Source organism: Podarcis liolepis, assembly GCF_965112155.1.
Source record: "Podarcis liolepis genome assembly, chromosome: 7".
Taxonomy (NCBI): domain Eukaryota; kingdom Metazoa; phylum Chordata; class Lepidosauria; order Squamata; family Lacertidae; genus Podarcis; species Podarcis liolepis.
Window position 1 is genome coordinate 24852600 of NC_139561.1, and position 485384 is coordinate 25337983.

The following is a 485384-nucleotide window of genomic DNA, read 5'->3' on the forward strand; positions in this document are numbered from 1 at the left end:
TCCCATTGAGTCCAATGAGATTTAATCTTGAGAAACTATACATAGGATGGCAGGAAGAAAGCCTGGCTCAGTTGCATGTTTGAGAGCAGGTTCCACTGAATTCAATAGGTCATATTCCCAAGAAAATATATGTAAGATTTCAATGACTTCTGTCCAGGTATAACACAGTAGATATGCATGTCTTGATTTAAAAACAAATTTTATTCAACATTGAACTTTGGTGTATACAAAGGCAAACATGATATTTGTGGGCTTTGCATTATTTAATGAACTGTAATCAAAATGAGCATGGCTGTTAACTGTCTGGATCATGTGTCAAGCTTAGCGCATGGGATTTACTGTGTGTTACCATTTTTAATTTGAAAATAGTGAAAGAAAATGATGGGGTGGAGAGCGAAAATAAGTGACGATAGTTCAGCTGAAATAAACTGGATCATTTTTTAAGGGGGGTGGGATTTCATAAAGACGTCTTATGCTTAAAAGATCAACTTCTTTGTCAAACTGAGCCAATAGAAGACTGTAGAGTGGGTTAAACAGGAATACAAGAAACTGCCTTATCTGACCACATGGGCATAGCCAAGATCCACAAAAATTGTCAAAAAGCATTGAAAGTACAGTATTGTCTACTTTGACTGCCAGTGGCTCTCCAGGCTTTCAAACCCGAGTTTCTCCTAGCTTGACCTGGAGGTTTAGGATGAGGTTGTGGGGAGACTGGACCCGGGACCTTTTGCATTCAAAGCAGATGCTTTGGGGAATGGAAGTTTCTGTCCATTTCCATGCTCTCTATTTGAACTTCTTCCAATCTTAAATCCAGTTCTTCACATCTCCACAGTAGATTTTTCTTAAAAAGAAAAATCCTCTTGAAAACTCATCCACAATTTAAGTGCGAAGCTCTTTTTAAAAATTAATTTTTGCTTGGAGTTTTTACCAGTCTACACATTTGGGCAAGCTGTCTTTTTTTAACAGAATGCGTTTTTGTATTTTCACAAATCAATGCTTCTACATGCACCCTTTACCCTGGCATGTGGATTTCTGTGGACATAGTTGGAAAACTGCATCACGAAATTCGGATCAGGGTGAGTTTCAAAGGATGGTTGTGTTTTGGTTCTCACCTTGTTTCAGAAAGTGCCAGTGTGACGGACTCAAATTTAGATGTGGACTGAATCAAACTCCTCCCCACATCGGATTCTTCCTCTGGAGCTAAGGAAAGTTTTCCAAAACCGGCCCTTTCCATTTTAGACAATCCAACCCTTTAACCTCTCCATCCTTAGCTATTTTCTCTCTCTGATATTTTCACATTATAAGTGAAACAGTACTACTGATATTCACAATATCCATGGGGGAAGATGATCTTTTTTCAAAATATTTCCCATCCAAGGAGGTTTTCCCCCTCTCTCATTTTCTGAGAAATCTCAAAAGTACTTCTCCATTCGCATGTTTCTAGTCTTCCCTCCCCCCCAACACCCGCCCTGTCTACAGCACTCTCCTCCAGTGAATCAGAGCTTACTGCAAAATCACCTCACACCCCATAAGTTCTTCCTCCACCTCTCTTGAATTATGCCTCTAACCAGCTTGCGTTTGAGAGTTTCATTGTGTCTTAAATGAATAAAATATGTTGCCAGCCCATCAGAGACTTGTGCTCCGCTCACCTTGGAACCAAGGGGAGTTAATCAGAAGCTGCACCCCCCCCCTTCCCTCACCCCCAATTCCACACTTCTGTTTTTCAGAAAGAAAGGGAAAGTGGGGGGGGGAGGGAGGAACTTTCGTGCTTATCATTCATTTTGGATCATCCCTATTTTTTAGATGTGCAAAACAGAATATCCTTTGCATGCACTTACGGTGCAAAAGGGATGTCTTTTTTAAAAAAAGGTAGAAACACATTGGAAAGCCACAGTCCTAACTATTAGGGGTGTTGAAAGCTAAAAACATTTGGGTCTTTGTCTCTTTAGGGGAAAGATACAATCCTATAGATGCCCGTTTGATTTCAATGGGGTGAGCTCCTTTTTCAGCCTAAGGGCCACATCGCCTTCCAGAAAACCTTTTGGGAGCCAAATGCCCAAAGTAGGCAGAGAAAGGAATGTCAGTTTCACCATCATCATCCAGTCTTTATTCGGTTTCATAAAACCCACATACCACTTGAGAGTAAGAAAAAAAGACCTCGGCGTGATTTACAAAAATAAGAAAACAGTAAGCAATTAAAAACAGCTAATTAAAACGTTAAGAAATAATTAAATTCAAAAGAGCCTAGGACTTGCCAATCAGAAGGTCGGCGGTTTGAATCCCCGCAATGAGGTGAGCTCCCGTTGCTCGGTCCCTGTTGCTGCCAACCTAGCAGTTCAAAACCACGTCAAAGTGCAAGTAGATAAATAGGTACCACTCCAGCAGGAAGGTAAACAGAGTTTCTGTGCCCTGCTCTGGTTCGCCAGAAGTGGCTTAGTCATGCTGGCCACATGACCTGGAAGCTGTACGCCGGCTCCCTTGGCCAATAAAGCAAGATGAGCACCGCAACCCAAAAGTCAGTCACGACTGGACCTAATGGTCAGGGGTCCCTTTACCTTTAAGCTAGAAACAGATTTAAACAGGGGTCTCTCCCAGCCTTACCCAGAGATGCTTGCTGGGATTGAACCTGCAACCATCTGCATGCAAAGCAGATGCTTTGCCACTGAGCCGCGCTGCACCCTTTGCCCTTCAGCCTGTTGCCCTCCGTGTAATGCCACTGCTGTTCAGACAGTGGGCCAAGTCGAGCCCTGCTCCCTCCCTCTTTGTTTGAGTGGTATTTAACATTCTTGTATTTGGTTTTCAGCTGCTGCTAAGAACTGTTCCATTTGCTGCTTCTCATTTGTGGGCTTTACTGCGCTTTTCATTTGAAGTTTGTGATGTTTAATTTGGATAGGGTACTTTTATTGTTTTGGTGATGGTTTGTAAGTTGCCTTGAGGGCATTTACAATGAAAGGTGGGATAAATAAAACATGGGGTGTGTGTGTGTGTGTGTGTTTGAAGCAAGTAAACCGAGGTACAAATTCATTTCAGAACAGGGGGGAAATCCATTTGTTCCCAAACAAAAAAAGGAACCACAACGATTCTGAGCCCCACTGAGGATTCATATCTGCCAGAAGTGGGATGTTGCACCAGTGGAGGCTGGTCCATTAGGGAAACTGAGGCAGTGGCGTAGTGTGGGTTGTCAGCACCCGGGGCAAGGCAAGTAATTTGTGCCCCCTAACCCGTGGATTTGCACCCCCTAACCCATGGATTTGCGCCCCCTAACCCCCAGATGTTGCACCCAGTGCGGCCTGCACCCCCTGCACCCCCCACGCTACGCCACTGAACTGAGGCACTGCCCCACCCACTTCAGTCTGCCCTCAGCCAGCTCCTACCTGCCTGCCTTCCTATTTGCAACCTGTCCAGGGGGTGGCACTGTGCATCAGCTTCCCACTCCTTAGTCTTGGTGTTGCCCTTGCAGAACTCAACAGTGAGGAGGAAGAGGATGGGAACAAAGCCAGAAGTTATCTTTGCCTCTCGTTGGCAAGTCATAATGGGTACCACCAGCCTCCACCAATAGCAGCTAGGACTGTGTGGATTTTGACAGTCACCTTCACCCTAAGGCCCAGGACATTATGTTGTTCTGGGGGTCTTCTGGAGCCCCAAGACCTTCTGCTATCTGCAGGTGAAATGGTGGCCTCAACAGATGGGTGACCTTTGTGTGGGGGTGTGGCATCTACCATGTGCTTTCCTCCAAATTTCATGGAGCAGTGAAATGCCCAGGGCATCTGAGATGGAGAAACTTGACTGCTCAGCTCAGCACTTTTTCATGCAGCACGTCGTTGAACTACAGAACTTGCTCCCACAGGAGGCTGTGATGCTGGACACCAACTTAGATGACTTTAAAAGAGGGCCAGACGTATCCAGAGAGGAGAGGGCTGTCAATGACATGCTTCTGAATACCAGTTTTTGGAAGCCACAGCAGGGGAGAGGACTGGAATCCTGCTTGCGGGTTTCCCACAGGCTTCTGGTTGGCCACTGCATAGGAACAGGTTACTGGACTAGATGGGCCATTGGCTTGATCCTGCAAGCTCTCATTATGTTCTTATGGGTCAGTGTTGCTGCCAGCATATCAAGTAATAGGTTGGGTTGGGTTGGGTTGGGTTGGTTTTAAAGTGGGAAACTAAAATGAACACAAGTAGCACAACAAATGTAATTTTACCTACTGAATGAAAATAATAATAAAATAAAATAAAATTTTATTTATATCCCACCCTCCCCAGCCAAATCCGGGCTCAGAGCGGCTAAATTGTTGCTGTTGTTATATATTTATTTATTTACACTTCACCTTTTTCTCTGATAGAGATTCAAGGTGATTTACAGCTGAAATAAGAGCAGCTAAAATTAAGTGATCAAGAACACAAATGAATGGAGTAACCAAGCAAATAAGCACAGTCACTGACAGCACAATGTCTCCTCTGAAGTAAGACTTGTTGAGTTCAATTGAACAGTGTTTGCTGACTTCACCATACACTTAGAATCGTAGAGTTGCTGAGTCAGAAGGGGTCCCGAGGGCCATCTAATCCAAGCCACTGCAATGTGGGCAACACAACTCATGGTTTCCCATCGAATTTGAAACCGTACCGGATCCTGCTTAGCTTTGCAAATGTGCTAGCAGTTTTATTTCATACATACCTCCTCTTCCCATTGACTTCAGTGGAGCTTGCTCTCAGTTAAAGGGGTATAGGACCCCTTAGGCGCAGAGAACTCATATCACATAAATAGGATAAAGATAAAGGTAAAGGGACCCCTGACCATTAGGTCCAGTGGTGGCCAACTCTGGGGTTGTGGCGCTCATCTTGCTTTATTGGCTGAAGGAAGCAGGTGTACAGCTTCCAGGTCATGTGGCAGGAGCAGGGACCGAGCAACGGGAGCTCACCCCGTCGCGGGGATTCGAACCGCTGACCTTCTGATCGGCAAGTCCTAGGCTTTGTGGTTTAACCCACAGCACCACCTGCGTCCCTATAAATAGGATAGGTGTGTGTAAAATAAAGGGGTACTAATATAGACAAACTTGCAGAGTTGTTGTTGTGTAAGAATATAAATGCATGATGCTCTTTGTAGAACACACAATAGCATTACAGGGATGCTTGTTGTGGGTTCCAAGTGTGGCTCTAAGTGTGTTTGGGGGAGGGTCTTGTAGAGAAGAAAATAATAGTAATAATAATAATAATAACAATAATAATAATATAGCACCTGTTTTGCATGTAGAAGGTCCCAGGTTCAATCCCTGGCACCTCCAGGTGGAGACTCCCTGCCTGAACCCCTGGAGAGCTGCTGCCAGCCAGTGTAGACTCTACTGAGTTAGATGGCCCAGTGGTCTGACTTAGGCCAAAGCAGCTGCCTATGTTCCTATCTTCTGCAGTGCGCGCACACACCCTCCTGGCAAAGCGGCAGAGCAGCCTAGCGAAACTTTTTCTCTCCACACGCCCTTTTTTTGATTGTATAGTTCATGTCCCTTCCTCCTCCCCCTTCGGCCAGGCTGTTCCAGTAAGCTCCTGGCACGGAACAACCTGAATTGAAAATAAAAGGAAGCGGAGGGGGAGACCCAAAGCACTCTTTTTCCTTGGCCAGGAGCGGTGCCTTAATTTAAATTATTATTTTTTTGGTCCCTTGTTGCAGCTAAAGAAGTTTTCCACTCACCCCTTTGGGCATTGCCCTCAAAGGAATCGCTGGATCCTGCCTTCGCTTCTTCCCCCTCCCTCCTCCACGTCTCTTCTGGGGAGTTCTTGGGTCACCATCCTCCCCACCCCACCCCGCCGCCGGTGAACGAGGTCCTGAACCCAATTAATGGCTAATAATTATACAGGCGCAAAGGCGGCAGGGGCGAGCGAGAACAGGCAGCAGGAGAAAAGGAGGGAGGTGGGGATGGTGGGAGCAAGTTGGGGAGAAAGGGCCCCGATTCCGCGCCAGGTTGGCTGGTTGGTCGACGGCTCACCAAACTGCCTCGGGGAGGAGAGAGGCGCGGGATCTTTGGAAAGGAGTCAAGCGCGAATTCCGTCGCTGCTCGTTGGCGGGAGGTGTTAATCCGAATTAAAAAGAGGGCCGTCGCCTCCTTGTTTTAAAAACTTGCCTCTCTGGGAGTAATTGCTCCCTTGGGACTCCTTGAACATATATATTTTTTCTGTGCGTTTGGTTTCTCGTTTCCCTTTAAAGCTGCAACCCCATTTTAAAGAAAAGAAAAATACCTAGGCGAGCATTGAAGGCAATTCAGATTTACTTATGAGTAAGCCCCAGAGTCGTCCGCGACTGGACCTAATGGTCAGGGGTCCCTTTACCCTTACCTTTACGCCCTCTAAGATCAGAGCTCTAAAGCTGCCATCTAGATCCTGTACCCGCTTTCCGGGTCGTAAACCCCAACATACAGTACCTTAGTTCACTGCTGAGTAAAGGCAGACTGGGAAGATTTCTGTGTAAGGTTGGAGTAAAGTGGAACTTTCTGCTGGATCACCAACCCAAAAGTTTACCGCCCCCCGCCTTTTAAGAATGTCTTCATCTCTTCTTATTTTATTTTAAACCATTCTCTGCAGCCGTTTGCTGGAAATAACTGAGCGTCGTTACAGGTTTTCGGCTGCTGGCCGCCAGCAGGTCTACTCGGAGGCAAGCCTCACTGCTGCGGCATTTATTTTTCAAATCCGGCTAGGCAGCCGGGGGCTCTTTTAGAGAGGCAAAACGCGCTTTGGCTTAAACGCTCTGTATTCTTCTAATAGATATTATTGTTTGCTGCAATAAATGCCGGTTTTAAACCAGCTGGGGGAAGCAGCGACTCTCCGATAGAGCCCATCTTTCCATTGCTCCTTTCTGGTCCCTTAAAACTTTAATTAAAAATAAAATTAAAATGCTGGTGGATTTTCCAAATCCCATAAGAAATTATTGTTTCTCCCCGCACCCCATAAAACCCCTCTTTTTTCGGGTGATGCATTTGGCTAATTACGTTTCTATCAACAGCAGGAAAAAGGAGGCGGTCGTGTTGGGCTCGTTTGAAGCTCGTTATAATATTTGCGCTCTCGTGACTGTTAATTACCATAAATTAGGCGATTGTCTGCATAATTGTCATTATTGGGAACCTAATCATGGGTCTGTAGCCGACCTCAGTCCTACTCAGAAGTAGGAGCTATGAAATGAATAGACACGGCTGGTCAGTGATGTCAATGGGTCTACTCTGAGTAGGGCATCATGGCTGCATCCTAATAACTTGTGAACTAGTACCTGTGAACAAAATTCTCCTTAAAAAAAAAATCAACCCTTTGTCACGACGACGTATCTATGGCTTTAAAAATGCAGCAAAAGAAAAGAAAAGAAAAAACCGATTTAGGTTAATTTTTGTTCGCTTGTGGGTGGGAGAGACTTACCCGGAGGCTTTAATATTTCGGAGGGCAGGGTGGGAGGGGGCAAAACAAGCAGATCGGGTTTGCAGTCTTGGGTTGGGGAGGGGTCTCTCTAGCCGAACCTTTACAATGTTACTTAAAAAAAAATCAGCTGCCAGAAAGCTGGTGGAAAAAAGGAACAGTAGCTACCTTTGAACAAACCCGGACCAACCTTTTTGTGTGTGTGTGCGTGTGTGCATTTATGTCCTTGGGGTGCGAGGAGGAGGGGAGGAGGGCGGTGAGTCTTCAGATCTGGCATGGAAAAACTTAAAATAGTCCTATAAACGGGTTTTCTTCTGTTGCAAAACGCCCGGGCAAGAAACGTTTAGCAATCAACCGCGATCCCGCAGCCTCTTCAGGCTGCCTGCTCCTGCTTTTGAAAAAGGGGGAAGAATACAACGAATCTGGAGGCGTTTCCAGGCTTTTCGAAGCCGTAATTAACACCGGATGGACCCTTTTAGAAGGTCCCCCCGCCGCCGCCCCCGTTTATTCTAAAGCCGATTAAAGAACAGTTTTGAACAGAGGCATCCCTGCGTTAAAAAAAGGGATGGATTCCGAGACTAAATTTCTGCCTGCCCCTTCCCTTTAAGCAAAACAAAAAAGAGTGTAATCGATTTCCAAACGTCCTTCTTTTCTCCCTCTTGCTTTTCTGTGCGTTTGTTCAACGCATCCACAGTATTTCGTTGGAGGATTTTTATTTATATTATTAAAAGAAACGGCTACAAGGGAATGCCCCGCTTTCGTGCAAACCTGCACATCAAGGCATACTAAATCAAAACTTTAAAAAATGGGTTAATGCATGTTAGCCCTTCTCGAGTCTTCCAAACTCTCCCAACGCGTAATATAGCTTATTATCCGAAAGTGGAAATCGTTTTAAAAGAAGGAAACCAGCTTCTGAACAGTCTCTTGCCGGAGACTGTCGCTATCCAGCCGTCGGTAGGTGATTCCTCGCCTCCATCCTCTCAGTTAAGACTCCTCTGAAAAGGGGCACGATCCCGCACTTTGAAGCGTCCTGGCAATCGCTTCGATTTGAAATGGGAGAGAGTTAAAGCGCGGGAAATCAGTGGCATTTTCAAACTCTGTAAACCGAGCCTGTTGCATGTTTACTCGGAAGTAAAACGTCCGGAGACTTCCAGCCCCGTCGGAAGCGAGTTATACGCCAAAGTCTCACGTTGGCTTCAGTTGGGCTTACTCCCAATTAAGTGTGCCTGGGATTGGAGTACTCCCAAAAGTGCAAGTTTACTCCGAAGTAAAATTAACTGAATTCAGTGAGACTTACTTCCAAGTAAATGTGCAGACAGGCAGCCTTGGTCTCTTTGCTTGGTCCTTCTCGCTATTATAAGTAGCTGTAGGAACAGAAAGTTGGTGAGAAACATGGAAGGAAGCAAGAGTTGATATTTCAGCCGGTTGGGAAGGCAAACATTTTACCCTGTGTATATATTTAATATATAATATTGATTGTCAACTAGTATTCTTTACGCGCAACAAGAATGTGGATGGTCAGAATCGGGAGAACGAAATTTACGATATCAATTGTTGCTGCTCCAAAGCTTTATTGTTATCAGATGTAGTGCTGTTGATTTGCATCAGCCTGAGTCCTGCTCAGAGTAGACCCACTAAAATGAACGGGCACGACTAACTTAGACTCGTTTATGTCTATGGGCCTGTGCTGAGTAAAGTTAATAGGATAATTGTTCTAGCCCGAGTTAGACCCCTTGAAGTTAATAGACCTGATCGACTTGGGTCCAACAATATCCACGGGTCTACACTGAGTAAAACTAAGTTGGATACACAAGTCTGCTATTTATACACTAATAACACGCTTGAGATTCATGGCGTTGCACAGAGTACCATATACCTTTATTTACAATAGTTATGTTTGCGATTTGTCTTTACAATGGGGAGTGGGGTGGGGGAATAGGTGTCTGAGTCGGGAAGCCCAAATACACCCCTCCATTAGGACCAGGCGGTAAAAAGAGCTAGCTGCCTGCGCGATTTTTTTCGGGAGAGAGATGGAGGATCCAGCTTGCCATTTTCTCCTTCAGCCGGTGGCTGTGGGTGGTTCTGCGATTTCCCACACTCCTGTCTCCAGCTGCCCCCTTGCGATTGCAAGATGAGCTTCGGGGAAACGAAGTGTGTGTGCGTGTGGACAAGCGTGCCTCCTATCTACACACACCATTGAAATCCTTCGGCGAGGAAGCGTTCCCGCTTATAAAAAGAAGATAACTTACGTTTCCTCCTTGGTCGATGATAATAATAATAATAATAATAATAATAATAATAATAAATAATAACGACCAGTTCTCACAGTGCCCCCCCAGGCGCCCATGTCGGGCAGCGCGCAAGCAAGGAAGACCTGAGTGCAAGAGCGTTTTTCCCCCCAGCCAGGAGTGGCACGTGGTGGGGGCAACCTGAATGGACACCCCCCCCCCCTAAAAACGTAATTAAGCCCTTGCCTAATGCCCTCTCCCTGCAGAACTGAGTATGGTAAGAATCAAGCGCTTATGCCATCAAATCCTCCGGGGGAGGAGGGGGGGAGATTTATTTATTTTTTAATCATGAACTCAAGGCCTCCTGATCTGTCCATAAAACCCCAAGTATTTTAAGCTGTGCTAATTCTACGGAACTCTGAGGCCAGAGGCAGCCGGAGACACACAGCGCCCCCGCCCGCTCCCCCCGCAATTATTTATTTTTATATAACTTCTTAACGTATACAGTAAGCGTTTCATTCCTTTGGTCCACGCAACACATATATTTCTCTCTCCTCGGGTAAATCCCCATTTCCTAGGCACCCCCGTCCCCCCTACCCCGAAAGCAGTCAGTAGCACCGATGGCATTTAATAGGCTTTACTTCCGAGTAAGTGCAAGCAAAGGAATTGTAGCTGGTATAGATTTGGAGTCCGGTTTTTGGAGGACCCTGGAACAACCCGCTCTGAAACCCTGACTCGCGAGGAAGAGGGGGGGGTCAAGAGTTTACTTCCTTGAAATGGGTCCCGCGCAAGACATTTGACACTGCTCAGGTGTATGTTGTTTTTAAGGCGGGGACACCTCCATCCAAATAAAAAATCCATCCCGATCCTGTGTTTGTGTCCTGGGAAGTGATATCCACATGATTCACTGGAGAAAGGCTACGTAGCCACCATGCCTTTAAGGCGTACATCGAAGCCTGGAAACCGTAGTTTACCCATAAATCCTAGCACATACGAGCTACAGTTCCCATCGTTCTTTTTTTTTGGGGGGGAGGTGCTCCAAATGTAGGCGCAGACCCTATGCAGGTGTACATCCAGCCCCCTTGATCTCGTTGGGAGAGCTTTTCGCCCATTCACACCCAAGACAAGTGCTTAAGAATTAAGATGCGTATGGATGGAGCCACACGTGCATTCTTGTGGAGAGACGTGGAGTCCGAACCGACGCGCTGTCAAAGGTGAAACTCGACGCCCTCCACGGTGAGAGGCGATATTACGAGGCATCGCCTCGCTGCGAATTGTTATGAATTGCCCCTTTTTTGGGTAGTGGGAAGAATATCGATCGGGAAAAGCAGGCAGAGAGGGAGGTCGTCTGGGCAGCGATAGCGCAGAAGAATCATTCTAGGGCTGGTAGACTTGTCTCCCTCCATGGAAAACCTCTTCATCCACGTTGTGATCTCCACCCCCCCCAGCCCTGACTTTATTTTTATTTATTTACAAGAGTGGGGCTGAGTAAATAACCCCCAAGGGGAGTGAGGCTAACCCCTTTCCCTTACCTTCCATAAGAATCCAAGCTTACCTAAAGAAAACGGGAGGGTGGTAACATTCTCGTCTTCAAGACTAAATCGATAAAGGTTTCTAGTCCTCAATATATATGTGCGTGCGTGCGTGTGTTGAGGGCTAGATATTTATATACGGAGGGATTCTTAAGGAGAAGCAGATGCATGCACAGCGAAATCTAGTTAATAATTCGATGGCATTCTCGACCTGAAAGGACAGAGGAGAACAAAACGGGTTGAAAGGGACACTCTAACCAAAGGTGTCCATCCAAGTGCAGTGTCTTTAAAACCTCCCTTTAGGTCACCCACATTCTGCCTCGTCTTGTGGTCAAAGGAGTAAAAAATATATATTCTACCAAGCGCAAAAGTAGGCGGAAATGGATACAAATCATTTGGGGGAGAAGGAAAGGACACCGTTACCTGGGAACAGGCCTTATTGAACATGGGGGGGTGAGGGTATTATTTTGGAGTAACCAAGCACAGACTCGAGTTATGCAGACACCTTGGAAATAGAGAGCAGCGACCATGTACAAGGAATCCCTTTGCTCCTCCAGGTTGATCTAAACTCCCTCTTAAGTTTCTGAAACAAGGAAGACCGAAAGGTGGTGGGGAGGGGTCGTTGTATGTGTTTCCCCCCTAGTTTTACCTGGACTGGTCTATCTGGTTTTCCATATTAAAAGGCAGCTAGGAACACCCCAGTGATAAATGTGTTTGTGTGCATTTTACATTTAAACAGGGCGGTGGCGAGGGGGGGGGGCGCGAATTAAGAAGCGGCGCAGTTCCTCCCCAATCCGGTGATAGCTCTGATCCTGCTCCTAATTCGGTTCGCAATTCGTAATCCGAGCCAGGCGCGCGGAATTAATTGCTTTCGCTTTGCTTTTTAGTGTGCGCGTTTCAAAGAACAAAAACCTAAAGTTTAAATTGACAACTTCTGAGGAGCGCGGTTGTGTGCAAGAAACAAAAGCTTGCGGGCAAGCATCGCTCCTGTATGTGTGTGGCTTGGCCTTCAGCTGTGATCCGCAACGGAATTAAGTTTAGACCGAAACAATTCAAAGATGGAACGTCATGGCAATGCGCCGAGATGGGGTGACTGATGCTTCTGGCACCGAATTGACTTCGGTTTAAGAATCCGGTTGTGCAGCCTAAGGTACCTCGCAGGTTTGTTGTGGAGATTAAATGGGGAGGCGGAGAACTATGCAGCTATCTTGCAGGAAAGTTGAATAATAATAACAACAGTAGTAGTAGTTAATTATATGAAAAACTGCGATTGTGTTTATTGGCATCATCGAGGTGACTACAGAGCTGCTTTGAGAATAAATTCCATTGGACTCATTAAAATCTTACTCCTGAGTAAACATGCCGGCCTGTGTATCCACGTGGGGGTACATTCGTCCGAACCTGGTTGGGACTGCGAGTTTATTATAATCTGATTAATGACCACAGGTGCTGTTTTTCAAAACGCTGCGTTTCATCCAATGCCCTGCCAGTCACCAACTTTTCATCTGTTCTGGAGAAAACCTATTCCTGTAAAATCCCTTCTAGTAACGCCCCCCATCCCTTCCCCTTAAATAAGTACCCCCCCTTTGAACTGACAAAAAAGCCAACCCAAAATTCCGTGCCCTATTCTAAAGTTGATTTCTAGGTTATCGGGAAAGGACGTGACTGGACTTTGAGGGAGAGAAATTAATTCATCATGCAGATGAGGGCTTTTCTAATTCCTCTACCATCTCCTGCCCGTTTCTTGACTGCTAATAAAGTAGATCATTGATTGTATAAAAATAATGTATGGGGGGGGGCAATCTGCAGGAAATATGGAGTTGAGATGATAAGCAGAGGGAGGGGGATATATACAGTATACAGAGAGAGAGAGAGAGAGAGAGAGAGAGAGAGAGAGAGAATTTAACTCACACACAACCGAAGAAATACTTCGATTAATCGCAATCTGCCATGTAGACACAAACACCTGTCTTTAAATTTGCTGTGTGACCTCTTTTAAATGGATTCTCAGCAAATATTTCAAAGCACCTCATTTCAGTGACGGGCACCTATTCTTCGAAGGCTCCCCCCTCTTCTCCACTGAATCCCCAATTAATCCTAATTATTTGGTGTCTCTTCGGGTTTGGTTTGGTTTTGTTTTTTTAAAAAAAACAACAACACCAAACCAGCCCTTGGAGGGTGGTCATCCAACACCCTCCTCGCTTCCCGTTTCTCCCTGAAATTTTTAAAACCTGTTTCTTTTTAACAAGCGCGATCCTCTGCCTCTGTATCGGAACGGGCCGCTTGAGGCTGCCAACCTTATCCGCACGCTGGCGGTAGTCAAAACTCGTTGAAGTTCACTCAAAGGGATTTACTTCTGACTTGGCGCGCGTAAGCACCGCGCTTACGACACTTCCGGGACCACCATTCTGAACCTTTTCAAAAAGGTGGAGGGAGGGAGGGCACCAATCAAAGGGGGAACCGAGCAGAAGAAATTCGGTTTATGTTTACCCCGAAGGAAACCTCCTGAATTTATTAAGTTCTATGCGATGGTGCTAATTATTATCAATAAATGATAGTACATAATAAGAGTCATCCGTGTTCAAAAGAACTAGACTTCCCATTATCCTGTTGCTATTCTTGCCACAGCCCTCTAAGAAAAAGCAGTAGGAATACTCCCAACTTGGTTTATTCGGAAGCAAGTCCCACTAGAGACCTGCCACGCAAGTGCATCCTCGCAAGCTAGTCACCGCCGGATTGTCTCCCTAGTGAGTTTAGATGGCCAAGGCGGATCCGAGCCGCAGGCCCTTTGATTCAGGACCCACCTTAGCCACTGCTCTCTGGGCTAGAAATGTCGCTTTCTGAGCGAACTCCGGGAAAGGTGAAACTTAAGGCGGCAGGGTGGTTTGCTTTGCGCGCTGCGCAATTGACTTCACTTCTGATGCTCTTTCGAAAGGAATTAAAAGGGAGGATTTTTTGAGATGGCCCCAAAGAGCCAAATCGCTCCATTTCTGCCCTGGTCATCCCTTGGAAGCTGCCAGAGACGTCGCTGACTTCTCCTCCCCCCTCCCCCAACCCTCACCGGGGCAATGCTCTTTCGCTTTGCCAGACCCACACACCTGAGATGAACCTGCCCTATAAATATTAAGGGCGGGTGGAAAGAGAGATATTTGCAAATTGGAAACAAGCGGAGGTCAGGGAGACACAAGGAGCGTGATGTGGTTATTCTGCAAATAGTCACTTGACCTTTAAAGGGGTCAATAAGGCCTAGTGGCCAGAGCGCTGCAGCTTTGACACCCAAGTTCAGTTCCGCTTCCCCACCCGCTTAGGCAGCTCCTTGGGGGGGGGGGTCACTCCAGGCCAATCCCCAGCAGCCCGCAACCCAAACTCGCCACAAGGGTAAAACTCTCACATCATTCCTCACACTTTTTAGCCCTGAAAAGTTCGGTTCGTAAACCATAGGGTGCAATCCAGAAAAAACAACAACAACGGGGGTGTTGTTGCTTTTAAATCTTACTGGTGGGGGTGGGGGGAATCTCCTTCAGAGTGCAGCAACATCTACAGGACCAGGTTCCAACATTGAAGGGACACCAACTGCGATCCTAAACAGTAGGACGTCATACTTGATCCAGCCGGACGCACTCTCCCTGGCAAATGGGGGGGGGGGGCTTAGAGAGTAACTGTCTACATGGATCGCGCCCCAGCCTCTCCTCCTGTTCACTAGACTTTTTGGATCTACTGGTGTTCAATGGAAAAAAATCGTTTAGGGCCTGCTTTAAGAGACACACTTGGCACAGCCTATAGTTGTTGTTTACGCGGAAGTAAGTCCCACTTAGCGTTTCAGCCTTGCTGTCAACCCCCACGAGCAACGCCCCCCGCCTTGAAATATTTAATTCCAGTTGGGTTGGATACAACTGAATATTTCTAAAATCATCTTGGGGACTTTCCTAAAGCATTTTCTCCCTTGTTAAAAAAAAAAAGACCACCTAGCTGGATTTTTCACCCCTCGAGTTCCGCACCCGGTATTGATCTTGGAGTGGATTGCGAATTCCGCGGGGCAGAGAACCTGTCTGCTGTTCTATGTTATGTTGTGGAGCAACAACCGCCTCAAAAAAAACCAAAAAAAAAAAAAACCGAGAAGGAAGTTATTCTCATTCAGGGGCTCGATGTATATCCATGCTTGCTTTTACACGGAAGTAAATCCAATTGGCTATGGCGAGACTGACTCTTGAGTTAACCTGCTTGGGGTTAGGGGGCCCTCAAATCAATGTAGGGCAGCAATTAACTGAAGAAACAGCGTAGACTGCATTTAGTAGGTTTACTCAGGAGTAAGCACACTCATGCAGAATATATATATATATATATATATGCGCAAAAAACACGCGGAAAAAGAGTGAGAATTAAGAACACGTGTTCGTTTACACGCACAGGTGCAACGCAAGGATGTTTTCTCATTTGGAGAAAAAAAAAGTCAATCTGCTTTTAGCTGGGAAGGGGCAGCTATTGGTTTCCCCACTTTGAAAACATTGACTCGGAAGTTCCCTTTCAATCCTATTATTTTAGAAAAAAATCCCAACGTACTCTTACAATCCTTATCATCAGAATTCAGATTCAAACGCATTTATAAATAATTCTGGACAAATAGCTCTCTCCCCCACCCCCACCCCACCCCGCGCTTTGAGAGCCTACATTTAAAACCAATTCCATTTTATGAATTACTTGATAAATAATCAACGCTTTTTAAAAAAAATAATTCGGCAGGCTTTGTTTTATTATTTGAATGGCTTTTAAAATTACCAGCTTTATTTCAAGTTTGTGGAAACAGAACGCGGTGGGCGGACGGGCGGCGGAATCCCAGAACCTGATTGAGTTAAATGGCGAGGCGTTGGAGTAACTGAACCTCAAGCACAAAACGAAGAAAAGGAGAAAGGAACTTGGTTTGTTACCTCTCTCTTCCGTCCCGTCCCCCACTTGAAAATATAACAAATGTTTTCAGACCTCCTTTGCCCTGACCACAACAGGATTAATATAAATCTAGATACAAAAAAAGAGAAAATCTTCTATAATCTTAATAATAATAATAATAATTTATTTCATTGTACTTCATTATAGTAATAAAGTATGCAGTTTTCAACCTCAAACTTTATTCTCTCCTCATATCTCCCACCTGCCGGTCGGCTGCTAAGCTGCTTTTTTATTTTGCTGGGGTGTGGGGTGTGAACGCCCCTTGTCCTGTTTCTTCTCTCGCCCCCCACCCGCACTAAAAAAAATCTGGTTTATTTTCTTGAAGGCTTCTTGACATTCCCTTTCCCTTTATATTAAACACCCCCCCACACACACACACCACGCAATGTATCCTTTCCAGTCACCATCTCTCCTGGGCCCTTGAATTCCCAAAGGGAGTAATTAATTAATACTGATCCAGCCAGGCTATTTACTCCGGGGAGGGGGGCTAGTGTCCTCCACCCACTTTCCCATTTCCGGGGATTCCTGAAAAATTCAGGAATCCAAAGATCCAGCTTCCTCCATTTCCATCCATTGCCCAGGAGAATAGGGTCGTTTCTATAAAGGACAACCAAGGATTTGAAATAGATAATGGTGATAATATAAATATATTAATTAAAGGACCTGAAAATGATACTTACCACCTTGATCCCTTCTAAAGCAACACCCCCGGACCTGTAAAAAGCAGAGTCCAACATTCAAGTGGAAAGGCTGTTATAATAAAAATTAGCTGGAAGAAAGGAGGAGTAAGAATAGAGAATAGCGTGTAAATACATATACATATATATATATATATGAACAGGTAGCGCCGTCGAGCAGGTGAACCTGCTTAGATCAGAACCCCATGTTTTTTGCTTTTGAGCAGGACACATTCATCGCTGTGGCAAAATAGGTAAGTCAGAGATCAGAGAGAGAAGGAACCGGTGCCCAGGCTGTCTGAGTGGCTGAGCTCTTCCATTCTGCGCATACTTACTTGTGAATTTGCAGCTTGCCACATTTGAGTTCATTGAGCCTTACTCCCAAGTAAGCTTGCATAGGAATGCGGCCCATTGCGTAAAAAACAAACAAATATGAATTGTCTTCCGAGTCAAGCTGCCCGGGGGATCGGCCAGCCTAACTCCATTTAACTAGGCGTTAAAGGAACCCTTTACTCCTTACTTCCGAGTAAAGCCACAGCGATTCATTGGGAACGTTTCCTGGGGGCTGGCAAGGTTCCTGAGCTCGTGGGAAGTCGTATTGCGAAGTTCTGGTCTGAAGTGCTTCGACCCTGAAGGCTGCTTTGCAGTGCTAGCCCGCTGGGGAGCCAAGACCCATTCAGCTTGGCGGAAGCTTACTTCAGAGTAAGCCCATGCTTCAGGAGCGGGTCGCAGCCCAAATGCCTCCCTACACACACCTCAAGGACCCACGGTCAGGTTTTAGCGTGTTTTAAACAAGCACCGCGATGGAGACAGAATCGTTTAAACCGGCTGGTGGAGAGGGGGGGGGGCTGGGAGTAGAGAGAACCGAAAGCCCCCAACCCACCCAATTTTTATTGTAAATGGATTGGGGACAGGGTGGGAAAGAATGCGCCGATCGTTAGGAAAACGAAAGTCGTTTGGGTGTGCAGGGGGAGTTTTCATTTTGCCCGCCAGATTGGCTTAAATGCACTGGAGTGGACGGGGATGCACGTTTTTCGGTAACGGCGCCGAACTGGGAGAAAGACATGGTAAAAGGTAGAAGAAGTCTGTGCACCTAAACATCGTCTGTGCACCCTGGTAATTCTATAAGCCCCCGCCGAGTAGGGAAAGGGCCACAGCTTCTGCAGTCAACCTCAGCCGCGACTGCGATCTTCCTCAACCTGCCTACCTGGAGGCAAATCCCACTGTAATCAATAAAAGAAACTTCCGAGTAAACCTGGCCTTAGGGAAGGGTGGGGGAGATCAGACATCCAGATATTCACAATTGCCCAGAATGGGTGGCTTGGGGGGGGGAGAAGAGTAAGCCCCTGTGGAAGAAGGTGGGGCGTTTACTCGCGAGTAAGCATGCTGCGGATCATGCGAGAAGAAAGCGCGCGCTTGTGTGTATAATCATAATATATCATGATATATCATATATATAATATATCAGGCGTGGGGGGGAAAGAGCCCATCGCGACTGTCCCATTGATGAGAATAGCTCCTAATAGCCAAATAATAGCAAAATCATTAGATCTGTAAAGTGCAGCGTGCAGTTGGCTGGTTGAAAGAGACGGCTAACTAGTGACCAGAAAATAATATCAGATCTGCAAAAGGGCAGCGTGCAATTGACCAGCTGCAACGGACCGGTTGCTAGGAAAAGAATAATTAGACTTGTAAAGTACAGCATGCAATGGACCAGTTACGCCCCCCCCAAAAAAACCCCAGCCACATACACCCCCCAACCCTCCCCGTCCCACCCCAGCATAGCATAGAAACCATCGTCCGAATAAAAAAAAAGGGCAAAGTCACCTCTTTCTGGATGTTACCTTCCATCTTTAAATATTGTCCACTGGGGAAGGGCAGCATGTAAAGGGTTAGGGAGAGAGAGAAAGGTCGCTTTTTCTTAAAGGGGCAGATCAGGGGAAGTGGCGGGGGGGGGGAGGAGGAAAGGCTGGGATGGTGCTGCGCTCCGAGGAGGTGGGGGCAGAGATAAGTGATCTGAAGAAGAGGATAGGACCACGGAAGAGAAGGGGGGAGGTTAAAAAAAAAAAGCCACACACACATACACACACCAACCCCAACCCTGATGGTGATGAATACATTGGAAAGTTTTTTTGGCCCCGGAGAGGGTGTCAGATTGAATGCTCTGTGCGCATGTGCGAAGGTGTCCAAACTGACAATGCTTGGGAGATGAAGATAGCGCGGCAGAGCTGTTGCGGGTTCAAGGAGGGATCCGCTCCGCCGTCAAGATGAGATCCAAGGCGCGAGCGAGGAAACTGCCCAAAAGTAGGTCCCCTTTCTCCCGCGAGGGGGAGATCCCCGGCGAGATCTGGCGAGGGGGGTGAGAGAGAGAGGGGGGGCGCGCGCTGAGCAGAGGTGGGGGGGGGGAGCCATGGGTGTCTGGCTGGTCGGCCCTGGGGTGGGGGGACGACAACGACGAAGACGAGCCGATCGCCTACTCCTCGGCCGCCCTGGCCTCGCCGCGGCCGGATGAGCGCAGCTGGGCGAGCCGGGAGCGAGCTCCGCGCCGCCACAGCCGCCGTCGCCGGTCTCTGCGCGACGATCGGGGCAGCCTGGCCAAGGCTCCCCCCGCCTCTCCTTGCGCTCCGAGAGTTGTGCTCCGCACCCCGCGATTGGTGGGGTTCACCCGCCTGAGGATCTCGAGGCGACCAAGGATGGCAAGGAGGAGGGGATCGGTTTTTTTAAAAAAATGAAAAGTAGGGGGGACACAGGGAGAGCTAACGAGAGCGAAGCGAAAGTTAGCTACAAAGTTGAAGCCTGCAACTTTTTTTCTCTCCCTTTCCCTCCTCCTCTCTCCTCTTCGCCGAGTCGTTTCCAAGTTCTTGTGAAATCTTTTTTTTTTTTTTAGTTCCCAGCTTTTGAAATATAGTGGGCGCTAGAGATTCGCGGCTGGGAAGGCAAAGCGAGGTTTCCCGAGTAGATGGGGAGCTAGAGAGAGAGAGAGAGAAGACCGTGAAACAGAGAGAAGGGGAGGGAGAAAAAAAGAAGGCAAGGGGGGAAGAGAGAGAGAAATATATATATAAAACCAACCAGGCGAAGAGAGAGAGAGAGATTTGGATGGAAAGAGGCAGAGAAACTGGAACCCCAAATGCAGCTTGGCATTATAGATATGTGTGTGTGTGTGTGCATCTATCTAGATATACGCAGTGAAACTGACACGAGGCGAAATGGACAAGTTTCTGGAGATCTGGCGGTTGTCGTGTTTTGAAAGTGAGCGATGGTGGGGTTCCTGCATGCGCCCTGTTGCAGGAGCAGTTTCTGTCCTCGATTCTCGCGCGCACGCTTGGAAAAGGGGAGGGGGATGTGGAAAGTTTGCAAATATATTCGTGTCTCCTTCCTCTCCCCCCCCCCAATTTCTCGATCCCTCGTTGCCGGGGGCGGGGAGGGGGGGAGTGGAGGAGGAGAGAGAACCCTCATCCTTCTCCAACGCTTGTCATCGGTTACCAATGAAATATTAAAAGATGGCAATGAGAAAAGAGGGTGGGCGGATGAGAACGAGGGGGGGGGCAGGTTGTTTGCTGCGCGATCTAAGATACTTTAGCTGTCAAATGACGATAGCTCTTCCCCCCGCCCCATCTCCCACTTTCAGGATTTTTGTAGCAAAAATAATATAAGTTGTTTCTGCGTTGTTGCTTCTCTTTTAAACTCCGAAGTTGACACCGCATGCATTTCATTCTGGCAGATATTTTTTCATTGTTTTGTCTGGAAAAGCGGGAGGGTCTATTTTGTGTTTTCACAATCGCTGTTGTCTGTCTTGATTTTTTTGTTTTAATCTTAATTATCATTTGGAAACGGTCTGTTTTGTTTTGTTCCCCCGCCCATCGTTGAGTTCCATGCTGAAACCGGACGCGAGATTGTGGCTGGTTGAGGTGGAGGCGCGCGCGCGGGTGGCTGGCGGGGGGGGGGGGGAGGAATGCCGTAAAGCTGTAAAAATAAAATACCTGTAAATATATTTGCAAATATAAGGTGACGGAAAGCTATCCAGGGGAAGTTGGGAGCTGGCGCTTTAATCCTGAATACGTTTAAATACTTTTAAAAAAGGGGAAGGGCGTCTGTCTCTCTACTCCGAAATACGTTTACTCGGTAGTGAAAGTTCTAATGGATTTTCAACCTTGAACAGTTTGCGCCAGGAGATTTCGAAAGCTCACCTAAGTTTTGATTCTCTCGAGAGAGCGAGGATCTGAAACTCCTGCCTTTAAGTCTTTGTGTGTGCGTGTTAGTTGTGTTGTCGATCGTTACAAAACTCAAGCGGATTTCCACTGCCGTCCCCGAGACAAGTTAAGAACGCCCGACTCTCTCCTGCCTTTACGATTCAAGTCCCCGATTCCGGACACCCCCTCCAGACTCAGTTCAAGGTCAAGGCGCCCCCCGTTCTGAATCCTTCCTCCTTCCAGTCCCCTGCATGCTCGTCTCCAGATCACCCCGAAGGAAACAAGTGGAGATAGAGATTTGCAACGCCGAATGTCTCACACTTAATGAAACTCCAATAAGTGAGATCGCAGCCCTAATGGACAGAAGCACGTTTCCTGTGGTTTTAATGGAGCGGTCCCCTCCGCTCCAGGCAGGATCTGTCCAACACCAACTTTCAAACTCCCTTGATTTAGTCTCTACTTTTTCGGAAGGGCGAGAGTTCAGAGAGAGAGAGAGAGAGAGAGAGAGAGAGAGAGAAGAAAAGAAAAGGCAGCGGTCTTCCTCCTGCTGCTTTAACGTAATCAATAGTTGGATAATTTTTCAAGGCGCAAAAGGAACAAGCGCGCAGGGCGCGCAGGCAGCCGCTTGTCCTCCTTGACAGGCCCCGCAATTTTAACAGGAACAAATTCCTGTTTTCACAGCTCTCTCTCCCCGGAACGCCCCCCCCCAAGCCCGCTTTTCCACTACTGGGTAGAATCGAGGAAGGGAAGAAAAATTGATCTCCAAGCAGGACCTCGTTCCGCCTCGTGTCTTTTTACCGCTGTATCAAACTTGGGGAACGGCTGGACTTTGGTACAGCAACTTCTTTGTAATTAATACTATAATTTTTCAATAAACAGAAATATCGGCTCCCTTCCATATATGTCTGCTTCTGCTGCATTAAAAACAATCACATCCAGAATGCCTCAGGTGATATATGTAAATTATCTCTCTCTCTGTGTGTGTGTGTCTTTTAAAAGCGTAAATTAAAATTTGTCCATTTCATCAGGTCGGAGTGGAAACGTCGCTGTCATTTTCCCCTTATGAGTTGAAATGGACGAGACCCCAGGTGCGGTTGAATGCTTCCTTTGGATAATTTCAGTCTTAAAGGCTGCAGTTCTGTGCCCACTTACTCGGGAATAAGCCTCACGGAAATTAAAAGCGACTTGCTTCTGAGTAGACTTGCCCAACCTTGCGTTGCAAATGTGTGCTGGAGAGTTTAGTTCATCCCCCCCACCCCCAGGAGGGCAGTTCCACTCTCTGTGTTTTGGGGTTCTGGGTGTACATGGGGAGGGGGAGAGGAATTTTTAAAAAATGTAAATGGTTTTCAAAAACTTTTTTTTTTTTGAGCCGCGCAAGGAGAATTTCTTTCTGCCCCCGCCGTTTACCACTTGATCCAACCTGGAAGTGTCTGTTATGAAAGTCCTGATTAAATTCAGCTGTTTTGATACCAACCCCAGACTCAACAGTTTACAGCGCGTGGAAGGAAGAGGGGGGGCAAGCCCTTTGAAGCTGAGGATACTTTTAAGGTTCTCCCCCCCTTCTAAATACAGTAGTCCGGGTTTCCAGATCCCTGGGGCTTTCTGCACGGAAAACGTTCGGTCCTGATTTGCAAGCGATCGTTGCTTTCGCATTTATCTCCGGATCAAACGCCCTCAAATAACCATTCCTCTCCAACACGGGCCTAATGCGTTCGCTTTCCTCCTCCCCGCCCTGAAATGCCTGTCAAGTTTTGTTTGTGTTTTGAAATGCTGATCGGGTATCTTAGACAAAATAAAAATTGAAAATCACCCTCGCTTCCTTGTGACTGATGCAGCCGAGGAGGTAAAGGCGAATCAACGTCTGGCTGAAGGCGCTGTAGCAGGATTTGGTTTTCGGTGGGCAATATTTTCAGCAGATGGAAAGGGGCCTCTCCGGAGACTCCCGGTTCCACGACATGTTTTCGCTACGAGGAATGTGATGTGTGAATGCGTGTGGGTTTCGTTTCTTGAATGGAGCCCTTCACCGCGGCACCTATGTGAAGATGAAATTTTAATTTCTCCAGACAGCAGTCCCTTGGCATGAACTGGGATGCCGTGTGTGTGTGTGTGTGTGTGTGTGTGTGTGTGTGTAAGTTAAATGACACCCCCCCCCCACACACAGCTGAATAAATTCACCCTGGGCCCTGCAATCCTATTCTCGTGAACTCAGAACCCAGTCGACACGTACAGAACTGCCGTCCTACACGCGCGCTGAGCTGAGAAAGCAACATGTGGCTTCTTCCTCCCGAGTAGGGCTGCATCTCTGGATTAAAGAACTCCAGAACAAATGCAATTATAAAGTGTTGCGTTTTTTTATTATTAAAAAAATATTATTTAAAGGCAGGCTCGATGAGCACCAAGATGGAGCAGAGGCTGAGGAGGGGAGGTGATACCTGATTTTTGTACTACGATCACTTCCCTGGATTCTGTCCCGCTTAAATAAATAAATAAATAAATAAATAAATAAATAAATACACAAATAAATAAATACACAAATAACAAAAACCGCTCCTGCAGTTGAGTCCCATTTACAGCAAAGGGTTTGGGCTGCGTGCGTTGCAGGAGAAAACGTGGTGATGTTTGGGAGATGCCTTTACACTGGAAGAGACAGGGAAACAAATAAGAAAATTAAATAAAGTCTTAGATAGCGGTGCTAGGCTCTGCGTGTCTACTTGCAAGTAAAGCCCATAGAGCCCGGCTGCACTCATAAACCCACTTTACCCAGGAGCAAGTCCCATCGGATTAAATAGGGCTTGATTCTGAGGAAGCACGGCCAGGCCGGCAGCCATGATCCTGGCTTTAACTCTTAGCCAAAAAGAAAGAAAGAAAGTGTGTGTATATATACATACGCGTATATATATATATATATATATGCAGGTTTTGGTGTCTTCGGGTGTCTTCCCGTGTAAGAGTTGGGGTGTCTAGGCGACGTTTCGACGAATATATATATATATATATATATATATATATATATATATATATATATATATATATATATAGGATTGCAGCCCGGGTGACTTCCTTAACCGTCGAGAGCCAGATTATGGAGTAAAACCTTGAGGCAAGCCGTTTGAGGCTGTGCGTGAAAAAGAAAGTAAGAGGAGAAGAAAGGGAGAAGTGAAGGAGCGAGGAAGGGAACGATTGCGACCGGCTTCCCCAGGAACCGAACCTGGAGCGGCTGGGCCGAGGCTGCGCCGTTTCAGATTCTCCAGTCCCGGGAAGGAAAGGCTGGGGAGGTTATCCTCAGAGTGGCCCGCCTGATGGACGCGAAAAGCTCTCCGATCTTGCTCTTCCCCCTCTCGCCCTTTCTCAGCACCAGGTCCTTTGCAGCGCAGTCTGAACCGCGTCTGCTCGGAAGCAAGTCCAATTGGATTCATCGGGGCTTGCTCCCGGGCAGGCGAGATTAGGGTCGCAGCCTTAAACCGTCTTTGAAACGCAAAGGCGGGGAGGGGGGGGAAAACCTTTTTTGTGTTAGTTTTTTGAGGCTATGCCCTCTTTCGCTGGCTTGGCCTGGTGCTTCGGGGGGGGGGTGCGGGAGACTAAAGGGGGTGCAATCTCCCACCTGGATCGGGGAGCTACGTCATTTTCTTGCAATAAATAAATAAATTAAAATTAAATTAAAATGCAGAGGAAACGCTCTGCCCTCATCAAATGGCTGATTTCAACAGGTTTGGAGAACTTTTAAAACGCGAGCTTGCTTTTTAAAGGAGACATTAAAGGCGCCCCCCTACCCCAAATTTGGAATTCCGCTTTCACAGATGCAGTTCAAGCAGAAACACTTTGCTTCTATTCCCCCTTTGGGAGGGGAAAAAAAAAGCATTCATATATATAGTTCAGATGTGTCCAAAATATATAAACAATTTTCTCTTTCTGCAGGGGGGCGCACTGGATCGAGGCCTCTACAAGGCTGCGAATACATACACCCCCCTTCCTAGTTATTCCCTTTAAACTGAGAACAGTATAGTATATACTCTCTCAACATCAACTCGGTTCCTTCCTTCAAACAGCCAGCTAGAGTTCTGTCTAGCAAGCTGAAGAAAAGAGACGGTCCACGGGCTACTCATCTCTCTTCTCGGGTACCCACCCCCTCAAAAAAACACCTCCACCCTTCCTGCTTCTGGCTAGGATCGCGAGATTCTGAAGAGCTAGGGAGACTAAGTTGAGATGCTGTATGCGTGTCTAATAAAGCAGTTGTGGGATGGTGTCTACGCTGGGTAGGAGGAGCGATAGCTCTGAGAATTGTTCAGCCTCTGACCTGGGACTCCCCATAAGTCAGGATCGCCTGCCTGCATAAAACGGAAGCCCATTTAGTGAGTCCTTCATTCTTCTCTCAGCAAATTCCTTCTCTCCACTCCCCCATCCTGAAGGACCGCCACTAGAGCTCAAAAACGACACATGGCCTTGCATACTGTCTCTGACTGTGGAAGGCAGCTAAGAAGTTCCCTCACTGCCAATAGCCCTGCCTTTCTGCACTAAAATGCTCCTGATTCCTCCCTCTCACGCCATCTAAGGTTGCATGCAGTCCTAGGTTTCTGGACCCCAATGCCATACTTTCTCACCATGTGCTTCTCCCAACATCCTTTTTGTTGCACGTTCATGACAATTTGCGCTCAGGATGCTATCAGGGCAGTTGCATGTGATTTCAGCACTGTTAGTGCTGGCAAAAGTTTTGGAGTGGACACATGGGCGTAGCCGGGGGGGGGGGCAGGGAGGGACAGCTGCCCCACAATCAATAAAATTCTATAAAAATACATTGCAAACTGAGGTTTTGCCCACCCTAACAAATGGCCTGCCCCCCCAAAAAAATCCTGGCTAAGCCCTGATTCGTTTCCAATCAGTGTCTATCCTGTCACTTTCTGCTGAAATTCTCAAAACAAAAAAATTCCTTCTAGTAGCACCTTAAAGACCAACTAAGTTAGTTCTTGGTATGAGCTTTCGTGTGCAAGCACACTTCTTCAGATACCAGATGCAGTATCTGTATCTGTGCTGAAATTCTGTCACTTTCCATACCCCCAGTGTTCAGGAATGTGTATGGGGTTTTTTGTTTTCGCTTTTGCTGCTGCTCCATTTTTGTTGTGCTGCAGCTCTTCTGGACAGCTATTATATGACAGCATTGGGGAAGTATCAAACAATAAACCAAAGAGGAATAAATCACTTTACTGTGAACATGTTTCAGAATAAATCCCAATAAAACATCAGTCTGGAGAGAAGCTGTGTGGAGAGAGAGAGAGAGAGAGAGAGAGAGAGAGAGGAAGTTTGTCTTCCATAGCAATGACTTTACAGTCACGATGTTTCATTTCCATACTCATAGTCATCTTTTTTTACTAAACCAAACAGCAGCACCACCACCCCCCCAGTATTCCAGCTGTTTGATCATTTTGGCTGCTGATTTCTTCCCCCTTTTTGGAAAAATAATAGAATTGTTGAGTTGGGACCCAAGTTTAAAATGCAATTGCTACTTAAGATTTGTTCACATGTCACCACTGAGCACATGTCACTCTGCTCGTGTGCAGGAGAAAACAAGCTTGCTCCATCTTCCATGTGACAGCCCTTCAGGTATTTGAAGATGACTCTCATATAACCTCTCAGTCTTCTCTTCTCCAGGCTAAACATACCCAGCTCCCTCAACCATTCTTCATAAGGCTTGGTTTCCAGACCTTTTATCCTCTTGGCTGCCCTCCTCTGCACACATTCCAGCTTGTCAATATCCTTCTTCCTTCAACGTTCTTAGACCCTCCAGTTCTAGAGTAGGCTTTTCCAGATGGGGTGTCTAGAACTACACGCAGTCTTCCAAATGGAACCGTGCCTCAATTTCCCTTTTTCTTTGTTCCCCAGGCTTAGAACTCTACATTTAAAAAAATCATGTGCCAAAGGTTAATATATCACTCACCAGCTGCATGTATTTTTCACACACCTAAAAAGTTCTTTCTTTTGCATTAGTAACATGCAAGAACATTATCTGTGCTGGGAATCACAATCTTTCCCCTGTCATCTTTATAAGTTTGTTTTTCACACACACTGCTTGTTTGCATCACGATACTGATGCAGGGCAAAATGCAAATGAAAAAGTGTTCTGAGTTTTACACAGCTCAATACAGACCTGAGGACCACCTTTCTGTATATACAAGAGCTGCTAGAAGGTGGCGACTTGAAGGTACTTTGGGCAACAAGTGTGTTTGTTCCCCTCTTAAATTCTTGGTTTGGGTGTGTGTCTATTTATGTTTGCGGTGATGATGGTGAATGCAGACGATAACGTGGAAAGGGGATTTGTAGTGCAAATCAGCTTTCTGACCTTTTAAGAGTTTGTCTTGCTTTTTTTTTTTTTGCAAACTCTAATAAAAACAGGGATGCGGGTGGCACTGTGGGTTAAACCACAGAGCCTAGGATTTGCTGATCAGAAGGTCGGCGGTTCGAATCCCCATGATGGGGTGAGCTCCTGTTGCTCGGTCCCTGCTCCTGCCAACCTAGCAGTTCGAAAGCATGTCAAAGTGCAAGTAGATAAATAGGTACCGCTCCGGCGGGAAGGTAAATAGTGTTTCCGTGCGCTGCTCTGGTTCGCCAGAAGCGGCTTAGTCATGTTGGCCACATGAGCTGGAAGCTGTACGCTGGCTCGGTCAATAAAGCGAGATGAGCATGCAACCCCAGAGTCGGCCACGACTGGACCTAATGGTCAGGGGTCCCTTTACCTTAATAATCTAAAAGATTATATATACATTTATAATGGAGGGGTGGGAGCTCAGGCTCTGCAGGCCAAATCTCTCTCTCTCTCTCGGCCTCTCTTTTATGGCCCTCAAAACTCTCTGCAGCCAAATCCTGCACTGCACCTCCACCTCCCCAGTTTTTGCCTGGTTGGAATATGTGCTCAAGCTCTAGTATAAGCTCTTGTTAGAGGAAGGAGAGGTGTATCTCTGTGTGTCGAGAAGCTTGGCTGCTGGGGAAAGGCAAAATTTACATTCATTGCCCCATTCACTTTTGCTTTTGGAAAAGATTGCTTCGAGGGCACGAACTGCATTGGGGGGTGTATCAGGTTAAAATCTCACCCAGGTTAATAATGCAGTCGGTGTACTTAGGCAAAACACTAATTTCTTCATTCTCGTGTACAGCACAGGGTGATGATATGGACCCACTTTGCAAGGCAAAACTCTCCCCCCCCCCCGCCCCCGAGTTACTGAGAGAAGGTATGATGACATACTGTGAATGCTTTCTAGCCACCCATCTCTTTCTAGGCATCACCTGAGCAGGTAGAGGGTGCCCCATTGCCATTGATGTTCTCATAAGCAACCAGTGCCAATTCAGGGAGCAACTGAGCTTACAAAAGCCTAGAGAGAAAAGGTTATTTGACTTGCCACTCCTAAATATATATTTTCCCCTCCTCCTGTTCTTGATAAGATGTATACATCAAAGTTCCATAAGTTAAATGTACAGGCTGCGATTCACCAGCCCTTCTAGGGCTAGACACAGTGGATATGTTCCACCACTGTTGGAGACAGCATGCCTCTGAATACCAGTGGCCTGTTCTCATAGTGGCGAACCATGTACCTATTGGGGAATCTGGTTGGCTGCTAGGAGAACAGGATACTGGACTAGATGGGCATCTGGCTTGATCTAGCAGAGCTCTTATATCTGAGTAGAATTGATCTTGAGATTGTGAGGTTATTCCATTGCACCTGCTACCCATCAGTCATTTTGGTCAAGGAATATGTTGTTGTTGTTTTTAAGCACAAAAAAATAGGCAGAGTTTCCCCAGCAGGTGTGAGCATCATGTCTAACTCAGATAGTGGAAGAGCTCCTGATATAAGCAAACTCCCATCTTCTCCCAGTCGTAAGGACTGGATAGCAAAAAGGGGGAGGAAATGACTTGTCATAGGAAGAACACAGAAACGTAGGAAGTTGCCTTTATACTGAGTCAGACCACTGGTCCATCTAGCTCAGTATTGTCTTCTCTGATTGGCAGCTGATCTCCAGGGTTTCAGACCAGGACATTTTTAGCCTTACCTGGAGATGCCGGGAATCGAACCTTGGGATCTTGTGCATGCAAGGCTGATGTTCTGCCACTGAGCTATAGTCCTTCATAAGCATATGTGTCTGGCTTGGGAGGCCAGGACTCTGAAGAGTCAACAGTCTTTTCACGATGCCCAGTTCTCCCCCAAAGAAACAGAAAACACACTGAGATGCACAGGTATTTGTGAGCCAAGTTTAAGAAGGTGGTCAGCTGCCATCTTGTTCTAACTTCAAAGCAGAAGAGAGGAGGAAGGTTGCATCCTTTGGCAGCCTCATGTCCCTGCAGTTGCTGAGGATGGTGTATGTGCTAAGGCTTCCCAGTCTGACTTCCTGCCCTGCCAGAGGTGTCACTTCTAAGACCCCCTAAGGATCCTATAGGGCTGGTGGAGACAATTGCTGGCATGACCACCTTCTTCATATCATTCATGGTCCCATCAGACTGGATCCTGATGAACTTGGAAAGCTACAAGAGCTAAGAAGAAGGAGGAAGGAGTGGAACAAACCACAGCAGCCCTGAATTGCAGACACTACTTCCTCTGCAGATGCATGGTTTCCACCATTCTAGGGAAGGGTTCTCTTCCATGCCCACCCTCCATGGGGACCAGTGTCCTGAAATAGATTCTCTGCTGCTTCCCAGCCACCACAGAGGATGTAGTTCAATGTGGCAGCACTCTGGAGACTTAAAATCTTATCATCAAGAGAAATTAAACCATTGGTGGGTGGAATCTTTGGCCCTCCAGATGTTGTCGAACTACAATTCCCATCATCTGTGGTCATGCTTGATGAGGCTGATAGGAATCATATTTCAGCAACTTTTGGAGTACCACAGGTCCCGTCCCCCCACTTGTTTTAGGATGTATCTTTCTGATTGGAGAAGCTTCTCCCATGCCATCAATGATTGTTTTCTCAAACTTACATTACATGCCAATAAACTTTTTTTTTTAACCGAACATTTTTATACCCCAAGTCTGGGTTAGAGAACCTGTCTCTCTCCAGATATTTGCAGGTCTACAATTCCCATCATCCCTGGTCATTGATCATGCTGGCTGGGGCTGATGGGAGTTGGAGTCCTGCAAATATCTGGAGGGTCGCAAGCCCTGCCATAGGTTTTACACCTGAGTTGCTTGTGATTTGAAATGTATATTTAATGAAACTGAATAAATAGAATAGGAACTAAGTCCTTCTCAAAGCAGACCCCCTGGAATTAATGGAGTTAACTTAGCCATGCCCATTAACTTCAATGGGTCTCCTCTGTGTATGACTAGCATTGTTTACAACCCAATGGTTCTTTTAAAAAAGGGAGTGGGGAATGATGTCTGAACTTGCCTTGCAAATGGGAGGACTGGCTTATTTAGAAATGTGAAAAGAACGATAGCATTGATTTCGTACTTTGCACTGTTCAAAGTGCATCACATGTGTGATCTTGGTGATCCTTACAAGAATCCCATAAGGTAGGCATGTATGGCTAGCCTCCATTGTGCACACAAAAGACCTGAAGCTTGAGAGATAGTGAGTTTAAGGCTGAAATCACCTGTTTGCACCATGGTCTTCCTGGTTCAAAGTTCAGTCCTTTAACCGCTACGTGATATTAGCTCTGCTGGTGAGGAAATGGAACAGTGTTACATTTATCAAGAAAATAGTAATAACAATCAGAAGTAATATCAACCTGCGCCAAATGATTTCATTCTGACTCTGGAAAAAATACCAGTGCTAGGGTTAGGGCTGTCTACACATATACATGTAGGGCACATTTAAAGTCAGTCTGGTGCAGAGGTTAGAGTGCTGGACTAGGACATAGGACACCTGGATTCAGTGCTCCACTCAGTCATGAAGCTCACTGGGTGGACTTGGGCCAGTCGCTGTCTCTCAGTCTAGCCCTACCTCACAGGGTTGTTGTGAGGGTAAAATGGGGGAGAGGCACACCATATACAATGCCTTGAGCCTCTTGGAGGAAAGGTAGGCTGCTACTACTACTACTACTACTACTACTACTACTACTACTAGTGCAGATTTAAGGCACATCCTCCCACCAAATAGGATGTTAAGGGTTTTGGTAAGTGGGCTGAAAATTTTATTTTTGTTCTTGGGATTCTTTGATGGAAGGTGAAATGGGCTTCAGATGTATGGTATATTTGCAGAAGTTGAGTTAAGCAGAATGCAAGTGATCAAAGCTGCAGTTGGCTTAAGGAGCAGTGAGAAGCAGCCCCCCTCCACTAGAGATGGTTTCTTCAAACCAGAGTGCTTTTGTGGGAAGGGAGGCAAAGAGGGAAGTTGTGGTGGCTGAAAAACAATTCTGGGATTTGACACAGGGATGGTCCTATATACATTATGCTACATTTGCAGTGACCTGGGTGGGTCTGCAGCAGAAGTGCAAGTTGTAAGTGGCAACTTGGTGGCCTAAAGCCCTGTTCATGTGACCATTTCCATGAATAGCAACCTGCAAAGGCAGGGACATGACTCACCAGCCACATCTCTAGACCTCCCTACATTGATGCTCATGAGAAGGTTGGGACAGAGCCTGCTCAGGCTGCAAGAAGAGCTTTTGGATGAACAAATCACATTTTCCTCCTGCTCAGATCAGTCTGCTTTATTTCAGCAGTTGTTTGATTGTCTTCAAAAGCCTGTATGATTCCATGGACTTTCTTCCAAAATGCACATTTTGTTTTGCATAATATATGCATTTTTTTGCCATCCAGCTCCCCCGGCATGTATTTGCATATTAGTGAAAATACACATTTCCATGTGAACTTTCCTCTAATACATGTGCATACATAGGAAAATGCCTTTTGCTGAGTCCATCCAACTCAGCATTGCCTACACTGACTGGCAGTGGCTCTCCATGATTTCAGGCAGGGTTTTCCAGCCCTACCTGGAAATGCAAAGGACTGATTTTGAGACCTTTTGCAGCCCTTCCTCCTGCTTTTCCTCTGGTTGGAGAACTGCATCACGAAATTCGGAAAAGTGCAAATTTTTAATAAACAGCTGTGTTATGCATTGCTGTTTTAGGGTACTTTGGAAATATGTGTGTATTGGGCACAAATGTGGCCCCTGGGAAGAGGGACTGATTGTTGCCCCACTCTGGGCATCTGTGAGGTCTCCTAAAAACTCTCAGCATCCTTAAGAAAAGCTAGCTACCAGAATTTTCCCAGGGAAATCAATGACTGTCAAATGGTATGATACGGCTTTAAATGTATATTGTAGATGTAACCTAAGATAGGCATTTGATTGGAGTGTATGTAGTCCCCCCCCCCCCCCCGTTACGATATATTGGGAAGTATCAGTGCTCTGAAGAAGAAAGCAAAGATCAGCCAGGATCAGGATCATTCCCCAGGTTGTAAACTCTTCTGGGCATTCATTTGTAATGTTCCCCCTTCTTTTTCTTTTCTGCAAATGCCATTGAGGTCACCTTACTTCTGGCATAAAGAGCTCTTTGTCCCCTGGGCTTTCAGAGCGCTCTCTCTCTCTCCCTTCCAAGATGTACAGGGAGGCCTAGGAAATAGAGAAGGATGAAGGAAAACTCTTATTCTCTGTGGGTGGCTCCCCACCCAGAAAATAATCTCTCACCTCTTCTGCTAATCCACCCTAAAGTTCTTGGCAGCTTCAGAACAACCTTGACATAGCCAGCTAGCAGATGAACCTCTCCGGGGCACTTAACGTACCACTAGGGGCCTGTTCTCCCCACTCAGTGCCATGGATTGGCAATGGCATATAGGCCATAGCAAGCAAATAGTGCCTTATGGCATGCACAGAAAACCTCCCCCGTAAAGGTAAAGGGACCCCTGACCGTTAGGTCCAATCGCGGATGACTCTGAGGTTGCGGCGCTCATCTCGCTTTATTGGCCGAGGGAGCTGGTGTACAGCTTCCGGGTCATGTGGCCAGCTTGACTAAGCCGCTTCTGGCAAACCAGAGCAGCGCACGGAAACACCGTTTACCTTCCCGCCGGAGCGGTACAGATTTATCTACTTGCACTTTGACGTGCTTTCGAACTGCTAGGTTGGCAGGAGCAAGGACCGAGCAACAGGAGCTCACCCCGTCATGGGGATTTGAACCGCCAACCTTCTGATCGGCAAGCCCTAGGCTCTGTAGTTTAGACCCATCTCATCCAGCCCTGCATGCATCTCATGCAGCACTGTTTCTGTTTTGCTGCAGTTTGTTCTCTATAACTGTGTCATTGGCCTCGCTGTCTGCTGTGGTGAAATTATATAATTTATGTTGTCGTTGTGTTATTGCGTCCCATTCATTTCCATGCAAAGGAAACACAATGTGAATGGAGAGAGCAGGAAACATAACTAATTACGTGTCGTTTGCAGACCGAAATCAACAACAACATATTTCCCTTTTTTTTGGACACAGGAGGAATATGAAAATGTGGGTTCCCATTTTGGTTTTTTCTCCCATTTCTGTTTGCACAAGAATTATCCAGCAAGTTACCCCTTACTGCTCACAAGCATACCTAGAAGCAGAGCAGACCCTATTATATTTGGTGACCTTTAGCCGAAAGATTTAGGGCATCCTGACTTCTGAAGGTTCCTGGGCCCATGTGTTGCCACTAAGGAGTGCCTGAGAACTCCGGAATCCCATTGCTTGAATTTCAGGGAATTTAAGTGGGCGATGCACTGGCTCAGAGCCACACATCTGGGTGACGTGAAACTGCTTCCCAGAGGGTGCCCTTTGCCTTCTCCAGCACAGACCACTAGGAGAGCCAGCAGAATTGAATGGGAGAGGCTGAAGGGTTCTGCAAAATGCTGACAAGATGAATCCTGGCTGAAGACCATTGAGTGAAGGAGTCACTATAAGAGACTGTGCACCAGTTCCTAGGAGTAATCTCTTCATGTGAGAAATGCACTACAGAGGCTGGGAAGTCACAGTGCAACCCTAAGCAGGCTTGCTCAGCAGTAAGTTGGAGGCAGCAATGCACAATTTGTGCTTAGGTCCCACTTGTGGGTTTCCTGCAGGCGCCTGCTTGGCCACTGTGAGAACAGTATGCTGGATTAGATGGGCTACTGGCTCTTCTCGTGTCCCTATTTAATTCAGTGGCGTTTACTGCCAGGAAAGTGGAGTTAAGATTGTAGCCTTACTTGTGAGAGTTCCACGATCTCCAGAGTGCCCAAGTAAATGGTTGTGGGTTGTTCTGTCCTCTTACTTCTGGGGTGGGTGGGAAACCTGTATTTCTCCAGATGTTGCTGGACTACAATGCCCATTTTCCTGACCATTAGCCATGCTGACTGGGGGTTGATGAGAGCTGGAGTCCCAACAACATCTGGAGGCCCACAGATCCTGTAGTCCTTCTCTGAGTGATAAGAGAAAACAAGCAAATGGCCGTTCCCAAGGATGTAGAATCTGAGTTGAGCCACCTGCCCAGGCCTGAACATCAGCTTGACAAGGGATGAAGTCAACTATATGTGTTGAGTAGGGACCTGGAAAACTATAGCTTTGCATTGAGCTGGGAAGATGCTGGACTGATTGACAAGGCAAATCTGTGTGCTTGCTTCTGAATCCCTCTTACCACCTGATCAAGCGGTACACATACAAATTGACAAGTTTTTGGAAGTCTTTAGGGATCTCTTCTCTGAGGGGAACCCACGCCGGAAAAAGTCCCTGACATCTCCCATTATTTGGAGTCCTTTTTTTCCAGCAGGACTCTTGGGGATGTTAACATCACCTTGGACAAGGCTTAAAATCAAATTTCTCCCCAGGTCAGGTGTGGGGGGCCTTTTGTAGCCTAAGGGCCACAATTCTCTCCTGGAAAGCCTTCCAGGGACCCCATGCCAGTGGGCGGAGCAACAAACGTAGGTGTGTGTTTACTTCTGCACAGCAGGCTACACACTTCCTATGCTTGCAACGTTCCTTCCAGACAAGCAAGAGATATCAACAGAACCAGGCAAAAGCACCCAAGGATGGAGTGATGCAGTGCTGGTGAGGGGTGTGGCTCAGGAGGGGTTGTGGCCTGGGGAGGAAAGTACCAACAGAGGTGGAATTAGGGCAGCACGACTGGTTCTGCTGCACTGAGCACTGAGTCTAGAGGGCGCTGCAGGGCATGGCAGCTATGACATAGTAAATTGAGCAGAATGGAAGGCGAGAGATTGGGTGTGGGTGTGTGCTGAATTTTGGCCTCGCACAGGGTGCTGCTGAAATTTGAAAGACCAAAGTCTGCCCCCGGTCCCAAGAGCTAGATAGGGAGTCCTGGAGGGCCATACTTGCCTCCTGAGACTCCCTATTCCTGGACTTATTAGATGCTCATATATGAATGCCCTTATTTTGTAGTCTGATTGCAGATTAGGCAGGTCTCTCTACAGGATTCGTTCCCTGCAGGGCTTGCTCCCCGTGTAACTTACTTTAGTGCCACAGGAGATAACAAAAAATCAGGAGCTGACCATTCTCATTCCAGCCCTCCTGCCTGCCTACTTTCCTTCATGAAACACCCACCCACATCCAACTCCTATTCCCCCACATCACAATCAACTTCTTTGAAGGAAAGTTTGCTACTAGCTGTTCTCTCCCCCCCCCCACCAAAAAAAACCACAATTTATTTCAATTAGGCAATTAGAAATACTTAGGGGGTTCTGATCTGGTAATTGGAGTGATGTATAATTACAGTCTGAATCCAAATTATCCAGGATTAAAAAATCTTTATTTTTAAATGAAGTGCTCCCCCCTTCCCCAATTTCCCCTCGCACCCTGATGCTGAAATAGTCTTTGATGTGATTCATCAGGTGTCTCCAGGGGAGGAAATGGGGGGTGGGGGAGAGGAGAGAGTGGGGAGGTGAAGGCATTGGCAAACAAAGAATTAGCTTTCCTGAGAAACAAACACTTTGAAGGGGACTTTGGTTTGAACCCTGATAAGGTGGTTGGCGTTAGATCAGGCTTGACCTAGGGGTGGGGGTAGCCTTTTGTTCAGCTCGGGGGCCACATTCCATTCGAATAGCCGTCATGGGGCCAAAGGGAAAACTAGACAGAGCAAGTAACGTAGGGTCTCTCTCTCTCTCTCTCTCTCTCTCTCTCTCTCTCTCTCTCTGTGTGTGTGTATGTTTTGTACATTACACTCCTTTCTGCATACCCTCCTTTCTGCCCTCCATCCCTCCAAGCGAGAGTTCAAGGACACATTCCAGCCGGGCTAAAAACATTCAAGGAGAGTGCTTAACACAGCCAGCAAGTGGTGTGTCACTGGGGAGAGGGGCCTGTCCGGAGGAGAGAGGGTGTTGCTTGGGGAGAGTCCCAAGGGAGGGTGAGAGAGGGCAGGAGAACCATTTAAATATAATTGGAAGCGAGGTAGGAGAAAATCTGTCTGCCAGCTCCCCGAGTGGAGTGTCCAGTTCTTTTTTGAAGTCAAAAGGCCGGATAAAAACAGACCTGTGAGTTTCTTTCCTCCCTATTTTGACAGACACACACACATTCTTGTCAACTGTTTCACACAGACACTATGCCCTGGTAACGAGGATTAGAGACAATTTAGCCACCATTATTAGATAATGCATGGAAGGCTGGAGCAGGAGAATATTTGTCTAATAGTTAACTGTCTGCTATTTTTTCTTTTAAAAAAGTGTTGGGTGGGGGAGAGAAATGCCAGGATTGGTGCGGTTTTGGTGGGGGAGAGAGGTGTGCATGTCAGTCTCTGTTGAATGCTCTGCTTATTCTATCTCAATGCTAACTCTTTCTGTCCACGAAAATTGGCTTAATTATATCAATGGAATGTTTCTTTTTCAATTCTGCATGCAATTAGTCCATCTTTCTGGCTGCAATTTATTTTAATAAAAAAGTAAACCAGTGGCGTGTACGACTCTTCGTCCCCCGGGGACAAATGCGATTGGTGTGTTTAATTTCATTAACGACAATGCAGCCTACTGGAAAAAAAAATGGATAAAAATCAGCTTTCTATGGCTTAAACACCAGCGTTTGAAACAAATCATTACTGCATTAGCTGTCACACCAGTAATTCTAGAATCCGAGACAAAAATATTATCGCTGTTTTTATAAGGCGGTTGCAAATGTACTGTTAAGATAATTTGTAATAATTTATTATTACTATTATTTTACTTTTTTATAAAAAAAATTATGCCTGGCTTGTTGCTTTTCAGTTAAATACATTTTTATCACCCCCCAAAGAAAGCTATTCATTTTCAGAATCCTGTTTTGTGGACTGATTCATAGTGGATTTCCTTTAGAGGTTTGAGTTTATCCTTCAGCCTCCAGAGGAGAATATCAATTATTATTACCAGCCAAACAAATGTAATGCTTACAACTCCACCCTCTGGCTCACATGCTGTTGCCTCCTAATCCAAGACGTGTGGTGAAGAAAATGCACTCGGCACATGCTCAAAAGCCAATCTTATGCTGCCTTTTCTGGGGCTGAGTCCTGTAATTCCAGGATGGAGCCCAACAATTCTGGGGGTAAATCTACAAATTCATATAGGGCAAGTATGTTGGTGCCACGGATCCCAGGTAGTTGTGGCAGCTATGGCAGGTATCACACACATTGCCTTCCTCTACCACAAATCAGAGAACATACACATTTCCTATGGTTAAGGATGAATGTAACGCTGAGGTCTACTCCAGTCTTAGGACAGATTGTGGAATGAACCAATTGGAGATTTCTTTGTCTAGTATGACCTCTGCAAAAGAGCCCAGAATGCAGTGCTGGATTAAATCCTGTGGCGGCCCCCTAGGCAATCCAAATTTCGGGGGGGGGGGTGCCTTGCAAATAATCTCCTATTGCAATTTCCTTTCATGATCAAACCAATATTAATTTGATATTTTGCCTTGGGGTCTCTAAAAGGCATGGGGCCCGTAGTCTGGTGCCTACACTGTCTATTTGGTAATCTGGCACTGCCGGAATAGCTTCTGCACATGCGCCATGAGGTCTACCATGAGGTCTCTTAAACTTTGCCACTGAAATCCCAAACGCTTGTTTGGTCGGTGAGTTCCACCAATCCAAATTTCCGGATGGACTAAAACTTGTTGCAATGGCCAACAGCTAGAGAACCAAAGGCTCCCAGGCTTTCCCATCCTTCTTGGATGTTCCTGCTGGGCTGGAATGTGTCCTTGAACTCTGATAATGCTCCTCACTTATCTGGATGGAGGACAGAGAGCGGTGGGTGAGCATGTGTAGAAACCAGCCTACTGTACAAAGTTAAAGTTTACATTGGTTGCCCTGCCCAGTTTTCTTTTGGCTCCACATGTGGCCCCTGGAGGTTTGCACAGAAGGAATGTGGCCCCCAGGCTGTGACAGGCTTCTCACTCCTGCTCTAAAGCACACAGGTACCCTCCTTTGTTGTCTTCTGCCTTCCTTCCATGTTATCATCACAACAATCATGTTAGGTAGGTTAGGTGAGTTGCAGTGATAGTGGCTGGGAATTGTGGCTGTGCAGGGACTTGAATTTAGATGTGATTCCTGCATTGTAGCCGGTTGGAATAGATGACCCTAGAGATTCCTTCCAACTCTACAGTTCTGTGATTCTATGAAACTGATGGAATCTGGAACGTGTAACTAGATTGTCCATAGTCCAGGAATGATCAGCTGATGAAAGGAGGCCCAATCAGTCAGCTGCTAGCATTGCCAATCTAGAAATGTTGTTTGCTTCTGGGTCATTTTGCCTTTACACTTCCTCCTCTGCCCCAACCATTTTAATACCTTTGTGTATAATCTGAACTCTTGTTTATACGACCTGAGGAGGAAACCATCAGGTCTCAGTAAAGTGTGTTCCACCCCAAGATGATACCTTCAGAATTGCTGTGTTGTAGCTGTTATGCCCATAAAGCATGAGCTGATCTCTCTCTCTCTCTCTCTCTCTCTCTCTCTCTCTCTCTCTCTCTCACACACACACACACACACACACACACACACACACCAAAGGTGGATCTAGGGGTGTGCAACCAATTCAGTCGCACCAGAGGTTGAACTTCTAAAGTGCTGCAACTATGATGTCCAATGGAAGGCGGAAGGCGGGTGGGAACTGGATTTTGGTGTTGCACAAGGCACCGCTGAAATTTGAGATGCCCACATCCATCACTGCACTCACTCACTCACTTCCTGTTTAGAGGTAAACACTATGTCCATGTTATGCTCCATAGCAGCATCCTGCACTAAGGAAACACACACATTACGCAAATGATCAGAGCTCCCTGTGTTTGATCAAGTAGAAATAAAATGGACCTTTAAAGCAGAGCATGGCAGAACTATCTTTTAAAATAGCTGGCTTTTTAAATAACTATCTTTTTATAGCATAGATGATGAGTTGTGGAGAACTTTGCTAAGTCTGCTATGCAAAAAGTTTTGCCAAGGGAACGATAACCCTTTTCTGTGCGTTGGAGATGCATTCTTCCGCCTCTCTAGAGAGCAACCACTGGGTCGCATCCAACGCGAGTTCCACTTGGAGCAGACTCACTGATGAGAATGGACATGCCAAACTTGGGTTCGTTAATTTTAATGGGCCTACTCTAAGTAGGACTGAGACTTTATGAGGTGCAGTTGAAGGAGTGGGTATGTTCAGCCTGGAAAAGAGAAGACTGAGAGCCATCTTCAAATATCCGTAGGGCTGTCAGATGGAAGATGGGGCAGGCTTTTCCCCCCTTCTGCTCCGGAGGGTACAAACCAAACCAATGGATTCAAATTAAAAGGAAGGAAATTCTGACTAAACATTAGGAAGACCTTTCTGACAGGAAGAGCTTGTTGACAGTGGAACAGGCTTTTTCAGAAGGTGGTGGACCTTCACTGGAGGTTTTCAGACAAAGGTTGTATGGCCACCTGTCAGAGATGCTTCAGCTTAGTTGCATTGCAGGGAGCTGGACTACATGACCTTTGGGATTCCTTCCAACTCTACAATTCCACGGCTCTATTAATATAACCCACTGCCAGCTGAGGGCAAAAGTGGGGTGAGCAGGGACAACCCTCCAGTTTTGCAATTTGAAGGACTGCCTGGTCCAAATCCAATTTACAGATCACCCTGAGAAGGAGGATACTGGGGCAGGGTTTAAACTTCCCATCAAGAGTAAGAACCTGGACAGCAGCAGACTGAGCAGCTAGCCAAAAAAAGTCACCTAGATATAGTCTTTCCTACTAGAGCAGCGGTTCTCAGCCTGTGGGTCTCCAGATGTTGTTGGACTACAACTTCCATCATCCCTGAGCTCTGGCCTTGCTAGCTAGGGGTGATGGGAGTTGTAGTTCAATAACATCTGGGGACCCACAGGTTGAGAAAGGCTGTACTAGAGTGAGATGGGCTGCATTTTTATTTGAATGAGTGTAATTATTTCCAGATCTGTATTTATGCATATAAATTACCCCATACATTTTTCTTCCCACCTGTGGTCATCTCTTGACTTCTCTTTACAGTGATGCATCAGTGGTCAGTTTAGATAGGGGTCTTACAAGAATATAGGTAGCAACCTTATAATAAATCAGTTCATAGGTCCTGGGTTGCCATATTCTGAAGAGCAAAAAAAGACACATTTGCCAACTTCTGCATTTAACCATGGATCGCTGTTATGACACTCTCCATGAAAAAGAGGACACGTCCTGGAAAAAGAGGACACATGGCTATTAGCCATCATAGTCTACACCTAATTATGGGTTGTATGCAATGCTTGCCTACTCTGAGCAGGACAGAGCTGGTCCATAATCAACCCACAATCTCTAGATTTTTATCACTGCCTTTTCTCCTGTCTCACTTCAAAATAGCGTCACGTAAAATTCTAAAACAATTCCCCTCCCCCAAATACTTCCATTAAATGAAATAATCAATTCATCCCTCTCCTCTAATCTGATTTCATGGAAAGGAAAAGAACCACCATCTTCATTGCTCTTTAGGGGAATGTGCTGTAGCCTTCAGAACGCTCATAAATAAACATGGGCTTTGCTATAATGTTTTCTTTTTTCCTTAAGTGCTATTAACACATCTAAAACCTATCAAAACAAACGTGGCAAGGGAATGAGTTTGCGTCCAATGGCAGGGCTTTGGCATCGGCAAAGTTAACGAAACCTGCTCGTTTTGACTTGAAAGGCGTAATTAATGGCAAGTGGTAAACAGCACTTAGGAGTGGAGGGCGACACTCCTCAGCCTTAACATTTGCCTGTCTTTTTGGAAACCTTGGACCACGGCAATGTCAAATATGAGGCTTACGCCACAAACTCATTCCCAGATTTCCTTTCCTCACCTGCCCACCCTAATTCACTGAGGTCAGAATTCACTTCTGTCCCCATCCAACACAAATTTCTTTGCCCTTGACTTAAATCAAGGGTGGGGATTTTTTATCAATCAGAGGGCCGCATTCCCTTCCGGGAATCATCTTGGGGCCACATGGCATTGGTGGGTGGGGCCAGAGAAAATATGGGCAGAGCAATGAATGCAACTGTTACCTTTGTGCAGGATAAATCAGAGGTTTATACCAGGGCTTCCCAAACTTGGGTCTCCAGCTGTTGTTGGACTACAACTCCCATCATCCTTAGCTTGCAGGAGCAGTGCTCAGGGATCATGGGAACTGTAGTCCAAAATCAACGGGAGACCCAAGTTTGGAAAATTCTGCTTTACACAAAGGTTGTGCATGGACTGACCCAATAGGGCTCTCATTGGATTCTAATATGGATTCTAAAATGAAAAAGCTACTATGTAAGGATTCCTATTATTTAAATAAAAAGTTTGCAAAAAACCGAAAGGCTGCTGGACTTCTCTCCAATAAAAGGGCAAAGGAAAAGGAAGTCTGTTTTGCTCACGCCTGTGTCTTGAAGCTCGCATTAGGGTGGGTAGGGAATAGATGTTCTAGGGGGGAAATTACAAAATAATCCTTGCAGTGTCAGGTTCCAAGATAATGATGTGTCTCTGTGTGAAAATATTAAATTGCAATAATGTGTAGTGGGAGGATGTTTCTGAACGGGAGAGTCAGTTAACAGCTTGGACATCACATCCATCTAGTGAGTGACAGAGTACGAATGGTGCCTTGGAATATCGGGGGAAGAATTTTGGATCTCTAGAGTTTTTGCTCTGTGCGATACCTCTCCACTCTCCTTCTCTCTTTCCCATCCATCTTCTTTTAATGAAACAGTTATACAAGTTTAATGATGGTGTATTAATTTCAGAGATCCGAAAGCAGCATAGAGACAACTGCTTTGTCTGCTACTTCAGCACTTGCAACTTAGGATGCGAGGATATGTCCATTTCAGTTTCTTTCAATTTTCAAAAATTGATTTCTTCATATTTCTGCATTAGTTTGTGTGTTTTAAGGTGCTCGTGAAAACTCACCCACATTTTAGTATGATTTTCTCTTAATGTAAACATTTTTGCCTTCAGTATAATGCATTTTTTTGTATTTCTTTTCACTAATGTATGCATATAAATGCACACTTTGCTCTAGTATAGGTATTGCAAAATTCGGGAACCGCATTGCAAAATTCAGTGTGAATTTCAAAGGTTGACCGCATTTCAGTTTGCATATTGTTTCAGAAACGGTGAATTAGGTAAGTCCTGACTTTTCAACGTGAGCTGAATCAATTTCTCCCTCACCTTTATTTGCAAGTACGGACTAGCCCAACTAGATGGGAGAGAAATTAGGTTTGGTTTGCATTTCAATGCAAACTCGCCAAATTCAATAGTTCTAGGAACCAAAATGTGCTTGTCCTTCAAAATCTGCCCTTCTCTGAATTTCGCAACGCCATTCTCCAGCCAAATAATATATCCAAAAGTCCTTATCAAGAATCTATACACAGGCACTGCAATAAAAGTGATGGCAAAGATGGACAACTGTCAGCTGAAATGCAGTCAACAGATGGTGTAAAACAAGGCTCTTTTCTGTTTAATATTTATGCTAAGGATATTATTGCACAATTGTCTGATGAATCTATTTTTTCCAGTATACAAAAATGTGGATATTAGGGGAAAGTGTACATTAAAATGCATTCTGTTTTTGTTTTTTGGGGGGTGGGGGGTGGAGTTGCTTGCAAAAATGTGCATATTAGTGTAATTAAACTGGCAACTTTTATTTTGAACAGCAACCACCACCACAACAACAACAGCAACCAGCACCACCACAACAACAGTCTTTTAGCTTGTGTGGTGTAGTGGTTAGAGTATCAGACTAGGACCTGGGAGACCAGAGTTAAAATCCCCACTTCGGCTATGAAACCCACTGGGGGACCTTGGACCAGTCACTGCCTCTCAGCCAAACCAACCTCATGGGGTTGTGGTGAGGATTAATTGAGGAGGGTGAGAACCACAGACGCTAGTTTCATTGCCTTCCTGCTGCTAATTCCCCTGCAAAGGTGCTGTTTATAGGGAAGAGCACTTTCTGAGGGTGAATATGAGTGGATGGGGGTAATTTTAGCAGGAAACTGGAACAAGGGCCCAGATCTGTGTCTAATTTGGGAATAAAAGCAGCCAGTTGTTAAGTAGACATTTTTTAAAAAATAAATAAATTGAGTGAATGAATGTTATTCTGGAGTTTTGCCCTAAATCTGGGGTGGAGGCATGTCAGCAGCTGTGTGTATAAATGCATTTGGATGAGCACTTAAGGCCACATTGTAGCTTGTTGTTCCTCACACAAAGAACTGCAATATTTTATTTTTATTTTATTTATTGTCAAACAATTTGTATATATAAAGCTGAAGTGGCAAATTTCAGGCCCGGGCATCCAATGTGACCCTCCAGGCCTCACGATCTGGCTGTGGGGACTCTCTCCAAAGCCCCAGCTCCTTCTCTGACAATATCCTCTCTCTCCCGGCCACACCTCTCCCTGGCCTCCAAGTGTAAACTTCGATTTTGTATATAGGATCAGAGGGGTAACATCTTCACAACTGTTAGCTTCACCTCCTTAAGCTTCCAGAAATGCCAAGCGAAAAGATAGGGGTTGATTTAGGCCGGCAGCTCCCAAAGTGGGCTGTACTGCCCGGGGGGGGGGGAATCTGCGGATGGGAAATCAAGGGGCGGCTGAGGGCACTGGGGTTCGAAAAGCTGGCATCGCTGAACCAAGTCCATCAATTTTGTTGAATTAATTAAACGAAATAGTTTGGGTAGGGCGTTGAATAATTGTGTGATTAATTGCTACTGTTTTGAACGCCATTGTGTTATTATCTTCCGCAGTGGGTCATGCAAGCCGTTATTCTGAATAATGCTTTTTGTAGGGTAAGGGCCACACGGGATGTGTTCATTGAACCAAGGGGGGGGGGCAGTGCCTTGAAAAAGCTTGGGAACTAATGATTTAGATGAACATAGACCAAGCTGTGACCATGAGGCAATGGGAAGCTCAGACCCTACAAGTGTCCCAGTTTTCAAGGGAGGTCCCCTGATTTAGAGAATTTCTGATTTGATCCCATAATGTCCTGCTTTTCCTTAGGATGGCTCTATTTTTAATGAAGAAATGTTGGAGGGTATGGAGTTATCTGAACCCCGAGCCATCTGAAGGCAGACCTGTATACATTTTTTTTAATGTTTAATGTTTTATTATGTTTTTATATATGTTGGGAGCTGCCCAGAGTGCTAGTGCAACCCAATAAGATGTGTGGGGTATAAATAATAAACTTATCTTTATGGAATGGGACAACCCTATTTTCGTCTGAGAAATGTTGGAGGGTCTGGAATCTTTAGGGAATGTTAGCCGTGGTAACTGCTGCTCAGGGCAGACTGAGGTTGGTGGGGCCAGGGCCGGCTTTAGGTTTGATGAGGCCCTAAGCTACTGAAGGTAATGGGGCTCTTTATATGTCCAGCTGTCCTTTGTCAACAACAAATTGTTGCTGTTTTTTGTGTTGAATATATGCTATATGGTAATTTATGGACCTAATATTTTGGAAATGTACAGTTCCCCCCCCTTTAATTTTTTTGGAGGGCCCCCAAGAGAGTGGGGCCCTAAACTATAGCTTGTTTAGCTTATATGTAAATCCAGCACTGGGTGGGGCAGTGCTCCATTTGCCCTCCTGGGCCAGCCTCTGCTGCTTTTTAGGAGCCACCCCATAGCCTATATGGCAGGCTGTGTTCCTTTCACTTCTTAAAGAGCACTGAGACGCAAGATCTTCCTCCTCCAGCGACTTGGTCCAGTCAACTGAAGCTGAGAACTCTCGTGTTTCATCCCAAGGAATTCCAGGGTAGACGAGCCAAATGGAGTTCCCTTTCTCCCCTCCCTCCTAGGTGTTAATCTTCCCCCTTAAAAAAAAAAAAGGGTCAGACTGATACTTTTTTTTTTAAAGGCCTTTGTTGGTTATAGAATATCATCTTCTAATAATGGGGTAAGTTAGGCATTGAAGGGCATCCTGACCGCACCAGTGGGGTCATCTCCATTGGCAGCCTTGATAAGGGATCATTCTTCCCTCTTTACCTCACGGTCTCCCTTTACCAGGGGTTTTAAATTGCCTTTTCCCGACAGACTACCCTCGTTCAAAGGGAAACGGGAAAGAGGTTGACAGGAGCGTTGGGTATTAGGAATCCATTACCAAAGGCCTGGATTCTGCCGGGGTCTCGGGGGATGTGCCCCTCACCGGCCCACCAAACAGTGTATTACATTGTGAAGGGAAAGTGTGTGGTGGTGGTGGTAGAAGACACGAGGATAAAGGAATTTGACTTTGCTTTCCCTCTCCCCTCTGTCAAAGAATCCTCACTGTGTTTATTCGGCCAAAAACAGAATTGCTTTGAGATGCTTTAGCTAGTTCTCTGTCTTTTGGCTCGTTTTGCTTTTGCCTTAAGAAGCCCCCGCCCCTCCCACTTAAACGGCTCTTAAGCTAATGAGCCGAGATGTAAATAAAAGTTGGCATACTTTGCTATTTGGGTGAGGTGCCCACAGAGATGAGGAGCCTCATAAGGTTACAAGCTGCATGGTGACAGAAAAATACTTGCCATCCACCGAACACTGGATTATTTCCCATTCGGGGGTGATCTGGTAGCAATGGACAACTGTTTCATTTCAGAAACTGGGTTGGGGGTCCTCAGGCCTGTGGTCTGAATGAGGGCCTTGGGTCTCTCTTACCTGGCCCTCGGAACTCTCACCAGGCCAAACCCCTCACTGGTTCTGTTTTGCAATCCAATGGAACATGTCCTTAACCCTGACCACGCCTCTTGCTTGTTGGGGACAGAAAGGGGCGTGTTTAGAAACTTGCTGAACAAAAAGAGAAGTTGCTTTCATTGCTCGGCCCACTTTTGACCCCACCCCCTGCTGGAATGTGGGAGGATAGGTGTACACGACAGAATGTGCCTCTTGGGCTGAGATTGAGAAGTGTTTTTCCTTTCCGCTGTAAAGTCGAAATTTGCCAGGCGCCAGGCACGTTTTGCACCTGGCTATGAGCCACTTAAGGGATGCGAGTGGCGCTGTGGGTTAAACCACAGAGCCTAGGATTTGCCGATCAGAAGGTCGGTGGTTCAAATCCCCGTGGCGGGGTGAGCTCCCGTTGCTCAGTCCCTGCTCCTGCCAACTTAGCAGTTCGAAAGCACGTCAAGTGCAAGTAGATAAATAGGTACCACTCCGGCGGGAAGGTAAACGGCATTTCCGTGTGCTGCTCTGGTTCGCCAGAAGCGGCTTAGTCATGCTGGCCACATGACCCAGAAGCTGTACGCCGGCTCCCTTGGCCAATAAAGCAAGATGAGTGCCACAACCCCAGAGTCGGTCATGACTGGACCTAATGGTCAGGGGTCCCTTTACCTTTACCTTTATTGAGCCACTTGCGACCAGTCTCCACCATCAGGAGGTACATGCCTGGAGATCATTGGAGCTAGACTATTTTCACATACTAACAACACATCCTGTAGAATTCTATCCATTATATCTTGTCTGCATGAGAATGAATTTCAGGAACCCAAAAGTCATATTGAAAAATATGACTTTTGAACCGCCTGGCTCCCAAATGGCAGCTAGGCATTTCATTTTGGTGATGGTAACCCTGGTTTAGGAAGCCCTTTGGTGCCTAACTTATATATCTGAGTTTCAGACACTGGTCAGAAGGACACCCTCCTCTTTATCAGACCCCCACCAAATCAAAATTTGCCCATACTTCAAGGGGCAGGTGGGTGGGCATTGCAAGAAAAAGAGGGAGGAGTGTGGGGTGGAGCTGGATTAAATCAGTGCTATTTTCTGGGGGGACACAGGGGGACGCATACCCCTAAACATTTTGTGAATCTTTGTACTTTTGTCCATTTACTGTATTTATTTTCCCCAATTTGAACTATAAAATGGTGATTTTCTTGAGTCAAAATGAGAGTACTTCTAAACATTTTTTTTAAAGAAAAAAGCAATGGATTAAATAGCCTGGACTTCGCCTCTTCCTTATTGAGGTGGGGGAAACCCATGTGGTAAGCCATGCCCCCCCAAACTAACTCTTCTTTCCTTTTCAAGGGAGGATAGCATTACCATATTCCAAAAAGTTGCGTGTTGGGCTTTTTTTCTTGCCAAAGTTGTTGAGGTCTTTATTTTGCAAAATCTCAAAAAAGAACAACGACCTGAGTTTTTGAGCTATTTTTCTTTTTAATGAAATTTGCCAAAAATTCACTTCTGACATGGGCTGCCATATGTCTGGATTATCCTGGATATTTAAGCAATTTCCGCCCGGGCACTTCTTTTTGACGACCAAGTCCCAGCTATGTCCGGGAAATTCCGGACATATGGGAACCCTAGGGGAGGAGGTTGTGGCAAACTCCCCCCAGCATTGTAATAGGGACAAACAGCATTATGGAGGAATTTAAAGTTGGGCAGGATGAGCCCCAGCAATGGGTCCCATGGTCTTAAGCTGTGGTTCACCTAGGGCTGGTACCAGAACTCTCCCAAGTAAATAAACCTGTTGCAGTGTCTGCTTTTACAGCCGGCATGTGGAAGTGTGTGGATTTTGTCGTTGTCATTTCTGTAGGCCATTTTTCTTTCTCTTTTTTAATGATCCCAGAGTCATGGGTAGCCCCTTACCTGAAGCACATATCTTCTGAGGTTTACCCACTTTCATGCTGGGTGAGTTTCCAGTTTGATTAAACAACTGCTCTTCTGCTTAATTTGTCTACGCCAGCCGTTCGTATGAAATATGCAGTTAATTAGGGCAGCGGAGTACAGAAACTTGTTTATCCCTGCGACTTAGGCGAAAGAGAGAGAGAGAGAGAGAGAGAGAACACCCCCCCCCGAAATTTCCAGTAGTGAAGCAATTAAGTAATGGAATTCGGCAGTATAAACATAGTATAATTCAGCTATAAAAAATGATGCCTAAGTAATGTTAATGGGTTGACTGCAAGCCACGGCTGCAAGGAGAATCCAGTTCAGGCAGAGTCATGCTGAGGAGAAAGGAGAGGGGAGAACTTACCCCTGATCTCCTATCCCTGATCAGTTGCATGAAAAACTGCCCAAATTTCACTTGGGACTTTCCCCCAAAAAACTGGCCACCTTGGCTTTTGTGCTGGAATCCAGAACTTCTCCCAGATTGGATACATAATGCACAATTGGGAACTACAAGCACGTAAGAAGAGTAGTAGAATCATAGAATCGTAGAGGTGGATGAGACCTCAAGGACAATCTAGTCCAACCCTCTGCAATCTAGTCCTGCTGGATCAGGCCAAAGGCCCGTCTGGTCCAGCATCTTGTTCTCAAAGAGCCAACCAGATGTCTCTGGGAAGCTGGCAAGGAAGATCTGAGAACAATAGTGGCTCTTCCCACTACTGTTCCCAGGAACTGATACCAAGCTAGGAAATGAGAGAATTGATAAGGCTTTTTTGTTTTCTTAGGGGGGAAAAGTTTATCTGTCCTAGTGGGCATGCTGCTAACAACTTATTATTTTATTTTAAATGCTTATTAAAGTATAATTTAAGTGTTGCTTCTATATAGACATGCACATTCCATATGTTTTCAGTGCTTGGTTATCCCATAATTTCCCAGGGCTTGATTCCACCAAGGATGGTCTTTTTCTCACTTTAGGTAGAAAGACCCAATGGTTTGACTCAGTATAAGGTAGCTTCCCATATTAACTGGCAACAACAGCCATAGTTCTGGGGCAGAATATATGCTTTGGATGCAGAAGGTTCCAGGTTCAGTCTGTGGCATCTCCAGCTAGGGTTGGGAAGGGTCTGAAAGCCTGGAGAGCTGGTGGCAGTATAGACAAGCTAGATGGACAAATACTGGTCATTTTCTTCTGCAACTTGTTTGGCGCAAAGACTTCCCCCTTGTTCGCTATCATCTCTCCTGAGACTTCCCCCTTATCCTCTATCATCTCTCCTGAGGCTTCCATGATGCCCAGTCTAGATGCCTAGTCTAGATCTTCTCCTCTGATGAACACAGAAGAATGGTCTGAATCAGAGCGAGCATCAACTGGGGAAGATTCATAGCTCAGTGGTAGAGCATCAGCTTTGTATGCAGGAGGTCCCAGGTTTGACCCCCAGGATCTCCAAGTAAGGCTGGGAGTGACCCTGCTTGGAAACACCGGAGAGCTGCTGTCAGTCAGTGTAGACAATATTAGGCTAGATGAATGTAAGAGTTGGAATAAGGAAGGTCCCTATGTTCCAGTACTATGTGACAATATGCGCTCAGCACAGGGGTACTGCATGTTCATCCTCGGTGCATTCAATCTTCTGAACCTTATCCCACTTCTGCCATACCTGGGGGCAAGGCTAGCTGTCCAGCTGTTGGATCCACCAGTCCATCCTTGGAAGAAGCCTTGTTTTATATGCCCCCCTGTAATCTCTGCAGCAATCTAGTGATGTGTTCTTAGCTTATTTTAGTCTCTAGCTCAGGGGTCGGCAAGGCTTACCGGGCATGGGCCACATCACTCCTGCAGACATCCCCCGTGGGCCGGGCTGGAGCAGTGAGACACCAGAAATTGCGTCTGCGCATGTCCGCGGTGCCGGAAATCACTTCTGCGCATGCCTAGAGGCCAAAAATTGTGCCTGTGCAGAAGCAATTTTGGGCTTCTGGGTATGCACAGAAATGATTTCCAGTGCTTGCCGCAGACATATGCAGATGTGATTTTTCAGTGTCTGGGCATGTGCAGAAGTGATTTTTTGAGCCGTGGAAGAGAGTCCCCATGCCATGCCGCGCCGGTGTAGCGCAGCGCGTGGGGACTCGCCAAGTGGGTGGCTCGGTTTGGGGGCAGCTTATGGGCCGGTTAAATGGCCTCCATGGGCTGCTTCCGGCCCATGGGCCTTAGGTTGCCGACCCCTACTCTAGCTTAATGGTCTTATGAATGCGCGCACGCACACACTTTCTAGATGACCATGTGTATTTACTTTGGAAGGTGGTAAGGTGACCCTGCTCTGTTTGGGGGTTGCAGAAAGAATATCCTTGCTTTAGGCTAAGCTATCAATTAGGTACCTGTGGGAACACATGGACCCATAGACACCTCCCTGGCACTCATAGATTCCCCTCCCACCACTGAAATTAGCCCTGAAATGAGCATTCTGCTGTAGCCAATGGAACAGGTTGTGGCACACACTTATGGTGTGTGTGTGTGTGTGTGTGTGTGTGTGTGTGTGTGTGTGTACGTGTTTGACTATGAATAGGCTGCAAGGGTTTAAAAGAGAGCAAGATGTGGCCTTCTCCCTTATATACCCAGTAGGTCACTGAGATCTTTCGAGGAGCTTCTCCATCTGCCTGGATAGCTCAGTTGGTTAGAGTGTGGTGTTGATAATGCCAAGGTTGCAGGATCAATCCCCGCATGGGATAGCTGCATATGGCAGGAAGTTGGACTAGATGTTCCTCAGGGTGCCTTCCAAATCTATGATTCTTTGACCTTCTACTGCCTGAGCACCACATATACAGTGGTACCTTGGGTTACATACGCTTCAGGTTACATACTCTGCTAACCCAGAAATAGTACCTCGGGTTAAGAACTTTGCTTCAGGATGAGAACAGAAATTGTGCTCCGGCAGCAGCGGGAGGCCCCATTAGCTAAAGTGGTGCTTCAGGTTAAGAACAGTTTAAGGTTAAGAACGGACCTCCAGAATTAATTAAGTACTTAACCTGAGGTACTACTGTACAAGTGTGATGTTTGCAAAGATCTCAGAGGCCCACTCCTTAAGTTTCTTAGTGTGGCTTCCCCTGTTCTGTGGAACAGCATCCTGTCCCTGCATTTTCTGGAAACAACAGAAGACAGTTTTGCTCAGACTGGCTTTCCAAGCTGGGTAAATGGGTATTTGCTATGAATGTCTATTTAGTGGCCCATATTTTCTGTGTTGTTTTAAACCTTTAAAAGCCGTTTCTATTGAATTTTGTGCATTGCCTTGAGATGTTGGCGAAAGGCAATGAAACAGCAGCAGCAACATTATTATTATTATTATTATTATTATTATTATTATTATTATTATTAATTTATTTGGCTATTAAACCAGCTGGCTTTAGGCCTGACCCACAGAGGAGAAAGCACGACTGAAATGAATGGAAGTCATTGAGAATGTCTGTATCAGGGAGAGCCTCTCAGACTTTCAATAGAGTATGTGCCACTTAACGGTCTCTCGTGGCAGAGCATCTACAAAGCATTTCAGGGTTTAAAACCTTGGATGTCAACTTTGTACCAATGCCTCAGGGTGAAGTTTCTAGCAGGATTTATTTTAAACAAGCCTCCCCTTTGCCTACCTGGTGCTTCTAATGGAAATGTTTTATAGACCCTTAACGAGAACTGAGAGCACCAGGCTTCCATCATAAAAGAACAGGTTTATAATATCCAGAATGTTAACTTTTTCTTTTTTGTTTTTAATTGACCCCTGCCACTACCCCTTGGCTGTCACTGCTAATTCGGACTTTCAGTGTGTGTGTGTGTGTGTGTGTGTGTGTGTGTGTGTGTGTGTGTGAAAGCTTTGGAATGCTTCTCTCCAACATATTTTAAAACAGTATTGATTAAGCAATTTGCAAGTAAGGGGCAGGGCTGCCGACGAACATCAAAACAAATAATTCTGTGAGTGGCAGCCAGGAAGAGAGTAATATGACTTTTACAAGTTACATTTCATTCAAGCCAGATCCTCTGGGATCTTTCTGCTTTCTGCCATTTTTGGTGTGCGCAAGGCATTTATTTTTACATCTCCCCCTTCCCACTTCACAATGTTGTCCCTGTCACTTAAGCCTCAAGCAGCATGATCCTCTAGGACAGCAGATTCCAATGTGGACATTTCTTTCCCCCTTGTTCCCCACATAGATCTTCCCTCACCTCTTCTTCCCTGGTGGGGGGGAGGGCATCATTTTGAGGTCCGCCTCAGGTGCTCAAATGTCTTGGGCCAGTCCTGCACTGGAGATTTTAAAGGTTGGGGTGTGTTTATCTCATTGTGAGAAGTGAGGTTACAGGGAACCAGGAGGAGGGCCTTCTTGGTAGTGGCACCCTCCTTGTTGAACACCCTCCCATCAGATGTCAAGGAAATAAACAACTACAGTGGCACCTCAGGTTAAGTACTTAATTCGTTCCGGAGGTCCGTTCTTAACCTGAAACTGTTCTTAACCTGAAGCACCACTTTAGCTAATGGGGTCTCCTGCTGTAGCTGCGCCGCTGGCGCACGATTTCTGTTCTCACCCTGAAGCAAAGTTCTTAACCCGAGGTACTATTTCTGGGTTAGCGGAGTCTGTAACCTGAATCGTATGTAACTTGAAGTGTATGTAACCCGAGGTACCACTGTATCTGACTTTTAGAAGACATCTGAAGGCAGACCTGTTTAGGGAAGTTTTTAGTGTCTGATGTTTTATCGTGTTTTAATATTCTGTTGGGAGCTGCCCAGAGTAGCTGGGGAGACCCAATCAGATGCGCAAAGTATAAAATTGTTGTTGTTGTTGTTGTTGTTGTTGTTGTTGTTGTTGTTGTTGTTGTTGTTGTTGTTGTTGTTGTTGTTATTTATTAAATCTCTGCACACCAGAGATTGATGCTGCCGCGCCGCAGCTGCACGATTTCTGTTCTCATCCTGAAGCAAAGTTCTTAACCTGAGGTACTATTTCTGGGTTAGCGGAGTCTGTAACCTGAAGCGTCTGTAACCCAAGGTACCACTGTAGATGTTTTGAAATGCCCCCCCCATAACACTATTATTCTATTCTTTTAAAAAACTGCTTTGTTTGTTTTACAATCAAGCCATGTATAGTTTTTTATGTACAGTGGTGCCTCGCAAGACAAAATTAATTCGTTCCGCGAGTTTTTTGGTCTAGCGAATTTTTCGTCTTGCGAAGCACGGTGTCGGAAAAGTTTTGGAAAAGCTTCAAAAATCACCAAAAACCTAAAAAAAGGCTACCACACCGCGTTCTATGAGTTGCTCCTCGAAGTCAAGTTGCAACTGTATTAACGGTGTTAAGAATAAGGAAACAAACTTGCAAAAAACACAAGACGTTTTCATCTTGCGAAGCAAGCCCATAGGGAAATTCGTCTTGCGAAGCAGCTCAAAAACCGCAAAACCCTTTCGTCTAGCGAGTTTTTCATCTTGTGAGGCATTCGTCTTGCGGGGCACCACTGTAATGACTAAATAAACAAATATAGCATTTCTCAAACTGATGTGGGAAAAATGTGGAGCACATTCCCAGCCCCTTTAAGACACTACAGTTCCCAGGATTATTTGGGGGTCTGTGTGTGTGTGTGTGTGTGTGTGTGTGTGCTTTAGATGTATATATTGTGTACACTGCCTCAATTCTGCCTCAATAAATGTTCATTCAGCAGAATTGTTTGAGACAGTTGCAACGGGCTGCTGGAGGGAGCAGATCTTGCAAAGAACAGCGTGTCTGTTTCTCTGCTTTTTATTTTGTTTTTTTAAAAGGTATCCACACGGCCCTGCACCCCCATAATTGCACACTAATTAAAAATCTAATAAAAGGAAACTTGAAATATGTCCGTTACTCCCCCCCCCCACTATGCTGCTAAGGTAAATAAAAAAAGGGGGAAAGAAAAAAAAACGGCTCATACGTTTTGGGGTCGTTAGAAGCGCATTGTTAAATTGGAGCACGCTGCAGAATTTCCAAATTAAAAAACTGCAGAGAGCCACATCTGGAACGGGACATGAGACCTGATCGCTGTTAACTTCATCCGGGAGTCAGTCTATAGTTCATTTGTTGCTTCTGGTAAGTACTATGGCTGAGAAGCCCCAGCAATCCACAGCTCCTGGAACCATACCTTGCAAAATTTCCTTTTTACAACATCTCCCGTGGTCAACCATAACCCCTCACAGCTTTACCCTCAGGCTTTGGAGCTCTGAACTCCATATGCTGTCTGGTGCTTGAGCTATAATATGCCTTTTAATATGTCGAAAACAGAAACAGCTTGGAATATTAACTTAGCTCGACTTTTCCCGCTGCCATGGGTATAATGATGAAAAGTAGACAAGCTGTCAGGGTTGGCAATTAAGCAAACTAACCCTTTTCTGCATGTGTGTGCGCGCGTGTTTTTAAATGCCAAGTACAGTAGTGATTTCCTAACTGTTCAGACCTCTCAGGTCAAGATACCTCAAGGACAAACCCTGGTTGGGTTGGTTATTTTGGTGGACCATCTCAGTTATTTATTTTTTTTAAATGAACAACCACCTTTGATTTGAGTTGCACCATAATGGTTTCCAAGATAAATGACTTTGCTTCCTGAATTGTCAATATATCTACAGAGGGGGTCACTAGAGAGTAGAGTTATCAGGTGTTTGCCCACTAGGACCAACACGATGTTTTGAAACATTTTGGCATGTCCATTTTGACCTTCTGTGGTGGTTTTCTTCTTCTCTTCTCCCCTCTCTTCCCCTTCCTCTCCTCTCTCTCTCTCTTCCATCTCATCTCCAGTTATGTGCCTGTGCTCCAGAACAAGGAAATATTGGCCTTGATCTCTCTTCAATCACAATGTCAGGTAGTCTTGGGCTTTCTATCTGTAAAATGGGGCCAAGAATAACATACTTCCCAAACTTCCCAAGGATAAAATACTTCCCAAACATACCTGAAGGAGCATCTCCACCCCCATCGTTCTGCCCAGACACTGAGGTCTAGCACCGAGGGCCTTCTGGCGGTTCCCTCACTGTGAGAAGCCAAGTTACAGGGAACCAGGCAGGGGGCCTTCTCGGTAGTGGCACCCGCCCTGTGGAACCCCCTCCCACCAGATGCCAAAGAGAAGAACAATTACCAGACTTTTAGAAAATATCTGAAGGCAGCCCTCTTTAGGGAAGCTTTTAATGTTTAACAGACTACTGTATTTTAATACTTTGTTGGAAGCCGCCCAGAGTGGCTGGGGAAACCCAGCCAGATGGGCGGGGTATAAATAATAATAATAATAATAATTATTATTATTATTATTAGACAATGGCTAGTAGATGATCATCATCATGGTCGTATCCAAGCCAAACCCTACTCAGAGTACACCATTTGAAATCAAAGAACATAAGTTGGTAATGTCCATTGATTCCAAGGGGTCGACTCTGAGTAGGACTTTGCCAGCCATCTTCTCCCCCCCCCTTTTCCCTTTAATCTGAACTCCTTCACACTGGATAAAGCTGCTGTTGATAAACTGGGGACAGGAGGAGGCCTCCCTCTTGTACCACTTTCCCCTTTCTGAGATATATATATAACATCTGATTTAGGTTTACTGAAATAACAACAGATGTTTATCTTGTATTGTGTGGCACATGGTACTGGAGCCCATAAACCCCTCCTGGAGATTGAACCGCTCGCCTTAGACACTTAGGGGCTTTGTTCCCTTTTTCTGATTCCTTCTCCCCCTCTCCCCTCCCAGCTTTCTCTTGGTGTTTTTATTTCTTAGCCATTTAATCTGCTACCAAAGAATGTATAAGCATCACATTATAGAGCGTGAAACAAGGGGATAGTGAGGGGATTTTCAATACTTCCTTCCACTGAGCTGGAGACTCTCGATGCGGTAACCTTACCTGCCGTTTTGGATCAGGAAATAATGACAGGGGCATTCCATAACTTCCTGAAAAGCTTTAGGCTGTGGTCCAATAAGAGTCCAATAGGAATGACCCACATGGAGATGAATAGAAGTTACTGTGGTACAGCTTCTGTTTGCTTTAGGCCAGCATGGAGGGTCTTAATGGATCGCGACCATGGTGATGGCTGGGAAGGGCTGTGGCTCAGGGCAAGAGCTTCTGTCTGGCACGCAGAACGTCCCAGGTTCAATCCCCAGCACCTCCAGGTACAACTGGGAGGGATTCCCATCCTGGAGAGACACTGCCAGTCAGTGTAGGCCACAGTGAGATGGGGTCAGGGGTCTGACTCTGTTTAAGGCTGCACTGGTCTTTTAAACAATGTAGTCTGTGTTATGTACTGAGTTGACTAGGATCCAAAATGCAGCAATGTGATTGGTCCGCAGGAGCCACCCAATCCAACTCTAGGTGGAAGTGAATCCGCAAACTGATTGGCCTACAGGAGAATCCCAGAATTAGCCAGAATTATTGGCCTACAGGAGAATCCCAGAATTAGCCAGTCACGTGGGGCCCATTGTGTAAATAATGTATATAAAGCAGACATTTTGGCGGAACGTCCATTCCTCACTACTATGAGCTGAATAAAGAGCATGAAATCCACACTTGACACCGAGTATATTTCTGTCTGTGATGCATTGGGAAAAGGAGTGTAAGCAGGCCAGGAACTAGGAAACTTAACTGCTGCTGCTTGAGGGTCTGGATCTAAAAGATGGTATCAATGGGGTCAGGTGGCGGAGCTCTGGAAAAATGACAGAGAGGATGGCTGCAGCCACTCCCATCGGGCAGTGCTTGAGACAGCTGCCTCTCTTTAGGATGAGCCCTGTCTGCCAATCCTATTTACAGAACACGGAATCAGTTTCAGAAAACCTTATTCCTGACCCATTATATTTATTAAAAGCTGCTTTAAAATCTCACTTGAGTTGGGATGGAATGGCCAGTCCGTTTTTGTTTTATCCCCACCCCTACATCTTTATTTCTGCACCACTTTGTCCAGGGGTCAGCAACCTTTTTCAGCCGTGGGCTGGTCCACCCAGAGATGCATTTTAAATAAAAGGACACATTCTACTCATGTAAAAACATGCTGATTCCCGGACCGTCTGCGGGCTGGATAAAGAAGGCGATTGGGCCACATCCGGCCCATGAGCCTTGGGTTGCTTACCCCAGACTTTGTCATTTATGTATTTATTTTAATGCCCTGATGAAAGCTCATCAGGGCATTTTAAGTGCACATTTCATATTTTAAATATATGTATTTTGAATATACCGTATTTTTCGCTCTATAAGACACACCAGACCACAAGACGCACCTAGTTTTTGGAGGAGGAAAACAAGAAAAAAAATATTCTGAATCTCAGAAGCCAGAACAACAAGAGGGATCGCTGCGCAGTGAAAGCAGCAATCCCTCTTGCTGTTCTGGCTTCTGGGATAGTTGCACAGCCTGCATTCACTCCATAAGATGCACACAAATTTCCCCTTACTTTTTAGGAGGGAAAAAGTGAGTCTTATAGAGCAAAAAATACGGTATATATTTCGTATATTTTGTATTTTAAACACACACACACACTTTTGTATATCATTTTGACTAATGGATGCATATCTGTAAGCAATTTATCCTAATAATAAGCATTTCCGTATGCCATTTTCAGTCATATAGGCATTTTGATGGAGATCTTTGTATGCCTTCTTTAGTTGGAAATGGCATTTCAAAATTCAGAGAATGGTGAATTTCAAAAGGTAGTGGTCTTCCGGTTCATGTATTGCATCAGGAGGTGTAGATTAGGAAATTTCACAGCAAACAATGAACCAAACCAAATTTATCCCTCATCTCTATTGGAGCTTCCAGCACTATCCCCTCTGAGGGCTCTCCTTCCACCTCGGGTATTTTGGTGGGGGCAGTGTTTGCAATAAATTAAATAAAACATACACTGCCAGTGTCTTATTGCACTTAGAATAATTTAGTAAGATGACCAGGAATGTTCCAGTCCACTGGGAAAAAGGATTGAACAGTACACTTTAGAATCTAAAACAAAATAATCTTAATATCCTGCTTAAATTTCAGTAGGGTGTTGAGTTAAGTGGGATTTGCTTTTTTGGATAAACATGTCTGGTGTGTTTTGGGTTGTTTTATTCCTGTTTTTGTGCTTCTGTTTTAATGTTTTTTGGAAGCACTTTGAGTATTTTTTCTGGAAAAATGTTGTTGTTGTTTGTTGTAATGCTGGAGGAGAATGCTCAGGTTGAAAGAGGACAGCCAAAAGTTGGTTGATAGTTCCCAAAATGGGATGGATGGTTCCTCATTGTTCCTTTCAATGGCTCTGTATGAAATTGGTGGCTTGACCAGATCTTTCGTACAATAATAAAAACCCATTGGATTGTATCCAGCAATATTCCTATTCAGAAAAAACCCATTGAAATGAGCAGACTTGAATACCTCAAGTTCATGAATTTAAATAGGACTTCATTAGCTACAACGCTACATTAGCAGACACCTCTTCATTTTATGTTACTCTTCCTTGTGTTGTGTATTGTGTCGAACTTCACAATAGCCCTTCAGGGTAAGCGCCCCTTCCCATTTTACACGTAAAGACCCAATGTGGACAGTGAATTGCTTTTGCTAAAAATCCAAACAAGGAACCCAATCTGCAGTTGTTGTTGTTTTTTAATTACTCCCATTAATTTAATCCACAAAAATGTAACTTATTGATCTACTTAAGGCTAGCCAAGTGGCCAAATAGCCTTATATTCATTTTATATAATTCATCACTTTCTGTGTGAGATAAATGCAGCAGTAGCTGGTGCTCTTTGGGGCTGGTAGAGTTAGGAACCTCAACTCCTCCCTGTTGAATTCTCCAAAAAGAAGAAGCTAACAGCAGGTGACACCTATTGGACTAGTTGTAAGTTAACAGGCAGGCCGAGATCAGGCTGAGGCTGATGGGGCAGTGCCCCCTTTGCCTCGATGAACCAGCCAGGGCCAGATTACGATCTTTAGAGGTCCTAAGCATTTAAAGGTTTTGGTGTCTCCATACATATCTAATTCAAAATATAAACCATATTATATAAACAGCCATAGGAGCCAACTCCTAGGGGCCAAGGGGTCTTCAGTTCCCCCAATAAAATATTTGAAGGGGTTGCCCCCCAAATTTCATGGGCATTCCCATTCAAATGGTGTATGTACACCACATCATGGGATCAATTGTGTGGGGTGGGGCTTACCTGGCCCCCCAATATTTTATTCAAGTTGACTCCCCTGATGATAGCATTACATTTTTATGTATATAGGAAGATAGAGAGATATTGCGTCCTTACAGAACATTACAAAGGTTGATTATTTTCCCTTGAATTAGGTTTTGTTTAGTTTTCGTGTGTTCTTATATAATATGTGATCTTGCCATTCATAGCTGAATCTCATATCCTGAATAAAATACAATCAGATGGAGCAAGGTGGGGGACGGGATTTTTTATTTTCCCACATGGAGCTACTGAGATAATTGTAGCTGTGAATTCATTGATAACCACCTCACCACCAATTCTTTCTACACACCCCTTCAACTAATTCCAAAGGAGCTTTCAAAGCATCCTCTGGAATCTTATATCCTGTGATTTGCTAGGGTGTAAAATAAAATAGAGAGAGGTGCCCCACATTGGTGCTGTTGAGTTTGTGGCTTTCCACCTGTTCAGCATTGACTGTGGCATTATGATAGAAAGAGGAAAATGATATCGCTTAGAGTTCAGGATAATCCATGAATCTAGTTTCAGGAATTAAGGGAAAGATACCCCTGGAAGGAGAAAAGAAACACAAATAATCTCATCCAGCCTTTTGTCAATTGCTGACAAGTTCCCCTCTTCTCTTCAGAATAACAACACAGAAGTGGGTGTGGTTTGGGCAGTTGGGGGCGGGGTAACCTCAAATCCTTTAAGCTGTGTTTGGCATTTTGCAAAGCTGAGGTTGATTTGGATTGTGCTTGACAGGTAGTTCCCCTCCCTTCTTCTCCCTCGACTGTGAAAATTTAGCAGGGTTTCTCTGTTAAGGAAGTTTGTGTCACTGTGGACCAGGTTCCACACATCATACAGACAAAGGCAAACCCTTGTTTGGCGCTGGACAAATATTGAACAGGAAGTTCAGCAGTGTATCAAGGTGAGAGAGATCTGCCTCCAGATGTTGCTAGACTACAGCCCCCATCATCCTTGATATTGGCCATGCTAGCTGAGACTAATAGGAGGTGAAGTCTAGCAACACACAGAGGGACCCAGGTTCCTCATACCTGTTCTACATAGTATCTCTCCTTCCTAGTTCTGCTTCCTTCATGGTGATAGGAGTCAGTTGCTCTACAGGGTTTCCATGTGACTTTCAGATATAATATAGTAGAGCTGATAGGTTTTAGAATAGAGTTGTAGCCCACTGATATGTATGCACATTTCTAATGTAGGTCCATCAGTTTCAATAGGTCTACTATGGGTTGGATTTAGTTGGGTGAAACCCATAATCTGATGGTATGGTTGCTCAGGGGCTTTGCAAGATCAGCAGGCAAGATACCATTGCAGACACTTCGAACTGGCCCATGCCTGCAGCCTAACACAGCACAGCACATTCAACTGGTAATGGAACAGAAAACTGGAGTGTTGTCATGTGACACTAGGTGATAGCAACTAGCAGATTCCGCCCCCCTTCTTTTTTGGCATAATGCTACTTGAGCAACCCTGGGAACTCTAAATTTCAGTGTGGTCCAACAGCTGTTCATTAAACACGGAGATGTCAGAAGGGATGAATGATGAACTAACTGGGTGCCTTCGATAAGTGTAATATGGATTAGCTATGGCTGTGGCATCTGCCCATCAGTACAGCCCAGGATTCAATGCACCACATATCAAGAGTAGGGAATCTCAGGTCTGGGGATCAAATACAGCCCTCCAGACCCCCACACCTCACCCTTGAAAAGGCCACACCCTTCACCAGCCTCATTTGAACTTTAAGCATGTTTTGTTGGGTTTGATTGCATTCTTGAACTTTGGTCATATCACTTGCTTGCCTGGTTGGAAGACAGAGGTGTGTGTGTGTGTGTGTGTGTGTGTGTGTGTGTGTGTGTGTGTGTGTGTGTAGATACATTGTATAGCACTGTGCAGGTTAAAATTTGCTCCACCCACTTTTGCCACCCCAGTAGATAGCTCTTGGAACATTGTCCAGAAGGGAGTAGGAATATAGGAATCTGTCTTATGCTGAGTCAGACCATTGTTCCATGTCGCTTTGTTTTGTCTACACTCAGTGGTGGCTGGTGGGATGGAAGGTGGGGAGCCCAACAGTAGGTGGCGCCAGAGCCAATGATAGGAAGAGCTGTAGCCAATGATAGGCAGAGCTAGCTAATTCTAGTTTTGTCCCATCCCTTTCCCTGTTGAGTTATGCAATGGCAACACTGATACTAAGGCGGAGGAAGCTTGACAGGTGGGGACACCCCCTGGATATGTTTTAAGTAAGTAAGTAAGTAAGTAGGCAGGGGACTGACTGAGGGCAGACTGAAGTTGGTGGGGCAGTGCCCCACTTGCTCTAATGAACCAGCCCCCTCTGTCTACACTGACCGGGAGCAGCAGTCCATGGGGTTCAGGTAGAGGTATCTCTTAGCCATACCTGGAGATGCTGGGGATTGAACCTTGAACCTTCTGCATGCAAAGCAGATGCTCTGCCACTGAGCTATGACTCTTTCTGTAAGACATGGGAATGTTCAGCCTTATGCAGGCTGAAAAGGGTCCTCCACTTCTGCCGTAGATAGAAAGCATATAACGTCCTCAGTATGACCCACCTTCTACAGGTCAAGACCAAGTTGGGTTCTTGGAAGTCTCTCTTAGATGGGTCTGAATCTCCCCCTCCTCTTCCCTCTTTCTTCTCCTCTTCCTCCCACCTCCTGCCCTCCCTCCGTAGGCCTTGACAGAGCCGCAAACACTCTTAAATGAGAGATAGTGGCTTCCATCCAATGAAGTAGCCGCTTAATCACCGACCATCGTGGGAAAAGCACAAGATGAGGCCCGAGAAACAGCCCATTGTCTGGGCAAGATTAAAGCTGCAAAGGCCGTATTGTCTAGCCAGCGGATAAATCTTCCTACTGTCACTCAAACACTGAATTAAATTCCCCTTCATTTCTAAAGGGGCTTATCTGTCTTGAATGGGCTGTTACGCCACAAGCGTAAGGGAACATTTTTTTAAGTGAGCTCCTGTCTTGGGCACCTTCACAAATAAGAATGTCGGGGTGGGGGAGAGGAAGCGATGAGGAGTCCTTCTAGATGCCAGCGTGGTAGTCTCTGCATGCGCCCTTGGCGCGGCTCGGAAGGAGGACAGAAAAGGGCCGGTGTGTGTCTGTGTGTATGGTGGATGCAGCATCCACTGCGTAAGAAGCTATCTTATACTGAATCCGGCTATTGGTCCACCTGGTTCAGCATTGTCTACAGTGACTGCCAGCAGTTCTCCTGTGTTTCAGGCAGGAGGCAATTCCCAGCGCTACATGGAAACGCCAACGATTGAACCTTGGACCGCCTGCAAAACAAGAGCGCTGCTGCTGAGCTGTGGCTATTCGCCAATGATGCCAGCTCTGCTTCAGGCACCTATCGCCATTCATCTGCCTTCAACAGAGGAGCATGACTGGGGTTCTAGATTGCACATGTAGGAAGCTGGGAATTGCAGCTGTGTGAGGAATAAACCACAATTCCCAGGATTCTTTAGGGGAAGCAATGAACTTTAAATGGACGGGTATGGAGGTGACCTGTGCCTTCATTTTATTTTTTACTAGATATTTCTGTTGTGACTCATTTAGGCCAGCCTTTAACCCAGGAGTCAATGGGTCCTGATCAGGTGTGTGTGTGTGTGTGTGTGTGTGTGTGTGTGTGTGTATGCCCATGGGCCCTTGACCTCATTTTTGGCAGTCCTCAAATCCTCTTTAGCTCCCCATTCTTCTATCCCATCAGAATTCCTGTTCATTTCCTACTTATTTTCCCCGGCTTTCTAAAGTGCTTCCTTTTTCCTTCTATGTAGTTTCAGAACAATTGGAAGGGGTGGTGGTGGTATTCTCTTTGATCTTTAAAAATAGCAAAAAAAAATGCCTGTTTTAGGGTCACTGCTCTGCTCTGTAGAGTGTGGAGCCCCAAGTAAAATAAAAATACCCCAAATGAGTTAAGTGATCTTACAGGTCTCCGCAGGTCAATTCAGGTAACTGAAGGCATCAATAAAATGGGATATCAATGCAGTCACTAAATTAAGGAAAGCCTGTTGGGTTAGACCAAATATCTACTCAGTCCAGCATCTTGTTCTCAGCGTGGCCAACCGGATGCCAAGGGGAAGTGCACAAGCAGGACTAGAGTGCAACAGGAACTCTCATAAGAACATCAGAACAACTTCATGGATCAGGCCAGTTGCCCATCTAGTCCAGCATCCCGTGCTCTCAGTGGCCAACCAGATGCCTGTCGGAAACCAGCAAGCATGATTTAAGCACAAGAGCCCTCTCGTTTCCTGTGATTTCCAGCAACTGTTGTTGTTTTTTGAAGCATCGTTGCCTCCCAACTGTGGAGGCACAGTACAGCCATCATGGCTAGAAGCCATTAATAGCCTTGTCCTATATGACTGTGCCTAGTCCTCTCACCCATCCAAGCTGGTGGCCACCACTGCCTCCCCACTTGCAACTCCCAGCAAATGATATTCAGAAGGATAAAGGTAAATGGATCCCTGACCGTTCGGTCATTACAGACGACTCTGGGGTTGCGGTGCTCATCTTGCTTTACTGGCCGAGGGAGCCAGCATACAGCTTCCAGGTCATGTGGCCAGCATGACTAAGCTGCTTCTGGTGCACCAGAGCAGCACACAGAAACACTGTTTACCTTTCCGCTGGAGTGGTACCTATTTATCTACTTGCACTTTGACATGCTTTCGAACTGCTAGGTTGGCAGGAGCAGGGACCGAGCAACGGGAGCTCACCCCGTTGCAGGGTTTCAAACCGCCGACCTTCTGATCGGCAAGTCCTAGGCTCTGTGGCTTAACCCACAGTGCCACCCGCGTCCCTATTCAGAAGGATTGCCTTTTAAAGTGGAGGGAGAAGATAGCCATTGTGGCCAGTAGGCACTGAAAGTCTTCTCTTCCATTAATTTCACCAATTGTTTCCCCTTCAAAGTATGGAGGGTGGTGGGGCCAGGTGACAACATTGTGGCAGAGGGTACAGGAAAATAACATCTGCAGAGGGGCTGAGTCTTAACCCAAAGTAATATCTACACTACAAGTCTCTTGCATGTGTCTGTTGGGATGAGGAAGCAAATACTGCTACCATGCTAGCTAGTCACAAAATGGCCATCAGTGGAGATCTTCTGCTTGGAAAACCTTGAGAGTTATTGGCCTTCTTAAAACAATTAATTCCATTACCACACTAGTGGAGAACCTCAGGCCTGGGGGCCAAATCCAGCCCTTTGGGCATCTCTGCCTGGCCCATGGGTCAACTTCAAGTACAACTTGGCTGGTTGCAACCCTATGTCTCCCTGTCTGTTTATTCTGAACTGAGAATTATACAAAGGCAATATTCCTCACCAAATTCTACTTTACAGATATCCACACAAACTGAAGGCCACTGTGCCCCACTGGTCAGCAAGGGGTTCACATCACTCTTTATTTAAGACCATTTCTATACGACTTAATACATGAAATATATCTGAGTGATGTCCAGCAATTAAAAAACCCCCAACACAAATGAAAATCGGTGCAATACTAATAAATGAATACTGATATCTGCACTGTGCTGGAGTACTGTTGGTAACCCCTTCATCTCACAGGGCTCAATACCTCTCAACCTCCTGGTCGTCACCCCCAGGACCTAAACCAGCTCCCATGTCACCCCAAAATTTCTCACAGCAAAGAGCACCCCCTCAACTTGCCGATCTCATCTGGGTCCCTTATTCTGCAGTTTGCTGGTAGGGACCTAGGTCTAATGAAGCTTCCTTAAGATGCCCACTTAAGATGTCCCATTCCACAATCAATCCACTGCACTCAGGGCCAGTCCTCCAATGAGGAAGGGTGAATCAGCCACCTTGGGTGGCAGAAACCCCCATGGGTGGTGCCTCCATGGGCTCCCAACTCCCCCCACTGCCTCTGGCAACAGCAGAGAAGTGGCACCAGCCTTGCCACTAATTTCCAGAGAGATCTCTTGGGTACCTGCCACTGTGTCACCTAGGTAAGGGATGCTTCAGTGGAGGAGATGTGGGGGCAGTGAAATGCGACATGCCACCCCAGGCTACAGTCCACACTCGTGGGTTTTGTAGGAGCAATTGAAGTGCATCCTGGACATTTTGGGTTTGAGGCTATTAACGTGCATTAAAGTGCTCTGTCCACTTAAAAAAAAGAAAAAGACTGTCTTTTTGAAGTTAGGAAAGTAACAGGGAAATGCATTGAGACGTGCAGGATGATCAGATGATTAATGGGAAAACAAACAAACGTCTTGCAAGAAAATGAGGATGTTTATTGTTGTCTAAGAACCCACCACAGCTAACAAACAGCTCAGAATAAATGCTCAATATTGACTGGACATAGTCCATCCTATTTGCAAAGAAGTAAGGAGAAATACTCACTAAATAGGTCACTGGGAGTCATTGTTATTTTATATTTAAAGGTCTAATCCTTGCAAGATTTTGCTAATTGACGTTCAGGTTGGTGTTCGATATAACTTTCTCCACGGCACTGGATGTGGGCTTTTTGTGGGGAAATCCCCAATGAACAGGCTGAGTTTTTCAAAGATTTTTTGAACAGCACCAAATGTCAATGGTGGTGCACCTGCAAATTCTGTTTAATGCTCAGAGAGCTTTCTATGCAGCCTTTGCTAAACACCATGCAGAAAATGGTACAGAAGGGATTGTTTAGGCAAGGACACACCTTGGGGTGTTAGCATTAGGAAACCTAGGAAACTAGGGCTCGAGTGTATTGGATTAAGAGGACTCTGTTTTTTAGGACTTGGTAGATTCTCCGAAGGGTGAAATAGGATTCTTTACATCCTGTAGGAGGGACCCCTTTGTTGTTGGGGTTTAAGGATCTCTCCCCCCCCCCCCAAGATCAGCATTTGTAAAGGTTTCTCCTTTCGAGCAACCAAAACCATTGTTTTTAACAAGTGTGCTTACACCTGTTTAGCAGCTTGGTTTAATTATCTGGAAATAGACTGAAAAGAGCTGGCAGGAAAACAATAGCCAATCAAAGAATACATGGGTTCTCCCCACCCAATTTCATTTCCCCTCTGCAAGGATTGCCCATGTGAAGCCCTAGAGACGATGCTGGACCACAAGTCCCATCTTCCCTGCCCCCCAGCTTGACGACACTGCTGGGATATGTAGTTCAGCAATATCTGGAGGTCACCAATTTGATGTTTCAGTGGAAACTGTCTAGAAAGAGGTTTATCTGTCATTGCCATTCCCTAATTTAAGGCTGGGTTTTCATGCATCTGCCCATGGGTGGATGAATCTATCCATTTCAGATTTTCTCATTTTTCCACTCTTAAGTCCATTTCTCCAAATTTCTGCACCAGTTTGTGATTATTATTATTTTTTTTTTAAAAAAAGGTCTCATGAGAATTTGCCATCATTTTGCAATTTTGCCTGATGCACACATATGTTCCAGCAATTTCTCCTAATATATTGCATTTTACTACGTTATTTTCACTATTACGTACATTTTATGCTCACTGTCTCCCAATAAAGACATTTTTTTTGTATGTATTATTTTGTCGGTGAACGGCATCACTAAATCCTTGAAAGTGTGGAATTTGAAGGACAGCTGGCTTTCAGGCTGAATATCGTTTTGGGAAATGAATTGGGAAGATTTGCATTAAAGCCACCAGTGCCTTATCTTTAGGATGGAAGTCAAGAGAAGAACATGCATTAAATCAACACCAAACTTAGCCATAGCAGGTTGTGGGCTCACACAGAACTGACTAAAAGGCAAGTAAGAGGTGACATGATTTAAGTTTGTAAAATGATACATTGCATGGATGGAGAGTGTGGATAGAGGAAAATTTTTTATCTGCCTCTCATAACACTAGAATGCGCCTGTCAGGGAACTGACATCAGAGGCACGGGAGAAGGAGAGGGTCTCTGATTCTGCAGGAGAAGGTCCCAGCGCTAGGGGAAGACTCAGATGGGAAGAAGGGGAAGAGAATGAGTGTAACACCAGGGACCCAGGAGAGCAACGGGACAGGGAGGTGCAGGGGCTCCAGGACTCTTCGTTGGAAGTTAGTGAGGAGAGCCCAAGCACCCTGCTGCCCACGCCCACCCTGCGCAGGAGACTCCCGCGCAGTGAGAGGCGGAGACGATTGGGTGTCAAACAACTCTTATGTTGGCAACGCTTTAAGAAACGCCCACAGACAGATTCTATGAGTGACTAAGGGCAGCCACGCTGAGATGGGCTGTGCAGTCCGGAGGGTTTAACCAGGCAATCTAATGCTCAAACGGAGCAGGATTACGTACGAGTAACTCCCAACCACTACAGCGCCCAAGGAAACTGAATGTTTGAAGACTGAAGGCAGATGGAAAAAGTCTTCGTAATGCAGCACATAGCTGAAGTGTGGAACTCACTTGTACAAGAGACAGTGATGGCCACCAACTTGGATGGTTTTAAAGGAGGACTGGGCAAATTTTCAGAGGCAGCCATGCCTCTGAATACCAATTTGCTGGTATACCAGTTGCCCTTGTGCTCGGATCCTGCTTACAGATTTCCCACAGGGATCTGTTTGGCCAGTGTGACTAGCATCAGCCTTTGGCCTGATCCGGAAGGCTTTTCTTAAATTCTTAGGACTCACCCCCCGGTACAAAAATATAAGCAGTATTCATGGCTGCAGTTGTTCACTTAAAATGAACTCAGCCAGGCTTGATTTTCTTTTTTCTTATCTCTTTTTATTGATTTTTCATTTCACACAAACAAACAAAATACAGTAATATTCAACAGTCGTCTACCCACATTCTTCCCCAACACTCTGCCGAGCATTGACTTCCCTCCCTCCCTTCAACAGGTTTTCTTACTTCAGTCTCCTTCCCACAGTTTCTTATTATATTCAGTCCATGTCGTAAGATTTATTTCAGTCCTGCTAGAGTCTTCAAATTTCTACAGTTATTATTTATATAATCCATAATTTTACTCCAATCTCTTTGGAATTTTGTTTCCTCCTGGTTTAGGATCCTGCAGTTCAGTTTTGCTAATTCTGCATAATCCACCATCTTTGTCTGCCACTCCTCCACTCTTGGTAAATCTGGTACTTTCCATTTTTGGGCTAACAAAGTTCTAGCAGCAGTCATAGCATACATAAATAACCTTTGATCTGCTTTTCCTATTTCCTCTCCCATGAACCAGGCTTGATTTTCATTGGGAATGTATAGGATTGTGCTGGAAATGTGTTATTAACTCCTCTGAGAACACACATGTTGGCTTTCAAATAAACCGCTATATATTGTGAACGGTAGTTTATCCCTCACAGAGTCACAATTCCAAGCACCCTTCACAAACTACAGCTCCCAGGATTCTTTTTTTATATGAGGGGTGTGCACTTTTAATGTATTGGGTGTGCACACATGAGGTGCAGATGGCGTTGGATCATTTTTAATCTAGAAAAAGTACCCTTAAATCATCCTATGTTTCAGACTGACTGGGAAACTTTCTTCCCTCAACTTGCAATAATAAGGTAGTTCCTTTCTATTCTTTTCCCATTCCAAGTAGCTGGGCGAGGCTTGCTTCTGGGTTAAAAATTTGAAATATCTTGGAAGAGGAACAGGAAAACACTTTGAAAAATAAAAAGAAAAAAATCATGCCACGCTACTTTTAAAGTCAATTTTATTTAAAAATCAAATAAGAAGCAAACAACCTGGCAAGCCCACGGGACGTTTATGTCCTGCGGCTTAATGGCAAGAGTCTTTATACATCAAAATGCAGAAGCTTTCAATAACAAAGGATGAAATTCACCAAACAAATTGCCTCTCTCCCCTCATAAGTCGTGCACTCCTATGCCAGAAGGAAAGATGTGTTGATAACATTAAAATCATTTGGTCCTCAATGAACTGTTAATTCCCACCGAGTCTCTGACCTGCTGCGTCTGTAGTGAACAGCATGGTGCGGGCCGCAAAATGCTTTGTGATTGGTGTATTTTATTGCACTCCTTCTCTCCCTCTCTTTCCCTCCCTCTCTCTTTTTAAAAAAGAGGGTAACAAGCAAATGCCACTGTCAAATTTTTTGGTAGGCAGCTCCAAGAGCTGCGAGGAAATTATTCAGGGTGATTTAATGAACATCTTTTAAGAGCAGTAGCATCCCTTGGTGATGTCGGACAAGGCGGCGACATGATGTTGATGTTTAAATGGCTTGTGGGGAGGGGAAAGGTGGCTGAAGTTGCTGCAGTTCAAAACAGGGACAAGAGTTGTGCCTCAGTCGGTGCTGTGGAAACACCTTCGTCAAGAAGGCAAACACAGGTCTGGTGTAAAGTGCTTTCTGGGGCGTGATGCCTGTGACTGGTGGGTTAGTGGAAGCTTATCGATCAGGGAAGACTGGTGGTACCTGGATCTGGTGGGGAACCTGGGCGGAGCTAAGGAAGTCATGTGGGCAGAGCCCAGGAGGTGGCTGCTTGTGAGGTCTCCAACCTCTTCCATTGCAAATAGAGAGTGGACACTTCAGCAATGCCTTGGCATCTAAAAACATCTAATTTGGTTCAGAAGGGCATATCCTCCAACATTTCTCTGATGAAAATAGGGGCGCCCTATTCCTTATGTGTTTGTTTGTTTGTTTGTTTGTTTGTTTGTTTGATTATATACCACCCATCTGACTGGGTTGCCCTAGCCACTCTTGGCGGCTTCCAACGTATATGAAAACATAATAAAACATTAAACATTTTCAAACTTCCCTATACAGGGCTGCCCTCCGATGTCTTCTAAAGGTTGTTTAGTTACTTTATCTCCTTGGCTCGGGGGGGGGGCACATAACTCCATACCCTCCAACATTTCCCCAATGAAAATAGGGATGTCCTAAGGAAAAGTGGGACAGTCTGGGATCAAATGAGCTGGATGGAAGCAGCTTCCGGTGATTCTTAACAATAGGGTTGTCAACAAGCTAGAACGGAGGCCCAGAACAGACTGATCTCCTGCCCTTTTAACTGAGATTTGGCATGCAGACATCAGCAGGTGCAACTTTTCATGGTATGAAGCTAAATTGTTATCACCTGCTAATAGCTGCCGGATCAAAGTGCTCCTTTAAAGGTTGGCAAACTCTGCTTATCAGGGAGATGTACTGTAGCACAGATAGTTGCTGGAAAAAGGGCAAAGAGGAACACCACTTATAGCCAGGCCTTGGAAAGGTAAGTTTCTGCCCTACAGAATATTCTGTTCCTCGTTTCCCCGAAGAATTAATTGTAGAACAAACACACAGGTGCCAGTCTATTGCTGTTTGCTTTATGACCAGGTCTGGGAGGTTTAAATTCACATTTGCAATGGTAGAAATGGTGCCATGCTAAAATCATTCTAGATTAATTAACCTGGATTCTGTGGCTGCATATCTGAGTTCTTTCCCCCTGCCTAGTCAAAGAGCAAGGCTCCCGTTTATCAGGGAGAACTCCCCATTCCTTGATACTTATCTCTGGAGAGGGAGGAACTGCACTTTTTTGGTGACATAGTAGCAAATTTAAGGATTAGTTGCTGACCACTCTTCTGCTCCTTCGGAGGTTCTTGGTGCATGGGTGGAGCCAGAAAGGGGAATGGGGCTAGTCTGCCCAACTTTGTTGTTCTTTCATGCATTCTGAGAAGCACTTCGGTAATGACCAAAGGAGAGAGAAAATTCTGGTGAAATCCTTGTGTGTGAGTGTGAAATTCATGCTCCTGCTCCCAGTGCTATCTGATGCCATCCAACTATTCCTGCTTTTCTAACATCATGGAGTTTATCTAGTATAGCAGAGGGTAGGGACTCTCTTTTCCTCTTGGGCCATATCCTTAGATCCTCCAGGAGCATCAACTCCAATATCTGCTGATGCCACAATAGTGCCAGGTGATTGGCAGGCAGGTTGTCCCACCCACCTGTCAGCGTTGGCCTGTGTGGAAAGGAGACAGCTGGACCAAGCAAAGCTTCAGTACTCCACCCCATCAGCTGATGGGTGGAGGGTTCAATCCTGCTTTGTGTAGGCACAGGGAACTCGTATGGCTGAGCCGAGCAGGACTGAACTCTTCCATCAGCTGACATCACCTGATAGACAGGTGGGTGTGGTTTTGGAAAAATAGTCTCCCAGGCCAAATTGGAACCTCTGGTGGGTCAGTGTTTTGGCCCGTGGGGTGATGGGGGCATTGTGGTTCCCCATCCTTGTAACATTGCATCCTATTTCCAAAGGAAAGACAGGTAGGTACCTTTTGGAAACCTTCAACACAGTATATGTGGTGTGGTGGTTAGGGTGTTGGAACAAGACCTGGGAAACCAGGCTTCAAACCCCCACTAACTTGGTGACCTTGAGCCAGTCACTGTCTCTTAGCCTAGCCTACCTCACAGGGTTGTTGTGTGGATAAAACAGGGAAGGGAGATACCATGTAGGCCACCTTGAGCTCCTTGGAAGAAAGGTGGGATAGAGCCCAGGTAGATAAACAAGGTAGATCAACTGTCCCATCGGTTTGTCCCCTCGGCAACTTCTTTCCAGGGTTATGCTACTTTCCAACATGGAGGCACCTTTTAACTTTTTTTTATTGCGGCTGCTAATTGTTCTCTCTTCCATGGGTGTGTCTTAACAGAGCAACCCTGTGTGTGTCTGCTTGGAAGTAAGTTTGGTGACACTTAGTGCTGGGGACGTGGGTAGACGATCACTGCTGAATCCACACTTGTGACTGTCACCTCAAACTTCCCTTTCAACTTCAAACTAGGAGGAGGAGGAGGAAAACCCCATCATCAAATCTAGATCCAAAGCTCTTTACTCAAGTTAGAGAATTTGAGTTGGACCCCCAAAGGATTAACAAACAAACTGCTTTTGAGCTGCTTTGTTCCCCGGTGATCTAATCAGATGTTAACCTGAAGTTTATATCCAAGCAATCCTTGCCTTATGATAGTGATTAGACTAACCCTCCGAATGAATAGACCACAAAAAGATCCCTATGGTAACCCTTCACATTGCATTCCTCAGGCGGGCTCTGCCTACTCTCTCTAATGACATTCTTAACTCGTCTAACAAACGGCATGCTAATTAGCTGCTTAACCAGCCACGGCTCCTTATTAGCAGGGTGGGGGAGCCTTGAATGGGGTGACCTGGGGAGAGGGGGAATATGCACATCGCTTTTTTTTTTTGAGTGGGGTGGGGAGCCCTGAAATAATATTCATAACAATAAAAAGGTTGATTTGCCCAAGATGGATGGTGTTTCGTAATTACACTTGACATTTCCTTCCACTTCTTCGTTTTTGCATCCTGGTAGGATGCAAAACTGTCAAGGTTTTTGGAGGGGGAAGGCAAGAAAACTTGGCTCGACAGAAGTCAAGTCTGTTTCAGAGTGATGGGTTGTGCCCAATGATAGTTATACTAGGAGTAGACCCATCCACATGAATGGCCAGGAGTTTGACTTGCTCAAGGCTGCCATTAAACCCAGGTATGTCATCTAAAAGCAAAGAAAGCATGTTGTCTTGCTTTGGTGCCATTGTTTTTTCTACCCCGTGCAACTGTGTGCTTGTTTAACATACCAATTAATCAACTAAAATCCACACACTTAATCAACTGAGATTTCTTTAATCAGGTGACTGGCCTGAGCCAAAATGACCATTAATTTTAAGGTAAAGGTAAAGAGACCCCTTACCATTGGGTTCAGTTGTGGCCGACTCTGGGGTTGTGGCACTCATCTCGCTTTATTGGCTGAGGAAGCTGGCATACAGCTTCCAGGTCATGTGGCCAGCATGACTAAGCCGCTTCTGGCTAACCAGAGCAGCACATGGAAACACCGTTTACCTTCCCGCCAGAGCGGTACCTATTTATCTACTTGCACTTTGATGTGCTTTCAAACTGCTAGGTTGGCAGGAGCAGGGACCGAGTAACAGGAGCTCACCCAGTCACAGGGATTCGAACTGCCGACCTGCTGATCGGCAAGCCCTAGGCTCTGTGGTTTAACCCACAGTGCCACCCACGTACCTGACCATTAACTTAGTTGACTTCTTAAAAGGTTAAGAAGGTTGCACAGTCACAGGGAGATTTTCGGCCCTCTAGATGTTGCAAAAAGAACCCAAAGCCAATGGACAGCAATGTTGGAATTCAACAACAGCTGGAGGGCCAAAGGTTTCCTGCATCTGCTGTGGTAGTTAGTATACTTGACTTGGACCTGGGAGGCTAGGTTTCAAATCCCCACTCATCCACAAAGCTCACTGGGTGACCTTTGAGCCAGTTTTCTAGCCTAGCCCACCTCACAGGGTTGTGAGGGGAGAGAAGCATGTAAACCACCTTAAGCTCCTTGGAGATATAAACATAACTAATAAACAAAATTCACGGCACTATTACAATAGCAAAAGGGAACCAGCATGTACGAAAAAGTAGGAATCTTTTCGTTGCTTGAGGGAAGCATGTTGGCTTTGGATAGAGACAAAACTAGTGGGGAGCAGGGGGAAGACGGCTTTTCTCCCCCCTTTCATTCTTCCCATCCAGTTGATATGTCAGCAGAGGGCAGGTCACTTGTGCCAGACGTCTGAACTGAATGATAGCAGGTAGGGATTGCAAAGTTTGCCAATTTCAATTTCTCCTTGTGCCTCATTTTTCCAACTTTAACTCCAGTTCTCCATGTTTCTGCATGAGTTTGCATTAAAAAGGCCCCATGAAATTTGCCAGCAATCGGATGAAGATTTATCCGAATATGCCTGTTTTCAGGTATGCAATTTTGCCTACTCCTACCCACCTTTGCACACAATTTTGCTTTGTAGGACATGCCTTTTTGGATTGTTGTTTTCACCAATGAATGCATTTTAAATGTGTACTTATCTTGTATGCAAGCATTCTTTGGCTGGAGAACCACACCGCAAAATTCAGAGGACAGCTGCATGTTGATTTACTTCTTGTATTGGAAACTGCAGGTTAGGAAGGTTGGCATTAAGAACCAGTGGAAACTTCTCATGTCTCTCTACAGGCAGAGGACTTTTGCAATTTGCCTACCTGTGGTGTAGAGGCAGTTAACCTCTGAATATTTGGACAATCAAGGGATGTAGCTCGTTGTTAGAAACTTGCATGCTGAAGGTCTCAGGTTCAATCCCCAGTATCTCCAGGTAGGGTTGGGAGACATTCCCTGCCTGAAAACCCAGAAAGCCTAGGCAATACTGACCTAGATGGACCAGTGAGTCTGATTCAGTATAAGGCAGCTTTCTATATACCAAATCCTTTGTGCAGGTGAATTTTCCGGCAGCATTTGATCGGCTGCTTTGGAAACCAAATGCTGAGCTAGATAGACCTTTCTCTAATTTAGGAAAGTGATACATATATATATATATATATATGTGTGTGTGTGTGTGTGTGTGTGTGTGTGTTAGGAAGACTCTGAAGATGCTGAAACTCTCTTATGCATTTGATAATACTACCTGAATTGTAGCTGAGGCAGCCCCAATTTATCTAACCAATTTGCCAACATCTGTAAACTCAACTGGTGCAGCATTTCATAGGAGAAGGGGCTGAGGTATAGAGATGGAAGAAGAATTCAACTTGCTTGCATTTTAATGAGAAGCTACTGAATTCATACTTTTTGAACCGATATGGGAAGCAAAGCACAACCATTGTTTGAAATCCACACTTCTCCAAATGTTGTGAGGTTGCTCTCCGATCAAACGGCACGTTCAAGAATACATATATGGGGGGGGGATGGCCATAAGAATAGCATACACTAGTGAAAGTAGCGTGCTAAAAGACATTACATCAGGAGAAATTCCCAGCAAAAAAAGAACTGCATATTAATCAAAACTGCTTGCAAACGTGTTGTCCTTGGGAAAAATTCACACAAAAATGCCGGCAAGTTTTCATAAGACTATTTTAAAATGGCAAATTGCTGCAAAACTGTGGAGAACAGAATTTAAGATCGGGAAAATGGGGTGGGGTGGGGAAACCCTGGAGAAACTGACAGATTCGCCCATCACTAGTTGAGCCTTTCATGCAGCAGGTCTCAGGTTCAATTCCAGACATCTCCAGACAGGCACTTGAAGCTGTTCTCTGCCTTAAACCCTGGAGAACTGCTGCCAGTCAGTGTGGACATTACTGAGCCTAGAAAGACCAGCAGTATCTTCCAACATAGTTACTGCCAGTCAGAAGATACTGCACTAGATGAGATGGACCACTGTCTGACCCAGCGCAGGGGGAAAGAAAGCTTTATATGAATGGCGTGGTGTCTCTGGGAAGGTTATGCCAACCACTGGGTTGTAGTGAAAAAGAGCATCCAGCTTGAACTAGGAGACCATGTTGGTGGGGGCATGAGGCTCTTCAAGGGCTTCCCCTCAAGGAGAAGCCTTGCCCACCCCTCTTGGAGTGGGGAGGATGAAGATTCAGCAAAGCCTTTGCCCAATCTCTGCCTTCCCACCCTTGGAAAGCCTCACCTGGGGGCAGCCCCAAAGAGGAAGTGCTGCTGTGCTCTGCCACTCTGCTCACCCATGGCACCTCCCTCCTCTGATGTTAGGCTGCTGCTGTAGTGCCAATTTTGGGTGAGATCAAATCGGACTGAAATCTTGGGAGGTCTTGGTGGGAGTTGGTGTCAATTCCAGCACCGGTTCTCAGGTGCTGGTGGTGGTAGAGGTTGGGGGGCAGGTGGGGCACCCAAAGGAGTGCCACCTTCAGGGGCTTCCACCACACAAGGAGCAGCTACCTCTGCATCACTGCGCCTGCCCTGCCTTGGAGGAAGGATAGGATAGGCATGTCAGAAATACAGTGGTACCTCACGCTTCAGGTTACAGACTCCGCTAACTCAGAAATAGTACCTCGGGTTAAGAACTTTGCTTCAGGATGAAAACAGAAATCGTGCTCCGGTGGCACAGTGGCAGCGGGAGGCCCCATTAGCTAAAGTGATGCTTCAGGTTAAGAACAGTTTCAGGTTAAGAACAGACCTCCAGAACGAATTAAGTTCTTAACCCGAGGTACCACTGTATTACCTGGTGGTGGTTCCCCTCCAAAAAAACGCCAGTCTTTGGAAGAAGGAACACCACTCTTACTCACACAATGAAGGGTCTCTGCAGAAGGTCCAAGAGTCAGTCCCAGGCATCTCCGCGTAGGGCTGGGAGTGTGCAAAACCCAGCAGAGCTGCTACCACCCAGTTTAAGTCAGATGGACCAATGTGTAAGACAGCTTCCTGTGTTCCTTTGATTCCACTTGGACATTTTGATCATCTGGTTGCTCATCACAACCAAGGCCCTGCACAAGGACCTCCACAAGGATGTAACAGTTCTATCTGCGATGCTGCTGCTGACCTCCTGATTTGCTTATTGCTTGAATCAATAGAGAATGCTTTTGATTCATTCAGGTGCTAGGATGCTTTGGATTTAACTTCCTCCCACTTTCAGTCCAGAACAGGTCCCACAAGAGCCTTGTAGATAGGATTTTCAAAGGGTGGGGGGAGTAGTTGTTGGGGTGGAGCCATCTAGGTCAGGGGGAGGAGCCAGGAGCCAGGTCAGAGTTCAGCAATTGTCAGGCTTTGCAGCTGTTCATGGTTGCTCTATAAGTATTCTGTTTTATGTGGACTCTCCTTCATTGGAGGTTTTAAAACAGAGCTTGGATAGCCATCTCTCTGGGATTCTTTAGCTGGTGATTCCTGCATTTCAGGGGATTGGGCTAGATGACCCTTTAGGTCCCTTCCAACTCTGCATTTCTATGGTTCTGTGTTGTACAGCAACAAAGGAAGAGTGCATAACCATTATTACCTCTTGCTCTTTTGAGCCCTGGCCCAAAAAGCAAATGAAATTTAAATTTCCAGACCTTTTATTCCCCCCTGGTGGTTTACAATACAGTAGAACCTCAGTTTATGAACTTAATCTGTTCCAGAAGTCCATTCTTAAACCAAAACCGTTCTTAAACCAAGGCATGCTTTCCCTAATGAGGCCTCCCGCCGCCGGTGCCCTTCCACCGTTCAGATTCCGTTCTTAGACTGAGGTAAAGTTCTCAAACCGAGACACTACTTCCGGTTTTGCAGAGTTTGTAAACTGAATCGTTCTTTGTAAACTGTACTCTGCAGGGCAGGGTTACCCACTAACCCAAGGAAAACCAGCCCATTCTGCTCTTCTGCATTTAACAACAGCTTAGAGGGCTATCACAGCAGCATGTAGATAAGCATTATTACTTTGCTAATGCCTGCACCTCGCAGCTGAACTCATCAGTTAAGAAGGATGGCTACAGTATAAATGTTTTTGGTTTGTTTTTTTAATGACAACAGAATATTGGCTCATCTCCATTTTGCAGATGAAGTTTTTCCCATGAGGGCAGATGTGTGTGTGAGCTGCACAGGTTGTTGTTAAAGGCAGGGTAGCCAGACTCAAAGGAAGAAGGGACTCCTATATTTTAAACACTTCCATAGGAATCAAAATTTCAGCTTCTAGCTTTAAATCAGTTAACGTTTTACCTTTTTAAAAAGTGATTGGTCCTTTCACTTCCTTTACTACACTGGTTGCCTCTAAGAAAAGAAAAGAAAAGAAAAGAAAAGAAAAGAAAAGAAAAGAAAAGAAAAGAAAAGAAAAGAAAAGAAAAGAAGAATTGTTCATCGCAGAATTTCAGCAAGTGAAGCTACTCACTTTAAAACAGTTATTTTGCTTTTATAAAAAATGGATTGGTGCTTTCACCTTCTTCCTAAGTTAGTTTCATTCTCTCTTTTTAAAAAAACACAAGCTAAGATAATAAGAGCGGATGTGTATGATATATTTCTCAGTCAGAGGGTTTTTTTTTTGGGGGGGGGAGTGCTCATCCCTAGTGAAACCGAATCTTCAGGACGCATGCCAAGCAACAGATATATTTAGCATGACATAAATCGGGGGGGGGGGGGGGGAGAAAGAGAAAAATAATACACTCTGTTCACTACCCAAATATGTATTCCTCATTTAATCACTCCTTGGCTAATTGTCTGGCAGGGACCCTGTACTAATAGTCTGTGGTTCACGAAGAGTTTTACCCCCAGGGAACAAAGAACACTGGCCACTTACAAGGTTATTAAAAGATGTTTGACTTCTTGAAACTTTGCAAAAGCAAAGCGTTTTAACATCTGTCAAGAGAGCTGTTGCGAGCGCAGCTTTGCCCCTCATGAAGGAGGGAATGAATATGCAATTGAAGAAAATGGTTTTTTAAAAAACAAAAAAAATTAATTAAAACATTGTTGTTGGTTCTACAAATGGGGGCAGGGGGGGGCATAAGAACAGCTTGCAGGATCAGGCCTAAGGTCCATCTAGTGGAATAAAGGTAAAAGTAAAGGGACCCCTGACCATTAGGTCCAGTCGTGACCGACTCTGGGGTTGCGTCGCTCATCTCGCTTTATTGGCCGAGGGAGCTGGCATACAGCTTCCGGGTCATGTGGCCAGCATGGCTAAGCCACTTCTGGCAAACCAGAGCAGCGCACGGAAATGCCGTTTACCTTCCCGCCAGAGCGGTACCTATTTATCTACTTGCACTTGACATGCTTTCGAACTGCTAGGTTGGCAGGAGCACGGACTGAACAACGGGAGCTCACCCCATTGCGGGGATTCGAACCGCCGACCTTCTGATTGGCAAGTCCTAGACTCTGTGGTTTAACCCACAGGGCCACCTGCGTCCCTTTTCTAGTGGAATACTCTCTTCTAATTGCATTTGCAGTCTTGCTACCTCTGATTCCCCCCTTTCTAGCAACCCCACATGGGGAGAGCACTGCAGCGTCTGGGTCTTGCTTGTGGCAGAGACATCTGGCTGCCCATGGTGAGGACTGCATGCTGGACCTATATGGCTCTTTGGCCAGATCCAAAAAGGCAATTCTCACGTTAATATAAGATGCCTTGGAGGCAGCGCCAGATTAAATTCCTGCATTGCAGGGGGTTGGACTAGATGACCCTCGGGTCCCTTACAGCTCTACAATTCTATGATTCTAAACCCTGTGGAGGCCCCATGGCTGCCGCCCTCGCAAATAATCTCCGAATATGCTCTTGATTTTGCCGACCAACAATTTTAATAAACCAATTTTATTTCAAGATGAAATCAATATATATTTTTTGATCCATTGTCGTGGGGCCCATAGGCCATCTGGCACTGCTTGGAGGTGACCGCCACACGCTGTCTAACCCACTAGGCATTGGCCTCTGCGAAATAAGTGAGATGATTTCCTGTTCAATTTCATTGGAGGATCCTATTCGATCAGTCCCTGTTCCTAATAAAATGATGAAGGTGACGAAATGATGAAAGTTCCTAATTTACTGGACTAGGAACTTAAGAGAGGCTTGTTAGAGAGTCATGCAGTCTGAGCTTAGAGCAACCTGCTTAGACCTCACACATTGAGCTTCTCAGGTAGACTGGAGAACAAAGGCTTGATGGCCTAGTTCCTCCCAAGGTGAGCTAAGCCTGGCAGGACAGCTTACTCTATGGTATTAACCCCTTCATGTATGAATTAGACCAGGCATAGGCAAACATGGCCCTCCAGATGTTTTGGAACTACAACTCCCATGATCCGTAGCTAACAGGACCAGTGGTCAGGGATGATGGGAATTGTAGTCCCAAAACATCTGGAGGGCCGTGTTTGCCTATGCCTGAATTAGACTTAACCATGTTGGTTATCTGAGGCTGGTTATCCCACATAGACCTCTCTTTCTGGCCCACCAGACTCTTCCTCCCTAGCCCCGATTCACAATCTCCTTGAGTGTTTCTTGCCCAGTCGGAATGTGTCCTTGAACTCTTGTAATGTGTTTTGCTCTCCTGAATACAGAAGGGGTGGGTGGGGGGTGGGTGTATGTGTGCAAAAGCTAACCTACTGGGAAAAAGGTAAACCTGCTAACTTTTAGCTCTGGCCTTGTTCACCACTGGCATATGGTCATTGAGCTGCCAAAGTCTTCCCACCCCTGATCGAGGTCCAGAGGAAGGGGTTAATTGCTGGTCAACTGGAACTTCTAGTTAGGGGGCGTATATTGAGAGCACATCCTCCCTGGTGAATCACTTCCTGGCTTGTGTTTCTCAAAGCCCAGCGTTCCTAAAACTTTGTCTTGTTGAAGCATCTTCCTGGCTTTCTCTGTTGTGTGAACCAGGTTGGTGGGGGGAGAGAGAAGGCAGGGAGAATGTGGAAAACGCAACTTGGGAGGCCCTCTGTGAAGGCATCTTATTATCCTACCCCAGATGGCACCAGCTGGATTCTTGGGCTAACACTCAGTGACTGGAGCTTGCGCCAAATATGTGTTGGAGTGGGTCGTGCCTGCAAGGCTCCTTAAATCTATATATTTAACAATTAAAGCTTGAGCATGAAACGATATGGAATGAACCTCATGGCAAAGCTAAACAGGAGCCTACATGGGTGCAGACAGGACAGAGACGGATATTAATATATACACACACACACATATTTTTGGGGCCCACACTTTGCGTGCAAACGGATTTCTGGCCTTTTTAATGTTTTGCCCGTTGCTAATTCTCAGTTATGCTAATGGGAAGGCGATGCAGACAGGCCGGATTCTGAGGAGGCTAAAGGCTGCCCTACTGATATCATGTAAATGCGAGGGAAGGGGGTGGAGGTTAGGGTCAGTGGCTAGCCTTGTAAACACCACCTGATCTGGAAGGACATGGAGCTCGGCTCTATTCAGGTATTCGGGCCTTTGTCTGCTGATATAACACTTGCCTGTCAGCCCCGCGGTCAGAGGTTTAATCTTTTCTTCTTCGCGGGCTGAAAAGGTCCCAGCGCCACATCGGGACGACACACTGGCTTCTCATTCTCCTTCCCTCTGGAACGCAATCACTGGACAACTCTGCTATAATTCACTCCCTGGCCAGCCCTTTGAAAAGGTGGGCTGCCTCAGCACTGTTAGCCCAGCAAGATAAATCGTGTAGTCGAAATTAACTTCCATTGAAAGGAAGGGGTGGATAAAATGCCGGCTGGTCAGGCGGAGCTTGCTAAAGAAAAGATGACTAGAGTTGATAAATGTCACGGTGGATAATTTGGGGGCTGCGATTAAGATCTTATCTAGGTAGGAAGTAAATAGAAAAGACGTAATAATTATATATATATATATATATATATATATATATATATATATATATATATATATCCTGCCCAGGGAATCTGGGCTTTATGAACTTGTGATTTTTTTCTCTTCCCCTCCTTCCAAAAAAATAAATTAAAAAAATTGCCCCAAATATTTATTATTATTGTTATTATTGTTGATGGCTAATTTTTTTTTAATGCCCCAAAGGTGTGTGTGAGAGAGGTGTGTGTGTGTGTGTGTGTGTATGTATATATTATGTATTCTGAATTTGACCTTGAGAAAAATAGCACACACACCCTCACATTGTGAGTAGGAAAGAGAGTATTTTTTAAGAGAAAAAAGGAAAAGGAAAAAAATACTCTCTTTCCTACTCACAAAGGGATTATAGGTTGTATCCAATGCTGGACCAGCTGAAATTAATGAAGACGGCTCACTTAGGTCCATTCACTTCAATGGATGTACTCTGAGTCAAAGTTAGTTAGACACGGCCCTTACTATCTGGCCCCAAAAATGGAATTCCATACCGATGTGGCAAATTGATTGATGAGAATTCCTGAGTTGCAGTCGTGTGTGTGTGTGTGTGTGTGTGTTTTAAAGAATTGGCTTTGCTGCCGCAAAGTTTTCTGCAAATAAAACGTAACCTTATCCCTTCTACATAAAGGAAAGAACATGGTGTCCTGTATGTCCATACTCATGGAAAAGGGATGCATTCATTCCTCTCTCTCTCTCTCTCTCTCTCTCTCTCTCTCTCTCTCTCTCTCTCTCTCTCTTTATTGTTGCAAGCAAACTGCTTTTACTGTTGTTTGGGGTTAAGGAGATATTGCAAACCATTCCATCTTGCGAGAAACCCACAGAGCAGGCCAACTCGCAAACTTGGTGAACATCTGTATGGTTGAAATGACCAAGATCTGGAGTCCGGTGTGAATTTTCCATTGCGAGTAACTCCAACCCACCCCCTTTTGTCCTCCCCCTCTCCCCACTCACTCCTGGTTTGCTGACGGAGCCCTGCATACGACACAAAATGAGGGCAGACAATCCTTAACAGCTGTACAGCTGTTTTCTGTGTATAGACTTCTGTTAGTTAATGAGAGTGTTTAAAATTTTATTGGGGAGTGTATCCTGTGATGTATTACCTCCCTAATCCAAACCTCTCTGTGATATTGAACAGCAAGAGGTCTTCGGCACCCCATCACGTTTGCCCTGAAAGATCCGATTTCTTGGGTTTTCCTGCAACCACTTCTCACAGTAAACAGCAGGCCCTGCTGCGGCATCTCATAAGTGCATTTCTGTGACCCACAGGACCAGATAGTCCGTTCTAGGGAGGATGCTTGCTGTTAGGATGGGGGAAATTAAGCTTAACTGATTGATAATATTATTTGGACTTTGTATTCTGGTCCTCAAAATTGCCGGCCTTTCTGGGCCTCTGGGCACATTTGCAAACCAGAGAATCATAGAATTGTACCGTTGGAAGGGAATTGTTCTCAATTCTGCAATTCCTTTTACACACACACACACACACACACACACACACACACTTTTCTTGATTTTTTTAACATATCAGTTCCAACAGTCATACAACATAACTTCTCATCTTATACAATATTTTAGACTTCCGTTAACACCTCTGATGATTTCCCGTTCTTTATCACTTATTCTGCATTTCTCAATTTCTGTATTACATTTAATTATCCTTAACTAATAATTCTCTTCATAGTCTTTCTTGCAAGATTTCAAATAATCCACCTTACAAAACTTCTTGCAGTCCTACTAGCGTAATCTGTTCATCACAATTACTTTTCAGATAGTTCATATATTTACTCCAATCTTCTAAGAATCTCTGATCCCGCAGGTTTCGAATCCTTCCTATTAATTTATCTAATTCTGCATAGTCCATCAACTTCATCCTCTGTTCTTCTTTCGCTGGTAGTTCTTCCTCAATTCTGCAATTCCACCCATTTATTGAGAGGGGGAATTTGCTACACCCCCCTCCCCTCCCCTCTCCCTGTAGAAGAACGTTATGGCACGAGGGTGATATCGCCTAATGGGGACAGGCTACTTAAGTATGCTCTTCCCTGCACTCTCCCTGAGTAGCACTTTTTTTTTGGGGGGGGGAGGAGACTCTAATTTGCTGTGGGTCTTTTCTATCTCACCTATTCAACATTGTTGGGTGATGTTTGTCTGTTGAAGTGGCATTCCTTCAACACCGTTAATTGGCGGGCAGTCTGGGCAGGTGAGATTTCAGAAATAGTGGCACACTTACCTGAGGCAGTGTTGGGCTGTGGACATCCCTTAGTCACTGTTTTCAGGTATGGCCTGTGCCTGCTGGGTGGGGAGGCGGTGCTCTTTGGTTTGACGGACACATCAGGGTGAATGTTGGCCAATGGGGAGAGAGGAATCTCATGAAACTTTGCTGCATACACAACAGTGTGCAGCTGCATTACGGACCTGTTGAAGTTTCTGAATTATCATGGAGGGCAGCCCCATTTTGGGGGGAGGGTGGCGCTACAATGTCCATTCCCATAGTATATGAAATTATCTTCAGTTTTCATAGCAAATTCTCATTTTATTTAACATAATGTTTTGAGTCTTAACGGTCTTCTTGCTTTTTGATGTGACCTTGGATGACGTGAGCAAACCACCAGCCCCAGTGGCTTTGGGTTGTATCCAGCGCAAAGCCAACTGAAATGAATGAACCTAAGTTACATCATGTCATTTTCAGTGGGTCTACTCTGAGTAGCACTAGCCCTTGGCTGCAAACAGGGCCATCTTTCTCTCCAGTTTCCAGTTTCCCATTGTCATGAGAGAATTTTGCCCCCGCTGCAGCTGAGCAGATAGCCACATCTAAAAATATCCAGATTCCTCTGGAATCCTATTGGCATATCATAATCTCTTTTTATTAATGACTTGGGCGAGGGGGGGACCTTGGCTCCAATAAACTCTGTATCGGGAGGGGAAGGAAAAAAAAAAAGATACAGCGAGAACTGGAAAGTGACAGATAAAGCGAATGTCTTGCTCCTAAACAAACACAGCAGGACAGGCCTGGGTGACAAATGATGAGATTGTGTCAGCTTGAAAACAGATTGGACTAATGGAACGCTGGACTTTGCTCGCCGGGAGATCAATACTCTTTCAGGCCAGAGAGCTGGAGACCTTGTGAATAGCGTTCGGTGAGACAAAAGGGAGATTTCTGCTGATAGGCCTGAGTGCAGCTTGCAAGAGTGTCATCTCCCCCACCACAATAAAACGGCGCCTTAATAAAGGCAGGCTGGGTGCGGGAAGAACTTTCGATTCCAGGCAATGCTCTCTGTTGCTGGTGTGTTTTCCTCTCTCTCTTTCAAACTTTCCTAACATCGGGAAACCCTTTCCAAGTTGCCAAGGTTAAAACGGGTCTGCTAAAGAAGTTCTGCACATCACAGGGAGGTTTCTCAGGTGCAGGGCGGGTGCCGGGGGGTGGCAGAGATGGGTGAGTGTCCAGACCTGCAGGGGCCGCACTTAAGAGAAATTTTGGAGAGGCCATTTTGCACATTCTTATGTGTCACGCAGTGGTAGGGGTCCCAGGTTCAGTCTTGGCCACTAGATAGGGCTGGGAGAGGCCCCTACATGGGATTCCTGGGAAACTCAGTATACACAATACTGAACTAGATCATAAATGGACCAATAGCCATACTTGATATAGGGGAAGCTTCCCATGTCCCTATTTTATAGAGGGAGAAATTGTGTGGTGGATGGAGAGGGATTTGCCAAATGTTCCCTGAGCAGGGAAGGTCAATTCTTCAACCATTTTGGGCTGACCAGAAAATTAAAATCTAATTACAGTGGTACCTTGGGTTACAGATGCTTCAGGTTACAGACGCTTCAGGTTACAGACTCCACTAACCCCGAAATAGTACCTCGGGTTAAGAACTTTGCTTCAGGATGAGAACAGAAATCGCGCGGTGATAGCAGGAGGCCCCATTAGCTAAAGTGGTACCTCAGGTTAAGAACAGTTTCAGGTTAAGAATGGACCTCCAGAATGAATTAAGTTCTTAACCCGAGGTACCACTGTATATTCCCTTCTTTTAATACTGAATGAAACACAATTGTGTCCCAGGTATTGTAGTTTAGTAAGTATGCTGTACATGTTAGCTCTGTGAGGGGGGGGGGGACTACAGTTCCCAGGATTTTTTTGGGGGGGGGAGCCATGTGCTTTAAGTGTGTGTTGAATAGGTTTTAAATGTATAGCATGCCTTTATTGTTTCCCTCGCATTCTGTATACTAATATAATCTGAATATGGATTCATATGTAGTCAAAACAGTGGCTTCCATGCATAAGAGGAAAGTTTCAACAGCCTTTAGAAAAAATATGGCAACTTGAACAGAATATTGTTCCATATTCAGCTCTTCAGAGTGCACCTTCCTCTGCCACAGACAACTGGGTGCAGCCCAGCCCTTCTCCAATGCCCTCTAGACTCTCCTCCACTGTCTGCAAAAGTTTCTGCCTGCTCTAACAAAGGGATGGAGAGAGGCACCAACTTGCAGAAAATATTGTGAGGGGCCTAAATATTTTATTGGGGGATGAAGGGACTCAGGCCTCGTAGAGTTGGCTCCTGTGGGAGAAAGCCAGGTCTTGCAAAAGTTGAGAAACTTAGGCTAATGGCAAGAACCCCCAAATAGAGATCAGGAGAAATTCAGATCAGTTTGCACTAGTGATGACACCCTCTCATTTGAGCTTCCTGAATCATTCCGTGAATTCTGCTATCTTTCAGTTTCTGCGCTTCTCCGAATATTGAAGGGCAGTTCTCCAACCAAGTCATGGTTACAACAGTGTGAATATTCGGGAAAGTGTCTGTAACAATGCATACGTTGTGGAACTTACAGACATTGTGTTCGGGGAAACTGACTGCAAGAATGTGTGTGTAGGGTGATTGCTGCTGAATTTTCACAAGGAGCTGAAAAAGAAAAGAGGGGGAATTTTATTATTATTATTATTATTATTATTATTATTATTATTATTATTTTGCAAGTTGATGAGGCAAAGTAGAGATTAAGATTCGGAAAACGGGACACTGGCATGGACAGATTTGCCCAACCCAAACAGTCCTGTGTGAACTAAATATGCTCCATAGGCACAGAATGTTGATTATCTCTTTGGCTGGCAGTGGGCTAGCGATGGGCTGGAATGGAGTGTCCTGGGAAAAAACCCCATGACTGGCTGGCTGAAACCCTGAAGAAGAGTACTCCGCCACACAATCATTTGTTGCAGGAACCACTTCCCGCCAATATTTCCTTGTGATCATTCTCATTTAACCCTATATGTTATTAACCATTTTTAACAAGGAATGATTACAAACCAATTTAAAGTAATCATATCAACAAATCAATTTCCAAGTGCACAGTTCACATCCATTGACTAGGAACACAGTAAAGGATTTGTCAAGCTGCATACTTTGACAATGATTTTTTTTTCTTTAATGGAATCAAATTCCAAGAAATGAAATATTGCTACACGATGCAATTCAGCTGAGGCTGATTGCTTTTACCAGGCAGTATCTTATAGGCATGTGTGTAAATTAACTAACTAACTAACTAACTAACCAACCAACCAACCAACCAACCAACCAACCAACCATAGGTTAGATAGAATTCTGCCTTGTTCTACTATTTTAACCACTCCTTATTTACAGTAAAGAATGTGATGTGTGCACCAGCAGTGGTTAAAGGAAAGGGTTCGAAAAGCCGTGCATGTTTTAAGCAAAGGTAGTTGGCACAGTAGCCTCTAGATATTTTGGACTACAGTTCCCATCAGCCCTACTGAACATTGCCAGTGGTCAGGGATGATAGGAGCTGTAGTCCAGCAACAACCATAGGGTCTTAGGTGTCCTATCCTAGGAAGAGGGAGAGGTGAGCAGATGTCTGGTCGCCAGAGCTCCCCCCCTGGAGGAATTCACTGGAACTCAGTTCCAGCAGCTCTCAAGTGGGCGCCGTTGTCATTCTAAGAGAATGAGGGAGGTGTTCATGGCAAGTTCTGGCACCTCTTTTTCTAGAAAAATAGCACTGCCGGTCACTCTCAACGAGAGGAAGTAGCAGGGCCAAGAGATGTCTGGGGCAGGCTTATCAGTGGACCCGCTGATGTGATGTGGGCCTCGGCAAGTGCCTGGCAAGGCCAGCTGCTGGTGCTTTGCATGCTTCTAGCATGGAAGGCTGCAGCAACTGGTTCCCTTAGCAGTTGGTTGCTCATGCAGAAAGCTTGCATGGGTTCTGTCTGACAAGAAAAAATGCATTGAGTCTGCAACAGTCATTTGTCTTTATTGGTGGCCTAATTGGAACGAAAGCAGCTGCTAATAGAGGTGTAAGGTGGCGGGTGACTGTGTGTGTGTGTGTGTGTGTGTGTGTGTGTGAGAGAGAGAGAGAGAGAGAGAGAGAGAGAGAGAGATTTTCCTGCGACTTACTGATGTGCAATAATAATAATAAAGTTTATGTACTTCCACAAGACACAGAAAACTGAAACTTGGTACTTAAAACCCATTTTCTAGGAAAACATTACCTTACTATATTATAACAATAATAATACAGTTTTAAAATGTTATTTTAAATAATATTAAATACAGCTATTCTTTGAATAATTATTGTTTGTACACCGCTCGGAGAGCTTTTCAAGCAGTTGATACATCTAATTGAACAATATATAATTTCATATCGTAGCATCAGTGTGCAGTAGGACTTTGCAAAGTGTAGGAGGCCGGGATGGAGAAGAAATTGGATTAGGCAAACCCACTTAATTTGTATTTTCCAAACCAAGTACGTGAACCGAAACACAGTCACCCTTTGACATTTGCAAATGTCTGGATCTTGCAATGCAGTTCTCCAGCCAAGTAGTGTGTTTAAAAAAGTGCATATGCTGGGGAAAATCTTCATTTAAAAATGCACATAATGGAAACACGATACAAAAAAAATGCTTTATATTGGAGGAATTGCTTTGCCAAATCATGTATATTAGGCAAAATTGCATAGATAAATGCATATGTTAAAGAAAAGTTCCTAGTAAAATGCTGGCGAATTATCAGGAGGACTTGAAGAAACAAGGCCAAACTGATATGGAAATGTGGAGAGCTGAATTTAAGGCTGGAAAAATGAGTGAAGGTGAAATTACTTGCCCCCCTCCCCAATCTCTAATAAGAGTACAGGTAGCTATCCTGAGGGGATTTTAATCTAAAATTTGACACAGAAGAAGAAGTGGAGGCAGAGATAGACAAGAGAAGATCTAGTTTCTGTTAGTCACTATGAGTTCACTTTTCTGGAGAAAAGGAAATCAATAAATATATTTAATAAATATATTCAATGAAAAGAAAAATTTATTTTTTTCCAGTTGCTTTTGGGCTTCTTAGAGGCACTGTTGTCAAGAGGTGAACCCACAGCAGGATCTGTGAGGGGCATTTTCTGGAAGGATGTCCGAAACACAAGATTTGGTCCTTTTCACATGATTTTTAACAATGCTTAAATTGGGAAAGGGATGAAATCTCCTCACTTCTCTCACTCACTTGTTCACTCTCACACACAAACACACAAACACACACCGTCAGTAGGGTGGCAGGGTATCCAGAGATCTAACTCTCACTTCACAAACCAATACTCAGACTGTCCTTCAAAGCTCCCACTTCCCCCAAACTTTGCAATTGTCTTCAATTCATTACCCGCCTCGCACCAGCAGGTTCCAGGGCAGGTTAGAACAATTTAATTTTACAAACAGTTAAGACAGATTACCATCACAGGAATAGGTTAGGCCCTGGCAATGCACACCTCAGGTGTCAAAGACCAGGGCAAAGAAGTGTGTCATCAGCATTCTCCGGAAGAAGAAGAGGAGGAGGAGGAGGAAGAGGAGGAGGAGGAGGAGGAGGAGGAGGAATTTATACCCCGCCCATCTGGCTGTGTTTCCCCAGCCACTCTGGGCAGCTCCCAACAGAATATTAAAAACACATTAAAACATCAAACATTAAAAACTTCCCTAAACAGGGCTGCCTTCAGATGCCTTCTACAAGTCAGGTAGTTGTTTATCTCCCTAACATCCAATGGGAGGGCGTTCCACAGGGCGCCACCACCAAGAAGGTCCTCTGCCTGGTTCCCTGTAACCTCACTTCTCACAGTGAGGGAACCACCAGAAGGCTCTCGGAGCTGGACCTCAGCATCCCGGCTGAATGATGGGGGCAGAGACACAAGAATCGGTGGGGAGGGAACACAGTCAGTTTCAGGGAGGTACGGCCAGTATGGTCGCACAGGGAGCCACGCTGCAGGGGGTGCCCAAACAATGCTGTAGAACAGAGCGTGAGAGGCAGAGGGCACCGGACTTTAGAGTCACAAGGGGCGCCACTGAAATTTGAGAGCCCAGAGCCCGCCACATATTGGGGGCTTCCACAGAAAATGCCCTCTCCTGGGCCACGCTGCCCACAACCTTGAACTTCTGAGGGAGGTGGAACTACCAAGAGGCGCCCCTCTGATTATCTTAACCCCTAGGAGAGTTTGTTGGAAACGCAGCTCTCCAAGCAAAGTGCTTTCAGACATCTGTGCATGAGGCAAAATGGTGCGCAAAAAAGGAAAAGATTCGGAGTCATTTGCATGAAGACGCGTGCCCGCTTTTGTGAGGACTTTAAAATCACAAGCTGATGCAGAAGTGGGGGCAAGCTGGGCTGGAGGTTGAGAAAATGCAAAAATGGTGGGAAGCTAAAATGGATAGAAATGCCATATATTTTGTTTTTAATCACTACCCTCAGATTGGGGTGGGGTGGGGGGACTGAATTTTAAGTGGCAACCTGAACAGGTTTATGGCTGCACACTGCAAGGTATATTTATGTGTGCGTCTGTCTGCTTATATCTATTCTCTGAAATTTACTCTATGAAATGGACTTGCAGATGTTTCCCTAAATATCCATGGAATTTAACAGCCTCTTTTAGCATCTCTACATTCTTGCCAGAGGAGGTTGTGCTCCTTCTTCTCTCATCTCTCTGCAGTTCCTCTTTTGTGCGTGTGTGTGTGTGTGTGTGTGTGTGTGAGTGTGTGCGCGCTGCTGTTCTTCCTCTCCTGCCCTCCCAAGCAAAAGTTCCTCCACGAATTCATCTAGAAATATATTGATTCCATGCTGCGCTGCAGTTGGACAGTGTGAAGGAGTTCTTGCTGTTTCCCTTTTCATGGAGCAGTCCCAGGCTGCGTCTGTCAGAGCTCCTCCGTGCCATAATAGGTCTTCTTTGCGATTTCGCAATATGAGCTGTACATCAAGGCAAGATAGACATTTTAAATAAAGTGCCATCAAGCCTTCTGGCCCTCACAGTGGTGGGCTATTGTGTTTGCCATACGGGAGAGCCAGTGATGGTCTGGTCCCCTCGGAATCCTTCTTAATTACCTTTAACATTCTCCCGACTTGATGTTTCAATTGCAAAAGAGAGAGAGCGAGAGAGAGAAAGAGAAAAGGAAAAGGCATCCATGTACTTGTTTTTGGGAAACGTGTGTGTCTTTGTGTTATTGTGTGCAGCAAATCTAAAATTGCCTGTTTGATCAGGGCAAGGAGGTTAAAATATACTGTCAGCTGGCCTCTGGGAAGCATTAATGATAAGGGTAACCATGAACAGGCGAAGGACCATAGTTTGGTGATGGAGAATCTGCTTTGCATGCCGAATTTTCCAGTTCAATCCATGGCATCTCCAGGTAGGGCTGGGAGAAAACCTTTCTGAAAATCCAAAGGCTGCTGCCGTTCAGTGCAGGTGATCCTGATCTTGATAAGCCAATGGTCTTGATAAGCCAGTGTGAGGCAGCTTCTTCTCTTATGCCCCAGAGGATATCTAGCCACTTTCCCCAGAAGCTGATATCATCATGAGACTCTCCCCACTCCAAATACCACGTCTCTAGTCCTTGGTAAGAAAACAATTATGCTGAACTCCCCCCCCTTAGGAATATCTAGTCCTCAGTGAGGTAGGTGTGTGTGGGAGAACCCAACTATTATACCTGTTACCTGTCTGGCAAGAAGCCTTACTCCACCAGCACTTGAACAGGAAGAAGAAGAAGAAGAGTTTGGATTTGATATCCCGCCTTTCACTCCCCTTCAGGAGTCTCAAAGCGGCTAACATTCTCCTTTCCCTTCCTCCCCCACAACAAACACTCTGTGAGGTGAGTGGGGCTGAGAGACTTCACAGAAGTGTGACTGGCCCAAGGTCACCCAGCAGCTGCATGTGGAGGAGCGGAGACACGAACCCGGTTTCCCAGATGCTGACTTTCTGAAACCAGATATTTGAGCTCAGGTAGCATCATGCAGGGTGAGCCAAGAGAGGAATTGAAGATGACTTCTCCGTCTCTGAAACCGAGATTAACTGGGATGGGTCATGTGACCATCTTCCACCCCAAAAGAGTGGTTTGGGTTTCCCTTGGCTTTTTGGTCCAAGCTAGCAAAGATTCTCTCTACTACCCACCCCTGTCACTGCAAGTGCCATTGCCCTGCCCCAGCAGCCTATGTCCAGATATTTTGGAAGGCGGTCTTGTTTTTGGCCCATACAACACTGTTTCCATTCTGCTGCAGTTCACCTTCCACCCAAAACTGTGCTGTCCTCCCCCCCCCCCCCCGCTGTCTGCTGTGGTGAGTTTACACAATTTACGCAGTTAACTACGCAAATTACATTGTCATTATTCCACCCCGTTCATTTCCTTGCAAAGGAAACACAATGCAAATGGAGTGGGAAGGGGAGATGCAATAGATTAGGTATCATTAGCAGACTAAAAGCAACAACTAGAATGAATACTGATTGTATTCGCTGAATTGATTTCCAATCTGTACATGGGACGAATAAGCGATCATTGGCAGTTCCCACTCCTGTTTCTCTTTTTTCTCAGAACACTCTGACATCCCTTCTTCCAGATGGCCTATTTATTGGACATTCATAGAACCATAGAATTGTAAAGTTGGAAGGGACACCCTGAGCATCATCTAGTCTAACCCTCTGTAATGCAGGAATCTCAACTAAAGGTTAGACTAATTCTGGGCTTCATTGAGCATTCATTCTGATTTACTTGCAGGGAGTTTTTATGACAATGAACTTGCAGATATAAAATTTGCTATTTAGAATTCTAGTTTAGAATTTGCTTGTGATGGTATTCACACATCTTCCCATTCTTCCTTACATTTTGCAATGCATTTCTCTCTCGTTTTTTTCCCCAAACAGCAAAAATTACCTTTTTTGAAGCAAGTGGGTTTGTTATCCCAGGATACCGGAGCTCTGTACTCCTCTTTCGTTGCGCAAACATAAATTTCCAATATGTGCTTGAATGCGTCTTCCATACAAAATGGCAGTCTAGAGGCACATGAGACTCCTGTGTGGCACCTTCCAGTCTTAATAATAATTAATAATAATTTATTATTTATACCCCACCCATCTGGCTGGGTTTCCCCAGCCACTCTGGGCGGCTTCCAACAGAACACTAAAATACAATAACCTATTAAACATTAAAAGCTTCCCTAAACAATATATTGGTTATATATATATCATATATATATCATCACATAGGGTCCCCTTCATCACACATATCCAATGAAACGGACTCTCGTCCACAAAAGCTTCCACTGTCATGAATGTATTGGCCTTTGAAGATGTCATGAGATTTGTTGCTATAATTGCTGTGGCAGACTTGGCACTGCTATCCCTCTAGAAGGCCATGCTTGTGAAGGACTTGAGCCACCCATTAAAAAAAAGCCCTGCTGGATGCAGACTTAAGGACCAATCTAGTTTAGCATTCTTTTCCCTCCTTGAGTTGCCAACCAGATGCCTTTGGGAAGTCCACAAACAGGACTAGAGGGCAGTAGCCTTCTCCTATTGTTATTCCCCAGGATCTTGCAATTCAGAGGCAGGCTCTTTCTGGAGGATCAGAGAATGCTGTATAAATGTTAAGTATCGTAACCTGCACCCCCTCTGCCTGCAAAATACTTAATGTTCAAATTGCTATGAGCCTGTAAGAACAGAGCAGAAGCAGAGTGTGCCAAATAATTTAGGTGATGGCTTCAGTCTGCCAGAGACGAGCGTGTCTTAGCCAATATTGTTCCATTTCATAGGGATCAAGTTCCCCTCCCTTCTTAGCATCCTCAGTTCCCTCTCCCTCCACCCCACCCCGAGAAGCAAGCCTGCCACTGGGTGATGTATATTACCGAAACCTCATTAATGTCACTGGTTGCTCACTTATGGGGCCTTAATTGCCAGAAAACGAGCCCAAAGTAAACAAATTCAAGCAGGTCTTTAAAATTCTGTAGCGTTGAAAACAGAGGTGGGGGACCAGCCTTACAGCCAACAAACTGTTTGGGGTAGATGGGAGGCTGCACACACATGGTTTGGATGTGTTAAAAAATTTGATGGGGAAGAGATAGCTCTCTGGTTTAAGACACAGAGGGCGTGCTGCCAAGTCAAAACTGAGTACCTCTTTCCTGCCCTCTGGTATGCTGGCAACGCCAAAATAGAACAATATTTTGAGAATATAATATTACAATAACGTACAAAAAAGTTGTGGGATGCTGGTGGTGGCTGAATAATATGTGCATTTCCATTGACAGTTGACGGGAGGGCTGGCTTGGATGATGCTCTTACTTAGGGAAGTGGGGAAATGCTGATGGAAATGGGAATGAAAATTACTCTAGTGCAGGCTTCCTCAACCTCGGCCCTCCAGACGTTTTTGGCTTACAACTCCCATGATCCCTAGCTAGCAGGACTAGTGGTCAGGGATGATGGGAATTGCAGTCTCAAAACATCTGGAGGGCTGAGGTTGAGGAAGCCTGCTCTAGTGGATAGGCTTAGTATTCACTGCTGTGAATTCACTATGTACCGTATTTTTTGCTCTATAAGACTCACTTTTTCCCTCCTAAAAAAGTAAGGGGAAATGTGTGTGCATCTTATGGAGGGAATGCAGGCTGCGCAGCTATCCCAGAAGCCAGAACAGCAAGAGGGATTGCTGCTTTCACTGTGCAGCGATCCCTCTTGCTGTTCTGGCTTCTGAGATTCAGAATATTTTTTTTCTTGTTTTCCTCCTCCAAAAACTAGGTGCGTCTTATAGAGCGAAAAATACGGTAATTGATTAGGCTCTTCCACAGTTGAATTATATAAAAAGACAATTAATTATGTAAGTTACATAATTTTACCACAGTGGACAATGAACATGAGTAATATAGTTTTTGACAAAGGATGAACTGCAGTGGAAGGGAAACAGTGCTGTGCGCGTTGGATGGAGGGCAGGATGTGAAGTGAGGCTGCCTTGCACCCCTGTTCCTGCTTCCCTGCTGACAGTGTGAGTGCACACAGATTCTCCTTTTCCAGAATGCTGGACTCTGCCACTCCTTCCCGCACATATGGGGACCACGCAGTTGCAATCTATTGAGTAAAATAACAGAACAACCGTGTGATGTCTACACATGTAGGCTTGAATTGGATGGCCTATCCCTGTGTATAAAGATGAGGGAAGGAAGGTAGAGGCTGGGACAGCATGGTGAGGTGGAGCAGAGCTGTGATGATAGAAGTGTATAATATTATGCATAGCATGGAGAAATAAGACCGTGGGACCATTGGATGAAGCTGGAGGTTGGAAGACTGTACTCCTTCGCACACCACTATGAAATTTACTCCGCTAAGATGCCGTGTTGGTCACAACTTGGATGGCTTTAAAAGAGGATGAGAAAGATTCATGGAGGATAAAGGCTATGTTCTACCTCCACCAGGGGCACCGACTTGCCCCCCACATTGAGGGGGTGTGATCATGTGATGTGTCACATGATGTGTCACATGATGCCACCTGGAGGTCCAGAGGGTGATCTCCATACTTGATTGTCCCAGCCACAGCCTGGTTCCTGGGCAGAGGCTGGGACGAGCAACCACAGTCATCTAAACCAGCTCTCCAAAAGATGGTCATCCAGCCTCCAATGAAAGAGAACCTACCACCTTCCAAGGTAGACTATTCCACTGTTGAACAGCTCTTACTGTCAGAAAGTTCTTCCTAATGTTCAGTCAGAATCTCCTTTCTTGTCATTTTAATCCATCAGTTTGCATCCTGCCCTCTGGAGGAGCAGATAACAAGCTTGCTCCATCTTCCATCTGACAGCCCTTCAGATATTTGAAGATGGCTCTCATAGCATCTCTCAGTCTTCTCTTCCCCAGGCTAAACATACCCAACTCCCTCAACTGTTCCTCATAAGACCTTTTATCATCTCGATCACATTCCTCTGCACACGTTCCAGCTTTTTAATATCCCCCATAAAATGTGGTGCCCATAACTTTTCAGTAGACTTTCTGTAAGACAGTAGGGCTGCAGCAATGTTTGCACTTATTTGGGTAAGTCCCACTAGCACTGAAAGGAGAACTAAAATAAAATGAAATTTACAAAAACTTGTCTGTCTCTTGATTTATTTATTTTTAAGTTCCAGATGAAAGGCAGGAATGTGAAAAAGCATTTTAGAAATAGAAGACCAGAAATCTTGAGTGCTTTAAGTCTATGAAAAGCCTGCTAAGACCCACTGGTTTGGACAGAATTTACTTTGAAATAAGTGTGTTTGGTACTGAAGATGGTGCATCCAATCCTTTATATTCTTACTGAATTCAATGGGAAGGGTTCAAATGACTGCAGTCCGGTTTAACAGTATGGAGATGGAGAATAATGTGGAAGCAATTTTTTTTATTGTGTCTATAATTGTTGCAAACGGATTTGATGGGTTGTTTTTTAAATATATATATATATATGAAATTGCAGTATACAAATATATTCTATACATAAAAACAGGGCGGCTTGCTTCTGAGTAAATTCAGCTTTAGCCTAATTTAGTGGTTTCTGCCATTAGTCCATTGCAAAGCAAAGTTTCACAGCATAAAAGTAACATGAAACAGAAGTTATACAAACCTGACTGAATAAGGGTTTGTAAAAACCAGCGGCCGCTGAAACAGTGTCGTTCTATAGGAAGGCATGCATAGGATTGCCGTGTTGTTTCTGTTTTAGTTTGCGGATTGCCGTAGGGGAGTCTTTGATCCACATATAGAGAAGGATTATGGTTGCGCTTATTGGTCCGGGGCAAGTAAATGCACATAAAACTGATTGCTTCGCCGACGCTATTCTGTGTGAAGAATTTTGTCCCGTGTGCAATAGGCAGCGAGATCTCTGACTTGCTCCCTGCCGAAACGATCTTGGCTGAGGAGCAACGCAAAGCAGGGGTGATTCAGAAACCAGTAAGCTCATAAGAATGAGCCTGTCGTCCGCCGAGTTCTTTTTAGATATAGCGGTTATAAAAGTACATGTTTTGTTGACTTTTATGTTCTTAGCCCTTTAAAATTAAGGTTGTAAAACAGAACAGAAATCCTGATGAAACACATGCAAGGAGGCCAGGCCTGCTCCAGACACTCGGAGATGATGAACATCAACTGTGGACACTTTTAAGTGCATTTTGAAGGACTGTAGCAAGGGGGGCCGGATGGTGGTGGAGGGAGAAATGAGTTGCAAATAAGGAACAGCAACAAGCGGCGAAGGGGGGGGGGGGAGAGAGAGAGAGAGAGAGACAAAACAATCTCCCAGCATAAACTTCCCCCAAACCTCTTAACTTTACATTATTTATGATGCTGGAACCGTATCAGGATGTCTGCCAACAAAATCGAATAAAATCACCCAGACTTTTTTTGACTCAGTGCGCAGCCAAACATAATGAACATGGCCGTGAGTTTATTTCTCTTTCTGAAGTTTTTAAGTCGTAGCAATCACTTTTAGGAGTTTTATTCCACTTTTCCGAAAGAGAGCCCGTCCTTTTAAAAGGGGTTTTTGTTTTTTAAGTCAGGAGCGGGATATAATAAAGTTGTCGACATGTCAAAACCTTGCCTCGGGAAAATGCGCGAGGGGCTGTTGTTCTTTGCATCGGTCATTACTGTCGTGCTATTAAAGACACACACACACACAACACCACAGGGCAAAACCCTGCAATTAGCATATTGGGTATAATAGCAGAAATGTGTGGACACAGAGAGAGACCTCTGAGGTCCACGAAGGAACGTTGGAACAAGTGCAGCTTGCAAATTTGCAGGACGAAAGGCCAGCAAGGAAGTTGCCTTCCTTGGCTGTTCCTCTGCTCATGATAAGTCATGACAAGACCTCCTTCTTTCTTTGTCCACCCACCATACCAATCCTGATTCATCCACAGATGAATGTAACACTCATGTAGGTCAATGGGGAACCTTGGGTCCAAAATGGGTCCCTCCAGACCCCTTGAATTTCCCTCCAGCCACAGGCTCTCACAGAGGGTTTCCAGCTGCTATGATCTAAAACACAGCTGGGGAACCTCAGGAGCCACGCGTGGCCCTCCGGGACTCTCTGTTTGGCCCCCAGGGCTCTTTCCCTATGCCACACCACCTCCCAGAAGCCACGCCCTTTTTGAATGCTTTTGCCTGGTTGGACGGCATCCCTGGAACTCTGCAATGCCTCTCACTTGCCTGTATAGTGTGTGTGTGTGTGTGTGTGTGTGTGTGTGTGTGTGTGTGTGTGAGAGAGAGAGAGAGAGAGAGAGAGAGAGAGAGAGAGAGAGAGAGAGAGAGAGAGGGAATGCATGGAGACGGATTTCACCTACTGTACTGCAGAGCAAGAAATGTGAGTTTTACCTTTCGTATGGTAGGTAGGCTAGTTTCTTCACCCTCGTGCATCCATCTGGGGGATGAGAAGCATCATCAGAGTTCAAGGCCAGAAGGAAAATGCTGGAGGAAAGAGTGCCAAGCAGTGTTGGGGGTGGGTCTTGGGAGGGAGTGTGTTAAGAGGCAGGAGTTACTTTTTCATTGTTATTATTTAAATTGCTGAATTCTGGACTTTGTGGCACAGAATTCCAGATACAGTACTTTGAGTGTGCCCAGTTTCACGAGGTCTTCTTTTGCATGCCTATACAGTGCTACCTCGAGTTACAAACGCTGCAGGTTACAAAACCCGCTAACCTGGAAGAGTTACCTCAAATTGAGAACTTTGCCCCAGGATGAGAACAGAAATTGTGTGCTGGCAGCGCAACAGCAACAAGAGGCCCCATTAGTGAAAGCATGCCTCTAGTTAAGAACAGTTTCAGATTAAGAATGGACCTCCGGAACGAATTAAGTTTGTAACTAGAGGTACCACTGTATAACCATGAAGTCGGTAGTTGAGAACAATATTAACTTTTTTTTAGAAAACCCCAAACCGATGGCTATGTTATTGCATACGTTCTAATATTGGACTCTTGTGAAGAAGTTTTATTGCTTGCTTTTACTGACTGTTGACAAGCCAGAAGATGACATAAGAGGGAAATTTCCAAACTGGGCTGTTTCTTCGTTTTCATCTTTAAAAATATGGTCTAAAAATTCTGTACTGGGAAGATATGGGGTTCAAGCCTACAAAAGGCTTCTTGAGCCAGATCCATAATGACAGAAAAGTTTCCTTGAAAAATAGTTTGCTTAACTATTCATGTATATGCGGCATAAGTTGTGCTCTGTGGAAGTTGGTTCTGCTCAGGGGTAGACCCATTAAAAATGATGGCTATGGCTAATGCTGACTGCTAATTTGCATGGGTTGTATCTGATGCTAGTACTACTCAAAGTAAACCCACTGAAGTGGATGAACAACTTCAGTGTGGTGTAGTGGTTAGGGTGCTTGGCAAAGCTGTCTGGGTGACCTTGGGGACCAATCACACTGTCTTCCTCAGCCTAACGTACCTCACAGGATTGGTCTGAGGATGTCAGGGACTGGACTGAGGAGGAATGGTGGAGACCACCTCCCCCTCCTCCTCCTGAACCTTCCAGAGAAGAGGAAGACATTATAGATTTACAACAGTGGTTTGCAGAAGGTCACAACTCAGAGACAGAAGAGGGGCAAAGCTGGAATAATGGGAGGAGAGAAGGGGGAAGAAGCAGAGCCGGAGCAGCTGGCTGACACGTTATCACTAGAAAGCATTCCAGATCCCCTTCTCCCAGAACCTGGCGAGCAGTGAAAACAGGAGAGTAAAGAGCTAAGAGGCAATTGGCCTTCAGCAGCCACCGTAAGGGGGGTGGTGCTGTTGATGACTGACAAGGGAAGGCAGGTGGAGCTTACTCGGAGCAACACCATTACTCCTAGAGGCAGCATATCTAAGCCTTTCTCTGCGAATATTGAATAAACGACTTGGTAAGAGCTTCTTGTCTATAGTACTGGCAGCCTGTCATGTGTGTGTAGGGGGGGAGGATCAGGATAACACAGGGAGGCAGAGAACTATGTATATCACCTTGAGCTCTTTGGAGAAAAGGTGGGGTATAAATGTAAAAATAAACATTAAAAAACACACACCTTAGGTCCGTTAATTTTGGTGGGTCTGTTCAGAGGACTTAGTTGGATTCTGTCCAATGTGTTTGATTGCTACTGCTAACCAGGCTGACAGCTCCTCAACTGGTACTGCAGCAGCTGCCAAGTCGGTGCCCCTCAGATGCAACAATGTAGGTCTCCTGTGAGTCTAGCTTTTTGGATATTGCATAACTGCTGGCTTTTGTTTCTCCTGGTGGAACTCCAGCATCAGAAGCAAAGTTGACCTGGTGGTTAAAACAACAGCAACAGGTGAAAATAGTGGTTTCAGGTCGAAAAACATGGCTGGGCAAAAGGTTCACTCCATCTGCAACTACCCCTTTTTATCTAGATTTGGTATGTCCCAATTTAGGTCTCTCACCGTCCCGCCTCATTGTCTCCATAGCTATTCAATTTCCCCACGAGTCCAGTAATCCAGCCTTCTAACTCAGATCATGCAATCCAGGGTTCCGCCACATGCATGTTTAATATAAAACTGACGTTTTGATATATGCACCTTTCACAATTTTCTGCTTTTTTAAAATAAAAAACCCCCGAAAGTCTTTTGTTCTGTAGAGATTACGCTAGGATTTGGCTTTTCATTCTCCATAATATTTCACTCTATACATCACAACGGTCCGTGGAGCCTTAATGAGGGTCCACCTTTTGCTCCACACCAGCTCTTGGAACTTGAAAGTGTACTCAAGCCCTCCCTCCCCTCCCCTCCCCTGCCCAGTGCAATCTTCCACGAACAAAGTTTGAAAAGTGCTGTTAATATTACAGATATTAGATGCATATAAATATCCCCCAACCCCTTCCACTTTGGGGCATGCAACTTTAAAATGAAGCCAGCAAAGCAACCTGTGGCTTAAATCCACACGTTGAGATGGGCTCTCTCCCTTCCTCTTCTGAGGACTCACATCTGTTTTTCTGCATTTTGAAACGGCGTTCATTTTTCACCGCTGCCCGTTTGTCCCGCACATTCAAGCTCTCGGCAAGGGCTTTGTCTCACTTATTCAATAAGCAAGAAGCACAGCAGAGAGATTTCGGACAAAGCTCGGAACTTCCAGATGAACTGAAAACTTTTGTTTCTGCCTGCTTTATATGCTTGCTTCCTGCCAAGGGCCTTGTGCCAGCGTATCCAGAAAATGGCATAAATATTTTATTTCCTTGATAATTGATCAATATATGTAGGTACAGTGCAATTCTACATATGTTTAAGGCCCACAGTGTCCACCTGGGATTTCAGAGAAGTCTGCATTGAGTCAGTCTTTGGCCACTGCCTTTGAAGGTGTCTCTTTTCATATTGAAACAGTGTGGCATAGCAGTTATTGTGTTTGATTAGGACCTGGAATGTGAGAGCTCAAATCCCCATTCAGCCATGAAGCTCACTTGGGTGTCTTTGCCTAACCTACCTCACAGGGTTGTTGTGGGAGTATGATGTGAATGAGGGAGCAATACATGCCACCTTGAGCTCATTGGAGGACAAATGGGCTACAATTGCAAATATTATGATTCTTACCTAGGACCCTCGTACCTACAGGACCACCTCTCCTGGTATGTCCCACGGAGGACCTTGCGGTCTTCAAACAAAAACATCTTGGAGGTCCCGGGCCACAGATTGGTTAGGCTGGCCTCAACCAGAGCCAGGGCTTTTTCGGTTGTGGCTCCGATCTGGTGGAACACTCTGTCACAAGAGACTAGGGCCCTGCGGGACTTGACATCTTTCTGCAGGACCTGCAAGACAGAGCTGTTCCACCAGGCCTTTGGTCAAGGCACAGCCTGACCCCCTTTGGTAATTCTTCATAGAACTCTAGCCCAATGGCTGCCATCAATTTGATTTGAAATGGTTTTAGAATGAATTGATCTTAGAATGCTGTATTATTTTACTATTGTTAGCCGCTCTGAGCCCGGCTTTGGCTGGGGAGGGCGGGATATAAATAAATTATTATTATTATTATTATTATTATTATTAATTACCATTATTATTATTACTGCTGTTGTTAACTAGTCTGCTATGAATCCCCTTCTACATTGCAGAGATTTCTGGGACATATTTAATGGCAGGCAGTATATTTAAGGGCAGACTTGGTGGGAGCAGGCTAAGCCTAAGGTCTAATTGACACCTTATTTAAATACTAGGCTGGGGAGCCTGTAGACAGAGATATGTGAATTTGTTTATTTCAGTGTCTCTGTTTCCCCCCCAAGTTTAAGTTCATTTTTCCACATTTTCAAATTACTTTACAATATTTTTTTAAAAGTCCTCATGAGAATTCATTATCATTTTAAAGTTATTCTTCTGCTCATATATAAATATCTGCATGCAATTTCCCACAACATACAATAACTGCAAAACGTTTTTTTCTGCAACGTAATGCATCTTCACTAAGATGTGCGTTTAACCCCAGTATGTGCATTTTTGGGAACGTAATGTGGCTGGCAAATTGCATTGCACAGTTCAGAGAAGTGCAAATTAAGAAGAATGGTTCTCCTATTGTGCAAATTAGGTAGATGCACCCATCTACATGAAGCCGCTGGGAGAGATCATCAGGAGGGTAGGGCTGGGTGTTCATCAGTATGCAGATGATACCCAGCTCTACCTCTCCTTCAAATCAGAACCAGTGAGGACAGTGAAGGTCCTAAGTGAGTGTCTGGAGGTGGTTGGCGGATGGATGGTGGCTAACAGATTGAGGTTGAATCCTGACAAGACAGATGTACTGTTCTAGGGGGACAGGGGGCTGCCTGGTGTGGAGGACTCCCTGATCCTGAATGGGGTAACTGTGCCCCTGAAGGAGCAGGTGCGCAGTCTGGGAGTCATTTTGGACTCACAGCTGTCCATGGAGGCGCAGGTTAATTCTGTGTTCAGGGCAGCTGTCTACCAGCTCCATCTGGTATGCAGGATGAGACCCTACCTGCCTGCAGACTGTCTTGCCAGAGTGGTGCATGCGTTGGTTATCTTCTGCTTGGACTACTGCAATGTGCTCTACGTGGGGCTACCTTTGAAGGTGACCGGAAACTACAACTAATCCAGAATGCGGCAGTTAGACTGGTGACTGGGAGCGGCTGCTGCGACCAAATAACACCAGTCCTAGAGGATCTTCACCGACTCCCAATACGTTTCCGAGCACAATTCAAAGTGTTGGTTCTGACCTTTAAAGCCCTAAACGGCCTTGGCCCAGTATACCTGAAGGAGCGTCTCCACCCCCATTGACTGAGGTCTTTCTCTGAGGGCCTTCTGGTGGTTCCCTCACTGCGAGAAGCAAAGTTACAGGGAACAAGGCAGAGGGCCTTCTCGGTAGTGGCACCCTCCCTGTGGAATGCCCTCACCTCAGATACCAAGGGGATAAAGAATTATACAACTTTTAGAAGACATATGAAGACAGCCCTGTATTGGGAGGTTTTTAACGACTGATGTTATATATATATAATTTCTCTCCCCCCCCCCGTACCTGTAACCCTGTTTAACCCAGGGATGGAGAATCTGTGACCCTCCAGATGTTGCTGGATTACAACTCCCATCATCCCTGACCTTTGGCCAATACTGGCTGGGGCTGATGGGAGTTGGAGTCGAACAACATCTGGAGGACCACTGGCTCCCCCCCATGGTGTAAAACATGGTTGGGGATGGGGGGGAGTGCAGCTCCCCTCTTCCCTCCTGCCTGAATGGGTTATGTTTTCGGTGCCTGTTAGCCCACTTCATCGCTTCAATAGCAGGGTTGGGGTGTGGCTCAGAGGGATGAAATACCGCCTTGCATTAGTTTTCAGATCTGTCTCATGGTCGAGAAAGCCAGCCTTCCTTGAGAGAGAAGCCCCACATCCCATGCTTACCAGAATGATCACTGGCCGAGGCCACTGCAGTCAAAATGTTGTGCGAAGAGAACAAATATGGTTTCCAGTCTTTGCCGATGGTGATGCATCTTAGGTCCCTTCTGATCTGTCACTACCTCCCCGAGCAACCTTTCTCTTGAGCTTGTCGCGCCACATTTGCCTTCCAAGGAAGATGGACTGGGTGAAAAGCCAAGATGATTAGGACTGGCAGCCTCTGAAATTTCACCTCAGCTGAAATTTAAAACACATTTGGACATCCCTTCTCAGGAAACGGCTCAAGAGGGAAGCCAGGAGAATATATACACATATACAGCAAGGGAGATTTCTCAGGAAGGGCATAGCTTGGTGGTTAAGCATCTGTTTTGCATGCAGAAGGTCCCAGGTTCTATCCCCAGCATCTCCAGATAGGACTGGGCGAGGGCAGTGGCGTAGCGTGGGGGGTGCAGGGGGGGTGGCCGCACCGGGCGCAACATCAGGGGGTTAGGGTTAGGGGGCGCAAATCCACGGGTTAGGGGGCGCAAATCCACGGGTTAAGGGGCGCAATTCTACGGGTTAGGGGGTGCAAATTACTTGCCTTGCCCCGGGTGCTGACAACCCACACTACGCCACTGGGCGAGGGTTCTTTCCTGAACTGATGGAGAGCAGCTGCTTGTCAAGAGTGGATAATACTGACCTAAATGGACCAGTGCTCTGATTCAGGTTGCTCCCTATGCTTTATTGGGAGGTTCTGCAGTTCAGCAGTAGATCATCTACTTTGCATCTCCAAGTAGGGCTGGGAAAGACTCCTGCCTGGAACCTTGGAGAGTCACTTCCAGGCCAGGGCAAGATGGGCCAATGGTCTGACTTAGTATAAAGCAGCTTAAGGTTTTGCCTATCACTCAGTGGAATTCCAATCTCTCCATGTAATGCCCTTTGGAATTCCTTAGTGGGTCCATGCTGTCATTTTAGACTTTGGGGATCTCATCCAAAGTATGATAAGATCTCCCACCATCCCTGATTGGGCATGCACCATTGGAGTTGATGGGAGCTGTAGGGTGCCATGTTGGGCAAAAGTCATTCTCAACATTCTGGGTCCAGGATACCCTAAAGATTGCCTTCCCCCATACATGTTCACTTAGGTCAACAGGACTTTCTCAGTGATAGTGCCTGAACTGGGGAACATCCTTCCAAGTGAGACTTGTCTCACTCATTCTACAATACATTTTAGATGGAAGTCCATTTGAAGCTACATATATTCTATAGGGAATTTGAGGTTATATATACACACTACACAAATGGAAATCATCATCACCATCCTGTTGAAGTATGAATTGCTCTTGATTAGGGTTCGAGTCAGCCAGCTGATGCCCTCTTACATAATACTCCATTATGCCCCCTGTTTTCTCTCTCCCCTCCCCTTCCAATGCTTAGTCCCTACCGGACTGTTGGCTGATTTTTTAAGAGGGTTGCCCACAGTGCTTTTCTTTCTGGGCGGACTTAGGGGTACGCATACCCCTAAACATTTTGTGAATCTAAGTTTGGCCTCATTGAGGGGCAGTACTTCAATATGAGTAGAAATATGAGAGTACCCCTAAACAATTTTTTTTTGAAGAAAAAAAACACTGGTTGCCCAACTCACTGGGGGTGAGGAATGTGTGATCCAAAGATTGTCTTTTTTGTTGTTGTTGGTACTTTTGCAAACTTTGGGATTCCCTTGATCCTGCTACTACCTCGCTGTTGTGTGTGGGTAATGTCATTTGGGTTATATTAGTGGCAATACTCAGCCCCAAACCTTGAGAATTGAGGGAAGGATGTCTTATCTGGTTCTCATTGTGCTATATACTGTGCTGTATGGTTTTTGAAGCATTGCTTTTCTTTTCTATTTAACTGTATTGTTTCTACATGGTCATTAAACTGTGGATACCAAGGAATCTACAGGTTGCAGGAGACATAAATAAACAATGCCCGTATTTTGTTTTGGTTCTTGTGCCATCGTCAGTCGCCTCTAGAAAATAACATCCCTTTTTAGGGTTGCTTGTTTGACCAATTTGACAAGCTGAGTTGGCAGTTGAAATGGTTAGAATACGCAGAATTAGCAAGGATGACAGAAAAATTAAGGGACCACCCAGAACAAACATTTATGAGAGAATGGGACATGTGCAGAAAATATCTCAGGGAGCATTGTAAAAACCTGAACTCATCGGCAGGTCTGGAGTGACTTCTGTAGGAAAGTAGAAAATTTTGGGAATTGAAGAGAATTGAGATTTGTTTTGACTGATAAAGATAAGTGTGATATGCTAAAACTACTTAGGACCCACGATGGGGTGATTGGAAGTTGCTATAGAAGCTATGTACAATGAAAATATTTTATCTCTTGGTAATGTGTATTATTCTTTTGTTGACTGTTTTCTTTTTGCATTCAATAAAGCATTATTATTATTTTTTAAGGACAAGCTGAATATCAGTAGCTGAAAACTGTAGGAAGTGGGAGTTGCTCTTGTGCTTGGGGCCTGCTTGTGAAATTTTCACAGGCATGTGGTTGACCTCTGTGAGATCAGGACGCTGGACTGAATGGATCACTGGCCCTTCTTAAGTTCTTAAATGTATATCCCACCTTTCATTTGAGTTCAGGAAGCTAGCAGTTCTAAGATACAAGAGCACAGCCGTAAGAGCAATATTTTATTTTTATTTTTTTAAAAAACAACCACACAAATATGACAGCCATATTTTTTTTAAAAAACCCTCCATAAATTGTAGTAGAAATGTTAAAAACCACCATCAGGAGATTTAAAACTAAAAAAAAATTAAAAATTAAATGAGCAAATAAACCCCAAACAAACCATCACATGGATTAAATTTAACTTGCTCCCATGTGAACCCATGTAGGAAGACAAGGGATAGACAAAACTGTCAGTTTCCCAGTTTTCCCACTCCTAAATTCAGTTCTTTTTGCTTCCACATAAATGTTCAATTTTTAAAAGGTCCTCATACAAATCCGTTAGTATTTTTGTTCAAACTTCTCCCAGTCTACACATTTTGGTATGTCGTTTTGACCAATATAAGAACCCCCCCCCCCATTTCTCCCGATATTTGTTTATGTTACTTTCACTAATGTATGCATTTTTAAAATGCAGTCTCTCTACTAATATCAGCACATTTTTGTATAGATTGCTTTGGTGGAGAACTGCATTGTGAAATTCCGAGAAGTGCAAATTTCAGAGGTTAAATGTGCTTCACTTCACGATTTGGTTCAAATTAGGTAGTTTCCCATTAAAATGCAAACCAAAATCAAATTTCTTCCCCTTTGCTGCCCCTCTTGCATTTTCGCCACTGAGATAGGCTCAATTAGCAGACCTTTTATTATTGTTATTATTATTATGGCACACAGATTATGGAATTTCTTTCCCTACTCGGGCTTGTCGTTTTCCACGGTTAAGCAAGTGATTAAGACTGTATTGTTTCAGTGGACTTTTAAAAAAAGTTACATACTTTTAGAATTTGTTGTCTTCTGTCTACTCTTCATTGTTCTAAGAATAACAGTTTATTATATTGTTTTACTTAGCTGTAAAGCACCTTGTATCTACTCCGTAGAGAAAGGCAGGCTATATAAAATTAAACTGTGAAAAATGTCTCTGGCTGACAAAAGAGGCCTCTTGTAAGAATCATACTGGGGACAGGTTTGAAGGCTGGGGTAGAAATCTCTCAAGTAAATAATAAGCAAATAATAAAAAATATGAGACCAGTAATCTCCACACAACAGGTCAGTTTGTTCTTTTCGTTTTAAAAAGTAAAATTAAATCAGGCATTCATGAAAAGCAGAAACGTTTAGGGCTCATCCGGTCTGGGTCTGAGATCCACCTCTTGGCAAGCCAGTGATTTCTGCCATTACTTCAGGGCTAAAACAGCATAAACAAAACTTGAGTGTCTGAAAGGAGAAGCAGATCATTATAGAAAGAGGGGAGCGGTGAAGGGAGAGATATTTTTTCCCCTTTTAAAAAAATCCCATCCCGCAAATGGCACAATCCTATCTTTTACCAGATGCTGTGTGCCTGGTGAGGAAAAGAAATCAGATTTAAGGGAAAGTGGGTGGCAGGGGGTAGGGGAGAGAGAGAGACGATTTTTCAGCTTCGTTTTGTAAAAATAATTTAATAAAGAACGTCTTCCCCACCTCCACCCCTTTCGGAGTTCCCCTGCTTTGATTTGTGCCTGAATCCTTCCTGTAAGTCGGTAGGAACACGGTTTTCCTCCTTTCAGTGCCGAAAGGCCAAATTCAAACCAGGGGCTTACACAAGTTAGACTGTGAAGAATTAGAGGCTGGCTTCCTTCAGTCCCCCCCCTTCCTCCTTAAGAGCCGACAAAGAGCTAGCATCCCGACGCAGGGAGCTGATGTCGATTTGGACAGGAAGGAGTTTTCTATCAATCTTGCTAGCCATGCCGGTTCTTGTAAATCAACATATCTTAATTAATTACATTCTTTTCATACCGAGACTATTTAAATTGATGCGGGTGTGCTGTGGTGTATTTATTGCTCGTTAGCTCCTTGGACGGTGCTAAGGCCCTATAACACTTGTCCCAGACAACTGAATACACCTCGGCCCATTGTGGGTATCCAGTTATACATTTGCCGCTGAAAGTTCTGGTTTGAAGCTGCTCGCTCAAGTTGCCGTCTGGGAAAGGGCTTACTGTCTCTTTTACAGTTGCTGTTACTTACGATGGACCGAAGCTGTTTCTTAACGTAAGGCATCAATCCAGGTGACTCTAGCATGGGGTGGTTAGGATCTGTAAGTTTTAGTTTATTCTTTTTCCACATTTCTGAAACACTGCATTTTTTAAAAAATGAAAAGGAAAATTCACCAGCATTTCAGTGCACATTTTTTATTAATTTATACATTTACGGGCAATCGCTTTCCCACAATTGAATGCATTTTTGCATGTTATTTTCACGTGGCTTTCCCCATATGCATTATTGTTTTGTGTGCACATGACTTAGTTGTCTATTTGCATTGCGAAGTTCGGAGAAGTGCAAATTTTGAAAGATAGCTGTATTTCTGTTCCTGTGCTGTTTCAGATGATGTGCGAATTAGTTGGTTTTGCTTTCAAAAAGCAAACCAAACTGAATTTTCCCTCATCCCTGTCCCAGCAAAGGGTGTCCACATTGCTTGTGATGCAGAGCTGACAGCTCCAAAACATTCTCTCGAATATTTGTGATGTACCGAAACAAATGTTTCAGGCAAAAGGTCACAGCAGAAAACAGAAAGTACATAATGTATAATAATTAAAACATAACAGGATGAAAACCAAATATAATAGGAAACAATTGCCATGGTCAAAGGACAGAAATTAAAGCTTTCAATCATGTCGCAGCAGTTTAGTTATTTTTTTGTTTGTGACAACTGATCTGCTCAGCTTATCCTCTATAAATTATGAGCGTGAATATTCTGTTTCCCAAATGCTCAGCTATTTGATGAATATTTTCCTGCTATTTGGTATCTGTATTGAACATCCACTGACATTTGATTTTCATATTTCACAGCGAACCAATGCCCTTCAGATGTTTTGGTCTCCAAAGTCCCATCACACCCAGCCAATGGGCAGGACTGATGGGAGTCATGGCCTACAACATATGGAGGGCACCACATTGGCCACCTCTGCAATATTTGATCTGCGACACTGCTGAATACATTATGCAATTTCATGCCAGCATATGACAGTTGGCATGCAATAATAGTTTTACAAACACAAAAGCCTGCTCACTATTTTGTACCACTTTTAGCTGGTCCTGATCAAACAGTGAAGCTTGCAAGTTCCTTTTCACAATGAACCAACACAGTTGCATACAATGTTTGACTGCATTTGACTCTTGGCATGCATGCGGTGATATCTGGTATTTCGGCAAGTAACACAAGGTTTTGTATTGGCACTAACCAAAACTGAAATAGTGATAAGCGTTTCCTTATTAAATGTTTACCCCGTCTTTTATGCAGCCAGCCAAGCCAAGCCAGCTAACAACACTAAAGATATCATCAGTACAATGTAAATATAATGCAATTGTATTGAGGTCCTGTTTGGAGGACTGGATTGACCAGAGTTCAAATTGACTGGGAGACCAGGGTTCAAATCTCCACTCTCCCATTAAGGTTGCTGAGCCACAGGGAAGTTGTGATGATAATATGAAGGGGCGGGGGAACATGTATGCTACCTTGAGCTCCTTGAAGGAAAAAGAGGGATATAAAAGAACGATAAATAAATAAGTGGGGTGGGGACTACCACAATTAAATCAACAGTTACTTTTTTTAAAAAAATGAGAGATTTGATTTTTTATGAAAAAATACAACAGAGCAAGTAAAAAGCTTCACCACAAAAATAGCCGCAGCAGTTGAAAGTTACCTGAGCAGGTCAAAGGCCTGTCAAAAGAGGAAGGACTTCAACCCAGCAATGGAAGGACAGCAGAAAAAGGGGTAGCTAAGCTGGCCTGGTAGGCAAACTGCAGCATTTGGGCACTGCCCGCTTGCACGTCGCCAAGATTTTCATTTGCATGAAATTTGCAGATCCTAATTTATACGAATAGATGCAGATTTAGAAAGAGATGCTATAACAGAATTTCCTGCAGATTTAGAAAGAGATGCTATAACAGAATTTCCTGCAGATTTAGAAAGAGATGCTATAACAGAATTTCCAGCACGTCTCAGCATCATGGGGGAGAAGAGAATGACCAGTTTACCTGTTTGCCTGCTCAATCTGCTGTCCGGGTGCTGGTTGTTGATGGGTGATGTCAAGGCACCTATGGCTCTTCCTGTGGCTTTCAACTATAGGATTGGCACTTGGCCATCCTACCCAGCCCTGTAACATAGCACAGGAACATAAGAAGGTGACTTATTCCAAGCCAACCCACAGAGTCCATCTAGTCCAGTACTGTCTACAAGGAAGGGCAACAGCTCTCCAGGTGTTTCAGACAAGGAGATTCTCCCAGCCCTGCCTGGAGAAGCTGGGAACTGAACCTGGGACCTTAGGGGTGCAAAGGATGTGCTGAGCTATAGTCCTTCCCCAGAGCAGGGGTTTGACCCAGTGCTAGTTCTAGTCACGGTAGGTTATTGCAATTAATGCCCACAAGTAACTTGGGTCAATGAATTCCAGTGGATCTACTCTTCGTTCGATGCAACCCCACAACTTGCTGTGCCCATTAGTTAAATTTAGTGCTACAAATGAGGCTTAAGGCAGAACAAACTTGTGACATTGATTTTAATAGAACCTAAGTTCTAACCTAAGTTCTAAGGGATGCGGGTGGCGCTGTGGGTTAAACCACAGAGCCTAGGACTTGCCAATCAGAAGGTCAGTGGTTCGAATCCCCACAACGGGGCAGGCTCCCATTGCTCGGTCCCTGCTCCTGCCAACCTAGCAGTTCGAAAGCACATCAAAGTGCAAGTAGATAAATAGGTACCGCTCTGGCAGGAAGGTAAACGGCGTTTCCATGTGCTGCTCTGGTTTGCCAGAAGCTGCTTAGTCATGCTGGCCACATGACCCGGAAGCTGTACCCCGGCTCCCTCGGCCAATAAAGCAAGATGAGTGCCGCAACCCCAGAGTCAGCCACGACTGGACCTAATGGTCAGGGGTCCCTTTACGTTTTTAAGTTCTAACAAAGCTCTCTGGATCCAACTTCTTTATACCCTCTGCACTGAATCAAGTGGAAGGAACGGCACAGGCTGAACACGGAAGCTTCTGGGGTAGCTCAGTCAGTAGAGCATGAGACTCTTGATCTCAGGGTCATGGGTTCAAGCCCCACCTTGGGCAAAAAATTCCTGCATTGCAGGGGTTGGACTAGATGACCCGCATGGTCCCTTCCAACTCTACAATTATGTGATTCTGTGTGTGCCTGTTTAGCTGTTCCTAGATGAAGAAAAATAACATTGCATCGATTAATGCAATGAGACCTGTGGATATAGGGCCGTATACAAATTTAATTCATCATCATCATCATCATCATCATCATCATAGGAGCCAACTAGGGGCCATGGGGGATTTAGCCCCCACAATAAAATATTTGAGGGGGCTGGGCCCCCACAAAGTTGATGGGCATTCCCATTCAAATGGTGTGTGTGCACTGCTTCATGGGATTGGTTTACCTGGGTCCCCACAATATTTTATTCAAGTTGGTACCCCCCCCCCCGATAATGATAATAATTAATGGTCAGTCCCTTAACATGCTGCCCCCCAAATGTGGAGGGGAGTAGATGAGATAACATTAAGTAAATCCTATTAACCCCCCCCCAGTGTTTTACTGCAGTAAAAGCTTTACTGCTTTATTCTTCTGTACTGGGTATTTTTGTAGGAGTTGTGGTCTAATGTGTGGCTGTGCATGCTCACATGCGCCACTTGGTCCTCCCCCCAAATGTGCCATGTCTCTGACACCACCTTCTTTCCCCCTTTCCTCTCTGAGACTAATCTATGACAGGCAGACAAGACTTCTCACTCATCAGTTTTGCCAGTGGGAATTTATTTTGGACTAATGGAGAGAGGAAGCTGGAGTGGTTCAATTTGAGCCACATGTTTTCTTACCGTCCTGCATCAGTGGAGGAGAGGTGAAAGGGGGGGGGGCGACACGCAAAAGGGGTGCAAAAAACCTTTTGTTTACTCTCCGCTTAGCACAGACTGCACACATGGATTTTCCAATGTGTGTGATTTACCCTCAGACCTTGTGGAATATAGCTGCCGATCCTCAGAGTGATAATATTCAGGAGTGATATCTCCAGGAAACTACAATCTAGAAAACAAAAAAAAATATTCCAAGAAGACTCAGGCCACATGCCCCCCTATACAGCAGCATGATGTCACTTTAATTGCTTTCCCCAAAGAATCCTGGGAATTGTAGTTTGTTAATGGTGCTGAGAGCAACTAGGAGGAACCCCCCATCATTCCCATCACAGAGTTACAATTTCCAGAGTTCCCTAGAAAGAAGGATTGATTGTTAAACCACTCTAGAAGTTTTTTTTTAGCTCTATGAAGGAAATAGAAGGTGCACACCTTATTTCTATGATTGTAGATTGTTTTAAACTGTTCTTAGTGTTGTGTTTTATTTGTGGTAGCTCACCCTGAGACCTTATGGTGAAGGGCAGATTAAAAACAACAACAACCAGTCAACCAGTGTACAGTTTGAGTGTCCAACGTTTTATTCTGCTTGAGTAGACCTGCCAAAATTTATGCACAAGATTTCAGTAGGCTCACTCTGAGTAAAACTTAGTTTGTGATGACCCTGCGCTTACAAATACTTGACATTTATTCACGGGTAGTGTTCAACAGTTATACAACCTGTGTCCCAGTGTGTGCAATTGTTCAGCTGTACAAATCAACAAGTTTCACAAGCACACACACAAGTATTTGGACACGTGCAGAGACACCTTGTGCTCAGTGGTGACATGCGAACAAGTCTTAGGTAACTTTTGTATATCAAGTTTGTTTTCTGCTGTTCCAGAGGGTAGGACCTGAATCGATGGATTCAAATTACAGTGGTACCTCGGTTTACGAACTTAATCCGTTCCGGAAGTCCGTTCTTAAACCGAAACTGTTCTTAAACCGAGGCGTGCTTTCCCTAAAGAGGCCTCCCACCACTGGTGCCCTTCCACTGTTTGGCTTCTGTTCTTAGACTGAGGTAAAGTTTGCAAACCGGGGACACTACTTCTGGTTTTGCGGAGTTCGTAAACCAAATAGTTTGTAAACAGGGCTGTTCTTAATCCGAGGTACCACTGTACAAGAAAGGAGATTCCAACTAAACATTAGGAAGACCGGTTCAACAGTGGAATGGATTATTTCGGAAGGTGGTGGACTCTCCCGAATTAGAGATTTTTAAAGAAAGGTTGTATGGCCGTCTGTCAGGGATTTTATTTTTAGCTGTGATTCCTTCATTGCAGGTGGCTGGACTGAATGACCTCTGGAGTTCCTTCCAACTCTCCAGTTCTATGGTTCTGAGTTAGCCCATTTCAAAGCCAGAGCAAACAGAGCTCCCTAACTTTATTCCGTATTACAAATGAAGATTTTATCGCCTGATCTGGCAGGTGCTTTTGCCTTGATAAACTGTTTCTTCTCTCCACCCTGTTACATCATCATCATCATCATCATCATCATCATTATTATTATTATATTATTTATTTATTTTGCTGGAAAAGGTGAGGAAATTCCGCTACCCCCCCCCAAAAAAAAAGAGGAAAAGGAAGGGGGGGCAGATCTGTGCGTAAGGCAAGATGCCAGTGGCCAGTTAAAAGCACCAGCATTAACCTAATTTATTAAGTGTCAGATGCCCTCTTTGTTTGCATGTGCTTGAAACCCTATTGATGTCAAGCAGGCGGTTAAAAAGCATAATGACATGGCATTAGAGACCCTGAGAGCAATTAACAGGCTGCTTAATTAGCAAAAGGAATTAGAATTTGAGTGGCTGATCTTTGCTTAAAGACGTGTCTTGTGCGTGTGTGTGTGTGTGTGTGTAAGACGGAGCAGTTATCTGATTATGCATTGATCAAACAGGCTAACCCAGTCTGTAGGTAATTCTTTCCCCACTTCCATCATTGTAATCTTTGAATATACAACTGTTTAAATATTCCAAACTGTCTCAATAAACAAGAAAAGAGAACGCTTTGTATTGTGAGGTGGGATGTGGGGGGAGGGGGATAGGAGAAGCCTCCCCCTCCAGAAAAAGCTTTCTTTTCCTGTTTGTTGCAGGGGGTGGGGGTGGTATTTGGTGCAGGGTTTGATAGAACGAGTACCAAAGATTCATTTGTTTTTGGGTAGCCTTCCTATTTAGAGGGGGAGGATGAAGGATTGGTTAGTGCAGGCATAGGCAAACTCCGGCCCTCCAGATGTTTGGGACTACAATTCCCATCATTCCTAGCTCACAGGACCAGTGGCCAGGGATGATGGGAACTGTAGTCCTAAACATCTGGAGGGCCAGAGTTTGTCTATGCCTGGGCTAGTTGATCCGGTGAGGGCATCCCCCCGCCTAGCTTTTTTCAGACGTTACGCAACTTTGCTTACATATAATCCTTCCTGCAATACTTTTTTTAAAAAAATGCGGATAGTTAAGGATGGTGGAGAATTTTTTTTCAGTTTGTATTTAAAGACGAACTGGCCAAATTTGCACTTCCTGAAATGATACGAGAGCCAAAAATGTGTATGCGAAATTAAGGAGTTGCTGGATGGTGGAACAGGCTACCTTGGAAAGTTGGCAGATTCTTCATCATTGGAGAGGTCAGGTGGCCACCTGTTAGGAACTGTGTAGCCATTTGCATGGGGTTGGACTAAATGACCCTTCGGATCCCTTCCAACTTTGTGATTCTGTGGAACGCACCCGTCCTTTGAAACCGATACTTCTCTGAATTTTACAGTGAAGTTCCTCAGCCAGGTAATGTGTACAAAAAAATTAATATACCTGGGCAAAGTGTGTTTAGAAAAATGTATATGGTATTTATTTGTTTGTTTAATAAAATGTAAACACTGTTTGACTATATCTATCTATCTATCTATCTATCTATCTATCTATCTATCTATCTATCTATATAGCTATAGTCCCTCAAAGAGGTTTATAAAGAGGAAATAACATAACATGCAAAAAAGGCATCACACATTGAAAAGATGCAGGCAAATGTACTATCCACAAGTGACACGATAGCGGATGGTACTTGGTTTTGACTGATAAACTTACACAACACTATAGAGCAATACATAGAAAAACAAAACAAAACATATATACTTTTGATTCCGAATGGTTCACGTTTATTTCTTTTATTAAGTTTCACCCAGGACAACCTAGCCACCCCTGTAATTCCTTAATCTTCTTGGCTTGGTTATTTAACTGAACATGCCGCTCTTGTTTTCTCCCTTATACACATCATGGCTGTATTTTACTTTGTACCTGGTGAGCAATACCCAGTATTCGTTCTTTGCATTGTTTCATGTTTTTCTTAATAAAAATTATATATTTTTATATTCTTAATAAAAATTAAATGCATCATGAGGGACTGAGCAACGGGAGCTCACCCCATCATGGGGATTCGAACCGCCGACCTTCTGATCAGCAAGTCCTAGGCTCTGTGGTTTAACCCACAGCGCCACCCGCGTCCCACTTCCTCATGTAGTGCAGAGTTAAACTGTAGAACTCCCTCCCACAGGAGGTCACTGACTTAGCCTGTAAAAGAGGACTGGACACATTCACAGAGGAGAGGTCAGAGGCAGTCATGCTTCTGAATACCTGAAAACACAGGAGAGTTTCTCTGGCGCTTGGGTCCTGCTCGCAGATTCCCCACAGGCATTGTTTTGGCTACTGCGAGAACAGGATGCTGGGCTAGATGGATCTTTGGCCTGATCCAGCAGCGCTCTTGTGCTCTTGCGGATGAGAGAGGGAGGCTCTTTCGTTCATGCTTCCCATGTGGGCTTCTTGGAAGAATCTGTTTGGCCCATATGAGAATAGGATGTTGGAGTAGATGGGTCATTGCTCTGATCCTGCAGGCTATTTTTACATTCTTTAGTTCTTACATTTATTGCTACACACATTTTTGCCTCTGGCTGTGCCTACCACTGGCATGTGGCCATCTGAAGGTTGCCCAGAAGTGACTATGGTTCTCAGTCTGAAAGTTCACCATCCTGGGCTTCTGCAGTTATCTTCACTTACCTTTCCTTCAAACGCAAATTCAATAGCTACCCCACTGCAATATCAGTGTTGGTATGGAGAGGTGGAGATGCCCAATTTAGTAAATTTCCACCACTGGTTTGTTTGTTTAGTGGGGGACATACTGCATACCCTACAACTTTTCTCTAATGAAAACAGGTGTACCCTATTTCATCATCTTCTTCTTCTTCTTCTTCTTCTTCTTCTTCTTCTTCTTCTTCTTCTTCCTCCTCCTCCTCCTCCTCCTCCTCCCCTTCTTTTTCCTCCCTGCCCATCTGATTGGGTTGCCCCAGCCACACTGGGCAGCTTTCAACATATATAGGTAAAGGTAAAGGGACTCCTGACCATTAGGTCCAGTCATGGCCGACTCTGGGGTTGCAGTGCTCATCTCGCTTTATTAGCCAAGGGAGCCGGCGTACAGCTTCCGGGTCATGTGGCCAGCATGACTAAGCTGCTTCTGGCGAACAAGAGCAGCGCATGGAAACGCCGTTTAACTTCCTGCCGGAGCGGTACCTATTTATCTATTTGCGCTTTGATGTGCTTTCGAACTGCTAGGTTGGCAGGAGCAGAGACCGAGCAACAGGAGCTCACCCTGTCCCGGGGATTCGAACCGCCAACCTTCTGACTGGCAAGTCCTAGGCTCTGTGGTTTAACCCACAGCGCCACCCGCATCCCATTTCAACATATATAAAAATAAAAAAAATAATAAAAAAAGAAGTGTGCATGCACACGAAAGAAGAAGTGTGCATGCACACGAAAGCTCATACCAAGAACTAACTTAGTTGGTCTTTAAGGTGCTACTGGAAGGAATTTTTTTATTTTGACTATGGCAGACCAACACGGCTACCTATCTACTACTGCAACATATATAAAAACATAATAAAACATTTAAAAAACCTTCCCTGTACAGGTCTACCTTCGGATGTCTTCTAGAGGTTGTGTAGTTACTTATCTTCTTGGCACAGGGGTCGCTTAACTCCAAGCTCAACATTTCTCCAATGAAAATAGGGACGTCCTAAGGAAAAGTGGGACATTTTGGGATCAAATCAGAAACTGGTACAGCTTTTGTAAATCTGGGACTGTCCCTGGAGAATAGGGATGCTTGGAGGGTCTTATACCAGTGTAAGCTTATTATCCCGGAGGGCAATGCAAGCCTGCCATCTGACATAAGGAAGTCGACTAGGGAAAACGAGGATGTGGCATTGCTAGTTAGCCAAGGGAACAAGTGCTGACAGACCTCTGCCTGTCAACACTGCCTTTGATTAGTCAGCCAACCTTGAATGATTGGTTCACCCTTGGCCCCAATCCTTTTCTTGGGAGGGTTTTCCACCTCTGTTTGCGAAGCAATGAAGTTCTGTTGGAAGGAGACCCGTTTGCAAGGAGTCAGTGCTGACCCTGGAAAGCAAGAGGGTGGTGGTGGGGGGAAATGATGAAGGTGATTCAGATTTAGATATTTTCACTGGGCCAACTTGAGCTTTGCTGCTGCCCAGCTTCTCACCCTACCGGCTTCCTCCCGGTGATTTAGTTTAATTTAAAGGCAGCCGTGTTTACAGAGCTGCCGAGTAAACACTTTCATAACCTCAACCTCTAATCAACACAATGCTTCCACTCTGGAGATTCAGGAAATACAGCCTCCTTTACATATTGGCAAACTCTCTCCACCCCCAGTGCACTTAACTGTTTAAGGAGACTTGGAACCAACTCACCGAGAGTGAGATAATTCTGAAGGGGCATGAAGGCAGCACGGTATTCAGATGTTCTGTCTCCACTGCAAAGCTCTAAGGCAATATTAACCTTGAAGGTAACAGGACAGGCCTAGCCCCAGAGTTAAGATTAGCATTACTCATACCCTCCAACATTTCTCTGATGACAGTAGGGACACCCTATTCAATAATAATAATAATAATAATAATAATAATAATAATAATAATAATTTTATTCATACCCTGCCCATCTGATTGGTTTGTCCTAGCCACTCTGGGCAGATTCAAACATATATAAAAACACAATAAAACATTTTTTAAAAACTTCCCTATATAGGGCTGCCTTCAGACGTCTTCTAAGGTTGCATAGTTGACTATCTCCTTGACTCATGGGTCGCATAGCTCCATACCCTTCAACATTTCTCCAATGAAAATTTGTTGTTGTTGTTGTTTAGTCATTTAGTCGTGTCCGACTCTTCATGACCCCATGGATCAGAGCACGCCAGGCACTCCTGTCTTCCACTTCCTCCCGCAGTTTGGTCAAACTCATGCTGGTAGCTTCGAGAACACTGTCCAACCATCTCGTCCTCTGTCGTCCCCTTCTCCTTGTCCCCTTCTCCAACATCAGGGTCTTTTCCAGGGAGTCTTCTCTTCTCATGAGGTGGCCAAAGTACTGGAGCCTCAGCTTTACGATCTGTCCTTCCGGTGAACACTCAGGGCTGATTTCCTTAAGAATGGATAGGTTTGAGCTTCTTGCAGTCCATGCTACTCTCAAGAGTCTCCTTCAGCACCATAATTCAAAAGTATCAATTCTTCGGTGATCAGCCTTCTTTATGGTCCAGCTCTCACTTCTATATATCACTACTGGGAAAACCATAGCATTAACTATATGGACCGTTGTTGGCAAGGGATGTCTCTGCTTTTTAAGATGCTGAATGAATGAAATGCTGAATGAATGAATGCCCCAATGAAAACAAGGACATCCTAAGGAAAAGCGAGACGTTCTGGGATCAAATCAGAACTAGGAGGGTTTCTGTAAATGTGGGTCAGTGGAAAATAGGGGCACTTGGAGAGTCTACATTACTAAGAACTGTTGAGATCTCTCTTGATTTGCTTGTCAGCAATATTTCCCCACCCATCTCTGATCCTCTGGCTCTGTCCTTCCACCTTAAGGTTGCCATATTCCCAAAAGCGAAATTCTGGATAAAGTAGTTGAGAGCTCCCCACCCCAAAGTTGTTGAGCTTTATTTAGGAACATCTTCCTCCCAAAATTAAGTTTTGGGGCTTTTTTGGATTTTTTTGTGTATTTGTTCTTTTTTAAATAATATTACCCCTCCTTGCCATATGCTTGCGAAAATCCGAAAAATGCGAAAATTTAGCGAAAATCCACCTGGATATCATTCTACTGCCCAATTCCTGAACATGTCCAGGAAAATCCAGACGTATGTCAGGCTTGTTCCACCTACTGTTAACCAACCAAGCTATTCAAAGAAGGTTTTCACCAAAGTGTGAGTGCCTAGCAGTTTTCCAGAGGGCACAATGATTTGAGTGAAATCAGTGGATTGAGGAGTGAGGAAGAACTGGTGTCAGGATTTGCTGCTCATAATGGATGTAGCAAAGGGCTTAGGAGCCATGAAACAAATCAGGATATCAGAGCAGACTCTCCTGGGTTCTTTCCATTCCTGTGCTGGAGAGAAGGAAGGAACCTATAGAAAATCAGAGGGTGGGGAAGATCAGTTCCTATCAAAGAAGGGATCGAACATCACTCATGTTGCTATACTGGTTGTTGTTGTGGTGGTTAAATTGAGATACTGCCCTTCATCAAAAGATTTCAGGTCAGTTCACAGAATAAAATACAAGGTTAAACACAAGTAAATAATTCAACCAAAACAACAAAACAATAACCTCTCTTGTTTCCTCCTTTGTTGTGCTGGTCACCCCATTCCATCCCCGTTCCACCCTTTTTGTGACATTTCAGTAACATCTTTATGACATTTCCAGGTCACTTCTGGGTTTAGCATGATGCATGGTTGTGCACATAAATGGGGCTCTGTCTGTAATTGTGCATCCCTTTCGAGAGTTTAGTCTTACCGGCATACCCCTTCTTGGGTGATGATAGTTTGCAGTTCATCTCAATACAGTGGTACCTCGGTTCTCAAACTTAATCCATTCCGGAAGTCTGTTCCAAAACCAAAGCATTCCAAAACCAAGGCGCGCTTTTCCATAGATAGTAATTGCAAAACGGATTAATCCATTCCAGACCTTTAAAAACAACCCTAAACCAGCAATTTAACATGAATTTTACTATCTAACAAGACCACTGATCCATAAAATGAAAGCAATAAAGAATGTACTGCAGTCACACAATCAATCAATCAGTAGCTGAACTGGGTTCCACACAGTCACAAAAACAAACAAACAAAAAAAAGCCACAAAAACAAAAATGCTAAATAAATAACAAAAACAGACAGACCTCAGCGTAACACTCAAAACGGAGGACGTTCGTCTTCCGAAAATAGTTCGCAAACTGGAACACTTACTTCCGGGTTTGCAGTGTTTGGGTTCCAAGTTGTTTGAGTACCAAGGCATTTGAAAATCAAGGTACCAGTGTAAATAATACTTTATACTGGAGCAAATGCAATATATGACATTAATTTGATACATAATGAAAATTGTACTGTAATCTGTGTAGCCTGATAATTTATGGACTTCGGCTATTGTGGGTAGGTGGGGAATGCATATAAACTGTATTTTTCCAGGGGGGGTAGAGGATCCAAAATACTTCTTTGTCATCTGGTGGGAATTTATTTCCCATGCTTCATACTTAGATGTTTGAACATTCACCATCCATGCCAGGTCAGGAAATACAGAAGTATTGATTTATATTGGTGTGCCACGATATCTTTTTCCTGGCTCTATTGTTCGTTTGCTTTGTATATGGTAGGATGCAATATCCTGCTACTGCACTTTGGGGTTGTTAATAAAGGTTATTATTTTGTGTGTGTGTGTATAAATATATACTGTGATAACATAAAATTAATAATTCTGCTCTGAAACCTTTGAAACGCTTCTGTGTGCCCCACTTATGGAAGCACTGGTCTATGTGGAGCAAAAGAATATTGACATGAGGCTCAGCAGCGATGGAGAAAAATATTAAAAACGAAAGAGAAATCTGGGGCTTGCTTGAAAACTTTGAGGAAATCTTAACCTAATTCGTTTCATTAGTGAAACATGGACCCGTCCGGGGCATCTGTACCCAACATTTTAATTTGTGTGTGTGTGTGTATGTGTGTTGAAGGAAAGATTAAGTTTAAAGAGATTAGACAATCCCAGCCACCCCTGTTCCTGCAAGACATTAGCTGTTCAAAAATGACAAAAATGTCCTTAAGCCTCTCCAGAGGAAGGGCGACCAAATAGGCAGGCTTTTGTTTCACCCTAATTCTTGCCCGCAAAGACACTGAGAGGTGGTGTCCGGTCACCATGTGAGGGATGCTGGAACATGACTTATCTGTCGCCAAGAAAGCAAATCAGGCAGCAGCGTTAGCGGGAGGATTAGAAGTCAGGTTCCCTAGCAGAGAGGAAAATTGTCCGGCCACCCACAAGGTGCAGCAGAGCTCCTAGTCAGCAGAAGGTTCTTGCAACTGGAGGCAGAAATGATGCAGCTTTTATTTCTCCAGAAAAACAACCTTTCCCCCTGGCGGGACTCAGGACAGCATGCAGATGAAGACAAGAAGCATTGAAAAAACTGATGGTTCAAAATGCAGTTGAACAACAACAATAATAGTAATAGTAATGATAATAATATTATTATGCCACCCATCTGACTGGGTTGTCCTAGCCACTCTTGGCAGCTTCTAACAGATTAAGACATCAAATTAATAGAATTAAACTATATACATAGAATAACCTGTGAAATTTGTTTAAGAAATAAAATCTGTTTATTATTAATAATAATACAGTGGTACCTCAGGTTACAGACGCTTCAGGTTACAGTCTCCACTAACCCAGAAATAGCACCTCAGGTTAAGAACTTTGCTTCAGGATGAGAACAGAAATCATGTGGCAGCGGTGCAGTGGCAGTGGGAGGCCCCATTAGCTAAAGTGGCACCTCAGGTTAAGAACAGTTCCAGGTTAAGAATGGACCTCCAGAACGAATGAAGTTCTTAACCCGAGGTACCACTGTAATAATAATAATATTTACAATCGAGCTTAATGGTTTCCACCATATTTGAATGAGTTGTTTGTGGAATATGGTGCCGTAAGTTGTGGTAATGGTAACTGTGTTAGGCACATCCTAAGACCGTTTTATTTCATTGCATTTATTTATCCAACCTTCTCTTATAAGGAGCTCAAGGTGGCATACATGGTTCTCCCCCTCCTCATTTAATCCGCACAACTACCCTGTGAGGTAGGCTAGGCCAAGAGGCAGTGGCAGACCCAAGGTCACCCAGTGAGCTTCATCGCCAAGCAGGGATTCAAACCCTGGTCTCCCAGGTCTTAGTCCAACACTCTAACCACTACACTGTGCTGGCTCTCATGGTGATAGCACTTTAAACAATGGGTAGGCAAACTAAGGCCCGGGGGCCGGATCCGGACGAAACGCTTTCTAAATCCAGCCCACAGATGGTTCAGGAATCAGCGTGTTTTTACATGAGTAGAATGTGCCCTTTTATTTAAAATGCATCTCTGGGTTATTTGTGGGGCTTAGGAATTCATTCATATATTTTCCCCCAAAATATAGTCCAGCCCCCCACAAGGTCTGAGGGACAGTGGACTGGCCCACTGCTGAAGAAGTTTGCTGACCCCTGCTTTAAACAGTCATGACTTCCCCACAAAGAATTCAGGGAACTGTAGCTTGTTAAGAGTGCTGAGAGTTGTTCAGAGACCTCCATTCTCCTTCCACAGTCGTCTGTTTGGCCACTGTCAGAACAAGATGCTGGACTAGATGGTTTGACCCAGTAGGCTGGTCTGTTGCACTTATGTCTAATGCAATGAAGGGAATGCTTATTGACCGGTTGAAAAATAACGCCTCACCTAACTGGCCAGCTGAATGCTTTTTTTAAATACCATGACTGAGGGCTGAGCTGATGAATTCGTTCTTTATGTATGCTTTAAGAAATGAATCGGAGTTGGCCCGGCCAACCCTCCAAGAGGTCTGGTGGTTTGAAGAGGTGGTAACAGAACACTTCCATGTTCCCGTGGATGAAGTTCAAAATGCAAGCGTGTTGGCTGCAAAGGTTTGCTCAAGTGGTGGATTAGTGGCTTGTGGTTTGGGGCGTGCTAATTCCCATCTAGGGGGTTCCCCTCGGATGCTGGCAGAGCAGTGGGATGGTGCAGCAGGGGAGGGACATTTCCAAATTTTATTTTTGAAAGAATGAGGAGGTTAGTAGGGAGAAAAAGATGGCATAATAACAAATTGAACATAACTCCCCACTCACATTCCTTCCATCATCCCTATAGGTGTTTTCCCCAAATGTGCTCATCATCAAGCATGCAAAAACCTAGAAATCTTGATGCCTTGTCCAAATATTTTCCTTCACTGTAGAGATGGATGGATGGATGGATGGATGGATGGATCAATCAATCAATCAATCAATCAATCAATCAATCAGTGGCTGGTTCATGCCACTTATACCCTGATTTATTCCTCAGTCTATTCCATTCTTCTTCTTTTTTTGCCAGATTTTGCAACTTTTTTTTTAGACTGTACAAAATTTAAATTAAAAACAAACAAACAGTACCAGTAATGTTTTTCCTCCCCAAGTCCATTTACTATTTCCCATTGCAAGATCCGTTCCCATTTTATTTGGTATCGATCTATTAATGGTTCCAAATTAGTTAAGAGTTTCATACATAAAAGTTAAAAGTTCCCTTTGATTGTGGAAGATGAGTATTCCATACTTTGCAGAGCCCCTCAATGGACCAGACATTGTGATCAGCAGAGTAATTTGGTTGAATCCAATCAGTGCTCCCCCCAAAAAAATAATAATTTAGGGGTACTCTCATTTTGACTCCAGAAAACCACCATTTTATAGTTCAGATCAGGAAAGATAAATACAGTAAATGGACAGAAGTACAAAGATTCACAAAATGCTTAGGGGTATGCATATCCCTATGTCCCCCCAGAAAAAAAGCACTGAATCCAACTAAATTTAACTCAGAGTAGACTCACTGGATTGTATTCAATGCTAGAGAACTGCTGCCAGTCAGGGTAGGCAATACTAAACTTAATGGGCCAATGATCTGAACTGGTATAAGGCATACATACATCCCCCTCTTCTTGTATGTTCTTGTTTTCCTTCATCCTGAACTTCCAGTATATAACAGCTCCTTTATTTTCACAGCACACAGGGGGTAAAAAACAGAAAAGCAAAGCAAAGCAAGAAAATATATGGACCTGTCTGTTTGTTTGTCAGGTAGGCCTGTCTGTCACACCCTCTGGGCAAATATAACTCTTATGATCATTTTCTGACAGGCGCAGCTCGGGAGGTCCTGACCTATGTCGCTTGCCTGCCTATTCTTCCAGCAGGCCTTTTCACACCGGCCTGTTTTAATGCCACTCTCGGCTGACCTGCAACTTCTGTTTCTAATACCTGGGAAACCCAGACTAGTCAGCTGTGGGCTCCTCCCCACCCCCCTCAGACTCCGCTGTTGGGGCTCGTGGTCTGAACAGTGATTGTTACATTTCCACACACCCCGACCTTTTGAAATAAGATTGCATTGAAGAATGCCGAGTCTTCCAGGTATGCTGAAACAGAAGGTGCTGTGCGGACGATAGAGGAGTGGTATTACAGCAGCCCTGCACATTAAGACTGCAGTTGTTATCCCCGAGCTCAGTGGCAGAGCATCATCTCTGGGGCTCCCCTTGAGGAAGCCGTGTCTACTGTGCCCTTGCTGCAATGGTCGAGTCCCGAAATGTTCAAACTGACTGTGATGCGGGGTTGAGGGACATCAAGCCCTGGGGCCGGCTGTGCCCCTCCTGCAATCTTTACATGGCTGCCAGAACTCTTCGCAGGCCACACCCTCTCCTCAGCCACATCCCTCTCTTCGTTTTCCATGCCCTCCTCAAACGTTTTCTTGCCTGGCTCAGATATGGCCTTGAACTCTAATATCACCTCTTTGTTCCCTGGATGGAGACTATAGACTTTCAGGGCTCCCCCCCCCCCCAGCAAGAACTCACCAGAACTCAGTTCCGGCACCTCTCAGGTGGGCACCATTGCCATTCTAAGAGAACAAGGGGGTCGTTCATGGTGAGTTCTGGCACCTCTTTTTTTAAACAACAACAACAACAACAACAGCACTCGAAATGTGTGTGTGTGAAGGTGTAGAAACCAGCCTACTGTACAAAGGTAACATTCACATCTTTTGTATCCTCCATTTTAGCCTCTGGTTCACTTCACCGCTGCCATGTGGGCCCCCAGGTGGTGGCTCAGATAGGAGTGCGGCCCTCAGTCAGAAAAGCTTCCTTACTTTCCCCACATCAATTCAGATTACAGAGATGATATGTAGGGCTGGGATCACATTTGATGGATTTCTGTGCAAAGTCCCTACTGATGGCTTTCCCCACACTTTCCTGCTGGGCCCCCAAAGGTTATCAGGGGCTGGATGGAGACAGGCAGCAGAAGTCAGCAGCAGGGACCAGTGGCAATGCTGATAGCAGTGTGGTTCCAAGTGTCCAACACTGTGGAAAAATGCTCAGTATGGCAGCTATATCACTGTCCCCTCCTTCTTTTCTTTCAGTGCCTCTGGGCCCATTGGGGCAGGACCCAGGGGCACTGGAGATAAGGAAGACCACACCTGGAATACTGTGTCCAATTCTGGGACACCACGATTTAAGAAGGGTGGCGACAAGCTGGTACGTGTACAGAGGAGGGCAACCAAGATGATCAAGGGTCTGGAACCCAAGCCTTATGAGGAACAGTTGAGGGAGTTGGGTACGTTTAGCCTGGAAAAGAGCAGAATGAGATGAGACGTGATAGCCACCTTTGAATAGCCCAAGGGCTGTCACATGAAAGATGGAGCAAGCTTGTTTTCCCCTCCTCTGGAGGGTAGGACTTGAACCAGTGCCTTCAAGTTACAAGAAAGGAGATTCTGACTAAACATCGGGAAGAACTTTCTGACAGGAAGAGCTGTTTGACAGTGGAACGATCTCCCTCAGGAGCTTGTGGACCCTCCTTCCCTGGAGGTTCTTAAGCAGAGGTTGGGTGGCCATCTGTCAAACATGTTTTAGCTGAGATTCCTACATTGCAGGGGGTTGGAGTAGATGACCCTTGAGGTTCCTTCCAACTCTACGATTCTATTGGCAACAGCTGTAACTGCCTTGAGCCCAGAAGGCCTCTTTAAAAGCGATGGGTCTGCGGCAGATACAGCCACTGTCATCCTCTTCTCCAAAGCCTCTGAATTTAGAGAGCAGTTTGACACCCTCTAATTGCTTCTCTGTCTAAAGCTTGAGAGAGCTGAGTTGGGAAAGGCGAGCAGACAAGTGTAAGCAGCCAAAACCTCCCACCCAAGCTCAAGTGATGCTTGTGGTCCTCTGACATCTCTGGGCACAGAGCAGGCAGGTTCTGCCCCCCCCCCCCCCCCCCGTGCAAAGCATCTCTCTCCCCATTGGCGCTGACAGCTTCAACCTCCCGTGACCTCTGTGAGTGCATCAAGCAGACACCGGCCATGTGAGGTGGGTCATAAGAAACAGATTTAGATACAAACCCGTATCATCCTACTGGAGGAATGCAAAGTCGCTCCCGATCCCCTTCCACAAAGCCGCATCATGTGTGTGAGATAAATCCCAGGGACACAGAGAGGTTTGCCAGCGAATTTGTAAAGGACAATAGCTTTTGCGATTGTGGCGCAGACAGACAAAGGCTGCCCAGCGGCACTGGACATTTTGATCTTAAAGAGCCAGAGGCCTCTGCCCACAACCCCAGAGACAAAGCAAGAGAACCACAAGGGCATTACTCTCAGGCACAGTGACAGAGGCCTTTACCAGAGGTCCTTGCATTGTGCTGACTTGAGCTCATGATGCTATCTGGGCAGTTACATGCAATGTTTTCTCCCTGACTTCCAGTGTGTTAAGTCTCATGGCGATCCCAACTTATCAGGGACCAAAACAGCATTGCACAGCTGAACCGACTTAGCAGGAGGCAATTAAGGGTAAGAGCAAGTGAGGGCCATAGCAAGTGAGGGCAAATACATTAGTAAGTGCTCAAGGAGTGCAAAAGAAAGAAATCATGGGGTTCCCCAAAGAGTTTTGATAAACCTGTAATTTTAAGCCATTAAACAATAGGATCAGTGTTTAATCCACTAAAAAAAGTGCCCCCTTTCTCCCTCTAAAAATATAAGCTTCTGAATTATGTCACATTTGTGCATTAAATGATATGAGAGCTTTCAACCAGTCTGACTTGCGCTGTATTTGAACATAGTGCCACAGGAATAGCCAATGTATTGTCCTCCGGATATTTTTGGATTGCAGCTCCCATCATCCTGAACCCCTGGCCATGCTAGCTAGGCCTGATGGGAATTGTTGTCCAACAACATCTAGAGGGCACCATGTTGGCTAACCTGCCAGTACCAGTTGAGGAGGTGTGAGCCCTGTCAGTCGTAGCAGTCAGACAAACAGGAACCAAAAACTCACCCATCTTACAGTAGAGATACTATAGGTTGTACCCAAAGCTAGTCCTCCTTAGAGTAGACCCATTAAGGTTAACGAACATAATTTAGGTTTGTTAATTCAAGTCGGTCTACTCTGAGTAGAATAGGACACAATATGCAAGGAGTGGAGAGGACAGGGAAGTCCCATTGCATGAGCAGAATACTACTTACACAGGGTTGAATACAACCCTGTTTATTTATCCATGTGCCACTGTTGCAAACTCGAACTACTTTGGGGTTGCATCCAGCGCTGGTGTGACTCAAAGTAGACCCACTGAAGTTAAGGACCATGACTAACTTTGCTCCATTAATTTCAGAGGGTCTCCTCCGAGTAGGGTTTAGTTGGCGACAACCAAATGTTTTTGGAGGGTGTCTCCGAAGCTTTGGTAACATGCTACTGTTCCAGAGTCACAGAAGCAAAGGGGAAGAGGAGATGAACTGTATTTTTTCCGCCTTGCACAATTGAAACCTGATTAAATTGATGTGTTAAATAAAAGAAGGGTGTTTCCCTCTCTCTCACACACTCCTGGTTTCATTTCACTTTCTAATTGTCAGCTCTTTCTCGAGCGATCTTCCAACAGCTGGTTCCTGGTTCCTTAATATTTAGACTTATGGCCCAATTTCAGAAATATTTTCTTTCTTTGCTTTTGATTAATGCTCCCAAGAAACAATGTCATCGCAAGCCATCTACCTACCTTGTCAGCCGGGCATCCATCTGGCTGTGCAGTGCTGGTAATTTATGACCCTTTCTGACAATTTGCAAACCTAATGCAAGAATTCGAGGGAGGAAAGCGGAGGATGGAGGTGGGAGGGGGGGTTGCAGGGTGTGTGTGTGTGTGTGTGTGTGGAATGCCAGGAGGGTGGGAGATCTTAACTGCCTCTCACCGACTCGGTACGTCTCGCCCCCATTAGTAAAACAAATGGCACGAGAGGTGGGGGGATTGGACATCATCTCCGAGCCTCGATAAATATTTTATCAGCCATAATGGAAATTGTCAAATTGATCTAATTGTACAATACGTTATCAACAAAGATATCAAAGTAGGATGTGGCCTTTGGCCTCGTTGTCTCATTTCAAGGCCTCCCCCTCCTCCCCCCTCCCTGCCTTCGATTGCTACTCCCTAGGAGGAAAGCAGAAAAGAGTGAGGTTCATTATCAAGTTGTGTAAATAATATGACAAGAGGGGGGGGGTATCCCTCCAGAAGATGAATTCCAGAGGAGTAATTAAGTCAGTCATCATAGCTTTGCTCTGGGGGTAAAGGAGGGCTCAAGGAAGGTCTAGCTACAAAACGCTGTACGTGTTGTTTAAGCCGAACCGGTGAAATTGCTAGCAGAAACTCATTTGTGAGTGGACAAATTCATGCAGCTGGAGTCAAGTTCATCCAAAGTTTTGATTTTGTTTAAGTGCATTTTAATTCTGCATTATTTGCTATATTCCTTTGGTACTTTTCCCACGAAAGTATCTCAAAGCGATGTGCAGTGGGACCTTGGTTTACGAACTTAATCCGTTCTGGAAGTCTGTTTTTAAACCAAAGCATTCTTAAATCAAGGCGTGCTTTCCCATAGCAGTGGGGGACTCAATTTACAAATGGAACACACAGAACAGGAAGCTTCCAGGGCAAAGTTCACAAACCAAAATACCTACTTCCAGGTTTGCAGTGTTCTTAATCCAAGTTGTTCATAAACTAAGCTGTTCTTAAACCAAGTTACCATTGTACAATGCGCAAAACAAATTGAAATGAAACATCTTTGCATCATATGGGACGGGCAACAGACTTCCACTTGTGGGATGGTAAATTCCCTTCCCTTCCTCGCCACTTCTCTATAGCCCCTCCCTGGACACCCTCAAAATCTGCTCCACGAGGATCTTTCTGAACACTTTTGGAGGGTACACAGTGAAAGGAAAGGGAAGTCCCATTTCATGAGCAGAACTCCATGTGCACAGAGCTGGCTATAATCCATTAGAACCACTTTTAAGAGCAAGATTACTAGAAGCACCAAATATGTCAATCTATAAATATGTATATTAGGTTGGGCAGTTCCAACCCAACTTTTCTCACTGTAACAAAGTGCACTAAAAGAGACCACAGCCATGCCTTAAATACCCTACAAATCAGGGTCAAAAACATGGGCAACAGGGCAGTTCATAAAATAGCTGTTTACTTGGCCATTTTCCTATGTCGTAAAGGCTGAAATTTCAATTCGGTGGAGCAGGGTCAAGATATTAACTGATATGCATGAAATTTCAGATATAGCTATATAATCCCCAGTGTAGTATGATAAGACCTTTGGAGCAGGCATTTTTTAAAAAAAGTTTTTTATGAACCGTCCTAGTGGGCAAGTGAAAATGTGAAATGGGGAGCCACCACTGAGGAGGCCAGTTTCTTCTGTGGCCAACCTCTGCACCTTCTTTGGAGGAGGGGACATGTGGGAAAGGGCTTCAGATGAGCTGAGGGATTGCATTGGTTCACATGGAGAGAGGTGGTCCTTGAGGTACTGGGTCTTCAGCTGCATGAGGTTGCTATCAAAATTTTCCCCTCATACTGAAATTCAAAGCAAAGGTTCTATCTTGGTCAAAACATCTGAATGGAATGGAAAGAGTTTCCATAAGATTAATGAGTTCCACCCACAAGTCTCTGTCACCCCAGCTTCCTTATTTTAATTAGTGATGGGTGAAACTGACCCCATCATGATTCTTAACTTGCTTATGAACTGAGCCATATAAAATGTAATTACATAATTTTGAAGCATCTTCACATTTATTATTTTTTAGCATGGCTGTCACCCAAGCAGGAATGTGCTATGCTTATAGATTCCTCAAATGTGAGGGAACCAGAGGGGTGTGATGTAATGTAATGTTCTCTGTAGTACTTTAATCTAAGGGATGGGAAAGAAATTAATTTTGGTTCTCATTTTAATGCAAACCTACCTAATTCACACTTTATGAAACGATCTGCAAATTAAAACGCAGCTCTTCTTCAAAATTTGCGCTTCTGGAAATGTAGTTCTCCATTCAAACCATGTGTACAAAAATGCATGTATTAGGAGAAAGTGTGTCTGGAAATGCAGGCATCAGTGTTAATAACTATAATAATGCGTTGCGTTAGGGAAAACTACTTGTGTATATTAGGCAAAGTTGCACACATAGGAGGAATGCACACTATAAATTACAGATGAATTTACGCAGAACTTTTGTTTTTGGAATGCAATGCAAGAAACTGAACGTACTCTTGGAAAACTGAGGAACTAAGGGAAACCAAAACTGATAGATCCATCTGTTCCTACTTTGACATAGAAGCAATTGCATGGGGCGGACATATATCAAGCTATTTGTCATGCCAGTAACATCATAGCTCATGCCTGCTTTGTCCCTGGTAAGTAGCTTGAGAATACCAGTAGCGCTTTTCCAGTCAGAGAATCTTAAAACATTGTTTTGGACAGAGCCCTCAAGCAATGGTTTTCATTAGATCTTGCGGAGGTTTCGAACGAGAAGTCTGCATTCGGTGTTTTTGGTTTCCTGTCATTTCAAATCAAAATAAGAATAAGGGAATGTGGTATCTTAATAAGAACCTTGAGCTGAAGCGGCTTTAGGTAGTAGCATCGTTTCTAGAGGAAATAAAAGTGAACACGCTGCAAACTTCCTGCAAATGATGCTTTGTCGTCCACTTGTCATCCCCAGTGGTGGATTTACGTATAAGCTAAACAAGCTATGCCTTAGGGCCCCACTCTTTTGGGGGCCCAAAAGAAATTTAAAGGAAGAAAAAAAAACTGGATGTACATTTCCAAAATATAAGATAAAAAACACATAAAATAAAACCTACATACAGCAAGTGTGTTTTGTGTTGTGTAGGCTCCTATGATGTAAGTAATGGGCCCCACCTGCTAGCCTGCTCCCTAAAATATCACTGGTTTGCTCATTTCTATATATAGGGTACCTACATTCTGCATGGACTGGTTGCATGGCAACATGTCCAAATGGCGTTAGATACCTAGTAGGTCCATAAATTACCATATAGCATATATTCAACACAAAACAGCGACAATTTGTTGTTGACAAAGGACAGTTGGACATAGAAAGGGCCCCATTACCTTCAGTAGCTTAGGGTCTCATCAAACCTAATTCCAGCCCTGGTCATTCCCCTCCCCCCCCCATTAAAACGTTTGCCAGTTTGTCCCATGCTGCAAATGAGAAAGGAAAAGAAAAGTGCATGGCTTGTAACCAATTTACAGAAATTAACTTGTGACTTCCAATCAGATCATAATAGCCTTTAATTTAACTGGAGGTGAACTGGTTCAATCCCCCACTTCTTTAAACCGGGTAGGTGAAATGAAGGAAAACCAGAGGCCGAAGTTAAAGGTCCATGCAGTTTACAGCCTCAGGGCTTGTGATTTGGGAAAGGCTTTCAGACATAAGCAATATGCTGAAGTCCTCCTTAAAATGTTTGATCTTTCTTTCTTTCTTGCTTACTTGCTTCCTCCTTCCCCCATCCTTCTAATGTACACATACTCACTTTGGTGCATCAGACTAAACTATACAAATTAACCGATCATGTTTTTCAACACACACACAAACACACACAAATTCTGGCACTGTCCATGAGGACATCAGAAGAACCTGGCCGCTGGATCAGATCAAAGGTCCATCAAAGCCCAACACCCTATTCTTACAGTGGCCAAAGAGAAGCCCCTTGGAAGTATTCTTGCCACTTGTGCTTTCCAACAACTTGCATTCACAAAGTGAAGGTTGAAGATAGCCATCATGGCTAGAAGCCATGACTTCACAACCCTCAATTTAATTTAATAATTTATACCCATCTGACTGGGTTGCCCGAGCCACTCTGGGCTGCTTCCAACACATATAAAAACAAAATAAAACATCAAACATTAAAAACCTCCTGCTACAAAGCTGTCTTCAGGTGTCTTCTAAAAGCTGTATCTCCTTGACATCTGATGGAAGAGCATGCCACTGGGGTGGTGCCATTGCTGAGAAGGTCCTCTTCCTGGTTCCCTGTAACTTCTCTTCTTGCAGTGAGGGAACCACCAGAAGGCCCTCAGAACTGGACCTCAGGAGTGGAGACACTCCTTCGTTTTTTTATTTCCTAAAAATAAATATTTTAAAACTTAGAGTCTAGGAAGGCTTGGGCAAACATCTACATTTTAAAGAGAAATCCATGGGTCATTACTGTCTTCCTCCTTCCCCCTCCTGAATTACCTGAAGGAGATCATTCCAGAGGGTGGGTGATATCACCAAGAAGTCCCTTTTTCACATCGTCACCAAGTGGCAACTCTCTGACTATGGCATGACCAGCAGGGTCTCGTTGAAATGTCTTTTTTTTTTAAAAAAAAAAAAAAAAGCTTCTGTTGTACCAGGAGAGGCAGTCAGTCTGCTAGGTATCCTGACTTGAATTGGTAAAGTCTTTAAATGTGAAGACCAGAAGGTCATACTTGGCTCTGTAACTAATAGAAAACCAGTGCAGAGCACTGGTGTTATATCTGTGAAGCTGGGTGTCCTAGTAAGCTAGGAGTAGGAAACACCTGGTCCTCCAGATGTTGCAGAACTACAACCTCTCCAGCAATTGGCCATGCATGGTGGGGCTGATGGGGGTTGGAGTTCAGCAATGGTGGCATAACAAAAAGCTCCCATCCATTCACCCAGTAAGCACACGAGCAGTTGCATTTTGCACTAGCTGCAGCTTCTGAACTGCGCCTAAAGGTAGCCCCACATACAGAGCATTGCAGTAGTCTAATTGTGAGGTTAAGAACGCATTGATCAGTGTCCAGGAACGAAATAATCCCAACCTATACGCATTACATGAATTCCATGAATAGGCACTCCCATTTACTTTTAATTGAAAAGCAGCCTCAGGGGAATAATTCGTACTTAGTCAAAATAAGGAGCAGAGAACAGTCGGGGCAGAACTTAGTTGCTTGCAGTGATTCTGTGAGTGGGGCTTAGCAGTTGAGGACAGGCCTGAGGAAGAGCTCTTTCCCAAACCGGCCTGTTCACCTAAAAAGGACAACTTGGGAGGAGAGTGACCCAGAATTTTGTTTTCTGGCAAGTGACCCAAAAGCAGACAAACAGTATTTCATGTTCTATCCCAGAGTGCCTAACAGCAACAACTCCATTAATACCAAATATCAAAATAATATAACAATACAGGAGGCTGGTTTCAAACACTTGTGCCATTAGTGGAAACCAGAACAAACCAGAGCAACTGGGCTTTCCCTGCTCTCTCCCCACTATGCACCCTGTCCCTTCCCAAAATCTGTTCTGGAGGGTTGGGAATACCCCCAGAACAACATGCATGGGAAGGAAAGGGGAGAGTGTTTCATTGGGCAAGGAGAAATGTTTGCATTGACCTAATGATCCCCTGAGCGCTACCCTGAATTCCATCCAGAGCATATATCAAAATAGAAAATAAATCTAAGATGCGTTTGTGGAAAAAACCATTGTGCAATAAATGTGTTAAATCTGTAGGAATCCTCCTCCCAGCCCACTCTTATCTCCTCATACAGTAGTTCCCTTCATTGGCATGAAGATGGGAGCTGCCTCTCCATGAGATGATTTCGTGAAGATCTCAATATTCATTCAACCACGCACTGAACTTCTGCACCTTCATACGCATGTTAGCTGACACAGATGAAAGCTGGCTGAGTTTGCTCACTGGGACACTCTAGAACAGGCCTGAGGAACTTGGGGCCCTCCAGATGTTGGAGTCCAACTCCCATCAGACCCAGCCAGCACAGCCAATGGTCAAATATGGTGGCAGCTGGAGGTCCCCAACAACATTTAGCAGGCCGCAGCCCCTGCCCTATACCTGTTGTACATTTGTACACAGGAGGCATTGAATAGCAAGGATGACCTGTCAATGAACCTTATGTTCAAACTGGGCTCCCATTGATTTCCAACAATGGTGGTAGCCTGTGGTTCTCCAGATGTTGCTGGACTACAACTCCCACCAGCCCCTACCTGCTTGGCTAACAGTCAGGGATGGTGGGACATGGAGTCCTTCAATGTTTATTTTTTATTTCCTAATCCTAGTTGGGTCGCAAAAAATCTCTATGTAAGATGCCTGTCCTACTGAATGTGCTTCCCTCACCCCTGCAGATTTCATGGCTTTTGCCCCCTCTGCTCTCCCCCACCCCAATGATTTCAAACCTGATTCTCATCAGCAGATGCTTTTAGTAGCCCGGAGAAGGCCCTGGTGGTGATGATGGGGTGGGGTGGGGGAAGCCAGGGGAATGCAGCATCTCCCCCCACCCCGAAAAGCTTCGTTTTTGAGGCCAAGAATAACCCTGGCCGAGACGAGCGACTCCTTTCTAGTTTCCTCGGGAGACCGTAGCGTCTCGGGCTACACAGACAGTGAGGTCATTCCGAGCGCTATTGTTTCCTGATAACCCAATTAGGAAAGTGCAATTTATCTAGCCTGTTTCCATTTAATTATCTAATTTGTCTGACTGAGCCGGACTAGCTATCTCTATCCCTGGCACTTCAGGAACCGCTATCACACTGACGGCTTGTTCCTGCTTCAGGGGTCCCCAGGTGCTTTTCATTCATTTGACCCTTTAGTCATAAACACTTATAAATCAGGAAGGTGGGAGAAGGGAACGATTACACTGCATTCCCGTATTTTATCATCATCGGGGAAAATAGATCTAAGCTGGGCACTGAAGTACTATTCTCCTTTAGCTTGCCAGAAAATGGGGGGGGGGGGAGAGAGAGAGTCTATATTCTTTCTTTTAAAAGAAAGGAAAAAGAGGTTTTTATTTTTATTTTTTTGTTAAAACCAGCCCCTGCCCTATTATCTTTCAATCCTCCCTTTGAAATGTGCTGTGAAATATTACCATTGTGTTGTTGCTCTCCAGCTAGCTGACCTGTGTTTTGTGTGTGTGTGTGTGTGTGTGTGTGTGTGTGTGGTCTTGTAAGTCTCAGGAGAGTCTATTCGGTGTGTGTTTGCATGTGTGATCTTTTCTGACTCAGGAGAGAGGTCTTGGAGCTAGGGGTGGAGCCTAATACCATCTCTGTAAGTTGCTTTGAAACACTTCAAATTTAAATGAATTTATTCATCAAATAAATGCCCATGCTGCTGTGATGTTTGCAGTGGCCTGGCTTCGCCTGGGCTTGAGTCTGGACAAGGATCCAGAGCCCTCCAATTTTGATTCCATTCATGATATCCAATCACATAGCATCGTCAGGGTTTGGGTTACTGGCATAGGCTCTGGGTTACGATTCGCAGCTTGGGGGGTTCTGACTGCCAGTCACGTTGAGAGTGGGAGTGGCCCAGGCCTTCAGAAATACATATAAACAGTTGCTTTGCCCCTGTTTGACTGTTCTGTTTTGTTAGCCACCGGCTCAATAAAGTCTCTTGCTGTTATCGCTGCATCTTGCCTCGTAGAAAACCCACATACAACTTCAACTGCTGCCTGCTGACCATTATAATTATTAGCAATAATAATGTGACACAGACTGTCCTCCTCTGGTGGCTTCCAAGCCTGAGATTCTCCACTTTTGCCCCACAGTCTGTCAGTCCACCTACGCCAGTGTTCCTTGCTCTGACTGGCAACTCTCCAAGATTTCCAGCAGAGACCTTCCCAGCCCCACTTCCTGAGGTCCTCCTCTCTCCCCTCATCCCCAGAGTTGTCAGGACTGAACGCAAGAACTTCCTGCATGCAAGAAGCAAGTGAGCCCTGGACCCTCCCTCTTTTGAAGCTCTGGGGTTTTTTTTTTAAAAAAGGGGGGGCAAAGCGTAGGACACACCCACCCCTTTGAATAGCCCCTACAGAAGTACCTGTTTACCTTTGTTCAGGTGGCTTGCAGCCACAGAAATGTACGTGACACAGCTTCAGAACTTCCCTGGCACGACGTGTCAAGTTTTCACCTCTTCTCCGTCAACGTGTGTGTTGACTTTTTGAGCTGTGCATCCATTTATCTTGCTGACATTGTTTTCCTGGCAACTCTGGATACTTTCGTGTGCGTCCTGCCTTGCCTAAGGTGTCCTTTAGTAAACGTTTGCTTTTGATCTGTCAGGTCCCATTTCTGAAGAGTCTGCATTCATCCTCGGCGCACACAAACAGTGCTACCTGAAATTAACCGTGACTTTAGCTATCTGCTGATGTCTGTACTATTTTATTTGCTCGGCTGCAGCCCTGGATGATGTGAGCAGGTGGACAAATATCACTGAATGGGTGAATGGGTGGGGCTTGTTATCATCTCCTGTCTCGCATTGTCCCTCTCGCCCCGGTATTGCAGACAAATCTCTGTACTAGGACTTGTCATGCCAGATCATGTTTGTGTTTATTTGGGGGGAGCAGTTTCTCTAAAATCCCAGCAGCAAAAACAAATTTGAAGAAGAGGAAGAAAACACTGAATGCTTTAGAAGAACAATAATTCTTTATCTAAGCAAACTAACTCAGACCCTCCAAGTGTCCCTATTTTCCAGGGACAGTTCCGGATTTACAGAAGGTGTCCCGGTTTCTGATTTGACCCCAGAATGCCCCATTTTCCCTTAGGGCATCCCTATTTTCATCAGAGAAATGTTGGAGGGTGTGGAGTTATGCCACCCCCAAGCCAAGGAGATAAGTAGCTACGCAATCTTTAGAAGACATTTGAAGGCAGCCCTGTATAGGGAAGTTTTTTTAAAAATATAATGTTTATTGTTTTGTTATGTTTTTATATATGTTGGAAGCTGTCCAGAGTGGCTGGGGCAACCCAGTCAGATAGGTGGGATACAAATAATAAAATTATATTAGGATTATTATGGAATAGGATGTTCCTGTATTCATTGGAGAAATGTTGGAGGGCATGCCAACTTGTAATCTTTTGCGAGACGTGAGATTCCAGTTCATCCATTTTTGCATTGCTGCTGCTGTTACCCTTCTTAAGAACTTCATTTCCTCTAATTCCAAAGTTCAGTTGTTACTAGCAGTGTTGGACATGCTCCCCCTTCCAACATCCAAGGCACTGTCCCTGAATACCAGCTTTTGAGATTCCCAATTTGGGAAAGCATGATTGCACTCTGGGTCTTCCTTTTGGGTTTCCCAGAGGCATCTGGTTGGCCACAGTGAGAACAGGGACTCTGCACTAGATGAGCCACTGGCCTGAACTAGCAGGCAGGCTCTTTCTATGTTCTTCTTTATCATAATCTCTTTTGATGACTTTAGAAGGGGAGTAGAGAAGTTCAACACTATTAATGGTCACAAGCCCTGATGGCTATATTCCTCCTCCACTGTTGGAGGCAGTCCCTCTCTGATCACAGGAAGTCACAAGGGGGGAGAGAGTTGCTGTTGTACTCAGGTCCTGTTTGCAGGCTTCTGTGAAAACAGGATGCTGGATTAGATGGGCTTTTGACCTAATCCAATATCTTCTTATGTTCAGGGTTGAGTGTGGATCCTTATGTAGCCAAAAGAGCAACATCTGTGCAGAAGAGGAAGGGGTGAATCTGCAAAGATTTATAGAAGTACAAATATTTAAAATCCATCATTGCATATGTGAAAATTGTCTTTGGTGGGAGCCAGGTAAGCACTGGCTGAAGTTTTAGCATCTGGCAAACCTGTAAGCAGAGGATGGTTGTGGTTGTATCCAACTAAGTTATCCTTTATTATTACAGTCCAAAGACCTACAAAAAACTGTTTCAAAAGCAAAATACAGCAGAAATACAGGGGAAAGTTATCCTCCAGGTAAACTGCACTGGAATGAATGAAGCTAAGTTGATTGTGCTCATTAGATTCCGTAACTCTACTTTCAGTAAGGCTGGCATTAAATACAACAGTTATCTTTGAAAATCCCCAGTGGAACAGGCCTAACCACAGTTCCTGGACTAACATGCAGTTCTGAGTTTATTTCACACTGTCTGTCACAGTTCTTATTAAAACAACAACACCTTATTTCAGAATTGTGCTTATGGTTTATTGCTAGTTATCCTGCACAAAGTCACAGGGCAAATTGGGGATTTTGAGAGAAAATACGTATATAAATGCACATTTTTGAGCACTTCAGAAAATGATAATAATGGAAAATTCTGATGTAGTGGACTTATGGTTAAACACTTGCAAAAGTGATACAGGTCACAACTAGCCCAATACATCTGCCCTTACCTTGCTTCCCATTGTGGCATCTCATTGACTCCTGTGAGAACAGGATGTTGGACCTGATGGGTCTTGGCCTGATCCTGCTGGGCTCTTCCAGTATCCTTATGTTCTACCTGTAAATGGCCCTTTCTCCCCCACAAAGCAAAACTGACATGTGACCTATGTACCTTACCAATATAGGAATGTAGGAAGCCACCTCATACCAAATCAGACCATTGGTCCATCTATCTCAGCCATGTCCATGGCAGCATCTCTCTGAGGTTCTGGACAGATGCATCTACCTGGAGATGCTGAGGATGGAACCTGGGACCTTATGCACGCAAAGCAATGCTATAGACTGCCCACACCATGACCCCATGGATGAAAAAAACATGGGCCACTTTATAGTTGTGAGTTACCAAAAGAAAAACCCTGCCAAGTATGTAGCGTGGACTCTGTGAGCCAAGTCTTACCTCTCTCCCACGCTTTTGGATGAGCGCCTGAAGCACTGGAAAAGCAGGAGAGAAATCTGACTGTCACCTTGCCAGTGCTAATAGAAGCAACGTTCTTCATTTGCTTGTTCAGGATAATTTTTGACTCGTCAGGGAAAATGAAGCGATTCTGCTTTGCTCCTCAGGGGCAGAGGTAGCCTGTGGTCGAGGAACCCGGTACAACTGGTGGGACACGGTCTGTGATCTCTCGGTTGCAGGAGAACCACAGTTGCGTTCCATCAAATGGGGCAAAGCCCCAGAGGGAAACAAGGTTGGGCATTTGCCAGGGGCTCACAGAAGGACCATCACCCTAACAGCGCTAACGATACCAACATCCTGCAGAGTATCCCAAGACTGAAAGAAATCTTGACTTGTATCTCCTGCCTCTTCCAGGTTTGGGGGAGCCAATGAGGATGCTATGCTCAAGCTCATCTACAACCCCCCCTCCCGCAAAAAAAATTCTAATACCAGCATTGCAGCTGATGCCAGCAGAAAGCCCTAGATGACCCACCTTGGGTATTCAATTTATACACAAAGTGAGACATATTTCTGATCCTCACTATCACAAAGCACGAGTGCTCCGCAGGGCAGTAGAATTTGTTTTTTCTGGGAAAACCACACGATGCAAGCCAAGAAGGCAGTTGCTTAATTTGTGCAGATCCGCTGTTACACTCCACATGCCGGTGGTGACTTTATTTTCTTTCTCTTCTTCTTCTTGCATAAACGCTGAGCAGTGTTTATTTTTTAAAGCCCCCGTTTTTCTTTCATATATATATATATATATATATATATATGTATGTTAAAATGGTCTCTCTTTCCATCTGAGTAACATTTCTATTTTTAAAGGCTATCTAAATCTATTTTTTTTAAAAAAAAATATCTGTGATTTATTATTATCGTTTTTTTGTTGTATTGCAATAAGCAACCCTGGGAATACTTAGAAGTGTGGAATAGAAATCTTTAAAATAAATTAGTGAACCGAAGGCATATTTCATCTTCAGAACACATATCTAGAAAAGCAGACATGCAAGCTTTCTGAGGTCAGGAGTTTCAATAACTGCATGTTGGTTGAGATCTCTTGTTCCTCATTCAGGGGCATAGAGACTGGTTAACTATTGTGCATCTCTTCCAGTCCAGCCAATCAATGCCCATCAAAGTTTCCCATTTGATTGCTCTCCAAGCTTGCTGTTTCACATTCTTTTGCCATCCTGTTCAATAGGTTTTATTGTGCAGTGGGTTTTTCTTTTGTCTCTCTGATTCTGCTCTGGAGCCGCAAGAAACCTTTGAAAACCTGCATTTGGGATACTTTTCTTTTTGCAGCATTGATGGTACACAGTTTTCATAACTAGAAATTAAAACGATTAATACGAGCGGGATCTGCAACAAAATGTTTCTGTCTGGTATGTTCCAGGCAGTCATCCTTGCCCTTCTCCAATGTGCTTCACATCTCCATTTTCGCCAACGCTCAATCCACATTCCGTGCCAACTGAGCATGCTTAGTTCTCACCTGTTCCTACAGGAAGCTTCACACATAGGAAGTTTATGATACGGGTGAGCATCCAGTGATGCATTTCCCACCCAGGAAGGATGATCCAGTCTATGCTATTATTGTATGATGACAGGGGTGGCCAAACCTGGCCCACCAGCTGTTTTGGGACTACAGTTCCCATCATCCCTGACCACTGGTCCTCTTAGCTAGGGATGATGGGAGTTGTAGTCCAAAAACAGCTGGAGGGCCAAGTTTGGCCACCACTGTACTATGAGCTACTTTGCATGGAGAAAGTCCCAGGTTTGGTCCCCGGCATCTCCAGGGAAGGCAAGGAGAAAACCTTGTCTCAAATGTTGGAGCATCACTGCCAGTCAAGGTAGACAATACTGAGCTAGATGGATCAAGGATCTGACTCTATAAGGCAGCTTTCCTGTTTGCCATCCTTGTCCTGTCAGTTTCATGTATGTTCATTCAAGTTCGCTTGGTCCTTTATGGCATGAATTTTGCGATTTATTTTTTATTTAAAGAAAGCAAGCCCACATAGAAAATTGCATTCAAATAGTATTGAAGTAATTTGCCCAGCTTGTAATTAATTCGTGGAGTTTGCTGTCACCAGACTGGATAATGCCCACTGGTTGTGATGTCCTTGCCATGAATTTATTGATCTTTCCCGCTCCTCGAATTTATTGGCAGCTGTTGAGGGACATGGGTAGCCAGATGGAGTCTTCAGATTCAGAGGCAGTCTATGTGTGTGCATGAGTGCTGTGGCGTTTATGCTTTCCTTGTGGCTTTCCCAACACTATCTGATTGGACACTGCCGGAAATAGGATGTCAGACGTGATGAGCCTTTGGTGTGATCTGTGCAGTTGTGATGTTCTTAGAGGGCAACTCTATACCAAGCTTAAGAGCTTGTTGAACCATTGCCTGATCTGGCCTCCAAAAGCCTTTCTGGTAAATCAGACCCCTTTGCCCACACCCACCCCATTTTAGGATGCAATTCGTAGAAACATACCACTGGTGAGCCTGCAAAAAGAAAAAGCCAAGGGCTGCATCCAAATAAGTTCTATTTAGAGTAGATGCATTCAGATGAATGAACCTACGCTCATCACTTCCATTCATTTTCATGGGTCTGCTCAGAGTGGGACAAGCATTAGGCACAACCCAAAGTGAGTGGCGAGATTATGTGTGTTCTGGTGGGCCGTGTTATCTTGAGGCTGAACCTAACAAAATTTGCTAGACGAGTGTTTAGTTGTCCTCTCTAACACCCAAGCATTTGTTCTTTGACCTTTTCAGAGGGCATTTATGGTGATATGTATATATACGCAAACTTTAATATAACACACAAAGCCCTGATAAGGATCCTGAATCCATTTCTGCCACGATAAAAGAAAGACAAAACAGCCAAATTAAATTGGAGGCAATCTCCTCTCTACACAAGGCCGCACACTCTGAGATTCTCAAAACAAGAGGAGAGGACAGAAGCCAATCGCTGCGATGGGAAGGAGCAGTTACTCTCCCTTAACTCAGAGGTGAAATATTTTAACTCTTCCGGTGCTGGCGAGATCTCCTGCTTGTATAGGTTGTGAACCTGGATGATTGGGAGAAACGGCCGGTGTTTTAGAAGGAAATGTATCTGGAAATCCTGCCCTCCTTAGGATGGCTGGGGAGGCTTTTCAGCCAAAGAATGAGGAATGGGAAGGGGGGGAGATGGGGATAATGAGTTTGCAACTTGGCAGGGTGGGAAAAGCAGAGGAAATCCAAAGCCTCTTCTAGCACTCAAGTTTTTAAACATCTTTGAAAGGCTAAGTTCGTATTTGTTATGGTTAAGTTGGCCATTGACCCGCTGGCATCAAGCACCGTCTCGCGCTCAGACTTGTTGTTCGATTTTTATTTTATTTTTATTGTGTGGAGGGGAGGGGGAGAGAGAGAATGGAGGAGCTGAAAAGCTAAACTGATCAGGTATCTTGCCTCATCCAATTTAATTATTTCAAGGGGTAGCTGGAGTTTTTTTTTTTGCAGGGGGAGGCGGAAAATGAAGGGGGGGAGAGAGAAATGAGAATTCCTTGGATCCTGAGTCACAACATCATTGAGGCCAGTTCAAATTCTCTTGACCATTGGAATAATGCCAATGCATCTGGGTAGAATCTGGTCTTCTGAAGCAGACATTCTACCTGATTCGGGGCCTGAGTCAGATTTTGGGTTGCTATTAGCTGCATGGGGGAGGAGAAGGAGGGACAAATTTCTGATACATCGCATAAAGAAATAGCTTTGCTCTTATTTAGAGAAGAAAAGGGAGATTCTTTTGTAAGGCTCTGCCACAGAGGCATAGGAAGTTGCCTTATACCAAGCCCATCTAGCTCAATATTGTCTGGCAACAACCGTCCAGCATTTTAGATGGTGGACATGCCAGGGACTGAAGCTAAGACCTTCTGCATGCAAGGTAGATGGTGTACCACAGAGCTACAGCCCTTTACATAAGCTGTTCAGGCCTTGTCAGAGTCAGCCAAATAGATTTTCCTGGCTGTGGTGAAGTGCAAGAAGGGGCCCTCCACTCCAAGTACAGAGGCTGACCCACTGGCGAAGCGTCAAGATTGAGCAGTGACTCTTAACTGCTCAGACTGGAATGGGGGATACAATTTAGAAGCTGTTATACGGTGTCATTGCTCTAGCCCATTGGGATAAGGAAGCTTACTTGGTTGGTCTAGCAGTTGGAACCCAGGCTTGAGTTGTCTCTCCAGTTACAAATTTGAGCTCCACCCTGGGCACGAGTCCAGACTAGGGATGGGGGAGACGTTTGGTTATATTTGCATTTCATGGCAAACCTCCTTAAGTTGCACCTTCCAAAGCAACGCGTAAACTGAAATACCGCCGTCCATCAAAATTCGCACTTCTGCGAATTTTGCAATGAAGTTTTACAGCGAAGAAATGTGCGCAGAAATGCATATACAGTGGTACCTCGGGTTACATACGCTTCAGGTTACATACACTTCAGGTTACAGACTCTGCTAACACAGAAATAGTACCTCAGGTTAAGAACTTTGCTTCAGGATGAGAACAGAAATTGTTCTCCGACGGCGCGGCAGCCACAGGAGGCAATATTAGCTAAAGTAGTGCTTCAGGTTAAGAACAGTTTCAGGTTAAGAACAGACCTCCGGAATGAATTAAGTTCTTAACCCGAGGTACCACTGTACTGGTGTCAAGTGTCTGTAAAAATGCATATGTAAGTGAAGATAACATAAAAATAGGAAGATGCTTTGCAAAAAAGGAAAAGGAAAGAGTGTGCAAAAAATGAAAAGGAAAGAGTGTGCATAAGGAGAATGCTGAGTATTTTCATTAGGATTTTTTTTAAAAAAAAGTGATTTGGGAGTGAGGGGAAAAACAACTACCAAGAGCCAGTGGGGTCCAGTTAAATTTACGCAGAGTTCCCCTTCTTTCAAGCAAATGACCCTTTACTTGCACAATGTAATCACATCCATCAAACACAGCATTTGGCTGCATGTGAAGACTGATTGGAGGTCCCAATTTTTTGAAAGATCATTTCTGCAGGATTCAGACTGAAAGCACAGCAGTTGTGTGTAGGGATGGAGCAATGGATTCCATCTTCCTCCACCCACGTTCATCAGGTTATGTGTAAAAAAGAGGGGGAAACCTAAAGTTTCCTGGGGTACCTTGTTACAAGATGGACAAGGGGAACACTTAAAAATGCCAACAGGGTTTGTTGGGTTCCTCTTCTTTTTATAATAGGCTCGTAATCCTTTTTTGTTTTTGATCGTGCTCTCCTCCTGACTGATAAATTACACCTTTACTTAAATGTCAATGTACAAATGGGGAGATAATAGAGACAAAGGAGAGGGAGCTTCTTGTGTTACATAAGTGGCTTCCCTCAGGTAAAGCGATTCAGTTGTTCATAAATTGACCTCTTGACCTTTCTTAATTGCCAGCAAATTATCCAGGCCTTTCATCTGCAATCTTCATTATGCACTGTTATGAAACAGACTAATTACCCTTTTTATTGGGGACAGCACTGCTGAAATCTTGCTGAGAACCCAGGGGGAAGGGAGGGAGGGAGAGAGAAGCTTTTACCTTGCATTCAGCTATTCACCTGTGTGCTATTCACCTGGCTATGAGGACCTGGATTACTCACATCCTGTGTCATTGTTTCCTTTTCTTGCAGCATTTGGCAATTCCCTGTCTCTCAGCCTTTGTTCCCATCTGTAAAATGGGAACAGTAGTGACCTACCACAAAGTTCTGACATGCGAGAAAACTCATTGGACACAATCTAGCCTAGGTTGAGCACTTTTAAAAGTACCATTAATTTCCAACTAGAGGCTGCAGTGTTTAACACTGCGATCTCATATTCAGACATAGCATTTTTTATCTAGTCCTTCCTCCAATTAGCTCAAGGCAGCGTACATGGCCCTTGCCCCTTTTATCTCCACAATAACCCTGAGAGGTAAGCTAGGCTGGTAGCAATGGCCACAAGATATAGCTCTGTGGCTGAGTTGGGACCCAGACCAGGTATTGCACAGTCTACATGATGTGCTATTGACTAAACCATAAACTGCACGCTCCTCTGCCTTGCAGGATGTCTTTGGCAGAAGCAAAGAAATTGCGAGAAAGGGGTATTGTTCAATAGGCTTGTGAAATCTGTGAAGCATCATTGCTATCTAATTGGCACAGTAATCTTTCCAACCTGTAAGGTAAAGGTAAAGGGACCCCTGACTATTAGGTCCAGTCGTGGCCGACTCCAGGGTTGCGGCGCTCATCTCGCTTTATTGGCCGAGGGAGCCAGCGTACAACTTCCGGGTCATGTGGCCAGCATGACTAAGCCGCTTCTGACGAACCAGAGCAGCGTATGGAAACGCTGTTTACCTTCCCGCCGGAGCGGTACCTATTTATCTACTTGCACTTTGACGTGCTTTCGAACTGCTAGGTTGGCAGGAGCTGGGACCGAGCAACGAGAGCTCACCCCGTCGTGGGGATTCGAACCGCCGACCTTCTGATTGGCAAGTCCCGCATCCCTTTCCAACCTGTAAGGTAGTATTAAACGTAAACTTGGAAAATTAGATCAGTTTGGAGCTGGAGCTGGAGCTGGAGCTGGAGCTGGAGCTGGAGCTGGAGCTGGAGCTGGAGCTGGAGCTGGAGCTGGAGCTAGGGGGGACCAGCTAAAGGTCACCTAGCAAGATGAGACTTGAACCGGCGTCTTTTTACAGCTCACAATCCAACTCCAAAGTGAAGCCCGCCAAAGCTCATTGATTTCAGACATCAGTGGAGGTGGTCCTCCATGTTTGGGTCACACCATGACTAAATCTTTGTGACAGACAAGGCAGGGAAAAGTGCTCCCCCCACTCCCATGACTTCCTGGCCTACAAAGAACACAAGTGCTGTAGATTCAGTTTTAAGTCACTCAGAAGACGAGGGGGCAGGAAAAACTCTATGCCTAAAACAACACTGATAAAGTCGTTGTGTCTTCCCTTTAGCAGCCCTTTATGAGAAACGCGGCCAGCTCTGCTAACGGAATTGGCTGACTTGTTGTCAAAGCAATTGGGGAGGGGGGCAGGATTTTGAGGTTTGTGTTGGCAAATTCTGAGGGCACTTCCCCCCATCTATTCTCTGACACTGTTCAGATCCCTTCTCAGGAAAAGCTTACTCCTTTTACAGATCTATTGGAGGTATGCAAACCAGGGTTGGTTTAGTTGATTGATTGGTTATAGTAATTGGTTCAAAACCTGTTTGGTTGGTGAATAAGGCAGCAGTGGTAGTTTGTGGGTTGCTTTTAAAAAAACACTACTTATCTATAATATAAGAATTTGTAAACATCATAGCTGGCAGCTGCTGTCTTGGAAGATATAGAACAGCTACTCTAAGATGGTACAAAACAAATGCTCCTCTCCCCCACAACACTCTTGTTTTATTCAAATGGAAATTCATGTAGATTTAACTGATGGATTGATCAAAACAGATGCAATTGATTTCTTTGCTCTGCAAACAAGCCTTCATGGGAATTTATGTTTGTCTGACATCTTTTGACTTTGCTTTGATTCCTCAGAGGTTCTGTCTGCAGAGAATCTTCTGACTCTGTGTTTGCTTGTTGCTTTATGCGAGATCCAGCAACAATGTTGGGACATGTGCACGTGCATACACACAACACAACACAACACAACACAACACAGTGTTGCCAGTCATCCTACAGTTCCACAAAAATTTTCCAAATATTGCAACACATTTTTCCAACCCAAAAATGCATTTTTTTAGGAGAATGTGTTTTTTTAAACTGTATGTTACTCAATCTAGCATGCAAAAATGCATTATATTGCAGGAAATTGCTTTCAAAAACTGCTTATTTAGCACACAAAAGTATGTATTTTGGGAGATATATGCATTAAAATGCTGTGCATTTTCACAAAGACTTTTTTTAAAAAAAATATGTAAAGTGATGTAGAAATGTAGCAAGCTGGACATTAGATTAGAGAAACTGAGAAAAAAGTTAAATTTATAGATATAGCTTTCAGTAAATCAGACATGTCCAAAATGTCCAAAGTCTGTTTTGGCGGTCTAATCCAGCCCCTCAGCCGGTTTTATCTGGCCTTTGTGGCCCTTCATTTATCATATCTCTAGTCCAGGCTGATCACGAGCAAGACAGCTCATGACAGCCCCATGGAAAAAATAATATTCAAACTATGCTGACTTCCAGCCATGTTAGTTCATTATGAATCAATTATGCGTAAGTTGTGAGTCCAGATGCCTCAAGTTAATGGTTAGTTGTGATGTATGCATGTCAAGCATACTGGTGATTTGGGGAGGGGCTTACTAGTGATGGTGGCAGAAGCAACTCTTATTGCTGACCACCAAGTGACATTCACTATTGTCCCTCTCCTCAACTTCCATAGGCTGCAGCCAGAATGGCTGCTAGTCAGGAATTATGGGAGTTGTATTCCTGACCACATCTGAACTGCACCATGTTATATCATGAAGCATTGTTGATGTCTCTTTTTCCATCGCTGAGCCTATTTGCTCTGTAATGATCTGCCCTCCAGAGATCAAAAAAAGCAAAGAGGGCAGTTTTACTTTGGGAGGGAAAACATTAATTGTCCTTATTAAATTGAAATCCCACCCTTCTTCTCAAACTCTTATGTCTGTTCAATTTCTGCATTGCTCTGCATATGCATGAAAAATTCACAGCATGTAAATAGGTATCTTTGACCGTAATTTTTCACAAAGTACACATTTCTAAACCCATCTTTTCTCTCACATTTTAAATCTGTTTTGACTTTTTTTTCTTTTTTTAGCTGAGAACTATTGATATCTGGCAGCTTTAATCTCTTTGGCAGGGGGTTGGACTCGATGACCCTTGTGGTCTATTCCAACTCTATGATTCTATGATTCTTTAACTGTTTATTTTGATTATTTTTAAATCCTTTTAATTGTTTTATTTATAACTTTAATATTTCTTGTAAACAGCTTAGAGGTTTTACGGAAATCAAGTTAATAATAATAATAATAATAATAATAATAACAACAACTGTGCTAAAATTTCAAGGAGCTGCAATATTTGATGAATAGTTACCTTCCTGATCTGCACATTTATTCTAGCCAATGTTAAAGTGTTTAGCTAAAAAAAGTCCCGTGTGACATTTTTCATACTCAAACAGATCAAGGAAAGCAGATGGATGCCCATTTTCTGACATAATGCTCATGGTTTCATTCTTACGGAATTTTTTACTATCCCAAAATGCCCCCCCCCAATTACTTCCCCCAAATTTCCAATGAATTGGTTTGGAGTACTAAAATTAACCTCACTACCCACCCAAAGGTGTTATGCTGTTTCTCCTCCAGACAAACTGTTTATTGACATTTCTGATTTGCTTACACAAAGCTTACACAGTGGTTAGACTATGTCCGCCTTTACTATTCTGATTCATTTGTGCAGAGGTTATAAGACAGTGAACACTGATTCTGGATTGATTGTTTGTGTGGTGTTTATACATCTTCACCTTATCCATTTGCTCACCCCACACTTTTCAGTGAATTTCCCCATTGCTTTCCTAACTTCAAAAGGACATTTTCCATTTATTAAAAGTGGATTTGTTGCCCCAGGGTGACAGAGGGCCTTATCCCACTTTATTTGTGCAAACTTAAATTTCCAATATTCTTTTGAATTGGGCGAAAATGTCTTTGCTTGGCCACCATTTGATGCTAAATGCAACATACACAAACACAAGATAGAATAGCAAAGGTAGAATAGCTTACACACACACACACACACACACACACACACACACACACACACCCTCATCTAGTGTTTTAGGCAGATCGAATGTGAATAGTTGCCAGCAAATTAAATTAATCATATCGAACTGGCACATTGGACAGAGTACCTGCTGGCACTGGGCATTTTCAGCTCTGGCTGAGCTCTTTCCCCTTCTTCTCCTGGTAGTGGATTTATAACAATAATTTTCAAAGGGGGACCAAGAGAGAGAGAGAGAGTTAAAAAACCCCCAGCACACACCAACCCTTAGAGTCTTGGCTTTGCATCATGCGATCAATAGAAAGCACGACTGCCGATTACCATCTCTCCTTACAGAAAGTGGCTGTGCTCTAGGTTCACAGAATTATTTTGCTTTTCAGCTTTGTTGTCTGGGCTCGCATTGTGTACAGATTTTCGCAGGCGCTTTCTGTTGTTCCGAAGCCAAAGGAACCTGTTTTATTGTTGGCCAATGCACTTGTTCCAATTCTGTGCCCTTCCCATCTGTTTTCCTTTTTCCTTCCTCTCTCGATACAAGCCGCGTTTCCTCTCGGGGAGCGAGGTGCAGCACAAGCCCCGAGAAACAGCTCATTACGCTGGAGATCAGAGCGCAAGATTTCTGAAAAAAGAAAGGGGGGGAATCCAGTCTCTTCAAACCTTGGGGGAAAACAAACAGGACTGGAGCATTAAAAGGGGGCAAGCATGGGAGAGAGGAAGATGCAGTTTAGGAACATGAGAAGCAGGCTTACAGCAGGTCATCAGGCTACTTGTTCATCTAGTACTTGATAATGTCCTCTCCTCTGCCTGGCAGCAAGTCTTCTTGATCTCAAGCAGAGAGAGGCCTTTCATGTTACTTGCTCCCTTGGATCGAACCGGGAACTCTCTGCATTTGGAAAACGTAGCTGTACCACTTAGTTGGGATGTGGGTAGCACTGTGGTCTAAACCACTGAGCCTAGAGCTTCCCAATCGGAAGGTCGCCGGTTCCAATCCCTGCGACAGGGTGAGCTCCTGTTGCTCTGTCCCAGCTCCTGCCCACCTAGCAGTTTGAAAGCACACCAGTGCAAGTAGATAAATAGGTACTGCTGTGGTGGGAAGGTAAACGGCATTTCCATGCACTGCTCTGGTTTCGCCAGAAGCGGCTAAGTCAGGCTGGCCACATGATCCGGAAAAACTGTCTGCGGACAAACGCTGGCTACCTCGGCCAGTAAAGCAAGATGAGTGCCGCAACCCCAGAGTCGTTCGCGACTGGACTTAACTGTCAGGGGTCCCTTTACCTTTACCCCTTAGCTATGCTTTCTTCCAAGATTTTAGCCTATTGTGGAACTTTGAGGGAGAGGGAATGAATAAGGAAGTTCATGCATTCCTGCACCTGCATCAGATCTTGCAGTCCCTGGGTCTCTCTGCTTTCAAATCCTTATCTGCACCCTGAATATCAACCTGGAATTGTGACTTAGATGAGATGCGGCTGGCTAGATCGGTTGGGCCTGCACTGGAGGCAAAGCTTCTGCAAAGCAATCTGGCGTCATGATGAGGTTTTGAGCCAGAAACCTCTGAATCAAGACCTCTAGACACCTTTGTACCCACTGAGGAGTCGACTCCCCACCCTCCATGCCAGGCCTCTGCATCCAAAATGTTGACCTAACTGGCAGGGAGAGTGCTGGGTTCCCATCAAGAGACTAGCCCCTTTCAGGACTTCCATTCTTCCATTCTTCAAGAAAGGAGTGGATCTGGCATGAAAAACTGCATGCCAATCTTAAACTTCATGGGAGCAGGCCATCTAAGGCTATGCTGTTTGCATCCAGAGGCATTCTGCCTCTAAGTCTGCAAGTATCTTTGGGGGAACAGAGTAATAGGGCATCTGCTTTGCATTCAGAAGGTCCCAGGTTCAATCCCTGGCATCTCCAGCTAGAGCTGGGAGAGGCTCGGGTTTGAATTACTGGAGAGCTGCTGCTGCCTGTGTAGACAATATGGAGCTAGATGCATTGATGATCTAACTTTGTATAAGACTGCATCCTATGCTCCTAAGTAACATATAGACATAATGACAGGTAGTCACTGGTAACATTATCCTCCATGATTCTTTTCTTCTAATTGGCTTTTAAAACTAACCAAGCTGGTACAACAACAACAACAACAACAACAACAATAATTCAGTATTTATACCCCGCCCGTCTGGCTGGGCTTCCCCAGCCGCTCTGGGTGGCTTCCAACAAAATATTAAAATACAGTAATGCACCAAACATTAAAAGCTTCCCTAAACGGGGCTGCCTTCAGATGTCTTCTTAAAGTTTGGTAGTTGGTCTTCTCTTTGACATCTGGTGGGAGGGCATTCCACAGGGCAGGTGCCTCTACTGAGAAGGCCCTCTGCCTGGTTCCCTGTAACTTGGCTTCTCGCAGTGAGGGAACTGCCAGAAGGCCCTCGGCGCTAGACCTCAGTGTCTGGGTAGAACGATGGGGGGTGGAGACGCTCCTTCAGATATACTGGACCGAGGCCATTGCTACACCTTGTCCCCCCCCACCCCATTTATATTTCATTAAATTTCAAAAAAAATCACATGCACACAGCAAAATATCACCACCACCATTCTTTTATTCAACTTATACACCACCCTATACCCCGAGGTCTCAGGGCAGTTCACAACAAGACCACAACATATAAAATCAAACGTTAAGCAATTATCCCCCCCCCCTCCAAAAAAAGCCCTATTCTAAAAGGGTGTTGGATGTCAGTAAGATCAACCAAAGGCCTGGTTAAAAAGGTATGTTTTTTTCCTTGCTCCTAAAGGTGTAGAATGAAGGCACCAGGCCAACTTCCCTGGGGAGAGCAGTCCACAGACAGGGAGCCAGTGCAGAAAAGGCCCATTCTCATGTTGCCACCCTCCGGACCTCTTTCATTTTATCGACTTCTCCTCCTGTTTTCCATAGTGTTTGTTACTTCTCCCGCTTGCTGCACCCTGGCACCTCTCTCTTAAATCTTACCCACCATACAATGATCTCTAATTCCTTCTGCTGCTCATAGTTCAAATCCTGCTTGCAAATTCATCATACGATAATATTTCTTTAAATATTCCATTGCTACAGCTTGCAATGGTGTATCCCGTAGTTTAGCCACACACTCTGTGAAGAGTGCATGCTTCATGTTCTCTGTTTTGAATTCCCCACCCTTTACATTCATTCGATGCCTCTTAAGTTTGTGTATTGTGAAAGAGGGAGAAGTCCCTGTCCACTTTTTCAAAGCCATGTGTAATTCTATATGCCTCTGTCATGTCCTCCCCTTATTCACTCCCCACCCCATAACAAACTTATAAAGCTCCAAACATTGTACCCCTTTCTTCATTGGAGACGGGGGAAAATTCAGTTCACTTCTCAATTAAAGATGAATCTACCAAACTTGCACCTCCTGAAACAATACACAAAGCTAAACACAAGCAGCTTTCAAAATCCGCAGTTCTCCGAATTTTGCAATGCAGGTCTTCAACCAAATAATGTGTAGGGAAGAGGGGAATTCATATACTAGGGAATGTGGGAAGGAAAGCACATATATTAATACATCTATATTAGGGGAAATTTCCTGCAAAAGTGTCACTGTTAGGAGCTATTTGCACTACAATGCTACTGACAACGTTTCACGAGGATTTAAAAAGAAGAAGAATTTGCAACCTGAGATGGAAATGTGGAGAACTAAAGGGAAGATTGGAAAAATGAGAAGCTGACAGTAACCCATCCATATTCCTCGTTAAGGAGCTGCTCCATCCCCTTGATCATTTTGGTTTCCCTTTTCTGGGCTGGAGCTAAAAGCGAATTAAATTGGTTCGGCTTCTTTTCTGTTCCATTGCTATTTCGAGTTTGGCAAAAACAAACAAGCAAGAGAAAACCATGTTTTAAGTTACTTTGCAGGGAAATGGCTGGGCAAAGACCTCCCTTCCCTCTTGGCATTTGCAGCAATTAAATTATCAGCAAAAGCAAATGGAACCACAACCGAGCACCCCTTGCTTACAGTGTGTATGTGTGTGTGTGTGTGTGTGTGTGTGTGTGTGTGTTTAGCTTCGCCCCTTTGCCAGAAGTCTGCCGAGATCCTGATGGAAGCTGTTCCAGCCTTGTCTTTTAAAAGCAATGGCTATTTCGAGGATCCACATTCTATCATAGCTCAAAGTGGGCTCTCAAAATAAATGGGAAAGGGAAAATCAATGAGATATATTAGCTGCGCGGCATATTTTTCACCTCCTTCTTTCCTACCTTCCCAAAGAATATTGGTGATGAATTTGCAAATGCCTCTGGATTATGACAGACTCCCCACTCCAGCCTCTTCATTATTTATCCCCAGGCTGAACACCTCTATTAGAGACTACAGTGACAAATGCATGAATAAAAGGCAAAAAAACCCAATATTTTAGCACGGCAGCGTAAATCTCCTTTTACGCATTATTAATTTAAAGAAATCCATTACGCCGGGCGGCATTGGGGAGGGAGACAAGGTTACATGAAGATGGTTATAGGCGCTTGAGGGTCACAGGAAGATGGAAAATCCAGGCCCATCACTTTCAGGTGCCTTAGTTTTGGTAATACTTCTTTAATTCTATTGCTCACGTGCAGAATACTAGTTCATACCAGTGTGTGTGTGTGTGTGTGTGTGTGTGTGTGTGTGTGTGTGTGTAGATACATAAATATGTGCATTGTTTGTCTGTAGGCTATGCATCTGAACCACCTAAGACATCATAACCAAATTTTACACGGTGGTTCCTGAGATTGAGGAGCAGGTTTTTGTCTTTTTGAATACAAATGGGTGCCATTTTCAATCAAGATGGCGGGTGGGACTTTTAAAAACTGCACCCATTTTAAGCACTCATTTCAAAATTGTGCTGATTTTTTTTTGGGGGGGAGAGGGTGTTCCCAAGAAGTGCTGCTTTTGTGTGTGTGTGTGTGTTTCTGTGTTTGTACACAACCCTTTCAGTAACCGTGAAGTGAGAAACTCAAGGAACACACTGTGGAAGCTGTAAGGGGGGCCCACAGACTCCAGACTCCACATGGAGCCTCTCCAGGCATGGACCACCTGATTTCTACACTATGGGAAAAGAATGTTGCTCAGTGCTAGAACACATGGCTTGTATGCAGCAGGTCCCACATACTGTCTGCAGAACCAGGGGCACAGTGGGGGGGGTACAGTTTTTGAGGGGGCACAAACAAGGCAACCCTACATAGGTGACCCCGGAGTGGCCCAGCCCGATGCTGCTCTCCTCTCCACTTGCCAAGGGCTGCATTGGCCAGCCGGGCAACCCTGTGTGTGTTGGTGCTGACATTATGCTGCTGTGCAGAACCTCCAATCAGGAAACGATTAGGTAGCCCAGATGTGGGGAACCTTTTGGCCCTCCAGATATAGTTAGACTCCAACACCCATTGGTCCCAGCAAGCATAGTCAGCTGTCAGAGGCGATGGGGGTTGCAGTCCAGCAGCATATGGAGGGCACCAGGTTGGGAACCAGTATATGGGGAGGCTGCATAACATCTGCCAAACAATTCAACAATTCCTTTACTCGTGGCATTTGCTGCAATTTATTTCCTGTTGGTTTTGATTGATGAATGCATGCCCCCAATGAGAACAGGAAACTGGTTTGTACAGAATCAAGACTGTTGGTCCTTCTAACCCATTGATAAGGCTAGCAGCCATCATGACCGTGTTCTACTTTCGCTGTTGGAGGTGGTATGCTTCTCAACACCAGTTGCTGGCAATTACAAGCGGGGAGAGCTTTTGCACTCGTGTCCTGCTTGCAGGCATCCCACAGGCATCTGGTTGGCCACTGTGGGAACCAGATGCTGGACCAGATAGGCCTAATCAAGCAAGCAAGTTTTTCTTACGTTTGGTCTCTGTTGATTCACAGCAGAGGTGCCAACTTGAATAAAATACTGTGGGAGGGGGAGAGCTAAGCCCCACCCCACATAATCGATCACATGATGTGGCACATGCACACCAATTGAATGGCAATGTCCATCAATCTCAGAGGGGGCTCTCAGAGCCCTCTCAAATATTTAATTGCCCACCCCCCAAAGAGCCCTTGGCCCCTAGGATTTGGCTCCTATGATTTACAGTGGCTGTCTGTGATCTTGGGCAGAAGAGTCCTGCAAACTTGAGGTTCCATAACTGGAAGGAATAAACCCACATCCATCAGGGATGTGGTCTACCAGTGAGCTACACAGCCTTGGGATCCTGGATATTTTTGTTTGGTTTGTTTTTTTCCAGTGAGCCAACCTAACACAGCCACCTCATCTTCCTGATTTTGCGTTCTTCAATATTCCTCAGTGCACTTAAAAATGTGTACAACTGAAATGCAATTTTTCATGCACTATGTGTGTGTGTGAGAGAGAGAGAGAGAGAGAGAGAGAGAGAGAGAGAGAGAGAGATCAGAGTATAGGGATAAAACATATTAAACTTTCATAGACTGGAAGTAGGCTTCTCTGATCATTCTTACTACAATCTCTGTGTTTTGTTGCAAACAGGGGGTTCTGCCAGGGGTGGGGGAGAAATGAAATCCAGTTTGCATTTAGAGAAAAACTTACCTAGTTTGCACTTTCCAAATCATTGCACAAACTGAAACGTACTCTTACGTAGAAAATTACAATTCTCTGAATTTTGCAATGCAGTTCTCTGACTGGATAACGTGTGCCAGAGTATACTGTGCAAGGTGATGCCTGTGTCTTTGAAAATAACATACAAAAGAACATTTTTATTTGGGGAAAATTGCTTGCAAAAAAAATGTGTATATTAGGATGAATTTGCTCTTAAATGCTGTTGAATTTTCGCAAGGGTTTTGTTTTTTAAATGCAAACTATGTGGAAACGTGGAGAACTGGACTTCAGATGGGAAAAATAAGAAACCGGAACTGACCAATTTCCCCATCCCTTCAGTGCTTGGGGTTGGACAGGACATCTCCTTGGTCACGTACGGCTCTGCAATGGCTTTTGTCCAGTAATATAGAAGATGGAAGTGTGGGCATGCTGTTTGGCACCCCATAATTTTGGCAGGGCCTGCACAGTCTCCCAGGGGTATGGATTCCATTGTCCTGTTCTATATCACTTCTGTGGCTGAGCTGGAGTAATATTGGAACCAGTAACTAGAGCAAAACCCCCAGAAAGAATGTAGTAGCACTCAGAGGAAAGGGCAGCAGGGAGGGAAGGGATGAAATATATCATAAGATAATAAGAAAATAAACCATTAAATGGCTCTGCTTTCTATTATCATGTGGTTTTATGTTAATGAAGTTGTTCCAGACCCGCTTAAGTTTAACTCAGGCAGGGGAATATCTGGTAATGTGAAAAATGTGTGGGGGACGGAGACCCTAAGTTGAAAAGTCTGTGTAACATTTTCATGTTTTCGTTTTACATGCACTGCTGGGCAAAAATACAAAGGGAGCCAGTAAGTGGTAAGCGTAAGGGGGAGGGGGGGGGAAGAATGATTGAAGGAAGTGGGGTGGAAGAAAAACATGTAGGACCCGATTTTCAGTGGCTCACAAATCAGTTTAAGTGGTAATCCTGTATCTCTGGGTGTGCAAACACACACCGGCAGATATGGGGGGAAGGAAAACAGGTTACTTGGCCAGCAGTTTTAGACTCCTGCAAAGCTATATGCACAGGTGTCTCCCAGCCCCCAGAAAGACATGTGGAACCCCAGTCTTATGGAAGCTATGCAGGAACCTGCACCCCTCAAAAGGCAACTGAGGAGCCCCATCTCAGATACGCTTTGTCCCCCACCTACCCACCACTACTTCTGAGTTGCACCCTAATCTCTATATTCCTCCCTCCATCATTCTCCAGGTCTCAGGAGCAAAGGTGGCAGGTAATCAGAAAGGAAGCCCTTGTTTGGCTTCCAAACAGCACTATCAGCCCAGAAAGGGTATACAGTGGTACCTCGGGTAAAGAACTTAATTCATTCTGGAGGTCCGTTCTTAACCTGAAACTGTTCTTAACCTGAGGTACCACTTTAGCTAACGGGGCCTCCCACTGCCGCAGCACGATTTCTGTTCTCATCCTGAAGCAAAGTTCTTAACCTGAGGTACTATTTCTGGGTTAGCGGAGTCTGTCACCTGAAGCGTCTGTAACCCAAGGTACCACTGCATCCATTATGTAGTCTTTTGTAAGGAACGCTCATGTTCAGAAATGTCCCCCACAACTGTCCCTAATCACCAGGGACTTGTTAGTGGCACAACACTGCCCTGATTCTGCCCAAGCTTGTGTGGGTGCTTTGGGGTGGGGTGTGGGAGACGTGGAGGAAGGGAAGAGTGCATTCAAAAAAACAGTATGTGTATATGTCTGCTCTTATTTCCTTGGGTTTCCCCCTCCTCTCTTGATTCCTTCATATTAAATCTCTGGGTTGTATCCAGTGTCAGTCCTGCTTAGAAGAGACCCGTTGAAATGAACGGACATGGCAAACTCAGGCCCTGTGATTTCAGTGGGTCTACTCTGAGCTAGTTTAAATTGGCTACAACCTTCTGAAAGGGGCTGGCTGTATCTTGAGTGCATTGCACACGGAGGCAATGTTTACTATACTTTATATGTGCTGTAAGCCACCCAGAGTGGCTGGGGAAACCCAGCCAGGTGGACGATAAAATTATTAAATTATTATGATTTTACATGCCCACTCCTTTGTCCTTTCCTTTCCCTTGCCTATCTAGATAAGAGAACTCCAGACACAGCAGACATAGCAGAATGTTTTTCTCCTGGCTCCCACCGTGGCTGTTTTGAATGCTATTGCACTTGGGGAACAGGCATGGGCTCAACCAGCCCCATCTTGCAAGAGTACCCAGGTTGCACACAATATTTTGTGAACTTCCCATACACAAACTGGGCTACTTCAAGTAGAGAAGTGCCCTGCCACTCACTGATGGCCCTGGAGGACCATGGGATTCCTTAAAGGGGCCACTTGTGTTTGTGTCTCCCCCCCCCCCCAGTGCCACCATGGCAATATTCCTTCTCTCACACCTGAGACAGTGAGGATGTGCAATGGGGGGGGGGAGGATGCTGTTGAGCTGTGGTCAACTTGCTTCCATTTCCCATCATGCCTCTGCACAGGAAGTCCATGTTCAGGGTGCTGGCAGTGTGCCTGCAGGCCATGTCCCCAACCTTCCTCCCCTTCCTATTCAGTCCCATACTCCTCCCAAGCTGATAAGGGAATGTCTGAAGGAGGGTTCTGCATGGGTACAAGCAAGCATGGGTGCAAGCTTCATTCAGGCCCCGCTCAGTGCAGGAAGGGATGGAACAGGGAGTGTGGGGTGAGGAGGGGTGGAGCTGACATACATGACCCTGTGCCTCTGTATGGTGTCACACATGGAACATGGAGCAATCTTGTTTTCTGGTCCTCCAGACAGCAGAATTTGAACCAGTTGTGAGAACGGGAATTCTGACTCAACATTAGGAGGGACTTTCTGATGGTAAGAGCAGCTTGGCAGTGGAATGGAGTACCTTGGGTGGTAGTGGACTCTCCTAAATTTTTTAAAGCAGTGGTAGGATAGCCATCTATCAAGGATTCTCCGGCTGTGATTCCTGCATCGCAGGGGGCTGGATTAGACGTACCTTGGGGTCTCTTCCAACTCTACAATTCTGTGATTCTAAGATTTCCCATGTGGACCCATAAGAGTGGAACATGAGGTTGTGCACCCATTAACAGGCTTCAGTTCATCACCTTCTAACTTCAAGGGGTCTACCTTGAGTAATGTTGGATACAACCCAGAGCCTCTAAGACAGCCTTTCTCAACCTGTGGGTCCCCAGATGTTGTTGAACTACAACTCCCACCACCCCTAGCTAGCAAGGCCAGTGCTCAGGGATGATGGAAGTTGTAGTCCAATAACACCTGGGGACCCACAGGTTGAGAACCGCTGCTCTAAGAAGTACTATTCTGAAGTGAAACATTCTATTAAACGTCCTTTGTTTACTTCTTCCTTTTTTAGAGCAAGCTGCTATGGTCAGTTTAACGTACAGTGGGTAGAGAGCAGTACAGTGGTACCTCGGAAGTTGAACAGAATCCATTCCAGAAGTCCATTTGACTTCCAAAATGTTTGGAAACCAAGGCGCAGTTTCTGATTGGTGGCAGGAAGCTCCTGCAGCCAATTGGAAGCCCCGGAAGCCCCGTTGGATGTTTGGGTTCCAAAGAACGTTCACAAACTGGACACTCACTTCTGGGTTTGCGGTGTCTGGGAGCCAAAACGTCCGAGTACCAAGGCGTTCGTCAACCAAGGTACGACACTAATGTTCAACTGTGAGAAGGGACAATCCTGCTGCAGGGAGGGAGAGAGTCGTAGCTTAGTGGTACAGCACCAGGTTTGCCTGTAGAAAGTCTCAGGTTCAGTCCCTGGCAAACAGAGCTGAGAATGTTCCCTGTCTGGAATCCTGGAGAGCTACTGCCAGTCAGTGCAGACAGTACTGAGTTAGATGGACCAATGATCTGACTCTGCAGCTTCCTAAGTCCCAATGCATCCTTGAGTTTAGGAGTCTACGAATCCTTGTGTGTTCTCTAAACACACAAGACGTGTCCCTATTGAAATCTCTGAACAGTGGAAGGTATCAAGTATTGCTGAGAATGCAAGCCCGGGGCAGACATTTCAAGGTGGGCACATGCAGTGAACAGTCCCCCCCCCCCACTCTGCTAATTCATTTCAACAGGGTTTGCACAGCAATAGGTTCCCCAGTGGGGCTGTGTCCAAAACCTGCTTTAAACCCCTGCTTATTGCTATATATTAAGTAACAGCATTAAAGGAGAATATCACTTTGTCTCCTGTTTGGCTGATTCAAGTTAGCTGACAGGAAATCATGGATTTCCGAACCTAACTTCCCTTGCAGCGCCGGCTCCCCCCCCCCCACTCCCTTTTCTTTCTTTCTTTCTTTCTTTCTTTTTTAAAAAGGAGAATTAAACCGATAAAAGCAAGTAACTAGAAACAGATCAGAAAATTATTCCGTAGAGCAAAAGAAAATATGCTTGACCTGTAAAGGAGCTGATCAAATCCTGTGGTGGAGTGCAAGAGGGTTGAAGAACTGCTGCTTTCCCTCCTAACAAAGTCTCCTTTAGCTGCATGGAAGGCAGAAGTTCAACAGGTGATGCCCTCCCTCAACATTGCACCTTCACCGAAAATGAAGCTGTGGGTTTTTGGCTGCCATGCAGGTCTTAAAAATCAAGGGTGGTGCCCTCCTGATGACACGAAGGATATGTGAGCACATGGACGCATGAATTTGTCAATTTCAGCTTCTCATCTTTATGTGATTTTAATTCACTTCCCCATGTTTGGGCAACAATTTGTGAACTTATGAGAACCAGCCAGCATTTTGGCGCAAATATCCTCTTAATACACACCCTTCTGTATGCAGTTTTGACTAATAGGCACTTCTTTTTTGTAACAAGGTTTTCCCCAAATATAAAGTGTTGTGGTGTGCATGTCTTGTTCGCTACTGCATGCATTTTTAAATGCACACTTTCCCTTAGGATGATGTGATTTGTACATGTTGGTTGGTTGGTTGCAGAACTGCTGCATAAAATTCCGAGAAAGGCAGATTTCAAGGGCAATTGTGTTTCCATTCATGTATTCGCTCGGGAATTAAGTGCATTTTCTCCTTAAGAATGCAAGCAAAATTGAATTCCTCCTCCCGCCCCCTGGCCTGGCCTTTGTGTGCATAAAGTTATAGGTTCAGAATGCTTGGCAGATAAAAAGCTGCCTTATTTACTTGAGGTATTTTTGCTCCTATATCCCTATCTTTCCTCTCCAGGTTATCCTCACAATGTCCCTGCAAGGTTGGTTAGGCAGAGAGATGGTGACTGGCTTGAGGTCACCCAATGAGCACAATTCAAAACATACCTTTGAAGTTCCACATGGCTTCGGGCATGGCGGCCACAATCAACACCCTTTCCCGCCTCTATTTGCCTATGTTCTGCATTTGGGGGACAATTCCCCTCCTAGCCCCCCGCTTCTGGGACTGCCTACGCCATCCGCCATCTGAGGCAAGGTGGTTGGCAGCCAAGGTGTGCGGGCGGCGCATCATACAAGGACCCGCCTGTCACCCAGTTTTGTTTTGTTTTTGTTTTGCTTTTTAACACCAGTTTTGCTTTTTAACACCAGTGGCTGTTTGATTTGATCTTCCACACAAACAATTTTATCGCTGCCTGCGTTTTGCCAAGAACCGTTTGGCTGCAAACGTGTGAAATAAGCTGGGAACAGACAGACAAGAGGGCAAGCAAGCAAGCAAACAAACAAACAAAATCTTTGCTAGGCCGTTAGAACGGGGAGCCGGGTTCCAGTCTCCGCTCCTCCACGTGCAGCTGCTGGGTGACCTTGGGCTAGTCACACTTCTCTGAAGTCTCTCAGCCCCACTCACCTCACAGAATGTTTGTTGTGGGGGAGGAAGGGAAAGGAGATTGTTAGCCGCTTTGAGACTCGTTCGGGTAGTGATAAAGCGAGAAATCAGATCCAAACTCCTCCTCCTCCTCCTCCTCCTCCTCCTCCTCCTCCTCTTCTTCTTCTTCTTCTTCTTCTTCTTCTTCTTCTTCTTCTATTTATTTTTATTGAAAACTGTGATTCTTAGGAAGCCAAATCTTGCACCATGTGCTGCTTCCTGTAGTCCCTTGGAAGTGAAGCAGGGACACAACCCTGTCTTGTGAGAGAGCAGCGTTCGCCAAGGTTGCAGAGGTTCTGCATTGCAAAGGGACAAAGCCATAGGAATCCGCCCAACTCACTTTCCGTTATCACCTTTGTAGCAATCACACAGCAGGTGCATCACTTCCGTTTGCTGCTTTCTTGCCGATTTTACTTTTTTATAAAAAAAGCAAAACCAAATAAACGAACGAAATAAATTCCTTTGCCTCCATAATTGGGGGGGGGGGGGGAGAGAGAGAGAGAGGCAGGGAAAATCCCTTTCTTTCCTAGGCTTCTGCACACTCTCCCCTCTTACGGCTTGCGTCCCAGAGCTGCGCTCGGGTCAGCAGCCAGCTAACGCTTTTGTCAGCGTGATTAATAGTGCTGTGGATTGTCGTTAATTCACTAGCTAATGACTGCAACTCCGTCTGCTCTCGGAGTAATCGGGTGATGTATGGACGGAGCGCGCACCTCATGGCAGAGGTGAAAAATCATTTCGACAAGTCAAATATTGTCACAGGGAACAAATGGCTCTCCCTGTTAATAAAAATTAATGAATTTTTTTCCCTCCCCCCCCCCCACTTTAAACGCCGGCCTGCTAAATGAAGCCGTCGAACGGCCTGAGCGGATGGGGGGGGGGACAAGCTCTATGGAATTAAGCACTTTATTTGATGGTTAAAACTATAAACATCTTTATTACTGTTGCAATAGAACGTGGCATGTGCAAGGGAATTTGGTTTGAGCTATTTTCTCAAATGTGCCGGTGTTCTTTAAATGGGGGAAAGGGAAGCAGGGGGGAATCTAGAAAGCTGAAAAGGTTTGAAATATGAGAGAGGGAGAGGTGTGGGTTTGGGGGAGGGGGAAAGGGGAGGGAGAGAGCAATATCAGGCTGTTGCTTTCAAATGCCTCACATCTCGCAGGTGCCATCGCACCCAACTTTGATGCAGTCCCTGCCCCAACTCTGTAAATAACCAGAGAGCAGTTCATCAGCTGGCTGAACTCATCCCGTTCAAAGAAGATCTTGAAGATTTGGATCATGCAAATTGACTCGATAATATGCGGTTTAAGGGAATGGCAACGGTGCAGATTTAAAGCCAGGAACTGTTGTGGCTTCACTGAAATAGTCCTGGGAATTATAGTTTTAATTCAGGCACAGGCGTCTTGCTGCAGACCACTGTCCCTGTGGTAGAGCAGCCATTTTAAAACTTCCACAATTTGAGGCCTGGCTATTAAATCAACCTGAAACATGTTTAGATTTGTAGCGCAGACATATCCCAGGTTGCTTTCCCCACCACAAACAGCTTCTCTGTGTGTTGTACGCGTAGAGGTGTGGATAGTTATTGAGGTGGCAAGAGTTACGGAAGTGAGAAATACAAACATTGTAAAATGATATATTTTTAAGTAGTTTTCTTTGGGGAGGAGTGTGGGAGTTTTGAGCGCCGTCGACCCCCTTATCTGGTTCTCTTGTGCCACCAGAAGTTAATCCAGGGTTGGCCACTATACAATGATCCGCAGGTCTTCAACAAAAGTTAGAAACTAGAAATACCTGTAGTCTGGTCTAAGGATGAGTGACAGAGGCATGGAAACACACTTTCCAGCCAATATAATAACAGAAACACAACTATCCTACAACCTCACACTCCTTTGTGATGCTTCTTTCTTTCCAAAATTGTGTACAAAAGGGGAAAGTTCAGACAGCAATGTGTGTGTGTGTGCATGTGTGCGATTGTAAATCACTCCAAGGCACTATTGTGTGTAAAGCTACCAACCAAACAAAAAAATAATGCAAAATGCATCATTTTAGGCAAAATCGCTTGCACAGCTGTACATTTTAAGTGGAATTATCTTCCAAAATGTGTATGCTAGGAGAAATGTGCATATGAATATTTAAGTCAAATTTATTTATTTTTAAAAAATGCAAATTGATGCAAGAAAGTGGGTGAAGTGAGCTGGAGATTGTAAATGTGAGTGAGGAACTGATCTAGGCATATCTGTCTAGCCCTAGTCTGGCCTTTTGCCTGATCCAGCAGGATTCGTCTTATTTTCTCATGTATGGTTTGTATGAAATCTCCCGCTTTGTTTTTGTAAATATTGTCACCTCTCCAAACACTTGTGAGCATTTGAAACACTTGTTGTGCCTCATTGTGGTGAATCGCACGGAACCAGATTAATTGTAAATCGTTCCCCGATCAGAACCATGGTACCCGCTCCCCTGAACAACCTTCCGCCGGCATCCTATTCATGGGTAAAATTCCACAAGATCTGCTTGGGAACATCACTGCTTTCTCTCACTTTGACAGGATTAAACAAAGGGGTGGGTCCTGTCTAAATAAGCCCCTCCCCTCAACCTCACAAGAAGCTTATTCACACCCGGGAGGCAGGAAAGGAATAGACTTGCACCAGATCATAGCAATGGGACACATCTAAATAAGTAACTGCTCTGTTACTTCCTACGCCCAAGCAAAAAATCCTTCTTTTTCAAAGATTACTTATATATTTTCCCCATTTTATTAGGAGGCATCTTCTTAACACAGCTAACTAAAGTAGCCCTTGCTACTTTGTGGCCCCATCCCCTTCTTGAAGCATATCTGCTGCTGCTGCTGCTGCTGCTGCTGCTTCTTCTTCTTCTTCTTCTTCTTCTTCTTCTTCTTCTTCTTCTTCTTCTTCTTCTTCTTCTTCTTCATATCCTCTTCCATTCATGGAGCTCTGCAGTTCATTTCCAAGTCCTGGTTCTGCTTCTAAATATTAGGTTGTATCCAATGCTATGGGTGACTTAGGGCCATGAATTTAAACGGTCTACTCTGAATAAAACTGAATTGGAGACGACCGGCTGAAATATACTAGGCGCTCCTTGTTGGGTATGTGTCACATGAGGTGTACCACCAGACTTGACAAGGAGCTTGGACAAGTGACCCCACTCAGAGCTGATACTTGCTTTCTCAGTGGATTCACTTACCTCTTGCGTTCCTGCCTTTTCTTCAACATTTCATATTCCACTTCCTCTTTCCATCTCAGCATTTTTTACAATTGATTATTTTAGAGGGGTGGGGGGAAACAGACTTTAGTATCCATCAGACATGCCTTCCTGGGCAGCTTTGAAAAGAAAACTCTATAGATTGTGTCCAGTTCTAGGGTACTCAGTGGAGAACCATTGGAATGAATGAAGCTGGCTAACTTAAGTCCATTAATTTCAGTAGGTCTGTTCTGAATATGGTCTAGTTGGATGCAACTCTACACACCCTTTCCGTGATAGGATCAACAAGGCAGACATTGCAGCCAGTCTGCTGTTCTTTAGTCCAGGGTGCAGTGGGTGTCTACCAATTGCAGGGTCCCATAAAGATATCTATTTCCCCCACCTATTCCAGTTCTTCACATCCTGCATACAAAACTAGAGATCTGCAGCGACTTTGCCAGATTATATTTGCAGTGGTTTGTGCTGGCTCCTTGGAGTGGCCCTCCTTTGAATGTTTGTCAGTTTCACAGCCAGACCTTCACTTTTTAGTTTTCACGGGGTTCGTTGCCTTCATCCCATCTTTACCAAGGAACTTGTCCAATTTGTTTTACTATTTATTAATTAAGGCAGTTATAACCTGCACTTCCATTTAAAGAAGAAGTATGACATGGTGGCATGCAATGTGCAGAGTTATAATGAAACATCGGCAAATACTGGTTGGTTCAAAAGAGAAAATTCATATTACGAAGGCCTGTCTCAATTAAGTTTCTCAAAGACATCTGAAAGAAGGGGCAGATGGTGTCTGCCAAACCTCTACTGTGATTTCTGCAGGCAGAGTCTGCTCAGTCACTACTGAAGGCAAAATGGACCTTCAAGGGCATGAGGAACTACCAGAAGTACTGAGGGTCTTGGCAATCAAGGTGGATGTTCCTTGCAGTACATTGAGCTCAAGTTGCTTAGGTAGGGCTTTGTGAATTAACACAAGTACCTTGAAAATGGCCCAGTGGCATAATCAGCAAGAGGCACAGCAATCTCAGACCCTCCAAGTGTCCATATTTTCCAGGGACAGTCTCGGATTTACAGAAGCCATCCCATTTTCTGATTTGATCCCAGAATGTCCCACTTTCCCTTAGGACGTCCCTATTTTCATCGGAGAAATGTTGAAGGGTATGGAGTTATGCGACCCCCAAGCCAAGGAGATAATTAACTATACAACCTTTGGAAGACATCTGAAGGCAGCCTTATATAGGGAAGTTCTTTTAAAAAATGTTTAATGTTTTATTGTTTTTATATATGTTGAATGCCGCCTAGAGTGGTTGGGGCAACCCAGTCAGATGGGTGGGGTATAAATAATAAAAGTGTTATTGTTGTTGTTGTTGTTGTTGTTGTTGTTGTTGTTGTTGTCAGTATTAGTATTAGTATTATATTTTCATCAGATAAATGTTGGAGGGTACACCCAGGTATTAGCCAGTTTCCTTTGAGTTGTGTCCAGCTATGTCCTACTCATAAGAGACTCACTGAAATGAATGATCCTAAGTTAGTCGTGCCCATTAATTTCAATGGGTCTACTCTGAGTGGGACTAGCATGGTTTTCTATCTTTGTGTGTTCACTTATTCCGTTTGGGGTGGGGGGAAAGGATAGTCCGTTGTTGAACAGTTAAAGGTGAAATCAAATCTCAAGTTCCTACGGTCAGCATAGGTGATGCTTAGCCATGAGTTGAGGAAAGAAGTTGGTTAAGATTTAGGGTGTGTGTGTGTGTGTGTGTGTGTGTGTGTCAGGAAGGGTATGGGGGTGGAGCACAGAGATTTCAGCCATTCCATGGAATACCTTTCCTAGCCCCAGGGCGACTGGAAGTAGTATATTAACCAAGCAACAGAGGGAAAGAGGGAAAAGGCCAAATCACATTTCTTTGAAACAAAGAGCCTCTTTTCTCCCCCCCCCACCCTCCCCCCACCCCAAGGAACATGCTCTGATCAAAATTACGGCGTCTTTGCTAGCCATTTCATCCCACCCAGCCCGAGGCAGTATTAAAGCAATGAGGAAATAGGGGGATGCAGTAGGCCCTGAAGAGTCCCTGGAGCCTTTTGCATATAAATAATCCCTTTTAGAATAATGCACTAGTTTTAAACAGAGCCAGGTTCTCCGGGTACCTCCTAACAGTGGATGGCGATGGTATCGTTACTGCTATTATTATTGCTAGCGTTAGGCATGTTATTTATCATTTTTATTTATTTGAATATTTATGATCCACACTTTTGTAAAATGCACCAAGGTGGCTTACAAGACAACTTACAATTAAATAAATCAATTAATATATTTAAAACTTTTTTCTTTTACAAAATCAACAAAACAGCAAGGGGGAAATGAGCAATTTACAAGCAAGAACAAAAAAGGTATTGTTTCTAAAAAGTAGATTTTACGAGACATCTAAAAGAAGGCAGGGGTGGTTCCTGCCTAACTTCTACAGGCAGGGAGTTCCACAGATCAGGGCCCATCACACTAAAGGTTTGCTGCCTAGGGAAGGTCAGCCAAACATTGGGTGAATGTCCTAACCTGGGTCGCATACACCAGATGTGTCCCATCAGAAGATGTAGGTCATGGACTTAAAACTACTCTGCATTCCAGTTATGATTGGGTGAAACCCAGCTGAGAACCTTTGCTAGACTTGTCAAATTTTGTGGTGGTGGGAGAGCTTAGATTTTCTCAAAAGTCATTCACACATGCGTTCTAGGAAAGGACCTCCAAACTTAGCTCAGGCCTCATTTTCAGTGCAGAATTTAAAATCCTGCCATGGCTTCCCTCCCCATGAGCTTCAAATTGATCTTGAATTTTGCATACTCAACTCCCAAGTTCAATGCCTGGCTTCTCCTCCAGCGCTACTGCCAACCAGTGTCAGCTATACTGAACTAGATGGAGCACTGGTCTGACAGCATCAGGCAGCTTCCAATGTCTCTATGTCTGCTTTAGGGAGACTTGGTGGCAAAAGCCAATCTTTGGTCCTAAAGGCAAGAGCATAGGGAGCCCTCTTCCGAAGACAACATCCATAGAGAAAATGTTTGGTGGCATTATCACTGAAATATACTTGGAGTCAAGAGTGGATTTCATGCTCTTTATTCAGCTCATAGTAGTGAGGAGGAGGAATGGAAGCTCCCCCAAAATGTCTGCTTTATATACATTATTTACACAATGGGCCCATGTGATTGGCTAATTCCGGGATTCTCCTGTAGGCCAATCAGGTTGCGGATTCACTTTTACCTGGAGCTGGATTGGGTGGCTCCTGTGGACCAATTGGACTTTTGCATTCTGGATCCTATTGTTCTAGGACCAAGCAGACTGCTGCATTCTGAATCCTATTGTTCTAGGACCAGACTGCTGCTTTTTGGATCCTATTTAACTCAGTACATAACAATCACATTTTCACTGTCCTCTCTGCCAGCCTTCCCCAACTTGGTCCTTTCTAAATGTTGCCGGACTCCAATTCCTACCACCCCACACTGCTGTTGGCTATCCTAGCTAGTCCAATGACATCGTGGGGTGGGCAGCAGGTTGGAAAAGGCTGAACTAAAGAACTAAACTTGGTGGGGGTGTTTCTAGGGTTTTCTGCACACAAAATATTGATGAGGAGCTGGAAAAGAACTCTTAGAAACAGGTGGGTGCTTTGTTTTTCTTGCCCGCCACACTCCTTCCCACCACCCAGGAAAGCTAATAAAAACTGAATTGATTCGAAATAGGAGGGAAGAGAATGTGCCCATGTCAGTTTACCCGGTGTACCCACTGGTCACCTTGCAATCCCAGTTTCACGTGGCCCTGAGCCTGGTTTTTAGGCACAGCCGTCTCTGTTCAGAATAGGCCCCCAACCCTCAGTGGAGCATTTTGGGGGGAGTTGAGGGAGGCTGCTGTAGGGACTGGGAAGTCAGTTTCCTGGAGCTCTCTATGGCCTCATCTGCCCCCGACATTGAAAGTGGTGTCATACCACTTTAAACAGATGTGGCTTCTCCCAAAAGATTCTGGGAATAGCAGTTTGTTAGGGAACCCCTATCCACAGAGCTACCATTCTGAGTGGTGTAACAGGCAACTTTCCAGGGAATTATAGCTGGAAAGGGGCCTCCTAACAACTTTCAGCACCCTTAAAGGGACTACAGTTCCCAAGGTTCTCAGTTCTTTGGGGGAAACCATGTCTGCTTAAAGTGGTATGATACTGGTTTAAATGCACAATACAGATGGGGCCTTAGGTGTGCTTATCTCTGGATGCAGTCTACTGAATCAGGACAGAATGGGAGCCCATTGACTTGCCAGGGTATGACAAGAGGTCAGCTCATGCAGAGAGCCAGAAGGATGGATGGGGGAGATGGGCTGGTCCTTCATCTAAAGCTCTGTCCAGACTCCATCTGTGTATATGGAGCTCCTGCTAAGCAGAACAGTCTTCTTAATTGATCCACTTCACTGGAAGGGGAATTTCCAACATTTTGTTGTTGTTGTTTAGTCGTTTAGTCGTGTCCGACTCTTTGTGACCCCATGGACCAGAGCATGCCAGGCACTCCTGTCTTCCACTGCCTCCCGCAGTTTGGTCAAACTCATGTTCATAGCTTTGAGAACACTGTCCAACCATCTCGTCCTCTGTCGTCCCCTTCGCCTTGTGCCCTCCATCTTTCCCAACATCAGGGTCTTTTCCAGGGAGTCTTCTCTTCTCATGAGGTGGCCAAAGTATTGGAGCCTCAGCTTCACGATCTGTCCTTCCAGTGAGCACTCAGGGCTGATTTCCTTCAGAATGGAGAGGTTTGATCTTCTTGCAGTCCATGGGACTCCCAAGAGTCTCCTCCAGCACCATAATTCAAAAGCATCAATTCTTCGGCGATCAGCCTTCTTGATGGTCCAGCTCTCACTTCCATACATCACTACTGGGAAAACCATAGCTTTAACTATACGGACCTTTGTTGGCAAGGTGATATCTCTGCTTTTTAAGATGCTTCTTAAGATTTCCAGCATACCTCCCCCCATTTGCAAGTTCCCAGCTGCCCCTTGTATTGATACAGATAAGTCAAGCCTTGTGCATGGAAAAGGGGGTTTAGCATGAGCCCTTGAGTCTCTTCACCCATGAGAAATCAGCAGCAGCAGCAGTATTTACTGTACAGTGGTGCCTCGCAAGACAAAATTAATTCATTCCGCAAGTTTTGTCGTCTTACAATTTTTTCGTCTTGCGAAGCATGGTTTCGGAAAAGTTTTGGAAAAGCTTCAAAAATCACCAAAGTCTTCAAAAACCTCAAAAAAGGCTACCACACCGCGTGCTATGAGTTGCTCCTTGAAGTCAAGTCGCAACTGTATTAATGGTGTTAAGAAAAAGGAAACAAACTTGCAAGACATTTCCGTCTTGCGAAACAAGCCCATAGGGAAAATCGTCTTGCGAAGCAACTCAAAAAACCAAAAACCCTTTCGTCTTGCGAGTTTTCCGTCTTGCGAGGCATTCGTCTTGCGAGGTACCACTGTATTAGTCATTCAACTATGGAAAAAAAATAGTTTCAATGCAACTTAGCAATAAAACCATTTTAAAAGTTTAAAAAGACATGCATAGCTCAGTTGGTTTCAGTGTGATGCTGACAGTGCCAAGGTTGCAGGTTCAATCCCTGTAAGGGACAGCTGCATATTCCTGCATTACAGAGGGTTGGACTAGATGATCCCCAGGGTCCCTTCCAACTCTATGAGATAAAATGCCAAAAATGCTGATTCAGCAATACAGTGAGAAGGAGAAGCCCTGCCCCTCCCCATTAAAAGACGAGCGCCACAGCCTATGTTGACTAAACCACCAGAGTAATATAAAGTCTCCGCCTGGCACCTAAACACAGTGATGGCACCAGGCATGTTTCCCCTGGGAAGAGCAGATCATGCACATGGGGGCACCACTGGCAAAGCCCGCTCTCGTCCAGCTACCCTGCGCACTTTAATTTCGGCCAAATTAAGACTGAATTAAGGGTCTGATCTCATTCCCAATGCATCCAGGACTAAGCGTTATTATACGCATACCGGCTTCCTTCTGAGTCGACACCTGTAGCATTGTGTCAACTGATAAGGCTGCAATCCTGAGTCCGCTTACTTAAGCCCCATTGGATGGAGCGGAGCTTACTTCCGAGTAGACATGGATAGGCTTGTTCTGTAAGATAACAGAGCTAGGAAATTCACCCGGATAGTTCCAGGCATAATTTGGTTTTGGTTTTTTTGTTAAGTCATGATCTGATCCTGACATTTGGGTTTCCCCTGTTTTTCTCAGTGGTGAACATCTGAAGGGCAGACATGGAACATAGAAGCCTGCTTTACACCAGGTCAGACTTTTTGTCCAACTAGCCTGCCATTCTCTATTCTGACTTGGGGTGGCTGCTCGGCATCTTGAGGCAGAGAGAATTCCTTTCCCATGCCCTGCCACCTGCCACCGGTGGAGCTTGGTTTATTAGGGCAAATTTGGTCCTGCCCTGCCAATCTCAGCCTGTCCTAACCTGTGTTGCCTTCTTCCTTACAACCAGTCAAGGAATGGCACTGCCTGCCATCTTCCTCCCGCTTAGCCCCAGTCTTGCCTCTTGTAGAACTCCACAGGGAATCAGTTGGCTCTGCCTGCCATTTGCTCTGGCGCCACCTACTGCTGACCTCCCTGCTTTCCATCCTACCAGTCCTAATGGACAAGGCAAGCAAAGATCAAAGTGGGTGTCTCTCCCACTGAGCTCTGATTCCTCCCCACGTGGCACACGTTGCACAGTTAGAAATATCGCACAAGTGAGAAATTCAGTGGCTTTGCTGAATTTTTGGATGTCCCCCTCCCAAAAAAAATATCTTCGTTTGGGGATTAGGTCACAAAGATCTTTTAAAAGAAAACCACCACTGCAACTCGGCTCTTGGCGATTCATTTTAGAGCAATCAACTTGCTACAGTCAATAAATGTCTTGCTTTTCTTCGTTTTCTTCTAAAACTCCCAAATCCAGCAGTATCCCTAATTGAAAATGCTTTGTGGTAAGAGGTTTTATTTTGGGGTGGGGAGCAATGGCAGAGTAGGTAGGAGATGAATTAGAAGAATATAAATGAGAATTTTTTGCAAATAACTGTGTGCTTCGAGAAATAACTCTCTTGCAAACGTATTTTGGCGTCGAAGCGCTGCGATAATTTGGGCCCAGAAACTCCCGCTGAACCTGATGTCAGGGACGAAGCGAGTTAGCCGTGAGTGAAAGTATCAAACACTGTGTGTGTGTGTGTGTGTGTGTGTGTGTGTGAGTGAGAGAGAGAGAGAGAGAGAGAGAGAGGGAGAAGAAATGGCCTCAAATTTCTTTTACACAGCCTTCTAAGACATGGTGTGTGTGTGTGTGTGTGTGTGTGTGTGTGTGTGTGTGTGTGTAATTGTAAGGTTGGAATGAGCAGGGGTGGGTGGTTGATCTGGGAAGGGAAAAAAAAATCTGTCCCACATTGTTAGGTTAAAATGCATCCCTTCCCTCTTGTAAAAGAGTTCTGCTTTTGACATCCACCTCACGGCTCAGCCCTCTGTCCAGCATTTATCCTCCCAGCTCCCCTTTTATTCTGCGCTGCCTCTGGCTGCTGGGGTCCGTTTTGATATCTCCGCTAACTCCCCTTCTCTCACCTAGTGCCAGGGGGTATGTTTGTGCAGGGCCCTCTAGGAGATATAAGTTGCTATCGATTATTTTTAATATTTAGCATGTTTGTGAACATGCCTTAGCCCCCTCTCCAGCCCACCCTATTAATCTACTATGTTAATAGCGCCAAGACTCCTGCTCTGGACCCCGGGGAACCGCAAGTGAGGAGAATGACAATGAGGCAATGACAACAGAGGCGATGCTTGCGCTTGGCAGGGATGCGAATTCCCAATGCAGGCTCTCTTTGGGGAGAGTTTCAAATTCTTTATTCTTCTTTCTTTTTTCCTGGAGTTTTGAGGGCCAGGATTCAAAGGCATACTTTACACTATCTGCCATTTTCCTTTCTTTCTTCTTCCTTTCTTTGGAAGGCCAAAGGGGAGACAAATCTAATTTGCTCAGCATCTTTCATCTAATATTTCGAAAGCCTTCACATTCCATCCCTTTGGGAATATTTTCCAAATTTTAGCTAGGTTGCATCTTTTCTCTGCCCCCCCTTTCCCGGCTCCATCCTCCCCGCCTGCCCTGTTTCTTTCTCTTTTCTTTCCCCTTTCTATTATTTTCGTACATTTCCACCTGAAAGAACTTCTCGCTGAACTGGAAACTTTGTCCATGCTTTTATCAAAGCTGACATGGCAGCGTTTCCAAAGAAAATAGCACGATTTCTCTGTGTCCTTTCTCCCTCTTCTTCTTCATATGTGTATGTTCCCCCCACCCACCAACCCCCAGTGCGGTTTCTGAAACTTTTTTGTGTTTCCTCCAAATTGCTAATGAACGTTTCTATGAGAAAGCTCCAGAATTTATTACGTAGCATCCATTTTCATCATGGTGTAAGGGTTGAATGAGGGTGAGTTCCCACTTCAGACATCTCTCTCTGCTTATCTGTCTTCAGCCCCTGTTCAGAAGTCAGTCTTTTTGACAGTCCACTAGTGGCCCTTTGCTAGCAAGGCTATGTGTATTGTATGTTTGTGTATTGTTTGTGGGATGGTGAAATCGGACAGTTTTTTTGGTGTCTCATATCTCTAATCTTAAATTCTCTACAATTCCACATCAGTTTGTTGTTGTTGTTGTTGTTTTTATTATGAAAATTCACCAGCATTTTCGTGTGAATCCCTCCTGATAGCTACATTTTCGCAAAGCAATCTCCCCTAACATAATGTATTTTTAGCATGTTACTTTCAAGAATACATGTCTTCTTATGCAAGCTATACCCTGATATATGCATTTTTTTGGCACACATCATTTGGTTGGACAAATGCATAGCAGAATTCAGAAAAGTGCAAATTTTGAAGGATTATTGTGTTTTCGTTCAAGTATTGTGTTGGAAAGCATGAATTAGGTAGGTTCATCTTTAAACGACAAACGAATCAACTTTCTTCCCCATTGTGGGCATCTATATCTGCCAATATATGTGCCTGTGTCCCTGTAGCAATTTTAACAAATACAGGAACATAGTTTTATGTTTTCCTTCCTCAAAAAGAAGCAGGAGAAGCCATTCAGTCTTTAAGAGAAGGTGATATTCCGGGGGGGGGGGGGGAGATTTCCACTACATTTATTTCAGACCTGCAATCTAGACCTGAGCTGCAATTTCTTAGGAAAGGAATTTTCTGGGGAACATCTTTAGACTTTTTCTGAACTAGCAACATTTTTTTTCTTTCCATATGATCTGAGCTGAAATTTCTCAGAAGGGAGTTTTCTGACAGTTTTGTTTTGACACATATAATCCACGACGCTGCTTGAATTTATATCGGTATTATAATTCCATTTTCATTTTTGAAAAATCTGGTGAGGAGAAATTATAATATGCACTGTATCCGACTGTTCAACCACCTTGCATGCAGTATTTGAACAGAAGAAGAGCCATGGGGCTGGATCAGGCCAAATGCACATCAAGTTCAGCATTCTCACAGTAGCCACCCAGATGCCTCTGTTGAGAACAGGGATGGATTAATCTGCCAATTTTGGTTTCTCTCCGTTTCTCGTTTTCCCAATCATTTATTTTTTATTTCAGGCATTTATATACTGCTTAACACCCAAATTTTCTAAGCAGTGTTATATTAAGATCAAATCTATACGTTTCTACATTAAATTGCAATATTTTTTTAAAAATCCTCCTGAAAATTCACCAGCATTTTAGTACACAATATACAAATATGCTTTTGCAAAGCAATTTTCTCTAATGCAGTGCATTTTTTCGACATGTCGTTTACATTAATATATGCATTTACATGCACACTAGGATATTCATCACACACACCCCTTGAAGTCCAGTTTTCGATGGATAGCTGTGTTTTTGGTTTACACCGTTTTTTCAGGAAGAACGAATTAAGTAGGTTTGCCTTTAAATGTGATAGGAAATGAAGTTCTCCCCCATCCTTGGTTAGGAAGCCCATGAACAGGACTTGAGTACAACAGCAGCTGATCTTCAGAGGCATCTTGAGCGTTACGGGGTATAGGCGAGAAACTGGACAGGGCTCCTGTGCCTGTAATAATTGTGCTGAACAGAAACTTTATAGCACGATGACAGGACATCCTACCTACAGCAGCCATTTAGGCTGCCATTCTTGCCCTCATAAAGCAATTAGGGAAGGGGGGCTGAAGTGGAAAGACGATGGATTACCCACTGCTTAGGACACTTCTCGTGTAACTCCATGCACGTGGTGATCTAGAAGAAAGTTCTCCTGAGTCTGAATGCATTTACTCCCATGTAAACCTGCAGAGAACTGCGGCCTTGCAGTGCAGTCCTCTGCATGTCTGCTTGGAAGTCAGTCCCATTGAACACAGGGAGGTTTACTTCCAGGAAAGTAATAATAATAATAATAATAATAATAATAATAATAATAATAATTTATTATTTGTACCCTGCCCATCTGGCTGGGCCTCCATAGCCACTCTGGGCGGCTTCCAACAAAGATTAAAAATACATTAAAATGTCACACCTTTAAAAACTTCCCTGAGGTCCAAGAATAAAAATGGAAATTGATCTTTTAATAATCTCAGAGCCCACAATTTTTTTTGTCTGTACTCAAAGCATCCAAATTGGCTATATTTTAAAAAGCAACCTATCCATCTATTAAACAGAAGTCATGCATCCTAATTTATGTTGTTGTTGCTGCTGCTGTTGTTTACTAATCAACTTGCAGTGCTCCTTAATTTCCCGCAGTAATAGTCACACACACACTTTCCCTTCTTCTTGAGTTGTAAAGCAAATAGCTTGTAATTCCCTTCAGCTGAAATCCCAGTGGATTTCACCTGGAGGACTCCACCTGTCCATGTTTACTCAGAATCAAAGCAATATATATATATATAACAGAATGCTGTGTTGTGCCAATTTTAACCAGGCTTCCACCTAACTAAATTCCACTGCATTCATTGGGATTCATATGCATGCCTGTGTGCGTACAGTTGCAGCATATTTGTCCTGGTAATACTTTTGCCAAAATGCATTCAGATCCAAGGTTTTATCGGAGCCTGTTATCATGATTAAATGATCTAAATTAAGGGCACTTCTAGACAACCTATTTATTGAGCATTCATCCTGATCTGTTTGCAGGGCGATTAGACGACATTGGCTCTTTGATTAGCATTAATTCTGTTTGTTTTCCACACTCTCCCACCACTTTTCTTATTACAAAAAAAAAAGCCTCATCTCTTGGGGGAGTGGGTTTGCTGCACGGCACTATAATTGCACAAACTGAATTTGGCGGTAAGAGATTGAATCCTATCTGAAAATAGCAACAGTCTGGAGTATCCTAAATGTCCTCTGTGTTATTTTCCAGAATCAGGTGGGTGGGGAGAAAGAGAGTTAAGCTGAATTTCCAATCCTATCGGGTTTTGACACATCTTGCATGTCTACGACCTGAATATCGAGAGAAGGTTAAGCAAGTGAAAAGGTAATGCTTAGCTCTGGACAGCAGCCTCTGGTTAATGATTCTAATAAGACTTCTGTGCGGAAATATATTTTATGCCTGGCTGAACTCAACTTTCACAAGAAATATAATACTGGCATTTAGAAGAGAAGTATTTGGACACTTTCCCTGCTGCTTTTACTAGGGGAAAATGTGCATTTAAAAACACTTTGAAATATTGTTACAGGCTTTAGTCTCCATTCCACCAGCAGAAATCCTTTTAATAAAAGAAAATACCTTAATTTAATCTTTAGAAAGTGAAGGCACGTGGAGCCTCCCCTCCCCTTGCTTCTCTCATTTAAATCCATACGACCCACTTTTACGTAACATTGTGGAGAGATTTTATACTGTAAATGGATTTCAGAGTAAAAAAAACTTTTCTTCTGCAGATTTTATTTTCCTAGTGGTCTTGTGTGTTCAAAACCCTTTCTTGAGATAATTTTATTCTAAGCCAGGGGATGGTGGAATCTGAACAAAGTTTAGGAGTTTGTATTCTATTTTTATTTTATTTTTAAAATAATGTTTTTCAATTAAGTTTCTGATGCCGTTCTGGTCCGAATTCACTTTCATTTCACTTGCCTTCCTTTGGATTTTATCTTCCTTCCACTATGGATTCCAATGGAGACCCTTCCTGCTTACTTCGGCCTGTATCTCTGGCTGTTTCTGTCCAATTGACATGAAATTGGTAGGCATTCTGTTACTTCAACAGTGCATCAGACCAGCCAAATTCCCACATGCACTCCAGCTCTCACCATTGACCAACTCTCCACCACTGCTTTTGTTTAGCTGTTACACTCAGGTGCCTCTTGAGAACAGTGGAAGTGAGACTGTTCAGTCAAATGGGGCACTTGCGCCACCAACCTTAGTCTGCCCTGAGCCAGACCCCACCAACCTGCCTTCCTGTTTATCATTAGTCCTAGGGCTGGCCTGGGCTGGCAGCTTTCTCCCCCTTAGCCTCAGTGCTGCCCTTGTGGATCACAACATGGAGGAGAATGGGGACAAAACTACAAGGAGTGGGCTCTGTCTGTCCCACCTACTGTTGGCCTCCCTGCCTTCCTATCAGTCCCAATGAGCACCACCCACAATTCCACATTGGTTTCTAATAGTCATCTGGTTGGTCAATGTAAAAACAGGATGTTGGTCTAGGTGGCAATTGATCTCATCCAGCAGGGTTCTTCTTCATCATACAGAGCAGGACTGGGGAACCTGCAACCCCCTGGGTGGTTTTGGATTCCCATTTCCCATAACCACCACTGCCAGCATGGCCAATGGTCAGAGACTATGTGAGTTGCTATGGAGCAACATCTGGAGGACCACAGGTCCTCCACCCCTTGTAGAGGGGATGAAACTAACAATGGCTATAAGCCAGGCTTCCTCAACCTTCGGCCCTCCAAATGTTTTAAGACTACTACTCCCATCATCCCTGACCACTGGTCCTGCTAGCTAGGGATCATGGGAGTTGTAGGCCAAAAACATTTGGAGGGCCAAGGTTGAGGAAGCCCGGCTATAAGCTATGATGTCTATGTTCTCCCTCCACTGATTAGGCAACATGCCTCTGAATACTTGTTCCTGGGAGGATACTAGTGCACTCGGGTCCTGCTTCTGGGCTTACCAATGGTGTCTGGTTCACCATTGTGAAAACAGGATGCTGGACTAGCTGGACCTTTGACCTGATCCAAATCTCCCCAGATTTGTCATTGGATTGGTCCTTTGTTTCTCTTTTCTTTTCTTTTCTTTTCTTTTCTTTTCTTTTCTTTTCTTTTCTACTAATGAATGCTGCTAGCATTTTTGTTCTTCTCCAGGGTCCCAGTCCCTTTTCTCAGGATATTTGAAGTTAAGTCTCCAAGGGTGCAAATGGGTACACGCCACCCCTAGCAGACATCCATGTAAATGCAGACACATTAATGCTAAGTGATCACACAGTGCACACGGGAGAAGGTCTGTGGCTCAGTGGTCAAGTGTGTGTGTGTGTCACATTTTCACAATAACCTTCAAATCAAATACATTGTTTCATAACTTGACTTCCCACCCACACCTCCACAGTGTTCTTATTCCAACATTTTCTACTGTGTTGTATCTTTACCTACTGCAAAAAAATAAGTGCAATAATTTTATCCTTTTTCTTCCACTGCTTTTATCTCAAATCCTGCCCGCAATTTCATTTGGCTGTAATTTAAAATAATAATAATAACAACAATAACAATAATATAGTTCACGAAAAGCCTCCATTCTTCCATAAAATACATCCGTCCTTCTGATCTCATAACTTTGCTGTCAGTTTTGCCATTTCTGCATAGTCCATTGCTTTCAGAAGCCACTCTTTTTTCGTCGGCACCTTCTCTTCTTTCCATGTCTGTGCATTTAATGTTCTACTTGCTGTTGTCACATACAACCAAGCACCCTCACTTAACCCCCAAAACAACCCTGCGAAGTAGGTGAGACTCAGTGGCTGTGACTGGCCCAAGGTCACCCCATGGCATTCAAAAGCAAGATACCCAAAGCTGTAAAAAAATATATCGGATAAATGATTCAGAGTCTGTGGAATCACACAGTTGTGTTTAATTCTGGCATAATGAGCATTGATTGCAGAATAAAGAATTTCTCATTGCAGAATTTTAGATTCCTTTGTTCTGATTTTCTTAGTTAAGCAACATGCTCACAGCACTGCCTACAGCTGCATGTAGTTTCTTCTAGAGAGAAGGGCAAAGCTGGCTCAGTTTGGATGTTAATGCGATGCGACCTAATTTTCACTTTCCAAAGCTGTTCTTGAACTGAAACACAGCTATCCCTGGAAAGTCACGTATCTCTGGGCTTTGCAGCGCAGTTTTCTGATCAAGCGATGTGTTCTAGAAGAAAATGCATGTGCATTAGTGGAAAGGGTGTGCAAACGTGCCAATGTGCATTCATGAAAATGCATACAAAAATGAATTATAGTAAGGAGAATTGCTTGTGAGGGGGGGAGTGTGCGTATTATGGAAAATACGAGCTAAAATGCTGGCAAATTTTCACAAGGACTTTGAACAACAATTAGATGCAGGAATGTGGAGAACTGAACTTAATATTGGAAAAACGAGAAAGTGAAAAATAAGCCACGCTGAAATTGACAGATTTGAGCAAGTCTCTGCTCTTCCCTGAAGCCTATTCCCGAAATATGTTCTCTTTATGGTTCTGTGCGGCACTGAACCAGGTTTCCCTCCCCGCCTGGAAGCACTTTGGAGTGATTGCTTAGACAGAAGCAGCGGCCTGCTGCAACCCTCTGCCCCACTTGGAAACCAAGAACAGGACACAATTCACTATTTCCCCCACTGTTTTGCAAAAGGTGTGAAATGTTCCATGCTTTTTTCATTTTTTTTCCTGGTGTGCTCAGCCCTCATCCAAAATGATTTGTGTCCAAGCGAGGGAGAAGTCTATGACCCCTGACTTTGGGTTTGTTCCATTAAGTTACAAAGGAAAAAATTTACATCCCTGAAAGCCATAAAAAATATCCAGTGCTTCTCCTAGATCAGCGGTCCACCTGAATATTGCTAAGGGTCTTGCTGGACCACTTACTGACTTTTGTAACAATTGTAATTTGCTTTGCTAAACACTGTCGTTTTTCTTTCTGCTGTGGTTTTCCTTTCTCTGCACTGACCTCTTTTACAGGATAAATGCCACGTCCAAAATTGTAAGGGTTAGACATAAAAGAAGAAGAAGCTTTTTGAGATTTCTCAGTCATTTGCAACTTCTCAGCTGCCTTCAGAAGCAGCATTATTATTAATACTTGCCTAGATAGATAGATAGATTAGATAGATGATAGATAGATGATAGATATAGATAGATAGATAGATAGATAGATAGATAGATAGATAGATAGATAGATAGATGAAGAAGAAGAGTTTGTATTTGATATCCCGCTTTATCACTACCCTAAGGAGTCTCAAAGTGGCTAACAATCTCCTTTCCCTTCCTCCCCCACAACAAACACTCTGTGAGGTGAGTGGGGCTGAGAGACTTCAGAGAAGTGTGACTAGCCCAAGGTCACCCAGCAGCTGCATGTGGAGGAGTGGAGACACAAACCCGGTTCCCCAGATTACGAGTCTACCACTCTTAACCACTACACCACACTGGCTCTCTGGATAGGTGATAGATGATAGATAGATAGATAGATATCAGTGTCATAGCTGTCAACTTTTCCCTTTTCTTGCGAGGAATCCTATTTGGAATAAGGGAATTTCCCTTAAAAAAGGGGAAACGTTGACAGCTATGATCAGTGTTGATGTTGATGTCGTTATCATAAATGTTGCTAGCAGCTGTCCATTTGGGCTGTAAACTTTCAGTTCAAATATATGGAGTGGGGAGCATGATGGGTAAAAGATGGTAACCCCACCTCCCTCCGTACGATTCCTAAGCCAACAACCTCCCCCACCCCCGGGGAATCCTCTTCCTGCCTGTCAGGGTTGTACAGCCCAGAGAGTCGGTTGCTACTTTATGCCCAAGTAAAAATGACCCGTTTTCCTTTTCCTTTTTTTCCCCTGCCTCCCTTTCTTTTCCACTTTTTCTTTCTTTCTTGTGAACATCCAGTTCTCCAGCTGTCTGCCAAATCTGAGCCTTGGAGGGCTGCCATGTGTCAGGCAAAACGCATAATGTGACGGAATTTCACAAAACTGCTACAGGCCAGATCCTAAGCCGTCGGTGGCATGACCCCAAAATGCAATCATCCACCGTCATCATACTTAGCCTTTAGTGCAAAGCATAATCATTATTTAATTTATATGCCACTTAACATGCCGAAAACAGCTTCTTGGTCTTTTATGAGTATAAAAATGAATGATTAAATATCCACATGTAATTAAAATACATTGTGCCAAAGCATGGCATCAGGATCCTACGGACTGATTCTGCTGCATTCTGCAACATGTCACTGTTGCAAGCAATAGGGCATTTGTGGTGGATTTATATTGGACCATCCACATATCAGTCCACTCTACGTGTTGTTCTGTGATGCTTCTCCCGTGTCCCTACATTGTTGCCATCTGGAGCAGCACACTTGCACCTTAAGTGGGATAAAAAGCAAACAAACATCAGAACGTTTGCAGGATGAAAAGTTGCAGAATTTCAACAGGAATTTATAGGAAATGCACTGATAGGAAACGAAGAGGTATGTCCGCCGCAAGACTTTTCTTGACACCATCAGTGTTCAAAGTGGAACTGCATATAACTGTCCCCAAACCATCGTGAGCAAAAAGGGGACCTTCCTGAGAATAAGAACATAATAAGAGTCTGCCGAATCAGGTCGATGACCCATCTGGTCCTGCATCCTCTACTCAAAGTGGCCAATGACTATCACTCACTTCTCATTGTTACTGATACTGACTCTCTCTCTCGGCTGAATTTGCAATGCTACCCAGAGGTTGAGAGCAAAGGAAAGATGGAGGGCAGGCCTTCCATTAAGCAGAGTGAAATGATGGATGCTGGTATGAAGTAAGGGCAATGGTTCCCCTCTGCTGGAGGACAGATCTGTGAGTGCCAAGCAGCCCTCTATTTGCACCTCTCAGATGCCTTGCTAGTTTAAGAGCATCTGAAAATCCCTGTTGGATCAGGCCAGTGGCCCATCTAGTCCAGCATCCTATCCTCACAGTGACCAACTATATGCCTTTGGGAAGCCCATGAGCAGGACCTGAGTGGAACAGCAACGCTCCCTACCTGCAGTTCCAAGCAACTGGGATACTGCCTCCAACAGCAGAGGTAGACCGTAGGCATCATTATAACCATTGATAGCCTTATTTTCAGTGACTTTGTCCAATCTTCTTTTGAAACCATCCAAGCTGGTGACCATCGCTACATTCGGTTGGAGGGAAATCCATATGTGAGGAAGTGCTTCCTTTTGTCTGCTCTTTGTCTCTTGCTATTCAGGTTCACTGTATAGCCCCATTGGGTCCTAGTATTCTCCCTATCCAATCTCTTTCCACCATGCATCGTTTTACACACCTCAACAAGAAGAGGCTTCAGGTGTGATGGAGGATGCCATCCTGTCACCAGCGTTTGTACCAGACTAGTCCTGCACATGCTATAGGGGTAGTGGTGCCCTCTCCTCAGGCCACAAAGTGCCTTGGGCTCACCTTGGAGCAACAGAGAGGAGAAGGAAGAGCAGGACCAAGAGGCTTTGGAAGCTGGCAGTGGGGAAAGCCCATAGCTCAGTGGTAGAGAACCTGATTTGCATGCAGAAGGTCCCAAATTCAAGGTAGGGCTGGGACTATTCATGGCCTAAAACCCAGGAGCATCTAGGCAGTAGTGAGCTAGATAGACCAATGGTCTGACTTGGTAGAAGGTAAAAGGTAAAGGGACCCCTGACCATTAGGTCCAGTTGTGGCCGACTCGGGGGTTGCGGCACTCATCTCGCTTTATTGGCCGAGGGAGCTGGTGTACAGCTTCCAGGTCATGTGGCCAGCATGACTAAGCCACTTCTGGCGAACCAGAGCAGCGCACGGAAATGCCGTTTACCTCCCCCCCCCCCCCGGAGCGGAACCTATTTATCTGCTTGCACTTCGACGTGCTTTCAAACTGCTAGGTTGGCAGGAGCAGGGACCGAGCAACGGGAGCTCACCCCGTCGTGGGGATTTGAACCGCCAACCTTCTGATCGGCAAGTCCTAGGCTCTGTGGTTTAACCCACAGCGCCACCCTCATCCCTTGGTATAAGGTAGATACCTCTGTTTCCCTGACAGGGTGTGGACGTCAGCAGACAGTCAATGATGCCAACCCCTGATTCCAACTCTGAAAGCAGACAGGAGTTGACACCACATGAAATGTTAAGGTCAGAGAAGCAGGTGGAGCTGTTGGTTTTTGTCATCGCTGCAGAGGTTTGGTTTTGAGAAGTGATATTTCTCAGGCAGGTTGCCGCACAACCCTCTAGGCACCCTTAAGTACAGAGGGAACAGCGACGAAAAGAACCCTCAATACTGCTCAGGAGCTGGGCAGCTTGTCATGTCAAGTTCCCCTTCGATGGTCTCACTCTGCTCTTAAACCCAGCCTTCCCTCCTCAGCCTGGTTGGAATCCCTGTTTCATAAGTGCAAAGGGGGCTAATCATAGAGTGGAAAATAATTTGACTTGCTAATACCCAGAGGAGAAACATTTACTGCAACCACAAGTATTTTCGGGATTATGGTGTATAATGCTTCTGAAAGGCTTGTTTCTGGGGGCATGTTTGCGTAAGCAAGATTGCCCTCTCTCTCCCCCTCCCTCTCGCTCTCTTTCTCTTTTTCTCTCTCGCTGAAGGAAACGTACATAAGCGATAGATGCATTCGCCCCGGAATGCACGCAACAAAAAAATCCTCCTTCCTATCCCTTTAGTGATCCAAAGCAATGATTTTCAGAATAAGCGTTTATGAGGCCTCAAAAGAAAAGGAGGGGAATATTTCTCAGAGGCCAGAGGCCCCGTTTTGAGAATATAAAAGGGATGAAAGATTCATTCCTTAAAAGTCGAGCCCTGCTGTTATAACTGCTCTGCTCCTATTCGGCAGCACAAAAAATGCCTTTCCACGCTGAAGTGAAAACTGCAATTTCGGTCGGGTGCTATTTCCCTCCCTCCCCTTCCCCGATTACATCAGAGGTCAGCCATTAATATTCTCGCTAGGAGTCCCGCACATTGCTCCAGAGTCCACAATGAGGCAGTTGTTGGATTGTTATTCTGGGGAGGGGGGTGTGGGGAGCGAGGAGGGAAATATGGCAAAAGAAAGCAGGGAGCCTGCAGCTGATGGCTGGGCTGGGGAAAGGTAAATTTGTTCTCCCCACCCCACCCTCCCCACCCCCCAAAAAAAAGTGAGAAGGGGGGGGGGACACAGCCCAGCCGATTGCCACATATGAAAGGGTTTTATTTATTTATTTAAAAGCTTAACATATACTGTTGGTCCGGGTCTCGTAGCCCTACCTGTACCTTTCTACATTGCCAGGCTCATAGAGCAACATGCTATCTCAGAGCCATAGCTCAGTGATGGAGCATCCACTTTTTGCATACCAGGTTCAATCCCTGGTAACATCTCCGCCTAGGACAGCTCTCAGAATGGTTTGAAAGCCAATCCGTCTTTCCTAGGGAATTCTAGGAGTTGTAGTTCTGTAAAGGAGAACAGGAGTCTCCTGATGTCTCTCAGCACCCTTAACAAGCTACAGTTCCCAGGGTTCTTCTACCACTGTTCAAAGTGGCACCAGAGTGCTTTAAATGTATTGTGCGGTTTGGAGCCACTGCCTTGAGTAGCAGAAATGGCCTGTCCGTGTCAACAGGGGTAGAGGTAGGCAATGGAGTTCTGGCGGTTTGTATCCAACGTTAGTCCTATAACAGACACAGGTCCATTAATTTCAGTGGGTTTGCTCTGTGTAAAACTTAGTTGCAGACAACCCAGCATCTTCGAGAATCCGGCAGAACGCAGAAATCTAGCTAGAGACATTTAGCGGTTTCCATTGAATTGTTATTTTTAACTTTTCTTCAGAAGCTCATCGAACAGGTTGCTCTCCCCCCTCCCTTTCTGTGCATTTTAGCAAAAACAAACAAACAAGCAAGCGAAAGAGCAGAAAGGGGATGTAACGGGTGACTGCGGAATTACAGCCTTCCTTTGCAACCCAGTTTTAAGTGTCGCAATTTGCAGCCTGCTAAAATAATCACACTAATTTCCTAATTGCTCTTGGGGTTGGGCGGAGGGAGAACGACTTTGCTAGATTAAGGGTATTTAGCCTGTGTGTGTGTGTGTGTGTGTGTGTGTGTGTGTGTGTGTGTGTGTTTAAAAGTAACAACAGAGGACAAAGTGCATGGTTCATTCCTGTATGGTGCTGAGCGTCTTCCATCTGTGCTACAGTTCCCTTGCAACTGAGGGTGCCGTGCTCCCTCCTGACCAGACACATTGTTGGTTCCTTGATGTGGTCACTTATTCTGACTAATTCAGCTAATTGCTCTCCCTTGCAATTTTACGTTTGTTCTGCATATGTCCTATTTGAATGTTTTCTGGGGGTGTTTTCTCTCTCCCTCTGCTCCCAAACAACATAGAACTTTAGTGCATGAGGGAAACAGCTGCGGCTCTTTGCTGCTTTTGTGAGCGGAAGGCACAAATCAGTGGAAGAAGAAATAAAAGACACCCCTACCCACTTGTAGGCTCATAATTACTCTTCTGAATGCTCCTAAATTAAATAAGTGTTTTAGCCACATGACTTTTAAAGGTTTGGGTCTTTTTGTTTTCTCTGCAGAGAATAGATCTGAAATAGTTCCTGAAGGGCTCTGTTTGTAAGCGGATTATGAATCTATTTTTCTGCAGCCATTAAACCGAGAAGCACATTTCCACCACCCTGCCGTAACCCAGGATTCAATCACAGGCAAACCTTCTTCCTGATGTGAAGGGTTTTGTTTTTTTTAATCGAGTAATATGTACACTGCAGTGGAGAGACGAGTTTAACTTCAGTCATATATCTAGCTAGCTAGCTCCCGGTTTCTTTTTGACAAATTCCTATCCATCAGCTTATTAACCCAACCTGCTGTATTGAATGAAATTAGATTCATGGTCAAAAACCCAATTTTCATTGAACTCAGTACTTTTCAATGACTGTTCTGCAGCCCAGGTCCTTTACCAAACCTTTGACTTACCTACTCAGTTTATACGTTAGCAGTCGAGCCACCACATTCAGGACTAGTTGCAACTTCTGGGTTAGCTTCAAGGGCAGTCCCACATGCTTGCAAAAATGCATATACCAGGGTAAAGCGTGCACATAAATATGTATGTTGGTGAAGATAACATACCAGAATGCATTATATTAGTGCAAATTGCTTTGTGAAACTGTGTATGTTTGGCAAAATTGCTACCTACCTACCTACCTATCTGTGTTTTCACACTAAAATTCTGATGAATTTTCACAAAAACACACACACACACTGATGTGGAGATGTGGAGAAATGAGCTTATTATTAGAACGATAAGTAACTGAGATAAACTAAAACAGAAACATTCACCTATCCCTACATCTGAGTACAGTTGTGCATATGCTGGCGATGCTGTTGTGTTCAAGGAGAAACTGTTCTCTATGGCTTGCCGAGCAGGGCATAAAAGCGAGAGGCATGGCTTCAAGGGCAGGTTGGCTGCTCACCTCCTTTCGAGTAACTCACTGAACCAGATCCAGACATGGATTTTGAATGGCGTCTGTGGCCAAGCCTGAACTGCGGGTGGCATGGTTATACTACAGGAACATGGTAGGACTATAACATTGTTGGGGGAGGTGGAGAGAGAGAGAGAGGGAGGCATATTTTTTTGAACAATAAAGGAATATGTACTTTCCCAGTAAGTTTGCAAAGATGAGCTGCTTGTGACTCAGGAATTGCCCTTGCTTGCAAAAAATAAACATGGCCTTACATAGTTCATTCAGATGCACACATCTTGGCCTGCGAAGCTGATATATGCATGGCTTTTGCTTTGCTAAAATGCATAGAAGTGTAAGAGGGAAATAGTAAATGTAGCACTCTGTCCCCATGTGTTCCTTGCTCAAATTCATCCCTAGCCTTACCCTTATTCTCAGACCCTTGGTCTACACTGACTGGCAGAGGCTCTCCAGGGTTCCATCCCTACTTGGAGATGCTGGGACCTTCCACATGCAAAGCTTGGTCCTTTCTATCTCTTTCAACAATGTCAGTGGTTGATGGAGTCAACAGAATCTTCAACTAGCATTTTTAAAATCATTATTTAGTGAATTTATATACCGCCCTATACCCACAGGTTTCAGGGCAGTTCACAGGATAAAATATAAAAGTACAAAAAACACAGAGTTGCCATTTTTCAAAAAGGAAAAAAAAACCAGGACACCCCAATTTGTTGAGCTTTTTTTTTTTTTTTAGGAAGATCCCCAAGTTGTTGAACTTTTCTTTTTCTTTTTTCTTTATAACAAAACTTTTCTTTTTAACAAAAATGCCAAAAATACACAATTTTTCCATTGACTTGCCATTGACACCAAGGGCAAAGCGCCACCTTTTAGAAATCCCCCCCCCCCATGTCAATTCCACCTTTGAAATCTTGGCAACACATTTTAAAAGGGCATAAGAAGCAGCATTCTCTGCTGGGCAGCAGCAGTCCTTGTGAAGCCTGTCAGGTCCTCCCCTGGTTCCACAGAGGCCCATTTCTGAGGCTAATCTCGCTGCCTTGGTACCCAGGGAGTGCTTGACTATTCCCTTTGCCCAAGATAAGAGGATCTCACCACTTATCCCTTTCTGTTTGTGTGTGTGTTTTCAAGGTGACAACGAGATTGTGAACAACATGTATGAAACCGAGGCAGACCTCCTAGCAGGCGAGAGCGGGGAGGAGGAGACTGAGGACAGCATCATGTCCCCCATCCCCGTGGGGCCGCCATCCCCTTTCCCTGCCGGAGAGGACTTCAACCCCAAGGAAGGCTCTCCGTACGAAGCTCCCGTCTACATCCCCGATGACATTCCAATCCCGCCCGACTTTGAGCTGAGGGAGTCTTCCATTCCAGGGGCAGGGCTGGGCATCTGGACCAAAAAGAAGATTGAAATTGGGGAAAGATTCGGGCCTTACATGACCTTTCCAAGGACGACGTTGAAAGAAGCAAACTTTGGATGGGAGGTAAGAAGGCTTTTGACTAATACGATAGTGATTGGTTTGGCTTTGGAGGAAGGTGCAGTCTTTGATGTTGGATGACCTCCAGGACCGGGAAGAAGAGTGGCTTTGTTGATTTCATGTCTTCGTGGATATTCTGTTTTTTTTTTGTGCAATGATTATTGATTGTTATGAATGATTCGGTTTCAGTCTCACAAACACACTTTTTGGACGTTCCACAGCCATTCTTTATAGGGTCCACAGCCTCATAAGATTGAATTCTGGAGAAATGGCTTTTTTAAGGGCTTTGTGGGAAATTCAAAGTTCAGCACTGATGGGAATGCTGGTTTAAAAGGAGGGTAGTTGTCAGGGGTTGGGCTTGCTGGCATTCGGGGGTGGGGAAGCAAATGTCCACCTGCTATCATCAGACCCTTGAGAACCTCCCCCCTTTATTTTTTTTGAGAGCCAGTGTGGTGTAGTGGTTAAGAGCGGTAGACTCGTAATCTGGTGAACCGAGTTCGATTCCCTGCTCCTCCACATACAGCTGCTGTGTGACCTTGGGCTAGTCACACTCTTCTTCTTCTTTATTGTTTTCCATCTCTATCCCACCATTTCTCTCAGGTGGCTACATGGTTCTGCCCCTCCCCATCACAACAACCCTGTGAGGTAGGTTAAGCAGAGGGACTGTGGCTGGCCCATGGTCACCCCAGTGAGCTTCATGGCTGAGCAGGGATTTGAACCCTAGTCCCCCAGGTCCTATGCTGACATTCTGACTACTCTGTACCATGCTAGCAGGAGGGCTGAGAAACTCTTGCAAAGGAAGACAGGTTTTCTCTGTTTTCCAGATGCATAGAATCTGAATATACTTGGAACAGAATGTGTAGGTGTTTTAAGAACAACAACACTGCATAGAATGCTGTGCACACAGACCTAGTTATATGTTCAGTTTCTGACAGCAAAGCTTTTAAAACCTGCTTTTGTAAACAGTTATTGAACTCACTGCTGAATATCTCTAGCCGGTATGAGAAGTCCTGCTCCCCCCCCCCCCCAATATAAACATGATGGACAATTTTCTTTTAACTTCGACAGGAAAACTGGAAGTAGAAAAGCAGCTCACTTTCTAGGAACATTTTTGAGAGCTCCTTTTTTTTTGTGTGTCAGGCAATAAATGGAACTGCTGGTGTTTTTGCTTCCTGTCCTGGGTGAGAGTCAAGGCAAACACGTGATGTAGCTGCTTGACAGGTTGCATTTGCTTCCCACTAAACCTGTCGGAAAGGCGCTGCTGGTTTTAGGAACTTCTTCTCTCAACAGGCAGGGAAGCCGTCCAAAAGCAAAACTGACTGGGACCTGTGTTAACCTCAAAAACACACACAAAAAACCAAAACTCACACAGCAAGGCTTTCTTAAGCAGGGGACTCTTGTCACCAAACTGAGACCTCTGTATCCTGGCCATTCTGTGTGGATAAGTACATTCTTAGCTAGGTATGGGAATCTATGGGAAGCTACCACTTTCTCACACCCCCCCAAAAAAAACCCTCTGTGGGGCTGCTTCATAGAAAACACTTTTTAAAGCAAAGGTAGGAAACCTGCAGCCAACTAGATGTTACTGGACTCTAACCCCCATCAGCCCTGGCCAGCATGACTGATGACCAGGGATGATGGGGATTGTAGTCCAGCAACATCTGTAGGGCCACAGCTTCACCACCACCCCATTTTAAAGCATCGGCTGAAGCACTCTTGCAGCCCAGTTCCTCGAGAGCCAGTGTAGTGTAGTGGTTAAGAACGGTAGTCTCGTAATCTGGTGAACCAGGTTCGCGTCTCCACTCCTCCACATGCAGCTGCTAGATGATCTTGGGCTAGTCACATTTCTTTGAAGTCTCTCAGCCCCACTCTCCTCACAGAGTGTTTGTTGTGGGGGAGGAAGGGAAAGGAGAATGTTAGCCGCTTTGAGACTCTTTCCGGTAGTGGTAAAGCTGGATATCAAATCCAAACTCCTCCTCCTCCTCTTCTTCTTCTTTTTCTTCTTCTTCTTCTTGCAGCCCAGTTCCTCCTGACCCCCTTTCTTCCCCAAGAGGGGGAATGTACTTCAGAGAGGGAGAGAAGGAAGAGGGAACAGAGCAGGCAGCACCATTCAGCTCCTGCATTTCCTGGGCTGCATGGAGCTGTCTTTTATAGGTGGGAGTTGTGAGTCTGGTAGATCCCTGGATAGGAGTGCAAGCTGTGGTTCGAGTCTCTGCAAGCTCAACAGGTGGTCTGTGCCTACCTTGGATGAGGCCACCTCTGCATTGAGCATGGATGCTCACATTTTTGAGCACCTCTGTTTTGAATAGTGATTCCATATATCCACAGGAGGCTGGTCCATTAGAGCACAGTGGCAACTGCCCTAGCAATGCCAGCCTGCTCTCATCTCAGCCAGGTCCTCTCATCTCATGCAAAAGGTTAGAATCCACATGATCTGCCATGGAGGGCTTGCAAACTCGCGTGGGCTGGTAGGAAGCAATGGTTCTGTCCATCATTGGCTCTGGCTCCCCCTACTGTTGAGCTCCCTGCCTTCCACCCTATCAGTCCCAGTGAGCACCAGCCACCATTGCATGTATCCACCGCTGACTGTCATTGGTGGTGTCTTTTGTATATAATACTTGATCTACAAGGATAGACATTTTTCCGGTTGGCAGTTGTGGTGGTCCCATTCACCTGTGAGGATAAATAATGCTCCTGGCAATCACCGGATGTTGCTCTTCTCCTAATCTGAGCATTGCTAAAAGAATCTGGCTAGGAACCAGATCATCCTCACCCAACCTTCCTTCCTCTTACATGTGTGACTTTCCGAGTTCTTACGCCGGCATTCCTGCTGCCATTGTACATCTCCACTCCCTCCTCCCTTGTACCCCAAAGGTGTTGGGAGGGTGGAGGATTTCCTCTTCACAAGGCAAAAGTGTGATGCTTTCCATGGGGACAGATTCCAGAAGAGCGGCCTTGTTAGCGAGGTGCCGGTGGAAAAGGCATTGAGAGCTGTGGCATGTAAAAGATCTGGCTGATTTATTGTAGAGCCAAGTGTCAGATGCATGAAGTGGCAAGGGTTTTTCACATCCTGAATGCGATGCATAAACAGTTTACTTTGGACACTTTCAGAGGCATCTGGCTGTGGCATGGCCCCAGTCTCATGCCTGGAAAAAGGACGGGGCAGCCAAGTCTTAAGGCTCCTGTGCCACTAGCTGAGGAATTCATGGAGGGGGGAAAGAAGGCAGAGAAAAGCATTTCTCCCTGTTTGATTAGACTATAACTCATGGGCATCCAGTGAAGCTGGGCACTGGAAGGTTCAGGACAGGCACAAAGCTACAGAATTTTGCATGGTTAAGCTGCTGTCACAAAAGGGAGTGACAGACACCAGCTTGGGTGGGCCTGAAAGCGTATTAGGCAAATTCCCAGAGGATAAAGCTATCAGTGGCTACTTTCCACATCAGGTGTGTTAAACCACCACTATCAGAGGCAGCAGTCCTCTGAAGGCCAGTTGCTGGAATCACAGGCGAGGAGAGAGCATTTCATTTATTTCCTATTTATTTCATAAAATTAATATACCACGAATGCAAAGCGACAACCGCAAAGTGGTTTGTGAAAAGGGTAAAACCACATATCGGTGAAAAGGAGTTTGGAACAGCCATTTGAAACATGTAAAACTGCTGCGCTCAAGTCCTCCTGTCAGGCTTTCCCATAATGGGCATCTGGTTGGCCACTGTGAGAAAAGGCTGCTGGACCAGTTGGGCTTTTGACCTGATGCAGCTGCAGGGCTCTCCTTACACTCTTATCTACTTGTGAATTGGAGTGGGCTTGTGATAATCAACCTGTGAGCAGGGGCTTTGGAATGCGAGACAGGACCCCAACAGGTGAGTTCCCCTAAGGCCAAGTCACCCGAAGGTTTAAGTACCTCCTGCTCTACTTTGCTTGCTCAGCGTCAAAGGGAGAGGTTAGGAGAAGAAGTGCTTGCGTTCAAGCTGGGGTTGTGGAGCAGCCTTTAAGGCAGTGGTTCTCAACCTGTGGGTCCCCAGAAGTTGATGGACTACAACCCCCATCATTCCTAGTGGTCAGGGATGATGGGAGTTGTAGTCCAAAAACATCTGGGGACCCACAGGTTGAGAACCACTGCTTTAAGGGCTCACACTCTTCAGGTGGGTGGGTGGGCATGAGAAAGCCTTTGTTGGAGCAAGTTGCTCACCTGGACCTTTCCACAGTCCTGTAGCCCCTCACCCACCGCATCACTTGGCCGTTTGAGTGCCTGTTGTGGATGGATCAGAACATGGGATGCTGAACTGGGTGAATGTTTGTTCAAGCAAAGCAAATGTCCCATCATTTCATGCTGAAGCCTGCCCACCCCAATAGACAAAACCATGCAGGTTTAATTCAACAACAAATCAGCTCCTTGCCCATTCTCCACTGCTGCCACTTATTACTTAATCGAATACTCAACTCAAATGGAAATCCATTCAGTGGTTGTTGGGCCTTCAGTTCCCACCATTTATGAGTATGGGCCATGCTGGCTGGGGCTGATGGGAGCTGAAGTCTGAGAGGGCTGCAGGCTTCCCATCAGTCATTTAATCAGATGACAGGTTTAACTAGCCAAATCTGGGTTCGTATCCAACATAATCCTACTCAGAGTGAGCCTGTTGAAATTAATAGGCGTGGTTAACTTAGGTCCATTCATTCCAGCCGGTTTCCTCTAAGTAGAACTTAGATGGCTGCAATCTCTGGAATTTTACACACCATCCCTAACCTTCCCACCATCTGTCAATGAATCAGGACTTCTGCTCAGGTTGGCCAAGAAGAACCAATCACACGCAGCGCAACACATGTGAATGGATTATTGAATGGAGGAATAAATATGATTAACCTATCAAAACTACCTCCTCCCACTCCCCCCAAAAATGGTTGGGGGGAAAAAGGATCCTTTGCCAAATCTCTCAACAGCTTTCCACTGCGTTAAACAAAGGTGCCTCAGAAGATCTTCCTGCCCTGGGATGCTTCAACCGTGAATCTCATAACTTTCGGAATGTTTGATTAGCACCACCTTACGGAGTTGCTTGCAGAAACATCCTCCTTCCCACCTCCTCTCTTTTTTTTTCAGCCTTGGAAATATCAGGCCATTCCAAGCAGGGTGTGGACACGAAGGCAGGCCTGGATTTGCACACATTAAAATATACATTTTATGAGCTAAACGGAAACACCTTGTGGAATGAAGGAAAACATTCCTTAAGGAGCGCAGCACGTCAGTTGTATGTGTGTGTGTGGGGGAGTGTTGGTTGGCCGCTAAACAGAGGCAACTTCTGAAGGCCGCATATACAACCCCTTTAGAGACTTACTGTAGCTTTAGTCCAGCTTTCCCCTTCGGTAGACTAAATCACCCACCATCCCCAGCCAGCATTGGCAGTGGTCAAGGACCATAGGAGTCATAGTCCAACAACATCTGGGGATTCAAGGCTGGGAAAAGATGCTCTAGGCTGCTCATTTGTTCAGAGGGTTTCATGTGGAGTCAGATACCTGGTGCACTTTTTTAAAAAAAATCTTCTCCCTAAAACTCCTGGCTGTCACTCAGTTTGGGATGGAGACTTTCTCTTTTATATATATGTATAATTTTTACATATTAGTTATCATTCATACAACAGAACTTCATATCTTATACAATCTTTTTGGACTTCCATCAGCCCCTCTGATGGTCTTCCGTTCTTACCACTTATTCTGCATTTCTTAAATTCCTATTGCCTTTAATTATCTTAACTAACAGTCCCCCTCATTACCTTTTTTTGCAATATTTCAAATAGTCCACCTTACAAACCTTCTCGCAAACCTACAAACGTAATGTGATCATCACAATTACTCTCCAAATAGTCCATAAATTTATGCCAGTCTTCTGTGAATCTCTGGTCCGGCAGATTTCGAATTCTTTCTGTTAATTTATGTAATTCTGCATAGTAATTCTGCATAGTTTCATCCTCCATTCTTCTTTTGTCGGTAATTCTTCTTGTTTCCAGAAACTTAAAACAGGATGGAAAATTTCTCAACCTCATGGTTCTAAAGCAGAGGTGGGTAGCCTGCCCGCCCCCAGCCCTGGGGTAGAGGCTGATCTATCTCCCCAAGCAATTTTTCTGCCCCCATCTTCATAAAACCCCATTTTTTCTGCCCCCATCTTCATAAGACCCCACTGATTTTGGTGGTAGTAGAAAGAAAACGAAATAAATAAGTGTTGGTGTTGCCCTTCTAGAGTTGACCAGAGAGGAGGTTGGGGACAAAATTAGAATGTGATAACCCCTCCCTCAACTGATCTGCATGGCTCAGATGAGGAGACAGGCACTGCTCACCTGTGCATACCTGTGTATGTATGTGTGTACTGCGTTTCTGGCCTACTGTTCGATCTGGCCTCTTTTGCTCGTTCTCTGGTCCTGCCCAATTGCTCTCTAGTCCTGAATCCTAGTTCCCAGCCTTCTGACTTCGGCTCCAGACTGCTTCCCACGGCCCAGCCCTGGCAGATACTTCTAAAAATGTAAATCATTAAATTGTCCCTGATGGATGTTGAGGCAATAAATAGTATCCATTGTGTACATGCATTTCTGACATCCCTGGGTTGCATCCAGGCTAGGTTAGCCTGGTCTTCAAAACAAATGGAACTTCAGTCATGACTAATTTGTCCTCCTGGTTTCAGCGGGACCTAAATTAGTCCTTACTCAGCCCTCTTAATCCACCAGTAAACATTAAATTGTATATACACATAAACCTTTAAAAAAAATGCTTTTCAATGGAACATTCCAAAGTTCCAAGAAAATAACAACAGCAACGTGGTGTTGTAGCCCACACTACTCCTACTCAGAGTAGACACATTAAAATTAATGGACATGTCTATTTAGGTCCATTTGTTTTAATGGGTCTAGGCTGAGTAGGACTAACTTTGGATACAACATTTGAGGGTTGTTGTTTTTTAATGGAAAGAGACCATAATTTATTAGGGTAACACATATTTCGCATGTAGAAGGTCCCATGTTTGGGGCTTGGTACCTCTGGTTAAAAGGACAAGAGAGCAGGTGGTGTACAAGTCTCTTCTCCATCTGATACCCTGGAAAGCTGCTGCCAGTTAGAGCAGAGCAGGAGTAGTTAATGTGGTGTCCTCCAGATGTTGCTGGACTCCAACTCCCATTGCTCCAAGCCTCCATCATCTGAAGGAAGCTATGTTGCCTATCCCTGAAACAGACAGCACTGGGCACTGTCTGACTGTTGTGCCTTCATTGCCAAGCTGGTGGGCTTCTGAAAGCATATGGCGGCCACTGTGAAAACAAGTGGTTGGACTAGGTCAGGAGTGGGGAACTGCAAGCTCAGGACCAAATGCATCCCACCAGGTCTATCTATTATCAAGCATGGCCAAACTTGGTCCTCCAGCTGTTTTGGGACTACAATTCCCATCATCCCTAGCTGTGGATGATGGACCAGTGGACCAGTGGATGATGGGAATCGTAGTCCCAAAACAGCTGGAGGGCCAAGTTTGGCCAGGCCTGATCTATATGGTCCTCAGGATTGTCGCCAGGTCACACTCCTCACTGGTCCTCCTTTGCAGCCTGAGTGTTTTTCCTGAGTGGTGTGCGTCCCTGGACTCGACTCCCTTGCTTGCCTGGCTAGAAGATATAGAGAGGCGTGATTGTTGAAACTAGCCTACTATATAAAGGTCACATTTCTCTCTTCACGTTTGCCTCTGGCCACACCCACCATTAGCATGTGACCTTCCCCACTGCCTGCCACAAGGTAGACCAGAAAGGAATGTGCACTTTGGGTTGAAAAAGGATCCCTTGCAACTGGACAAGGCTGAGCTTTGGTCATAATTCAGCTGAGCTCTTTCTGGGCTCTTGGGCTGACTTAGCAGGTTGTCCGGAATAAGCATATATGGACAGGATCCAAGGAAGCACAGCTATGTCCCATTGATTTCAATGGAAAAAGTTAGTTACAATTATGTTTGCAAATGGGTAAGGTCATATTGTATAAGGTTCTCAACCCATTCCCTCTTTGGGACATCTGCCATAGCAAATATATGTGGTTTTGTGTCACGGTTGCAAAATCCTGGATGTTTGAGATTCCCTAAATTGCTCTTAATTCTTGGAAGTTCCATGCAAGCTAACAAGAGCCTATATTACTTCTCCATAACCTTGCAGCAAACTTTTGTCCTTTTCTTCTTCTGATAAAAGTCTTTGTTTATTTTCACATACTCGGTAATGCTTCATATCTCCTTTCTTTCCTGAACGTGAGACTCGGTACAGGCCCTTTCTATTATCTATCATAAATGTTGTTGACTTTCCAATGCTATTAATTTTTATTTTTCGCAGTGCACGTGAGAGAACACACACTTTCCTGGGAGCACCTCACATTTCTTCAAAGCTCCTTTGTTTTTTCAGCTACTACAGAAAGCAACAAATCTTTGTCTCCTAATGCAAATAATTCTTAGCTACCCCCAAAAAACCATTGGACTTCAGATAGCTATCAGCTTCTTTATTTGTTCCATCTTCCGTTCTCCTCATTAGCAGCGATCATTACTGGGGCTCCACCAAACGTTCACCAGATTTTATTCACTGTTTTAACAATATGTGGTGTTTGTTCGCTAATGCTGTTGCTTGAATTACGAATCACTTAGAACAGCACAACCTATCAGGGACCACATACTGATGTCACGACGCTATACCTGGCATGACAACAGTAAATATAACCAAATGGGTTGACATAACCAAATCATAATTTGGCTACATGATGCTATCACTGAGGGCAGGTGAGGTCAGTGTTTTGAACAAATGTGCACATGTTCTTTGCACAGTCTTGCACATGTTCATCCAGACATTAATTCCATCCATTTCTGAGAATCTGTGATTTATTTATTTTTTAATCTGAACAAATTCCACTTTCATATTTAAATATAATGAGATTAATGGCCATGGCTAAATTAGCACTGTTGATTTCAAGCGGACCTACTCAGAACAAGACATACAGTGGTACCTCGGGTTACAGACACTTCAGGTTACAGATGCTTCAGGTTACAGACCCTGCTAACCCAGAAATAGTACCTCAGGTTAAGAACTTTACCTAAGGATGAGAACAGAAATCATGTGGTAGTGGCGCAGCGGCAGCAGGAGGCCCCATTAGCTAAAGTGGTACCTCAGGTTAAGAACAATTTCAGGTTAAGAATGGACCTCCAGAACGAATTAAGTTCTTAACCCAAGGTACCACTGTAGTTGGTTACAACCCAGATTTTATATGGCATTTTTATGTTAAAATACACCTTTTAAAACATATTTTAATTTTTATTTTATTTTGTCGTCACTGAGGAATGTGTTGGGAAAAGTGTGAAAGCTGATAAATAACTCCACTTCCAATCTGCATACTAGGAAGACTTGTGGAATTTGATTTTTGCAAATTCCATTAAACAAGCATGATCTGCGACTCCTGGACTGGGGTAGACAATGCAGTGTCCTTCCGATGATATTGAACTTCAGCCCCAGATGATGTGATCTGTGGTCCAACAGCACCATGTTACCTACCCTTGTTCCTGAAGCAGCATGGTTTACACAGGTCTTTATTAAACTGTTCCTACTTGTGAGTAATGCCTGATTTGGCTCTAAAAGCAGCATGCATTAATGTGAGCCGATTTGGATCCCTACACCGGCCTATCTTTTTCCTTGCGAAGAAAACTCAGTCCAAAATGTAGAATGCGCTCGGTTATGCTGCACAATGGGATTGCATTTTACACCCTCCTCCCTCAAGCTTATTATTCCCTTGCTTGCTGACACAGAACGTCCAAGTCACGGCACCCTGAAATAAATCACACTGTGTTTTCCCTTTATTACCCCTGGGTCCTTTGAAAACAAAACCTGGAGCAGAGGTGGGGGGGGGGGCGACACATGCATGCACAATGATCTAGATCATTTATTGAGTAAATAATGACATTAATCACAGCATTGTTTATTTTGCTAATGAAGAGCAGGCTGAGAAGTGACATCCTGGAGAGTAATATTGGCCACAAAATCATGGAAGGCTTTGCATCACTGAAAGCCTGAAGGAAGCTAAGCATGTGATCCTCTTTGCAGTGAACATGGCTTTTGGCATCATAGAGATCAGTGGGGATTCACGTACTTTTAATGTGTGTGCAGGATTACATCACCAGAATGTAACTGTCTTAGTAGTCTTGCCTCCTTGGAGACATTATTTTTAAAAAATACAATAGTTGGATCTTTTATGGGGGGGGGGGTTTTCCAAGTAACTTGATTTTCTTTTTTTCTTTTTTCTTTTTGCAAATCCATACATTTTAAAAATTGGGATGCGGGTGGCACTGTGGTCTAAACCACAGAGCCTAGGACTTGCCGATTGGAAGGTTGACGGTTCGAATCCCCGTGACGGGGTGAGCTCCCATTGTTCGGTCCCTGCTCCTGCCAACCTAGCAATTCAAAAGCACGTCAAACTGCAAGTAGATAAATAGGTACTGCTCTGGCAGGAAGGTAAACAGAGTTTTCGTGCGCTGCTCTGGTTTCACCAGAAGCAGCTTAGTCATGCTGGCCACATGACCCAGAAAAACTGTCTGTGGACAAACACCGGCTCCCTCAGCCAGTAAAGTGAGATGAGTGCCGCAACCCCAGAGTCATTCGCAACTGGACTTAACTGACAGGGTTCCTTTACCTTTACCTTTTTACATTTTTAAAATGCAGGTGTTGTATAATGGAAAGTGCTGTTTATTATCTATGCAGCCTTAAATGGCACTGTCCACAGATACCCTTTGTTATCTCATTGCATGATCTGAGATCCACATATGGGTGATGTTTAGTGAGTCAAGACTCAAAGAGAAGCACCACCTTCGACCTTTCAAAAGCGACATTGGTAGAGATCTTTAGCCAAGCGACATTGTCTAGGGTTTATTTTAAGGGACCGGTCCTGCTTGCATCAACTCCTGATGTAATCTGTGGTTTGTCTCCCATTGCTCAAAGGAACGCTGGAAGCTGCCTTACACAGTCAGCATAGTATTGTCTGTTTTGCTTGGGACTGAATCCAGAGCAGATGCCCTACTGCACAGGAATGCAGGGCATTGCCTATTCCAGGTCGGATCATTTGTCCATCCATTTCACTATTGTCTCTAGTGGATGGCAGTGTTTCAGACTTAGAGATGCTGAGGCCTTCTGCATGCAAGGCAGATGGTGTACCACTAAGTTATGGCCCTTCCTGACTCATTTCAAGAGAACTAGGTCTTCGTCCTAGAAATGGCTATGAAATATCCAAACTGCTGAAAGCAAATGCCTTTCCAGCTGCCTGCCTCTCTCTCTCTCTCTCTCTCTCTCTCTCTCTCTCTCTCTCTCTCTCTCTCTCTCTGATGCTCAACCCGTGGATGACATCAGAATCAGGCTAAGAGGTCACTTTCAGTTCACATGTGCCAAGAAATCCGGGACTGTGCTTGGAATGAGTTGGAAACATGGGTATATAAGGAATAAGAGGGGAAGCAAGAGACAGACAGACAGGGAGGGGGGGGAGGATGTGTGCACACCCAATGAAAGAATGACTAAGAATACCTCTGTGATATTTCTCCATTTATTTCCATAAGGGGTAATAACTCATCGGTAATCCGACAGAGGGCATTTTCCTTAAAATAGAACACTCTGATTCACAAGCAGAAATAGGAAATAAATGTTTTCTTTTCATCTTTGAGAGACATCTATGAATACCAGCCTCTGAACCTGGTATTTTATCATCTCTATTAAAAACAAAATTGAGAACGAGTGAGAGAACCAAGAATAGCCCATTTGTGACCATGGGGCTTGAAAAATAGCCTTTCCCCCTTGTCAGGGAAAGCTTGCAAGAATACAGGGCCCTGTTTTCTTTTCACTGGAATGTTATCCTTTCTACAAATGCAGTCTTCTGCACAATCTGGATTTCTTCCCCTTGGAAAGTCCGGTCAGGAAAGAACGTTGAAGTACAGAAGGGTATTTTGCCATCACGCCCTTAAAGAAGACTCAGGGCACAAACCTATGGAAGAAAGGTTCTATTTATTGAAATTGAGCGTCTCAGAGGCTCTGCAAAATAAGTAATCCATTTTAACCAAGTTAAAATATAGTCTGGGCAGAGAAGCTGCCTAATGCAAGAGGGATAGAATCATAGAATTGTAGAGCTGGAAGGGACATTGGGGATCATCTAGTCCAACCCCCTGCAATGCAGGGATATGCAGCTGTCCCACACGGGGATCAAACCAGTGACCTTGGTGTTATCAGCACCACTATTTATCATTTCTCAGTTCTCCTCATTTCCATATCACTTTGTGATTCTTCTTATTATTATTAATCAGCATTTTAATGTGGATTTCTCACAATGTACACATTTCTGTATGCACGTTTGTTTCATATGCTCATTTTGGTAATAGAATGCATTTTTGTTTCCCTTGCCTAATTTACACCTTCTGAAACAACACATGAACACAGCCATCTTTTGAAATTAGCACTTGTCTGGATTTTGAAGCGCAGCATTCCAGCCAAGAAATGTATGCAAAAATGCATGCGACAGGATGGTGTGTGCGTAAAATGCTCATGTGAATGAAAATGACCTGAAAATGCATTTTATTGGAGAAAATCTTTTGGCAAATTTGTGTGTAAATTTGGCAAAATTGCAATCAAAAATCCGTATATTAGGATAAATTTGCATTAACGTGCCGATCAATTTACATGGCTTTTTTTTTAAAGGAAAAGGAAGGTTGCACATAGATGTGTCAATGTCAGGAAATGAATTTAAGATTGGAAAAAATGAGAAACTGAAAGAAACTGATATGAAGACATAGTGGTATTTGCTCCATTTTGATGAGCTGAAGAAGTTGGCTCTCCCATTTACCAAAACATGGCAAATTTTTCCATCCTTGACAGGTTTTCCCCTCACCCCACCTCCACAGCCTCCATATCTAGTCTTTCCTGTAAGCTAAAAGCTTCCATACTGTCCTCATTTTGGGGTGGGATTCAGTCACATTCACGTCATGCAACTTAATTTGATGGGGTGCTCTTGCAGAACGAAATCTGTTGTGGGTTTCTTTGTGATAAGGAAAGTGAGGGGGTCAGTGCACTGAGAAGTGTGGACTAAATGCTTTCTTCGTGCAATATCATGTAATTTAATCTGCCCACAAAATCAGAATGAGCCCCGAATAAATAGCCAGATTCATCTCACTCCTTTCCTCCAAAGAAATCAGGATGAATGCTGAAAAGGCAGGTCGTCTGGAAGCAACCTGTGTCAATGTTGCAGGTGTTCATTCATTCTATGCCATTTCCTCATCAACCAGTTTATCTTAAACAAAAACAGCAACTCCTGTAGCTAAATTTTTATTTTATCATTCAGTGCGCATGTATTTTTGATGTATGCATGTATAAATTAATTTCATCATAAAATGTGTATTTTAATGCATTTGGTATATGCTTTGAGCAGAGAACTGTTACCACTGTGCAAAATTCAATGCATGATTACATCCCGATTTGTCTATTAGTTCAGGGGGTGTGAATTAGGTTCTGCTGGTTTGAAAATCCGGGCAAAACAAAATTCTTCTTCATCCCAACTAAAAAAACCCACAGATTCATTCGCGCAGCTCTTCGTTCTTTTTCTTCCCTTAAACCCTCTACAAAGCAAACAGATAAGAGGTTCCTGTTCAGACCATGAGGTTAGAAGTGGATGCTGGTTAGACTTAATTAAGATCCAGACTGATAACCATTAAATTGGTTCACAATGAGTGAGGAAATGCAGGTTCAAGTGGAAAGGGTAAAAGGGGGGGGGGAAGCAGGGGCACCTCTCTGAAGAGCCCATTCCTTCACAACTCATTTCCCCCCTCCCCAATCTGTCTGGACTATGTTACTTGCCCCAATGTTCTTGAAATTCAAAGTGACTTTGGAGAAAGGAGAACATCTCTCTTCAAAAACGTCCTCTCATTCTCCTCCAGAGCTGGAATTTGCTTGGCCCTGTGCCCATGAGTTATTTCTAATTTGAAATTTGGGATGGCAGGATTCGTCTGTGAAATATTGCTAGGTTTATTGAAACAGAGTTGTTGTTTTTTTGGGGGGGGGGACTTACCACAATATTTATCTGGCATTTTACTTGAGCAGAAACCTCCAGATTCGCTTCAAAATTTCACTCCAGCAGAATTGACGGGCAACTGATTTTGAAAATTCATCTGTGGCCCCTCCTGCTTTGTGAAAGAGCACAGATTTATGATGAATGACAACGGTGTTTGTAAGTACTTGAGAGAAGGCCTTTGTGCTGCCTGCGGTTCTTATGTCCTGCCTCGCAATAAGCTTATACGGAGGGCAGCTCATTCTGTGAAGAGAGGGAGGTTGGATTTCTTCCTACCTTTCTTTATCTGATTAGCCAGCGGTATATTTCTTCCCTTTGAGATAATGCCCAGGAAAAAAGAAATCTTTGGTTTAATTGCACATCTTATTGTGTCATCCCTGTTCAATCATGTTAGAAAAATACCGGCCTTTCCCCCCCAAACTCACACCCACCTCCCCTTTTTCCCATTTAGATCTTACTAAAGTCCATTCTACCTTATCAGCACAGTAATTTCGCGAGCAGAGCTTAAGTTTTCTGCCATTTAGGTCTTGCCCATTGTCTGTCGCAGCTGCAGTCAAGATAAACCCTCACCCAGAACAAAGTTGGAATGACCTTTTACAAGCTGAATCTGCCTTGTTTCCCTCTAGACTAATTTATCAGCCTTCATTTCAAGCCTAGATTCTCAGCAGAGGCCTGAAAGAACATTACGGAGAGCATGAATGAACAGGGGGATTAAGATGCTTGGCGTCTCCCCCCCTCTCTTTTCTTTTTCTTCTTCTCCTTCTTGCCCCTTTCCATCAGACACCTTCTGGATTTACTGAGATGGATGCAAGCTGTAAACGACCATAAGTTGTGAACTGCCTTAAACTTGGGATAACAGACACTGATGACATAAGAAACGCTAGACACATGTTTCGGGACAAATGTGTAAAGGAGAAGCTAACCCTCTTCTCCCCACAGCTTGGTCACCTATGCACCAAGGCATATGAAAGAGCCAAGTTTCTCCTTATCTCATAGCAGCTCCTGACTGTTTGGCCCCAGGCAGGCTTGCACATCGTAACAAACTGCAGTGGCGGGTGCATCTCTTGCAAGAGGCATAGCACATTTTTACAGCATGGAAACCCTGAAACAGATACCTGCTTGCCATTTCCCCCACAGACACATGCAATACCTCCCCATACTAAAGCCAGCTCACTCTTGCATCGTTCACACAATTGGCTATCTACCATGGCTACTCTTTTACAGATTGCCATGCTTCCCTGGTTTGGGTGGTGTTACGGCTGAATGTTGTGTGCAGTCTGTCGAGCCTGGAAGATGATGTACATTCTGAACTCTGATCTCCCAGGTGAAGGTCCAGCATGCTATCAATTCAGCCTAGGGACTACAGGGCAAAGCACAGAGTGTGGGACTGAGCAGGGCTGCAAATTGTACAAAAAAATGAGGGCCTAGGTAAGCCCCACCTAATTGATCGCATGATGTGGTACATGCACACCTTGTTGTTGTTGTTATTTAGTCGTGTCCGACTCTTCGTGACCCCATGGACCAGAGCACACCAGGCACTTCTGTCTTCCACTGCCTCCCGCAGTTTGGTCAAACTCATGCTGGTAGCTTCGAGAACACTGTCCAACCATCTCGTCCTCTGTCATCCCCTTCTCCTTGTGCCCTCAATCTTTCCCAACATCAGGGTCTTTTCCAGGGAGTCTTCTCTTCTCATAACGTGGCCAAAGTATTGGAGCCTCAGCTTCACAATCTGTCCTTCCAGTGAGCACTCAGGGCTGATTTCCTTAAGAATGGATAGGTTTGTTCTTCTTGCAGTCCATGGGACTCTCAAGAGTCTCCTCCAGCACCATAATTCAAAAGCATCAATTCTTCGGCAATCAACCTTCTTTATGGTCCAGCTCTCACTTCCATACATCACTACTGGGAAAACTATAGCATTTACTATACGGACCTTTGTTGGCAAGGTGATGTCTTTACTTTTTAAGATGCTGTCTAGGTTTGTCATTGCTTTTCTCCCAAGAAGCAGGCGTCTTTTAATTTTGTGGCTGCTGTCACCATCTGCAGTGATCATGGAGCCCAAGAAAGTAAAATCTCTCACTGCCTCCATTTCTTCCCCTTCTATTTGCCAGGAGGTGATGGGACCAGTGGCCATGATCTTTGATCTTCATTTTTTGACGCATGCACACCTATTGAATGGCAATGCCCATCAACTTGGGGGGCTGGCCCTCTCAAATATTTTATTGGGGGAGGGAAGACCCCTAATCCCCTAAGAGTTGGCTCCTATGGTACCGAGTTGTATAAATTTTAGGTTCTCAAGAATCTCAGCTTGCATATATATATATATATATATATATATATATATATATATATATATATATTTATATATGCAGTTTCTAGGACTTAAGATGAAAAAGTTAGGGTTCAAAGTGTGTAGGCAATGCTAGCTGAACTCTCAGAAGCCAATGAGGTGGTTGACTAAGATCTCCATTGGCTGGAGGGAGAGCTTCAGTCCGCAAGCAGATGTGGATAAAAGAAAGATAAATGAGGGAGATTTGCTGCACTTGCATAATGCCTTACAAAGCTCAGAGTTCAGCTGCTCACCATGGTTTGTCAGAATCGAAACAAGCAATGAGTTTAAGCATTTTTTCTTCCCTACTCCCCTTCTCATTTGCCCAGCTTCAGAAGAGTCATTGCAGTTTGTTTGAACTGCAGTTACCTCTGATGTCCCAACTGGGAAACTGTGGCTTAAGCACTCCCAATAAACCTGGCTGGCAAATGGTGATCCCGGAACTTATCATCACTCACTCCTGCAAACCATGGTTGTTGAGCAGGGAGTGTTACAGCTGAGCCAAGCCAATACCTCCAAAGACCATTGCAATTGAAAAGCTGGTAGGGTTGGCATCTTACACTCAAGCAGAAAAAGTTTGTAATAGATGCATCAGTGGGATAAATCCGAGTGTGATAACTGTGTGGAAGGGAAATGTTAAAGGGAAGGCCATTCCTTTGGTAGGCTTCTTTTTCCAAGCTTTCTGACGCTAGCTTTTCCCTCCTTTTGTAAAACAACTCACAGAACCAAAATGTTCTGCCCCAATGAGCTTGCAGAGTATTTAGAATCTCTGGAACCCTCGATGCTTTTTTTGTTAAAATCCTGTGTGCTCATTAAAATCTATGCACAGCTGCAGTGCCCTCGAAAGCTAAGCTCCTCTCTGCTTGTTTCCCAGGAAACTGGACCCCAGCCAAAGATAACCTGTCCTATTTAGTGTATCTGCCTTTTGCCCAAAATCTTTTCTGTGACAGCCCTCTCTTTCCCCTCCTCCCCTCTGGATTTGGATTCAGCTTTGGGTGGGGAGACCTGTCAGGAGCTGAAATTCTTGCATGGCGTAGAAATAGTGTTTCCTCTTTTCTTTTTAATGGATTATGGCCTTGCCTTCTCTATAATACTCTGGACAAATGGGGCACTGCCCCACCAACCTCAGTCTGCTCTCAGCCAGACCTCATCTGCCTATCTTCTTACTCACAACCAGTTCAGGGGGTAGAGCTATCTGTCAGTTTTCTCTTCTTCAGTATGGAGGACAATGGGGAAAACATTAGATTGAGTTGACTGTCTTTCTTTGGCTTTGGTTCCAATGGGCGCCAGCCACCACTTCCATAATATTCCCAGTACTGTGGAAATCCCTCCCTGTAGGTGGTCTTTGAAGATGCACCTCTTTTTCTTGGCCTCTGAAAGGTGTACTGTCAGGGGTTTAGGAGCAGAGGCACGGGCAAGGGAGGAAACAGAGAGCGAAGGGGAGGAGGCAGAAGAAAAGATGAGTGATGACGACGACCCGAGATCTCCTAGTCTTTCCAGTGAATCAGAGGATTCACAGAAAGGAGCACCAGTGGCCAGGGCAAGGGGGGAGTCTAGGGGGGCACCCCAGGAAGATAGAGCCAGAGGGGACTCAGGGGGGAGCAGCTGGAAATCGGGACCAGCGTCACCGCCAGGAAGCAGGGAAGAGGAAAGGAGCCAGGGGGGAAGCGCTGGCAGCTCACCACAGGAGGGAGGGCATGAGTCAGGAGTGGCCACACCTCCATCGGGGAGCGAAGAAACGGTTAAGAGGAAAGTGGAAGGTTGGGCGCGCGCGCCAAGTTCAAATGCAGAGGAAGGCGGCGCAGTAAGCAGCCCCGAAAGGGAACCAGGTCCTAAAGCCCGGCGCAAGGAGGCAGGAGGGTCCGGGTCAGCGTCAGAAGAATCCCGGAAGGAAGAAGCCCCGGGGGGTAGAGGGACCCAGAGGAGGACAGTCAGGCGGAAAAGGTGGAGCAAGGCTAGGATATTAAGTTGGTGCACACGGGGCGGAGACTCAGACGGAGCTTCGCCGATCTAGCTACTAGACGTAGAGTTGCGCGCAGCAGCGTGAGAATGGAAACTGTAATTCAATAAAGACTTTTACTTAATGATCGCTGGCTAGCGTGATCCTCTGTGAGCTAGGATCTTCAAGCAGCTCTGACATGTACTATGTACTCTTCCCCTACATACCATTTGTTTGTTGATGTGTAAATTTTGTATAGTATTTTGGACTGGGGTTGGAGGTCTGGGTGCAATTATGCAGAACAGGGGTTTGCATGGGTTTAAGACGGAGTGAGAAGCAACCATATTCTCAGACTATCCCTGTACCTTTAAGCTGTCAGCTTACTTCTCTACCTCCTTCTTGTTTTGACCAATGCATCTTAGCTTGCATCCTGTTTGCAACCTACTCCTCCTCTTCCTCTTCCTGCCATTTCTCCCTTGGACCTCAAGATGAGAGGCCATCTTTAACTATTCCTTGGAGGCCAGATTTGCTGCCCTTGTGGATTCTGCCTCCTGAAGCAATTACCTCACCTTACCTCACGGGTGGGCCAGCCCTGTGTCCGGGTTCTGCATTTCCTACAGTAACCGACTGTATTATTTTCTTACCTAAAAGCATTTCTCTGATGTGTGTGATTGGATAGATCTCTGCATTTCCAGCCCCTGTATCTTATGGTATATGGTAACTCATAGTAAGTCCATCACATTCCATTTCTGGATTAACTTGTGGCTGTTTTAAAAAGTTGCGTGGAACTTTGCATTCCAACACACGTTTTGTTTGTTTGCTTGGTTGAAAGAGTGTTCAAACTGCTTAATAAATAATCTCTAAGCAGTATACAAAAGTAACACAAAGACTAGAAATAAGGGCACTTGCAGAAATGCATTTTTGGGTCATTGCCTTGTGATTTTTTTAGGGTAAGTGTGTCACAGGTAAAAAAATAATAATCCTGAAATGATCTAAGTGATCTTACAGGTCTTCACAGGGGCAGGTGGTTCTTCAGGCAACCTCGCCACAAGTTGTTTGTAGTTTTATACATTATTAAGAAGACCTTAAGCATAGCCTGGTGAATTATGTGTTTTTATGTTTGCTTCGTCTTAAAATACATTTCCAAATGCATTTTCTCTCCAAATAGGCATTTTGAAATATATTTTGATTTTTTCCTCAATGAGCTGAGAACTGCATCAGAACACTTGAGAAGTACAAACTTTGGTTAAGAACAAGGTTATGACCCACAGATTAGATGTGGAGGTGTTGATCAAGTCAATTTGTCTTGGGATCACAAACACTTTCCAATATGCCTTCTAATGATAGCTCTGGCCTTTGACTCTGGGGCTACCAGGTCCCACCAACTTTTCCCTGACACACATTTATAAGCATGCATATATATGTGTGTGTGTGTGTGTGTGTGCGTGCGCGCGCGCGCGCGCAAGCTTTTATTCTTTTCATTTTTAATGATCACATTTTGAAACTGCATGTGAATTTTCGCTCCAAGGACGCAACATCTGAAAAGGTAACTTGTCAATTCAAGAATATTCACCTCTCCTTCTCCTTTAGATCCATTGGTCTGAGCAGATGAATTTAAGCCAATGCAGAGCCCTGCAGATTTTCATTTTATATTGGTTCATTTCATTTTGGTCTTGTTTATAACAATGGATATGCTCTTAATTTATAATCAGTAAAACTGCAGATGGAGTTCAGGGGATAATGTGCCTTTTAGTTTATTACCTGTATTATCACTGTTACATTTTCCACCCTGTTCCTTTATCCTTCATGATTTGTGTTTTCTCTAGACCGACATTTTCCTCCTCTGATGAATTAACTGTCAATTGAAGTTAGCGAGATAAATCAAAACAAATGGATACTATGCACCATATTGACTTTCTTACTGACTGATTTTGAAAAACCACTTTCGGAAAACTACACCAATATTATGTTCACTTGGTCCTGAGCCAATTTGCACATGAGGGCTGGGGGTTGGGGTTTTGAGGGGCGGGCGGGCTGTCCTTTATATAGTTCTGCCATCCTGTTCGACTTTTGTTCTTATTATGTCTGGGGAGAGATTTGGCTTGAATGTAGGGATTTCAAGACAATAAAATGCATGCTTAATGTTGGTTACAAGAAGTTAATTTAACGGTGTGCTGCTGTACTGGCTTATTTTTCCCCTTTTTTATTTAAACAATTTATATTCCACTTAACTACAATTATCTCTAAGCAGTGCATGAGAAATACAATACAGAAAAGGTAAAAAAATGGATTAAAATTATAAAACCAGCGTTCAATTAAAATTCTGCTATGGGTGGGCGGGGAGCACACTTCAATAGGTGCCCAGTGGTTCAACAGGGAGGGGGCTCATCAAATCTGAACTGGAAGGGAGTTTCACAAAATTGGGCCCACGGTACTGATCATATGAGGATATAGCCAATACAGGCTGTGCATTGAAGCCATGGGGACCACTAACAGTGACTCCCTGCCCTTCAGACCTCAGGGATCAAGGAGGGATGTAAGGAATTAGGCAGTCCTTGGAGTATCCTGGACCCAATTTTTTTAGAGCCCTGTAAATTAATACAAAAAACGTTGAGTCTGGCCCAGCAGCGTATGGGCACCCAATACAAACTGCTGAGCACAGGAGTTGTGTAGGCTACTTAGGATGTGGATGCGACTCAAAGCACACCCTGGTTCTAATTTTGTATGGGGATTTTTAAAAACAGCAACAGCAAAGATTTGGGTTTCTGCATGCCGTCATTGCACATTGTCATGGACTAGCTGGATGCATAGGAGTGGCAGAAGGTACCAGCTGGGCAACCCCCAAGGGGAGAAGGCTAGAGCAAGGTTATTTGTGGTAGGATGATGATGAGTGGTCAGAGGGAGAAGAGGGGGGAAACTGGAAGAAGGAGGTGTCGGAAGCTGGAGAGGTAATAGGGTTTGGCAAGCAGGAAAAGTCTGTGGCAGAGAGCAGTCCAGAAGCAGAGGGAATAGCAGAGGCTGGAGAGGAGGAGGCCAAGAGGCAGAGATCAGGCAGGCTGCTGAAGAATCCAGGGGAGCCTCTCCATTCTGCTGTAACCAGCTTCTCCTCCCCCCTTGGTCTCCCAGATCCAGAAGAGGTATGGAAAGGGTGGAGCAAAGATAGGCATGATGCAGAAGTCTCAGATTGCTTGAGAAGGTCCCAGGAGAGGAGGAGACTTAAGCAACAGTGGGAAGACGGGGACCTTCAGTCCCCACAGCTGCCTCATGCAGGCAAGATCTACCAGGATGAGTGGCTGTGCTCACTAGACCTGGCCTCCTGGGTTGACTTTGTTTCCTCGATTAAAGAGTTAAATTCACTGAGGCCATGCGATTTATTTCTGACCTGCTCCTGACTCCCACTCTTGACACAGATTGATGGCTTGTGCATCTTCTGTTTTGGCCAAGCTGGACCCCCACAAAGGCTCCAAGCCTGGAAGGTACTTGGGGCTCAACAGAAATTGGCCAGTGCTAGATGCAGGAAGCCAGTTTCAGGTAGACTGTAAAACAGGGCCGGCTAACTTGTAGGCTTGAAGATGTTGTTGGACTACAGCACCCACTATCCCTGACCATGGATCATTATGACTGGGGTTGGAGGGAGTTGGAGTGCCAGCAACATCAGGTTAGCTACCCCGGCTGTAGAAGGAGGAGGAGGACCAGGCTTTTCAGAACCTGGGAGAGCTCCCATACAGGACTGATATTGATGTGATGGAGTCGGAAGCACAGGTGTGCCTTTCTGTCTCTGGGCAGAGCCTGTTAACCATGGAGTGAGCCCCAGCTCCACCCCTGGAGCAATAGGTTTTCCTGGCAACTGTAGAGGCAAGTAGCACAGCAAGTTGGCTAGGTAGACTCAGGCCCTGTCTCCAAGGATGTACTGTTGGGTATGCCAGTGCAAGCAGACCCAACCGACTTCTGGGAGTGCCTGCTTGCTTGCCCAGTCCCATCACATGGGATGAGAACCACCCAAATATCTGTGCCCACCTTGCTCTTCAAAAAGGGAGGCCAGGGAGTAAATCTGGTATAATGTTCCATAGTGTCCTGCTTCTGAATTTCTGAGCCATGCAACCTGTAACCTAATCTATGTTTAAACCATGCAGCAACTTCTGGAATAAAGCCTGGGGGGAATAGTTGAGTTGAGAGTCTGAGTACTGTGTCTGAGAGTGGGAGCCAGGACGCAAGGAGGCAGAGTTCAGCTAAAGATTAGGAGAAATGTCTTAATGGCATGGATGGTTTGATGGTGGAATGGGCTGCCTTGGGTGATGGCTGGACTGCCATCTGTCAAGGATGCTATGGTTGCAGTGGCGGGGTTGACTAGATGCCCTCCCAACTCTGTGATTCTGTGAATTGCCTGAACTGAATAAACTTTGTACTGGAAGTGATGTGGAGTAACGAGAACATTATCTGTGTTATGTGAGCGGTGTCTTATTCATGCATGTAAGCCCTCGCCTGAGTGTGACACAGAGAGACCCACATACAAGCTGTCCCAAGCATCTCGAAGCAAGAACTAGGCAAAAGTTGAATAAACAAACTGAAACGCACAGTTCCACGCCATTAGGAGTGATGTTAGGAATCCTTTAACCAAGCCGCTGGCTGATGGGCACTCCCATTATTTGGGGAGGTTGAGACTACAGAGCAAAATGTGTCTAAAAATAGTTCAGCACTCGTCTCTGTCTTGCTCTGTTCTTTCAAAGATACTTTGCTTTCCTGACTTGATTTTACATAAGACAGTGGTGGTTTTCAGAGCATTGCTTGTTTTGGAAACTATGGAACATTTTGTGATCATGACTCCAACAACTGTTTTATGCTGAGGTTTCCACTAGGGACTGGGAGTTCAGCTGGCACCATAAATTGACAGAACAAGCTCCCCATGAGAAAGAGAAATTTCCATTATTCCTCAAAGAAGAGTTTTTAGACCTTTGTGCCATGATTTATTTTCTGGCATTGTTTCAGAATTGGTTTCTTCAGAATTATTCTGAAAACATCTTTTTAGCGGTGCGTTGTTAATAATTTTGGGAGTGGGCATGTTTATTTCAGAAAAAAAGAGAATTTTGTAGCCTCTTTTTTTGTAATAAAATAAAATGAGGTTTTGGTACCTATGCTTTGATAAATTATAAAATGCCTCTCCCACCCCACTCCTATACTGAATTTTGGCTTACAATTTGGTTTGAAAAAATCCAAGCTGGCTGCAACTTTCCATAAGGAAGCTTCTCCTCCCCAGGTCTTGAAATATCCTCTCGTCCTGCCCCCTAGACCTTTAGAGTGGCTGTAATGGGTTGGCCTAACTGTTCCAAGCAATACGGGGGAGGGTGATTTTTTAAAAAGAAGGATGCTGTCATAGTTTGGGCAAGAGGACTATGCTGGCAAGCAAAACATTGTTGTTAAGAGTTAAAAGCTGGTGAGGACCCTCCCAATGCCCCTGGGGTGAAAGAAGTCTAAAGCAGGACTTCCTCACCGCAGGCTTGCCAAGTTGTGATGCTCTCTCTGTGTGTCTTTGTGTATAAAAAGAGATGTTGATGCTCTGTGCCAGCACATATAATCAGATGGAAAGCAGAGCTTGTAGCAACCCAAAGACTAAGAAATGTATTGGCATAACTTTTTGTGGGCATTTCTCAGATGTGTGAAGTGGCATCCTAGGTGGTTAGGGAAGAGGCCGGGGGGGGTGTGTGTGGAGAGAGTCTCCTCCTTTAAATTCCTGGGAGTTTACGTTAGTGAAGACCTCACTTGGAAAAACAATATAACTCAGGTGCTTAGGAAGGCCCAACAGAGACTCCATTTCCTCAGGGTCTTGCGAAAGAACAATGTTAAACAACAATTGATGACCTTCTTCTACAGGTCCACAATAGACAGCATCCTCTCATAGTGTGGTACATTGGCTTGACAGCCATGGACAGAAAGTTTTTACAGAGGGTGGTGAACATAGCACATGATATCATGGGCTGTCCCCTGAGCCCGCTAGATGACATCATGAGGGATCGATGCCTTAGGAGAGCGAGAAAAATTGTTAGGGGTGATTCACACCCCGGCCAGCACCTCTTTAGTCTTCTACCCTCGGGCAGGAGATATAGAAGTATAATCAGTAGTACCAACAGGCTAAAAAACAGTTTCTATCTGTGGGCTGTTAGGCTGCTGAATGGAAAATAATATAGTGCAACTTACTTTTGGGGATGGTGTGTTGTGCGACAAGCACACAGAGTGCAATGAGATTGAGTGTTTGGGGGGGGGGGGAAAGGCTCAGTTAATTTCATTGTACACAGGTTGTACATTGACAATAAATGTACAGGGTATTATTATTAAAGGGGAGTAGATAGTGTGATGGAATGTTTGTTGTTTTTTTAAGCCAAGCAATCAAGCAATACAAGAGATAGATGTCCCACACTCCTAGGCAGAACTCAAATAGCTAACAGAATCAATCAAAATAGATGAATCCAGGGTTGCCAACATAGGGTTGTATCCAATGGTGCCCCACTCAGAGTAGACCTGTTGAAATTAATGGACCAAAGTTAGTGATACTCATTAATTACTCTGAGTAGGACTAGCATTGCATACATCCATAGGATTTATTTATCATCCCGCTCTTCCTCCCAAAGGAGCCCAGGGCAATCTGTATCAACCAATCTATATGTTCTAGCTCAAGTAGTAAGCAGTTGGACAAAATGCATAAAGGCTTAGGACCTGAGTGTATGTTAAGCACAGGTTAATTCTTCCGAGATTAAGCATGCCGGACAGTCCTCTTTATAGCATTCGGGCCTTTGTGGCCAACAGGTAGTCAAGGACCTGCGGAAGAGGATGCATGCACTAGATCTCAGAGGAAATGGAAATTTGACAATGCCTCACACCTATGACTGCATGCAATGCTAGCCCTACTCAGAGCAGCCCCAAAGAAATTAATTGGCATGGCTATCATAGACCAAATAATTCCAGCAGGGATCCTCTGAGTTGGCTGCAACCCCATTCTCTCACCTGGAAAGATGTGCAAAACGCTTAATCAAAGCGATCTCTAATTATTGTACAACTAAAATGGTAAACAGAACACAGCTAAAATCCATACTTTTTTTTTAGGAAAAGAAACTAATATAGTTGAAATAATAATTATTAAAGCAGGAAAGAACAAATCAGTAAAACTTTGCAAATGACTATAGGTAACTGAGTAGGCTTGTTGAAATAAATATATTAAGGTTTCAGCAGGTGTTTAAAAGAACATAGTGTTGGCATCAGTAGCATCAGTATGGGAGCCAATGTGGTGTAGTGGTTAAGAGCGGTGGACTCGTAATCTGGAGAACCGGGTTCGCTTCCCCACTCCTCCCCATGCAGCTGCTGGGTGACCTTGGGCTAGTCACACTTCTCTGAAGTCTCTCAGCCCCACTCACCTCACAGAGTGTTTGTTGTGGGGGAGGAAGGGAATGGAGTATGTTAGCCGCTTTGAGACTCCTTCAGGTAATGATAAAGCGGGATATCAAATCCAAACTCTTCTTCTTCATTGTTGGGCAGCACCAGTCACTCGACCTCCTTTTGGCTGAGTTGCAGCTGTGTGCCAGGATGCGGTGGAGGGGGAGGCAGTGGCAAATGCAAACGTGCTGTCAGAAGCGCCAGATCGGCTTTGCCAGTGCATTTGCAGTATGCCCACCATGCCAGTCACCTCACCTCTCCATTCTAGCATGCACCGGTGACTCAGATGGAGGGAGTACAGTTGAGCGGCTCACTACTGGAGGGTTCCTGCCTGGTATGGGTAGGCAGGGAGCAGAAAAGCACAGGTGCTGGCACACTAAAAAAAACCCCAAAACCCAACTCCTTGCTAATGCAGTGCAAACATCACATGGCACTTGTAAACGCGTATGTTCCACAGATCCAAGTAGCCAAACAGTATTGTATTCATGGAGAAGAGGGTTATCAGCCATGATGGCGCACCTTTTCATCCACAGTCGGAGGCAGTGACGCTTCTGAATACCAGTTGCTGGAAACCACAGGAGGAGAGAACACTCTGGTGCTCGAATCCTGCTTGCTGGTCTCTGGTTGGCCCCTGGAGAGAACAGGGTTGCTGGGCTAGGTGGGCCTTTGGCCTGATCCAGCAGGCTCTCCTGCTGTTCTTATGGGACAAGACTATCCCTCAAGTCCCAGTTCACACTCAGTGCATTGCAATATCTGTTGCATTGCTGTATATTTGTGCAGGACTGTGGGAACTGTCTTGGCATGCGATTTAGCCGTTGCTCATCTTCATATATGTGCCCGTGTCAGGGGGTCGTGCCAGGGGTGAAGGGAATGGGAAGGGATCTTGTAGAGTTGAAAAGGTTTTCTTAAAAAGAGGAAGGGGGTGGGGAGAAGAGTGCGCTGGAATGGGCGAAGGCGAGAGAGGTAAAGCCGTCTCAGCAGTAGGTTAATTGGAGAGCGGAATAGGAGCACAGATAGGAGCATGCAGCTCCCACGGACAATGCGCTAAAGAAGCTGGAGCTGAGAAGAACCAGCCGGGATTGTTAGTGAATTAACTGAAGTCAGAAACCTCTGAATGGAGCAGAGACGTAAAGGGGAAATGAAGGTTAGGGTATAATTCAGTCTAAATTAGGTGGGCCATTCACAATGCATAAAGGGGACGCTGAGCTTCCTTTCTTGGGGGAAAATGGGCAGGAAAGCTTACTTTGTTTGAATTTGGAGCTAGTGGCTGATTTAAAGGATGTACTTACCTACAGCCAGGAGCGCTGAAAGCGCATTATCCCAGATGGATTTCGAAGAAGCATTGACAGCAATCTCCCTCCGTGTCATGAACTTGCACAGCAGACTTTAGAAGGCAGAAATTAATTCTGTGGTGCAATGAAAGTCTGTAATTCCCTCCCCTTTGCAACCCAGTATAAAATTATTTGGCAACAAGCCTCTTCCTCTGCATTTAGAACTACTCAGATGCATGTCAGGGGCTCTGGAGTTTGAAAGGGGAAATTTTGTGCTCTCAGGCTGCGTTCCTGCACTGCAATTTACTTGGGACTAAGGGATGTTCGAGGAATTCATTCTGTGTGCATTTTAATGGGGGAGAGATTTGATTCAGTTCACACTTGAAGGCGAACCTGCATAGTTCGTCCTTTCAGTAACAAAAATGCAAACCAAAATGTAGCTGTCCTTCAAAATTAGCATTTCTTGGAATTTTGCAGGGCAGTTCTCCAGCAAACTAATACGTACAAAAATGCACATATTTGTGAAAATTACATACAAAATGCATTGCATTAAAGGAAATTGCTTTGCAAAAATGTGGACATTAGGCAAAATTGCATGCAAGTATGTGTATATTAGAACTTGGCATGCATGTTTGTGAGGAGTTTTTCTTTTTCTTTAAAGGGGTTTGCAAAGCCATGTTGAAAAGTGAAGAACTAAACTTAATATTGGGGGGGGGGATGAGAAATAAAGAGAAACCAAAATTGACAGATTCCCCCATTCCTAATTCATGTATGGCTTAAATTATTGGATTCTAAGGGATGAAAGCAGGGATTGTTATCAAAAAATGCAACAAGGTGTTTGTTGCAGCTAGGGTCTCTATTTCAGGCAACAAAATGCCTCATTGGCCTCCACTGTGGAGTGTTTTTCAGATTTTGGGGTGGAATTCTGTGCTGCAGAAATGCTGATACTTATAAGCAGTGCAAACTTTTGTTGTTGTTGTTCAGTCAGTTGACAAAACTGGCTCTAGGAAATTATTCCTGTTGCCACTATCAATATTTGCTTAGAACTGGCATGGGGAGCCTCTGGCTCACAGGCCCAGTTAGCTTTGCTAGGCTTCCCGTGAGACCATCTTGGCCAAACCATGCTCATCTAACCTACACCTGATGTCAGGTGGAGGGCAGGCGAAGGCATGGCTGGGCCAAAAGGTGTTATTCAAGACACTGTCAATCAGTAGGTTGGTAGGTTGCCAGCAAAGCCCTGTGTTAAGACCCTGCAAAGTGCTTTGTAAGACCCAATGATCAGCTGGTGGTTGGAGCTCACAAAGCAGAAGGCTGTGTTTATGCTGGCATGGTTTGGTTTCAAGCCATATGGGTAAAAAACGAGTCCTCTGACATCATTGTAATGATGGGTTTTGACAAGTGTCTTGCCCACCTCTCCAATATTGCCCATGGGTGTGGGAGGAATGGGATACATAGGAAACATAGAATCTGATTCATGAGTTTCACTGTCATTGTTTTTGGTATCTGCTACCGTATTAACTGACAATATTCACATGGGCCTCTTCCCACGGGACTTGCTTGAGGGTTTCGTTCAACTCATAAATGCAGACTGCACATGATGCATTCACACACACACATACACACACACACACTCTCACACACAACTCAAATCTTTATCCATTTCAACGGGTTGCGTTAGAGCTGTTCATTTGCAACAAGGCTCAGAAAAGCAAGGAGTCGCTCGGTGACATTGTTTGAGAAATCGCTCAGAGCAGCCTTGCAGGTTGCAAAGTCTGTAAATGTAAGTTCTGCTTTCATTTCAAGCTAGCAAATGTGACAGGAGTGAGAGACGGGGAAAGTCAAAACAGCAGGAAGGGGAGGAGGAAGGAGGCAGATCCTTTGATGAGATTAAAATGCCAGCAGTTTGAAGTGGTGAGCAGGTAGAAGCTTCTGGATGCCTCCCAGTACTCAGAGAGTACTTGAAAGTTTACAAAAGCAAATATACAGAGCAGCTTGATCATAGCATTCTTTTTTCTTCAAAAAAAAAAGTTGCTGCATGCAGGATCTTTGCAGGGTCTAAATTGGAATCACATAAGAACAGCTCCTTCTGTGTCTGATGACATTGGAAACAACAGTAAAAAAATATATGATGCACTCTCCCTCATTCATTAGCAGGAAAGATTGGGAAGACTTAGCACAGGGAGGCGGAACTTCAGATTCAGGGACCAAATGCAGCACTCCGGGTCTCTCCGTGTGACCCACATCCCTCACCAGCCCTGTGAAGGCTGCACGCTCCTGAAGTGGTTTTGCCTGGCTGGAATGGGTCCTTGAACTCTGATCATGCCTTTTGCTTTTCTGGTTAGAACAGAGGGAGAAATGTGTCTCAGCCTGGATAGAAACTAGCCTAGCACCCAAGTTTTCCTCTGGCCTTGCCCATCACAGGCATGTGGCCCTAAGAAGGTTGCACAGCAGGGACTTGGGCTACTCCTGTGCTAAGGGAAATAGACTTAGAGGGAGATGGGGAGTTATTTTCTAACATCCCATGCCAACCCACCAGGGGGAAAGGGTCGGCCTGGAGATGGGATGGCTGGTTCTTGGAACCTCCTGCAAGCAATGGATGTGCCGTGCCACTGAGACACAGATGCTCTCCAAATGCTGAGACAGAGTAATGAATGCAAATGCAGCCTGGAATGAAAAATCACTACCCTTTTGTTGTTCTGAGGGGGGGGGGAGCTGTATTAATATTAAATTAGCAAAAATTGTTTATTTAATATATATTAGCATATGATCTATTCCCACTCTTTCAGTCCCAAGTTCTCTTTTAATATATAGCAATCCCAGATTCCAGCTTTTCAATCTTTCTTTATAATGTCCACATTTTAAAACGTTATTGTCAGTAGAAAAATTGCCATCTGTTATCGTAAGTTTCTAACTACATCTATGGTTTCCAGCTACTTTTCCAGGTTTTGGAGCACATGATTGTCGTGAAGGTTAGGATAGGCAGCACTTGAAAATGATAGCTTATTTGGAAACTTAGATCATTCGCATTGCTCAGTATGCACAACAATCAGTCTGAGAGCAGATATTTTATGTATGATTTATGTTACCATATTCCACAAGTTTCTGGCCTCCCAACATTTCCACCACACATGTATACAGCCCCCTTCCTTTCTTCACAAAACCAACATTTGCCATTGTCTTTTCTTCTTACCAGTTCAGAAAAGGGCAACAAAAAAGATCAGTAGGATGGAGCAACTCTTCTATAAGGAAATGTTGCAGAGTTTGGGACTGCTTAGTTTAGAGGAATGGGGGAGTAATAGGTGACATGATTGGCACATATAAAATGATGCATGGCATGGAGAGAGAAGTAATATCTCTCTCTCTCTCTCTCCCTCCCTCTCTCTCTCTCTCTCTCTCGAACTTAGGGTCCTCTAATGCAAAGTATTTCTTCACACTGTGCATAGTTAAAACTGTGGAATTCACTCTCCCAAGAGGCAGTGAAGACCAGCAACTTGGATACTTTGAATGGGAATTAGACAGGTTCATGGAAGAGAAGTCTACCAGGGTCTGCTAACCTACAGGTGAAACTCGGGAAATTAGAATATTGTGGAAAAGTCAGCATCCCCATAAAGCTTGTCTGCAGAAGGAAGCATGAAGTGCTCCAAAATCTCCTGGTAGACAGCTGTGTTGACCCTGGACTTAATGAAGCACAGTGGACCAACACCAGCTGATGACATGGCTCCCCAAATCTCTTTTCTGATGAGAGCAGCTTTTGCATCTCATTTGGAAACCAAGGACCCAGAGTCTGGAGGAAGAATGGGGAGGCACACAATGCCAGATGCTTGAAGTCCAGTGTGAAGTTTCCACAGTCTGTGTTGATTTGGGGATTTCATTTAAAATCTTGACATATCTCGCTTTGCATGTCATGAGTCTATCTCATATATTAGTTTCACCTTTTAAGTTGAATTACTGAAATAAATGAACTTTTCCACGATATTCTAATTTTCTGAGTTTCACCTGTAGATGGCTACATTCTGCCTCCACTGTCAGAGGCAGGGTTCTGAATTCCAGTTGCTTGAGAATGCAAGTTAAAAAAGCACATTTGCACTCAGGTCCCGCTTGCAGGCTTCTCCACAAACATCTGGTTGACCTCTGTGAGAAAAGGATGCTGGACTAAATTGGCCTTTAGCTGACCCAGAAGGCACTTTTTATGCTCTTATTATGACCTCTGTCAATGGATGCAGCCATTTTCACATCCCTTCTCCTTTGTATAATCCTCACTCAGGATTAGTGGTCATACCTTGTTGCTGGTAAATAAGAACACTACCACAACCAGTTAATACCAGAACCTCTGCTGTGGTGTTTGTCACAATGGCAAGCAGCTGGACCCTGGACTTTCCAAAGCATGCACTCTCCCAGTGGGCTATGGCCCTCTCACAAGCAACAACGTTTTCTTTGTCTACGAAAGAAGGGAAAACTCAGGTCCCTTCACATTACCATCTTGCCTAACTCTGAACGTTGGCATTCCTCAATCAGATAGAATAGCAGTAGGCTTTGGACAGTCAAAAAAGACAGTCACTAAATATGTAGAATGTCTTCAACTTATGGAATGCAGTGGGGTAGGATGTGGCAATGGGTCTTAAATGGGGCCAAGACAAAGCAAAGGGCTTTTCCGGAGAATAATTTGTACCCTGCATGAGAGAATGAGGCACTTGCAAAACAAAACAGGAACTTTATTTGTTTACACTCAAAGAAGTTGTAGCTTAGTGGCTATTTTTGCGAGGCACAATACAAAGGGTGCCAACTTGAATAAAATATGGGGGGGCAGGTAAGCCATGCCTCGCATAAATGAGCAAATGATGTGGTGCATGCACACCATTTGAATGGCAATGTCCATCAACTTTGGGGGTGGGGAGTGGCCAAAAGATTGGGGGGGCCTCCTATGCCTTAGACAATTTTAACAGTGTTGTTTGATAACTGTCTTAACCAGGGCTTTTTTTTTCCAAACCGGAACTTGCTAGAACTCAGTTCCGACACCTCTCAAGTGGGCACCATTGCCATTACAAGAGATCAAGGGAGGTGTTCTTTTTATAGAAAAATAGCACTGTTCTTAACTCACTACTTTCAAGCTGTCCCTGTTCCAGGGTGGCTATTGTTTAACTAACCCTATCTGTAAAACACTTCCAGCTGCTCTCCTAGCCTTTCCCTCAGGTAGATGGTACCTTACCTGGCTCTGAACAATTCCCAGTACTGATGGAGAGCCACTTCACAATCTATGTTCCCTAACAGATTAATACCTAAGTCTGCTAAGATAAACAGAGACTCCTTCTGCCCACCCAGAGAGCAAGTCCTTAAATCTAAAACCCAAGTCCCTGTCCAACACACAGGCAATTATTGCCTGCTCTGTCAGACAGTCCCAGTCCCTGTCTCACTGTTAACTGTCAGGTTCCAACTCTCCCTCTCTCCTGATTGGTTGTTCTACATGCCAGTCCCCGCTGTTTGTTGGTCACAAAGTGGCAGACACCAAGGCCTGTTGGGAAATACTGCTGCCAGAAACCTTGGAGGGTCACCACCTCTTAGTATATACCAGAGATGGAGGACCTATGCTTCTTCAATGGTGGAGAGACTATAGGTCCCATAACTCCCAGCTGGCTGGGACTAATGAGAGCCAGAGTCCACCAGTATCTGGATGGCCTCAGGTTCTCCATCCCTGGAGTAGGAAGACAAGCAAATGCTCCTTCCTGCCTTTGTTGTGCTTGCCATTAGACAGGTATGAAATGATACACCCTGGGTGGGGTAATTTCCTGAGGGAAATTGAATTATATAGCACAGACAATAATTATGCAGATGAGGATCCCTTCCATCCGTGGTTGGAGTCTTGTAGGCACGGGTAGCTAAGGGGGTACTTGTGTGGCGCATGTAAGCTCCTCATCCACTGATCCATTCTTCACTAAAAGCTTCCCTGCAGTGGGCAAAATGCATGGAATATTGTAGGAAAGGGAGAAGAGAAGGGGGGTGGAGGGAAAGGCATACAATGGTGTGGCTTTTTTAAAAAAAGGGGGGGGAAAGGGAAAAAAGAAAGAAACCTTTGCTCAGCTAAAGGAAAGAGGAAAGTCCGTTAGGTTTTTTTATTAATCCTTATTTCCCTTTTTGGACTGTCAGGTCTGGAGTGACAGTGAAAAAGCTCGTCACGACGTTGGCTAATTTGCGCTCCATTCAGTTTCTCCTCAAAACCCATCAGGAGGACTGAAGGGTTGCTCGGCAGTTGACCTTATTGAATGGCAGAGTGATATACTGGGAAACAAGCCAGTTTCCACAATGCCCAAAAGAGCAAATTGGACGGAATCTTTGTTCTAATCTTACACACACACACACACACACACACACGTCCCTTCCCTTCTTTCTATGCCAGGCCGTGCTGTAGTTAAGCTCCAGCGTTTGTTCCCTCAATCGCGTTGGGGCTCAGATCCTCCCTGGGGTGCCATTGCAAGAGGATAGCTGGAGGCCTGGCATTGGAAGCAGAAGGTGGCTGCCTGCCTCAGAAGGACCCGATTGGGGAGAGAATGGGACTTAAGGGGGTTTGAAGACTTTGTCACGACGAGAAAGGACTGCCATCAAGCCATCACAGAGGTTCCAAACAACCAATGGGGAAGAGACTTCGGGGACAAAAGATTTACAGAAGTAGTAGGGGGAGAAAAGCCTTGCTCCGATAGTCCTGACGAGGCAAGGCCATAATTGCAAGCCGCAGCACCCGCATCCAGACCTGGCGTCTTTGCTCTCCTCCGCAGTCCTTAAGTTTCTTTGGGTGAAGCTTGCTTTATGGGGATGAGGGAAAGCTTTCAGCACTGGGGCTACATTCCTTTCTGGGCAACTTTCCAAGGGCCACAAGCCTGGGTTGGGGGGGAGAGGGGAAACGGAACCAAAACAAAATCAGCAAAACAATGAATGAAATTGTTACCTTTACACACACACACTCCAACATTCCTCTGATAAAATAGGGACATTATTATTATTATTATTATTATTATTATTATTATTATTATATCCTACCCATCTGACCTGATTGCCCCAGCCACTCTGATTGACTTCCAACATATACAAAAACATAATACAGCATTAAACAAGGCAGCCTTCATATGTCTTCTAAAGGTTGTATAGTTATTTACGTCCTAGGCTCGGGGGTCACATAACTCCCTACCCTCCAGCATTTCTCCGGTGAAAATAGGGACGTCTTAAGGAAAAGCAGGACATTCTGGGATCAAATCAGAAACCGGGACACATACCCACACACCCCTCTCTATTTTCCACTCAGGCAAATGAAAAGCCTTATCAGAATTCAAGGACAAATCCTAGCCAGGCAAAAACTTGTCGTAGGATGGGGGAAATGGGTCAGTGAGGGGTGTGGCCTGCGAAGAGGAGGCGTGGCCTCAGGAGAGTTCCAAGTCTCAGGGGATCTCTAGCAAGAGAACACAATGCACGTGCCTAAGAGCTTGGAGGACACAACTACACCCTAATTGCTCTTCTCCCCCTGCCCAAGTTAAAACATGATGTTGCAAGTGGCCACAGACCCCCACATGCCACACAAAGATGCTCTTGGTGCACAGTGAGTACTGGGGAAGTTAAAACGGTGATTTTGGGGGAGGGGAAAGTGTTACCTCATCCACACCCTCGTCTCCACTGGGATATCTCTCTTTTTTTTTTTTTTTTTTTCAAATTCTTTTTATTTTTATTCCACAAAGACAACATGCACACAAATAATCAACAAAACACAAACATACAAAGAAAAATACAGAAATTCTCAATCACAACAAACAAAAAGAGCACACAAAATTCTTGTTTGCGTAGTTTTTTCATAACATATTTCTTTGTTTTGGGACTTCCTTCAGCCTGACCGCGAATCATACGAAGTCAATAAATACGGTCGCACGTTTCATCCTTTATATTGTCATTATATCCATTGTTGATCTCTGTTTTCCTTATACAATAACCTTAGTCTATCACAATACTTCTCTAAACCCCCTTAGCGTTATTTGCCCATCACTGATGTTTTCCAGATAGTTTGCATATTTTCCCCAGTCCCTGATAAACACTTGATCTTTTATATATCTGATCTTTCCCGTTAATTTATCTAGCTCTGCATATTCTGTTAATTTGCATCTCCACTCCTCTACTGTTGGGGTTTCTTCCTGTTTCCATCTTTGAGCTATTAAGATTCTAGCTGCCGTAGTCGCGTAGTATGTCATTTTGCAATCCTCCTTCCTTATTTCTCGTTGTAGTATTCCTAGTAGGAAAGTTTCTGGTTTTTTCTTAAACGTGTACTTTAATATTTTTTTCAGTTCTGTATATATCTTTTCCCAGAACTGTTTTATCTTCCCGCACTCCCACCACATGTGGTAGAACGTGCCCTCTGCGTCTTTACATCTCCAACACTTTTTGCTAACCTTATACATTTTTGAGAGTTTTACAGGTGTCAAATGCCACCTATAAAACATTTTCATAACGTTTTCTTTTATCGCCGTACACGCTGTGAAATTCAATCCATCTTTCCATAGTCTTTCCCAGTCCTCGTATTGTATACTGTGGCCTACGTCTTTTGCCCAACAAATCATCACTGATTTCACCTCCTCGTTTCCCAAATTCCAGTCTAACAGCATCCTATATGCTTTAGATATATTTTTCACCTTACTGTTTATTATTTCCGTCTGGAATTTTGAGTCATTGTCTACATACCCTCTTTCTTTGATGTCTCTGCTGAACATCTGGTTAATCTGTTGGTGACTAAACCAATCGTATACGTATTCTCTAATCGTCTCGTAGGGTTTAATTCTCCATTTCCCATCCACTTTAGTTACTAGTTGGTTGTATGTTACCCGGTTACCTCCCATATTGATGGTTTTCCTATTTATTATTTCGAGTGGTGCTAACCAATGGGGTGTTTTCGGTTCTAGTATGTTTTTATATCTCTCCCACACTTCTATTATCGGTCCTCTAAAGATATGATTTCTGAATCCCCTGTGTTTTCTCGTTTCACTTTTCCACATGTAGGCATGCCAGCCAAGGTGGTTATCGAAACCCTCCAGATCAAGTAATTCCGTATTCTCTAAATTGACCCAGTCTTTTAGCCAACTTAGACATGTCGCCTCATAGTATAGCATAAGATCTGGCAGCGCGAACCCCCCCCCTTTCTTTTACATCTGTAAGCAATTTGAATTGGATTCTGGGCTTTTTGCCCTGCCATATGAACCTCGAAACTACTCTCTGCCATTCTTTTATAGTCTTACTTCCTTTTATTATAGGTATGGACTGAAACAGAAACATCAGTCTTGGTAAAACATTCATCTTTATCATGTTTATTCTTCCCCATAAAGATAGTTTTAGACGTCCCCATTTCTCTAAGTCTTTCCTTATTTCCCTCCATACCGGCTCGTAGTTATTTTTATAAAGATCCATATTTTTAGATGTTATCCAGATGCCAAGATATTTGACTTTCTTTACCTTCCCTATCTGCCATTGCTGTTGGATTAATTCTGTTGTCTTTGGGTCCACATTTTTATATATCATCTTTGTTTTCGTCTTATTTAATTTAAATCCAGCCACCTTTCCGAATGCTTCTATCTCTCTCATTATCTCTCCTATTGATGTTAATGGCTCTTCCGTCATCACTACTAAGTCATCCGCGAAGGCCTTGGTTTTATAAACGTTCTGACCTAGAGTCACCCCTTTTATATTACCATTCTTCCTTATAGAATTTAGGAGGGTTTCTAACACTGTTATAAATAGTAACGGAGAGAGAGGGCATCCTTGCCTTGTTCCCTTCCTTATCTCAATCTCTTCCGTTATTATTCCATTTACAATCAACTTGGCCTTCTGTTCCGTGTATATTGCTTTCACCCCATTGTAAAAGTCACTACCTACACCCATGTACTCCAGGTTTCTCAACATAAAGTTCCATACCACATTGTCAAACGCCTTTTCGGCGTCAATGAACATCATTGTAACTTGTTTGTTAAACCTAATAGACAGAAATTCCAACATGTCCACAATGTGTCTTATGTTGTCTCTCATCTGCCGACCTGGCAGAAATCCCGCCTGATCCTTATGAATAACATCTGCCAGTACATCTTTTAATCTTCTGGCCAGGATTCCTGCGTATATCTTATAGTCTACATTCAACAATGAGATTGGTCTAAAATTTCTGACTTGGGTTAGGTCCGAATCTTGTTTGGGTAGGAATGTGATAAACGCCTCTTTCCAGGTTTCCGTCTCCACTGGGATATCTCTCAGACAACTGAAGGAAGCAAGGACACTTTTAAAAAGAGAGATTTCTACCCCTGCTCTTAGAAACAAGATACCCCCCCCCCAAAAAAATACAAAACAATACAAAAATGCTATTTAAACTTTTCAAAATACTCCCTTTAAACAGGGTAGCACAGAAACCACAGTCATCACAGCATGGTCAGAAAATGTTACATAAACAAATTTTAGAAGACCAGTTAAAAGCTGTCCATAATCATGATCCTGAGATTAAGAGTCTCATCCTCTACCAACTGAGCTATCCAGCGTTAGTTATGGAAATGTGTGGGGATACAAGCAAATGAATTTAGCATACAGAAGCATTAATCTCTTATTCAGTTCAATTCAAGGTCTGCTAGAGCAGTGTGGATTGGTCAAAGTATGCAGGAGGGAGATAAGAGCAATTAGGGTGCATTTGTGTGGCGTTAAAACTTGCAAATGAAATGAAGGAACCTTTTGCCTTAGCTGGAATTTAGAAGGCCTCATCCTTCAGAAATGTTGTGCCTCTTGGATGGCAAACACAGAAGGTAGTAGCAGTTGTAGAGCAGCTATGCCTCTCTTTGAAATCTAAGGGGATGTGTGCAGAATTGCCTATAAAATGGGGGCCTTTTCGACAACCTGTTGGCAATCTGACAGGTACGATACCTTGATTGGGCATGTAATCATCTGAAAATCACATGCCACTTGGTCATAGATTAGAGAAGTTACAGGCAACAGAATTCTGCTTCAGTTTCCCATCGAAAGCAGAGGGAAGCAAAACAGTGTGGGAATAATGAAAACAAATGAACTGGATTTGAATCAGTTATGAAAGCAAATGAAAAATAAGTGAATGAGCCATGAAACAACTGACACTTTCAATAATGAAAACAAATGAAGTCACTAAATTGCTATTGTTACTATTATTCTGGCACATGTCTATTGCACATCCCTGAGCTTGAATAAAGCACCAAAGTGTGCACGCAGGCAACCCCTGTTAGCTTACCAAACAAAGTCCTAGCCTCGGCCTGTGCAGGTCCCAATTCAGTCTTTACTGGGCTGTAATGCATATACCCTGAGCTCCACACAAACAGGGGCTCTAACTTCAGTTTCAGTACGAAGCTTCATCTGCATCTCAACTGTAAGCAAGAAGCTTCCCTTTTGAATGAATGAATGAAGTCCCCAGTACGATAGAGCTCTATGTGTGCATTGGAGCTGATGGATGGAGTCATTGCTATGTCTGATTTATCTTCTAAAGAAGCAGGGGAGCTGGCAGGCTATGAGCTTGATTTGGCCGTAGAGCAATTTTTCTTACTGGAAATTGAGGCTGCAGGATAAATTTTGAAGGCGAATTTGCCTAATTTGCACCGACTAGAACAACCGATAAAGTCAAACACAGCTGTCCTTCAAAATTCGCAGTTCTCTGAATTTTGCGGTGTCATTCTCCACCCTCAAAACGTGCACCCATAAATGCATTTATTATGGGTAAATGTGCAACGCAATCTACATATATTTCTGAAAAAGTGCATTCTATTAGGCAGAATTGCAAGCAAACATGCACATATTAGGGAAGATGCACATTAAGTGCATTTCTGCGAGTTCTTTCTTGTGTAGTAGTAGTGCTCACAATTAATAATAACAAGTAACTAATGGAGAAATGTGGAGAAGTGAACTTGAATGGGAAAATGAGAAACTTGAGATGAAACAAAGTGAAGAGATTGTCCATCGCTGCCTACAATTGTTTTGTCAAGCTTTGATCAAGGTGTGGTGTGGAAGTCCGTTTCCAAAGGGTGTTTGTGTATAACAGAGAGATCCCTCACCTTGATGTTCTGGGCTTCTCCTAGTTCTGCCTATTGTGTCCCTGTGACATCAAAGCACAGGTGCTCCAGAAGTAAACAGGTAATGCCCCCCCCCAAAAAAACCCCGAAGGGAACAACAACAACACAACAGCTTCTCCTCAAACAAAAAAGTCCAAAGGATTTTGGAGAACCAAAGACTTGTGCCATTAGCTAAGCTTTCTCTCACATTTACTAAGCTGGCCACCAATTTTCACATAAAAGTGAAATCCTAGATTTTGAACCTGCCTGACAGAATTATCAAGATTTTGGGTCGGTGGGGCATAGATTATTGCATTTTGTGAGGGGAAATTTATATAGTCACATTTCTATAGTTCTTGCTGCTATGATTCCCCAGGTGTATTGCAGCTGTTTCCATGGGCGGGTGAATATCTCTATTTTGTCTGCTTTCGCATTTCAAAGAATCATAGGGTCTTATGTTCACCAGTAAGTCTATTCCATTTCTGCATTAATTGATGGTTTGCATGTTTGTTTGTTTAAAAAAAAACTTCACAAACATTTACAGTAGTACCTCAGGCTAAGAACTTAATTCGTTCCGGAGGGAGGTCTGTTCTTAACCTTGAAACTGTTTTTAACCTGAAGCACCTCTTTAGCTAATGCGGCCTCCCACTGCTGCCGCGCCACCAGAGCACGATTTCTGTTCTCATCCTGAAGCAAAGTTCTTAACCCGAGGTACTATTTCTGGGTTAGCGGAGTCTGTAACCTGAAGCGTATGTAACCTGAAGCATATGTAACCCGAGGTACCACTGTATAGGCAGTCCTTTCAATGACATGTTCTTGGCTTCATTTTTTTGCAATTGCTATTGTGCCTCATGATGCACATCAGAGGCACATTTGGCTCAATCACCCATGATCCCCCACCTTCAGAAATGTGGACCTGGCTTTATTTTGTTGTGTTCCTCATTCAAAAGCTCAGATGAATGCCAACCTAAATGGTGGCTGCACAACTGCCTGAATTGTGCATTATCTAATGCAGGCACATCTAACAGGTAGATCGTGATCTACCGGTAGATCACTGGGTGTCTGTGGTAGATCACTGGTAGATCACTGGCTCCCCCTGAAGAGGCTCAGCGACATTGGCTCCCCTAAAAAAAGCTCAAGAACTTTGACCTGAACCCCTAAAAAGGTGGTGGATCACTGTCAGTTTTTAACTCTGTGAGTAGATTGCAGTCTCTTGAGAGTTGGCCGCCCTTGATTACAATGGTACCTCAGGAGGTCCGTTCTTAACCTGAAACTGTTCTTAACCTGAAGCACCAGTTTAGCTAATGGAGCCTGCTGCTGCTGCTGTGCCACCGGAGCATGATTTCTGTTCTCATCCTGAAGCAAAGTTCTTAACCTGAGGTACTATTTCTGGGTTAGTGGAGTCTGTAACCTGAAGCGTATGTAACCCAAGGTACCACTGTATCCAGATTTTCTTAGAACTGGCATGGGAAGCCCCTGGCTCACAGGCCCAGTTAGCTTTGCTAGGCTTCCCCATTTGGCCCGTGAGACCATCTTGGCCAAACCATGCTCACCTGCCCTACCCCTGATGTCATATAGGATATCAGGTGGAGAGCAGGCAAAGGCATGGCTGGGCCAAAAGGGGTTATTCAGACACTGGCAATCAGTAGGTTGGTAGGTTGCCAGCAAAGCCCTGTGTTAAGGACCTGCAAAGTACTATTTCTGGGTTGGCGGAGTCTGTAACCTGAAGCGTCTGTAACCTGAAGCGTCTGTAACTCGAGCTACCACTGTATTCTAATGCATGGAATCACTGCTTCCTCTCTGCCCAAGATCTCAGCAGGGATGGACACACACACACACACACACACACACACACACACACACACACACACACACCCCAAACCCTTGCTAGCTTGCAGTGTGGTTCGGAGGCTTACCTATAAAATCAAGTACAGTGGTACCTCAGGTTACAGACACTTCAGGTTACAGACTCCACTAACCCATAAATAGTACCTTGGGTTAAGAACTTTGCTTCAGGATGAGAACAGAAATCACACACTGGCAGCGCAGCGGCAGCGGGAGGCCCCATTAGCTAAAGTGGTACCTCAGGTTAAGAACAGTTTCAGGTTAAGAACGGACCTCCAGAACAAATTAAGTTCTTAACCCGATTTTCATTTCGGGAGCAGATATTTACAACATCTCTCTTCTGAACCCTGGAATGCTAACTGGCGAGCGCAGTGACCTCTTGGGTATAAATGCCACTCCTGCTGTGAAGGAACATCTTCAGGGCTGTGGCAACCTTGTAGGGTGGAAGACAGAGCTGGGTGACCCTCACTTCCCCCCCTTTTTGCTGTGCCTTTGCAATGAAGCTGGCACAGTTCTGGCACCCCGCTGTCACCTCCTTGTCTTCCTCCTTCTGGTGCCCCCAGGTCCTCTTAATTTCCCCCTTCCCTCTCTCACATTCTGCCCATGTCCGCACCCTCATTAATCAACGTCAACTAGCAGAGAGGACAACAAGGGCGGTATTCTTCAGCTGCCCCCTCAGTCTTCATACATCCCATTGTTCCGGAGGGCGGAGAAGAAGAGGAAAAAAACCTGATTCAAATGCCCCAAAACAGCCAATGCAGCACTTAAAAGGGATGAGACAAAAATGGAAAGAATTGAAAGTGTGTGTGTGTGCGCGCGCGCGGGGAGAATTATAAAATAAATAACTAAAATTAAAGAGAGAGCAGGCATTTCCCCACCCCGATCTCTCGAATAAATAACTCTGGCAATGATAATTTAAATTATTCATACATTTCTGAAAACATCCATTGAAATGGGAAGTCTATGATGCTCTTTGTCTTTTCCCCCTCTTGTCTCTTGTTTGCGATTAACCTTTACTGTAACTTGGGCAGGCTGTGGCGTTTTCACAAAGGCCGGCCTTTTCCTTCCATGGGAAAATATGTTTTGTCGGATCGAAATGAAAGAAGGGAGGGGAGCAACCGTTTTGAGTGGAGGTATTTTGTGCTGATGCGGCTGATTCTTAGAGATGAGCCTTTGATTGGTCCATCGCCAAAGGCCAAGATCTGCCTGTACGAGGCCGGCCAGAGGCGTACAAAGCACGCTTGCAAGCTCTTCACGTTGTCCATGCTTGGCACAAGGAATGACTCAGGCGCCAAGAGCCTTGACAGCACTTGCTAGCCAGCTGGGATTTGCTCTGCTTAAGTGGGAATAGATGCATATGCTTAGTGAAGAGCCCATGTGGGCTCACATGGAGGAGAGGGAGTTAAACGCAGCATCTTTTAAATCAGGGCCTCCCAAACATGAGCCTCCAGCTCAGTGGTTCTCAACCTGTGGGTCCCCAGATGTTGTTGGACTACAACTCCCATCATCCCTAGGCCAGAGCTCAGGGATGATGGGAGTTGTAGCCCAACAACACCTGGGGATCCACAGGTTGAGAACCGCTGCTCCAGCTGGTGTTTTGGGACTACAATTCCCATCACCACTGGTCCTGCTAGCGAGGAATGATGGGAGTTGTAGTCCAAAACCGATCCAAATTTGGGAAACCCTGTTTTAAACTCAGCATCTTCTACCTTTTGGACTGCTTTTCTCTATAGTCTTTGTGTTCTTCCGTCCGCCTTGCATTTTTTCCCAAAGGAGGTCTAAGGCCAGACAGTGAGGGTCACAGTTCAGCCACAAAAACATCTGCTTTGCCTAGGTTCAGTCATAGAAAACCTAAGAAGAGCCTGCTGGCCAATGGTCCATCTAGCCCCACATCCTGTTCTCACAGTGGCCAACCAGATGCCTGTGGGAAATCCACAAGTAGGATTCAAGCATCATCATCATCATCATCATTTCATTTGTATGCCACACATCTGAATGGGTTGCCCCAGCCACTCTTCTCTCCTGTGGCCTCAGCAACTGGTATTCAGAAGCATTGCTACCTCCTACTGCAGAGGCAAAAAAGCAGAGACATCACCTTGCCAACAAAGGCCCGTATAGTTAAAGCTATGGTTTTCCCAGTAGTGATGAATGGAAGTGAGAGCTGAACCATAAAGAAGGCTGATCGCCGAAGAATTGACGCTTTTGAATTATGGTGCTGGAGGAGACTCTTGAGACATGGACTGCAAGAAGATCAAACCTATCCATTCTGAAGGAAATCAGCCCCGAGTGGTCACTGGAAGGACAGATCCTGAAGCTGAGGCTCCAATACTTTGGCCACCTCATGAGAAGAGAAGACTCTCTAGAAAAGACCCTGATGTTGGGAAAGATTGAGGGCACAAGGAGAAGGGGACGACAGAGGACGAGATGGCTGGACAGTGTTCTCGAAGCTACCAGCATGAGTTTGACCAAACTGTGGGAGGCAGAGGAAGACAGGAGTGCCTGGTGTGCTCTGGTCCATGGGGTCACGAAGAGTCAGACACTACTAAACAACTAAACAACAACAACAGCAAAGATATGAAGAACCGAGGTGCCCTAGAGAACTTTATTTCTGAATAGTTTTGGTGCCCTCAAAGAATGCAGCAGCAAAACTCTTGCTTTCTTTTTTTTCTTTTTACAAAGAAAGGGAAGGCGGGCCAATTTCAGGCAGACCCCAAATTTTAGATAGGCTTGGGTTCAGCTTGAAATGAGCACAGTAGTTGCAAACAGAAAAAGTACATACTCCAATTTCTCACTTCAGCTGCTTCGCTCTGTGAAACAGATTGGCATCAGGCACCCACCCACCCAAACACACACTGTGGTGTTCTGCCACCTTGCGAATCTGAACTCAAGTTTTGTTATCATGGAGCTGTTTGTTCATAATTCGGCTTTTTTCAGTTGAACCTACATTGTTTATTTAACCAAATGTGTTTCAGGCAAGCTGGAAGAGCATATGTTGAAAAATGGAAAGGGCAGTAAATATCCCTAAATCATATTCCTGGCAATATGATATTTGGCTGCATGTTACTACTATATTTTTTTATTTAAAAATTGGCTGTGAACACAAACTCTCTCTCTCTCTCTCTCTCTCTCTCTCTCTCACACACACACACACACACACACACGGAAGTTTTCTGGATCTTCCCTTGGCTCACGGTTTCGGATTAGTGGTAATCCAGGCTAATTTTATGTATAGTTTATATGAAGTAATGGGCAGACTTCAGAAGGCTTGGGGGATTAATTTGAGTGCATATTAATATCCTGGTTTTCTGAGGTTGTTTGCGTAAGATGCTCGCCAGGCTACCGCTTTCTGTGCTTCCAATTGCTTGGCACAGAGAGGTTTCGTGCATGTTTACCATACTATGCTGGGAATGTTTACCCATAAGTAACTTTAAGTAAGTCTCACTCCATACTATTATTCTCACCGGGGAAGTTTGAAGCATTTGATCTTTTCCTTCATTGCAATCTTTTCATTGCATCTTTTCCTGCAGTGCAAATCCACACCTCCTGAAGTAAGGTGGATCTGAACTGCAGTTTGTTTGTTTTTAAAAAAAACTCAGTGGGGCTTACATCTGAGTAGATATGGATAAAATTATAGAATTGTATTGTTGGAAGGGACCCAAAGGGTCCTCTACTCCACCCCTTGCAATTGCACAGTTAATTACTCCGCATCTTTCACACTTCCCAAATCTTACAGTACAGTAAAGGTAAAGGACACCTGACAGTTAAGTCCAGTCGCAAACGACTCTGGGGTTGCGGCGCTCATCTCGCTTTACTGGCCGAGGGAGCTAATGTTTGTCCGCAGACAGTTTTTCCAGGTCATGTGGCCAGCATGACTCAGCCGCTTCTGGTGAAACCAGAGCAGCGCACGAAAACTCCGTTTACCTTCCTTACCTTACCTACCTATTTATCTACTTGCACTTTGATGTGCTTTCGAACTGCTAGGTTGGCAGGAGCAGGGACCGAGCAACGGGAGCTCACCCCGTCACGGGGATTCGAACCGCCAACCTTCCGATTGGCAAGCCCTAGGCTCAGTGTTTTAGACCACAGCGCCACCATACATTATTTGGAAAGGAAACACTTTTAGAAACTTTCAAGAGAAATTTCGAGAGAAGAATAGCCTTAGAAAAATGTGTTCAAGTATGATTTCCTTTCTTGTTGTTGCTGCTTTGATGCAGGATAAAACAGACTTGAGAATAGGGATATCAGAGAATTCAGACAAAAGTGGTAATAATAGCAGAAATCACTGCTGTTCACTTATTTGTCCATTTCTGGAAAGGAAATCAAGCTCTTTTCCTTGTTTTTCAACCAGCAAACAATCTACCATTTATGATTCCTTCCCCATTTAAATTGTGTTTCCTTTGCGTTGAAATAATTTTGTCATCAATTACATTTAATTAATCAATTCTGCAATTGATTAAATAAATTATGTTAAATAGTGGACAGTGAGACAAATAATATTTGTGTTTGGTGGAAACTGAACTGCAGCAGAACAGAAACAGTGCTCATTGTGAAGAAGGCAGGGCAGAGCAGGCCAATGGCCCATCTAGTCCAACCTGCTGTTCTCACAGAAGCCAACCAGATGGTGAGCCAGTGTAGTGTAGTGGTTAAGAGCGGTAGTCTCGTAATCTGGAGAACTGGGTTCCCGTCTCCGCTCCTCCACCTGCAGCTGCTGGGTGACCTTGGGCCAGTCACACTTCTTCGAAGTCTCTCAGCCCCACTCACCTCACAGAGTGATTGTTGTAGGGGAGGAAGGGAAAGGAGAACGTTAGCCGCTTTGAGACTCCTTAAAAGGGAGTGAAAGGCGGGATATCAAATCCAAACAACAATTCTTCTTCTTCTTCTTCTTCTTCTTCTTCTATGAAAAACCAGGAAGTGGGACCTGATACCACTCTCCCCACTTGTGATTCCCAGCAACTGGGTATGGCCATTGATTTCTGAGTAAATTTTTCCAGTTTTGCCAGTCTTCAGTTCAGCTATCTATCCACATGTCTGTATCAGTTTGCTTTTAAAAAACAACCCTCATGAAAATTTACCAGCATTTTAGTGCAAGTTTATTCTAAAGTGCACATTTCCCCCCATATATAATAAACTTTTGCATGTTATTTTAACCAATAGATGCATTTGAATGCACACTTTATGCTAATGCATACATGTTTGTGCATGTTATAGAACAGCACTGCAAAATTCAGAAAATTGCAGAAGAATTGCAGGAGATGACACGGATTTCATTTGCGTGCTTCAGAAAATTCAGATTAGGTTGGTTTGCCATTCGGTGCAAACTAGGGGATCATAAGGAGCAACAGCTGGAACAGGGTGGAACCGAAAAATGTTTGCAAACCGGAACACTTACTTCCAGGTTTGCAGTATTTGGGTTCCAAGTTGTTTGAGTACCAAGGCATTTGAGAACCAAGGTACCACTGTACTTTAACCAAGCGCTGCATTGGTGATGAACTCAAGCATGTCCCAACATGGCCGGAACGTCCAGGCACTTCTCCGAACGTAACACCAAGATGGCAACAAACATGCGAAGGAAACATATTGTGCCATCTGCTGGTCGGAGGTGCTCTGTAGAGACCCAAACATCCTGTTTGAAGACTCCAGATAAAATCAGAACGGTAGCTGTTACTTTTTAGGCACTTAGTTTTTGTTGTTGTTCATGATGCCATCTGGGCCGATCTGAGTGTCCTTCCGGCATCTCTGAGATGTCTCTGAGTCACCAGAGCAGTGCTGCTGCTGCTTTTTTACTCCGCTGCCCTTTCTTCTCCCCCTTCTCCCCATCCACCATCCCTTCACTTTGCCCATACAAGGTAAATATCAAGATTGCTTCAGTTATGGAGTCGCCTCTGCCTACTGCTCTCCCTCCCACCCAGAGCCACCAAAGCGAAGGTCTGGGATGGCAGCCAAATGCCACAGAGGACACTGGACTCATAAATCATCCCTTTTCCAACATCTGCAGGCCCCCAAAGGCCTACCCTGATCTTCCCCTCCTCTCTCTCTCTCGCACACAACCCATTGCCCACTTTCTGGCTTTTTTTTATCCTATCCCTCTCAGACAAAACACCTATTGTCACAAGTCTCAGTGAAGAAGACTCCCTTTCCTCCCCACCCCCCTCACAAAGCGACCTTCTGAAGCCGCCATCAAAGATGCCTGCATCACAGCAGGGAGCCTGTATCTCACTCTTTTTTCTTCCTCCCTCTCATACGTAGTTTTTAAATTTTTTCTTTCCTTTCCCCCTCGCTCGTGGGGGTCAGGCCAGCGCTTTTCATTCCAGCTTCATATTCGCATAAAGACATCAACTTTTAAAAAGGGGAGGGGGAGAGAAGGGGAACTCACCAGAAAGAATTATTAGGCATGGCTGTCAAACGCTTTTATCAGAGGGTGGGGGTGGGTGGGTGGGTTGTGGGGGATTCAGTTCACTCCATGTCCTTGCATTGTTTCCAGAGCCAGTGTACTCCTGCCTCGGCCCAGTGTGCCAGCTCTCCTTAACGAATTCCGGAAGGAGGGAAACTAAATAAAATAATAATAAAAAATCCCTTCATGTTGATTGTCCGAAATGGCTTGTCCGGTTTGCAAGTATGTTATTGTATGGAATGTTTACTGAAGAAGGGGACTTTATTTAAAGGAAAAAATGGCGTGTCAGTTCTCAATGGTGTTGAGCAATTTATAGAGCAGCTTAGTCGGTAGTGCATGAGGATCTTAATCTCAGAATTATGGGTTCGAGCCTCGCATTAGGGAAAAGATTCCTGCCCAGTATACCAGTGGGCAGGTCCAGTTCCAAGGGCCTTCTGGCAGTTCCCTCACTGCAAGAAGAAAAGTTACAGGGAACCAGGCAGAGGGCCTTCTTGGTAGTGGCGCCTGCCCATCAGATGTCAAAGAGATATACAACTACCTGACATTTAGAAAACATCTGAAGGCAGCCCTGTTCAGGGAAGTTTTTAAATGTGTGACATTTTGATGTATTTTTAATCTTTGTTGGAAGCCGCCCAACCCCAGAGTGGCTGGGGAGGCCCAGCCAGATGGGTGGGGTACAAATAAATTATTATTATTATTATTATTATTATTATTATTATTATTATTATACTAGATGGCCCTTGCGGTGCATTCCTAGCCTAGTCTAGTCAAGTCTGGTCTATGAAGCAAAAATATTCCCAGCTAACTATTGTTTTGCCCCCTCCTCTGTGGGGAGAACAGTACATGAATTGCCACTGAAACAACATCAAATATTATATTTAAAGCAAATGTGAGGCTATCTCACTCCACAGCTGAAACATCTGACATATTTTGAGGGGGGGCTGCATTTCTTCAACTCCCACTGCTCAAATAACGCCCAGCTCAGCAGCAAATCCAGGTTGGCATCCAGTGTTTGTATAGCAACTATGGTAGCTCAGTAGTAGAGCATCTGCTTTGCATGCAAAAGGTTCCGGCTTTATTGTTGTTGTTTAGTCGTGTCTGACTCTTCGTGACCCCATGGACCAGAGCACGCCAGGCACTCCTGTCTTCCACTGCCTCCCGCAGTTTGGTCAAACTCATGCTGGTCGCTTCGAGAATACTATCCAACCATCTTGTCCTCTGTGGTCCCCTTCTCCTTGTGCCCTCCAGCTTTCCCAACATCAGGGTCTTTTCCAGGGAGTCTGCTCTTCTCATGAGGTGGCCAAAGTATTGGAGCCTCAGCTTCAGGATCTGTCCTTCCAGTGAGCACTCAGGGCTGATTTCCTTAAGAATTGATATGTTTGATCTTCTTGCAGTCCATGGCACTCTCAAGAGTCTCCTCCAGCACCATAATTCAAAAGCATCAATTCTTCGGCGATCAGCCTTCTTTATGGTCCAGCTCTCACTTCCATACATCACTACTGGGAAAACTATAGCTTTTACTATACGGACCTTTGTTGGCAAGATGATGTCTCTACTTTTTAAGATGCTTTCTAGATTTGTCATTGCTTTTCTCCCAAGAAGCAGGCGTCTTTTAATTTCGTGGCTGCTGTAACCATCTGCAGTGATCATGGAGCCCAAGAAAGTAAAATCTCTCACTGCCTCCATTTCTTCCCCTTCTATTTGCCAGCTTTAACCACCAGCATCTCTGGGTAGGGTTGGCAGCACAGCTGTCAACTTTTCCCTTTTCTTGCGAGGAATCCTATTCGGAATAAGGGAATTTCCCTTTAAAAAATGGGAAATGTTGACAGCTATGTTTGGCAGCGTCCCCTGCCTGAAATCTTGGACAGCTGCCACCGGTCTGTGTGGACAATATTGAGCTAGATGGAGCAATGGCCTGCCTCAGTATAAGGCAGTTTCCTAGGATGCCACCATTGTCTTATCAGACGGGCACCTTCTCTGTTGGTGAAGGGCCATAGCTTTGTGGTAGAGGATCTGCTTTGCATGCAGAAAGTTCCAGGTTCAATCCCCAGCATCTCCAGGTAGGCCGGGGAGAGAACTCTGCCTGAAACTCTCAAGAGCCTCTGCCAGTCAGTGCAGACAACAGGGAGCTAGATGGGCCAATTATCTAACTTAAAATAATATTTTGCAATTGGCCTGAAAATCTAAATCAGGATCTATGTTTGTTTGTTTGTTTGTTTGTTTGTTTGTTTGTTTGTAAGCTTTAGTAGGCCTCACAGATATGGCTTGGAATGACAGCTGAACTAAGATCCAGAGTTTTACCTTTTGCTCAGATGTTTTTCCCCCCTCCCCTGAGGAAAAAGAAACCTATTGGAGAATTTCACCTCCCTCCCCCAAGGAAATTTGACAAAAATGCCTCCTCCCCCAATTTCCCACCAATAATAATAGCAATAATAATTGAGTTTATCAATCACTTTCCACGCACATTCGTCAGGGTGATGTATAAAATGCAATACGGCACCTGAAACAGTGAAAAACAGCAAGAAAATAACAACAGATTTAGATATACAAAAATAAATAAATAAGCGCACCGATGGCAGAGACCCATTTCCCTGAAAAGGGCTGTCAAAACAAAAAGGGCTGTCTCCAATTGGTTTTTGGAAAGTGTAGATAAGTGGTGCCCATCGTACCTTGACCAGTGTGCTATTCCACAGTACCGGGGCAGCCACCACAAAGGTCCTGTCCCCAGCCACTCTGGACGGCTTCCAACACAATATTAAAATACAGTAATACATCAAACATTAAAAGCTTCCCTGAACAGGTCTGCCTTCAGATGTCTTATAAAAGTCTGGTAGTTATTGTTCTCTTTGACATCTGGTGGGAGGGTGTTCCACAGAGTGGGCACCACCACTGAGAAGGCCCTCTGCCTGGTTCTCTGTAACTTGGCTTCTCGCAGTGAGGGAACCACCAGAAGACCCTCAGCGCTGGACCTCAGTAGAACAATGGAGGTGGAGACGCTCCCCCTAAAGCTAAAGATAAAGGACCCCTGGATGGTTAAATACAGTCAAAGGCGACTATAGAGGCTGCAACACTCATCTCGCTTTCAGGCCAAGGGAGTTGGCATTTGTCCACAGACAGCTTTCCAGGTCATGTGGCCAGCATGACTAAGCCACTTCTAGTGCACCGTGACAGAAGCCACAGTGCACGGAAACTCTGTTTACCTTCCCGCCTCATCAGTACCTATTTATCTACTTGCACTGGCATGCTTTCAAACTGCTAGGTTGGCAGGAGCTGGGACAGAGCAACGGGAGCTCACCCCATCACAGGGATTTGAACCACCGACCTTCTGATCAGCAAACCCAAGAGGCTCAGTGATTTAGACCACAGCGCCACCCGTGTCCTACTCTGGAGACCTGCTGCCAGTCAGCACAGATAATGCTAGGCTGGACGGCCCCACAGCAAAAGTAGCTTTCCATGTTCCCAACTGAAAGGGAAACAGTGATGCTAGGTGAGATTTTCAAAGTGGGATTTCCCCGCAATCTATCCACTTGGGGAAGGTGGAACTTTGATCATGCTGTAAGTGCCAGTTTCTATCCAAAAACCAAAGCATAAGAATGTTCAGCGCCATAGCAAGCTTTCCCCTTGGAGAATCTGGTTGTGTTTTTTAAAAATAATATTTATTAAGTTTCCATTTTATATTATTAAGATATAACCACATTTTCCCACAATATTTGTTCAAATAAAATATCGACCTCCTTCCCTCCCATCTCACGGTTACCTTAGTTCTTTTTTATATCATAGCATTTGTACATCTTCCTCCTTACATTATATCCCATCATATGTCAAAGTTATAACCAATATGCAAAAAGGTATATATCTATACATTACAAGTCTTCTTAATTGAGTCCTGCCAGTGTTGTCAGTTGCTTGCAATTGTCCTTCAAATATTGTATAAATTTACTCCAGTCTTTCTGGAACGTTTGATCACGCTGATTTTGGAGTTTCCCTGTCAGCTTTGCCAGTTCAGCGTATTCTATCATCTTCATCTGCCATTCTTGTATCATTGCTATCTCCTGATGCTTCCATTTTTGAGCTAGTAAAATCCTTGCTGCAGTTGTTGCATACCTAAACAGCTTTTGGTCTTTTGGGGGAGGGATTTCTTTGCCCATTACTCCTACTTAAAATGCTTCTGTTTTTTTAACAAACACACTTTTGTACATTTTGTTTAACTCATTATATATCATATCCCAGTAAGCCCCATGGAGAATCTTGTGATCTTGTTAGTTTTTGCCAATATCATATGTGCAGATCCACAACAGTCCTCCCTAAAGTGATCAGCACTCTTCCATTCCTGCTTCTGCAGACTATTCACAGCAAATTGTGTGTGTATGTGAGGTGGGGGGGGGGGAGAGAGAAATCAATAGAAATTTTAAGAAGCCCCCAGTGGCTTTTGGGAGCTGGAGATAAATGAAGAACTATAGCTAATAGGAACTGGAGATAAATGAAGAACTATAGCTAATCTTTTGGGAGGCTGATGCCATGAACGTTTTAACAGTACCCTGTTAAAATGTGTATCTCAGGGAATAAACACATGAATCTGAAAAACAATAGCATATTAAAAAAAATTAATATAATATAATATAATCCCAAACCAAAGTGCAAAGCCATTGACCTCCTCCTGCATTTCCCCCCGCCTTTTCCAAATTCTCCCCTTTGCAAAACATTTTTATTTCCAATTAGGAAAAGAAAAATTGCTAATTTGCTGCAGTTGGACAGGGCTGATGTCTCAATCTGCAAAGTGTCAGCGCTGTGAAAGGAAATGTTTCACACTGTGCCGGAGAGACAGAGCAGTTCTAAAGAGGGTCAGGGCACCGGGCCCAGAAACCACATTGACTGGCCACAGCGCTAAATTACTCACACAAGACAGACATTGTCTGCGGTGCCAGCGATGATGGTGGACTCACTTTCACATTCTCCCTCTGTGCTTCCTCGGTGTGTATCGGCGAGGGGGGAGACGAGGAGGAGGAGGAGGAAGGGACAGTCCGAGTGAAAGGGTGAGCAGGGGACAAAAAAAGCGCTCCAGAACCCCTTTCATGCAATTCTTACTGTAGTTTGATTTTTAGAAAACAAAACAAAACAGCAAAACCTAAGCTGCCTGGTTAAAGGTTATCAGAGATAAGGTGTGAAATGACCAGACGAGAAGCACATCTTAAAAGAACAAAGCACCCCACCCAATTTGTGCAGTAGTCTTTGGGCTCGAAAAGTGTGTGTGTGTGTGTCCGTGTGTGTGTGTTTTAATTTGGCTCTGAGTTTTTGAATCTTAGCATTCTGGTCACATTTCGAACTCTTCACTGACAAGTCCATGGATTTTATTTTTATCTTTTTTAAAAAAAGAAGCTATCCCCCGCCCTTCCTGAAATCATGGGCATCATTTTAGAGTTGGCCACATGGAGAAGCACGTTAAGATTCCTTGCTCTTGGACATAACCATAGGAAAAATGCATTAAAAAAACTCCAGCTCCCCCCCCCCCATTTTGTTTGCATAACAGCGTCTTCAGCTGGTGAGTGTTAACAGGGTTGTTGTCAACATGGGACCAGTGAGGAACAAGAGAGAAGCATAAGTGGGGTTGGGGGAGATCCAAGATTTTCAGAAGGTGAAGAAAATCTTTATTTTGAGCAGGGGGACGAAATCTAAAAGGGCAGAAAAAGCATCCCAATGAGAACTATGCATGCCTAGTGGGCACAGAATGCCGAGTGTCTATTGGCTGGGAACATGGGAAGCTAACTTTTATTGAGCCAGACCATTGGTCTATCTTGCTTAGCATTGTCTACACTGACTGGCAGCAGCCCTCCCAGGTTGCAGACAGGAGCTTGCTCCCTGCCCTGCCTGGAGATGTGGGAATTGAACCTGAAACAGTCTACCTGCAGAGCAAATGCTCTGGCACTGAGCTATGGGCCTTCCATGCATGGGGAGGATAATTTTGAGTCTCAAGCAGAGAAAGGTCTTTCCCATCTCTTGGGACACCAACACGGTGCCCATGGGCACCGATGTGTCCTCAGAGGTTCTCCTTGGCAGCCCCAGGGTCTCATCAGTCACCCTTCCCTCCCTGCACTTTGGGAAGTGAGTCTTGCTTCCCCAACTGATGGAAGACCAGACTCCCAATAAGCTTGAGAAAAGTGGTGATGCTTTTTCAGGACTAAGTGTGCATGGATGTGTGTGGTCAGGGGGCATGAATGTGCAGTTGAAGCATCGGTTTATCCAGTTTGCCCAACAACTCAGTAATCCAGGTGCTACCTAATCGTTTTAACTGGATATGACATTACAGTAGCGATAGACAAATCCGCCGTTTTTTAAAATTTCTACCAGTTTCTCATTTTTCCGTTCTTAAATTCTGTTCTCCACACTTCCACATCATCTGGGTCCCCCTCCAAGTCCTCATTAAAATTCATTATTTGCATTTATGTGCAATTTTCTCCTAACGTGCACATTTTGTATGCAGTTTCACCCTAATGCGCACTTTCCCTTAATATTTGTAGGTGTTATTCTTCGCAAATAATGTACATTCTTTTTGTGCATGCTTTACTCCAGTTTGTGCATTTTTGTACGCAAAACTTGGCCGAAGAGCTGCATTGCAAAATTCAGATAAGTGGCGTGTTGCAAAGGATGGCTGCGCTTTAGTGTGCATATTGCTTCGGAAAGTGAGAATTACGTAAACGAGCCTTTAAATGTGAACTGAATTGGATTTCTACCCCATCCCTAGCCTAGGAATTGAAACTCTGATCTTCCACATGCAAGGCTTTACCGCTGAACTATATAGTCTCTCCATAAGGGCCGGATTTCGGGGGGGGGGGCTTTCGGAGAAATTTATTGTACTTAATGCCAACTGCTGCCTATATCTCTCTTTAAAGAGAGATGGATTGCAAATGTTCAGCTATCTTTTTCTTTTCTTTTTCTTTCTTTTTTTCTTTTAAGCTGTGTCTAGATAGCAGTCCTGCCATATGAGAGGGTTGAAGTGTTCCATTCCATTGGAGAGAGAACAAGGATAGGTATCTGTTCTGTTTAATGCACAGGAAGCTATGAGCCATCTGAAAAGAACTCAGCTGAGGGCTGAGGGTGTAAGGGAGACCTTAATGTGTTTGGATTGTGCAGAAGGAATTCAAGATTATCAGGAAAACAAGAGGTCCTGAGGGGACTATCAGTGGAAAGTAACCCAGAACTCTGCCATGCAAGAAGGTGGGGGGTGGGGTGGAGGGAGAGGTTTCTCAATAGATGTACAAAATTATTCCATATCCTGGTGGCAATCTCAAGTAATTTCTGTAGACAGCGAAATAGCTTTGCTTTTTTCCCCCTTATAAAAACACAATATAGTTTCCGTGTCGCCATAGCTGTTTTACCAACAAGGTTATTCGTTAGTTAGTTACTACATTGTTACACCCATCTCATCGCTGTCGTCCAGTGAGCAATGGATAGATAAAATACAATTTTAAAGTACAGTGGTACCTCAGGTTACAGAAGCTTCAGGTTACAGACTCTTCAAGTTACAGACTCCACTAACCCATAAATAGTACCTTGGGTTAAGAACTTTGCTTCAGGATGAAAACAGAAATTGTGCAGCAGCGGTGCAGTGGCAGTGGGAAGCCCCATTAGCTAAAGTGGTACCTCAGGTTAAGAACAGTTTCAGGTTAAGAACGGACCTCCAGAACAAATTAAGTTCTTAACTGGAGGTACCACTGTATGTTGAATTATTTTAATCAACGTATGCCTGCCGCACCTTCACAAAACAGTGCATCAAGTGAAGATAAGCATTGTGGTACTAATGAAATAAAAAAAAAATCAAAACATCCAATACATAATATGCTTTTAAAAAAGTAATTAAATGAATAGGCAAGCAGGCAAGTTCCTGTTCATCCTGTCTCCATTTGGGCATATGCACAACTTCCAATGTTTTTCTATTTGTGCCTTTTAAAAAACAAAGCATCATCCAATTAATGGAAATGCAAGGTTGGAACAAATTATGCCATCTAAATTTGCAGCTATTCACACAAAAAAACACAAAGATGGTTTCTGAGCATAAATAAAAAGAAGAAAACATGCAGAAAAGCCAGCACAAAAAACAACAACCCAGCATTAATGAAAAACCTGAAGTGGAAATAGACATGGAGTCATCAGAGGATGAACCAAACACCCCAGAAGGTTGAGGACCTTGAGGAACTGGCAGGGTCCAACCTAGAACCAGCCTGGAGGAGACTTGCTGAAGAACCCATGGAGATGTCAGAAGAGGTGGTGGAGCCACTACCCTATCTCCAAGAAGGCCAGAAAGAAAAGGGCCCTAGGGTGACATGGCATGCCTCTACTGAGCCACAGTCATCACGTGGCTTGGGAAAAAGCAATCCCTGAAATTCGTTCCCTATCAGTCGGGGTGGTCTAGGAGGCCAGAGTAGATTCCTCTTAAGCTGTGCTGTTGCTGGAAGTGAAATAGGTCTCTGGCTCCTTGTTCTGGTTTCTCCTCCCTGCAATGCTGCACATTGCCTGAACATCCTGTGATATTGAACTCTGAGCTGCTTCCTGACCTTGCCTTTGAATCACGTTTTGGACAGAAGTAGTTCCCTGTGGCTGACCTTGCTGCACCTGCAGTGTTGCCCTCATTGGCAAGTGTTTTGCTAAGAGGCTTACACCTCCTGAGACTGGGCCTTTGAGGGCACCCAGTCAGGAGTGCGGTGAGTAGAACAGGTCGGTGTAAGGAGGAACTTCACCTCCTCACATCCTGCGGCATCGAGTGGCTTCCATGTCGCTGCCACAGTTCTTTAGCTTTGATTTCTGTTGCGTCATGTTCAGCAGATTCATGATCAGCTGAATCGTTTTCACCGTTGTGTGGCTCACGGTTGCATTGTGTTACTGACAAAGAGGCTGTTGGCTTTGTCCCTTTTGCAGTCAATTGTTCTGCAGTCCATAAACTCCTTTGTCTGAAATTAAGAAAACGACAGTGCAGTGTTGAGTCAGAGCTCACTGCAGCTCAATATTTATGTTACGGTGAACTTGTCAGGGGCAGCCTGGGATGTTCTGCTGCCTGAGGCCAAGGGCAAGATGGTGTTCCCATCTTCAAAAATCAGAAGGGCTATCATATGGAAGCAAGCTTGCTTTCCACTGCTCCAGGGTGGAGGCCTGATCAAATGGATTCAAATTACAAGAAATGAGCTTTTGACTAAACGTTAGGAAGAACTTTCTGCAGGTACAAGCTGTTCAACAGTGGAAAGAACTAGCTTAGAAGGTGGTAGACTCTCCTTCATTGGAGGTTTTCGAACAGAGCTTGGATGGCCACCTATCAGGCATTCTTTAGCCTGCATTGAAGGCAATGGACTAGGTGGCCCTTGTGGTCCTTTCCATCTCTACAATGGTATGATTTTATGATTCAATCTTAGCAGGTGCAGAAAGCTCTTTTCAGGTGGTACACACTACCCCTGGCCCCCACCCAACCCACATTAACCACTACCAGAGGTGACTGTTTTGCTTTGCCTAATGGTAGGGCCGGCCCTGTGCTTAATCCTCACTGAGGCAGACAAACTATGCTTGGGCTGCACTATCACAGGCTTACAGATTGGGAAACGTGAGGCTGAATGCTCCTTGATCCAGACAAAACAATCCCTTGACCATAGAAAAATCATCCACGAGAGGGATCCTAACCCACCCTGCTCTGTGATCTGATGGCTTGCACCAATGAATGATAATCTTTCTTCCTCCCTGCGCAAAGGAGCCAACTCCTAAGGGCTGAGGTTCCTTCAGCTCCCCCTCTAAAATATTTGAGGGGGCTGGGCCCCCCAAAGTCAATGGGCATTGCCATTCAAATGGTGTGGGTGTGCCAGGTCTTGTGAGGGATTATGCGGGGTGGGGCTTATCTGCCTCCCCCATATTTTATTCAAGTTGCCCCCTCCCCGTCCTTGCTCCAGAAGGTACAAAGTCACAATATGCTTTGCATACCTTTCCCTGCTGTAGCTTTCTATGTTCTGCACCCAACCACCGAGACTTGCCGGTCACCCTATGAAATTGACAAACGCCAACACAAACTCTGAGAGGATTCTGTTTGGATCTTTTTTAACAAGCTCACAAAACTGCATACATTAAGGAGAAAAAGATGCCTTAGCCATTAAGACCTCTAAAAGCATTGTAGGCTGGGTGGTTACATTGTCAAATAGCAGCACACCTCTTTACGCTTAACAATATGCATGCACACAACACCAGAAACAGAGACAATTTTATTATTTCCTAAGATATGGGTCATACGAGGCTGGAATCCCTTTTGTAAAATAACATAATAAAAAAGACCCTGAATTAATAGAAAAATCTAATCAAAGCCTCTTTATCTTTCCAAGGAGCTGGTGTGAATTCAGAGGGGCAGCTGTATATCACTGGCCTGTGTCTCTCAAATAGATAATCAATTTCCATGAAGGCATCAATAATCATAGCCTGACGTTTATGACCCTCTGGATGGTTTATCTTTGGGGCTAAGAGGGACAGCAGGGGCAATGACAAATGCCAAGGCTGTCACGGAAGACAATTAAATGGCACAGGGGTAAAGGATTTAATATTATAGAAATATATATGAAGCAATCCAGTCCATTCATAATTGAACAAGATAGTATAAAGTATATAGGGATATAAATATGACATTTGCCTGCTTGAATAAACGCTGGCGGTTTAGCCAGGGGGGTAGGCGGAGGGGAGGCGGGCCTGGAAATCTGCTCTGCGCTTGCCTTTCAGACTTGGAGTGAACTTCAGCTATCATGGTTATGGAGAAATGCTTGAACACGCATGAGTAGCGTCTGCCAGAGATTCAGGACTCGGCACACTCGAGCCGGCGCACAAGTGGAAATGGATTTAGGGCTGTGGAATTGAAAGCATATGCAGGCTGGAGCTGAAAGAAAAATGAGAGTGGGGGATTTTCATGCTCTTGGCCAGAATGAGCTTGTTTTAAAGTTTGATTTTATCAGTCGTATCTAATGCATAGTTTGTCTAGTTTTATGTACACGCTTGGAGGTTTTTGCTAGTTAAGTAGTAATCCGGACAGGTAGGATTGTATCCAACTGAGTTAATACTCTGAGCCGGATCCATTGACGTGATCGAAGCCGAGTTAGCCATGCCCATTCATCTCAATGGGTCTACGCCGAGTAGGACTATCATACAACCAGTGGAATTGAGGGAGCCAAGTTGGCCATGCCTGTCATTTTCAATGAGTCTTTTCTGAGGAGCACTAACGCCATAAGCTTTGCTTTTTAAAAAAATAAATAAATAATAACATTCCAGAGCATTTTTCTTTCCTTTCAACATTCCCAATTAATTGGCAAGTTTATAGTTAAGGATTTGGCAACAGAGCACAGGAAGTGGAGAATCACTGTACATAGCTAGTTACTACTTCACATCATTGACTCTCGTTCATCCTTAAGAATTTTTTTAGTATCCCCTGGACTCTAGTTACAAAAATGTCCTTTAAAAATTGTGATTCCAAAGGTTTTTGTGTGTGTTCATGAATTCTGGAATTTTTCTCTGCTGTGCACAAGGTAGCAGCATTTCATCCCAGCTCCGAAGCAAGTTACGTAGAGATAGAAGAGAGAAGGCAGTGGCGGTTCTGGTAGAAGGTGACTTGGTCTGCATCTCCTGGACTATGTGCGGGAGACTTAGTTATCCGCAGCCTTTCCCATTCCCCCAATGATCCAATGCAGTTTTCAGCTCAAGCAGCATATCATATTATCTGTGCTGTTGTTGGGTGGACGAGTTCTGGATGAGCAGAAAGGTCACAGGCAGGGGGAATTTGTCAGAAAATGAGCAGAGAGAGACCTAAAAAGAAACAAGGTCATGGGAAGCTTTTGAAGGTGAGGGCAAGAAGCTAAGGCAGGTGCAGAGGACAGAACTGGCAGCTTCTGGGAACTACAGGCAAGGAGAGTTGCTATTGCATTGACCTATGTGAAAGCATCACAGGTTGGCACAGACTTGGTTGCTCTCTGTAGCTGCCTTGGGGGTATATATACATATCATTATAATAAACAAGTGGAACCCAAATTTATACATAGTGTCATTTTTGAAGGTCCCCTGGGCTTAAATTTGGAATGGTGGTCTTGGGGAGTCTAAGCATGCTCACCTTGTAGTTGTTGTATTTCTAAAACAACGGGTGAAACCAGTAGCAGGGCTTTGGATAAGTCCAGCAGCCTTATTACAAGGGGGAGACTATGCTGCTATGCCTCCAAAATTCAAAGGCTTGGCTCACATGCATAGCTCAGTTGGTTAGAGCTTTCTGCTAATAACACCAAGGTTGCAGGTTCGATCCCCGTAAGGGATAGCTGCATATTCCTGCACCGCAGAGGGTTGGACTAGGTGATTCTCAGGATCCCTTCCAACTTGAAAAAGATTATATGATTCTATTACAAGCACTTTGTTCTGCCCTTTGCTTCCAGCTCTGTGTCCAAATTGCCATTACATTTTTTTACTTTGGATGAGCTGGAAACTGGTTTCTTTATTATTTAAATCTGTGAGCTTAAAAAAAGAAATGCAGAGAAAATTTGGATGCAGCTACAGGGCTCGCCCTGCTGAAGGCTGAATTCCCTTGGGAGAATACAGTGGGCATATCTGAAGCCAACCGTCAGCAGGGCCAGAGTAAAAAATGTTAAGGCATCCTCTTCTCATTCTCTCCTTCTCTTTTTGACACCCCCTTTCTCTCTTTCAATCCCTTCTCCCCTTTTCTCTCATTATGTCACCCCTGCTTGCTCTCTCTCTCTCTTTGACACCCCTTTTCTTTCTGACACCTCCTTCTCTCTCCCAAATGGCTCACTCGCAGAGAGCTCTTGATATTAGGCTGAAGGTCACACGCAGATCTCTGGCAACAGGTTGCCCATCTCTGCATTAGGATGTCAAACACAGAGATCGAATATTCAGGAGACATGCAGCAAATGTAATATTGGACCCCAAGCTGTCCATGTGCTCTTGGGAAAGTTTTCCAACTTAGAGGGAAAGCTTTGTGGGATAAAGGCAAGGGCCGTAGCTCATTGGTAGGGCACATGACATTGTATGTTCTTGGGCTTCCAAAGGCATCTTAGTTGGTGCCAGTTGGAAACAAAAGTTCTGGATTATGAGGATGTTGGTCTCTTCTAGCAAGACACACATTAAATCCTTATTACTTTATGTTCATTGTGGAACATCTTCTACTTGGACACCTGCCAGTGTTTAGATCCAACCAAACTATTGTTGTTTTCCTGTTGAATGCAACTCTTTCCAGATGAAAATTAGCCTCCAGTACAATGGCTGAAAATCTTGGTCAAGGGCTACAAGGTCTTCCCAGTTTGTTTGCACATTCATTCAGAGGTGCCCATCTTTCAGCGCCTTGATTAAGGCTATTCACAATCCTGGAAAAGTAGCTGAATGTCTGTGGTTCTGCTATGTTCCTTGAATGCATCTTTGCAGAAAATTCAACGCTGAGTATTTATTTCAGTGCCTTTCTGACTTTGCTTCCTTCTATTATGCCAAAAGGAACATTGATGGTAAGAGATGCATCTCTCTTTCTGTCTGCGCAGCGTTGCCAAAAGGCACTTCTGTTTATGTCTTAAAACTATGACCAATATTTCATGGACACCACAAATGTTCATAATGCAGCCAGACGCTAGAGAGGAAATTTCTTTACGCTGTTGAAGAGGGTTTATTAAAGTACATTTTTTGGATTGAGGCATCCAAAATAAATAATCATTTATCTGAAGGCAGCCAAATTCTATGAATGGCCAAAAACTTTGGACGCACCACCAAGGAAACTCTTGCTAATATAGAGCTCAAAGCATAATAAAGTACTTGTGAATTTGGCAGTCTCCCAGCCCCACAGCCGAAATCTTTGCCGGCGGCAACAGCGGAAAGCAAATCCATATAAAGGAAAACCTTCTCCAAGTCTTTTCAGTAGTGCTGAACCTAAAATGGGGGGGGGGGAGTTTATGGAAATATGTGCCAAAATCTAACCATCTTCTTTTTGAGCTTCACATACACTCCAGTTTAATCTAGAAGCAATGGAGGCTAAGTATTTGTTTTTTTCTACCTTAGTTATACAGTGGTGCCCCGCAAGACAAATGCCTCGCAAGACGAAAAACTCGCTAGACAAAAGGGTTTTGCGGTTTTTGAGCTGCTTCGCAAGATGAATTTCTCTATGGGCTTGCTTTGCAAGACGAAAACGTCTTGCAAGTTTGTTTCCTTTTTCTTAACACCGTTAATACAGTTGGACTTGACTTCGAGGAGCAACTCATAGAACGCGGTGTGGTAGCCTTTTTTGAGGTTTTTGGCGATTTTTGAAGCTTTTCCAAAACTTTCCCGACACCGTGCTTCGCAAGACGAAAAATTCGCTAGATGAAAAAACTCGCAGAACGAATTAATTTTGTCTTGCGAGGCACCACTGTACCATAGTTATTACTTTTTTTGCTCTGAAAATGCTTCCTAGAATTAGAGAAAATTGTAGAGCTTGAAGGAACCCCAAGGGCCATCTGGTCCCACCTCCTGCAATGCCGGCATCACAGCTCTTGAGAAATTGGTTTCGTTGCAAAAATAAAAGCACACTGTAGATGAATTCTGCGTCACCCGTCAGCGGGTCCCTTTGAAAACAGATGTAAGCAGTTCCAGCAATGGGGGCTGTATCTACACCTGCCCATTGACATATCCCTTGTGGTTAGCAAGATCTACAATGAATCTAGCTTGAAAGCAATATGTTGAGGACAAGTACTAGGAATTCTGGAATGGGGCAGGGGTGCCATTGAATTTTGCACTACAAACAGGCTGGTGTGCACGCAGCCTTTTCAGGTCACTTTTCAGAGATAATTGCAAAATAACTTTAAAAACAGGGTGCTAGAGTAATCCCTGGCTGACTAGGATCACTCATCTAGTGAGCTTCATTCACCACCTGGTGCCTTTATGCAGTCTTGCAGATTCCTAGGTGGTATTAATCACACCAACATGATCACAGTTTCTGCACTGTATCTTGAAGCTGCATCCAGGGCTGCCCCACAAAATGAGCCCTAGCTGTTGGGCACACCAAGATTAGGGAAGGCAAACCCACCAATGTGTAAAACTGACCTATGGCTGATTAAAGTAACCACCACAAGGACATCAAACCTCAGGAACCTGCATCTCATAAGCAGAGATGCAGACTGATGGTGAAATTGGCACAATGCATATTAGTAAATGTTCAGAATCTTCTATGCGGTTTCTAGCATAGGGCAAACAGCGTCTTGTTTTTATTTTGTGACTTTGGCTCGGTCTGGGTCAGTGGATCTTCATTATGCCTCACTTAGCTCAGCAGGGAAAGCAGGTTAAAAGAATGTGGCATCATGTGCTGAAGCTCACTCTCTGAACAGAGACATTCTTCGAGGGAAAGTGAAGGGGGGAAAGGGAGATTGAAACATGGGCATGCTGGTTACTACATTAACCGGTCTTCCCTTCCGGTCCTATGATCTTTCACCATCTTTGGGCTGTTGCATCAACACCCGGCCAGGAACACCTTGACCACAGTAGTCCGTAACTGACGATCTCAAGGCTGGATCACTGCCATGTGCTCTATGTGCGGACTTGAGCCTGGTTAGCACGCTTCAGCGAGTATAGTGGGCCCTCTGGAAATGAATTTAGTTCATTCTGGGGGTCTGTGCACACCCCAAATAATTCGTACCCAGGGGCGCCCTTCTATGCATGTGCGCAGCACGATTGAGTGCTTTTGCGCATGCACGCACGGCGAAACCCAGAAGTATGCACTTCCGGGTTTGCCATGTTTGCAACTTGAGGGTTACGTTACTCGAAGGTAATGAGGGTCTACTGTACAGAATACCGTGGCTAGGTTGGTGGTGTGGGCAGAGTACCATCAACATGTGACACCAGAGAGAGAAGGCCTAGACTGCCTTTCCATCTGGTACTGGGCTAGATGAAAGATTTTTGCACCAGTGTGCAGAGCCCTGAATGACTTGGGCTTACCTTACCCAGGTATGGACGACCTTACTCAGTATGTCCCAACCCAATATCTGAGGAAGCACTACTGGTGGTCCCCCATAGTCTCGGGTTAACAAGGACCATGCCTTCAGTGTATTGGGCCCAACTCAATGCAGTTCCCTTCTACTGGGAATCAGGCAGGCACAGCCCCTACTAAGTTTCAGAGACTGTGGTGGGTGGGAGGTGCCTAGACATTGCATTGTGGTGACTGTAACCTGGTCTTAAAGCTCCATGTGGCACCTAGTTTATATATCTGAGTTCCTCACACTGGATGTATCCAGGATTACCTTATTTTCCCGTGTATAAGACACCCCATGTATAAGACGGCCCCTATTTTTTTTAACCCAACATTAATAGTTAGCTTTTTTGGGCGGTGGGGGAGGTCACTTCCGCCAATCGCTCACCCACCTGCCCGCCACTGCCGATCGCTTGCCACAGCCACTGCCAATCACACACCTTGCCGCAGCCGCCAATTGTCTGCCCACTTGCCACAGCTACCAATCACCCGCCCAATCGTCATTGCCCATCTCCTGCTAGCTGCTGTCATTAATCGCACCCCCCTGCATTCACTATCCATGTATAAGACAACCCCCAATTTTTGCCTATTTTTTAATAGCAAAAAGCACCATCTTATACACGGGAAAATACGGTAGTCCTCCTCAGATTACATCCACTGAAATTCATGAATCTAAAGTAGCTATGTCCATTAATTCCAATCTTACTCTGAGTAAGATAGCATTGGATACAACCCATGTCCCAGAGTCTCTTAGTGGTTAGTCACACTTACCTTTCCGCTGCAGTTTCAAGACATGGCCCATGCTTAAAGCTCTGTATCTAAACGTTTGTGGGGGGTTTTGCCCTGGAACTTTCCCTGCAAAAATGTACTCCTTACCGCTCAATTAAGAGCAAATGGCAAATGCACAGAAAATGCAAATTGTCATTTGTTGTGCTTCAGCCTTAAACAGTGGGTTTTCATGGGGAAAGTTCTGGGACAAAAAGGAGAGAGCTCAGATGCAGAGCTTTAAGGCATTCATCTGTGCATAGAATGTGTGGGGCAAAAGGTAGGGGTGGATAAGCTCTTATTTTGAACTGCAAAGCCTTAACAAAACAGAGTTCTGGAGACGGGTATTCCATAATGAGCACAGATTGTATGTAACATTTTAATGGCTCCAGAACACATTAATTCCCACCCATGGAAGGCATTGTCATCCCTTACAGAACTGGTCTCCCGGAATTCCTGTCTCAAGAAAAAGCGACGAAATTACCACCCACTCTCCGTCGTCTGGCGGATGAAATAAAATATTGGGTCTTTCCAAACATAATATTATCATTCCAAGCATAATATTATCAAATTGTGCCCAAGATTGTTTCAACAGCTCTTAAAAGTGAACTCACCTGGTACCCCCATCTGTTCAGATAAAACAACATTGTGCACTTTCTTAAAAATAGGAAAGCGATTATATGCTTATGACGAAAGTTAATCCACGGAATTGCTGTGTTAACCTTTCTCTGGAGTGAATATCAATGGCCCACTATTAGTTCAGAAGAAAGGAAGAAATGGGGCTCTGTTTAATTCCCTCTATTGTTTCTTTCCCCTGTTCAAAACGATTACTGCCAGCAGTCATTCTCTCCCAAGTTAACATGTGTTTATATATATATCCTGTTTTTGAGCAGCAGAAGTCTTTACGATGTTGTGGCAAAACAATACCACAATTTGCCTCTACAAAAAAAAATGGCACTGAACATTAGCTTATGCAAGAATGCTGCATATATTTTCACGTACCTCTTAATAATTTGAGTTTTCCATGGGATTAGGGCTGCAACCCTAAGCATACAGCAGCCTAGTTCTCTGCAAATTCATCCAGAAAAGAAGTATTCTCTCCTCCTCTCATAATACTAAAACCTGAAAGTCGTCCAGTGAAGCTGAATGTGGGAAGATTAAAAACAGATACCATGATGCACCTAGTTAAACCATAGGCCAAACTGCACTACATATTTAAAACAGTATCATGACACTATAAACAGTCATGATTTCCCCCTAAAAAGTCCTGGGTATCACAGAATCACAGAGTTGGAAGGTACCATTAGGGTCATCTAGTGCAGCCCCCTGGACAGGCACCCCCAACCTTTGCTCCTTCAGATGTTTTGGCCTACAATTCCCATGATCCCTAGCTAACAGGACCAGTGGTCAGGGATGATGGGAATTGTAGTCCAAAACATATGGAGGGCCAAAGGTTGGAGATGCCTGCCACTGGTGTTTGAAACCCACAACTCTGAGAGTAAAAGTCTCATGGTTTCCCAACTGAGTTTGTTAAGGGTTCTGGGACTTGTTAGGAGACCCTTATTCCCACCATGGAACTATGATTCAATGGAGTTTTCAATGGAAGTCTACAAATCATAGCTCTCTAAGACAAAGATTTTTAAGTCTTAGCTTTTTAAACAAGCTACAGTTCCCAGAATTCTTTGGGGGAAGCAATGACTTCTTAGAGTAGTATAATACTGTGTGAAATGTACATTGCAAAATATGCTCCCTCAAGATAGAGTGATGTTTTATAGATGGTACTTAACACCTGCCAAAATAGCTAAAATGTATAAAACAAAAGCCAACCTGTGTTGGAGGTATGGTAAAGCACAAGGGACACTTGTACATATCAGATGGACCTGTGAAAAAAATCAAAAGCTTCTGGGATATAGTATATGATGAACTTTAAAAAATGTTTAAATATAACTTTGTGAAAAATACAGAAGCTTTCCTATTAGGAATAACAGACACAGCTATAACAAAAGAAGATTGGAAAATATTCCTTTATGTCACAGGCGCGGCGAGGACCTTAATTGCCAGAAATTGGAAAAAAGGATTTGCGCCAACAAAAAAGGAATGGCAGGATAAATTATTAGATTATACTGAACTGGCCAGATTAACAGAGACAATTAGGGAAGAAGCCAGACAAGAATTTCAAAAAGAATGGGGAAAATGCAGAGAATACTTTACCAAACAGTGCCCCAAAATATATATCTGGACTTGTGTCAATTAATTTCTGTAGGAGACTTCGTGGTCTTTTAAGTCATAACTAGGAATAATTGTAATAATCACATATAAAAGAAACAGTATACAAGAAGGCCATTTACAGGATAATGGAAGTCTTTTATTTTTATATTTGTTTTCTTTATGTAAGAGGATAGTTTAATTTCAATAATTAAATTGTCAATGGTGGTGGGTTTGTTTGTATGTATGAGTTGTTGTGGACTATGTTGTAAATAAATTATTAATTTAAAAAAAGGCAGAGTGATGGTCACCACATTGGACAGGTTTAGGATGGGTTTAGACAAATTCATGAATGATGAGGTAATCACTGGTTACTCCTGTATCAGAGGCAATATGTCTCTGAATTCTATTTGCCGGAAAACACGAATAGGTCTGTGCTACTGCATTCATATCATGCTTGTGGGTTTCCCATACACATCTAGTTGGCCCCTGTGAGGCAAAAATTCAAGTCTACATACAGTGGTACCTCAGGTTAAGTACTTAATTTGTTCCGGAGGTCCGTACTTAACCTGAAATGGTTCTTAACCTGAAGCACCACTTTAGCTAATGGGGCCTCCAGCTGCTGCCCCGCCGCTGGAGCCTGATTTCTGTTCTCATCCTGAAGCAAAGTTCTTAACCTGAAGCACTATTTCTGGGTTAGCGGAGTTTGTAACCTGAAGCGTATGTTACCTGAAGCGTATGTAACCTGAGGTCCCACTGTAGACCTTTGGTTCAATCCACCAGGACTTTTAAGTTCTTAAGGAAGTTCTGCTTTATTGAAAACCCTCCCCACCCCTTGCATGGGATTTTAGCCTTAGTCAGAAGCAAACCCCATTCCACTCAATGGGGTTTCCTTCTGTTTGGCCATTTCCCCCCCACCACTGTGTTTGAAACTGTAAGAGACACTCTCCGTTAATATACCAGGTACAGATCTTCATTTTCACCTTGCTGGGATGTCTCAACATGACAGATGCTGAGTACCTGTCACCCTGTTCCAATTCAGCGTGGGGTTTGTGGGTGTGCTTTTCTTTTTTCTACTTCACCTTTCAGGATGCAACTTTATTTTCTTCCACGGCACTAATGGGGGTCATTTTTCTCCGTCTAACAGGCAGACTGACTAAGACCCTGTCATGTTAAAGTGACATTTGGCTCGGTGGCTGGTGGGTCTCAAACTGACATATCCCATCCTTTCTGTCAGGGTACCAGGAAGGGTTATGTTCCCAGACAGTGTAGGAAAAATAACCAGCTTTCCCCCTGGACTCTAGCAGTGTTTAAAAAGGCGGATGTTTCATGTGTCTTTTCACCACATAGGTGGCTGACTTAAGTGGCGAAAATGGGGGGGGGGGGGCGTGGAATACCTTTCCCATAGCATTAGCGCAAAGTAGCATAGCAATCCTGCGCACATTTTACTTATGAGTTACTCAACGCAGCAGGGCTAATGTCTCACTAAAATGGCATCGGATTTGGCTGTAAAGTGCTAGCATTACTACACTCCTAAGAAGAGAGAAGGTTTAGCTACCGAAGAAACCTAGAAAATGGCCTTTGGCTAGGGAGGCTTCTCCTGTAAATTTGTTACTAGCTTCATCAAAAACCGGCTTTATGGGTCGCTGGGTCCCCCACCCTTCACTTTGAGTTGAATTAAAGGCAAGACCCAGTATCAAAGCATCCTCCCCTTTCAGAAATTTCGCTAGCCATCCCAGTTCCTCACAAAATTCTGACATCTTATGGAGAGCCTTTCAGGGCTACCAGTGTCCTAAAGCAATAAACAAGCTAAGTGGGTCAGTTGAATTGCTATTGCAGCCACACAATACAAATTGGGCCCACACTGCCAGGGGAGCATTTTCAATGTCCCTTTGGAAACCCCCAGTTTTGAGAGTAAACTGTACATATCTCATTTGAAGAAATAACTGCCAAACCCAGTCAGATGGGCGGGGTATAAATAAATTATTGTTGTTATTGTTATTATTATTATAATTTCATTAACTTCAGGGCAGTGAAGCCCCTCTTCCCCATTCAACACTCCTTGTGAGTGAAGAATGAAAGCTGAATGCTACCTTTTAGCAAGATATATTTAACCTGGATCCGCCAACTATCGCTGTCTCCCTCGCTCCCAGTGCATTACCATTACAGAAGATATATGGGCAGCCCTTATTTACTTATGATTATTACAGATCATCTTAACAAACAGCTTATCAATAACCAAAGCACCGGACAAATTCATTCCCTTTTATCACTTTGTCAATAACGAGGTCAGTTCTATAACGAAAAAGGATTGCATGAAATGAAGAGATGGATCATATGCGTACAGACAAAACCTACCCATGATTTATTGTGCCTACTTTGTTTTATTGAAGTGAGGCTTTGACACCCCTCCCCATATTAAAGAGGGACCCCCTCCAAAGAACAAAAAATAATGCCTGTGGAATTTTTAAGGGAGCAGCTTATATTCGGGTATTGTCTTTTCCCCCCTTGAATTTTAAAGGTGTGGTTTATTTGTGGGTGTGGCTTATATTTGGGCCAGTACAGTATTATTATTATTATTATTATTACAGTTGTACCTTGGTTTTTGAACAGCTTAGTTCTCGAACATTCTGGCTCCCAAAGGCCGCAAACCCAGAAGTGAGTGTTCCGGTTTAGAAACTATTTTTGGAAGCCGAACGTCTGACGAGGCCTCCGCGGCTTCCAATTGGCTGCAGGAGCTTCCTGCAGCCAATTAGAAGCCTTGCTTTGGTTTTCAAACGTTTTGGAAGTCGAACGGACTTCTGGAGCAGATTCTGTTTGACTTCCAAGGTATGACTGTATTATTATACTATTTATGCCACATGCATTTGACTGGGTTGCCTCAGCCACTTTAGCATATATAAAAACAGAATAAAACATCAAACATTTAAAAACTTCCCTATAGAGGACTGCTTTCAGATGGCTCGGGGGTCACATAATCCATACCCTCCAACAGAATATCTGATGGAAATAGGGACGTCCTAAGGAAAAGCGGGATATTCATGGATCAAAACAGAAACCGAGGCAGCTTCTGTAAATCCGGGACTGTCCCTGGAAAATAGGGACACTTGGAGGGTCTGACATAATAAATAAATGAAATGTCCCAGAAGTGGGAGATTGCTACATGAAAGGAAAAGAATACACCTCATAATTAGATTTCTATTTCTTCTATACACAGAAACACATGTAATGAGCTTACAGTATTTATTTCCCCCCTTTTCTCCTTGAGGGGGGAAAGCCTTGCCAAAGCTTGAAGTACATTTCATCAGCTCACAAACACTGGACTTTTAAAGCCTGATAAGGACGCCATATAAAAACCAAATAGGCCCTGAAGACTGTGGGATTGTACTTAACATCCTCCTATCACCATCCTCCAATTACTTGGCAAAGGGAAAGGTGCCATTCTGCAATCTCTACCTTGTCTTCTGTTTGTCTTGGCCAAAAGTCTTAAGTCCTCTGCATACTGAACTTCTTACAAATGATCCCCATTAGACGGCGTGTTTAACTTCCTGATATTTATCGTGGGATATGATCACACCAAAGCTGGCGGGGGGAGGTTATTACTTCTTGCTGTGTGTGTGTGTGTTTAAGCCAGGAGTTTTGATATATTTTTCAGTTTCATCTTGGTTTCATCTCTCAACAAAGTTGATGATCACTTTTAATATGTGCCGTTCATAGAGAAAGAACAAATCTAAAGCTTCAATAGTAAAGGTGAACCTGGTTGTGAAGCTGCACAAAACTTTCGAACTTTCAACTTTTTCCCTTTCAGTTGCATTTCGCTGGTGCTGCCCATTCCTTATGGAACAACCTTGCAAATACAGTTGTCTAATGGGCTATGCATGTTATTTGCATGTCTTTGACCCTCTCCCCATTAAATACTGTCTGTGTTTAAGAGAACATCTTACCTAATTGCCCCATGCTGCTCTGAAACGTAGATTTTTATTTTTTGTATTTTACTTTCATTTGTGATATTGTTAGAATATCAGAGGTTTCTTTAAAGTATGAAATTGTATATAAATGACCAAAATGATTATCTATCTATCTATCTACCTATCTATCTATCCATCTACAGTGGTACCTCGGGTTACATATGCTTCAGGCTACATACGCTTCATGTTACAGACTCCCCTAACCCAGAAATAATACCTCGGGTTAAGAACTTTGCTTCAGGATGAGAACAGAAATCGTGCAGTGGCGGCGTAGTGGCAGCAGGAGGCCCCATTAGCTAAAGTGGTGCTTCAGGTTAAGAACAGTTTCAGGTTAAGAACGGACCTCCAGAACGAATTAAGTACTTCCCTATCATCTATCTATCTATCTATCTATCTATCTATCTATCTATCTACTCATCCTATGCTCTTGATTGTAATTGTTTTAACTGATTTTAATTTTTTTTTATAAGTTGTTATAACCTGCCCTGGAATCTCATGTTGAAGGTTGGGTAGGAAATCTAATAAACAGATAAAGGATGATAATTATTGATCAAACATTGGTCATTGATCAAGGCTGGTTCTGTGGAGTCAGGTGCTATGGAGTCAGGTGTCTCTACTCGCCCTGCCATTAGTTCATTTTAACCATGTTATCATCATTATATATGAACTTTCCCACACCTGGGAGTTATCACAGCTGGGCTCTTGGGTGTGGCCTCTCTCCACAGTATCTGCCTGGTGCCATAGCCCAGAGTGACAAAACGATTAATCATGGCTGTGTTTGAGGACCGTCTGGAGGGATTAGGGTGAAGAGTGCAACTCTGCATACTGGGGAGACGACAGACACTCAGCTTGGAGGTGAATGCTAGTACGGAAAAGCATCTGATCTGAGGTTAAATATTAAGCCAGCTCCCCACCACCACCCTCTCTGTTTCATATTCAAATAACATCAAACACATCCTGATCAAACGCCTCATCTTCAGCCCATCAAAGGCCCTCGCTGGGTCTTTGAGAGCTGGCATAGTGCAAAGTACTGAGACCATGCACACATGCCATGAAGCTTCCTGAGTGATCTTGCGGCAGCTGCCTGATAGCTGTCTATCGGGGGTGTTGTGGGGATATACAATCTGTGGTGGTTTTCTTTTGTGGGGGATTTATATCACCCTTGGCTCCTTGGAGTACAAAACTGTTTAACCATTCCAGGACAACTTGAGCAGATTTGGCAAGCTCTTATGGTCACTCCAAGACCATCAGCCTAGAACAGGCATAGGCAAACTCGGCCCTCCAGATGTTTTTGAAACTACAATTCCCATCATCCCTGACCACTGGTCCTATTAGCTAGGGATGATGGGAGTTGTAGTCCCAAAACATCTGGAGGGCCGAGTTTGCCTATGCCTGGCCTAGAAGGATAAACACCTGCTGTCCATTGTGCAGTGGTCTGAGGACCTAATCGTCCTTGCGGCAATTGAACGTGCTTCTTATGCATGGCAATTTCACATTGGATTCATGTGCTTAAATTAAAAATGGGTGCATGGGTGGTCATTGCATCTTAATGTGAGCTTATGGTTGGGTTCTACCCCTTCCTTCCTTCCTTCCTTCCTTCCTTCCTTCCTTCCTTCCTTCCTTTCCCTCCTTTCTTAAATAGTGTATGGGGGGATATGTATCTATCTATGCATTCCAATAACCAATACAGGATTTTTAATTTTGAGAGGAATAAGTCCCTTGACTTATTGACTCATCCTTTGCCAACCTGGTGCCATACAGATGTATTGGACTACAACTCTCATCAACCCCAGCCAACACAGAGAGATCACCCATATATTTCTGGACTAGTGGGGACCAAGACCCCATTGGCCATTGTCAGGGACACACCCAGCAGAGAGGAATCTCCAGAGGAAGAGGAATTGGCTGCACCTTAGTCACCAAGAAGTAGGAGGCGGAGCAAGAGATTAGAGCAGCAGCGGGCCAGCATGAAGCGGGGGAAGACGTGGCTTATATCTGGCCTTGGGAGAGGTCAGAAGCCAGTCGAGTCAACTGACTCCGACGGGGAAGGATGAGTTGTGAAAGCTTGGCCTGCTGTAAGCCTGTTATTGAAAAATAAACCTCAGCTACTTACCGTATTTTTCTCTCTATAGGACACACTTTTCCCCCTCCAAAAATTAAGGGGAAATGTTTGTGTGTCCTATGGAGCGAATGCAGGCTCCTTGGCTTCAGCGATAGCAACGCGAAGCCTCCGAAGCGCAGAGGGAGCACTCCCTCCGTGCTCCAGAGGCTTCGCGTTGCTTTCGCTGAAGCCTGGAGAGTGAGAGGGGTTGGTGCGCACCGACCCCTCTCGCTCTCCAGGCTTCAGGGATAGCCGCCTGAAGCAAGATTCTCCTGGCTTCAGCAAAAGGAACCTGAAGCCTACGGAGCACAGTGGGAACTTGCGCTGCGTTCTGAAGGCTTCAGGGATAACTGCCTGAAGCCTCCGGAACACAACGGGAGGTCCCGCTGCGCTCCGGAGGCTTCGGGTTCCTTTTGCTGAAGCCGGGAGAGCAAGTCTCTCCCGGCTTCAGCAGAGAGGGAGAGCTGCGCAGTGCCCCTTCAGCCAAGCGGGAGGAGAAATGGAAGGGGCTCCATTTCTCCTGCCGCTTCAGGGGAGCTGAGCAGAGAGGGGGAGATTTTTTTTTTTCTTGTTCTCCCCCTCTAAAACAAGGTGCTTCCTATGGTCGGGTGCGTCCTATAGAGCGAAAAATACGGTAAACTGCCAGCGTTCTATGTCTTGTGTGGGAGTAGCACTAAACCTGACAGCCATGATGGCTGGGGTCTTGGCATCTGAGGCAGAAAATTGCAGAAGTGCCTCGCCTTGGGAGTAATATACAACAATAATAAATCAACCTCTCTTTTTGCTACCCATTCATGAAATCCAAAATCACTTGCTTGAGGGGACCACTGCCTCATTATGACTACTGGTAGGGCTCCATTTAACATCAGCCCCAGCCACCATGGCCAAGGATGATGGGTGTTCTGGTCCAACAATATATGGAGTGGGGGCACAGCTTCCCCGTTTTTGATCTCTCTGTGCTGGCTGGGGTTGGTGAGAGTTATAGTTCAATACATCTGTGCAGCATGAGACAACAGTATGCAGAGCAAAGGACTGGTGGCCCATGACAACTCCTGACAGCCATGAATTGAGCTTTGTGCCAAGTTATCTATCTCTGAGATGTTGTTGGACTCCGTCTCCCATCAACCCCAAGTCCATTAATTTCAATGGATTTACTCTGAGTAAAAGTTAGTTGACTACAACCCACAGCTACCCCATCCTTGACTTCTCTGTGGTTGTTTCAATGTATCTCCTAGCTGTGTGTGTGGGGGGGGAGTTATGGGTGAATTTGTCGATTTATGTCCAGTTTCTATCCACATGGCCTTTTCCCAAGTGTTATCTTCAGTTCACTACATTTCCACATCAGTATGTAATTATTATTTTTAAACTCTTTGTGAAAATGTGTCAGCATTTCAGTGCATGTTTTCCTATTCCATTTTGCCTAATATACACATTTTTGCAATGTGCTTTTCCCTAAAACAATGCATGTTTGTGTGTTATTTTCATAAATATATGCATTTTTAGGAACACTTTACCCAAGCATTGCTTGGCTTCAGAAATGCATTGCAAAATTCAAAGATGCGTGAATTTCAAAGGAAGGTTATGCATTATTTATGGTATTTTTTCCCCAGAAAATGCAAATAAGATAGGTTTGCCCTTGGGTGTGAACGGAATCAATTTTCTCCTACTCCTAATATGCTTCAACGTGACCTGGTGGCTCACCCCACAGGGCAATTGCACACAGAACCAAAGATTCCTGGTTCTAGCCCTAGTAACTCTCAACAGTTCCAGGCATGCACAGAGGGTTGTGACTCTTCAGTATAGGCACTCAGCACATCTCTAGAGACAGCAAAATTATACTCAGAATATGCCCACTGAAATCAACAGACCTGGGTTTGTCATGTTTGTTGACTTCAGTAGGTCTAGTCTGAGTAGGTCTAGCACTTGGTGCAACCCATTATCTGTCTTCAGGCTTAAATCTATTGATTCTAGCCTCAACCTAAGATATTGGAAAAGGAAATAAAAACTCTGGATGCCATATGCAATCTTGAGCACAGCAAAACAGCCGTTTGGCCAAATAGATTCAATAACTTTACATCCAATATATCCATCCATTTTGCATGCCTGTGTGCTTTAATTTCTCTCTCTCTCTCTCTCTCTCTCTCACACACACACACATGCACACACACATACACGAAATAACCATTTATCCAAGCACATGGGGTGAATGGATAATATTACTATTTACATAAGCTCATTGTGATCCGTCCGGGGAATGTAATCAAATTAGGGCTAAGCGCAGATGGCGCATGCCAACTTGTAAACTGTTTTTGAAAAAGATTCACATGGCGTCTCCTGACATGTTTGGTTGTAGAAAGTGGGGAGGAGTTGCACAAACCCCAATGCGCCAGCAACAAAACCTCTCCCATCTCCTAACTCCAGGAAGGAAAATCTAGGGACAGGATTCCTTCCCCACCGCTGCCAGCCCTAGAGCAACTGCTAATGCAAAGCTGTCCTTCAGCAGTGGCTGCTGAAATGTTGTTATGTTTGTATGATAGAGCGCATGTGTGTGTGTGTGTGTGTGTGTTCAAACTCCTTTGGAAATTTTTATTTCTCTCTCTATTCATCCAGGAACAAGGAGTGGATTTTTGCTGGAATTGTCAATGCTGGGATAAAGGGTAGCATTCTGCTCAGTCCTGCTCAGAGGAAACACACTTAAATTAATGAACCTAAGTTAGCCACGTCCACTAATGCCAATGGGTGCATTCTATGTAGGACTGTGCTGAATACCACTCAGAATTTTTCAAATTTGATATTTCACATCTTGGAGACTTTCTCTTCAGTTCTTCCTTGGCAGTTCCATTGTGGTCTTGGTCTCTCTATAAGGAAATGTTGCAGAGTTTGGAGCTTCAAAGTTTAGAGAAAAGGGGAGTAATAGGTGATATGATTGGTACATATAAAATGACACATGGCATGGAGACAGAAATAATCTCTCTCTCTCTCTGAAATTCAGCCCGGTGGTTCACATTTTAATGCAAAACTACCTAATTAGTACTACCTGAAATGATTTGCAAGCTGAAACACAGCCATCCTTCAAAATGTAATGGGGCATTTATCTAACCAAGTAACTGGATGTATCAGGGTGGAAGTGTGTATGAAAATGCATTTGATTGCAAACATAACACACCAAAAATGCATTGCATTGGGGAAATTTGCTTGCAAACTTGTGCATTACAGTACCTTGGGTTACAGACGCTTCAGGTTACAGACTCCGCTAACCCAGAAATAGTACCTCGAGTTAAGAACTTTGCTTCAGGATGAGAACAGAAATCGTGCGGCGGCGGCGTGGAGGCAGCAGTGGGAGGCCCCATTAGCTAAAGTGGTGCTTCAGGTTAAGAACAGTTTCAGGTTAAGAATGGACCTCCAGAACGAATTAAGTACTTAACCTGAGGTACCACTGTATTAGGAAGTAGAATGCTAATGAATTTCCAGCAGGAGTTTTTCTGCAATGCAAATGTATACAGAAAAGTGGAGAACTGAATTAAGATTGGGGGAGTGGGTGAGAAACTGATATTGACAGTTTTGTACATTCCTGGTTCTCAGACAATATGGTTGCTTGCCCTTTCAGCCTGGTGGGAACTCCAAAGAGAGACTCAATGAGGATCAAAATTGGCTTTGTTATCTTAGTGTATATTGCGCTAGGTAGCTAAATCCTCCTTTAGACTGTAATGAAGAAATTGCACACCCTCCCTAAATTTCCGTATATCCTGATTGGGCTGACAAGCTGAGTGTGGGCTGCTGGCCTGGCCCAGAAGGACTGTCCTTTCCCTTTAAAACCCCAGCTCGGTTCTGCTCCATCGAACCAGCCCCATCTGCTCGCATTGGGGCATGCAAAACTATTTAGCATGCAGCATTGAGTGCTGAATTTCCCCTGACAAACTTTGCTTTGTTCCTCCGGTGCTCACCTTTCGCTCCTGTTTGCTTTTCGCAGCTTTCCAAAACCACAATTTTTGGTGTCTATTAAAAGAAACGTAAAACATCGGAGGGGTTAGAAAACCCTTCATATTTAAAATCTGACACTTTGTTGTCACAGCTGAGCTCAGGGAAAAGCCCTGCCAACATATTTGAACTTAGGAAATTGGGAGGCCTTACCCAGGCCGGGTCATGCAAACACACAGATGGAGCCAGACCCACTCAGCTGGCACATTTATTGGGCAGAACGTGTAGGACTTCTGTAGCTCAGAGTTCCACCCTGGAAAACGGGGGTGGGAGAGAGAGAGAGAGAGAGAGAAGAAATAGCTGGAGTAGTCTGTGAGTTCCAAATTAGCTACTACGACTCCAGAAAGACATCTTGGAACCATTGCAGGAGCTTCCCAGAAAACAGCTGTGCAAATGTGTCCAAAAGGAAAGAGAATATTGAGGGTTATTAGGGAAGGAACAGAAAGAAAGAAAAATACAGCAAATATATTTAGGTCTGAAATCCTGACGATGATAATGAGTGATTACTGTTAATATTAAGAAACCAGGGGAATGTCTACACGTGGGCCCTGTGTATGGCAATGATCTATAGGATGGGAGGGGCAAAGGGATCCATGTTGGTGGAGGCTGGACCACCCATGATTAGGTGTAGGGAGTAGATTTGCTCCACCACAACTTTTCCGTTGATTGAAGACCTTTATCTGCCCCATGGAAATAAATGGCAGACATTTATGTGCAAGAGAGTAAGTAAATAGATGTCTGAAGGGCCCTGTGAAAGCATAAAAGGGTTGTAACCATTGCTTGTCCAATTCAGAGTAGACCCTTTCGAGTTAATAGACATGGCTAACTTAGGTTCATTAATTTACATAGGTTTGTTCTGAGGAGAACTTAGTTGGATGCAACCTGAGTTCTGCTGGATCAGGCCAGTGGGCCATCTAAACTAACACACTTTTTGGGTTTCCCACATACATCTGCTTGGCCACTGTGAGAACAGGATACTCAACTAATTGTGCCTGATCCAGAAGGGCTCTTACGTTCTTCTCGGGTTCTCACATTGCCCAGTCAGAGGCTGATGGGAAGTTCTGTAAGTAGGGTGTGAGGACAGCAGCACTCTCCCTACCCGTGATTCCCTGAAACTGGTATTCAGAGGCATGATTCCTCCAACAGTGGAGGTAGAACACAGCCATGATAGTTGGCAGCCATTGATAGCCTCAACAAATTTGTCTAATTCTCCTTCAAAACCAGGCATGTTGGCAACCACCACTACTTCTCTTAGCTATGTGCTGCTGTGGGAAGAAGTATTTTCTTTTGTCGGCCATAAATCTTTAGGCATTCAGGTTCACAGAATGTCCTGAGTTCTAGTATAGGGAGAAGGAGAGGTAAACTTTCTCCACAATCACAGCACCATGTATAATTTTGCCCACCTCCATCAGGCCTTCTCTTACTCACCTTTCCCTACACTAAAAACCAACCAACCAACCAACCAACCAGCAAACCCCCAATGTTGTGACCTTCCTTCATAAGGGAGTTGCTCAAGCCTCTTGATCATTTTGGCTATCCCTTTCTGAACCTTTTCCCAGCTCTTCAATATCCCTTTTAGAGGCAAAGCAACTAGAATGGACACATTATTCCAAGTGCGCCCTCCCCAGTGAAGGGAGTCTAAATGGCACCACAGTTAGTTGGCAAAGAACAGGTTTTGCCTCAAATGGCTGTTGCCCGTTTCTTTTCTCCAGTTTTGACAATCAAACCTGCTCCTAACTGCAGTATGTGGCAGTGAGGGTGTGTGTGGAACTGTCGGCTCTGTACAGATTCCCCCATGTCACCAAACTGTAGGTGGCTGCTTTTCAATGAAGAACCATTGGAATCTGGACCGACTTCACCCATCCATATTCACCATTGGATCCACCTGGACCAATGAAGTACAGTGGTAGCTCGGGTTAAGAACTTAATTCGTTCTGGAGGTCCGTTTCCGTTCTTAACCCAAAACTGTTCTTAACCTGAGGTACCACTTTAGCTAATGGGGCCTCCTGCTGCCGCCGTGTGATTTCTGTTCTCATCCTGAAGCAAAGTTCTTAACCTGAGGTACTATTCCTCAGTTAGTGGAGTCTGTAACCTGAAGCATCTGTAACCTGAGGAACCACTGTAGTATAAAGGGCTCCCTGTTCTTTCCTGGAGCAACACGGGTTTGTCTCTGACAAAATACTCCTGAGAGTGGACCTGTTGAAAGCAGTGAATCTAAGTTAGTCATGTCCATTAACTTCAGTGGGTCTCCTCTGAGTAGGAATAGCATTGGATACGATCCATAGTCATACAGAGCTCTGCCATGATTCTGCATGCTTGCAGCACATCTCTGGTGCCCTGACCCTTTTTGCAAGCAATCAACTGGGATAATTCATGTTTGCCCATCACCTGTTTAGTTTATCACAACATCCCTGCCGTGCTTAGAAACAAATAATTCTTCCTGCAATCCCGCAAGTTCCAAGCATATTCTCATTCCTGCGTTGATAGGAAAGAGGATGAGAATGAGGGGCTTTCTGAAGACCACTTGGTAGGTCATAGCAGAGGTGAAAATCAAGCTTGGGACAGGAGTCTTTAAGCAACAAAACACATGCATGTATATACCATGAGAGAGATAACATGCTAGCTGACATGTTCATATTGTCCTGCTTATCCCCTTAATGAGGGTGCTTTTGAATGGAGTCAGCTTACATATCCAACAGCTCATTGTATGGTAATTAATGGAAATGTGAACCAGGCCTGAGTGTGAGCTAGTGATGCTTGGAGAATTTGATAATTGCAAATTCCAGTATAAAACTCACCTGATCGCAGGCTATAATGTAAACGAGACCTTAGGAGCCAAACCCAAGATCTGCTGGGACGAGAGGAGCTTAGAACAGGCAGGTTTCTGATTGAATTCACTGTGTCAGGCCTCAGTTAGGATACGCTGACTGAAGGTCCTCATCCTGGCTCAGCTGGAGACACACCAGCATAAGTACGCCATCATGGTTCAGTTGGGGCTCAGCTAGCCCAGATAAAGAAAGGTCAACAGGGGTTGGGGGAAGTCCCCCGAAAGGGGAGTTCCAGGGAATGATGGGGCATGGCAGGATGGGGTAGAACAGGCTTCCTCAAACTTGGCCCTCCAGATGTTTTGGCCTACAACTCCCATGATCCCTAGCTAGCAGGACCAGTGGTCAGGGATGGTGGAAATTGTAGTCTCAAAACATCTGGAGGGCCAAGTTTGATGAAGCCTGGGGTAGAAGAATACTTGCCCCTGCTTCAATTTCCATTCAGCTCAGTCATGTGACCTGGCAACCCAGGAAAAGTTACATGGCAAACAGCATGGTGTAAGTCAAACTCTACCTCCAAGACTTGTTACTTCTCTGCCTCCTCACTCCTAAACAGAGTTTGGAAAAGGGGTAAATTACATCACCATAATTTATCCTGCCATAAATTGCACTTGGCTTCCTATAGTTTGAATTGCACTGTTAGCTAGCCATCAGTTTTTTTGGTGTGTGTTTTTTTGCAGTTCCTGGATACCACGGGCTGGATTTAACTACCTGGTTCCATTAGCAAAAGCCAGTGGAAGGACTTCCACTAGCACAAAGAGTCTTTTCTCCTCCTCCCCCCCCCACACCCTGTATGCTCCCATGCCTCTCCTAAATCTGCGCTGGAGGGTTGGGATAACCCCTAGATCAGGCATAGGCAACCTTGGCCCGCCAGATGTTTTGGGACTACAATTCCCATCATCCCTGACCACTGGTCCTGTTAGCTGTGGATCATGCGAGTCGTAGTCCCAAAACATCTGGCGGGCCGAGGTTGCCTATGCCTGCCCTAGATCGAGGCAGGTGCCGGAGGAGGAAAGGGGAGATGGTTCAGTCAGGCAAGCAGGAATACTTGCTCTAACAGAGCAATTCACTGCATTGAGTTCTAACCTATGACTCTGTTCTCAGCTCAAAAACAAAGAAAAGTAACATACTTTTTAAAATGTACATTTTGAGAGGCAATATGTCTAGAAATGCATGTTTTAGCAAAAGCAAATACACTTAGAAATGTGTGCTTTGAGAGGGAAATAATATTTTAAATGTGTATTCAATGTTTTAGTGTGTGTGGTTTTTTTTTTTTTTTTAGTGTGAATTGCAGATTGATGTAGAAATTGAATGGAATGGACTGCAGTGGGAGGGGAACATATGTCAAATGAGAATTAGATTGATTCCCACATCCCTGGAATTCTCTATTCGGTTTGAAGGCCTGGTTTTACCCTCCTTGCGTTCATTCTAGAGACTGGGGAGGAATCCAATTCAGTTTGCATTTAAAAGTGAATCAACCTAATTCAGTTTCTGAAGTGCTATGCGAACTGAAACACAGCCATCCTTTGAACTTGGCCCTTCTCGGAATTTTGTAATGTGGTTCTCCAAACAACGTCTGCAGAAACATGTGTGTGTGTGTGTGTGTGTGTGTGTGTTATGGTAAAGTGTGCAAATGAATGCCTATATTAATGAAGATAATATACAAAACATTGTTGCATGTTAGGAGAAATGGTTTTGCCAAAAAAACATTTACACCAGGCAAAATTTCACACAAAGAAAATGCGTATATTAAGGGAAATTCACTGGTGAATTTTCATGAGGGCTTTCCGCAAAATGAAATTGCAAACACATTGATGTGGAAGTGTGGAGAACAGAACTTAAGTTAGGAAAAATGAGATACCCAAACTGACAGATTCACCCATTCCTAGTGCTATCGCTGTATGCAAATCACTGTATGCTTGTTTCCCAGTCTAAAAATCATACTTTTACCCATATTATTTCAATATGATTTGCATTGTCTCACTGCTCCCCAGATCTGCCAAGTGACCTTTGTTTTTGTTTTACTTTCAGCAAATGCTTACGGATCCTGAGACAGCGTTGCAAGCTGGCTGCATTAAAAAGGTAGGAGAGAAAAAAATGCCTTTTGTCCAAGTTGTGCAGCTTCTGTATTTGGTTATGACAGGACCTAGACTGCTTCCTTGTTCCAGGGGCGAGGAAGTGGGTGTGATATATGTCTCCTGAATATCCACTTAAATTTTTTGAGCGTGTCGTTTGCATATTGGAACAGGAATGCCCTATTTATTGTGCGGGGGGTTCCGCTTGTGTGTTGTCTGTGGGCTCAGCATGCAGACAGAAAGACAGATTTGCAGGTAGGATGTAGGCCTCAGTTCTGGGTCAAGCTGGACAAAAGTTCAGAAATCTTCTGTGGCACTGAAAATAAAATTGTTTTTTATAAATAGGTTTCGAGTCCACTCTGTGGAGGCGAATGCGTTGCCTAAAATTTTCATCTCTCGGAACTCTTCGAAACCATGTGGTCAGCTATACATGCTGGAAGGGGACTGTTGTGACGTTAACATATGAGAGTGCTGGAGGTGAAATAGTTAAACAGGTTACCCAATCAGAACCCAGGGGGGTGGAGTCAGAAGGACTATAAAACCAGCTCTGGGAGGGGCGAAGGGAGAAGTTCATTGGGAGTTGGGTGGTTGATTGGAGTGGGAGTGAATGGGGATAGAGTCTGTGGGTAGGTTGAGTTAGTGTAGTGAAATAAGCTGAGTCAGGAACAGTTAGGAGCTAGGAAGACAAGTAAATATCTGAGAGGTGGTTTAGTGAGTGAGAGCAGGTAGCGGAAGTTATAGGTCTGGATAGGTACCCCATGATTGTAATTGACTGATACCGTTTATGAAACCACATGCTTGTTAAACTGCGATAAATAAAGTTTATGTTCCAATTTAACCCTGACTGGACTCAGAATTTTACCAGGTAGGGCCTGGGTGGTGGCAGCGAGAAATAAAGTGGTGGCACAGGGATCAATAGACGGTGAAACGTCCGGGGACCCTGTGTGAGCGCCACAACTGGTATCAGTGAAAACCTTCTCCACCCAAGGCCCAAACAACTGAAAATCAGCTGCAAAGCCCCTTCCAAAGGCTGGTGACACGGTCACTGCAGTAATCCAGGAAGATGGAAATCTGGATGCAGAGCTCCAGCCCAGAACACCCTTCTTGACAAATGTCCCAGTAGCAGTGAGTCTGCATTTTCAGTGTGGTAGCTTTTTGAATTGAGGGAGTTGGGGCCAGGGCACTTCCTTGTAGGCTAGATTGTCAAGCCTGGCCGATGCTGCTGTATCATGTGTGGAGCTTTGCAGATGTTGCGGATTCATGGGCAGAACGTGGAATATGCTACTGAACCAGTGGTGGGGTTATTGTGGCTTTGGGTGATCTGAGGACAGGGACTGGCAGATTCCGATGAGTCAGGCATCACGCCTGGCAGATTTTGGTGACAGAGAATCCTGATTCTTGCTGTCTTTCTAGCCTTTAGTACTGGTTTGCTTTGTTTTCTAATTGGACATGAGTTTTAGAGGTCACACCACAGCCACATTCACACCATACATCTACAGCACTACAATACTTGTTGTTGTTGTTGTTGTTGCTTAGTCGTTTAGTCGTGTCTGACTCTTCGTGACCCCATGGACCAGAGCACACCAGGCACTCCGCACTCCTGTCTTCCACTGCCTCCCGCAGTTTGGTCAAACTCATGCTGGTAGCTTTGAGAACACTGTCCAACCATCTTGTCCTCTGTCGTCCCCTTTTCCTTGTACCCTCCATCTTTCCCAACATCAGGGTCTTTTCCAGGGAGTCTGCTCTTCTCATGAGGTGGCCAAAGTATTGGAGCCTCAGCTTCAGAATCTGCCCTTCTAGTGAGCACTCAGGGCTGATTTCCTTAAGAATCCCCTTCATGGATCACTGCCTGAATGGAGAGGTTTGATCTTCTTGCAGTCCATGGGCCTCTCAAGAGTCTCCTCCAGCACCATAATTCAAAAACATCAATTCTTCGGTGATCAGTCTTCTTTATGGTCCAGCTCCCACTTCCATACATCACTACTGGGAAAACCATAGCTTTAACTATACGGACATTTGTTGGCAAGGTGATGTCTCTGGTCTTTTCCAGGGAGTCTGCTCTTCTCATGAGGGGGCCAAAGTATTGGAGCCTCAGCTTCAGGATCTGTCCTTCCGGTGAGCACTCAGGGCTGATTTCCTTAAGAATAGATAGGTTTGATCTTCTTGCAGACCATGGGACTCTCAAGAGTCTCCTCCAGCACCATAATTCAAAAGCATCAATTCCATACTTAGCAAACCACAACTCCCGGACTCTTTTGGGGGAAACCATGACTTTTTAAAGCAGTATGAATGTGCCCAAAATATATTCTAATCTGACAATGCTAGCAGGTTTATTTGGGATCTCACAGCAGCCCTGCTTACCATTGCCTATTTATTGAATTAGGCCAAATTGTTACATTTATCCCAGCCAAAGTCTATCCAGTTTGCAGTTTTAGTGGAACAACTAACTGAGTTGGAGGGCATGCTTCATTGCATCACCTATCTAGGCAATGGCAACATGTGTTTGCCTAAAGGTGTTCTTTCTAAGCGTCACTTTGGCTTATTTTCTTTTTTATGAAATCCCATATTTTCGGTAGCATACCTCCAGAGACTTCATTTTAAGAAACCATTGCTGTTTCAGATTGAAAACTAGAGCAACTCTCTCCCTGCCCCCTTTGTATGGCTGTCTTGTTAATGACACTTTCTGAGCTCTGAAAGTTAAAACGAAACACCCGGGCAGCTTCTGCCAAACATTGTGAAACTCTAGATCTGGCTGGCTCCAGAGGCAGTTTGAAAAGAGATACATAGACATATCTATACGCAACACAGTCTATTCCAATTCTCTCCAGGATGAGATGAGGCAAATAATCTTTTCCTTTAGAAGCTAAACTTGAGGGCTGGGGGGGGGGGGTTGGGATGTCCCACATGAAATGCCCTCTGTTGACCACCCTGTGACCTTGCAGTAGTGCTGAACTTTTTACCTTGTTCATCTCATAACTCATCGGCCATTTGTCTGGACCTTGGAGGGCTCTTATTATCCCAAGCCATGTGGGGACAGTCCTTATTATCATAACCTCATTTATCACCCCCCAAAATGGAATCCCATCCTCCTTGTTTTAGAAGCCACTTTGCAGTTTTCCTGGACTTTCTCATGATGTGTTAGCAATAAGTCCCATTCCATTTGTACCCAGTCAATGTGAGCTTGTCTCTAAATGCTTGTTATTGCAATGAGGCACACATACAATTTTTTCTTTTGATTTTTTTAAAAAAAACATCCTCCTTAAATGTCTCACAATTTTTAAAATGTGAACCTACCTAATTTGCATTTCTCAAAGCGATGGTTCATTTGACATGAAACTGAGCTGCTGCTGCTGTTAAATTTATGACCTACCCTTGATCAGCAGGTCTGAGGGCAGGTTATAACAATTAAAAATTAAAAATGATTGATTGGTTTGATTTACTCCATTTCTATGCTGCTTTTCATTCAAATGAAACCCAAAGCAGCTTACAAACAATAAATAAGAATAGCATGATAGAACATAATAGAACATTACGAATACAGCACAAATCATATAGAATAATCAACAAATCATCATATTGAATTAACAAATCACCAGATGGCATTTGTAGGAATAGGGTGGGGCTGTCAAAGCACACATCTTAGGTGTCAAAGGTCATGGTAAATATGCATTTCTTCACCATTCAGCAAAAGTTATATGGTGAAGTTTCCAGATGTACCTCTGTGGGGGAGGGGATTCCATGACCACAGAGAAGGCCCTCCTCCAGGAAGCCTCTAGAAACTTCTGAGGGAGGTGGAACTATCAAGAAGGCCACCTTTCCTGTCACTGGTCCAGGCATCTTCCAGTAAAGATTCAACAGGTGTCTTCTACTTTGGCCTTTAAACATTTGCTGAAAACTTTTTTTTCTTTGCCATTGGGATTATGGAGGCAGTTAAGATAAACTAGTCAGTGATCTATAACCATGTGGCTTTTATTGTGTGTACAATTGTTGTAAACCGCTTTGATTTTTTAAAAAAATGTAATTGCCACATACAAGTTATTTATTTATTTATTTTGCTATAAATAAATATACAGAGCTATCCAACAAGATTTGCAGTATTCCCGATGTTGCAGTGCTCTTCTCCAACAACAGCAGCAAAAATGCATACTATAACGCGGGATTTTTTAAAGGAGAAATTTGCACAGAAATGCATGCAAATATTCATGTAGACTTTGCCATGACGCCCATAAAAAAGACATGAATCTGGTGAAACAGGTTATGTCTGTTAAAATATAACAGCTTAGAGGATCTGCAAAAACCAATTAAACCAATTAGTGAAATAAAAGTGCAGGAGTTATGGGTACAGCAAATTCACATTGGATGCTCATGAGTTCTAGTGTTCTGAAAGAGGGAGGAAAATGTTTCCCTACCTACTTCATGCATGACATCCATAATATTGTACACTTCTATCATGTCATCACTTGCACACCTTTTCTCTCAACTCAGAAGTCCCAAACGCTCCAACCTTTCTTCGTTTAGGGATGTTGTTTCATGGCCTTGATAAGTTTGGTTGCCTTTTTCTGGGCAGGTGTGCAGAAGGATGCAGAACTGAACTGAACAGTGAGGTGGCAGGGAGGAGAGAAGGCCAACTGGACATTCACTATCCACAGTTGGGTTGGTTCCTCATTTTCCTGCCTTAATTCACACACACACCCCACCAACTGCAAACATAAACCATGACAATTATAATATTTGACATAGGCTCTAGCCTAAACACATTGTAAAGAAGCACTACCGGCGGTTTATGAGGTGATAAATTTGCTGAAGGCCAGTCGGATTTTGAAGCCAGGCCAACAGAGGTCAAAGCAGTAGGGTAAAGAGTTCAAGTCTAAGCTTAATGGCTTGTGAAGGAACTTGGTGCTAAACAGAAGGAACTACCGCAAGACAGTGGAGAGGAGTAAAGAATGAAAAATTGCCCTGTACCAGTGCCTTTCTCTGCCCTAAAGGTGTGAGCAGAATCTGTCATGTTTGATTTCTGCAAGGGATGCCACAAAGCGGTGCTTAGGTTATAGAGATGAAGACTTAATGAAATGTCTACAAGCCATGATGGCTATGTTTACTACCTCCACTGTTGGACACAGTTTGCCTCTGAATACCAGCCTCTGGAAACTGGAGGTGGGGAGAGGTGGTATTGCGCTCAGGTCTTGCATATGGACTTCCCATAGGTTGACCACTGCGATAACAGGATGCCTGATCCAGCACAGCTCTTCTTACATCCTTAAATCCTCTTCACTGGCTTCAGTGGGCCTGTTCTGAGTAAGGTTACTGTTGTATTTCACCCATTTTGTATGGATTTGTTTATCAAGGTGTGCTCCTTGCAAAGCAATGCTGGGAAGAGCAGAGGATCCAGGTAGTAATGTCCTTCCAGTGAATGACATAAATCAGGGTTTCCCAAACATGGGTCTCTGGGTGTGTGTTTTTTTAGACTACAATTCCCATCATCCCTGACCTCTGGTCCTGCTAGCTAGGGATGATGGGAGTTGTAGTCCAACAATGGCTGGAGACCTAAGTTTGGGAAACCCTGGGGTAAATCAAAATGGGAAGGGAGGAAATAAACCTAAAAGGCAGCTCTGTATCCTCTTTGTTTCTAATGTCAGAAAGGGTACCACACTCCCTACTTTTCTAGTGCATGATAAGCCATTTCCAAAGCAAGACCTCTTTCCCCTGGAGGGGGGGGGAAATGCTTGAAAAATGCAGAGAAGATGGAAGAAAGAAGCATCCATACAGGCCAGTCTAGTGTGGGCTGTTTAATTTTATTTTTCTCAAGCATGATGACTAAAGAACCTTGGAAGGCATCTTTCTCCAGTATGCTCCCCCCCCCCCTTTAGCCTCTGTTTACTTAGAGGGAATCGCCTAAGGGGGCTACTGGAGGGAAAACAGCTGTGGGAGATAATCTATAGAGTTATCTATCTATCACTCTTTGTCAACCCCGTCTCCCCAGAGACCATGCGGAGAGACTTGTAATAAAAAGGCATTGCTTGAAGAGGCTTTAGGGACAAATAAAGAGACATGTTAAGGGCCAGCTGAAATGGATAGGCAACATTATTAAAGCTCAATAGCCGTCTTATCAAAATCAAATAGGATAGACATTTGCCCAAGAAGGTTGTGGGGGTGGGGGGAGGCTCTGAATTTATTCTGTGACTTTCTGGCGAGTCTAGATTTATCCATTAACAAGGAGGAACTCTGTGGGGAGACCGAGAGATAATATTGTCTTTAAAAAATAATAATACAGAGAGATTCAATCTTTAAGACGAAAGACCTTTCCTTTCTGCTCGAGTTTGCATTATGAATACTTTTTTAAAGTAATAAATGTGATTAAGGCTTGTGCAAAATGCAATGAACACGTTGGCGGGGAAAGCCCCTTTTGATATATGCTGACCTTGTTTTCCTGAAGAGCACTAGAGACTGTTGAAGACTGTATTGCAAATAAATAGAAGGGAGAATATCTTTATAGAAATTTGGAGAAATTTTGTTGTTGTTGTTACTTTTATTCTTTTGATGAGCCGAATCCTTTAGCTCTGAGAAACTGCATCCCATATCTAAGCCTGGCAGTTATCGGGGCAGATTTATTCCCAAATTCACTAAATGTCATTGCAGAGAAGCATTAGCAGCCATGGAGCCAATAAATCTCTCTCTGTTTATGTTGCGCAACCACACACACACACACACTCTACAGGTCACCCAAGCCATCTGATACTTGCAGAAGGCATTGTTCAAAAGAAGATGATTGATTGATAATTATGATAATTTGTGAAATCATTATTTGGATATTATAAACATAGCTCACCCCACTGGGAGAGAGTAGAGACATTTTATAGAGGACAGGGCCATCAAAAAAAAGAGAAAGGCCTCCGGTTATAAGGGAGAGAGAAAAGGTCTGCTGGGCCTTCCCCAGTGGGATCTGAGGGGCTGATGACTGATGACCTCAAGGAGTGGGAAATTAGGCTTCAATGGGAAGTCAGGAAGGTAGTTAGAGAAGAGCAGGGGAACTGTTAACTGTCTTTTGTGGAGCAATTATGACTTGGGCCAATTTGCCGAAGGCCTTTGCCACGTTTATAATAACAGTACTAAACACACACACACACACACGTTTGGTCTGGAGATTTTAACTTTGAGTTGCTCAAAGTTCAGATTCCCTGCAGTTCCAGTGCAGTGCAAAGCAAACCATGATGTTTATTTTGTATCCTCTGAAAAACTCCTTGCACTTATTGGCATCAAATGTTCTCAGTTCTTCTCCTGTTTTTTGGGGTTTTTTTAAGTATGCATTCAAAACTATGGTGCTTGTGAACATATTCATTTGGGGAAGGGTGTGTTATTAAAAATATCAGTCGGGCAGATTTTATGTGTTTGCAGCCAATGGCTATTGCCATATAAATCACACACAAAACAAGGCAGTCAAAGGGTGAGTTTAAGCATATCCGTTTTCAGAAGCTGTCAAAACCTGAAATGTTCCTCAAATGAATTAGCGTGGTTTTTGTTTTTGTTTAAAGTGCCTTGATTTTTTCACTGCTGGGGCTCCTATAAGTAGAGATGTTGGAGAAATCTGAATGAACAAGAGCGGAAATTGCACATGTCTACACAGACAATACATAGTTACATTGCATTTCCTTTGCTTTGAACTGAATAGGGTGCAATAATGTAACGGCAATGCAATTTGAGTAATTACATAAATTACACAAATTGTGCGATTTCATCACAGCAGACAGTGAGACAAGCAATGTAGATTTTGGTGGGAGATGAACTGCAGTGGAACTGAAACAGTGCTGCGGACGATGAAAGCGGCAAAACAGAAACCGTCGCCTTCTTCCATCCTTACCTATAGGTAACAAACCTTTCTGCATTGGCCAGCAAACCCTCTGACTTAGAAATCACTTAACTGGCATGCTAAAAAATTCTTGAATAAATAGCAGAATCTGTCCCTGGGGACTATTAAAATAACGTTATGAGTTTGTGGGGTGCAAGACTCCTCTAAACTCCTGGATCCAGTAAGTGTTATAATTTAATCTAGGTATAGGGTGTTAAACTGGGTGCCAGACACTTAACCCCTGGAGCCAGCAAGTGTTCAAAGAGAACAAAGGGAAAGGTGACAGGCTCTTTTAAGAAAGCAAAAGGGGGGGCTTTGGGCCAGACGACAAATGAGTGGGGCACTTCCTCCAGCTATGAGATAGTTAGAAGGACAAAGCCTGAGTTTTGAGGGTAGGGTTTGCTGTGATGTGTGACCTAGAGGTAAAGATGCGTACTGGAAAAGCAGAGAGAGAGAAAGAGAGAGAGAAAGAGAGAGAGAGAGAGAGAGAGAGAGAGAGAGAGAGAGAGAGAGAGAGAGCTGATTTCTGCTTGAATACAAGGCTGCAGCTATGGGGTAAACCAGACCTTTTTGGGTCTCCCCTCAGTCCTAAGTGGAGATGTTGGGCATTGAACTCCTGCATTCAAAGCAGCTGCTCTGACAACGAACCCTGGTCGTTCCCCAAAAGCATAACTGTGAAATATTGAAGAGCTATGTGTTGTGCAGGCCTGACCATGCACTAATTCACATGCACTGCTCCATCACAGTTTTGGATTTTTAAAATAAAAAATGCTCTGAAATGCATTTATTTTTCATGCCTTTCCCTTCTATTAAGCATTTTGTAAATAATCTATCTATCATCTATCAATTTATCTGTCTATCATCTATCTATCTATCTATCTCTATCTATCTATCTATCTATCTATCTATATCTATCTATCTATCTATCTATCAATCATCTATCTATCTATCTTCTATCTATCTATCTATCTATCTATCTATCTATCTATCTATCTATCTATCATCTATCTATTTATCCATCTATCTATCTATCATCTATCTATCTATCATCTATCTATCTATCTATCTATCTATCTATCTATCTATCTATCATCTATCTATCATCTATCTATCTATCTATCTATCTATCTATCTATCTATCTATCATCATCATCATCATCTATATCTATCTATCTATCTATCTATCTATCTATCTATCTATCTATCTATCTATCTATCATCTATCTATCTATCTATTTTACATCCCCCCCCCCGCCCAAAAGATGCATTGTGATACATTTTCCCCATAGCATACACATTGCCTTTTGTATCACAACTGCAGAGAAGTACACATTCCACCTGCATTCTAGTCCGGGAACTAAAAATCAGGTGGTTTCACTTTAAAATGTGAGCAGTACTGGGTTTTCCTCTTCCCTAATGGTGACCCACAGTTATGTTATCTCACTCCCAAGTCTATTTACATTTCTTACGTCCGTCTTGTTTTCAAAAATAAAAACTAAAAAATGGAGGAATGAGTGAGGGTCCAGTTGTGGTTTGAGAAACAAACTGAACAATAGTGGCTAAGAATCACAGCCTTCTGTATAACAATATCTATCGGTTATATCTCAAATCCACTTTCAACACACTCTGCTGTGGTATTGCAGGTTCGTTCAGCACTTCAATTTGCTTGTTTTATAGTTTCTGACTCTATGAAATAAAAGTGTGTTTAGCTGCCACAACAGAGGCAGCTTTGAGTTGATTTTTATAATCTCTCTCTCCCCCCCCTTTAAATAGACTCACTTCATTGCAATAAGCCCTTCAACAAAAGACTGGACAGTTGTCTGAGGGAGAGAGAGAGTGTGTGTCTTTATTTTTTTTTAAAAAAAACAAACCCAGCATTTCTCTCTCCCTCTCTTTTTTTCATTGTTAGGCCACCGTTAGTAAAAGAACGAGGAGTCCATTAATTCAGTGAATGAACATATAGTAAAGTCAGTTCCCCTCTTGAGAACAATAATGTTGAGGTCAGCTTAGGTTACCATGGAAACTAAGTACCTCTAAGAAGTTTGCATCCTTGATTTTCCTGAAATGAAGCATGGAACGCAGAGGCAGGAGCAAAACAGCCGCTGGACGCCTTGCAGAACAAAGTTTAACGGACAAACGACAATTGCCATCTTGATCTTTGCATGTCTGGCAATTCCCAAGCAAATGTCCTACACTGGGGCTGAAGGTGGGATTGAACCAAAATCTCTCTCCACCCCCCTCCCAAAAAAAAAAAAAAAAAACCACCACAGTTTTTGTAACCCTATTTCCAAAAAGGGAAATAAAGAGTCCATTTTGATAATTCTGGTGGGGGATATGGGAGGGGAGGTAAAGGGCAACCCCTCCAATACATTTGGGGTTTTTGTTTTAAACTCTCCTCCTTAACATGCCCCATATTTGGGGAATTCAGAAAAAGAGTGGCATGGTAGCCACTAGGGATGTTAGAGTCTTTTGACAAAAACAGAAACATAAATTGTTGATGTTTGCTTATTCATCCCTTGTCCGGAATGGAAATCATAGAGTTGGAAGGGACCCCCATGGTCATCTAGTCCAACCCCCTGCAATGCAGGAATCACAACAAAATCATCCCTAATTGATGGCCACCCAACCTCTATTAAAAAATTTCCAGAGGAGGAGAGTCCACCACCTTCCGATTGGTACATGGTGTTGTTGCTTTCAGTCAACAAAGGATACACAATTGACCAAGGTTTCCCCCATTTGCAGTGCCCCCCCATGTCATTACATTATTCTACTCTATGCTTCCTCCACCTCGGCCCCCCAGATGTTTTGAGACTACAATTCCCAGCATCCCTGACCACTGGTCCTGATAGCTAGGGATCATGTGACTTATAGGCCAAAAACATCTGGAGAGCCGAGGTTGAGGAAGCCTGTTCTACTCCATTCATTTCAATGTAATCTTCATAATTTGTCACGTATATTACATAAGTTGCATAGTTTCACCACAACAAGCTGCAAGACGAATAATGTAGTTTTTGGTGGAAGCCGAACTGCAGCAAAAAAGAAACAGTGCTGCGTGCAGTGAAACAGAAAACTGTGTCTTCCTACATGATTAGCAACCACTCCATGTGGGTACTAGCATTTCCAAACACACACTGAACATCCCAGAATGACGCCTGTTGTGGGTGGGATATGGCAGCCAGAAGGTGGCCACCAAGAATACCCAACCCTGCTGACATCTGTACTTTTTTTACTCAGTCATGGCAGCTGATGCTGTTTGGAGGCAAAAAAAAAAATAGTCTGTAATTTTACCACTGCTTGAAAGCTACCTGACAGAAAACAAACTTGACTACATTGGCCAGGAACCATCTAATTTCCATCTAATCTGATTGACCTTTTAGAAGATTCTGAAACGAATAGAGGATTCCATCCCTAGAGGAGTTATATCACGGGCAAAACATAATATAATGTCCCAAGACCCTCTGGTCTTATCCACAGACACCAAGATGGCTAGTTGATGGCCTGTTAAAAGAAATTACTGGTCAAATAGTCTGTGAGCATAGTTTGAAAGCTGCTTGGAGCAGTGCATGTCTTAACAGGAAGGGGGGTAACTCCTGCCCCCCAGAAGAAAATGTAGGTTGAGCAGTTCATGCCAGTATGATATCTTTTGTACAGTTCCAGTTCTCTTGTTTCCATTAAGAATATGACTTCTGGTACAGCTATGACACCCACACCTCCAGCAGCGAGTGTTGCTATAAAGGAATACCGGTATCTGGGTGATTTGCAGTAGATCTGCAAGGCTTTCTGACTCTTAGCAAGAGTCTATTCTCCCTCCCCCCCCCTCTCATATTGCTAGACATTAGACAGGGGAACATAGGGTTCATTTTCGTGTGAATAGATTGCCAAATCAGATCTATTATTGAAAGCAGTGCTAGAATCCCTGGTTCCTAAGAACACATTGGTAAATGCTTGCTTGTATACAGAGGCTATCCCTGTATGACTCATGGAGCACAGTAGGTCAACTGGCTCCACCTCCAAGTCACCATTTTGAATCTGGTTCGGTCACCATAAATGCCTCATGCACCAGTTGGTTCTAGCAACAAAATGCGACACGTTAGATACCGCAAGCTTGAGGTCTGCTCACCCCTCTGGTATGCCACAAAAAAGTAATGTTGTATTTGTGTTCCTTTAGCTTGTTCATTTCGGTTATCTCACTCGCATGGTGTTGACACCCATCCTTCATTCCCTTGGCATCACAAGGCTTACATAAATCTGCAGATATAAACTGGGTTCTAAGCTAATGAAGAATTGATTTAGCTTCACATCTCTCTGCCAGCCCAGGCAATTTAAAGGGGGGGGGTCAACAAGAGTGTCTGAGGGCTTTGGGAAAGAGGTAGCAGGCAAGATCAACTTGATTTTACAAAAAGGTTGCCATGCTAATGATATAAGGGGTGCTCTGCCCTCATCCATTTATTTACATTAACCGAGAGGGGAAAGGGCTTTGCCAATGGATGGTTAATCACCTACATCGTTATGGTATTGACAATATTGAAAACCCAAGCTGTTACCAAGGACTCAAGCCACCAACTGCTTCTGCTCGATTCAGTGGAGTTTCTTGGAGATAAAGATGGGAGAAAACTCTTGTGGAGAAGTGTTAATCTCCTTACCACGGCCTGATTAATTGGCACGTGCACTAAGAAGCTATTGATTCTTAATTACTGGATATTGGGCCTTGTCATTCCAAATGGGAGCACGGAAGCTGGTCAAGGAAAGTTCATGGACCTGGACTGCCCAGGTTGACCGAAATTGAACCTTCCACCCTTGTTCCTGAACACACCGATGCATTTTGTGTTGTTCCCTGGTGCTCAGTGTTATATGTTGCCTTTTGAGGGTGCCCCGAGGACTCAAAGGAAAACAAATATGAGCACAAATAGCTAGAGAAGGGAAAGAAATTCAGACCTGTTTGCATTTCAGTACAGCCTTCCCTAATCTGCACTTCTAGAAACAATATGCAAATCTAAACAGTGCTCTCTTTTGAAATGCACACTTCTCTGAATTTTGTGGTGCACTTCTCTGACCACAACAAATGTGTGTGAGAAATGCATTTTAGGGGAAAGTGTGCTTTAGGCTTGCAAAAAATATGTATGCTAGGAAAAATTGCATGCATACATATTTATAGTGGCATTGAAAAGGAGTCCGTGATGGCACTAGGTGGACCTCACTGGGGAGAGCATTCCATAAATAGGGAGCCACAACTGAAAAGGCCCTCTGGCTTGTCATCACTCTCTTGAGTCCCCTTCAGAGGGGGAGGGCAGAAGAATCCCACAATATTGGGGACTATGTACTAGGATTTAAAAAGAAATATTTGTATGCTACTGGCTTGCCTTTTTTCATTCATGTTGGGCAAGGCCCACTTGGTGTTTGCTCCTTCTGCCACAAGGAACTCAAGCACTCTATTTCTATATAATTTTTTTCTCTCTCCTTTGATGCACACATGTGCCTAGATTGTCTGGCTCACTTTACTGAAAGAAAACGATGACTCAAAAATAGTGTTTTTCAGAATGGTGGTTGAACTGAGCATTTGCCTGCTGAAATGCAAATGAATGCTCACAAAGCTGGAATGGCTCATACAAAAATTCATTCATAAATGTGTTTTAATGCACATTTCTCCTAACATGCATGCATTTGTATACAGTTTTGCCTAGCAAATCCATCTGTCCAAGCAAATTTCCCCAAATAGAATGCATTTTTGGTAAAAGTGGGGAAAAAACTAAAAGAAGTATTTTTAATTTTTTTGCCTAGTTTGAGAAATGCATTGCAAAATTTGTAAAAGGTGTGAGTTGCAAAAGAGAGCTGTGTTTCAGTTTGCATATTAGTTTGGGACATGCAGATTCACTAAAAAGCAAACTAAACAAATTCCTTCCCCCACGCCAGTCACAAAACGAAATGAACAGCAAAATGGTTGGCATTAACATGGACGCATCTCTCTCTTATCCCACTTACCCAGATGATTGCTTGTGAAATAATAATCTGGATGCCTAAGAGGCACACAGCCCCCACCCCCACCCCTCTTCATTTAAGAATGCTAGAAAGCCCCCAGAGAGCTTTCAGGAGTCTGTTGCCAGCCGGCCCCTGTCAAAGCTGAAGGCCGCGCTGTCTGGGGCCCGAAATCAACTTCAGGAAGGTCATGTGAAAGAAAATCCTCCATCATCAGGAAGCCCTCGGCCTCCTGGCCTTTCTGACATTCTCTGACAAACCTTAAATCACCAGCCCCAGCGGCAGACAAAACACCACAAATTTTGGACCGCTGGCTCTCCTGGGATTCCAAAACCGCATTTCTAACTTAGGCAGCAGGGCAAAGACTGGCGGGTGACGTAACGGTCTCTATATTGGCATGGCAGTGAAAGGGTTGGGGGGTGAACTCTGAGAGTTTCTGCCAAAGTTGATCAGGCCCTGGCCCCTTGGGCTGAATGAAAAGAAGCTTGGATCACTGTCTTGCAAAAATGAGAGCCAATGTGTTTTTGAGAGGGACATAATGTTTTCTAACAGAGTTTTAGCCAATATTAGTCCTACTCAGAGTAGACCCATTGGATTCAGTGCCCATGGGTAAGCTGGGTTGGTGAATTTCAATGGTAGAGACCTCTGGGTATAGGGTGGTATATAAACTCATTATATAATAATAATAATAATAATAATAATAATAATAATAATAATAATAATACTGGGGCATTTTAACAAAACATGGTGTTTCATAATATGTTCCGGCAATGTTTTCTATGGGGGAACGCACACAGGACACATTTCATTGGAGATAACATGCAGACTTATCCATGGGCTTGACCCAAAGCAGTGCTTGAGAAGGTTGATCTTTGAGAACTCTGACACAAGTTCTGGCCCTATTGGCACCCCCGATGAATGCAAAAAATAATAATAATCAAAACTTGCAGTGTAATCCTACCTGTGTCTACTCAGAAGTAAATCACATTGGATTCAATGGGGCTTACCTCTTCGTAAGTGGGGTTAGAATTGCAGCTTTATAGCTATGCATCTGTTCTCCCCCCCCCTTTCCAAATGTTCTAAGGCAGTTCTCAGATAAAAAATAAAATCAAAACACATTTTAAAACACCTTTAGAAATATGTACCTTGAGAGGAAAAGAAATACAGATTTAAATGTGAAACGTTCAGTTGTTGTCATTATTTAATAGGGGGAGTATTGGGTTGTTGCTTTTATTTTGATTATGTATTTTGTGGTTTTATATTTTGATTTTGTTCTGTGAACTGCCCTAAGACCTCTGGGTATAGGACAGTACAGTGGTACCTTGGGTTAAGGACTTAATTCGTTCCGGAGGTCGGTTCTTAACCTGAAACTGTTCTTAACCTGATGTACCACCTTAGCTAATGTAGCCTCCTGCTGCCGCCACCGCACCGCCACACAATTTCTGTTCTCATCCTGAAGCAAAGTTCTTAACCGAGGTACTATTTCTGGGTTAGCGGAGTCTGTAACCTGAAGCGTCTGTAACCTGAAGCTTCTATAACCCGAGGTACCACTGTATATAAATTCCAGAAGTAATAATAATAAATGCAGATCATTGTGGAAGCAGGATAAAACTGACATGGGTGAACACCTACCAAAATAGCACACATCATATTCTTATTGATTCATCCATCCCCAGCAGGTCTAGCTGAGCCAGGTGGCGCTAACATCCCCCCACTGCTTGACACCTCTGAACAACTCTGGGATGAGCATCATGACTAGTTATGGTGAGGAAATCCAGTTTGCATCTAAAGGTGGCTGTAATCACAATTTCCGAAACAATACATGAACCCAAACCCAGCCATCCTTTGATATTGGCACTCGTCTGAATTTTGCAATGCAGTTCTCGAGCCAAGTGATGTGTACCAAAAAGTATATACTAGAATGATGCACGTATTAATGAAAAATAGAAGGAAGCAATGCATTTATATTAGGGGGAACCGTTTTGCAGAAATGTGTACGTTAGGCAAATATGCAAAGAAGAATGGGTTTCGGAGCAGAAATCAAAACAAAAGCACCAACGAATTTTCATGAGAGCTTTTTTGAAAAAATAATAATTGCAAAATGGAAATGTGGGCAACTGATTTTAAGTCTTGGAGATACAGTGGTACCTCGGGTCACATACGCTTCAGGTTACATACATATCAGGTCACAGACTCCGCTAACCCAGAAATATTACCTCGGGTTAAGAACTTTGCTTCAGGATGAGAACAGAAATTGTGCAGCGGCAGCAGGAGGTCCCATTAGCTAAAGTGGTGCTTCAGGTTAAGAACAGTTTCAGGTTAAGAACGGACCTCCAGAACGAATTAAGTACTTAACCTGAGGTACCACTGTATAGGAAACTCAAGGGAAACAACAACAAAAATTGGACAGATTCAGCCATCCATAATGGCCTAGCAAAAGGTTTTCCCATTCTCTGAGGCTCCTGGAATGGTGCATTATCAGTAACAAAAGAGAATCTGTAAATATACTGGAAATAGATGAAGACACCTAAAATTAATAACTGAGCACATGCCTAGTCTAAACCTTTAGAGTCTAAGTGGGCAATGCGTTCTTAATCTTGGGGGGGAATGTAATATTATAGCATGGTCCCGTCGCCCCGCGCCAGTGATTGGGACAGTGTTCGCAAATGCCTTCAGGCTTTCAAGAGGGTGGGTGGAGGAAGGTCACCCTCTGGTGACCTGCCCAACTTCTGTGAAGACTGGATAATTAGAAAGGCTTGCCCATACTGAAAGTTTACCATGTTTGTGCTCTATCAAATAGAGCCATAGCTCCCCCCCCTCCCGCCTCCCCATAGCCAGCTCCTGGTCTTCCTTCCATGGGGTGCTTTTGAGTAGAGACATAAGTTGAATATGCCTAATGAGCAGACTTTTCTAGAAAGCAGCATGGGAACGACTGTCTCTTGCATAATGCGAAACCTATTTAGATGCTCTGAGATTAGGCTACGGAGCAGAGCAACATTTATTTGTTTTTTCCTGGCCAGTATAGCATTTGGAAGAAGGGTTGTTTTAGTGTACATATTTTATACATGCATTATCCAAGCCAGATGGTGACATCAATAATGTCACTTATCATCAGGCGTGCCTGATATTGAGTTAATTGAATTGTGCTGCACCATTTGGAGGGAAATATATATCATCAGAAAGGCCTATTAAGATCTCTTAAACCAGAGTTTTGCAGCAGGAGAAAGGGGTGTGGGGAGACGTTGAGACTTTTTTCCCCCTCCTGCAGGAAAATGAGTGCTAAAAACTGAGCCAATTAGATTCTTCTAGTAATATTCCTGCCACTGCTTTTCAGAGTAAGAAGGGAGAATTTCTTTTGGCCCTCGTTTTTAAGTGATCCCAACCTAAGTTGCACCACCCAAATAAAAAGATGTAGAATTTGCACTTTTCTGAATTTTCTGATAAAGTTCATGGCTCAAAAATAAGCAAACAGGTACATTAAAATAATATTTTAGAGATGTGCATACCTTGAGATAATCACATATTTAAATGCTGCTTTGCAGTATTTAAATAGAAATGTTTGTATGCAGTCTTTCCTTTAATTCCTAGATTCATGCAGCAATGCGATGGAATGGCCTTAAATGTCTGAAATTGACACAGTGCAGAAATACACTGATGTGCCTATCCTTTTTTAGACCTAACGAAATGTCTTTGTATTGAGATGAAATGAACTGTCAATGGTGATCAAAAAGTATGTTTCTAGAATGCTGGGATAGAGGAGCCAGTCTTTGGAAAGCTCTGAGGTGGGCTGAGCTTGGTGTTGATCTGGTTAGAATGGGTTAAAAGTCTTGCTTCAAATCAATAGAGCAAGTTAGCTGTAAGTAAAGTTCTATTGATTTCAGTGGAAAGTAAATTTGTCCAACATATTCTGGATCCAGTCCAATGTGTATCCAAGGACATAGTGGTCTGTTGGTCAAATTTGATCCACTGATCCAATGGGATCCATTGGCCAACTGTTAACCACAGTAAGTCATGGCAGCATCATGTACACGTTCACACTGAACACAGAGAATTCCAGAAACTGGGAGCAGCCACAGAAAAGGCACTTTCATGTCACCATCAATCCTGCCTCTGATGTTGATGGGATTGAGAAAAGGTGCTCACCCAAGGATCCTGACACCAGGGAAGGTTCATAAAGGAAGAAAAAATCAGTGGTGGAGACAAATCAGCTACAAATCCACTATTAAAGATTTTGGATCAGGCGGCCGCTCTACCACTATAGAAAAGTAAGTGGAAAAGGGCGCACAATGTGTGAACACACCTATAAATATTGTGTAGAAAAGGGCAAGGACAGAGGGGGAAGTGAGTGAGAGAGAGGAGCAGACAAATAACTGGTCCACATTCATCAACTGGATGAGGTGTTAGACCAATATAAGCAGGATGTGGAGTCAGAGTGTGGATTTGTCTGGTGGGAAAGTTCTAAGTACTGACAAGAAGGACAATAGAGGAAAAGAGCCTTGTGAAAGCAAGAAATTACTAAGAACATAAAGTGTTGCTTTCTACTAAGCCAAACCATTGGTTCATCTAGCTCCCATTTATCCACACTCTCTCCAGGGTTTCTGGCAGGGGCCTATCTGGGTGTTGAAATTGTGACCTTCTCCATGCACAGCAGATGCTTTGGAACTGTTAGCACCCTTCCCGTTGCCTTCTCAAACTCATTAGTTTTTTCCTCAAAAATTATCCAATGTTTCAAGCAAGCAAGGACCCTTAACTGGCACTTACATGCCTAACTTCAGCTATAGCATTTAATGAAGGCAAAGAAAGGGGTTGCCAGAAGCCTGCTTGCTTAGCCAAGAGCTTGATAGTGACCCAGAAGGCTTTGGAGGTGATGCCAGGGCAAATGAGACAGTTGAGGGATGGTGCCACATCAAAGCCATTTATTTTATATCGTCTATTGCCCACCTTTCCTCCAAGGAGATCACACTCCAACTACCCATTTTATCCTCACAACAACACTGTGAGGTAGGTAAGGCTGAGACACAGTGATTGGCCCAAGGTCATCCAATGAGAGCTTCAAGACCAAGTCGGGATTCAAACCCTGCTCTCCCAGGCTCTATCTAGTCCAACACTCTAACCACTACACCACAGCGGCTCCTACATTTCTGTAACTTGTCATTGGAAGGGATATTGGGCAACCAAGGAGCCAGGCTATGTCCATGCCATGCAGCCCTTATCAGTGGCTCTCAAAAAGTCAGAGGTTTGCAGAAAATAGAAAGCTAAGTCTTTATTTAGTCTTTCCCCCTCCCTCAATATATAGCTCTTTTCCGGTTAACAAGATATTCTTTTCCCCACCCAGAACACAGTGTTGATGAATTAAGTCATAAGAGCAAGACGTATTATTCAGTGCTGGAATTGTGCCTGGGCTGTTCCTGAGTTACAGCCAAGTCTGCAAGCATCTGTTTCGCGAATGTTTGTGTTCCTCTGAATGCTAAAATTATGCCATCAAAAAAGAAACAATAGCTTGCATGGGTGCAGAAGCAGGATATTTGGTCGAGGGGTGGTGGTGGTATAAACCTGCCCTTCTCTTTGTACCACCTCCCTGCGCAACGAATCAATCCGTGAACTCAAAAGTATTCATATAGCATCTTTCTGCAATAAGTTTGATGCTTGAGACAAACAGTAAACTAAATATCGGTAGACATTTAGCTTTTCTAGTAAGAGATTGAAAAATGAAAAGCAACGCAACACAACACTTTGAGCTTCCAAAGCAAGGGGCAGGGAAACCTATTTAGTTCAAGGCTCACATTTTCTTCTGTAAATCTTCCAGGGACCAAATAATAATAATAATAATAATAATAATAATAATAATAATAATAATAATAATTTATTATTTATACCCCACCCATCTGGCTGGGTTTCCCCAGTCACTCTGGGCAGCTTCCAACAAAACACTAAAATACAATAACCTATTAAACATTAAAAGTTTCCCTAAACAGGGCTGCCTTTAGATGTCTTCTAAAAGTTTGATAGTTATTTTTCTCTTTGATATGTGGTGGGAGGGCATTCCACAGGGCGGGTGCCACTACCGAGAAGGCCCTATGCCTGGTTCCCTGTAACTTGGCTTCTCGCAGTAAGGGAACCGCCAGAAGGCCCTCGGCGCTGGACCTCAGTGTCCAGGGAGAACGATAGAGGTGGAGATGTTCCTTCAGGTATACTGCTCCGAGGTCATTTAGGGCTTTATGCCAGCCAAATGCCAGTGGTAGGAAGAGTCGTGGGCAAAATGGGATGGAGCAACGAATGCACAGTAGGCTATTTTCTACACACAACCCGCAAGGGCATCCTTCTCTATTCTCCACTCAGGCAAGGAAGAAGCATCAGAGTCCAAGGACACATTTCAGCTGGGCAAAAGCATTCAAGGAGGGTGCATAGCAGGGCCATTGAGAGATGTGGCCTGGGGAGAGGGCATTGGCATGAGAGGAGTTCCAAAGGCCAGATATAGAGGCCAAACTTGTATTGCTTACTTGCTTAAGTTGCTTACATATTCCAGCAATACTTAAGTTCTGAAAATGAGAGAAAGGTCATCCTCTGAAAAAAACAAACCCATGTATATAAAAGTGCGGAGACCTGAGTTGGCAATCATTAATAAAGAACAAATTGGGTTCAGACATAGAGTGGACCCATTGAAATAAATGAGCCTTTCGTTCCAACTAACATAAATCTCGTTTAATGGGTCTGTTGTAAGGATGACTAAGTTTGTGTCCAGACTCTGGTGGCCACCAATAATGGGGAACTTTCTATCGGACACTTGTGAAACCCAACTCATGTATGCACCTTCCAAAGTTGGTTCAAGACCTTTCAATTGACCTAGCTTTCAATAGACTTTTCTTTAACTTTTCATTTAGAACAGGCACTTTTTAGATAAACCATTGTGATATAGCCAGATAGAAAAATGGAAACAAGTAAAAGATGGGAAGTATGACTTTTAAAATAAAAAAGCCACTAATCAAATAATATCGGGGGGTGGAAATCTTTATCCATCCAAAGCTCTGAAGCTATTTGTCCTTGCAACTGACATTACTCAGTTTCTATGCAGTGACGCGATGGGTGGAAACATCCTTTAACTGCCAGACAGCACTTTACCGATAAGCTGGCCAATTAATAATACTGATTTGAAAAGCCCAAGAGTAGGTGAGAAAGCAAAGTCCTCTGGCAAGTCATATTTGCACAGCATTTAAGAGTCCCTTTTTTTACCTGGCCTGGTAAACAGAGTATTTGTGGAACTCTGCGGCTATTGAGAAAGTTCGAGGGACTACAGCGATACGTCGGCCTGATAATTGGCCACTCCCAGCCATTCGGCTCCACTTATCATGCCTTTTGTACATACATACCTTTTGAAAGAGACATCTCGCCGCTCATGTTTGCCACCTCCTCTTAAATGCTGGCAGGCTGGCCTCCATCATTCCTGCTTTATCAAGGCAGGGGGGGGCAGGGGGAAGCATGAAGAGAGAAGTAGGATTGGTGTTTCCACTTCTGAGACAGTTGCATGCTTTCTAGTGACAGGCTGAGACTTAGTTTTGCTCTATAGCAGGGATAGGTAAAGGAAGAGCAGGTAAAGGAACCCCTGACCATTAGGTCCAGTCATGGCCAACTCTGGGGTTGTGGCGCTCATCTCGCTTTATTGGCCGAGGGAGCCGGGGTACAGCTTCCAGGTCATGTGGCCAGCATGACTAAGCCGCTTCTGGTGAACCAGACTAGTGCACAGAAATGGCGTTTACCTTCCCGCCGGAGCGGTACCTATTTAGCTACTTGCACTTTGACGTGCTTTCAAACTGCTAGGTGGGCAGGAGCAGGGACTGAACAATGGGAGCTCACCCCGTTGTGGGGATTCGAACCACCGACCTTCTGATTGGCAAGTTCTAGGCTCTGTGGTGCAGGGATGGGGAACCCCTTTTTTCAACCTGCATTTCCATCTGTGCAACCTTGTGGGGGCCGAGTGCCAGAGGTTGGCAAGCTCAGAGGCAAAAGTGGGCGCAACAAGAAATGTGAATTTTCCCTTTGTCCTGTAGGATTGTTTCCACACATGTCCTCCATCCAGACAAGCAAGAACCGTCATTGGAGTCCAAGGGCACTTTCCATCCAGGCAGAAACATACTGAGGAGGGTGCAAAGCAGGGCTGGTGATGAGTATGGTCTTGGGGACATGGGGGTGTCCTATAGAAAGTCACAAGGGCCAGTTAGAAAGGCATGGAGGGCCACATAGGGTTCCTGGGCCTGGGGCTCTCCATCCCTTCTTTATAGAGAACCCCAATCCTAAAGGAAAGCCCAAGATTAGCAGCTAGCTGTGCGGAAGGATTCAAGTTTCTTCAGCACCCCCGAATTGATGGAAAGCATCAGAAAGGGTCAGCTATTGGCTTCCTGCCCTGCTTGTGGGCTACCTGAAAGCATCTGATTGGCTACTGTGGGAGAGTGCTCTTGCTTAGCTGTAGGTGGAGCATTGGTCTGATCCAGCAGGTGCTTCTTACGCTCTTAACATTTGCTTGCTGAGAAATCCCCTTCCAGCTTCCATTCTGCAAACAGGTTTGGGTGTGCCAGTTGTCTGGTCCTGCAGGAAAGTAGAAAGAAGGAAATAATGTGGCCTAGTGAGTGAAAATCCAGAACACAGGTGTTTTTTTTCTGATAGCAGCAAGTTACTAGTCCCTATGCCTTAGACAAGCGGCGGGGACCCTTTTTTCAATTTGAGGGCCACATTCTTTCTTGGCAACCTTCTGGGGGCCACATGTCCCCATAGATGGTTGGATTGAGCCAAATGTGGGTGGAGCAAAGGAAGTGATTTGTACATTTCCTACAGTTGGCTACATCTTAAAACAATAGAGTTTCACATGTACACACTTATCTCTCCGTTTGCAACTCTGTTTGCAATGTTACAGTTCAAGGGCACCTTCAAGACAAGCAACAGCAGTCAAGGAAGGTGTTGGGCCAGTGAGGAGCGTATCCTGTGAAGAATGGGTGTGGCTAAGGAGTGGGTGTGGCTTAGAACAGGTTTGGAATGCCAGATAGAGAGGCCTGGAGGGCTACATTTGGCCCATGCTGCAATAGACTTCCCATGCTTACCTTAGCCTGCCAGGCAGGTATATGGGGAAAGGCCCTTTCCATGCAGGTATATGGGAAAGGCCCTTTCCATGCACCTTCATCTCCCATTGCAGTCATGCTCCTCTGAGCCCTCGAGCAGCAAAATTCAGAGGTGGCAGTGGCAGCAGCAGCAGCAGTGACTTCAGTGCAAAGGTACAGCTTTGCACATCCATGGTGCTTTCCTGGGAAGGCCTGTGGAGGCTGCATGTGAGCCACGAATCACCCAAATGTTCCCTTATAGTTGTGGGAAACATGTTGAGAAAGTGTGTAGACAGGCTTGATAAAAGCCCATGACACTGGAAAGGCACTGATGAAAGATCTCCAATAGCCTGTGAACTATTAGAGTCTTCAGTGCCCTTATCCAAAACAGTACAAAGCAGGGGTAGGGGGAAGCTATGGGCCCTCCAGCTGTTGGTGGACTTAGACTCCGATCAGCCCCTACAATCATGTTCAGCAGTGAGGAATTATGGGAGTAGTAGTTTAGGAACCTCTGGAGGGCCACTGGTTCCCCATCCCTGGTACAAAGCTCCAGGATATGTAATTACAGCAATTCTGCAAATATGATTAACAGAATTCAGATTTCTTGGCACACGTCTTTGTTTCTTATGGTGCCGAAAGCAGCCACGGAGTTGGAAAAGTTGTCCCCAAATGTGTAATCTTGTGAAGGCAGCCCCACTGAAGCCAACAGGGGAAACGTCGGCGTCAACGGCTAGCTGTTTTGTCTCCTCCAAAACACACATTACCTAGTCATTCTCCCACTGCAAGGGGATATTTTAGCACTAGCAAGGATGGTGGCAAGAAGGGGGCGGGCAGAAAATGCCCTTCATATTTCAAGCTGATAATGAGAAGTTAATAAACTTGGGATTTTGTTCAGTGCAGGGCCCTTTGACATCTTAATCTTTATTAAAGAGTCTTTAACTACCAAGGAGCCACTGGTGCGGACTGGCACCGCCACAATCGACAAAACACGTGGACAGGCTGGTCAAACGAACTCTTAAACACTCATCCGTAATCCGTCAGAGAAACAAAAAAATGTGGGGGGGACGGGACGGGACACACATCTATTTTTCCATGCATCAATCATGCTCCCCCTAAGTGGCTTCTAATTAATTTATATTACTTTTAGATTAGACAGCTCCCCAAGATAGCTAATCTGAACGAAGCCTTTGCTTTATTAAAATTGGGGGGGGGGGGAGCCACCCAAGGAATCGCCTTTTGTTTGCATGTCAAATATTGTCCTATATGATGCTGGGGGGCAGGAATTCTTTCTCTGCACGCAGTTCCTCCCTCCCACTTAACAATTAAATTTCTACTTGGTGCCCCACACCTTCCCTTCAATTTCAGAAAACCCTTTTATGAATCCTTCAAATAAGCTTGGAAATTTTGTTTGGCTCCTTTTTGCAAAGGTAGTGAGAAGCTATTAAACCCGACTGGTGGTTCTGAACGGAAGACTGCACTGTATCATCAGAATCGAATACGGAAAATAATGCATCCAAATACAATTTCCCCCCCAACACATTTATTTTTGTTTCCTGTCCCCCTCTGCAAAAGGACAGTATAAATGACATCCTTAATTATCTACTGATAAAGCATGAGACAAACCTCTTGAAGTTTTCTGGGTTTCCCTATCCCACACCCAGAAAAAAAGCCCTTTTATATTGATTCTTGAGCCATAAGACATGGCAAGGGTAGACGTCCCTATACATTTAACAAACCCATTCTTGTAAGCCCCCCCCCCTCCCCAAATGCTGTTTGCTAATCCAATGAAGGAGAAAGGGAGGAGGGGAGGACAGAGTCTTTGTCATTATCCAAGCAATTAAGATAATTAAGAAAGAAAGCTTATTGGGTAAACATGCTCTTAAATTGTGACCTCTTAATTAATGGACTACAGGGAGAAATTACAGCAGTGGCAAGATAATTAACACATGCATTTAAAAGGAACTGTAAAACAAGGGCATTCCGGGATAGTAAAGAGAGACTGAATCACTGGAAGGCCAAGGGGGTGAACCAACAGAGTCAAACAGGAGGAGGATGAGATTTGTCTTCGCATGTCTCTGCACACCCAAGGAATCCAAATCTGATTTCAGGGAACTTTGTCAGCGTGGGAAGGGAATCCTCTCCCCCTTCTTCCTGCATAATTCATTTCAAAAGTTGGTCTGTGGAGAGAAGTAGAGACGGGCAAAATCTGCCAGTTTTGGCTTCTTTCGGTTTTCTGGTTGCAAGTTCACCTCTTGAAAATCTGTCAGCATTTCCGTGCATATTGTACATTTTTTTGTGTGTATGCAGTTTTCCCTAACATAATGCATTTCTATATGATATCCTTGCTCAGATAGATAGATAGATAGATAGATAGATAGATAGATAGATAGACAGACAGATGATAGATAGATAGATGCACACTTTACACAGTGAGCACATTATTTTTTTAGAGAACTGCATTGCAAAATTTTAAGGAGTGTGAATTCCAAAGGGCAATTGTGCTTCAGTTCACATATTGTTTGGGAAAGTGCGAATCAGCTCAAATTGCTTTAAAGTGTGAACCAAATCATATCTGTTCTCTATTCCCGGGAGGGAGAAAGTAGTTTGTGTCAATGTCATTTGACGCTTTGTTTCTCAGCAGCATCGTATTTTCCTAGCCAACCTCTGTTAAAGACTCATGTGGAATCTTGATTATTATGGCTTAAATCAGTGTTTCTCAACCTTTTTCTGACCATGGCCCCCTTCCGACTTTGTTTCCTTCCTGTGGCCCCCCTGCCCTACCGGTAGAAATGTAGGTATTTAAATGTTTTGCTTGCAAATAGGACAAGTTTTATTTATAATTTTTTTATTTATAATTTTTATAAATCCACTTGGAGGCACGGTCACTTCTCTGTTCACTCTACTCTGTTTTCTATTTTCTTCACTGTTTTCTTTCTTCTTTTCTGTTTTTTTTTTCCTCGGTCACTTCTCTGTTTTCATCATTTCTCACTTCCCTCTGTGGCCCCCAAATTTTGTGTCATGGCCCCTCATTTATATGATTTTCACCTGTGGCCCCCTTAGAATATCCTGGGGCCAAAAGACCCCCAGTTGAAAAACATTGGCTTAAATGGCTTGGCTTTCATTTTGTGCTTTCCTACTATGTTTTTTGTAAATCACTCTGGATTTTATTTTATTTTATCTGCTAGTAAGTAGTCTAAAACAGAAATAATAAATTAAATGTCGAAGAAGAAAACAGATCTGAAGTTAAACTTCATGTTGTGAATTCACTTGCAGGTATATAGGATTTCGATGTTTGTTTGTTTTCCACTTCCAGTTATAGTGCTGTTAAATTCAGGTACTTTAGAAAGAAGGGAAAATAAAGTGAAAAGTGCTGAATGAGCCAAGTTAATAAGTTCTATACCAGCAGAAATGTTTAGTTTTAAGAGCATCCCTTGAAATTGGAATGCAGGCATTTGAAAAAAATAAAATGATACACATTCTGCTTTGGGGTTCTTTTGCTGCAAAACCTTGATGCAACTTGGGTTATGTGTCTTAAGGCTGATGTTTCTAGCTAAAGTAAATGTTTAAGTTTCCTAACTTTTTGTCGGTGTGTTTTGGTTTTGGCTTTATGATCTATTAGCTGCTTTGAGAGCCTACACTAAAGAGCAGCATGCAAATTCAATATTGCTATTATTGGTCAGGTGCATCCATAGCTCAGTGGCAGAACACGTTTGCATGCAGGTTCAATCCCCAGGGTGTTTTGAGAACAAAATGTGGGGAAGAAGAACCATGTGTATTATCTTGAGCTTCATGGTGAAAAGTGTACAATAAATGTAGTTAATAAAAATGAATAAATATGCTCCGTGAGTTAATCAGGCTCTACCGGGAGGCAAATGGTACACTTGAGCTCTTACCCAACTGCCAATTGCCATCTTACCCTTACCAGTAGGCACTGATTTCTGCTCTTGCTTGTGTTTGCTGTAAGCAGCACTGTTTCTGAACTGCTGCAGTTCGGCCTCCCACAAAAACGATATTATTTGTGCAATTGTGGTGGAATTTTACACAATTAATTACATTATGCCACACCATTTATTTCAATGCAAAGGATACACAATGCAAACAAAGTGGGGTGGGAAGCCTGTCATCAATTACATTTTGTTTGCAGACTAAAAACTACAGCAAAGACTTGTTTATTTTCATTATGGACAAGGGACACATGAAACACGCTGGCAATTTCCACTACCATTTCCTGATCTGCCAAAACTTTGGTTCTTTAGCTCCACTCCCTGGATCTCAAGATTTCAGCATCAGGACTCCTAGGTGGGCTTTGAATAAAGACTGCTGGGTGAACTTTCAGATGGCCAGCTAGCCATGAATTAGATTGGGGTAACTTGTTAAAAAAGAAAGAAAGAAAGAAAGAAAGAAAGAAAGAAAGAAAGAAAGAAAGAAAGAAAGAAAGAAAGACCTGTGTGGGATTGGGAAATCAGACCATGTGCCTGTGTCACTTTTGCATTAGTTCACCATAAATCTCTTCAATCCTGTTTCTGTATGAACATGCAAGTAAAATGAATAAAATTTGCAAACACAAACGGTGCACTTCTAGACACATACTTCAAAGCATTCTTTTCTCTGAGAATGTGTATTTCTATGTGCATTTTCTCTCAAATATATGCCCTTTTAAAATTGCCGTTTAATGCCTTTTGAGCAAAGAGCTACTTTGGAGCATTTGGAAAGTGCAGAAGCCCATGGATAACTTAAGTTCTGATCCACACATCCATTCAAGAGGCGCAGATAAGGTTAGTTCATCTCATAATTTGCAAAGATCAGCTCTCTGATTCTGTTAGGTAACTATTACTGGGCTCCAGAGAACCAATGAGTTTCAGATTCTGTCTGCATTACGCCAGTTCTGCACTGCCACCAGCCCTTAGCCCACTATATTTATGTCAAAAATTCACACCCCTAGCCATATGCTACTGTCTCCAATACCTTATGGGGAAAGTAGGATCCATTTCCCCCAAGTATTGGACCATGTTTCTCAAAACAGACTCCTTGCTTAGAGTAGACCAGGGATGCTCAAGGTTCTTCCAGATGTTGGATCGCCCTGTGTTCTGCATCAGGGACAAGCAGCCTGTCCTTCCAGGTGTTGCTGGACTACAACTCCCATCAACCCTTGAGACCATGGGGCATGCTGGCTGATGCTGATGATGATCTGGTGTCCAACAACACTTGGAGGGACACAGTTTTCCCCCTCTTTGTTGTCCATGCTTATGCTGGAGCGGGTGGATGGAAATGCACTCAATGGCTTTGTGCATTGTTCATCAGTGACCCAAATATCCCTCTCTTTCTCGTTTTATTTTTTTTAACTAATTGAGTACATTAAATAATACATCCCCGAGAAGACTGCCTAATTCAAGACACTTTTCAAAGCTTCTTTAATAATAATAAAAAAAATCTATTTGGGATTTCAACCATAATGGCTATCCTTACTTGCCAAAACATGACTTCCTAGCAGGTGACTTTCATCAAGTACATCTGAAATAGTACCTAAATGAATTAGCAATAAAATGGACTTAGGCCCACCAGTGGGAGCCTCCATTAATCTTGGTTTAATCACTAAAGAGATGCCATTCACTTTTCTTAAGAAGTCACATTTTTCTCCCCTTGCTGGCGAACAGATTTCATAAAGTAACATATTTCTAATGAAATGACTCTGCTTGAATTAAAAAACCCCGAAGGTTTATGCAGATTTCAGTTTTGATTACTGCTGGCATGGGCTCTTAGCTGACTCCGGAAGGTAGGTCCGTACTGAAAGGGTCCCAGCATGGAGTTTATAATATTCTTTGAAATAAAATACTGCGCTTGTACTTAGTGGCTTTAATCAGCTCTGACTTTTGATAACCCAACAATAGCTAATTAGAATAACACCTGCCTTCTGAGTCATGTCATGTAGGTTACTGCCAACAAGGAACCTTGTATCTTAGCTGCATGATTATTATAGAGTTGAAAATCTATCTGTAGAAAACACTAGAACTGACACTCTGCAAGTCTGGTAGCCATTAGGCAGAGCTTTTTTCCTCCTCCTTCCCCTGATACATTTTGCGTGCGTCGTTCCCCCCCGCCCACCCGCCACACACACGCGCCAGTGCACAGCTCCTCACTGGCATATGCAAAGGGGGAAATGTTTGCCGCTGAAGCAAGGATGCAACACCCCATGGCAAACCTACCTTTTATTTTGTCATGCCATCCATTGCATATTGACATTGGAGATATTGCAGTGATTGGGGGGGGGTGTTGGTGGATGTACAATGGGATGAGTGATTTTGGATGTTTAGTGGAGGCTACTTAATTTGGGTTTCTGGAGCAGGGAGATTCTGAGCAGGTGTAAAATATGTCCTTTGGGGGTATGTTATTGCTTTATTTGGCATTTTAGGTTTCATTGTTCATTGTGAGATATAGCTATAGCTATATAGATAAATACAGATACAGATATAGATACCGTTTAGACTGCCCTGGTATAAATATATGAAACAATATTGTATCTATCTGTTTCTCTGAATGGCATGCACGATCCTAAGCCAAGTTGAGATACACAAACAATTAGCAAATTATTTTGGCTATCCTGTTGTCCATTTCTGGGGTGCCATGTAACTGCAGAATTGAATTTTGCATGTTTTTAAATTTATAATGATGGTGGTGGTGGTGATGATGATGATGATGATAATAATAATAATAATAATAATAATAATAATAATAATGCAATTTTAATGTAAACCTTTGAGGGGTTTTCAGGCTTTATTTAAAATAAGACTTGGTGCCCAAGTGTCATGTTCTGAATGTTAAGTAAACCAACCCACAATGTTTTCAGTCTTTCTAGAATAAGAACCCTTCTTCGCTCGTCCTTTTTTCTCAATTGAAATATATTATCCAATGAGTTCCACTGTCAAAACCTGCCAATTCCAGAAGTAATAAATTATTGTCTCATTGAGGACCTTCTTTTGCTCGTTAATTTTGCTCACAAACAAGCTCGCCCTCCCTCTTCTCTCCCCCCCCCCAACGAAGCCACTCAACCAAAAGAGAAAAGAGAAAAGCATCAGTTCTTAGCTACAGGCACAAAAAAGACTCCTCTAACAAGTGTCGGAGAGTTAACAACCGAGATACATCCAATGATAAAGTGATGAATGTGTCCTCCTCCAGGCGTAAAGAAGATAACGGACATCACTCCCCCCTACTCCTCCGCTGTTGTTAAACAGGAGATTACACTCCCAATGAAGTCCAAACAGGGAACTCTCTCGGCAAATTGACTCTGCTTCCCTTCTCAGCCCTGTGATTTTACAATTCCGTGAAATGGATCCTGCCATTTAAAAGCACCAGAAAAAAACCAACAATGCAGGTCGACAGAGCTTGTCTGGCGTTGTTGCACTGCGGTGTCCGCACTTTCCACGCCCTTGAGAGTTGGAATTTGGGCCCATTATACCTGCTCACCTGCAGCTTGACGATTTAGATCTCTTAACTTTGAATGCATACACACACAAGCGTGCGCACACACGTACATGTGTATTTAGATGTACTTAGTAAATACATTGAGTGAAGTGCATCTCAGCAGAGCTCCTCTTAAATACCTTGACATTTCATAACAAGCAATGCCGCTGCTTATTAATCACAAGGAAATCGAGATTCTAGCAGGGCCCATACCACAATTGCCCAAATATTTAGGAAGCCACATAGAGATCCAGTGTAGATGGACTGTTGGGTTTGCATCTTGAAGACCTAGGTCACCCAAGAGCCCCTCCTCTTCCAAAGTCTACAGTCAGAAGTGTGGTGTATGAATGAGTCAAATCTGGGTTTGGGATGTCAGTGCGTTAAGGAGTGCTTGCTCCCACACAAGCTTGATATCATTTTGAAAGGTCCAGAATGTTTGGAGAATGTGGCGTCTGTGGAGGCGTTCCAGTCTGGAATGGCCTCCACAGGGGTGTTCACCCAGCACTTGCCTTTATGAGTTTCAGGCACCAGGTGATGACATTGTATTTTAGACTACGCTGTTTGACACCTGCAGATGGCTTCGCTCTTATGACTGCTCTCTGCTGTTCTATTGTTTTGCTTTTTGTACTGGATTGTTTGGTTTTATTTTTCTTTTATCAATCTCACATGTCACCTTGGAAATGCATAATGGGATGGCAGGATGGGAAATGTGTCGGAATGAATACATCTAAATATAGGAGAGAGCTGGGTTTGGCTCAGCTCCCTGTCAAGTGTAAATTTGGTGGCAAACCCATATTTGCTATCGTTGGCATAGATGATCAGTGTGGCACTTGTAGGGTGCACTTGAGGTCTTCCCCTAGTGCCCACAAGCTTCTGAGCCCTCCCACCCATGTACTTACTGCCTCCTTATTCATGAAGTGATGATAAGTAGTTACCTTCTTCTCCCTTGAAGGAAACATAGGGTTGAAGGAGAAAGTTGGGAAAGTGACACTCTTGCCCACTTCCTCTTTCAGCTCTATGTACTTTTCAAGGCTCAGGTTAATTTTATTAGATATGACTTGTGTGTGCATATGTATATCCTGTCTTTCTGTTTCTTGGGTGTAGACTGATCCATTGGGGGTACGGGATGGGAGGGAGGGAGGGAGAGAGAGAGAGGGAGAGAGAGAGAGAGAAGTGCCGGATGGGGCAGCACCGATGGCACTCACTCAAAAATCCAAATCTACTCAGGGGTCTATAAAGACTGGCAACCTCTCAATTTTGTAATATGTGAAATGGCTGATAAACCAAGCTTTGGACTTCATTTTTACAACGTAAGAACTTCAGTGAGAGAATTTGCTTGGTTTGTTTGGTGTACAAGGAATATTCGGATTGCAGAGCGGAGGGACACTGGCTCGGTAACAGACGGCTGCTATGCCTGTCAAATGCCCTGGGTTCAACTCTTTGCATCTCCATCTCAAAGGACCAGGAAGCGGGTGTCATGAGCCCCATAGAGACTTCTTGGCAGGGCTGGTCAGAGTGGGAGGAGGAATGGGATGAGAGACTGGAGACCAATCCAGAGGTGGGGCCCAATGCTTTGGGAGGGGCCAGGAAGTTTGTGAAGAGAAAGTTCCACCTCAACGACATGTTAGAGTTAGGATTTTGCTTTGTTTTGGGTTTTATAAGTGGTGTTAATGTTTCGATTATTTGGGACACTTTTGTGACAAATGGAACAAACGAAGAGGAGGAGTCTGAGGTCTGCAGGCATAGAGCAGTATACTAATATAATGGCTTAAAAATATGAGCCAGATGAAATTGCCCTAGTCAAAGCAAGGCTACGTGCAAATCTCTCCACTCCACCACACTGCAACCACTGCTCAGTCTATATTCTGGCCAGGTCCAGACCTGCTTAGTTTCAATGCTCTGCTTAAGCAATCCTGTCCTGCCACTGGGAAGGTTTTTTGGTGTGTTTTTCTTGCTATTCTGCACCCTCTACTGCAACTGCCAGGCAATGTAAATAGCACCGAGCAAAATGGCCTAACTTGGTCTAAGGTAGCTAATAATAATAATAATAGTAATAATAATAATAATTTATTATTTCTACCGTGCCCATCTGTCTGGGTTTACGCAACCACTCTGGGCGGCTTCCAACAAAAGATTAAAAATATATTAAAACATCAGTCATTAAAAACTTCCCTAAGCAGGACTGCCTTCAGGTGTTCTGATGTTGTGGAACGACCTCGGTGAGTCCTAAAACAACTGTTCCCTGCCTTGCAGGCCTTCTCCCACCTGGCCTGACTGACTCCAGCTACAAAAGCTGAGGATTCTGAACAAACTTTTGGATTTGGACATTTGGGGTTTTATTGCATTTTTATTTTAGATCTTGTGATCTATGTGGAAATGATTCGGTTTGGTTGTGTATTTTTAATGTTTTATTTATTTTTTGTGACTACTTTTGTTATGTTGTAGTTATGTATTTTTATTTTATTTTGTAAGCCACCTGGAGCATGGTTTGAACTGTGGAAATGTGGCCTACAAAGAAAATCAAGTGTGTATGTCTATAGTAAGGCTTGCAGCACAGACGTCCTTTGAAATTCACACTTCCCTGAATTTCGCAGTGCCTTTCTCCAGCCCAAATACTGTGTACAGCAATGCAAAATGAGGGGGGAAATTTGCATGAAAATGCATATGTTAGTGGAAACAAGAAACAAAATGTGTTATTGTGAGGGGGGAAATTGTTTAAAAAAGCATATTAGGCAAAATCGAATGTGAAATTGTCTATATTAGGAGAAATTTGCACTGAAAGGCTGGTGAGTTTTCCATGCAGACTTAAAAAGAGCAGCAACCTGATGTGGAGAACTGAATTTAGGGTTGGGAAAATGAGAAGCTGAGGGAAACAAAAAATGACAGATTAATCAATCCCTTTCCTCATCTCTGGTTTTGGCCCCACCTTTGTTAAAACTCTCTGGAGATTCCTTAAATGTTTTCCAGAAGAAAGAGCGTGCAAATTCACTCAGCTCACTTGGATTAGATGGAGTTGTTGGTCAGCAATGGTGGTTGGCCTGGGTGGTGGGGAGGTTATCAAATTCAGCAATGAAACTATGTCATCTCCAAAATGCACATATGAAGCCAAGGTCCAAGGGCTACTCACAGTTTTTGTTTTGTTGTGGTGGGTATTTTTTATACAAAGAAAACCCCTGCACTCCTCCTGAATTGTTCATAGTGAATACTTTGTAGGTTGTTTTGATAGAAGCAAAGCAAGAAATATTTGTGCATGGGGGCTGGGGGCTGAGGCGTTGCTGTTAACTCGTGGTGTCGCTGCTCCACAATGGTTTGCCAGTGAGCACGCTCTTGGGCTCCACTCCAGCCTGACCTCCCTCCAGCCCCCCTCCCAAATGCACACACTTTAGTTATTCTTGCTCCCCGCTATCATTTGTCATGTTAACCTCAAGCCAAAGCAGCCGGGCATCTTCTTTGTATCAGTTGCTATGTTTGCCATATCTGATCAGCGTGATTGATCATTGCCTTGGCCACAGGTTGGTAATAAGCTGTTTTGAGAGACTCCCGCATTTCCCAGAGGGCAAAAGTGGCATGACAGCCTTATAAACCGGCCATTCATCAATGTGTTCCCTGGTGGTGGCCTGTCTGAAGGCTGCGAGGCAGGCCGGCCGGCCTGTCCGTTCTGCCTGAGCCAAGAGCCTTGCTCGTGGGAACAGTTTCAAGGCTCCGCAAGGCGCTTAGGCAAGAAGCACAGTAATTAACTGACTCCTTGGCTGAATCAAAACTCCCAAGCACAAATGCTGTATTTTAAATTCTGATAAAATGGCTTTAAGATGTGACCCAGCTCAAGGGATGCCTGACTTGACTACGTTGTGGAAGTCTGCTAGCCTTGATGAAATTCTTTGGGCTTCATGTGACATTCCTCAAATATTTTGACTGAGGAGGAACTTCGCTTTAGGTGGCTCCAAAATCCGTCGTAGGACAATGCTTTCATTGGGACTGACTCAAAATGAGCGTGCATCTGAATTCCACAGAATCCTCCATCATGCTAGATCAGGGTTTCCCAAACATGTGTCTACAGCTGGTTCTGCTACCCAGAGATGAGGGAGTTGTAGTCCAACAGCAGCTAGAGACCTAAGTTTGGAAAACCCTGTACAGTCATACATCACATTAAATATGCTTCATATTGAGCACATTCGAGTTGTGCTCCGTGACAACCCGGAAGTAACAGAGTGCGTTACTTCCGGGTTTCACTGCTCGCGCATGCGCAGACGCTCAAAATGACGTCACATACGCATGTGCAGAAGCAGTGAAAAGCGACACATGTGTGCACAGACGTGCACTCGCTAGTTACGTTTGCTTCTGGATGCGAATGGGGCTCCGGAACGGATCCCATTTGCATCCCGAGGTACTACTGTATGTAGCAAATGTGAGGGGACAGGAATATTAAATGTTAGCTGGTGTTGAAGCCACAGAGTCTGCAGTTAGTAGGAGGAATTGGCAGACACTGGATTAGGTTCTGCTGCAGGAGTAGGGAACCTGTGGACTCCTAGATGCTGTTAGATGTCAATTACTACCAACCTCAGGCAGGCTGGCCAGTGGTCAAGGATGATAGGAGTTGTAGCTCAGAAACATCTGAAGGGCCAAAGGTTTCATAGTCCTGTTTTACTAGTTCTATTCTGGTTTCAGCCTACATCTAGGAGGTGTTTCAGTGCCAACAATGACAACCTTCTGGAAGGACATTATTGTGATGGTCACTTCAACACAGCCCCATTAGCATCATCAGATGTCAGGTGACGTTTATATAGGAATGAGCCTCCTGATCTTCTTGAGAAAGCACCACTGTTGCCAGTATTGGTATTGTTGGTGACTGTTGTCCATTGGGACTGGTGGGCCAGAAAACAGTGAGCCCAACAGTAGGTGGAGTCAGAGCCATTGACAAGCAGAGCCAAATAATCCTGGCCTTGCACTCCTGCCTGCTGAGTTCTGCAAGGGCAAGATCCAGACTTAAGATGGAGGCTGATGGAGGGCCACACCCTGGACTGGATATGAGTAAAGAAGCAAAGTCTTTTTCCATGTTTTGGCATGATTTGCTTCTCCTTTTGTGGATAACTGAGACTGAGATTTTGAGGTGGACCATGACTTTACTATATTATACAAACTCCAACTTTTGGGTGCGGGTGGCTGTTGATATTTTGGTTCTGTAATACATAACAATAATAACTGAGGTTGGTGGGGCAGTGCCCCACTTGCCCTAATAGCCCAGCCGCCACTGGTAAATAGCTCAGTCGGTAGAGCATGAGACTCTCCATCTCAGGTTTGTGAGTTTGAGCTCCACATTGGGCAAAAGATTCCTGCATTGCAGGGGGCTGGACCAGATAACCCTCATGGTCCTTTCAAACCCCACCATTCTAAGACGCTGTGGTTCTATTCTTGAAATCTTTTAGGTGGTAATGTTGGGAACGGAACCTGCAAATGCTTAAATACAAAACATAGGCTATAGAGGATCGCAGGACACTTGCTTACACCAGGTCAGGTCATTTGTCCATCTAGACCAGCACTGTCTGCTCTGACTGGCAGCAGCTCTCCAGAATCTCAAGCTGACCTGCTACCAGGTCCTCTTTAACTGGAGTTGCCAGTGTGGTGTAGTGGTTAAGAGCGGTAGACTCGTAATCTGGTGAACTGGGTTCGCATCCCTGTTCCTCCACATGCAGCTGCTGGGTGACCTTGGGTTAGTCACACTTCTCTGAAGTCTCTCAGCCCCACTCACCTCACAGAGTGTTTGTTGTGGGGGAGGAAGGGAAATGAGAATGTTAGCCACTTTGAGACTCCTTCAGGTAGTGATAAAGCGGGATATCAAATCCAAACTCTTCTTGCCAATGATGTGATGTGAGTTTATTCCAGGCTAGAGATTAGGGATGACAGACACAATCTAATAACCATTGACAAAAGTTCTTGAATAACATAATTGAAAATCACTGTCTCAGTTTCCTTCTTCTTTTTTTGTCCTGAGTTTTTTCTCCCCTTTCCATTGGATCTTGGGTGAAACAACTTTCCCTTCCAATAACTGCAAAGTGATTTCTTTCTTGTAGGAAGTACAGTTTTAATCTTAACGAAAGATTTAATGCCCACTGAAGTGTAAAATAAACCACTGTGTTGCACACACGGCCTAATCAATCAAATCTACATAGTTCACAGGGAAAGTACCTGTATGAGGTTTTTATATCAAAATGCCTGTAATAATAGGAGACATTTATTAGCACCCATAAAGCTGTTTGAATTTAATCCCTCTCTAAATAACACCAACAGCATTAAAACAAATCTCTAAAGCAAGCGCAAGTGTGTCATAAACAGCCCGCAACACAAGGCTTAAAAGCCATTATGGAAAACTCATAGATTGTAGTAGTGGTTCAAGACTCCATAGAATGAGTAAGGGAAATCCCACAATTACGATGGATCAGCTGTGTATTTTCATTGCACAAGCCATTAGAGGCCTGACTGTGTCCATTCAGCAGATGGAAAATGATTCTAAGAACTTTGAATTCTCTGCCCACATGTTTCCCAGTTGCTTTGCTGGAGCAGACCACTGGATCCAGCTCAGGGCTTTCAACATCAGGTAGCTTCTGGGAAGTCAGAAGAACATAAGCAGAGACCTGCAGCTGGATCAGGCCATTGGCTCATCTAGTCCAGCATCCTGTTCACACAGGGGCCAAGTTGATGGCCATGGGAAGCCAACAAGCAGGACTTGGAAGTAGTCTCTCCACTGTTGCTCCCTAGCAAGTAGTATATAGCCATCATGACTAGTAGCCATTGATATTCTGTTTTTCCAGTCTCTTCTGAAAGCCATCCAGATTGGCAGCCGTCACTTTATATTGTGGTCACAAATTCCATACGCTAACTACACGATGTGTGAGGAAGTACTTCCCTTCGTCTGTCCAAAAATGTTCTCTTTGTTTGTTTGTTTAAAATACTACTACTACTACTACTACTACTAATAATAATAATAATAATAATATTTATACCTCGCCCTCCCCAGCCAGACCCGGGCTCATGGTGGCAAACACCAATAAATATATACCACCTTCATCAAAAGATCTTAGGGTGGTTCCCAGAATAAAATACAAGATAAAACACAAGTAAATAATTAAACCCGAACCACAAAACAATACACACACACACACACTCTTTCCAGAGATACATTTTAAAAGCTGTAGGATATTAATCAGCCAAAGGCCTGATTGAAGAAGAACATTTTTGCCTGGTTCCTAAAAATATATAATGAAGGCGCCAGGTGAGCCTCCCTGGGGAGAGCATTCCACAAATGGGGGGCCACTACAGAAAAGGCCCGTTCTCGTGTTGCCACCCTCCAGACCTCTTCTCTCCCGTCTCCTCATCCCTCACCTAACTTAAGGACATAATACTGATTCGCCTTGCCCAGATGTAGTAAGAACCACCGAGATTCTGTATGTGAAACCCCCTGAGTACTTGGAATCACTGTGCAAAAGTGATTGTCCCCGGAGATACTGACATATCCCTGAGTTTGGGCTCCCTTGAGGAGCATGGAGCAGGGTTTGTTTGAGCAGGGTGGTTGTGTGGATTGGGGTGTGTTGGCAGATGTGGCTGGATCAAAGCTCTGAGTGAACAGGATGTTCAGAGGACAGGAGGCCACGGGATGCGTGGCAGAATAAAGGCTGGCAGTGTTTTAGGCCTGCAGCTGTGGTTAAGGGATGGGAGTCTGCAAGGTAGTTTTCTCACTGGAGGTTAGCAGACCCTGCTTCAGAGAGAGAGAATAAGTGGGGCAGCCCTTTTGCGGGAGAAGACAACATTGGGTGGCTCTGTGCTTTCAACCCTGTCCACCCAAAGTGAGCATGAATGCCCAGATTCACGGCTGAGTTTCTTTCTCCCACTTCAGAGGGCAGCCTGCCCTCTCTGTATCACTGTCTGTGCTGAACGACTCAGGAGGAGGGAATCCCTTACTTTGGGGTGGGGGTGGGGAGGGTGTTTCTGCTTAAAACAGAGCGAGCTTTTAAAAATAAGAGCAAGCTTTCATTCAGAGCCAAGGTTATCCAAAGAACCTCACAGCCAAGCTTTCAAGTTCTTGATGCTGGAAAAATAAAATAAAGCCATACGTTTTCTTTCCTCTCCAGAAGAGTTCAAATACTCCTTTAAAAGGTGTCTGTCTTATCCATGTGCTTAAATGGAACAGATCTCCAACAACAAAAACATTTAGAGCACTAATATCCAATAAACTGCATCTCCTCTTTTTGTATATCCTTTTTGCATCTCCTTTTGACAGAGACTCCCTGAGATAAATTAGCCCTGGGTTGTGTGGCAAGCTCAGAAAATGCTTTAGCAAGGGTGACTTAGGTGTCCTCTATTTGAAGGAGGTCTCTATTTGGTTTAAAGTTAAAGAACTTTAAGAAGGGGGAGCAGGCATTAGACACACAGATATAGTCTGAAAATAACATACAGAAATTGCTTGCAAACGTGTGGTTATAGAATGTAATGTGTATCAAAATGGAATTTTTAATATATAAATTTGATGCAGAAATTGGCTGAAATAGACTGAGGACCTGTTGCAAGTGTTTGTAGATTTTTTTTAGCAAATAAAGATTAGGTATCTGTGCACCGACACCCCCCGTGACAATTTTTTCATTTAAAACTGGGCACATTGTGTGTTCATTTTGTACAGATTCCTCCTAAAACATGCATCTTTGTCTCTTTCTCAAGTGCATTTTACCCTAAAATGTGCATTTTTGGTACATTAAAAAGAAAAGTACCAAACTGCACATTTTAATGCACATTTTTGAGGGGGACTGAAACTTCACTGTAAAATCTGGAGTTGTGCATAATCTGATTGACAGTTCCATTCAAAACCAGCAGGTTAAGCCCAGGATGGATTATTCAGATCGTTCTGCTATAAAAAGTGGACCGGATGAATCTATCCTCCAACCCTAGCCATGCCTGACGAGGAGGAGACCTGGGGAGGATATGAGTGTACTCATCAAATTCCTGAAGAACTGCCAGATAGAAGAGGGCAGAGCTGATGGAAAATGCAAGACTGTATTTTATGGGCTTGAGGAGGACAGGTTTTCACTGAACATTCAGGAAAAACGTCTTGATGCCAAGGGCAGTTTGACAACAGTTTATGCATCCCCTAGAGGGGTGGTGGGCTGTCTCTTGCTTGAGGTCTTCAAACAGAGGCTGGACATCCATTCCCCATGAACTTAAACTAGGCTTCGAGAGCCTGGTACTCCCCCTTCCACAATGTTGTTGAACTCCCATCAGGCCCAGCCAGGGTGCCCAGTGTTCAGGGAGAACAGGAGTTGGAATCCAAGAATATCTGGTGGTTCATAGGGTTGCAGACAAGACTGAGCTAGACGGAGCAATGGTCTGACTCACTGTTGGGCAGTTTCCTATGTTCTGAGTATTGGGAGATGTGAGAGGAATAGATTAGGTGAAGGGGAAATAGCATCTGGCTCCCAGGCAAGCAAGCAAGAAGAAAGAGGTGTGTGTGTGTGTGTGTGTGTGTGTGTGTCCCCAAAAATCACTAGGCAAACAAGGGAACCAGCTGAAATCTCCTGCCTTCATTTGAGGATAATAATAGCAAGGAACTGGCTTGGGCAAAGAAACAATTCCAGGAGACAGCTAATGAGCTGCCTGCATGTGATACCAAGCCATGATCTCACCTCGGGAACCAGAAGAATAGTAATGCACTTGGTGGTCTCTGGAGTTTCCTTTTCCCTTTGAGGGGAAAAACAAAACAAAACCAGGCAGAAACACAAATGCACCAAAGAGGAAGACTTCAGGAACTGGTTCCTGGATGTCTTCAGAGAGGTGGAGTTGCCAGGTCCTAAGCTTGAAGTGCTCTGGTCCATGGGGTCACGAAGAGTCGGACACAACTAAACGACTAAACAACAACAACAAAGCTTGAAGTGGGCCTTTTTGTAGTACAGTGGTAGCTTGGGTTAAGAACTTAATTTGTTCTGGAGGTCCGTTCTTAACCTGAAACTGTTCTTAACCTGAGGTACCACTTTAGCTAATGGGGCCTCCCACTGCCGCCGCGCGATTTCTGTTCTCATCCTGAAGCAAAGTTCTTAACCCAAGGTACTACTTCCGGGTTAGCGGAGTCTGTAACCTGAAGCGTCTGTAACCCGAGGTACCACTGTACCTACTTAGTAATAGATGTTTCTCCCACGACTGGAGGAGCTTGGCAGCAAAAGCTGTCCATTTGGGGAGGAAAGCCTTTTGTAGCCTGAGGGCCACATTCCCTCACGGGCAACTTTCCGGAGGCCACGTACCAGTGGTGGGTGGGGCCAGAAGCCAAAGGTTTACAGATCCGTAATTCATTGCATATCCTCCAACGTTTCTGTGATGGAAACAGAGACGTCCCATTCCATAATGATAATTTTGCTACTCATACGCTACACATCTTATTGGGTTTCCCCAGTCACTCTGGGCAGCTTTCAACATATATAAAAACATAATAAAACTTTATAATTTTTTTTAAAAAAAACTTCCCGATAGAGGATTGCCTTCAGATGGCTCGGGGGTTGGATAACTTAATAATAATAATAATAATAATAATAATAATAATAATAATAATAATAATAATTTGTTTGTTTGTTTACTTATTTATACCCTGCCCATCTGGCTGGGCTTCCCCAGCCACTCTGGGAGGCTTCCAACAAACTATTAAAATACAGTAATGCATCAAACATTAAAAGCTTCCCTAAACAGGGCTGCCTTCAGATGTCTTCTAAAAGTCTGGTAGTTGTTCTCTTTGACATCTCCATACCCTCTAACATTTCCCCAGTAAAAATGGGAACATCCTATGGAAAAGCGGGACCTTCAAATAGTTTCTCTAAATCAGGAATGCCCCTGGAAAATAGGGTCTGTCATTGCTCTCACCAAGTGTTATTGCACCAAGTGTCATGCTCCTGGCAATGGCTTATTGTTTATTTGTTACTTAAGCTTTTTTTAAAAAAACAACAACTTTATTTTAAGATAAAAAGCCAATCTCAGGCACTGGTTAAACCAGACTCCCTGACTTCCCATTCCTAAGTTAAAAAACAGGGAAAGGCATAATATTATTTATATATTTAGATCATTTCTATGCTGCTTTATATATATAAACCACTGCCACCACAAATATTACAAATCAACACAATAATACCCGGAAAGCAAATGACTAAGAAATAAATACTGACATATATTCCTTCTTCCACTTGACATCTCTCAGCCTCCTGACTCCTCCAAAGACCCAAACAAACTCACATACCATCCCTGAAACCTTACATCAAAGAGATTATGAGGTTCCTAGAACCTGCAGATTGAACCTTAGTTTCCCTTTCTAGGCTTGCTTTCCTAGGCAGACACCAAGGTTGATGGGGCATCCTCTGGCCGCCCACTATTGCAATCCCACTTTGCCCCATGTCAGCTGTACTGCACATGCTCAGCTCCAGGCTACGGCAGGGTTAGTTTGGTGAGGCAGCTTCTGCGGTCAGCCCTTTTCAGATTGGGAAGTGTAGGGAGGATGCAGGGTGCTGGGAAAAAAATGTTTAGTGGCATGTCACCCTCAGCCAGCTCACAGCAAGTAGGAAGGCTCAATCACACACCCACTAAAACCATCAAGATATTTTAAATTTGTATTGTGAATTAGACAGAAGAGGAGAAGCCTCTTTTGCATGGGAAGAGAACTTTCTATAATTTGGAGGAGCACTGAGCTGAACAGGGCAATCTTATATTTGTCTACTCAGAAGTATGTCCATTGAGTTACTTCCATGAAACCAGCTATAGGACTGTCTACAGGCCTGCTTTTCATTTACGTATTAAATGGAACAGCATTTCAAAGTGAGTTTAGATATGATCCATGGGGTTTATTTTCCATTTTTTTCAGCAATTATTAGTTCCCTATCGCCCTGAAATCACACAAGAACTACAGTGGTACCTCAGGTTACAGACGCTTCAGGTTACAGACTCCGCTAACCCAGAAATAGTACCTTGGGTTAAGAACTTTGCTTCAGGATAAGAACAGAAATTGTGTGGCGGCAGCAGGAGGCCCCATTAGCTAAAGTGGTACCTCAGGTTAAGAACAGTTTCAGGTTAAGAACAGACCTCCAGAATGAATTAAGCTTTTAACCCGAGGTACCACTGTATAGTTTAGTATTAGGAATCCCACCCACCCCTCATTTTTCTCTTTCAAATGGTTTCTGTGTTCAAGCTGACAAGGAAAGGGGGAAAGTCTCCGCTCTTCTCAAATAGAACTTGTCCGGGCATTTGATGTGATGGAATGACTGTCATTTTCACACCTGTACAAACTCCTCATGAATGAAGGTTATTCTGAACGCTTCTCTTTAGAAAAGCCCTCCGTGTGTGTACATTGTCCCATCCAATCCAATGCAAACAGTCATGGGGGCTGAAGGTTTTGTAGAGTAGCATACCGGAAGACCACCATTGGTTCATTCTGGGCTTTCAGGAAACCCATTCTTCAGAATAAACCATGTTGGTAGTCCACATACAAATGCTACAGAAAGAATGATACAGGACATGATTCAGTGAGGCAGTTGGGCTTAGCTGGAGGGTGAGAAGGGCTAACATGCATGTAGTATGAGGGATGGAGGAGTTGTGTGTTGGTGTGTGAGCACACACACACGTGTATGCACACACATCTTAATTAGGGATGGGGAGAGAATTGATTCACATTATATTTTAGGGCAAATCTTCCAAATCTGTGTGATGCGAAACATTACGTAAACTGAAACACAGCAGCTCTTTGAAAATTGCAATCTTCCGAATTCTGCGATGCAATTCTCCAGCCAAGGAAAGTGAATGCAGGAGCTGAAAAGGAAATTAGATTTGCTTGAAATGCATAGTCACGGCACATGAGGCGTTGCATTCAAATGCCCTCTGTTTAAAAAATAATGATGATAATGATTTTCCATATCATCATAATTTTGAGGTAGCAAGGGAAAAGGCCGAGAAAACAGTGAACGAACTTTCAGTGAGAATGGTATCCATCAAATCCTGACTTGGGGAGTCCTGAACAGCCAGATGTGGCAGTATTGGAAAGTCACATTAGTTGTTGCTTTAGAATCGCAAGTGCAGACACAGATTTGTTCCAGGGAGGTGTACCAATTAGGGATGGTATTTGGGTAGGATATTTTATGCCCTTTATTCTGCATGTTTGATTTAAAGATGGTGTTTTCTATGTAAGATCAAGGAAACGGAAAGTAAGTTATCCAGAACTGAATCTGCATGTAAATATATTTCGCCTGCCCTTAAAATCAGTGTTTAATTCTTCACAGACAGGTTTTTATTTTAAGCCAATTTTTCTTTAAAAAATCAACTCTAAAAAATCTTCCTAACAGTAGAACATATAGCATACTCATATTATAATCAGAGAGCGAGTTTTAAAAACAGGATTTTTTAAAAGGGCTTCGTTGATGGTCCAGAACATGTTTTGATTATCATGTATCTTTTAAGTATAGTCATTTGAAATGCAACATAACTACTGTATAAAGGTGCCCTCTGTTGTTAAAAGTTGGTTCTGCAGCCTCTAATAGAGATGGCCTTCTGGATTAAATCTGTGTGGTTGAGATGATGGTTCTGCCTCCCCCATGCTCCTCTGTTGAAAAACGATACTTGAAAGATGCCAAATATTTGCTGAATCTCAAAAAAGAAAAGAAAAGAAAGTCAAACACTTGTGATTTCTGGCTGGCTAGTCAGCATTAAGCAGCAGAAATATATAAGGGGAAAGTTAATAAAGATGGTTAAGAAGAACCAGAAAATGTACCCATAAAGAAAATACAGGGGAAACTAGATAAAAGAACATAGCATTTAAAAAATAATAATAATAAGCTGTAAAATATGCATTCCAGTCATTCTGATATTCAACGCTGCTGACATAGTGTTGTGCAATTTGGACAAAAGGCTGTACAGTAGCTAAAGGAATATGCATATTGATGATTTCTCATTTTCAGTGTCTTCCCTTCCACACCCTAGCTATTTCTGTTCTGTTCTTTGAAAAATGTAAAAGGAAATGAAAGCTTTAAATAACCCCATGCAGTTCTGCTATCCCTGTTCAGCCAAGTCCCTGGATTGTATCAAACTAAGTTCTGCTTAAAGCAGACCCATTTAAATTAATGGACCTCAATCACGTCCATTAATTTCAGCGTCGGACTAATGTTGGATGCAACCCTTCATTTATTTAAATCATTGTTGGATGCGTGAGGGATAGCGTCTTCGATCCTTGGGATAAGATAAGGAAGCCAATGAAAGTTTCACATCCTCTGGGACCATCTGTAACCCCCACCCCACCCCAAAAGCCTCTTAGAACAATTGAAGGTCTCTCCTGAACAATGGGGGGCTGGTTCAGAGTGGAGGGGGACAGGAAGCTTTCCTTCCATGAACTTCCCTTCCATATGAACTGACCTGGCCCTTCTCTGTGTGCCCCCCCCTCTATTGGAGGCCTAGAGGGTGGTAACATGGGAACAGGCCTTTTCGGTGGTGGCTCCCAGCTTGTGCAATGCTCGGCCCCAGGGAGGTTTGCCTGGCACCATCTTTGTCTTGTTTGGGGCACCAGGAATAAAGTTTTGTTTTCTCACAGGTTTGGGGCCCTTAGTTCAAAGGGTTTTACATATTTGTGGCCTCTTTTGATGGAACAGTAGACTTGCCTTTTGTTTGTACGCATTTGTGCTTGTTAGGGTTTTACTGATTACATTTACTGAAATTGATTTTGACATTTCTGTTGTATTTGTAAATTGCTTTCACTTATTCTTGTGAGTAAAATGACAAATTATTATTATTATTATTATTATTATTATTATTATTATTATTTCCTTAACTTATATGAGGATCTAAGACTATCTGCCTGTCTGCCTGTCTGCCTGCCTGTCTGTCTATCTATCTATCTATCTATCTATCTATCTATCTATCTATCTATCTTCTCCAAAAGGAAAAAAAAATGAAACATGATCTTGTGCAACATTGCAGCCTGGCATCAAGTTTTTAGCTGTCCCTGTACATTTCCAGAATACTCCATTCCATTTCCCCTCCCCAGTGTTTCATTGCCCGCTCCCTGCAACAATCATTCAGCATTCTGACTTCACCGAACATGCTCAGCAATAATTGAGCTGTTTCGTCCTCCCCTCCCTTTAGGATTCCCCCCTCCCAAAGAAATTCCATACTTCTGAAAACTTATTGTGTGTCCCACAAGTGTGCCAGTATCTTCCCACTCGTGTGCGGATGATGCTGTTTTAACTATGCACAGATCGGAATCCAGAGAATGTGTTCCCTACTAGTACATAGGCCTGAGGACTGGCTGTTGCAGAATAACTGGCTGTTGCAGAATAAATAAAATCCTAGGACAGGCTGAGCGTGGGCAGTGATCCTTGGTGTGAGAATATAAGGGCGTTATGCGCATGTCCCTTTTCCCAGCTGCGAACTTTTTCAAGGGCATCCAATTCGCAAGGGTGTGTGAGTGCGTGCACACTATATTTTGGCTACATTTTGCTCAGATGACCAAGTTTATTAAGTGCTACTGAGTGCTCCTCTTGCGGGCGTGTCTCCCCCTTTCTGGGGAAATGCCGAGAAAAGCCTTCACAAAATCTGCCGGCTTGGATCGTTGACATAGCTTTATATGATAGCAAGTCCCTTGTATAGTGTAATTGGCCGCTAATGAACCTTCCTTGAACAGAGGGGAGGATACACTTTGAGTTAATTTTTGGCACGGTCCCTGGGCCTCTGCTAACATGAGCCGAAGCTGGAAAGATTTCCTGGCAGAGGAGGCTGCAGTAAAGACGAGAAAACATCAGGCTCATAAAAAATTGCTGGCACTTCTGGTAGCGACAAATGTTTCAGAAGTTTGAGATGGATTCCTTGCGATATTAAGAGCTTCTCCAATTCAGGAAACAGTCCAGAGGTTGTTGTTGCTTTATTATTATTATTTTTTAGGAAAGTTGAGATGGGTTCTAATTTTGTGATTAAGGCAGAACATCGTTTGCCTTGTTTACAGGCTGTGTGAATCTCTCTCCCAAGTGACAAAAGATGAATGCTCCAAACCAGTTTAGGAGTGGCTTTAAAAACAAAACAAAAGACTTAGACATTTGGGGTGTGACATATTGTTGGGACTTTTCTCCAAACGGAATTGGCCCCACATTTGAAAGCCGGGCAGGAATGTAGTGGGCAAAGCACAGTTTCATCCAGCGATTTATGAGACATAAGCCTTTTAAAATTTTAAACTCCAAAGGAAACTTTACCTTGGTAGAAACCTAGCCATGTCTACCCAGAAGTAAGTCCTATTGAATTCAGTGAGGCTTGCTGCCAGGTAAGCATTTAGAGGATTGCAAACTAAATGCGTAATTCTGGATTATCCAGTCGAGAAACACCATTTCTGGTTTGCTTTGCAAGATGAGGCACTTCATGATTGTTGGGAATAAATATTTTAATATGTGCCTTGTCTTGCTTTCCCTTAAAATTATGCTTCTTTTTTTAAAATCATTTTTTTAAAAAAGTGACCTAAATTGTATTTCAAACTAAGCATTTATTTTTTTTAAGCATTTGAATGCATGTGCGACATTCTGGAATAAGGAGTGTGCCTCCTGTTTCGTTTGCTTTAATGCAATTCTAGCCTTACCAAATAAAGAAATTCATACCTTTGCAAATTTATCACCACACAAACATACACAATGTACCTATTTAATTTTGCTTTTCCATTGGGCCACACTTGCTTTTTTTTTAAAAAAAAATCTCCCTTTTCAGAAAAATTGTGCATAGAACCATAACTCTGGTGATTATTGATCTAGTATGCAATTCCCAGGACTGTGCAGAGCAACCCTAACCACTGTTCCACACTGCTGGAAGGGGTGAGGATGAGCTGGAAGCGTCCCTCCACGCATGAGCCAGGCTCCATTATGCAGGGCTCCTGTTGCCATATGTCCTCTTTCGGGGGCCAAAATGCCAATCCAGGGGGTTTCTACATTTTTAAGAAAATGTCTGGGGTTTGAGGGGGGTGAGGGGCACGGGCTGCTCTCCACACCACAACTGCTGCCAGTCCAAGCTGGTGGCCCCGCATGCCTGTGCCCCTCTTTCCTGGGCTCGGGCTGGCAGTGGCTCAGGTTGTCCTCTCTTTTTTTGCTCTTCAAAATATGGCAACCCCACAATCACTGAAAGTACAGGGGAGTGTGTGCTATCTCCATTGGCAGCTCTCAGAGGAGCCCTGGGGAGGGAGAGCAGGTCCAGCACGAATCTGCTGGATCCCAAGCTAGGCTTGCCATACGTCAGGAAAATTCCTGACATGTCCTGGTTTTCTGGTGCAAAAATGGCACGGGGGTGGAGTTTGTCATAAGAAAGCTGCAGAGATAGCGCAGGATAGTGCGCACCCCGGAAATGATCTCTTTCAGCTTCTGCCTTCTGGAAGAAGGTACAGGGTTATAAAGACTAGGACTATCCGCCTGAGAAACAGTTTCTATCCAAATGCGATTTTGGTTTTAAACGCAGTGTAAGGTAGTCTCTATGGGAGTATATTGTATTTAATTATGGGGTATCAGAGTTTTTAGGGGGTTGGGATAGCTGGGATAGCAGGCTTGTTGGTTTTTGAATGTCTGATGTAGATTTCGTTGTTCTGTATGGGACAATGACAATAAAGATTATCATATTGTTTTAAAAAAAAATGTCAGGGAAAACCCAAATGTATGGCAACGTGATGGAAGAAAACAGCGGAAACAGCTCTAAAAGCTTAAAATCACTATTTTGTCAATAATTTGGGTGGTTTCCTTAAAAAAAAAATGCTCAACAACAACTTTGCAGGTGTCAGGAATTTTACTTCTTGAAATATGGCAACCCTATGCAAAGCTGGATCATGTCCAGTGGAGAGCCAGGATCCTATCCCCTGTTCTGCACCAGCCTGGAGATGGTCCCATGCAAAAATGTTGGACATAACCACCAGTTTTAAGCCTTCCATTGCAGGAGGCACAAGGGATGGGGTTTTAGTTCTGCTGCTTAATTCCAATCCACCATTCCTGGCTGGAGCTTTTGCTTTTGGTCAGTGAGATGATTTTGTTTTATGGAAAGGGTTGATTCTTGCCCATTTCTCTGAGGGGGAAAAATAGATACATATTGAGGCATTCTTTGTTCAGTGAGCTTCACGGGGCTTTGAACTCAAGTCTCCCCAGCCTTAGTCCACACTCCAACCACTGCACCACGCTTCTTCTCATATGATGCTATCCATAAAGCCAGAAAGGTTGTTGAGATTGGTCCAGCTGGTCAAGACCGTGAATTGTGGAAAACTCAGGTCCTCGTCTCCTGTTATAATTGCTGATTACTTTTGATGGGATTGCTTTTTTCCCCTTTTCTTGCATATCCTAATAATGCATGTTTATATGTTAATGTTCTCGGGCAATTGCTTTATTGTGCATTTTTATCATGGGTCTTTATATTTGGATGTTTATGCCATTGGTTTTTATACTTGTACATGGCTCAGAAGCCAATTTGACATCATTTAAGCAGGACATAAAATATAATAATAAGCAATGCAACTGCATTCTCGTGTCAAATATTTCCAATGCTCGGTTGAAAAAAACACAATTGCATACTAGTAAGTGTATACGAATATGCTTGTATAATTGCATACTAATAATTCTCATGGCAGTGGATCAATGGGGGATAAACCTCCCCACATTTTTGCAAATAGATCAGCTCCAGGTTTTTTTTTATAATCACGGGACTAGCTTTGAAGGAAATGAAGCTTTGGAAGGAGGGTGAGAAATTGAAGGGTAAAATTCTTACTTGTCTCCACCTAGCAGCTGCCGACTCAAGAGTGCTACTTGATGCTATAGACTTTTTTCCTGACATAACACCAAATAAAATCCCAGCAGCGTGAAAAGCTGTCTCGGTGTGCGTATCGCAGGCACGCACACACACTCAAAGGGAACATTTGCAAATTTCAATAAATTGATCATATTCTGCTGAACCTTCACCTTTATAATGCTGTTACCATTTAAATGCTAATGCCATTTTAAAAAAACAAAGACAAAAAACCCCAACAAAGTCAATTACTGGAGTTTTAAAATAACTGAGTCAGCAGTCTTGGATGTAGATCTGGCATATTAATCTGCTTCCTATACTATTTCCATGTGTGCTGATGCTTTGATTCACCACTTGCGAGTAAGAAGAGCCCTCCTGGATCAGGACCTAGTCCAGTATCCTGTTTCATACACTCCAACATTTCTCTGATGAAAATAGCAATGGCCTATTCAATAATAATAATAATAATAATAATTCAGTATGCTATTCACCAGGGATGGGAAACCTTTGGCCTTCCAGGTGCTGTCGGACTCCGACTCCCATCAGCCCCTGCCAGAATGGCCTATGGCCAAGGATGATGGGAGTTGTAGTTCAGCAACACCTGAAGGGCTATGAGTTCCTCAGTCCTTCTACACAGATTCCTTTAAACAAAACCCCTGCTGGCCTTGTTATCTTTTTTTTTTTTACTTAATTGATTGCTTCTGGGGGCAATTATGTTTTAATTGTTGCTTTCATTATGCACCTGCTTTACAATTTTGCCCGCCGCCCCAGGGAGCCTTTGGCAAGTTACAAATATTCTAATGTACCAACGACATAAATTGGTTTGTTTATTATTTATGGTGTTATCATATAGTAATTCATCACAGTTAAGCGTCATTAAGGTTTCTAGTTCAGGTGCTCCAGCACAAACCTGGCTGAATATTGAGATTGTGTGAAGCAGATTTCTCTAAGCGGTCCTGTTTTCGGAGGCGACAGTGGCTGGCTGGCTGGCCTGAAATTTCTCAAAAGGGATGTTCAGATTGATTTCCTGAGAATTTTATTTCTAAAGAGTTGGAGAATTCTACACACACACCACAGAGAGAATTGAGCAAAATGTCACAACCGTAGGAGCCAACACCTAAGGCTGAGGTCCCTTCACCCCTCCCCAATAAAGTATTTGAGGGGACCAGGCCCCCTCAATGGCATTGCCATTCAAAAGGTGTATGTGTGTTGTGTCACAACTCCAATGTTGTCACCCTTGGTCACAACTCCAATGTTGTCGCTTATAAATGGAGAGAGAGAGAGAGAGAGAGAGAGAGACCACCCTTACCAAAAATTCACTGTCCCTGTTTTTACCCCTTCCCCACAATCCTTCTAAAAATGCAAAAATCCATATATAATGGGAAGATGTACATTTTTAAAAAATGTGTATATTAGGTGAAATTGCTTGCAGAAATATTCATTGTATCCAACTAACTTCAACTCAAATTAGACCCACTGAAATTAGGGGACCTTTGTTAGCCACCCCCATTAACTTCAATGGATCTATTCTGAGTAGGGCTAGCACTGGCTGCCACTCTCTAAATCAAGCATCGCACAAAGCTGGCTTCTATCAAAGCATCAAGACGAGAGGTTCTAAGTTTGAGGTGGTTCATACTGCAATTGAGGGCGAATTGTCTCCAATGAGGAACCCAAACTGAAATGTTCATGGTCATTAAGGGACTTAAAGGTTTGTCGTGCATGTCCTACCCTCTCTCCCCATGGTAATGACCCAGCTCAGTCCTTCTGCCAGATCTCTCCCTCTCTCTTGCTCTCTGACCTCCGCTGCTTCAGGATGCTGTTGAACTTGCTCTAATTACATTCCCGTCTGACAGGGGTTTGAACACTGTTTGAAGTTCCAGGTGTCCTTTGCTTCCAGACGGATCTCTCTCAAGGCTACGCAAGCGGTGTGTGTCTTCGGAATGAAGCCAACCAAGTCCTACTCAGAGTAGCAGGTCATAACTGTAGTGACCACTTAGAGTCAGTGGTCATAAGTTGCCCACACTCAGAGTAGTGGTCATAAGTTGCCCACATCTATTGATTTCAGAGGGTCTACTCTGAGTAAGCTAATGGTTTGTTAGGAGTGGGTGAACCTGCCAGTGTAGGTTTCTCTCATTTTTTCCTTCTTCCAGTCTTCAGGTCCGTTCTCCACATTTCCACATCGGTTTCCCTCCCCCCCCCCCAAAGAATGAAAATTCACCAGCATTTTAGTGTTAAGTTTCTCCTAATATACACTACTTCTTCTTGCAGAGCAATTTCCCTTTGGTGTGTTATTTTTTACCAAGCTGGGTGGCCATCTGTCAAGGATCTCTGCCTTGCAGAGAATTGGACTAGCTGACCCTTGGGATCAGGGGTGCCATCTTGAATAAAATATTTTGGGGGTCAGGTAAACCCCACCCCACATAATGGATCACATGGCATGGCACACACCCACACCCCATTTGAATGGCACTTCCCATCAGCTTTGCAGCCCCCTGGCCCCTTCAGATATTTTATTGGGGGGAAGACTCCCTTGGCCCCTGGGTGTAGGCTGCTATGCTTGGGATCCCTTCCAATCTACAGTTCTATGAGTCTTTGTATTTTGAACACAATGCTTGATTGCAGAACTGCATTGCAAGATTGAGAAATGTGAATTTTCAAGGATGGGTGTGAGGTCCAGCGCCGAGGGCCTTCTGGTGGTTCCCTCATTGCGAGAAGTGAAGTTACAGTGAAACAGGCAGAGGGTCTTCTCAGTAGTGGCGCCCACCCTGTGGAACGCCTTCCCATCAAATGTCAAAGAAATAAACAACTATCTGACGCTTAGAAGGCATCTGAAGGCAGCCCTGTTTAGGGAAGCTTTTAATATTTGATTAATTATTGTATTTTAATATTTTGCTGGAAGCTGCCCAGAGTAGCTGGGGAAACCCAGCCAGATGGGCAGGGTATAAATAATAAATTATTATTATTATTATTATTATTATTATTATTATTATTATTATTACTATTACTATTACTATTTCAGTTTACATGTTTCAGGTACTGTGAATCTGGTAGATTCGTCTTTAACATGGCAACTCTGGAGGTTCTGCAGATCCCCGGACCTCTGGTTGGCCAGTGTGAGAGCAGAATGTTGGACTTCTGCTCTTAATCACTGGGATCTCATTCAATGGCTTTAAAAGGGGACTCAAGATGTTAATGGAAGAGGAGGTTTTCAGTGGCCAGTAACCACAATGGCTGCGTTCTCCGTCCACTTTCAGAGGCATCATTATTCTGACGACAAGTCACTGAGAATCACAAGGAGGGAGAGATGCTGTTGCCCAGGGGTGTCTGGCTGGCTAATGTAAGAGCAAAATGCTGGACTACAATGGGCCTATGGACTATCAGCTCAGTTGGTTAGAGTCTGGTGCTGATAATGCCAAGGTTGCAAGTTTGATCCCTGTTTGGGATAGCTGTGTATTTCTGCATTGCAGGGGGTTGAACTAGATGATCCTCAGAGTCCCTTCCAACTCTACAGTTCTATGATTTCTATGATCCAGCCGGGCTCTTCTTATGTCCAGAGTGAGGCATCACATCAGGTGCCTCGTTCAGTTGGGAAGCAGAGTCCCCAAGGGCCTGTCACGAAGCGGGAGGCATCAGCGAGGCAGTTGCACATTTCAAAATATTGTATCATTTTAAAATGCAGCCCACATTAGGCCACTGAAACCGGACACGCCGATTTGAGCTCTGTCAAATAATGCAGCCCTCTGTTTTCAGGGACAAGAGGCAAACCCCGCACCCGAAAATCCCTTGAGCTGTCTTTCAGAGAGTGATAGTTACGGAAATTAGCAGTGCAGAAATTCATACTAATCATTCATCGGGAGCCTTATTAGCTGTCTTAGCGATGTTATGAGGAGTGGGCCCAGCCTAGTGACATGGGCAGCTGCAAAAGGGCTTCTTCAGACCCACAGATGTAGAAAAAGTGATGCTTCGGGGATCTTCGGCATGGCTGTTAAGGTGGAACTTCGTTCTAGTGGCTGAAGTTTCATACATTGATTATTGGGACGTAGCTCGTGTTTTGAGCACCAGTCCTGGGAAGATCACGTATTTTCAATATACATACTCCAAGGACATATTGCTAAGAGCTCTCCAGCAACATTACCAAATCAGTCCAAACAGGAACTGAGCTAGGAAGGGCAAAGAGTCCATCATGCATCATGGATTTTTGAAGGGAGATTTATGGCCCCAGGAGTGCCAACTTGAATTAAATATTGGAGAGGGGAGCAGGTATGCCCTGCCCCACATAATCACATGACGCGGTGCATGCACACCATTTGAATGGCAATGCCAATCAACTTGGGGGGCGGACTCGGCCCCCTGAAATATTTTATGGGGGGGTGAAGACCCCTCACCCCCTAGGAGTTGGCTCCTATGTTGTGCCCTGTCAGAGGTTCTGGGGGGCAGACTGCTGCCCATGCAGACCCTCCAAGTGTCCCTATTTTCAAGGGACAGTCCTGGATTTCTAGAAGCCATCCTGCTTTTTTATTTGATCTTGGAACGTCCCATTTTTCCTTAGGACGTCCCTATTTTGAGTGGAGAAATTTTGGAAGGTATCGAGTTATGCAACACCTCTGCCCCGTCAAGGAGATAAATAACTACACAACCTTAAGAAGACACCTGAAGGCAGTTTTTTATGTTTAATATTTTTTATGTTTTTATATGAGTTGTAAGCTGCCCAGAGTGGGAAGAAGAAGAAGAAGAAGAAGAAGAAGAAGAAGAAGAAGAAGAAGAAGACGACGACATTCCTATTTTCATTAGAGAAATGTTGGAGGATATGTCCATGTGTTGGCAACCTCTGGGGTAAGGGCTGCAGTAACCTTACCTGGTACTGTAGCCCTCAATATACCACACGGTGTTGCAACTGCCTGCCTCCATGTGTGTTTTGTGGAAGTCCTGTGGAGCCTTGCAGTGTAATCTGCCCCCAGTGATCCAGAAAATGACAAACTGGGGGGTGGGATGGGGGACAGATAGGTTTTTGTTGTTATTGTTTATAAAAAATACTGCTGCATTTGAGATTTCCATCTTCTTACAAGGCTGGTGTCTTCAATCTGACCTTGAAAATGCATTTTTAAAAAATTATTATTTCCCATTCTGGAACAGCCACTTTTATTTCTGTGAATCACCATCAGAATAAAAGCCATCTGATTCTGAGCACAACCATTTCCACTAGCTTTCAAAGCTAGCTAGCTTTGCCTGGCCTCTCCACCTTAAGAGGGAGTGAAGAGATAATTCGTGGAAAAAGAAAAGGGACATTTCTGGCTGTTTCCTTATCTCTCCAGTTGAACTGTGTTCCTCGTGTGTTGAAAGGGGGTACTTCTTTAACAAGCATGACATAAATAACCTTCACTCTTGACTGCACTGTCTGTAGATAGTTTAATGCCTAGATGAAAATAGGAGACCTTTTTGTATTAGATTATCTTATAATGACACAGAGAAAGGCAAGGAATGTTCCTTGTTGCGCTGGCCTTGAAGGAGTTGAAGAATGCAACTTGAGACCTGGTGGAGAGCATGGAAGAGCTTCGTTTCCAAGAGTGGCTGCCTCAAGCGCTCAGCTCTCAATGAGATAGTGAAGCTGTGTCTGGCCTGTAGGAATGACAGAAAATGTCCCTGCCTACAGAAGGCTACTATGTCAGGGAGAAGGGTTTTTACCCTAGCTTTCTAGGTGCTGGGATTTGTTTATTTTACGGAGGACCGTTGAATCACATGAGCTCCAGCCTGAGTCCAGAAATTAGCACAACCAGGTCGCATAGTAACCATCTCAGTAAGAACTAGGTTATGGTCTATACTGGGTATTGCTTGCCTTCTTGTTTTCTAAATGCATCTTGTGGCAAAGGAGCTATAAACATGGCTTAGGCCTGTGAAGTTGAGGGTGGTGGCAGTCTTCAGCAGATCTCCTTGCTCATACCTCCCAACATTTCTCCCATGAAAATAGGGACGTCCTATTCCATAATAATCATCATCATACTCTGGGTTGGCTTCCAACACATATAAAAACGTAATAAAACTATATAGTTTTATTAATCTGATTTGAATTGATTTTGTAATGAAATGATTTTAGAATGTTGTATCATTTTAATGTTGTTAGCCGCTCTGAGCCCGGCTTTGGCTGGGGAGGGCGGGATATAAATAAAATTTTATTATTTATTATTATTATAGGGCTGCCTTCAGGTGTCTTCTAAAGGTTGTATAGTTACTTATCTCCTTGGCTCTGGGGGTCACATAACTCCATACCCTCCAACATTTCTCCAATGAAAATAGGGACATCCTAAGGAAAAGCAGTTCAAAAGCACGTCAAAGTGCAAGTAGATAAATAGGTACCGTTCCAGCGGGAAGGTAAACGGCGTTTCCGTGCGCTGCTCTGGTCCGCCAGAAACAGCTTAGTCATGCTGGCCACATCACCTTTACCTTTAAGGAAAAGCGGGACCTTCTAGGATCAAATCAAAAACTGGGACGGCTTCTGTAAATGTGGGGTGTCCCTGGAAAATAGGGACACTTGGAGGGTCTGCTTGTTCAGCCTTCCCAAACTGGTGCCCTCCTGATGTTGTTGGACTGCAACTCCCATGAGCCATGGCCAATGGTCATGAATGATGGGAGTTGTACATCAGGCCCATCTGGCAGGCATCAGGTTCTCCATCCCAGGTGGGGATGGATGGACCTGTCCGTTTCCCATCTGGATAACTTTGGGACAAACAAGGAGGCTGCACTGCTGCCTTCATGCTGGGCTTCCCAGATGCCTCAAGCTGAAGATTGTGGCTACCTTCACACCACACATTTAAGGCACTATGATATCCCTTTGAGTAGCCATGGCTTCCCCCAAAGAATTATGGGAGTTGCGGTTTGTTAATAGTGTTGAGAGTTATTAGGAGACCCCTAGTTTCCTCACAGGGCTGCAGTTCCCAGTGTGGTTTAACAACCAATCCTTTTTCATGGGGAACCCTGAGAACTGTAGCTCTGCAAATAGAGGATCTCTTAACAACTCTCAGCACCCTTAACAAACTACAGGCCCCAGATTTTTTTTTGGAGGGGGGACCGAATTATGACTTAAAGTGGCATCATATTGTTTTAAAACAGTGTTTCCCAAACACAAGTCTCTAACTGTTTTTGGACTACATCCCTGACCACTGGTCCTGCTAGCTAAGGACGATGGGGTTTGTAGTCCAAAACCAGCTGGAGACCCAAGTTTGGGAAACAGTGCTTTAAAGTCAAAGTGTGAATATGGTTTAGAATATGGCTTAGGAAATGGAATAGATGGACCTTTGGTCAAGTCTAGCTGGGTTCCTCTGATGTCCTTAGAGAACCTAAGTGGACATGGGAACAGACAAGATATAATAATAATAATAATAATAATAATAATAATAATAATAATAATAATAATTTATTATTTATACCCCGCCCATCTGGCTGAGTTTCCCCAGCCACTCTGGGCGGCTCCCAATCAGTGTTAAAAACAGTACAGCGTTACATATTAAAAACTTCCCTGAACAGGGCTGCCTTAAGATGTCTTCTGAATGTCACTTAATTATTTATCTCTTTGACATCTGATGGGAGGGTGTTCCACAGGGCGGGCGCCACTACCGAGAAGGCCCTCTGTCTGGTTCCCTGTAGCCTCACTTCTCGCAATGAGGGAACCGCCAGAAGGCCCTCGGCGCTGGATCTCAGTGTCCGGGCTGAACAATGGGGGTGGAGACGCTCCTTCAGGTATACAGGACCGAGGCCGTTTAGGGCTTTAAAGGTCAGCACAAACACTTTGAATCGTGCTCGGAAACGTACTGGGAGCCAATGCAGATCTCTCAGAACTGGTGTTATGTGGTCCTGGCGGCCACTCCCAGTCACCATTGGAATATGTGGTGTGTGCCTGCCTGCCTGCGTTAAGGATGGACAAATCTGTCACTTTTTGTTTCTCCTCTTCACGTGTTTGCCCCATTTCTGCATCAGTTTGCTATTCTTTTTTAAAAAGACCTCGTGAAAACTTGCCAGCATTTTCACGCACATTTCTCATTGCATGCACAGTTTTGTATACAGATTTGTCATATACGCCAAGGGTGTATATGCTAATCCTACTCACTGAAGTCAGTGACATTTGGTCTATTAATTTAAATGAGCCTTATTGAAAATAATAGATCCCCCCCCCTAAATTGTGATAGTAAATGTGGATATTTTCCAACAAAGTTTCTGTCCTCCATGTTAGGGTGGCAGTTAAAATAAAATATAATAAATTGGGACTGTGGTATTCTGGGCTCTCGGCTACAAAATTATTGTAATCAGTGCCTGAAAGATTTGCATCTCTGCAGTGTGCTTGCCCACGGAGGTGTAATGAAACCTTCTAAAATCGCCATGGATGCTGATTTTGATAATAGTCTGTGGCTAAAGGTTGTATTGATATCCATGTAGTGATTCATCCATCTATGAACCAGGACAAAGTATTAATAAAAGGGATTGCATTGCCCTGGGGCGAAGCTGGAGTGGAAACTTATCGGAAGCACTGAACTTTGATGTGAGGCGGTTAAAATATAATTTCATTATTCTTCCATAAATAAAAGGTTTCGGGTTGCCAAGCCACAAAGTGCTGATCGCAGGGTAATAAGTGTGCACTAAATCTTACGGGTTCTATTGGCTGTGGGACAATGGGAGGGTCTCAGCTGATAAGATGCCTCCGAACTTTTGTGTTTGCCTTTGCGGAATTTAATTGAGGAGCTCTGCCCATCTTGCCTTATTTTTAAATGTCTGCTTTAACCACCATTCTTTGATCCACCCACTCACAGAATCGGCCAGGGGCACTTTTGTGGGTAAAGGCAGCCAGTAATATATTAAGCGAAATGGCAGTCCAGCCGTGGAGCAGGCTGACATTGCTCTGATGTGTTAAGATCTGGTGGACTCAGTCTCCAGTTTGGCTTGCGGATGAAGTGGCTGATGAAGCTAAGAAACTGAGGTCTAAGACAGGGAAAGATGTTCATGGGAACATGGGATGTTTCAATTGGCCCATCTAGCTCATTATTGCCTACACTGACTGGCAGTAGCTCCATCTGGTCTTGGGCCAGAATCTTACCCAGGCCTACTTGGAGACATCAGGGATGGAACCTGGGGGCTTCTGAGTGTAAGGAACTGAACTGTGACCCTTTCCTTGAAGGATGAGGAGGAAATGGCAGAAGACCAAAGGGAAAGCACCAATATATTTATATTATGGCTCAGGAACTCTCACCTTCCAACATTTCTCCAATGAAAATAGGGGTGTCCTATTCCATTATTGACTGAGTTGCCCCAGCCACTCTGGGCGGCTTCCAACATACATAAAAACATAATGAAACATTAAACATTTTTAAAACCATCCCTATATAGGGCTGACTTCAGATGTCTTCTAAAGATTATATAGTTACTTATCTCCTTGGCTTGACGGGGTCACATAACTCCCTACCCTCCAACATTTCTCTGATGAAAATAGGGACATCCTACCACACCCTCCAATATTTCTCTGATGAAAATATGGATGCCCTAAGGAAAAGTGGGACATTTCAGGATCGAATTAGAAACCAGAGTGCCTGTCTGCTTGTCTGTGTAAATGGCTGAGTTTATGGGGGATGTTCACCTTCGAAAGAAAAAAAGAAAGAAAGAAAGAAAGAAAGAAAGAAAGAAAGAAAGAAAGAAAGAAAGAAATTTCAAATAATCTTTGGGAGATTGTGCATCCAGCTGTGTTTAACGCGATCATCAGATCATCAACATGCCTCTTCTGTTGCTAATGCACATGTCATAAAGGAGGGTGTCTGTTTTTTTTGGGGGGGGTGCCTTCAAACATTGGTTCTTATGAAAGGATATCAGATCTTTGCTTTTGAGCATCCTCAGTCAATTTCAGTGGGATATGCGAAGGATACATAGGAACCAACTCCTTGGGGCTGAGGTCCTTTTGCCCCTCCCCCAATAAAATATTTGAGGTAGCCAAGTCCCCCGAAATTTGGTGGGCATTGCCATTCAAACAGTGCGCCTGCACCACAACTTGTGATCAATTATGTAGGATGGGACTTACCTGCCCCCAATATTTCATTCAAGTTGGCACCCCCAGATATGTTTGATGATTCTGTGGGAGGCAGCCTGGGTTGTATCCAGCAGAGTAGACCCATTAGAAGTAATGAACATGGATCTACTCAGCGTAAATCCATTAGAAATAATGAACATGACAAACTTGGATCCAGTCATCTCAGGTCAGTCTACTCTAAGTAGAACTCAGTTGGATGCAACCTACTGTTTCACATCAGAGGAGTGTGCTGTGTATGTATTTTGTTTCAATGAGTGTGTGTGTGTGAGAGAGAGAGTGGGAATGTATGTCAGTCGAAAAATGTTTGAACTCACAAATTCTCAACACAGTCATACTGTGTAGGAACAGGCTAAATTCTTTCCAGGACATACTGTACACAATAGATGGTACATTAGCACATTTGGAATTCATCAGACTTGACTCACAAAACCATTTACTGTGTTTTCAGTAGCCAAATTCTATGCATTATGGAAATGAGCCTCTATTATAGGTAGCAAAGCACAGTTTGGGGAGAGATAATGTGGCTCACATTAGTGCTTCCTAGCACAGGATTCTGGGTAACATCTAAAGTTCCAGTTTCAGGGATAACATAGTAGAAACGTCTGTGCTAAAGGATGTTGGATTCGTCTAGTCTTCTCCAACTCGATGCCTTCCAGATTTGTTGGACTCCAGTTCCCAACAGCCTCAGAAAACGATGAGAAATGTAGTCCAGTAACATCCAGAGGGAAGGAGATTGGAGAAGAATGCTCTGGGATTTCTTCAAATTGAAAACTTGAAGCTCACATTTCAGTCTTTCACCGATTCCGGACAGACAAAACTGTTGCAACGTCTCAAGTTACAATCGACAGAAAATAGGTTCCGGATATTGAAATGCTTTTTCAAATGCGCAAAAAAACGCAGAGGGATGTAGAAACTGGGCAGGATGGGATTGGTGGTAGAACATCTGCTTTGCATGCAGAAGGTCCCAGGTTCAATTCCTACCAGCATTTCCAGGTAGGACTGGGAAAGATTCCTCTCTGAGAGTTGCTGCCAGTCAGTGTAGTCGGCAATATGGAGTTAAATGGATTAAAGTCCTTCCTAACAGACTTCATTGAACCATAGAATTGTAGACCCTAAGGAAGGGACCCTAAGGGTCGCCTAGTGAAGCCCCCTACAATACAGGAATCTCAACACATGGTCTCCCATCCAGTTTGAAACCATACTGGACTCTGCTTAGCTTCGCAAATGTGCCGGCAGTTTTATTGCTGAATAGACTCATTTATCTATGCCTGGAGTCATCTCATTGTCTGCTGACAGAGCAGGAACCTGGGCTAGATGGACACTTGGTCTGTCTCAGGAGGGCTCTTCTAACTTTGTTCCACTACCTAAACCACAACAGCATCAACACAGGTTGCGTTACAGCTCTGTTGTTGCTAGGCAGAAGAGTCAAGGAAGTGAAGAACCTGAATCTGAACCTGGGTTGGTGCTTCCACAAGACCTGTTCCCACCTTTCCAAATGCTGACCATCACCGCTGGTTGCAATAAGCATTCATTTGGCAGGAATTCCAAATAATTAGCGCTTGTGACGGTGAGTCCTGTTTGCTCTGAAAGGGTTATGCCAAGCGTTTTTAAACCAGCAGAGGAAAAAGTATTTAACAGATGCCCACTGCCATTTGTTTAGAGAATGTGGAATTAGGAGTGCTGCAGTCTGCTGCCATGACCCCACCCCCCTCCTCACCTTCCACTCCATCACCAGAATGTAAAACAGGGTTTCAAAACCCTTCTAAGCTGGGCACATGGGGTACATGCACATTTTCATGAGTACACAGGCAACCGTGTGCCTGTTAGCCCAGGAAGAGTGTCTCATAACAGTGGGACGATTGTTGAACAGCAATCTGGCTTTCATTAGAGACCAGCAATGGGCCGAATTTCAGCACTGGACTGTATGCTCACATCTCCCTCTCCCTCTCCCTCTCCCTCTCCCTCTCCCTCTCCCTCTCCCTCTCCCTCTCCCTCTCCCTCTCCCTCTCCCTCTCTCTCTCTCTCTCTCTCTCTCTCTCTCTGTGTGTGTGTGTGTTTGTTGCTCATTAACCCCTTAACTGCTGGACACAGTGGACCATCCACATCCCTCCCACCTGTCAGGGTTTTGAGTATCTCCTAAGCTGCATGTGATCTTGTCTGTGGGGAAAGAGAGAGAGAGAGAGAGAGAGAGAGAGAGAGAGAGAGAGAGAGAGAGAGAGAACCACATCTCAAAGCACCCATCAAATCTCCTCCTATTTATCTGTCATGCTTAGTTGATGGGAAAGCTCCCTTATCCCAGTTTAAACATTTGCCTATGCCCTGGGAACCTCCTTTCTGCACAATGGTCATGTCCAGTGTAGCCTACTTGCTCAAGAGACTTGTGGCCCTTGGGTGGTAGTATAGAAGGAAATGCAGGCCTTGGGATGAAAAGGGTTCCCTACCTCTAAGACCAAGACACAAGGAGAGTTAGGAGGTTATTTCAGGATAGAGCCTGTGCAAGGAAACCCTTAGACATGAACACCAGTGCATGTTCCTTGCAAATCCCCGAAACTCAACTTTTTCTCTTTCTTTTTCGCTTTGGCTGTGCCTGAAATTTCTGGTCTGCTTTTGTTTTCATGGCAAATATTTTTGAGATGCGTTACAAGCAGGGCTTGATGGCTCATGTTTAATGTATGGGTGTTCAGTGAGGTTTTCATTAAATTGGATCAAGCAACTGTAAAGAATTTATCTGGAGCGCGATTACAATCACACAGCCTCCCTAAGGAAGGCGAGTCCATTCCCAGCATTTCCCGAGAGAGCTTCTTATATAAAGCTTCTCCTCTCTTGCAACATTACACCGAGCCATCAACACGTCGTCGGCATACGGTGCCAAATGTGCAACAACAAACAATTTGAAATCACACTAGCCTTGCATGCACAACGCAAACATTTGACACACTAACACCGCCTTCAGAATTGTTAGCAAATATTTTTGGCTGCGTGCCTCAGTCCTAGACGTAAGTGCAGCTAAGTCATTGGGAGTTTTGATGCACTCCCAGTCTCGCCATAATAGTTTCCTAGGTAAGACATGCCACCTGTCAAATTAGTTATTTCTATCCCACCGTCTTTCCAAGGAGCTCAAGGTGGTATACACGGTTCTACCCCCAGCTCCATTTAACTTCACAACAACCCTGCGAGGTTGGTTAGGCTGAAAAAACGTGTGCCACACCTGGTTACGACTGATGCTTCTGACACAGAGTGTGTCAATAGAGGGGTTCAGAAAAGGGCAACCACAATTATCAAGGGAGTGAAGAGAAGTTGCAGGACTTGGGACGTTTTGGTTTGAGAAGAGGCAAGTGAGAGACTACATGGTGCAAGTACCGTATTTTTCACTCTATAAGACACACTTTTCCCCTCCTAAGAAGTAAGGGGAAATGTTTGTGCATCTTATGGAGTGTCTTATGGCTATGTGGCTATCCCTGAAGCCAGGAGAGCAAGAGGGACTGCTGCTTTCATGGTGTAGCGATCCCTCTTGATGTTCAGTGCTGAAGAGGCACTGCGCAGAGAGTGAGAGCTGTGCAGCGCCCCTTCAGCAAAGCGGCAGGAGAAACGGAGCCCCTTCCATTTCTCCTGTTTCGCTGAAGGGGCACTGCACAGAGAGGGAGAAAATATATTTTTTCTTGTTCTCCTCCTCTAAAACTAGGCGTGTCTTATGGTCGGGTGCGTCTTATAGAGTGAAAAATACGGTATATTAAACTGAGCACAGCACAGAGAAAGTGGATAAAGAAAATGTACTCATAGCACGCACCCAATGAGGCTGAATGTTGAGAGATCCAGGACAGGTAAAAGATGCTCACACAGAGCATCACTTGCTCCCATAAGAGGCAGCGATGGCCACCAACGTGGATGGCTTTAAAAGAGGATTGAGCAGAATCATGGAGAGCAAGGCTGTCAATAGCTACTAGCCAAATGGCTATGCTCTGCCTCCACTGTCAGATGCTTCTGAATCCCAACTGCTGGAAACAGCAAGAAGGGAGAGCACTGTTGCACCCATGCCCTGCTTGCAGGCTTCCTACTGCCATCTTCTTGGTCACTCTCAGAACCTGATGTTGGACTAGGTGGACCATTGGCCTGATCCTGCAAGATCATCTTATGTTTGTGTGTGTGTGTGTGTGTGTGTGTGTGTGTGTGTGGTAGAGATCGAAACTTCTTTCACATATCTGATCCTTGTAGTTCAGACATGCAGGTATTACACACAGTTGTTGTCCAACAAAATGTATAGCTGCTTTATACTAGGTTAGACCATTGGTTCATCTAACTCATATTAGTAGGGCTCTCCAGGGTTTTCCACATCACCTGCTTCTAGGGATGGAGGATTCTTTCAGTTTTAGTTCTCTCAGCTCCTCAATCTTAAATTCAGTTCTCCACATGCCCACATAAGTTTGCAAATTTTCAAAAGTATGTATGGAAATTCATCAGCCTTTTAGGGCACATTTCTCCTAATACACAAATTTCTGTAGGCATTTTTCTTTTTTGCTCAGTATAGTACGATTGTGTATTACATGGAGGTTATGTTCATGTATATGCAAACATGGCTATACTGAACCACTCCTGACCTTTTTGGAGCAGGCGCCTCAAGCAGCCCTGGCAACCTCGCCCAAAGCAAGGCAGAAAACTTTAAGTTCTCTGCCTTACTTACTGGACTCTGGGATGCCCTTCAAGATCTTGCAGGGCTGTCCAAGTTTCTACAAGATCTTTCAAGGATATCCCAGAGTCTTGTGTGGGAGTGTCCCAGAGTCTGGTAAGCAAGACGGAGAGCTTAAAACCTCTTTACATGCTGGGAAACCCCTGTGCAAAAAGACCTTTTAAGCTCTCTGCCTTAAATTGTGTAGTTTCAACTGGTCAGCCTTTGGCCGCGTTAAGTTGAAATTGTGCATGTTAAACGTGTGCAAATTGCAACTGTACTGTATTGTTATGAGTTTGTGGGTGCCAGGCACCTAATCCCTGGACCCAGCCAGCTAATCAAGCCTTCAAATTTTGGGAAATAGCCAGACTAGCCTCCTGGTGATGTGTAAGGAGAGCAAAGGAAGGGGCTCTGTGGGAAACGGCAAATGGATGGGGCCCCTCTCTCGATTCACAGATATAGTGAAGAGGAATAAAGCCAAAGTTGAGAGTTAGATGTTATGTGAGTGAGAAGCTGGAGGCGAAAAAGACAGAGAGGCAGAGCACAAGGTTTGATTTCTTGCTTGAATCCAAGGCTGCGGCTATGGGAGAAATGACCGTTTTAGACTGTTAATGCTGTGCACCCCTCCACCACAGGCTCGGGTTGTATGTATGTGCAAATAAATCATACATCCTAAAGACAATGTGCCTCATTCCCGAAAGGAAACACAAACCCTGGGTAAGCGTTTGCAACTCCGGGAATCTTGCACGGCTCGGAGATTAGAGTGGCATGCAACAGTTGGCATATTTTTTGCAAGCAGATCCCCTTAATAAAATGCATTTTTTAATGTTATTTTTTTAAAAAAAAAATTGTGCATTTATGCACACTTTCCTCTAGTATATGCATCTTTGTTCACATCAAAGGACTTGACTGCAAAAGTTTGTAGAAGTGTGCATTCTGAAGTGGGGTGTGTGTTGTGTTTCAGTTTACGTACTGTTTCGGGAAATGCAGATTAGGTAAACGTGAACTGAATCCAATTTCTCCCACATCCTTAGCTCTGAATTTTTAGAGCTCTGAAATGTCTGCATATCTTTAGGGGACGCACACATGCCATCAGTGCCTTGGGCGTTTATGAGAAATTAATACAGGCAAAGAATACCGTGAGGCTTGACCGAAGCCTCTTATTCATCTCCCTTCCTCGCTATCGTATGGTGAATCCTTTACTCATCTGACAATGAAACTGGCAAGTGTGTCCTTTTTCTGCTGTGAAATGTTGGAGGGAAGGAGGGAGCCACCAGCTGGCAGATGAGCAAGATCGGTGGCATCCGTTACCAGTCCACTGCTGGTGAGCCCATGTCTGTGGGTTAAGTGAGTCAAGTTTCAAAGAGGCAGTTCAGGAGTAGGGCAAGAAGCAACAGAGAACAGAAGCCGGAACTAAGGGAAATGGATAGGAAGAGTCACACAATGCAGGCTATGATTGTCAGATAAGTATGCAGATTTAAATACCAGCCAAGCAGAAGCCTTGGCTACAGATAATCAGGGCTTGGGACACCCAAAGGGGAAAAAGTGGTAAGACCAAAAGGGGAAGGGTCACGACCTGCCTTGCATTCCCAGGTTCAAACCCAGGCATCTCCAGCCAAGGCTAAGAATTGTGCCCCACCTGAAACCCTGGAGAGCTACTGTCAGTTAGTACAGACAATACTGAACTCGATGGACCAATTTGGACTTGGCCTAAGATAGCTTCCTGTGTCCATCTACAGTGCAGTCCTAAACCCACAACAAGTGGTTAGCCTTTGGTAATATTAGGAAAGGGCACAGTCTAGAGCTGTAGCTTGTACAGGAAGGTTGTTGTGTAATGGTTGGGGAATCAGATGGCATGTGGCACTCTCTTTGCTGCATAAGAGACCGGAGTGTCTCCCAGTCAGGTGGGAAGTTATTGCTGAAAGCAGCCCAGAGAGGGAAAAAAAACTCCAAATAAGCTTTTTCAGAAAAAAATAAAATAAAAATTCATTGGATCCAAAGCTCTGTGGTTCCCCAAGGGCCCCAGTCACTGGGCAACTCAGCCACAGAGCTCCGGAGTCATGATTCAGGAGTTCAGAAAGAAGTTCAGAACCAAAAGGAAGTGGCAAAGATGCCCCAACAAGTTTCCATGCCCCCACTGCCAAGCTTTTAGAGACAAGGTGTGGTAAGCTCACCTGCAGCACTCTCTCACCTTGTGGGAACATCAGGATTGCAGAAACACACTCCCTCGGGCTGGGTGGGTCTGCTCCCATTCATGAAGGCAACACGGATGGAGAGTCCTGTGGGTACATTTGTTTTTCTGGGAGCTGTGTGGCTGCTAGCTAGGGAACAACCAGGCCTGGGCAACGCATCTGCACCAGCAAATAACTTTAGCTGAATTCATTCATTCATTCATTTTTTATTATTCAGGCTGAGTTAGATTTCATGTCCCAAAAAGTCAAAAGCTGAGCATTTCAAAGTTCAAAACTGTAAATTTAATTTATTCTCTCCCCCTGCAAAAAGAGAAGCATCTTAGTGTGTCACGATGTGTGCTGCATACAAGACTAATAAGCCCTGCAGTGCAAGAATACGGCACTTAATTTAAAAAAAGAAAATCAGAAAAGCAAAGGGTGAGGGGAGAGTAGTGAATAGAGAGGATCTTATAGTGAATGAAGGAGGTGGGGGCAGGCGGGGAGGGAGAGAGAGAGATGAGCCAAGGGACTGACGCGTCCTCTGCTTGTCGGACGTATCTGTGGACTTAAATGACATCTCAGGGGACGGGATCAAACTTCCAGATTCAATTCATCCATCAGATGGGAGAACAAGACCTGGCTTTCAGTCAGAGAGGAGCTGAAGGTTCCTATTGGAGTAAATGAGCTCAGACCACACAGATAAACAGCGTTTTCTGTTCCATTTGAAAACATTTTCAGGGGAGAATCATCTGTCACTCGGCTCCAGGCCGGAGGCCTTTCAGCTCTGATTAAAGTAGAGAGTTCAACACAACACTGGCGCTTTTGAAAGCCTCTCTCCAATCCTTCTCTTCATCTCAACTTCACAGCTTCCCAGAATTTGAAGCAAACCGCCTGGCATTCATATATTACTGATAGCATTCTCATTCCCAAGAAAGGATGAACCGTGCTTCGCAAGCATTAGTTGTGCTCTAGCCCTTTCTTTACTGACTCATTGTCTAGTGCCTGTGTTTTCTGGCTTTTAATGTTGGGGATCGGATGCTTGGACAGAAGAACCAAAATGTATTTAAGCATCTTTTAAAAATATATATATAGAGAGAGTTGGGAGCGGGGGGAAATCAGAAGTCTTGATTATAATGTGCTTGCAGGAAAAAATGGATTTCTCTTCTCTTTATTCTATATTACCAAGGAAGGTATGTGCTGTACCCTCTGCCCCACCCCACTCAATTAAAAACACCCCTCTTTCTCATTAGACAGAATAGCTCAGTGGTTAGCACATTCCTTTTCTGCAAAAAAATAAAAAAATCCAAGCTCAGACTCCGACATCTACAGTGGGGGCGAGGAAGGATTCCTGTCTGAAATTCTGACCAGACCATTGGCCTCATACTGAGTCAAGCCATTGGCCCATTTAGCTCGGCATTGTCCACACTGACTGGCAGCAGCTGGCCAGGGTTCAAAGGCAGGGAACATTCCCAGTCCTACCCGGAGAAGCCAGGGATCAAACTTGGGATCTTCTGCATGCAAAGTGGATGCTCTCCCCCCTGTGCTACAGCCCCTTCCCTAATTCTGGAGAGCCACCATTCAGTTGGTATGGACAGGACTGAACAAGATGGACCTGTTGCCTGGCTCGGTGAAAGGCAGCTTCCTAGGTTCCTAAGTCTTAAAATAAGAACTGTATCTCAGTGGTAGAGCCATGTGGCATGTAGGCAAAAGGTCTCCAGTTCAATTCCCAGCATCTCTAAGTAGGGCTAGGAAAATTTCTGGTCTGAAACCCAGGAAAGCTTCTACCAGCAATACTGCGCTGGATAGACTAATGGGCTGACTCTGTGAAAGGCAGCCTTCTCTTTTTCTGTGACCTTGCTGTCCTCCTTTGCTAAAGCACCAAAAATCCTACATTTCTCCTCTTCCTGCTGCATCACAACCTGTTACCCAAACCCAAGTCTCGTTGCAAATGGTCAGCCTCCTGATTCCTACTCATCTCACATCTTATCTGGGGTTGGCACAGCACCGCACTGACAAAATTCATGCAGGATTGCCAATGACTTGAAAGTATTCAGCGTATTCCATCAAGGGTTATTCCCACGCAACTTTCCATTGAAATAAAGAGAAGCTGTACTTGATAGATTGCATCCATTGTTGCATTACAACTGGCCGTTGTGGGCATTTTTTTAAAAAAACAACAACCCCAAATCACTCATATGCACAGGGGGAGGGAAATGGGAAATTTTCTCCACCACACACACACAAGTTCAATGTCAAAAAGATAGGCATATGCATTTGGTGTGCATTTTCAAGCAAACCAACCTAATTTGCAGTTCCTGGACTAATCCGTGGATCAGCACACAGTCATCATTTGCACGGTGCATTTCTCTAAACTTTACAATGCAGTTTTGCATCCAAAAAGTAGTACATTTAGGGGGGAAATTCATGCAAAAATGCCAACTTTAGGGTAAAATGCAAACACATTCAGCAATGTGCAATTTGGGAGTTGAATGTGTACTGAGATGTGTTTGAAGGGAAATTGCATACCAACTCCCCCCCCCCCCAATTTAGGAGGAAATGCATATCAGTATATGTTATTTTTTTCTGTATTAAAAAAGAAAGAAAGAAAGAAGACTGGATAGGTTGTACTGATGATTTGGCACATGAGAAGTTGACATGGAACAGAAATAGACTCTCCATCCCTAAAAACAAAAACAAGCACGGTGAGTGGGGGTGGGGTAGGGTGGCAATGCTACTATTCTACTTAGTGTATGTGTTTTGTGTCAGCTGTAGAAAGTGTAACTTGGGGGGAAAAGAGACATTGCACATACGTTTGTAAACCAATAAATCTTTAATAAAAATATGTTTTAAAAAACAAAAAAATAAAAAAATAAAACAAGCACACAAATATACTGTAGTACCTTGGTTCTCAAACTTAATCCGTTCTGGAAATCGAGTCCAAAACCCAAGCGTTCCAAAACCAAGGCGCACTTTCCCACCGAAAGTTATGCAAAATGGATTAATCCGTGTCAGACTTTAAAAAGCAACCCCTAAAACAGCAATTTAACATGAACTTTACTATCTGAAGAAATCACTGATCCATAAAATGAAAGCAATAAACAATGTACTGCAGTCACACAGTCAATCAATCAGTAGCCAAACTGGGTTCCACACAGTCACAAAAACAAAAAAAAAGAGGCACCAAAACAAAAACGCAAAATAAATAGCAAAAATAGACAGACCTCAGCGTAACACTCAAAACAGACGTGTGGCACTCAAATCGGAAGTGTAACACTCAAAGCGGAGCACGTTCGGCTTCCGAAAAGCATTCGTAAACCGGAACACTTACTTCCGGGTTTGCAGTGTTTGGGTTCCAAGTTGTTTGAGTACCAAGGCGTTTGAGAACCAAGGTACCACTGCAATAAGAAATAAGGACTAACAAACCTTGTCCCGGGGCAACCATATAGTGTAGGCAGAAATGCCTCCTTTAATTGCTGAGCAGTCTGTGAATCATATAGGTCCTAGCTGGCCTGGATGAATCCAACTAGTTTTACACTGAAGGTAAACCAAAGAGGACTGACCAAGGAGTTATGTGTGCTTATACAGCCCCTGGCACCAGGCACCATGCCTCTGTCAGTGCCACATGCAGATAAATTCTCCATGCAGCCTGCAGAGCATTCACCGAGGCCAGTTCTGCTCAATGGCTACGTTCACACTGTGAATTTCATCCTGGGAACTGTGGCTTACCTCTCGCAGGGCTATAGTTCCCAGTATCCTTAATTGACTGTATTGCTGAAGAGTCTTTGGGTGCAAGCAGGTGCTTTCAATGTGTTGTTTCTATCCAGACAATAAGTGTGGCAAATGGAGGAGTGTGGTTATTATTTTATTACTACAATTTATTGCCAAGGTCCCAGAGTGGGTTGCAACATTAAAACGTGACATTAAAAGCAGTAATCAAACAACCGCCAATCATCAAAAATAAGGTGGGTTCTAAAAATAGATACCTCAGGTGTCAAATGCAGGGTAAAGAGATGTGTATTTAGCTGTCCTCCAGGCATAATGAAGATGCCAGGCACATTTCTGTGGGGAGGGAGTTCCACAGCTTATGGGCAGCCACAGAGAATGCCCTCTCCTGGCCTGCCCCCCACACCTGAGCCTTTGAGGAGCCAGTGTGGTGTAGTGGTTAAGAGCGGTGGACTCGTAATCTGGTGAACCAGGTTCGCGTCTCCGCTCCTCCACATGCAGCTGCTGGGTGACCTTGGGCTAGTCACACTTCTCTGAAGTCTCTCAGCCCCACTCACCTCACAGAGTGTTTGTTGTGGGGGAGGAAGGGAAAGGAGATTGTTAGCTGCTTTGAGATTCCTTTGGGTAGTGATAAAGCGGGATATCAAATCCAAACTCTTCTTCTTCTTCTCTGCCGATCATAGCAGCTGAGAGGGTCAGCACAGAAGGAGGTGGTCTCTCAGATATTTGGGACCTGAGTTGTTTAGGGCTTTCAGCACTTAACACGAGCACCTTCAATTAGGCCTGGAAACAAACTGGCAACTGGGCCAGACCCTCCAAGTGTCCCTATTTTCCAGGACCAGTTGCCAGTCCCAGATTTACAAAACTATCCCAGTTTCTGATTTGATCCCAGAATATCCCACTTTTCCTTTGTTGTTGTTGTTTAGTCAATTAGTCGTGTCCAACTCTTCGTGACACCATGGACCAGAGCCAGGCACTCCTGTCTTCCACTGCCTCCCGCAGTTTGGTCAAACTCATGTTCATAGCTTTGACAACACTGTCCAACCATCTCGTCTTCTTTCATCCCCTTCTCCTTGTGCCCTCAATCTTACCCAATATCAGAGGTTTTTTCCAGGGAGTCTTCTCTTCTCATGAGGTGGCCAAAGTATTGGAGCCTCAGCTTCAGAATCTGTCCCTATTTTCATTGGAGAAATGTTGGAGGGTATGGAGTTACTGCAACCCCTGAGCCAAAGAGATAAGTAATTATGCAACTTTTAGAAGGCATGTGAAGGCAGCCATGTACAGTGGTACCTCAGGGTTAAGTACTTAATTCATTCTGGAGGTCCGTTCTTAACCTGAAACTGTTCTTAACCTGAGGTACCACTTTAGCTAATGGGGCCTCCCACTGCTGCTGGGTCGCCTCCGCATGATTTCTGTTCTCATCCTTAAGCAAAGTTCTTAACCCGAGGTACTATTTCTGGGTTAGCGGAGTCTGTAACCTGAAGCATCTGTAACCCGAGGTACAGGGAAGATTTGTTTTACTATGTTTTTATATATATTGGAAGCTGCCCAGTCAGATGGGCAGGGAATAATAATAATAATATTATTAATAATAATAATAATAAGAAGAAGAAGAAGAAGAAGAAGAAGAAGAAGAAGAAGTCCCTATTTTCATTGGAGAAATGTTGGAGGGCATGCCAGCCTGTTTTATGTGAGATCAGAAAGGAAACCCAGCCCAGTAATCAGACCATTGCATTTTTGACCAATCGAAGTTTCCTAGTTGTCTTCAAGGGCAGCCCCACATGGAGCGCATGGCAATAATCCAATCTGGAAATTACCAGAGCATGGAGTACAGTGGCCAAGTCATGTTAGGAAGGAGACGTAAATGACTTAAATGCTGCACATTTTCTGCAGAAAATGGGATGGAAAGCTATTCATGGCTGAACATGTGACCAGAAAAGGGACTAGGCTCATCTGTCCTTTCTTAACAACACACACGCACACATGCGAACGCCTATGCAGAGTCCTGAAAGGACAGGTTGGTTAACTTTTGTCTCCCTAACTATGGTAAAGATGCGTTTTTCATCCTGCAAGGCAAGGCCCCTAGTTAGTGGTTCCTGGCCCGTTACATTAACTAATTTGAGATTGAATTATCAAATTTGCTCATTGCTGCTAGCACTAATTTGAAACCATACAATAAAGAACAGTTTGAGAAGCCAGATGAAAGGGAGCCACCCACTGAGGCTCCAAGACCTGTCCCTCGCATATCACAGCAAGGTTCGGAAAGATTTTGGATAATTGCAGTCATGAGCTGCAGTTGATTGAAGAAAATTATACCCTTGGCTTTTTCTTTCCTTTTTTTTTCAACTGCAAGGGTTGAATTTTGGGTTGTTGCTTTTTTTTGCATGGGGGTTGGTTTAGTATTGGTGGTGATGGTGGTGATTCCAGCCACACTGCGCACTGGGAGAAAAAAAATCAATGGCTAGGAAGAATAAGTCATTTTATCAGAATCATTTAAAAAAAAAATGGGTCGGGGGGGGAGAGAAACCTTTCACTGGCAGTCCAAGTGGCAGATGGAGAAATGGGTAGGACACCGTCAATAATACAGAGATTGATTCATTTGCACTTTGAACATTTGATCCACCAGTTCTGGGTAGAGTATCAGAGACCAAAAGTATAAACAGCAATAGAGGTATATGCAGCAACAGAGGTGTACACAGCAATCCTTAAATTACTCTCTTCAGCTTTCGTTCAAGAAAGCCCTACTCAGAGTAGACCAGTTGAAATTAATGGACCTATGTTCACCATGTCCATTCATTTCAAGGGGTCTTCTTCAAATAGGGCTAACATTGGCTACAACTCTCAGAGAGTTGGTTGTTAAACCACTTGGGGAATTGTAGCTCTGTGAGGAGAATAGAGGTTTCATTACAACACTCAAAGCTTTGACAAACTGTAGTTTCCGTAATTCTTGGGGGAGGAGTCATGCCTGTTTAAAGTGGTATGATCCTGCTTTAAATGGATAGTGCAGATGGGGCTTTTGTCCTCATTCCCTGCCCCTCCTCTTCTAATCTTGCCTTCCCTCAGGGAAGAGATAGGTGGATTTCAGACTTGCGGGATCTACAGTGGTACCTCGGGTTAAGTAGTTAATTTGTTCTGGAGGTCCGTTCTTAACCTGAAACTGTTCTTAACCTGAAGCACCACTTTAGCTAATGGGGCCTCCTGCTGCCGCCGTGCCGCTGGAGCACGATTTCTGTTCTCATCCTAAAGCAAAGTTCTTAACCTGAAGCACTATTTCTGGGTTAGCGGAGTCTGTAACCTGAAGCGTATGTAACCTGAAGCGTATGTAACCTGAGGTAAAACTGTATTGGGGTTTTTACCTGGGACTGGCTAACCAGATTCAAACACATTAATGCAAAACTCAAAGCCATTTTTTGGGGGGGGGGTCAGATGTGTCACCTTCAGGGAGTGATTGGGTACAGGCCTGCCCCCTCATGTATTCAAAGTGTGTGCATAGGCAGGGAAAGGGAAAATCTTCACCCCCATTGCCTAAGGCTACTCTCCCATGCACGCTGACCTGGAAGTAAACACTACTAAACTCAGTGGAATTTGCTTCCTAGTAAACATGCAGAGAATTACAAATTGCAAATGCCTTAAAGCCTGATCGCTGGTGCATTTTCTTGGAGCAAGTCCTACTGATTTGAACAGATCTTTTACTTCTACAAAGCAGCTGTAGCATTGCAGATTTAACTTCTCATTTTAGAATCGCTACCAGTCTGGGTTTGGTTGGGTTTTGTTTTTTTAAAAAATTGTCTGAGGTTATTGTTTTAACTTTTGAATGCCTTCCAACTGCAAAAAAAAAAGATGTTAATGTGCTACTGTACTCAAAAGAAATTATGTAAGACCGTTAACATTCTAAGTTGAGGGGGAAGCTTCACTGTTCCGTCTGAGATTTTTAAGTTGTGCAAGGTTTCTACACACAGACCCCTTTGATTTTGGCAAAAGAGGAAGGTTTGCATTTTAATAGCTATTCTCTCTCTCTCTCTCTCTCTCTCTCTCTCTCTGTGTGTGTGTGTGTGTGTGTTGTAGAAATATATCCCTCTGTCATATCCTCACTAAATTTGGCTGGCAATTGCAGACATGGAAACCCTGAAATGAACGAAACCACCATTGAATTAAGATAAATGTCAAGCTAAAGGATTTCCCCACCAGCCCTGACCTTCCTGGGCATAAACAGTAATGGCAGAATCTTTATATCAATATCGAAAGGTGAGAGGTCAATGCTTCTCACTCCCCGAAATCTTCAAAAATGCCTCATTTCCTGCATTGGTTTTCTTTTAACTCAATGGCTGCAAGATGTCAGCACAATTGCTGTTATACCTTCTGCATTTGAATTCTTGCGGGGGGGGGGGGTATGAAGAACGGACTCTGCTTGGAGCGCATTTCAATCCAAATTATGTTTGTAAAAATCTCTCTCCTCCGAACAGAGATTTTAGGGCCAGGTTCAATGCCGACAACAAGTCCTGCGGTTTAGTTAGGGCAAAGGTTAAAACGCTCTCCTAATTTGCAGCCCCTTTTGGCACTCCCTCTCTTTGAAAGTTGGCTTTTTGTTTTGTTTTTCCTTAAAAAAATAATCTGGGGGAAGAGGCAGAGATACATCAGAGCCGGCTGAGCTTGGAGAGGATAGCAAGAGAATAGCAAGTGTTTTGAACTTCTTTTTTGCGGAAGAGAATGCAAAAAAAATTGATGCCCCAACAGAGTGGTACCTCGCATACAGATTTAGGCTTCCACAATGCAGGCAACATGGTATCTATCAGCTGCAGCTAAGAACCAGTGAGAGCTAGCTGTGCTCCCTTTTGAAAAAAGTCCCTGGGTCCAGGAGTTGCTGTTTTAATTCCCTGCAACGCTTTGGAACATGGGTCATCGACGTGACACCCGTTGGTAGCGCTGTGGCCAACAGAATCTCACTGGACACAAAAGACCTCAGTAAATATTCCATCATAAGTCCACTGTGCTCCCTGCTCATTCCCTGTTTATGCTGGCTCTGCCTCTCCTACATTGGCCATGCCTCCTTAAATGTGTCCCTACGTCCAGTTTTGCATCCATTCGGAGCAGAGGAGAGGTGCAAAGAGTGTCCCTCTGATTGTGCTGATGGGTGGTGTACATGTTTCACCCCACCTCAGATGGGGGATGGAGGGGACATGCAAACACCATTTTGTGGCCCTGATGCCACACACTGAAACATCCACAGCACCCATTATGCCACTGGTTCCTATGGCAGAGAGACTGGGTCTGCATAGTCATATTCAAATCAGAATTTGGCCCATTTAGACGTCATTTCTGTTGCTGAACTGTTGGTTCTGGCAAAGGCCCATGCGACTTGCAGGGCTTCATCTTGGTCCCTGCTTTGTGGGGGGTGGGCATGGCGGGGGGCAGTAGGAAGAGAAGCCATACCTTCAAGTATCTCTGCAAGATGTCTGCGAGTTTGTGTGTGTGTGTTTTAAAAGACAGAGTACTGGGGGCTAATTCGAGAACTTTAGTGACAGAGAGGAAACAGGGCCAGGAATAAATGGCCTGTTGATTTACTCAGGTTACATCATTTTCTTCCCCTCAAGAGCCTATAAATCTCCCTCTCCTTGTAAAAACAGAATTTAAAAACAATTGAGAGCTTCTGAGGGGGACCCCTCGGCTTCCAGGCCCAGCAGACTCCCAGCACAGAGTCTCCTTTCACGACGACGGACGGGCTCGGTTCGCCTCAGATAGTCGGGGAGCCCCCCGCCCTCCAGCCAAGCGGCCAAAAACTGTTAAGATATTTTATAGTCATCCTAGCGGTTGAGATAACACTCCCCGCGTACATATCGCAGGGCTTTAGCTTAAATAGCTGGCTTCCTGGCTTGGCTGTCAACTTGTAGAGCCATTTATTCACACATTCACAGCCATTCTCCTTCCCAGTCAACCCCCCACCCAGCACCGTCACCTCCTCCCCTTCAGTAATATTTCTGATCAAAGACACGCAGGCCGAGGCTATTATTTATTTTATTTTATTTAAAATGAAGCCCAAGGAAAGGGCAGCTTCTCTGGGCTTATTGTAAAATTTATAGCCTCTCTTGACTCCAAGGGTTTAATTTTTTTTTTTTAAGGGGAGGGGGTGAGGATAAAAGAAAACAGCTTGATTGTTCAGCAGCTTGAGGCAGTGCTCATTAATTTCATTTTAAAGTCTCCCATCTGAGGGGAATGGGGAATTAAATTTGATTTCTTTCCTCGGCCGTATTTGAATAGCAGGATAATACAATGCGTGTCAGCAATCCCAGAGGTGGACCGGCCTATTAGGGGCTCCTTAAATCTGCAAGGGGGGGGCAGGAGAGACACACCCCCCCTGCCCAATGGTCATGGTGGACATAGGACATGATAACAGCAGGGCTTTTTCCCCCTGCCGGAACTCAATTCTGGCACCTCTCAGGTGGGCACCATTGTCATTATAAGAGAACAAGGGAGGAGTTCATGCTAAGTTCCAGCACCTCTTTTTCTAGAAAAATGGCACTGAGTAACAGGTCTATACTCTTCCGCCTTTCCTCAGATGTGTGTGGGGTCAGCCACAACACCAGCGAGATATAGGAGGACTGGAACCAATTCAAGATGACCACATTAGTGTATCAAGCCCTAAACATGGTAGCCCCCCAAAATCTGAAAGCTCCTCCTCTTCCTTCGGTACAGACCCTCTTGGGTGTTAAAATCAATAGAGGGGGAGGCTCTTGGGAGTCCCACCACCTTAGAAGTTTGGTGGGGTCTTCTCTGTGGCAACCCCCTAAACTGTGGAATTCCCTCTTCACAGTGGTGGGTTGGCCGTCTTCATTTTGTACATCTCTTACATAGCCTGGTCACGAACCTCTTGACCCTGGCCTTTGACAGCTGATCTATAGATAGAGATATTGACGACCCACCCTATCCTTCTGCTTGTATAGTGGTTTAACTGATTGCTATATTGTTGCAAACTGCCCTGGGACCTTATAATGAATGGCGGGTCAGAAATCCTATAAATGAATATTCGGAGCAGGAAGGCAGCGAAGTTTTATCAGTCCAGATTCTGGACTGGAAAATGAATTAAGCAAACCTCTAACATCTGGGACAGGGTTGAGCTTGGGGAAACATGGTTTTGTGTGTGTGTGTGTTTGTCACCAGATCCCCAGGGCAGGTTGTCAAAGTCAGAATGGTGGTGAAATTCCAGAATGAGTGGCCCAAGATCATCCAATGAGCTTCATGGTTGAATAGAGATTGGTTTCCCTGGGTACCAACCCTTTTCCTGCATGGGGGCTACACCCCCTTCTGGTCAGCCTTCCAAGGGCCACATGCCAGGAAGTGGGAGAGGCCAGAGGCAAAGATGGGTGGAGCAACAAGTATACATTTTATCCTGCTACAGAAGGAGAGTTTCCACATATACACAAACACCCATCTTGTGTCTGCCTTCCATACAAGCAAGAGACATTATTAGCTTTCTAGGACACATGCCAGGGACGCAGGTGGCGCTGTGGGTTAAACCATAGAGCCTAGGACTTGCTGATCAGAAGGTCAGTGGTTCGAATCCCCATGACAGGGTGAACTCCTGTTGCTCGGTCCCTGCTCCTGCCAACCTAGCAGTTCGAAAGCACGTCAAAGTGCAAGTAGATAAATAGGTACCGCTCCGGCGGGAAGGTAAACGGTGTTTCCGTGCGCTGCTCTGGTTTGCCAGAAGTGGCTTAGTCATGCTGGCCACATGACCCAGAAGCTGTACGCCAGCTGCCTCGGCCAATAAAGTGAGATGAGCGTCGCAACCCCAGAGTTGGCCACAACTGGACCTAATGGTCAGGGGTCCCTTTACCTTTAGGACACATGCCACCCAGGCAAAAAAAGAAGAAGGTTGGATTGTGAAACAGGGCCAGTGAGGGGGGTTGTCTGGAGAGAGTTCAGAGGGGCAGAAAGAGAGGTCTGGAGAGCCACATTTGGCCCCTGGGCATGAGGTTCACCACCCCTGTCCTAGTCCACCATTCCAGCTGCTACACTTCACTGACACTCTTCAAATTTCCTGCCCCCGGTGCTTAGAGAGCACTTTGCATCATAGCAAAGCAGAGCTTTGATCTACAATGTAGCATTGATGGTTGGTCGCATGAAGGCTGCTTCCAGCGACTGCCACTCCTGGACAATCTGTCCCAGGTCCTTGTTAGCATCCTGCAGGCTCTCAGGGACTTCCTTCTGCTCAGAGGTTGTTCTTGGATCAGGGCCGCTATCTGTTGAATTGCTTTCAAATTGCACTCGCTGAGTCCTTGGAAAGGGGCATAGGAGGAAGAGGGCCCATGCAGGCACGAGGCATATAAATTATCTAGATTTATGGCCTATTCCCATAAATGACTTCAGTGAAGCAGAAAGATGTAGAAGGGGAAGGGGAAAGCTCCAGGAAAGTCTTCAGATGTGGAAATGTAGGGAAAGCCTTTTCTTGGGGAAACTCCAGGGGTTTGCATCCAATGCTAGTCCTACACAGAGTAGACCCATTGAAGTTAATAGACATGTCTGACTTGGGCACATTAAGTGGGTCTACTCTAAATAGGACTTCCACTGGAGACAACACCAAGACTCTAAAACCAAGGTGAGAGATTTATCTTCATTTTTATTTGTCACTGTTGGGGTTGGAAAGATGAGTTTTAGGACTTTACAGCTCTATGGTGCCATTCCCTCAATAGAGCTCTCTGTAGATGGGACAAAATGAAACATAGGAATTTTATGCTAAGTCAGACCACTGGTTCATCTGGCTCTGTATTTTCTCTACAGTGACTGGTACTTTCAGATGTTGGAGTTGGTGGGTTTTTGATCTGATCCAACAGCAGTTACCGTTGTGGTTTCTTTTACAGTAGGGTCCTTCCGTGCGGCAGTGACACAGCCATCTCAGGTGGTGGATTTGGGGTCTGTTGAGGCTGCACCTAACCTATGGATTTCGATCCAATGGGCATTTAGGAACACAGGATTATGCCAAGTCAGACCATTGGAGCTATCTAGCTCTGTACTGTTTTCAGGCAAGGGTCATTTACAAGTATGCGTAATAGTTTCCTGTTGTCTACCTAGTTGCAGGAGTTGGGGAACTTCAGGCCGAGGGACAAATGTGCCTTTCAAAGGCAGGTCCATCCTCTGGCCTGACTGGCTGGTGACTGAGGAATTGGGCACAAATCCATTGTGCGTTGACACTCTAGTAGGGATGTCAGAAGGCATCTTTTTTTTTGTTCTGCTCTCTGTTTATCACATGCAGCACTGCTTCCATTCCACTGCAGTTCACCTTCTGCTAAAAAAGACCCCTTTCATCTCACTATCTGTTATGGTGAAATTACGTAATGTACATTATGGGCTTTGCATAGCTAGTTACGTGAATCACATTGTTGTCATGCTATTTCACCGCATTCATTTCGTTGCAAATGAAACAGTACAAATGTGGGGGCATGGATGTAATAAGTACATACCATTTGCAGACTGAAAGTAACAACAGTGGATATCAACCATATTTGCTAACATTGGCAATTTCTCCTCCCGTTTCTGTTTTCAACAAAAGCCTCCAGCACTCCCTACATGGCATGTTTCTGAGTTTCCCTCCTTTTGCTTCTTCTCTGTCTTGCTTTAAAGATAAATATTAAACACAAACACACACAAAACAGGTTTAGTTCATGTATTCTCCCTGCTCCAAAAATAAAAAACCAAGACACACTTCCCTGGCCCTCAAATGAGTCAGCCGGCCTCCTCTCTCTCACATGGCTTGGAAACACATGAGTTCCATTGATACCGCCCGCCATTTTCTTTTCTAGCGGTACTAAGGAATTGACTTTAAAAGAAATTTAAAATTAAAATAAAAGCAGGACCTCACAGATGCCGAGGAGTGTTTGGCCTCACGCTACAATTTTGCTGGTGCCCCAGTTCCTCTTGCTGAGAAGATAGGCATGGCTTTTCATGCCGTTTGACAGTTATCTCCTCAGCTGCGCTACTGGGTTTATACACCTCCTTTCAACAGCTCTCGATAGGACTGACAGCCGGGGTGGGTGTGGGTTTGGGGGGGGGGTTGTTTCTGTTTTGTCTCAGGGAAGGAAGGGGGAGGAAAGGTGGTCTTTTGGCAGTAGCCAAGGCCACACTCGAGCACCGAGGGGGTTACAATGTCTCCTCTGTCTCCCAGAGAAAATAGCTCTTGACAGGAATCGGGTTTCAGTCAAGCCACCAGGGCTTCTCCCATTCTGGGAGGCCTGGTCTGCAGGCTGTTCTGCAGATAACCTACCTGTTATCATTGAGGAGATGGGAAAATTGGGCAGTGGTGGTGGTGGTGGTGATGGTGGTGGCTGTTGCCCTCTCCATGTGGAAACCATCAAATAAATTAGCCCCTTCCATGTGGCATTACAAGATCTCTAAAGGGAGTGAGGATGGGTGAATCTGTTAGTTTCTGCTTCTCTCAATTTCTCTGTTTTATTGTTTCAGCCTTATGTTTAGTCTGCAGCCCCTATTTTCATAGCCATTTGCATTTCTTTCTTTGTTTTTTAAAAAATAAATAGCGTTTTTTTGTGTTTCCCATATAATATAGGTTCGAGACCAATGAAATTTTGCTCAGAATAGACCAAAATGGGTGCAAATGTATTAGTTCAGTTAGTACAGGGGTCAGCAAACTTTTTTTGGGATGGGGGACGGTCCACTGTCCCTCAGACCTTGTGGGGGGCTGGACTATATTTTTTGGGAGGGAATGAACAAATTCCTGTGCCCCACAAATAACTCAGAGATGCATTTTAAATAAAAGGACACATTCTACTCATATTAAAACACCAGGCAGCCCCCACAAATAACCCAGAGGTGCATTTTAAATAAAAGGAGACATTCTACTCGTGTAAAAACATGCTGATTTCTGGACCATCTATGAACTGGATTTAGAAGGTGATTGCACTGCATCTGGCCCCCGGGCCTTAGTTTGCCTACCCAAGAGTTAGTAGAACACGGATTTCAATACTGTTATAATTATTATTAGTTGCTCAACATATAACGAATCTCCGGGTGACTTACGAAATTTTAAAAAAGCATAAAGTATGGCATTAGATCAGTTAGAAAAAATAAAATGTATTAAAGGTATCTGGTTGGCCACTGTGAAAACACGACATTGGAGTAGGCAGGCCATTGGCCTGATCCAGCTGGCTCCTCTTACATGGATTGCATCCAATGTTACTACTACGCAGCGTAGACCCATTGGAATTAATGACCATAACTAACTTATTTTTAATGAGTCTGCCCTGAGTGAAACTTAGTTCAATGTGACAGCAGCAAAAACAGTAATAGCCACCAAAAGTCTGGGAGAAGATGTAAGTTCTGTACATGGTTTTTGTGTGTACTTTCCGCAGTCCACACATTTTGGGGCTGGAGATCTATCACAAGACTGGATCTATCACAGTACAGGCAGCTTTGCATTAAAATGTGAATTGGGCAAATTTCTGCCCCCACCACCCCTGCAATCCCTGAACTGGGTGGTATGTACAAATGTGTCTTGCATGGATGGGCCAATCTTTCTGTTTCCTTTCTAATGAGCTATGTTTCAAGCCAAGCATGAAATTCAGTTCAGGCTATTGATTAACTGGACAGAGCTGTAGGCCGGTGCATGTGCTGAGATGTAGGAATTGCCTTACGTTGAGTCAAACCCTTGGTATGTCTCGCTCAGTATTGTCTCCACTGGCTGGCAGTCATTCTCCAAGGTTTCAGATGGCAACCTCTCCCAGCCCCACCCTGGAGAAACCAGAGATTGAATATGGGACCTTCTGCATGCAAAACAGAGGCTCTGCCACTAAGCCATGATCCTTCCCGATAGTGGTACCTCAGGTTAAGTACTTAATTGGTTCCGGAGGTCCGTTCTTAACCTGAAACTGTTCTTAACCTGAAGCACCACTTTAGCTAATGGGGCCTCCTGCTGCCACCGCGCCGCCGGAGCACGATTTCTGTTTTCATCCTGAAGCAAAGTTCTTAACCTGAAGCACTATTTCTGGGTTAGCAGTCTGTAACCTGAAGCGTATGCAACCCGAGGTACCACTGTACAGAGCATGGAGGAGAGCAGAGTGTGGTCTTCTGTGTGGAATTCAACTGCTCAAGAGCTTTATGTTTGATTTTTTAAAAAAAGAACACAGGTGGACATCAGTAACAGGAGAAATGCAGGAGCCCAGGATGATGAGGGGGCTATTATTATTATTATCTTTTTAAAAAATCTAAGGCTATAAGGAGATCCTGGCTGCAGGGTCAGGCCAGAGGTCCATCTAGTCCAGCATTCTCTTCTCCTGCTGGCCAACTGGATGCCTCTGAGAAGCCCACAAGCAGGATCTGAGTACAACAGCAACTCTCCACTGGCAATCCCCAGGAAGGGACACTGTGTCTCAGCTGTCTTAACCAGCGAGACAAACCATCAAAGTGTTTGAGAGACATAATGGGAAATCCTGAATGATAATGCAGTTAGCAGTCTCCTTGATGGGAGAGTTCCATCCCCAGGGCCCCACAAATGCGAAAGCCCTCTCTGCCTGAGCTAAAGTGGCCTTAATATTGCATTGAACACGTTTCATCAGGGCTTTTTTCAGCCCAAACTCTCCAGAACTCAGTTCCGGCACCTCTCAGGTGGGCGCCATTGCCATTGTAAGAGAACAAGGGAGATGTTTATGGTGAGTTCCGGCTCCTCTTTTGCTAGAAAAATAGCACTGTGTATCATCAGCTAACTTTCTTTACCTGCCCATTTCCTACTTATGGAGAATTAGCTTCCCATCTACCTCTCTGCCTTTGCTCCTGTCGTACAAATAATGATGCTTAGACTTTTCCATTGAGGCTCTGCGCAGATAGGGATAGGCAGTGTACTTAGAGATAGGCCTATTATAGTAATAGTCTGTTTAGCCTGACTTTAAGTTATTTGACCTCCAAGCTGATCATGTTACTGATAGCTGGCATATCAGATCTCTGAAATCCTGGCTTATAACCTGAGCACTGATGCTGTCAGGTGGGGAAGAAGCCAGGAAGGATGGGTTCTTGGTAGAGCAAGAGGGGATGGAAAGTAAGGCATAAAGTTACAGAGAAGAGCCTTATCCAAAGCAAATCCACGGGGTTAAGCCCACCCTGGGGGAAACAGAAATGTGCATACACACATCCGTATCATGAAAAATGGCCTCTCAATGTCCACAGGTTGCTTAGAACTGCCTTATCATTCAAATGGAAATGGACCTCACCAGTGTGGAGGAGAAGGTGCTGAGATGACCTTTGTGCCACTGATGCTAAATGGACACCCTCAAGGCCTCTGCAAGTCCGGCCACCAGCTCAGATGGATTTAAAGAATCATGGAACTGTAGAGTTGGAAAGAAGACCAAGGTTCATGTAGTCCAACCCCCTGCCATGCAGGAATCTCAACAAAAGCATCCATGACAGATGGCCATCAAAAGCGGATTAGATAAATTCATGGAGGACAAAGGTGTTCTGCCTCCCCCATCAAAGGCGTTACACCTCTGACCAGCAGTTTCTGGGTATTACATGTGGGCAGAGTGCTGTTGCACTCATGTCAAGCGTTCAGGGTTCCCACGTACACCCGGTCAACCACTGGGTGAACAGTGTGCTGAACGAGATGGGTCTGCGGCCTGATACAGCAGCTGTGCTTTCCTTGCGTTCAACATGAAGATCTTCTCTGCTGGTTTCCTTCAAAGGTGAAGCAAAGGGCGGAAGCCAGAGTTAGCTGGTAGAACCTGAGACTCTTAATCAAGCCCCATGTTGGGCAAAAGATTCCTGCATTGCAGGGGATAGGACTAGATGATGCTTGTGGTCCCTTCCAGATCTACAATTCTATGATTCTATGACTCCAAATGCTTACCTTTCCCTCTCACCCACTTCTTGCCTGCTGTGAGCCTTTACGCACACACATACACACACAGCCTTCCCCTGGTAGTCAGATCAGTGGTGAAAACAAAGACGGGAACATGCATGCGAAGCTGCCTCGAAAGTTCAAAGGCCCACCAAATGCGAAATGCGTGCCCGCCGTGCCTCTGTTGCAAATGAGGTACCTCCCAGAACAATCCAGTGATGACTGTGCCCTGTCAGCTCTTTGCTTCCTGCCCTCCAGCCCACCCGCTCAATTCAGAAGGCAGAAGGAAGGAGAAAAGCTTTCATGTCATGCAGCAAAGCTGGAGCGAGACGCCTAATCGTTCCAAAGAGGTCAAGAAGCAATCGGCAAGCCCACACAGTTGCCGTTGCGACTCATCTTGGAGCCACCTTTACAGTCTGTCTGCGGCCCGGACTCTCCAGTGTTGAACGGGATGGATAGGATTTATGTAGGCACTTCATAGTCTTAATTACTGTTAGTTGTTGCTGGGGTTGCATTATTGTGATTTGCAGCCCACACTGGCAGTAGGGAACACAGTGCAGACATTTTTAAATGTGACACAGTGGTGCTTTAGAGTGGACACAGTTAACGATGGGTGAATCTTTGAATCTTCCAAATTGAATCCACCTCGTTTTTCCTATCTTAAGTTTGGTTCTCTGCATTTCCACATCAGTCTGCAAATATCTTCACACACACACACACACACACTAAAGTTCACATGAAAATTGATCAGCATTTTAGTGTGGATCTAATAATATACACAAGTTCACATGCAATTTTGTCCAACACATACTTTTTTTGCAAAACAATTTTGCTTTATATAGTGCATTTTTACATATTAATTTTATGAATGTGTCCATGTTTATGCACACTTTACCCCAGTATATGCATCTTCGTAGACATTACTTGGCTGCAGAACTTCACTGCAAAATTCAGAGAAGTGCAACTTTCTAAAGATTGGTGTTTTTCAGTTCTTGTGTTGTTTTGGACTGTGTGAATCACATAGGTATGCCCTTGAATGCAAACTGAATGGGATTTCTCTCCCCGCCCCCTGCACATCCCTAGCCACAGATCAGTGGTAGAGCATATGCTTAGCATGCAAACAATCTCAAGTTCAATCCATAGTATCTCAAACTAAAAGGATCAGGTAAAACTTGCTGGGGAGAGGACTTGCTCCACTTGAGATTCCTAGAAGAACCTTTGGACAAAGTAGTCATAGAGTCTGTCTTGTTTAAGGCAACTTCCTGTGTTACTGTAGCTTGGCAAACTTTACAACCTTGTAAGGTAGGGCAGAATCACTATCCCCATATTGCAGACGTTGAAGCTGAAAGGGTAGCACTTTGCAGAAGGCCTTTGAGTAAGTTTATGGAACATGTGAGTGGTCAACCAAAAAGACACCAGTTCAAATCTTGCTTCAACCAATGTTAATTTGTTAATGTCCTTCCGCCTCCCCCTTTACAAAAAAAAAAAAGAAAAGTTTTGGAATTGAAGTATGAACATTATTGGCGATTAACTCAAGCAAATCCCTGCACAGGATTTTGTGTTCGCCTGGCACCTTCATTATAAATTTTTAGGCACCAGGCAAAAACATTCCTCTTCAGCCAGGCCTTCAGCTAATTAATTTACTACCGCCTTTTAAATGTGTCTGTGGGAAGGGGGCGCTTATTGTTTTGCTGTGTTGTTTTAATTATTTACTTGTGTTTTTGTCTTGTATTTTATTCTGTGAACGGCCCTTATGATGAAGGGCAATATATAAATTTTAATAATAATGTGTGCATGTGCAACATCAGCCCTTAAATTGAGACTTAAAAGAAGATATTAAGAACACTCAGTTTTTCAGGAATTAGGAAAGCACTGTAGGTTATTGACAGAGCATCTGCTTTGCAAGAAAAATGTTCCAAATTCAACCGCAAATGCATTGATTGTACACTTATGTCTTTTAACCAGTGAACACCCTGGTACAGTGCGCCTTCCTGTATTGCCAGACCACTGGTCCACTTTCTTCAGTATTATCCACACTGGCTGCAGAGGATCTCAAGGGTTTTTGGGAGGCAGCATCTCCCGGCTTACCTAGAGATGCTGGAGTTTGGACCCTGGGACTTTTGGCATGCAAACCTCTGAGCCGCAGCCCTCACTCCTGGGCCTTTATCAGAAGCCTGGTGCTATACTGGGGAATCTTTCCAGTTTCAGGGGAAGGGGAATGCGGGGCAGAAGAATATGGAAGCACTGTTTTCTTCCTTCCTTTCTCTCTCTCTCTCCTTGGATGAAAGAATCTGCCTGAAGCGGCTGTCTCTTTAAGAAGGAAAGCTTTGGCCGGCTCCAGCCGCCTCATTCTGATTCCTATCACCAAGTGATGATGTGCGGGTTCAGCAGAAAGAACAAGAGCCTGGATTCTCAGCCAAGAGGGGTTAAGGGTGCCTTTCAGACTTCGCTGACCACCCACTTCACCTTGTACTTGTCAAGCGCGGCAGGGTTTCTTAACCCTCGCCTTGGCGGAGCAGACTAGCTAGTTAGGAGTGCTTTGTTTAAGTCAAACTACTTCTTCTTAAAATAAAGAATCACACACACAAACAGCCCGTGTACACCCAGATAATGTGTAAGCAAATGATCGTCACTCTAGCAAGTGCTTTGCTTGAAAGGTTGCAATTTGTTGCACCAAAAGCCCCAGAAGAATGTGTGGATATTGATATTAAAGAGGTTGCGTTCCCCCCTCCCCTTCCCCCCTCCTTTTCTCTTCCTTTAAATGAATGCTGGCACTCCTCACGTGGCCGTTGCTTAAAGTATGTGTCAGAATCTCAACCCACCAGACATTTCTTCACTCAAGTGGCCTGGCTGTGAAACCTGATAAAAAAAGAGAGAGAGTTCTTGCAAAGTTTCAGCCAAGTTCTTTTAGAAATAATAATACGAAAAATAAAACAAAGCGCTGGTGCAGTGTATACTGAACTTAACACCCTGAGCTGCCACAAGACAGCTCTTTGTCATTTGCACACTTTTGCATTTGTGAAATTGTTTGCACTATTGTTATTATTATTATTTTTACTGCAAACAACGATTTTTACCCAAACAACAATCTTTTTTACCCAAGCAACAATCTTTCAGATCCCTCCTCTATTTTTTACCCAATGTTTACCCAAACAACAATCTTTCAGATCCCTCCTCTAAACTCGCAATTCTAACAATGTCTGTTTCTCCGTCCTTTACAGGCCATGCAATTTGAGTGTCTTCCCCTGAACCCCTGAGCCATTGGCTCGACACTCACACCCCAAAACATCACTTGTCTGTCAAGGTGACCTTGGTATCTCCCAGCATAACCTGCTATGCAGAGTTCCTAGAATTTCAGAATTGAAGAGTTGGTAGGGACCTCAAAGGCCCTCTAGCCACATCCCCTATGACCCAGGAGCCGATATCTTAAAAACAAACAACATATATGCATTATCGCTGCAGATTCCCCCCCCCCCTTCTGAGTTCAGTAAGGCTGTCTTAAGTTTGCTTAGGATTGTGGACTACGAATTAAACTGTCACCAGTCATGGGGTAGTGGTTAGAGTGATGGACCAGGACCTGAGGGGACCAGGGTTCAAATCTCCACTCAGCCACGAAGCTCACTGAGTGGTCTTGGGCCAGTCACCACTCCTCAGCCTAACCTACCTTGCAGGATTGTTGTGGGGGTTACTGTATTGGCCCGAATATAAGCTGCACCAGAATATAAGCCTTTCCCCTTCCTTCCTCGCTCTCTCCCTTCCCGGCCTTGGCAGAGAGGACGGGAGACTACGCGAGGGGCGGGCACTGCTGTTTGCCCCACGTTCCTGGCTGCATACCGTAAGGTTGCGAATATAAGCCGCACTTTAACTTTTCATGATTGGAATGGGGGGGGGGGGTTTGCAGGTTATATTTGGGCCAATACGGTAAACGAGGAGGGGGAGAACATTGTATGCGGCTTTGAGCAGCTTGGGGGGAAGGGTGGGATATAAATGCAACAAATGAATGAAATGAAATGAAATGAAATGAAATGAAATGAAAGATGGGGTGGTGGTGTGTGGGTTTAAACATTCCCTAGCCCTCCTGGAGGCTACTCACACCTCTCAAAGAAAATAGGAGTGGCTGCTTCATCTGGATATGAATGTTAGGTTTCCCTCCCTCCTCTCTCTCTCTCTCTTTCTTTCTTTCTTTCTTTCTTTCTTTCTTTCTTTCTTTCTTCAGCATTCAAAGATGCTGCAGGGGCCTTCTAGCCTCATCGCCGTCCTCTACCCCAGGGGAAAAAAGACATTTCTTCCTCCTTTCACGGCACTGCAACCAAGGACTTTGTCACCTGTTAGGTCCCTGGCAAGAAATTAAACTCTCTCCCCCCCCCCCCCCCGCTTGCAGCCATGATTCAGGGTCAAGAGGTAAGGAGATAAGGCCCCCCTGGCTCTTTGTGAATGGGAGCTTGACTTTCAGCGAACAGGAAGTAGGAATGAATGAGAGGAGAATGGCAGGAATCAGAACAGTGAAACTCCAACCTGCTTTGATCTGATAAGGGATAGACATTAAACTTAACACTGACAGGGAGACTCCATTCAGCAGCCAAGCAGAAAAGGAAGCTCTGAGCCCACATAGTTTTGAGCAGAGGGAGCCTGTGGTGTGCATTTTATTACTCTTGTCTATAAAATAAAACCCCAAAACCTTGCTGTTCTCCCATTAATATCCGGGGCAGATCATCCATTCCTTAGGTTCCCAGGGCTGCAAAGTAAACCCCATTGAACTCAATGGAACTTACTTCTGAGTAGATGTGGGTTGTGCAGCAAGTAGGGATGAATACATTTGTCAGTTTCAGTTATGCACTTTTCTAATCTTAAGGTCAGCTCTCCACATTTCTGCACCAGGAAGGAATTCTTCCTTTTTTTAAGTCCTCAGCAAAATTTGTCAGCGTTTTAGTCTATGCATGCTCCTCTAAAATACACATATTTGTATGCGATTTTGCCTAAACCGATGCATAGTTTTGATAAAGTTGCCCTAATCTAATGCAGTTTTGTTTGTTAGCTTCCCCCATATAAGGGTTTAATGCAAACTTCCCTCTAGTCCCCCCCTTTTTGTAAACACTGCTTTTTTGGTATTAATGTTTTATTGAAAAGCTTTCAATTATAAAGAAATAAAGTGATGCAAGGGGGGGGAGATAAAAAGAAGAAAAAAAGCACAAAAATGCGTAGAAAGAAACAATATACAAGAATATACAATATACGGAAAAATACCCTAACCCATACATTCTTATATAAATTTTATATTATTGTCCTAGTATATGTGTAAATGTTGATAGCCTACTACATTTTTTATAAACTCATTCCAAATATTGTCACATTTATGTACATCTGTAAGCAGTCCGTTCATAAGTTGCGATTGTTACCATACTGTCAGTCCTTTATTAAAGGGGATCATATCTTTATTCTTCCAGTTCATCAATTTCTTACTGTTTGTAAACACTGCTTGGTGAGAGAAATGCATTGCAAATTTCAGAGAAGTAAGAATTTGGGAGGATGGTTCTGTTTGAGGGGCTCCCACGTGGATTCATGAAGTGTGACTTTAGATAGATTTGTCTTTAAATATGAACCTGATTGAATTTTTCCCATGTTATTGACAGTGAGTCTCCTGCATAGACTCATCAAGTTATTAGCCTGCAATTTATTTATTTATTTTTGCTATTCATCTACTAAGAGGCAGGTAGCCTGCATTCCCATGCTGGTCATGGAGGAATAGATTTTCTTTGGCAAGAGGCGAACATTGAAACCACATGGGCTGCCAGAATAGGGATGCTGTGATCTGTTCCTTTGCCACCTACAGGAGATTCCTGACAAATTGTGAAATATATCTTCAAAACCCAAGAGTGGTGCATCTGTTTGCATCTATATAAACCACTGAGCCTAGGGCTTGTCGATCGGAAGGTCGGCAGTTTGAACCCCCGTGACAGGGTGAGCTCCCGTTGCTCGGTCCCTGCTCCTGCCAACTTAGCAGTTCAAAAGCACGTCAAAGTGCAAGTAGATAAATAGGTACCACTGTGGTGGGAAGGTAAACGGCATTTCCGTGCGTTGCTCTGGTTCGCCAGAAGCGGCTTAGTCATGCTGGCCACATGACCCGGAAGCTGTACGCTGGCTCCCTTGGCCAGTAAAGCGAGATGAGCACCACAACCTCAGAGTCGGTCACGACTGGACCTAATGGTCAGGGGTCCCTTTACCTTTACATTTATCGGTGGTTGCTAGACACAATGGCTATATTCTGCCTCCAGTGTTGGAGAGGCAGCATGCCTTTGAGTACCGCTGGCAGGAACTGCAAGTGGGGAGGTCTCTGTTGCACGCAGAGTCCTGCTTGTGTGTTTCCCAGAGGCATCTCATTCTCTGCAAGAATAGGAGGTTGAGCTAGGTGGGCCTCTGGCCCAACCAGCAGCCAGGCTTTTCTTTTCTCTTTTTAAAAATGTAATATTTATTAACTTTCCATTTTATAAATGTATATTCATAGTTTTCCACATTATTTATTCAAATAAACTATCGACCTCCCTCCCTCCCACCTCATGGTTACCTTAATTCTTTTTTTATATAATAATAATACTAATAATAATGATGATAATAATAATAATAATTTTATTTATATCCCGCCCTCCCCAGTCGAAGCCGGGCTCAGAGTGGCTAATGACAGTAAACTAACATAGCATTCTAAAATCAACTCATCATAGCATTTGTACTTCTTCCTCTTTGCATGATGTCCCTTCAACTGTCAAAAATTTAAGCAATATGTAAAAAGGTATATATCGTCAACATAATAAGTCTTCTTAACTAATTCCTTCCAGTGTTGTTAATTGCTTGCAATTGTCCTTCAAGTATTGTATGAATTTACTCCAGTCTTTTGGGAACGTTTGATCATGCTGGTTTCAGTGTTTCCCTGTCAGCTTTGCCAGTTCTGCATATTCAATCATTTTCATCTGCCATTCTTGTATCGTTGGTAATAATAATAATAATAATAATAATAATAATAATAATAATGGCAACCAAAAAACCCAAACCCAGTTAAAACACATTACCTAGCAAGTGCTTATGGCAAAGCAACATAGTTTGTGTCAGATAAATCTGCTGGGTGGTGGTGGTGGCGATCCAGAAACAGAAATGCACACATAGAAAGCTGTATCTTCAGTAGCTCTGTTACCACGGGCACCCACAGGAATTGTTTTGTGGAGAGAGACAAATACTCCAAATCAGTAAACAAGCATAGATGCAAAATTGAAAAGTGGGAGCAGGCTAGCGTCTGGACAACTACGGAGACTAGTGCCCATGCATTTTGCTTCATTTCTCAGGTTCTGCAGATGCTGGAAAGTTAAACATTTTATTTTATTTTTTTAAAGAAGAAAGCTGACAATTTGGAGGTTAGTGTTCATCCAGGAAAGTAACCTTTCCCCATAGATGCTTTTGTGGGTAGTGATATAAGAAAGCATTCTAGCCTGTATTTGCCACTTGCAGTGCTGTTTCCGTTCTGCTGCAGGTCGTCTTCCGCTAAAAACCAAGCTGCTTGCTTCACTGTCTCCTGTGGCATAATTATGTAGATTATGTAATCAGTTGTGTAAATTGTGCAAGTTACACAAATCACATTATTCAATTCCTTGGATGCCAAGGAAATGCAATGCAATATGTAGCCGGAGTGAGGTGGAGTGAGGAACTAGCTATTACTTGTGGACAGCCTAAGGCCTACAGTCCAAATGCACCACTTACATATATCAGCTGCCCACCGCTGAACATAAAAGGAGCACTACTGAATCAGGCCCACGGTGTGTGAATAAAAGTGAAAAAGTGCGTAGGGGTGTGGAATTGTGCAGCTGAATGCGTGGGAATAAATGCCTGTGTATATTTCTGAGTCTGTATGTGTGCATGGGCATAGCTGTTCCATCCTGGCCTGTGGCCCCCAACTGCCCCTCCACCACCTCATGTGGCCCTCACATGCTAAAGAAGGTTGCCCATTCCGAATAAGTGAATAAAATAAAGAAGTGTAGTATAATAAAGTTAAAATGAGAGAAATACCCAAGGAAAACAATCGTCATAATTTCCTATGCTAAATGTTCTCAGTTCCTCACAGGGACTCTGGACAGGGACACTGTCCACAGACTCAGCTGTATAGTGGCTGCTGGTGTTTACTCAGTGAGGACATGGCTTTTCTCTTAAAAAAGAAAAAAAAGAACAGAATATGCATTATTTTCTTCCTGACAGCAACGTACAGATTGCCTCCTAGATAGCTTCCACTTGCAAAATCACAAAAAAATTGGCTGTTTTGGAACTGGTCCAGAGATGCTAGTACCTTGGTTTCAGTGAAATTGCAACATCGTTTTTAATATATATGCTTTTTCCTTTTTGCTGTTGTTGAAGCAACTCTTTCAATGAGGCAATAAAACACATTTGGCATGGAGTCTTTTTTTCCCCTTTCTCCCTTCCCCTTTTCCTTTTCCACCAGTCTTTGGAGGAGCAGCTGTCAAATCTTGCCCATAAAGTTTGTCTCATAACTTGCTCCTACGTTTCATTCCTTCTCCCCCTCGGCTTTCCCCTCCTTTTTTTACAGCTTTTAAGCTACTCCTTGATATACCACCAGCAAGCAAGATGGGGATTTATTGCGAGCAAATCTCTCATAAAATGGTCAGCTTGGGCCAGCCCAAGATCGCGGCGGGGGGACGAGTTCCACACTGCTGGGATGTGCCGGGCTCGAAGCACATGTGGGGCTGTTAAATGTAATTGGAGACGGGAGGAAATGTTTGCGCTGCTGAACTTCCTTAATTACATAGCAGTAGGGCCGGCTACTGGTCTATCTCTACGGCTTTCTGAGCCTCTGGAGGAAGAGGAAAGAATCTTCAAAATAGCAGTCTGCAGCTTTACAATGTTATGCCTCCTTTGAACAGGGCCGCTGCGATGGCGTTCATGCTGAGGCTGCTGCAACAGAGTCGGCAGAGTAGGATCAGGTGGCGTCCAAAGCATTCTGAGAACATCACCTTTTTTGGGGGGGGGGAGGATGTGTGCACACAAAATCATGTGCACATACTGTAAGGTAAAGGGACCGCTGACCATTAGGTCCAGTCGTGGCCAACTCTGGGGTTGCAGCGCTCATCTCGCTTTATTGGCCGAGGGAGCCGGAGTACAGCTTCCGGATCATGTGGCCAGCATGACTAAGCTGCTTCTGGTGAACCAGAGCAGTGCACGGAAACACCGTTTATCTTCCCGCCGGAGCGGTACCTATTTATCTATTTTCACTTTGATGTGCTTTCAAACTGCTAGGTTGGCAGGAGCAGGGACCGAGCAATGGGAGCTCACCCCGTCGCAGGGATTTGAACCGCCAACCTTCTGATCGGCAAGCCCTGGGCTCTGTGGTTTAACCCACAGCACCACCCGCGTCTGCACATACTGTACTCCCCCCTCAAAAATAGAGAGGAAACCCCTTAGGTGGATACAGACACCAGTTTGGGTTGCTTCCTCTATTTACAGAGTCTGTTGCTAATCTGGTTTTGTCCAATGTTGCTTCAAATGCAACAGATCTCTCAAATGCCATCCCTACTTGCTGGTCCGGGGTTCTTCAAACATGGTTCTCCAGCTGTTTTTGGACTACAACTCCCATCACCCCTGGCCACTGGGACTTCTAGCTAGGAATGATGGGAGTTGTAGTCCAAAGAACAACTGGAGAGCCAAATATTGAGATCTACCAGCCGATCCCAGTCTACCTTTTGATGAGGCCTGCATAGCCCACCAAGTGGTGGCATGACTGTGAAGCAACCTGACAGTCACATCAGGCAGAAGAATTAAGAGGGAGAGCCATTTCTCCTCTTGTCTACAACCTCTGCTTCTCCAAGGCACTTCATTTTTTATTTAAAGAATGGGGTATGGGGGGAGTATCCATTCCGACTTCTTCCTTTGGATGCAACAGATCTCTGAGGCCAGCATAACTCCTTCAGAAAATGCCACCAATGGTGCTTTGAACAGAGACAAATAACTTTTGTCGCATGACTAGTATTAATTAGCTGACTGATGCCATGATACCTGTGCTCTCCATGACGGTTTCTTTGCAAATGGTTTCCTGCCCAACTATGGCTGTTAATGCAATGACCTCAGCAATTATCGCACCAATCTGCTACTGTGAAAAGTTTGTGGTTGTGGCTATTTAAGGTATTCAGGGAGAGCTTGCCCATGAGGCAAGGTGAGTCAACTTCCATCATCACCAGTAAGCATGGCCAATGGTCAGGGATGATGGGGGTTGTAATCTGGCAAAGTCAGGAGAGCCACGGGTTCCCTAACGGCAATCTACTGCATGGAAAGGTCTGTCAGTTGCCCTAGACTGAAAACAGGGCACTTAAAAGGCAAACATGAGCCACAGAACAGCATGACTGATAACTTCCATTAATGTGTTCTATGGGGTGCCAGGAAAGAAGGTATAGTCATAATGCGACGGTTCGGTAAATTTCGAAAGCATTTTCCCCAAAGCTGGAATCTCCAATTTCTCCTTGGTATTTCATGGAAGGAGTTGCTGACAACACAACACAACTCCCCAGGAAAACGCAAAGCTGCAACAGAGAATAAGCTGAGAAGATCCCACCTCCCACCTCCCTTATCTGAATGCTTGTTTTGATTACCTCCGGAAGCCACCAGATACAATGGGGGTGGGTAGGTGGGGGGGTACAGGTATTCACCTGCACGAAACAGCCAAGCCAAATCTTCCGCGGCTCTCATTACGGCATCTGTCCTTTCAATGGTACGAAACCTTAGGAGTTGTCTTTAGACAATGCACTCGCTGGAGGCCCAATCTCATGAACTCTTCGCGAGCACACCTCCCATTCATTGGGGTGGACTCAAATTCACATTCCTTTCTTACAGTGCCGGGTGGGTGGGGGGAATCCTTGTTCCCACAGCTCGGTAGCATGGATAAGGGTGTGCGTGTTGTGGGGAAATGGGTTCGCTTGCTTTTAAAATCTGGTTTTATCAATACTTTTAATGTATATCTTATGTAAACTGCTTATAAGGACGGCAGATAAATTTGCTTCCATTCTTGCTACCTTATTTGCACTTTCTGAAGCGATGCACGAACCAAAACACAGCCATCCTTTGGAATTTGCACTTTTCTGAACCTTGCAGTGCGGTTCTCCAGTCAAGTTATGTGTACAAAAATTTACGTACCCGAGCGACATGTGCATATGAATGCATATATTAGTGAAAACAGGGTGCATAAATTTTTAACATGGGTGGGGGAATTGCTCTGCTGAAATGGGCATATTAGCCCAAATTGCATGCAAATACATGTATACTGCATTAGGAGAAATTTGTTTTAGAATGCTGGTGGGTTTTCATGGGGGCTTTTCTGCTGTTTTCTTTTAATGTAAACTAATAGGGGAATACATAGAGCTGAATTTAGGATTGGATACACAGAACAGGGAGAGAATCTGAAATTTGCAGAAATGCTCATTCTCAAATGCTTATTGATTTTGATGATTGCATACCCTCCAACATTTCTCAGATGAAAATAGGGATGTCCGATTCCATAATGATAATTTTACTATTTATACCCCACACACCTTACAGGGTTGCCCCAGCCACTCATGGCAGCTTCCAACATATAGAAAAACATAACGAAACATTAAACATTAAAAATAAACCTTCCTTATACAGGATTGCCTTCAGACGGCTCAGGGGTTGCAATAACTCCATACCCTCCAACATTTCTCCAATGAAAATAGGGACATCCTAAGGAAAAGCAGACATTCTGGGATCAAATCAGAAATCAGGATGGCTTCTCCAAATTAGGGGTGTTCCTGGGCTGCCCCCCCCACACACACACCTGAGCCTTTGAGGGCAGGGGAACTACTGGGAGGTGCCCCTCTGCCGATCTCAGCAGCTGAGAGGGTCAGAAGGAGGTCATCTCTCAGATATTTGGGACCTGGGCTGTTTAGGGCTTTCAACACTTAACACGAGCACCTTCAATTAGGCCTGGAAACAAAATGGCAACTGGCCCAGACCCTCCAAATGACCCTCTTTTCCAGCCTGTCTGTCTGCCTACCTTTCTATCTACCTACCTCAAAACAATCCACCAAATTACTGTTGTTCGGCCCTCTTATATATCCATCCCGCTTCAGTAGGGCTAGCTCAGACAAGGCATTCAACAAGCTGATCTCGGAATCATAACGTCGGAAATAAGAGAAGGAAGGAGCCAAAGGTAGTCATTGCTTTTGTAACCCATCCTTCCATCAGGTCAATATATGGAGTTAATACTTTATCATCACTGGCTGCAATCCTAGGTATTTTTACTAGGCGCAAGCCCCATTGATTTTTTTTTTTGGGGGGGGCAGGTTTTCTTCTGAGTACATGTGCTTTGGATTAAGCAGCCCTGTGGAGTAGGTAGGTTTGTGAAGGGTCATGGTCTTGATTGCAAAAGTTCTGAAGCACCAGCATCTCTGTGTAAAGCTAGGAAAGATTTTTTGTGAATTGCTTCTAGCCAGTGCTGAACTTTTTGGACCAATGGTCTGGCTCAACATCAGGCAACCTTGTAGGGATTCAAGTGATATGGCCAACACCAGCCAGTGTATTTCATGGCTATGTGCAGATCTGAGCTAGGGATGTTCCACATCTCCCATATTTTAACGTGGCTACTGCAGTTTTAATGTACATTTAATGTACATTAATGTTTTAATGTACTGGATATGTTTAGTGGAGTTAAACTCAAAATGCTTGCTTTGCATCTGAAGGTGCATTTCTGGAATTTTGAATCTTCAGTGTAAGAGATTCGGTGCTTCCTTTTCTGCTTCTGGGCAGCAAAGGCAGAATGAATGTAATTTTGATCTGTTTTTAACTTTTGTATGTTTTAAAGTATGGTTGTGGATTTTTCTCAATTTTATTGTGTGTGGTTTTTTAAAATCAAGCAGTGTATAGGTTTTATGAAATAAATAAATGTGCATTAAAATGTACATTAAAAAATGAACTTCCCTCCACAAAAGGCAGAACAATGCAAACATGCAAACTGGATGTCGATATGGGGGATAAATTTGATTGCATTAAAAGCCAACTCTATCAAATTTGGACTTTCTGAACAATATGAGAAATAAAATACAGCCATCCTTCAAAATCCACACTTATCCAGCTTTTGTGATGCAGTTCTCCAACTAACACTTACACAAATATATAGCTTAGAGGCGTAAAACTGAATATATTGATGATAATAACATGACTGAATGCTTTCAATGCCAAGGGGACAACAGTACATACTCCCTGCATATAGAAGGCTAGAATGTCAGGAAGAAGATTCCATTTTTTTCTGCAAGTGGGGTGTGTGGGGGAAAGAGCTTTCACTCCATTGAGATAGCGTAATATAAATGATACAGCCCACCTCAGCAAGGACTGAGCCATGCAGCTGGGCCTTCTCTGAGGTTGATTTCTTTCCTTAGAGATCCTATCTGGTCTTATCTGGCTGCCTTCAAACAATGTTGAATGAAAATGCTTTAAAAAAATAACAATCTGCAGGCTTTAAGTGAACGTATTGAGTGGTGTTTTATTTTGTGTGTGTGTGTGTGTGTGTTTTAAAAAGGAAATGCTTTTTTAGTCTCCTAGTTTCATGTCAAAGTGATAATGTAAGCTGCTTTGAGCTTTGTAAGGAGAACCGAGGTTGTCCCCCCCTCCCGCCACACACACACCCCGAATTAAGTAAATAAATCCTTGATCCCGCTGCTTTCAGTGGGGCTGACTGCTCCGTGGACCACAGCCAAAGAATCCCTAATACAGACCATTAATGCAGTCTCTGGTTTTAGACCCCCATATACCTGAGGGATGTATCATAACCAAATATCCTTTTTTGTTTTTGGTGAGAGTTTATTATTATTTCTGCGAGGAGCGCGGCTATGTTACATTATATCGCTGGCAGCCGGGAAGCCAAGCCAAAAGTATATAAAAAGGCCCTTATACCGGCCATCAGGTTCACCTTCTGTGGGTCATTTGCTTCGCTGCTGGCTCAGACCGCCGACGCACACTGAAGCCTCTCTCAGTTTTTGCCTTGGAAACGGAGCCCAAACAGGCTTTCATGTGGCTGCCCCTTGTTTTCCTTTTTGCATAAATGAACCCCTTGAACGTTCAGCGTTCCCTTCCCCAGCGAGAAAGGCAGCTCTCGCACATCGAGATAGTCAAAGTTGGCAGCCTGCGCTTCCTGAGCGCACTGTCCTTTTCTGGTCGGGGGCTGCAAATACGCCTCACTTTAAAGCTGCCTTTAAAGCACATGGATTCCACCCCCCAAAATAAAATAATAATCCTAGGAACTGTAGTTTAACCCTCCCCCCAACACACACACACAGCTGCAATTCCCAGCACCCTTAACAAACTACATATCCCAGCATTCTTTGGGGATGTCATGTACTTTAAATGCGCATTGTGTATGCAGCCTATCTGGGGTAAGGGTTGTACTCTTCTCACCTAGAGATGCTTCCTAAACTTTGAGGAATGGGGCAGAGGTGGATGTAGGGAAGCATGATGATGATGATGATGATGATGATGATGATTCATTCATTCATTCATACCCCGCTCATCTAGCTGGGTTTCCCCAGCCACTCTGGGAAGCTCCCAACAGATTAATAATAATAAGAGTGCAACAAAACATCAAACATTAAAAGCTTCCCTAAACAGGGCTGCCTTCAGGTGTCTTCTAAAAGTCAGGTAGTTGTTTATTTCCTTGAAATCTGGTGGTAGGGTGTTCCACAGGGCAGGCGCCACTACCGAGAAGGCCCTCTGCCTGGTTCCCTGTAACCTCACTTCTTGCAGTGAGGGAACCACCAGAAGGCCCTCAGCGCTGGACCTCAGTGTCCGGGCAGAACGGTGGGGGTGGAGATGCTCCTTCTGGTATACAGGACCGAGGCCATTTAGGGCTTTAAAGGTCAGCACAATTGGTTCTGTCTCACTGGGTACGAAGCCATGGGGGTGCTTGCAGGGGACTCCACAACTATGATTTTGAATGAAGCATGAGAGGCACTGAACACCTTCCATGTCTTCTTTTCTTGCCATATAAAGCTTTTTTACCCATTATATACATGAATTCTAACTTAGAGCAACGTAGAGCAACAGGTGAGAATTGATAGTTTAAGAAGGCCCTGTGTTTCATTCAGATTGGGCCCTGGCTTTCTGGGGTTATTTCCAGGTAGCGCAATGCATGTTGATTTTGGCACTCTTGAGCTATGAAGCTGCTTTTGCAAACAGTTTTCTAGAAAGTGTGAGACAACGCTTGCTTAATGCCACATCATCTAACATCCCTGAAAACAGGTCAGTGTGGGTGCTCAATGAATAGTCAACATCATCTGATATCCCCATAAACAAATTAGGATGAAAGCTTGATGAACAGCTTGTCTGAAAGTGACATTTAATTGTGCAAAAAGAAAAAGAGAGAAGGGGAAAGTCCCTCAATATCACAACCAGCAAATTCTGGCTATTTTCACAGAGACTTGGGTGTATATTCAGGGTGGGAGCATAATTCAATATATCGTTCTGGAAATTGGAGAGCAGTTTTTGTATACAGTGGTGCCCCGCAAGACGAATGCCTCGCAAGACGAAAAACTCACTAGATGAAAGGGTTTTGCGGTTTTTGAGCTGCTTCGCAAGACGAATTTCCCTATGGGCTTGCTTCGCAAGACGAAAACGTCTTGCAAGTTTGTTTCCTTTTTCTTAACACTGTTAATACAGTTGCGACTTGACTTCGAGGAGCAACTCATAGAACGCGGTGTGGTAGCCTTTTTTGAGGTTTTTGGTGATTTTTGAAGCTTTTCCAAAACTTTTCCGACACCGTGCTTCGCAAGATGAAAAATTCGCTAGACGAAAAAACTCACGGAACGAATTAATTTCGTCTTGCGAGGCACCACTGTATATATCTCACTGTCTGTCTGTCCGTCTGTCTATCCTTGAATACCATTCCTTTCTCTGAGGCCTTTTAAACACCTATTGGGCACTTCTGCTCTTTTGTACCCCAAACATGTTGAATTCCTAGGAACTCCCCAACCCTGCTTATCACTGGCATCAGCTGTGCTTAAAAACAGAAAGGTAGTAGTGGCTCGAGTGCTGCAGTGGTTAGTGTGTCGGACATGGATGTGGGAGACCTGGCTTCAAATCCACACTTGATCAGTCAGTCTCTCATCCTCACCTACCTCACAGGGTTGTTGAGGAGATGGGCACTGGGCAAGCAAGGAACCATGCCCCCTATTTTATGCTCCCTGGGCAAAAGTTGGACTACAAATGCAACAACGGGAAAAAGCTAGATTGTCTGCACGTCTTTCTCTCTTTCCACCCCCCCCCCTTTGAAACGAAACATCAGGCTTTAAGGTGCTTAACTCTGGCTGGATTGTACCCTGCATAAATAAACACCAAGGTTGCAACGGCAACACCATTAATAAATTTCAGTCCGCAGCTCAGGCAATTAAATTATTCAGAGGCTGCGACGCATCAGAAAATGTGCTGCGGTGCTTTGGCTGAATGTGATCAGGTGTGTAACGCAATGCCTCAATCATTAATGCAGCAGCCTGGCCAGGATCGGTGGAATTAAAGAAGTTGTCTTCAAAAAAAGAGCAATAGCGAGAGGTTGTTGTGCTTGGGATGCTGTGTGTGTGTGTGTTTCTCTGTGTGTGTTTCTCTCTCTCTCTCTGTGTGTGTGTGTGTGTGTGCGCGCGCACGTACACACCAGTGTGGTTTGTGTCAGATTGAGTGGTGCTGCTCACATCCTTTAGCCCTGGGATGATTTGTGTGCTGTTCAAAAAGGCAGGAGTGAGAAAATGGTGCAGCAGATCGACACTCAGAGTGAGACTATGCCACAATCAGAATGGAGGATTTGTTTATTTGTTTATTTATTATTATTATTTTGAAATAGACTTGGTGGGGAAAGCAATATGAGAGTGAAGTGTCATATTCTATAACGTTCTGAAGTTCATTTCATATGTTTATCATGCAAGACAGTTTAGGAGGGCTTTAGCTCTTAAAGGTAGTCTCCTAACTAGTGGTTTCGCTGGTGCCCACGGGCAATGTGTTGGCGACCCTTGCTCTAGAAGAACAATTTTTTTCTTAGTGGGGGGAGGGGGTGTTTATGCACACGTGTGTGGAATGTGGGTGTCAGTACTTAATCTAGGCTTCACACCAGCCTTGGGAAAACCTCCATTAAATGGATGTTGGGTGGCCATCTGTCAGGGATTCTTTAGCTGTGATTCCTGCATAGTAGGGGGTCAGACTAGATGACCCTTGGGTTCACCCCCAACTCTGCAATTCCATTATTCTAAATCTCCTGCAAGTATAAAGCTGATAAGACATGGAACTAGAGTTGTTCCTGAATTTTGACGTTTTTGAAGGGAGTCCCTAGTCAAGGTAAAAACAATCTCCAAGGAACTGGAAATTGTGTTGGATTTTGGGGGCCAGTTCCACACATACCTAGTAAGGTAAAAGTGATCGGAAGGTTGGCAGTTCGAATCCCCGTGACAGGGTGAACTCCCGTTGCTCTGTCCCAGTTCCTGCCAACCTAGCAGTTTTGAAAGCATGCCAATGCAAGTAGATAAATAGGTACCACTGCGGCGGGAAGGTAAACGGCATTTCCGTGCACTCTGGTTTCCATCACGATGTCCTGTTGTGCCAGAAGCAGTTTAGTCATGCTGGCCACATGATCCAGAAAGCTGTCTGTGGACAAATGCCGGCTGCCTCGGCCTGAAAGTGAGATGAGCACCACAACCCCATAGTCACCTTTGACTGGACTTAAGCGTCCAAGAATGGGTTCTAAATGACCAATGTGCATTTTAAAAAATTAGACCAATGGCAAGGAGTTTGTGGTCTTCCAGATGTTGTTGAACCTCCATCTCTCAACAGGCCAGCTAGCAAAGCCAACAAAGAGCTGTTTGGAGTTGTAATTCAGTAATATCTGAAAGGCCACAGGTTTCCCAACTTTGGTCTAAGCACTTTGATGCCTTCCTAGATCAAAGAGTCAATCCAGGAGGAACTTCCCTAGGAACTTTGGCAACCTCTTTTTCCAGTTGTCTAGTTACCCCTCGCAGACCATCAGACTTGGCTCAGACATGGATGCTAAATAAGCCACTTAGGGGTCCAGGCTGCAGATCAGTGGTAGAGAATCTGCTTCGCATGCAGAAGGTCCCAGGTTCAATCCCCAACATCTCCAGGTAGGCCTGGGGAAAGCTCTCACCTGAAACTCTGGATAGCTGCTGCCACTCAGTGTAGACAATACTGAGATACTGAGAATTGATGAGTTTGGCTCAGTAGCTTCCTATGTTCCCATATCTGAAGCTAGGAGTCAGCAAACTTTTTCATCGGGGGCTGGACCACTGTCCCTCAGACCTTGTGGGGGGCCGGATTATTATTTTTTTAATGTATTCTTATTAAAGATTTTCTTGATTTATAAAAGTATGAGCAATGTCTTTCTCTCATTTTTCTCCCCTCCCTGTAACATTTTTACAAATCCATTTCCTTTGTTGAGACGTTAGGAAGAATAGGGGGAAAGAGGTGGAGGGGGCAAAGATGAGTGGGGATGGGGGTCGGGTGGCAATGTTTCTATTTTACTTAATATATGTGGGGTTTTGTGTCAGCGTTGCTTGTGCAGGTTCTCTGCTGTTCACTTGTGTTCCTTTGGTGGTGAGAGAGGTTGGGGTTGGCCTAGGGTGTGGTTGTTCATTTGTGGTTGGCTGTGGTGGTCTTCGTTTTCATATGTGAGTGGGGTGAGTGGGTGTTTTGGAGGCCGGACTATATTTTGAAAAATATAAATACAGTGGTACCTCAGGTTACACACGCTTCAGGTTACGTACGCTTCAGGTTACAGACTCCGCTAACCCAGAAATAGTGCTTCAGGTTAAGAACTTTGCTTCAGGGTGAGAACAGAAATCGTACTCCAGTGGCGCAGCAGCAGCAGGAGGCCCCATTAGCTAAAGTGGTGCTTCAGGTGAAGAAGAAGAAGAAGAAGAAGAAGAAGAAGAAGAAGAAGAAGAAGAAGAAGAGGAGGAGTTTGGATTTGATATCCCGCCTTTCACTCCCTTTAAGGAGTCTCAAAGCGGCTAACCTTCTCCTTTCCCTTCCTCCCCCACAACAAACACTCTGTGAGGTGAGTGGGGCTGAGAGACTTCAGAGAAGTGTGACTGGCCCAAGGTCACCCAGCAGCTGCATGTGGAGGAGCGGAGACGCGAACCCGGTTCCCCAGATTACGAGACTACCGCTCTTAACCACTACACCACACTTAACAGTTTCTGGTTAAGTACAGACCTCCGGAACGAATTAAGTACTTAACCCGAGGTACCACTGTACCCTGCATGCCAGTCCCGCAGCTGCCTCCAGACCTGGAGAAGGAATGCACTCTCCCCGTGCTCAGGAGCATGTGGAGAGTGCCGCTTGTTCACTGGCATTGTGGATGAGCAACAGCCACTCCATTGGCCCATCGCCGCGGAGCTCCCAGGTGGCATGCACCATGCACTGTGGCCCGTCATCCGAGGCCAGATCAGCGGGCAGGCTGCGCATGCAGAGTGCCAGGCAGGTGGTGTGCAGCTCACCTTCCAGCTGTTCCAGCGCGGCTACTGAGCGCACCACCAGCAGCAGCGCCAAGCCGGGCGCCAGGCATGGGGCCAGGAGGTGCGCCAAGCTCTGACTGAAGCCCCGCGACGCACCCATCACGATGCCCATGGTGCAGCCCAGACCTGCCGGCCTCTCCATCCATGCCAGGTTTACCTCAGCGCGTGAACAGCAAGGCTTCTGATTGGCTAAAGGAACTTTCTGTAGCCAATCTGAGGCCACGCCGGCATCCCTACCCGCCCAGAGGCATCCAGAGCTTCGGATCGGCAGCAGGAACTTCCCGTAGCCAATCCGAAGCTGTGCCAGTGTCACAGAAGTCAGTCCCCACGCAGCGAGGTGCCTGCGGCTTCTTTTCAAGGAAATGCCGCGCCGCACCAGTTTAGCTCAATGCGGGGATTGACCAAGCAGGTGGCAGGGTCCACAGGCCGGATTTATGAGCCTGGTGGGCCGCATCTGGTCCCTGGGCCATAGTTTGCCGACCCCTGTCTTAAGGGGAGGAGCGTGGCTGAGTGGTAGAGGACCCGCTTTGAATAGAGAGGGTCCCAGGTTCAATCCCCAGCACCTGTAGGAAGGGCTGGGAAGAGAGGTGCTATCAGCCGGAATATAAATTACTGAGCCAGATGGTCCAAAGACCTAACTACCAAGCCCTGACTATTTTCTCGAAGACAGCTTTGTACATTTCTAAGCAGCCACATTGCGGCAGGTTAATTGAATATTCCCCTTGCTCTGTAGATTAGAGTCAGGATACAAAATGGTTGGTTATTGTGACTGTTGAGCTCTCAGTGTGATTTAAATGAATTTGAGTGTTGTTGCAGGTTTTTTTTTAAGTATGTTCAGATTTTATTGTAGATTTTTTAAATTGCATTATTATTATTTTAGATGTTTGCCATTTGTTTTAAACATCTGTTGCACATCAGTCAGAGAACCACGTTATGGGTAGTAGTAGTAGTAGTTATGGTAATATCAGTAATAGTTATTTATGTCCCACCATTCTCTCAGAATTGGGACTCAAGGTGATCCATGGAAATTAAAACAATGAGTTTGGCCTCATTGAGGAGCAATATTTCAATATGAGTAGGAAAATGAGAGTACCCCTAATTTTTTTTATAGAAAAAAGCTGTGTTTGTGTGTGTGTGAAGTAATAAAACTACGATGGCATGAAAACAGCTAATAAATGCAGCACTGTTAAAAGCCCTTTCCTTAAAAGCAGTCAGTTCTCCAAAGCCTATAATAATATTGTTATTAGAAAATAAACAGATAGATGATAGATAGAAAGAGAGATAGATGAGATAGATAGATGATAGATAGATGATAGATAGGATGATAGATGAGAGAGAGAGAGAGAGAGAGAGAGATGTAGATAGATAGATAGATAGATAGATAGATAGATAGATAGATAGACAGACAGACAGACAGACAGACAGACAGATGATAGATGAGAGAGAGAGAATATGAGAGAGTATCCCGTGTCTTGCTGAGAGAAGAACCATTGAACTTAATGGGCATGACTAACTTAGATTAAGAGGTGTACAAATGTTATGAAATTTAATTAATTAATTAATTAATTTTCTGCTCCGAGTATAACTTAGCTTGTCATTAGTGGTAGAGCAAGACCTCCTGGTGCTTCCCAGGGCAGCTGGACCTCTCCCATCAGTCCATAGAGTTTTCTGGGGTTCATTGTTAATTCTGTGGGGGTGGCCAACCTTTTCCCAGCCATCATCTACAAATAATACAGAAGTTTTAAAATGGAATCATGAGCTATAAGCATTTCACTTGCAAACAGCATTAAAAGAAAGAAGAAAAACCCCTCAGAGGCTGAAAGCGAAGTGTCAATAAATGCCGAGCTGCCCCCCCCCCCACTCTTCAGAAACCACTGTTATGGGTCATCGCATCCGATAGTGTCTTGAATGTTCCCTTAGAAAATAAAACAATTATTTTTGGCAACTTGCATTGATTTATGTGCGTGTACGTATGTATGTGTATGTATATATTTTCCAAGAGCAGTTATCCTTTTTACATTCTCTTTTGGTGTCTTTGGAAAATAAAAAAAGCCTGCGGGAGATTCAATAAACCAATTGTTTGCCTCATCGATCGCATTTTGGGTTGGGGGGGGTGGAAGGAGAGAGAAAATCTGCAGACAGCGCAGTGTTAAATTATTAACTAAATGTTTCCATCCTCCAGGGACATGTTTCTGTAAAGATCATCTGGAAGAACAATGATCTTTTTATGAAATTAATAGCCTGAGGGATGTCATCAGATAAAGAAGCAGAAACTCCCCGAGCAGCTGGGAGAAAAAATGCAAGTGTGGCTGGCAAACAGGAACCTAATATTATCATTACTGTTATTCTTATTAGAGGTGAAGATTCACACATGCTCATCTCACTGCACCGAGAGAAAGAAATGCTCACCTTAAGGCTTGTAGCTCAGTGGTGGAACGGCTGCTTTGCATGCAGAAGGTCTCAATTCAATCACTGGCATCTCCAGGTAGGGCTGCCTGAAACCCCACTGCTGCCAGTCAGTGTGGACAGTGCTAAGCTAGGTGAACTTATGGTGCGACTCAGATTAAGGCAGCTTCCTAGTTTCATCCTGGGCAACGATATCCCCTTCATTCATCCTGACCTTACAGATTTTAATTGTGCAGAATGGGGTCGTGCTGACTGGCCCCAGCCCCAGAACTGTGTCTCCTGATGCCTCCACCTTCTATGCTTGGAGCCTAAGCACTGAAGTGAGGTGTCTGCTCTATATACGTACTCTCCCCCATAGTTTAGAACTCTTCGGGATCATCTTCCCATTTTCTGTTTCTGTGATTTTGATCACGGGGACAGATACAGCCGAAAAGGACTGGAGTCTTTGCTGAGAAGCTTCGCTGACTTCCAGCAGTGTTGAGTCTGTGGTGGCTGGTGCCCATTGCGACTGGTGGAGCAGCAGGCAGGGAGGCCAACAGTAGGTGGCGCCAGAGCCAATGACAAGCAGAGTCAACTAGTTCTGTCCACGTACTGTTCCCGTCCAAGTTCTTCCGGTGCAACAGTGGGGCTAAGGAGGATGAAACTGATAGGCAGTGCTACCCCCTAGGTTAGTTGGAATTAAGAAGGCAGGCAGGTAACTGGTAGACAGGCTGAGGTTGAGAGGGCAATGCCTCTCTTGCCCTAATCGACACTCCTCCACTGGTTATGATGCTTCCAGACTGGGGGCTATTAATGCGGCCTTGGTACAGTATATCTGAAGGAGCGTCTCCACCCCCATCATTCCAATGAGGTCCAGCACTGAGGGCCTTCTGGTGGTTCCCTCACTGCAAGAAGCCAAGTTACATGGAACGCCCTCCCATCAGATGTCAAAGAGAACAACTACCAGACTTTTAGAAGACATCTGAAGGCAGCCCTATTTAGGGAAGCTTTTAATGTTTGATGCATTACTGTATTTTAATATTTTGTTGGAAGCCGCCCAGAGTGGCTGGGGAAGCCCAACTAGATGGGCGGGGTATAAATAATGAATTACTACTACTACTACTACTACTACTACTACTACTACTACTACTACGGAACATGCAGGTTTGCACCAGATTCCCCACAATTCAGGATGCATAATTGTGTGCATATATCTGTGGACAGTGCTCCATAGTAGCTCATTTTATAGTAGTGCCTTCATTTTTAAACCCCCCCCAAAAGTTGGGTTCTACCTGAGCTGAGGCAACAGTACCCTGGACAGCTCCATTCAGGGCTCAGGCTGAATACTCAAGGAGAGCAGGGCTCAGATGTTGCTTCAGCAGCAGCCAGCCTCAAGACGGACCCCTAAATGGGAGCTCCATCTCAGTAGCCAGCTCCCCACTTCCTGAGATGATCCTCTTCGTTTAAAGGGGCCCTAGCCTGCTTTAGCAGTCATATACTGTATTATGGCAGAGTGGGGGAGACTCTGATTGCAGTTGGGCTTCCGATCTGGAGCTTTCTGAGACAGAGGAAGGCAATGCCAAATCTGAAAAATAAAAATAAAATGCTTACGGTTGGTTAGACGTTTCTGGGACCTTTACCTCAGGCCAACTCCATCTTCCACTCTGCATCCCTAATCTTGGCCCCAGGTGAATAGGAATCTGACTCCAGGGTCTTGACACTGTCATTCACAGAGAGGTCCAAGACACCTGCCTGTTCCTGGAAAGTGAACTTGAAGAGGACAAAGGGGTGGGAAGGAGATGGAAGGGAAATGGGAATTATATTCTCTGCCCCATGCAAACTACCTTGGAGGGCCTGTCAAACTGATGGTGGGCATTCTGTGTGCCTCCACACACCTAGAGCTACCCCTGTACTGATGCTGTACCTCCTTCTCCAAAGGTAGAGTTTTCTGAGCTCTCCAGAGAAGCAGAGCAATAACAGTTTGGTGACAGCCTCATGCAGGTGCCTTCCAAAAAGTGAGTGGACAAAATGCCTGGGAGTGCCCTTCGTACTGTAATATCGAGGGATGACTTGTATCTGTCATGAGTCATCAGAGATGAAGCCACACCACGGGCAGCAGCACTTGTTGTGTATATTGATGGGCCATGCCCCCTCAATCTCTGAGAGCAAGGATTCAATGTTGGGATATTGCCTCTTGTAAAAGAAACACAAAATGTCTTGCATGTGGGAAACTAGCATTTCAGGAAGAGTGTTGGGCTAACATTAAGGGTAGAAGAAGAGGGGGGAACCCATCCTCCCCTCTATTATTTTGCATTTTTGTAGAGCTATTATACCTCTGAACAGCTGGAGGACAACATTAATTTTCCTCAGTATCATGATGAATCTTGAAGGGGTGGGTAGGAAATACATAACACATATGACAATTCAAGAAGATTGTAAATTGCCCTGAGGTTTATGTGAAAAGGGATTCATTAAACAACAGCAGCAATATTATTGAGGAAGGACTTAGAGATATCATTGAAACATGGTATGAGCAGGTATTGTAGCTTTCTTGTTGACGTCCAAAACCTATACAGCTCCTGCACTCATTTCAGTTTATCTGTGTGTGCGTGCACACGGACAAAACAAACAATAAAATAAAAATTGAATGAGAATCAGAATGCATGTTCAGGAAAGCAAGACAAGTGGGGGACAAACAGATGTCTACCCTCTCTTAGGAGGGAATGCCTGAAGAATACAGTCTTTATGAACATCAGCACTGGTTGACTTGATCCTCATCTCCTAGATCTTAGGCTTCTCACTATTATTTGCAACCCCTAGATGTTCTGTTGCAGTTCCTGGTTCAACAAGTGTATCTCCATACATTTGGAGCTACATTTAAAATAGTATGGAAGTGTGGATTTTTTATGGAATTGCAGCTTAGTGTGTGAGTGGAGTTGAAGGGATTTATGAGCGACCATGTGTGAATGTGACCTAGACTGAGTGGGGCATCTGTTCTCCCCTTTCCCATAAATTGCACACCATGTTTAAAACCTACATGTGGAGAGAGTCTGGGTGTCTGTGTGTAAACCCCACAGGTTTAACCAAAAACCGAGGAACTAATTCAGCACCTGCTCTCTGATGTGCTCTTTTAGATTATAGTGTCCCTGCTGAATGCAAAGGAGCAGTGCATCTTGAAAACAATATGTCCTTGTACAGAATGCATGAACTAAAATGCTTTAAATCATGGTTTTCAACCAGCTAAAGAATCACCTGCCTTTTCATGAATTAAATGTCAATAAACTGGCAGTTAGAATCATAGAATTGTAGAGTTGGAAGGGGCACTGAGGGTCATCTTCTCCAGCCCTCTGCAGTGCAGGAATCTCCACTAAGGCATCTGTCAGGGAACTGCCATCAGAGCATCAGGTGGTGGAGGGACTCAGGCAGGATGAAAGAGACTCAACTGCTGAAGCAGGGACCAGCAGGGGGAGGAGTGGGTCTCTGAGGGAATGCGAGCAGGAGGGAGGGCTCAGGGAGGCTTCCAGCGAGAACAGTGGGGAGGTATCGGAGTCTCCCATAGGGAGACCCACACATCGCAGGAAACTGTCACGCCGTGAGTCCAGGAGACGCGTTTCCGTTAAGGAACTTCTTTGCTGGAAACGCTTCCGCAGACAGCCACTGTCGGACTCTACTAGTGACTAGAGCAGACATGTCTGAGGAGCTCCGTCACACACGGAGGTTTGTGGGGTCGCACAAACTCTGAGGGAGCACGTTTTCACGCACAAGCAGCTAATCAAACCCTCACAGCAGTCCGACAGTCTTTGTACGCTGCCTGTGCAAGAGAAGGCATCATGAGCGAACCAACCGGAACCGGAGGAGCAGGGGCTGGAGCTGGTCCAAGCTTGGAAGATAGATACCGAGCGTTGGAGGTTCAACTGGCCCTGCAGACGGCGAGGTTGGAGGAGAGAAGGGCTCAGGATGCAGACAAGAAGGGGAGAGCCACGCAATTCCCCAGAAAGGTACCAGGATTGGTGCAGAAATTTGGGGGGGACCCCAAGGACTATCATGCTTTTAGGACAGAGATGCAATATGCCCTTAATGTGCAGTTCGATGAGTTCCCTGATGAGGAATCGCGAGTTGCTTTTGTAATTGGGCATCTTGAGAAAGGGGCTAGAGACTGGGTTCGACCCCTAATGGCAACGCACAATGACATACTAAAGGACACAATGAAGTTCTTTCGTGCAATGGATATCATGTTTTCCAGCAATATTGAGGAAGGGGTGGTGCGCAGACAGCTAATGGCTTGTAAGCAGGGAAGTCGATCTGTCCGTGAATATTGGACTGAGTTTACCATGCTGATTCACAGACTGAGTTGGGATTTATCGGCGGCACCCGTTCAAATGCTATTTGAAGAAGGTCTTTCTTCGGGGGTGAAAGACGAGCTGGCACGGAGCCCCAGGGCGGAGTCTATGGATCAGCTGACCAAATCTGCGCTGACCATAGGAGCGCGGCAGGAGGCAAGAGCCTTGGAGAGGCGGGAAGGGAGAGGGGAACGTTGGAAGGAGTTCCGCATTCCAGACATTCCTGAGCCAGCTTTCCCGCCGGCAGAGCCGATGGAAATCGGAACAGCGCGCGCGCGCGCATTTTCAAAAACCAGCGAGGGAGCTAAGAAGGAGGGAAAGGGCCCCCGGAAATGCTATCTCTGCCAACAGCCAGGCCACTTTGCCAGAGTCTGCCCCCAGAGGAAGGAATGGCAAGGGATGGTGGGAGCTGTTGAGGGGGGAGAAGAAGGGGGAGCGGAGCAGGTAAAAGCCAACGCCTGGTTGCCACAATTGGGGCACTGCAGCCAGGCCAAAGAGCAGTGAAAGTGCCCGTGCCAGAAGCTCCTCGACCTGCTCTAGTGATTGAAGTGTCGCTAGAGCTGCAGAATGGGCACCCCCTAAAAATAAAGGCGCTATTGGACTCAGGCAGCTCCTGCAATTTTATGAGCAAGGAGTTTGCTGCTGAACACCAGATACAGACCATCCCTTTAAGCAACCCCCTGCAGGTGACCACGATTGATGGCAGGGAGTTGTTGGGAGGAGGAGTCCGCTTGCAGACTGTCCCAATGATAATGAGGGTGGCAAGGCACACAGAACTGATAGCGTTTAATGTGGCCACCCTGGGAGGCGCTCCCATTATTTTGGGAATGAGCTGGTTAGCTCTACATGATCCGCTGGTTGGCTGGCATCAAAGAGTGGTGTCCTTTGGTTCAGCACATTGCCTAGAACACTGCAAAGGGGAGAAGGGTTCAGCAGGGGCCCAAGCCACCCTAGCAGGGACTGAAGTAATGGGGAAGGTGAAGGTACCACCACAGTATGCAGATCTCAGCGACGTGTTCAGCGAGAAGGAAGCTGACCAACTACCACCTCATAGACCCTTTGATTGTCAGATCAATTTACTCCCAGGAGCACAGCTTCCCGTGGGCAAGTTGTATGCCATGTCAGACAGGGAAATGCAGGAGTTGCGAGGGTTCATTGACAAGAACCTGAAGAGAGGCTTCATCAGAGAGTCCAAAGCAGCAGGGGGGAGCCCAGTGTTCTTTGTGGACAAAAAAAATGCGGACAAGCCGAGACTTGTATGTGATTTTAGGCGGCTGAATGCAGTGACTGAACCGGTGGCGTTCCCTATGCCCAGAATTGATGATATTTTGACCAGGGTGAGGAAGGGAAAGATTTTCACAAAGCTGGATCTAAGGGGGGCGTACAACCTGATACGCATAAGGAAAGGGGATGAATGGAAAACCACCATGTTTACCCCTTTGGGGGCGTTTGAATACCTCGTTATGCCATTTGGATTACAAGCAGGCTCCGCGTGTTTTCAATCTTTTATGAACCACGTGCTGGGCCCTTTGCTCTACAAGAATTGCGTTGCCTTTCTAGATGATGTGTTGGTGTATTCTGAGAATGAGGAGCAACATGTGAGAGACGTCAGAGAAGTGTTGAGCAGACTGCAAGCCAACAGGCTGTGGGTCAAACTGGAGAAGTGTCGGTTCCATACCAAGGAGGTGGAATTCCTGGGGTACCGCCTGTCAGACAAGGGATTGGCCATGGATCCCGGCAAGGTACAGGCAGTGCTGGAATGGAAAACACCCAAAACCAAGAAGGATGTGCAGAGGTTCCTAGGGTTTGGAAACTTTTATCGTAAGTTCATCCGCAACTTCGCCCATCTGACGGCGCCCATCACTGACTGTCTCAGCAGTAAAAAGAAGTTTGTATGGACGGCGGAGGCGGAGCGAGCGTTTGAGGAACTGAAAAGGGCCTTCGCCTCTGAAGAACAACTTCTGCATGTGGATTTACGAAAGAAGCTAAGGGTTGAAACAGACGCATCTGACAGAGCCATAGGGGCGGTGCTTCTTCTGCAGCCGGGGAAGGAGGAGTCAGAGTGGCGTCCGTGTGCCTTCTTCTCGCGGAAGCTGAACAAATCCGAGAGGAACTACACGGTGTACGACCGAGAACTGCTTGCTATTCATGAGGCGTTCCGGAGATGGAGGCATCTGCTAGTTGGTGCACAACATAAAGTGCAAGTGTGCACGGACCATAAAAATCTAGAGTACTGGAGAACGGCGCGAGTGCTCAACCAAAGGCAGTTGAGATGGGCCCAAGAGTTCTCCAAATTTAACTTTGAGATTTGTTATGTGCCAGGCCCAGAGAATGTTAGGGCGGACGCTCTCTCACGCAAACCTGAATATTTGGAGGGGGAGGGAGCACCCGAAGAAACCCATATCATTCCAGAGGACCGCTGGGTGTGTGGGGCGACTTTGGTGGGGCAAAGGGAATTGGTAGAGGGTACGGTGCAGGATGCATACGCCCAGGGGAAACTCAGGGATCTCAGAGGGGAGGAAGACAAATCCGGTGGGTTTGAGGAGAGAAATGGGGCATTGTATTATAAGGGAGCGTTATATATACCTGAAGGGGAATTGAGGGAGAAGGTACTCAAGCAGCTGCACGATAGCCCCACAGCAGGGCACTTTGGGCAACACAAAACCATGTGGCTGGTTACCAGGGAATTTTGGTGGCCCAAGGTCAGGGAAGATGTGCGGGAGTATGTGAGAGGGTGTGAACAATGCCAAAGAGCCAAGGGGGAGAGGCGGGCGCCGGCTGGTTTATTAGAACCACTGCCCACACCTGAGAGGCCGTGGGAAGCAGTGGCAATAGATTTCATGACTGATCTGCCAAGGTCTAGAGGGAAAACAGCCATCATGGTTGTAGTAGACCTGTTAACTAAAATGGCCCACTTCATAGCCTGCTCACATGCGGTTACAGCAGAAGAAACCGCCAAATTGTTTGTAGAGAATGTGTTTAGGTTGCATGGCGCCCCCTTGAGGGTGGTTTCAGACCGAGGGAAACAATTTACTTCCAGGTTCTGGAGGAAGCTCATGAGCTTACTGCATGTAGAGGTTAATTTCTCGACGGCCCGTCATCCTGAAACCAACGGGCAGGCGGAAAGAGCAAATGGGGTTCTCCAACAATATTTGAGGTGTTATGTTAATGACAGAGAGAATGATTGGGTGGAGAAGTTGGCGTTGGCAGAATTTGCCTACAACAATGCAGAGAACGTGTCCACGGGGATGAGCCCCTTTTTGGCTAATCACGGGTGCCATCCCAGAGCCTTCCCAGGGGGGGAGGGGGAGAACTGGAGCGTTCCAGCTGCAGAACAGTTCGTGGAAGAAATGGAAGCGATCCATCGCCAGCTCCAACTCAATTTAAACAGGGCTAAGGAGGAATATAAGAGGCAGGCAGACAAAAACAGAAGGGAAGGTGAAAGCATCAGGGTGGGGGACCAGGTGTGGCTGTCAACCCAAGGGTTGCCATTCAAAGGAGGTTGTAAGAAATTAAGACCCAAAAGGCTGGGTCCGTTTGAAGTCATACAGCAGGTCAATCCAGTGACTTTCAGGCTCCGGTTACCGAACCACATGAAGCTGCACCCAGTTTTTCACAGGTCGTTGCTGTCACCGTATAGAGGAGACAGTGAGGGGAGGGTCACTAGGGGACCAGCAATGGAGGAGAAGGAACACAGCTACCATGTAGCGGAGATCCTCGATTCCAGGTGGAAGGGAGATCAAGTAGAGTATTTGGTAATGTGGGAAGGGGAACCGGAGTCGGAAAACACCTGGGTTAGGGCAGAGGATGTCAATGACGAGGTTTTAATAGAGACTTTTCATCAGAGGTTCCCACGTAAACCTCAGCCGGTAGCGAGGTTCCGAAGGGAATACTTTGCCACCACCGACGAGGAAGAGGAGTTGGAGGGGTTCCCAGATTCTGAAGAGGAAGAGGATTCAGCTGGCCAGGACGACGATCGATGGAGAGAATTGTTCGAGACGTCAGAAGATGAGGAAGATTCGTTTCGGGGTTTTAGCCCTTCACCTCCCAGGGGGGAGGAATTGGGAGGGGGTGAGGGGGGCCCTGGAGGGGAGGTGGATGTCAGGGAACTGCCATCAGAGCATCAGGTGGTGGAGGGACTCAGGCAGGATGAAAGAGACTCAACTGCTGAAGCAGGGACCAGCAGGGGGAGGAGTGGGTCTCTGAGGGAATGCGAGCAGGAGGGAGGGCTCAGGGAGGCTTCCAGCGAGAACAGTGGGGAGGTATCGGAGTCTCCCATAGGGAGACCCACACATCGCAGGAAACTGTCACGCCGTGAGTCCAGGAGACGCGTTTCCGTTAAGGAACTTCTTTGCTGGAAACGCTTCCGCAGACAGCCACTGTCGGACTCTACTAGTGACTAGAGCAGACATGTCTGAGGAGCTCCGTCACACACGGAGGTTTGTGGGGTCGCACAAACTCTGAGGGAGCACGTTTTCACGCACAAGCAGCTAATCAAACCCTCACAGCATCCCTGACAGGTGGTCATCCAACCTCTGCTTAAAAACTTCAGATGAAGGAGAGTCCATCGCCTTCCAAAGGAGTCCATTCCGCTGTCAGAACAGCTCTTACCACCATGAAGTGCTTCCTGGTGTTTAGTCAGAATCTCCTTTCTTGTAACTTGAATCCATTCGTTTGAGTCCTACCCTCCGGAGCAGGCCTGCAACAGGCCTGTGAATATTGGAAGATGGCTATCATAGCTCCTCTCGGTCTCCTCTTATCCAGTCGAAACATATGTACTGGAACCATGCACACCCTTTTGAGTGGTTGGATGAAAGAAAAAGTATTGATGGTTGTGTTTGGTGAATTATATACATATGGGCAGGCAAGCTGAAATTAAAAACAAAAACAAGCTTTCGGCAGGCATCTATAGAAACACAGCGATGGCACCTGCCTGAGAGCAATAAGCAAGGAGTTCCAAACATCACTCGTGTTTATACCCCAGTTTTCCATCATCATTGACTCCCATTGCAGCTTGTTTTTGTCGTTTAGTCGTGTCCGACTCTTCGTGACCCCACGGACCAGAGCACGCCAGGTACTTCTGTCTTCCACTGCCTCCCGCAGTTTGGTCAAACTCATGCTGGTAGCTTCGCGAACACTATCCAACCATCTCGTCCTCTGTCTTCCCCTTCTCCTTGTGCCCTCCATCTTTCCCAACATCAGGGTCTTTTCCAGGGAGTCTTCTCTTCTCATGAGGTGGCCAAAGTATTGGAGCCTCAGCTTCACGATCTGTCCTTCCAGTGAGCACTCAGGGCTGATTTCCTTCAGAATGGATAGGTTTGATCTTCTTGCAGTCCATGGGACTCTCAAGAGTCTCCTCCAGCACCATAATTCAAAAGCATCAATTCTTCGGCGATCAGCCTTCTTTATGGTCCAGCTTTCACTTCCATACATCACTACTGGGAAAACTATAGCTTTTACTATACGGACCTTTGTTGGCAAGGTGATGTCTCTACTTTTTAAGATGCTGTCTAGGTTTGTCATGAAAATCCATCAGGATGATTGTAATTTAAGTTGATAGAGACACATAGCAATTTGGAGAGAGAGAGAGTGATGTTTGCAAGGGTGAATCAATTAATTTAGCTGATTATCAGTTAACTCTGGGAACTCTGCTTGTGTGTGTGTGTGTGTGATCTCTGCAAGGCTGGGAGAGGTAGAGTGTCATTTGGGGTTCTGTTTATAACATAGATGAGAACATCACCAAGAGGATGTCTCCAAGCGGTTTCATCCTGTTCTCTTACCAAAGCATGTCAAAGCTAATGTGTTTATGCCTTCAGTTCCATGGTGTGTGTTGAAGAGAGGAAGAGTCAACCTGTGCCAATTACAGCAAGATCCCGGGTTGTTTCTGGCTGCTTCTGTTTCAACATGGCATTGCCCAGCAGGGGAGACGTAAAGAGGAGGATGTTTGGGTTATTGTGGTTTAATAAAAATATCAGGTTTAACGATTGAAGAAAGGGCTAGAAAAGGCCCTTTTTTGTAAATCACAGCAAGGGTTGGAAAAGGGTTGGGGAGGAAGGCAAGGGAAAATCCTCATTCTCGTCATCAACTATGAAGGTGAATGTGTTAGGGGAATCCCCTATGTCCAAACCAACCTGAGCTCTCTGCAATGAGGAAGGGGCAGCCTTCTTAGGTTTAACAAATTTCTCCGTAGGTAGCCGCAACTGTAAGTCTGAAGACAATGTAGCAATAATAAAAGGTAAAGGGACCCCTGACCATTAGATCCAGTCGTGACCGACTCTGGGGTTGCGGCGCTCATCTCATGTGGCCAGCATGACTAAGCTGCTTCTGGCAAACCAGAGCAGCGCACAGAAACACCGTTTACCTTTCCGCCAGAGCAGTACCTATTTATCTACTTGCACTTTGATGTGCTTTTGAACTGCTAGGTTAGCAGGAGCTGGGACCGAGCAACGGAAGCTCACCCCGTCGCGGGGATTCGAACCACCAACCTTCTGATCGGCAAGTCCTAGGCTCTGTGGTTTAACCCACAGTGCCACCCACGTCCCTTATGTAGCAATAATAGCTCCTTTCAATTGTCCAGTAAGTGAGGCTGGAAACGTTTGGGGGACAGAGGCAGATTGCTGAGAGGGGAGGTCTCAACCTCATATCCTTGACCATCAGAAAAACCTAAAAACTCAGGTTCATATTCAGATGAGGCGTCAACCTGAGAGTGACCATGCAGGATCTTTCATTTTTGATACTCACTTAAAAAAAAAATCCCTCTGCAATCGGAGTGGGGGAATGTACTTAGCAAAATGTTAAGGCCACACAAATTTTCATGAAGCATATCCAGCAAAGCTTCTCAGATTAAATGATTTACGCTCATCTCATTTTGCAGTTTGTTATAGCAAAGACATTGTGCTTCTATTACATCAGAGCACAAGAAAGAGGCCTTCTGGATCAGGCCAGTGGCTCATCTGGTCCAGCGTCCTGTTCTCACAGTGGCCAATCAGATGCTTATGCAAAGCCTGCAAGCAGGACCTGAGCACAAGGGCAACTGTCCCCACCTGTGATTTTCCAGAAACTGGGATTTGGGGGTTTACTGCCTCTGAGCATAGGCAGAATGTAGGCACCAATTATGAATCACTTCCCGCTAAACATCTCATTTCATGATAAATGCACATGGAAAACAAGTTTGCATATAAAGACACAATGAAACAATTTCAGATATGAAAGTAATTAAAATCGTTTCACATATAAAAAAAATTTCAAGTCCAACACAGAAACGAACTGGAACGGGGGGAAATCTTCACGGGAAAGGCTTGTTGGAAACAGAAGGTCTTCGGTGAGTTCCAGAAAGATCTTAGAGACTAAAGAGGATTGGCAACTTAAGTGCACAGAACTTGCAGAACTTGCAGATCTAACACATAGAATAAGAGAGCAAGAAGAACATATATTTAGAGTAGAAAACATTTATTGAGTATGTGGGAAATAACTGTACACAGCTGAAAATGCTGGCAGCATTAAAACAAATTCAACAGTGTAAATAATATTTGATTGATGTGAAAGTGACAAACTGATTTGAATGGTTGCAGTAAAATATGCAGGAATGCATGGTATGTGAAATGAACCATGGAAGGAGAAGAAGGGAAGTTACTTGATATTTTAAAGTTTGTAAAATGTTTACTTTGAAATGTAAAATTGAAAACTTTATAAGAAATATTATGCAGAAAGACCACAGAGAAGGTGCCTGTCTGGTGTGTCATAGAATACTAGAGAACCATAGAATTGTAGGGTTGGAAGGTACCCCGAGATTCATCTAGTCCAACCACTGCAATCCAGGAATCTTTCACCCAATGTCAGGATCAAACCCACAACCCTGAGATCAAGAGTCTCATGCTCTACTGATTGAGCTATCATGGAGTGCTGTGGGAGAGAGCTCCAGAGGCTCGGTGCCACTACACTGAAGGCCCGTTTCCTATATCATATAGACTAGATCTTCTGATGAGATGGCATCAGTGCAAAGATTGCTTGGGCATACAGTGGTACCTCAGGTTAAGAACTTAATTTGTTCTGGAGGTCCGTTCTTAACCTGAAACTGTTCTTAACCTGAAACACCACTTAAGCTAATGGGGCCTCCCTCTGCCAGCGCTGCACGATTTCTGTTCTCATCCTGAAGCAAAGTTCTTAACCCAAAGTACTATTTCTGGGTTAGCGGAGTCTGCAACCTGAAGCATCTGTAACCCAAGGTGCCACTGTATTAGATTGCCTCTTAGGCATCCTGGCCCCAAGCTGTGCAGGGTTCTCTACACCAGACCAGTGTTGCCCTTGCTGGACTCAGTAGGACGGAAGGGTTGGATCTGCCTGTCGTTGGCTCTGGCGCCACCTACTGTCAGGCTCCTGCCTTTCTGCCCCACCAGTCCCACCAGGCACCAGCTACCCTGGTTTGTGGAGAAAGTCATGCAGCAATGCATAAGTGGGGAAGCAGGTGCTCAGACAGAGCATGGGGGGCTGCCACACCAGCAGGAGCATCTTGTTCTCATCTGTGAAACACTGGAGGGTATGTCCTCTGCAATATTGCAAAGGAGCTGGATGGGGGTTCTCCCCCATTTGAACACTGCCTCTAAAAATGTTGCCGCCTAGGCCAATTGCTAGGGGTGCTTATGCTGTCAGGTTAGCCCCATGTCTCTTCCTGGACATTGTGTTCTGTATGATTCTGAGTGATTGCATTTATGCTTTTGACAAAAAAAGGGGGGGAGCTAGCATAAAGCAGCTGAACTGAAGTTAATATTTATGCCCAGTGCCTGTTTGTGATAGGAAAAAGGAGGAGGGTGGGGAGGGTTATGACTGGTGAAGGGGGCTCATTGTTCCCCGTTCCTCTCCGAAAAATATATGTGGCAGTGACATAAAGCCAGCCTTACCCCAATGCGTGACTCAGTGCCACGCTGAGCCCTCTTTTGTTTCCCCAGAAGAGAATGCACAGCTTCTGCCACTTAAATGGGCCATTTTTCTTGCAAAACATAGCTTTCACAAAAAAAGAGAGCACTTTTTGGAACAAGATCCTCACTAAGGTAAGAAGGCCTGGCATCGTTTCACGCGGCACTCCAGCTGTTTAAGAGCGGCCTTTTCTTTCCAGTGTCCAACCTATAATAGGTGCAAATGAGCAATATATTTTTTTTTGTTGTTGTTCCATGCTCAAAAAAAAGGAAGGGGAGAGGGGGGAAAAGGACCTTTGGGGAGTGCCTTGTCATCCCACCCCAACCCTGAGAGAATAAAGACTGTATTTTGGGCAAATTAAACGGATTCAACTTTGCTCGCGTCACGTTGCCTGCGAGGAGGGTTAAAAAGAGCCCCTGCTCGGGGTGTGTGTCAGGCGGGGAACTTGCGAGGTTTTGTTTGAAATTATAGGAACGATTCCCGAATTATAGCAGCTGTAAGTAAATGTGTTGTCAGGAGGTGCGGGGTGGGGGCACCCATTTATAATTTCCCTCACTTTCACAGACTGTTAGCTTAATCTTCTCCGGTCAGCTGGTGTCGCTGAACTTGTCTCTGAACTGCATTCCGAGACACCAAGCTCCTCTTTTCCCCAGTTGGGGACCTCTCTCCGCGGGAGATAAGAAGAGACAAATCTCCTTGGCCGAGAAGGTGTCAATGGGAAGACTCCCTCTGCCCAGCGCTGCCCTGACACATGATGAGTGCTCCAGCCTCTGGAAAGGTGCTGACGTGGCCACGCCAACTTAATGAGGTCATCGCTGAAGTCACGGCCCCCTGCTGATAACCTTGCAAATCCAAAGTTATGCGAAGATAGCACAGGAGGGTGTTCAGAAAATCCTGTCCTTCATCATTCTCTCGCTTGTCAGCCCCAGTTCAAGAAGGAGAGCAGCTACCCCTCACGATCCGAAACAAAACAAATGTTCCCATTGCATTGCGCTCGTTCCCCGCACAGCTTTCGGGAGCTGCTTTCTTAGACGATGAGAAAGCAACGCCTTTGCGATGAGGTCCGTAACAATCGCTGTCCAAAGAAGCCAAACATTCCGCTCGGACATAATGCAGCCTTTGTTGCCATATGCGTTGGCAACCGGTAAAATGGTTGTCAAAAGAGGGCGACTTGCGTCGCTGAGGGCTGCGACTGGGGAATTTCACTTTCACAGTGAAATTCTGCCTTGAGTTTGGAGGTTTCTGCCCAGGGATGAAAATGTCCCATGCATTTCAAAGGAAGCAGAAAAAGTTTGTATAAAATTGCATATGGGAGTTTCTGTGCCTCCTGTCTGGGACCCAGGGAGCACATCAATGCAAGTGGTTATTATTCATATTTATTTTTAAAAAAAATATGTATATGCCACTGTTTCATAGAAAAAATATTAAAGCTGCCTTGTGGGTGTTCACCAGCAGCGGCTGGGTTGTTTGTTAAGATTAGAGAAGAAACTTTCCAAGCAATGAGACCTTATGACCCAAATCTAGGGTTGCCACCAAATTTCACTCACCGTGAAAATTCAATGTGAATCTTAGGGCTATTTGAGGGGAATAACCCTAGGCACTAAGGAAAGCAAATGTTATCTTAACAATATAAGCAGGGGTGAGGAAGGAATTTACTTTTGTTTGCATTTCAATCAGGAATTACCTAATTTGCAGTTCTCAACCCAGCACACAGAACTCAAGCCCAATTCTCCTTCGTAATCAGCCCTTTTCCAGTCGTGTAACGTGTACAGAAATGCCTCTGCTATGCTACCATTTAGTGTACTTCTCTCCTCATAAACAGCTCCCTGCCTGCCCATACTTCATCGTGGCCAGTTGTGAATTTTCTGTCCTTTCCTTCTTAGCAGCTCAGGTTTAATTTACTTAATCAGTGCAGCAAAATGTCCAGGGCACCTCTGTCTTATTCCCAGAGGATCAGAGCTATTTTTAGCCCTTGTTTCTGATCCAAGTGTGTTTGGCAGAGAAGAATTAATTTGTGCTTTGTGCTCCCTTGCTCTTTGGACCTTTTATATTTATGGGGGTGGGGGGAGAGACATCAAAGGCTTCAAAAACCAGAGGAATATCATCATCATCAGTTTGCATTCTGCAGTAGGACTTTTTATTTTCTTTTCTTTTCAACATACTGAATGAACTTCTGATTTAAATAGGAAACTGTTTATATTGAGTCAGGCCGCTGGTCCATAAAGCTCAATATTATCTACACTGGCCAGCAGCAGCTGTCCACAGTTTCAGGTGGAAGTCTATCTGCAATCCTTCTGGGAGATGTCAAGGATTTGTACCTATGACCTTCTACCTGCAAATCAAACACTCTGCTCCTGAGGTACGGCCATTTTCTACCCATCTTCTATGATTTTAAATGAGTGTGCAGTGGGGAGGACCTCTGTTCTGAAGCCCTGATGTGTCCCACACCTCATACCATCTGCTCCACAAACTCTTCTCAGGCAGGAGGCGACTCAGCACCAGGCAAGAAACTCCCTGGTTCAGTACCCAGGATCTCCTGGTCATTCCAGAAGAAAGCCCTCTCTGAAATCTGGAGAACCACTGCCAGTCAGTCCTGAGTTAGGTGGACCAAATAAATAGATGCAGGGGAAGGGCTGTGGCTGCAGTATCCACTTTGTGTTCAAGAAAGGGTCCCAGGTTCAAATCTTTGGCATCTCCAGGTAGGGCTGAGAATGACCCCTTTCTGAAATCCTGGACAGCTGCTGCCACTCAGGGTTGACAGTACTGCACTAGATGGGCCCATAATCTGACTTGGTATGAGACATCTTCCTAGGCTCCTTTGTTCCCCCGTTGATCTTTACCCATCCGCCAGTGACCCGTTCTTGGCATCTATCATTCTCGAGAGACAATGGAGTGTGCCACTGTGGGTGAAATCAAACTGCTGCATTAGTAGCATCAAAGTGATCTCCCCAAGGTGCAAGCTTGGGCAGTGTGTCTGAAGGTCCTGGGCTGCCCAGATGACAAGTCCCTCCTCTTGGCATCACTAATGTGGTCCAAAGAAAAGCAGAGCAATACGGTTGGCACCAGCTTGGCTGCAGGAGTGGCCAGAAGGAGTCGCCATCCAACTGTCTTAGGGTCTGCACTCCAGATTTGTGTAGGGTTTACTCCTTAGCCTTTTCTTCTCCCGAATATATCCCACAAGGCAGTGGAGGTTTAGGACTACCTTCCCAAGTTGACGAGTCCCATTTGCCGCTCACTTCCCTCAGCATGTACAGAAATCTCCTTCTTGACCGTTGGACCCACTATTGTTCTCAGCCGCTCAATCCACCAGAGCCTGTCTTCTCATGTAGGGGAAGCACTGCAGTGATTATCTTCCAGAGTTCTTCCCAGCCTTCTGGTTTTAATGTCTTTGTTATTTTAGTTTATTGCTTTTTCAGTCTCTTTGTGACACCTTAATGCGAATTAACAATGAAACCTTTGCACTAACGATGGAGAAATTCTAAACTTTCAACACCTCTCCCTTCCAGGTTTGGTTAAACTGTCTTCATTCATGTTCTCCAAAGCACTTCACACCTGCATGGCAGGCAGTAATTCAGCAGGTAGGGAGAGGGAATGGAGCTCTCAGCTCGAGGTGTATTCCAGGTGTGTCTGGCTGCTGCTTACTTACCCTCTAGGAGCCTCAGCAAGTAGAATTTGTCAGGATCCTGAAGTCACAACCAAATTTTGCACTGAGACCCCAGCAATTATGGAAGTAGCGAGACTTCCCATATATATTTTTCCACCCTGCTACATCATAGATATCCCCAGGTTTTGAATTGTTCCCATCCCAGCCTTTTGATTGGCCGGCATGCCTACAGACATCCTTCCAAACTCATGTCAGGACTAGTCTTGAGCATTTTGTCTTGCCGTGGGGGCTGGTGACCATTGGAACTGATAGGACAGAAGGTGGAACAGCCAACAGTAGGTGGCGCCAGAGCCAATGACAAAACCAATAGTTTTGCTCCCCACCCTCCTTCCTGCTGAGTCCTAGAAGGGCAACAATGAGACTAAGGAGAAGAAAGCTGGGCTGTAAGTGATGGGGCAGCCCTTGTTATCCCAGGCCAGCCCAACCTCTGGGGAAGTGAATTAGTCACTTTCTGGTTCATATCATGTTTCCAGGTGTTCTGCCATCTTTCTGAACCATTCCGTTACAGTATAAACTATGATCTGTCATCTATCTATCTATCATCTATTTATCTATCTATATCTAACTATATCTACCATCTATCTATCAGATCTACCAATCTATCTACCCATCTATCAATCTATCTGCTCAAAAAATGCATTTAAATAATCTTCCAAAGCCTGTTGTCTCCCCAAATGCACATTTCTAATTGTACTTTTCTTTGTCTTAAGTTTGAGCAGAGATCTGTGTCAAAACATTTGGGAAGTACAAGAGCAAACGGATAACTTAAGTTCCTATCTACACATTAGATCGGGGCTGGTGGTGGTTTGGATCACAATTCACAGTGACCAAATTACCCCTTCCTCTGGCCCATTTCCCACCACCACCAGGAGACAGTGGTGGTATGTGTGTGCCATTTTGATTTTCCTCCTGGGGAAACCAGAACATGTTCACCTCTCTCTGCTGCCATGGCTGAATAAGGGTTCATGCAATAGGCAGATGGTGGCCCCACTTTCTACCAATGTGGAATATATATGTGGAAGGTCTTCACTAGGTCTTTGTAGCCTCATCTGATGAAGAGTTGACCTTCAACCTCTGTTCAACTCCCACACCTGCTCGGATCCTGCTGCGCAGTCTTGGACTTGTTCGGCCTTCCATTTTCAGTTGCCCATCTGTAAAAACGGGATGTACAGAGGCCTACTTCACAAGGTTGAGGGGCTTTTTTGGGATGACAGGTGTATTCATGATTATAACGCAGTTCTGTAGAAAAATCTCCGCTACTTTCAGAAAGGTAATTGTCAGGGAACTGCCATCGGAGGAACAGGTGGGGCGAGGGCTCACGGAGGCTGGGAGGGAGTCAGCAGCGAAAGCAGGGACCAGCAGGGGGAGAGATGGGTCTCTGGAGGAAGGTCTCATGAATGCGGAGAGAGACGCAGCAGCTAAAGCAGGAACTAGCAGGGAAGAGGGAGGGCTCAGGGACACGTCCAGCGAGAACAGCGGGGAGGTGTCAGAAGCTCCCATAGGGAGACCCATTCCTCGCCGGAAGCTGTCACGTCGTGAGTCCAGGAGACGTGTTTCCGTTAAGGAGCTTCTTTGCTGGAAGCGCTTCCGAAAACAACCACTGTCGGAATCTGCAAGTGACTAGGGCAGACATGTCTGAGGAGCTCTGTCACACACAGAGGTTTGTGGAGTTGCACAAACTCTGAGGGATCACGATTTTACGCACAAGCAGCTAATCATCCCATCACAGTAATGAAACAAGCACTCTATAGCTTTCAAGTTTTCTTTTCTGTTTGTGAGTAAGTCAAATGTGATTGAATTGTGTACTTTAAATGTACTTGACTTTACACACACACACACAGAGTGCAGGTGTAAAATGAGAAATCCAGAAAAGGAACAGTGGCTGAAATGACAGTGGTAATAGTTTAGAACTAGAGAATAATAATAATAATAATAATAATAATAATAATAATAATAATAATGTATTTTTATACCCCGCCCATGTGGCTGGATTTCCCCAGCCACTCTGGGCGGCTTCCAACAGAATATTAAAATACAATAGTCTATTAAACATTAAAAGCTTCCCTAAACAGGGCTGCCTTCAGATGTCTTCTAAAAGTCTGGTAGTTGTTTTTCTCTTTGACATCTTTTGGGAGGGCGTTCCACAGGGTGGGTGCTACTACTGAGAAGGCCCTCTGCCTGGTTCCCTGTAACTTGGCTTCTCGCAGCGAGGGAACTGCTAGAAGGCCCTCAGCACTGGACCTCAGTGTCCGGGCAGAACGATGGAGGTGGAGACGCTCCGTCAGGTATACTGGGCCAAGGCTGTTTAGGGCTTTAAAGGTCAGCACCAACACTTTGAATTGTGCTTGGAAACTTACTGGGAGAAGTACAGTATGAGGAATTTGTTATTTTTGAAGTCTGATATGAACTGGACATGGGTTGGTACTGTCAGCTCCAGGGCCAAATGTGGCCCCCAAGGCCCTCCATCTGGCCCCTTGGACTCTACCCAGCCACACCTCTCACCAGCCTTGCTTCACACACCCCTTTAGTGTTTTTGCTTGGGTGTCTGGATGGAGGATAGAGAGAGGTTTGTGAATTTTACCATGCATTGTTCCTCCTACATTTGCACCTGGCCCTGCCCTCCACTAGCATGTGGGCTCCAGAATGTTGCCCAGAAGGGTGTGTGGCCCTTGGGCTGGAATACATTCCCTACTCATGAACTAGGCTGCCCTGCAACTCCTAGGCAATTGTGTGTATTTGAATTTAGCTACCTGCCTGTTTTCTCACTTCTCGGATAATGTTCTTGGCTCAAACACTGTCTCCAGAAAACGTGTTCGAAATGCTACGTTTTGAGAGAAACACACATTGCAAAAGAAAATACATTTAGCGATGCTCGATTTGGGAGACTGCATGCAGATTGAAACGTGGATTTCTGTGCTAATTTAAAACACATACAGACTGGTGCCGAAGTAGGATCCTCAAACAGAAATGCGGAACACCTGCAGGAATGACATAGCCTGGAATTAGACTCCTTCAGCCACCCCTGTGTAGGGCACACAGGCGCAGTAAAAGGCAATCTAATGCTTTTTGCTTTTGCCTGCTTTGCTCCCCCGCAGACACCACCAACATCTCGCCCTCCTTTTCTGAGCCTGTGCCTGTTTTATGGCCTGCTTGGACGGCCAAAGATTGAATTTCCCAGCATCTACACACGATTAGGAAGCTGCGCTTGAAACCTGAGCGCGGTGGCAGGGGGATCTCCAGCTGGGCTGAGTCTTCTGCAGGCTACTGCCCCTGCAGTTCACTCACAGGATGGGGAACAGCTGTCCTCGCTAGCAAGGAAATGTCCCTTGACTGACAGTCAGAGCAGATGTTGGTTTGGGGGGGAGAGAGAGAAAGAGAGACAGAGAGAGAGAGATGGCTCTCGCTTTCCACACATGAGGGAACTCCCTAGGTAGCGCTGGACAAGGCTGGGACCCTGGAGATCTGCTGCTGCAAATACGTGACCCTTGACAATTCCCATTTTTCTGTTTCCATTGGAATTCTCTGGCATCCAGGAGCGTGGTCTGGAGCAACATCTCAAGGGCTGGATAGAAATGTCTGGAGGGCCAAACGTGGCCCCCATGCCTGGTTTAGTCTATTAAAAAGGAATGGGCTCAGTTCCATATGACTGACTGCCAGCATGATTTAGACCAATATTTCCCAACCTTGGGTCTCCAGCTATTTCTGGACTACAACTCCCATCATCCCTAGCTAACAAGATCAGTGGTTAGGGATGATGGGGATTGTAGTCCGAAAACAGCTGAAGACCCAAGGTTGGGAAACACTGAATTTTAAACCAATGGAGGCAGGTGAAGAATGCCAGAAAGTAAAGCTGCCAATGTCCTTTTCTACCTGCCATTTTTGCAATGTTAAAGGGTTCTTATTTTGTTAGTACAATTTATACTGAATATATATTGGTTACTTTAATGAATCCCATCACAAGATCATGTTTTAATTATGCTTTGAGTGGGCTCTTCCACTTTTTTTTTATTCTATTACCAGCATCTCTATGTGTTTCAAAATGGATTATTTTAATCTTGCAGGAATCTGACATGGGATTGTAGCCAGCACTAGTCCTACTCAGAGCAGACCCATTAAAAAATCAATAGGCGTGTCTAACTTCGGCCCATTAATTTCAAAGGATCTACTCTGAGTATAACTTAGCTGGATACAACCCTTGATCGTTTTGTCATTTTTATTTTATTTTTATTGAACAGAGAGGCAGGACATGTGTATTTTCAATGAATCAAATAATTATAATTTCATTTCTTTGCATGAGACCCAGTACCTGGCAGTAGCCCCTATTAGGATTGCCCCAGACCTAATCTCTCCATTCAGGTTGCAATGTGTTTATTTTTATTTCATTTTAGCCCAGAGGGCTTCACAGTTCAATGAGCCCTGGGTCACGATTCCTAATTAATAATGTTAAGAATCACACTCAAAGCCCACAGCCAAGGAGCTGGCTGGTTTGTTCCAATCAATGAGAGAATTGCAAGCCCCTCCTCTCACTGTTTCTTAGCCCTCTCTGGCGCATGATGCTCCAGTGACAGCCAAAGCCATAGTTGGCAGGATGCTCTTTTTAAAAGAGAGAGAGAGAGGAATCTAAAACTCAAAACCTGTCCATTCCTGGAAGCCTTGGTAGCCCAGTTCCCAAGCCAACCTCAAAATGTCCCTAAGCCTATGTACTCATTCATTCATTCATCTATCCACCCACCCATCCATCCCATTTCTATTCCACCTTTCCTCCAAGGAGCTCAATGTGACATGCATACTCCTTCTCCACCCCATTTTATTCCTCACAACAACCCTATGAGATGGATTAGGTGGAGAGCGAGTGCCTGATCCAAGGGTCACCCAGTGACCTTCATGGCCAAGTGGGGATTAGAACCCTGGTCTCCCAGGTCCTAGACCAGTGCTCTAACCAGTACATCATATTGGCTTTCATTGCTTGAAGCTTTCCTCAAGTCCCATTTCCAAGGCTCCAGGTTTGAGGGAGCCCTCAGCAAAAACGTCATCTGGTGTACGAAGCGACACGCAGAGATTGGATGGTCATCTGCCAGGGATTCTTTAGCTGTGGTCCCTCCTTTGCCAGGGGTTGAACCAGATGGCCCTTAGGGTCCCTTCCAGTTCTGCAATTCTATGATTCTCCAGTTCAAGCTCAGCTGGAACCATCCCACTGTAGGGAGGGAGGTTTAGATTCTTCTCAGTCTACTTCGGCTGTCCAGCAGATCAAGGAGTAAGGGAAGCCTGCAATTGTCCCTCTGCTCATTTGGCTTAGATTTACCCCTGAAACAATACCTGTGCATACCTTCCCTTCTTTTAAGGGGAGAACAAGGAGACCATCCTAAATGGAGGTGGACCTTTGGAGGTGGACCATAGCTCCATGCTGGAGGATCTGCCTTGCACACAGAAGGTCCCAAGTTCAATCTCTGGTGTCTCCAGGTTGGGCTGAGATTGCCCTGAAAAGCTGGACAGCTGCTACCTGTCAGTGTAGGCAATGCTGAACTAATGGACCAATGGTCTGAGCCACCTTGCTCTGTTCCTATTTAAAACCACTCTTTATACAGGACCATGAAGACTAGAATATTACTTTAGAGGGGTGACCACAGCTCAGTGGGGAGAGCATCTCCTCTGCATGCAGAGAGTCCCAGATTCAATTGCTGGCAGGGCAAGGGATGTCTCCTGTGTGAGCCACTACCAGTCATGGTAGACAACACTGGGCTAGGTGGACCATGCTCTGAGTCGGTACCAGGCAGCTTCCCATGTTCCTATGCCCAATGCCCTGTGTTAATTGGAAGCGGGAGGGAGAGAGGGAAGGGAGTGACATTTAGACACCAAATGTCTTGGGTCGGCTCCATCATCTTTTCGGCTTGTCTGTGTGTCATCTCCCCTCCGTGGGCACAGCCTCTGTGATTAAGTCTGCAGTTCCCCTGCTGTTTTTAATAGGCCTGTAGACCCGACCAGCTGATGAGAACTAAACTACACAGCTTGATCCCGAATATTTTCACTGGAATCTCCTAATACACTATATTAATCATTACTGTCAAACCATTCGGGAGCCAAATATGTCCACCCAGAAGGGCAGGAGGGGGTTGGGGCTGCAAGGCGGCGGGGGGGGGAGAGAGAGAGACAGAGATTGGCTGGCTCCGTATTAAAACCAGACTCGGGATGGCCCCATGCGCCTGTCTCTGTAAGGCTCTAGCATTCTGGGCCTTTGCACAAGCAAAATGGACATCAGCATGGAATAGCCTGCTGGCTTTCCTATTTCGGTGCATTGCAAGCAATTCATATGTTTTGATGACTGAATAGGGAATAAAAAGCCACAAGAGATATTTATTAGTCCAGCATGTTTCAGCCTCTACTGGTCCTTTGTCAGGCAAATCTTAAAAAAAAAAAGTTGTTAAAATAGCAATGTTAAATTTCGTTAAAGTTATACACTGCTTGATTGGTTAGGTTTTTTAAAACACAACAACAACAACCTCAAATTGGTTTACAAAGAGAATGGAAGGATAAAATCACTGGTTAAATACAGCTATTTAAACATTCCAAAAATAAAATAAAATTGGCAGTAAATTGAAATCTGATTGAAGCACATATTGGCATTCTAGGTATGTGAGTCATTCTTTTTGCCTAAAGAAAATTGTTTTGAGCAGGTGCCTGGAAGAGTTCAGTGAAAAGTGCCTGCCTGGTTTCAATAGGCAGGGAGTTCCGCAGTGTAGGCACTTCCACACTAAGAGATTGATTTCTTACAAATGCTAAATGGATATTATGCAGCCCCTGTAATAGTGCCCCTTCCACACAGAACTGAATAGTGTATTATATACAGTGCTACCTCGGGTTACATATGCTTCAGGTTACATACGCTTCAGGTTACAGACTCTGCTAACCCAGAAATAGTACCTCTGGTTAAGAACTTTGCTTCAGGATGAGAACAGAAACTGTGTAGCAGTGGCACGGTGGCAGCAGGAGGCCCCATTAGCTAAAGTGGTGCTTCAGGTTAAGAACAGTTTCATGTTAAGAACGGACCTCCGGAATGAATTAAGTGCTTAACCTGAGGTACCACTGTACATGATTTCTCAATAAACAATATGTATAACCATCATAACGGAATTTTAAAAGGACAGAAATTAATATCCCACATTTAAAAAGAAAAAGTTTCAGGAAGTGCAATATACATCTTTGAAGTTAAAGTATTCTAATGGAGCAGTGAAAGTTGTGAGTGTTATATATTTATACCAAGTTTCATGAGAACAATACACATGCTTGCGTGCAGAATGCCATTTTTTTGTGGTACCTTATCACAAATAAGCATAAATAAATGAAATTATCTGGGCCTAAGTCTCATTGAGCTCAGCAGGATTTATGTCTGAGTAGACATGGAGGCTAATGCAGGAGGTCTGCAATTCCAAAGACATTTACTTAGCAGTAACCTCTCTTGTACTCAGGGGGCCTGTGCCAACTTTTCTGCCTGGGGTGGCGTCCATTATATAAACAGAAAGGCCAGTAGGTGGGCTTGTGCAGCAAAGTTGGAAGTTGCAAGTAGAAGAATAAAGTTAGGTATGTTTTGCCTCTCCCACCATGGTGTCCTGGGTGTGGGTGTGTGGGTGTGTGTGTGTGTGTGTGTGTGGGTGTGAAACCTTGGATGTTGGTCATGCAAAGATGCTTAGGAAATGCACTGTAACTCCTTTAGGAATACTCAGAGAGCTTTCAGAAGTGTCCCACCTGAACACCAACAGATAGCACAGAGAGATAGGTTGTGTGAGGTTCTCCTTCCCCACTGCTCCCACAAGGGACACCCTCGTCTGTTGCAACCTGGCAAAGTAAGTTCAGCATACACGGAGAGCTTGGTCGTGTTGGGAAGCCATGGATCTGGGTGTCTCCTTACTTCTCCGTTACCCCTGTGAGTGCTGAAGCCAGCCTGCTCATTTGTAAATATTATATTAATACGATTTTTCCTTTCCTCGGAGACCGGTCTACCTTTATTGGAGTGCTTTCTTCATGTGCATCTGCTTTAGGGCAACGTGTTTCCATAACTATATGATTAGCTTTGTGTCCTGCTTATAATAATAGTGTGCACACACGCACACACACATGATACTCTAGATAGTGTTGTAGTGTTATGTTATATCAAAACCATGTGTAGCAAATCCTTATTTGCAGCAACTTCTGAGTTTGAGTTTCAGCTCCTGCTCCACCTATCAACACTGATTCTCATAAACCTTGCTGGTTTATTTTCTCTTTCACCTTCATGCCAACTTTTATTTTAACTCCCTTCTACTCACAGCATCCTCCCCTTCCTGGCAGCCTCTTTCTCCTCCCAAAACATGGTCCCAAAACATCTGGATGGGGGGAAGGCCATTCTAGGCTTCCTTATTTCCCCCTCCCCCATCAAATTTTCCATTTTCAGGAGGAAACAGGGTGTGGATCAGAGGCAGAGCCCAGGTCCCAGGGTCATTCTCCAATGACATATCCAGGTAGGGCTGGGAATGTCCCCAGCTTGAAACCATGGAGAGCCACTGCAGATGGATGCAGACAGCACTGAGCTGGCTGGACCAAGGGTCTGGCTCTGTTTAAGTCAGCTTCCCATGAACCTAAACAATCCTGCTTTCTTCATGAAGAGGGCAGAGCAACGTTGCATCAGCATGTGGCATGGAAAATGGTGGTCCTTCCACCCAAGCCATTGGCATTGCCATTGGCTCAGACCTTCTCAAAAGCTGTGTGGCAAAATGAGAATGGAGAAGTGGCCCCTTCCGAGCCCTGCATTTCTGAATGAGCTAAATCCTAAATTCATAGGAACCCAGAAAGTTGCCTTATACTGAGTCAGTCCATCTAGCTTGGAATTTTCTACTCTGAATGGCAATAACTCACTGGGATTTCAGACAACAGCTTTTTCCAGATGCCAAGGAATGAACCTGGGACTTTCAAGACAGATATTCTACCAATGAGCTGCAGTCCTTCCCCTGTCCTGCAGTCCCTGAAAATAGGCTTGCGAATGGAAAAAGATATGAAAAGGTTAATATTTCTTGCACTGTTCTCCATACTTTCTGTTTTGGTTGCTGACCGTGTTTCTCCCCCTGCTCATGAATGGCTACTTAAAGAGAATGTTGACAAATTAATAAAGGTTAGCCCATTAACCGCTGTCTTGGCAGGCCGTTTTGCAGAGTTTAAGAATCCCGGTTTTTCCAACTAAGTGCCGCTGCCAGCTGAATGAAGCGAGCACGTCTAATTAGAAATGTTAGCGATTCAGTGGGCAACAAGGAGGCTGCCCCATAATTGCATTGAGAACGCAGCAATGAAAATATTTTCGTCAGTTTTGAGTGCATGGTCCAATTTATCATGTTCCTGTCCGCTTTCATCTCCGAGCGAGTATAATAACGAGGACCACATGTGGGAATTTTGCCTCTGCCTTCAGCAATGATGTTGCTAATCTATTACGCTACAGAGATAACTTTGTTTTGTACCTACGGTGGTTGCCAACTGTCATGGGCCCCTTGGCTCCACCAGTTGGAGGAGGTTGGAAGTTGGGCACCCAGGGATGCAGGCCCACCCCTTGTGACTGACGACGCTAGGGAGGAGGAAGTAGGTCATCTGCTTTCTCTCCTGGCATTCCTGTGGAGTGCAGAGCACCATCAGAGAGTGAGAAGGACACCCGCCAGCCAGAAAGAAGGACAACAAGAGGTGGTGGTGCTGGAGCTGGAGACAAAGGGACAAGGCACAGTCTTGCTGCCAAGAACCAGGTGCCGCCTTGGCACATGGGATCAGACACACCCACCCAGATGGAGCGTGTGTGTGCGCACATAGCACAACCCGAGAGAGACAGGATCTTGTGAGCGAGATCACTCCACCTCATCTTTAAAAGCTTGGCAAGCAGGGCATGCCAATTGATGGGACATGTTCCTACCTTCTGTTCGGTTATGAACCTCTTGCCCTGCTCATGGACCTTGGAATGTTGGCTTCTGGTCCTAGCACTTTTAGCCTAAAAAATATCCCTTCCATACTTTAAAATAAGAGCTTCTGTCGTCGTGTTCAGGTAAGGGAGACTGACACCAACTCTACAGAGGAACTTCAGAATCTGTCCTATACAGAGTCAGGCTGTTGGTCTGCCTAACTTAGTATTGTCTGCTCAGACTGGCAGTGTCTCTTTGGGCTTTCAGACACAAGTCTTTTCCCCAGCCCTCCTAGACATGGTGGAGATTGTTCCCGGGACCTTCTGCCCTGCCTCTGAGGGTGCAGTGTGAAAGTGATGCCCACAATAGTCTCTTTGGTTTGCAAATGGGCCCACCTGAGGGTGAAACATTGGTGACCCCTGACATAAATTAATGCTGCAAAAATGTGGGGAAAGTAGAGTGGAGTGTATCAAGTGTGGGATTGCACTCTCTCTGTGTGCATATCTTATTCCCCATTCAACACCACTGTCTGGTCACATCCTTAGACGTGCATTGACAGCCGCTGTTGCCATTATTCTTGAACTTCTACACAGAAGCCCTCAGTTCTCTGTTTTCCATCCACCCCGGAGGTGTTCCTGCCTTTTTCCAAAGTGGAACCTCTTCAGAAAGTCCTAAAATGATACCAGATGTGCCGTTGATGTTCCCATTAGGGTCAAAGAAAAAAAAGGGGGGGAAGCAAAGTACTGTCCGCTTGGGATTTTCCATATGCTCATTTTCTCCCAGTCAAAGAAGAAGAAGAGGAAAGGCGGGGGACCTTTTTCTGTTTGACTTAGTGAAGACACAGCTCCAACAATCCCGACACTGTCTTGTCACACAGTGTTGCCATTCAGGAGCACAGATAGCCTTTCATGATGTGAGATAGCTGCGTGGGACAATCAGGCAAGGCATTGTGTTGTACAATCTTGTTTTGTAGTCAGCAAGTGGGCAGCACGGGTTGGGGATTTTTACCCTCCAAAGACATTGGGTTGACCTTACAGAAAGAAGCTCTGTGGAGGGAAACAAAAACAAAAACAAAAGCCAGCCGTGCACCACTCTGGCTTTTTCACTTTGCGTTGGGTCTCCTGCTTTATTTTCAATGCATTTCACAATTCTCCCCTCCCCAACTTCACAAGGCATTCTTATTATTAATGCCCCGCCTTTTCCGCACACCAGGACTCAAGGCACCTTGCACAAATTAAAGCAATAAAAATGAAATACAAAAAAGCTAAAAACATGCAAAAGATGATAACTGAAGGCAAATCTGCAAATTATAAAGCTGGAAAGTACCACAATTAAAATCAAAACAACAGTTACACACAAATGCCTTTATCTTTTCAAGGCATCAGAAGATGACTTGATTCCTTAACGATAGGCCATTATTTATTACTTCAGGTGCCCTGAAGGACAATGTGACACCTCTTAAGTCCCTAAACCACATGCACAAAACCACACAGACACACACATACCTTTTAGCAAACAGTTTCAAACAATTATCACCCGCCCCACAGATTGAAATCTAACTTTTTCATTAATGGGCCTTCTAGTGTCAAACTTATAAAGCACATGGCATAACCTCTCCTGCCCTCCCCGCTGCTTTGCAATGTCCATTAACGATCTTTGGTGCTCTGTAAGTTTATGCTACACGCCCCAAGCCTCCGGTTTTAGAGACAAAATGAAAGCCCAGTAAATGGCAAAAAAACACACCAAAAAATCCCCTCACACCACCCCAACAACTGTTCTTTGCTGCCCCGGCAATTACATTTGCTTCATCTTCGAAAGCCAGATGGGTGACATTATAGAAACCAGACCCTGGCCACAGTTTTAATTATCAGGGCCCTGACAGAAACGAGTGAAATTTTGAATGACCAGCCATGGAGCAGACCGAAATGCTTTACACATGGATTTTTTCCTCCATAAAACTTTATAGCTTCTTAAAGAAACACTATTCATATATTTTACGAGGCCTAATCATTGACTAATGCCTCGATGGCTGCACCTGTGGCCCATGGTCCCAGGGATACCCCTGCGCCGTTGCCAACAACTCATGCTGTTGACCGACCCTGACAGGCAGCACACGTACCGGAGGAGAGGCCGGCCTGGTTCCAGTTACCTAGCAACCATTCTAATAAGGCAGAGGCAGGGAGATTTATGGGTATTTATCTGCTGACGCATAGATTTGGTATGAAGGAGCTTCAATTTCTTCTTGAAAAGAAAAGCCATTTGCCATATTTCTTAAGGCAGGAAGAACAGAAACATTTTGACATTGGTGCCTTTAGGGTTGTTGTTGTTTTTTTTTTGTTGTTTTTTTTTTGGTTTGCAGGGAAATGGGAGTAAGGTAAAAAAAAGGTAAAGGACCCCTGGATGGTTAAGTCAAAGGCGACTATGGGGTTGCAGTACTCATCTCACTTTCAGGCCATCCTCAGGCATCTTTTCGGGTCAAGTGGCCAGCATGACTAAACTGCTTCTGGCACAACAAAACACCGTGACGGAAACCCGAGCGTGCGGAAATGCCGTTTACCTTCCTGCCGCAGTGGTACCTATTGATTTACTTGCACTAGTGTGCTTTCAAATTGCTAGGTTGGCAGCAGCTGGGACAGAGCTCACTCCATTGAGGGCATTTGAACCACCGACCTTCTGATTGGCAAGCCCAAGAGGCTCAGTGGTTTAGACCACAGCACCACCCACATCCCTGGAATGGGAGTAAGGACACGGTGGAAGTATATGAAATTATGTGTGGTGTGGGGAACATGGACAGAGAGCATGCTCTCCAACATTTCACAGATGAAAATAGGGACGTCCTATGCAATATTAATAATAATAATAATAATAATAATAATAATAATAATAATAATTTTATTTATACTTCATCCATCTAACTGGGTTGCCCCAGCCACTCTGGGTGGCTTCCAACATACATAAAAACATAATAAAATATTAAACATTTTTTTAATTTTTTTTTAAAAAAACACTTTCCCTATACAGTGGTACCTCAGGTTACATACACTTCAGGTTACAGACTCCGCTAACCCAGAAATAGTGCTTCAGGTTAAGAACTTTGCTTCAGGATGAGAACAGAAATCGTGCTCCAGCAGCACGGTGGCAGCAGGAGGTCCCATTAGCTAAAGTGATGCTTCAAGTACAGTTTCAGGTTAAGAACGGACTTCCGGAACGAATTAAGTACTTAACTCGAGGTACCACTGTACAGGGCTGCCTTCAGATGTCTTCTAAAGGTTGTATAGTTATTTACCGTACCTCCTTGGCTCGGAGGTCGTGTATACCCTCCAACAGTTCTCCAATGAAAGTAGGGACATCCTAAGAAAAAGCTGGACATTCTGGGATCAAATCAGAAACTGGGACAGCTTTTGTAAATCCAGGACTGCCCCTAGAAAATAGGGACACTTGGAAGGTCCGAGAGAGATGTTTTTCCCCCTCTCTCACAATACTAGAATCTGGGGGCATACAATGGAGCTGAAGACTGGGAGATTTAGGGTGGAGAAAAGGAAATATTTCTGCACCCAACACATAGTTAAATTATGGAATTCACTCCACTTGTGATGGCCACCAACTTGGACAGGTTTTAAAAGAGATTTGACAAATTCATGGATGATAAGGCCATCAATGGCTGCTTGTAATGATGATTATATCCTTTCTCCTGTATCAGGAGGACCAGTTTCTGGGAACTACATTAGAGGAGAGAGCGGTTGCCCTTATGTCCCTTTTACGGGCTTCCCGTAGTCATCTGGTTGGCAACTGTGAGAGCAGACTGCTAGTCTAGGCAGGACTGCCTTGGGGTTCTGAGATTGGTGGAGTGACTCTCCATGTTTGGGAGAAAGCTGGGGGAAAATATTGAGTTGCTTTTGCTTACCTACAGCAAAATGATTCAAGTTCTTGCTTGGGGGAAGCATTTGAAGAACTTCCAGGGATGCAAAGTGTCTCAATAAGATTTCTCAGGTCTCCAAATTTTGCAATGCAGTTCTCCAAAGACTGCTTACAAAACATGTGTACAGTACTATTGCATCTTACATGGGGGTTCTGTTCCAAGGGTTGCATGTATACATGAAAATTGTGGATACCCAAACCTTCGGAGGCACCCTCACGGCTAGTGGGTGAGGGGGGGAGAGAGAGAGACAATCCCACACACTTCCAGAGCTCATGTAACAAGTAGCCTTGCCCAGCAAGCAGGGCAGAAAGCTTACACGTTGTTTGCACACTGGGTAACCCAAGGGGACCTGGCATGTACAGAGTCTTTAAACTCTCTGCCTTGAGCTTGGGGTAAGGCCTGCTCAGCACTCTGGCTCTGGGATGCTCGCGTGAGATCTCACAGGGCTCTGGGATGCTTCTGTGAGTGGACTCAGTGCACAAAGAGCTTTTAAGCGCTCAGCCTTGCTTGGGTTTAGCGTGCACAGATTCAACCAGCCTGCTTTCAACTACGTGTGGTAGAAACCGCGCAAGTTAACTGCAAATAGCATGCGCTTGTACTGTATATTAGGAGAAAGTGAGCCTGAAATATGTGCATGTCCGTGGAAATCACATGCAAAAATGCTTTCCTTTGGGGGAAGGGGAATGCTTGCAAAAACAGGTATGTTCGGCATACATAAACATGTAGCTTAGGAGAAATGCGCACTAAAATTGATGATCAATTTTGATTAGGACTTCAAAAGAAAGTCCTGATGCACAGAAGTGCAGGACTAAAATTAGGACTGGAACAATGAGAAACTGAAACTAATACATTTGTACGTCTCTAAGAGGAAGGCAGGGCTAGAATTCTCATCCCAGAATATATATACATTGGTACCTCGGGTTACGAACTTAATTCGTTCTGGAGGTCCATTCTTAACCGGAAACTGTTCTTAACCTGAGGTGCGCTTTCGCTAATGGGGCCTCCCGCTGCCGCTGTGCCACCAGCATGCAATTTCTGTTCCCATCCTAGGGCAAAGTTCTCAACCCGAGGTAGTACTTCCGGGTTAGCGGAGTTTGTAACCTGAAGTGTTTGTAACCCGAGGTACCACTGTATATATTTGACACTTAATGGCCACACCTGCAGTGTGCCAACCTGAAAAGCGAAAGGGAGTTTCGTTGGGAGGGGAACTGTTGATTATACCATTTGCTCCTCCTGTGGGTTACCCAAGTAGTTTGAAAAGCAGAAGAGACAAGTGGTTATACCCCAGTTCTGTCCGTTTGACACCATCCTTCGGTTTAAGCACATTCCACACCCCCTACCAACTGCCCTTTGCTGGTCTCTCATGTGTGTGTGGGTTTTTTTAAAGGTACAAAGTGTCCTTTTACTGAGCTGATCAATTCAGAAAGGGGCTAGTACTACGCCGAGAATATTTGGATAAACTTGTCAGCCCTTGAAGACAAGAAAAGGTCTTTTGTCCGTAAAATTGGGGGGTGGGGGGCTGGGGAGGAGAGAGAGAGAGAGACCCATTACAGTACTGTAGGATCAGTTGAGTGTATCCAATAAAAACCTAGCTTGGCATAGGGTTAAAAATAAAATAAAATAAGAAGGTGATTGGAGTGTCTAACGGGTCTTAAGTGTGTTTGATTTATTTATTGGAACGTAAGCCTGACATCCTATTGCACACTCGGATTCAGCAAAGGCCTTCTTAAGACGACTGTCCATTGACAATGGGGACTTTGTATGAAGTTGAGAGGAGAGTTCGTAAGGCAGGGGACAAGCGACCCAATGGGCAAAGGAAGGGAAACCCAGAAGGCAAATTTATTTTGCCTGGATTTAGCAGCACTTTATGGGGTTTATTATTAGTGTTGTGAAGGACCACCAAGGACTTCCCCACTGTCGTCGTCCCCACACTATGGTTGCCTCCTGCATGCTTGCAGGATCAGTGCCCCAGTCACAGCAGGGTTTGCTGGGTGGTGGGAATGTCTGCAGCTAGGCAAGACACAGGGCAAGACCCTGGCAGTGCTTCTCAATAAGAGAGCCAGTGCGGTGTAGTGGTTAGGGCAGTGGCATAGTGTGGGGGGTGCAGGGGGGGCCGGCTGCACCAGGCACAACATCTGGGGGTTAGAGTTAAGGGGCGCAAATCCACAGGTTAGGGGGCGCAAATCCACGGGTTTAGGGGGCGCAAATTATTTGCCTTGCCCCGGGTGCTGACAACCCACGCTACGCCACTGGGTTAGGGTGCTGGACTTTGACCTGGGAGACCATGGTTCAAATCCCCACTCAGTCATGAAGCTCTCTGGGTGACCCTGGACCAGTCAGTGGCATAGTGGGGTGGAGTGCCGGGGTCTGTGGCCCCGGGTGCATTTTTTTGAGGGGGTGCGCAGCAAGATGCCCCGCGGCAGGCTCCCTCATTGGAGCCTGGCTCCAGTGAGCGAGGGAGCTATGGAGACATCTTCCTTGTGTGATGGCCCAACACCACTAGCCAGCCGCAGCTCTGCTCCTGGGTCAGGTCTGACCCGGGGTTGTAGAGGAGAAGGAGAAAAATGAGGACCAAAGAGAACCCAAAATTGACATATTCATCCATTTGTAGCTGGAGCTGATGGGAGCTGGCATCCAACAATATCTGGAGGGCCACAGGTTCTCTACCTTGTGGTGCAAATAGTACTCAGAAGCTTTCTTTCTTTGCACCTTCTGAAAAAAGCAGAAGATGTGTTTGCTGGCAGAAAAAAGGAGGCGATGGTAATAATCTTGCAAAATAACAATAATCATTAAAGGTTATGAGGACACGGCTTCTTTCCACAATTGTAGCACTCTTTTTGCCTTGCCGAACATAATTTCCTGCTTTACTAAAACCCCACTCTCCTTGCTGCTCTCAGTAGCTGCTCTGGGAGGGCGCAGTTTATTCCTCTCCCTCTGCTGGCAATTTCAAAACACAGAACTCTCTGCTTCAAACGTGTAAAGTTGTGGTCAGCTCTGTGGTTCGCTCTGCAACCCTTTGCCCTGTGAACTCCTGCAGTTTAATGGTAGCACATTTAAAAAGTGAAAACCCACACCGGATCTCAGACCAATGTTTTCTCATTTCAACTGCCGGAGCACTTGTGAGGTTTGCTGACATGGGACTATAAACTGGCAAGGAGGACCCGGCAAGCTTTTTTGGGTGGGTGGAGAGGGCTGCCGCTTTGGGCCGCTGCTCAAATCCACACCCATTTCCAGGGCTGGCCTTAGATCAAAGGGTGCCGCCTCCCCCCCCCCAAGGTGAGCAATGTCATCAGCGGCGCTTCATGTACACACACCCTATGCCTCCATTTTATTCAGCTGTTGGATACTTAGATTTTGTTTCTGCATTTATGGATTGCTTTCCTTTATTCTGATGCACACGATTTAGTCCTATAATAACAGGCAATACATTTGACGTGGAACACCAGCAAGCAGACCTTGAGTGCAACTGTGCTCTGTCTACTTGTTCTGGCTCAGTTGGTCAGAACATGGTGCTGACAACGCCAAGGTTGCAGGTTCAATCCCCGTATGGGACAGCTGCATATTCCTGCATGGGGGGGGGGATTGGACTAGACCCTACAATTCTATTATTCTACTTATTCCTGGTGACTGGTATCCGTAGGGCCTCTCACAGCGGGACAGATAACAGAAAGTACTTTTTCATGCAAAGCACACTTCAGCTATGGAACTTACTCCTACAAGAGGCAATGACGGCTACCGACTTGAATGGCGATTAGACAAATTCATGGAGGGAAAGGCTATTGATGGCTACGAGCTACAGTGGTACCTCGGGTTACAAACGCTTCGGGTTACAGACTTCAATAACCCAGAAGTAGTACCTCGGGTTAAGAACTTTTCCTCAGATGATCAGAACCCTCCAAACTTGAAGCATGGGAAGTCCTATTAAAAAAATTTATAATTTGGCAGAATATTTGGATTATTTGATATATATATATGTATAATTTGGAATATTTAATGTGATTTGATTGGATTGTTAAAGTAAAAATTTAATAAAAAAGGATTATTTTTTTTAAAAAAGAACTTTACCTCAGGATGAGAACAGAAATCGTGTGCCGGCGGCGTGGCGGTGGCAGGAGGCCCCATTAGCTAAAGTGGTGCTTCAGGTTAAGAACAGTTTCAGGTTAAGAATGGACCTCCGGAACGAATGATGTACATAACCATAGGTACTACTGTACTATGACTTTGCTGTCCCTCCATGATCAGAGGCAGCAATGCTTCTCAATGCCAGTTGCTGGAAACCAGAGGAGGGGGAGGTATTTTTGTGCTCGGATCCTGCTTCCAGGCTCCACAGGCTGGCCACTGTGAGAACAAGATGTTGGAGTAGATAGGCCAATGGCCTGATCCAGCAGGCTCTTCTTATGTTCTCAACACAGCCACTGTAACGAGGAGCTACTGATAGGCTTACCCTCCCTCAGTTTGCCCCATCCTCCTTTAAAGCCACCCAAGGCTTTGAACTAAGGATGTAAGAAGGGCCCTGCATCATTTAATGAACTGAGGCTCCATCTAATCCTGACTCCCTCAGTGGTGAACCTTTGGGAAGCCCACATGCAGCGCATGAAGGAAACAGCCCTTCATGGAAGGTCCCATTTCACTGTCATGGTTGAAGAACCTATCCCACCACAACGCCCCCTTTCCCTTTAAAAGACACTGGCTGTATCCGGGTCCTACTCAAAGTAGACCCACTGAAGTTAATGGACGTACGTCAGCCATGCCCGTTAATTTGAATCTATTTCTTTCTTTATTACATTTACATCCTGCCAAATTCTGTGCGTCTGTGGGTTGCCAAATTCTGTGCGACTGCCATAAAACTTAGGGAACAAGTTGTACTACCAAAATGGTTAAGGTTTTAAATGATAATGTTAGGTTATATTTTAGTGATCAAGATTTAAAATATTTTTTTAACTGCCGCTATATCTGAATTGCCTCTGTTATACCCAATTGCAATACACTGTATTCCTGTTGTGTTTTATGATTTTCCTGATATTGTAAGTGACCCGGAACTGATCTGTGACCGTAATAATAAAATTCTATTCTATTCATTTACATCCCGCCTTTCCTCCAGGGAGCTTAAGGGGGCATACTTAGTTATTCTCCTGCTCCTCATTTTTATCCTCACAACAACACCTGTGAGGTAAATTATGCTGAGAGGCAGTGACTGGCCAGGGTCACCCCATGAGCTTCAAGTCCTGGTCTGCTAGGTCCTAGGGATTTGATTCCTGGTCTCCTAGGTCCTCATATACCATACTGGGTCTTCTCCAAGTAGGACTAGCATTGGCTACAACCCTATGTAAACCAAAGGCCATCTCTAAGTCCCATGCCAGCAAATTCCACGCCTCAGTCCCATAAGATAACTGAACATGAGAAAGCAGAAATGACCAGCCTAAGGAATGATGCAGAAGAGTGAGGCGATCAAAACAACATGCCTGGAGGTGGGGGCCGGGGGGGGGGGTGAGGTGGACAGAGTTGAGCCCAGACAAAAGTGATGAGTGAAGAAATACAGAGACAGCCAGCAAAGCACTGCATTGTCACCTCTTGTCAAGGGGTAGAATCCTTTCCCTCCCTCAGCTCCACACAGACAGCTGCCTTCCCTTTCATCACCTCCCCTGTTTCCCTATCTGGGTCCACACAGGAGGCTTTGATAATACAGAAATAACCCAAGCAGAAGATGTATTGTTGTTTTTTGAAAACACTGTGGTTTGTATCAAGGTAGACTCAGAGTAGACCCATTGGGTTGTACCCAATATCAATCCTACCCTGAGTCGTCACACTGAAATGAATGAACGTGATGAACTAGGGCCTGTCCATTTCTACAAATCAACTCTGTGTAAGACTTAAGTAAAGGTAAAGGGACCCCTGAGCATTAGATCCAGTAGTGGCCGACTCTGGGGTTGCGGTGCTCATCTCGCTTTATTGACCGAGGGAGCCGGCGTGCAGCTTCCGGGTCATGTAGACAGCATGACTAAGTCGCTTCTGGCGAACCAGAGCAGCTCACGGAAACACCGTTTACCTTCCCGCCGGAGTGGTACCTATTTATCTACTTGCACTTTGACGTGCTTTTGAACTGCTAGGTTGGCAGGAGCAGGGACACCAAGCAACGGGAGCTCACCCCGTCACGGGGATTAGAACCTCTGACCTTCTGATCGGCAAGTCCTAGGCTCTGTGGTTTAACCCACAGCACCACCCGCGTCCCTTGGCCTTAGCCATCTTCAAATATTTGAAGGGCTGTCACACAGAAGATGGAGCAAGCTTGCTTTCTGCTGCTCTGGCGAGTAGAGCCCAAGCTGATGGGTTCCCATTGCAAGGAAGGCGATTCTGACTGAACGTTAGGAAGAACTTTCTGACTGTAAGAGCTCTTCAAAAGTGGGAAGGGCTGCTTCGGCAGGTGGTCGCCTCTCCTTCATTAGAGGCTTTTAAACAGAAGTGGGGTGACCATCTTGTCAGAGATTCTTCTGGACACTCCCATCCCCTGCCCCTCCCCCTTTCCCATTCACTAGCTTTGCGGGTTTGGGAGATACTTATCTGCAAAAGCAGAGATGTCATTTTCTGCTTGCCAAAGGTCCAAATCACTCTTGCAAGGTATGCAAATCATTGTTGCATGCACTGGGTTTTTCCACATTTGGCTAATTGCACATTGTATTCATCATCCATAAAAAAACCCCAGACATCTCTCAAAACAGGAGGCTTTGAAGGTTAACACTTCCACACCTTGAATGGAGCCCAGAACATCCCAGTAACTTAGTCCAAGTTAGTACTGTTAAGCCTGCTCCACTTCTTAGAGCAGCAAAAAGTTTTGAAGGCCCAACACTTACTAAACTTTGATTTTCTTAGGAAGGAGGTCCCTGGCATATTGTAGTAAGGTAAAGGCCCCTGACCATTAGGTCCAGTCGTGACCGACTCTGGGGTTGCGGCGCTCATCTCGCTTTATTGGCCGAGGGAGCTGGCGTACAGCTTTCAGGTCATGTGGCCAGCATGACTAAGCCGCTTCTGGTGAACAAGAGCAGTGCACGGAAACACTGTTTACCTTCCCGCCAGAGCGGTACCTATTTATCTACTTGCACTGTGACATGCTTTTGAACTGCTAGGTTGGCAGGAGCTGGGACCGAGCAACGGGAGCTCACCCCATCGTGGGGATTCGAACCGCCGACCTTCTGATCGGCAAGTCCTAGGCTCTGTGGTTTAACCCACAGCGCCACCTGCGCCCCAAATTGTAGTAGTTGTATTTATTTACAAATATACAGGTGGGGTGTGGAGCAACAGGCTGCCTTTTGGAGCACTTAAGTTGTGTGCCTACACAATAAGAACTCTGAAAGGCATAGTTGCTGCTATGTCAGGTCTCTAGGGCAATGGCTGGTACCCTAAAATGCAGCCAGATCTCAATGTTTAGGGCAATGGCTGGTACCCTAAAATGCAGCCAGATCTCAATGTTTAGTTCTCTGTGTTACTGACCTCCCCCTTAAAACTGCAACGAGCCTGGATTACATCATCTTTATCCCCCCCCCCAAAAAAAACCCCAATACAGTCATACCTCGGGTTACAGATGCTTCAGGTTGCATTTTTTTTGTTGTGCGTACCGCCGAATCCTGGAAGTACCGGAATGGGTTACTTCCGGGTTTGGGTGGTCTCACATGCACAGAAGTGCTAAATTGCACTTTGCACATGCGCAGAAGCACTGAATTGCAACCTGTGACGCTGCGGGTTACGGACGTGCATCCTGCACGGATCATGTTCGCAACCCAAGCATCTGTAGAAGCAATTGGCTATCTATTTAGCACCCCAGGCAATACATCACCTGTCTAACAAAGGGATCCAGGCCAGACCTGTCTGGGTCCCAATTTCAAACATTCCTGCTCCTGCGCAACCTCCCAGGTTTACAACAGTGATGCCCTATCCTCCATGCACCAAACCCCAGCCAATAGCCTATTGGGAATCATGTCCTATCCCAGCTGCAGTTCCTTAACCATACTCACAACTCTGAACCACATTGCAGTAATCACACTGGGGAAGTACCCAAGCTCTTGAGAACACCCACTTGCCTCTGCGAGAAAGAAAGAAAGAAAAGGGTGTGTGTGAAAAATCTTTGCTACCTGTCTGCAGATACTCTCACATAACTTGCTAGCTTTCCTGTGTGAAGAAAGTAGAGGCTCTTTGAGAAGAGAAAGAGAGAGAAACAGAAAACAACTGCGATTTTTTAAAAGGTCACCGCCATCATTCTATTTCCCACACTTGCACATTTGTATTTTCTAAGTATCTGTGAGCATGTCTGTCAACAGGGCTTCTGTTAATCGCAACTGGGCTTCTGTTCTTAGGCTTCAGCCGAGATAACTTGCCTTCTGCAACCTGGTGCCCTCCAAATGTTGCTGGACTCCGTCTCCCACAATCCCAGCATGGGCTCTGTCAGCATGGGCCAGTGGAGTTTAATAGTATCTGGAGGGCACCAGGTTGGGGAAGGTTGCTTAGATTGACAATGAAGCATGCTGCCTTTTAATCAACCCATTCTCTCTTTCAATGTACAGTGGTACCTCGGGTTAAGTACTTAATTCGTTCCGGAGGTCCGTTCTTAACCTGAAACTGTTCTTAACCTGAGGTACCACTTTAGCTAATGGGGCCTCCTGCTGCTGCCGCACCGCCGGAGCATGATTTCTGTCCTCATCCTAAAGCAAAGTTCTTAACCCGAGGTACTATTTCTGGGTTAGTGGAGTCTGTAACCTGAAGCGTATGTAACCTGAAGCGTATGTAACCTGAGGTACCACTGTACTTCTCCTCCCCCATTGTTCAGCCCGGACACTGAGATCCAGCACTGAGGGCCTTCTGGCGGTTCCCTCATTGTGAGAAGTGAGGTTACAGGGAACCAGACAGAGAGCCTTCTCGGTAGTGGCGCCTGCCCTGTGGAAATAAGCAGCTATCTTACCTTTAAAAGACATCTGAAGGCAGCCCTGTTTAGGGACGTTTTTAATATTTAATGCTGTATTGTTTTAAACACTCGATTGGGAGCCTCCCAGAGTGGCTAGGGAAACTCAGCCAGTTGGGAAGGGTATAAATAATAAATTATTCTTATTAAAAGGGGGGGGGAGGGATCTGGATCCATCTCTGCCTAGAAGTCACACCCTTTGACCTCAAACCCAAATGTGTAGTGACTGATTGCAATTGTAGCTAGGTTAAAAGCACTCTGTGCATGCCCAGAAATACTTTGTTGAAGGGGCTGGTTTTCATAAGCAACCCGACTACTGGCTTATTCATTTTTTCCCACATAAGCCCTTCTGTGTGCAGGATTTCAGGGTGAAACTTGGGCATAAATTGCTTGATTCAGGGAAGCAGCCCACAGTATAGGAACATGCTGTCGGTCCATCTGGCTCAGTATTGTCTACCCTGGCTGGCAGCAGCTCTCCAGGGTTTCAGGGAGAAAGACCTCTCCGAGCCCTACCTGGAGATGCCAGGGATTGAACTCTGGAGCCATTACATTCAAGGCAGATGCTCTACTATGGAGCTATGGCCTTTGGCATGGTTATGGCAGCATGGCCCCCTTGCCAAAGGAAACACAATTGTGGATGTCACCATGGGCTGGAACTGTGCACTTTCTCAGTTTGCACAAAGGAAGAAAGGCCACGAGAGGTCATGAGTTCCAAGACGCAACTGATTTTTCCAGACCAATTTGAACTGGCCAATAAATGTTGGGCTGTTTTTCTCCCTCCCACCCTGCTCATATCTTTACTTAAATCATGGGTAGGCAAACTAAGGCCCCGGGGCCAGATCCAGCCCTATCGCCTTCTAAATCCGGCCCACAGATGGTCTGGGAATCAGCGTGTTTTTACATGAGTAGAATGTGTCCTTTTACTCAAAATGCATCTCTGGGTTATTTGTGGGGCATCAGAATTCATTCACCCCCCCCCCAAAAAAAAAATATAGTCCGGCCCCCCAAAAGGTCTGAGGAACAGTGGACCGGCCCCCAGCTGAAAAAGTTTGCTGACCCCTGACTTAAATACTTATAGCAGGGATAGGGAACCTCAGGCTCTTCCCACTTCTGCCCTTGGTGCCATGTGGCCCTCCAGAGATTGCTTTGAAAGGAATGTGGCCCTCCAGCTGAAAAGCTGTTCCCAACCCCTTGCTTAAAGGTAAAGGTAAAGGGACCCCTGACCATTAGGTCCAGTTGTGGCCGACTCTGGGGTTGCGGCGCTCATCTCGCTTTACAGGACGAGGGAGCCGGCGTACAGCTTCTGGGTCATGTGGCCAGCATGACTAAGCTGCTTCTGGCGAACCAGAGCAGCACATGGAAACACCGTTTACCTTGCCGCCGGAGCGGTACCTATTTATCTACTTGCACTTTGACATGCTTTTGAACCCCTGGCTTATGGTCTTCCAATTTGGTTGTTTAACACTGCTTTCTCTTTCAGATTGGCGATGACCTGGGCACTGAGAAATTCTGCGTCGATGCCAACCAGACAGGAAACGGGAACTGGCTGAAGTATATCCGGGTGGCCTGCTCCAGCGAAGAACAAAACCTAGCCGTGTGTCCTGTGAATGACCAGGTATGATCTGGCTCCATGGAATCCACTTCTCTTCCCGGTGCCATCTTGTGTCTCTGCTGCTGTGATGAACCTTTGGGGGCCAGTTGGGCAGTGAGAGTGGAGTTAAGTGTATCACAGGAGAAAGTTCTGATGATTTATCATTTGAATTGATAAATGGTTGCATTTAAAAAGAAAAACCAGAACACCACAGCAAAGTACCCCAAGTTTAACACGCAACAATATTCTCCAGGATCTGCTGATTTGTTACCACACCAGATTCAAGGCGGGACCAGATTACCCACTTGAGTGCATTGACCTGAGGAACTGGCACTTTTAGAAGTGGGTCCATGCTGGCGAGAAATCAAACTTTCCTTGTTATCTTGGGATGTAATAATTAATGATGCCAACTTGCAGCTGTTGTAAGGGTTGCGAACACATTGTGCATTAGGGGAATAGGGTTCCCAGGCCTCCAGGTCTTACCTGACAATAATTCATAATGATAATTTTATACCCTGCCCACATGGCTGGGTTGCCCCAGCAACTCTGGGCAGCTAACAGCATGTATAAAACATATAGTGAAACATCAGACATTAAAAACTTCCCTAAACAGGGCTGCCTTCAGATGTCTTCTCAAAGTTATGTAGTTCTTTATCTCCTTGACATCTGATGGGAGGGCGTTCCACAGGGAGGGTGCCACTACCAAGAAGGCCTTCTGCCTGGTTCCCTGTAATTTTGCTTCTCGCAGTGAGGGAACCACCAGAAGGCCCTCAGAGGAGAACCTCAGTATCTGGGCTGAGCAATGGGGGTGGAGACACCTCTTCAGGTATACTGGGCCAAGGCCATTTAGGGCTTTAAAGGTCAGCACCAACACTTTGAATTGTGCTTGTCACCATTTCAACAATACAGTCATTTGCCAAAGGGAAGAAGAGGCGAGCAATCTATTTCATCTCTGTGGGTCTCCAGCAAGGGCAGGATCCTGTAGCGTACTTTGGCGACAAAAAAAAAATCAAATAGAGGAACTTAGCTACTGTCTTGGTGAGCTCCTGGTCTCTCCCCTGTAATAAGAAGTGTATAACCTCCGTCTCTGCTTTCCATATTCGAATACATTGGTTGTCTAGAAATTGTTGGCAGAGATCATCATACATTTTACATTTAAGGGCCATGTGAGCTAGAGTTTCCACCAGGTGGGCATCACATGGGCAAATCCTATCTCCTTCTGCCATACCTGCAAAGGAGGTTAGAAGGATTAGAATTGAACCTAGCCAGCGAAAAACAGGCGAGACAGTCTGTGGGCAGGTAGGGTCTCAGCCAGCGTACCAGATGGAGCTGGTAGACAGCTACCCTGGACACAGAATTGACATGCACAGTCATGAGTCCAAAATGACTCCTAGACTGCACACCCGGTCCTTCAGGGGCACAGCTACCTGAAGTCTCCAGGTTTGCTTCAACCCTTCCAGATGGCTGGTGGAAGGCCTGAATTTCCACGTGGGCAAGAGTATCTAATAAGCAAGAGTATCTAATAACAATTTTAAAAATCACCAAGAAGACATTGCATGTAGCTTGTAGGCTTCAGCCTGGCAGGAGCTGGCTGCACTCTGAGGAGGCTGCCCTCCTCTGCTCCCCTCTTCCAATTAACCTCCATCTCCAGGATCTGCCCCCATGACATCACCAAGCGCCATTCCTAGGTCTCAGGTTTGGGCCCTGGAATTTCAGAGCTTGGGTTGCTCCTGATTTGGCAAACCTAGACAGGAACGGGAGCCTCCTGACAACTCTCAGCACCCTTAACAAACTATAGTTCCCAGGATTATTTAGGGAAGGCCATGACTGTGAAAGTGGTATCACAGTGCTTTGGATGTGCAGTGCAAATGGCACCTAGCCCATCCAAGCGCAAAGGCTGCACTAGTTAATCGTTGATTTCAAATGACGATCCTGAGTGAAATGCAGAGGTAAGACTTCCACCTATCAAATTAAAATCCTGGCCCTTTCACCCTGGATATCTGCTTATTGCCATTCTTGCAAATTGAGCATGGCGAACTACTTACCCCTTGCTTTCGGCTTGCAAGGCAAAATACCTGCCATCACACTGTATGGTTTTTAAAGAAGCTTGTGGTGTGTTTTGGATGGGGGCAAGCCTCACTTCTCTCTCCCGGACTGGGGCAAATGGCAGGTCCAACTTTCTGGATCATTTGGCTCAGTGGTTTTTCATTCCTGTAGGGCGCCTACTGAGGGAAGGCGGCAAAAAAAGGCAGGGAAACCCTCCTGCAACCTGTTGATACTCTGCTCTTTCTAGAACACACAGTCTTCTTGGATAATGGGCAGGGGAGCAGCCCAAATGGTATAGAGAGCCAGTGTGGTGTAGTGGTTAAGAGCAGTAGACTCATAATCTGGTGAACTGGGTTCGCTTCCCCACTCCTCCACATGCAGCTGCTGGGTGACCTTGGGCCAGTCACACTTCTCTGAAGTCTCTCAGCCCCATTCACCTCACAGAGTGTTTGTTGTGGGGGAGGAAGGGAAAGGAGATTGTTAGCCGCTTTGAGACTCCTTCGGGTAGCGATAAAGCAGGATATCAAACCCAAACTCTTCTTCTTCTCTTCTAGAACAGCTCCTTCCACGTGTTTTCTCTCTGGCTGGAAACAAGAGCTAATGGGAGCCAGAGCAGCTTGCAGTGTGAGCACCCATGCCGCTGTAGATTCTGGGGAAATGGGTTTGGCAGGTTTCTTGGAGTGCCGCAAAAACCAAAAGCGCCTTTTGAGTAGTGGCAATGGTGGCACTTTGGCTCATTTCAGATGTAACAGCAAAATGCTAAGTCATAAAAAATAAATAAAAAAACGCTGATCGGTTCTTGAGCTTTAGCAGTCAAAGTCATAAGAGAAGTCACTGCTGCTGCGGATGCTTGAAACTGCAGTTTTAGTTTCAGAGCGTTAAATAGCATTTAGTTTGACTGAAGCCTGAGCTGTCCATCTCCCTCACCCCAATATCTTATTAAGCTGTTTACGCTTCAGGGTTGTTGTTTTTCTGGTGTGTTTTTTCCTGCACTTGGCAAAACATAGCTATTGTCAATATATGAATATGTATATATTATATAGATACGCAGTTTCTGATATCGAGTGTTTTTTCAAATGTATGTTGAAAACCGAAAGCTAGCACTCTTGAATCAGCAGGAAGCACTTCCACTATGACCACTGCTGAGTTGTTTTGTGACATGACCAGGTTTTGAGGGGGAGGGGCGGGAATCTCCAGTAAATAGATGATTAAAATATGATTTCAGGGTTTTATTACTTATTACTTATTTATTTATTGTAGCTGAAACGAGGCTCCCAAAGTGAGCATTCAGATAGAAATTTTGTTCAGTATGATCAGCTCGTTTGAATGGTCAGCTAGCAAAGGTAGGAAAATAAAGAGCACTTTTCAAAAGGTACAACCCTAGAGTGGGGTGAGTGGCTTTCTTAATTTTGAAACATAAGTGACATGCTGGCAAGAGAGGAAATTCATTGATTCTAGAGGAGGAGGAGGATATGTTAGGTGTGTTAAATAGCCGAAACCCATTTCAACAAAACAATTTCTGTATTTCTTCTTCCTTTCCTCTTCCCCCTGCAAAAAATAAAATAAAATAAAATGACGTCACAACGTTCTTTACCACTTGGTTCCAAAAGGTATTTCTCTGCCAAAACTACTTAATTCCTTTTGGAAATCATTTTGGAAGTGAACCGACAGCGAGGCTCTAGTCGTTTCCCCTCCTCAGATCTCTTCAGTTTCAGAACTTTGGGAGGGCTGCTGTAACAATGAATACTGGGGGAGAAATAACCTCTGAATACTTCATATATGTGTCTGCCTATCTAATCCAGCCTTCCCTAGCCTGGTGCCCTCAAGAATCCAGGCGTTTGTGACTACAAATCCCATCATCCCCAGCTAGTGCAGCCAGCTGTGTACAGGATCCCAGCCTGGACCAATAACATTTGCATAGAACATCATTCAGTGTCTATATTTACCTAAACCCAGAAGCCAAAACTCTAAGGGGCTGTAGTGGATAGTGGAAGCTGTGGCGTTGCTTGGGTGGTGTAGTGGTTAGAGTGTTGGACTAGGACCTGGGAGACCGGGGTTCAAATCCCCACTCAGTCATAAAGCTCCTTGTCACCAAGCTCCTTGAGAAAGTTGGGCTAGAAAGACAATAACTTAATTAATTAATATGGGATGTTTGTATCTGCCCATTGCAGTGCAGTCTTAGCTATGTCTACTCAGAATCAATGGTGGAGTGGGGGGCAGGAATGCCAGGTTGAACCCACGGCTGTGCGTGCCATGCAGCATGCATGGCCCTGGCACCAAAATTTGTGGGGGCCCGGACCTTTTATGGGGAATTTTGTGGGCACCTAGGGCCCCAGGGAGTTGGCAACTGTGGGGGGGGGGGAGATTCGCTTTGCATTTAAAGGTGAACCTACGTAATTCGTGCGTTCTGATACAATGCACGAACCAAAACACAGCCGTTTGCTGTTATCTGAATTTTGCAATGCAGTTCTCTAGCCAAGTAAAGTGTCCAAAAATGGATACATTAGGGCAAAGTGTCCAGAAAAATGCATATGTTGCTGAAAATAGCATGCAAGACTGCAGTATATTCAGACAGTTGCATGGGAAATGTGCATCTTAGGAGAAGTGCACGCTAACTTTCTGATCATTTTTCACGAGGATCAAAAGAGAGAAAGAGAGAATTCACAAACTTGGTGTGGGAATGTGGAGAAGGGAACTTCCGGGGAATTCTGCTTCCCCAGAATTATGTCTGGTCTCTGGCAATCTGTTGTTTCTATTGATGGATTGTGGCAATGTCCACCATACCCTTTAGACAATTTCACTGAGGTAGCTTATATTAGCAAAATTATAATTTTAAAAAATGCAACAAAATGGTTAAAACAAACCTAATAGATAAAAGCAGCATAGATTAAAAACCTAGGAATTAAATAATAATAGTAATTGCCTGGAGCCAAAATGACTTAAAAAGTGATACCAGGCAGGCCTCCCTAGGAAAATTATTCTATATTTGGGGTGCCACTACAAAACATGTCCTCTTTCTGTCACTGCACTGCAGATGACAGAGTCACAAGAAGAAAGGCCCTGCTGTCTGCCTGTTAGTCCAGGCTTATTCCACTATGAGCTGAAACTATTCTTTTTCTTCACTTTCTTACTCATTTCCCTTACCTGCCTAACTTCAGCAAAGTTACTATAGCCTTTGTCTTTGGGTCATAACTCTGGGACCAGCTCTTATACCGAAAATCTGGTTCAGAACTATATTTGAGCAAAGGATCTTTTAATTCACATTTACATTTTGAGTTGTAAGAGTATCACACACAATATATGCATACATCTAAACTCAAGATTAAAGTACCTTCAAAATAATATTTCCAAATAGTTCAGCAAATTTATTTCCCAGTAACCAAACGGTACTTACATTTATTACTTCTCCTTCACAAAGCATTTCAGATTATTGGCATTTCCAAGGGAAAATTCTGATCAAATTGCCTATTCCACTAAACTACCAAGAGATTTTCATGAAGCAAACAATACCTGTCTTTATCCATTATGATTAGCAATGTTTTGAGAGTACTGATATTATGCATTAATAATATCTGCATTTATCACCTTCCCAAGTGAATACAGTTTCACCATAAACACATCATTCAACATTCTGTTTAACTCATCTTTCATAGTTTCATCTCTTGCTATTATTATATGCACAATGGATTTTCTGGCAACCTCTCAATTGTAAAATATTTTACGTAGCCAAACATGGCTCAAAAGACAAACAAACCACCTAGCCAAACAGACACCATTTTGGGGAGATATACGTATGAGATATTATGTTACATTGCTAAGTATTCTGATAAATCCCTTTGCTCGCTTCTAGAATTTCTGAATCTCCATTCATCCCCACCAAATAGTGATATCACCCACCCACAGTCTCGTCCATCTCCAAAATGTGTATCTCAAATGCCGTAAAGGGGAGGTTCAGAACTAATTAGTGGATACTGCATACTTACTTGGCAGTGAATGGTTTTTGAAACCTGACTATGTCTGGCAAGCTGTTCTGCATCGGGTAAGACAAGGTACTCCTCTGTTACATGTTGTATTCCCCCCGCCCCCATTCACCCTTGAATTTTCTTTAAGTTGCTGCATCTGAGAGCTTTGTTATATATTTCCAATAGTCACTGGTAGGCATTATTCAGCAAAGATGCATATTTCCCACGTGCTTCTGAGACATTTCATTCATTCATATTTCTACACTTTAATCATTTCTGGTCCAGTTCTTAGACTGGTTGTGTGTTTCTTGTATTGACACTAGCTAAAATAATTATGCTCTGAGGTATTAAAAGCCTTTTTATCAGTTTCAACTGCAAACTCAGGAAAGCAGACGTCCTGAGGTTGTTCTGGCGTTCTGACCCCCCAGTTTTTGCTAAATGCATTTACCTATATTTCCGTACTTTTCTTCTTTCAGATCTTGGGGTGAGGCTTTTTGCGGCATTCTGAACTTGGTATGAGCATCCAAGAGAACGTACCATACTTCAGAAATGCTGTTTTTATTTTTCACGACAAGAGCAAACATTTGTAACACCTACTGTGGAATTAGCAAATTATCCAAATGATAAAAATCTTTGTAGTTAAAAAGAGAAGCCAACACATACTTATCCTCAATAATTTCCAATGCCTTTTAAAAAAATTCAAGTTCGCTAGTTGCCGAAGAAGACAGAATATTCATGCCTCGTCCACATTGTCAGAAATGAAACGTTCTTGTAGCTGCAGTGAGGTGACATTAATTTGTGAAAACTACAAAGAGACCCCAGCTTCCTTAAAAGGCTAGTGCACTGAGCCTAGCATGTGCTTTCTTTGACAAGCACCTAGTCTTTCAGATTCACATAGCAGCAAACAGATTATTTCAGCCATGAATTGCTTGTGTAGCACAAAACTATAGATGCTGACTTGAAACAAGTTTTAGGATGGGACTTGCTCCTAGGTAAGTGTGTCACAGATAGTATCCTTAAGGACACCTTAGAAATCTTCTCTCTCTTTCTCTCTTTTTTCAAACGGTGAGGAGGAAGATGTTGAAATGGCAGAAAACAGAGTGAAACCAGTAAAATGTAAGCACCTTGACCAGGCAGTTCACAAACCAACAGAATGCTATGCCTAGAAATAATAATAGCAGCAATAGAAATTGCATCAAACTAAGTTCTACTCAGAGTAGACCCACTGAAATCAGTTGACCCAAGTTAGCCGTGTTCATTAATTTTAGTGGGTCTACTTTGAGTAGGACTGGCATCGGAGTCAAAATAATAATGGTACTAAAAGTAGCATTAATCCCTGGGATATTTATCCCTGTTGAATGTGTTCTAATCCAAGGAATTATAATGAAGAGGGAACTGGGTTCTTGTTGGTTGCTGAGTTTAAAGTTTTGTGGGTTTTTTTATCTGTTTTCTTTTTGTTTTCTCCACCCCTCAAAAAAAAACCTGAGGAAGTTTTCAGGCAGTTTCGAAACTCTGGACGCCTGACTCCCATAACCCAAACATCCTTTTCCTTCAAATTGCAAAGGGGCTGCAATCTCTCTCTTACATTCTTAGCGTAAGGAGGCTGGTTTGATAAGAGCTGTGGGTGTGTCTCGGATGTGAAGATTTTAGGTAGCCGAGAGAGGATGAAGTGAAAGGAAGACTTTTGCAAGAGAGGGATAATCTGAATTGAGGATGCTCTGTTGCAGATAGAAGAATCCCCCACACTCTGCACACACACACACACACCCTCTCGGCTTCCTGAGGCCCATAATATCTGCTGTTTCCCTCTAATCGCGTACAGAATGGTTTTTGTGGTCAGCTCTCTTGATTCCGGATTAAAGCACAGGGACCCTCTAAATTTAACCTGGGTCTGTCCGATGGGGGATCTTGCACAGCAAAAGCAGGTCAGCGATTTCATTGTTGTTTTTTCTCTCTCTTCCTCTCCCTCTCCTCAGCCCAGCTTTTGTCACCTTGTGTTTGTCAATATGCCTGCATTCTGTGGAGCCTTTAAACCTCTGCTTTGCAATGCAGTGTAGATGGAGAGGGGCTGCTAGGGGCTTCTTAACTTTGAATTGTGTCTGGGCCAGGATCTAAAGGACAGCGGACCTAATTCCAATGAAGCTTGAAATCAGTACAACTGCCAACGCATCATGCTCCAGCATCATGCCCCTTTCCTCCACCTCACTCGGGAAACTTAATGAAGTTTTAGATGTAGGAACAAAAGGCCATCGGAAGCTGCTTTCTACAGAATCAAATGATTGGTTCATCTAGTGCAGTATTGTCTACCTTGACAGATAGTTGTTCTCCAGGGTTTCAGTTAGGAAATATCCCTGGAGAGATGGCAGAGATTGATCCTAAGATCTTCCACACGAAAAGCAGGTGCTGTCCTGCTGAGATACAGCCCTTCCCCATGTTTTTTGTAGGGATGGGGGAAGAGATTAAATTTGCTTCGAATTGAAATTCCAACCCACCCGATTTTCACTTTCCAAAATATTTACACAAATCAAAACACAGCCATCGTTCAAAAGGTGCTCTTTCTCTGATTTTATTTGTATTTTATTTTTGCAATGCACTTCTCCAGCCAAGTAATGTGTACAGAAATGCACGAGCGATGATGAAAAATTCACTGAGGATTGGAAACTTTTCATTGAGTATTTAAAGAACTACTGCAGCGAGATGAAAATGCAAGCATGACTTGAAATATGAGCAGCAGCAGCAGCATGTATTACTAAGATAAATAGGTTAAATTGAATGAATGGAATAGTATAGGCAAAATATGCAGCATTTAAGGAAACTATGGAAGGGGAGGACGGGAAGCCAATTGACAGAGTAACTTATGGTTTAGGTTAAAATTTGTAAAGTGTTTTTTTTCTCTGTGAAAAATTACTAAATAATAGTTTTTTTAAAAAAAGAAAATGCGCATGCTAGGGTTAAGTCTGCATTGAAACACACATATTAGTAAAAATAGCATACAAAAAATGCATTATATCAGGGAATGTTGCTTTGCAAAAAAGAAAGAAAGAAAGAAAAGGTTGCGTCAGAGAAAGGTGCGTATTATTAGAAACGCTAACAAATTTTCTTGAGGAATTGAGGACTGATGCGGGATTGTTGAGAACTGGACTTAAGCTTAGGAAAATGAGAAGGTGGAGGAAACCAAAACTGACAGTCTCAATAGACATGTGTCCCCCTAACAAAATGTTGCGTCTGTTCAGAGTAGGCCCATTTAAATTAATGGACACAGCTAACTTAGGTCCCATGAATTTCACTGGATTTATCCCTGAGTAAAACCTAGCTGGAGATAACCCATCCACTCTGAAATTCAACCTTCACGAGATGAGATTACCGGACCGATCAACTTCCCCCCTGCTCCCAAAAGAAAGCTGGAGATGAACTTTGCAGAATTCCCCTTCAATCTCAGCACTCTTTAAAAGTTGATCTGTCCCCCATATTCTCCCACAGTGTGCTAGGAAGGATTCAACCTCGCCTGCCATGAGGTTGTGATCGTTCTTATCTGACTGAGTGGGTGGTGCCTTCTGGAATGAATTTCTATTCATTCTTTTTTCCTGCATTAAAAGATGCTTACAAGGGATATTGCTGTTGTTTTAGCTTCAGTTTAGCACTTAGGTTTATTTGAGGAATAAGGTCCTTCCTTTATGTATCCACCTTCAAGGAAGCTTTCGAGAGATGGCTCTAACTCTTGCTAGGTGGAAGGAAGGAAGGAAGGAAGCGGTAGGATATACAGTATACCAGTTTTGGGGAAGTGATTCCCTTGCCGCTCGACATCCTTTTCATTGGTAAACGGTGCCCTCTAGCGGGAGAACGAAAAACGCGGATGCACCCCCTCAGAGAACGTGAGAATGCCTTTCAAAATAAAGGTCCATAAATCCAACAAGTTAAAAAGCAGCAGTTTGTGATCCAGCCTTATCCATTTATTAAAATTATATCTGACAGGCTATTTGGCTAAATCTGGGTGAGATGTGTCAGAAATGGGTTCACTTTGAAAAGCAGAGGGTAAACCAAGACAGAGGAGAAACAATAGTTGTTTTGTGCCTATAAGGCCAACAGGGAATGAAATACTGTTCCTTCTGTCTTGCGCTGGGTGGTATATATCACACACTGAATGAATCATTCTTTGAGCACAACGAATTTCAGCATTTCCTCGGGAGTTGCTTAGAGGAATCACCAAATATCGGCTAAAACCAAATTCAGAGCGAATTCACAGCTTCTGAAACAACTGTGTGATTTTCAAGGGAACATTTGGTAGTGGTGGTGAGGAGAAAAGATTATAAATTATCCCCAGGGCCACTGCATGCCACCAAAGTCATTTTGCTTCTGAGGAACAATAAGATTAGTAGTAGCGATATATGTGCAGCCTATGTTGTTACATAGACTTTATTCTGTGTTCTGCTGTGTTGTGTTTTAATTGTCGGTGTGGATTGCACACCGTCATTTTAATCTTTGTTTTGTAATATTTTATAACATATGTGTGTTGTTAAGCATTCCAGGAAAAAGGACAGGATAAAAGAATGAGAAATCAATAATATTGCAGGTTGCTTTAGGTTCTTATTGCAAGTTTCTTTCTTTCTCTCCCTCTATCTACACCTTTATAGCTACCTGTTTCTAAGAGTGCCACTTCGCATGACAAAAATTAAAAGCAGATCCCTCACATGGGATTCTAATATTAAGAAACTTAAACTAGTCTTCCCTGACATGTTGCCCTCCAAATGCCCTTGCGGGTACTTATTAATTACGTACCACTTAATGGCAATATTGGCTTCTAAGTGGTTTACAAGTATGAAAGCCAGCAACACAGATATTAAAATATAAACATCCATACTTAAGAGACACACTGAAACAATCCCATTAAAGCATTAAATATAAGCACCCATAATTAAAATTGGGGGGGGGGGACAATTCCATTAAAACAGTACACCAATTAAAACAAGAGATGAGAGGTCAAAGGTGGAAAGATCATAGGAATGCCTGTGTAAATAGGTGCATCTTCCAAAGCCAGCGGAATGCCAGTGCAGATGGAGCTTCTCTCATTGGACGCTAGCTCCCATCCTCCCTGGCCATTGGCTGTGCTGGCTGGGGTTGATGGGAGTTGGAGTCCAGAAGCATCTGGAGGGCCCTAGGTTGGGGATGGATGTTTTCGGGGAGGGAAAGGGGAGGAAACCACTGTTGGCTCCTGGTTTTCCAGGGCAGGTGGGCATTGTGCTCTCAGCAGGCTCTCGTTTCCTGAATGTGTTCTCCATCTCCTCCTTATCACTGTCATTGCTGCCCACTCCTATCTTTCCACCCATTCCACACCAACTCTCAAAGCAGGCAAAGGCTGCTGCTCTATTTCCCAGCAGAGGTAAGCAAGCAGCACATTGAGGAAAGAGTGGACCAGGAAGCTCCAGGGATTGGCAATGGGCCCTTACTGTGATGTCAGGCCCTGCTGCCAGCCCTGGAGGGAGCACTAGAGGTGAATCGGAACTAATGCAGTGTCAAGAACTTTGGACTGTGTCCAGTGTTTATGGTTGTTGTTTGGTCGTTTAGTCGTGTCCGACTCTTCGTGACCCCATGGACCAGAGCAGGCCAGGCACGCCTGTCTTCCACTGCCTCCCGCAGTTAGGTCAAACTCATGTTTGTAGCTTCGAGAACACTGTCCAACCATCTCGTCCTCTGTCGTCCCCTTCTCCTTGTGCCCTCCATCTTTCCCAACATCAGGGTCTTTTCCAGGGAGTCTTCTCTTCTCATGAGGTGGCCAAAGTATTGGAGCCTCAGCTTCAGGATCTGTCCTTCCAGTGAGCACTCAGGGCTGATTTCCTTCAGAATGGAGAGGTCTGATCTTCTTGCAGTCCATGGGACTCTCAAGAGTCTCCTCCAGCACCATAATTCAAAAGCATCAATTCTTTATGGTCCAGCTCTCATTTCCATACATAACTACTGGGAAAACCATAGCTTCCTATTGAAATGACTAGACCTAACTTAGTTCTATTAATTCAGGAGGTCTACTGTGAGTCAGGCTTAGTTGGGTGCAACCCTTTATTTTGGTGAGTAAAGGTTTGCTTGCTTGTTTGGAGTATTGGTCATTAATTAGCAAGATAGCATGGATATCTAGCTATATAAGTTCTCAGGGGAAATTTCCCCATCTCTCAGGAGGTTGCCATTTCCCATCATGTCATAGGCCGCAGGTTAGGCTCAGCTATATCTCCCAGCTCCTCACTCTAGTGAAGATTTCTGTTTAGAAAGAGACTCGCGAGTATTGAAAGACCAATACTGCAGCTGCTGCCTCTAGTTGCAGTCACCAGGCTGTGAAACATCGCACTGTGGGATGTGTCAAGCCACCTGCACCTTTCTCTCTGTGGAAAGGTCCCCTCCACTGCGGGTGCTGAGAATGCAGTCTTAGGACACTTGCGTCAAAAGCTAATATGCTGTTTTTGCAAGGCTGGTTGCACAAAACACATGAGCTTATTTTTTTGAAGTCAGGACAGGTATTTGCAAGCAGCAAAAGAACAAGAGGGGAAAGGAATGCATCAAATATAAACCAGGGGCATGGTCTTAGAGGGTTCAGTTGTCTTTTAGTATTATTATTATTATTATTATTATTATTATTATTATTATTATTATTATTTGCAAACATTTTCATACTGCCAATGTTAAGGAAAAGTATCCCCCCAGTGAACAGCATAAGGGGTTGTAGATAATGCTAGACCTACTCAGCCCAGTATACCTGAAGTAGTGTCTCCATCCCCATCGTATGGCCCAGACATGGAGGTCCAGCGCCGAGGGCCTTCGGGCGGTTCCCTCGCTGCAAGAAGCCAAGTTACAGGGAACCAGGCAGAGGGCCTTCTCAGTAGTGGCACCCTCCCTGTGGAATGCCCTCCCACCAGATGTCAAAGAGAAGAACAACTAGCAACTTCTAGAAGACATCTGAAGGCAGCCCTGTTTAGGGAAGCTTTTAACGTTTAACAGACCACGGTATTTTAATACTTTGTTGGAAGCCGCCCAGGGTGGCTGGGGAGACCCAGCCAGATGGGCAGGGTATAAATAAATTATTATTATTATTATTATTATTATTATTATTATTATTATTATTATTATTATTATTAGCACTGCAACCCCATAGTTGCCTTTGACTGGACTTAACTGTCCAGGGGTCCTTTACCTTTATGTTTACCTGAGCAGCCTAAGCAAAGCCCTGCTACACCTTCGGTCTCTTTGGGGCTTCCTCTGCCCTCACCTACATCCTCTGCAGGCTCCTCCGATCTCAGGAAGGGTCTCTTCACAAGCCACGAGGGCTCTCCAGCTCTCTCCTGCCATTTCCTGCTTTGAATCTATTTCTATCCTGGCACTATGCATATACATGGTTGCGTACGAGGGAAGAGTGCATAAGTGAGGGGGACGCCTGTATTTTAACCCCCCCCCCCGGGGGGGGTTATAAATTGAGCAATAATAACAAAATCTCTCCCATAACTACTAGCATTGTTATAAATTTAAATTTTCAGTTATAATGCAGGGGGAAAGGGCATAAGTTTGGGTATATTTCTGGGACTCAGTCATGCTGCAACAGTTGGCAGCAGTAATGAAAGAGGGGAAATTGCAGGAGGGATCTTGTCCTCAGGTCCTAATTGTGGTTCTTCCACAGGCATCTGGTTAGCCACTCTGGGGATAGGATACTGGGCTAGATGGGCCATTGGTCCAATCCAGCAAGTTCTTCTTGTGTTCTTATGTGATTCATTTTCAACACTGAGTGATACACATTTCTGCCGCATTTATAAGCTGTGGGTCTTCTGATTGGATTTCTTCTTTTGGGAAACAAAGTAAAGGGACACTGACAGTATTGTTGTTTTTTGTGGTGGAGTTACTTGACAACTGGCGTCCTGTGATTTGTTGAATTGTGGTCAAGATCAATTTCCCTCTCCCCCTCAAAGACAAAAAAAATTAATACATGGACAACATGAATTCATATTGTTATCCATGATGGCCTCAATTGTTTTCAAAGCACAAAATCAGTAGTACAACACAGACCTGTATCATGGCTGCACATTGGTTGTGCAACTGTCTACTTTGGGAATCGTTTTCATTACAAATCTTGGGCCTGTTGTGGAAGCTCTAGCTGGTACAGGATGCGGCTGCTAGACAGGGGGGTGGGCAGATGGTCAACCAGATATGAACCTCTTGCTAAAACATCTGCATCATCTGCCAATGTGCCACTGGACGAGTTTCAAGGTTCTTGTGTTGATATGAAAAACCCTTGAAAAACAAACAAACATGGGTATACTTTTAGGACTGCTCGACCCTTTCTATCCCAGCTCAATTTCTGAGATCATCCACCTCCACCCCACCCCAGTGGCAGTGGCTAAATGTAAGATGTGATTAATAAACTCAAGCAGACAATGATCTAGATTAGAAATGGCCACAAGTTTATTGATTACAGATATAGGTGGGGTTTTGGCTCAGGCATTGGGTGTAGATCCGTTCCAGCCCCCACCCCCGACAATAACAAAAATTCTTTAATTTAAAAAAGGTTAGGGAATTCAGCCCCCCCAAGTTCCTACTCAAAAATAACCCTGTTGTTAATGGTCTTTTATGTTTTATCACTATACAGCACCCTGATATTTTATGATACAGCAGAATAGAGGTGGTGTGGGTGTTGTTGTTTTTTACAAATAAATAAACCCAGTGCTAGCTAACATTCTTGAACCAGCTGCCTGTTCCATGTACTTCTCTATTGCCAGTAATTTGTGACTTTGGAGATGGTGGTTGGTGCAGAAGTGGGGGATTGTTGGTATTCATGACTTCTTGGGCTCTGCCATGACTGTATAGCTCCGGCATATAGGCAAATGGGTTTTCCGTCATTCACTTTGTGGCTGACCCACAGATCACTATTGCACGCTCATAGTTTGGCTTGCAGCTGAAGTGGATGAGACTGGTTGAGTGAGGAGCTTTGCATGTACCCATGTGGGATGTTGCTCCGTGCATCAGAGAGGAAGATTTCAAGCATAACAAAAACCAGAAGAGTACAAGAAGCATGATAGAGACCAATATTTGGGGTTGCATCTAATTCTTCTCAGAGTAGAGCCATCCTTCAGTGCTGAATGACATTGGGAGCCCCTTCTCACCCAAAGCTCTGTGAAGACATCAAAGCTATGCAGACCTTTGGATCATTCCACATATAGGGGTGTGTTGAAAACCTCTCCCTGGCAGGAAACACCCTTGGGGCACTGTGATCTTCACTCAGGCACAAGTGAGGAGACTTTTGCAAGGCCACTGACCAACTTCCCCCTCCAAACAATCCAAGTTTGTGTTTGCCAATCAGGAAAAAAAAGACATGTGCTTTGAGCTATATTGAATTGTGACTTTCCCTCCTCTGAGTCCATGAAAATCTGGCAAACTTAGCATATGAATAATAGACGGGAGCAGGGGTGGTGGGTGGGGTAGAAGCTGAAAAGAGCCAAGATCAAACAGATCAAGGGGCATTTTTTTCCCCCTCTGGGGGAAAAAAGGCCTTTAAGTCATACGAAAGTGACTGTGCAGATTTAATATTTTCTCTTCTCTTCTTCTCTTCTCTTCTCTCTCTTTGCAAATCTCTAGATTTATTATAAAGTTATTAAAGAAATTGAACCTGGAGAAGAGCTGCTGATGTATATGAAAGAAGGTACTTATCCGACTGGGAACATCCCACCCAGTTTGGAAGGTAAGAATTGATATGCGAACACACTCTGCAACCTTGTCCCATTTCCTTCAAGACATGAAGCTCCCCAAACATGCACACAACGAGCCAAAAATGATGAAGGAGTTAGAAGAACTCACCTGTGAGAAAAGGTTCCAACATGTAGGGTGTTTTAGTTTTAGGAGCAAATAAGGGATTGGGGACATGATAGAGGTAATTATAATTATGCATGATTTGGTAAAAGTGGATAATGCTATAAAACCCTGGGGTGATCCAATGTAGCTGAATGCTGGACAATTCAGGTCAGAAAACAGGACTGGACTCATACACACCTTCCATAGTTGGAATTTTCTCCCCCAATATATAGTGATGGCCGGCAAATTGGATGGCTTTGAAGAAGGCAAACTCAAGGACGACAAGGCTATCAGTGTTACTAGCCACAATAGCTGTGTCCTCCCTCCACTGCCAGAGGCAATATGCTTCTGAATGCTGGTTGTTGGGAATCACAAGTGGGAAGAGGCGTTCTTCTTGTGGACTTTTCATAATGGGCATCCGGTTGGCCACTGTGAGAACAGGATGCTGGACTAGACACTGCCTTGCCCCAGCGTGGCTCATGAAATGTATCATAAAGAGGAGGCCGCAGAGGGGATGCAAAGCATCGACACCTTTTTTTTTATCAAGCAGTTTGTGGAGGGAACAAATTGTGCAGCTTGCAATGCAGAACTGAAATGAAACTGAGAGCCGGCACCACAGTTCTTGGTATGGCAAGCCAAGAGAGCCAATGCACTAGAGTGTTTCTTTTCGGCTTGTTATTCTGCCCCATTGTGTGATTGCAGCATTTCCATCATGAGAGTGACGAGCTCTGCCAAGAAGTGGACTACAGTATCTGCATCCGCAAAGGGTGACGAGTTGGCAGCTATTTAATTCGTTTTCTTCATCCTCATTGCAGGAGAGCTATGCTGAGGAACTGATCTTTGGCATGTACACTACTCTCTGCTCTGTAAAATGCAATGCTTTTTGGCAGGGAGGCTGGGAGATCCTGCAGGCATGGTGGCTGCATCAGCAGCCTCGGGTGTGGACCTTTCTGCTTCTAATGTTGCCCTGTGGGCATGGGAAGGGCTGTAGCTCAAAAGCAGAGCATCTGTCTTGCATGCAGAAGGCTACAGGTTCTGTCCCCAGCACCCCCAGTCAGTGTAGGCAGACCAATGGGTTTGACTCAGTATAAGGCACCTTCCTATTTCCCCATGTCTTAAGAGAAGTTCCATAGCTCAGTGGTAGAGCACCCGCTTTGCATGCAGAAGTTCCCAGGTTTGATCCCCATCATCTCCAGGCAGGGCTGCCAGTCAGTGTAGACAATACTGAACTAGATGGAATAGCGGGTCTGACAAAGGAAAAGGCATCTTCCTCTGGGTTGAAGCCACAGTGTTACAGCTTCCATGCCACTGACCCATCCTCAGAACTGGGCTCTTAAGCCAAACTGCATGCTCCGAGCACCACGTGGTACAGTCCTTCCTGGACTGTAGGTGTGATGATACTGAGGAAGGCTATGAAACAAATGGGAGAAGTAGACTGCTTAGTTCTGGAAGATCTGTTGAGCATCATACATTTCATTTCATTCCAAAACGACACATTTCTGAATCTATCCGGGTGGGGCGAACCCCCCCCAAAACCCCATTTACCTTGCTTCCAACAATGTTCCATTTTTGACATGCCACAGTATTTATCTACCACCTCCTAATAGCGTATCAAGTAGCAGGCAGTTGCTGGCTAATTGCTTCCCAAACATAATAACCTATCATCATCAAACATTTGACTTTTTAAATACTTTGTCTTTCTTCTTTTCCTCTTTTTTACCCCCCCCTTTTTTTTTGCCTTCGACAAGGCTCGGTCTCTCCCCCCCACCTTGCCTTTCCAGTGCAACTCTGAATTGCACAAGAAAGGAAATGTTAAAATGTTCCACACAAAGATAATTAAAATCTTTTTCTCCAAGCCGCAGCCAAATGTGGCAGACCCCCTTATCACTGCAGGAATTTTGAGCAGGGCTCTTGAATTCCTTTGAGATACGGTTCTGGTAGATTAGCATGTAGATCCTACAATTATGTTCCCCTTGGTCTCTTTGAAAGCTATTACGGCCTGATGTAATTTTTTTTCTCCCCTTCCTCTTCTCCCCCGGTTACTTTCTCACTATGTCCTAAGTGTTCCTGATGGAACATAAGGCAGAAGCGTGTAACACAAATTTGACAAAGAGGGCAGGAAAGAATGACAGAAAAGAATTGCCTGGAGAGATTCAACCCCTCCCATAATGCCATGAGTCCTAATCTAACCCCAAGGAACATAGGAATCCACCTTATAACAAGTGTGGCCACTGGTCCATCTAGTGGTCTGTCTACACTGATAGGCAGCCTCTCTCAAGGATTTCAGCCATTATGATTTCAGGCAAAAGCCAGTGTTGCACAGAGGTTAGAGCAGAGCTTCCCAAACTGTGTGTCGCGACACGTAAGAGTGTCGGCTGCAGGGCTGGAAAGGGGTTAGCTTAATCTCTAGTTTGCTAGTAAAACTGAATTACTGTATCACAAAATGATGCATGTCTATAAAGTGGGTCACCAGCATGAAAAGTTTGGAAAGCTCTGGGTTAGAGTGTCGCGCACTTAGGGAGACCAGGGTTCGAATCCCCATGAAGCTCACCGGGTGACCCTTAGGCCAGTACCTCACTCTTGGCCGAACCTACCTCAAAGGGTTATTGTTGGGGTTGATTGGAGAGGGGGAGAACCTTACATGCCACTTTTAGCTCCATGGAGAAAAAGATGGACAGATGGATGGATGGATGGATGGATGGATGGATGGATAGATGATAGATGATAGATAGATAGATAGATAGATAGATAGATAGATAGATAGATAGATAGATGATAGATAGATAGATGATAGATAGATAGATGATAGATAGATAGATGATAGATTAGATAGATAGATGATAGATATAGATATAGATGATATAGATATAGATGATATAGATATAGATATAGATATACAGTGGTGCCTCGCAAGACGAAATTAATCCGTTCCGCGAGTCTCTTCGTCTTGCGGTTTTTTCGTCTTGCGAAGCACGGCTATTGGCGGCTTAGCGGCTTAGCAGCTATTAGCGGCTTAGCGGCTATTAACGGCTTAGCGGCTTAGCAGCTATTAACGGCTTAGCGGCTTTAAGAAAAGGAAACAAACTCGCAAGAACTCACAAGACGTTTCGTCTTGCAAAGCAAGCCCATAGGGAAATTTGTCTTGCGAAGTGACTGAAAAAACGCAAAACCCTTTCGTCTAGCGAGTTTTTCGTCTTGCGAGGCATTCGTCTTGTGGGGCACCACTGTAGATATAGGTATAGGTATAGGTATAGGTATAGGTATAGGTATAGGTATAGGTATAGATATAGATATAGATATAGATATAGATATAGATATAGATATAGATATAGATATAGATATAGATATAGATATAGATATAGATATAGATATAGATATAGATATAGATATAGATATAGATAGAACTGAGCCCGATACCTGGAGATATTGAGGATTAAATTTGGGACCTTTTCATGCAAAGCAGATGCTCTACCACTGATCTATGTCTCTCCACAAAACACTTACTGTCGTGCCTTCACACTAAACTCTGGTTTGGCTTACCGTTACGTGTGAACCAGCTCTACTAACATGCTTTAGGGCAATGGTGAGGAAGCTTTTCCAGACCAGGGGGTCCCATTTCCTCAGCTGTCGGTGTGGCAAAAGTATGGGCATGGCCAGACAACACACTTCTTTCTGGGTAAAATCACTAGGGGAGGATGCAGAACAGGGCCATTGAGGGGGGTGGCCCAGTGTGTATAACCTGTGGAGACTCCCAAGGTCTGGAGGGTCAGCCCACAAACCTGAGGCTGCACAGACCTGCTTTGAAGCTCCTGTGCTCCCTTCCGCATAAAGTAAGAGAGAGATTTAGAGCTCTATAGGGGTTGGTTATTTCCCACTGAGCAGTGTGAACTGTAGCATATCTGACTGCAGTAGGTGTCCTGTTTTGCACCCAACGCAGACTCCTAATGGATATCTTCATTCATGAGGCACAGCAGCAGACATAGAGTTAAAGCATGACAATGCAGAAAACAGGCGAGATGTTCAGAACTGAAGATGTCCCAACAGTGCCCACACCCTGCCCACCAAGCTTTTAAGTACAGTGGTACCTCGCAAGATGAATGCCTCGCAAGACGAAAAACTCGCTAGACGAAAGAGTTTTCCATTTTTTGAGTCGTTCCACAAGACGAATTTCCCTATGGGCTTGCTTCGCAAGACGAAACATCTTGTGAGTTCTTGCGAGTTTGTTTCCTTTTTCTTAAAGCCGCTAAGCCGCTAATAGCCGTGCTTCGCAAGACAAAAAAACCGCAAGACGAAGAGACTCGTGGAACGGATTAATTTTGTCTTGCGAGGCACCACTGTATGAGGCAAGATGCACTTGACCACGAGGCTCGCTCACTTGGAGGGGATGTGAGGATTGCAAGCACCCATTCATCCAGGGTGGGTGGGAGGCAATACCTGGTTCTGGGCAGCAAGACTACTCTCTCTCTCATTCATGCTCCTGATCATTTGCTGCTGCCTTCAGAGTTTCATCCCACCTTGGCTGCCCAAAGCCCTCCCCAGCTTCCATTTAGACCCTCTGCTCTTCCTGTAGACCATGGGGAAGAGCCAGCACCCGGGAACCCCCTTCTGAAGTGGCTGAAGTCAAAGCACAACAGAGAGAGCCCCCCCCCCATCCTCTGACCCCATTTCCCAGCAACCAGCCTCTCTATGGGCGACCACATGTCCCAGTTTGGAGAGAATGGTCTTCTCAGTCCAGTGTCAAGATAAGGAACCATAAAAAGAGAGTGCAGCATGGAACCTGCCCATCAACCCTTTAAGACCTAGACCCCTGTAAGACCTGGAACCCCTTAAGACCTGGAACACAAACTGAGCAGACACACCAGTCACCTGAGCCCTGTCATCCGCACTAAAGTGAGATGCCTTGTATTCCTATTTAAAGGATTATAGTTCTGTCTAAGTTTGTATTTGTACATGTGAATTAGAACATGTGAACATTATGGGTTGTATCCAGGGCTGGTACTACCTAACGTTGATGGACATGACTAACTTAGGTCATTAATTTCAATGCTTCTACTCCGCCCAGGACCTAGCTGTATACAGCCCTATTGAAATCACTGTCATCTTTCGCCTTCTGTTTTCAAGATCCCTGTCTCTCTTTTGGGGCAATGCAAAAGTGGCTGTATATAAAGGTTGTATCCAATGTAGTCCTATGCAGCATGGACCCATGGGGAGCAATAGATGTGAGTAACTTAGGTCCATTCATTTCAGTGGTCTACTCTGTGAAGGAATGGCGTTGGATACCACCACCACCACCCCTCTTATTTGTTCATCTTTTTAAATTGAATGTTATGGTTTGTTCTGTAAATATGAATAAGAACAGTTTTAAAAGTAGTGACAGGCTTTATATTAGCAGTAAAACTGTTAGAGGAAGCGAGTGAGCAAGAGGCTTTAATTACAAAGCAAGCTTCTGAAACTGAGGATTTCAGTGCTGGGGAAGGTGGGAAACCGTAAAGCAAAAGCAGGGGAAAAAGAAGAGATTTACCAAAGCTTCTGTTTCAAGCGAGGAGGAAGAAATCCTGCTCTGTCCCGACTCTCCTCCCAGAAACCGCTCTGCTGGAAAATTTACAGTGCTAAGCCGATTGTTTGGTTTGGCACTCTGGTCAGGATGCTGTCTTGTAAACTTAATAATAGCTGCCCTCCTTTTAATTTGTTTGACCTTGACTACAATAATTCATTATGTGCGTTAGAAGGTTTCTCTCTCTCCCTCCTCCCCCCGTCACTTTTCTTTAAAACAAAGAATTTGGCTTCTTCCCCTTGACTGCGTGGAGAGAGCTGTGCCTCGGAATTCCCTTTGGCTTCAGTCGCTCATGTGGCGGCTGGTTAGCAATCAACTTCGTATTTAAACAGAGGACAGAGTTTTATTTTTTATTTTCCCCTTTTACATGTATATTTGAATCCCTGGAAAACCTAAAAGGCTGGTTTTTCCTCATTGGAAAGACATAATTAATCTTGGTCTTGGTGAATGGTTAGTTCAGCATCTCTCTGCATTTTGTCAGTGCTGCTGACAATGTCTGCCTTTTCCTTCACCCTCCGCCTCACCCCCACCTTAAGTCTGCCTTCAGATTAAACTCTCTGGGTTAGGGAGGTAAGAAGTTTTCCATTCTGCCTTGTCGTCATCCCATGCAGCACTGTCTCAATCCTGCTGCAGTTTGCCTTCTGCCAAAACCGTCGTTACTTCTCTCACTGGCCATTGCGACAGAATTGTGCAGCCTGCATAATCTGCAGAACAAATTACGCAATTGATTGCATAAATAATGCAAGATGCATTGTTGTTCCGTCATTCCACCCCATTCATTTCAACACAAATAAAAAGGGGGGGGTAATCAATTGCATATTCTTTGCATATCGTTTTGGCTCTGACCCCACTTGCTAGCCGCATGACATAAAAAGGTTCCTCACCTCTATGATACAGGAAGAACCATAAGAAGAGCCTGCTGGATCAGACCAATGGCCCCTCTTGTCCAGCATCCTGTTTCCCCAGAGACCAACCAGATGGCTTTGGGAGGCCTCAAGGCAAATCTGTTCCTTTTGGGTTCTCATTCTGGGCAGGTAATCCCTCCCCTACCTGGCCTGGTCTCCTTGGCAACCCTTCCCCCAGGTGGGATTGGACAACTGACTGAGGTAGGCGGAGACCTCCAGGTATCCCACCTGAGGGAAGACAAAGCCAAGCCTATGCTGTTGGAGCCGCTCCAGATCTAGGGGCTGCACACGTCCACGCAAAGGGCGCCCCCCATTTTAAGCGGGGAGCGGTCATTCTTCCAGCCTCAAGTTATGTTCTCCACATTTCCACATCAGTTGGCAATGCGGGGTTGAAAATTAATCAGCATTTTACATAAGAAGAGCCTTGCTGGATCAGACCAATGTCCCATCTAGTCCAGCAACCTGTTCTCACAGGTTAGTTCTTGGTATTACCAAGAACTAACTTAGTTGGTCTTTAAGGTGCTACTGGAAGGAACTTTTTTATTTTGACTATGGCAGACCAACACGGCTACCTATCTGTAACTGTTCTCACAGGGACCAACCAGATGCTTGTGGGAAGCCAGCAATCAGGATTCAAGCGCAAAAACGCTCTCCCTTCCTGTGGTTTCCAGAAACCGGGGTTCAGAACCATTGCTGTCTCCAACTGTGGGGGCAGAGCATAGCCATCATGGCCAATAGCCAGCCCTCTGCTCCATCTAGGTTGGTGACCCCAGGCCTGCCTCCTTCAGCATCGGGTTGGCCATTGGGAGAACAAGATGCTGGGCTGAACAGCCCTGATCCAGCAGGGCTCTTCTTATGTTGTTCTGTTCTCTGCTCCAGCCAGTGTGGTGTAGTGGTTAAGAGCGGTAGACTCGTAATCTGGGGAACTGGGTTCGTGTCTCCGCTCCTCCACATGCAGCTGCTGGGTGACCTTGGGCTAGTCACACTTCAGCCTCACTCACCTCACAGAGTGTTTGTTGTGGGGAAGGAAGGGAAAATGAGAATGTTAGCCGCTTTGAGACTCCTTCAGGTAGTGATAAAGCGGGATATCAAATCCAAACTCTTCTTCTTCCTTCCTTCCTTAGAAGTGCACACGTACCGCTGTGAGGACTGCGACGAACTCTTCCAGTCAAAGATGGACATGAGGCGGCACAAGAAATACTCTTGCAATGCTGTCAGCTCCCTCTACGAGACCCTCAGTGAGGAGATCAAGCAGGAAGGGGCTTCCGATGGGCAGGTCCACGAGTGCAAGGATTGTGAGAGGATGTTCCCAAACAAATACAGGTAATACACCTGGGAACCGGTGAGATGCTGAGCATCCTGGCTGGGGCTGGTTGGAGTTGGTCCAGAACACCTGGAGGGCACCAGGTTTACTCTGTATCCCTCTTATCCTGTTAGACCTCTTTCAAAATTAGTGGTGATGGGAAGAACTGTAGTATCCATGCAACATGTCCGCCCATTTCTCTCTTTCAGCTTGGAACAGCACATGATCATCCACACTGAGGAACGGGAGTACAAATGTGACCAGTGTCCGAAGGCCTTCAACTGGAAATCAAACCTGATTCGTCACCAGATGTCGCACGATAGCGGCAAGCGATTTGAATGTGAAAACTGTGTAAAGGTATGGCTGTGATGGGCACCATTGATTTACTCTGGTTGTGGTCCCAACCACTCAAGAGGATCAACCCTACCTTCCTTTGAAGATGGGCAAATAAAGGAACAGAGGAAGACTGTTTTGAAATAAAACAAATGTCATGGATTGGCTGGACACAGAGGAATGGTAGGAAGCACTGGGGAACTCCCAAGGGAAGAAGGCTCAGAGCCCTGGGAGAGGTGGTGGGATGAAGATGAGTGGTCAGAGGGAGAAGACTGGGATTGGCAGCTAAGGAGGCAATGGCTTAGTGAGCTGGGAGAGTCTGTGGCAGAGAGAAGTGCAGAAGGCAGAGAGGAGGGAGGCCAAGAGGCAGAGATGAGTCTTGCTGAAGAAGCCAGGGTTTCTCTCCCTCCTGCTACAACAGGCTCCCCTCACCACTGGAGTCACAGTACTAGGAGAGGCATGAAAAGGGAGGAACAGTGGCAGGCATGCAGGCACAGTCTCAGATTGCTTGGGAAGGACCCGAGAGAGGAGGAGACTTGCTGTGGGAAGGCGGGGACCTTCAGTCCCCACAACGGCCTCTTAGGTGCAAGACCTACTGAGAAGAGTTGATGTGCTCATTAGGCCTGGTGCTCTTGAGCTGACCTTATACTTCTAATAAAGCATTAACTTCACTTACTCCATATGATTTATTGCTGACTTGCTCTTGGCAACAGTTCTACACAAAAGCGAAAAGGACACTTTAATCTCAGAAATGAACCCTACCTCACAGGGCTGTTGTGGGAATTAAAGGAGGTGGGGCAGAACCACATATGTTGCCCTAGGCTCCTTGGAGGAGGGGGAAAGGTGGGATATAAATGAAATGAAATAAATAAGTCACCAGTAAACAGAACTTCACGGTGAGATGAATTTATGTGGCTTTGTTCCTCAAAAAAGTTTTCTCTCTCTCTCTTTCTGCACTCCCTATTTCCAGGTGTTTACTGACCCCAGCAACCTCCAGAGGCACATCCGTTCTCAGCACGTCGGCGCACGGGCGCACGCTTGCCCTGACTGTGGGAAAACCTTTGCCACTTCTTCCGGCTTAAAGCAGCACAAGCACATTCACAGCACTGTCAAACCTTTCATATGTAAGTTGTCATGGCTGCCTCCGAGAGCGGGCCAGCCAGTATAATTGCACATATCCTGAGCTGCAGCCTCCACCGCCACCCCCTCCGGCCTCTGCCAGCAGCAGCCGCTGTAATTTTATAGGTCAGAGCACCAGATTAAATTCTGTCGCTATTCCCACCCCCCACTTCACGCACGGCTCCTGTTTTTTCAGTAAACATTTGAGGCAGGGCTTTTTTGTTTTTGACAGGTTAAAAGCTGAACTCCGCAGTCAGTCGGGCCAATTTGGCCTGCGCGCGTTTCTTTGCAGCAAGCGCACACACACCCACACGCCGCCACCCCCCGAAACCTAGGAACATAGGAAACTGCCTTATACAGAGTCAGACCACTGATCTCTCCAGCTCAGAATTGCCTCCAATGACTGGCAGGGACTCTCCAGGCTTTCAGTCGGGGGCGTCTCTCCCAGCCCTACCTAGAGATGCATGTCTTTGAACCTGGCACCTTCTGCATGCAATGCAGATGTTGCAGGCTATGGGGACCCTTTGGTCTGATCCACAAGGCTCTTCCTGTATCTGTGCAAAGAGCGGTTCCCCAGTTCACCCCTGCACCCTTTCTTGGGCAGACATAACCAACTCTGGGCAGCTTCCAACACACATAAAAACATAATAAAACGTTAAAAACTTCCCTATACAGGGCTGCCTTCAGATGACTTCTAAAAGTTGTGTAGTTCTCCATCTCCTTGACATCTGATGGGAAAGTGTTGCACAGGGAGGGTGCCACTACCAAGAAGGCCTTCTGCCTGGTTCCCTGTAATTTTGCTTCTCACAGTGAGGGAACCACCAGAAGGCCCTCGGAGGAGAACCTAAGTATCTGGGCTGAGTGATAGGGGTGGAGACACTTCTTCAGGTATACTGGGCCAAGGCCATTTAGGGTTTTAAAGATCAGCACCAACACTTTGAATTGTGCTTGGAAACATACTGGGAGCCAGTGAAGATCTTTCAGGACCGGTGTTATATTCTTCAAGGAAGGCCGAGAAGGCCCTCTGCCTAATTCCCTGTAACTTTATTGTGCCAGAAGGCCCTCAGAGCTGGACCTCAGTGTCCGGGCTGGATGATGGGGGTAGAGACGCTCCTTCAGATATACAGGGCTGAGTAGTTTGTTAACTGTGCTGGGCATTGTAGCTCTGTGATGGGTAAACTACAGCTCCCAGGGTTCTCTGGGACAAGCCCTGTGCTTTTTAAATGTGCAGTGGATGCGTTTTAAACATATGGTGTGGATGTGACCGTCATCTTCTATACAAGGAATTGTCTCAGCCAATATTTCCAGTGAGGTAATAGGCTTGGTAAGCCAAAGTATGACTTCGGGTTCACATGAGGGGCAGCAGTCAAACTGCTAGCTCATTTGCAAAGCTAAGCAGGGTCCGGTGTGGTTTCAAACTGGATGGAGAACCCCATGTTGAGATTCCTGCATTGCAGGAGGTTGTACTAGGTGATGCTTAGGGTCCCATCCAACTCTACAATTCTAGAATGCAGCATTTCTGCAAATTTGCTCACTGCGAGATCCTTTGCTGCTGGGAACTGGGAAAGTTGCTGCCTCACCAGGGCGAGGCAGCACAGAGCTACATGGGCTGAGGGGTTGTGTTTGCAATTTATATGTAAAATTATGTTACTCCTCCCCCCATGCTCCGCTTCAACAGGGTGGCACCCAAAAACCAGTAAAAAACAACAACAAACAGTCATTATTTCAGGTTGCATCCTACTAAGTCCATTTTTTTAACTATCAATTCTTTATTGATTAAAAGATTTGCATGTCTATACAGACATTATGTACTATCGCTTAACAGGTAAAAAAGAAAGAAAATTATATAAAATAGAATATTTATAAAGAAAAAAAGAAATAAAGAAGTAACAAAGATAAGAAACAAAGAAATCTTTTTTTAAAAAAGAGACAAAGTTATTTACATAGTAAAAGTACTCATCCGCACAATCCTTCCCATCCTTCTCATTATACTGTTTGATATAACATTCTTTTTTACGCAGGTTTACATTGTATAATATCATTTCTTCCTGCTTTGTATACGTTCCTTTGATCTTTTTCTTTACAAATATCACTCAATCACTCATCCGACTAAGTCCTGTTCATTACTTTATTATGAAACACAACCTGCTTTCCAACCAGTTCTTTCATATTAATTTCATATTGGGTTTTGGTGTTTTGGTTTCTGTTGATGCTTTAGGTGAGGTCTGCCACAAGTCCTACACGCAGTTCTCCAACCTGTGCCGCCACAAGCGCATGCATGCCGACTGCCGGACCCAGATCAAGTGCAAGGACTGCGGCCAGATGTTCAGCACCACCTCCTCACTCAACAAGCACCGTCGCTTCTGCGAGGGGAAGAACCATTACAACCCCGGGGGGATATTCGGGCCAGGCCTGCCTCTCACTCCCAGCTCAATGATGGACAAATCCAAGCCATCTCCTGCCCTTAACCATGCCAGCCTGGGGTTCAGCGATTACTTCCCATCCCGGCAGCACCCTGGAGGGCTCCCCTTCTCCCCCGCTCCCCCAGCGTTCCCATCCCTCGCCCCTGGGTTCCCGGGCATCTTCCCTCCTTCGCTGTACCCCAGGCCCCCTTTATTACCTCCGACGCCGCTGCTGAAAAGCCCCCTCAACCACACTCAAGATGCCAAACTTCCCAGCCCCCTGGGCAACCCAGCCCTCCCTCTGATCTCCGCCGTGAGCAACAGCGGCCACCCCGCCTCCGGGGAGGAGCGTTACAACAGCAGCAACCTGGGGAACTCCTACCTGGAGAAGCTCAAGGCCAGGACCAGCGACATGTCAGACGCGAGTGACTTTGAGGACGTCAACACCACCACAGGAACGGACCTGGATACCACCACCGGGACAGGGTCTGACCTGGAGAGCGACGCGGAGAGCGACCGGGACAAAATGAAGGAGAAGAGCAAGCCATCCGAGAGCAAGCCGGATTTCGGCAGCGGCGCAGTGCCCACCAGTTCCGCCAACAACATGAGCGACCTCCCCCTCTTCTACTCGCAGCATTCCTTCTTCCCTCCCCCCGAAGAGCAGCTCCTCCCCATGGCGGGAGCAGCCAATGACTCCATCAAGGCCATCGCCTCCATCGCGGAGAAGTACTTTGGGCCCGGCTTCATGGGGATGCAGGAGAAGAAGATGGGCTCCCTCCCGTACCATTCCATGTTCCCCTTCCAGTTCCTCCCCAACTTCCCCCATTCGCTGTACCCTTTTACGGACCGCACCCTCAACCACAGCTTGCTGGTCAAGGCAGAACCAAAGTCACCCAGGGACCTTCACAAACTGGGCAGCACCAGCTCTGAGTCACCCTTCGACCTTACCACAAAGCCAAAAGAAATCAAGCCAGCCTTGCCGCCCCCCAAAGTCCCGCCCGCTCACCCGTCCGGGGAGGAGCAGCCGCTGGATCTCAGCATCGGCAACCGTATCCGGGCCAGTCAGAATGGGAGCCGGGACTCCCGGAGGAACCACGTGTACGGAGAAAGGAAGTTGTTGGCCAGTGAAGTATTACCCAAGATCTCTCAGGCTCAGATGCCGCCACAGCCATCACTGCATTACGCCAAGCCATCTCCTTTTTTCATGGACCCCATATACAGGTATTAACATAGCCTGCCTTAATCGCACGCGTTTGCAACTGAGGCCAACTGAGCCCCAGCGACAATAGTGGTGGCAAGCAGTGGTTGGGGTTGCCACCACTACTGAGTTACCCCAACCCTGGTGTGTGAAGCAATCACTCGGGTCTGGTCTACTTGCCAGCAAAGTTCTCAGGGACTGGGCAGAAGGGGAATGGTGGAGACCGCCTGCCCAACCTAACCCAAGGAAGAGGAAGACAGTAGATTTGCAACAGGGGTTTGAGGGAGGTCACAGCTCAGAGGCAGATGAGGGGGAAAGTTGGAAAATCATGGGAGAGCTAGAGCAACACCCAGCTGACATGTCACTAGAAAGCATTCCAGAGCCTCTATCTCCCAGAACCTGGCGAGCCTTGAAAGTAGGAGAGCAAAGAGCTCAAAAACAAAGGGCCCATAGCAGCACTGGTAGAGGAGGCGATGAGAATGACAAGGATGTGGGAGAGATGGGGGGGGTGGAGATTCACTTGGGACAACACCATTTTCCAAGAGGCTGGGTTCTATAGCCTCTCTCTGTAAAGATTGAAATAAAAAAGGATGGTAAGAAACTTTATACTTTCCTGGGCAACCAGCCGGGAGCCGCTGACAACATCCTGACAAAAGTTGACTGTTAGCTGTGGCTGCAACATGGTTATGTTGTTTGCATGTCAAGACCCCGCAGCCACCCCCTCATTGGAAATAACTCACACAAGGACACGGATATTAGGTTTATGTTATTGGGCAAATTTTGGCCACAACTTTATTGAAATTACAGAATGTGAGTGGTATTGACTTAGGCATTGACTGGACCTGACTATATCTGACTCCTGCCCATTGTGCAGGAAGTCCCCAGTAAGGGTAAGCCACCGGTAGGGGGGAGCCCTGTCGATGCGGACCAACTCAAGCTCCCCCTGGTGTTCCCGTTGGGGTCGTGTCAAGGCCTTAGCCCCCCAGCCGGGCTTCAGACTAGAACAACACCCCCGGATTCCTTTAACGGAATACCCTTAAGCATGGAGGGGCAGGTGATGGCCACACCTCCCCTCCCCCACACTAGGTCAAACAATGCCTAACTGCCACAACTGGCCACGTCCCCCCAGCCAGCGGGTTGGCTGGCCGGGCTCTGACGTGGCCGGGATCCCCCAGGCAACGGGGGACAAGGTCCCCCACTTGGGGAGTGGGTGGCCATGCAGTCCACCGCAAGTCCTCCCCACTGGGAAGTGGAGGGGATATATCACATTGTATCCAATGAAACTCTTGCAGAGTAGACCCACTTTAATTAATGGACATGACTGAACTAGGCCCATTAATTTCCATTTTATTCATTAAAATGAACGGTACTAGGTCCTTAACATTGAAGCGATAACTTTAGTTAAAAACAACAACTCAGTTCCTCAGCCCAGTGGCCAATAAATTCACCTCCATATCCAATGACATTGACAAACAGAATACACGTGGATCAATTAAAATGAAATAAAATGTGCAGTTACATGAAGCAAATATTTTCCAAAGCCAATATCTGTGGCCAGACATGCTCTGATGAATAGGGTTTCTTCCGTGGCAGGTAAACAAAACAGAACACCAACTTGAGCACGACTCTGAAAGTGTAATTGCTTTTTTTATGATGTGCTGCAGCAAACATTTCTTTCCAAATTGAAAAAATAAGACATTTTAGTCTTCTGCCAACACTGGCCATCCCCACCACCAGAAGAAAGAGTCGGGGTGCCAACTTGAATAAAATATTTGGAGTGGGGCAGGTAAGCCCCACCCCACTGGTCACTCACTGTGGCCACACCCTATTTGAATAGCAATGCCCACTAACTTTGGGGGGCCCTAGCCCCCTCAAATATTTTAGGGGGGCACGAAGACCCTAGGAGTTGGCTAGGATAGAGTCATTTGAAAACAAGCTGACTGTTGGACTAAGAGATTGCTTTCATCAAGTTATCATCTTAAAGCTTTTTTGCCTATGTAATAGGTGTGTATGTAACTCATAGGCTACCTTAACTTCTTTTGTAGCAAATTAATGAGCACGACTAACTTAGGTCCACCCATTTAAATGGATCTATTCTGATCAAACATACACCACATGCACTCCTGATTGTTCTTGGGCTGATACTTCGAAAACATTCAGAAACCAAGGCGTGGCTTCCTATTGGCTGCAGGCGCGTCCTGCAGTCAATTGGAAACTGTGGAAGCTGCACCGGATGTTCGGCTTCCAAGGCAAAGTTCGCAAACCGGAACAGCTATTTCCAGGTTTGCAATGTTTGAGTTCCGAGTTTGTTCATGAACTAAACTGTTCGAAAACCAAGGTATAGTTGTATAGGGCACTGACCTAGATAAGCTCTTCTTACCTTTTGCTGTTGTTGTTCTCAAGTACAGTGGTACCTCAGGTTAAGTACGTAATTCGTTCTGGAGGTCTGTTCTTAACCTGAAACTGTTCTTAACCTGAAGCACCACTTTAGCTAATGGGGCCTCCTGCTGCTGCCGCACTGCCGGAGCACGATTTCTGTTCTCATCCTGAAGCAAAGTTCTTAACCCGAGGTACTATTTCTGGGTTAGCAGAGTCTGTAACCTGAAGCGTATGTAACCCGAGGTACCACTGTGTTGTTGTTGGCATTCATCTGCCTTGAGAGACAATGGTTGTGCTCCTCCAGGGGTGAAGTCAAACCACTGTGTTAGCAGCACCAAAGTGATCTCCCTGGGGCACAAGCCTGGGCAGTGAGAATGGGGGTCCTGGGCTGCCCAGATGACAAACTTCCACTCTTGGGCTCGCTGATGTGGTCCAAAGGAAAGCAGAGCAGTACCTTTGGCATCAGCTTGGCTGCAGGAGTTGCCAGAAAGAGGTGTACAAAATGCCATCCAACTGTTTGAGGGAATTGTGTCGGGTTTAAGTATATAGGCTTGTATAGGACAAGTGGGTCCAAAATTAGGAAACCAGAAACCGTGATCTGCAAATCATGCATGGTGGAGAAGTTTGGGAAACCATGAAGTCAATATGGGAAGATGCCAAGGAACTGTCAGCCAAGGTGATGTTGGCCGGGCATGTTGAGAAACCGGGAGGGGGTGGGTAAGGAAGAGGAACTCGAGTTTTCTCAAGACCCCTTTTCAGATTGGTACTCCATGAGGAGGGCTTCCTTGTTCTCACTCTTGAGATCCTAAGGACTTTGCTCAAAGCTTTATGTTGCCTCTCCCAATCATGCTCATCTAGGAATGCCATTCCAGGTATGAAAAATGGCCCTGACCATTTTCGGCTTTGTTCCTTGGGAAATAGCGACGGTAACAGTAGAGATGGAAGTTATTCCAGTGGGATTCCAGCACCTCTGCGTAAGGGCTGGAAAACGTGCCAAAATAACAGAGGTTGGAGGAAGCTTTGCCAGTCAAAACAGAAAGGCAGGAAACGGCACAGGAGCAGAAGACAGATGAATGAGATGGATCAGGGGACGGGGGAGACATGCTCAGTGAGTTCCTGGGAGATGTGGAAGATTAGTAGCGGGTTCTTTTGTGGGGGGGGGGGTAGATTTCAAAGTTAGAAACAAGTCAAAGGTTGTAAATCCAACTGAGGATGCCATGAGTTAGCAGTCTGGCAAGCTCAGAAAATAGAGAAATGCAAGTTGGACCCGTAGCATATTATTGGTGCTCAAGGACACATTTCAGCAAGGTGGAAACACTAAGGCAGGACCAGTGAGAGGTATGGCTTTGGGAAAGTTGTGAGGGCCAGATAGAGAGCCCTGGGGGGCCACATTTGGCCCCTGGGTTGGAGGTCCTTCACTCATGCTCTTAAACCATGAATGGGCCTGCTCTGAGTTGGATTAATGCTTGTTTCAGCCCATTGTTATCATCCTGGCACAACAGTAAGGCATCCCTTGGCAGAAACCAGGAAGGGTAGATTATATATACATATATTCTTAGTTCAGTTGGTAGAGCATAGGACTCTTAATCCCAGGTTTGTGAGTTCGAGTCTCATGTTGGGCAAACAATTCCTGCATTGCAGAGGGTTGGACTACATGGCCCTCGTGGTCTCTTCCAACTCTACAATTCTATGATTCTTCTGGTTTTCCCTGGAGGCCCTGTGAGGTATGTAACCCTCTGTATTGCTGTCCAGCAGGGTGGAGAAGCGGAAGGTGGTAGATTCAGTGGGCGCATTGAAGGAGAAGTATCTGAGACCATCCCCGCTGCTTTTTCATCCCCAGGTAAGACCAATTTTTTTAAAAAATGTTATATTTGACTTTGATGCAGCTTGATGAGAACCGACTTTGTCTGGAACCCCCCGGACAGATGTGTGGATCAGAGCAGCGGACTGTATCCAGCTAAGACCTACTTTGAGTAGATCCATTGAAATGATTGGGCCTAAGTTAATCACGTTCCTTAACTTCTACTCTTAGTAGGACTGGCAGAGACTACAGCTCATCATTTTGCAATTCCCTGGATTTTGCAGTAGTTTCCAACTCAGAAAATCGGCCCCAAAAAGGCATTGCAAAAAAAAAAAAAAAAAAAAGTTCATTTGTGGAGATAAAATAAATTTTATTTTTTATTTTTTTAATAAATTTTATTGGTGCGTGTCCCCCCCCCCAGGTACAAACCTAGCACACCAGAGATAAATTTTCTACCCCAGCCAGGTACTTGTTTCTAACCTGACGTCAGCAACATCAGCAGCAACATTATTATTATTATTATTATTATTATTATTATTATTATTATTATTAGCCTTATTTGAACACCAGGGCTTTTCAGAGCACCCAAAGCTCTGAAATACTTTGCAAGTTCTCATGAGACTCTTGATCTCAAGGTCATGGATTCAAGCCCAACGCTGGGGGGGGGGGGAATTCCTCCATTGCAGGGGGTTGGAATTGATGACTCTCATGGTGCCTTCCAACTCTACAATTGTATGATTCTATTATTCTAGGGCCCCTCATAACTGAGCACACAAAAATGACGTTTCATTGAATGATACCATTGGCCTAGTGCTATCAAGAGCAGATTGGCATGGTCTTGTGCTTCTGCAGCGTCTTGTGTGTTTCCATGACTTTGCTAAAAGATCTATAAGGCCCCTGCACAGGGGTCCCACCATATTAGGGGCCCCTTACTTCACTCTCAGCTTTAAGCACCTTTGCTATCCCTTAAGCAGAGGGGCTAGCAATAAAGCACAAGCCATCAGTGTCACATCTCAGTTTCCCTTCTGTTGGAAACAGTAAGAGTCTACCTTGTGGTTTCATTTACAGGGTACTCAACAACCATTGTTTTGTGGCTGGAGCTTTTCCCGCCCGATATGGTTTTGCTTTCACAGCTAAACTTAGTTCCTTCATTGTTTTGTCTCAGCCTGAGAGTTTGGTTAATAACTTCCCCCGATTTTCCATTTGAGGAGGTCCTACAATGGTGACAGGCTGGCCAGGGACATCCTGTGTTTGTGTGGGTTAGAATAGCAGGAGAGAAATGATCTGATAGCTGTCCCAGAAAGTCTGGTGAGAAAGCTATGCGCTCCGAGAAAGACTGTGTGCTGGGGGCACAGAAGGGTCTAAAAGTCAATCTCATAAAATTTGGACCGTGGAAAACATCTGTCACATTGGTTGTCTGTCAAGTTAGTATCTGTCAACAGAATATATACAATGATGGTGGTCGTTCTCGCCATCACAATTATCAACAAGTTCTTTATTTTTTTTCCAAACCACCTTTCCTCCAAATAGCCCAGGGCAGCATGTATGAATCCCTCATTCACACTCACCCACCCATTCGATTCTCACAACAGCCCTGCGAAGTAGGGTAAGCTAAAATATAGTGTGTATTTCATGGTCATTCAACAAGCTTCTTGACTGAGTGATGCTGTGAACCTCTTGAATGGTGGGGCTAGGTTGTGGGCCTGGATGGGGAAGAAACTTGATTTAGTTTGCATATAAAGGTGAACCCACCTAATTCACACTTTCTGAAGCAATATGTGAAATGAAACAAAGCCATTCATTGAAATTGGCACTCCTCCGAATTTTGCAGTGTAGTTCCCTAGCCAAGTAAGTCATATACTGGGACAAAGTGTCCATAAAGAGGCAGATATCTGTGATTATAACATTAAGAGTGCCTTGTATTAGGGGAAATTGCTTTGCAAAAATGTGCAAAATTGTACATAAACATTGCAATAAATTTGCTGGTGAATTTTCACGAAGGCCTAATAATAATAATAATAATAATAATAATAATAATAATAATCACACAAACTGGTGTGGAAATGTGGAGTACTGAACTTAAAGTTGGAACAAATTAGAAATTGAGAGAAACAAAAATGGACAGACTTGCCCATCCCTAACTGTGAGAAGTAGCGTAGTGGGAGCTGGGAGCCAGAAGAGCGGCTAGTTGTCAAGACCAGAAAGCAAGTAAAAAAAACAAACCAAGGAGGCAAGAGCAAAGAGCAAACCAAGTCGAGACTAAAGCATAACCAGACACAGGGACACAGCAGAGTTCAGGAAGACTGTTGTTCCATCAAGGATCAACAAGAACAGGAAGTCCTCTTAAACTACTTCCTGTCCAGGAAGGTCCAATATACACCTTCAGTGAGCACAGTCAATGGTGGAAGCTATTTCACCGGGTAGCTTCTATACGCATCTCAAAGCTTCACCACATCGGGGTGCTGCACACAGACCCAGCTGTTCCTGACACCATTTCCTGGCTGTAATCTGCAGTGCAATGTAGATTAATTGCTTAAATTGTGTGCCCATAGTTCAAGGGGTAGGGACCATTTCAGCCTGAGCTGGACAGGTTCCAGCTAGGCAAAAGCACTTGAGGAGAGTATGAATCAGGGCCAGGGAGGGGTGTGGCCTGATGAGAGGTGCAGGGGCCACAGAGAGAGGTTTGGAAGGCCACATTTTTCCCCTGGGACCAAGGTTCCCCACTCCTGGAACATTCCTAGAAGGGGACAAGTCTATCTGTCTAAAACCCTTGAAATCCATGCTGTGGCATTTCCTTGCAAGTGCTATTTGTCAACAGCAAAATATCAGCATAAGGTTGGGATAGTCAACATGGGGCTGCTTTGCAGACATTGTTGGACTCCTCCTTCCATCAGCACCCCCACCAGCATGGCTAAATGTCGGGGACGATGGAAGTTGTAGTCTAACAACCTCTGGAGGACCACAGGTGAGCTAACCATGGACAGCTCTTTTTGATACCCAACTCCTAATGCTTTGACATTTAGTTTTTGAAACCGAAATGCTGATTTGTACAACATCTGGCATTTCAGAGAACACTAGCCTTTGGAAACCAAGGACAATAACATAAAAAAATAAATATATCCTGGATTCCCATGCTGGAATTTCTGAAAACATGACATGTATCTCTCTTTTGTTTTGCAAGGGGCAGGAAGGGGTATAAACAAAAGAAGGCTTTCCCCCTTGCACTGATTTTTGTATGACTCCAGCATGATCTGTTTCGAATGAACTTCTGCCTGCACAAATCATTGGCAAGCCTTTCTGATTGCTTAATGGCAAGCCACCACCCCCCCCCCGCCCCGATGACTGTCTTTCCTTCTTCCTCTTCTCTGATTTTCTTTTCTTCCTCATCTTTATTTGTCATTTCGAACCGGTTGCTCCTGCCTTAAATAGCAAATGCTCCTGCCAAACGGAGAGGCCAGGGCCTGCCTTTAGAATTGTCGAACGAGCCCACGACATCTCACACTGGCAAACCCTCTGTGATTAAGTGCCAAAAGAGCGGGGAGCGACAAAAGCCGCCACCAGGTACTCCGGTAAAGGGCTGAGTGAAAAGAACCCTCGACGAGATCCACCAAGTGTTTTGCAACCCGCTCGGTTTTGTTACATGACTGGCAGCGGGGGCTGGCCCTCTGTTCCCTTGTGCTATTATCATACAGGCCTAGGATCTGTTCTATTAAATAACACAAAATGGCTTTTATGGGTCTCCTTTTATTTTCTTTTTTAAGGTTTATGATTGGTTGTCAACCTTCTGCAATTTATTCCTCAATGATCAGGACAGCACTCTCTATCTATCTTCCTTCCTTAATGTTGTCCCTTGTTTTCTTTCCTTCTCTCTCTCCCCTTCCCCTTCCTTTCCTTTTTTTCTTACTCATTTTTCTGTCTCTGCCTCTCCCCCCTTCCCTTCTCTCCTATTTTCTTAGTCATTCTCTCTCTCTCTCTCTTACACACACACACACAGAGAGAGAGAGAGAGAGAGAGAGAGAGAGAGAGAGAGGGAGAGAGAGGAGGGAATCGGGGGGGACTGTACATGTTCCACATTTTAATGTAAAGCCACTGACTTCGGAGAAACTGAATTTGGCACATCCGTCTGTCATTAGAAGTGGTATGCATTCTTAGGCATTATCTCCAGTCCCATTTCAACGGAGCAGGAACATGGCAAATGCCAGCTCTCCCAGGTACCCAACAGAGCACTTTGTTTTGTGACCGAAAGATCCCTCCTACCATCAAAAGTGTGACCTCCCGTCCACAACACTGGACTCTTAATTCTGAGCCTTTCATCCTGCTCAGCCTCTGTTGCTCTTTCCTTCCCGCATAACGATACCATTAAGACAGTTTTTAATTGCCTAGCTCTTGGCGTAACACAGCAAAGATTTATCTTACAGGGCAACCATCTCGCTTTACTTTATTGGGCTGTTTCCCCTGCAGAACAATGTTAACCAGCTATAAGGAAGAGATGTTTAGCACAGACCCCAGTGCTAGTTATTGCAGGTTTCTACATGGGGGGAACATGTGGAAGAAAAAACAAGTTGGGAGTAGGGACGGGATGGTTCTCATTGAAAGGCCAACTTACCTAAATTGCAGAGTCTGAAACCATGTGTACACCTCTCTGAATTTTGCAATGCAGTTCTGCAGCCAAGTAACATCTTTTAAAAGATGCATGTACTAGGAGAAAGTGTGCACATAAATGCATACATTGGCAAAACTAGTATAATGAAAATACATTATATTAAGATAAATGGCTAAAATGCTGGTGAATTTTCATGAGGATATCATCATCATCATCATCATCATCATCGCACACTAATATGGAAATGTGGAGAGCTGAAAGGTAGAAAGGGGGTGTTATTTTTATTTTGGGTTGTTGTTTTTATTTTTGTTATATATATTGTGATTTTTATCTTGATCTTTTCTGTGAACCGCCCTGAGACTTTCGGGTATAGGGTGGTATATAAATTCAATAAATACTACTACTGCTACTAGTAATAGTAGTAGTAGTGGTAATAATAATAGGAAAATGAGAGAAACTGAAACATGTTCACCCAACCCATAGGTGACGATAAAGCAGCAGACAGGCTCCTGCAGTCTGGTCTGATCTAAATGTTTGCACCTTACATCATATAATGTGCAGAAGAACTCCAGAGCAATATCTCATTAAAATCAAGGAAGCAGAGTGGCTAGGCCCCACTCGGAATTATCTCTGTCTGATAGATCGATAGATAGATCGATAGATGATAGATAGATAGATAGATAGATAGATAGATAGATAGATAGATAGATAGATGATAGATATGATAGATGATAGATGATAGATGATAGATAGATAGATCTGATAGATATAGATGACAGACAGACAGATGATAGATATAGATAGATTGATTGATTGATTGATTGATTGATTGATTGATAGATAGGTGATAGATAGATAGATGATAGATAGATTGATGATAGATAGATCTGATAGATAATAGATAGATAGATAGATAGATAGATAGATAGATAGATAGATGATAGATAGATAGATAGATAGATCTGATAGATGCTTATAGGCCTGCCTGCTTGGTAGAATCTAGAATCCCGCCGCCACCCTGCTTGTTCAAAATCTATAAACAAACGGTGTTGGCCACTACGGGTGACAAACCTTCCCCCTTCTCTGAACAGATGTCGGCAATAGAAACCATGACGGAGAAACTGGAGAGCTTTGCAGCCATGAAGGCGGACGCCGGCGCTTCCTTGCAGCCCCTCCCGCACCATCCCTTCAACTTCCGGTCGCCGCCCCCAACGCTGTCCGACCCCATTTTGCGCAAGGGCAAAGAACGCTATACCTGCAGGTAAGAAGCCAAGGGCCGCCAGCAGCTGCTGCAAAGAACAAGGAAGACAGAAAAGGCTTGGCTTGAGGTGGGATGCAAGATCCGGGACAGGGATTGCCATCCTTCTAGGCCAGTGGGCACATTTGGGATTTTTGATCATGTGTCGCTGGTCCCACTCTCTCTGTTCACTTCTCTCCTCCTTCAGATCACCAGAGAGAGGTAGAAAGAGTGTCCCCACACGCTGCCCTTTTGCAAGTGATCCATTAGCATTGATTAGCCTTGAAAAGCCCCTGGAGTTGAAAGAGGAAGTGGGAAAGAGCATCACTTTCCCAAATTCCTCCTTCAGCTCTATGGACTTGTTGAGGGGGAAGAAGGTAAACTGCCTCACCAACTTGTAGACAAGGAGGCACGGTGCGGTGGTGTCAGGGGGCTCAGAAGCTTCATGGGCACCAGGAGGAAGCCTCAAGGATGTCATTGCACACACGGGCACCCTGTTGGTGACCCCTGATCCAAGAAAAGGAAACAAACAGCCTCTTCCTCTTTCTGATTTCTTTGCTTGAGATTCTCTCTACCCCCACCATGCCAGTTAGTAATCTCTGGATCACACCACTATAGCAAAGGACCATAGAGGAAGGGTGTAGTTCAGTGGTAGAACACCTGCTTTGAATGTAGAAGGTCCCAAGTTCAAGCTTTGGCATCTCCAGGTAGTTCTTGTCTGAAATTCCAGAGAGAGGCTGCCAGTCTGGGCAAGCAATACTGACCTTGATGGACCAATGCTCTGACTCGGTGTAAGGTGGCTTCCCGTGTTCCTGCGATAGCCATAAGATTAGGGTATGAACTTCACTGTCTTCTCGCCTCCTAGGTACTGTGGTAAAATATTCCCGCGTTCAGCAAATCTGACGAGACATCTGCGGACACACACAGGAGAGCAACCTTACAGGTAAGGAAGAACGTAGTTTTAAATCTCAGGACAAACAGCGGGAAACAGTCAATATAGACTTTTTTTCCTGAAGAGAATTATCAGCAAGAAAGGTTTGGGGCAAATATAAAGGAGCCTGATTTTTCTGTGGAACTGATTGCCACAGGGTCATGGGATGGTGACTCAGCATAGATGAACCTAGCAGACTCACAGCAAATAAGCATTAGCTGTGATGCCTCAGAATGGAGCCTCCATGTTCAGGGCTTCTCTACCACAGGTAGAGAGTTTTAGAGTTTTAGAGTTTGGTGTGGAGCAGAAAATAAGCCTCAAAATATCTGCTGTTGCCAGGCAGGGGGGGTGGGCTCCACAAACCTGATAAATTCTAAGAGTTTTATCCACTGAAATTAATGGACATGACTGATGTAGGCCCATTCATTTCAATGGGTTTACTCTTGAGTTAAACTTATTAGGATAATGGCAGTTTTTCATAATGGCGCCGGGTAAAGAGAAATTTCAGTCCAATTTTGGGGGGAGTCGGAGGTTGGATTTCAACTATTTATTGAGACAATTTGCCAGCAGGGTGTGTGTGAAAGAGAGTGGGCAGAAAAGTAGCTTTAGCAGGAAGAAAGAGGTGGTCTGAAGCAAAGGAAGAATAAAAGGAGAAGGAAAGAGCTTGTGGAGGACCACTCTATTATAGTGTTATAGATTGGGAGAGCGAGACCCTAGAAATTAATAAATGGTAAAGGTAAAGGGACCCCTGACCATTAGGTCTAGTCATGGCCGACTCTGGGGTTGCGGTGCTCATCTCGCTTTATTGGCCGAGGGAGCCGGCGTACAGCTTCCAGGTCATGTGGCCAGCATGACTAAGCTGCTTCTGGCGAACCAGAGCAGCGCACGGAAACGCCGTTTACCTTCCCGCTGGAGCGGTACCTATTTATCTACTTGCACTTTGGTGTGCTTTTGAACTGCTGGGTCGACAGGAGCAGGGACTGAGCAACGGGAGCTCACTCCGTCGTGGGGATTCGAACTGCCAACCTTCTGATCAGCAAGTCCTAGGCTCTGTGGTTTAACCCACAGCACCACCCACGTCCCTAATAAATGGTAGGATTTTTATTATTTGGGGAGAAATACAGGCTGCAGAAGAATTCCCAAACTAGCCTATGCAAAATGACCTGGCCAAGCTAGGGTCATTAAGAAACAATACAGGGCGATTGAGAGCCATTGGCAATGCAAGAGAAGTGTCCTCCCCACTTTCCCTGAGGTGTGGACAGAGACTGGGGGTTTGGAAGGTTGCCATCAGGGTAACTGGGTGTGAGGTAACAGGAGAAGAGAGTTTTTAGCAAGGTGTTTGAGGAAGAAGAAGGAAGAAGAAAGACTGGGATCCACCTTGGGCAGATTGGCTAAAGCAGGCTTCCTCAACCTCGGCCCTCCTGGTGTTTTTGGCCTACAACTCCCATGATCCCTAGCTAGCAGGACCAGTGGTCAGGGATGATGGGAATTGTAGTCTCAAAACATCTGGAGGGCCGAGGTTGAGGAAGCCTGGGCCTGTCTGGCTGGGAGAGATGCCTTGGACTTCAGGGCCGCACTGCTGTAGGGAACAAGCCCCTCTTGAAAGGACCATGCTGTAAGAGCCGGACTCCTTCCATGCAGACTGAAGGTGTAAATAGATGAATAAACAATATTTCTTAAAGCTACGGCAGTCTCCGCCATGCCTCAATTCTCCAAAGGAACATAGACCCTGGGTGAGTGCCTGGGACCCTCTGGGCTTGGCAGAGGGGAGGAGGCACCCAAAATTTGTAACACTAGAAACAGTGTTAGAAGCAAAGGATCTGGCGATGAAAAGAGTGTCCAAATGCTCATAGTAAAGGTAAAGGGACCCCTGAGCATTAGGTCCAGTCGTGACCGACTCTGGCATTGTGGTGCTCATCTCGCTTTACTGGCCGAGGGAGCCGGCGTACAGTTTCCGGGACATGTGGCCAGCATGACTAAGCCGTTTCTGGTGAACCAGAGCAGCGCATGGAAACGCCGTTTTACCTTCCCGCCAGAGCGGTACCTATTTATCTACTTGCACTTTGATGTGCTTTCGAACTGCTAGGTTGGCAGGAGCAGGGACAAGCAACGGGAGCTCACCCCATTGCGGAGATTCAAATCACCGACCTTCTGATCGGCAAGCCCAAGGCTCTGTGGTTTAACCCACAGTGCCACTGGCGTCCCAATGCTCATAGTATGGGACTCACAAAAGAGTGTCTGGTTTTCAGGCACACCTTGGGGCCTCTGAGAATCCTGGGGACCTTGGTCAGGGATAGAGTATACTTGACATGTGTCAGTTACTTTAAAATGTTTTCAGCTGGCCCTGTTGCATTTGGGGAAGCCTCCTTCTCCATCAGCAGAGCGAGGTCTTCAGTTTTCACCCCAAAGCCCTGCCCCTGTCCTCATGGGAGCTTTCAGCTCTGCGATAGGGTTTTTAGTTTTATTTTTCATTTTGGTCAAGACCTGCTTCCACGGCCACTGCCTCGCCCCCATGCGCATTCTGCAGTTGCTTCCCCGCTCCCCGCTCTTCCAATCTGTCTGTTGGACTGTTGCTCTTTGAATGAGATGAATGCTGCCGTGTTCCCTTGTCCGGAGCCCAAAGCACACATCAGATCATTCACAGCTTGTTCAGTCCATTTTTCTTCCAAAAAAGGAGACTTTGATACTTAGCATAAGTTAGCAAAATAAAGTTGTATTTGGTCTGGTCCTCTCCCAGAAACGGGGTTGGGGAAAGTCTGTGCATTTTTATTATTTTTTAGCAATCAAGGTTTGACTTCTGGGCAATCCTGCATAGTAATGGCACTCCGGAGAGGGAAGGTGGCATTTTGCAAAGAGCAAGGGCCACTGTTGGGTTGTTTTTTTCTTTTCGCAATCTTGGCTTCTAATTTTAGCAAAACAAATGGCTCCTTGGATAACGTTCTGGCTTAGCCTGGGCAGGAAGAAGCCCATTGCTAGGTTCTAGCTCATATATTTGGACCATTCCCCCCCCCCGCCCTTCATCTGCTTAAGTAGTTCCTTTGTTGACCCATTTAATCTGAAGAGATTAATCAAGCACCTGACTGTGAGTGAGCGTGAACTTCAGGGCAAGCAAAGCAGAGCTGAGTTGATGAACTTTGCTCCAATCCCAATTCCCAGGGCAATCCTGGGCATGTTTACTACCATGGATTCCTCAGCTGTGGCTCCTGAGTTGCAGGGAGTTGGTGAACCCTGTGTTCCCTTCCAGCTCTGATGATTCTACTCTGATGTAAACCCCACCGATGTCTCTGGAGGTTTTTGAGCAGAGGTTTGTCCTGAAAGACCTGCATTGGCTCCCAGTACGTTTCCGAGCACAATTCAAAGTGTTGGTGCTGACCTTGAAAGCCCTGAATGACCTTGGCCCAGTATACCCAAAAGAGTGTCTTCATCCCCATCGTTCAGCTCAAACACTGAGGTCCAGCGCTGAGGGCCTTCTGGCAGTTCCCTCACTGCAAGAAGCGAAGTTACAGGAAACCAGGCAGAGGGCCTTCTTGGTACTGGCTCCCACCCTGTGGAACACCCTCCCATCAGATGTCAAAGGAACAAACGACTGTCTGACTTTTAGAAGACATCTGAAGGCAGCCCTGTTTAGGGAAGTTTTTTATGTTTGGTGTTTTATTGTGTTTTTAATATTGTGTTGGAAGCCGTCCAGAGTGGCTGGGGAGGCCCGGCCAGACAGGCGGGATATAAGTAATAATAATAATAATAATAATAATAATAATAATAATAATAATAATAATAATAATAATAATAGCCATCTGTCATGGATGCTTTAGCTGAGATTCCTGCATTGCAGGGGGTTGGACTGGATGACCCTTGCGGTTCCTTCCAATTGTACAATTCTATAATTCTTTGACTTCACTGTGGTGTACTCCCTGGCAAATGTGTATAGGCAAAGGTGGGAGAAACTACAACCCTCCAGATGTCCCTGGCCAGGTTTGCAGTAGTATCCCCTCTCCGAAGAAGAAGCAAATCTCAAAAAGTCAATGATGTGTGAGCATGCTCAATGGCAACGCAATGTTCTGTATCAATTGGAGAGAGAGAGAAACCAATTAAAGCAAATGAATAAAGAGAAAGACAGGGAGATTCCCAACAGCGGCATTCTGCAAGCTGGTGTTCTCCAAAGTCTACAACTCAACATCAACCCCAGCTAATACATTGGTGGGGGTGGAGGAAGCCATAGCTCAGTGGTAGAACATCTGTTCTCCAGGTAGAATTCAGCTCCCATATGAAAGTGTGGAAAGCCACTGCCAGTCAGAGTGGTCAGTCCTGAGCTAGACTGACCGATACACGGTAGCTTCCTATCTTCCTATGTCTATTGGTCTAGGTGAGGAAAAGTAGGGGCTAAGCCCCATTGCTTCCTGCAATTAGATTAAGATAATATCAAACTCTGTTGAAACTGGGTCCACAGTTGCATCTTGAATTCATGGGTGGCAAATCTGGGGTAGACCCTATCTCCACATCCTCTCCAGGGGAGGACTGGAAATTCTCCCCCAACAGTTCAGGAAGAACTTGAGAATGGGAAAGATTTCCGAAACTGTTCATGAAATTGTGAAGTTTTAGCTCAGGCCTCCTGCTTCTCTGAATGCAAAGCCAGCCCCTCTCTTTGTCTAGGTCAGTGATTAAAAGCAGCACAGTGACCCCTCTGAGAACTCCTATAACCCAATAACTGTTTTCCCTCACTCCTTGTATGCTCAGCTGTGAGATACAGCCTTCTTAACATCTTCCTCTGGTTTTGATATTTTTAAGCAAGGTAATTATCTAAACTCTGTATCCTAACTTCTGTGCCCTTCACTCACAGCTCAAGCAAGGGGCTGTCTAGAGTAACTTTTCAAAGACTTGCGGAACAGACAGGCAATGGCTGCTTTTTCTTAATTTGCACAAGGCTCTTTGAAGTCATCAATTATTATTTTTTTAACAAAAGGAACAGGAAAATATGCTTTAAATGGCACCCGGTGCCAGCAAATAATATAGGTGACGGACCCTTGGATCCTGACCTGCGTACCTTTTTTTGTCTCTTAAAGAAGCTAGAACGTCTTTTCATATTTTCTGTTCCGTTTTAAACCCACCCCAGGAATGAAGGAGGCTCCTCACTCCTGTTGTCGGGAACAGAGGTGTGACTCAAAGGTTTCCCAAAGTCCTTACAGTTCCAGGAATTTGGTAGCCCAGAAAGGAAAGAGACGTAGATCTCAGCTACAGATACGGTGGAAATATATTTCATAGAATTGTGAAATTTTAGAGTTGGAAGGGACGATAAGGGTCACAAGTAGCCCAATCTTTTGGCAGGTTAGGATGAGAGGCAGTGATTAGCTCAAGGTCACCCATTGAGCTTCATGGCAGAGCAGGGATGTGACCAGGACGATTGGTTGACTAGGAGCTTTGGGGTATAGGGCATGTGGTTTGTAGCCACTGTGGTGGAATCTAGACGCATATTAAAAACACTGTGGAAATGCTTTTTTTTTAAAAAAAAAAAAAGCATTTTTAAAAATATATTGAAATTGCCATAAGCTCACCATCCCCATCTAGTGTCACATCTGTATAATGCGCTTAAAACACACTCGAAACATTATATTTGCATGGCCAAGTCGTAAGTCTTACTCCAAGTAGACCAACTGAAATTAATTGGCCTAAGTTAGCCACATCCACCCGTTTCACTCTGAGTAGGACTGGATACACACCTGTGTGTTTCTGTTGAAGGCCGATAGCAACGGCTTTCCCTGTGTTGCAGACCACATGCTTTGAGAGTCCCTGTCCACTGTAGCCTAGTTCAGATGTAATAGGAAACCATGGTTTCTCACTATGTTAACAAGCTTTTATGTGCCTCAGGTTCACGTGTTCTCCTGCTGCACCTCATGGTTGCGAAGCGTCATGTTCAGAAGCTTCCATTTCCACTTTTAAACAAACCACAGTTTCCCATGATGTCTAAAGCCCAGAAACCGTGGCTTACTTAGACTATGGCTCAGTGAGGCCAAGCCAGGGTTAAGCTGTGTTCTGAAATTGTGATTTCCTATTATGCCCCTAAAAGTTGCCAACACCACCTCCAGAAATATTTGAAATGACTCTGCTTTTCAGCAAGCCTGCCTTCCCCTCAGAATGGAGGATTTAATGACAGTGTTTTGTGACATGTAACACCTTGAGTCCAGCTCGTTTTCCAAAGCCAGCAAATCACAAGCTGAATGCGGGGTCCAAAAAAACAAAACAAAAAGGAGGGTGTTTCATAAATGTATATCCGCTGTTTCCAAAAATAATAGGGGAGATATTTTTAGTCTCAGTCCCAGCTGTAGTGCATTTGGAAAGTATGTGCTGTCTGCATAATGTAGAATTGTGACAATTGCTCCCCTCCTTTGAAAGTTTATTTTTAAGAAAACAAACTCTGTGTACTCTGCATCAATAGGCTGAAGGATACAAGTGCTAGCAAATCTAATAAGGAGTCCTGTTGGCGGAGAGGGGGAAGCCTCCAAGGAAGGAACAAAGCTTGACTTCAACAGGCACTAAAATCCCAATTCCGTTTTTGGGTGCCCCAATGCTGCCCTCTTCAGGAAGTCTGGAGATCTTGCACATGAGAGTTTTTTACAAGCCTCACAAACCTGTCTAAAATCCCTGGTAGAGGACAAAGATCCTGAGATCACATTAAGGGTAGCCAAATTCTGTGCGATTGCCATAAAACATAGGGAACAAGCTGTGCTATCGTAATGATTAAGGTTTTAAATGATAATTTTAGGTTATATGTTAGTGACTTTTATAAAGCTTTTAATTTATATATATATTAACTGTTGCTATGCTCTGGTCCATGGGGTCACGAAGAGTCAGACACGACTAAACGACTAAACAACAACAAGAACATATCTGTATTGTCCCTGTTATACCTAGTTGGAAATTCAAATGTATCCTTATCGTGTTTTATGACTTCCTTGATATTGCATGTGGGCTGGAACTGGTCTGTGACCGAAATAATAAAATTCAGTTCAATTGAATTCAGCCTCACAAACCTTCCCGGGCCAAGATTGGTACCTCTGCTTGTTGCAGCTGCCATCGTTAACCGTCTCAACTCCAATATTAGCAGCTACAGTAGCCGTAACAAATTCAGTTCTTCCCGGCACTAGTGTGATGTTCAAATCCCTTCTCGACCATGCAGCTCGCTGGGTGACCTTCGGCTGCTCACCAACTCTAAGCCTAATCTACTTTGTAGGGTTGTTTTGAGGAGGGGGAGAGCAATGTACAGTGGTACCTCTGGTTACATACTTAATTCGTTCTGGAGGTCCGTTCTTAACCTGAAACTGTTCTTAACCTGAAGCACCACTTTAGCTAATGGGGCCTCCCACCATAGGCGCCGACTCCATGGGGCCTGAGGGGGCCCGAGCCCCCTCAAAAATTCGTTTGGGGGGCTCTGCCCCCCCAATAATTTAAGAAAATTATTAGGCACCTTGCCAAAAACCACGCAGGGGACTCCGTCGCGCGCCTCCCAAAGTGACCGGGAGCTCCTGAGAAGGGGCGGGCAGGTCGGTCAGTCAGAGGAAGACCCCCAGCGGCGGGACTTTAGAAAGGAATGGAGCCGCGGGGCCGAGGAACGGCGTATTCGTCACTGGCGAGGGACCGGGGTGAGGGGAGAATGGAGGGGACAGGAGTTCCCGCCGCCGGAGCGGGGCTTTTTTTCTGGGTTCGGCTAAGGTGACGTTGGTAGGAGGGGGTGGCCGCCTCCCGGCACGAAGCCTGGGGAGGGCAGGCCGGTTCTTGCATGCAAAAGCACCACTGCCATCCTGCCGCCAGTATGGACCCCGGTATGGGCCCCTCCAATATTTTTTATAAGTCGGCGCCCCTGCCTCCCACTGCTGCCACGCTGCCGCCACACGATTTCTGTTCTCATCCTGAAGCAAAGTTCTTAACCCGAGGTACTATTTCTTGGTTAGCGGAGTCTGTAACCTGAAGCGTATGTAACCTGAAGTGTCTGTAACCCGAGGTACCACTGTACACCAACTTGAGCTCCTAGGAGAAAGGGGGAGGTCATCACCATCATCACAATCAATCAGATTTTGGGTCCCTGTTTAGCCAAACCTCAAGGTTTGCAGAAGCACTAATATCTTTGGAGAGAGAAAGAAAAAACCCAAAGTGGGAGGAAACCCCAAAACAGCCCAATAAGGGCCGAGTCTTAGAAGGGAAAGGAAACCCCACAAAACTGAGAAAAGGGTGGAATGGAGTATCCCAAAACAAGGCGTGGTTGGCTGGAACCTTGTACAGGAGCACTCCATTTTGTTGCAGGAACTTCTTGTAATTATTACCATAGTAAATTATTCAGGTGCCAACCTAAGTTGTTGGTAGTTTATCGTTCCCTTTTATTGCGTGGTTTGGCCTTGTTTTTATTCGTTGAGCTATTTTTGTAAGCTTCTCTACTTATACTTCTGCACAATTCAAAATGGCCGACAGTAAAATAATTGTAGTATCAATAAGGCTCGCCCCCCCACAACCAAAACAAACAAATATCACAGCACGTAATAATCGTAAAAGCAACAGTCAGCAAATGAAAGGAGATTGCCTCCCACTGGGGTCCTAGCAACAAGTGTGATTGCTTGTTTATTTAGTTCTATGCAGCCGTTGCCCAGCATGGGATTCCAGGGAGGGTTATGTGTAGCTTTAAAAAAATGAATTGGGGTAATACCGTCCACCTTCAAAAGCTTGGGCAAAAAGGTGCAACTGACGTCAAAATGTATGCAGTAGTGAGTTCAGATGAACTGCGGAGGGGAGTGTGTTCCAGAGTCTGAGGGCCACCACATTTTAGGCCCTCTCAAGGACCACCACCCCAGGAACTCATAGAATTGTAGAGTTGAAAGGGAGCCCTTAAGGCAGGGGTCAGCAAAATTTTTCAGCAGGGGGCCAGTCCACTGTCCCTCAGACCTTGTGGGGGGCTAGACTATATTTTTTTGGGGGGCGGGGAATAAATGAATTCCTATGCCCCACAAATAACCCAGAGATGCATTTTAAATAAAAGCACACAATCTACTCATGTAAAAACAGGCTGATTCCTGGACTGTCTGCGGGCCAGATTTAGAAGATGATTGGGCCAGATCCAGCCCCCGGGCCTTAGTTTGCCTACCCATGCCTTAAGGGTTATCTAATCCAAGTCCCTGAAATGCAGGAACCACAGCTAACGAACTGTTTCCTTTTGCCCCCCGAGAACCAACCATTGCAGACAACTTCTTTTATTCCCGTGTTACTGGGTTTTCCCCCACATGGTCTTTCTTCTTTCCCTCTCCAGATGTAAATATTGCGACCGGTCCTTCAGCATTTCATCCAACCTCCAGCGCCACGTCCGAAACATCCACAACAAGGAGAAGCCATTCAAGTGCCACCTGTGTAATCGCTGCTTCGGCCAGCAGACCAATCTCGACCGACACCTGAAAAAGCACGAACACGAGAGTGTGCCAGGTAATGGGGAACGGCGCAGGCCCAGAATTGTACGAGTGAAATGCCAGCCTTGATTTTCCCACCACCGACCGCTTTTTAAACACTTTTTCAGAGGCAGAGAACCCAATGACGCGATCTTTGGATAAGTGTTGTTCCCAGGTCAATTTGGCTTGTTTTCATTCATTAGACTGATCGTGTGTCCTTCTTTACAGAGGACATTCCTCTGCTTGAAGGAGTCCTCTATTTAATGTGCGCCTGTTCTCTTCCGGCACCGCAGTGAGCCAGCACACAGGCGTCATCACGAACCACCTGGGGACCAACGCCTCCTCGCCGACCTCAGAATCAGACAACCATGCACTTTTAGATGAGAAGGAAGACTCCTATTTCTCCGAAATCAGAAACTTTATTGCAAATAGCGAGATGAACCAATCGTCAGGCTTAGCTGATAAAAGGTGAGTTGAGTTTCAACGTGCTTTTAGTGATGGAGCTGGGAGAGTATGAATTGTGAGCTTCCGGGTCAGAATCAGAGGCTACCCTCACAATGGGGAAGGGGCCATTTGGTTAGACATTAATTTTGGGAAGCGGGGTGGCTAGCCTAGCTCAGAGGTAGAGCACCTGTATTGCTGTTTTTGGACTCCAACTCCCATCATCCCTAGCTAGCAAGACCAGTGGTCAGGGATGATGGGAACTGTAGTTCAAAAACAGGTGGAGATCCAAGTGTGGGAAAACCCGATCTAAGATAACTTTGTACATTCACTATGGTGACAGTAACAACCTCAGCAGACATCTGCAAGGATTTTGGGGGAAGAGCTTAAAGGAATTAGGAAACAGCCTTATGGAAATGGATTGCTTGCGTTATAATTATAGTGCACTTCTGACTTAGTTTGATATTTACAACCCAGTTCTACAGTGCGGTGATAGAGCATGTCCGAGCTGCTTCACTACAGACTTCAGGTGGGGGCTCACATAAGTGCTCCTTCATAAAAAAAGGGAGTAAAAAATCCTCACACATAGAAAATAGTGTTTCAGGAAAAAGATTGACATGCTAGATTTCTGAATACAGTGGTACCTCGGGTTAAGAACTTAATTCATTCTTAACCTGAAACTGTTCTTAAGGTGATACCACTTTAGCTAATGGGGCCTCCCACTGCCGCCGCGCAATTTCTGTTCTCATCCTGAAGCAAAGTTCTTAACCCAAAGTACTATTTCTGGGTTAGCAGAGTCTGTAACCTGAAGCATCTGTAACCCGAGGTACCACTGTACAAGGATTTATTTGTGAGTGTCGGGAATCAGATTCCACGACCTATAAGAAAATGGTTTCCTCAGCCTCACCTTGTATAAACATTACTGCTAATTTGACTTTTAGATTTCAGCATGTATGGACCTCCCTGCCACAGTAACTCAGGGCTGCTGAATGTGACCTTTACCCACTGCCCCATTCCCTTAGAATGGATTCGGAGCATCTTAGTAGCTTGATACAACAGGCTTAGGCAGGAGACGGACACCAGCACTGGCTTTGATCTCCTTGCAGCCAAGAGGAAAATATGGCAATCTCATTCAGTACCAAAACAAAACAAAATCCCTGTGAAATAGTTTGCTTTTAAAACTTCGTGCTTTAGATCTAAATGAGAAAAGGAAACCCTGAAAAGTCAAGGATGGAGTTTTGGTGGAAAATCAGGAATCTTTCCACGTTAGTTGCAAACACACACAAATTGATACCAAATTAGAGGTGGAATCCTCAGCAGACTGGCATAATTGATCTCTAGGGAGAATGAAATTGGGGGGACCTGGCTTTCGTATGTGTGGGTTTTTGTTGTTGTTGTTTTTAAATTACAAGCAGCTTCTGAGCTTGTTTAGACTACGTGATGAGATGCAGGGCTCACAGGAAGCTTGTGTGCTCCCTACCCTTAATTTTTTTAAACCTCACATTGACTGGGGGAGATATTTAATCTGCTTACAGACCAAGAGAAGAAATAAATAGGGTCCTTTTTGTACCCTGCACTCAAATACACACACTCTCTCCATCCTACTAGGCAGTGCCAGTTGCAATTACGATCAGGCTATTCTGATCTTTCCAAATGCCATGTAATGTGAACATGGACATTTAAGAAAGAAAGAAAAAAATACTTAATTTGTGTGGGTTTTTTGCATCAAGAATTCCATGTTTGGAGTGGGGCCCCCAAGTCAGACACTAATCACGGCATTTCTGATGGCTCTTGAGGGTCGATGCTTATTTTCTGTCTGGGACAATGTTGTTCCTGGATCCTGGTGGGCCTGTGGCAAAGATATCATCTGAATTAAGCATGGCAAGCTGTCAGCGCTGGGTTTATAGTCAGCCAAGCATACAGAACTTTGAAATGAGTGATGTCATTCAAGTTCCTTATTTACCTGGCATGGGCTGTGAACTTCTCCAGCTCAGCTGTGTTATATCGATTGAGTGTCATTTCCATCCAGCTTAGAATATGGGCCATTTCAGAGCATCAGTGAAGATCCCTGGGAAATAAAAGTTTTCCATAGTGCCTTAAGTATACTATGGCAATCTCAAACACCGTGCAAATTGTTGTTGTTGCTGCTGCTGCTTTTCTCACCAAGGGACTGGAAGCAACTTAACATTAAATACAATTTAACTTTGTTAAACTTTCTTCCCATTTTCCCCCATCTTTTTTCTTGTTTTTCTATTTTCTTTTTGTGTACATTCTTTTTCTTTCACAACAGAACAATGTGTTTGATTGTGTGTGATGTTTAATGTGGAAATCAAGATTATTTAAAAAAAAACACCATGGAAGACAATTAAGAGCAGCCAAGTTAAAATCTAAAAAAACAAACAGGCCCAGCTATACAGATAAAAGGCAGGACTTAGTTATCCTACCCACTAAAAGAAGCCACAGTTCCAATCCTTTCAAATTAAGGGCCAAAAGCCCAGGTAAAGAGAAGAGCCTTAAAAGCAGGGGTGTACCTATGGACTGCTCAAGTCGGCCCACCAAGGGCACAGACCCAAAGAGGTGCAAAAAGTGTGTCTCTTCACTCTTGGTCAGAGTGACTAGGAGCCCACCTGCTACGAAGTCTCCCAGCAGCTTTTCCACTGCTTAGGGCAGCCGGGCAAAGTGTGCAGGCTGTTCTGGGCTCCTTGGCAGAGAAATTTGGTCACCAGCAGGGGCCACTGCAGCTGCCCCTTTTCCTAATGGCACTGTTAGATGTTTGAGTGGAGCACCCAGTGGAGTTTGGGGGGGGGGAGAAAGAATGAGAGTGGGTGAGGAGTTAGAGGAGGGAATGGAAGAAGAAGAAGAAGAAGAGTTTGGATTTGATATCCTGCTTTATCACTACCCGAAGGAATCTCAAAGCGGCTAGCATTCTCCTTTCCCTTCCTCCCCCACAACAAACACTCTGTGAGGTGAGTGGGGCTGAGAGACTTCAAAGAAGTGTGACTAGCCCAAGGTCACCCAGCAGCTGCATGTGGAGGAGCGGAGACGCGAACCCGGTTCCCCAGATTATGAGTCTACCACTCTTAACCACTACACCACACTGGCATGGGGGAGGCAGAAGGGAAAGCAGCAAACTGAGGGAGGAGGGAAGAAGACAGACTGCACCAAGGTGGAGGAGGGGAGGCAGAACAGAGCAGACCTGACCCTGATAGTCACGGGGGGGGGGGGTCACTGGCGAATGCAGAAAGCGACAAAAAGCAAACTTTTTGAGTTTCTGGTCCATGGTCTCTCCTGACTTCAGAGGCACAAGGGAGCCCCAGTATGCCTCTCCCTAAAAGTAGATCCATTAGTACCTGGGATGCTATAAGGAGTGCGCTCAGTTGTAGCCCATGAAGCTGTAGGCGGTGGGACATGTACGTTCCGGGTAAAAAGCATGGGACGTGGGCGGCGCTGTGATCTAAACCGCCGAGCCTCTTGGACTTGCCAATTGGAAGGTTGGCAGTTCAAATCCGCATGACGGGGTGAGCTCCCGTTGCTCTGTTCCAGCTCCTGCCAACCTAGCAGTTTGAAAGCACGCCAGTCAAAGTAGATAAATAGTTACCACTGTGGCGGGAAGGTAAACAGTGTTTTTGTATGCTCTGGTTTCTGTCGCAGTGTTCTGTTGTGCCCGAAGCGGTTTAGTCATGCTGGCCACATGACCTGGAAAGCTGTCTGTGGACAAACACTGGCTCCCTCGGCCTGAAAGTGAGATGAGCGACGCAACCCCAGAGTCACCTGTGACTAGACTTAACTGCCCAGGGGTCTTTTACCTTTACCTTTTTACTTTCCTGGACATAAGACATTCTCAAAGGAGCAGAGGTTAAGAAGGCATGTGGATGAGAAAATGTCCTAGCATATTTCTTATAACCCAGCAGCCGAAAAGCACCTTTACAAAGATGGGCGTGACTCTCAAACTGAAAGTCATCTTTGTTCTCTGTTTACCACAACCCCCCTCCAAAACCTTTGCACTTGCAACCCACAGGCCTGAAATCCAGAATGCTGATGGCAACTCCCAGTGCCATGGCCTCACAAATGACAAAACGGAGGATGTCGACGAGGAGGAGGAAGAACTGGAAGAGGAAGACGATGACAGCCTGACAGGGAAGTCACAGGACGAGACGGCATCGCCGACGACAGAGCCGCAAGGAGGGTATGAGGATGAGGAAGATGAAGAGGCCACGTCCCTTACCATGAGTTTTGACCGCACCCGAAGGTGGGTGGGACAGGACTTTCAGTGTGTGGTGGGGGGAACGCCTGCTTTTCCCACCCCTCATTGGCAAGTCGTGGGGGGGGGATCGTGAACCATCCATTTGGCGTGGCTATAGCATCCGCCCTAGAGGTGCATCGGTACCTCTGCAATGAAGGGAGTCTAGCTCAGCTCTCAGCATTAGCCTTGAGCTGCGGTGACAGGCAAAGCTACAAAACATCATCAGCATCCCGTGCAAGCTTCCGCAGGTTGCAGAGAGAGCCCTTGGACACCTTTATGCATGTCTGCTTCATCCAAGGCATCCGGGGATCATGGGAAGTGCAGTTCCCATGGGTCCCTGTATGCCCTGGCAGGCATGTCTAAGGTCCCCTCTAGCTTGTGTCCCTCCCAGCATGGATGAGAACTCTCAACCTCACGCAAACACACACACGGCTGGGAAATAAGGCATAGTCAAGTGTAGTATGGATCACCCAGCATTTTTCAGGAAAGACTGTGAGGCTCAATCCACTCATCAAGAGCATGGCAGTGTCTGAAACCCTCTATGCTCGCTATATTTCACCTGCGGTTGGTGAGGCCTTTGCTGTTTTTGCTCCTCACAATGGCGTTGCCCTGAGGGAACTAGGTGCTCCAGAGCCTAGAGGGGGCCTTTTGGACTCTTTTGTCTCCATTATGAAGTCCATAACTTTCAGCTACACACACACACACACACACACACACACACACACACAGCTTCCTCTTCCTTGGTCTCAGTGCTGCCCTTTGTAGAACTCGGCAGGGAGTTCTACAACTCTAGAACTGTTTGGCTCGGCCTGTCGTTGGCTCTGGCGCCACCTGCTGTTGACCTCCCCACCTTCCACCCTACCATCTGGATGGGCACCAGCTGGTGCTGACACACCCCCCATACAAGCAAGCAAGAGGCATTATCAGAGTGCAAGGACACAATCCCGCCAAGCAGAAGCACTTGGTGGTGGTAGGGCAATAGCAGGAGCAATGGGGTCTAGGGAGAATCCCAAGGGTTGCATTGTATAGCAGGGCCAGGGCAGGCACTGAGAACCCCTTTGAGGCATCTCCAGGGAGAGCTCCTCAGCTGGGCAGTGAGACCAAATGGCGCATGCAGCACCACATGCCAGTGAGACGGCGTGCGATCCAAGCTCACACGGCCATGCCCACGCCATGCTTTGCTTGTTCCTCGGTGTCATTTGCAAGCCCCTCGTCTGTCCGTCCATGTGCCTGCCTCTCTCTCTCTCTCTCTCTCTCTCTCTCTCTCTCTCTCTCTCTGTGTGTGTGTGTGTGTGTGTGTGTGTGTGTGTTGTGTGTGTCCCTCTCTCTTTAACACGTCCTGCATGTAGCTTCCGGGCAGCTCCTCCACGGTTTGTGCATGTTGTCAGCCCCTGCCCGGGTTTGGCGACGCTCACCTTGGCCCCGTTTGTGAACAGTCAGATGCGCTAACAGGTCCACCCCTCCCCTCCCCTCCTGGTCATTGGTACAGGTGTGTTGAGGAGGACGAAGCCGGCCTGTTAGATTTGGAGCAGTTACCGCAGTTTGGGAAGGGGCTGGATCTACGCAAGGCGTCCGAGGAAGCTTTTGAAGTTAAAGATGTGTATAACCCCACCTTAGACTCTGAGGCAATAAAACAGACTCTGTACAGGCAGGCTAAAAATCAGGTAGGTGTACCCTTGGGGTATTTTCCGCAGTTTTCCCTCTCGTGGTGACGAAGGGGGTTCAGCCCGTTTGGTTTCCTTTCCTCGCTGAAGGTCCCCATGAGCAATGGCCAACACTGGGTACTCGCAGCCAAGCAGTGGCAGGTCCCGCAAAACATTATAGGGGCATGTTTTCATCAGGAGTTATGGGTTGGGTTGCCTACCACTCTGACCTCAGAGGCGATGGTGGGAAGGACAAATGGGTCAACCTGCACGGCCAATTTCTCTCGGGTTTTATAGCCTGAGCCAGTGTTTTGAAGATTTGCTGTGGGGAGCGGTACCAAGAAAATGCATCAAACATGGACATGAGTTGCTAGAAATTTTGAGGGTCTTTTTCTCGGTGGTGGGGTAGGTTGCATACCTTACTTACAGGAGAGGTAGCCTTGGGTAGATGGTTTGGTGGTGGGGGTTTTTATTTCACTTTTTTAATAAGTCCAAGAACTTGCCAAGTGCAATTAGCAGCCAGCAAACCTCCCTGTCTTACCACATCCTTCAAAATTCCTTCCAGCCACTTGGCTGTTTCTGCACTAGATCACATGAAATGCTAGCAGCTAGAAGGAATACAGAAGGCTGTGGAGCAGGACCAGCCAATGTGGTCCCCTCCAGATGTTTTTGGATACCAGCCTCCATCACCCCTGTTGATTGTGGATGAAGGGAGTTGTAACCCAAGCAAACCAGGAGGTCACTACCTTGCCTACTCCTGCTGTAGGTCATGGGTGGAGAATCTGTGGCCCTCCAGATGTTGCTGGAATAAAACTCCTATCATCCCTTGTCATTACCCATGCTTGCTGAGGCCCATGGGTGTCCAACCACTTCTGGAGGACCATTGCTTCTCCAGCACTGCTTTAGAGAGACCAAGATGCTCACTGGCTGTTGAATTATGGAGAAACAGGTTCAACCCAGCACTTGTTTCATACTGCCATAGCTTGCCACTCCTCGCCTTGAAAAAGGAAGAAGCAAGAATGCATTGGTGAGGTGGTAGAGATCCTTTCAACTGCCTCTCACATCACCACTCTTTTCTTAAACTCAAGAAACATTGCTTTGCAAACTGCAAAGTTCTGTTGAGAGCCCAGCTGCCCACCTTCTCAACTTGTTTGAAGACCACCCTCTGCATCGATACATGTACAAATTTGGGTGGTGGTCTTGCGGGTTGCAGCCAGCTGAGTTCTGCTCAGATAAGACCCATTGAAATGAACAAGTCTACGTTCTTCATTGCAGTGGGTTTACTTTGAAGATGGTCCCTATGCAACACAACCCCAGTATTCATTCACCCTGTCAAAGCATCCCTGATCCTGGGGAGATTTGAGGTCTGTGAAAATTCTCTCTCACAGCTCCCCCAAGCCTTTCTCCTGAGAACTGCAGTTATGAAGGTTTTTACCTGGGAAGATAGAATTGCTGTTTAAGCCATCTGTAGGAAAGACCCTCCCTGTCAGTAGCTGCAGAGAACCTCAAGTTCCCCTACTTTTGTTTTGTGTGGGAAACTTAATTATCATGTTCTTCTTTGTTGAGAAAGAGAGGGAGGTCTCATTTCCTGTTTCCATGCATGTCTCTTTGTCTTTGTCTTTTTAATACTAATATGCTAAAAACCTACTAATTTTTTATGGACTTTGTGTTCTCTGTTCCTGTTTCCCTGCAATTTCAGTCTTGGTTTTACAGAGGGCTCCTGTTGTTGCTTTGCTACAATGGTATATACACCAACACCGCCACAGAATTGTGATTTGGCCCAAGGCAGTAGAGCTGAGAAGGAGGGAGAACACAGGATTTCCTTTCCCAAACCTAAACCTTTTTACTGTTCACTCTGAGGTCCATCCTCCTCTTTTCCTAGTGAGGAATCCTGCACTCATCTCCCTGGATTCCATGGTCAACATTTGTTATTGGATCTCAGTAGGATGGAGAACACAGGACATTGTTTCCCCTGACCACACTTTTCTGATACTGATTCAGACCAATCAGTCTGGTGGAAACAGCATCCTCTGGTTGGATGGCCATGTGTCAGGGATTATTTAACTGCGATTCCTTCATTGCAGGGGGGGTGGACTAGATGGCCCTTGGCGGTATCTTCCAACTCTACAGTTTCTATGAAAAAAAAACCCTCTCCCCCTGGATTCCAGAGCAAGGACAGCCTAAGAACCCATCCAGTTCAAGCAGTGGTGCCATCAGGGGGCAGAGGTCCAGGGATGCCCCACTCAGCACAAATGAGTTGGGTGCCTCCCCCCTTCCCATTGAGGCAGTGTTCACTTACCACATTTGGAAGCAAGTGGTGACATTGCCATCTCGAGGGGGGGCTCAAGGGTCACATTGCCACCTTCCAAGCCCCCAGAGGCTGCATGCCAGAAGTGGCGAGTGTGGCTTAAAAATGGGCATGGCCACCAGAGCAGGTGGGAGGCAGGTCATCCCCTTCCCTATTGATCCAATCAATTATTTGGTTCGAGGCAAGGGGGCAACCTCAGTCAGGAAGTGAGGGAACTGAAACATAAGGATGCCAGAGGATGAGATGTATACATTGAGCCATTCTGATTTCCCATCTCACCCCACCCCAAAAGCAAGGGTAGCCAACGTGGCACATTCAAGAGGCTACTGAACTGCAACTCCCATCATCTCTTGGCCATATGGGCTTGAGTTCATGGGAGACAACCTTGGCCGTCACTGAGATTTAATCAGAGTAGATGCATAAGAATTAAGAGACCTTGGGCGCTCGTGCCCGTTCCCTTCTCTGGGTTGCATTCAGTGCTAGGTAAAGGTAAAGGGACCCCTGACCATTAGGTCCAGTCATTGCCGACTCTGGGGTTGCGGCCCTCATTTTGCTTTATTTGCTGAGGGAGCTGGCGTACAGCTTCCGGGTCATGTGGCCACCATGACTAAGCCACTTCTGGCGAACCAGAACAGCGCACGGAAATGCCGTTTACCTTCCCACCAGAGTGGTACCTATTTATCTACTTGCACTTTGACGTGCTTTCGAACTGCTAGGTTGACAGGAGCAGGGACCGAACAACGGGAGCTCACCCCGTCGCAGGGATTCGAACCGCCGACCTTCTGATCGGCAAGCCCTAGGCTCTGTGGTTTAACCCACTTTCAGCACTAGCCCTGCTCAAAAGAAACCCACTGACATTAACAGGCATGACCCAATTAGGTCTATTGATTCCAGTGAGACTACTCTGAGTAGGACTTGGTTGGCTACAAGCCAGCAGGGATATATTCTGAGCGTGAAGAATGCCAGACACAACTCTTGAAGTCCGGGAACATCTGGAGAGCACAGTGCTTGCTGCCATAGTCCCATGCAAAAACATGGTGCACCTTCCGGAAAAGTGCTCTTGCACCAAAGTCCCTTGAAGTGAATGGGGGTGACATTTGTTTATCATGACTACATTTATGCCCCGCCTTTACTTTAAGGAGCTTAAGGTGGTGTGCGTCATTCCTCTTCTACTATTTCGTCCTCACAACAACCCTGTGAGGTAGCCTAAGCTGAGAGACTGTGCCCCCTTAGTAAGCCTCACAGCTGAGTGAGAGATTTCAAACCTGGGCTTCCGGGTCTCAGCCCAGCCCTCTAACCACTGCACTGCACTGCCTTTCTTAGAATCCTGACACACACACACACTTTTCTTTGCTGACAAAGATCTGACCAGCATGTATTGATGCCCTCTTTCCCTCGCTGTGTTTTTCTTCTCTTCCCCCCCTTAGGCTTATGCAATGATGTTGTCCCTTTCTGAGAACACTCCCCTCCATCCTTCTTCCCAGAACTCTCTGGATGCTTGGTTGAACATGGCAGGTGCTGCTTCTGAGCCAGGAGGCTTCAGCGCCGTCGGTCATCTCTGAGAGGCTGGAGGAGAAGGTGCCCGGCCCGAGATCCCAAGCAAGGAGGCCGAGGTGCCACACGTCTCCCCTCTCAGACCTTCTGGTCAGCAGCGGAGGACTGGACAGGAAGCCCTTGGGGCTCACCCACCCACCCACCACCGGGAGAAGGAACCCACCACGGACAGCTCGTTCCCTGTTTCGTCCGACCTAGGAAACCACCACCGCAGCAGACCCGGGGGCCTGCCATCTGTCTGATGCATAGTACACCCCAGGAGTGAAACTTGCTTCCTCCATTGGGCTGGGAGGGGGGGGGAGACCAGGTGCATTTGTCGTTAGCAAATCCAGTCGTGCCCCACCCTCTCACGTTACAGACCGTGTTGCTGAGCCAGCAAAAACCTCCTTGTAAACTACCCCACATGAAGTCCTTTGACCCTCGTATCCAGTTCTGCTAAGAAGAAGAAAACGACGTTCTAGGCCAGGTCCCATTCTAATGAAGTCACTGGAGTTCTGCTGAGATTAGGACTTCTGTTGAATTTCGTTTGCTTCCTTCCCCCTCTTTAAAAGAAAAAGAAAAAGGTGTCAAGTTCCTTTCCCTCATCTTATGTGCATTGTGTAAACCCTTCTTCGGATGGCCTCTCTGTGGGTAATAACCTCTCTTGTCCCCCAGTGGTTGCCTTTTGGAAAGCTTGTTGGCACACTTTTTTAAAGGAAAAAAAAACCTCTGTAACTCCGGTTTACAGCCACCCATTGCCACTTCTCTTGAGGGGTTTTCACACGTTACGTTCGACAGTGAGTGCACAGTCTTTCTGGCCCAGGGTGCACATCTACTGAGCTGTAGTCTTGTACGGTTATTCACATGTAACAATCAAGGAGTGTACAGTCTGTGTGCAAGTCACAATTTTCCACACACACGCTGATAGCTGTGTTCAGCATAATGTGTGGAACAAGCCACGCATTATGTGAAGTTCTGACGCTGAGTTGAGGAGCAGCTGGGGCTGTGGAAGGAAACTTTGTGTATGGCCTTCACTATCCCACCTGCCCAGGTTCTCCTTGTGATGGAAAACAGCCTGTAAAAATGGGCAAGAGAGGTGCTATGTAATTTCCCTCTCCTGTTGCACAGCCAGAGAACAGAATTACTCCTCTATAGCTTGAAGTAGTTAAGGTTCTGGACTTTGTGGTGGTGGGGAGAACAAAATCAGCTCCTCTGATAAATGGGGCGTACAGACCCTCCTTCCCTCTGACCCGAGAAGCGTTGCAAGTCTTACTGAAATTCCCTTTGCTTCCCTTTGAACTCCTCTGTTTGCTTGTTTTGGTCTGCCAGATTGCCAAATCTGCCTCGCAGTTGCGCTTTCAGTGGAACTTTGACAGCAGCTTCGACACAGGTGTGGATCGGGGCCACTCCTGGGGTTCTTAAAGTGGGGCCTGGGGGCATCAATCAAAGCATCTTGCTAGGGTCCAGCTCCACAATTTTTGTTTCCCACCCAGGGATGGGCTGGCAACCTCTCTTGCAGACTGTGGCAGCAGAGTTTTGCACAGAGACCTGGCAGAGGGCAAACCGTGAGTCTTGTGCCAACAGGTGGGAAGCCTCAAGTCTGTTGCCAGATCAGCTCCCATGCAGAACACCAGACTTCGCCAATCGGGTGCCATCCAGATGTTGTGGTCACAACTCCCACCCGCCCCAGCCAGCACAGTGGGAATTGTAGTCCAAAACATCTGAAAGGCACCAGATTGGCGAGAGGCTGTTGGCAAGAAGTCAAGGTCCCAAGACAACACCATCCAAAGCCAGCCTTATTCCTCTCTCCCCTAACTTCTTCAGTATAAAGGGGCAACCTTCCCCACCATATTCCAGAACCACTATTTAAACTCATTCCTAAAGCAAGGACAAATAGTATTACGAGGGTGTCTGATTGGTTTTTGTTTATTTTTGTTTGCAGATTTTCAGTTCTGATTCCCACCCGTCCAGTGCCAATGTTTTCGAATCATCTCTAGATCAAGTTCCAGGTCACAGAAATAGTATTGAGACCTTAATGCCGAATTGTTGTGAGTCCAGCATTCGCTTTGCTTAGGGTTCATCCAGGTTTAGGGGTTTTTAGAGTACAGGGTTGGTTTTTAGAGTAAGTTTGGGCCAGAAGGGTAATTATCAGGTGCTCAGGTCTTCCTGTAGTTTCTGCCAAGGCAGGAACTAGACAATAGGGCAGAGGTTGCCAAAGAGGTGCCCGTGGGCACACATCTGCCCACAGAGGTCCTTCCTGCTACCCATGTGATCCCCTCCCCGGTTTCAAGTTGAGCTTGGAAGCCGCATTCTATGGTAACCAATAGCATGCTGTGGTTGTGTCTGCTGGCTTGTGGGGTGTGCAGCACCTGTGAGTTATCTCTGGATTGCAAATGGGCCCCACGGCTCCCCAAAGCTTGGTGACACCTGCATTGTGGCAGGCAGGAAGTGATTGTACTGGAGGAAACATTAAGATGGGTGTTTCTCCTTCTCTCTCTCCCCTCCCCATCCCAGTATTATCTAATGGGTGGGGGAGAATGTGAAACAACATAAGCAACATCCTGCATTTATTTCTGTCCCTGTTGTACTTCTCTGGCTTTGTGGCACCATGACAGTGCCACATCCCGAATTTTTGTTTTACGCGGCATTACAGGAAGAGAGGGAACCAGACAACCATGGTTACTGATTGCAGTCAAAGGCACCACCTTGTAGATAACATCAAGCTCTGACTTCAGAAACCACCTCATCTTCCCATCTCTGTGTTACTGTACAGTCATACCTTGCTTCTCGAACGCCTTGCAAGTCATACGTTTTGGCTTCCGAACGCCACAAACCCAGAAGTGAGTGTTCCAGTTTGCGAGCGTTCTTTGGAACCCAAACGTTCAACTCAGCTTCTGCGGCTTCCGTTTGAGTGCAACAAACTCCCACAGCCATTTGGAAGGCATGCCTTGGTTTTCAAGCGTTTTCGAAAGTCGAACAGACATCCGGAATCGATTATGTTCGGGTGCCAAGGTACGACTATACTGGAGACTTTGCATTCTGAAATAGTTGGCTCTCCCATCTCTTTCTTTTCCCATTGATCACTCTGCACCAGGCCCTTCCTTACATAATTGCCCGTGCACTGTAAAAAGGAGTTTCTCACAACGGCATAAACTTAGATCAGCTTTATTATTCCAGTTTACCTATCCTGGCTCCCCACCTCCCACCCCCCAAAAAGGATATTGGGAACTGTGGTTTGGTCAAGATGATACTCTGTTGAAGAGATTGCTAGGTCTCCTGGCAGCGCTATGTTTCCCTGGGAGAAAGGAAATATGGCTAAATCAGTTTGCAATCTGTAGTGCAGATGTGCCCCATGTTAACATTTTACAGGCCTGCACAAATACCCAGAAGTCATTTCCAAGTCTTGAAGCTAAGTGTCTAGCTGGTGCCTTAAGGACTGTATGCAATCAAGTCCAACTCAGAATTGGATCCAAGTTAGTAATTAATTTCAGCCAGTGTTGTCTGAATAAGATGAGCATTGGTTGGATAAATGTTTCAGGTGCCAGGGTACCTTCTCACATGCATTATCCTTCATATATTTTCAAGTTTTGCTTTTAAAATCCAGCTTTTTTGGGGGGGTGAAGCTTACAACTTTAAGTCTTGTCAATAAATTGGAAGGCAGCCTTTTTTTTAAAAAAGTACTTCTACCTACACCCGCAAAACCCTAAATCTCCTAAAACCTAATGGCTCCAGTAACAGGGTTGCTATAGGTCCTCTATATCCAGGACACATCCTCTTTTTCATGGGTATGTAAAATGAGAGTCGTCATAGACATCCATAGTTAAAAGTAGAAGTCGGCAAATGTGTCCTCTTTTTTGCTCTTCAAAATATGGCAACCCTAAATTAGTCAGGACTTTGCAGAGAGGGGGGCAAAGGACACACCTGAGCTGAACTGAAAATTTTCAGAGGACATTTGTCAGAAATAATATTTTGAGATTTTTTTTTATTTTCTCACCTCCCTAGGCGGGAAAAAAGACTAAATATTCTCCATCGTTATTCATTTAAGTTTTAGTACCTTGCTGGTGGTGACCACTGTTTGTATCACCTAATGTCCCAGAATTGTGTATTTTTGGGGTGTACAAAGTGGTGGTTATGCTGACAGCACAGATTTTAAATTTCAATGGCAAAAAAAAAATCCCCAAATCCTTAAGAAAAGAAAAGAAAGACATTTTTTTATTTCTCCTCTCCCTGGATAATTCTGGCAAAATGGTCCCCCCCCCACCTCTTCCTTCCTTCCTTCCTTCCTTCCTTCCTTCCTTCCTTCCTTCCTTCCTTCCTTCCTTCCTTCCTTCCTTTAAATGCTTTATTAGCTCACTAATGCATTGAGATAAATCAAAAGTTTTTTACAAATAAAATGTAGTTAGGGTTTCCTAAAGTACAATAACATTGTAAGAAATTCAGAGCAGCGTAAAAGTTCGACTTTGTCATTAAACTTATTCCAGAACATTACAAACAAAACCCATTTTGCCCCAAAGTGCATAATGGTTGACTTATGCAAATTCTTTTTTGAATATGTTATCTTGATCCATATTAATACAGACCCAATCATTTCTATCTACTCGGCTTCTGTAGGGAATCGACCTCTCTTCCATTTCTTAGCAATCGCTACTCTTGAAGCTGTTAAAAGATTAACTGCTATTTCTAGGTCATTTTCCAAGATAATGCCTTTCCAATAACCAAGCAAGAAAATTCCAGATTCTAACGGTATGAACGTTGGGTCTCTCCAACTTCTTCATCTGCAAAAAAGTGGAAAATGTGAAAAGGTCATTTGCACATTGCTCTTTAAAAAAGAAGGATAGATTCACATTTTAGCAAACGTGCTTAATTAGCTGCTGTTGCTTTAGACATCACCGCCACCAAATAAGTCTCACCTGTATTTCAGGAATAAAATCATAGAATTGTAGAGTTGGGAGGGGCAATAAGGGTAAAACACCTCTAACTTCAAGCCTTACTCAGGCAGTGCTATTTCTGAGCACCGACATTGTGATTTCAGTTCTTCTGCTTAGCTAAGATGCTCTGAGATGTTTCACCCCATATAACAAAGCTACCTTGGATCAGATTTGATCTTCTTTTCCAGTATTGTCTCCTTTGGATGGCTAGAAACTTTCCACAGTCTCAGGAACGGGGTCTTTCCAATCACCTGTCACCTGAGAGCCATTTTTGAAACTGGAGATGTCAGGGTTGGAACCTGTGACCAGCTGCATGTCAATGCTTTTCACTGAGCTGTGAGATCTTCCCCATCGGTTGTCAAGTATTCTGCTTCCTAGATTAGCATGGAGGGCTGATGAAAGCCACATCACTGGCAGAATGGCTATTTGAATGTTCTTCCAAAGCCTGGTCTGGGTCCAGAATCTCTGGGTTCATCATGTGAGACCCACCAATGGACACCCTTAATTGTTGAGCGACGGCCGGGATCATACAAACCAAGGGAAAAACCTTTCCCTGTAAGAAACCTCCTTCCTCTAAGAGGAATGAAGAGACCGGGCAAATTCTCTCCTTTTGTGCTGAGCTTTGAAGGAAAGCTGGAAGAGCCTTTCAGGTGCTGATGGCTTGGCGAGGCTTCTGGCTCCCAGGACTTTTGGTCAACCTGGCTGACATCTGGATTCTTGTGCGTCTTCTCCTCTCACTTTTGGGGAATTTGAGTGCCACCAACCTTAGCACACCACCCTACAGGTGAGAGTCACAGCCAGTTTGGTGTAGTGGTAATCTGGTGAACTGGATTCACTTCCCTGCTCCTCCACATGCAGCTGCTGGGTGACCTTGGGCTAGTCACACTTCTCTGAAGTCTCTCAGCCCCACTCACCTCACAGAGTGTTTGTTGTGGGTGAGGAAGGGAAAGGAGATTGTTAACCACTCTGAGACTCCTTAAGAGGAGTGAAAGGCAGATATCAAGTCCAAACCCCTCCTCCTCCTCCTCCTCCTCCTCCTCCTCTTCTTCTTCTTCTTCTTCTTCTTCACAGAAGACGCAGAGCTATTTAGAGTGGATGCCTAGCTTCCTCTTCTGCCACACTGCCAAGCAGTGTTGAGCGTAACCAATGGAGGCTGGTTCACTTAGGCAAAGAGGCCACTGGCCCACCAACCTCAGTCTGATCTTAGCCAGCCCTCGCCTACCTGCCTCCTTACTTAACAACCAGCCCAGGGGACAACACTGCCTGTGCCTTCTGACCCACCTGTCCCAATGGGGCAGTAGCCACCACTGAGTGTAGCGGTGTTGGGGGGTTGTAAACCTTCCCCTGGGATGCATCTGGCATTCCTGCTTTTGCATGGCCAGGAAGTCTGGGAAAGAGCATCCTTATCTAGGAATTGTCCGTGAACAGGTTGCGAAAAGCCACTCTTAACATTCCATTCCTTGGCACTTCTCCTTATGCTTCTACAAAGCAAATCATCCCATTCACGTGGGCTGTGTGTTCAAACAGGGGCCAAATTTTTATATATAGAAAAATAAAAGACTATTGGGGTATTCTATGGTGGATTTTTCTTTAATCTGTATATAACTTGTAATTTTTTTAAAAAAGAAGAGAGGAAAACACACACACACACACACTTATTTTATTTCTTCCTTAACAGTATTTTATTATTATATTATATATACATATATATATATTTGGCGTTAGATATCATTATTGTGGGGGAAAATAATAATGTTAATATAAGTAACTAGTGAAGGACCAAAACGGTGTATAATTAAAGGCTATTATGCCATATGACCAATAAGTAGGACGTAGAAGGGTGAATGGTTTTCCATAATTAATTAATTGTTTTTATCATTGTCAATGTGCCAAATGACCCATAAGTAATGAAAGCTCTAATCTGGCAGCCAGCTTCCCAGACAATCATATGCTGCGTCTAATTTGGTTTCTTTAAAATAATCATCATAATATTTCTATCATATTTGCATTTAGAATTAAGTGTTCTATTTATTTTCTAGGGTAGTTTGGTTTGGCAAAACAAGGCGGGGGGCAGAAGAAAATTGCAATTATATCTATATTAAAAAAAACAAAACCCACACAATCACACATGTGTGAGTTCTGCGTCAGAGAATGCCACCCGAAACAGAAATCACGCCAGCAATTATGAGCAGTATTCACTAGCAGGGCTTTTCTTTTCTCCACAAACCTTTGTTAAATAATTACGTTCTTTTCTGCATTTGTTTGTTTGTTTGTTTCCCTTTTACTGAAATGCATTGAAATTAATTGTGTGAATAATCATGTATGTTTGGGCCATAGCAAGATGAATAATGTAGGACTTAGTGGAAGCCAAACTGCAGCAGAACAGAGATAGCAACGATTGCAGCTAGATGGAAACCATGGCCTCCTCTGACATGCAAATGCCTAACAACAGTCCTTGAGGTGTTCTGTATTCGAGTCAGATGGCATTTATTTCAAGTGTGCCACTTACATTAGAAGATACCAATAATTATTGTTGCTTTAGGAAGTCCTCCCTCCCCTTCTCTTCCCTCCCCTCCCCACCACCAAAGTCCTGCTTGTATTTTTGGCCTGATCTGAGCAGTTTTCAGCTGTCCTCCAAAGTTCCCCACATGTCATGCTGTGCTGTGTGCAGGAAGTGATGTTTCCCACGGGTCTCTTAACATGCTGACCACTGCTGCTTCGGTGGGTGCACTGAGTGCAGAATTCTAGCAGACGAGCCTTTGCTATTGCCATAAGCTTTCTGAACTTGGACACCAGTATTCAAACCCCATGAAACGTCAAAGATTCTTTTGTAAGTTTTTACAGTGGTACCTCGGTTTTCTAGCATCTCAGAAGCCGAACGTTTCGATTTCCGAATGCCGAAAAGCCAGAAGTAATCGCTTCCATTTTCAAACACGCCTTGGAAGTCGAACAGCTTCCGCTGCATGTTTTCCATTTTTTCCCCCAATTGAACTTGCAATCCAGCCTTTTGCGCCTCGGTTTTCAAACGTTTTGGAAGTCGAACGGTCTTCCGGAATGGATTACGTTCGAGAACCAAGATACCACTGTTGGTTTAAATCTGAAAGATGTGGGGCATGTAATTGCCCTATGTTTCTTCCCTCCCACCCCACAATGCTGTTATAGACATGCTTCCATGGAAAGGCGTGAACTGGATGTTGTGGTGTCTAGACAGGGTTCCTTAGATGCTGGTGTATCCTACCCAGCTCCACCTGTGCTGTTTGAATATAGGAGAGAGAGGGCAGATGCTAAGCTTGTAACTCTGGTAGACCAGAATGATCTTGCTAATGGGATATCTAAGGAGGAAACTGCCCCCTTCAACACATGTTTACTGGCACTTTTCACGCATCCTGAGTGTGAATCAGGGCTGATCCTAGAGAGCAGAGAATTCTGGAAGGAGTGAAGTGCCTGCTCTGTCCAATGCCCCATTCCACAGGCTCAATATCTCGGTGTCTGTATGCGTAATAATACTGAACTCCATCTCCTGTTCGTTCCACCATTGTTGCCTCTCTGTCAGCGTTCCCCTCAAAAAACCTGGTTGGCTATTTTTCTGGATTGTTTCACAAATGTGCGCTGCAAGAGCATACATCTCAGACTGCAAGGAGCTTGGTGATTTCCCTAAGGTGCCCCAAATGTCAGGTTGGGTCAAGGAATAGGAAGCAGCATCCGACACCTGCTAAAAGATACTGTCTATAATATGTCAATGATTTGGTGGAGGGATGCAGGGGAATGTCCCTGAAGTGAGTCACCTGAAAAAGTGGTTGAGATGGGGTGAAAGTGTGCGTCAAAGCATCTGCATTCCTTTGTAACCAAAATTAGACCCCTTGCTCTTTCAAGAGAGCTGGTGTGGTGTAGTGGTTAAGAGCAGTAGACTTGTAATCTGGTGAACCAGGTTCGCTTCCCCGCTCCTCCACATGCAGCTGCTGGGTGACCTTGGGCCAGTCACACTTCTCTGAAGTCTCTCAGCCCCACTCACCTCACAGAGTGTTTGTTGTGGGGGAGGAAGGGAAAGGAGAATGTTAGCCGCTTTGAGACTCCTTTGGGTAGTGATAAAGCGGGATATCAAATCCAAAGTCGTCTTCTTCTTCAAGCCAGTAAAGGGGCCAGCAAACAAGGCAGGAAAGTTGAAACGGAATTAGATGGTTATGTTGTGAAGCTTGGCAGCAAGGAAGCACTGTGATTGCCAAGGTGCATTTTATGTTGCAAACACAACCCTTCCCCTCCCCCCCCCCCGCCTATATAAAACCAGCACTTAAGGAGAGGTTGTGGCTCAATGGGTAGCACACCTGCTTGGAATGCAGAAGATCCCAAGTTAAATCCCTGATATCTCCAGGTAGGGCTAGGAAAGGCTCCTGCCTGGTGAAAGCCTGGGAAGTTGGCATCCCTGAGGTAGATGGACCAACGGTCTGACTCAGTATGAGGCAGCATCATGTTAGAATTTCGCAAGATTATTTTCTCTGTGTGTGGAGAAGCCTTCGAGTTCCCCCAATCCTGTGTTTAGGGTGACGAATTATGAAAAGCACTTGCTCAATGGGAAGAAACCCCCTCCCCCCTTGACTCCCCAAAGAGGGTCTCTTGCCCAAAGTCTCATGGCAAATGGACTACAGCTGCACCACAGGGCAACTTCTGCAAAGGACGTTTCTGATGGACTGTACCCATGTACAAATTTAGGCACCAATAAATACCATAATGAACCACAGAAAAAGCACTGGATTGAGTTTCTCTCCGTCGTACTGCAAGCTACTGACTTAAAACATTCATTATTTTAATATGCTGTAATTTTTTTGTGTGTGTCGTGGTCTGAGGGAGCGGGGAGGGAGGGGAGGGAGGGGGATGATGCATCATGGTGTAGAAACTCACAAAAAATAAACAAATGAAGGAATGGCGCGATCTTCTTGCGCCGCTTTGCCAATGAGAATGTGGGCTCGAAACATTTCCTTCTATAATGGTCAGTAGGTGTCCTTCACAAACCCGTCAAACTGTTTCCCTGTATATTTAACAGATACTGTGATTAAAAGGTTTTGTTTTGCCTTAATCGAAGTGTATTTTCTTTTCTTTTTCAACTCTTTCCCCTCGCTGTCTCTGATTCCTCAGTCATTGATACCACTTTCAGAACGATGTATGATTTATTTTTATTTTTTTTGTAAGGAAAAATAAAAAAAAACAAACGGCAGCTTTGCTTCTTCCTCCCTAACAGGCAATTCACAGAAGATCAAAAGATTCTAAAGCCATTTCTTAGAGGGCAATATCTACACCAGAGACTGAAGCTGCAGTTCTGCAACCCACTTACCTGGGAGTAAGCCCCATTAAACACAGTGGAACGTATCTCCAAGTGAACATGCCTCAGATTGCACTGGAAGGCAGCAATCCTATACACCAGTGGCGGGCAGGTGGTGAATCAGTGTTAACACAGGAAAAGTAACAACACACAAGTTGCTTTTAATTAATTTGCTGAGATGAACTGATTTTGTTGTTGCTGAGAAAACTAGTAGTGCATTTGTGCATGACTGTTGGGGTCCCTTTCAACATTACAGTCCTATGACTCTTACGGACAGCCCTAGCTAGCCCTGGAAATATATCCTCAGACTGAGCCTGTGACAAGAGCCCTCCAAGTCCTTAATAGCACCGCCATTTTGCAACTGGTCCTGGCTAGTGGATCTCAGGAGCACCACTATGGTGCAATGGTTAAAGATTGTTGGACTAGGACCTGAGAGAACAGGGTAAAAAAATCCCTAGTCAGCCATGAAGCTCCTCACTTTGGGCCAGTCACTCTCTCTTAGCCAAACCTCCCTCACAGGTTTGTTGTGAGGATAAAATATGGAGGAGAACCACACATGCCGTCTGGGGCTCCTCGAAGGAAACTTGGCGTGTGAATGCAACAAAGAAATAAAAAGTGCTAGGGAAGGAAAATGGATTCATTGGACCTGTAATCTGCCCGCCTCTGCTGTATATGGTTTACCTGGGAGTAACTCTGGTTGAAATCAATGGGGCTTATGACTGAATTGGACAGAATTGCACTTTCAGTGGCTTAACCCTAGCCGTTCCATCTCCCCAGGGATCCTTGGGAACTGTAGTTTGGTCAGGCTGAGAGTCTCTAACCAGAAAGTCTCAGCGTTCACAGTAACCTATCATTCCCAAGATTTTGGGGAGGCAGCCAATGCAATTAAAAACTGACATATGTTTCTAGTGTAGATATGCCTCGTTGTCTTAGCTTGTCTTTCTCT

The 485384-nt window shown here is 44.8% G+C and overlaps 1 protein-coding gene and 1 long non-coding RNA gene across 7 annotated transcripts; one reads left to right on the forward strand and one right to left on the reverse strand.

Moving 5' to 3' along the window:
- Window positions 1-15890: 15890 nt before the first annotated feature.
- On the reverse strand, window positions 15891-18810 carry LOC310711451. The gene is made up of 3 exons (XR_014528445.1): window positions 18597-18810; window positions 16773-16806; window positions 15891-16161 (listed from the first exon to the last, which is right to left on the reverse strand). It is a non-coding gene; the product is annotated as an uncharacterized lncRNA (long non-coding RNA).
- Window positions 18811-18869: 59 nt separating this feature from the next.
- Window positions 18870-478378, forward strand: PRDM16 (PR/SET domain 16). 6 transcript variants are annotated; one of them, XM_083512877.1, is made up of 17 exons: window positions 18870-19073; window positions 186632-186981; window positions 268166-268216; window positions 414910-415044; window positions 430632-430734; window positions 438428-438626; window positions 438816-438963; window positions 439910-440063; window positions 442277-443681; window positions 447790-447877; window positions 453533-453702; window positions 454544-454621; window positions 463896-464065; window positions 464322-464496; window positions 468488-468718; window positions 470202-470376; window positions 474091-478378. In XM_083512877.1, exons 1-17 carry the CDS (start codon window positions 19037-19039, stop codon window positions 474223-474225), a joined length of 3804 nt encoding a protein of 1267 aa, XP_083369003.1. In that variant the 5' UTR covers window positions 18870-19036; the 3' UTR covers window positions 474226-478378. The 6 variants fall into 6 exon arrangements, with proteins under 6 accessions (XP_083369003.1, XP_083369004.1, XP_083369005.1 ...); XM_083512878.1 differs by having other exon boundaries at window positions 447793-447877; XM_083512879.1 differs by lacking the exon at window positions 470202-470376.
- The last annotated feature ends 7006 nt before the right edge of the window (window positions 478379-485384 follow it).

Excerpts from the sequence above, each read along its gene's own strand:
- PRDM16 (XM_083512877.1), top strand. The coding sequence starts at position 19,037 with ATGAGATCCAAGGCGCGAGCGAGGAAACTGCCCAAAA. Across the intron at positions 438,627-438,815 it reads ATGTTCCCAAACAAATACAG|CTTGGAACAGCACATGATCA; the intron begins GTAATACACCTG and ends TCTCTCTTTCAG. Across the intron at positions 447,878-453,532 it reads CGCTGCTTTTTCATCCCCAG|ATGTCGGCAATAGAAACCAT; the intron begins GTAAGACCAATT and ends TTCTCTGAACAG.